Here is a 576,716-nt window from a genome sequence, read left to right on the forward strand (position 1 = left end):
TAACAAAGACACAAACATATTCATAGGTATACAGTTAAACACAAGAAGAACCAAGGAACTAACACAATCAAAACTAAAACTGTGCAGTAGAGAAAAGGGTATAAAGAAGTATACTAATTGGACATTGCTCATAGCTGGGAATCAAAAGCAAATTAAATATATAATTCAAAATCACACTTAAGAAGAAAACGACTAGTCGAAAAAAGGCAACTATAGCAAACACAGATAATATAATGCAAGTGCAGCGTACATTGTTCATTAGTTATGTGTTACCCATCCCTCTGCCCCTGCATGCCCCCCTCCCTTTCCTATCAGAACCCTGATGTTGGTCATATGTCCATCCTTTCGTCACACAATCACACGCCTTAGGTCAGTGGTTAACTGAGGGTGACTCTGCCCCCTAGTGGACATTTGGTAACGTGTGGACACACTGTTGACTCAATTTGGGGGTATGCTACTGGCATTTAGGGTAAAGGCCAGGATGAGGACACTGGTTCCAGGTCAATGTCCTGGATGTGAGCTTTCAGGCCCTACCACAGGCAATTACCAAGGCTTTGCCTGGCAGCTTCATGGGGGAACGCCCTCCCCACACACAGTCTTCCAAGGCAGTTGCGGTCAACGACTCAGGCCCCCAGGGGCCAGCATGCTGCCATGCATATCTGCATTCCTAGCCGAGGCACTTTTATTCGGAGGCCTCCTTATCAGGGGACCTTGGCTGCAACATTTTTCAGACATCTACTTATGGGCTACGGGAAGAGTGAGGGCTTGACCAAAAAGCTCTCCAGTTTTTTTCCACTCCTAGTCCTTACTCATCTCTCTGCCCCCAGTCCCCTGGGTTCATAAAACGCAGGAAACTTTTGTTCAGTGCTCCTTACCATCCTTTAGATTTTAGTTTCATAAATACTTTCGTATAATTTAATGTTCTTAAATAGAAAATGTATTCGTGAGACAATTTCCCACACCTGCACTGCATGTCATTTGATTGACCCTTGCTCAGTGCCCTTCCATGGTGGGGGAAAGGGAACAGTGAAGAGCCAGAATAACTTTCCCCTTTGGCCTCTTGCTTATGTTATTACAGTAAGTAAATAAAGACTTGTTATTTTCATTTTGGCTCATTGTCTTGATTGACACCAATCCTTGCAACTTGGCATAGGGATACTGCCAAACATCCTACAACGCGCTGACAGCCTTCCACAATGAAGAATTATCTGGTAAAAAATATCAACAGTGCTGAAGCTTTTGGGATAACCTGACCCCATCACCATCTCCAGGGCCACTGAGTTCATGAAATTCTCTTGGAGAATGTTATTCATCTAGGTGTAGACAGATGACCAAATAAGTTAGCCCAGTCACACTGAAGTGAAAGACTCACTATTCCATGGTTGAGAGAGAATTTTCCTCAATTTTTGTTGTGTTGGACATAAACAAGGAAACAGGTAGCCCTGTCACTGGCAGCCATCTTGCGAACATGAGGGAAACAACTTTGGGATAGCTTATACTATGCTAGAGGGGAGAGGGAGAGAACCTGGGTCCTTGATGTCATAATGGCTGATAGAACTGTGGAGCCCACTCCTCCTCCGGACCTTCGGAAACGTGTAATAATAAATTTCCTTATGATTTTAAGCCAGTTTCAATTGGAGCTTTTCTTATTTGCAATGAAAAGTATTGTTACAAAAAGATAAAAAAACTAAAAATAAAAACAGAAAGTATAACCTAAAAGCAAAGATACAGTATATATATAAATAGACTAATGTATTAAATAAGAGGAATCCTAAAATTGAAGCACAAACCAAAACCCACTATATACTATACTAAAATAAAATACCTAAACAAAGTGACGCAAACATAAAAAATTTAAAAATGGATACAGGTATAATATGCAGATGAAAGCCAAAATAAAACACAGGTCATAATCTTAGTATTTGACATTTTAAACTATAGGGCAAAAGCATCCAATGAGATCAAAAAAAAGATATTGTTGTAATGATAAAGATAAAACTCACAATGGAAATCTAACAGTCGTGAATTTATATGCAACAGGAAACAGCCACATACTATATAGAAAAAAGTAAAAGCTGATAAAAAAAGGAGAAACTGACAGAAATCCCTAAGTGGGAAGTTTAATTTACCTCTCTCTCAAGTCATGACTAAGCATGTGGACCAAAGGAAAAGCAGGTTACAGAAAATCTAAATACATTTAACTAATTAATTAAGATATAATTTATATATAGTATAATAGATTTTAGATAGCCCTTCATTCTCTGAAAAAGAGACTAGAACGTCCACAAAAATTGACCCATATAAAGAAAACTTTACATGGCAATAATTTGGTACCCATGATTCTCTACAAAGGGAGAGCTGTTTCTACTTGGACTCCTTATCACAAGAGATTCCAGAAGTAGTGTAAAAATTGTCCCCGTGGGCAAGAACAGCAGCTGTTTGTGAAAGCTCCATGTACAGGGGAAGAATTAGAGAAGCTAGAGAGGGAACGGCTGGGCCACCACAGAAGTGATCCTAACTTTAGAACAATAAATACAGGTAGTCTACATTATAAAGATCAAGTGATGTAAAATTAATGAACTCTATATGTAAGGCAAACTTTGATAAGCACACAAGACTGAGAACTTTATACCAAACAAGGTACAGGACAAAAATGTAAAGCCTTAGTTCAAACTGGCCTGAAGCTAGATACTAGTAGGCATGTAGATCAGAGTCAGCAGAACCTGGAGGGAATCTGGGCGGCCCTGACCAAAACAGACTTTTCTCTTGTCTATAGTTTTAATTAGATATTTCTTGAAGAACTAAACATTTAACTTTTCTCCCATAATTGCCATCTAAAGCCCGTTGGCTCCATGTATGTTAAGCACACTGCTGCATGTTCTCTGTCCTGTTACTGTCTTCCTTCTGCCTCCATTTCCTGCTTAAAGGAAACATGAGACTTTTCTCCTGAACTCGATTGGTAGAACATCCCAAAAACATTTGCTAGCAGTTGAGAACGGACTATGAGAGCTTGTCAGAACCAGAGCAGCAGAATCTGCTGGCACTAGACTTCAAGGGCAAAGTTAGCTCTGAGTTCAGATGCAGGGTGTTTAAGGGTGAAAAGATTGAACAATGCACTATGAAGACTAACATCCTGGGATGACTGGGCCATTCCTCAAGCTGGGCTTTCTCAGCTCTTTGCTGGTTGGAGGATTAGGTGGCAAGAAGGAATCTTCTAGCATTTAAAAAAACAAACAAACAAAAAAACATACTTTCCCAGGATAAAGTGAGAAACAGATGCTTCAGTCAAACTTCCACTAAACAGTGGTAACTATAATTTCTTCTCTGATATGAAAGACTTTTTTTTCGTTCTGGAAAATGATTCTAAGATTCTTGCAAATAAGACTGTCCAGTTTAGTGACTATAGTGAGATCACAGTTCTTGAATAACAATAGAAAAAGTGAGTTGTACCGACCTTTCTAGTTAATTTCCGTGGAAAGCAATATATTGCAATATGTATGGCCAATAACAATAAATTGTATTTAACAATCTAAGACAAGCATTGTTTAATACTGAAACAGTTTTCCTCATTATTTCTACTTTGAAAGCTAAAAGGAAGTAGATCAAGAAGAGAAATAAAAAATTATTTGCCATTTAAGTCACTCTCTGATTCAGGAAATAAAATATTTTAATTCAGTTCCACTTAAAAAATAAAAATAGTTTCCTTACTCCCACAATGAGCACATTAACCACATTTCCACATACAGAAAGCTTAGATACAGCCAACTGTTTACAAGACATGTCTCCATATAATACATTTACATTCATGTGAAGTATACGAACATACAGTTGTATGTATTTATGACTTTTGCATCTGGTACCTTCTAAAACTAACACGTAATATACTTATTTTCTAAAAGTCAGTACATATATGATGATTTAAGGTTAGGAGAGTCTCTTTTGAAGAATTTTAATAGTTATATTCATACAAGAATTCAATAATTTTTCTAAACATAAGCTTCAAACTAAAGCTTTAGGAATGTAAGTTATCTGACCGGCAATGCACAGAATTCTTAGGTTGCGCTGTTTGGTTTACGGTTTATTTCAAGTGGTCTGTAACTATTTGTGCATTAAGGGAAAAAAAGCACCAAGGATAATAAATATTTTTTCACATCATAGGTAAAATCATAACACAATGATCTTAATTTTCCTTCAAAATCTAATCATTTGAAAAGAGCATTTATTTCAAATGCTTCATATTTAAGCTTTCTTAGTGAGATCAACTGATACACCGGAGATAAGAATGGAAATGGTAAAAACAGGTGCTATACATAATATCTACTAACTACAGAATTCAGATATTCTTCTCACGTTGACGATTTCCATTTTTGAACTGAGTTCCTTAGATGTAAAAAGAATTCTGAAAGTAAGCATAACATTTATGAACTTGTCAACCATATCTCTTAAAAGGAAACTCTAAAGATGTCTTTCTTGCCAATATATGAAGCAAAATTTTCCTGATGAACAAAAGCACCTTATGGTAAGGAAATATATAAAGAAAATATTTTCTAAAAATTAATATACAAATTTGTGTGCATAAAAGTATAGTTATCCCAGCTGTATATGTAATAATATTAAATAATGCACAATAAAAAAATTCGAAGCACTGACTGAAAAAATAACTCATATGCTAACACTCCAGTTATTAAATATTGCAGTATACGTAACTGTAACAATTGGGAGAAAAAAAAAAAGCTTTCTAATCTAAATGGTCAATGAAATCTCTTTGGAAATATACCTATTACAAGTTCCCAATATGTAATCCTGGCCATCAAATTTCAATCCAAGCTATAGTTTTTCACAGCCAACATGCAATCCCATGAAAATGAAAGTGTGTACAGAGGCTACCTCACAGATTCTTCAGTAAATAGCATCACTGGTGTGACAGTGGTACAGGCCAGCTGAGCTTTATGTTCCTTTTCTTTACCACAGGCACATGGTAAACACCACGTTAAGAATGACAGATCTTCATCACCATAAGTTTTGCCATTTATAAAATGCTAAATAAACATTGTTTTAAACATTTCCAGATCATGACAAAAGTTCCGTACCTACATATATACAAAGTATTCTCTAGATTTAACCTATTTTTTAATGAAGACAGAGATGTATAAAGAGAAACCATAAATTACTTGCTTTGACAGTTTTCAGTCAACGTTTATTACACGTCTTTTTCTACTGAACACATGATTTTTATAAGTATAAGGAGTTCCAGCTTCTGCTAAAAAGATTTCATTTCTTCTTCCCAGTGCTTTTTTTGTGTTCATGCATTTCTGTTTTGCTAGTAATACTCTTTCTCCGAGATGAGGTATTAGGAACAACTGCACTGGAAGGTCCACTGGTGGCTGTACAAAAAGATAAAAACTATTGCTTAGATTTTCACAAGCAATCCAAGTTCAAGTAATACTGCTAAATAACAAAATAAGTCATCTTGTGTTAGAATTGTGATGTAAATGAAACATTGTAAACATGTAATATAGCATTTTTAACTTTTTTCTTTTTAGAATTTGACACCAATACAGAAAAGTAATGCCAACGGGCTGTGTTCACAAATTTCTCTTTTCACTTTACATTCTTCTTAGGAGACTAATTTTTTTCATCATTTTTAACTACCATCTATTATGCTAATGACTTCAAATTTATACTTCTGGCCCAGGCCTTTTCCCTCACCTCAAGATCTGTACATTGTGTATATCCTACTAGAAATCTCTATATAGATATCTCACAGGAAACACAAACTTAACAGGTTTAAAACTGAACTCATCATTTTCCCTATAAACACCTATTTTCTCCTATAACTCCTATCTCACCATTCTCTAAAAAGCTAAAATGTTAGGCAACTAGAAACGTTCTTGACTTAGGACTCATCCTTCAACATCCAAACCAACATCAAGCCCTAATGAGTTATCAAAAAGTCATTCTAAGCCGAGTTACATTCTGGTATGGAAGGGTAACGTACAGTCAGATCAATTGTCCTGCAGGTAACAAGTATAAACTCTGGATAAAATAGGAAAAACAACTACCCAAAGACACTGAAGAGCGAATAAAAGCAGGCATATACCGGACAAGAATCAATACTTGGAAGAAGGAAACAACATGGGATGAGTCCTCCTTGCCCTCCCTACCCCTGCCCTTTTTTAAAGCTTTTGGCCTAAGGACAGGATCCAGTCTGCATCATGTGGAATAGCTAAAACTCCAACATAAAACTCAGTCTTACTAGCATGAAGAACCAGAAGACAAGTACTAGGGCAGTTATAGTTTCTGGAAAGTCAAGAGAGAAATCCCAAAAAGGAGAGCCCTCAGTTCTTTGTATAAACCCTGATCCAAGTTATGGAGTGAGCAGAGTGAGCTCCAAGAAGTCTAGATAAGGCTAAAAGAAGTGAAGTGAAATTTGAGCTGTCAACCACTTCAAGGGACACAGTTTTGCAAACTGAGCTCAGCCAAGGTTAACTCTTTGCTTTAAAAAAACCAAAGCAACCCAATACTCTTTGGAGGAATATAACAGAATCTAGAGTTTCTACAACATATCATTGACAATGTCTAAAGCACAATAAAAAATTACTCAAAATATGAAAAAGTAGGAAAACATCTTTCTTCTTGAGAGTGGGTAAATTGACAGACTAATCCTGAAATCAGCCAGATTAACAGGGACAAGAATTTTAAAGCAACTATTTTAACTATACTCAAGAACAAAGGAAAATATGCTTATAATGAATAAAAACATAGGAAATCTCCAAAGAAAAAAAATAATCAACAATACTGTCTAAAATTAACAAATAAATATCTGAAATAAAAATTCACTGAATGGGTTTAACAGCAGAATGGAGACAGCAGGTAAAAGTGAACATCAACCAGGATTATTACCTAAAAAAAAAAATCCTAAGCATGCCATAGTCCAACAGCTGAGAACCAAAGAGAAAGGGAAAACATTGAAAGCAGGCAGAGTAAAATAACCCATTAACCACCACAGACATGGGAACAATTCAGATTAACAAAGACTTCTCATCAGAAACAATGGGAACCAGAAGACAGTGGAACAACATCTTTAAAATACTGAAAGAAAAAACTTTCTTCCCAGAACTTTTCCAGCAAAACTACCTTTCAAGAATGAAAGTGAAATAAAGATGTTTCAAACAATAACAGACCTGCAGTATAAGAAATGCTAAAATATTCAGGTTGAAAGCAAATGAAATTAGATGGAAACAAACACTTAGAAGAAGGAATGAAAAGCATCAAAAATGGCAAATATGTGGATAAATAAAAGACTTTTTTTCTCCTCTTAATTTCTTTAAAATACATATGACTGTCTAAAGCAAACACGATAACATTGCATGTCGCTCTTACAATATATGTAGAAGTGACATATATGGGTAACTTTGTGTAAAGGATGGGAGGAGGGGAAGGTAAAGAACCTATACAGTTGCAAGGCTTCTACATTTCACTCTAAGTGGTATAAAATTAATTCTAAGTAGACCACGGGAAGTTAGAGATGTATATTTACAGTTACCAAAAAAGGATAATGCAAAATGTTACAGCTAAAAAGCCAACAGAAATGAAAACGAAATTCTAAAAAACAATGAATTAACACAAAACAAGGCAGGAAAGAATAAAAGAAGAATAATAACAACAATTAGAAGGAATAAACAGAAAATAAAATAGTAGAACTAACCCAACCATATCAATAATTACATTAAATGTTAAGGGACTATAAACATTGCAACCATAAAGCAGATATTGTTAAAATGGCTTCTTAAAAAAGTCAAATACATGCTGTCTACAAAAAACCCCCTTAAATATAAAGATACAGATGGGTTACAAAATTACACCATGCATACAGTAAACATAAGAAAGCTAAAAGCAGCTAAATTCACATCTGATAAAACAAACTTTAAGACAAAGCATTACAAGAGATCAAAGAGGGAAATTTCATGATGATAAATGGGTCAATACATTAGGAAGTCATAATAATCAAACATGTATGCACTTAGCTAATAACAGGGCTTCAAAATACACAAAGTAAAAATTGACTGAATTAAACAGAAGAATAGACAATTCCACAGTTATGAGTGGAAATTCCTTTCTAAGCAATTGATAGAACAATCAGAACCTCTCCTTCCTTGCATGTGTCCCCACCACCCAAAATGGAAAAGACAGAGAAGATCTGAATAACATTGTCAACAGTCTTGACCTGATGGATACTGAGAGAACACTACATCAATGAACTATGGAATAAAAATTCTTTTTTAGCGCACTTGGTATATTTAAACTGTACCAAGTCCAAGTGTTAAGCCATAAAAGAGTCTCACATTTAAAAGACTGAAATCATACAGTGTATGTTTTGTAATTGCAATGAAATTAAATATGAAATTGGTAACAAGGTATCCAAACCTCAGCCTGCCCCAAATATTTGGAAATTAACCAATGTTTCTAAATACTCCATGACTCAAGGAATCACAAAGTAAATTAGAAAATATTTTTAGCTGAAAGAGGATGAAAATACAACATAACTTTCGCAAATTGTAGCTAAAGAAATAGTCAGACAGAAACTTACAGCTTTAAATGTTTATACAACAAGAGAAGAAATGTCTAACAATCAGTGATTTGAGAAACTAGAAATAGGGGAAAAAAGTATGCTCTTGGCTCCCTTGTCGAATATTAGCTGTCCATAAATGTGTGGGTTTATTTCTGGGCTCTCGATTCTGTTCCATTGATTTGTGTGTGTGTTTTTGTGCAAGTACCATGCTGTTTTGGTTAACATGGCTTTGGAATATATTTTGAAATCAGGGAGTGTGATACCTCCAGCTTTGTTCTTTTTTCTCAGGAATCCTTTGGCTATTTGGGGTCTTTTGCTGTTCCATATAAATTTTAGGATTCTTTGTTCTATTTCTGTGAAAAATGTTGTTGGAACTTTGATAGGGATTGCATTGAATCTGTAGATTGCTTGTGGAAGTATGGACATTTTAATGATCATAATCCTTCCAATCTAAGAGCATGGAATATCTTTCCATTTCTTTGTGCCTTCTTCGATTTCTTTCAACAATGTTTTACAGTTTTCAGCATACAATCTTTCACTTCTTTGGTTAAGTTTATTCCTGGGTATTTTATTCTTTTTGTTGCAATTGTAAATGGGATTATATTCTTAATTTCTTTCTGCTACTTCGTTGCTAGTGTATAGAAACACAACTGATTTTTGTATGTTGATTTTGTATCCTGCAACTTGACTGTATTCATTTATTATTTCTAAAAGTTTTTGAGTGGATTCTTTAGGGTTTTCTATATATAAAATCATGTCTGCAAAGAGTGACAGTTTCACTTCTTTTCCAGTATGGATCCCTTTTATTTCTTTTTCTTGCCTGACTGCTCTGGCTAGGACTTCCAATACTATGTTAAATAAGAGTGGTAACAGTGGGCATCCTTGTCTGGTTCCTGTTCTTAGAGGGATAGCTTTCAGTTTTTATCCACTGAGAACATTTGCTGTGGGTTTGTCATATATGGCCTTTATTATGTTGAGGAAAAAAGTAAACTCAAAGTAAGTAGAAGGAAGAAAATAATAAAGAACAGAAATTAACGAAATATAAAACAGAAAGAAAACCAACCAATCAAATCCAATTTTTTGAAAAGATCAACAAAATGGATAAATCCCCAGTGAGAATGATCAAGAAAAAGAAAAGAACATGAATTACCAGTATCATGAATAACAGAGGGTATTACCACATTGATTAAAAGGATAATAAAGAAACAAGAAAGTTGATGATGTAGATAAAAGGAACAAATTCCTTAAAAAATAAAGTTACCAAAACTTCCACAAAAATGACATAGAAAATTAATTCTATCAAAATTTAAGGATGAAATAACTATCTTACAAAAAACTTGTCAGAAAATAGAAGAAGAAATACTTCCTAAATGATTTTATGAGGCCAGCATTATCCTGATACCAAAACCTGAAAGACATTACTAAAAAAAGAAACCTTCAGAGCAATATCCTTCACAAATGCAGGTGCAAAAATCCTCAACAATCAAACTGAGTTCAGCAACATATATATAGAAAAAAAATCATAAATCACAACTAAGAAGGGTTCATAAGATTGGCTTATGTCATATTTAAAAAGTCAAATGTAACATCACTTCATCTTTATTATTTAAAAATGTGTATAAATAATGCATTTATTATGTATCTAATAAGTAGAGAACAACAATGTACCATGACTCAAAGATTATTCAAATCTCAGGTCTACTGACTATTAGCTACATAAACAGGGACAAGTCACAACCTCTCTTCAAGTTTCTCCGTCAGTAATGGTTATAAGAAGGGTATTGATCTCTGGAGGCCATGTCGAGAACTAAGAATAAGAAAGCGCTTTGCAGTATAAAGAACTATATAAATGCTAGCTTTGAGTTGTACATGCAACACACCATAATTTACATTTAAAATACTGTTTCACTCATCTGTAGCTGCATACACTGATTATTTAGAAATGTACAAGGTTTAAATCTCTTTAAGATACTGTGTCTGATTTATAAGGCCTGGTAATCTGACAAAGCTATAATCAGGTATAACAGATCAAATCAGTGGTATAGAGTGTCATCAGAGCTCTTGTTTTGAAAATCATATAAATACATCATCAGTGGAGGGGGTTGGGTGGGGTCTTGAGTGGGAGATAAGAGAGAGAACATTTTAGAAAAAAAAACCGACATGAGTGTTACAGGGATTTATTTGGGGAGAAGTAAAGAGAACAGTTCGGCTATAGTATAATAACAATAGCAGCAAACATTTAGTGAGTGTTTACCATGTGTGCTAAGTACTTCATATGTTACTGCATTCACTTCTGACAACTTAAAAAACGGGTACTATTTCTCTGATTTTATGACTATGAAACCAAGGATCAGAGAGGTTAAGTAACGTGCCCAAGGTCATATAGCTAATAAGTAGCAGAGCTGAGATTTTAATCTACACCCCTCTGACTCCCAAGCACAAACTCTTAACCAAAAGAATATTTGAGAGGACTAAAAGGAGGAAAAGAATGAAGACATCTGCACTGAGGAGACAGTCAAAGCCTTGCAGCGATATGGAATTGAAGTTATGTGGAAGAAAAAAGGCATAGGGTAAGAAAAAAATGAAGAGTTGATAGTCCCTGTCTGGGCTAAGAAAGTAGAAAGAAGAAGAACCATCAAACAAAAAGATAGACAAATCAGATAAATGGAATGAACACCAAGACAGAGTAATATCTTGGAGGTCAAGATAAGAGAACATTTCAGGAAGGATCAATGACACAACCAATTATGCCAAGAACTTAAAACAGAAAAAAGCTAATAAAAGATCGTTGAATTTGGTAGTCATACCTTCAGACTGAGAATGGAGATACTAAAATACTGTAAAGAAAGAAAAAAAATCTTCATATATAAAGATGCCTAAGCTCAACAGAAAAACAAAAGAAGACAGTCCATAAATTAGTTTGGAAAAAAGTGTAAATATGAAACATATTTTATTAACAGATGCAGGGGGAGACAATCAACAGAGGAAAAATACAAACATATCAAAAGGCTACAATGATAGATTTTTAACCCCTAGGATCATTACACTCTAGGAGGATCATTACACCTCCCAGAGTGCAATGATCCTACTTAAAAACAGATTTTACACTTAAAAAGCAAGCTATTAATATCTATATCTAATTGATATACAGAATATACAAATTCCCATACACTTCTAACCTGGTTTGCTGCTTGCTTTAGTACTCTTTAAGGTAGCTGGTGGTGTTGGGAGGATCTTTGCAGGTGTATATGTATTTAAAGATACTTTTCGTCTCATTACTGGACTGGAACGTGAAGTTGTAGAGGCTGAAAAAAAAATAAACAAACATAATAATTCAGCAATTTCCTGCCAATTCTATCTTTACATTTTAGAAGATTTCTTATGACATATTTAGTGGCCCTATGAATACACATAATAACAGGAGAAGACAGACTAGGTTTGTAGAGTAAACTCAGCAAAACCATCTTTGCTATAAAAAGTTCTCTAATGCTCTTGACCAAATAAATGTTCTGTTTATATTGTAAACAATTAGCATTTAACAGTATTCACCAAAGGAATACCAACAGGAATAGAGCAATACACTTAATTTTATTCTGTCCTGATAGAAACTCAGATTCTTAAAGGATGGCAGAGAACTGACGGCATAGTTTTATTGCTAGTAACAGAAGACAAAGAATCCCAAATTGTTTCTCTCAAAAATACCAAGTAGCGATTCAAGGACAGTTCATCTGTAAACACAATGGTCTACTAAACTATCATATTTAAGAATAAACTAACCAGATGACAAGTAAGCAGGTAAATCAGATTGTCTCCCTGTCTTCCTACATTACCCAGCTGAGATTCATTTTCATGCAAGGGAATTTTAAAGACATTTTTTTCTCTTTCTGATCAAAGTGGGGAGACTGAGAGGTGTGAAAAGGAAAAGTAGGGATAATCTTAAGTATGGAATCCTCTGGGGAACGATAGGCCAGAGTAGGGGAGCTATTGGCATGAGTTTCTGGATCCTTCAACAAAGAGAGGTGGGGAGATAACAAAAACAGATTTGCCTATTTTTGCAATTTTGGAAGAGGACTTGAGAGCAATAAAACAGTGTGTCTCTGAAAAACCATTATGTGGGACAATTATGGCAAATGTGCCTTAGGTGGTTGATATCTACACTATAGGAACATAAATTCCACTGGCAGAAGCTCAAAGTAGTCACTAATGAAATAATCTAAAAGTGACGAAAAAGTCCCTAAAACATCATATGAAGCACTAACTTCACCATTACTCAGCTCTTTCCTGCTTGCATTTTTTATCCTATTCTGTTAACTTCCACCTCTAACTTACCCAATTAGTATTTTCACATCTTTTCCCCGAATCTGATCTTGTCAGTGCCCCACTGTAAGCCATCTACTAGTTACCACATATTGATTAATTTTGTCCTAGGTGAGGAAAAAAACTTTCTGAATGACAGAAGATTAACAATGTCTTCTCCCTTATTATAAACACCACAAAATCAATATAGTTCTATATTATGATGCTACTTCCTTGACAATTCAAGAAATTAAGTATAAATAATGTAAATATACTGAGATTACTAAATATTAATTCTGCAGTTACACTATAAAATACAGGATTCAGATACTTCCATCATAATTGGCACCATATTTTCTTTACTATTCAAGAAGAACGAAAAAACCATACACTTTAGAAGATCTGCTAACTAACACTAACTAGTTGATTTCCTCAATAGTGTCTTTCTAATATTTTTCTTGAAACCGTAAACTTTTCTCAAGTGAAATCTTAAACAAAATGGATCAAAGCAGACACTCCAGTTGAAGCAGCCATGGAAGACACAAGATTTAACCATTCAGCATCCTTCTCTTCCTCATGGAACTTCCAAAAGCTCTTGGGAATAAAGACCAACAAACTGAATTAACTCCAAGGTTTATCCAATTCTGTGAATTGCATTAACGACATTTACTTTCTCATTTAGTTTCCTTAGTAAGTAATGACATGAAATTTTAAGACAGCTAGAGGGATTGGGGTACAACTTGCATCCACAATACAGAGAAGAGCTAATCAGAACTGGAGAAAGAATTTAACATCCTCAATTAATGTAACACAATAATACACTCTGGTGAATTGAATTCACTAACCACAGAAATGAAGCCTTCATAAAATAACAGCACCACAGAAAACCTCTTCGAAGATTATCTTTTCATAAATATCCCACCAAAATTCTCTTTCCAAAACAAATAGACATCAGTACTGCTGCTATTACCTTTAAGTCATTCACTGAAAATCTTCTAAATTCTAAATAGCACTGCTATCTACCCTAAGTTCTTCTTTACTAATTAGAATCTTTCTTTAATCTCTGTTTTAAGATTACAAATCTCTGCTCCAAGGAAGCAGTGAAACATCAAGTATAAAAAGGAGTAAAAGGGTGAATGAGAATTTATTCAGGTTCTCTACTGCATTCTGGGGAGCAGGACTGTCCATTCTATCAGCTAACAGAGAATAAAAGGAGACGAACATCCTTCATTTTGCTGACTTGGACTTGAAAGCTTGGAGAAGTTATTTCATTTGGAGTGTTATCAATTCTCAGAATCAGGCACATTCATAAGCAAATTCTGAAATTCAAACTTATTTCCCAAAACCATTCCTAAAGTGAAATATTTTAAAAGGGTCACACCAAGATACCTATCACCATTGATGATTGAAAGCAGAAGACAATGTGAATAGAACTCTCTAGAATAATACAGTGTGGTAGCCCAAGAAAGGGAAGAGAATAACAAGACATGAAAGTGGCTTTCATTCCAAGACCTCTAATTTTAATCTTAGGAGAAATAAATTTACAGCATTCTCCTTACAAAAACGAGAATGGTACAGAGAAAGTCTGTAGCTTTCCTAAGAGATGACTAGGACTAGCAAGACTCTTAACTCTAAGAAGAACACTCTCTCCCAAAACTAATGTTTCCTAAACTGGAAATTCTAACATGCCATAAGATCCTATAGAGCTGAAAATGACAACAGCCAGCTGACTGCTCACATCTAAAAGGGGAGCCTTGAACAATTCTCAAGACAATGTCCCTAGAATAGAGCTACACGATGCATAAACGTGTTACCCAAAAAAGTATTTTCTCAAAAAATAAACTCTGGAAAATCTGGGAATACAGGTTTCCTTACAGAAGAACCTTAGCTGTTTACATACTAATGTGACAATACCTCTCCAAAGGGAGGTGGGATAGGATACACACTTTCCAAAACATACTTAGCCACGAACCCCTTTTCTTCACACACACAAATTAACCTCTTCAGAATATTTTCTGAAGAATACCATCTGAAAAACAGTTGTCCTAATTTGCTCTCTTTAGCCAAGAGCTCTTTCTGAATCAATATGACTTACTTACCAAGAGTAGTGAGGGGATGGGCAGGTGTGCATGTGTAGGTTAATGTAGACTGATATTTTGTAATTTTTAAAAAGTTTACTATAAAATCACATACAGTAGGAACGTGAAAAAAGACTGTGACTCTCTATTATGTTGCTGACTTCTATTGCTGGGTCTTAGATTTTTTGTTTTTCTTTTCGTAAGAAAAAAGTTTTCTGGGAGTCAAGAAAAGTGGTGCATTGCATATTTCACCAAAGAATTACAAATAATATTCTTTTTCACCCCTTTCTCTCCTAAAACTCTATTCACTACCACTACTTGAGTTTATATTTTTGTAATTCTTTTTATATTCAGATAATGTCTACTGCCCCCAAATCAAATAATAATTTTTCCTACAAATTTCAGGAGTCTTCCGTGGAACTTCACTTGATGGAGAAGCAATGGAGGCAAGAAAGTCATCCACCTGCTTTAAAGACAGGGCATTGTGAAGAGTTTCTAGAGGACAAATAGATGGCACCATGGAATACAATTCAAAGCCTGGAAAAAAAACAAAAATGAGAAAAAAGTTGGATATTTAAAAATCATTATTTAGAAGGGAAGAAGACCATTACTTAGAACTGGACAGTTTAGGTCTTTTCAATCTATCACATGCAAACACACGAATCTCTGAAGTCATGACACCAGATGCTATGCAGTATGCGGTTGGAACAAGATGTGACAAAGATTTCATTTTAAACGTAATCACATAGTACAGCATGCACACAATTTCATTCTATATTTTGGTAAAATCTAAGAATAACACTTAAAGAAAACAACCTGGGGGAAAGACAGAAAAAATACAATTTTTCAGTTTTTACTTTTTAAAATCAGGTCTATTTGACAGGTGAATAAGGGGATACCAAGATGTGTCCCTGATGCCAGGATGCTAAAGGTAACTTCTTGTTGAAAAACAATTATGTAATTACGCGTGAAGAGTGATTTTAAATACTTTTCCAGTCATACCAAGGCCAACCATACTCTCTAGTGCAATCCCATAACATTCATTCATTTATGCTGAAATTAAAATTCCAAAATGTATTTCACCTACCTTTATTGAATTAACACAGTAATTCTATTGGAAATTGCTAAGCTGAGTAAAGTCAGGCCAAGTAAAAAGCAAAATACAAAATACAAATACGTTTGCATTCAACAATGGCACAAAAGTTTCATGAAACAAACCATGCTGATATGTAACACCATCAGTGAAACAAAAGCACTTAAACACAGTTTTAAAAACAAATACAATATAGGTTCTTTGCTTTTTATAAAAATTGCCTGTTCATTTAAACTTTATTCAACTGAATGGCTTTTAAAATTGCTTCATATACAACCAAAATAACAAGTCTTTCTGCATCTACTTCCAAAAATTCAAACTAATTTTCCTCCAAAGGAAATACTTTTAATATGTAAATTAAGGTTGTATATGAAATCTAATATTATTAATTAAAAAGTAAAAATTAATTAAACTCTCTTCTTCAATAGGCATCTGCTCATTTTAATACTGACTGATATTTATTTAATTTTGGGAGGAAATATTGACCCAAGAACTGCCTGAGTCTTAGCTGGAATAGGGAAACTTGGTTAAAAGAGAATCTAATCTTCCTATGAAAAGAACCAAAGGATTTACAAAACCGGTATGTTTGATTTTCAGGTACAAACCACAGCATGACAGAACATTACATATATTTAAAAAGAAAAACAAAAGACAACTAGAACCATAATAGCAGCTAAAGCACCTACGTTAAGCACTAAAGAAATTAGGCTTGCACAAGTATTGCATTTTTTTAAAGTACCAGATTCATGCAAATAAGCGCAAACCCTTTCTTTGCATTACACTAAACTTAACAATATGGTTTTTTATCCTTTCCTCAGAATATTTACAAGTCTTTTGAAACAACTATTTTCTTGCATTTGCCTGTTAGATTTTACAACAGGCAAATGACAATATAATTGAGTTCCTCTGGACTATGTTTTTTTCCATTTATCTTTAGTAAACTTTTTCTTTAATGCACAATGAAAGGGTTAGCGCAGCAATTTAAAAAGCCACCCTGCTGTTATGTTTAGAAGCTATAAAAACATACCACTGGAGCCTAGAAATTCCACAGAGGAAACGGACCAGCACCTATAGAGGTGTAGGTGTTCTGCACAGAGGCCCAGAAAATAAGGTAAAGCACTGTCAGAAGATACTTGTTTCACCATGTTCCTTGAACTAAAGATGAAGGGAGGGTAAGTCCATGATATGTGTTAAGATGGAAATAACATGAAAGTTAGGGGAAATAAAAAGTGAAAGAAAGAGTCAAATGACAATTCATAGGACAGATAAGACAACATAATATATAAAAAAAGAAAAAAGAAATCTTGAAAACCCAAAAGAAGTATTTCTAGAGTTGAAAGGAATGCATTTTACATGCATTAAGTCACACAATGAGTGGAAAATCCACATTTTTTTTAAAAGCCTAAACCAAAGGAATATAAAATTACTCTATTTTCTGTTAAATTTAACAAAAGCATTTTTGTTCTTTCGTTTTTTAGCTTCAGTAAACATAGATTTCTCCTACATAAAACTTGCAATACTGGCTATAAACACATAAGCATTCTGCACAAAAACTATAGTCAGTTTTAAACCTGCAATGTCTCTTCTGAGAATTGTGTGACTTCTGTTTTTCTTGTGACTTCAGTTTTTCTTCTAGAGGTTCTTATGCATATGGGTTCTTTAGAAGCTGCAGCTGTATCAAATAAGGATCTTTTTCTTCTTCAAAGAGTAGCATTTAAACAGCTACAATGAAGGGAAAGCACATTAAGCTTTACGGCTAAATTTTCTCTCGTGGAGGATGAGATCTTCTTACTCCACCTTCAAGAAGTATTATGAAGTGCACTGTCATTGAGCTGTGCTGTTAAAGGGTCCGGATGGGGGAGAATGACTATAAACTTGTGTCCAATCCTTTAGCTTCATAAATGCTTTTGAAAGACCCGACTTGAGTTTTTGAGAGACTTATTTGCAGTTAAAAAGAAAAAAAGTTCCAGGAATAAAAGTACCTTCAATCTGAATAAAAGCAAAAATTTGTATGTTTTCTTTTAAATTCTTTGATCTTATTATGTAAAAATGATCAGTAAATACTCCCTCTTGCCCCATAAGAACAAGCCATATGTAAAGAAGCTGTAATAATGCAACAATTCAGTTTATAAATAATGGCCACGAAACACTTTCCTGTTCAGCCTTGAAAATTCAATTTAATTGAATCAGCTTTCTAGATTTTTAACTTAGTCTTCTTCCCATCAGGATTTCTCCAAATTTTAATAAAAAGCAGTGATACCAAAAGGAATTGGTCGCTTAACAGCAAACCATACTGCCACATGAGGACAAAGTGAATGCTGGGTGAAGTTTTCAGAGTGCTCCAGATCGAGTCGGGTTTTGCTTTAGACACAGAGCCAGGGATAAAAGAATGTTACACAGTGAAATCTGCACTCCCTGCTTCCCAAGAATTTTTCAAAGATACATCTTATTTTGCTATTTGACAAGTGTGGCTCTATAACTTTGTTAAACAGCTCAATAAAATAAACGTGATCAGAAAAGAAATCAGGCATGAAAAAACATTAAAATTATTAAGAATTAAGAAGAAAATAAAGAATATCAGTTGTTATATTTTTAAAATTTGTGTAAACTGATCACTTGAGAAATTAGATGGAATTTTCAGGTGCTAATTTAGAATTAAAACTCATCATCATTGTGGTCATCTAAAAGTTTGATGAGTAGTATTAAATTACTGTGTAAATTACAGCTAAAAAAGGGAGCTGGACAGTATCAGTACTTTGGGTAAATAATACGGTGGAGTCGTATGCCAATTGAAATTAAGGACAGAGAAATGATGATACTGCATATCCCACATTTTGAAATTAAAAAAAATAAAAAAGGATGAAGCAGGGAGTATCTTTTAAAATAAAAGCAAAACGTACCATTGGTTGGGTGTCGAGCAAATGAGATAGAAAACCTTTTAACAGCAGAACCGCGTGTGGCGTCTGAGAAAGAGAAAAACAGGTACCTGAAATTCGTAACAGCTACCAAAAGAAGGACACTTAAAAAGAGGGAAAAACAAATATATAAGGAGGTTAGAATTAGGTGACATGCAGAAGGGACAATGAGAGAGGGTAATAAGCCAAATACTGGTTAGAAGAAGTAAAATGGCTTGATGATAGAGGCAGTGTTTAATGAAATATACAAAAAAAAGAAAAGCAGGATGAGCTGGCAATTCTAGTAAACCCATGTTTTACTGACTAAAGTAAATTTGTAGATACATGAGAAAAAGTTTTAAATAAAGCTAATTCTGAAAGGGCTAATAAATACACTTATTAACAAAAGGGACAAGCTTCCACGAGTCTCAAAAGACATTCTGAATATTAAAACTGAAGGTATATTAACAATGGTGAGAGCATCTCCTTCAACTAGTGATCCTAACATATTCTCATCCTAGAATTATTTTTATAAAAAATTGCCAATATGATATTTTCTTCTACTTATAAACATTCTATTCACATCATTTTATTTAGATCAATATCAGTAAGTAAAATAAGGGTTAACAATGAGCAAATGTTGAAAAGATCAAAGAAACATTTATTCTTTGTAATATAGCTTATCAACTATCTAAAAGAATACACATCATGTAGTTCTAAATTTCACATTTCAGAAAACTACTAACTGAACAAGTATCGTAAGTCTAACTACAATTAACTGTTTGATGAAACATGATTCCAAGCTGTGGATAGTAAAGCACTGATAGTCATTTAGGCAAACGGTGCTAGGATTCCACTTGAATCAGTCAGTGGCCTTAGGCTTGCCTTTGAGAAATACTGTATGTTCATGGGTGTGTGCATGGGTGTAGGTATGAATCTGTGTGTGCACGTGTGCACATACCATCTATGCAGCCAGAAGAGGTCAGCTTTTTACGATGAGTACGAGCATAATCCTGTAGGTTAGGTGCGCTTGAAGAACCCCCGAGCACCGAGGTGCTAAACAGGCCCGCACAGTGAGACCCTGATGGGAGTTAGAGAAAATACATACAACAACGGGTGTTCTTCCATTCACATTGGGAATTCATGCAGCATGCAATAACTTGGCTCTTACCACACATATTTGGCAGTGCCTTGAACAGGCTCACAATTTGCTTGTAACATCAATTTTAATACAACCACTACTACCATTTATCATATGCACAAATGGGGGTATTTAACACTGGACGAAACGTTGTCTTTGAAAAAATAACATGCCCACACAATAATTAGACATATACATATTAAAAGCATTAAAAACACTACCATAGAAATTAATTTAGGATGATAAAGGACTCTGTCAATCATTTTGCATGAGCAGACAGATGAGGTCATATAAAAAAACCTCTCCTAGCACAAATTAAGTCATATTAAATCAATATTTTTGAATGTATTTCTGTAAATGAAGAATCTTTTCTGATGCCCTTGAATTAAGAATTATCAATATATGTTATGAAATAAGGCAAATCAAAGCTTACTTATTTGTGAGAAGATCAGGTAAAAATAATTTCTTTTAGGTCATCCAGGCCTAAATCACTTTAAATTTCCAATACTTAAATGACTTAAGATCTTAAAGATCCCAGTGAAATACGTTATTTGAAAATACAACACAGCCAATATAAATTGATGCTTAATTTGTAGCAAAAGTCTTTACATCCAAGCAAAACTTTTACCACTGGGTAAGGATTAAATCAGCTTCCATGAAATACATTATGATACATGAAGGAAAGAGTAATATATATACACATATACATATTTCTGGCAAGATACTGTGGGAATATTAAAAGCTATCAACATAAGCTATATGTAATTAACTAAAGAAAGATCTTCAAGTATGTTGGCATCAATGGACAGTTCATATACTGAGTATAGAGATCATAATGCATACATAGCTGAAACATAATGAAATTTACTTATGCTTTTATTAAATCTATTTAGACAACTATTTACAGAAAATAATATGCCAGTACCTCATATAGTTTATCAACAATGAGCTTAAAACCAAATATGTTTAGAAAGGTCTTTTTCAATGTTGCTTTGTTTGAATGTTAGCCAAGAGCTAATTATATTCTATAGGTCAACAAAGGGTAACAGTACCACTGTGCATTAGTTTTGCTTTGGTTCTCCTTAAGAGATGACAGAAAATTAATATACCCAAACAGGATGTGAAACACTACCACTTACAATGTTTTTTTAATCGGAAAAGTAGGAAGTTCCTTTTTGTATGCAATAGCATATTTTCATCTTTATCAATTGGGAAAAATGAAAATTTAAACATGCTGGGATTTTAATTTATAAAATATAAGATTAAAAGCTAGAATTGGCCATTGGACTAAGTAGTTTACATTATAGGCATTCAAAGTGTTATAAAACAAAATTAAATGTTATTTCTTGTTCATTTTATCAAAACTTTATTGTATATTTCCAGTTGTATAACTCAAAATGAACATTAAATAATAACTAAAGCATAGCATTTGGTCATGCTTTCACCACTGAAGAGTTTTACATGTGTGCAAATAGTGAGTTTAAGAAGATTTGGAATACAATGTCCTTTAGACCACATACCTACAGTAGGGTTCTGCTTCTGTTCCACAAGAGTTCTTGGTGTTCGCAGGTAATTAGCATTTTCAGATACAACCTGCACAAGGAAAGCAAAATAAATGAGGTAAAACAGTAAAATAACTTCAAAAGTCATTCTTCATTTGCAGCCTGTTCCAGACAGACAAAGGTTAATAAGCTGTATGATAATTATTAGTAGAAATACATAAAACATGAAAGATCATGCAAGATCCCCTTCTGAAGGGAGTCCATTTCATATGAGGTCCTTGCAATGAAGTGGTGCGAAGCAGGCATTCAGAATGAAATATCATGTATGAAACAAGACAGATGAAACAATAGACTGATATAATTTCACTCCCTCTTAAAAGAAGCCAAATGCCCACTCTTATTAAACAGCTCCTGTATTTGAAGGGGGGAAAAAACAATCACAAACAAAAGAAAAGACAGACAGAGACTGTTGAGGTCACCATACAATTACTGATCCATGCATGGGCTTTATCAGAGTAACCTTTAAATATTCACAGCCTTAATGGATACCATAATCCCTTTTCCTATAATCAAATGCATTATATTTCCAAAAGGAAATTGCTGGAATTCTGGGAAAAGTCATGTGTAACAGCAGACCTTCCACTGTAAAAAACCAACCAACCAAACAAACAAAAAACATAGTATTTTAAGTTTCCAAATGTCATCACAGAAAGTCCTTCTGAAGCCATTTCATTCTGACCATATTTTTGTGGGCACACATACATTGCCCCCCCTTATCTTAGAGAGAGCATTAAAATATCATACAACTCAGAAACTATCATACTGTATGCATCCCTTAAATCAGACAGTTCCAGATAATGGAAAAGTGAGGGACAGAACGATCAGTATTCGATGTATCCTGCTAATTAACACAGAGCCACATCAATTTTGATATTTTAAAACACGTTCACATTCTCAGCAAATTCCAAATGGAATCTAATTTTTCAATTATGAGGGAAAAAATGATTAAATTTTCTTACCATCAAATTATGTAATTTTGTTTCTCAATGTTTTAAAGGACAACTAAGCCAAAGAAAGATTTCTGTCCTTTTTAAAAAATTTTATTAACAAGCTAAAGTTCCAGGAGTGTACAATTTATTAATTTTTAAATCCTGGATATTTAAAACCCTCCCAGTAAAAATGCTAAACACATGCAATGTAAGCGGTTTCCTTCCCTCAAATATTGTCAGATATCACAAGCATTTTTAAATGAACTCTAAATTTAAAAACAGAAGGATTTACTCTGATGTAAAATATAAGGGATTAGATGTCCTCAAAGACAGCTGTTTGTTGCTCTGAATGCGGGGAGGAAAAATGTTTAATGAAGTAAAGTTTAAAAACCTGTTGCCATGAGCCAAAAATACTGGATGTGAAAGCCAATGATTTGGGGGAGACAGGGGAAGAAGTGATTTGTTCCCCTGATCTGCGTCTTCGACGCCCAGTACCCACACCACTGGTATAATGCAGCCAGGTACCAGTACCCTCTGGGCTAGACACACTCAGGGGGCTCTCTTCCTGGAAGTGAGAAAAGGGGGCAAAAAAAAAAAAAAAAAAAAAAAAAAGCAGAGCATGCAAAGTTAGATACAACAGAGCCAAATGATCAGAAAGAAAAAAAAATACAGTTTGTTTGCATTTGCTTATCAATTTTTTAAAAAAACTATTAAACAGTAATTTGGGAGCTAACTATTTCAATATTTGAGAAATTGATAGGAATGACATAAATCTAATTATATGTGCTAATAATTATGAGAATTACCTTATTATCTTAAATATACAAAATATTTATACTGCTTAATAGTTGTCCCTTCTCTCTTAAAACCGGAAAGATTTTAACAATTTTCTATCTTAGCAATTTTTTAAATATGGAAAATATTTTGTTTAATTTTAGATATTCAAAAGGCTTTGTGCGATATTGAGTAAACTTTTCAATCCAAAGCACTAAAGAATCGTGCAAACAGTTGAAGAGATTTCAATGTATATAACAGAAAAGAAAATCTGTCTGCCAGACATAAAAAAAAAATTAGAGATCATAAGATGGATTCAAATTGCACTTGTTTACACTTCCAAGCTATCTACTTGTTTATCCCCTCCAAAGATTATTTATAGAGTTCAATAGGCAAAACATGCAGCAAACATTCTCATTTTCCATGTTTGCATGTTCAGGTTTCAGACAGTGAGGACAGAGTAAAATCTACTTGCACAAAATGAAGAGAATAGTCTTTTTCTCTGTGTGTCTTTTGGAAGTACAAACTTCTGATATCCATGGAGATGGTGGACGCTGGAAAAAGTCTTCAAGGTTTTACTTGAATAATTTACCTTATGGAAGTAAAAGTTTAGCATGGCATAGAAATAATCTCTTGAACGCAACTATTTAAGTATTTATGAGAAAAAAGTTTATAAATGTGTTCTGCGTTTTAAGAGTTAAGAAAGGGCAGTGATTTTGTTGAAGATTTTACAAATACAGATGAGTTGCAAAATGAAGACTCAATACATTTGGCTCTATCAGTGTTATAGGCTTTTTGGAGAACAGAAGAAGGTTTAATGGTGAAATTCTGAACAATTTGATTAATTAATCACAGATTGCTTTGTTCAACGACATCAAAATCACTGCCCTCACACAAATGGTAGTTTAGGTTATATTAATATGTCATTTCCTGATTTTCTGAAATTAAAGATACCTGAACATAACCCCATGTTTTTCATTTTTAAATTAAGCTATAACAGAAGAAATAATCCCCAATTCTACAGTTGTTAATCATCCTCTTTTATAATTTAAAATATCTATCATGTTCACAGGAACACTAATTAGTATACAATTTCCATTATAAAATTACAACAATCTATTTTATTTATGGATGTTTCCATATATATAATTATCAAATTGGGGCACATATATATTTGGAATTTGAGAATCATTAGGCACTTATGTTTGTACAATTTGGGGCTATAGAAATGAGCATAATTCTTTGTTGTTTATACTCTTACTCACCAACTGCTGGATAATGTTATAACTAACTCTTAAGACTTGGCATATTTAATTATCAACAAAAAATATTTTTCTAGCATAAAAATTGATGGTTCTTTCTATCTTAAAGTTAAATTCTTTCTTTATACTTTTAACTTGAGCATTTAGAAAACATTTATAAGCACTGAACTCAATCAGTGCTGGGAGAATCATACTATAGAGAATATAAATAACCCAAAATAAAGGTATTTAAAGTATAAAAATGTACACAGATGTTAAAGATTTACTTAACAAGCTTCATTCCAACTATTCAACTTTCCTTTTAAACATTATTTTAGTAGTTATTTAAATGTTATTCTATTAGTGAACATAAGAATTAGCATGTAATTTAACTGTAGATCACAATACAAAGGTAAATTTTTCAACTATATCATCACATTTTCGAATTCCTATACTGACTTCTGCCATCAGGCTAACAACTTAGAATTTCATAGTGTGAGCTACAGTGCGACTGGAACCAGCTGTTGCTGAAGCACCTCCGGCGATTCTTCTCTACTTTAACCAAAAACTATTCCTGATCCATTAAATCAGACTTTCAAAAAAGTTCTTTATTAGAATAACCTAAAGTGACAAGACAAAAAAATTGGATCAATTCTTAGAAAGGCCTTATTTTACAATTTCTATTCCATTTTGTTATGAAAACTATACATAAAGCTCCAAATTCTAAAAACTAATCTCTATATTTTCTAACTATCTCTATATTTTTTAAAATTTGAAAAACAAAGTTGACAATTAAAAATCTGGTACGTTCCCAAACTCCTTAATTAAAGCTGTATTTTCTTTTCTGTTTTATTAAAATATAGTTAGTTTACTTTATGAAAAACATGCGCTCACATATACACGTACTTCATTTGTAGCCATCTTCCTAGATCTTGGAAGTGGAGACTTCCTGTGTATATGAATTGGCTCTGATACCATAGGTTTGAACAATATCACAGCTCGATCAACCTCATCTTTTTTAGAAGTATGTGGTTCGTCATCATTATCAATTTTAAAAGATCTCCTGCCTTCATTCTGTGGGCAAAGAACACAACATATAAAATTCAGGTAAAATAACAATCTCTTCTGATGGACAAATTCAACCATCAATTGGTATAGTCACTTGAACTACATATCCAAGTTTGTTTATTCAAATGAATATTAAGTGAATTCTTACAATAGCCCAGTATTATTCTGAATATTTTGGGACAGATGATAGAGTTCTCAACTTCAAGAAATACATATACTCTATGGAGAAATTAAACAATAAAATGACAATAAAAAGCCATTAAAAAAAAGTGCTTAATTAAATTTCATCAAATGCCCAAATAAATAAGCAATAATAATAAATGCCAGCAAGAAACGTAGAGCTCAGTTTTGTTACACAGGAATGAACCCGAGCACAAAGTAAAACGGCATCTGAATTTATAAATTTTAGAGTGTTTAAATTCTATTCCAAATATTTCTAACAAACGTGATGACTGCATACATAAATAACAATCATTTGACGACTCACTAAACATTTAATGAGTGTGTACCACATGCCAGGACACACATGAATAAGACACAATCCTAGACTGCAAGGATCTCACACTATGGTAGAGGAGATAGAAAACTTAAAAAAACTTATACCCTTCTATAATAGAATGGATAAACTGGGGCATAGTCATACAATAAAACACATATTTTAAAGCAGTAAGAATGGACGAACGAAAACTAAATAAAATTACATCAATGAATCTCCCACACATAACATTAGCCAAAAAGAAGCCAAGCAGAAGTACATAAAAACCCTCATCAAACTAAGAGGTATAGAAAATAAAGAGGAATTTCTTTAACCGGATAAGGGATATCTAAAAACTTGAAACAATCATCACAGTTAATAATAAATCATTGAAGGACAAGTGTGCCCACTATCACTAAATCTACTCAACATTTTACTGGACAGCTGTCGTTATTCAGGGATACGATCATAAACATAGAAAATCTAAATGACTATGGATAAATTATCAGAATGAATACAGCATGTAGTAAGATTACCAGTTATAAAATCTTTATACAAAAATGAGTTAAGATTCAATATGACAAAAACTAACAGAAAATGAAATTTAAATAAACCATTTACAACAGCATAAAAATACAAAGAATTTAGGAATTAATCTGACAAAGAAGTACAAGACATAAAAAAAATCTGAAATTTTATCAAAAAGATATAAAGAATAGCTAAATAAATTCAGAGATATATCAAGTCCTTGGACTAGAAGATTCAATACTGGAAAAGTGTTATTCTCTCAAAATTGATCTGCAGAGTTTATGTAAGCTCAATCAAAATCACAGAAAGTTTTCTTCGGAACATTACCTTTTGCTTTAGTTTGGGAATGAACAAGGATGCTTAGTGTCAATGCTTCTATTCAACACCATACTATCCAAATGGCCAAGATATATGAAAAGGTGCTAATCCTTACTCGTCATGAAGAAAATGTAAATTTAAACCACAATGATATCACTACATACCCCCGAAAATAGCTACATTAAAAACAATGATCACACCAAGTGCTGACAAGGACATGGCAGTATCTTTAGAAAAACTATTTGGAAAACTATCTGACTACATCTTTTAAACTTGAACATACACATACCCTATGACCTAGCAATTTTACTCCTAGATATTATTTCCAAAAGAAATGTGTACATATGTTCACCAAAAGACCTGTATAAGAATGCTCATAAAAGCATTCATCTTCATAGCTTGAATTGGAAACAAATCAAGTGATCATCAAAGTGGAATAGATCAACACATTGCACCACATTTATTTAATGAAATCCTACATGGCAACAAAAATGAAGAACAAACTGGATGAATACCACAAACATAATGAAAAAAAAGAAGTCAAAACTACCCCCACCAAAAAAAAAAGCAAGCATTTTGTGATTCCATTTATATAAAGTTCAAAAATAGGCAAAATTAATCTATCATGCTAGAAATCATGATAGTAGGTAACTTTGTGGAGAAGACAGGGAGGTTGTGAGAGGGAGGGGCACACGCAGGTCTTCTGGAATGATGATATTGCTCTGTCTATGACCTGGCTGGTTGTTTTACAATTGTGTTCACTTTGTGACATATCATTAAGCTATATATTTATGATTTAGGTACTTTTATCAATATGTATTATAACTTGGTAAAAAAGTTTTAAGTTGTGTACATATTTAATTTTGTAAGGTTATTATAATGACTAAAATGCAATAATGCATGCCAAGTGCTTAGTAGAGTGTTCAGCATGGACTAGTCCTCAAGGAAAACTACAACCAAAACCAAAACCAAAACTATAGTTATTCATTCTAAATAATGCTCTTAAAAATCCAAAGACTGTACATAGACAGTAAAATTCTAATATGCCTAAAATGTTGTCTACTCAAACCATATGTAAGATAAATTTAAACTATCTTGCTAATTAGTAGTTGAGATAAGAATTACAGTACATAATAGAAAATTCTTACAGAAACCTCATGAAAATCTAGAACTGTAGTAACCAAGTACTGAGAGTTTCACCTTAATTACCTCTCTTGAAGCTGGTCTATATCCATAGCCAGATGGTAAATTTTTGTCTTCTTCACATCCTTTGGCTCCTGGACTAAAGTGTAATTCAACATGAAATCGTTCCTCTGAGGAAAGATCCTAAAAAATATTATAGAACATTTTTAAATCTAGAAACTTCAAGCTATTTATTTACCTCTGGTAACACATGCAAATTGAGAACTCCTTTACCTTGTTAGGATCCTCATAAAGCATGATGACAATCTGAGTCATGTAGTTGAGCTCATTGACAACATTCAAATAATCCATAGCTCGTTTCCACTGTTCATCCTTTGATTCCTGAACAAAAAGTGTAAGGTAAGCATTTCCTCATATTGCATTAAAGTCATTTTATTTTCATTATGGTATTTGTTTAATCCTGAGTGATACCACACAAATTAGATGAATACTTATATGCACAATCTGTCAAAATATCTCCACTATATTTGTGTCAATAAATTACTTAAGCTTAAGTAAATTATTTAAGAAATCTCTTACCAGTAGTATTAGAAACTGTAGTGGTAACTTTTTTTAAATAGCTTATAGAAAGCAAAAATAAAGTATCTCTTGGAATATGATACCCACTATTGAATTCTGAGGATGAGGGGCAGTTGTCAACCTTAAGTCCCAAAGTACCTATAGTATCATGCTTCATAAACAGAAGACTATCCTGTAGGAGTAGTGCTATTTTTCCCACCATCATATAGTCCATAAATGGAACACACGCCTATCTGTAAATATCCCTCATTACACTGCAGTGATATTTTCAAACACTCAGCAGGAAGAGGCATATGTAGATTCTATTAATCTTACCATCTCCTTCACCACTCCTCCAACTTCATTTAAAGAATCATTGGTCTTTAAACATGTAATTATAGTGCATCAGAACTGAAAGGGATCTTAGAGAACACGTACTACAATTCTAGGTAGAAAATTCTATCTGAAAAGGTGAAACTACTCAAGTACATGTAAAGTCTATAGTCAATAGTCAACAGGGTCTACTTAGACCTTATGTACATCACAGATAACCTTCCTTCATTTCGTATATGTCATAAGCATTACAAATATATAAGAGCATCCAAAATTTTTGTTATACAATAAGAATACACAATATTTTGGACTTGAGTATACAAAGTACCTTGTTTTAAAAAATAAAATTTGGTATGTAAAAGCCCAAACTTACAAGACCACATGCTGACTACTTACTTAAAAAAACAAAATTCAGCATATATTTCCTTTTTAAATTTAGACATGTACATCCCTGAGGAAGCATTCTCCTTTTGAAGCTTTTGGAACAGTAAAGTTAAATCAATATCATGTAATTTGTATAATTACATATATTCTTAGCCTCATTTCAACAAATGGCTATTCATACCTCTAAACACTCCAATGCCAAGCCAGCTATTCCTACTCAAAGCAACACCCTAGAGTAAAAATTGCATCTGTGTGTTTGGTGTGTCTGCCTGTGTCTGTGTTTAGAGAAAGGATGCATGCAAAGATGTATAGTTACGCATCACTTAACAGGGATACGTTCTGAGAAATGTGTCATTAGGTGATTTTGTCCCTGTGTGAACATCACAGAGTGTACTTACACAAACCTATATGGTATGGGCTATTACACAGCTAGGTTATATGGTGGTGCAGTGCGTGAATCTATAGGTTTTTTTCAAAATTGATAAGATAAAACATAAATTAGCATAGCATTGCATTTCACTAGACGTAAATTACTAAATGATGGGTTTAAATTAAATGCTAAAAATTTTCAATAGGTGAAAAGATCTATTAGACTTTGTGATACTACATTATTAATTAGAATGTCATCTAATATCTAATTCAGTGTTGTAGCTAGAGATTTTGCTAGGTCTGCTCTAATGAACAGATAAAATTAAATAATATATTGCAGTATTTTCTGGAACATAATCAATTTACAAGAATCCATAAAAATCTTTTTTTTTATTAAGGCTCACTAAATATATTCCCTGAAATCTTGCTTATAATCTTATTTCCTTAATACCTTTTGAAGAAAACCTATTATGAATATAATACATTTATATTTATTTACCTAGTCCACACAGAAAAACTAAAAATTCCAACTTGGAAGAGACTGAACAAGACTTTAAGTATGTTAGTTACAGGGTCTTAATAAGGATAATAAGAGCTGGGATAATGAATTGTAGTTCAAATAAATTAATTTTCTTAAAATTACAAAAGAAGATATCATTTTGGAATAGACTTTAATTTTCACTTTAGTAAAAACACATATTTTCTTTTGTCCTGGAAGCACAGATTTGTTTTTTTGGAAGCACAGATTTTTAAAAGAATGGAGTTACTCAGCTTTTATTTTAGAAATGCAGTCGAATGCAATATATACTCAACAAGTTCTGGTTCTACTGCCACCACTCCAGTCCTAACCATATCATCTTTCTTCATATCATTGCTCAGTTTCCTAACTGGTTTCTCCTCATATCACTCCTGCCTAGCTATTGTCCACACAGCAACTAAAGCCACTCGCTTCCCTGCTTAAAACCTTTCAATGACCTCCTAATCCTCTGAGGAGCCCCAAGGCACTGGCCCTCCAAACTTATCTGTTGCCACTTTATCCATCACTCACATTATGCTCCAACCAGAGGCCTCCTATTGGTTCGTATATCCTCCATGTTCTTTCCACCTTCTAAATAAGTGCAAGAAGGTCAAAGGGGACCATTTAAGAGATACAGCTCTCCTCCCTAAAAACAATTCCATCATTACTACTGGATATATAAACTTTTGCCTTGCTAAATAATTGTCATTTTTTTTCACTCACTAGTTCTTTTATTAAAGCTCCACTAATCCACATATGTATGCAAGGGATGTCACTTTGCTATTCCTTAATGGGACAGAGAAGAAATCAAAGCAAGAGGAAAGAACATATAAATTGGAAAATTTGATGGAAATAGACCACTGAAATAGTTTTATGGTAACTTTAATAATAGCTATTCATCAAGGCCCAATAAGAAGACTGTTTAGAATAAAAACACATAGACCAAATCCGTTATACATTTTACTGCCCTTTATTTAAAAAGTATATAACAAAGCTGAACTAATTTTCTTTTTCTTTTCTTTTTTTTTTTTAAAAGACTGGCACCGGGGCTAACAATTGTTGCCAATCTTTTTTTTTTTTTTCTGCTTTATCTCCCCAAACCCCTCCTATACATAGTTTGTATATCTTAGTTGCAGCCCCTTCTAGTTGTGGGATGTGGGACGCTGCCTCAACGTGGCCTGACGAGCAGTGCCATGTCCGTGCCCAGGATCCGAACCCTGGGCCGCTGCAGCGGAGCGTGCGAACTTAACCACTCGGCCACGGAGCCGGCCCCTAATTTTCCTATAAAGATCACTTTTTTTTGATGAAGATTAGCCCTGAGCTAACTACTGCCAATCTCCTCTTTTTTGCTGAGGAAGACTGGCCCTGAGGTAACATCCATGCCCATCTTCCTCTACTTTATATGTAGGACGCCTATCACAGAATGGCTTTTGCCAAGTGGTGCCATGTCTGCACCCGGGATCTGAACCGGCAAACCCTGGGCCGCCGAGAAGCTGAACGTGTGAACTTAACTGCTGCACCACTGGGCTGGCCCCTAAAGATCATTTTTTATAGATGTACAAGAACCCCAGCCGAGGTCCCAGCTTACAGCCCGTATTAAATACCAGACATGAGAGGAAAGCATTTATGATTCAAGCCCCAGTCACTACTGGACTGCAACCTCATGAGAGACTCAAAACAAAACTCCCTAAGTGATCAGTTAAGCCTTTAAACTGAGAAATAAAAATACAATGACTATGTTTTGCTTTACACCAATAAGCTTTAGTATGAGATTCATTACATAACACTAGATAAGAGGCACAATGTCAACCAAACACCAAGTCCTGTCAATTTTAACCCCCAAATAACTCAAATTCATCAGATTCTCTTTATCTCACTGCCATCAGCCTATAACATCACCTAAAATGTTTTATATTATCACTTGCTTAAATGAATCTTCTCCAAAGGGAAGAGAACATGTCTTTATCCCCAACATCTACCATAGAGCTTGGTATATATAGTAGACCCTTGATAAATGATGAATTATTAAAGTTGCCCAATAAAAACTGGTGTTTGTGATTTGGTTACAAATTCAAGGAAACATATTTGTTAAGTAGACTGGAATAATTTATTCTACTTACATTGCATAAGGCACCATAGCGAAGAATAGATAGTAAAGAATGTACATGACTTTCACTGGTGAAATATAATCTGGTACGGACATGACGTTCAGGAGACAGAACACCTCTGGAATACCTAAAGTTAGAAGCAGACAGTGTTAAAATATAACCATACAGTCAAAACTTAAGTTTGAAATTATTTTGTAAAATGGAATTTAATCTTACTAGAAATTAAAAAAACATAAGTAAACCTATCACTCTTCCAACCACAATTGAGGAGTTATCTTAGTAGATATTCCTCTAACATGAAGATAACTGGAACTAACTGGGACCTCTGAGATTAGTCAAAGAAGAGCTAACATTAGTCAAGTTCACTGTAAATAGGTCATTCTAACCACTCTATTAGCAATGACAGAAGCTCACAGACATTTATGCTGCTGAATGGAGTACACACTGATGCCCATGTGAATGATGACACATATCCCCTTTCCTTGTTCACCTCAGTTTTTCCCCCAATTTGGAGCAAAAAAGGAACCTTGGATGAAAGTTAACTCTTAGGAATACCTAGGTAATCCTTATTTCCACAGTGTGCCAAATGACACACTCCTGCTTTCTTCATAGAAATGTTAAAAACTAATTTAGATTTGAAGTATGTAAAAATAGATGCCTATAGTTTAAATACCAGTACAGTCTCTTACACAGGATGGAGTTTATTTACAGTGTCATCATCTTGAGTCCTCTGAAGGTCTGAGCGAATTTTTCTAACTAGAGGAGTACAGTAGCCTTTGGCAATCTCCAGTTTTTCAGCTTTAGTTATACCATATTCCTGAGCAGAAAATACATGATATTAGAAAAAGAGTATAATCACAAAGAGCTCTAACAAATGTACTGCTAAGTTAAAGAATTCTAGTGAGAGACAAATACTTTTATTAAGCCTTTTTTGAACATTACACAACATCTAGTTTACATTTCTGCAACTGCAAGTATACTACTCCCAAAACTATTAAGTATTATTGGAAAGATTTTTTGGTGGAACTTTGAGTTTCTTGGAAAAAGCAAGTAATTTCTGAAGAGGGGAGGAGGAATGGATGAAGCAATCTTTATGGACAGTAGTTCAACTCAATTGGAAGGTTTACATGTAACAATCCTAAAAGAAAGATGGATTAAGGACACAAACACTGATGCACAAAACAGTCAATAAACATACGGTAAGAAATATAAATTGAAAGCATGAGATTTTCTCTATCCAAATGTCAAAGAATAATAAGGCTAACACATTACTTAAAAGCCTTTAGCCAGTACTTTTAAAGCTTTAACTAGTGGTGAGCAAAAAACAGCATGAAATTATCAAATTTAATGGTCTATAATCATTACCAGTTAATTAAATTTATAAGGAATTACAGTCTGAAGTGTCAAGAAAACATAGTATTATAATAATAATAAAAATTACAGTTCAGAGGGGTAGATTAGAAAATGACCTGATATTTAAAGAGAAAAATCTGTGATGTATGTAGAAGGGAAGGGAGGGGGAACGAGGAAGAGAGCAGAAGGTAGGGTCGAAGGATAGAGAGGGAAAGAAGGGAGAGTCAAGAGAAAGAGGGAAGAAATAGGCCTACCCTTTCTCTCCAAGTTCATTCTGGGATATCTGAATTTAAAGGCTACTTCCTGCTATCAGTTACTTCCCAGATGGCAAAGTCAGTACAGATAAGAGATCTCAAAACTGCCTATTAAAGAAAAGCTGACAGATTACAGAACGAAGACCTATGAAAATGGAACTTCTTGGGGTCAATTACCTTAAACTAATGTTTGGATGGTTCAATAATCTCACCAGCAGAAATGAATGTGAATTGGGAGTGCAAAAGGGATATATATGTAACTGTCTATGTGTAAATAAAAGGAAAATGTTGAAATTAAAAATCATCAGGGGATTATAAATCATTATGACCTCAATAAAATTATTTTTAAAAAAATCATCTGGGGAAATTTGTTGTTGTTATTAGCAAGGTGTGAGGAAACAGGTACTCTCATACACTGTTCGTCTGGAAGAAAATTGGTAAAAGATTTCTGTAGCTACAGCAATAGTCTTGAGTGCATGTAAAGACATGTATAAAGAGAGTGAAAGAAATTAAAAGAATCCAGATTTCTAAATAGGAGAAATTAGTTAAATAAATTATTATTACATCACACCATTCGGCCATTAGGAATAATGATACTTATTAGCTTTACTGATATGGAAAGAAGTTCTTGATGCTAAGTGAAGGAAAAAAAAAATCAAGCTGTAAAACAGTATGCTTTTCCTGGTTCCATTTTTGCAAAGAATACATTTGTTATATATATGAAATTATGAGAAAAATTATATCTGCATGAATTTAAGGGAAAAGGCCTTTAAGAATTTTCCAAAACACTGAAATATTTTTCTCTAGCTGGTAACGTCAGTGATTTTTTTTTTTGCTATATACATTTTCTCATTTTACAACAAAGATATATTACTTTTGTGATAAACAAATCTTTCTCTTCAACACAGTGACATATTTTGTTCATCTGCCACCACCAACTAGGACAAACAATTAATTGTTAGATATCCAAGTTCTGATACGTAATTACAATATTTCTGCCATAAACAGAACTGATTAACATACCAGATGAAGCTATTTGAAAGCTTATTATGTGGTGATATTTAACAAGCGTCTCATTGGACTTTATATGGCAAATGCTATTATAAAGAATTCTCTGCATTTCACAGCCTACAAATTACAAAGAAAATTGTCTTCAAACTTCAATAAATGTGTGCCATCTCAATTAAGAGAATCTTAATACCAAATTTAGTCTTAGTTCTTATCTACCACAATACCATTGTCCACCATACTATTGTGACTATTATACAGTATCATTTTTAAACCAAGGCCTCTATTTTTTGAGAAATGAGACTACTTAAAAAGTGAAGAGTTGACTCTATCGCAGCGAAAATACCTCTCATAATTAAAATCAGTTTGTTAAAATAACTAAAAAGTAATAAATCATGTTTGTCATAGTTAAGCTTAGATCTGATTAGAATTACATAATTCGCAAAGTATATATATGAGAATTAATCAATTAAGAGTGGAAAAGGAGTTTTTAGAGGCACAGCAATACTGTGAAGTACACCAGAACACATATACATTTTTTCTGCATGGATAGTGGTACTCTTTTAATCTAAATTAGTATATTTCAAACAAGTCAAAACTTTACAATATTTGACTGAGTCATCAAGTCTCTAAGCTTGCAATAGTCTTTATTTAGAACTAAGTGCAAAATTTTCATTTTTTCCATTACAAACTATAGTTTCATTACCATTACTGTAAATATGTTTATAATTTTTAGTTACTTGTTCAGTGATTGAAAATGCCTACATTTTGTCCATGGTTTTGGATTTATGAAGGGTAAAGTAACAAAGCAAAATAACACTTACTGAACTGAATTAAACACCCCATTAAAAAAAGAACAAACCCCAAGTTTTTGCCAGAATAAGGAATATCAAACCAAAAAGTTATAGAGGTAAATCCCAAGTTGTCCTCTCAATTTATAACCTCAGAACTTAGGAAAGCACATAAAAAGATCTCTGCTTTTAAAGTTATAAATTTACCAAAATTTAACTATGAATTTACCAAAAATAAGACTGATTCTTGGAAGCTTGGCATAATGTTGTCTGAAGAGTCCCGAGATTTCAAAGATAAATAATTTATCCAAGAAAAATAATTTTGGAGATGTCTTCAAATAAGTTCTCAGACTTATTTGTGAAAATCTAACCTAATTGCATCAAAAGACAATTACTATAACAGAGACTGAGAAGAGTTGAGCATGACGAATTACTTTAAAAGACACAAATAATGTCTCAAATCTTCCCTAACCATTCTTACCTTTGGTGTGTCTTCTAATTATAATACTTTAAAAATTCATTATAAATATTTAGCTTACAAAGAAATGGTAAGAAATTTCCTTAGCTACATAAGCAATACACCTGAAATATACACAAAGTAAGTAGAAAACCCCATTGACAACTGAGTATTCTTTTGAGCCCAACTTTTAGAAACCAACTTTCCAATCTCATTTCTAGAACAGTTAGCATACGTAACTAAGAAGGAAGAGGTAAGAGATTAAATAAGCCATGCAACAACAGACGTGATTATACTAACAAATCATTTGTGTATTTATTTAGCCACTGAGTAGGTCATACATTTAGATAGACTGACAGCCTACCTTGAAAAATGCACATAGCCATCATAAAAATTTAAGAGGGTCTTATGTTTACAACTTACCTGCTAAAAAGTATACTTTTAAATAATCTTCACTGTAAGAATAGTACAACAGGATGCACTGAGCCTGGACTAACGTCAAAGCAATCCAAAACAATGAAAAAGATCAGGGTCTTATTTATGCTTCCAATGCAAACTAATTATATGTTTACCGGAATTAACAGTAACCATTCTCAGAATCGTTAATAAGAAAAATCTGAATGAATCTTCTATCTTGAATTTCATAACAAAGATGGATGCTGATTCAGTAACTTTACTGAATGAGTTATAATCAAATAAGTGTCAACTCAATGATCATCTATCTACACCATGTAGCTAAAATTGAGTTCTGCACAATTTAGTGTGTTCACTTTGATGGTCATCTTAAAATATCTTATCTGTTATAAAAAGAAAACCTTTTATTGTGTGAAACAAAATTTCTTTTTTGCAGAATAAAACTTCTCCTCCATTTAGAAAGCAAAAGAAGTTGTCAGAGAATAAGTCCTTGTTTTCTAAGTAAGTGTACAGTGAGGCCCAAAGACATAGTCTTGAAGTCTGAGATATTTTTATCCTGTCTTTTAAAAACAATTCCTGTTTGCAAATCACTGGTTCATATAATATACCTAAAATTGTCTATATTATATATCTGACCAAACAAATAAGTAGTTGCTCTTTTATGCTGTAAGAATAAGCTTATCTTTAACATGTATACAAATAACTATAAGAAAGTTGTGTACTGTTCAAATTCCCAGTTTTCCACAGTCTGTAGTTTTTCCTGGACTTTCTGTGAATATTAGAAAAGGGACATTGATATTATTTTAACCATTTTTACATATGAATATTTTTAAGTGAGGTTACTTTTGTTCATAATCTTTATACTTTTCAAGTATTTCATTCTTTCCTGCTTTTCAACTTTGGTTCACAGTTGGAATGTCTGATATACTCCAAGATCCCCTTTACAATATCCAAATAATCTTTTAGTAATTGAGTTGAAAAATGGCCCCAAAAGGGCATCTGGAACTATTTTCTTCTAACATATCCGTTATCTCAACTTGTCTTGTCACTTGCCTCTTTATTATCAATCTGATTCTCTGCCTAATTGCATTTCAGTTATTTGAATTCTGGTTTCACCCTTTATTTTTATTCTTCTATAATGAAAATACCCAGGACGCACCCCCCCTCCTCAAATAACCACTTACATCTTGACCTCTAAATATTATTTTCAAAATATGTTCACATAAAGGGAAAAAACTTGCAAAATTTACACAGGGCCACAACGACCTTTTCCTCCCTCTCTGCACACATTTCCATAGCATAGAGCCGGTAGGTGCACAACAGGTGCCCAATAAATACTTAATTGATTTATTCCATCCTGTTTTCAGTTGTTTTGATTGTTACTATATTGTTCTTTAGGAGTATCAATTCTTAAATTTTAAAAAGCCACTACAATCAAATGATTAAGAAATCAAATAATGATTTAATATAACAAAAAGTTTAAAATGTAAATTCAGAATTACTTACTTTCCTTTTTAAAGTTATGGGTTTTTTAGGGACATGAAAACCAACTATCTTTTATCCACCGACAGACATTTTAAAAGTACCCATACAGCACTTTAAGAAAATTGATTCCTAGAAATCACTTACCTGAGGGATAACAATATCTGCTAAAGCTTTCGAAAGTCTATATAATTCCATTGTGTTTTCTAATTTCAAGGAACCATTATGCTGGACATCATATTTTATACAGTCATATATGTCAGGGATTTTACTAATGTCATATCTTCCATTCTTTGTTTTAAAGTCTTTCTCCAACTTGGACCATCTACGTAGCATAAGCTCTAACGTCTCACTATGGTAAAGCTGAATATCTAAAACAACATAATATTTTTAGTATATTAAACTCAAAAATAAGATTAAGAATATATATTAAAAAGTTGATAACTGGAAACTTTTTTAAACATCAAAGGTAAAATTGTTAAGAAACTAGGAAATGTTATCACAGGCATATACTATTAGCAACCATGTATTTTGTAGGCTTGAATAAACGCATAAACACATGGGTTAGGAACTGGGTTTATAAAAGATTTTTCCATATGTTACATACTTCAATAATAAGAAAAAGAACTACAACAATTATAACAAAACTCTTTTAAGCTAATACATTTTCAATTCTGAATTTTAAATACCATCATTTTAATTTGATTCACATAACTAACAGAATAGACAGACTGTCTTTAGCAGAAAGGAACCTTAGAAATTAAACAGTTCAAAGGATCAATTTTTACCAGTAAGAAATCCAAGATGCCAAAGTTGCCCAAGTTATTAACCAAGCTAGTCTCAGAGCCAGAGCCCAGATCACCTTCCTTTTGCTTGCTCCGTCTTATTATGCTGCCTATTTGCTGCTTAACTGTATGGCAATGCTACATAATTAATCAAATGAGTGTTTTAGTATATCTTTCATGCTACCACAGATAAAAGCAACTCTAACTTAGCTTTTATTCTTTTGCAAGATATATATTAATTCATATTACTCCTAGATATAGTATGAGAGTCTTGATTTCTTAAGATTGGTGCATCTTATTTTAGGATATTTATAGTAATTAGACAGTAAAATTTGTTTTATGCTCTAAGAAAAACATAGTATTTACCTGATGATTTGGGATCTTCCATTCGATGTCTGATTTGAGAAGTTAAACTTTGTATCAATGAATAAACTTTGTCACAGGTCTTCACAGGATTTTTAATTAAATGCATTGATTTGATAAGAGAAATGCTTCCAGATGGAGTAAGCTACAAATGAGTAAAGTACAAATATTATGTCTGGTTATGCCCAATTGTCCAAGAGAACAACATACAAAATTTTCCAGTAGCTAGAGAATAATTCCATACCACAAACTAAGATAACCTCCCAAATAAGTAACAAGATCAAGGAGGAAGTAAAAACCTCAGAATTTCATGTTAAAAACATACTAACCCTTAGCAACATTAGATTATCCACAGGAAAGGTTTAGCAGAAGTACTCTAATTTATGATGAGATTTTATTCTAACTTACAATGACAATTTGCTGACTCACTTCATATGTGCAAATATGGTTCTAACCATTTGACACATATTTACATGTAATAACCCCAAGACTCTATTATTATCATCATCTTTTTCCACATAGAGTACTTAGAGGTTAAGCAACTTGTCCAAGATCAAACCACTAGCACATGAAGAGTGGGATAAAAAAGCAAGTAGTCTGGCTATAGAGCTGGTGCTCTTAACCACCATGCTAATGCCTTTGTGATGAGATTTTCCCAAGTCAACAAAAGCCATTAATGACAACAGTTTCAAATTTAAGTTTTGACACTTAGCTTGGTAAGTTATTTAACCCCATGAAATAAGTTTCTACAAATATAAAAAATGTAAAGTGGAATTCTAATTCTTATTATGGTAAACTAGGTAGTTTGGACCAATCTAACCATTGAAGATAAGTAAAGATCCTGGGCAAAGAACTTCTATACTTCTGCTTTAAGGAATCTGAGAGATAAGATGGTAAAGAATTACATAATCAAAACTCATAGGTCAGTGATCCAGAGAGTGATCCTGAATAGACAGCAGAGGAGTGGAGTAAAGCATTAATAGCCTTGTTAGGTTAAAGAGCGAAGTCCAAGGTTCCCAAAGGTGGAACTCTGGTAAACTCTCTGCATTTAGGGTTCAAAAAAATGAGGGTGAATAAGAAGCAAACCAATCCACTGACAAACTGCAGACCAGGTTCAAAGAAACTGTTGGCCCAGAAAGATCTGTTCTCAAACTGGATTAAGGCAACCTTAGATTGCTGTGTCCATAGGTACATAGCAGGAACAAATAAAAAGCCTTAACGGAAGATGATAATATAATCTTAAGCTCATTTTATTTCCACAAACAAATAAAATATACACCCATAATTAAAGATATTCAGGCACACAACAAAACAGGACATCATCAATGCCAATAGGCAGAACAAACAACAGAAACAGAACCAAAGAGACTCTAGGTGTTAGAATTATCAAAATCTAAAAAGTGAGGAGACTTCCTATATTCAAGAAGATAAAACATCAGAAATCATCAAAGAACTACAAACTACTAAAAAATGACAATGAATTATACAAAAAAAGGATGCAAATAGAAATTCTAGAATTGAAAAATACACTGGCTGATTTTAAAGCACATAGATATAGCCAAGACAGATTTAGTAAATTGGAAGACTGGTTAGGAGATGTTATCCAGAATAAAGAATAGAGACAAAAAGGATGAAAAAAACCAAAAGGATAAGAGAAGAGAAAGTTCTAACAAATATATATTAGGAGACCCAGAAGAAGATAACAGAAGCAATTTTTTTTTTAAAAAAACTCTCCCAAAGTGAAATCACAGATCCAAGAATCCTAATAAACTAGCAGCAAGATGAATTAAAAATCAATCTACATGTAGACATACAATAGAAAAACTGCTGAAGACCAAAGATAAAAACAAAATGTTAAAAGTGCCAGAGGGGTTATTTAAAAAGATTATCTTCAAAGGGGCAACAGTAAGATCAACAGATGACTTCTCAAGGGAAACACTGGAAACTAGAAGATAGTCAAACAACACTTTCAATGCAATGAAAGAAAATAAATGCCATCCTAGAATGCTATACTCAGTGAAAATATCCTGTAAGAGTAAAGTTGAAATAAAAAAATCTTCAGACAAACAAAACATAATTCACTACCAGTAGACTGATACTAACAGAATTACTATATTTTTCTTCAGACAGAGAAAAATGATCTTAAATGGGAACTCTAAAATTCAGAAAGAATAAAAGGTATTTAAGAGGGCAAATTAATGGGTAAAGCTAAATGAATATTGCTTGCATAAAAGAATAATAATAAGTGATATACTGTGAGGTTTAAAACATACGGAATTAAAATAAACAATATAAATAGCACATAAGTTGCAAGCTGGAAAAATGTTGCAATGATTTTAGGCCCTGCTGCTAAATGTAAGGTCCAAAGACTAGCAGCATTGGCAAGAACTGGAAGTTTATTAGAAATGCAGAATCTCAGCCCCTTCCCCCAATGTGATGAATCAAAATCTACATTTTTAACAAGATCCCAGATGCTTCTGATGCAAGCTAAAGTCTAAAAAGCACTCCAGAGTCCCCGCATTATCCAGGAGGAGAGTAAAAACATGACATAAACATTCGACTTTCAGAAGTCACTGAAGCCTACTGTTATCTCTAGGGTAACAACGAACAAATAGTAAAGTCCAAAACAATTTTCAAAGTAACAGAGAAATAAGTAAATAAATAAAAAGTAACAATTCCAATGAAGCATGAGAAAAAATTAAAGCAGGCAATACAAATATATAGCACTTAAAAAGATAAAAGATTCATATATAAATTTATCAGTAATTTATACTATAAATGGGATAATTGCCCTAAGATTTTCATAACAAATTTTTTGAAAACTATATGCAGATTTTAAGAAATATACCTAAAAATATAGTTTCAGAAAGATTGAAAGTAAAAAGATATACTATGAAAACACCAAATAAAAGGAAAAAAACTGTTGTAGCTATATTAATCTCAAACTAAACTTTGAGGTAAAAAGCACTGATTGAAATCTATCAATTCTAAATTTGTATGCATCTATTAGTCAACCCAAACGAGTGATATATATTTAAAAAAAAAAAAGTTGATTTTATTCTAGGAACCAAGGTAGCTTCATATCCCCCAAAATCACACGATGCAACAGATGAAAAGAAAATATGACAAAATTCAGTAACTTTTGATGATAAAAACTCTCAGCAAAATAGGAACAGAATGGAATTTCCTTATTCTGAAAAAAAGTAGCTATGACAAAATCTACAGAAAACATCACACTTAATGGACAAGTGTTAAAAGCTTTCTCTTTGAGAACATGGACAAGAAAAGAAACGTCATTTTAATTCTGTTTTGAAGGTGCTAGCTTTTGAAGTAAGGCAAGAAAAAGAAAAAATGTAAGGATTGGAAAGAAAAAAAGATCTGTGGATATGCTGTAAAGGATCAAAAAAATCTCCAAATTATTAAGTTAATAAATTAGTTCAATAATTTATAAAATAGAACACAGGTCAACTCTTATGGACTTCTGGTGGGAGCGTAAACTGGTTCAATGACTTTGGGAAGCAGTTTGACATGACCTACTATTACCAAAACATAAGCATACTGTGGGTCACAATAATTCCACTCTGAGAATATGCCCAGGAGAAATGCATGTTGATATGCACTAGGAGGCCTACAAGGACTTTCACAGCAGTATTAATCATAATAGCCTAAAATTATAACAGTAGTAGAAAGCATACATAAATTGTAGTACATTCATAAAATAGAACACGGGTCGACAATCTATGACCTGCAGGCCAAAGGAGGCCTGTGGCATGGCCCATTAGCTAAGAATAGTTATTACTTTTTTTTTTTTGAGGAAGATTAGCCCTGAGCTAACATGCACCACCAATCCTCTTCTTTTTGCTGAGCAAGATTGGCCCTGAGCTAACATTCGTGCCCATCTTCCTCCACTTTTTATATGTGGGACGCCTGCCACAGCATGGCTTGATAAGTGGTGAATAGGTCCGTGCCCAGGATCCAAATTGGTGAAGCCTGAGCCGCCAAAGTGGAGTGTGTGAACTTAACTGCTGCATCACTCGGCCAGCCCCAGTTTTTACATTTTTAAACGGCAGTCAAAAAAAAAAGGAATAATCAAGAAGAGAACATGTTACCTGCAAAGCCTAAAGTATTTACCATCTGGTCTTTTAAAGAAACAGTTTGCCAATCCCTGAAATAAAATACTACATAGAAACGATTAATAACTAAGGAAATTCTCAAAAATATAGATGAGTTTCACAAACATAGTATCGACCAAAAGCAGACAGACATAAAAGAAAGCGTTTTATTATATGAAGCTTAAAAACAACCAAAATTGAGACTAAAGTAGTTAGAAATGAATACTTATCCAAATAAGTATTCTGGATATTATAAGGCTACAAAAAAGAGCAACATAAAAAGTCAGGACAGTAGTTACTTCCAGGAGATAGGGAAGGGGCTGCAATTGGGAGGGGCGCACAGGGGCTAGAGTTATTTCACGCTTCTACTTCTCCAGGGGGACAGCGATTACATGAGATTTGCTTTATAATACAATAAGTTCTAAGTTTATGGTTTACACATTTTATATGTGCATAATATTTCACAGTGTAAAAGAATTTGCTAAGACTCACCTTTTCATAATCCTCAGCAGTAAAATCCCTGTCTTTCTGAAGTATTTCATGAAGTCTTGCTTTCACACGTTGCTGACAACTGCTCAGTGAGTCACTATCGCTATCCAAAAGACCATTCATATTCGCACTTTTCACCATTTGAACAAGAATGGGTGTGAGCTCTCCTTCTAGAGCTAAGAGCCCCTAGATATATTTTAAAAAGCCAACACAGATTTAAAAATTAGTATGTGAAATAACAAAAAGTATCATCATAATTATTGACACAAGCTGAATGTCATAAGGTATAAGCTATTTATAATATATAAACTGTATTAATAATAAAGTTTATCACTGGCATTCAGGGCTTTAGTTTGAAGTTTCAAATTTGGAATTTTTAAATACTGCCTTAGTAAAAATCTTTTAAAGTGCAATATTAGATGAAAATTCTAGAAAACATTTATTTATACCTTTGCAAAAGCAGCTGCAGTCATCTGGACTCGACCTTCATCAGAGGCATATATTTTGAGGTCATGTCGGTAGGTACTATGTAATCTAAGTAAACCACAACCGGGAAATCCTGCATAATCTCCTGAAAAGAAATCCTCAAATCACTTAAGCTATATTTTTACCTCACTGTATTTCTATAAATATTTACTAACATCCTCGAAATAAATGAGGATTAGAAAATACAATGTATGAATTTCACCCAATTAAAGAAACCTCAAAATTTACCTTGACCTCCAGGATACATACACCTGAAAGCTCTTCCAAGTTCCTCAGCCTGGACCCTGCCTGCAGGGGTTAGTTCTCCTCCCCATTTTAGAACCAAAAGCAAGGATGGTTCTTCTCTTCGGCTGTCTAAGACACGTGAATGGATAAAGCAAACGTCAAGTTTATTTCTTTTAAACAGACATGTTTCAAGGTTAATTTTTTCTTTGTGCTCTCTTCTGCAGTGGAATATGGCCCTTATGTAAATTACTTTGTTCCTTAAACATACCCATCTTTCTAGGCTGTTGCTTCTGTCAGAAATACCCCTTGCTCCACCTGTTAAAATCTTAGTAAGATTTCAAAATCTCTTCCACACTTTGGGAAGAAGGCTCTTTCCCAGTTTTCTGAAAGGAAGTATTGCCTCTCCCTTCCCTGCTCTCACAGTGGTATGAAAGCCACGGCATTTGTCCAGTATATTTAATTTAGTTGTGCTAGGTAGCTAGATTAAGCACTCCTTGATGACAGGGTCCAGATCTTGTCTTTATAGCAAGAGCCTCCTGCAGTGCTGTTACATAAAAGATACTGTTAGCTGAGGTACAGAAGATATACACATTTTTATGATTAGGAATCAGAAATTTGCATAATTTTTAGGTAGATGTGAGATGACAGAGCCTAATATGTATTACAATTTAAATTTATGGGTGAGATATACAATAAAATGTAGCCAAGAGCAGCTTTTTAAATTTGGAATTGTGGAATCTCTGTATGTCCTAGATTAAAGTAATTTTCTCAGACATAGGAGAAGTACCATAAGTGAATGAGTTTCTATACTTAATTTTGACTTGCCCTTTATCACAGCCTAAGATCTTTGTTGGGTTACAGAAAGAAAGACAACTTAAAAATAAACCATATAAGCGCTAAAGAATTTAATGATAATTCATTAACAGTGATAGAAAAATCACCCTTTCCCCTGGGGTTAGTTAGTAGTTGTATGTGCTCTACCATGTAGGCCAATACTAATTTATGGAAAGACATTTAATTGGCTTTTTAATGACAGTTATTTAAAGAATGTTTTTGATCACAGACATTAAGATATAGGAAATTAATCTGCACTGTTATTAATCACAGATTGTGATAAGAGAGCAACATGTCAAATTTTAAAATAAATATATAAAGGTCAACATAATCAAACTTGTGTTTGCAGTGAAGATAATCACTAAAATTTTGCTACTATAAATAATGCCATTGATCAATCTTTCCCTATCTGATTACTTCCTTGGGGTAGATTCTTCTAAGAAAAATTAAGGTCAAAGCATACGAATATTTTTTGAAGTTCTGACACATACATATATTGCCAAATTACTTTTCAAAGAGTTATTTCAATTTATACACCTACCAGTAGACTGAAATCCTGTCTCATCAGCATTCTTCATTACCAGTTTGAAAAAAGAATAAAATACTTTGCCGATGTCATAGGCAAGAGTGATTGATTACAAATACTGTTATCATTATTTTATTGTGCATCTGCAACTCTCCATGAAACGGCTCCTCCAACCCCTGCCCATTTTTCTTTTGAAAGGTAGATAAATTTATGGACTTTTGTGCTGACTGCTCTTAGGAGACTAATTTTATTTAAGTGCTTAGTCTGATTTATTGGGTGGAAGAAAATATCCATTTTAGAAACACATTGATTGTGTATTTTTTCATATAGTCTTTTCATACTTTTTGAGCTTTATTCTGTATACTCTGCCCTCTTATACCAAAAGAGGAAGAAAGGGACCCATTAAGTAACATCAAGTTATAAATAAATAAACTTTCTGAAACAACCTCAGAGTAAAAGGGAAGCCAAAAGCAGTTTCCAAATTAATAAAATCTATCCTTTACTTAAAGGATACAGAATCTATACTTTATTTAAAAGATAGAAGGCACAGTTAACAAAACTCCACTTTACTTTTCCTTTATTCAGCATGCCAGTCCGTAAACTATTAGACAGAACAAAGCCCAAAGATAATCAACGATGAGTAGCAAGTCCCTACATGTAATTAAAACACAACAGGCATTAATAATGACATACCTTCCTCTTCACTAGATGTTTTAGGACAACCATGAGGGAGATAGGTTAACTGGACCTTACGATTTATTCCAGAAAAATGGCCATACCTGACAAATGGCAAGGAGAATGGACAATATTCAGTAAGCGTTCAATGTGAACTCCTAAAGAAAAGCTCAAATCCATCTTAAATATTAATGTCCCCTTCTGTTTGTAATTACCTTGTTGAATTCTTCAAAATATACTAGCAGAAAATCTGTACCATAGCTAGTCATTCTAACCCCATTAAAAATGAAAACACAAAAAAGTTTCTCTACAAAACTTAGACAATTTTGAAGATATGACAAAGTATAGAAATATATAAAAACATAAATGTATGTGTGCTTAAAAAATAAAGGAAATAGGGGGCTGGCCCCATGGCCTAGTGGTTAAGTTCGCACACTCCACTGCAGGTGGCCCAGTGTTTTGTTGGTTCGAATCCTGGGTGTGGACATGGCACTGCTCATCAAACCACGCTGAGGCAGCATCCCACATGCCACAACCAGAAGGACCCACAACGAAGAATATACAACTATGTACCAGGGGTCTTTGGGGAGAAAAAGGAAAAAAAGAAAATCTTTAAAAAAAATAAATAAATAAAGGAAATAAGATTGTAAGTGGCCAAATTACGTAAAGCTTATAACAGGAATACTGGTGGTACCAATTTCACTTGATTAAAACATCAACATTGTTTTTTATTCAAGCAGCACTGAATCTGTGGTCATGTTAGTAATGTGGCCTTCAGTCTAAGTAGCACTTTAGAGGAGATCCAAATTTTGATCTTCTCACCAAAATTAAAAGTAAAACTAAAACAATAACCTTCAGTATAACAATCTATTTTCACACTGGTGAAAATAAAAATCTCATTAGAGTTTCACTAATTTCTCTTCAGCTACAGTGATAAGAGCAAACAGATCAAACTGTGAAGGAAATTAACATGAAAAGTCACACATACCAAAAAAGAGTACTACAAGTAGTTAGCAAAATTAAGGATTTAAAAAAGATACTCACATCTCTAACACGGTCTTAAGTTGTTCAAGTTTTGACTTGTTTTCTTCAATTTCAGAATCATTATTTTGCCCCAGCTCCATAAGAAGTTGTCGTGCAATATCCAGCACTTCCTACAAAATAAATTAATAAAGAATTGAATTTTTATATAACTTTTCCATTAGCAATTTAAAACTCAGTAAGAAATCAAATGCACTTGCCTGTAATTGTTTTGGCTTTTTGAGTTTTAATTTCCCAGATTTATATCCATCACACTTTTCAAAAAGATCAAAAAATCTTGTAAAAAAGACAGAGCACTGTTAGTTGTTTGCAATAATTAATATTACCACCATATACATAAAAAAATCAGTTATAATAAATGACAGATATGGAACTCAGGGGTCTAGGGATTTCAAATACTGTGTGTCATCTTTTACTATACCATGTTGCTCCTCTACTTTGAATGATAAAACTTAGTATTTTCCTAAACCATATCAAACTAATAATCACTAGATTATTTTTAAAAGTTTACTCATGATGGAAATTGAACATATGATTATAATACAAAATATATTCGCTGAAGTCATTATATACACATAAATATTTTAAAAATACATTTCCACACATATTTAATAGCTCAGGGTTTCAAATTTTATTATCTCCAAATCAAATACCGAATAGAAATAACATAAACTTTCATTCCACCAATTTTCTTCTGGAAGGTTGAGAGGTTAATGACTCTCAGAAAGCAACGTAAGAGAATAATAAACTAAGATTAAACAGCACACCTTTACAATAATAAATGAAAGCCAGGTCAGACTGATGATCATCTATGGATACTGCCACAATAATTTTCAGATGCTGATATATACAATTATTTTAAATGGGCTTTGTTTGCATCCAGTGGTTTAAATATTAATGGCCATGAAATGGTGGTAAACAGCTTTTCTATATGATGTATTAATCAAAATAGCTAATCACCTATCAGAAATCTTAAATTATCTCCTGAGTGTTAAATTATTCCCCTTAAAACATACTTTTGATGCCTCACTTCCATTTTCATTTTTTGTTTTGGTGTTCGATCCCCGTGACGTATGACAGCTATGACACATCTAAGTTCCATCCTAAAATAAAAAAAAAATATGTTCTCAATTTTCTAACAAAGATTTGTGTTGTATAATTCAAATTAATGCAACATCTCGTTATTTAAAGCTATCTTTTACCATTTCAAGATCTTCCCCATGAGAATAGTACTTGTAACAACCAGTCCATTTTATCAAATCAAATCCTAAAAAGAATTTAAGAAGCTGGAGGGGGAGTAATATTAAGCTATACAATATCTGCTTCTTCTCTGGAAATAACTATGCTAACTCTGAGATAAAAGGAAATGGACTGCAATCCCAAAACTTGATTAAATACTTGTCCTGTAGATCACTATAGACTGAGATTTCAATAAATCCAAACAAAATTAAGCTTTATTGATAGGTGCTATATTTACTTTGCCCATGTAAGAAGAACAAGGATTTCAAACTCAAATTACTAGAGGATAAAACTGTCCTAGGAAGAATGCTAGGGTATAATTTAGTGTTTGCCAAACTGAGCCTCGGAATACACCCTGAAGGATTTTAATAAGTTATCCCCCAAAATTTGTGTTAAGTAAGTTTGGAAATACTGGTTTAAAAACAAAATTAAATATTTTTGGTCCTCCCTCACCCTAATCAGGACTTGTTCAGAATACTTAAAATGATAATGTAAATCTCTAAGCTGTAAATATGAAGAATTTGGTAAGTTTCAAGTAGTAATTTTCACTAGTTGAATGTTATGAAACACTTTGACAATATTGGTCTAATTAACCTACCTCAAGATATAATTATATTTCTTCTTTACATGCTGAGAGCACCAAAGTTGTGTGACCACTGACTATGAACCTTTAAGTAATACACCTGTTGGCACCTCCTTTATTTTTATAGCTTAATTCAATAGTTCTACAATTATCCAAGCACTTTCCAGGATTTTATTTGTAATAACAGAAAAGATTTTTAGTCTAGACGGACTCCTATAAAAACATATAATCTATTTCTCTACCTGCAAAGTGAATCATATACAACATACACAGTAAAGTGTCTAATAATCATTCAGAAATTTAACCTTTATTGTAACAGCACAGACTGATGGGGAAGACCCAAGCAGTTTCTAAATTAAAATATTCAAACTTACATAGTTCCAGAAGTAGTTGGTACAATTGGGATATCTTCAGCTTCTAAGGGTATTGACCATGGGATATGAAATTGTGGAGCAAGCTCTCGCATTACAATATTGCTTTAAGACAAAAAGAAAAAAATTAAAAATTAGTTCATTTTAGGACAAAATTGGATATTTAATGACAAATGATAGAGAGCCATAAGAGTGAAAGTCAAAGTATCGAGTGATGATAACAGCACATAAAAAGCAACCTAAAGAATCAATCCTGATCAAGAAAAACTAGATCAGCAGTTCTAAATTGATGTATCAGAACATACTAATGGGATGTCATGAATTTGGAATTAGTTACTTATTTACTTTAGTTTTAAAAACATAAATCACACTGGATTCAAATAAATCACTATAATTGCATCATATCTACTTACATAGATTCTAAAACCCAGGACTGTCTCCTCTGCATGGCCACTGATCATTTCTTACTAGTTTATTGATCACCTATAAAGCTATTCTAAATACCATTGTTCTTTTTTTTTTAACAAATTTCTATTATATTTTACTAAAATGTTAACAGTGAAGACATGCTTAAATACATAAAACATTTTTTATTTTATTTAAATTTAGCATTTATTCATGCTGACATTTAGTAAGCTCTTCCAAATTTCAGGTTAAGGGTAAGTTCATGAATCTTTGAAATATACTATAAAAGCTGACTCCAATTATTAAAATACATTTTAAAGCGTAAGTTTCTTATGGCTTTGTCATTTTTACTTTGAAATGGTTTAAAATAGCTTGTCTTGTGAGTCTTCTAAATCAAGGTATAAGAAAACAGATCAAAGAAAATAAAGATGGCATTCTCATATGCAATAATTTCTCTTACATTCACCTGATAATCTAATGAGATTATCTTTAAGTAACACATGCTTGTAGAAAGCAGCATCATTCAAAAGAATCCTGAATTCCAAATATTTCTCTTTTACTCTGGTTACTTATTTTATGAATGTTAATTTTGTGCCATTAAGTAAAAGAATGAAATTTTCTGAACTATAATTATATAGCAAAAACTTCAGAAGGGACCTGCCCAGTGGCGTAGTGGTTGGGTTCACGCGTTCCGTTTTGGTGGCCCAGGGTTTGCAGGTTTGGATCCTGGGTGCAGATCTAGCACCACTCATCAACCCATGCTGTGGTGGCGTCCCACATACAAAATAGAGGAAAACTGGCACAGATGTTAGCTTAGGGACAATCTTCCTCAAGCAAAAAGAGGAAACAGCTGATAGCTCAGGGCAAATCTTTCTTGTAAAAAAAAAAAAATTTAGGAGCAAAGTAATCTAATAAATCAGCTGTTTTTATCAATAATCACTTTATAAATCACTGTTACAGCATTCCTAAATCTATGAAGTTAAAATTCTTTTAAGGCTTTATCTATACTGGTCATAAACTAATCTGTCTTTGATAACCCAAAGTATAAGCCAGGATTTGGCATCATCTTTGGGGATGTAATTTTATGAACACTAATTTCTACTCTAGAGTGCTTACACAAAATCTTATCATCTGACATTTACAATTATTTGGTTTCTGAATAAACAGTGTTCATTAGCTATAACAATGGTAAAGAGGAAAAAATATAGAGAAAAAAAATTCTTACCCAAGTATTTTTGCACAATCATCATAATACTTCATGGAATTTTTCACAAAACTGAAGCCATTGACATCACAGACATAGGACTGTCCATTGGCCCGTAACAAATCAAAGCCACAAACTGTTTGCTATTTAAAATAAATTATAAACTTTAAAGTACCATTTGAATTAGGATTCGCAGTTTTCCAGTCTTATTGGAACATATCAAATTATATAAATGGCTAAAAGTGTATTACCGGTTATTAGTTTACTTCATAATAAGTAAAAAATGAAAGAAATTACTTATTTATAACCTGAATACTCTGAAAATATATAACACATGCCATATGATTATTTAACTTCCTTACTATGAAGCAGATGTAGAATAAAGCTTAAGAGACAAGAGAGGCCACAAACATAACATATGGTATCAAGAAGCTCTTCAATTAACATTTCATTAAAAAATAAAAGTAAAAAATTTTAAAGACTTTGATAAACTTTGTGCTTGTAGAAATTATATCCCTTTAATCTAAAAAGACATATCCCAAAAGAAATGTCAAATTATCCCTATTAATCTTTTAAATCCTGACAACCATATCTTTTAAACCCCACAACTACACCTGTGAGCACCCCAAACAAATTTACTTTATTTGGGAGAAGAAAACAGTTGAAAGGTATGAATTTCCTGCTCAGGCTCCAGGAATTTTCTAATCTTCTACATTTTCTATTCAAATCATCACATATTACTACTATTACTACAATGTGATTTAAGTCTGGTATTACAAAATTTAAATGACTTATATAAAGTTATTAAAATACATTTTCAGGCTAATATTCCTTCTGTAAAAGAGGCTTCAAATTATAAAGACACAAAGAATTTATTATTTAATAACCATTATTATACACCAGTCTTTAAGTTACATATCCGAGGCAAGGCTTCCGAAAGGTAATTTATCCTTTATTAGATGCAAGCAGTACTACTCCTATTTAAATCTTTACTAAACGGTAGTAAAAACTTAACAATATAGATTAATTGAAGGAATTAGTCAAATGTGAGAAGTAAAAAGTTTTCTTTGAGAAATGTATTTGTATTGCTTTCACGCACATATTTTATCACAAAATAGGACAAAGGATCAATTGCCAAGGCTAGAAGACTACTGAGGACTTTTTTATTCAACAAAAATATCGTTTATCAATTCTATGAGTAAATAATACTTGTAACCAGTTTTGTTTTTAATATGCTAAACAATACCCCTAAAAACTGGTTAACTCTACTGTTCTAGTTAAGTTTTCCTCTGTAATTTTAATTTCTGAATAAAATGGACAAAGTCCCTTTTATATAATACAAAAAGAATATAGAGAAACAAAGGCCTTCATTTATTATACATTTTTATTACTGGCACAATAAGAATCCTTTGAAAAGTACATAACTCATTCAGATGTACCACTCTCACTTTCTCAGCTTACTTCTCCAATTATAAGCCCAAATCTCTTTTACTCAAAAAAGAAAATTAGAATTCCTTTTACAAAGGTCTATATGGCCTGTATAACATCTTACCTTAAACGCAAGGCAGACTTTCCAAGCAATTAATTTCTCTCGTGCATTAAGAATAACAGGGTATCTTACTTCTTTTCCTTCACTATCTCGTTCCACCTTGCCATCGAGTGCTGGAGATTTTCGAGCTTCGGCATGGGCATAATCTGGACCCACTGTATAAACCTTTCATGGAAATTAAACGTATATTTTATTTAAAAATATCTATATAAAAATACAGCAGACAACAAATTCAAAGGAAAGAATAATCAATAAAAAATACTTCAGTTTCCAGACTATTCTTTCACACATTTTTCCATTTTGCACGCCAAAATTTTCAATACACTGAAAGAGGTTATAAGTAACTAATTTCATGGCAAAACTGGTAAAGTGAGGTTTCATTCTTTACAGAAAGTTATACCAAGCATTATGAGGAAATACTAGGATATAGATGATGTGATCCCTCTCAAATTGCTTTTAGTTTAACAGAAGAAAGGTACAAATAATCACAAAAACATTTTAGATGGAAATAACTGCCCAAAAAAAGATTAAAAAAGGAGTGGGGGAGGTGAGGGACAGCATGAATTCAAAGGCAGACAGGAAACGGAAGGGCACTCTAAACAAAGGTAATAAACACAGACGGAGTCAGACGCATGAAATAGCATGACATATTCAGGTAAGAGTAAGTTATTTGGTATGGTTTACACTGTAAGAAACAAGGTCCATAGGACAGAAAGAAGGTAGATTGTGAAATATCTTGTATGCCAGCCTTATGAATCTGATTGTTATCCTGTGGTCAATGAGGATCCACAAGAGAATTTTTAAGAAGAGGTTCACGATCAGGTTTACACCCTTAGAAAGAACACTCTGTGTAGACAGAGCCTGGTTGAAGGTAAAGCAATTAAGACCTTATTTTTCACCAACAGAAATCACAAATATTTTTATATCACACTACAGTTGTTGCAGATCTCAAAAAAACATTTAAGTTAATCAATGCTTGGAAACTGAGGTGGCTATTAGACCCTTACCCACTATATTTTGTTACTTAATGTCCTTTCAAAGAAGCATACATATTATTGTATCACAAAATTGGTTTTTAAATATTTTGATAACTACATTTCTACAAAATTTGTCTCCTTTGTAATCCCGTATGTTTTATTTTAAGCATTTGGGAACATTATTCTAAAAAAAGGGTCCACAGGCTTCAGATTGCCAAAGGCATTCACAGTCCAAAAGAGATTAAGAATCTCTTGCTAAAAAGAAAGAGATACAGAGTAGAGGTTAGGGATAGCTAATTAAAGGGTAATCTCTTTTTCTGAGATCATTGGTAAACTCTAAATACAAAATTAAAATATACTTTGATCAATCTTACCTTAACATCAGTACCATCTGTGGGCATAAACTCTTCATATATATATGAGCCTGTTTTCCGTACATTGCTTTCTGGGGAATAAACACTACTTCTACTGCCAATCTGAAAATCAAAAATCAATATGACAACTACATTATTCCCCTCATTTTTATAATATAACCCTTTAACCATCTATTTCCATACCAGATATTCCAAAAATTTTTTCAACCCACAAATATTTAACAAAACTTACTATGTAGTTGATCCTATGTTATTTTCTGCTCTAATTGTAACTTACGTGTTAGTTAAACAGCATAAAAAACAATGAACACTAAGAATAATGTTTCTAAGATTCAACCATGTTGCTGCATGTAACTCTAGTTTGTTCATTTTTACTACTATAGAATTTTCCATATATAGTGTATGGTATAAATACACCATAATTCTGTCATTCTCCTATCAATGTATATTTAGGTTGCTTTCTAAGCTTTAGCTAGTAGAACAATGTTGCTTTGAATATTCTTAGAAGTGTCCCTGTGGCACATGTGTGCAAGAGCGTTTCTAAGGTCTATACTAGAAGTGGAATCGCTAGGTGATAGAATATGCTCATATCCAATTTACAAAGATAATGCCAAAATCTTTTATAAACTGTTTTAACAATTTAGTTTCTCCAGCAATGTATAAGAGTTCTCACTGCTCCATATCTTTGTCTATGTTTGGTATTGTCAGACTTCTTAATATTTGCAGCTCTCATGGATTTAAAATTGTGTTCTTACTTCACATTTCTATGGTTGTTTGTAAGTGTATATACATTTTTAAACCTGATATAATGCTAAATTACGTTGCTAAGAGGCTATACTAATTTACCTTTCTGCCAGGTTGGATTTGTGCTTGTTTTCTGACTATCTCAATCTTTTTGATCTTTGCTAATCCAAAAAAGTAATTCAATGTTATTATCTTTTAGACTTGATTTGCATTTATTTTACTATGGGTGCAATTTTGAGCATACTTTTATGTATATAAAAGTTATCGGTATTACTCCTATGAACTACCTATTTTGGGGACCATTTTTCTAAAAGACTGCTGATCTTTATCTGAAATTTCTTTTTTTTATTATTATTTATTTTATTTTATTTTTTTTCTGCTTTATTTCCCCAAATCCCCCTGGTACATAGTTGTATATCTTAGTTGCAGGTCCTTCTAGTTGTGGCATGTGGGACACCGCTTCAACGTGGCCTGACGAGCGGTGCTATGTCCACGACTAGGATCTGAACCGAAACCCTGGGGCACTGCAGCGGAACCTACAAACTTAAACACTCAGCCACAGGGCCAGCCCGCTTTTTTTATTTTTATTTTTTATTTTTTTTTCCTGAATTTCTTATATAACAGATACATAAATGCAAAGTAGAAGGAAAATCAAGTAATTTTCTTGGTATTCTGTAGGTACCAATTTTGCATAAGCAACATTGTGTAACCAAAACGATGCTTTGCTTTTCTAACAAAGTATATCAACTTTATTAATTTATCTCTAAATGATACATTCTTATTTAAATGCAGTATTATTAAATACTTGATTGCCTTTAGTAAAATTCATACAACAATGTATCAAGAACAACATTCACTAGGATAACAAAGGTTACCTTTCGAAAAAGTCTTTGACTTCCACCACCAGCAGATGTTGGATAATAAATGTAAACATTGTGATCTTCCGCACTGACTGGCTTTTCTACAAATGGCTTTTGGAAAACCTCTCCATTTACTTCTACATGATCTTCCCCTTCAATCAGATTGCATTCTATAAATCAAACATAATAGCAAGAAAAGTTACAGATTGTACATTATCTAGATATAATATTATTGAGGATGTTTTATACTAGAATATTGATTACAAAGAAAAGTAATAGTGGATAATGTACTGATTTGATTTGAATCAAAACTATTTATGCAAACAACATTTATAATATATCGCATTAGGAACTATAGTTGTTTTTCAAAATCTTATGGACCTGCCATTTCACCCTATCATCCCACAGAATTCAAGGTGAGATACGAAATGATGCCAATAGGAAAAACTGAGAAATAATTCCATAATGCTATCATCTTCTGAAAAACATATGGGATCATTCATAACATAGATGCCATAAAACATGAAACTATTTAGTTGGAAAAGTAACCTATATGCAGAGTAAATAAGCAATCCAACCAGGAAGTCAATTTTTCACCTTGAGACAAACAAGAAAAGTTTCCTGTTACAGATAATAAATGCTTTACCTGGATTTTACCAGAAGTTTCTTTAAGGTACAATCAAGTCATCAAAATTCACGAAAATATTATCAGAATCTTAGATCTTAAGATAGAAAAGGCTTTTGTAGATTAAGTTATGTATAGCTTAGGAGCTATGTTTTGGATTACCAGGAAAATGAAGCCAAAGGTATTTGAAAATACTAATAGATAGTAATATTTCAAAATTCCTAGTCATTAGAAATTTAATCACAGCATCCCAGCATGAAGTTACTAAGATGTAGTTCAACAGTCATAGATGAATCACTTGTTTACCCCCAGTCAATACAAATATTCAAATATGTAATTTAAAAATTCTTTGATCCTCAGAGATACGTCAAATGTAGACCAAACAAAAATAGGACATACAACTCCTAAATTATTAGTTAGCCTTTTAGTTCGTAGTGTCACATTTTAACTAAATATAATGCATGTTTATTTGGATCATTAAAAAAAACCTGAATAGAACACTATGACTTCTTTAAGTACATGGGAAGTGGTTCAAAAGTATGTTGTGTGACAGAAGGTACCCTGCTTACAATCTCTTACTCTTACCTTTGGGATTATTTGGGTCACGGTTCAAAATTGCATAACGAGGAAGTAAGATACCTTCCGCTTGAAGAATACTATATACTTCTCTCCTGAAGGAAAAGGAAAACATCCTTATTATTTTATTGCTCTATTTCACAATAAGTATATTATTGTACTGTTCATAAAGTATATTACTACTGTTCTACCACTAAAAAAGGCATGTATACTCTTTTTATTTTTTAAATAAACAAATTAAGTCATTTAAAATATTGAAAAAAGGTATTCTAAGGAAATACTCAGCAATTAGAACAAAATTGTATGCACAATACATTTTGTGGAATATTAAAATACTAATTTTTAAAACTGGGAATGTAAATGTATAAGAAAATGGTTAAAAAAAGTTGCTATACTGCAATGACAGAATATTACCTAACCATTAAAAACCTTATACTCTACAAATTTGGGAAAATTTTCACAGTATTATAAAAGTGATCCTAATTTTGTAAAATGCAAATATATGTATGTATTGCTTTCTATATGAAAAAATATGGTAGATGTAATGGCAGAGTTAAATACATGTCTTTATGCTTTTATTTTCCAAACTTCTTGAAATGAATATGCATTTATATATGTGTGTACATATTTATATTTATAATATATAAACACCTATTAATATGTAAACCTTGGAAAAATGTTTTAAAATTTTAGATATTAATAATGTTACTATCTGGAAGAAGAGAAAAAAATAAAAAGAGAAGTACAAAAAAACTATAAAGCCTTATCTCTATAAAGCATTTTAATTTATATAACCTTATATTGTAATGCTAACACACAAATAGAATGTTGGTGAAATCAGAAAGGTTCTCATCAGCGTGAAACATCAATTAAATCAAATACACAAATACATTCATATTTTACAATTTCTCTTAGAAATCCCTGCTTCTGGCCTGTTAAATGAATGCAAAGATATATAGCGAAATATTTTTCAAAATGGTTACACTTCACCATTAAAAAAATTTAGTTAAATGAGTAAAGCCCTAATTTCATTATCAGTCACATGATAGAACAATTGTTCATAATTTTTAATGATTTAGTAGGCTCTGGAAATTAAACCTGGTTTAAGTCCTTGTCCCACTACTTGTGGAACTACTTGTAACTTTGGACAAATTGACATTCCTGATTCTCAAGTTTCTACATCTGTAAAACTGTGTATAAATACCTATATCTAAGTATCATTTCAAGGATACCATGAATTAATGTATATGAAAACACCTGATGTCAGGTCAGCTTATAGATACTAAATAAATGTTAATTTTCCTTCCCTTAATTTAGTCAACTTCACCACTCACCTATCTTGTATGAGATACTGCATATTCAAGTCATTGATTACAAATGGATTCCTGAGTTTTGCATAGGCAACTGCTTTGTCCAGTGGAAATCCTAAGAACACATATTATTAACATATTCTGTACAATCTTAAGGTAAGTTGACATCTATAACTTTATCAACTTGAATTTACACCACTTCCCATAAAAGATTAACTTCATCATGCATATAACTGCTGTCTATATAAAGCATGGAATAAAACATACATAAAACTTGATTTAACTTTAGATATTAAAAAATCCTATTTTTCCTAGTTAATTTGATTGATAAGGCACAGCAAGCCAGTGGTTATATAACCAAATTTAGAGCACTGACACGTTAGTCACTGCCTGTTTATTCAGTCACTTGACAGAAGGTAAGATTAACTCATATACAAACAGAAATCTATACACATGAGTGTATCACAGTCACCTGGTGATTTTTAAAAAATATATACAATTCTTCTTAAGTATTTCGATGCTTATACATATAAATGAGCTGCTAATTCAAAGAATTTATGCATCTTTAAAAATAGCAGCAAAAACAAAAATCAATTCATACAACAAATATGCTTAAAATATAAAATATATGAGTAGAATCATGCTTGCTGTTACTAGGTCAATGTTAAGATATCAAAAGTTAACTCCCTAAAATTTCTAGACTTTGGTAAAGTTACTAATTACAATGAAAACAAATTGAATGGCAGATATAGCAAGAAGAAATCCAAAAAACAATCTAAAGAATTTTAATGATTATACTTCACTCTCTGTTTTGACACTAAAAATCTCCAATCTTATCCATCAATACATATTATTAAGAGAGGCAGCGTACCATGGAGGTTAAGAGCATAAACCAGGGTTCAAATCCTGGCTCCATCTTTCACTAGCTATGCGACCTTGGGCAAACTTATTTAACATCTCTTGGCACCTGATTCCTGGCTATAAACGGATATTATACCAATCTTCTGTAGTAGATCTTTTGAGGAATTAAATAAGAGTGTATATAAAACAGCACAACACCTGGCATAGTAAGTGCTCAATAAATGTTAACTATTATTATTCCTTTAATGACAATATTTTAATGAAGGAAAAGGGTAAAAATCAGCAAGCACGCATAACTTTAGCATTTAACTATAGTACACTAGAGCACACCTGTAAAGACACTGTATTTTGTAGTATTATCAGAATAATTAGTAGAGAAAATACTAAAGCATATTGAATTTAAAAAACAAACAGAAAGCTACGTCAGTTAAAAATTTACTGCTAAATTCCTGTTAGTTTTTAAGATTTAAACAGAAGTACTCCATACCAAGAATCATTGGCCACAAATTACAAACCCTTCAAGTTTCATAAAGACTCTCAGAAGAATTCAACACTTGTAAAGACGTTTCAACGTCTATGAATCGAAGCCTCCTAACAGGATTCAGGAAATTGGAAACAGCTACACAGTCAGTTCCTGCTTTTGTTGTTGTTGTTACAGAGGAACTTTTTCCTTACCAAGAGGTAGCACATGGGATGTGACCTTAGATAGCACCTAGTTCCTACAGGCAAACAGCTTTTATTGGAAGAACCATATTGTAGTAAGGGAAGAACACCTTACCCTCAAGGATAAGCAAATTTTAAGATTCTCTGAAATGAGGGATTCAGTCTGTAAGGACCAGGTCTTGGCTTCTTTATGAAATAATGAAAATCAACATAGGCTATGGGAGCACAAAAAGTCTCAGCCACGTTCCATCCCCTTCTTGCTGATGGAGATGCTTCTTGGACACCTAACTAAAGCGAGACTTTAACACAGCTCAGGACTACATATTTTGAGAACAATTTAATATGAATACATTTATAATTGAGCACACATCTTTTAAATTATAGTTCTTAGTGAGAAATCCACTTAATTCACAGATTCTTCTAACTTTTCAGGTATACACTTAACAATAAGTTTGATTAGTGGACTTTACTATGAACTAATACTTTACTATCAAGTCATACTTAAGCTTAATTGATATTTCAGTTTGATTTATAAATGATAGCAAGTAAAATCTAAAATTCAAATATTGAGTTCGTAAGAAATAAAGTATGAATATGTGTATGAGGAATGATAGAACATTTTCTACATGGCAAAAGCATAGGGGATTAAAATACTCAAGAATTTATCCTAAGAAATTTAGAGTTGAAAACAAAGATATACATTCAAAGAGTTCATCACAACCTTTTTTTTTAATATTGAAAACTGGAAACCACCTGTTGGCTATCGGTTAAATATGTTATAGTATATCCACTCAATGATACACTACAACGCCATTAAAAATCAAGTTTTTGAAGAATGATATGGAGGGGAAAAAACCTCATGATATAATTAGTGAAAAAATTAAATATATATTATAGTACTAAATTTGTTTTTATAAAACACACAGAGGGGCCGGCCCAGTGGCACAGCAGTTAAGTGTGCACATTCTGCCTTGGCGGCCCGGGGTTTGCCGGTTCAGATCCCAGGTGCAGACATGGCACCTCTTGGCAAAAGCCATCCTGTGGTAGACGTCCCACATACAAAGTAGAAGATGGGCATGGATGTTAGCTCAGGGCCAGTCTTCCTCAGTGAAAAGAGGAGGACTGGCAGCAGTTTGCTCAGGGCTAATCTTCCTCAAAAAAAAAAAAAAAAAAAAAAACCACACATAGAGGGGCCAGTCCACTGATGCAGTGGTTAAGTTTGCATGTTCTGCTTCAGTGGCCCAAGGTTTGCTGGTTCAGGGTTTGGATCCCGGGTGCAGATCTATGCAATGCTTATCAAGCCATGCTGTGGCAGGCGTCCCACATATAAAGTAGAGGACGATGGGCATGGATGTTAGCTCAGGGCCAGTCTTCCTCAGCAAAAGGGGGAGGATAGGTGGCAGATGTTAGATTGGGGCTAACCTTCCTCAAAAAAGAAAAAAAAAAACCACATAGGCAAAAAGACTGGAAAGATATATATCGAAATAACATCACCTATCTGTGACAGTGGGTGAGTTTAAATTTATTTTTCTATTTTACCTAATATTCTACAATTAATATGTATTAGTTTTATAATCAGAAATGATAAAGGAGTTTCCCTCCCCATTCTTTAATACCTTTAGAATGGAAAGAAATAAGACAATCGCATAAAGGCCAGTTTTCCACTGGTTCATTCAAAATAACATCCTCCTCAAATACTACTACTGTGATGTATTTAAATAAGGAGATCCGTTCAAGAATTTCCTTCATTGGTTTGGATTTGGATTTCTTTGCCATGGAACATATTCCAACCACAATCTGCCTTTCCGGTGGCTAAAACAGAAAAGAAACAAAAACTCAGGTTGACTTCACAAGAACTCCAAAGTACAGCAATCTTACATCTTTCTGAGAAGTAGATGAGGCATGTCATGAATCAATAAAAGTAACACATCAACCAAAAAAGGCATTTTTCAAAATTATGTCATTGTTATAGTAAACAAGCTTTCTACAAAAGTGTGGAAAAAATTTTAAAACAAAAAAACTTTCAGATGTCGTTACTATTTTCATTCAGATTTCAAACTTAAACAAGTACTCCTTCTTTAACTGTCTCTAGCATTTATTTACCTTCCTCACACTAGAAAGGGGCAAATAAGGGCAAGATTGTATCTAATCTAAGTAAAAAGGCCAATAAAAGTGAGAAAAAATTATCTTGCCTAAAATATGATGTTGTTCTGACTACAAAGCTATACAGTATTAAACTATTTTTGTAGATTGAGCTTGAATATTAGGTGGTCACCAATGACAACTTGGAAGGAAATTTTGGAGAAAGCCACATTGCTAACAGAGGTGTCAGTTCTTTGACAACCTAATCGTCATACTCGATATTCCTGTTTAATGGTGTTGGTCATCTCTTGTACCCACGTTACAGCTCAAATGCCATGATTTAGCCTAAAACTAAAAAAAGCAGGATCTAGAAATAATAACTTATGAGTAGCTCATGGGTTTATAAAATTACTTAAGATTCATTCTGAGGTCTTCGCAGTTAGGTGCTTAGAGTTTTATCGAATATCTAAAGCGTGACCAGTTTTTCATTTCAATTCTCTCTCCTCCATGATATTTTATATATTTCCTATGACATTATAATCTTGCTCAAAAGTATTTTACCAGACTTTATGTTATTATAAATCTAAGAATAAAATTGGATATAACATCAGAATTAAATCGTTATTCTTCTTCAACTGAGAACTATATTTCTTCACTGCCTCCTCTAACTCATATGAAATTTAGAGTTCAAATTGGTATTGGATTTGACTGTAAATCAAACAGACCGTAAATCCTAACCTCCCTGGTTAACCTGTAATCCTATAAAACCTCCCTTTTATGTTTCCTTACTCAATTTTTTTCTGATCAAAAGCCTCGACATAGCTCATTATGATGTTCCTAAAGTAGATTTCTCCAAATAAAAGAACTCAACCTAACATTTCATGCTGCTTTACAGTTAAAATAAAAAGACTAATATGTTAAGTTTTGTTTACTAACTATAGATCTATTCAATGAATATCTGTTCATTGGCTAAGATAAACTGGAAACATTCAAGTTTAAAATGTACAAATAAACCTATATTAAGACAAAATTAGAGAACATTCCTATTAGGTAAAACCTCAGAAGCATGAAAATAATTTTTTAAGCAGATCTAAGTTATTTTATTAGATTTAATGTCTAAAATAGAATTTACATCTTTGAAATCTTTAAAACAGGAGAATGATCTGGGACAAATCATTTTACCAAATTATAGGTCAAATGAACTATATCAAGTTCCTCAAAAGTGACACCTATGTATCCTGAATGCAAACTCAATATAATTAGTACCGATATTCCAAGAACTATGCTAAGTGCTAGCGAGTTAGATATACAGAAACAACCTGTTCTCAAAATACTTTGACTCTAAAGGGGAACACAGTATTGATACAGTACATTATGATACATGGAATACAAGTATAGATGTCAAGGTATAGAAACAGTACTGAGGAAGAAGTGTTTGAGTTTCTCACGGAGAAAAGAGCAGGAGAGGGGGAAGAGTGAACAACACGAAATCTGAGCAGGGTTTTGAAGAATGAAAAACAATTCATAAGGCACCCAAAAATAAGGGCATTTCATAGAGATGAAGAAGTACCTACAACAGCATGGCGGTGTGGTACAATGGGATGGAACATGAGGGGAAAAAATTTGATATTGCTAAAACATAAAAGGTAGAAGGGATGAGAGACAACTACAGTTGTAGATATAAACGAGAGAAAAGTTCTTATATGTAAGAAGGCTGGACTTGATTTAGCAGTAGTGTTCACAGTGTGTTCAGAAGAACCCTAGAGAAAAAGGGCAAGGGTAGTAGAGCCTGAGCCCGTAGTACTTTCTCGTCTAAGTCAGCCGGAGAAGCTCTGCTTTTATGTTTTACTTACTGGACTTCTAGATAAGACTTAAGATGAAGAAAAATTTTGGCTGGTAAGATAAGCTTGAAAATCATTATTTTTTTCCTGGGGTGAAGTGGGTGGGTAGGATAGGTTTTAAATGAGTGACAGTTTGATTTGCATTTCAGACATGTGTAACTGCATTGTGAAAAGTGTTGGTAAATAACTATGAAAAAGAATTTTTAAAGAGTTATCTAATAACTATTTTTGGTTTGTTTTTATTACTTTTGCCAAATATAAAGGTTTTCGTTTTTTGTTTTTTTTAAAGATTTTACTTTTCCTTTTTCTCCCCAAAGCCCCCAGGTACATAGTTGTGTATTTTTAGTTGTAGGTCCTTCTAGTTGTGGCAGGTGGAATGCCGCCTTCAGCATGGCTTGATGAGTGGTGCCATGTCCGCACCCAAGATACGGACCGGCGAAACCCTGGGCCACCGAAGGGGAGTGCAGGAACTTAACCACTCGGCCATGGGGCTAGCCCCAGGTTTTTGTTTTTAAAACAAAATTCTCTTTCCAATTGGAAATAAGAAAAACAAATATATTATAAGTTTATATTTTAAATCAGTTCTCAGACTAAAGCAATCTCTACTTATAAAGGGAAAACGATGATGAAAAAGCAAAAGATTGGGCTAATGTAACTATAGCAAAACGAACATAATAAATGTGTGTTATTCCTAAAGATCCTGTATGGATATACACTCTAACAGATGACATCAGAAAGAGAACAAGACTTACACACACACACCTGTAGATACCTGAGTAGCCTCTCCTTCTAACCACACAGTTTAAAGACTACTGAATAGTTAAAAAACAGGGATATCCTCAGGTCAACCACCACTTGTGCTGACAACATGACAAACCTAATGAGGCTGGTTAAGCAGTCCTTCTTTAGTATCTTTAAAATTATTTCCTTCTACTTCTTTATCTTGACCTATTTGTTACGTCCTTTTATACACAAGAAAAGCTTTTGATTTATAGCCACTTTTTCTACCCAAGTCTGTGTCATGCTAGGCACATCACTGAAAGATACCAAAATAGGCCCATTAAACAACTTAAAAGTCTAACCCTCAACTGTATTTCTTCATACACCATAGATTCAGTAATGTTACTCATGAAAGAAAATATGCTTTTTCAGTTTAAAATATTTCCAACAAATTTCTATGTGAGAAAAACATCTTCACAATTTCAGATAATAGTATTAATTCACGTTAACAGTGATCAGTAAAGTCTATCTCTTACTGGTCTTCTCTCACCAAACAAGCAAACACTTACAGACTCATCCTCTTCCTCCTCATCTTCATCTGCATGGTGGAAGAAATGTCGATAATTTCCAGGGTTTATTTCTGTATCTTCAGGCCCAACAAAGAATCTGGGGGCTTCACTCATTTTTATTTCATTTGATAGAAATATAATTTAAATGTGCTATACTAAAACGGCTTCTAAATAAACAGCCGCAGAAGAAAGCATTCTCTCTATACTAGCTGACACATAGGTCTGCTGCAGCTTGCTTCTGCTTATACAGCCACTTGAAAATTGTGATGACAGTTAGTTGGCAAACATTCTTTCCTTCTCAGATATCATTGCTTCATTGTTGATGCAGCTTAAAAGACAAAGACAGTAAGGCTATTGCTTTCATGAGTTGATACAGCAATCTTTTTACCTAAAATGAAATGAAAGAAATAATTTTGGAGACAGAACTTTAAAATATTCATGTAAAAATAATTTTAAATGACACTTGTAAAATCAGTATCAACAACTTGACGCATACCTCCAAAACACATTTTTTCCATAAAATTAAGAAATTAAGACTCTGATCTTCAGTAACATACATCTTAGCAATTTGACAAATTGATACAAAATAACAACTACACACTAAATTTCTCAAGCCCAAAAATATCTAACAAATTAGAAGAAAATTATTCAAATTATAACAAAATTATGTTAAAAGCTACATCCCTCTGTACATAGGTCAGTAATATCTGAATGGAATGGAAAAGAATAAAATGTAATGTGGGTTTAAAAACCATTGACAGCTATACATTAACCTGAAATTATATTAAATCAATTTTAGAAAGGCTTCAATTTATAAAAGTTCAGTTTGTAAACAGGTTTTTTAAGGAAAATAACCATTTGGCTTTCTGGTCTCATATATTAATCAACAAAAGAAGATCAGAACAAAAAGTAGATTTCATTATAACAGCAGCTCTCAAACTTTTAGAAGTCAAAGACTCTCTGGCAAATCTAATAAAATCTATGGGTCCTCTCCTCAGAAAAAAAATGCACATGTGCACTAAATCCTACAAGCAATTGTTTGTCATTGACTGACATCCAAACTCTTCCACATAAACCGATGTCCATGAACATCAGTTTAAGAATTAACATATAACAGTGATACAACCTCAAAATATTTTTTACTAAAGCTGTTTACATGTACGTGTTCCTTGCTCATATTAGAACTAATTACCTACCAAGACTACATATCAAATGCTTCCTTTGATTACTGGTAATATAAGAAATTACTTGATCAAATATTCTTAAGAAGAGTTGAATGATATGCAAGATACAATTGAAAAGCATAACTCCAAAAGTCCTATTCCTAAAGATCTAATTCTAGTTTAACCGGGGGCTTCCCATGAAACATGAAAACTAGTTTACCCAACCAGGCTTGATTTTATCCATCTTTATAACTAAAATTACACAGTGTTATGAAATTTAAAACAGTTTGTGAGTAAAGAATAAAAGTAGCAATAATTCATTTTACAAATCAATGCCTTCATGTGTGTGGTGACGGACTGTAATCAGTCTTTGGGCAGTGAACATGATATAATCTACACAGAAATCAAAATACAACGATGTACACTTGAAATTTATATAATGTTATAAACCAACGTTACCACAATTAAAAACTAAGTAAATAAATGCCCTTCACTCCTACTCCCTTTGCACTGTTTTATATATACAAGATGCTTGCTGAAAAAGAACAACAAAAGCTTTCAATTGCTATAAAACTTGATGGCAGCGTATAAGCTGACCTCAGTTCTGGTTTTGTTATCAAACACCCTTTGGTTTCTTTTTACTTTCTCACTCGTCCCATCTAAAAACAGCTCTAATATTTCAATAGTGGGAAGGGCACAACTTTTGGAGTCAGATATACTTATTTAAATCTGTCACTATGTAACAGGCAAATTATGCTAGTTTCTCTAGGTCTCAGTGTCTTCATCTGTAAAAAAGGGGATATCATAACACCCTGTAATTCCGTGACGACTGAGTAGCATAAGTGTTTAGCATATACTAAACACTCAATAAACCTCAGCTTCTACAGGCACTCTATAAACCAAGCTCCTAATGTAATGTGCAAAACTAACAGAATGAATATTGCTGATTATTTATTGAAGTGAATATATTTATTCAACAAATACTTTTCACTTGTTATAGAAGGCACAGTATTGAGTGCTGATGATACAAAATCACAGTAAACATGGCCCTTTTTCTCGTTTTATAAATGCTTAAAGTACATAACGTCCATCATTTCATTATAATTAAACCAAATACAGTTTATGCATATAGCATTTCCACATTATTCAACATTTTGATCAAACTACATCCTTGGTCATGAATTCCAAAATATGTAATTATTTAGCCTTAAAGATATTGCATTATTCAAACAACAGACTTGAGTCTGTCTTCTGGGATGCTTGTAAAAACTCATGTTACTAAACCTACCACAAATTTTCTGAAGCATTTCCTAACTAGAGAATCTATATTTTAACAAATGGATGTGCGGCCAGGTTTGGGAGTCTCTTTAAATCTGTGCCAAAGAAAAATACTACCTAACCCTGATTTCTAAATTTGAAATTTGTACGATGCTACTAAAGTATCCACACTCAAAGCAGTGGTTCTCAAACTTTCACAAGCATCAGAAATCACCTGGAGGGCTTGCTAAAACACTGAACTAAAAAGACTGGGAGTCGGGGTCATTAGTCTGCTTTCCTGAAAGTTCCAAGGTGATACTGATGCTGCTGGTCAGGGAATCACACTTTGAAAACCATTGCTCTACACTTTGACAAAACTTAGAAACTTTTCTCATAATTGCTCAGCTCTGTGTCCTTAACTAAGTTATTGAAACTCTCCAGTCACCATCTGTAAAATGGAATGATAAATCTCATAGATTGCTTTGAAGATTAAATGACAATCAGACACCAGAGCAATTAGCACATGGTAAGGACTCAGTAAATGTTAGCTGTTTATATATCATGTTAGCTGTTGCTCTAAGACAGATTTCTGAGCTAAACTAAACTGGCACAGAACAAATACAAACAATTCCATTTAGAATGTACCTATTCACCTCCCGTTTAATGAAGCCACAGAAACTTCTCTTTGCCACTGCTGCTGCTAAAGACCTCATTAAACTTTTTTTCCAGTCTTACCACACTGCTTGAGACTCTCATGGACACCAGTGCCTGAAATAAACAGTCATCTCCTTCACATCTTTAATGGTCATGGTCAAAGCTACCTAATTCTTAAAACGACACCTTGGATCATCCATCGGTCCAATGTAGTGTTCAGAACCACCTCCCTTAGCTAAACTTAAAATCTTTGCAAGCCATCACTGTAGCCCTTTCTATAGGTTCTCAGGAGCCCAACTATGAACTAGTAAATCTCTGCTCCCCAAATCAGAGAAAATAGGAGTCCCAGCTTCTGCTGCTCAGCCTGAACACAGACACACAACCAGTTTTCCTGAAATCCTAAAAGCATTTTCCAGTGGAAACACTTAAAAATGGTGACTCCTTTCCAGGGATCCATTACTACAGCTACATAATAGGTTATTAAATAGGCTTCTGCAGGGTGGCAAAGGCAGCCAAGCATCATTTACAAAATTATTTATACAAAAAGGACCATGCCAAGTTCCACACAATTTTCACATTAATTTCTTTCTTCTTCAAACATTCATGCAATATCTTTTTGCTGAGTCTGCTTTTCCTTCTAACTGGAATTCACTACTCTCCTTGAAAGTTCCTATTTCTCCCTCAATAACCAACTGGGAAGTCCTCAGTGAATGCTTTTCTGACAACTATCACACCTCTGCCAGTCCCAAACACACATCAGCACCCTCTCTCATCTTCTATGTTCCACAAAGCATTCTGGAGTATCCAAATTATCTGTTTCCATTAGAGTTAGGGTTTTTCCTCTCCAGCTTTTTATTATGAAAAAATTTCAAATATTCAGAAAAGTTGAAAGAACAGTTCACTATAAACACCCATCTACCCAGCAACAGACTCAACAATTACTAACATTTTGCCATATTTACTCTCTATTTATACATACACATACCACGTTTGCTGTACCATTTGAAGGTTGCAGACATCAACACATTTCCTAAATACTTTAGTATGCATCTCCTAAAAAGGACATCCCCCTACATAGCAATATCATTTCCACTTAAGAAAATTAATAGTTCCATAATACTATTTATATGTAGTTGGTTGTGTGGGAGCTTTTGGAGAACAAGGACCTACTTTATCTATCTTCCCAGCACTTACTTGGTGCACAGTACTTACTTGGGTGATCAATAAATGTTCTGCCAATTGTCCAGTTTAAACAAATAATAGTTTAAATAAATAAACTGAACAATTAAATAAAATGAGAATAATAATCTAATATACCTCACGGAATTGTTGAGGTGTATGGGAGATAACATGTAAAACACTTGGCACGGTTAATGGCAGTTATCGTTATTCTGTTTGCCTGAAACAAAAACTTTATTTTTCATTGAAGAATTTTCAAAAGCAAAACAAAACCCTATGCCAGTGTGGAGTAAGGATGCTGGGTGCTAAATCAGCCACATTTCCTATCTCCACGGCTAAGCCTCCCAGCACGCTAAAGCAAGACTAGTGTTACCCACACGACTACAAAGGTCGCAAACTCCCAGGAAGTCGCCGAGAACCCAGTAAGTGAGATGCAATGGTCGCCACCTGGCTCGAAGCGCGCGAGCAGGCAACCCTCTCCAACCGCTGAGGGGCGGCAGCGACCTGCAGCCTCCGTCCTGACACTGGAATGCTGCAACGCGTGGAGCCTTTGTTCTTTGGCAGTGGGGGTGGAGGCGCAGAGGAGCAAAGAGATAAAGACTGAGGAATGAAAATAAAAATAGCCACCTCTGTCCGCAGCAGTGCCCAAACTCGAGGTTGCCTACGCGGGTGGAGCGAGCTCGCAGCCTGGAGTACCAGAAGCAGCTCGACAGTTCCCTGCCAGCTGAGCTGAACCCTCTGGCTTCTCAACCCCAAGAAATGAAATAGGGAAGCAAGGGAGGAGCAGGAGGAGGGGAAATGAAGAGGCGACAAGACGCTCCGGACTGTGCTGTCACTCCTCCACGCCCACACTGCCCTCCGCTCCGGCGCTGGCGCTCAGAGGAGTGCGTGCCGAGGCGCCGCACAGCCGCCCGGAGACCAAATCACTGTCCAGCAAGGGCCGCCAACCTGGGGCGACCAGGTTCCGCATGTCAGGGCTCCTTCGGGCTCGGGGCTCTCACCTGCCACGCTGCGGTCGCCACGCGAGCTGCTGGAGATGGCCGAGCCCTTGCAGGTCTCGGTTTCTCCGTTAATGCCGGGGGCGGTAGGGAGGTGTGGGTCAAGAGACTCCAGCTGTGAGCGTGGACGTGGGTCTTCCCTCTTCAGCAGCTGCTGAAGGACCACACAGAGAGACCTCTGCACCGCACTACTACATCTAGCCAAGCTTGGGCACGCCTCTTTTTCGCCCGCCTTGGGTCTCCCACGCAAACCTCACCGGGCGGAACAACTTCCGGCAGAAGCCAAACGATCCACTCTAATTTTCCGTGACCCAAGCGCTCCAGTCCCCATAAGTACCCACCTCTTAACGGCACGGGTAGTTCCGCTTCCGGCAGCATCAGATAAGTCTTGAGAGGAAGCTTAAATTCTGTCGCTTGCATTTAGGACCACTTCGGTGAGTGGTCGTTCTGGTGTGCTTTGTCATACCTAATGATTTTTAAAGTGAGGCGTGACCTGACAATTTCAAAACCATTCGCGTCGCCTAGCCTAAGGAAGGGTGGAATTGACTCCGGATATTTGCGCAGGCGCCCTTGGGGCGGGAGGGCCTTGCTAGGGCGTTGCGGTGTCCCGAGGCAGCTGAGCAGAAAAGGGGCGAGTTCAGTTGTCGGGCTTGGGGCGATGCCGACTCGGTGGAACCGGGTTTTACTTATTGGTCGTTTTCCTGCTTGTGCTAAGTTTAACTGGACCTTGCCCTTAAGAATTAGTTAATGGGCCAACTAAACGCTCTGTTAATGCTCCCTCGCAATTAATGTAGCGTCCGAGACTTTGAGCAAATTCAAAAGTTGATTGCGGCACTTGGCTGATACTAAAGGATTCTCCCCCTTACTTTATCACAGTTGTCATTTAATCTGAAATATTACGCTTTCCCCCAAATTAAAATCTGTGGAGGGGAGAAACGCGAGCTCAGGGAGAATCTTGTCTCGTAGTTTTAAGGGAAAAGGACACTATCTCCGTGTGGGTTTTTATTGAATGAGAGTTTCTGAACCAAAGTAGACATAATTTTCAAAATGGAAATTCATTTATCACATGGGGCTTTGTGTGTATGCGTATGGAGATGAAGGCATTTTAAACGATTTTGTACGTTGAAGTGAAACATTGTAGAGAAATGTCTACTGTATTTAGATTTCCCAGTCTTTGGCCTTACGTAAAATTGTGTTCTTCCATATTTCAGAGATTGAAATAGAATAATTGAGAAGTAAAAATTTTGATCCCAAATTAACATGTTTATTGAAATATTAACAGATTTTAAGTTGGAAGAAATGCGTATTATAGCCTTTTAGAGGCTTAAATTGGTAGCCATGATGGGTTTTGCCCTTAGTGAAACAGTTAAATCCTAATTTTAAAGTGGTGACTGTCTTTATTGCACATACAGGATAAAATTACTAAGGGAATTAAATAATAAGTATTTACACGAGTATTTATTGATTTTATGTGATGCCGTACAGGGACATTGTGTAAAAAGCTCAACCAGATATGATCCTGACATTTCCTCTTGCATAACTGGAAGTTGCAACGTGCGACCTTCACTATCTTTCTTACTCCAGTGTGTTTTAATACACAAGCAATTATTATTTTAACAAAACTTATTGAAAATATGCGCATATCCAAAGAAGGCCTAATATAATCTTCATTTTTATAATTCAAACCATTTAACTCTCCCAATCATTTAATAATATTTGGGTATAGGAAGATAGTTTATTTATGTTTGTTCCAAATATTACAGCTTAAAACCATTTTCTCATATTAAATACTTAAATAGACGGTTTCCAGGGAACAAATGGTGAATATACTTTGAAAAGAAAAGACTACTGGTTCCTTAAGTTATTACCGTACGTAAATAACAAATATTAGCAGCAAACCTTAGCCATCTACTTAAAAGCTAATTTTTTGTGAACTGATTTTTCTTTCTTACACAGTTTTTCACTTGTCCTTGTCATCTGTCATTACTGCCAGAACTAGAAGCTTAGACTATAATCTCATTATAAAGTATACAACTTTTGAGTCTTCTGGGTTTTGTTGTTACCCATAAAACATTATAAACATTGCAATAAAACATAAGTTACAATTAATGAAAGGAATGAGATTTTTAAGGCTTTTTCTTTATACAGATTTTGAGAAAAGAAAGGGTTCTGTGTTACTTTGAGCGGCTTCATATGGATGATAATACTTAAATATTTTAACAGTGATTATCTATTGCTTTACCATTTGCAAAGCACTTTTCAAATCCATTATCTTAGTGATCCACATAATTGTGAAAAAGGAGGGATAAGTATTGTCCTTTTTCCAAACGTGGATACTGAAGCCTAGGTATGTCACCCCCTAGAAATTCTGACTCCTAAAAGCCTTACTACCTTTTTAAGCACATCCTACTTGTAGTGCCATGTATATGCTAGAGAAGTTATGTTTTCTGAAGCGAAGTAATAGTTACCTTTGGAACACGTGGTCTTTTTTAGTTCAGTGCTCCCCCTCCTGTCAGGAAATGCAAGTAATTCTTTATTCATTCACAAGTAGTTGAATGTCCACAGCATCCCAGACACTGTGTGAAACAATGTAAACATTAAAAATTAATAAGACCTTCTCATTCCTCATTTATAATCTATTTATTACAAAAAACACTTTATAACTTTTCTAGCAGAGGCCTGAACCAAGTATTATGAAACCTAAGGATGAGAAATAATTATTAGTGTAGCAGGGGGAAAAAACGTGAAATTTGAAGCAGCAGAGACCAAGGTTCAGATGTCAGCACAGGCACTCTCTTAACTGTGTTGCCTTGAGTAAACTGGATAATTTCTCTGAACCTCCATTTTTGTATCTACTCAGTGGATGTAAGACTCGTACCTACTCCATAGGATGTGAGGATCATCGCATAAAGTACTGTATAAAGTTCTCAATTAAAGAACTGCTTTTGTAGTTATTTAAAAGATTTCAAAAATTTTTTAAAAATTATTTCCTCTCCCTATAGTTTTGGCTTTTCGAGATGTCATATACATAGTAGCAAATAATATGTTAGCCTTTCGTATCTGGCTTCTTTCACTTAGCATGATGATCTTGAGATTCATCCGTATTGTTAGGTGTGTTAGTAGTTTGTTCCTTATCAATGCTGACTAGTATTCCACAGAGTGGATCTACCACAATTTGTTTATCCGTTCACTAGTTGATAAACATTTGGATTGTTTTCAGGTTTTGGCTCTTATGAATAAAGCTTCCAAAAACATTCATATATAGATTTCTGTGTGGACCTATACTTTCCTTTCTCTTGGGTTAAAACTGTTTTCCAACATATTTGCACTAGTTTGTATTTTCGCCAGCAATGCTCTGCACCTTGGTAGTACTTAGTATTCTTAGATTTTCTTTTGTTTGTTTTTTTTTTTATTTTTGATTGTTCTTTGCCATTTTGATGGATGTGTAGTGGTAGCTTATTGTGGTTGTAATTTACATTTTTCATTGTCTAATGGTATTGAGCATCTTTTCATGTGTTTATTTGCTAACCATATCTTCTTTGATGAAGTGTGTGTTCAAATCTTTTTCCCATTCTTTGAATTGGATTGTTTTCTTATTATTGAGCTTTGAGAGTTCTTTATAAATTCTGGACACAATTTATTATAATGTGTACTACAAATATTTTCTCAAACTGTGATTTCTCTTTTTATTTTCTTAACAGTATCTTTATAAGAACAAAAGTTTTAATTTTTTCTTTTATGGATGGTTCTTTTTGTTTTCTGTCTAGGAACCTAAGCTCACAAAGATTTTCTTTTTCGTTGTCTTCTAGAATTCTATAGTTTTAGATTTTATATTTAGGTCTATGCCCCATGATGAGTTAATTTTTACAGATGGTGCTCATTATCAATTGAAGTTCATCTTTTTTCATTTAGATAGATAGTTGTTCCAGCATCATTTGTTGTAAGTACTATCCTTTCTCTATTGAATTACCTTGGTACCTTTGTTGAAAATCAATTTGCCATTTCTATGTAGCTCTGTTTCTGGACATTCTATTTCTGTTCCATAGATCAATGGCTATCATTTTGCCAATACCACACAGTTGTGATTACTATAGTGTTAAAGGAAGTCTTGAAACCAGGTACTGTGAAATTCTTCAACTATGTTCTTGTTTTTCAAACTTTTTTAGCTATTCTAAGTCCTTTGGTTTTCCATGTCAACTTTAGAATCAGCTTGTCAGTTTCTACAAAAGAGCTTGCTGGGGTTCCAACTGCGTTGCATTAATTCTGTAGATCAGTTTGCAGAGAACTCACATTTTAGTGAGTTTATCCAGCTTTTTCTCTTTGTTAGGGTGGAAGTGACTGTTTTTCCAGCTTTCAGCATTCTAGACAGAAGATTATATTGGAATTCTTTTCATGCTATTTCAGAAAGGAATAATTTGCTTACATTGTTGAGTATTATAATTTACCAATTTCAAGCTAAGTTAACCTTTTTTTTTTTTAATACTTTTTGGTGAGGAAGATTGGCCCTGAGCTAACATCTGTTGCTGCTCTTCCTCTTTTTTTTTTTCCCTCCTCAAAGCCCCAGCACATAGTTGTATATCCTAGTCATAAGTCATTCTAATTCTTCTGTGTGGGTTGCTGCCACAGCATGGCTTGATGACCAGTGTGTAGGTCCGTGCCCAGGATCTGAACCAGCAAATCTAGCCCACTGAAATAGAGTTCACGAATTTAACCACTCGGCCATGGGGTGGCCCCTAAGTTAATCCTTTGAAGTCTTTTTCTTATCTGGAAAATGGGAGGTTGAATCACAATCTCCGGGCTTCCTTTCAGTTCTTTAGCCAAGATCTAATTTTTCTGTGCATGATGTGATATATTTAATTTTTCAAAAATCTGATCATATTTCTTTACTTCTTGAAAATTAAATATATTTGTATTATCCTTTGCTATGTTATATTTCTGTGAAAGATGCCAGGGAATGGAAATAATGAAATAAACTGACCCTCCTGTTAATAATAATTAGTCTTTCACATTAGAAAGCCTTACTTCATGAACTTATTGGAAGCTAGAAATACATATCACCAAGCATGATGTATATGATTTAAGAAGTGTAAAAATTAATTTTGCAAAGAGAAAAATCAAATAGGAAACCTCATTCTTTTGTGAAGTTACCTCTTGCCTTTTTTCTTTATTCAGGAAGTGCTTGGAAAACAGAAATGAGGAGTTGACCTTGTAGGTCCTTTTGCGTTAGACTCTTAGAGAACTTGGTGAATGTTAAAAAAGTGAAACACCCATGTAGGGACTACCCAGATCCCACCTCCAGATAATGAAATAGATCATTAATCATACTCCAGAAGCCCCCTTTCTTTCCTTTCCTAGTCACTACTCTTCCCTCATCCCCAAACCACAAGTATGCTTTTTAAAACTTTATATTATAATCTGGTTTAAACCACAAATTAGGAAAGGAACATAATCCCCTAATTTCTCTCTGGGTATATGTGTTTGAAAATATAAAAATTAATTAAAATAAATGTATAGGTGTTTATACTAATGTGAAAATTAGATTGATTCTATAAAATATATTCATTATTATCTTCAAGACTGCTATGTTCATAGGGATATAAGGACGTATAAGTATGGTCCATTCCTAAAGGATATTATGGTGAATATAACTCTAAACTTGACCTTTCCTTCCTCCTTTCCTCTTCTCTTAGTGGAAGAGATCAAAAGACTAATGCCTCTGTTTGTGAGTTGGATCCTGTTCCCTACTGCTGTGTCAGGAACTTTCTTCCATCAGTCATAATTTCTCTCCGTCTTGTTTCCAGTAGTCTCTAGAAGCCCTTACCTTAGCATAAAGCTTTTCAGGTCATTCTCTTCTTGAAAGCAAAACAATCTCTCTTTAAAAATTTTTTTAATTGTAGTAAAATCACATAACATAAAATTTAGCATCTTTTTTTTTTTATCATGAATGATATCAGGTAGGAATTCAACTTTTTATTCTAAATTGATAGTCAATTTTTCATAAAATGCTATTTCTCTATTAGTTATACCATAAATTTTCATATATAAATGTTTGTTTCTAAACGCTCTATTCTTTCATGAAACTCTGCTTATATTTATATTAATAATATACCATTTTATTACTATAACTTTATAGTATAACTTGATATCAAAAAGTTGCTTTTTTTAATCCCTGAAACATTTCCTTGGCTTCATTTCTCTATATATACTTACAGAGAAACTTTAGATTCAACTTGTTAAATTTTATTTTCAAAAAAGACATTGGGATATTTGTTGATTCATCTTAACTATTTCTAAGTGTACAGTTCAGTGGCATTAAGTACATTCACATTGTTGTGCAGACATCAGCAGAACTCTTTTCACCTTACATAACCGAAACTAGGTACTCTTTAAACAGTAACTCCTCCATTACTCCCAACCCTCTAGTGCCTGGCAACCACCATTCTACTGTCTGTCTCTATGAATTTATCTACTCTAGGTACCTCATATAAGTGGAATTATACAGTCTTTGTCTTCTTGTGACTTGGTGACTTGGCTTATTTCACTTAACATAATGTCCTCAAGGTTCATCCATTTTGTAGTATTGTGTCAGAATTTCCTTCCCCTTTAAGGCTGAATAATTACTCCGTTGTATGTATATACCACATTTTGCTTAGCCATTCATCCATCTATGGAGGCTTAGGTTGCTTCTACCTTTTGGCTGTTGTGAATAATGCTGCTATGAACCTGAGTGTCAAAACAATCTTTTAACCCTACTAGAATGTAACTCCATAAGGGTTAAGAGGATATGTGTTTTGTTCGTTATTGCATTTCCAGTGTTGTCTGACAAGTAGCAGGTAGCCAATAATATTTTTTAGATCAATGTATGGGCCTCATATTTGTCTCTAGCAACTGTCTTGTAGTTTCTTGCCTTCAAACTAAATTTAAGCTTACTAAATTCACTTTCTTGATGCCTCTTCATTCCTTACCTCATTGCAGACTAGTTTCCACCTGCCCTGCTCTACTATAACTATTGCCAAAACTCTAGACACATTTTACTTCTTATATCACTTAACCTCTCCTCTGCTTGGCACATAAGAACTCTTTATTCCCTAGGCTTCTGTGGTTAGAACCTCTTCTAGCTTTTTTCCTATCTCTCTAGCTATTCTCATGCCCATGAGGGATTTACAATATCTTTGGGAGAGAGACATATAAATTAGTAGGCTCAATAAGATGTAGATTTTATAAAAGTTGGTACATGTTACTGTGAGTTTACCAAGAAAGGTGTGCACAATTCTTCAGTTCTGCTTGAGAAGAAATAGATGTGGTCAGGAGAGAATCATAGGTGAGTGAACTCATTAATGTGAATGTTAAAGGATAAGGATATGTACACTGCTCTTCTTACTCAGTACACTTTCCATGAGCTCCTTCCTCCACTGCCTTTACTTCATCTACCGTCCACATGCTGAGTTCATCCGTGAGCTGAATACAACATGTTCAATGTCATCTTTCTCCCTAAGCCAGAACTTCAGAAGTGATCCCAGACTCTTCTTTTCATACACTCCACACATCCAGTCAGTCACAGTTATCAGAAATATCTATCCATTTCCACTAACACTGCTTTGACTCAGAATTTCATCATTTTTTCCTTACTTAGGCAGTAGTCCCTTAATTGACCTGTACTGGTCTTCCTATCTCTTCTCCCCAGTCTATATTTCATATTGGTGAAGAATGGACTTTGTGGAATAGAAATATGATATATAACTCCTACTTATTCTTCAAAATTCAGGTTATCCCGGGTGGGGGTGGTCAGAGAAGGCACTCTGTATGAAACAACACCTAACCAGGGTTTTGAAAGATGAGTAGGGTTGGAGAGGTGGGGATGAGTTCTATTCCAGGCAAAAGTACCAATAAAAAGGTGTGAGCACACTGCACAGAATGGTTGAAGAACTATGGAGATTTGTATAACTGGAGCTTAGAGTCTGGGTCAAGAATGCCAAGAGATAAGTATGGAAGTATTGGTAAAAATCAAATCTTAAAAAATCTTGTATACTGACTGAAGTGTTTAGATATCGTCAGGAATATCAGAAGGCCATTATTTCAAGTCAGGTTAGTATTTTGATAAGACTTGATTTTAGGATGACCTCTGTGGCTGCAGTGAGGAGAGGGACAAAACTAGACAGGAGAAGCAAGGTCAGATACGAAGTGAGTCTGAACACAGTGGCCCTGGAGTGAAGTCCAAGCTTCCACCTCATCCAAAATGCTTTGCCTCCCTCCCTAAGTGCATCTGGGTGTCTGCACATCTGTTTTAATACTAGTTTTCTTTGCATATTCTGTCATAACACCATTCTATACTGTATAAATGCTGATTTACTCCTCTGTGCCTGTCCTTACACCATAAGCTCCTTGAGGGCAGGGATTTCCTCTTTGATAGGAATACAATAACTTTGTATTTCTATCACCTAGTACATATAACAATTTAAGGACTTGGTAAATGAATGAACAAACAAATAAAAAGACATATGGATGAATGGGCAAACAACTATAGTGGAGGGTAAAACACGGAAAGTTCTACAAAGGTGCAAAGAAGGTCAGGGGAGGTCAAGATCACTTCAGATTCAGAAATCATGGAAGACTTGCTTCACTGAGGAGCTAGAGCTTGATTTTGAGAGATGGGTAAGACTTAATCAGGTAGAATTGGATTGTTATGCCACTCAAGGGAAAAGTGATGACATAAACCAAGGTACAGAGAATGGTTGGGATGTGGCCAAAGGCGTATAAAGGAGACTGTTGAGAGAAGAAGCTGTAAGGCTTGTGTTGTGCCAGGTGGTAGACACTAGGCTAAATAGTTTAGACTTAAGTCAGTAAGCAGTGGAGATGCCCAGGGGCAGTCTCATAGTGTCTACCCTGTCAGGTAAATCATTTGGAAAATAAAAATGTGCTAAGGATGATTGATAATCTAAATAAGTTTCAAGGTAACTATGGCAAGCAAATAATCACCCCTTTAAGTGTTCTCTTCTTTACTGAGCCAAGACAGCTGACCCTTATAAAAAATATAAGGTGAGAATAACACACTTGTGAAAGGACTTGTGAAATAATGAAAATATGTAGAAGTTTTCTGACTTTTATGTTTTCTGCCACTAGAAGAATCTCTCCCTTGATGATGACAAAAATAAGAAACCAAAAACCTCAAAGAGCTGTCTTCAAAATTTTGTTTAGTGATTTCTTCTACTCCTTGACCTTTCGTACTATAGGCTTACTCTGAGAGGAATGAATTACTCTATTGTGATCCATTTTCAATTATTCAAAAATTAAGGGCTGGAAAGTGGAGAGATTAATTTCAGTAAATAGACTTTCTGAAGATGAATCTGTGTGCATGTATTGTAAGTAGGAAAGCAAAGACTGTCCTAATGGCACAGATGCTTGAATGTACTGAGGGCTTCATTGTGTATTGAGTAATTAGATAAAGATTTTCTGGTATCCCCAGTGCTATAGACTGAATGTTTGTGTCCCCCTAAAATTCTTTTTTTTTTTTTTTTTTTTTTTTATTATTTTTTTTTTTTTTTTTAATTTTTTTTTTTTTTTTTTATTAATGTTATGATAGATTACAACCTTGTGAGATTTCAGTTGTACATTTTTGTTAGTCATGTTGTGGGTACACCACTTCCCCCTCCGTACCCTCCCCCCACCCCCCCTTTTCCCTGGTAACCACCAATCAGATCTCCTTCTCAATATACTAATTTCCACCTATGAGTGGAGTCATATAGAGTTCGTCTTTCTCTGACTGACTTATTTCGCTTAACATAATACCCTCGAGGTCCATCCACATTGTTGTGAATGGGCCAATTTCGTCTTTTTTTATGGCTGAGTAGTATTCCATTGTGTATATATACCACATCTTCTTTATCCAATCATTAGTTTCTGGGCATGTAGGCTGGTTCCACGTCTTGGCTATTGTAAATAATGCTGCAATGAACATAGGGGTGCAACGGACTCTTGAGATATCTGATATCAGGTTCTTAGGATAGATACCCAGTAATGGGATGGCTGGGTCATAGGGTATTTCTATTTTTAACTTTTTGAGAAATCTCCATACTGTTTTCCATAGTGGCTGTACCAGTTTGCATTCCCACCAACAGTGTATGAGGGTTCCTCTTTCTCCACAACCCCTCCAACATTTGTCGTTCTTGGTTTTGGATGTTTTTGCCAATCTAACGGGGGTAAGGTGATATCTTAGTGTAGTTTTGATTTGCATTTCCCTGATGATTAGCGATGATGAACATCTTTTCATGTGTCTATTGGCCATATTCATATCTTCTTTTGAGAAATGTCTGTTCATGTCCTCTGCCCATTTTTTGATCGGGTTGTTTGTTTTTTTGTTGTTAAGCAGTGTGAGTTCTTTGTATATTATGGAGATTAACCCTTTGTCGGATAAGTGGCTTGTAAATATTTTTTCCCAATTAGTGAGCTGTTTTTTTGTTTCAATCCTGTTTTCCCTTGCCTTGAAGAAGCTCTTTAGTCTGATGAAGTCCCATTTGTTTATTCTTTCTATTGTTTCCCTCAACTGAGGAGTTACAGTGTCTGAAAAGATTCTTTTGAAACTGATGTCAAAGAGTGTACTGCCTATATTCTCTTCCAAAAGACTTATTGTCTCAGGCCTAATCTTTAGGTCTTTGATCCATTTTGAGTTTATTTTGGTGTGTGGAGAAAAAGAATGGTCAATTTTCAATCTTTTGCATGTGGCTGTCCAGTTTTCCCAGCACCATTTGTTGAAGAGACTTTCTTTTCTCCATTGTAGGCCCTCTGCTCCTTTGTCGAAGATTAGCTGTCCATAGTCCCCCTAAAATTCTTATGTTGAGATCCTAACCCCTAATATGATGGTATTAGGAGATGGGACCTTTGATAGGTAATTAGGTCATGAGGATGGAGCCCTCATGAATGGGATTAGTGCCCTTATGAAAGAGAGGGTAGGGAGTTCCCTAGCCTCTTCTGCCATGTGAGGATGTAGCAAATGGGCCCTCTATGAACCAGAAAGCAAGCTCTCACCAGACACTGAATCTGCTGGCTTGTTCTTGGGCTTCTCAGCCTCCAGAACTGAAAAATAAATGTTTATTGTTAATAAGCCACCCAGTCCATGGTATATTGTTATAGTGGCCTAAATGGACTAAGACACCCCAGAGAAGGAAAATGGGGGGAGGGAGATTGTGGGAATTTAGAAGAGAGAGATTTTTAAGTATAAGAGCAAAATATGAACATCACTGGTTTATGCAGACATTCATGTTTTCCAGTGGCGAGTTTTTTTCTGTCAGTTGCAATTACCTACAACCCTCTGTGTTTTGGAACCTCTTCTTCCTCTGAGGTATGAGACTTTGGTCTTTTGCTCCTGGAAGCTTTTTAGAGGCCTGAAAAGACTTCCCCTCCTCTTTTCTTTTTAAGGTCCTTCGGGAGATTTTGCAACCTTTACTGGTCTCTGAAAGGAAGGCAATAAAGGATTTTATCTTTTTTTTTAATAAACCTCATCTTTCTACAGATATTATGCTCCCAGCTGGCTTGGATGGGATGTTCAAGGATTTCTTTTAGATGATTTAGAACATTGATGATACCAAAAGCCATTAAGGGAAAACAATAATTTGGAGTCATATATAGTGTGTTATCATATTAAAGAATGTAGACCACAGTGATTTAATCTAAACTGAGAAAGGGCAGGTCTTTCTGTGCCTTGCACTTGGGAGAGCTTGTGTCGCTATAGCCTAGAGATGAAAATAGGACACAGAGAAAAATGATTTTGGCTTGTTTGTTGGTTTGTTTTTTAACAGTTGAGGAGGATTAATACATAGCTAGAATGACAGGCAGGCAAATGTAGACTGACGTAATCTATATCCCCTACTTGAAACCACATGAGCCTTCCTGAATTGAAAATTGATGAATCTCTTCATCTCTTGGCAGAGGAAAGGATGACATGAAAGTAAAGGCATCAAGGGGTCCTAAGTGACAGATTGGGAAGGAGGGGGGTTAGTGTTTCACCACAGATAGTTTGAAAACACTTAAGATTTGGGGCAACATGAAACTGGAAAACAATAAAAGCAGCTACAGGACAGGACTGAAGATACACATGGTAAAATCTCTTGATGCCTTTACTATTTCCAATTAGGGGTTATTATGACTATAAAACGTCTGTGAACATTTTTATACTCACCTTTTGATAGTCATATGCTCATTTCACTGAGATGCAAACTTAAAAGTAGAATTACCACCCTTTGGGTAGTCATATGTTAGTTTTAGAGGAAACTGTTGCTTTCCCAAGATGGCTGTAGCATTTTACACTCCCACGGACGATGTGTGAGTTTCATCTGTTACCTGTCCTCACGCTGCCTCGTGTTGTTTTTCATTTTAGCCTTTCTGATAGTGTGTAGTTATAAGTCATTGTGGCTTTAATTTGCATTGCCCTGAGGAGTAATGGTGTTGAGCACATTTTCACTTGCTTATTAACCATTTAAATATTCTCTTTTTTGAAGTGCCATGTAAGATTTCCCCCATTTTTTAAATTGGGTTTTTATCCTTTCCTTTTTGATTTGTGGTAGTACTTTATATATGCTCCGTATGAGTGCTTTGTTAGACATCTATATTAAAGATAGCTTCCCTCAGTCTGTGGATTACCCCTTTCCTTTCTTAGTGGTATCTTTTGATGAACAGGTTTTAATTTTGATGAAGTCGAATTTGTTACAAATTTTTTTCTTTTATGGATAGTGTTTTTTGTGTCCAGTTTAAGAAATCTTTGCTTTTCCCAAGATTTTGAAGATCTTTTCCTATATTTTCTTCCAGAAGCTCTATAGTTTACCTTTCACATTTAGGTTTATGATTTGTCTGGAATTAATTTTGTGGAAGATGTAGGTAGATGATCAAGATTCATTTTTTCCTATACAGATATACAATTGTTCCAACATTGTTTATTGAAAAGACCATTTCTTCCCCCATCGTATTGATGCCTTTGTTGTAAATTAATTGACTATATACATGTGAATTTAATTATGGACTCCCTGTTCTGTTTCATTGACCTATTTGTCTATCCTTATGCCAATACTTTGCTGTCTTATTTACTGTAGTTTTATTGAAAGTCTTCAGTCTGATTCATTCATTTCTGAGATGTTTTAGAAACTGTGAATAGCTACATTTGTTTGATTTGGGGTTACATCCATCTATTATAAAATGAAAAAGTTCATATATTTAATATTTGATTGAAAGTGTATTAAACTTAGAACAAACTAATGGGTTTTTTTAGGTTATGTTAGGACAGAATTAGCTTTGTAGAACCTTTGCTTTTAAAATGTCGTATACTTTATGCTAACCTAAGATTAAGGGATGTTAGAAATGTACTGATATTCTCACTGGAAATTATGAAAAGATCAGAAAGATTGTTATTGACTATGCCAAATGCTCTATGATAGGGGAAAAGACTTAATTTAAGCCATAGTTCATAGGCACAGTCTATTCTGCATTATTCTAACATTCCCTCTGCAGTGATGTGCTCTTTTAGCCTCATCGCTGCATCTTCTAGTCATCAGAAAACATCCTTATTGTTTTTAGAAATTCAAAATTTTAGGCATTTATATTACTCAGTGTCCTAGCAGGAAATAGAAGATATACCTTGCTGGGATTTTAAAGAAGTTTAATAAAGCTCCTATTTACAGACATATGGACAGGGTCAAAGAAACCAACATGGCATCTGGAGACTAGCAACAGCAGGACATAGTTACCACCTCTGGGGCTAGAGCAGCAGGAAGAAATGATGTTATAGACTTCCAGTGAGAAGTAGAGACATGGAATATGGGCTACCTGACAGGAGCTATGGTTGTAGAAGGTTGCAGCTTAAACAAAGGAAGAACTCAGGAAATAAATATCCTGACCTCTTTTTTCTGCATTCTGATTGCCTGCTGGTGCCTCCTTTTGGACAAGTCCAACCAGAAAACTATAAGTGCAATCTGTAAGAGTCAGTCTCCTAGGGCATAGCAGCAGGGAGGAAAAGGCCAAAAATGGATCTGGATGGGTGGGGGTGTTGGCAAACAGAATAACTAGCACAGAATAGTTCCTTTCAACTGAAAATATGAAAGAGGGTTTTTTCTTCTTAAAGTAGTGGTGGCTTCCTATATTACTTAGGATCTAAAAATAGAGAAGTTTTGCTTTGGCTAGTGCAGCCAGATTTTTCTTTATAACATACAGAAAGTACGCACAGGACCAAAAATCGCTTCTGTTCAAGAAAAAGCAGCTTATATGTATTTCAGAAGAGTGTGTGAGATCTAGCATAGCTAAATATCTTCTCTGTCATTAATCATTTGAACATTTTTAAAGTATATCTTTCTCATAAATGATTTGAATAGTTTTTTTTTGCATTTTGCAATGACCATGAATATATTTAGAAGTAATATAAAACTACATTTCTCCCCTTATAACTTATCATTTATTTAAATGTCACATCACAGAACCATTCTATGTAAGTAACATTTCAATTGATGATAATGAGAGACTTTAAGCAAAATTTTTTTGAAGTGTTCTTTTTCATTTCCTTTTTTCCCCAGTATGTGGAAGTTTTTCAGAATTTCTTATCACATGGAAGGAGACAAGATAATTTGTCATGATGTATCTCAAAAATAGCACTTGAATATTTTAGTTCATATGCAGCACACTGTTCCTTTTCTGTACTACAATTATCTCTGTCACAGATAATATTCTGGGAATGTGCAACTCATTTGTCAGGAGAAATATGACAGAAGCCTGAACTGAAATAGCAACTGAATTAGTTTATCATTTAAATTATATCTTTAAATACCTTTTACCTAGGTTCACGATGGTCCGTAGTGGAAAAAATGGTGACCTTCATCTTAAACAGATTGCTTATTATAAACGAACTGGTGAATATCATCCAACTACTCTGCCCAGTGAGAGAAGTGGCATAAGAAGAGCAGCAAAAAAATTTGTCTTCAAAGGTAAAATTAATGCCCCAAATCATGAGTATAGAGTTAATAGAGATGCTTCTCTATGTGTGTTCCATGTTTAATTCTGAGAATTTCTGTAGTAGTTGGCTGTTGCTTAACAATTATCAGTTCAACTGATGATGCCACTCAGTCAAAAGCAAAATAAAAATCACACTGAAGCTAACTGAAGCCCAGTAAGCATGAAAGGGCATTTAAAAATCACAGACAAATGATACCATGAGAAAACCAAAACACTTCCCTAAATTAACCTCTCCTGCCGCTGTCCTCAGATGGTTTCTACTCTAATGGTGCACTTTCAAGCACTCATGTCACTATCAGTGAAGAACTTATCTGATGCTTAATAGAAAATGCTGGCAAAGTTAACTTGTTTGTTTACTATATTTATTTCTGTGGTCCCCCTCCCCCACTGCTATTAAACATTCTCAGAATTACATTTGTTTTTGAACCCCTGAATGGATTAAATCTTTGAAAGGCACAGTGAAATATTTCTCTTGAAAGATTATGATAATTTTTCCCTCTCTCTCCTCCTCCTTCAAAGAGGAAGAAAAGTTTGGGATGAGATAAGCAGGAAATACAGTCACCAGATAACTAAATGAATGTTGGTGTTGTGAGTGGGAGTTTTGCCTATAGGTACAGAATCAGGCTTCTTCAGAGCAGGTTAAGAAAATTCTAAGATAGTAAGTAAATACCTGCTCATTTCTCCCTGTGTACACCCCTTCCAATAACTCCCTTATGCTTAAGAACAGGCACACCTATTACCTCTTAAACTAAAATGAGCATTCATTCATTTATTTAATCATTTACGTACCAAATGTTTACCGAGTTCCTACTGTGTGCCAGTCATACTTTAGGCCTTGGGGATTCACTGATGAATAATATAGATGAGATTCCTGCCCTCAAGTTGCTTACCTTGTAATTCAAATAAGGAATGTTCCACTCAGCATGTGCTTAATTAAGCATATTAGTAGCTTAAAGGTGTATTCTGGCATTTGGATAGTTCCCTCATCCGCACTGGAGAGCTGCTGGTTCTCTGTCTGCCCTGGTTGCTTCCCAGCTGTCGGTTCTTCTCAGGTCTCCTCCAAAAGAAAGCAGAATTGCCGTGAGGATTAAGGTTCTCCCACTTTCTGACTTTACCAACCCCACCTCCTACTCAAATTTAGAAAAACTTAAGGGAGGTGGTGGCTTACACAAATGCATTTATGGTGAAATACTGTTTCGGAAAATTTATTCCTGAAGTTGCTTGTCTGTGCATAATCCATTTGCTAATTCATGACATTTTTAGGAGATGCCTGCAAGCATTTTTCTAGTTTGAGTACTCCCATTGAAAGATAATTTCATACTCCTATAGTTATTATTCTGTGCTTTGATGAACAAGCTAGCTCTGCTTATATTGATAGCTACAAAATTATAGCAGTTAGTGCTCCTCCTACATATCTAGTAAGTAGCAGCTGAGGACTTGTCAGATTGTATGGGAGCATGATTACAAATAAATATTCTGTCTTAGAGGGAAAAAAGTTTTTAATAAAAAAAAATCCTCTGTTTCGAAGATAAGGCTATCTTAAAACTATATAAATCTCTAAAAATTGCAACTATATCTTTTTGGTATCGTTTATTCCAGAAAAAAAGCTGTTTTATGTTGGAAAAGACAGAAAACAAAATCGTTTGGTAATTGTTTCAGAAGAAGAAAAAAAGAAAGTCCTAAGAGAATGCCATGAAAATGACTCTGGAGCCCATCATGGCATATCGAGAACCCTTACTCTAGTGGAATCCACTTACTATTGGACTTCTGTGACCAATGATGTCAAACAGTGGGTATGGCTTATGTATTTAGAATATTTTGAATAATGTCTTTGTAATAGGTAAACAAATTCATTATTGCTCCTGATTTACTCTGGGTAGCACCTCTCAGTAAGTACTTTTTGTATGGGTTTTTAGAAGGAGTTTTATTTCCCTTTAGAATTCTTCTTAAAATCACTAATGTGTAATTTGGACTAGAACAAAGCATTATTTAAAGATTTTAAAATACCATATTTAGATTGGAGATTTTTTTGATCCAGATTTTGATCACTGAACTCTTTTGTGCAGGCAGAATTTAAAGGGGAATGAAATTCACCTTTGACTAAATCATTCCTTTTTGATGGCAGTCATCTTTTCTTGACAGGAGAATGTGTTCATAATAAGTCAGGCCCAGGGCGTGCTCTCATCTTTTATGCCTATTTCATCTTGATATAGAAAATGTCAAATATGACAGAAACTCAGAACCAATTAAATGCAAAATCAAGTTGTGAAGATGATGAAATCAGTCTGAGATTTGTAACTTAATAATCCATTAGGACCTTCAGCTTCTTCTAATAGAAAATTCACCTAGGAATTCTGCGATTCTTGCTAGTAGGTCAACTGATCTCCACTCTTTCTCATGTACTCTATATGGCACATGGTAGGAATTCCTTGGTATGTATGTCAGATCCCTTCAATAATTGTAATAGTGCATCAAAAAGACTGTCATTTCAGGCATAAAGAATTAAACCAACTTTTAACAAGGTATCTTTTATGAGTGCTCAGTTTATGAGTCTATGCAGGTATTCTAAAGACCTCGATATTTATATTTGCCTTTAGAACGTGCCACACGTTCCTTTACAAGCATTCAGTGAAATCTTTGTCATTAAGAATGGGTATGATTTTTGGAAATAACCGGAGGTTATTTGTGCATAAGTTGGAAAATTAAAATTTTGATCAAAAGTAACTGTAATGCAATAAGATCATTTTTAAAATTTTCTTCAGGAGTTGGTTTGAAAGTAGTTTCCAAAGGGGAATTCCAGAAATATGTTGAGCAATGGCAGCATCCATAAGTTGATCAGTTGATCTCTTCTCACGTAAATGAAAGCTCCCTGACAGCATGGGGTTTGTTTTTGTTCATTCTCTTTTCCTGGGACCTAAAGGAATTTCTGGCATCTATAAATATTGTTTGAATAAAATTATGTTTTAATAAATATTGTTGGAATAGGTAAATGAATGAACTTACTACAGTGATAACTTTAAAAGAAAAAATCTTTTCATTATGGAAATTAGTGTATATTCATATACTGATTTAAAATTTATAGCAAACTTGTTTTAAGATCTATTCATTTAATAAATATTTATCGAATATAAACCGGAATTACATTCCACGTGAATAATACTCCTTAAGATGATCATTGAATAGTAATAGCAAGTAATATTTGCTATTATTTTCTGAATAGAAGCTTTTATTCTATTCTGAGAATAGTCCAAAAGTTTCTCCTTCAAAACGCAAAGTACTGTTAACCATTTTAAAGTTTAGATTTATAAGACTGCTTTTATTATGTTGACTATATTAACATTTGTGTATCCTTTCTTTATTGTGTGCCTGTTTTATAGGTATATGCTTGTCAGCATTGTCAAGTGGCAAAAAATACAGTTATTCTAGCACCCAAACAGCACCTTCTCAAGGTGGAAAATCCATGGAGCATAGTTACTGTTGATCTAATGGGCCCATTTCATACAAGCAACAGAAGTCATGTGTATGCTATAATCATGACAGATTTGTTCACAAAATGGGTTGTGATTTTGCCTCTATGTGATGTTTCAGCATCAGAAATTTCTAAAGCTATTATCAATATATTTTTCTTATATGGACCTCCTCAGAAAATAATAATGGACCAAAGAGATGAGTTCATTCATCAGGTAAGACAAATAAACTACCTAGGTCTAGGAGCATATTTTACTCACCTTTCGGTGCCCAGCACACCTGTGCATTTTAGGGTGCTTAATAAGTTTCGATAAATTTCTACAGATATAGAGATTTAATATTGTATAGTACAAACGTAGTTGGACTGGAAATTAAGGGACCAGAATTTTAGAACTTATTGTGCCACTAAGTATTTGTAAACCTATCTTCAGGTTTCCTCAAACTAAAATAAGGAGGTTGGACCAACCAAATAATCTTTGTTTACTTCTAGCTTAAAAATTCTATGATTGATATGTAGAGGGAGAATTGACTACATAGAGAAATGCATCATGTTCATGAATGAGAATATTCAATATTGAAAAGTATGAATTTTTTCCCAAATCAAAATTAATTTATGTAATTAATGAATTTCTAATCAGCATTAAAAAGGAGGGAGCTTTTTCTCTTGTCCTGGGCTTTTTCCACATTAAAGTTAACCTGAAAAAATAAGCAGTCTAGAATATATACGAAAATTCTAAAAAAGGAATATAATAACTACTACCCTTAAGGCATATTTAAAAATTTTTATAATTGACAGGGTACTGGTATAAGAAAAACTCAGAGGGAGCTGGACTCTCTTGGTTCACAGCACCTTTGATATCTCAGTCCGAAAGAAATTCTAAAGTTATATTTATTAAGTAGTTAGGTCTTGTGTCAGGGAGTCCCTAAGATTATCTCCAGGTTTTATGGTTTACTAAGAGTACTCAGCAAATGGTTATACTCATGGCTAAGATTTAATATAATAAAAGGATGCAAAGAAAAGGCTCCTGGGGAGAAGTCCAGGGGAAACCAGGAACAACTTTCCAAGATAGCATCTCCCAGTGGAATCACACAAGACTGGTTTAATTCTCTCAGCAAGAAGTTGTAGCAGCACATGTAAAATGTTATCTACCAGGAAAGCTCATTAGAAGCTCAGTGCCTAGGATTTTTACTGGGGGCTGGTTACATACACACACTCTGCCTGGCATGTGGCAAAATTCTAGACTCCCAAAGAAAAGAAGGTGTTCAGCATAAACTGCTGGTTCGTATAAACAGTTTAGGCACAGTGAGCCACCCTTATCAGTTAGGGAATGGTGGAAACCCTCCTGAAATCCAAGTTCCCGGACACTGGCCAAGGGCCAGCCTTGTAAGCAGGCCTTTCAAAGGATAGCAGCCCCAGGTCTGCTATGTTAACTGTTTTGTGCACAGGTCCAAACAACTAAATAAGTATTTACATCCTAACTACTTAACCGTTAAAAAAAATAATACTCATAAATTGAAAGAAAAAATATTTTTATTTCATTCTTAGGTAAACACAATTACTTACTAATGGGATGTGTGTATGTACCTGTTGACCACTACTCAATTTCTCAAACCTTGGGATGAAACTGAATGCTCATTTCCTGTTTTACATTGATTTTTACAGAGTTGCTCTTTATCACAGCATCTACTGAAAAACCAGTTCTGTAAAGATAAGACATCAAAAGGAATGTAGCCTTATCTAATGTTGAAACTGTAAACTACCTTTAGCTAGTAGTTTTCAAGGTGTCCAGTAGATGTTAAGGGGGCCCCTTGGCAGAGTTTGGTAAGCCTGGTTAAAATGATAGAGCTGGCATCACAAATGAGTGGAGTAGGGAAGGATTATTTAATAAATTTAGTTAACAATTGGCATAAGTAACAGCTTCCTAATTGACTTTTTTTAATAATCTCTAGAGATGGAGGTAACATTCTAAGCTTAGGAACAGTGATATGAATTTCAGTGGAAAAATCGCTAAATTTGGCTGCATATAAATTAGAAACTTACGTGTGGTAAAATAGCCAAAACATATAAAGGCCAAGAAATAGACAAGCAAAAATAAAGCAAATCCATGCAGGAAAGGGCTAATGTCTTTACTATAAAATATTCAAACAAATTAAAACATTTAGTCAATGGCAAAAACATAATTTGCAAGAGAGAATAAAAATAATAAACATGGAAAAATGTTCAAATTCAATAGTAATGAGTAATGCAACTTAAGACCATTTTTTGCTTATCTTATCAGCAAAAATAGTAATAATATCAAATAGACTCTAGGTAAATTATATAGCCTTCCATTACTGGTAACATTATAACTTGAAGCTAACTCTTTTGTAAAGCAGTTTGCAAAAAGTCCGCTAAGAGCTATTTATATTTTTGTCTTTTTGTTAGCAATCCTATTGCTAACAATTTTTTCTAAGGAACTTATCCAAAGAATAGAGATAATTTTTTTATGATGCTATTTACCACAATGCTATTTATATTATTCAGAGACAGGAAACAACCTGAATATCCAAAAAAAGGAAGTATTTCAGAAAAATATGTCTAGCCACATGATGAAATATTTGTTGCCATTAAAAATGATGCTTACAAGGAAACAGAAGTAACACGAACAATGTTTACCACATTAAGTTAAAAATTTAGATAAAGAATTTTATTACATAATGTTATATATACATATATTTACATAGATAACTGTGTAAAAGATATAAAAAAGTAAAATAAAAATCCTTAAGATTACCAAGGAGTTTTTTTTAAAGAATGATGAGATTATAGATTTTTACTTAATTTTTGAGTTTATATGTGTTATCATTATGTTCCTTTTATAGTTTTCAGTGATTAAAATATACATAATCATTTATTGCTTTGTGATATAAATTGCTAGTTCTTAGCAATAACTCATTCTCCTAGCCTTCCAAACGTAGAAGGCCAGCCTTCGAGCCTCCTGCAGGTAGACAAGGCCAAGGAACTAGATTTAGCCAAAGAAATTAAGTGGATAGATGTGTGCCACTTTCCGCCTGAGGTAGTGAAAACCTCATGCTCAGTTCTTCAGTCTCCGTGTCTTACTCTTTCTCTGGGGGGTTGACTGAATATTCCAGATATTACGCTGTAAGGTGGTGGAATTTCTCTCATCCAGGATTGTTCACCTAAAGGGGAACAGTTGCCTTGGAGAGACTGACCTCCAGCTGACTTGCAGGAGCAAGCAGTAAAACTGTTGCGTTAAGCCACTAGGACTTGACTGTACTTGGTACCTGCAGCATAATCTTGCCTGCCTTGACTGACACAGCAGTGGTCTGCAAAATGGGACGTGTAGGACAATCCAGTTTGTGGGAATGGCAATATTAAAACTTCTATTCATATTTCTTTTTTATCTAATAAGAAAGAAATGAAGATTTACTGATAATGTGTGCAGATTGATAATAGCATCCTGAATCAACAAGGCAGATTGTTGTGTGTCACACCGGTATGCGAAGGTATCCTGAGAGAAAAGTGAACATGTAGGCATCTGCGGTGGTTCCCTCACTCATTCTTTTGTTTTCAACAGTAATTGAATTTATGGATATCACCTGGTTTTCACCAGACTACTCCCCCACAGAATAGCCAGGTAGCTTAATTTTCTTGCAGTGAAATACGATAATAACAATAATGCGATCGCCTGTCAACCACAAGAAAATGATAGAGCTGACACTTCTAAACTTCTGATACTGGCTCTTTCATAGACACATTAATGAGATGAAAACAAATATGAACAAGTCAGATCTGATGGGAAATTGGCCACCAAAATTCAAAATTATCAAGGAAACTATTTGAAATATTGATTTGCTTCCACCTTTATTAATGAAGAGCGTCACCCTAAGTACGTAGAGTGCTTCAAGATAGTAGATAAGGACAATATGAAGCCCTTATGAATTGCCAGTAGTTTTTGCAGTCTACTTAAAGTCTTGTGATAATAAGCCCAAGACTTTGAAAATTTTACGAAAGGTAACAATAAAAAGCCTCTGTATGAGGTTTAATGATATCAAAAAACTAAAAACCACATATGATTGAGACAGTTTGTTCTATTCGCTATGATTTAAATGGCTTATATATTACACAGAAAGCATAATGGTGACGAAATAAAATGTTTTCTTTTGTCAGCAAATACTGACAGAAAATGCTACTAAAGTGTTGAAATAAGATTAGAATATTTTACACAATGTGGGAGATTTGTTACACAGTTGGATGAAAATACAGATGTTGCCAACACAGCTTAGAGTATTTGTTAAAGTGTTTCAATAAAATGCACAAAGAACTTTTTGTAAACCTCTCAAGGAAAGAGAATAAATGTTTTCAAAGGAAAAATTACTTCTTTAATTTAAAAAATATGTCTTATGGAAAACCAAAATTGTAACCACTCATGGAATATCTGTTTTGATGGGGAGGAAAAAGGCTGTTGGCGTCAAGATAGCAAGGTAGGATCTCACAAATGGACTCATTGGATCATTTCTAGGCAGTCTCTTGAAGCAAAGAAGTTGAAGGCTTTTCCAGAGGTCAGTAGTTTAAAACCCTTGATTGTGACCTTGGATTAAGGCTGACCCAAATGACACCAATTTCTGGGATTTCTTTTTAATTGCTTTTAAATTAAAAGGAGGCAGCCTAAATTGGCACATATATTAGCTAGGAATTGGATTCAGCTGCAAGTAACAGAAAACTCCTGTCTTCCTCTCGATATATAAACTCCAATAGGGGTTTATTTTATACTTAGATAAAAGAAGGCCAGGCTGTCCAAGGTTGGAAGGGTAATGGAATGTCATTGGGAACCCATGCTTCCAGCTCTCTGCTTCTCCATCTTTGAGATGTGATTCTCAGTTTTGTGCTTACAATATGGCTGCCAGAGCCCATGCCACAAAGTCTACATTTCAGAAAGAAAGAAGGGGGAGAGCAATGGGCAAAAAAAGCTTGCAACAGCTGAGTCTGCCCAACAACTTTTAAAAGCCCAACTTCCACTTTTTGGCTAGAACTTTATCATGACCACCACTACCTGCAAGGGAGCTTGGGAAATGTGATTTTGTTTTTATTCATTTTTTCCTAATTTATTAGCTTTACCTTTTTAGTTACTCTGATACTACTTGTCTTACAATTAAGCAACAAGAAATATAATAGTCTTCCTTTTTTTTGTTTTTTGAGGAAGATTAGCCCTGAGCTACCTACTGTCAATCCTCCTCTTTTTGCTGAGGAAGACTGGCCCTGAGCTAACATCCATGCCCATCTTCCTCTACTTTATACGTGGGACGCCTACCACAGCATGGCTTTTTTGCCAAGCAGTGCCATGTCCGCACCCAGGATCCGCACAGGCGAACCCCAGGCTGCCGAGAAGCGGAATGTGAGAACTTAACTTCTGTGCCACTGGGCTGGCCCCTATAATAGTCTTCTTTTAAAAATCAAGTTGATCAGCCAAAAGTTTACCCAGTTAAAACTAATAAGAAATAAGTCTGACGAATAAGGTAGGAAAAATAAGTTATTTTACATTTAACAGGCTTACTGTTGGAAGTTTTCTAAACTTGTTTTGACTTCTTTTAGGCCTTGCACATACTAAATACAAAAACAACAATAATGGTAACATTAAACGTTATAAAGTGCTTACTACTTGGCCAAGAATTGTTTTAAGTGCTTTACAAACATTTACTCAGTTAATCCTCGAAAGAGTCCTGGGTAGAATTTTCCTCATTTGGCAGTTGAGGAAACTGGTTTAGTGACGTGGCTATGGTCACATAGCTGTTAACTGGATTATGTGACTTAGTGTTTATTTGAGAAACTGTCTACTGAATTAAAATGTTATTTGAACTCAGAGTTGGTGTTAAATTCTGTTCTTCCATTTCCTTGTTGTGTGTGTGTCTCTGGCAAGGCACTTAACCTTAAAGCTTCATTTAGCTTTTTATCTTCAAAATTGGGTTAATAATGCCCCATAAGATCGTTGTAAGCTATAATGACAGTAATGTAAAACATTGTGTGTTGACTAGCACATAATAAGGACTCAATAAATGGTGATCGCTGTTTTAAACAAAATATGTATGTTTTTATATAGAATGGCTATGGTCAATGAAAAAGGCAAGATTTAAATTCTTTTGAAAACTTAGAGTCAAGGGAAAAATAAAATACAAATTTTAAAGTCAGCTTTGTTTTATATATTTTGCAGATCAATGTTGAACTTCGTGGATTGTTTGGCACAAAGCAAATTGTAATTTCTCATGCCTCCCAAACTGTGAATCCAACTGAAAGTACACCCAGCACCATCAAAACGTTTCTCTCCAAGTACTGTGCCGACCACCCAGACAACTGGGACGACCACCTGTCAGCCGTTTCATTTGCCTTCAATGTGACTCATGTGGTATGTGCCTTTATACAGTTCTCTGCTTTTGAGTTATGACTATTTCTTGGCTAGACAAATGTTTTATTAAAAATTGTTTATTTTCCTTAAAACAGGAGTCTACTAAAAACACACCATATTTTCAAATGTTTAATCGAAATCCTTGTGTGCCTGAGACTTCAGATATTCTTCGAGAAGTGGATGGTGATAATACAAGTATGTTTGCCAGAATTCTAGGTGCAATTAAAGAAGCTGATAAAATAATGGAGAATAAGACAACTTCAGCAGACCAGGTGATTCTATTTAATAGAAAACTATAATCTAAAAATCTATACAGTGATTTTTTTTTAAATTTCAGCATATATACACACACACAGATGCACATACACATACATGCACATACATATGTTGTTAAACCAAATTTTTTTCTGTCAAATTCTGCTTGTCTTGATTAAACAGTATTCTTATTAGCTGTGACATTCTGAGAGACAATAATGGGAAAGCCATGTATTTTGGAATCAAGTAGGGCTGAATTCAAATCCCTAGTCTTATTGCTTTCCAGTTGTTTGACTTGGGCAAATTACTTAACCTATCTCAATTTACCTTCTTTGTAAAGTTGGGATAATAATACTGACTTTGGAATATCATTTTAAGAATTAAATGGAATTCATGCCTACTTTTTATAGCATCTCAGTAAATAACCATTTTGTTATAATATTACTATCTGCATTTACCTTCAAGAAACTGTACCTCTTTCATCCTTTTGTTCTCTCTCTTTTTTTTGTAGATGGAGGACAACAATTTTGATGAACTAAATAAAAGCAAAATCATTGTTAAAAAGAAACCAAAGCAATTAAATCCATTTCATCTAAAAGTGGGTCATGAAGTTTTAAGACAAAGGAAGAATTGGTGGAAGGATGGTCGTTTTCAGTCCGAATGGGTTGGTCCTTGTGTCATAGATTATATTACAGAAAGTGGATGTGCAGTTCTGAGAGACAACACTGGGACTAGACTTAAAAGACCTATCAAAATGTCCCACCTTAAGCCGTATGTGAGAGAATCCAGTGAACAAGGTAAATATCTGTCACTTCTCCACATTTTTACTTTCTTTGACTGAGAAGTTAAAAATATAAGAAATTCTCCCTCCTTTAGTTAGGTTTTCTTTTCCTTTCTCATTTTTATAAAATTTGGTACAGTTTTAGATACCAGGTGGTCTGATTTATTAGAATGTCTCTTCTGAACTGTCAGGCTTGTAAGAGATTTTATTTTGATTTCTAATGCACTTTCCTTACACTTTTCCACAGTTCATGTGGGAGATAATGAACCTGTTCCACAGAAAGAAGAATTACATCTTCTCTGTTTTCACTTTTGCAATATTTTATTAGTCACTTTGTGCCTCATTTTAGCATGAAAAACAGCAATTAAGAAAATTAATGCCCAAAACAAACATACTATCCAGAATCCTGTTGTGAGATAAATATATTAGGGAACTTAAAAAATGTGATTAATTTTTAATAATCTATTATTGCATCATAGGTCATGGTGGGTACAGGGGAGGGTACCGAGTGGGATGTGCTCAGAATGCTCGAAGGTGCTAAAAGAAGTGATCGCACCCTAAATAAGGTTGTACTTGCCCCAAAATATGGTTTTGAACAGTCAAGATATTGTGATCTCTCTAACCCTTTCTTTTCATAGACTGGAGCTAAATGACATTTTCCCATAGCTGTCATATTAAATCCCACTTTACTGAGACTCTTTTATTTGGTCCTATTGTATCTGCTCCCTAAAATTTCTCTGGGGTAGATAACTGAGAGGGAGTTAATTGGTACCTTAGCCAGTTAATTTTTCCTTTTCTATAGAGAAAGATAAATCATGCATATTATTTGAATATGAGTAACAATTAATGGAAGATACAATTCAGTACATTTTTAAACAATATAAACAACTGAGTTATTCAACAGGCTTTTAAGTAAATAATAATTACAAAAGCAACAACAACAGATACCTACACATACCCTGTTTTTTAGGATATGAAGCCCTTGGTGGCTGCTCAGTAACAGCTCAACTCTGCCTCTGATCTGTGTCACTACTGTTGTCTTAAAAGCTTTTAGTGCCTTTCCTTATGCTGTGACAGACCCACTTGCTCTAGTGGTAAACTTATCTTGGACCGTTCTAATTCTGAAAGCTCACAGTACCTTCATTCTCTTTGTTAGATGATGAGTGTTTTCATTCCCCAGGTGCCTCTTCTCAGTTCTGAGCTACCCTTTATAATTTCTCCCTTCTGCAAGTTAAGTAGAAAAAAAAAAGATTATACCTGTTGTCCTTTCTTCTTTAGCCTGATTCTCCCCTTAATCTTTAGCATTCAGGATTTGCTCCCTTCTAATGTGTTAACCTTCTTTAATTAATACAGAATTTACGTATAAAATGTTGCTGTATCAGGATCTGTTTCAACATTTTGCGATTTGCTCTTGCCAAAGACTTTCTTAGAAAAGAGGCCAAACATTTTGCTACTCCTGCATATTTTGGAATCCAGTTGAGTAGAACAGTTTCTAAACAGAGACAATATAATTTTTGCATCATGCTTGAATTCTCTGCAGATATTTCTTCCAGTAATAGGAAGGAAATTGCAATATTAGTACTGGTTTACATATAAGGAACCTGAGATTGATAGGTCAAATTGTTTTTTCTTGTTAACCGAAGGAAGTACCGATCTGGCCTTCCTGCAATCTAGGTCGTGATTACTATTTGGTTCTTTTGTGTTGCTCTTATTTGCAGAAATTCAAAACAAATGTGATTTCTGCCATCTTTTCTTCAGTATCATATATTTTCCTGAAAATGTTCACCTCAGGAGCTGATTTTAAATAGTCCTTGAACTGAATTTAAGGCAAACAAAATGTGTTCCAATAAGCATCCCGTTTTTTTATTTGACGTAAATTTGGATGAACTTTAGCCAAAAGAACTATGAGTTTGTCTGTCTGTGCTTGTCAGTGCTACTCTTACCAGCCTTGAGATTTCGTAGCTGTATTAAAGACTCACTGTCCAAAGCAGATATGCTTCTGTTGCCAACTTCTTATCCATTCTTATCTAGAACATGATGTGGAGAGAGCACATTCAGTACTAGGTCTATAATTTTCTCATTGCTATGTTAGGCAGGCCTGTTTGTCATTTTGTCTAGTTTAATGCCAGGTACCTTTTCAGGACGATTTTAACAAGAAATTTTATGGCATACCATAGTGTCTCTTTGCAATCATAATGTTCCCCTTTGAAAGGAAAAATATTATTGACCCATTATTGTATCTGACATAGATTTTGAGTAGTTTTATGTGTGTGTGTGTTTGTTTTGTTTTGGGTAGGAGTTATTGTGATAGATTTGTGTCTGCCTCCTGTAAAGGTTTGAGTCTGATTTTCCTTCACAGAAAAACAAGTGAAATGTTTTTCATTATTTTGTAAGTTTTCTATCGCTGCCATAACATTACCACAAATGTAGTGACTTAAAACAACACAAGTTTATCATCTTACAGTTCTGCAGCTTGGAAGTCCAACACAGGTCTCACTGGACTAAAATCAAGGCATTGGCAGGGCCGTGTTCCTTTTGGAAGCTCTGGAAAAGAATCTGTTTCCTTGCCTTTTACACCTTCTAGAGGCTGCTCACGTTGCTCGGCTTGTGGCCCTCTTCCTCTGTCCTCAAAGCCAGCAGTGGTGGATAGAGTCCTTCTCACAGCGCGTCTCCCCAACTTCCTCTTCTTCTTCTCTCTTCCATATTTAAGGACCCTTGTCCTTGGGCCTACCCAGATAATCTCCCTATTTTAAGGTCAGCTAGTTAGCAACCTTAATTCCATCACTACCCCAATTCTCCTTTGCCATGTAAGATGACTTATTCCCAGGTTCCAGGGGTTAGTACATGGACGTCTTTAGGGGACCATTATGCTGCCTACCACAGTTATGGTCCACATGCATGAAACAAAACAAAGCTTAGTCCTATATTATCCAGCCCATGATCTTGGCTTTATTATTAATATAGTTTAGACAAAGAGCCTCCCTTTGGCCTCGTAGTTATCTAATCTCTAAACTAATAATTCAGTTCTCTGTTAGTATTGGTTACCTCTTATAATGACAATTATATAGTATCAAGTTATAGTTATTAGTTGTTATTTTATCATGAGAAAGGATGTACTAGTGTGGCAACACATTCTGATAGTTTTAGGATTATCAGGCCATACATAGGATTACTCTAGTGACCCGCCTGCAGAGTAAGAAAACTAAGAATTCTGAAACTTTGTACTTTTCTTTCTATTTGAAGAAATAAATTAATCTAAATCAGACTTTTCTGAAGCTTTGATTTTAACTTTTCTCCGTAGGGAAATTTAAAAATGTATTTCTCAATGTCATTATTTTACTCCTTAAAACTACAGAAGGAGAAGTATGTCAAAACTGCTGAAAAAATTTCCTGTAATGTCTTGAAAATATCTCCATTTTTAGGAAAGTAAAAACTTAATTCATGCCTGAGTGGTTAAGTTCACATACTCCGCTTCAGAGTCCCAGGGTTTCGCCGGTTCGGATCCTGGGTGTGCACCTAGCACCACTCCTCAAGCCATGCTGAGGCGGTGTCCCACATAGCAGAACCAGAAGGACCTACAAATAGAATATACAACCATGTACTGGTGGGCTTTGGGGAGAAGAAGAAGAAAAATAAAAAGATTAGCAACAAATGTTAGCTCAGGGTCAATCTTTAAAAAAAAAAATTATTCCATCTGGTCAAAACTGAAATAATACTTTCATCAAACAGATGTCATAGTCATAACTAAATCAATAGAATGAGAAAAGAAAAATACTTCAGTAAAGTCTATAGTGTAATGTGACTGAGTGGAGAAGTCCTTTAATATGGTGTTGGTTTACCTCTGTCATAATCTGTCTTGAGGGCAAAAATCTGTCTTGTTCTTTTCTATATGTCTAACTCAGAATTAATCTGAATCAGTACTGTCCTATAAATGTATAATACAAAACTTATGTAATATATAATTTTAAATTTTCTAGTATCCACACTAAAAAATTACAAATAGTTGAAAATAACTCTAATAATATATTTTATATAACCCAGTGTATCTAAAATATTATCTCAACATGTACATTAGGCCTCAAGAATCTTTTTTCTGGTTTTCTTTGGTTTTTTGTGCTTTTTTGACGTTAAAGAGCATTTCTCTTTCTTCCAGCATTTACTGGACCGTAGTAGGAGTTAAAACATATTTGACCTTTCTGAATGAATGAGAATTTTGTTTTTTTCTACACAATCAATGCTTGAAATCTCCAGAGTAATTTTCCATTGCATATAAAGTAATTTGTGTAGAATTTGCCCTCTATAGTTTTATTATAATAAAGTACTTTAAAGTTTATCACTCATTTAAAAGAAAAAGTATGTGTGTGTATATACTCAGATATATATGTGTATATAAATACACTTATATAGAAGCTCTCCTCTTACAAATGAGGTTGGTAAAGTCCATTTGTTTCTAAGTCCCTTGTAACTAGAAGATTCTTAAGCTCCAGGTCTGTGAATGCATTTCCAGCAAATAAAAATGGTAACTTCTAAGAGCTTTACATATATGCATATTTTCCCAGTTGATATATGTTTCCTGGACATATTTTTCTAAAATAGACCTGCTTCATCTGTTTGGAAAAAAAATTTTGAGATAGAAAACTTCCTTCATCAAAAATCTCTGTAAGAATATTTAGAAATACCTTAAGTTCTGTGGTACGTGCTGTCACGGATACTTTGCAGCATTGTTCAGGCCTTGAATCTATGGACTTCTCCATGGCTTATTAGAAAAATTTGATCAGCAACACTTTGACCATACCTAACCTTTTTAAGTTCACTTATAAACTACTACCTAGCATTCTCCGGTATTAACAGGCCAACAGCAAACTTTGGTGTTAAAAGTGTAGCAACACATTCGAAAAGTATTTCAATTTCATTGACCATTTCTCTTCCTTCTTGCTGCTATTGCACATAGCACTTCTCATGGGCTACATGATTTTTCTTTATCTTTCATAATTATGCCTCTTGTCCAGCAATTCATCCCATACTAACATAACAAAATTCATGGTCTTACCACTTTCAATTATCCATATTTTTATTTCTGTCATAAATATGTGTATTTCTTAACAGCATTTTCAATGTAGTTATTACTTTTGCATTCATAAGAATTGGTGGGATTAAACTTAGAAAACTTCTCAAAACTAAAATACCAAGAATACTTTGTCTGATGAAGAACCAAATAGGCAAAACTAAATGTCCTCACAAGCCCGAGTCCACTTATGCCATCTGTTGGTAGAGAGCATAGCTTGGATTCATCTAGTGAAGTTTGTAAATTGAAAGTTCTTAAATGTATAAAATTCTGGGAGTGGAATAGGCCCAAGTGAGCTTTTCACATAGTATGAGGATGGCTAGAGTTGGCTCATGTTCCAGAATATTTGTCTGCTCTGAGAAACTTTCATTGATCTCCAATTTAAATGGGCAATTAATCTTCCTTTTGTTAATTCTCGAACTAAAATTTGAGGACTCTTTAAGCTATTAAAATCTTCAAGAAAATCTGTTAATGTTTTGGGAGAAAATCCAGAAAGAGAAGGCAGGATCCAGGAGGTTAATCAGCTGTGGTGGAAGAGTTCCTTGTAATGAATTAAATGTCAGGTAGGGAGGAATCCTTTTATCTACATTAACCTTTATTTATAAAGATGCTACTGCTTTATCAGTTTAACATTCACTTTGAGCATTTTTTTTCCTTGTAGTGATGATAAATTTGCTCAAAATAGAATAAAATGCTGACAAGAGAAATTTCTTGTCAATATTTCAGTATGGAGTTAGCTACACCTTACAAGTTTATAAGTATTTTGTATTAAGTTAGACTTAAATAAGCTGAGCTTTTAAAACTACTTTACTGCAGCCTACCTGCTTACACATTCCTATCATATAAGACTGATTCTAGAAACTTTATCTTCATTTTAGTTTATGACTTTATATTGTAACAATTTGACATTATTGTCCTAATATGGGTTCTATAAAGATTGAAAAATTATCTAAAGTTGTAAATGTAAGGATTCAGTAATTGTTTTGTTAAAATATCTTTTAAGACCCCATTAATTCACCCAAAAATGCTTTGCAAAAGCATATTTAAGGATACCAACATTAAAAATATAGTTTTATAACTTTGTTTTTAATCTATACCATAATCCTGAGCCCCTTCCTTGCCCACACCTACCAAAGACAGGTCAAAGAAACAGGAAAACTTGACTCTTTTAAAATCCTTGGTCTTTCCTGAATTCTATATATATGTACTGTCAAGCTTATATATCATTTTACTTACTCTTTGGCATGTATATTTATTTAGTAGATAGGAGAACCCACCAGAAGTTAAACTTGATGGTTAATTTTTATTACTTGGAATTTTGTTCCACATTTAACATTGTTTAATTCTTTTTAATGATGTTTGATTATAATTCTAAAAGGCAAACTTATGATGTTTCTTCTTTCAGACAGTCTTTATCTCCTGCAAGGTTCAGTAGTGGCAGATCATGACTACATTGGATTGCCTGAAATTCCAGTTGGAGCATACCAAGCCAGTATTCTGGTAGAAGATGCAACTATTGGTGTAGTCGAGAATGAATTACTGACATCAAGCAAGGATCGTGAACTACTAGAATACAGAAATGCCAAAATCTCTCCATTGATAGAGGATCATAGTACTCTTGAAAAGCAGACTTTCAGTCTTTTGGACTCTTCAAACCTTGAGTACTTAACTTAGCAAATAACGAAATTCATTTAAAGTTCTTCTTTAGAATTACAACTCCTTGAATCTTGATATCTTTTCCATTAAAAAAGGTTGTATAGAAGACGTATCTTTACACACTCTTAGTGACAGATCCTAAAGGTTTATTTTATAACTATTTATTTATGTAAAGTTGTGCCACGTTTGAATGTCAGTGCATATATATAAAGGCAAAGGAAGTATATAATATATAGAATTTACTTTTTCTTCTAAAAAGAGAACAGGCAAAGCATGCTTGCTTCTTAAGAAGTAAACTAAATTCCAGCTCAGAACTCTCAAATCTTTGTGTGGTATTGATCCATGTTTTCAGTTTTAATTTTTTTTTAATATTCCCCCCTTTTAAAAAATAAGTTTGAACTACCTAGAATGAGATTAATAAATATTTATTAAACCATAACAATGAATTAAGTGAAACTTCTTTGTATCATTGAAACTTCTAAACACAGTATTGTAGGAAAATATTTAGAGTTGTTTAATGAGGTCTTACAGGATACTGGTACTTTTACCTTGTTGGACAGGCGTAGGATTAGAATCTGAAACTGTATGTTCGTTTGAAAACATTTGTGCATTTCCATAATATGTATTAAAGCCAAAAGCATCCATTAATAAGATTTTTCCTGCAATCATAAAAAAGTAAATAACGATAAAATAATGTCAAAGATTTTCAACTATAATTCCTATGATATGTTTATCTTCATTCAACAATATTTGTTATAAAGCACTTTGAAGCATACCGTGGGAAAATCAAAAGATGAGTCAGATGTGTGCCTCATCCTCATGAGGGACTTACAGTCTGGTGAGGAATATAGACCATATAAGCCATGTACAATGCAAACAAGAAGTTACTTGCTACATTCCATAAGAGAAGGACAAATAATGTACTTAAGGAGGCAAAAAAGAAAGGTTGTTTATGAATAGGAAACTTAGGTTTATGCTTATGGAAGAAGGATCATTTGAGTTTGACCTTGAAGAATGTATAGGATTTGGTGAAAGAGTACAAAAGAATTAGAGGAGAAGAAATGCAGAGAAACAGAAGAGTATTGTAATGATTCACAAAAGGGCAGGGATTTTTGTTGTCCACAGTGCCTTGGGTGTAAAGTGAAGTAGTGAGGAACAGATCAGGCTGAAAAGGGAAGTAGGAAACATTGAAGGGCTTTGAATAGGATTATGGGTTGAATTGTTTCCCTCCCTCAAATTCATAAGTTGAAGTCCTAACCTGTAATACATCAGAATGTGACCTTATTTGGAAATAAGATTATTGCAGATACTAACGTTAGTTAAGGTGAGATCGCAGTGGATTAGAGTGGGGCCCTAATTCAGTATGACTCATGTCCTTATGAAAGGGACAGATTTGGACACAGACTCAGGGAGAATGCCATGTGAAGAGGAAGGCAGAAATTGGGGTGATTCTTCTGTAAGCCAAGGAATGCCAAAGATTACCAACAAACCACGGAAACTGTGAGTGAGGCGTGGAACAGATCCTTTCTCACAGCCCTCAGAAGGAACCAACCCTGTCAGCACCTTCGTCTCAGATTTGGAGTCTCCAGAACTGTGAGAGAGTAAGTGTCTTTTGTTTAAACCACCACATTTGTAGCATTTTGTTACAGCAGCTCTAGCAAAGGGCTAAATTATTTTTTATTTTCTGAGAGCTATTGGAGGTCTTTGTATAGGTGTCATGATCAGAACTTGTTTTAGGAAATTTAACGTGGCAGCTAGTAAAGAATTGATTGAAGATGAGGGAAGAAAAACATGAGGATTAGTTGATAGGATTTGCAGTGATGATGAGTAATAGAAACCTGAACTATTCTGGGAGCCTTAGTAATGAATGGAGCATATCTTAAGATCTACAGAGTATCTCACATATTTTATGTGTCAACCATACTGAACAGTGAGCGTGATACTGAAAATGGAGACCTATATTACAATTACTAATTTAAGAAGAAAGATTTAAATTATGTTTGATGTAGGCTAAGTGATAGTGATTGGGGGAAAGAAATCAATCTAGGACCTTGTCTTATACCACAGACCACATAAATCCAGGTAGAATTCCAGAAAGAAACCTTAAGAAAGCATGGTTGTCTCAAACAGTGATACCTATCTTGCTTCCATCAGCAGGACAAAGTTCATGATGGAGTCATTTTGGACGCTCTCTTTGGTAAATATAAGTAGTAATTGTCCTTTTCTTAGCTCAAGTGAAGTAACTTTCAATGGTTATCTGACTCAAAATCAGCCTCTTTCCGTTATAAGAGGATAATTAGTGAGTCATTTTAGAATGACAATTTCGAAGCATTTTTTTAAAAATTCTGCCTCTCCTAAATAATTTCTCATCAAACAGACCTTTATCCTGTGTGCATCAGTAATGTTGGGCTATGCTGTGCTGGGTCTACAAACAATCCTCAAATCTTAGTGGCTTGAAACAACAGCGAATCCTCTTGGTTCATTAAGGGCTTGGTTCCATTTTCATGCTCCCTCCAAGATGCAGGCTGAGGGAGCCTCACCCTGCCACCATGGCAAGGGGAGAAGATGGTGCACTGAGCACCAGCTCTGAAGAGACTTGCTGTGAAGTTATGCACATCCTTCCCACTCACATTATAATGGTCAAACCTAGTCACACACTGCTCATGGGTATGGGTTTCTTTTTGTGGTGATGACAATATTCTCAAGTTAGTGATGATGGTTGCATAACTCTGAAAATACTAAAATCCACTGAATTGTAAACTTTAAAAGGGTGAATTTTATAGTTTGAGAATCATCTCAATAAAACTGTCATAAAGAGAGTCTAAACCAAAGCTTACCAAAAAAACTAGCCACATAGCCACGCCTAAAACCAAAGGACAGGAAGTACCATCCTACTATATTCCTCGAAGGAGGAAAAGCAAAACATTGGTGGATAGCTGTAATAGCTGCCGTTTTCACCTTTGTTTGCAAGTTCTGTTCTAAGCCATGTATGATGAAAGTTATTTTTACTTCCTGATAAATATCCAGTATAAGCTATTCAAATAAAATGCTGATTTTATTACTGAAATCTCAGGATTCTAATGTAGAGATTCCACATACAGATTTTAAGTAAACAAATACAGAAAATACCCACCAATTATGTACACACTCATAGTCCTGTCTTTAATGTTTGCAGGACCCAGTCAAGAGCAAAAATGAAAGTCCACATGCCATATACCTAAATATTTAAAAGGTGTAAATCAAGCTAACAAGCTATTCCTGCCTCAGCAAATACACCTTCTTAAGTTTACTAGAATTCTTGGACTTCTCAAGCTTTTAAGTTTGGGCAAAGTGGGGAGAGCTGGTCTCAGAGAGCCCTCTGTGTCCCAACGCCATCCTCTCCCAAGAACAACCTACCCCGGCTCGTGTAGACACACCCCTTCCCAGCTCAGGCCTTTGCAATGTGCTCTCCAGCTTTCTGTCCACCCTCCTGGGGCAGACCAGGAAGGCTTGGAAGAAGTTCTCCAGGGGAGGAAGGGCATGTCCATGGGCCTTGTGGTCTTCTCACCCTGCAGGGAGGGACGTATGCTTTAGTGAGACCTTCACCTTCAAGCAAAGGGTCCAGAGTGGGTCCCTCTTGCCTGGATTTAAGGGAGATTTTCTATAAGATAAGTGTATAGTAAAATTTGGACCAAAAAAATCCAGACATGTCTTTATGAGGTTTTGTATGCCATCTTGTGGTATTTTTATGAACAGTTAAAATATGATACAAAAGGAAATTGAGATGCTGAAATACACAATAAAGAAAAAATACATTTTGAATAGTTTCCTGGTTTGAAAAGTTATTTTTAAATATCATGATTAACATTTCAAGTGTAAAATTTTCTTACATTACCATCTAAAAAAAAGTAAGATTTATAAAAGAAAACTTATTACATGTTTGGCTATGGGATTGATTCATATACTCAACATGTATTAAAGACCTACTGTGTCCCAGGTCCTGTTCTGGCACTGAGGTTACATTAGTGAGAGACAGAAATCCCTGCCCTCCTAGAGTTTACGTTCAATAGGGTGGTGGAATAGTGACCGGTAATTCATAATGACTGCATTTCTTTACTTACATCCAATCTTAAAGTCTCATTGATAGCCTTTTGCACAGACATCTTGTTAGGATCCCTACCTCAAGCTTTGAAAAGCATGAGTATTCTGTTCCACTTTTTTGACTGTGTAGAAAGTTGTAACGTTTCATTCAGAGGTCTAAAAAGGACTGGGTCACTTCCATTTGGAGTTTCTAATCATTATAATTAATAATTAAAAACCAAAATAAGCATTTAAAAAGCAAACTCGTTTCCTACGAATGCATTTATTTGAAAGGGAAATACTGGCTCTGTGTAGTGCTGCAGCTGATATTTAGCAGGCGAAGATCAGTTCAATGCCATCAAACTAAAAAGTATCTAAATTGGCAGTTTGCCCTGAGCTTGAGGCTTAAGGCAGATGATTCTTCTGCTTCTTCTAACCCTTCGACGTCCTCCTAACCTCCTTCCTTACTTCCTCACCCCCGTCCATGCCACCTCCTTTGTGTACCCACCCACAATCTTGTTTAAAAGTTAAGGAGCACTGGATCCAGGGGACTTCCTTTTCTGACCACGTCATTGTCCAAACTTTGAAGGTCCTTGTGAGGAGCAAACCATGAAGAGAGCCATTTCCTTGGCCTGCTGGGTAGCTGGAGGAGACCAAATAGCTGATGACAAGCTCACTCCTCTCCTCTACATCCCAATGAAGCTCACTCTCTTAGTTCTGAAAGAAGAAGCCCTAGAAATTGAAGTGGAGAAAGGAGGAGAAACCAAAGGAAAAGGACTCTGACTTCTCTCCTTCCCCTCTACCATTTTCATATGGTAGTGGAGAGAAAAATACAAAAAGATGGGTCTCTTCTTCCAATAGAATGTTTTCCTATTGCATAGTAATGTATATATCACAGTCTACAGTTTCTGGGCAGTATTTTATTCTCGGTTTTTGCTCTTTCCGTTTAGAATTCCATCCTGACAAATATACACATATATTATTCATTTTTCAATTTTATTTGGTAAATAAACAGTGATAAAATAATCATAGTGGTGGTTTATATGACTCAGTCACAGCCAGAAGCAAATCAGTGGCAAATCTTCCTAGGCTTTGAGAATAGGACTTAGAGTCAGTCCCCTATTAAGTCATACTGATCACAGACTATGTTTAATAATCACTCATTTTACCTGAGCTAGATAATGTGTTATGGGTTAAAGGGCTAATGGTTTCTTTTTATGTAACATGAAAAGGAATAAAATCCAGAACACATTAAAAAAAAAAAAAAAAGCCTATAACTCAACACACAAAAAGATAACTCAATTTAAAAATAGGCAAAGGACTTGATTATATATTCCTCCAAAGAAGATCTACAAATGGCCAATAAGCACATGAAAAGATACTCAACACCATTCGTCATTAGGGAAATGCAAATTAAAACCGCAATGAGATACTACTTCACATCGACTAGAATGGCTCTAACAAAAAAAAACCCAGAAAAATAACTAGTGTTGGTGAGAATGTGGAGAAGTTGGAAACCCTCGTACATTGCTGATAGGAGTGTAAAATCCTGTGGCCACTATGGAAAACAGTTTGGCTGTTCCTCAAAAAGCTAAACACAGAATTACCATATGACCCAGCAATTCCACTCCTAGGTATATACCCAAAGGAACTGAAAGCAGGGACTGAAATAGATACTTATACATCAACGTTTATAGTAGGATTATTCACAACAGCCAAAAGGTGGAAACAACTTAAGCGTCCATCAACAGATGAATGGATAACAAAATGTGGTATATACATACGGTAGAATATTTTTCGGCCATCAAACGAAACGAAGTTCTGAATGATGCTACAACATAATCGAACCTTGAAGACATTATGCTAAGTGAAATAAATCACACACAAAAGGACAAATATTGTATGATTTCACTTATATGAAACATCTAGACTAGGCAAATCATAGAGACAGAAAGTAGATTAGTGGTTACCAGGGCCTAGAGGAAGGGAAATTGGGAGTTAATTCTTAATGGTTGCAAATTTTCTGTTTGAAGTAATGAAGAGTTTTGGAACTAGATAGTGGTGATGGTTGCACAACATTGTGAATGTAATTAGTGTCACTACTGTACACTTCAAATGGTTAAAATGGCAACTTTTATGTTTTTTATATATATATTTATTTACCACAATTTTTAAGACAATGTAATATACCAAAAACTCTTGTTATTCACTTTAAAGAGGTGAATTGTATGGTATGTGAGTTATATCTCAATAGAGCTGTTTAAAAAAATTTGTGGGATGCAGCTCAAATTGTGCTTACAGGAAAATTCATGACTTACGCACTCCCATTGGAAAAAAATAAAGGTTATAAAGTAATGAGCTAAGTATCCAATTTAATGTGATATAAAAAGAACAAGTGAATAAGCCCAAAGAAAATAGATTTGAAATCATTAAGATAATAGAAATTAATGGAATAGAAAATAAACATAAAATGACCTGATGAACTGAACCAAAAGTTGCTTATTTGAAAACACTAATAAATTGAGACTAATCTAGCAAGCCTAATAAAAAAAATAAACCTAAAGAATTTATAAATAAACAATATTGTGATATAAAAAGCATCAGAACCACATATATGCAGATATTTAAAAGACAGAATATTACTTTATTCCAATAAGTTTAAAAGCTTAATAAAATGGATACATTCTAGATAAATTTAACCTGTAAAAGTGGTTCAAGAAAAGACAATAAGCCAGATGATTTCGTCAAACATTTATAACAAAATTTAAGGAATATCTAATTTTAATCTTACACAAATTATTCCTAGTGTAGAAACGGAGGAACACTCCTTAAATCTTGTCATCAGGGTGGCGTAATCTTGATAGCAAAATCTGCAAAGGATAGAATGAGAAAGGAAAACAAAAGATCATTCTCTCATGAACACAAAGACCTAAAAGGAAAATTATCAAACTGAATCCAGCAGCCGAGAACAATATTCTTTATAACCAAATTGAGTGGATCTCAAAAATGCAAGTTTGATTTAATGTTAGAAAAGCAATCATACAATTAACAACTACAATTCTGAGATCTGATGAGAAAGAAATGAAACACACAAAACAGTTTTAACTGAAGACAATTTAAGGAAGACAATTTAAGGAAAGATTAATGGAACCCACAAGGGATGGTGGGACATTTGGTGACCAGCAACAGCCAGAAACCTCTAGGCCTGAAGGGGCAAGGAGAGGAAATGCCCAGTGAGAGATGGGATTATGGAAGAGGGTTTAACCATCAGTATTTGTAGCCATAGAGGAATGCAACCTCTGCCAGAACCATAACAGTTCAGAACTGTGACAACTGCTGCCCAAACTGTGACCAATGGGGAGTACCACCCTCCCATCTCCCGCCAATGCCTCTCATTTCAGCCCCCATGGGAAGCCTGGGGCAAGGGAGCTTGGGGATGCAAGCAGTAAAGATCAGCATCCTAGGAAACAGAGCAGAAAAGGGCAGAGAAGGGATTTGGGGGGGGGGGGGGGGGGCGGCAAGTCGAAAATAGCAAAACCATATGATCAGATGTTAAAAAATAAGTTACATAATCATCTAGTTGGCAAATGTTTTCTGCCAAGAGCTATCTAGATTGTAAATATTTTCAGCTTTGCAGGCCATACAGTTTCTGTTGGAACTTACACAATTCTGCCGTTGCTGTGTGAAAGCAGCTATATATACTAAGCAAATGGGTGTGGTTGTTTTCCAATAAAATTGTATTTACAAAAGTAAAAATTGTTGTTTGGATCTGGCCTGTGGGAGCCGTAGCTCATCAATCCTTGATCTAGTAGATACAGAAAAATATTTGCTGTATGTTAACATTCATTTGAAATTTTTAAAAAATCAACTCTTGACAAACTCAGGAGGGTATTTCCTTTTCCTGATAAAGTGTACGTGATTAAGGAAAAAAATCTATGGTAAGCATTTACACTTAATGAAGAAAACATTGAAAGTATTCTCTTTAAGATCATGAGCAAGACAAGTATCACTGCTATTATACTGGAGGCTCTAGGCAGCATATTAAGACAAGACAAGAGGGAGTCATAAGAATTAGAAAACTGATCTTATCTTCAATAGTTATAATTGTCCACATAAAGAACTAATATAAATCAGTATGAACAAAGATAATATAAAAACGGGCAAAAATCTTGAATGGGTGCTTAATAAAAGAGAAAAGCCAAATGGCTCCTGCAAATATCTTTTATTTACCCCTGTATACCAACTCTCCATTCTTCTTCACTCTGTGCTCTGCCAAGGATCCTGGCTTCTGTGGACTAACATCAGCAGGGTTCCCATTCCTTCTGACTTCTAGTGGGATTTGGCCAATGGAGATTCCTGGCAGAAGATCAGAAGGAGGAAGGAAAATGAAGTTGAGATATTTGTTCTCGTTGTTCCCTTCCCCACTGTGGTGGTTTTCTTTCAACCAAAGACCCTGCTTTACAAGACTCTATTCTTCTGGGTTTCCAGTAATTTCTCCCTCTTCTTGTCCTTTTGGATCTAGGAATGGAAACAGCTCTATTGCTGACAGTCTGGGTCCTCCTACACCCCATATACTTCGTCCCTTTGATTATCCTAACTTGTCATTTCTTCCTTCTTGGAATCCTGATACAGCCAATAAACATATTAAAATATGCCCAATCTCATTAAGAGCCAGAAAAAAATACAAACTAAAACCATTATTAGAGGTGATTTAAACCCTACCAGATAGGGAATAATTAGAGATATTATCAAGGATATAGAGAAGACAATATAGTTATACATTATTGGTAAGTGTATAAATTGATAGAACTATTTTGGAAAAACAATTTAACATTATATAGCAAAGTTGAAGATGCACCAGCCTATAATCCAGTAATTTTGCACCAGGTTCAAGAATATGTTTATAGGAGGAGTTTTTGTAATAGCAAAACATTGGAGTCAAAATAGATATCAATAGATAGTATCATATTCATACAATGGAATACTATATAGCAGTTAAAATGAATAAATTCCAGCTACAAAAAGAACCAAAAAGCATGGATGAATTCAGGAACACAATAGGGAGCAGAAAAATCAACTTATGGAGGAAGGTAACACGTGGGCAAAGTTTTGAAGAAAGTGAGAAAAGGACCCATGTGTCTACCTCAGGGAAGAGCATTCCAGAGAGAAGAAACAGCAAGTGCAAAGGTGATGAAGTGTTTCTGTGTCTGGTGTTTTGAGGAATAGTAAGGGACCCAGGATACTGAAAACACAGTTAAGAGGAATATAAGGAGATCAGAGAGGTAAGGGGTAGAATAAATTGTTTCAGGCCTTGTAGGCCATTGTATGGACCCTGTTTTTAGTCTGAATAACATTCAAGCTCACTGAAGATATTTGAGAAGAGTGACATGATCTGATTTGTTTTGTTAGATAATCACTCTGGAAGCTGGAACGAGAACGGACTGAGAAAGGGCAGTGGAGGACTCGTTAGGAGGCTGTGGCAATACTTGAGGTGAGAGTGGATGACGGCATTGGTAGCAATAGAGGTGGTGGAACTGGTTACTATCTGTTTTATACATATATATAATTTTTTTTTTGATGAAGATTAGCCGTGAGCTAACACTTGCTGCCAATTCTCCTCTTTTTGCTGAGGAAGACTGGCCCTGAGCCAACATCCATGCCCATCTTCCACTACTTTATATGTGGGATGCCTACCACAGCATGGCTTGCCAAGCGGTGCCATGTCCATACCTGGGAACCAAACCAGCGAACCCCATGCCTCCGAAGCGGAACGTGCGAGCTTAACCGCTGAGCCACTGGGCCGGCCCCACTATCTGTTATATTTTGAAGCTAGATTAGACAAAATTTGCTGACACTGGATGTAGGCATTTAGAGGAAGAGAGGAGTCCATGATGACTCTAAACATTTTAGGCTTGCAGACCTGGAAGAAGGATAGAGCCGCGGCTAAGTGAGATAAGGAAGACTAGGAGGAGCGGGTTTGGAAAAGAAAAGAGAAGTTCAGGTTTGATCACGTTGAGTTTGAGAATCTTACCATACATTCAAGTGGAGGTATTCGGTAGATATTTGAATATAAGAGTCTGGAGTTCAGGGGATGCGATTTCAGTATTCATCTATGCACAGTTCAGAACTCTCCAAAATAAAACTTTAATTAATATGTTCCCTTTGGGGGAGGCCAAGGCGTTCTCTTGGCTGCAGAGATCTGCGCTTGCCGTTGACCTGCCACACTTGTTAATCATTGCTGAGGCAGCAATCCAGAGCATCTGGTGATTGATTAGACAGCCTCCGTGGCATTATTTATATTACCTGGCAGAGCAAACAGATGCTCTAGCAAGTTTCCTAGCTTTATGAATGACAACAGCAGAGCATTTGTCCCTTTTCCCCCTTTTGATGGATGTAGCTAATGCTAACAGCACATTTAAGGGACTACAAATAGAGCAGGCAAGTTCTCAAGAATTGCATTCTCATCTGCCAGTGGAAACTGAATGAGGCAGAACACGAGTCTCTGCTGTAACGTATGATTTTGCAATCACATAGTACTTTGTCTTTGCTAAGGAATTTACAATCCAATGTAATTTATATAGATTTTCTGAGGTTGTTCCAATATCACTTTCCTTGTTTTACCTCAATTGGCAATTTGAAAACTGGAGAGAGGAGCACTTTTTTTTTTCCAGAATAAGCATCAGAAATTTTTTGGAATATCTTCTATTCCACCTCACAAACTTGAAGTCGTTAGCCCGTAATTCTAAGACTTCCTTTGAATTTCTGTCAGTGAATAATAGAACCGAAAAGTCTTAGCATTGTACGTAATTTTACTAACATACCTACATTATCAAGGTCATTGGGATAGAGGGCTTTGCTGAAGCAATATGACATTTCATTTCACTCAGAGGAAGTTGTGTTTGGTTCCAGGGGCGAAGAGTTTTATTCCAACTGTGATGTATGTCTGGAAAACTAGAGGAGACAGAGTGGGCGCTGAAGGCAGTGAAGAAGCAGAAAGCTGACTATTTTCTGTTCTTCACACACACATTCAGCCCTTTCCATACTAGCTTCACATCTCTCCCTACTGGGAGGCCTTCTATCCCTCAGGTTTTGAATCTTAGAGACTGAGGCTCCCCGAGCTGAGGCTTCCTCAGAGGTAGAGCGTAGATCTACCTTAGCATGAGGGATTTATCCACGGCAAGAGGACACCACCAGGTAGGGAGATTCTACACACAATAAAAATTTTCCCATATCTGTGAGACTCTCCCTAAGCAAAGAAGTCAATGTTGCAGGACACCGTGGGGAAGGGTATACAGCTGGCCTAAGCAGGCCATCTACAGCGTGTTTTCACAAGTGTGAAGCTGGGCGATTACTTAATGAGGCCCTTGGTAGTAGTAGGAATGATTCAGTATTTGGAGGAGCCAAGACTCAATTTTGGAAGCCATGAAGGCATTTTGGGGCACAGCAGCATTATGGTCCAGCTGTGACTGGAAGTCTTCAGGCCCTGGGGATGGACGATGGTTCACCCGTCTTGAAAATCATTTTACAGTTTTTCTAAAAAGAGGTTTCTTGAGATATAATTCACATACCATAAAATTCATTCATTTAAAATGAAAATTCAATGGCTTTTAGTAGTCACAGAATTGTGATTTTAATCATTTAGTACAGAAACTTTAATTGTAAACTGCTTGAAACCAGCTGTGCTGAGGGGTGGCAGGAGAGAGGGGAACAGAGCAACACCTGTCAGCTGCACTCTCCTATTTCATACTGTATTCTGCCCATCATCTGGCCTCTGCTTCCATGGGATCTGTGCCCACCTCTTTGTAATCTTTCTCCAGGGCTGCCAGGTCCCCCAGGACCTCAGAGAAGTCTGCTTCCTCCATGACTTCCCCCATGTATCAGGGCACGAATGTTCACCTTGCATAGGTGAGATTGAACTTATGGTCCAGGCGTGCCCAGGCCTTGGTGAGGGCAGTGCTGTTGCCCAGCATACACATGGCCCACTGAATATTGCTCATGTTTCCCCCAGGGATGACAGCTGGGGGGCTGGTAGTTGATGCCCACCTTAAATCCACTTGAGCTCCAATTCACAAACTGGATGGTGTGCTTGGTCTCGATGGTGGGGACAGCCGCGTTGACATCTTCAGGACGGGTCCCCCCATACAACATGCAGCAGGCATGTACTTCCCATGGCAAGGGTCATACTTGACCATCTGGTTTGCTAGCTAGAAGTAGGCATTGGTGGTCTTGGCCGCTGACAGCTGCTTGTAGTAGACAGTCTTGGTTGAGATGACCAGGCATAGGTAGCCAGGGGGAAGTAGATGTGGGGGTAGGGACCAGGTTGGTTGGGAATTCCATCAAGTCCACTTTCAGGGCCCCATCAAATCGATGGGAGGTGTTGATGGTGGACATGATCTGCCCAATCCCACAACTGAGGTCAGTGTACATGGGCCATTGGACAACCAGGTTGTGCCCACATATGTCGTAGCTGGCTTCCTTATCTACCATGAAGGCACAGTCATAATTTTATGTATTGTGTGAGTGGTCAGGATGGAGTTGTAGGGGGTCCACTATGGCTTTAGAAACATGGGAGACTGGGTAAATGGCAAATTTGAGCTTAGACTTTGTGCCACATTCTACCAAGTGCTGCTTCATGAGCAGAGACACAAACCCAGAGCTGGTGCTGCACTGAAGCTGTGGAAGATGAGGAAGCCTCACAGCCCCATGCAGAAATCTGCCAGTTTTTGGATCCGGTCCAGGACTAGGTCAATGATCTCCTTGCCGATGATGTAATGGCCTTTGGCCTAATTATTGGCTGTATATTTCTTCCCGGTGACCATCTACTCTGAGTAGAAGAGCTGCCTATATGTCCCGTGTGCACTCTATTGACTGCGGTGGCTCCAGGTCCACAGACCCTGCTTTGGGCATGTGCTGGCTAGCCCCAATCTCCCCGAAGAATGTCTTGAAGGAGTCATCCCCACCAGCAGTGGTTTTGTCACTCGGCATTTGACCATTGGGCTAAATTCCAAGTTCAAGGCAGTACAATTCCCAGGAGGCATTACCAATCTGGACTTCTACCTACCACACGTGGACAAACTTGCACTGGCGCATAGCGGTCACCACCTGACTGTGCACTGTGCTCCCACCTTCTCTTAGTCTAAAGCCAAGTGCCCAACTTTGTTGTTTATTTTTTGGTTGAACCTGATTTTAATTTACTCTTATTTCTTAAAATGGCAATAGATTAACAAAATATGCAAATGATTTTGAATAACACTATATATGTTTATTTTTTGCCTCCTAAAGTGCTCATGTTAAAAAATAGCTAAACAATTTCATGATTTCCTGTTCTCTGGTTAGAGAATAGTGACTCTGTCAGCGGAGAGGACATAGATACTGTCAGTATCTGACACATGACGTTCCAGAAATTTTCAAATACCTAGAAGCTTGGCATGATGCAGAAAAAAAATTGGATGACTAGCAGCATATTAAATTATTCTTCTTGAAAACAGAGCCATCATTCACTGAATAGCTCCTCTTTTATGAGTGCACAAATCCATGCAAATTTTTACTAAGTTTTACCACCAGATGTCAGCCATTCACTGTGTTGGTTGTAACTCTCTGAAGAAATCTTTATGAGGAATGTACGTATGTGGCTCCTTCATCTATCCTTCCCTCTGTCTCTCTTTCACTCCTTCCCGCTGTGACTGCCTACCAATCAATCATCTATTGATCTATCATCTATTTATTTACTTATAATGCACATATCAATTCTAATCTATCTAAATAATAATAGGGATATACTAGGTATTTTAAGGCAAATACAATAAAGAGTTTAAATATTTACATATAGAAATATGAAAATGAAACTAAAATGTTTTCTAAACTTTGGTCTGGAATTCACGCTCTTTTCAGCTTATGAACTTCCCGACCAGTGTAATATTTTGCCACCTTTGTTTTATAACATACTTACAACTGTCACCCAGAACCTTTGAATTTTAGAACTTTTATTAGATTCTTGATACTCTGGAATTATATTCTTACTGGAAGAGTATCAATACTTGATTTTAAGAAAGGCTCTAAGGTGATTAAAAAACTAATTAATCGTTGGAAAACTTTGCAAAGAGAATTTTTCCCTACCAACAACTTGTTTTATTTTTTTTCTATCAAATGCCTTCTTGAGCATTAACACATACCTTTTATGATCCCTCACTCCAAACTTTGCCTGTCTCTACTTCCATCACTGAGCTTAACACAGTAAATTTATGCTTTCTTTTCCCTCTAGACTGTGAGCTACTCGGGTTTAGGAGCTTAGCAAGTATCTATTGATGAATGAATTTTATTCCCTAAACATGGACTGTACCCAGATGATAGAGGATTTTTGGTTGCCTACTCAGCAACCATTTTCTTCTATCTTTCCTTCCCACCCAAGTTTTGCTTAGGTATCTAGCACTTCTCTTGTGGAGCAATGGGACTTCGGGCAAGTTGATTCCACTCAAGCTTCATGCACAGGCCTGAGCGGTCTAAAAATTCTCCCCTTCTGTTTGTTAAGGATTAGCTCAGAAATGATCACGTGATGCGTGTTAGGGAGAATTTTCTTAGAAATTTCAAGGAAAATGTTCCTCATTCCTGAAAGACGGGACTACAAGGAAGACTGGTGGATGAATCTTTGTAAATCCATTTTCATTTCTGAAAAACAAACAAAAAACCTAATGTTCGTATGTTGCTCAACCATATAAATATGGGGAGACTAGGGGAGTCTCTCTCAAATTTTCAGCCTCCTACTACATCATCTTTCATATCATGAAGAAAGAACATTCTAGAGAATGAACCAACACAAAGGAAAACAGCTGGGAGAGAGAGAAAGTCTTGATGTTATCCTTTGTGTCCCTACAGCCTCTTACCCTAGGATTTTTATGAGCCAAGGAGCCAATAAATTTCTCTCTTATTTTATGCGTTTATAACCTAACGAGATAAGAGTTTTGATAGGGGAAGTCTGTCTAGTCAGTTGGAAAAATGTCTAGAAGCTGAAAGGGCAGTAAGGGCATGGCCATTTGAGAAAGAAGTTGAATATGGCTTCCTTTTGGAGTGAAGACAGTGGGGAGAGTTGGTGAAGTAGGGGTGGGGTAGGAGTGAGATGAGGCTGGAGAAGTATGCAGGCCTCTGGGATAGAAGTCTTCTTGGTGTTCACCTTCTTTTCTGAGTTGAAACAGAAAATCCAGTGCCTTAGTGAAATTCTTAAAGATTTCTCTGAATTTTATGACTGTTGGGAACTATAACAAATTGGAATTCATCACAATTAAAAACTTTTCTTTGAAAAACAAAGTTGAGAGAATGATAAGATAACCCATATACTGGGATAAAATATTTGCAAATCAAATATCTGATAAATGACATTTGTCCGATGTAAATAAAGAACAACACCCCATTTCCTAAGAATTTGGACTAACTTGAGATTTTGTTACAAGTATAAGTTGTTCTTTTCTTTGTCCTGTTCAATAGAGAAAGTAATTTTTTTTTAACTTTTACTAACAGGTCTCAGTTAAACCAACATATATGATAAAATCAAGTATATTAAATGCAGTTAAGTTCAAATTCCTCCTTTGGTTTTGAAACCCTTCTTGTTGCACCAACCTGCCTTTCCAGCCCACCTACCACTGCTCCCCTAACCTGCTCTGAGCTCTAGCCCTGCTGTTAACCCCTAATATGACCAGCATCGTCCCTTAGCCTGCCTCTCCCTTTCTCAGCATCACCTGCCTTATGAAAACTCAGTGCTCTTCTATCTATCAGCGGTTTGATAGCATTTTGCATGTACTTCTCTTATACTTTATACTTCAATCATTTATAGGCTTATTTTAGCTCCCTTGCTAGATTACAATCCCTCAAGGGCAAGACTGTGCTTTTTTTATCTTCGTATTTGGCACATAATGAAGCTCAATCAGTATCTGTTGAATGAATCCTTTGCCTTTCCATACATTTATTTTTTAATTGGATTATCTGAGTACATAGTTTATTACAGATGTGAGAATTGTGGTTGCATTTTTAAGAAAGGAACACTTCCCTTCTAATGGTGGCCAACCAAGGCTCAGAACAAGGTCTTAGAGATTTGTAATGCTTAAAGATTTCTGTGAATTCTGTGACTTCTGGGAAATATAATAGTGTAAGAGAAAATAAACTGAAAAATTAAAGTGCCAGAAGCTGAGTCAACCTAAAGAGGTATTGGGATTAGTATAATTAGAGTGATCGATTCCTTTCTTTTGGCCTCTTTTTTTAAAAAAAAAATTAATATGTGTAACAGAGTACCCAGCCAGGGATTACATTTCTGTTTTTCTCTTCTTCAATAAGAGAAAAAATATACACACCACTCGAATGTAAATCCTAGGACAGCTGGGCTATTGCCCTTCAAAACTCTGTCACCAGAACTTGAGTTTTCTTGCTTGTTAGACATTCAGAAGTGCTTACTAAATAACAAACAGGTGTCAAAAATCACCTTTGAATCATGGAAGGAAGCTTCCCTGGCTAGGTCAGGTTGGGACACTTAACACTCAGCAAGGAGTCTCTCTTAGAAAGAGATTGAGGGCCAACAGCCAGCCCCAGTCTCTGGTAAAGAAGGGCTGATGGATTACTCACAGTAGCCGAGATGCGGAAACAAACTGAATGTCCATTGACTGATGAAGGGACAAGAAAAATGTGGGATAAACATACAATAGAATACTATTCAGCCTTTAAAAAGAAGGAAATCTTGCCATATGTGACAACATGGATGAACCAGAGGAAATTATGATAAGTGAAATAAGCCAGTCACAGAAGGACAAATTTTATGTCTCCACTTAAAGAGATATCTAAAATTGTCAAACTCATAGAAGCAGAGTGCAGAATGGTGGTTTCCAGAAGCCGAAGGGAGGGAGAAGTGGGGAGTTGCTACTCAACAGATATGTAGCTTTAGTTATGCAAGATGAATAAGTTCTAAAGATCTGCTGTACAACATTGTGCCTATAGATAACAAAACTGTATTCTACACTTAAAGTTTTGTTTAGAGGGTAGATCTCGTGTTAAGTATTCTTACTACCCTCAACAAAAGAAGAAGAAGAGAAGAAGATGGGCTAAAGGAACTCTGTGAGTTTTGAGGGTTTCAGAGGAAAAACTGACCTCTAGTGTAGATTATAGGGAGGGAAGGCGGGTAGGTGATGGTTCTGCATCTATGAGGCATAGAAATAAGGATCAGCCCTGACCCAGGACTCCTGGGCCTATCAGCACCTGAGAACGTGGCTGTGTGTATAACTACAAGTGTCCAGCGCTAAAAACTTTGGCCCTCAGAGGCCAAGCAACAACTCTCTTAGGACTGGAATGGAGAACAATCTTCAACAGCAACATCATGAGGCAGCAAGAAGGAATCACAGCGTGGACGAATCAGACTTGAATATGCTCCCGCTGTGTCTGCAAACCTGCTGATTCCATGCCCCATATTCCCCTTTTGGATTAGGATTTTTCTGACCACTCCAGAGAAGGAAAGGAGGGAGAAGCCTATCATCAAAAGGCTGATAGCTGGCTTTCTGTCAATAAGAAAGGTAAGACTTGAGCAATTAAGTAGCATGATAAAAGGTATTTGACCATATTTGTACTATAAGTTTGGGGAGCATGTCATATTGGTTATAAATAAAATGAGGGAATTCTTTTATGCTCTTGAGTAGATGCTGCCAATATTTCTTGGGGTAAGAGTCAGTAAGACTCCCAGTCATTTTCAGAAGAATGCCAGCTAATAAATGAAGACAAAATGATAGAATTAGAAAATCATCATTTAAGAACTCCCCCAAAATTATGGACTCAGGAAAAGATCATCAATGGACACCAAAACCATTGGGCAAAACATTGTTAGGGAACAGGCTATTCACATGGTCTTAAAGTGTTCTCTCTCAGAAATACTTCTAAAGACAAAGTGGAAATGAAACACACGTAGTGGAGAGATTTGTTGGACACCATCTTACTTAAGTGATCAACTTTAGCATCTCCAATAATGGGGCAAATTGACATCACATGCCTTCTAATATGAGCGAGTGGGAGGTAGGCAACATCACAGTCATGAATCAATCATGAGGAAACAGATGAAGCCACACTGTGAGGCCTTGTACAAGACAATTGGCTTGGACTCTTAAAAAAAATGTTTTTGAAGAAAAAAATGTCAAGGGAATTACTTTAGATTAAAGGAGACAAAAGAGATGTGATAAATACATTGTGTGAATCTTAATTGGATCGTGGATCAAAAATAGAAAACTCCAAAGGGCATGTGGTGTCATTGGAGGTTTGAATGTGGACTACATATTGGTTGATATTAAGGAACCAATGTTAAATTCTTGAGTCAAATAATGGTTTTGTGGTTATGTAGGGGAATGCCTAGTTCTTAGGTGATACGTGTTGAAGTATTTAGTGTAAAGGTTATGATGTCCTCAACTTATTTTCAAATGGTTCAGCAAAAGTAAGTAGATTAGAGAGAGTGTGGGTGTGCATATGTGTGTGCACATGTGAGAAAGAGAAAGCAAATAGAGGAAGATTCTAATCTCTGGTGAATCTAAGTGAAGGGTATGTGGTGTTCACTGTAATAGTCTTCAATATTTCTACAGCTTTGAAATTTTCAAAGGAAAAAGTGGAGACAAAAGAATAATAATTTGCTTGTGTGTTTATTTTGAAATGAACTGGATTGATGGAACCAATGGTTTATCTTTTTACAACTAAGGCAACTACCTCTTTTATTGATTGGAAGCTACCCGTTTACGTCAGCCTTGGTTGAGTGGAAATCACAGTATAAATGCAACTTTTAGGCCTCAAATCTCTGCTCTTGGTCCTTTGTATATTTTTTATTGTCACTATTATTGTGATAAATCAAAGTTGAACATTTCTTTTTGTATTCAGTATTGTTTGTGGGAATTTGAGGCTATCTTGATTTACACATTGGTATGACAATCATTCAATGTCCCTCTTTAATGTAATAAACACCACACAAATAGCTATTTCAGCAAACCCCTTTATCTGAGAAATACTATGGTTAAGTGGTTGTAACATAGCAGTAGTGAATATCTATTTTTTATTCCTAGAATCTACCCTTATTCAACTGGCAATGGTATCTGAAGTTTTCTTGGGGAAATGAATTTTTTTTGAGGAAGATTAGCCCTGAGCTAACTACTGCCAATTCTCCTCTTTTTGCTGAGGAAGCCTGGCCCTGAGCTAACATCCGTGCCCATCTTCCTCTATTTTATATATGGGATGCCTACCAAGCATGGCGTGCCAAGCGGTGCCATGTCCGCACCCGGGATCCGAACCTTCGAATCCCGGGCTGCCGAGAAGTGGAACGTGAGAACTTAACCGCTGCACCACCGGGCTGGCCCCCGGGGAATGAATTCTTTAGAAATCATTAGTGTGGTTGCTGTGGGAAGTGACTCTGCCCTGGTTCCATGCATCACACTTTCCCTGCCCAGAGTGACTGAGGTTAGTACATGTGAATATCAGGCCAGTTAGTCAACATAGTGGAACACTTTAGAAAGAGAAGCTAGCTATCTCAGAGTTAATGCTGGTAGGATTTAAACCTAGACCTGCTAGTTGCCACCTTTGTTACCACATATGTGGAAAGTCTGCATGAAAGTGAATCCTATATAGAAGAAAGCCAGACTGACGGACGGAGGGAAGCAGAATCCTGATAGCATCATTTGAATCTCTGGATGTAGCCATGCCTGGGTTTTTCAGTTATGTGAATCAATAAATAATAACTTTTTCTTGATAAATTATTAATTCTTATTATTTTCATGATTATTTATTATATCATCAATTCCTAATAAGTAAGAATTGTTCTTAAACCTTCTTGAATTGAGTCATAATTTATGACTAAAGAAGTCTGACTAATACAATGGTATATAAAATAATCAAATCGAGGGGCTGGCCCAGTGGTGTAGTGGTTAGTTTGTGCACTTTGCTTTGCCAACCTGGAGTTCACAGGTTCTGATCCTGGGCACGGACCATCACTCGTCAAGCCATGCTGTAGTGGCTTCCCACATAAAAAAAAAAAGAGGGAGATTGGCACAGATGTTAGCTCAGGGTCAATCTTCCTCACCAAAAAAAAAAAAAAAAAAAAAAATTCAAATCTAGAACTTGAAATTTCTGCTCTTTTTGATCTTAACCCAGTGTTCTTTCCAAACTCAATTTTGGTGACGACTGGGTCATACTATTGAATAACACTGTCTCCTTATTTAGCAGTGAGTTGTAAGAACTAGTATAATTGTGTCATTTCATCCACATGCATGCTTATCCCTCAGTTCCTGGACAAAGTATTTTCTTAATGACATAGAGAATGATATGGTATAGTAGAGGAAATAAATAGAGCATTCTCAAGTGCCTGGTTTATTCATTTTAGGAGAGTACATATGATGAAATGCATTTTTGCTCAAAAATGGAGAGTCCTGTCTTCTATTGTCAAATTTGTTTTTATAAACTCTTGTCTATTTCCTATTCTATCTTGGTACATCTTAACTTGAGCACTTTATTATGAAGTCTTCATTGGTAAACCCCTTCTCTACGATGGTACGGTGTGTATTCAATTTTAGAGCACAGAAAATACCTGTCCTTGTTTCGTTCCTGTAGTTTGCACATATGATTGACATCTTTGTGCTTTGGTGTTTCAAAAATTTTAAGGCTACAAGGGGGAGTACATTTATTATCATCAATATATTCTCTAGAATGAATATGCTCCCTTAATTAAATCATGATGCTAGAAAAACATACCAGATAGCTTTGGTTGATTCTTGCCTTTAGATGTGATTAAAAAAATGTCTATCACGATGATCTGCGGAAGACATCACTTGTATTTTGTCTTTGATGCTTTTTTAAAGAAGATTATAGGGAGGCCCCTAGTAGCCTTTCTATGCATCTAAGTTATTTCCCTTGGTGGGATACTCACTGTTAGAGGACTAAAGGGAGAAGCTGCTGGTAGGTAAGTTCTGGCCCTGAAGGTAACTTGCATCTGAGTTTTTTGTGGTCTGGGTTTGATGACCTGGGATTAATGACTTCTGGGCCTAACCATTACTCTACAGCGACCACATTTTTGAGAAAATGGTCTTGTGTGCCTAATAATTTGTTTTAAGGCTCAGCTATTCTCTGTAGGACTGTGTTTTTGGAGATGGCCCATGCAATACCTGGATCCAAATCACCAGGGGTGCTTCTTAGAAATGTAGATCTCTGGGCCCGACCCAGTGTAGTGAATCAGAAACTCTAGGAATGGGACAGTCAGTTTTCTTAAAACAAATACCCCTAGTTAATTCTTATACTCACTGAAGCCTGAGAAGTAATGCTATCGGCTACATCCACTTTGACTTACATCAATTTTGAGCTACTAAGTAGGTGACGGTCTGGAGAATAAGCCCTAATACTAAGACTATGGCTTCCCTTGTCATTCAGCTTCTTAAATATTCAATTATATAACATCTGAGTGAGAGTTTAAAGATGAATGGGAAGTTCTGACGAAGAATATGCTGATTTAATAAACTAAGGAAGAAAGCTTAGAAGATTTTATGCATATGATAATTCAGGGCCAACTCAGTGAATGATAAAGCTATTCTTTTAACTCTCCCAAATAATATTCTCTAGATAATTTAATGCAAAAAAAATCAGAGCACAGCTGTTTATCTTTGCCTTTTTACTAAGTTAATTATGCCTATTTTAATTATCAATTTAAAACACTGAACAATTAAGGCACTCAGATCTTAGTACCAATGGTCATATCAAAACATTTCAGACCTATTTTCCCTCTCTAAGAATCTGCAAACTATAATTTATGTGAAAATCTAGCTATACATTTGTAGTAACAGGCAAAGTAGAACAGCCATTCTCAAAGACAGGATTTTCAACTCTGCCTGCGCGTTAGAATTACTCTGAGAAATTTAAAACATGACTTATATCAATATGTTACTGTAAGCCGACTAAGTCAGGATCTCTGGAGGTAGTGCCCAATTTTTCTTACATTCTACTGTGATTCTACTGTGAAGCCAGGAATGGGATCCACTCCTTTAGGCACTTCCCAGACAGTGCAATCTCTGACTGACTCAATAAACGACGTTCAGCTAAGAACAATAATCCATAGAGAGATTGCCTGAAGTCAATGCAGTTCATTCATTTCCTGTCTACCATCTTTAATTAAGCCAGGTTGGTAGAATAAGGGGGGGGGGGGTGTACTAGGACAGGATTGTAACACCCCAGCACACTTTCTTTTTCTGAATTTCCTTTTTATAATGCTATTTGCTAATATTCGGCATATCGTGCCACATGCTATATTAAGGAACGTATGTAAGAAGAGACTTGCCAAAATGCATTTGTCTCTCTATGGATATTGTTGAAGATTTTAATTACACAACTTGGTGCTATCTTTCAGAAGATACAAGGGAGCAAATTTTTCTCGTCTTACTATTAGGAATTCTAAACTTTAATGGATTCATGAATTATGTAACGAATTAGGTTTTATTTAATGAGCCACTAGAAAGTTTGGAGCCAAATTTTCTCTCCATGAGCAGGTGTCATAGGAATTATTCCTATATTAATTTTTCCATTTTTATCCTTGTTGTACTTTTTTCTTTCTCACCTCCTTATAATTTATCATTTTGACCTATTTTTTTTGCATCCATTGAGCCATTGTAAAATTGTTTAGGAATAAGATTAGGTGTACAAAACATTAAAAAATGTAGCTAATGGAGATGATGATCAAATATTGCACCAAAAAAGATGGCTTTAGTGCAAGTTAACTAATTTACTCAATGTAAGAAAACTTGAACAGCATCAAAGCCAACCTGGAAAATAAGTGTCTTGCACTAATTCTGACGTTAAAATAAAAATATGTCAGATGCAGTGAGCAGGCACACCTACATCAGAATAATGATGTTGTGATTCTACACTTACATATTTACCACTGATACAGTGAAAGAAGCAGAAAAGAGTAGTCAGAGGGAGGAAAAATGTATCTTCATTTGAGAGGGAAGATCACAGGAATCAAAAAAAGATCAAGTTTGTACCTGGGGAGGATGCTCAAATAAGAAGGTGAGGTGAACATATGAGAAGTGATAAATCTTTCAATCAGATTCTCTTTGCTATCAATTATGAGGGGAAAAAAATCTGGGTTACGTTTTTTAAATGACATAGCTGGAAGACATTATATTTTTGCAAAGTAGCCTGCATTGTTTTCATGATTGGTCAATTACATCTCTAATATCTCAACTACTAAGATGCCTGCACTGTAAGTAGGCATTTTGAAGAAAGGGCTCTAGAGTCTGATTATTACAAAAAGGAAAGTTATCAGGTTCTTACTAAATTGCATTGATGGATTATGAAAAAGGTGTTTTAAAAGTAAATTTGTAGTCACTATAAGAGATGAATATTTCTATGAATACACAGGAATTTAGCTGAAATTATTCTTTAAAAAGAAAACTATGAGTAGTAACCTACACTGATGAATTTATTTGCGTATGTAATTTGAGACACAGGTTTCCTCTCAGCTATGATCACCTTTTATTCAAGTATTTACCTTCTGATTGATATACAGGCAAACACTCTCGTTGAATCATCAGAGAGCCTGATTTTACACATGTATGTAAGCTCTTAGGCTGGTTTTTAATTTGTATCAGCTACATAACAAAATATCTTCTTGATTTTAATACAATACAACACATTTCTTTTGGTTGAAGACATTGAGTAGGTTTCACTCAATCTGTGGTTTATGTAATTATTACAAAAGTATACAAAACCCTGGACATATGCAAAAATTGGCAAAATACACTCTGACAGCTAATGCTCTGAAAACACTTTATTACACAAATTACATTCAGATTCTGAAAATAGTGTTCTAACAGTGTAACCATCTAAAAATAAGACATCCCAAAAACACACCAACTAAAGAAGAAAATTTAAAAAAAAGAATTTAAATAGAGACTTTTTTCTTTCCCTTGTTGCAATATAATGTTAGTGATTTTAAAAAAATAGAAGAAGATTTAGCAGCTTCGTCGTCGTGTAGCACAAAGTTTCTCTTTACTGCCACAGGCTGAGAATGCTGAACAGGAAAGGCACCAAAGAAAGACACTGGCAATGGAAGTGCTATTGGGAAAAGACTGTGTCCAAGCAGAGAATGGGGCTATTTACACCTACAGAAAAGTCTCAAAATGTAAATGAGCAAAGCTTCCATCATTAAATTAGTAACGTGATGGAAGAAGAGGACTGTTTCTCTATTCTATGTTCAGATAAAGACAATGGCACTGTTATGAACTTTTAGGAAACTCCTCAACCAGAAACAGAAGCCAACTAAACCAAAACGAAGTAAATAAAATGTGTACAGTCCCACACAGACTAGTACAGTTTACAATTAAATACACAAAACTCTAATCGTGCTAAAGGGAAAGGAACCTGGCATTCTTGGTAAATCTCATCAACTAAATCAAAGCCCAGTTTTCAGGAGGAGGAAGGTGCAGGTGCGGGCAGAGGTGCTGAATATTCTTCTTCTGATTCACTTCCGTCATCCTCATCTTTCTCCTGGTCACTCCCCTCGGTGCTGAGCCGGTCAAACCCTTTCCGACTGTAGCCTTTACGGCTCGCAAAGAAATTTCCGAGGTTTAAGCCTCCACTTCCTTTTCCTGAAGAAAACAAACAATGACATAGAATTGAGGTAAAGTTTGCACAAAGGATTCTCAGTTTCCTTGTAAGTTCTTAAATGGTAAACAAAGTTGGAAGGTGGGGATGGGAAAGGGTAGATATTAGTTAAAAAATAAAAAAAGACTGACATACAGAGAGACTTATCCTACAGAGTTGGAAAGATATTACTCCATAGACTTGGGAAAAAACAAAGCTCCCCAGGATTATGTGTTTCTGCAGGATTATTTCAGATTCACTTTTCACCTCCTGCTTTGTCCAGGCTCTCTGGAATTGGCATCCCATGAGCAGCTCTTCATTTCAATGACTTTATGGAAAGGTCATCTTCACTCTGACAAGTACTGACATGCTGACAGGAGTGACAGGAAATTTACTGAAGACAAATGAAGCCAGATAAAAGGCAGGCGAAGAGAATTAGATAATATAGAATGGCAAGATGGGCAAAATGAAACTAGGAAATTTGCTGCCGTAGCCACGCCTTCGGTTTAGTTTATGGTTTGCATTCTGTACTTAAACACTGGGGGATGCTATGCTGAACACAAGGAGTTTAATTTTCAGAGAGAAAATAAGAAATCTCTCCTTGCTCTTTAAAAGACATGAGCTTGTTGACTTTGAACCAAACGTGAACGATTCTAAAAGGTCACAGGCATACCTCTAAGTCTTCCCAGTACTCTTCCTGAACTTGCCTCGACTTTGTGTTCAGACTCTGCTAGAAAAAGACGGCACATTTCAAAATGAGTCCCAATCACCCTCCTCAATCCATGGGCTCAACTTTCAATACAAAATCAGGAATTCATAAATGATAACAAGGCCTGGCTCTTGTCTGTATGCAATTCCAAGGAAAAAGAGGCAACATATTATTGTGATGTCTATAAGGGCCAGAGCTGGGTTTGACACCTGCCTGTGTCTCTTACAGGCTGTCCAATCTCCATGAATTACTTCTCTGAGCCTCAGTTTTCTCCTCTGAGACAAGAGGGATCACTGACAATCCCTATCTATCTGTAAGGTTTAGATGGGCTACTGTATGTGACGTGCTTAGAACCGTGCCTGGTACATACAGAGTAAATGCTCAATAAATATTAGTTATTTTTATTAGGACAAAATTAAGTTATCAATAATTTGTAAATTTGGAAGCTTTGCTTAGTACAAATATTAGGAATATTTGTCTTAGGCTTTAGTCTTTCTATTAAGAACAGTGCGTGTCCTGCTTGAGAAAGCTTTCGATTCATGTACGTTATCTCCCCTTTATATAAGACTTAAGTAAAGGCAAAGGACCTGACCCCGTGAGGATTTTCAATCATACAAGATGACCCAAGTGCTCCTCATGGGGCTGCCCATCCCCATGAAGGATCAACTTTCTTTCCTTATAGGGAAGCAGAACTCCTGATGGACTTCACTTCATTTCTTCCCTTGCTGTATATCTCTCTGCACTTTTGGCCCTGGCTTCCAACATTCCTTAGGGGAAGCAAGGCTTATGGTTCTCCTAAAAGTCTCTAACCAGGAGTGAAGGCAGCATCCTGGAGAAAGCTAGCAGGTGGACGACAGAGGGAAAGCAGAGGAGTGCATGGGGAGAGACAGGCAAGCAGGAAAGAAGAATCTGAAAAAACTGTTAGAAAGCCAACAAATTAGACTGTAAGTTCTACAAGGATGCAGGACAGTCTTCAGTTGGTTTTGCATCCCCTGTGCCTAGCACAGTGTCTGATGTGGAGCTGACATGTATTAAGGATGTTCTGAATAAATGGAAGGTCTTTTATGAGGGTTACTAAAAACCCTCAAAGATTGGATAAGATCTATCAAGAACAAATGTTGAAAAAATATGAGAGGCTGATCTACTTTTAGAATTAAATGCAGAGATTGAGCCATATGGAACTGCAATTTTTCTAAATAAAACATGATTGAATAATTTCATATTGTTCATAGTTTCATAATTTCATATGGTTTGACACGGGTCTCTGCCTGCCCATCACATTCCTGTAGACTCAGAATTCTGTAACAGTGCCATGTCACACGTGCTTAACAGCAAACAGGAGAGACTTCCCAGCCACTCCTCGACTCCCCAGCCACTCCTCCTTCCAGTGTGAGTTGATTACCAACATTCCTGCTACCTGCCCCCAGGCGCCACGTGTTCCTGATATTCTGTGTGTTTATTACCGTTCTTACCACCCTCAATTACTACTTTCATGTGTCATCTATTCTGTGAGCTCCTCTTAATTATTCATTCTTCTAACAACTATTTATTGAAGCCCTAGTGCCAGGAACTGTTATTTGTGCTGAGGATACCTCAGTAAACAAGTAAACATACAAGATTCTTGCTCCTTTGAAGCTTCCATCTAACTCCATGAAGATAATGACTACATTTATCTTTGCTCCTGCTTACCACAGTTCCATACACATAACAGGGGCTCAACAGAAGTCTTTTTTGGGAAGAGTTAACTGTATTTTTGCAGAGCTTTATTGACTGCAGATGAAAAACAAAAGAAAGTCCTAGAAAAATTCCCTTTCACAACGTATTAAATTGAATCGTCTGGTTTTTGTTTCTGTGTCATGGCTTTGCCGTGGGCACTGAATCCCCGCCATGGCCGCCTTGGCCTGAAAGAGGATCAGATGCTGTTTCTTGATCAAATGCTACCTCCCACCTTGGTCTATGGATTCCTTCCCAGACGCAGCTGTAGACTCTTGCCTTAGGACCTGGGGACCCAGCCAAGGGACAGCTCCTGAGATGTGAGAATCATGGGTTGGATTATTTGTTTATTTATTTGGATGCCCTGAAGGGAACTCAGCTCCTGGGTTCTAGACTATAATAATGATTTACTAAAATATCGACGCCAGTACTGGACCCTGCCTTCTTTGGTTAGGGAAGGCCAAAAGCCAAAATTACGACTATTTAAAAACTACCAAATAGTTTGTTATAGAATAGTTGGTTTCCTGAGAAAGCTAAGGTTTAAGACAAGTATCTTTTATGTCTTCTTATGACTTTCATTACTTTATTACCAATGATTATTCCTCACAATCATTGGTGGTATTAATTGAGCACTTACTAGGTGCCAGGTACAGTGATAAATACTTTATGTACATTATTTTACTTAATCCTCACGTGACCTTGTGAGTATTTTATCTCCACTGTATAGAGGAAACTGTGGCTTAGAGAGATTAAGTAACTTGCCCAAGGTCATGTAGCTAAGAGCTAGAGCCAGGACGAGGGGGGAAATTACAACTCCCAATAACTGAGGCAGGTATGTTGAGGACTGGGCTTGTTTCTAATAGCAGGGGTCTCTGCCTTCCTGACCCTTCAGCTAATTTCTACTGACTCTACTTATCTACATAGTTTCATATGGAGACATTAATTAGGCTTAAGTCAATTGCTAAAAGGCAATATTAAAGGTTATACTTTAACCTAACTATCCAAATTTCTAAGGCTTCGGATATATTTTCTACTGTGATACTAACTACAGACAGTATTTGGAACATAGACAATAACGTCAAAAAAGGTAGAGAGCACTTAAGAAGAACACTGATAAAAATCACAACCGAAGTTTGAGGATAAGGTCAAACACTCTTTCAAAGGTAGGTTCCAAGTTCAAGGGGCTCATTTTACTTGCCTCCAAAGGCCCTTGATTTTTTCCACCGAATAAATATGGCAATGGCCAGCAGGACAACCACCGGAATAACCAGAAGGGTTGTAATGAGAACAACGGGCACTCCCGAGCCTGGCTCTTTGATCAGTTTCTGTTTCTCTTGCATCTTCTGCAATTCTGAGGAGGCGGGTTTGTTCTCCATTTTGGTTTCAACAACTGCCTCGGATTCTTCAGGGAAAGAAGAGTTCACAATATTCAACTGACTCAAAGATGCCAAGACCGCCCCCTCCCACCCCTACCCAGTCAGATCAACAAATGCTCCCAAAGAACTTGTTGAGTTAATGCACGTGGGGCTCATGTTTCAATAACTGAATCTATCAAGCTGGCAGCAGGTACTGTGATTAGAAATTTCCACTGAATGGTTTTTCACCTTAAAGTGATTTTCTTTGGTTCTATGCTTTATTCCCTCTTTAGCGATAATTCTACAAAAAATATATCCTCCTTTCATATTTTTTCAAAATTAAAATCAACAGGCAGCATGGTGTACGGGACAGAATTGGTATGCACACTGGAGTCAAACGAATCTGGGCTCCAATCCCAGTTCTCCTACACAACAAGCTGCATAACTTTGGGCAAGTTACTTAAATGATCAGGGCCTTAATAACCTCATCTGTGAAACTGTGATAACAATGCCTCCTTCATAAAACTGCTGAGTGTAAATGCTGTCATCAAGAAGGTGCTTAATAAGCATTTGCTTCCTTGTATCTTTAGTTTATGAATCTCTTTCAATAAATTATTGGTACATCATATGCACAATTGCAAGATTACAAACTGGAAAATGGAACTGTGTCCTTTCGAGGTTCATTTCTACAGTTCCCAGGAAACTGTAAGTGCACACGGATGCACTGTATATCCTTTGGTTGTTGATGATAATAACTTTGACAACTATTCTGTGATATTGGCACATACTGGGTAGACATCAGGCCTAAAGTACTGTTGCAGAAACTGATGCAATGAAGTCATATAAGCTGCTGCGGGGATCTTAATAACTACTGACTTGAAAATGAGGTTGACCCCTGAGACACTCTTGTCCCAAGAAACCTGTGTGTGTTTGTACAAAAATCCTAGTGTGCAAAGGTCAGTAGTTACAACCATCTTTGCCAAAAGGCTCACAAGGTTTCTGGAACTTCAATTTCTTGGTGTGCCCTTCTGCCCTGTGGTACAGAGTACATCATACGGCCTCATGGAAATTTTGATAGAATGACAGGCAAAGGTGGTTTAACATCATCAGGAAAATCTTCGGTTAATGTTTAATGTGGGTAGACACAGCTTAGCAGCTTGCTGGAACACATCTCCAAGGAATCATTTCTCAAATTACTTAAGATACTGTAAACACAATTTATAATACACACAAATGGAAGTGTTTGTGTGCCTAGAAGTTTGGAACTCTTTGCTTCAACGTTCTGAGCCAGCCTCCTTCATGGTCTCAATTATATCTATTGAGCACTTACACTGTTTCAAGCATTGATCTCATTTAATCACACACCAAGCCTATGAGTAGGCACTATTATTATCACCATTTTACAGATGGCCCCATGGTCTTCATTTCCTTCCCTGGGCTATGGTTAAGGGGAGACCGTTATTTGTCTTCTTATGTCCACTGGAGTGGCTCTTGAAACTTCAGCGGGAGAGAAGGAAAGGGATTGGTTCTGAGACCTACATGGTTCAAATTTAACCTTTAGTCTCAGTTTCCAAGAGGAATATAAGTGCGATCTTACTCTTCCTGACTGCTGTTTTGTCTTTTTCTTCATCACTGTATAAAAGGTATATAAACTGTTCTGTATTTAAGCTCATTCTATATTTAAGCAGGAAAATAATAATAAATAAATGACAAGAATGAAAAAAATATAGGCCAAAGATGTAGATTTGTGGTCAAGAACTTGTTGCCTTCGAAGAAGGGTTTGTTTCTATTTGAAGGTGACTATAACCAGAGTAATTACATAGCAATTTCTACCCATTATTTAGTAGGTTTCCCTACACCTAAGACAACGGCTATATCAGCTCATATCTAGTTTCCTTCACAAGACAGAGCCAGGACTGGGATCCATTAAAAGGAAAGAACTATGAAGTAGGTGATAGACTACAAGAATCAGTTTAGCATTCATAGAAAGTGGGCTGAGAATGAGGTAATGAACTTGCTGAGATACACACATTGTGCTTTAGAAATTCTTGATTTCCACACCCCTTCTGGTACTCAGAGTGTCATCTGCTAAAAATACTTGAACATTCTAACTTTGGAACCAGCTGAAGTATGTTTAGATTTTAAAAGATGCTCTACGTTTTAAAGAAAGAGGATAAAAATTTTAAATTTCTCAGTCTAAAAAAAAAAGCAAAATTGCTGTTCTTCTCAGGAGCCTTTGTAAGTGGAATAAAAAGCCTGAAAAATAGTTAGCATTTAAGATTCTAAGAATTTCATTCAAAGCATAAAGAACAATCCTAATTCTGCCACTTCTACTTTTTTTTTTTTTTTTGTGCTGAGGAAGATCTGCCCTGAGCTAACATATGTGCCAATCTTCCTCTATTTTGTATGTGGGTTGCTGCCACAACATGGCTGCCAATGAGCGGTGTAGGTCTGCGCCCGGGAACCGAACCTGGGCCGCCAAAGCAGAGTGTGCCAAATTTAACCACTAGGCAACAGGGCTGGCCTCACTTTTACTTTTTATCCTAAATTCTTTAACTGAAAACCCTGGCAATCTGGAGCATCCCTGATGAAGGACTGAAGAAGCTCTAACATTAGCCAGGACCCGAGACTTCTGGAAGATAGGACATACCCATATGACATTCTTCTACCATATAAGATGCCAGATGTATTCCATCTAGAACAAAAATGCTTCAAACAAGCTCTTCTGGCACCTTTACAGATAGTTAGAGGTAAAAATAATTTTGAAAAGCTGATGTATAAGAAGTTTTCTTCCTTCTTCCTTAAAGCAATGCATTTCTAAAGGGAGGCTAGGTGCACTGCTGTGTGAGCTCACACATGCGAGCATGCTCAGATCTCTCTCCCCTTGACAGAAGGAGAGAAGCCCAGAGACCATTTGGAATTGGAATTACTAGGACAGGAGAGGAGGGATAGTTCTAATAGCAACACAGTGATTATTGCCCAGTTCATCACAGAACTGAGGGCTGAAGGTTTTAGATGGCTTCTAGCATGTAACATTTTAGAAGACATGAAACGTGCATATAGAACCAATGAGATTACTCTTTTTTTTTTTTAATGCAACGTGCTTCCTCTACAATGTGTTGTTCTCTGTCAGGCCTAAGACGCTAACTGCACCGAGAGTTTCTTTTTATTTTCTTGAGACTGATTCGCCATCATCATCTTTTATTGTAAGTGGTGAGGGAAGGGGGAACCCTATGCTTTTGATGGGATATTGGCATATCTGTTTTATGCCTGGTAACTTTGTTTGAAAATTTAAATCCCTTTCATAAGTTTCTTATCACAAATTCTCTTATCCCTGCAACTCCCTGAGAACACAACACTGGTTCTGAAACCCTATTATTACTGATCTGTTATGTGATCATTCACAGTGTGGATGAGTATCATTGGAGGTTCCTCGAAATTGGAAATTTACAATGAACTTGATCTACAGGGCTGTTAAAGCCGGGATGGTGTTTCTCCCCTTTTTTGATAAGAAGTGCTTTAAATTAAGCTTCTGGGTTTTGACAAAAGATAAACTCTTGGAGATCCAGCATGATTTATACTCCTTTTTGTAATAAGAAAGGTTTAATGGGAGTCATATGGGTTCAAAGCAGAATAGAACAACTTCATGTGAGTTTGGATATTCCTAACTAGTAAAATGGGACTGTCATGACAAAATGTTTCAATCAAATTTACTACTTGAACTTCTGGGTTCTGCCACAAAGTTGGGAGGTTTTCCAACCAAACAGACTCAGTGGTGTGCACTGATGAGAAAGGAAATGGCCTACAGGAAAGCTTGTTCATTCTTCACTGGCCAGTCAAGATGAGGTCAGTGGGGTTGGGATGTTCTCAACAGGCCAACCAGTACAGTCTAGAATTTTTTGGTGGATCTGTTTAAACAGAATGGTTCATGTTGAAATCCCAGAGGTTTCAGACTAAACTACAACCATTCCCAACCTGTAGTTCTTGGAAGAATTTGTGGTGAATGAATTGGGGGTATTCATCTCCCCTCAGCAGTTCAGTAAGAGCAGTTAGGGGCACAGGATTTGGTACCAAACAGACTTTAGTTTAAAACCCAGCTCTACCACTTACCATCTAGTAATGGCTTGGTAGTAATTCTGATCCTCCATTCCTCATATGTAAAATGGGGATAATAGTAATTATCACTTGATTGGCGTAAGGATTAAACGTGATAATTTTTGTATAGCCACAGTTTGTGCTCCATAAGTGACAGCTATTATTAATAACAATAACTTTCCCAATATCTTTATTCCAGGACAAACAGAACTTATCAATAATTCTATATATAACAATGATAGAAAAATAGGGGATCAGGAATCTTCTTCAATATAGTAGTGTGCTATGAATGCCACTCAGTAGTGTCACCTGGGTAGAATCTCTACAAATGCCAAACAATTGCTATTTATTTATTTTATAATATTGTCTTACCCCTTTCAACCTTGAGCCGGCTATATTTTCTTATCTGCCTACATAAAATCCCTAAGCTCCCCCTTGGTTCTTGCTTCTTTTCATCTTTTTTCCACCTGCTTTCATGAGAAAGGAAAACAAGTAAGCCTAGGGTTAAGTCTGAGTATCTAGGTGAATCATTTGTAAAGCAACTAATAAAGGAATCACTTTGCTACTTAAACATTAGGAGCACTTCTAGTGAGTTCTTAACCATACATGACCATGTCAGATAGTAGAAAATAGTAGAAATATTTCTGCAGATAGTAGAAAATCTGTCTGCAGATACAGAAAATATGCAAATAGAAGCTGATCCTAGGAAAGGGAAAAAATAATTTGACTGAGGTTCCAAATGAACCCAGTGGCTGCTTCTCAGTAGCTAACACATTTCCCCATTCCTATAATATATACCAATGATATACTTATTTCTATATATGTGTATGGATATGTATGTGTACACACACACCCTCCTTATAGGCTCTAAGTGTCTCGCAGTCAAGCAGTTTCATTTCCCTTGAACCTGCTAGAGTGCCTTACACAAGATGGCCCTCGGTAAATGATGAGGGTTGAATGGTGCAAAGATAGGAGCTTAGGGAGCAGCTAATCTTTTCAGTTCCTTATAGTATTTACTCATCAAAGATATTTTTCACTCCTTTAGAGTAGAGACCATTAAGAAAGGCCTTTTCCAGTATGCTAGACAGTATTTTTCTGCTTACCTGGGGTTAATGTACTTCCTAAAGTGACTGACTGACTTTTTTCCTCTCTGAAATGTCTCTGGCCCACTCATTATAGATTTCTTACATCCTCAATCACTTTCCATCACTTGAAATCAGTGAATTTGAGCTCATTATTACTACTCCATTTATCAGAAAAAGCAGTGGCAACATGCAGGTTTAAAGGCTCAGTACATAGCAGAAGTTACGGATAATTTACCAGATTATATTTTATTTTTAGCCTGATAATTTTTTAAGTGCAGTCAAGAGCCATAAAAGAACTCAACACAAATAGCCTTGGGTTTCAGTGATAAGAGTAATCTGACCAACCTTTGATTTCCTGGACCTCAATGCCAGCCTTTTTAACTGATCGATGCTCCACTCCTGTAACATAGCACAGCAAGGAGAGAGGAAATCAGAATCCCCAAAAAGAACATTTGAAAACTTAATTTTGATATTAACTTTACTCAGTAGAAAATATTTCCTTAACTTACCAAATACATTACAATAATAGAAAACAATTTAATACAAAGCCCTAATAATATTTCAAAGGTCTTCATCTTTAGAGTGAGCTTTTCCTTGTGGAGTTCATAATACTGTATTATTTCTGAAATATCAATTAGTTCTGTTTTCATGTGGACATAGACTGATTACCAGTTCTACTATGTTTCGATTAATAGTCTTCTAGTTGGCATAAATGGATCTGATTAGTTAAATACTAGAATGCAAATACATAGGACACTTATTAAGCCTTTGATGGTGGTCTTACTGTTCCAAAGGTACCATTTTCCAGATTTATTATTTGGTTGCACTCTGGACTATGCAGAGGACTTTTCTATTTTGAAGCTGAATGCTATATTACAGCACTTGTCATCAGGGGATGTATCAAACCTCTTGGGAAGCCTTTCCAAAATATACTTATTATCATTCTTCCTTTTTCTATAGATCTTGAGTGGGGCCTGGCCATATGTATTTAAAAATCCTCTCCAGGTGACTCAGATATCCATCTCTGTTGAGTACCAACCACTAGGGTGGTATAAAGAGCCTCAGACTGGAATCTTAATGAGTTCAAGTATTATATTCCTATCTGCAAAGTGAATAAATTGGCTAGATTTCTGAAATCTTTTCCATTTTGAAATGTACTTATTCATTTTTTTATTCTGAAAGCCTGGGTTTAGTCATCCAGTTGGGAATTATCCATCTCTCTCTTTGCTTTCCTGTCTGCCCACACCTTCTGGTTCCTCTTTGTGGGGGAGCCACGCTTGCAAGAGGCATGCGAAGTTACTGCTGGAGTAGAATAGCCCACGATTGCGCTGGGTCTTTATTACAAAAGAGCAAAAGATACTCAAAGGACAATTCTGAAGATAGCAATTATCAAATACTTGGCAAGACCTGTGTGGTATCTGATTAAAGTTTTTGAACTCTTGATTTCACTTTTCTTTGTTATAATTTGTATTTTTCCCTTGCGGTAATTCGCATTTTTCCTTGTTACAATTAATATTTCTTATCTTCCTCAAGTCCATATGTCCTTATTATTTCTCTATCTAAAATGGCTTACTGCAGCTCAAATTTATCATCCTGAACTCTTTTCTTTAACTGTGTCTTCTCCTATGGAGCCTGCCATATTTTCAAAGCATCTCTGGACATTGTGGTTTGTGGCCTACTAAGCACTCACTGCTCTTCAACTTAGAAAACTTACTTTTTTTTTCATTTGCTGAGGAAGATTAGCCCTGAGATAACATCTGTTGTCAATCTTCCTCTTTTTGTATGTGAGCTGCCACCACAGCATGGCCACTGACGAGTGATGTAGGTCCACACCCGGGAACCAGACCTGGGCTGCTGAAGCGGAACACACTGAACTAACCACTAGGCCACTAGGGCTGGCCCAAAACTTACGTTTTTAGTATGTTATCAGAGGCTAGGTTAGTATACTTTTTAAGAATTAGAAGTAATGTCCAAATTGCATTAGAAAATCCCCAAATTAGCTGGCTTGATCCTGACAGAGAAACTCTTCTGTTCCCAGACATACTTTCAAGTGACATGAAAATAGCAGTTGAGTATTTTGAGCAAGCTGAAGCCTAAAGCGGAAATTCAGAGTGCTTCCTGTTTGGGATAACACGTGTCTGACACAGAAGCTGGCAGGAAGATGCTCAGCAGCTACTGAGAGCCGAAGAGCCACATGTGGCATGATGCTCATGTGGAAACCAGTCAGCCCCCTGCTTTGCCAAAGCCATCTCATCCCTCTGGAACTAAGTTGGAATTAACACCAGCTTTCAATGTAGTAGACATTACTTCAGGCATCAAGAATTTCCTGTGGAATATCTGTGGAAACAAGGGGATAACTGCCAGGAAAAAAGAAGATGTTTCTCTCCACTTCTAAAATTAATTTAATCCCCCAAATTAATACCAATAAAACTAAGGAAAAATGTAGACAAAAATACTGTACAAAGCATACTTTCAGTCGAAGTGAACTTCCACACGGTGTTGGTGTGAGCATCTCCAACATACACAGTCCCGTCTTCAGATGCAGTAATGTCATGAGGCATGTCAAAGTGCTGCCCAAACGAGAAGCAGACGTTAGAGGGGAGCCTCTATTTGAATTCTTCATGAAAAGGCAGAAAAACAAAGCAAAGCACACCACAAAGCAACAAGCATATGTATTACACCAAAGAAACAATAATTTCCATCAAACCAACTCTAGGCTAAGGAGAATCATGCCGTCATTCTCTGGGCACTCACTCTGCCAGGCATAATTCTGTGCATTGGGAAATGCTAAGGGACCCTCATCACTGACTTTCAAGACTTCTAAAAGGTAAACATGTACAAGTAGATTATTTGTTTTTTACAGTCTTATTTTCTTGGGGCTGCATTATCTACCTATTTCTTTATATTTATTTTTAAATTTATTTATTTATTTATTTATTTATTTTTATTTATTATTTATTTATTTTTGCCTTCATGCTTCTTCTACGTTTTAATCACTACATTTAATAGAATTTGTGTTTTAATCTACACAAGTAAAAAAGACTGAGTATTAACTTCCGTTATTATTCCCATGAAGTTTCATGTGCAACCTTAAAAACTATTTGTACATTACTGATAAGAGGAGTCATTTCGAAGATTCCCAGCATTTAGATTATTTCCAAAATGCATCCTAGCAGATATGCAGCAATGTGAGGTTTAATATTCTGAAGCCCAGTGTTTGCAATATTTTCTGTAAGCAAAGGAAACAAATTGAGCGTTACCTCCAAGTACTTCCTCAGGTTTTGTACCTACTTAGACACTTGGTGTTTCCGACTGTCTTTCTTCATGATATGCTTCCATTTCAAATCATCACCATCTCGGTCACGAGGACACAGGAGAGGGGTGTACTTTATGTGACTTTCTCATGGTCACCAAGCTAGCTCCTGGAAGAGCAGCCTTAAAATGCTGTGCTGCTGCCATTTCAATCTGTCTACTGGAGCCTCCAAAGGTGCCTCGTGCCTGCCAGTTGGCAGGACGTGGATGATGTTTTCATCTTCGAGGCCAGCAGGCCTGCCTGAATACACAGTTCTCAAAAATATGACCACTGAGCATGAACAGGAGCATTATCCCGACTGTGGGCTTATCAGCCAGCATCTGCCCACTCCGGTTTGCTGAGTACAAAGGGCGCTAATGAGGCAAACTACTGTTCTTAGCCCCCGTTAGGAGGGGCACAATCCATGCTTGGAGATACTATCACGCTTTCAAAAGCAGCAACAATTTTTCACATCGAAAAGAAAAATGAGACAGCCTTGCCAAGGAGGCTCATTCCTTCATAGTCTCAAATGAGCTGTGACACATGTGCAGGACAAGGACAGAGGGCCAGAAATCAAAATGTTGCCTTGTTGAAATCTCACAAGCCTGTCATTAAATGTTCATATTTATTTGGGGTTCAGCTAATGGGTGGCAACAGACTCGCAAATTACAGGCAGCTCCTCTTCTATACCAAAATGTTCTTGGAAACTGCTTAGTAAAACATATGGTTGTAAAGTGCTTCATATTTTCTGATAGGAAAAATATTATAAAAGGTGGGGGAATAAAGGTGAGGGAGGAATGTGTGAACTCTTCATGAGGTAAGGACTTTGCTTTAAATAAATCACACTATATCATCAATTCAAGGCTACAATAGCGATAAACCTCTATCCGTGGTCCTCAAACTGATCCAGGGAGACAATGGTTCTGTTGGAAATACTTTGGGGCCGTCGGAAGGGTTCAGGCGGAGGCTCAGAGGATGGGACTTTGGGACCTCCTTTCCTACTGCAATCAGAGGCACCCAACTGTAGTCTTTTTAATGGACTATTCTACTGCTTTGTCATTTGAAATAGAAAATTCTGTTGCAAGCTTTGGGGTTTCAGAGTTGAACAGATTGAAAGAACTTCTAATCCAGGCTTTGCAAACTCTTCTCTTGAGGTACCCCTCCCCAGAAAAATAAAAGTGACAAGAAAGCATCTCCTGGGGCATTTGGTGACATAGCCCAGAGCAACCTGCCCTCAAAATTTTCTAATTTGTCTTCGAAATTCATAAGGAATTTGTGTTCTCCGTATCATAACTATGTTTACTTTAACACAAAATCATGTTTGAACTTACTTAATATTAAGTAAATAGTTCTTTAAGAAGTTGCACCAAGTTTATGTTGTGGCTTAAAATATCCCTTGGCGTACCAATGTGTACCTCAGGGGATTAAAAGGCTACACACATTTTATAGTTAGAAAGACCTGGGTAGCTTTGGATAAGTAATTTAACTTATGTGAACATTTCAGCTCAAATATTGTCAAATATTGCCATTTTAATCTCCATCTTTAAAGCTGGAGAAACAACACGAATCTGGGCTTACTGTTCTTTTCTTTCTTTTTTTTTTTTTTTTCGTGTGGAAGGATGGGGATCATTTCCTTCTTTTTCCACATGAGCTGCCTTGCAGAAGACAGAAGACAAAAAATGCCAGCCTGAAGGGTGTGTGTGAGAGCAGACGATAAGGACTCTGAGTTTTTCCTGTGATTATGGGGGAAGAACTTTGGAGGGCAACTGTGCATCTTTTGCCCTCACAGCTTTTTGACACCATCTGATAGAACCATCTTCTTTATTGTCCTATATCTCAGCTTCCCTGCACAGACATGAAGATGGAGCTCATACATTCTGACATAAAAACATCTAAAGAATCTAACAGAAGAGGGAGAACTGAACTATATGAGGACTTAACTAGTGGACAGGCACAAACAGAAGCATAGACACATTATGTAAAACTTGACATTTGACTTAGAAGAAGAATTGCTTCTTATATAGAAGTCAACACATCATATTATTTTCTTCACCTAAACTTAATCTTCATGACGATAATCTAATTAAATGAAAATTCTGAGAGATTCATAAACTGATTTCAGTATACTGAGTCAACACAGAACAAACCCTTATGTTTTGGTGTAATACCAAGTCTTATTTATTGACAGGAAAAGCAAAGTTCACCCTGAGTTAGACTCTCTTTTCCAGTTTGCTGCATTGACCCATATATTGTGACTCATTCATTGCTGAATGTCGGACGAATGCTGATATTTAGGCATAATGCTTTCTGAAATTTTAATTCAGGGCTGTTCATATTTTCATGAGAGAAAGGCTCATTTAGAATCTAGCCTCTTGCTTAGCACTTAGTTTTGATTTGTAGATGCATATTTGAATTAAAAGTTAATATCCTGGTTGACACAGTATGTTATTATTAAAAGAACAACCAAGGCAAATACGGCACTAATAAAAGTCAAGACCCGAACGATGGTTAAGTACCTCACTTTCTTTATCAACAGACAGGAAGAGGTTCGCTCAAAGGTGCAAAAACAACGAAGATCAGCTAATCAATAAGGATCTGAAACACTACTGAAGTAAAATATATATGATCAATGTAATAACTTCTTTCTGAAGGGCTACTATGATTTGATATTTGATTGCTTATTGCTTTTCAGGTGAAATACTTCTGTGAAAAGTCCTATTTGTTCTATATGAATAGAAACTCAAGCAAAGGAATTTGTGTTGGAATCTTTAGTTCAAATTCAGTTGGTCCAACTCAGATCCTGTAACTTTTGCTAAAACTCAACTGAGGAAGAGGCTTTGTCTTGTTCTGTTCATTACATCCTTAGTACCTAACATACTCGAGGTAAAAGAAATACCTTGAGAATGAATTTTGATAAACCCCAGACTAGCTGTCAGTATTCTAACAGACTAATTTCTAAAATAATGAGGTATTTTAAAGTTTTTTTTTAATTTAGCAAATTTGGTGTCTTAAAGAATACTATAAATGAGTTAAGAGTATGGAGATACACTTTGTTCAGTGGCTTATGATAGCTGTATTTTGATTCAAGTAAAGCCAATAAATCTTTACATGTCTTGAAAAATAATTTTATTTGCAGCATTTTAGCAGGCTGAGTTTTCCAAAATAGATGTACAACAAGCACATTCAGGCAGTGCATGTGAACATTCTGATCCTTCTGGCAATCATATTTCAGGGAAAGTAAATTGAGGAAACAGAAGGACTATGAGCATATGAACCATAGTCACTGTGTTTGTAAAAAGCACTGTTAAAATAAACAGTGGTAAACCATTTGTGAAGCCAAAACTAGCCTTTAGTTTCTCATCTAAACCAAGTCTTTAGGACTTGAATAAATTCCAGGAAGTGCTATTTTCAAGTCTTGTTGCTCAGTGTAGTCATAGCATAAAAAAAGCAAACAAGATTTCTGTTGGATTTAAGAGAAATATAAAAGTACAGTTTAACATATTGTGGTATCTTCTCTAGTTGGAAGAAACTAGAAAAAGACTTATTTTTTTGGTATTCTAACTACAGTGAATTTAAACCTGCTACGGTGTGCAAAGTCTACTAAGAACCCTAGAACTGCATACAGTGTTAATTTGCATTGGAAGAAACTGATTTAGGAACAGACAAGGACATTTACTCTAAATAAAACATAGGAGTAGGGCACTCCCATCAACCTAGCTAAGAAAGTTGTCATTTCTCCTTAAAGTTTTTCTAAATTCAAGTACAAATTGAATGCCAAGATTCGTATTTTAGTTTTATTCTCACGAAAATGTAAACCTAGGCAATGTAGGTAAATACCTTGCGCACTGGCTTGAAGACATCTATAATTTCCCCACTGGAAAAGTTCATCACAAATCCTTGTACTGGTTTTTGGTCCCCAAAGTAAGGCTTCCCATTTACGGCAAAGAGCAAACCTGTGACGACAGATCCAGTTAAACTTTCTTTAAAATACGGAGAAGACTGGCCTTCAAATATATGCATGTACATCACACAGATAGTGAATGTAGGGTGACCTGGTCCCTACAATTAACAACGAAAGTAGAAAAGAAACTATCTAGCAAATGTCTCTTCCTGAGTAATAAGATGAAGAGCAAACAAGTTATGGGACTAGTCTTGTAACAGGAAAACCAGGAGCTGCAAGGCCTTCCACTTCGGAAGCCAGTAGAAATCAGGAACGCATAGATATAGATATAGGCAATAGGAATAAGAGACATAGAAAGATAGATATCACAGGCATCCTAAATAGCTGTTAGAAAGAGTCAGGTTATTTAAGCTAATCATTTTGGGGTATCAGATCTTTAAAAAAAATATGTAATGTCTGCTATAGCTACAAGGAGAATCAGAGAAAAACATGCAAAGAAAGTAAGTGAAGTTACAGTATAAATATAAGAATGATCTTATTTTAAACAACTGAAGTTAGAACATGTGAGATGCACATTTTAGATTATCAAAGACATATTTTTTCCGAATTAAAAAATTTAGACCATCTTTTTTATATTAGTTCCATGAATTCTCTTTGTAGTAAAATTACATTTCTTAGTATAGTAGTGTTTATCCAAAATAATGGAAACTATGATGTTTTGGTTAAATAAATACTTCAGATGATTGAATACTATGTCTTAAAGAATTAAAACACAATAAAATATACACAACATTAAAGTGGTATTGAAGATCTTTGTATCTTTCTTTAAGGATTTCAGGATAGGGTTCTTTAGCATATCATACTAAGAAAAAAGTCAACACTATCAACATCAATTACTATTCTGCAATATTGTAGAGAATTCCAATTATAATACGCTTTGTCTTTTGCTTAGATTCTGTTTTTAACTAGATAACCTCTCATCTTCTCTCCTGATGTTTTTCTCTTCATATTTGATTTATTTTTATTTGTTACAAACACGATCATCTTCTTTATCAAACGAACGGTCTTGCCAAATTTATTCTTTGAACATGAGGTAAAAACCAACATGAGAATTTCTCTTTCAGTGACATTAATGAGAATCTTTTATTACCTTTTTACTGATTTTGGGGGGAACCAAACTTGCTCCCTATCCACTCACCTGAGTCCCTTTATTCCACATCCTAAATAAACTGGGCGCTACTTAGGAAGATAGTAGCCATATGCAACTTTAATAAGAAACAAACAGTATAGTGATGACTATAAATAGACAATGCTACTTTAATAAAGGTATAGATATATTTAATGAAATGTATTGCAAAAACCATATGTAAATTTTAGAAATATATTTTCAGTTGTTTGGTATTCATGATTTAAAGAAATCTTATGCCATTATTTTGTAACGTGAATTAAGTGGATCTTAAGTTTGGATTATTTTTCTGATTTTCTTCAAGTCAAGAAAATCTATTCTGAAAATGTGAAAAACAATTCCAGATTTTATTTCTGGAACTGATCATTCTTCCTGACATTTAGACAGACACTTTACTTACTTTCCATATTTACTTTTAAAAAAAAAAATAGCCACCACTTTTTAAAAAAATGTGAAGCAGAAGTATTTTGAATACTGATTTTATCAGACACACACCATCTGTTGATGATGTGTGAAGACATAATGTTAGCCATTTATTAACTGGAGAAAATGATCATAATTAATGAAAAATGGAAATCAATGTTTGGGAACAATTTTTTAATTCATTACAAACATTTGTTAAATCTTTTCAAATTCTTCGTTATTTCAAAGATATATAAAGAACAATGGCACTTCAGTTGAAAATGATTTACAATGAAGAACCAGTTTTAAAATATTTTAAGATCTGATATATAAGGCATCTTTAACCCTTTAATAAGAAAAAATTCACAGAAAGAGGATATTACGATAAGACAATTTTTAAGGATAGAGTATAGTATGACAAAACACAAAAAATAAATTAAGATGAAATACCTGGTATATACGAAATTGCAAATACATTTCTTCCAAATGATGCATGCTTAATCTCTCGCACAAATTCTTTGGTGTCAGTTTTAAAACACTGGATCCGACCATTTTCCCGGTCGGCCACACATAATTGGCCCAAATGAGGCACAAGGGCCAAGCTGTGAGGAACCCTGAACTGGCCTGGTTTAGGATTGCTCTCAGAAGACTCTACAGAACAAGGAAAAACCTCAGGTAAACCATTTGTAAAATCACCCAAATCACTCTTGACGTTTTCTAATTTTTCAAATTCATGATAGTAAATGATTAAATACCTGGAACCAGTGGAAAAATAAGGTAAAGCAGTTTATATGTTTATTCCATAATATCGCTTACCCATAAACACATTGCAGATTTTCTCCCTATGCGGACAAAGTATTTTTTGGGTAGAAGCATTCTTTTCCCTCTCATAAGACTGTGTTTGTGTGTGTGTGAAGAGCCGACTGGATTCATTCGGAGGCCCTGTTTTCCTCACTGCAGGGGACAATTACATCCTCAAGAATGTGAGGGGTGGCCATTCTCTTGTCCTAGTGATACTGGCTAAGAATTACAATTAGAGATCAAGAGTCTTACTGAGTACCTTCTCCCCACTGTGTGATGAACCTTCCAGTTGGTGAAAACTGCACGATCCGACTGTTGCAGTAACCATCTGATACAAAGATGGTCCCAGTGTTTGGATCTACAGCCACATCGGTGGGTTGACAGAAGTGATTCTGGTCACTGCCTGGTTGCATGCTTCTTCCCAGGATCAACAGAGGGCCTTCTTTACTGTTTGGATCCAGTTTGAACACCTTTTTAAAAAGGAACAAAAGCCTTACCCACTTTGCATGAATAATAGTGACACACACCTACCTGCCTAAGACCACTTTCACAGACAATTAGAGTAAGTTCCCAGAAACGTATTTAAAAGAGGATACTTTTTAGAATGGGTTGCGACTCTAGAAATCATCTGGTGTGATCCCTTCATTTGATAAGTGAGGCCTATAGAGATGAAGTGATCTGCTCAATGTGGTCCAGGTAGTTAGTGGTGAAGAGAGACTATACATGGATGTCCTGTTCTACCCACCCCGACCCTTCCTTTTTGTCTTTCCTTAGCTAATAGTGCCATGCTCTCCACATAATACATGAGCAATAAATGTTTACTGAGATGATGTTTGAAGAGTTCTGTAACTATGTCTTTTGAGTGCCAGTTTCTTTTTTTCTAGTTTTCTTAGTTCTTTGCCACCTATTCATAAAACAGTATTAAATGTGACTTGTCTTTTGAGGGAAAGACCTTATGACTATTCTGTGATTAAAATATAACTTCTTCTAAAAAGGACAAAAATTTGATGTATTATATATATACATGTATGTACTAGGGACCTTGCCTCAATTTATAGAAGATTAAGGTGGCTTAGGAAAGAAAATATAAAACACAAGGGACAAAATAGAACTAAGGCCTGTGGACAAAGGAAAGAAAAGCAAATGCGGAAAGCCAAGAAGGAGGTGGTGGGCCATACGGTCATGAGAGTAAAGCTTCACATCTGGCCCTAAGCTTTCTGCCAGCCCACAGGAGAAGGGTAACTTGATCATTTACATAGTAGCTATCCTAGCAGTGGGTTATAAAACAAAAATTTTAGATGTGACCTCTCCATTTTCTTGTTATAAACTTACTGGGTCACGGGAAAAGACCCAGACAACTCCAGATTATAACTCCATAAAATTCTGTTTCAATAACTGCCAAATGGAAAATTACCTGATGGAGAGCCACGTCTGTGACCCAATAATTTCCATCTTTGTCTATGCTCAAGCCATGTGGCAAGTAAAACCTGCAAAATAAAAATAAGTGTCTTAATTACATACTGGTTTCCAAAGCACAAATAAGAGGAATTTTTTGGCTAATTAATCCATAAAGGCAATATAAATTTATAAATTGATAAATGTATACCTGCATTACTATAGAAAAGATCAAAAGAACTGTCAAATGAAAATACTTGTTATAAGAGAGACCTCTTTGTGACAAATCTTACATGGTATTTAATCATTTTAAAATCTACAAATGAAGCCTATATACGAATTACAAATATTTATTATAAAGTATGGTATCTTAGAATAAACAACACAAATAACACCAATTTAAACACAAGCCCTAAGATCATAAATATTAACATCTTAGAATGTGCATGTGCATAAAACAAATTGCCTAGAGAAAAATAAATGGATTTATGTAGTTTGAATAGTTTAAATATACTCCAAGGTAATGTAATGCTGCATTAATATAAAATATTAAATATATGACTCAAAAGCTTTAAGAGTGCCTACTAAAGACAGTAGAACCCAAAGAAAACAACTTTCAGCAGATATGGGCTGTGCTCATCTAAGCAAAGTGAAGTGGTTTGCTGCATAGTCATTACAGAAGGTTAATCTATTTAACAAATCAATTGGAATGTTCTGGGTAAGAGAACTGTAAACTAATGTAGACAGAGGCTCACAAGCTTAAGGAACTTGGACAGGCTTAACAGACACAGGGACAACATCTTAATGTGGGTGTGGTCAAATGACACTGGACAATCCACAAGCTATGTTTGTCAGACTGTAGCCTTAACATGGTGTTGGCACCACACATTTTTCTTTTTTTCCAGGAGCCAAGACTGTAACTCCCTGACCTTGACTAATTAACTGAACTAGATCTCTGTTTGGGAGACTGACTGTGAGGGTTATGATTTGCTTTCGACATAGACACCCCACTGTTGGCCACGTTGATTTAGCAGCAGTTGCTCTGCTTTTCCCTTTAATTCCTTTCTGGAATGGGAATGCTTCTGATTAATGGGTAGAGCACCAAAGAGACAGGTTCAAACACACCGAGTGGTGGAGCTGGTATTAGAATTTGGATCCTGATTCACCATCTTAGAATCCTATAAAAAATCTAAGTATTACCATTTCCATAAGCAGCTGCATTCAAAGCCAACGGCCTCCCCCCTTCAAAGAAGCTGCTGTCCCTGTGCCTAAGCAGATGGAGTAGGGCATAGTTTCTGAAGCTGCCAGGTTAAAATGGTTGAGGACACTGTAAACAGGTGCCCCGTTCTTTCAATGACCATGAATATCAGCCAACTTTTTTTTTTGCCAAATGCCATCTAGGAATAAGACCAAATAATGAGTGGCTTTCAAAGCCAAATTACCTATGCATGCTAAGGAAAGCTAAAAATGGCATTTATTTAGTCTTCACTTTGAGATGGGAAGAGAGAAGCCTTTTTTCTTAACGATGACTATTAAATGAGTTTGCTTATATAATTTTTCTGCTGAAGAATTTTTTTTTAAATCTTCAGATCTAGCTGACCAGCAACGCACTTCAATAGCTACATGTAGCAGGGGCTCTCTGGAGCTTGACTACCTATTAGACTTGCCTGGGCAGCTTTAAAGTACCATTTTGATGCCTGGGCCCCATCTCAGACTAAATCTGAATGTAATGCTTTTGAAGCTGCCCAGGTAATTCTACTGTTCACTCAGGGTTTCGAACCACCCATTTAGAAAATGAAAGATAGGATGGCCCAATTAGTCTCCTGCTTTCTTAAGCTGCGCTTTCCCACCACTACTGTACAACACACTCTTTCTAAGACCAGACCCAATGACACACCTTACACCCAATACATGTAGTACAAGCCTTAATGACAATATAAGTGATTTAACTCACAGATTTTTTCCACTGGACTGGAGGACTGCAGCATTATTTGGATCTATGACAAGAATAGTATCTTCTTCAATTGGCCCGAGTCCTCTTTGCTGGTACACAAACTTGCTGTCAAAAGAGCTAAAAAAAAATGCATTAAAATAGAAAATAAACCAATGAGAAACTCCAATGAACTTGAGAAACGCAGACCACTCACTTGAGATTCTAAATACAGAATCAAGGGAAGAGCTCAGATGTATCTGACTTCACTCTTTGTCCTCGATGGTTCAGCGTCTTGGATCACACACACACCATTGGCCTGTAGAACTGTGCTGCTCAGAGCGGTCAGCGGAGCAGCAGCAGGAAAAGTGCTGGAGAGGCAGGGTCTCAGACCCACCGGATCTGAACCCGCACTTTCACAAGATCTCCAGGTGATTCACATTCACATGAGCGTTTGAGAAACACTATCCTGAACTCTCTAACTAATTTTTTTTAAAGCTCCTCAAAATATTTTAATTCCATAGTTACTTTCTTTTAAAATATAAAAGAAAACATAACATTGTTTAACCTCTGTAATGATAAGGAAAATGTAAATGATAGGAGGAAGGGTAGTGATCAAAAATATGTTTGCTATTGTACTTGCTATAGGTACAAAATGCAAATACATATTATAAGGATATAGAACAGAATGTTGAAAATATTTCAAAAATATAAAACATAACTGATTCTTGAAACAAAAATATGCTGAGACATAAAACCTTTTTCATGTAACAGCTTTTCTGTAAGTACAAAACGGACAACTATGTGATAATTAATATAAAACTAAAACAAATATGGCAATTTCCACTTTTTAACTCTGTACCTTGCAGGTTATTATAAAATATTATGAACATATATATTTATATATATATATTTTTTTCCATTTATATTTCTATCTAAATTATTAGTTTTATCTTTCCTAAAATTGACAACTATCACAGACATTGTACTTATTTCAATTCCTGTTTGGAAATTATTTAGGATAAAGGACAAAGATAAATTCTTCTAATCTAAGGTTATGTAACAGAGAGGTAAATATACAAAGCACCAAGAGACCAACTTATATTTTCAAAAATAAAGAACTGGATCAGCACATAGTTGAACCATATGTGTGTGTGTGCATAAAATATATATATTTTGCCAGAAGAAGTCAATGGATGATCAACGAATATTTCTGTAAAATAGAATTTCCTTTACAGAATCAGACAAGGATGTGAAAACAATCTATTAATATTTTGTAGTTCAACCGTATAAGCAAAAGAAGAATCTGAATAACATTAAATATTTATGGAGATATATTTGCAATCTAGAAAGGCGACAGATTGCTCAAATCTGTCATACACTTATTGATTAATTGGTTGATATTTTTATGGAACTTATGTAGAGTACCACTAGGAGAAAAAAGATTTCAAAATTACATTTTCTTGCCATTAAAAATATATATCACACAATTACTTGAGCTTCTTGACTTTACAGTCTTCGGGGTATATTTTTCCTGAAAGATAACAATAAGTCCCTGAAGTAGTTCTTATTAATGATGCACTCAATTGAATACAAAATATTGATTCAGCTTGTAAGCTAAAACTTAAGTAATACTTTACATATGCCATTATGTGTAGTTAAAACCACACAGCAGTACCTAGAAACAAAATACATAAGTTTATGAAATGGAAGTAACGTCACTAACAAAGCAGATTTTATGACATTCATGGGATGATTATTAAATTGAAATGTGAAATTTTATTGCATAGAAACAATGTAAGAATATACAAGGTGTTATTAAATCAGAGTAAAGGGCAAAGATGAAGTAACTCTTTCTTAATACTATGAAACGCCACAGTTTGCCCTGTATCTGAAACTCTATTTCAATATGAATTTCTATACTAAAAACATAACTATTCTTCTAGAAGACAGAGTATTGGAATCAACCATGAATGGTCTCTATTTTTTTTCTAACTTGTCTGCGATATTGGCTAACATAAGTCCAGCATGTCTAAGGCTCATAGTATGCTAAAAGTTCTACATTCATGTGAAACAGGATGAAGTTGCTTCATTTATGATCTCTTTTAAGGCTTAAGTCTTATATTCCTCATTATTCAGAAACATTTCAGTGCTTTGTAATGGCAATCTAAATAATGTGAGAATAATGCTTTCCTTGACCGTAAGGAGTTAAAATCTGTTTTCCCTTTTTTTTCAGTTGAAATTTTGAGATAATTGTAGATTCACATGCAGTTGCAAGAAATAACATGAAGAGATTCCATGTACACTTTACCCAGTTTCCTCACTGATAGCACTTTGCACAATTATAGTACAATATTATATTCAGGATGTTGATGTTAATATAATCCACTGATCAGATTTAGATTTCCCTTTCCCTTTTGTATTTCCTAAAATTTTCATTTATTCTTGCAGTTTATTTGCTTGGGCATGGAATATACTAGTACATTACTTCTCTACTCCACCCCTACCTAGGAGTTAGTAATATGGAAAGTTACTAAATCCTCATCACTTACCAAGTGCTTTCCACTTCATATGTAGATAGTGTTCTGATTCACCATTGACAGCTAATGCTAGTGGCAGTCCAATCATATATCCTGATAAAACTGGAGCCTATCAGACCTCAGCACACCTAACTCCACATCTCCTCTTATTTGCAAAATGACAAACCATACAGGAAGCCTGGCATATTTACTTGCTCATGATTTCCCCAAGAAATGGGTTGGAGTAATTCTGTAAGATAATTGCCCCTTTGGTTTGTCTTGTCATTCACTTAAATAATCTCCATCAGCCCTAAATCTCTGGTCCGACTATTTTAGGAAATACATTCTTATGACTTATTGATGGGGAGAAAGTAGAAAGGCGAACCCATCCACCGCACCAGAAGCATACATTGAACTCCTATAAACTTAAAGCATGTTTTTTATAGCTTCAGCTTATTTCTCCAGATATTGGAATATTTCAAAATGTAAACTCTAACTTAAATTACTCACTGGCAGCCATGAAAGTTCAGGGTCAAGGACCTGAAATGTTGGACTTGGCTTCCAAGAAAACAAGCTCCCTTAAGGAAGAAATATAAACAAGCCAGACCCTCAGTCCTTACGCCAGTCAGGTCGAATGAAAATGTTGCAGCTGATGAGCAGGTAAGGGAAAAACATCCTTTATCAATGGTACTGTTCTGCACTGCCCACAAATGTAGAAAAAAATGCATCAAGCAGCTGATGCTTTACTGTCACAAACACAATTTGTGTGTGGGTGTCTATACTTACAATTTAGAAATGTCAAGTTTCTAGTGGTGGTAATAAATAGTAAAAAAAACTAATTTGAGCATCATCCTCTTTTATTTTATTATCCACCTTTTGGTGGTATTACAGTAAATTGTGAAATAGAAACTGAAGGAACAAAAAGGAAAATACGTAACAAAACTAAATAAGCTACAGAGTGAATAAATCAGATTTTTACAATAAAAAATTGGATACTTAGAAAATATCAGATCTCTCAACTTATCAAGCTCTCTCTCTCTCTCAGTATCTTATTACAATGTAACAACCAATAATTTTGGTTTTTTTAAGGGTTTTTTGCTATCACAAATTACCCTCATGTCATTAGTGTGTACAGAGGGCATTTTATTTGATGCTTAAGATCAGCAACTTTTCCTATGTTTACAGCTTTATGATTATTATTCATAGTATTCCTACACTTCGTCTGTATCCATTAAGGATCTCAGTGATTAGGCAAGTTCTTGAATTTAATGATTATAGAGAATCTGTTCATTTAACCACCACCTCTCAAAACAAGAAAAAAATAACACAAAGTAAACAAAACATAAAAAAACAAAAACCAAAGATGACACTCTACTTATATTAGCATTATTTAAACATATTAATTTACTTCAATAACATAAATAACAAATAATAAAATAATAGAATTCTTTGGAAGATTATAGCTTTAAACGGAATTAACTACAACAAAATAGGCCCAACTATTTCACTGAAAATCTTTTGTGATACCCTTTAATAGACATCTATATGTTTAAACTGACAGCATCAAGGGATATTCGATCATTCAATTGATTGGTGGACCCAGTCCTAATCCTTCCACTTGGGATAGCTGGAGCTTCAGGCAATGAACAGCTGGCCACTGGTAGTTACACACAGCAAGTAATAAAAGAAATTGATGTCTTTTTCTTAAATGGGAAAATCACATACAGACACACATTAAATCTGGGAAATAAAGTAGTTTATAAACTCTCTTGTAATTCAAAGAAAGGTAACCCTTGAACAGTTCACAAATGGATGTCAGATTACAGAGCTGGATACATCGTTGCTATAGCAAACTGTCTATGCAGCGTTCTAAAGCAGCTACCCCACATTTTACGCTGTGGAGAGGTCTTTATTTCAACCACATTTAACTTTTTACAGGATATAATAATCCCCTGCACATTTCACACAGTGCCTGGAGCTCTACTGATTTTTGTTTGCTTCTCTGAAAAAGCACTCAGCCGAAAAGGCTGAACAGCAGCCTGTGGGCCGGAATTCATCAGTTCTTTATTTTAGCAGTTTGAATGCCCCATTAATGATTTTGCACATTAGCAGCTAATCAAACAGTTTAGATAAGGCTGAGAAGAAACGCTTTGCTATACTCACACAAACAAAAAGAACTAGAGTAAGGAGAAAATAAACTTCTGGGCCATCAATCAAAATTAAGGGAATGCAAAATAAATAACAGCAACTGAAGAGAGAAGTAAAATATAATTCTCTAATTATACAAATTAAGAAGCTGGAGAAGGAACCATAGGTTTTCAAGTGAGAAAATAAGTGGACATGTATCCTCAATGTTAGGAAAGCAAAGACATATCATACAAAGGCCAGAGACTTTAAATGGGATATAATTTAATACTATGTTGAAAACACTTCTGAATATATATACACATTCCAAAAAATCCCTGTGAGGAGGAAAAGAGGTGGGCAGCCAAAGAAACCAGCATGACTATTTACGGCCCTGATAGACCTAGCATCAGAGACATCACAAATAGGGATGAAAAGAACAAAGAACCAGGTATGACACAACCGGCTCTGTTCGGTCCCCGAGGCCCCTGGGGACAAGTCACTTAACAAAGTGCCTTTTGTTACTCAACAGAATGAGGCACTTATTAAAGCCCTCATTTTTTGGACTAGGGTACTGAGAGTTAGAGAGTTCAAATGTCTTGATGCAGGTCTCAAAGCTAGGAAATGGTAACCAAGATTCAAACCCAGGTCTCCTGTCTTTGAAAATGTGGTTTTCTCTTACAAAGACTGACCTCACTAGACTGGAGAATCTCTTTGCCAGTTATCAAATTTACTTGGATATGTAGACGAGATGGAAAAATAGTCAGATAACCAAGAAAAATTAGAGAAAGTAACAGAAAACTGGAAGAAAATGGCTCAAGTAAAACGGCAAATGGCAACAGGAGAGAGAAAGGTAGAATATGGCAACATTCTTTTTCTAGAACTCCTTACAATGTTGTCTCAGATATGAAGGTACTAAGGTGCCACTCAGTCACCTTGAGTTCTGTTTTCCAGGCCCAATTAACTCTTAAGGTATGAAAGAAGTTGCAGATGTAGAAGCAGAACCTCGAGCTGATATCTTAACTGAGACTCTCGAAAATTAGTGAGGCAACTCTGAAACTGATTTTTCTGGAAGTTAGGAAGCAGACAGGTTTCTGAAACAAGAGATCTTGGCAAAATTCCATACAGCATTGATGAAGAGACAGTTTGTGAGCTCTTTGGCGAGTAGGTGGGACAAGGTTCCCAGAAGACCACATCTTTAAGAACAAAACTTGCTAAACCAACTATTCAACTACTAAAATTTTATAAACATTTATGAAGATATGAAAGGCATGCTCACCAAACAGACTTAAGACGTGGCTGGGAAGGACAGCATATTCTCTGCTTAATTAAGAATAAAATAATGTCTGTAAATTGAAGAAAGGCTAAATCTAATGAAGTGAAATGTTATTGGAATAAAATCCTGAATTCAATGTTTTAAAAACACTGCATAAGTACAAATTTCCGGTAAAAACTTGAGCACAATTTTACGAAATACATTTGGAGATCTTAGTAGATTATAAATTCAACACAAGGCTGTTGAAGAAAAGTGAATACAACCTTTTTATGTTGACAGATACCTAGAATACACATCAAGTACAGTAACTGCATTGCTGGTCAGATAATACATTAGGTGCTGTGGCCACTTCTCAACCAAACACTTTAAAGAGCTGAGAAACCAGAGCACCTTCAGATGAAAGAATCATGTCAGCATGAAGATTGGTTGAGGGCCTGGGGGATATTTGGTCTGGAGAAGATAACAGTTTCTTCAAATATGCAAATAATTGACATGGATAAATGGGAATGAATTCATCCTGCATTAGGCTGTCATGAAGCTGGAGTTATAGGACTCAGATTTGAGTTTAACATAATTAAGAACTTTATAACTTCTAGATGAGTCCCATAATTAGAAAGTATGTCTCATATCTAGGGAATTTCTTGGCACGGAAAGAGTTCAAGCATTGGATGACTGTGGAAGATTTTTTTTAAAAATTTTTTTTGAGGAAGATCAGCCCTCAGCTAACATCTGCCAATCCTCCTCTTTTTGCTGAGGAAGACTGGCCCTGAGCTAACATCCTGTCCATCTTCCTCTACTTTATATGTGGGATACCTGCCACAGCATGGCTTGCCAAGTGATGCCATGTCTGTACCCGGAATCCAAACTGGCGAACCCTGGGCTGCCGAAGAGGAATGTGCGAACTTAACCACTGCCCCACCGGGCAGGCTCCTGTGGAAGATTTTGTAAAGAAAGAGAAGTTTGCATTGGGTGGGAGGTTGGAGATGAGCTCTCTGGTGGACATTTGCTATTCTGGGTGCCCAATGTCTACTGCCCTATGTTGTGCTAAGGGAACTTCAATTTTTCTTTAGTTGAACCAACATTCTAAGCCTTGCTCTCAGCCCATTTGCTTTGGATGATGTCAACTCCACTCTAACATTCCACGGACAGAACAAAAAACTTACACTAAGCCAAAGAGTGGATTTAATTCCTCTGCTCACAATGACTGGTTCAGGGATGGAGGAGACAGGACCTAAGTCAGACCAAAGAATGCTAAAAGACTCAATGTCAGGATTTTCTGTTGAGCTATCAGGGACATAGACTATCTTTTCTGTGAGACAAGTGTGACAATGTGATTCTGAAGCTGCAAGGCAGGAGGGGGATCAATCAAGCCCTAGGAATGGAGCCAACCAGGAGAAAATAGATTGAGAAGTGGATCCTGGTGATGTCATTTGGGCTACCATACACTTGAAGTTTTCACTTATACTAACTACTAAAAGACCTCTTTTCTTAAGCCAGTTCATTTTGCGTTTTCTCTCTTTTTGGTAACAGAAAGAATCCCAAGTGACAGTGACTTCCAAGATCCCTTCCAACTCCATGTGAAGAAATGATAATTGACATACAGGAAACAACTTTTAACATCTAAAAATCAGGGGTAAAACCCATGGTTTAGTTAAGTGGGTTTGTGATGTGAGTCCTGCAGAGTAGAACCTCAACCACAGCTGAGATTAAAAAAAGAATGGCCAAGAAGCAGGTCTTTGATAGTGGCCTGAGTTAATAATAATCCCTAATTAATTCTCAGTAGTCAAAGCTCTTTTGATATCATCAAATCAACTGCCTTTAATAAGTGCTATTCTCTTCCTTCCTACCTGATAGCTCTGATTTTAAGATAGAGACCCAGGAACAGCTGTTACTGAGGCAGGAGCTACTGAGCCCCTGCTGGGGGGCATTTAGACTTTAAAGAGCTCTAGCTGACAGGCTGCCCTAACACCAGGGCAGACAAAAGGCTCTTTAAGTTTCATTACACCCTGCTGGTAATAGGCATTTCCTATTTCAGAGAGAAGAAGCTTCTTAAAGTGGCCATACTGAAGTAAGGGGCAGACAGCAAGGAAAATGGAAATCAAATTGAGAAAGGGAGTGACAATCATCTTTCAGGAGGCTAAGTGGTTTATTACTATTATTATTTTGGTTTTCATGCTTACTTAGCGTGGTTAAGTAGAAGAGTAAGGGCTGATCAGGGCTATCAGGAAGGAAAGAAGAGAATAGTACTCATTAAAGGCAGTTGATTTGATGATATCAAAAGAGCTTTGGCTACTGAGAATTAATTAGGGATTATTATTAACTCCAAGAACTTTCTGATGCTTAAAGAGTGATCACCTCCTAAGAACCAGGGGCTTCAGGGTCCTTAGATTTGATTCAGAGCAAGCTCTGGCCTTAGGGAACCTACAATTATGTGAATACAAGAGATATCAGGATGGGAAAGATTCCAAGGAAAATTAATATATGATTTCTCACTACTCCATCCAAATAGTGGTAGTGTAGGGGATCAGAACTTGCCACCCCAAAAAGAGTCTCTTTGGCTTGATTATTTTTAAGGACAAAGACTCTGAAAGAAACTTCGACTGTCTCCCTAACTGCCTAAAAGAATTGAAGACAGAAGGCCTGTTCCAGGAAGGAGGTAATACCATAAAATAGCTATAGTATAATACAAATGAGGTATGATAGCAAGCCCATTTTTATCAAAGTTCTGTCTCTCAGGTCACATTGTCTATAGATGGATCAGCAAACACTTATTTATCAAACATCTGCATTTCCATCTCCATGTAAATTGCCTTCCTCCCTCTAAAGTCCCAAACCACTACCCCCAACATCCCCTGTCTTTAGCTGAAGATGGTATTTAAGGTGGTGGTTTTGGCCATTCTGGCAAGTTACTCAGTTTTCCTGGGGTTCTCCCATGTATACATGATATTAAACTTTGCAATTTTATAAAATATGCAATTTGCATGTTATTAAACTTTGTTGCAATTAAACAGTTGCAACAAGAATGCAATTTCCACTCAAACTTTAATTTCCATTGTCTTTCACCAGCACATCATAAATTCTACAGGAAGATGCTTTTTCTTTGTAGAATCTTTGGATATTTAATGAGGGAGAAGAAAAACTATCTACTTTGTCTATTTATATGTGACTTATGCATGTGGGAAGGATGGTCATGCATGACCATTCAAAGAACAGAACCCACAAATCCGAATCTATTTGCCTAAAAATTAACTAACAGAGTAATCCACTTGTAGTTCTCTTCATGAATAATAAAGCAAAGAGTGGTTGAAAGCAGAGATCTGAGTGCCAGAAGAGAATTTCCTCACAACCACGGATTGCAAAGGATGCAACATCGCCAACAGGCAACACAAGAGAGGCAGAAGGAAAGAGAGATAAAAATATTCTTATATCTGAAAGATAAAGATAAAGAAGAAACAGATTTAATGAGTTATATTAGCACTTCTGCTCTAAAGAAGTCTTACTTTTTTTAAATTGAAGTTTAGCTCACATACAATATTATGCTAGTTTCAGGTGTACAACATAGTGATTTGACATTTATATACATTACGAAATGATCACCATGAGAAGTCTAGTAACCATCTGTCACCATACAAATTTATTACAATATTATTGACTATATTCCCTATGCTGTATATCACATCTCATAATTTATTTATTTTATACCTGGAAGTTTGTGCCTCTTAACTCCCTTCACCTATTTTACCCATACCCCCACCTCCCTCCCCTCTGGCGACCACCAGTTGGTTCTCTGTATCTATGAGTCTGTTTCTGTTTTGTTTTGTTTGTTCATTTGTTTTGTTTTTTAGATTCAACATATAAGTCTTCCATTTTTAACAACACTCCTTTGTGGGTGTCATTTATCAGAGTAACACACCAGGGCTTTGGCAATGAAACTGGAAGCTATGTACACATAATACTAGCTATCTAGATGAAAGCTAGAGGCCAGGAAAAAGCGGTTCTTCAACTAGGACTGCCATAAAAGTCACAGAAAATATTCTTATGTGGCTTTTGTTTCATAGTCTTGTGTCATTTCCTATCCCAAGCTGGCCTTTACTGATCCCTTTTTCTATTAAACGATTCCAGCCTCTGCTGTTTACTTGGAATGAATATCACATTAAAATGGAAAACTGGACTTTGTCCAATTTAGTTTTAGCTAGCAGAAACAGTATCAATGGGAGAAAATGATGCTGCAATTTTCTCCTCTGGTAAAATGTGGCTAGAAATCCATCCAGAAAATACAGCAATATTCATTAAAATGAAGAAAATATACTACAATGAATAGTAATAGTTTGCTTTTAAAAGCACTTGTTAAAATGCCATTAGATGCTCAATAATGAATCAGATGATGTAACAGAGATGTATGAAGAGGAATGCTGAGTTCAATTGTTTGCTTTGAACTCTGAAGTGTTATCTTTCTCAGATTCCATTTTCAAGTGTGACAATTGGAAAAGACAATTAAATAGTAATGAAGTTGCCAATCTAGTTTGAAATGCGGATTGAATTCCATTTTCAACTGCACAAAGAAAACTACATACATGTATAAGTGACTGAGCACGTGTAGTGTAAGTTTGATCAACATCTCTGAAAATGGAGGAAAATAACAGCTGAATTATATACATAGGTCCCCAATTTTCCAAATGAGATCCTGTAACTGTACTCTTGAAAGGAGATTCGTTACACTTAATTATAAGATACTTGAAAATTTACCTTCATATGTAAATTTGTGATAAAACAAATGAAAAATGGATATTCATTACTCAGGAGAATTAAGATAATCTGCTAAATTTTGGAGCAAGCTTTTAGGAAGAGCATCATGGGAATGTGCTCACAGTCCTCTAAAAGGCAATATCCCAAAGTGCATACGTGGGCCAGCTCTGGAGTCAGATGGATAGAAACTGAAGCCTGACTTTCTCACTTACCAACTGTGAAACTTGGGGCAAAACACTGACCTTCTCTTGGTTTCTTCATCTGTAAACTGTGAGTGAGGATGACAATAATAGTGCCTAACTGCTGTGAGGCAATTTATGTAACCATTTTGAACAGTGACAGGCCCACAGTAAACTCCCAATAAATGTTAGACATTTTTACCAAAAATCTTTATAAGAAAATGGAAGATAGAATGAAAGGTTGTAAAGAGAAAACCAGAGGAAAAAGCAAGACTATGAGTCCTAGTGTTATTCTTAACTTTGGTGCTCATGAAAAGAGCAAATATGAGTAACAAAATTAATCTATATGAAAATGTGAAGGCCAAGGTACTGACTACTGCTACACATAGGGTGGCCAAACTGTTCCTACCACAATCTCCAGGACACTCATCATTATCACCGCCATGGAGCAGCCTGACGGAAAAGGAGAGTCCAATGGCCTTAGAATGGTTCTGTACCATTCTAACAAGGTGCCTTATTGTAGTGAACTAATAACTTTTCCTAGTTGATCGTTTATCATAATGCACTTTCTCTGAAGTCTTGAAATGTCTCAGCAATGTAGTGTCTTAACTGCCTTTTATATTATTCTCCTTAGGAAGGTGGAGGTAGCTTCGAGGAGGAGGGAGAAAAATGATAAGTAGGCAGACTCACAGATTGTTATTGCATTCTGTCCATAAACTAGTTCCTGAAACCATTTTAATCGTTTTAAAATGCACAAGACTTCCCCTCTGGTACTTATCACACTCATACGTTAAGAGAACAATTATGTTTTGCCCATAAAAATCAAGTTCAAAAAGAACCTTGATAGTTCTCTCACCATTTTTCTTGGTTTAATGAAAAGTGATGCATGCTATTTTTTTTTAAGGAAGATTAGCCCTGAGCTAACATCCACTGCCAAGCTGCCTCTTTTCGCTAAGGAAGATTGGCCCTGAACTAACATCTGTGCTTATCCTCCTCTATTTTATATGTGAGACGTCTGCCACAGCATGGCTTGATAAGCCATACATAGGTCCGCTCTTGCGAACCAAAACTGGCGAACCCTAGGCTGTGGAAGCAGAGCGCATGAACTTAACCACTATGCCACCCGGCCGCCCCGTGATGCATGTTGTTTTTATTTTCATTTACTGGTCGAAGGAAAAATATTACTTACTTTCCATCCCAGACATGGTCACCTCTGTGGAAAATCACCAGGTTATTCTGAAGGTCCAGAGCTACCCCAGAAACCTGGCCTGGTAACAAGTATACTCCAGGCCAATCCAGTGCCTCTTCTACATGGAAATCTAAAAGATAAAGACATACATTTAGTGTAAAAGGGAAAGCCAGTATAACCTCATGAAGATTCACAATGGTTATAAGAAACTCATGCAGTAATGTCACTAGGTGCAAAGAAAACAAAATCAAGCCGTGCTCTACATACAATATACCGCATGCACATGCCAAGTAGCTTCCGGAGCTATGAAATAAAGTGACTGTGAACTTGTTTCCTGTTTATTAGATGCCTGTAAAACCAGCTTCCCCTTCAGTCATTAAAGAGCAAATTTGAGACTGCCTTCTTCATGACAAGATTCTTATTTTAAATCAGTATCTTTGGAAAACATGGCAACATGGATGACATCTTTCTAATACAAAGCTTTCAAATGTTGTAAATAAATAGCAACCGTGGGCAATAAGCCTGTGTGTGTCTGTGTATCTGTCTGTCTCTCATCTAAATTCTGTGTAAATTCTGAATGTTGACTATACATTAGACCCTATAAGATTACTGCTTATCCCTTGTACAAGGAACTATATAACATACTCATCTCATTGCTCCTAACTTCAGTGTTGCTGTAACAATGGGAATGGAGAGACACTTTCTCTCACTGCTCGTATTTCACAGTGTCCTAACAATAGAAAGGAAAAATAGCAGAAACTTTGTGACCGAATGATTTCCAAATTCTTCTCATTTCTGATCAGAATACATTTATCCTTAGAGAATACCAAGGTTCATTTGTGCTGATCCCTTTTATAAACACGCTCACGAATAAAGAGGTTTGATGTATGGGGTAGCTATACTGAGGATATAAAGCTCTGAAGATATTGTGCAATCTATTGTATCAGCGTCAATATTTCTGTCTCTCTTGAATGTTTCATCTCAACAGAGATGCTGAGAAGTAGAAAAGCAGCAATTCTAGCCTCATTTCTCCTTTCCACCCTCTGGAGGATGTGGCAACATACAGTGAAATCCTCAAAGTTAGGCATTAAAGACTGGAGGAAGAAACGGAAGCACAGGGCTTGTCTAATCAGCCTCTGAAAACTTCAGAGGAAGTCGGTATGAGGATAAACACTTTTAAATAATTCTCTCAACTACACAAAAGGAAACAGTACCTTTTCCCTCCAAATATTTTTACCTTTGCACATTGAATTTTTTTCTTTAATAAAAATTAACAAAACATAGCACAATCAATAGGATGCCTAGATCAATTCTGCCCACAACCTTTGTCGAAGCATTTTCAGCAAATACTCCCTAAGCGTATTGTCTATGTAAGGCATTATGTTAGATTCTGGGAACACAAAGAAATAAAACATGGTTTTTGGCCTTGAGGAACTCATAGGATAAAATGAGAAAAAACAGAAACCAAATACTCATGACACAATGTAGTGCAGGAACACAGGAGAGTGTCCATGATCCTTCCTGAGGCGTGGCTGGGAGAGGGTAGGGTTAAGGTCAGACCTGGGACGTTTCCTAGAGGAAAAGATATTTGTGTTTGCACTTAAAGATAACAGGGGGTTCATCGAGTATAGATGTGGGCAGAGAATATTTTGGTCAGAAAGATTAAAAGCGAGCATGTTTATAATTGCAGAATGTGTTTCAAGATCTTTAAGAAATCTGGGAAGGATATCTGTATATGTCAGGTGTGGTTTGGGGAATTAGAGCAGGATTAACAGACCCAGAAATCTAGTGTAGCCTGGAAAATGTATTGTATATTACACGAAGAAGTATGGATTTAACAATGAATGAATGTAGATCTCAGTTGTGCTGTCTTGATCTATACTTTGATTAATTTTGAGGCATGCTGCAAGTACTTTATTAGTAGCAGCAAAGCCCAGAGTTTGGGAATGATTTACTTTTGAAATATATTAGAGCACATGAGAATGTCATTCTCACTCACGTGTGTTGTGATATGCCTTCTCGAGCTGGAGAGAAGGGGGGCAGAGTTACAGCTGGCGTGCCTTTGCAAACAATTCTAGGCACAGCAGTGGATGTGAATGGGGCTGCTCAGATGAACAGCATTCATCATCTATCACGCTTGTCTTAACAGGAAAAAAGGACGCAAATTGCTGCTACCGGCGATTGGGAGCCACTGAAGGTTTTTAAGCATAGGGTGATATAATTAAAACCGTGTTTTTGAAAGTGAACTCTGGAAATAGGGTATAAGCATAATAATTAGAGATGTCTAGATAGATCAACAGATGGATAAATCATTCCTCAAAGAAAATGTTTTAGATTATTTGAAAGTTGCTTGAATCTCAGGTTGTACGTCATTCATTCTCGTCTCAGTTATAGCTAGTCCATTTGGTAGTCATCATTCTATACCCATTTATCAGCTCCTGAAGATTCTAGATGGGATTCAAGGGAACCTCCAACCTCGTGACAATATAGATATTTAATTGCTTTCACCAGATTCTCAGAGACCAGAACCACTACAACTAGATGGAATTTCTTGAGGACTAGAGATCATGTCTTATTCCCTATTTTGTCACCAAGTCTTGCACAAGGCCTGGCCCACTGTAATAGCCTAATTAATGCACTAAACTGCACTCTATGCTCCAGTTTCTATTATGCCATCAACTAGCATTTAAACATCCTTATAATTTCATAATTCACTTGTGCTATTTCTTTTTAGCCCTAGCACTGTGCTAATTGGCTAATTATTTTCATTAAGGACAATAAACAAATATCACGTTTCTGGAACCTTTCTATTCAGTGGTCTACCACCAGGTAGAGGAAGCTAGGTGCTCATAAAAGAGCAGAGATACTAATTCTGATAGAAAATATGCAATGGCCAAAATAAATATATTGTTCTGGGGTCAAATGTGAATTTCATAAAGTACTGAAAATATTGATTAAAGAACTGAATAAAGAACTTTAATCTGGCCATGAATGATCCCAATTATCACTGACCTTAGATTGGTAAGCACTCCAAAGTCTGCACAAGGTCTTGACTAATGGGTTATTAACAACCTATTTTGTCACATATAAGAATCCTTTTAGGTTGGAAATTTTCAAGAAGGAAAAGTAGCATAAATATCTAGGACATATTTATTAAACATATACTTTCGGTGAATTTTCAAAACAGTTAAGGTGGTATGTAAGGAAATATATAAGCAGGCTAACACTATGAGCAACTTGGCTGTTCCAATACTGAGTGAACGCAAAGGAGAGCTATTTTGTGTCTGGCAAGAATGTTTGGAGAAATTATATTAAATTATTTTTAATTTCATTTAAAAATATCACTGCACACTTATTAAGATTACCTAGGCAAGATTTCAAAACTTTCGGAATTTAAGTCTCTGTGTTAACTAGGAATTCTAAAATAGTTAAAGTAAAACTGAGTTCATATTCTCTTCCTTGAATATTAGCTCAGTTAAGTGATGTTTTTGCTTCCAGTGTCACCATTTTTTCACTATTAGGTAGTTAAAGGCTATTCCCTTTAAGATTAAATGATCAAGAATCAGTGCAGTCATTTAGGACTAGTGGTGTACGTATATGGAATTAATACTGATGTTTTTCCAATCCCTGCCCACGTCTACATGAGAATCACAAAATGCTAGAATAGTGTTGGCTCATCCCAGATCATTTTCTCATTACACAGGAAAGAAACAGTAGGCTTGGGCCAGACTTCAGTCATCAATATCAAGGATGATTATTTTCTAATCCGCAATTAAGGAATATTTCAAATACTTATTAAAGAAATTGTATGATAAAATGTATGTGGCTTCTAACTTAAACTTAACATTTTCAATCAGGGACAAGTTAAAAATTCGAGTTCAGATTCCTCTAGCTTTTACTTAAGAAGTGATTCGGTATATGACTAATGTTGTAGACTTACAGTTTTAATTTGAAAATTCAATACAAATCTTGCATATGACCTTCAGCAAGCCATTCCCAACTCTAAGTATCAGCTGCTCTAAATTCAGATATCAAATGATAGGATTATTTCAGAAGAATCTTTGCATTCACTATAAATAAAAGGAAATGTGCAACCTCATATTCTGCCAAATATTTAGGAAAAAAAGTTACTACTTTCAGAAAAAATCAAACATTACTATTAAAATTGTACCAATAAATCACTTTAAGGATTTATTTAAGCTACACTTTTCCAAGAAAACGATTAATGTTAGTAATCAATGCTGCTTTCATATGAAATTATTAATAAGCATTTAAAAGGGCATTCATTTATCTGTGTTACATAAAGACTAATAAAATCAGATAAAGTTGGAAAAAAAAGAATTCCAAACCCAGAACTATGACTTAACTTCAGTGTAACAAATTTCTTCCTATTTAATCTTAAGGAAAAGATCCTGATGAAAATCACTAGAAGACTTCAACAACAAGAACAAAATGTAATGGTTGCTTTTTCTGCACTTGTAAATTCTCATCTAGCGATGAAAAGATGCCTTATTTTGGTCGGGGATTGTTATTCATCAGAAGTGCCAGCAATAACTATAATTAACTAAAACTATAGGAGAAATATTTATACCTAAGTCAGAAAGAAAACAAGAATTAATTATAATGTTTCACTTAATGGGAGCGAAGTGAGGAAGAGACGTAAGACAACTAGAAGCTCAGAAGCATTCGCAGAATTTCTTCTCTTTCTAAAATTTAATTGCAAATGAGATCTTCATCTTGGTTAAACTGTTTGGATACTGACTGAGAAAGTATGATCAAAGGTAATCTATTCCTAGAGTTCTCATGATTGTAGATGAGGTGATGGGATGATTGGACAAAACCAGTCTATCTATCCATCAATCATCTACCTCCCAATCTATAATTTTATTTACTGTGAAAAGCAGAATAATGAAGTGATTAAAAATCAAGACTTGGAGCAAGTCTGCCTGGCTTTAAATCTTGGTTCCTTGGGCTGTGGCACTTTGGGCACTTGACTTAACCTTTTTATGCCTCAGTTTCTTCCTCTCTAAATGGGTTTATAAATAGCGTTGTTATGATGATTAAATGAGTTAATGCATCTAAAACACTTAGCTTGGTTCATAGTAAGGGGTATGTATGTGTTTGTTTTTAGTATTCTCTTCCCCTCCAGAGATGAAAATTCAGCCCACTGATTGCCTTATTTTACCCTGGGAATTCTATTGACCCTAGAGGTAAGCATATGAATGAAATATGTTAAAAGTATGGACACTGAGTTAGGTAAAAGTTGTCCATAGAAATTAAGTGAAATCTAAATGTATGATAAAAATATTTACAGACCCTGTGAGTTCTCTTATCTGACGGGAAGCATCACACAAATGCATATTTTCTGATGTCCAGAGGTGTGCAATATATGCTCAGTTGGGCTTCCATATGCTAGCAAATAGTAGTCCAGTCAAACTTGCCAGTGAGAATAGCTATCTGTAGTTTTAAATTTATTTTCCAACGAGTCTAGTTTCCAGAAGGCTACTAGAATAAAGACTAAGGTTTTGTTTCTAATCTATTAATGCTGTCTTAATTTAGATATCAAACTAATGGTGGAAATCAAACTATGTTGTGTAAAAAGGAATGCAATTGCGTCTCAATTTACCAAGATGAATATTTTCATACTGTATATCATGTATCACACGATCAATGTAAGTGATCAGAATTGAAGAGCCACAAACTCTCATTATGACAGAACAGTGCTATGTCATTTTCTGAATGTATCAAATTAGAGTGTCAAATTTTGCAGCATGCCTACACATTGCAAGAAAATTCTCTCATGGATCCTGCTTAAGTTAAAGTAGATAATATTTGGTTCTACTACTTTGGTGTTTAAATTTTTGAAATATTAATCCAATGTGACATTGATGGTAAGAATTATTATAATTATTAACATATTATAATATTTATTAAATGCTTTCTATGTGCCAGAAACTGTTTAAAGCATTTTCCATGTATTATGTGGAATACATGGAAATATTATTTGACCCTCACTTTAACCCTATGAGGATGGTACTGTTATAATCCTCATTTTACAGATGAGAAAACTAAAGCCCAGAGAATTTTTTTAAAATCTTGCTTAGGGACCACATAATAAGTGGTGCAGCTTGGATTCAAAGCCAGGAAGTCAAGCTCCAGGGTCTGAAGAGTTCCACATCATACTTCCTCCATGCAGTGGTTTTCAAATTTTATTTGGGCCAAATGGAGAACGGTTCCGGGGCAAGCTGTATTGTGAGTATACTCGTGCATGCACACACGCGTGCTTGAGCATGTATGGTGGGAGGCTGTAACTACTACTTATGCTTGAGGCATGCCCTTTCCAACAACAGTTTGAAAACCTCTGGTTTAGACTGCAGCTGAGCCTGTCCAGGAAGTTTCTCTGTTTCTAACACTGTTTTTACAACTATCGGGAGGAGAGTTTTCAGAATAGATTCACCAAAAGTTATGAAGATAAGATCTAAAAAAGAGGCTATTTTCAGATGTTTGCACTCTTAGAGACACACTGAAGACACCATACTTAACCATCTTGTTCCTGGGAATGCTAAAGACTTTCTCAGCTCTGCAGAGCTGGAAGATGTTATTCTATTGCGCTTTTATGCAGCTTGTGCCCATTGATACTCAACTCATATTGAGGTGGAGAACTCAACTTTAAAGGCAGTTGCCAGGGTGTGGCACCCAGTGGAATTCAGACCAGTCTAAAGGTCCACAAAATGGTGTTGCTTTTGAAACCCTCAGGTAGTGCTGGGCCTACCACACAAAGTCACACCTGGATTTCTGAGTTGATGCAATAATTTCACCTTCAAATCCTCAAATCAGCTGGATGGGAACCATTCCCATACTGCAGTTCCAAAATAAGGGTCCGTTAATGAAATCTAAAGTGCTGCTGAAACCGCCACTGTATTGGGTTGTGCTAGTGCCATGAAGTGAGGATATCAGCACAGGGTCCTGAGTGGAAGCCTCCAGCTTCTACGCAGTGAGGGCCCAGAGCTCCACGGAGGGTATCTGAACTGGGCTAGCAAGTTAGCCCAGCTGATCGAGCACAAGTGTATTGAAACGTAAAGAACTAGAAGGTGCATATCAGTCCAAGCTTTAAATTCAGACTCTGCGACCTCAATCAAATGGGTTAACTTCTCCAGGTTTCAGTTTCTTCACCTGAAAATTAATAATAGGTCTCAAAGATACATGAAATGAGTAGGAGCTATAAAATTAAGCAACACAACAGCCTTATATTTTGTTTTAATAATAATCTCCTATGAAAAGCTACTTTCTTCTTTGCAGCTAATACTACTCCTTATAGCAAATTAGGCACTTAGAGAGACAGATAATTGCTCCAGATCATTAGGGTCCCATTCTGAGCTTCACCTGGAATAAAGAAAGGGTATGAGAGAAACAATGGAAGACAATCCATCAAATTTATTCCCCTTGCTCATAGTCTAGGAAATATACATGAATTAGACTACTAATAGATTTTATCACTGCAATACGTGCTAATAACTTTCTACTTTCTGTTTTGCAAGTGGAAGCTTCCTGTGGATAGGTCTTCGTCTGGCTTACACAAAGTAATGAGACATCTTCAATTAAAGTTAGATATTACATTGTGTTATGATCAACAGTGAAAGAAACTGAAAAGAAAAACACTTTTAGAAATAGCTTACCTAAATATGAGTTTTGCTATCTTGCATTTAATTTTAAAAAAGGTTTTGAATCAGAGTAGTGAAATAACACTAAAATAAATCATTTCAGAAAGAACATACATGCACATTTCCATTCTATAATTAGGATTTGTGCTATATGTTTCTATGACTCATTATTTTATTTACTTTGGTGGCATTCACTCATGTATTTAAAATGAAAGGAAACTTCCTGAACCAGATCCTGGAGAAATATTTTTCTTCTGGGCACTACCATTTTGACCACCCTGGAAGGTATGAGGCGATTTGGTAAGTAAATGTATTTCGGGTATTTTAAGCATTTCTTTCTTTGAAAAACTAAGTAGGTTTCAGGGATACAACGCCTTAAGTCAAATTATGATTTTTACACTGACACTTATGACGCCTATAAGTCATCATGTCATTATTCCAAATCCAAGAGCAACAAAGAGAAGTCATGGAATAAAGCATGACTCAACTCCAACACTTCACATTGGAATAGAATTGGATTCTTACCCAAGAGGCCCCTTTTGCCTTTTACATTTCCATGTTGTTTGGATTACAATTTACTGTCCTTAATACAGAGGTTCAGACAGACACTCCAGTCTATTTATGAAATGGATAGGGACATGATAAACTGCAGATTTCTAGGCACCATACTCAGGATATCCATTCATTTCTTCTTTGGTAGGATTCAGAACTCCAGATCTTTCATAAGCACCCTGGGTGATTCTAGTGCAAGGAGGTCCAGGGACCACCTCTTGAGAAACACAGTTTCGTTAGATGAATTTAGAATGAGTTAAGTGGGGCTGATTCTGTTTACATATGAAGATGTAAAAATCTGGGTTCCAGTTAACATTTTACAGAGACTATTAGGCCAGTCCCAATGGACAATACTTGAAACTTCTGTGTGAGCAAAAGAAAGTGCATGCTAATTTTTTCAATTATAAATAAAAATCTGCTGGGTGTTGAATAATTTATGGCTTCCTGCAAAGCTGTATTTGAAAACATCAAGCTGGCAGCCTGCGCCATTCCAGCCCACACATAGACAGCTGCCATGCACGCATATCCGTTACTCTTTTGGAGATCATCTCCACATGCTGTATTATCTGGCTTTCCACATTAGCAAGTAACGTGAAACACAATCAATATCACAGAGGCCACAATACAATTAAAAACAAAGGGAGGCATCTATAGCTTGCTGGCACAGAAACCTGAAGGGAATAAAGTATTGTCCTCTAATTATGGAAGCCAATCCTGGTTAGAAACAAAGATAAATCTGACAGTTACTGACTTGCAGGAGGTCCCTCCAGAAATAACTATCCAACTTTCCAATTAAGATAGTAATTGATAATGGAACTTAAGAAATCAAAGTCATAAAAACGGTTACATTTTACAAGTCAATTAGATGAGAATGTCTGAAGTATAAAGATTCTTTTGAGAGAAATTTAATTTCCTTAAAAGAAGATAGTGTATAAGCATTTTATACACTGTGACTTTATATGTCAGGTTTTGAATTTTCAGTTTCTTTCCATTGAGTAAAACGGAGAAAGTTGATTTGGTAAGAATTTGTTACCCTGAATTGCATATGCCCTCTCCAACATAATTCAAACATTTTCAGTCCTAGTAATTCTGGCTCACAAATTGAACAGAATTTATGTAGTATCGGACCAAAACAAAAACTCCTCAAAGGTGGTATCTGATAATCCAAATCTGAGTAACATTTTTTCTAATGAGAAGTCCTTTTTCATTGATGAGTTTTTTTCACTCATTAATTTTTATTCCCTTCAGATTTTGCTAATGTGGATTGTAGCATTTCATATTGTACTCTTTAAAAAAAGCCCTAAACGCACCTCCTGTGTGTTCTGGTTCCCAGGTGCCTTCACCAGGTAGGGGCTGCGGTACTGAGATAACTCTGCTCTCTGTTGGCCTCAAAGTAGATTCTAGTCTGTGGAATTTGTGAATTCTGTCTCTGACAAGAATAGCATTGCCCCTGTCCTCATGCTCTGCACTCTCTCTGGCATCAGATCGACCGAGATCCTTCTTTTGGACTACATTTGCAATCTCAGCTACCAGGTCTGACTCTGATTCTGCCTTTTCTGTAGGGTTATATTTATGCACATGAACAACATCTTCCCTTTCTCCTAGCAGCTTGGAAAGCAGTGAATAGAAATCACCTGTGGAAAAAAGAGAAGAGATAAGGGGTAGAGGGTTGATAAGAGTGCAAAATTTACAAAATTTTGTGCCTTAAAAATCAGTGAGAGAGAAGGTTGCTCTCAGACTTTCAAGGATGGGGGAGAAAAAAGAGATGATCTTCCAGAACAATGAAAAAATAATATGCTTCACATTTGATTTGATATACCACCTGTTTTGTTCTGTTATCTCAGGGGTCAACAATGCTAGATAACCTCCATTAATATGTTAGTAGAGACAAAATAATGCATATGTGATTACATGGCACATTTCAATAAATTGTCACAGGATAATTGTACTGGTTTGGAAGTTAGAGTTGATCAGATTTCTAAAATAAAATATTATCAACAGTTATATCAGAAAACAGCTATCTTTACAGGAAAACTCTTTGAAGTTGCCTTTAAAAGTCTATTAAAGAGTAATCCACAAGAAATTAAATATATATTCTTGAGCAGGTGCTGTAAAACACACAAGAAATCTACCAGATATGCATCTACTTGGCAATTTGAAAACCCAAGTTTTATTATTATTATTTTGTTAGCAGTGCTATTGTAAGTAGTTCCAGTTGTTTATTTTAAACAAGAAATGAACAAATTCCAGAAAAATAATTTTTTGAGAAAAGAATACTTTTTCTCTTTTTTAAGATTGGCACCTGAGCTAACATCTCTTGCCAATCTTCTTTTTTTCTTCTTCTTCTTCTCTCCAAAGCCCCCCAGTACATAGTTGTATAGTCTAGTTGGGGGTCCTTCTGGCTCTGCTATGTGGGATGCTGCCTCAGCATGGCCTGAGAAGCAGTGCCATGTTAGGGCCCAGGATCCGAACTGGTGAAACCCTGGGCTGGCGAAACCCTGGGCCACTGAAGTGGAGTGCGCGAAATTAACCATATGGCTACAGGGCCAGCCCCGGGAAAAGAATAGTTTTAGATCAGTTTCAAACAAAAGAGAAGATTTGCACAAACTAATATCACTGAAGTAATTCATCACTAAAATGTATTTCATGTCTTCCTGTACTAAGAAGTAAACTTGGATATAATAATATAATTCCATCAAAAATTATTTATAAAATATTATGACAGATGTAAAATATGACTATGAAAAGTTCATGAAGCATTTTAATCCTCATTATTTACATCTATGGCTTCAAATCCATTTACATCAATTGTGTGAATGGGAAACATATTATTCTCAGTGGAAACATAAATTCGCTTTCCTAAGCCAAACTCAAAGGTAACCTACAGCTCTGCCTTTTCCTCACCCTATTCTAAGTGCTACTAATGAAATTACTTATGACTATGGGGTCTGATTGCTTAAGTTTTAATTACATTTACAGCATGACCATATAATATTTATAAAATCTTTTTTATGACCATTAGGAAATGAAAATGATAACTGGTTTAGCCATGATACATTCCACTAAAGAATATATTATTAAGAAATTGGTGCAAGGGGATATGAAGTCTTTCCAAAATGATGCCAAGAGATCCTGTCATGTTTACAAATAGTCTTGGTTTAATGATTCAAAGTAGGTTTTCAATTCTTGCCCATGAAAGCAGCTTATCCCAGGTGAAATCTTCAATCAGAAAATAATTACCAAGTAATAAGGCCAATCTCAGTAAAATGAACAAAGCAAATTATAACTCAACCACATCTGTTAGGCCACAGTGGCATTCTGCCTCACAGAAGAGAAATTAATCCATTACTGCGAAATTCTCCTACCCCACACACTAAACATAGTTTAATACGCTGTTGTACAATGAAACATTTTATATACAAAATAAAACACAAGATTATTTCAGGGACAGATAAAAAAACATAACTTTAAAACCTGAATCCATGTCATTATGCTAACATTGATGGCGGAACACAGGCTCAGAACTATGCACGGTTATTCAGGTTTGTCAGCAAAAATCTAAAAGCTGTGATAAAATACTAAATGCAGAGCACTCCAGATCCTTTGAAATTCTCATTTGCAATTATCATTGGGGTTAGGAAAACAAAAATTTGGCAATGTAACAGGCTTGGCTGCACACAGATTGCACTGGCCTTGTGAGACCATAGCTTCAGAGCTGCAGCATCTCATCTACAGAGGTTACATGTGAGAGAGACAGACCACTAGATGGCTATCTCTTACACTCTTACGCACAAACTAGAAAGATTTTTTTTCCTCTTCTGGCGTATTGGATATATGGAATACCGAAATGTTAACCATTTTTCTTAGTCATATTAAGATCTTGATTTAGGAAATAAATCTAACCTTGAGTGCAATGGATGGAATAGAATATAAATGGAGGAAGTTGGATGGTCTCTACCCGAGTCTTACCTCTCAATATTCCTTTCTTTCTTTTCAGTTTGTTACAGCCAGATTGGACTTTTACTTCCTTGAATGTCAACTCTAAAATGTTGTTTCTTCTTCCTGGGACATTCTCTCCCCAGAAATCAACTAGTTCCTCAACTTTCAGATCTCACTTAGGTATCACTTACATCCAAGAAGCCTTCCTTGACAATGAAATTAGGGACCTTTGCTATGTGCACCTACAGCCCTCCACTCTTTCCCTGAATTGTTATTACCCAATGTCTGGTCTGTATTTCACACTAATGTTCAAATCCAACCCTGATACTTCATAGCTGTTTTGTGCCTTTAAGCAAGTTACTTAACCTTATAAAGTAGATTAACGATAACTACCTCTAAGAATTGTTTTGTGGATTTAAAGAAGATAGTTAATGTAATATGCCCAGTCCAGTGTATATCATAAAGTAGGTATCACTAAATTGTAGCTATTATAATTACTAACGAAAGAGATATAAACTCTAGTGGCAACATGCATCTGCTTCAATCTATTGTTTATCTAAAAATTTACACATCAGTTCCTATTTTGTATTGAAGTATTGGGATTTCCATAATGGAAAACAAGCCCCCTTTAAGTTTACAGCCCTCTATTTGCTCAAGTCACTATGGCTGCCATTGGGATTTGCTGCCTGGCTTTGCCAAAGGAGGTTGTATCTGCACTTGCTCTCATTTGTTTTAGTCTATGTTTGGAGAAAGAATTATCCCTCCTCCAGTGTTCTGGATGCCAGCCCTTCCAGTGGCCCCCAGAGCCTTTGCTACCTGCTTTCTTTTCTTTTCTGTTACTACCTCTCTGCAAAAGACTTAACTCACAGGCTATAAACACTCACTTTGGGCTTATCTTCAGTGGTCATGGAGGCAAGAAGAGATCCTCTGACACAGTATGTCTTTCAAGCTTTCCCATCTTTCCTCTTCCTTTAACAAGTTCCAACGCTGTCTAAAAGAGTTTTCTGTGATAATGGAAATATTCTGTACCTGTGCTGTCCAATATGATAGCCACTAGGCACGTGGGGCTACTGAGTACTTGCAACGTGGCCAGTGCGACTGAGGAACTTAATTTTTAATTTTACTTACTTTTAATAAATTTATATTCAAATTTAAATAGCTGCATGTGGTTAGTGTCTACCATGTTGGACAGTGTAGGGCTACAAGCTGCTCTATCCTTCCTCACATGCTTTTCTTTCCCTACATCAAAGGCATTTGCTTTCACTTCCCACTTCACCCTTGTATGGCTTCTGCCTGAGTTGCTCAAGAGCTCTTAGTTGCCAGAGCTAACAGACTCTTCATCTTGAGCCCCTGGTGGCATGTGGCACTGTTGAAAGTCCCTTCAGAAACTCTCTCCTTATAACACTGTTCTTCTCAGATCTTCTCTGCCTGTCATCGTTGCTTCCTCCTATTCTGACCCACAAATGAAACGTTGGTGTCTTCTGAGGTCTATCCCAGGCTTACTTTTTTTCTCTGGCTATGACCTCTTCCTACTAAGTGATCTCAGCCACTCACAAGGCTTAAGCTGCTATTTCCAGACAAATGACTCCCAAATCTGAAGCTCTCCTAGTACCAAACTGGTATATAAAACTGCCTTCTGGAAATTTCCACTTGGATTGGATGTCTGTTTTATAGGAATTTTGAACTCAAGAAGTCTAAAACAGAGCTCTTAATCTTCTCCCCATACTTTAACTTTTTTGTAGTGTCTTTCTCGGTGATGAAACTCTTTTGGGTCAATTAATCCAGAAAACTGGATTTGTCCCTCTCTCACTAGTGAATCACAGAATCAACTGATTCGTCGATGCTGATTTGTCAACATCGTTTTTTCCCTCCCTACCACCAGCACCCATTTGAGATTCTTATCATCCTATGACTAGCATGCTGAAAGACTCTTCTCTTTCCTCTAAACAGATCCTCATCCCTGCCTTCAGTGTCAAAACCTGTTTGGAATGGTATAAAAGCTGCTCTACATTTGTGCAACTGACTGGTGACCTCTGGTAGCCTGCTTTCCCTGGACACTCCTCGGTTATCTCACCTTTTTCTCAGCTCTGTCAATCTATGTGTTTCTGGGTGGTAGCCTCTAATTCTTTCTGGATCCCACTGCTAAGGGAACCACATCATTTAGTCCCCAAACTGGGGCACATTTGAGAAGGAAAAGGGTGTTGTTAATATTTATACTAGGCATAAACTGGTACAGTCCTGGAAAAATTCGGATGCATAGTTATCCTACCTATTGTTGACAGAGATAACATATAAAGAAATACTTTTAAAACTACAAATGACAATAATAGTAATAGCCGCTAATATTTTTTGAGAGCTTAGCATGAATGTCACTTTACTGAATGCTTCATACCATTTAACATGTTTAATCTCCATGAAATACTTAGAGTCCTTACTTTGGATGAGGAAACTCATGGCACAGCTGGTAGGAAACTGAACTGGGGTTCAAAGGATACAGCCTGATTGAGGAGCATCCCTTCTAACTGATAACTAGACTGGATTCAGGTTCCCCCCTCCTTTCTGTACTGGCCAATATACTCTTTCCTGTGAATTCGCCTCAGACCTGTCAATCTTACTATATTTAAAATTTTTTTTCTTTTTAAATTAATAGTCTTCTGAGCTCAGGTTTTGGGTTTATTCTTTAACCAAACAAGTTTATTTTTGTCCTATCCTGGCTTGTCTTCTTCTTACAACAAAGGACACTTATAGTCAAGTCCATACATACATACTACAGTGATTTGCACAAAACTGGCCTAAAGAAAAATGACTGATTTTCTTTGGTCTGAAAAAATAGAAGAGTTTTCTGTTCTTTTCAATAGTTTTCACTTACCACTGGCAATATACCTTACATGTATGATCAAATTCTATAAAGATGTTCTAAAAATGTCTTCTGTACATTAAAATTATCTGGGAAGGGACAAGTGGTAAGGTATAAATGTGATTTTATATAAAAAAATAAAAACCTCTCATTTCTCATTCATTGTTATATTTCCAGGGATTAGTATTGTTCCTATTATAGCAGATATTCAATAAATGATTCTGGAATGAATAATTTGTTACAAACGTCACTCCTTGCTTTTGCATCAGTAAAGATCAAAGTAGTTCTTTGATGATTTTAGGCTGCAGTGAGTACTGTCTCTTTCTTTTCCTCACTCAAACTTTGATTCTTATCTTATGAAATGCAGACATGCTCTAGGCTTTTAACTAATTTGGCTGAGTGGGTTTGGTATATGGAAAATACAACTGTAGTAGCAGCTAATGTGTCAGGAAAAGGAACACAGCATAGCACAAGAGAATCGAAAATACTACTGATTAAACGCTAGCTTTGTAAGTTGTGTGCTTGTATTAACTACTGCAAGGCTCAATGTGCATTTTTCTATTTAGTGGGGTCACTCACTATTCCCTGCCACCAGCATGGAAATTTCTCTGGTTTACTTTCAGGAATATGGTGAGATCACACCAAAATAGATGGAAACTTACATTGAAAAATTGGCCCCTGAGTTTATTTCTTTAATAAAATGCTTTAAGATTATTGAATGAAAAAATAAGTATTTCCACATTTAGATAGCAAAAAATCTTAATTGTGGCAGGCATTTTTATTTTAAAAAGGATCAAAACCTCTTGGTAATCTTTCAGAATATAAACTCCCATTTCCCACACAAATCACTAGTGCTTCATTACCTAAAACAAACAGCTCTTGTTACTGCTGATTGCTCTGTGATTTCTATGGTACATGCAGAGTAAATAGGATGCTCATCAGCAGTTTAACTACTGACAAAATATGCCAAGTAACCAAGCTAATGAGGTTACAACCATGCAACACAACTGATTAGCGAGAGGAATACGAGAAATGGAGAAATAAAAGCATTTCTTTTTAGATTTTAATACTTTGGCTTATGACTCCATCATAGCTGATGGTTAAAGCTGATTTGGTTTATTTACTGTTTATCTGTTACTAACCCAAAACATTTAATCTACTAGTCTTAGAGAAATAAAAGACCTGATCATGATGACCAGCTCAAGGATCACAAATAAAATGAACTTTATCATTTTTCCCTCTTAGAGGACTCATCTGATTGAAAAACAATCAGAAATGGGCTTTTCTTCTTTTTTTAAGAAGATGAGACAAATATAAAAAAGAAGTTAGGAGATGATGGCTTTTGCACCTATCAGGCACACAAATCTGTATCAGAAAGCTTAACCACGTGATAAACGATCATTCACATCTGCCTATTCTGTTATTAGAAAACTAATTCAAAACAGCATCCGCTCAGCTTCCCAGAGCCTTGAGGGGTATTTAGAATTGTGTTTGATAGATGAGCTCAATAAATAAAGACTTGTGAGCTGCTCATAAATCATAACAAACCGATAAATTTGCAGTGAATGGGAATACAAACAAGAACTGTATCTTCTTTAACCAGCAAAGTGGCATTAAGAGTACTCGGAATTAGCTAAGAAGATGTTATTACAATCATTGGTACTTTATTAGGGGATGAAGGGAATATCCTATTTTGAACAAAGCAAAGAAATAGAAATTTTAGCCACTAAGCCAAGCCTTTGTTTCACTCCTCTCATAAATGGTTTACCAACTGTTACTTTAACAAGCTTTAACAGTAGACTACTGTCTTTTTACCTTGCAACCTTGTTCCCTTGATTCTGCTTATCTGATAAAACACGCCAGTGGTAATTCACTTTTGTTAGCATAAAACCACTGTGAAATTATTCTGTTTCACAGAAGGTGTCTGAAGACCTTTAACTATCTGGGGTCATGGAGTGTTTTCCCTCTACAAATTGTATTTTTGTCATATTCTCCCTGCCTTGGGAATATAGTAGCTCATGCTGACCTTTGAGTAGAAAGATTGATTACACGAGGGCACAAAGACTACAATGAGAAGAGTTTGGAGCAAACTGAATAAAACATGTTAAAGGCTCTTTCTGCAGCAAAATAAATGCTGTCCAGAGCATAATGCACAATAACAAGGACATCTTGGTATTGTAGATTTGGACTTTCAATTCTGCCTTGAGTTTTTTTAAGACATTGAATCTTCCCAATACAACTGACATAAATTTCAATACTACATCTATTCTTTGAATTTTAAAGGAGAGAAACACTCAAATTCAGAACTCTTAAATGTAGTTGTATAGATCCTTGCTTGCAGCTGGTAAGGCTTTTAGTTTCGGCCCATATTCCTTGTGTAAACAATGTTAATAGAAAGCTCAGGTTGTACCTTTGGTGTAGTGAACATATAGAAGAAATCATAATGCATAAGAAATAAAAAGAATGTACAAAACATGCTTTGGTTTCTTCAAAGTGCCAACCACAACATATAAATGAGGGATGTGTGTGTATGTCTGCTCTGGAAAACCTCAATGCCACTGTCCTCATTCTGCATAGTCTCCTAGGATTCATTTCCTCCACCCCAAATCACTGTCTGATTGGGTTCTATTGTTTAACTTATTGTACTTAGCATGTATATAGGTAATTCTTTACTTACAATGTTTTCAAAAGATGGTGACATTTCAGTTTGTTTTGAATATCCCTTAGTATTTTTCTGCATGGAGGCAGACAATCAACTCACTCACAGATAAGCTCAGCTATAGGCAAATAGGCTGTTTTGCAAAGCAGTATGGGCAGGAATACACACATGCAGCCATTAAAAATTCCACTTGCCAATAATTTTTATAGTTGGGGAAAATATTCAAGATATAATACGGTTAAAAGAGAATACAAAACTGTGCATACGTTATGATCTAAATACTGTTAAAATAATGTGCCTATATGTATAATATATGTTTCACGCACAGATGTCTGTATACACCCATATTTCTAGGGATTATGGGTGATTTTATTTGTTTCTTCATACTTTTGTAATTTCCATATCTTCTACAATGAATATTATTTTAAAAAATCAGTCAAGCATTATTTTAAAAAAATTCCTGCAGAATTAATTAAAGCCTCATTAAAATGTTTCCCCTTGCTGCATGATCCAGGACAACCTGATAGGTCGAGCTGTCATAGAATGAGGCTCTTCTGGTGTCTCTGTGATTAAATCTTTTGAGATAGAGTCCGAGATACATTTGCTTTATACCAAATTTTGTTCTAGAGAGAGCAGATGTAGACATGGATACGGTGGAAGGTCAGCATGTTTGTGAGGAAGCACAGGCTGGGCCACATGGATTCACACGACTCACATGTCTCTTTCAAACTCTAGTTAATTTCCAATCAAGATTAACATTCTGGCAAAAATTAACAGCTAACAATTTTAGTGATTAGAATTGCAAAGAAAATAAAATACTTATATTTCTCCTGGAGAAACTGAGTATTAGATAAATCTGTACTAAATAGATGACTGGTCTGCTTTGAATTTTTTTTCTCCATGTTGGTACCTACCAGAAGTAGTAGTAGTAAGTATCTACTACTTCCTGTCCATTCGTGGCAGTTACATTTCTTTTTTTTTTCACCTTACGGAATATGAGTATGTCTCTTTCTTTTTTTTTTTACTATCTTAATAAAGGTCGTCCCTTCTTTCCAACATAGCATTTATTATATATCTTGACCTTTATGTTCCTATCTGCTTTCCAATGTATTAAGATAAGAAGTAAAAAAATACGCACGTTGTTTGCATCATCTAGGTAGAACTACCTCTATTAGTTTGTTGATGGGTAGAGAGCTTGCCTTTGCGGGCATGTCCTCTAATATTTTTGAGTCTTTTCCTTCCTGCCCCTCAACAGTTCCATTTCCAATGGGGGTTTGGCATCTTCTGTGTGACCAACATAGATGCCGTCTGTCAGCTTGTGGCTAGCACAACTGAAATAATTCAAGGCTTTTATTTATTGGGGATTTAAAATATTAAAAGAATCAATACAACCTGGAGGACTACTTGAATGTAAATAGTTTTGCCCAGAACAGCAAAATAAGGCAAAGTGTTAAGTTTAAGGGTTTACTTTAAAAATCAGCATATATGGCATAATTTATTTCAATAATTAGAGCCCTTCTGTTAGCTACTTGGTCAATTTAACTCCCTAGGGAATGAATACAAATAGACATTTGGGCAAACAAATATCTCTGAAAAAAATGGGATACTCTCTCAGTAATGAGTAGATTTGCCCTGTGTATTGCAAGGAAATAGATGGATCTCATTAGCAAATCAAATGGACTCTGTACAAATATGCATTTAATATATTTCTATATTTCTCTATAGATTCTAGGCCAGTGGTCCCCAAAGACCACTAGAATAATACACAGGCTACACTGGTCATTGAAATGGCTTTTGGTGAGGTATTTGTCTTCATATACATTCTGATAAACCCACTAATTTCAACTTACAAATACCACAGCCTATTTTCTGCAGTATAAAAATTGAGTCAAAATAATGCTTTTTTTCTTCCCAAGTTAAATCACTTTATAGCATTTTTATAAGTAGAAGGAAACAGTAACTACAGGAAAATAATTTCTTATGTGTCCATAGTAATTTTCTCTGGAACCAGTAAGACTTTGGGTATATTTAAACTTTTTAATACTACATATATGTTATCAAACAGGAAAGGGTAAATCAATGGCAAAATATGAAACTATTTTAAATGATTTGGCTTGTAGGCAGATATGACACCCCCTAAATCCAATGATCTGGAAAGAACAGGTTAAATCTAACATTTAAGATTCCTCTGCTAACAAAACCTTTGGGTTTCTCATCTTCCAGAGTTTTCAATGTCTCCCTTGATCAACTCAATTAACTTCAAAAGGAAACACAGTCCACCCTCAGTTTTCGTAGAAACTCACCATTTCACAAGATGCACCTACTAATTGGTGGTCTCATTCCATGCGATATCACATATGTTCATATTAGGAAATGTATTCTAAAATGCCTCCAATTATTTCCACGACGTACATTTCAAACAGTGTGTGCAATGTCAAAATAATTCATTTTAAGTCTGAACAAATTTCAGTAAAATTATATTAAACACTGTTAATACTACATATTTAGGCTGCAATTACTGACTTCCTTACAAATATATACACAGAGTTGATAAATTTAGCTATTTTAAATTATATTCAATAGTTTAGTATGAACCATTTAGTATAAACTAGTATAAAATCATCTCCCTTTTTCGACTTAAACACAAAAATAGAAACAATTTTGAGCTAACTTGTATTTTTTTAAAGACCACTTTGTTAGAATGAGATGTTATGAACTATAATTTATATAAATTACATTTATATTATATAAATTATATACAATTTATATAACTTAAAACCTATTATATCACAGTTTACCCTATTCCCCTTTCAGAGTGCATTTTTTTCTTTCAAAAAGACTAGATACTTTAATTTTGCAAAGACTATTAATGCAAGAGTGATACCTCCGACCTAGACCTGAGAGAATACATTTTGAAGATTTATAATAGTGGTCTACAATATCCAAAGAGTCAGAAATTTCTCTATGTTGTTAAAAGAAAAATCTTACCTATTTCCTGTACACTTTATGTTATCATTAGAAATGTGTTTGCATTAACATTAAACTAACATTTCAAGATATATCACACGTAGGCCAAAAACGACTCGATGAGATAACATACTCGAACACCTAAGACAAAATACTATCTTCCAAACAACTGGCAAGAAACCAAGATTCAGGGGAATAGTTTTTCAGTGCCAGCACATGCAGTATATGCCACAAAGCATCAAGTATCACCACTTCAAATAAAGAGAACAGAGGAAGAATGATGCTTTCTTAGCACAGCAGACAGCAACTTAACACAAAATTACAAATGCCTAAGACGATAATCCCTCCTACCTTACTGAAGGCAGAGAAGAATGACTTAAGAGAGATGCAGGTTTAACTCTTGATTTCTTTTTTCTTGAACCTCAAATATAGTTAATAAACACATCATACAAAACACACAAGAATTCAAATAGTAAAGGTCATAAGATCTCAAAAGCAGCCCACTGATTGTTTCTACTAATTATATTTGCACTTCTTTGCATTATATTTAAAAGTTACAATATTAAATAAACTAAAACAAAGACAGAAAAATCTAATGGGGCTAAATTACACTAACGACTTTTACTTTCAAAGCTCAAGTGCAACAATTGATGATTTTCTCATGAATTACGTATTATATAAAAACAGCAACACATAGGTTTGGAGACTGATAAAGAAAGTCCTAAAATATCTCAATAACTTTAAAGTTTGGTTGCCTATTTGGGTAATGAATAGTTTTACAGGCCTAGTTACAGAAGTAAGCATACATACCCTGTTCTAACACTTCTTCTTCTTGTTTTGGCTGTTGTAGTGAAGTCTTATCTTTGTTCTCTGTTTCTGTAAAGGGTTAAAAAAGTCAAGCATAAATTTGCAGTATGTATTACATACTTTAAATAGTTTACTGGAAATATGCCATCAATATATAAATATTTTCAGGGTCTTATGTTTCATAAAAACAACAGTATTAAGAATTTATACGGTAGAAACGCTCTAATTCTCACACAAACTCCAGCACAACCACCTTTACCAGTCTTCTGACTTAATAACTAGATCAACTACCCTTTCAGTAATATATACACAACACAGAATTTTAAAAATGCTTTAAAACTGCTTGCATTTGTTTTTTGATTTTTTAAAAGTGAATTTATTAATATTTTAAGAACATTTTAAGGCACATCCTATAAATATATTAGGAACTTAAATAAATGACCTGACTGCTATGTTAACATCTTTCATAAAATTTCCAATAGAAAGAAATAAGAAGTTGCTCTGGCATTTTAAGATTGAACTTGTAAAACTCAGTAGTTTCAGCATACTTCATCCAATAAAATGGGATGTGGATTTTGAAATTTTAAACTAAAGAAACGACAATCAATATGACCATTTTGCAGATGAACAGCAATTTAAAGAACTCTTCTGAGAATGAGACCAAAAAGGCCAACACTAATAATGCCTCATAAATCAAGAATCATTCTGTGCTTGAAGAGGTCCATTAAACAGATAATTTGGGGTATGGCTGGACATGATAACCATTTTCATTGGCAAACTCTCGGAATCCTTAGATCATGCTGTATAAATTCATAAATTGCATAGTCGTTACCAGTCATGGGAGGAATGAAATGGAGAAACCAGAAAACATGAATTAAATGAAGAAAGATCTACATTTATGGAACTGATACCAAAACTAATCTGTTTCATCACTAACTGGGATTTTTCACTTTAACTGTTTTGATGAGGGAACATCAGGAAGGGAGCTAGGGTACAAAAGAGGGAAAAGGGAATCAGATTATGTGTTCATGTGGATTGTTTGACAGAAGGAGGACGATTTTAAATATTAATCATATAGTCAAGTGAGACACATAAGAAAATATAAAATACAAAATCCTATGTTCCTTTAAATTCAACACCAATTTTACCTTTGTGATGTCCATGCATCATAACCATGTCGGACTTCACAGGAATTGGAATATTGGCCTCTGGGGGGATGGTTCTGAACATTTCTGGAGCTACATTCTGGGTACAGGTCATGAAAGAAACTGCGTGCTTGGCTTCCATGTAATACATAATGTATAAGTTGCACATTTCATCACTAGATGTGCCACTGCAGGCAAAAAAAAAAAAAAAAAAAGTAGACACAACAAATCAGCCATTCACATAAAACACATTCTTAACGCAAGAAAAATGCAACCAGTAAATCTGCCAGCCAATGGATTCAAAGGTGGAAATACTGTGCATTTATTTTATAGCTTTCATTAAAAGCCATCACAGTTTTCAACATCAAAAGCACATTGTTAAAGGCATATTTCCACTTAATAATGGAGTATCCATTTGCAGTCACTCCATGGTTATTACCAAATACCGCAGATGGAAATGGCATTTAAGTAGTAGCGAGATACTTTCTTTCCTCTTCTACATCCTTTTATTCTTGAATCCTCCTTTCATTTGCTAAAACTCATGGATTGGGCAAAGTTTTTTTCTCATGGGAAATCTTAATTATTTACTTAACAGTAAAATTCAGAACACTTCAACAGAAATATCATATATTATTTACAAGTCTTTAAAAATGGCTTTTTCCATTTAACCCTGAAAGCCTGAGATCTTGGTTTTGGTAGCTGCCTCCTTTCTCGTGGTCAGATAAATCAAGAATCATGGTTGATACTAAGACATTATAAATGTGTCCCTGACAGCTGACTCGGCACCTTGGCTTCTATAGTGAGGAAGTGATTAAGCAAAGAATACCTCAGGAATGATAGAAAATAAAATCAGCTCTCATATCTTCTAAGGGCTCAGACCTGACTAGGGGGGATGTGGAGGTGTGCAGTACAACTGAATGACACAATGTTCAAACTAGATTTTAAAACAATGGGATGGCCATTTCCAAGAAAAAAGTTCCAAATAATATAAATTATGCCTACTAGTCTATTAAATGACTTCCTCTTCCTCAATTCACATGGGTTACTACGTATCGCATTCTCATCACTAATACTAGGAAGGAATTATTTAGGTACACCTTCACAAACTTTTATATACTAAGGGAGTTTGGGTAAAGGAACATTTCCTTTTTGGTATTAGTTCTGACAATTTTTAGCAAGCCTTTACTAATAAAAAAACAAGCTATGAAGTGGACTATTTACTGTACAGAAATACGTCAGTGTTGATTTTTCCAGCAATGTCATGCGGCACTCACTTCCTCTCCATAGCAACACTAATGACATCAGTAAGGGAAGGAAAAAAAATAAAAAAGTTTTTCCAAACAGGAATGTGGTTTCTCTAAGCTCTGAAAATGGAGAGCCCCTGAGAGACCACAGGAATGAGCCCTTGCCATAAGCAGCTCTGTTTATGCTTTAAAAAATCATTTGGCTTCTCGCTCTCTGAATCTGATACCTGTCAGCGTAATTGCCTCTCCCATGAAATATAAGCAAATAGTGAAGTGCAATCCCAAACAAACACCTGTTCGCCACACATATCTTCACGTGTCAAAACACCATTCCTAAGAATTACATTTTAACAGCCTTGGAGTAGCTGCGAAAATTATGTGCAATAAAAGGAATGGCTGGTGCCAAAGTAATAAGCCAGAGCCTCTCACCATATTACCTCCCCTCCCCCCATTCAAAATGAGGAAAAATGTATAGATCAAGAGAGAGGAAAGGAATTTAAGTGTGGCTGTAGCTTAGAAAACTTAGAATCATTGTGCAGGGAGAGAAAGCAAAATAATTATGCAAGCTTCTCAAACTAATGAAAGGAAAAAATTTAATAAATGTATATAACAATAATTGAAGCTGGCAACTAATCCTTGGACAGATCTTTCCATATTTTACTGTTTAAAAACATCATGCCCATGTTCGTGTCTAAACACATGTGATTTTGCGAGACAGCCTAATCAGCTCATCAATATAGTTCATTTAAGGTACTGATTCTACCATGCAAAATTGAGCTGATCAAATAATTTCAGAATCTTTGCTATCACAAAGAAAATTTCATTCAAGAGCTGAAGAGAAAGAAAAGAGTCATACTTCACTCCTTTCCATCTATACTTGAACTTGTAGTCAAGGTAACTCTGAGCTCCTATCTGACAGAGAAACTTACATTGCCTAAACATGTTAGGACTCAAATCATCCTTGGTATCAGCAACACACTTTGCCTATTTCATTCCACATTCATTTTTCTTTCACTCAAAAAAAAAAAAAATCTGACTTTAAACCAAACTGCTTTCTGTATTCCTAAGAGAGAATTCTGACACATCTATCCTTATTTTCCATAGAGCACAACATATGCAATTCACCTCTGTCAATCTAACGATTATTAACATGACAAAGTATAGAAGGAGATTGTGTCCACATGTCTGCCCTGGCTCTGTCGAGCAGCCCTTTAAACATTCCCTAGTGCCAATATGATTTCCTAAATGATGACTACTGGCATCTCTTACATTCTAAAATCACAGTGGTGCATTTCCTTCATCTCCATCCATAATAAAGTGCTTATGTGATAACTATTTCTTTTATACCAGCCAGCTTTAAATCTAGACAAAGTGTGGTGAGCCTGAAAATAGCAAGCCCTCAAAAGCTATTTGTTGAATGAAAGAAGAATGCATAATCTATCTTAATAAATGTTTACAACCTATTACGGCATAACCTGTTACCCCTAATATATCATATTGCTGAGTCAGGTCAATTTTACAAACTCAACTGATTATAGCATTTCACAGCATTTCTGAAAAATACTTACATCTATCTGTTTATCTATGTATCATGTTCTATGAGGGTCTTTATAAAAATATATTATTTCATATGATAAAGATATGTAATAAAGATTTAAGAAAGTACCAAGTATTCTGAAATGTATAATTAAAAGAAACCATATATTGTCGGACACCATGACCATGTTTCAGCCAGTGATACTGCACTTTGATGATTCCCTCATGCCTGGCTCCTGCCCCTTACACTCAACAGATGCCAGGCTGAAAAATAACCAATGGTGAGTAATACTAATTTTGGAAAGAAATATGAAAACTCCAATGAAGTTATTTCACAAAACTTTGAATTGTTTCTTAAGAGGTTTTATGGTGCTTTTAAACTTATACATTAAGGAGTTATTAATCACATAACTTTATATTTGCATATAATACACTTTAAAATGTTGCTTAAAGTGCTATGCTTGGTTTCAATGAATATTCATTAGACATTCTCATATGTACATGAAATAACTGGTTCCAAATGAAAAATATGACACAGAAAATTGATCAAATAGGTAAATATGGTCTACCAATTCTCAAGAATTAATTTTAAGTTTTAGCATACAAACTTTTAGGCAAATTAGCTGACTTAATTAAATTGTTTTTTGTTGGGGACGGCCCTGTGACCGAGTGGTTAAGTTCACTCGCTCTGCTTCAGTGGCCCAGGGTTTCTGCTGGTTCGGATCCTGGGCGCGGAAATGGCACTGCTCATCAAGCTACGCTGAGGCGGTGTCCCACATGCCACACCTAGAAGGACCCATAACTAAAAACATACAACTATGTACTGGGGGGATTTGGGGAGAAAAACCAGAAAAAAAAAAAAGAATATTGGCAACAGTTGTTAGCTCAGGTGCCAATCTTTACAAAAAAAAATTGCTTTTTGTTGTAGTTTAAACTTGACTAAACATTTGAAATAAATTTAGAGAAGTGTCATGTTGAGTATAAAATATATAATGTAGTCAGGCACAAAATATTGCTTCTTCATATATTAACTGGTATTATGTTATCAGTATACACACCGGTGCAACTTTGTCTAAGATATATTACCATATTTACTATTTAAAAAGAAATATTATATATATGAATTTAAAAAGGTACCATTAAGTAAATTGATTAATATGTCTTGTCTTAAACCATCTATTTTTTAATGGTTGTATTTTGAGATGAATCGCTTGTCTGGGAAAATCGATCCTTACTTTTTAAGGTGCTTTTTATTAGAACTATGATTGTTCTATCCAAGCAAAGTTTTCTCCAGTCCTAAAATTTCTACCTTAATATAGAGTTAAGCTCGGATTGGGTGGAAAAATCACTCAACTGAAAATTTTCCCAGTAGGATACAATTTTGCTGTAAAACCTAGTTTTCAGGTGGCTGCATAATAAGAAGGTTAAAAACTTGAAGCTGATGGGGCCAGCCCAGTGGTGTAGTGGTTAAATTCATGCTCTTTGCTTCTGCGGTCGGGGGTTCACTGGTTTGTATCCCGCACGCGGATCTACGCACCGCTTATCAGGCCATGCTGTGGCAGGCATCCCTTATATAAAATAGAGGAAGATGGGCACAGATGTTAGCTCAGGGCCAATCTTCCTCAGCAAAAAGAGGAGGACTGGTGGCAGATATTAGCTCAGGGCTAATCTCCATCAAAAAACCCAAAAAACCAAAAAAACAAAACCCTTGAAGCTGATGGTTCTTCCAGTGTCTGGAGGGGGCATCTACTGGCCCCATAAGACCTTTGGATAAGTGGGATTTGTATCTAAGTCAGCTTCATGCTCAGGATTCAAACTCATGCCCAGTGGGAGTGCATGTTTGTGTATGTGAGTTGGGGATTAAGTGGGAAGAGAGGAGAGGGAGAGGAGATTTACAGAGTATCACTTAATTTAATAGACATCATAAAATACTAGCTTTCTTTTTTTACTGGTTACACTCTCAACTGTGATTCTATAGTACCCTATGGAAGTGGTATCTATCATTTTACAAAACAGATGCAGTGCTGTTACTACTTTTCTAAAACTAAAAAGCATATTAAATGCTATAGGAATGCTAAGCATTATTATGAGGATTTTATTAATATTTAAATTTATCCAAACCTGTCTTATTAGTTTATCATTCTACTGGAAAAAAATTGCTTCTTTAGTATAAATTAAGTATTCAGAATATGGACTCGCCAAATAACGTAATTGCCTATAACTTCTTTCTATTTCATTTGTACTACAAAATGGATTTTCCTTTAGCCCACATGAGATTTACAAAAAGACAGACTGGTATAATCATTTGGATGTATTATTTTAAAGCAAAATGCATACTTTAAAAAAGATTAGAATTATTCTGGACTCATGAAACTGAAAGAGGCCTCCAGAGATCACTCTGGCCTCTCATGCTGGTCCTGTAACAAGTCATTAACTTCTCCGGTTGATATTGCCTCACAGAGGATTCTCAAAGGACAGCATCTGGCCAACTTACAAGGCCCTCCTGCCCCCCATTTTAAAGGGAGCTCTAACCAAAAAATTCTACTTATTCCACACTTGAACTTGTAAACTAATACATACGATGTGTTGAAAGGGATTTTTTTACAATTTTGTTTATCTATTTCAAAGGTTAATAAAATAACCCATAGCATTTATGTAAAGTTCCTGGGGCTCTACACTAACATAAAACCAAGGTCAGCTGATCAATACCCTACGAATCCTATTACTTCATGTATAGAAAGACTGTGAAGAAGTGAATTGTAAGACTCTTTCCTTCAAATCTAATTAAGTCTACTTTGTCAATCTTTTCTTATGACCATTTTGTGCAATTCCATAATTTTATTGTTTTTCTCAAATTTCTTGTCCAAATTTGTCAAATTTATCAAAAAGCAAAACTGTTGGAAACATCTTTTTTAATATAAATTGATCATTTTTTCTATTCTAAACATATATTTTCTACCTTTAGCCTCAAAATTGATGCTTATTAATATAAAAATCCTTTTAGACTGACATACAAAATCCTATTCCACCATCTCAAAGGCCCTTTTTTTCTGTTACCTACATCAGTACCTTTTCTTTTTCCCATGACAGCCAACAGTTCTTCTTGTCATCATACGAATTACCTCCAGTGCATCTAATGCATATTTTCAGATGCCTACTTTCTATAATTTCTCTTTGATCAAAAGATAAAATGGTTTAAAACTCCAGCTTCCAGGTAGCATCAGTAAATATTTTATAACCTAGTTTAACATGGAAAGGAGGCTTCTTGGTTCTTTCTAACTAACAAGACTATAAGAAACTATCTTTCATTTTTAATTTAGGCATACCTTTTTTGAAAGAATTCACAGTGCTTTGAAAATTTTACTTATTTCAAAGAGGCTCAGTATTTTGAAAATTATTTCAAAGTCCAACATCCTGTTTTGCAAAAGTGCTGCATCTTATTATCCTCATTGGGTAGACAAAATAACTAGAAAACATTGAATACATAGAAGTTTCAACAGGCAGAAAAACCCATGGCTCTGAGTAATAATTAATGGACACCACCAAATGCAGAACCCATATATCTGCCTAAATTTAAACACAGGGCTAAAGGACATTTGAGGAAAAACAATTCACAATCATTATATTTTTCTTTATTAAAGTGAGTCTGAGGAAGTAATATGCACTCTTGAGGTAAGTATAATATAGAGGTGTGATACTGAAGGTCTTGAATAAGCAGGAAGAAAGGAAACGTGAAAAAATAAGCACATGTTCTCGAGTTTACCCAAATCGATCAGTTCTAAAATGATACAGTGCTACATACTTTCTTGCAATTGTTCATAATGGGAAAAAAATGTGGAAGTCATTCATAAAGATAACTGTCACCTATAATCATGCCTTGTTCCAATAAAATCTTTTTCAATAGTGGAATTTGCAGAATCATACCCAATGTGCGTGGCTTCTGTCCTTCCTTCACCAGTGAACACACATCTTGCTGCCAGTATGTCACCAAAACTGACATCTACTGGGTGTTCCACAGGGTAGAAAGCCTGACAAGAAGACAAACAATGATTCATTAAAAGGATCAGTAAAACCCAGAACCACATGCTTTAATAACTCAAGGCTTGGAACACCGTGGGTAGAGAGGATGAAGACACACACATACACACACTTCACCACCACATTTAGAAATACTAAGAGTATCAATAAGAAAACCATCAAAAAAGGAGGCTATACGCTGCTTGGATATACAGTAAAGCTCGATTTAGAGATGCTTAGAGGTCAGAGAAATTTACAAGGGTTTTATGAGGTTTTTTTAAATTACTATCTGCTGAGTAATATTTTTTCTCTCAAACTTAAACTAGACTCTACACACCTGTGGCAGCTGGGGGCTCTGACGTCCAATCAGTGTCCACTGTCCATTTCTTACTCTGTAGCCACTTACTACCTTACCTGTAATGAGCACAAATGATAATCATGTAATAAGGTATTAGAAAAATAAAAGGCATTATTTGCTTTCCCATTTCAAAATAAAATGTGAATATTTTCAGAACCCCCAATGCTAGCTATTTTATGAAAACAGTATGATGAAAAAACATACAGAATTTCAAAGTATTGTGCAAACTTCTTTTAGTGAAACAGATTTAAGGTCAAATATAATTTACATTTTACATTTATGGAAATGGCAAACACAGTGGTAAATATTCCTAATTTAACATGTAGTTTAAAGTTCTTACCTAAATGGTGAGTGTGAACTCTATAGGCAAAGACATGCATTGGGTACTTTTTATAATGGCATGAAAGGTCAGAATTCACCACTGTGAGAAATGAAAACACAGAAAAAAGTCACTATTCAAGTGGAAGATAACATCATTCTTGTCTAAAAGTATGTTTAGAGTATTCACAGGATGCTAGGCATGGGGGTTTGCCTATGAAGTAAACATGCGCTCATGAACTCAGCAGACATTAACCACTTATTATGTGCCAGCCACTTTACTAACACGAGTTAAGAACCCTTTGTCCTCACATTTTAGTTCATTCATAAACAAAATGACTAGGGCCAAACCAAAATACCATGTCAGTGAAAACATAGGCTTAATTTGTTACTTTTACCAGGGAATTTATGCAGTTGAAAAAGCTTGAAATTTGGTTTTTATTTTTAGAACAAAAGGATCTTTGAAAAATTGGTTGCAAACACCTAAGATAACTCAACTGACAGTGCCTGTTGAAAACGGACCATTTCATACTCTCCCTTCCTTATAGTCTAACACATAGTAGTAATTCAATAAATATGTCTGATAATAAGCAAATGAACAGTAACAATGACTATACTTGTTACTAACTTTAAAAGATTCCCAGTAAAAATAAATGGGTAATTCAGTAGTCCCCCTTTGTCAGGGGGATCCGTTCAAGACTCCCAGTGGATGCCTGAAACTGAGGGTAGTATTGAACGCTGTATATACTATGTTTTTCCTATACATACATATTCGAGGTGCGACAGCAAATCTAGCACACATTTCTTTTTTCTTCTTCACAATTTCACGGATAGAAGATTCATCCTTACCGTAGTTCTTAGCAACTTCAGCATATGATTTTTTTCTTTCCTTATTAAGTTGAGAACTTTCACCTTCTCACTTAAAGCCTTCTCTTTGGCATATTCAAACTGCCAGCATCACTACTCCTGAGCTTTGGGGACATTACTAAGTAAAATAAAGGTCACTTGAACACAAGCACTGTGATACTCCCACAGCCAATCTGATAACCTAGACAGCTACTAAGTGACTAACTGGCAGGTAGGGTATACAGCATGGATACATTAGACAAAAGAATGATTCACCTCCTGGGGTGGGATGGAGTTGGACTGCTCAAGATTTCATCATGCTACTCAGAATACGTGCAATTTAAAACTTATGAATTGTTTATTTCTGGAATTTTCCATCTAATATTTTTGGACCATGGTTCACAGCAGGTAACTGAAAGCATGGAAAGCGAAAGTGCGGATAAGGGGGCACTACTGTACTTAATATGGCACTTTCATCGGAGGGTCACATACATCAGTAAATAACAGTATACTCATTCCAATAGCTTTTTGTAAGTTTAGGAGAATCAGCTATTATTATCCTTATTAAAATGGGGAAATAAGCCCAGTATATCTACATTAAAAGACTGGGTCGGTATTGCATTTGCTAGCTTCTTGATTTTGAACCTGATATTCTCTACAGTAGTTCATGCCACCGTATGTTATGATGTTTGTCTTTGGCATCTAAGGAATGGATGATTGATTTGCACCATACTCAAGATTTATTCTTTAATTTGTATAACTCACTACCTATTCATGGGCTTAATTCTTAGCATCTCAATAAAATAATGGAAATAATAAACCATTGCCTTGAAATAGTACAAAAACCTATTTTAAATCCAAGGATAATAAAGAATTGGTTTGTTTTTCAGGGACTCAAAAATATTGGCCATTCAAAAATTTATAAGAAATATACTGTAAATCCATTCCTATAGATTAGTCGTGAGGTAATGGTAAATACTCAAAGATAATTACTCACCTTTCTCTCCTGCTGGTATAACAGTGTCAAGAGCCATCATAAGGTACATGCCAGCAATTAAAGGCTGTCTGCAGAAAACAGCAATATTTATCTCAATGATTTGAAAAGGTAAAACTATTACCTTGGAAAAATAAGATATACTTCAATACACTGGTCTGTAAAACATAATTCTTGTGAAAATTAAAACAAAATAACATGGAAAAAGACATAGAATATATATATTTTTTCCTAAAAATAACTTATTTTCTTGGGCAAATAGGTAAACAGACATTTTTATGGCACGGTGAATGTGGGAGGCAGTCTCTAAATGGCTCCTGTGTGATTAATTGTATGTGTCAACTTGACCAGGCTATAGTGCACAGTTGCTTGGTCAAACACTAGCCTGGACGTTCCTATGAAAGTATTTTTTAGATATGATTAATATTTAAATCATTGACTTTGAGTAAAGCAGATCACCATCTACAGTGTGGGTGGGTCTCTTAAAAAGAAAAGGCTGAGGTCCCTCAAAGAGGAAGGAATTCTGCCTCCAGACTGCCTTTGGACCTAAAACTGCAACACTGACTCCGCCAGAATTGCCAGCCTGCCAGCCTTCCTTACAGATTTCAGAATTGCCAGCCCCTATATTCGTGCGAGCCAATTCCTTAAAGTAAATGTCTCTCTCTTTCTGTGTCTATGTATATGCATATAAAAAACATCTATTGGTTCAGTTTCTCTGGAGATCCCTGACTGATATGGCTCCCACTGATTCCTGGCTCTGACACTGATGCCCTTGTCTAATCCTCTTTCCTTGTGTGTGGGCTGGACCTAGTAAGTAGACCTAGTAATTTCTTATTTCTAACAAACAGAATATGGCAAAAGTGATTTCATTTTTTTATCATAGGAGTCACAGTATGAAGATTTGTGGCAACTATTTTCTTCACTTATCAGACTTGTATGTTATTCAGTAACTTCTGAGACTAGGCTGCAAAAAGACTCTGGCTTCCATCTTACATGGCCTCTCATTTCTCCCTTGCTTGCTGTGATGGACGCCAGCTGCCATGTTGCGAGCTGCCCTGTTTAGAGCCCACATGGCAAGGAAACGAGGCAGTACCCCAGCCAACAGCCAGGAAGGAAATGAATTCTGTCAGTAGCCATGAGAGCCATCTTAGAAGTGGCTCCTCCTGGGCTGAGCCCCCAGATGACTGAAACCCTGGCTGAGACTTTGACTGCAGCCTTTGTGTGAGACCAGCAGCCACGGCACTCAGCTAAGCTGTGCCCAGCTTCCTGACATACAGGAAACTGAGACAATAAATATTTGTTGTCTAGGCCACTAAGTTTAGGGTAATTTGTTGTATAGCGGATTTCCCACTTTTAAGTTCTCAAAGATCTTAAAGTTGCCACTCCACTAGGATAACTGGAAGTACTTACGGCAGGCGTGTGAGGTGTAAGGACACACCAGAACAGTCCTTGTGATTATCTGAAAACACACAAAATTCACATCTTAAATAGGAAAATGTGAAAAATAGATTTCAAACTAATAAATTTTTTTTTTTTTGAGGACGATTAACCCTGAGCTAACTACTGCCAGTCCTCCTCTTTTTTGCTGAGGAAGCCTGGCCCTGAGCTAACATCCATGCCCATCTTCCTCTACTTTATACGTGGGACGCCTACCACAGCAATGCGTGCCAAGCAGTACCATGTCTGCACCCGGGATCTGAACCGACAAACCCTGGGCCACAGATGTGGAACGTGCGCACTTAGCTGCTGTGCCACCGGGCTGGCCTCTTAAACTAATAAATTTTAAATGATTATAACTCAATACTCAATAACTCAATGTTCCATTGGGCTCCAAACAACTAGCTTTTCTACTTTCCAAAACTGAAGCAGTCCATAATTTGGACTTTTTACCATTTTTAGAGTCTGTAATGTCTCAAATTTTTGTGTAGGAATCACCTTCTTTGGTTTCTAAGCCTGGCTTATTCCCACCATCTAAACAGAAACCTGCTGCTCATTCTTTTTCCACCCTAACGTTGTGAAAATCTCTGAGTATCTCTTTATCTTTGCCAAGGACACTTCAGAGACGGCTTACAAATCCTCTCTCTCCCTTCTTTCTTTGCCTTCCCCAAGTAGAAGGTAAAAATTTAAATTACCCATCGAAATTCTTATCTCTGTTGAACTTGCTGATCTCTCACCACGTAGACATGACTATACTCCTTCCTTTGATTTCTGTAGATGTTAAATGCTTTCTACTTCACATTTTATTCTAAGTCATTATAAAACTTAATATCTCAATTTTGAGAGTTGATTTTAATATAAATAATTATTGCATGTTTCTGTGTGGAAGATTGATAGATTTATACTAGAAATTAAGAAGTGAAGTGTGCTAATAAATAATAGCAGATGGAAGGGGTTTTTTTAAGAGAATTTTTTTCTTTCAGATGTAATTCTCATGAGAAAAGCAAAAGTAGTTTCATATAGAAATACATAATAACAGGTAACTTAACTAACAAGATATGTATTTTAATTTATCATAAAGTTTAGAAAGAAAGTATAACACATCATATTTAATACTTTGGTAATGAAACACAAAGGAAATTTCTCTGTATAGTATCAAGCTAGATCTTAACAAAGATAGTACAAAAATAAATTCAATGATAAACATTTTATATTTAATCAGTTGGGGGGTTTTTTTGGTCATTTATAAAGGGATCTCTAGCCAATCTCCTAAGTCAATTTCAACGAGGTGCTTCTCCACAATAATTTCAGTGAGTTCTTTTTTTTTAAATTTCAATTGAATTTTAAAGAAATAAGGAGAAAAAATAATAATAAATAACAACCACAGGTTTTTCTTCATTTTTGCCTATGCTTTTAAATATAGAAAAGATAAGAGTACTGCTTTTTAATTTATTTAAAAAAATTTTATTTTTGAGAACAAGGTTTCCTAAATGTAATGCATGAGATTTAATAAATATTTAGTAGTATTTAGTAAATACTACTTTCAAAATGATTAGCCAATAACTTTACCCAGAATTATATAAATATCTCAACTGATCAAAAGAGAATGGTGGAAAGTATACTCTTCATTCACACCAAATGGATTCTAAACTCCAGAGACTCTCCTAATTAGTTTAGTTGATTTCAGGAAACATTTCTCATGGGTATAAAAGACATCATACCTATCCTATAAGGTTATTTTGAGAAATGATAATCATCCACTCATTCAATTAATATTTATTGAGCAATCACTATATTCAGGCATGGTTCTATACAGTGGGAATACGGTGAAAAATAATATATTCAAGTTTCCTGCTTTCATGGTGCTTATGTTCTAATGGGAGTGGAGAGATAAGGAAATGGGGTAGGAGGGATAGGGAAAAACAAAACACCAAATATATCAACAAGATAATGTCACTCAGTGAACTCAAAAGGATAATGTGATTGGGTAGCTATTTTATCTACTGTGGTTCAGGAAGGATGGAGTGGCCATTAGGCTGGAGACCTAGGCTGGCCATGAGGCCAGGCAGAGTGTGGTAAGAGTGTGAGTTTCACTCTTTCTGCAAGGAAGCCACTGGAAGATTTTAAGCAGCGGAGTGACAGGATCACATAAGGAGTTCATCTGGCACTTACAGATTAGTTACTAATTAGTGAATGTCACGTTTTGTTATTTTTTGCTTTAATTAACAATACTGAGTTTCCCTCATACAATGTCCATTCAAGCAAAAGGATCAACGTGCAATGAGAATTGTCTCTTGGTTTTACATTACATCTTTGCATTGAAAGAATCAAGTGAATCACATTTTGATATCCAACTTGGCTGATATTCTTTACCATGACTTAAAAAAATTAAATGGGAGAAATTAATAAATAAGTTAACACATTTCAGGAACTATTAAAGAAGTTTATCATTAAAACTGAAATGTGTCACTAAATTCAAAGGAGCAGGACTAAGAGTAACATGCCAGCTATTGAGAGTAACGGCGCATCCTCTTGTTAGATAATGTTCTTTATTAGAATTGTCTACATTGAATAGCTTTTTACTCAAAAAAAAAAGAACAGAAATAAGTTAAAAACAAATTTTAATTTAAAGACATGTTATAACCATACTTATCAAAGATTTCTCCAAATTAAGTAATGGCCATTGCTACATGAGTGTTGTCTATTTGCTTCCCTCCAGAGTTTTAAAAGTGAGCCACGGTCTCACCACTCACTCCACTGAAATGACATAGTACCAGGTTTTCATTTGATCCCACATGTTTATCAACTACATGCCACATCCTCTAAGAAAGTCAAGGACATCACACAATAATAACAAAACAGCTAAAAATTCAAGTAGTAATATGAGACAATCAACACATTCTGGAGAGAAATATACTGAACTTCTGACTTACATATTATAATATAATGACTTAAGGGAAAATTGAATTTGAGAGACTCTAAGTTTTGCCTTATAGAATGTAAATCTTAAATGGGCAGAAGGCTGGTGAATATACAAAGATCCAAAGTGAAAATCTTGCTTGTTTTACCAAAAACTTCAGAAATCAAAATATACAGAAATTTTAAGTGAAGAGATACACTTAAAAACGACACCAGATAGAGTTTCTGAGTCATGGCTCAAGGAATTTGTTTACATCAAATTTATCTGGTCAATTTGATCCATTGAATCAGCAAGAAACAAGGCATTTCTAAAAACTATGCTGTGGGTGTGCGCGTGGGTGTATGAGTATGTAAATAGGCTTTAAATTATGGAAAACACTTTAGATTATCATCATTATTTAACCATGGGGTGACAGAACACAATTCTAACTGTGTGATTTTAAGAAAGTCTGTTATTTACTAATGGATAAATACACATTTTAACAAAGGCATTTTAGTTGAACCAAATTCTAGAAGTTATCTCAACGTAAATACTCATAAAGTATATTTATATACATTTTAGACATTATTAAGAGTCACTTGTTATTCACATATTCACTATTTCAGAATCAAATTTTGTTATTATAAATGACTGTGATCTCTTAGTATGACTTTCTACAGTTTGGCCTGAAGAGCCCATGTGCTTGCATATACACAGAGTGAGAAGTTCCAGCAGGAGCAACTTGAACTCCTTCAGAGAAGGTGGTGTGGGGTCTGGAGGGCTCCTGGATTCACAGCTATTGCTACAGCAAGTGGCAGCTTTGGAGAGAAGCATATTTCAGCCTAGTGTTTGGTGTGAAGACTATGATCTTCTAACTCCAACGTGATCCTTGCCACAGTGATGCATGGTTATTTCCACAACCTCTACACTGATCTTACAGCTGGTGAACTCAGGAACTTCAGCTACTTCTGCATATTTTACTAATGATTTCCAGTGTGCTGTGACTTTGCCTGCCCTTCTATTGTAACACAGTGCTTCAGCCACAAGATATGAAGCCTCATAAGAATTAATTCATTTCAATTCACTTGGCTATATATGAAATCTGTCTCTGACATGCATCATCACAAAAATGGATGGCACTTAAAAGGCTTATTATCATAAAGAAATAACATCAGTGCTTCCTTCTGCTAATATTTTACCACAGAAGAGGGAAAAATGAAATCAGAACTGACATAGTTAAGAAATTGTACAGAAAATGAACTCAGAATATCAAAATCTATCCTAGCTGAAGAAGGTGTCCATAAAGACTGATTCTGTGACTAGAATGAAAGAAAACAGGAGAGAGAAGAAGAAATAGATGGAAAAGTCATTGCAGGGCAGAAGCAGAGAATGGATCTCATAGCTTAAAAAAAGATGGGACCAGTAATGAGTCAAATCACTAAAATGGGTGAAATTATAGGACTGAATTTGTCTGAATGAAAGGTAGACGAGGAAGTGGACTATTCCTCTGATTTATATTTCAGTATAAATATTGTGCATTTCCAATGTACAATATGTAAGATTCACTGGGTGGAAATTTTGGAATTAATCTGTGTATTTTAATCACACACAGTAATCTGACCACAGTGACTTAAAAGATCATCATCAGTTTTCAACCAGGTGCTCACTGAGTTCCTTTGTCTAAAATGAGTAGGATACACAAGGTTATCTATTTAATGCTTAGTAGATTAGTATTTATGATCAATATTGATCCCCCTAAGATAAACTGCAGTCTATAAATGAGATAATCTATGTAAAGAACGTAGCTAATAACACAGGAATAGAAGAAATGGGGAGAGGAACATGGGACTATTAAATGAGTAAAGAGATGGTTTAAAAAAAGGAATTAGCATTAAAATGGTATGTTAAAGATATTGCACAAAATAGATATTCTCAAAATGGGAACAGAAATGGTGATTTCAGAAGGGTCTGGACTAGGTAAACACAGAACAGAGTCACCAGTGAAATTAAGAAATTTTAGCAAGACATAAACACCACGTTCTGGCTAAAATGAAAGTCTTGGCTTACGGACCATAGGACCACAAAGAAGCTCATAATGCATTGTTTCAAGGTCCTTCTATGACTTTTAGTATTAAAGTTCCCCTTAACTAGACCTAAGACAATCTGCTTCTTTCTGAGTTCTGTGCCAGAAGTCAGTTCAACAGGATCTTATGTTTGTAGAAAAGAGAGTGAGGCCATTTTTATATTGATATTGAAATTGTTGTTTTAAACTACATTTGTTCACTTATCCTGTACTACTGTCATCATGCAAAAATCCTGACAGCTCTTCTTTCCAGGTAGCTTAATTTATCTTATTTTAGTTTTCTTATTCCAAAGTAAAGCCATTCTCTTCTTCATTGGACTGGGCTGTAGCTTCACTCTCTCTCAAGGTACACTGGCGAATACTTGACTTTTAGCCATTAATGTTCTGTCTATTTACAGAGGATCAAACCGACATTCCTGTTAAAGGGATCTTTCATGATTGCTGTTCTCTTTCAGTAAGACATAATTTTAGCATAAAGGATTTCAAGATATGGAGATGAAATTTCATAGGTATTTATGACATGGAGAAGCATATTTCATTATATGTCATTATATTTTATTATAATGTCATATGTATATAATGGAAGCTTTTGTAATGGTGAAGCTATTAACAGTGGAAAAGTTAAAAGAATTATTTTTAAAAAGAAATGTAAAGTAACAAAGTCTAATAATGCCTTAGAAGCACATCACAGCATAGAACAGTACTGCAGTACTGGTGGTTGAGTGGTAAAACCTATAAAGAGTAGTCTGATAATGAAAGAAACAAGTATTTCCAGACACTGGATGAGACTTGAAAATAGCATTCATTCAGAACCTAATCTTGAACAAGATGAAAACTGGATGACCACTCCACATGGGTCTCAGCTTACCCTTTTCGAGAAATTGCTCTCCTCTGCTTAGGCAGAGATATATAACCACAGTAAGGTATTCTATCAAATATATAGACTCATAGAATTTCAGAACTGAAAGGGACCCTGCAGATGATGGAGTTCAACTCTTGCTCTTTATAGATAGGGAAAAAGAGGCTACAGAGATTGAGTGTTAGCCAGAGCAATTCAGCTAATTTTTGACACACGTGGGTATCAAATCTAATTCTCAATGTTAGTATTTAGTAAACATACTTAAAAAAAAAAAGATTTCTATTTCTCAGAGACTTCCAAGGCATTTTATCTATGAAATATCCTGAAGCTAAGATAAAGGAATTAAGCAAGAATGGATAAGTAACCAGTGGTACTAAGGACATCCATTTAAGTAGGAAGTTCACTTCTCTTAATGGGAGATGAATGCATGGGATATGAGGTTATCCATTCCAAACTATTTAGCTTGCTTTTCTAATAATAGCTTGTAGTTCCTGCTGGGGTTCATAGCTAAGTAGTAAAGTAAGTATGTGGAATGATGCATGATAATAACCTAATACATCTTGTATCCTTAGAAGTCTGTCAGTTTCTCCTAATCTTTCCCTCTAGAGATAGCTCTCTACACTTCATGAGCTCATCTTGTCCTGGTTGTTTCCTACTTCAATAAAAGGATAGGTTAACCATTGATCCTGAGGGAAACAATGTATTGTTATAAACTAAATCCCACTAATTGGAAAAGTCCTTCAGATAGACAGTGGTAGAGTGGATTTCAATTCACTACTCTCTCCTAGGAAGGTAAAGGTGGAGGATAAAGCACACCCATTATCTACTGTCCCAACCACAGTTTGGGATAATGTATCCTTTCCTTATGGAAATACTGAAAAAGCATGCCTGGAACCACTGCCAAGTCTTATGAAAAATAGAGAAGTAACATCTTCAATATCAAAAAACGAACTTTAGAAAATTTATAAGCAAATAGTTATAAACTGTATCAAATCCTTCTACCCTCTCAAAGTCTTCTCAACATAATTTAAAGGTACCTTTTGGACTTTCTCCCTCTCTTGAACAAACAAAAATGAATCAAGGATATCACATTACACACCAATAATTTTGCAATAATCTATGTACATAGATATTGTAATAACTCTTGTACTATTAAGCTGCTATATCTTTACCTTATAGTTCTTTGTTCTAAATTAACAACAATAAATTAATTGGACAGATGATGTTTTGCTGAGATTAAATCATCGCTCCCACGGTGACCAAAAACAGGAGATTACTTGGGGATTCATTTCTAACGTCAGGGAAAATTTCATATAGTCAAAATAACTGGGAAAATCCTTTAGGAGAGTGGAGAGTGAGGTCTCTTAATAAATCCAACACGGCCAGTTTCCTTAGCGTTGGAACAGATTGCTGTCAATTGTTTCGGTTGGGCCATGTTGTTAAAAAAAAAAGTTATTTCTATTCAGTTGGACTGTGCTGTTATATTAAAAAAAGGTTATTTCTGTACATTTGAAACCCTGAACAGCAGAGAGATGGACGCCAGCACAAGAGACAAATAGGAAACAGTGGCAGGCACAGCAGATATGGGTCATCTCATGTTCACTGTGGGCACAAGCACGCTGAGTGGAAGCCTGGTTTTAATGAAGTTAAGACACAGCTCCTTGATTGTTTTTTTGGTACCACCTGGATTATAAATTCAGTCACCTGACAGTACTCAGTAAAAAGATGATCCTTCAAATGAACCAGAAAATGCATACATTAAAGTTTTTTATTAGAGTTTCTTTAAAACAAAAACTGAGTCATCAAATTTCTTGTAGAGAATTCACAGATCCCTGAAAGCATATTTTCAGAATATCAGGACTCTCCAGTTACAGATACACTGATACAAAATAGTCTCTAGTCAAAAAGCACTAACACTTTAAGCTGTCACGGCAAACGTGTATCTGCTTAGCAAATATAACTGAAATCGGGGCACTGTTAATATATGATACAAACTGCACAGAAGTTTTCCTGGAGGCTGTTGAAAGCTGGCTTAGCAGATGAGCTTCGGTGCTAAACACACCAGCACTATGGAAAAAAAAAATCTTCAAAAAAGAATTCCTTTTGAAGCTGTCACTGCAGCAAGTTCGCCTCATTTGATTTTGTATTCACTGCTATGGGACTAGAAATTACTAGCTTCCATTTGTCCTGTGGCAAGGAAGAGAAAATGCATTTATCCATCCTGCAAGAAGACGACTTTCACAAGTGACGGCCTGTGCGGTTCCCAGAAGAGATCAAATGGAAGGCAGGCAGGCAGGCTCACCAATGTGCTTTTATAATCGCTGTGTGTGTGGAGGATGTTATGGCACGACTAATGTCAGAGTACTTTCCTGTTTCCATCTTTTATGAATGCAAAAAAAAAAAAAGAATCGACAGCCAGGCTTACGGTCTACACTATTTCTTCTCTCAGAATTACGAACCTGCTCCAGAATCATACTTCTAAGGAAGTAAAATGAAAAGCCAAAATCCACCAATCCTAGGTAAATACAATATTTTTTAAAACATGGCACTGGGTTTTCAAATTATTGATTGGTTTTTGAACTTTCTGTTGAACTATAAAACACAGAAAAGTGCACAAATCGGAAGGTACAGCTTCAGGAATATTAACAAACTAACATAGACGTGGAGCCAGAACCCAGATCAAGAAGCAAAAACTCTCCACTTCCGTCCCCTTCCTGAGGCCTTAAGGTTTAAATCTTTATGTTTATGTACATAACATATTTAAACATTTGTCTTTCTGAAGGAGTTGTGTTTTGGCTAAGACCAGGCACATTTAACTAGCATGTCCACTACCTTCATGGACTTTGGTAGGACACTTTTAAATAATATACCCACTTACTAAAATTATTTATTTTTTTAATTTCCCCTTTCTCCCAGTGAAAAGTCCTATCAGTCACTTTTTACTTCTGTATCTCTGTTTTTAATATATATTCACTTCTAAAATGATAATCTAAATTTCCTTTTGCATTCTCTCAATTATTGTCTGTTCTCTCCACTGAAGGCAGAATATACCTGCAAAAGTATAGGAACCACAGAGAAAGTACTGGATAAAACAAGTAATGGAATAAAAAGGGATTTCAAGAGTTTTGACCAAAGAAACTGTTTTAAACGCAATTTGAAATATAAAGCTCAAAGCATGTTTCACATATAAAATGCTCTAGTATAAATTTTTGAATTGTCTTGAGGGTATTTTTTTATATATATATAAAAGGTTTATCTTTCACTCCCTTTGGAATTCTCAACTATTTTGTGCAACAAGGTGTTTTCCCTCTTTTACTTTAACTGAAACCTCTAAATGCTCATGGATGACAAAGAGAGGATAACCGAGCAGCAACACCATCCTATTTTGTTTTGAAAACAGAAAATTTATATTCTGCAAAAGCTGTAATTTAATTGGAAAATATGTTTTTTGAAGCTCAAACAAAAATCAGTGGCTACATTTTCAACCCAATTATCCTCATCAACTTAAAATACTATTGTAGGGGCTGGCCCCGCGGCTGAGTGGTTAACTTGTGTGCTCCACTTCAGCGGCCCGGAGTTGGCCTGTTTGGATCTCGCCTGTGGACCTACACACCTCTCATCAAGCCACACTGTGGTGGCATCCCACACAGAAGAACCAGAATGACCTACAGCTAGGATATAGAACTATGTACCTGGGCTTTGGGGAGGGAAAAAAACAAAGAAAAAGGATAATTGGCAACAGATGTTAGCTCAAGGCCAATCTTCTTCACTAAAAAAAGCATACCTTTTAAAAAAAATACCATTGTGTATTGTGTTTTGGTTCTTCAAGGAAAAAATAAATCCAAAGTATCTAATTACACATAATTATGAACACTTGAGGTTCTTGCTATTAATTAGGGAATGCATTTTTTAACAATATAGTTCATATATTTGATTTAGCATTAATTTGCAGTCATTCAATATGTTTATGTTGCAACGTGGTATGAGAATTAATAAAGTAATAGTTATAAAGCACTTCTGGATTGTAGTATACAAATGCTAGTAGTAGTATACAAATGCTAAATATCATTACTACATTAATGGAGAAACACTGAAACCCCTCAGTGACCCAAATTATCTCTCAAAATTCCCTCAGACCTTAAGCAAGTCTTTACACCATAAGGTAAAGGGTCAGTGCAGAAGGGTCTGTGTTTACAGGTCCGACTTTACTCTCCTTTCAGTTACTAATAGGTGGTACATTACATGTAAGTTGGGAAAACAAGGAAAAGGAATACCTGTGAAGAAATGGGGCTAGAAAAATGTAGGTGAGGAGAAATGTCCCCACAAGAAGAAACACTTTTGAAAGTTTTCAAAGATGGAGAAAAGAAGAATTAATATGTAAAGAGAAGAAATGGAGAGCAGGATGGTTTCCAAATTGGATGAAGAGGAGGGTAATGATTCTGTTGGAAGAAACTGGGAGGTCAGAAGGATCTCTTCTGGGCCTAGAGGAGGTTGGATTTTATTTTTCTAACAGAATATTTTGTAAATATTATTAAATGCTATATTTGAATGGTTTTCATCAAATGTCTCTTGGTCATGTATTTATTTAGAGTATCTTTTCCATTTTGCAAGTAAGACAGTCAACTAACATAAAAAGGAATTAACAGTAAAAGGGAAACGGAATGTGCATTTTTCTTTCAGTTAAAAATGAAATGTTATCTGCTGTTAATTTAAGTGGATTAATTAGCTGATGGCTATGTAGCCCTGACCAGCTTCAAAAAAGCAGTTAATAATTATGAGTGATTAAAAAAGCATGAGTTGCAAAGGGGCAAGTGAAGGCAAAGTATAAGGCTTTCTCGAGAAACAACTAGAAAATAGACACAAAATGCGAAAAACTAAATGGTATAACGAAAGCTTTTTTCCTAAAAAAAGGTAACACTTTTTAAGCTAAATTTATTTTTAAATTTAAGTTAAATTACTTTTTATTGAAGCTAAATATTATATTGTTCAATGTTAAATCACTTTTAAAAACACAACCACCACATTTTAAGGGATAAAGAACATTCTGAATATATTCTTTAAAAAAGAAATGATACTGCAGTGTTTTACATATCTTCTCATAACCAAATGAATGAAAATGTAATTCCTGATACTTAATGACCATATTTAGGTATTAAAATAAACAGGTGTCCCATGGAATGAATGAGATGAATAAGGATCATTAGTCTTCCATACGGAAGATGATTAACGAAGTTGAAATGCAGGAAGCTAGAGAATGAGGGAGCTCACATTTATGTCAAGAGATTGGCGACAGCAAAAAAATACTGCAGTATAATAGGCTTCTTTGGATCATTTGAGAGGTACTGAATAGTCCTAAAATCATTCCTATGACTCACATCAAGCTGCTTGTGTATAATGAAGGTTAGAGAAGAACATGAAGAACATCCGATTACAATTATTCTGAAATCAGCGGGATTATCAAGCAACCTGATTTAGAAATAGCCCTACATGGTAAGGGAGGTGGATTACTTCATGCTTCAGAATGAAAAGGCATAAATGAGATGAGGTAAAGGACTCCAATCTTTATTCATATTTATTCTATTGTGCATGAATGAGCTCATTCCTCTCTGTTCCTACAGGTTCAAAGGACTTTTAGAAACACTGACTCCATTATTTGTTTTATATAGTTGGCATGTGAACTTTGGCACATAAGGTAACTAGAAATTCCACACAAATTCAATTCTTTTAGTTTTTAATAGCATCGGACTAGTAGCTATACCACCGTAGGCAACTCACTTAACCTTTCCGACCAAATGGAGGACTTCTGTGAAACAGAGGTCTGGGCTAGAGGATCCCTTCTAGTCACACGGTTCTCATTCTATCATCCCAAAGACTCAGTGTCTGGCGTTAAAAACAAGTGCTTTAAAAATGAATTAGTACACAACACATAAGATCTATGGTTTTTACTCCTTTCTTTTCAGTAGAAAAGAAAAAGAAAAGTCATGGTTTCCTTTTCAACAATGTCTTCTCAGCCATGTTTCAATCTCAGCCCTTAGGCTTGAAAAGGCCTTAAGAGGCTATAGAAAAAGTGAAAAAGTTAAGAATGAAAAAGAAAATTGATAGAATAACCAGATAGTAACTAAATGCATGTTCTTTCAAAGCTCCCCTTTTCTTAAGAGCATTGAGATTTAATTATACTTATTTTGGTAAATCGCAAATTATTCTGCTCGTGTCTCATGCCCCAGGAGATGGCCCTGACACACCTATAGTAAGGGGAAAAAAAATGTAGAAGTAATTCCAATGGTTACTAAAGAAATTTGAGCCTCAGTTGTCAAACTTTAGTTTGCATTAAAACCAACCCAGGAGCCGGTTAAAATTTCAGAATCCTGGGCTCATTGGTGTGCTGGTAACAAACCGGCTCTGAAAAAAACATGCACTTGTGTGTATATATAAATTTATTATAGTTTTTATTAATAGAAAAATGTGTGGCACACAATTTATAAATAATAATAAAATATATAATAGTCTTTATTGTAAATTCCATTTAACCAGTTGAATTTCACAAAATTCTTTTGTTAACTTTTGCTGAACCAACCCATGGTTGTAACTGATGAGTGAGTAGTTCAGACATGAATGTTTGTTGATATTCTTGTTTATGGAAACAACAAAGACATATGTTGGAAGTGCACTTGCTAGTCAACAATGTCAGCAAAATCTCTGCTGTATTGGATAATAGTTTTTGAATAGTGGAAGATTATTTCCTCAAATTTTTGGGCTATTCACAATAATCTGCATTACTAACATCTTTTCCACCATTTTCTTAAATCTAAACAACCAACAAAATAATTTATCACCGATATGCAGAATTTGTCAATTTCCATGGCGTCAATTTTCCTACCATGGTCGATTTCAAGCTACCAATATGACATCACCGAACACTGGGTTGGGAAGACATGAGCAGTTAACACATCATTTCAAAAATAGTATTCCTCTATTTTTAGACAATAGACGTAAACACCCTCAAGAGCACAGATAATAGTAAAATGCAGTAAAATAATTAGGAGATGATGATTTTTGAGTTTTTACTGCCTTTATTTTTAATGATGGCTATAATTAACAATCAGCTCACAAAGTATCTGAAAATTAACAGTTGGCTCTCGTGAGTAAACATGAGCCAGCTTCAGAGCACCACTGGCTAGCCTCTACTTTCAGTGTATCTGATTCCTGGTTAGAACGAGGAATTTTCATTTTAAAAAGCACCCCAAGGAGATTTTGGTGCAGGTGGTCCTCAGATCCGACCTTGAGAAATCCTGACCTAGACTATGTACTTTAGAGGTAATTCTACTAAGACCTTCCAGCTAATTATAATCTTTTAAATGAAACAATAAGAGGAGTTCCTTTGTTTAAGTAAACACTGGGCAAAATTTTTCAAGTGTGAAAGCATCTAGCATAGGTAAGGACATGGGGCTCTCGCATTCACTGTGGACTGTAAATTGGAAAAACTGTTTTGTCAGGTAATTTGGTGGAATCTGTTACGGTTTAAACACTCCATGACCCAAAAATCCCATTTCTAGGAATCTCCCCTGCAGCCACAATACATGGTTACCGAAAACATTTCTAACATTAAAGTTCACTGCGGCATTGCTTGTAAGAGCAAAAAACTCGGAACTTAAACGTCTTTATTAGGGAACAGGATATATAAATTATAGTATATCCACCCAACAGATTACTAGGCAGCCATTATGAATAATGGAAGAGCTTTAGATGTGCTGCCTTAGAAATATGCCCAGGGTAAATTGTAAAATTAAAAACAACAGCAGACGCAGATCTGTGGAGAGTGTGATCTGATTTTTGTCCAAAAAACAAAAACGTGCATATATACATATCTGTGGTTTCTGTGTGTATATGGAAATATTGGGAGAAGCACGTGAACAGTTGGCAGATAAAAATGGTAGTTACCTGGAGGTCAGGGTGGAGGGAGAATGGGAAGTGGGATTGAAAAGGGTATTATACATTTTTTTTCTTTTTTAATCTATATACCTTTTCTTTAATGGCTTTATTGAGACATAATTCACATACCATACAATTCACCCCTCTCAAGTGTACAATTCAATGGTTTTTAGTATATTCACAGATATGTGCAACCATCACCGCATACTATAGATTTTTGAAATAGTAAAGTATGATGAGTGATTTATTTTTTTACTTTTCTTTTTAACGTTTTTCTGTATTTTCCAAAAGATGAAAAATAAAGTTTGGGAGAGATTATTTTAATGGGAAGCAAATCCAAATGCAAACAACAGCCTCCATATTTGCAATTTCAAAGGAGATTCTTAAACATGTAAAGTAATCCAGGATGTTTGAAAATACATAGATTTAAATACCCCGATCCACAGTGTCCCTCGCTTTGCAGAGCAGTGAGTAAAAGCAGGCTTGGCATATCTCTCTGGAAAGCGTGCAGGAGGAAGCTCCTCACAGATTTTGAAAAGACACCAGAGGAAGCAACGGCGAGCAATCTTCTGCCCAGTTTCCCACTATCTCCGCAATCGGGTATCTGGGAGCCAAGAGCACTCCAATGCTTACACTGAAGTCAGAGTAGTCTGCTTTATACTGGAATGAAATAATTTTAAGTGTAGCTGCCTTGCCACTGATCTATGCTCCAACTTGTTCAAAAATGCATTAGCAAGGGATTTTTCCTGGGCTCACAATTTCAAAGCTTTTCCAATAGCTTCCTGGCAGTAGTCTTGTAAGAGGCAGAGATGCAGCAGGAGTCACAGTGGAATCAGAATCCCTCTGGAGTCCTCTGTTTTCTTTTCTGCCTGCCATTGTTCCATTCCCTCACGCTCGCTCTACTACTCCTTCCGTTGTGGTGAATCAGGAACCCCTGTGTCTGTACGTGTATGAGTGTGGAGAGTGTATGCATCAATGCGCGCCCTAGGTCGGTAACACTCCCTGTCTGGAACTAAGCTATTCAGAAGCCACACCTAAATGGGTCACAGCCAGAATGGAATAACACCAAGAGGGCAAGGAGAAATCAAATCTGAAGGTCACCAATTCCAGGCACTAGTGTTTCCATGATTTTATTCAAAAAGGGCTTCAATTCAGAGTCTGTTTGTTCTAAATTTACAAACAATTAAAGGAAATGTAGCTACCTAGATTCCACATTTAAAGCATCAATTTAGAACAAGGGAGAAGGATGCTTATAGGAAATCAATCTGGCAACATGAAATGTCTTTCTAAAAACTAGGTGTGGTCTTGCCTGCCTCTCAACCTCCTCTCTCACTGCACAGTCTGCGTACTGGCTCACGTGATTACAATCACTGTTTTAGTTTTACTTTATTTGCCCCCGTTGGATGGTGAGCTATTTGTTCTTACTCATCTTTGCCTCCGTGCAGTGCTCTGCTTGAATTAAAATGAACTGGAGTGGTAGCTTGACAACAGAGGAAGCCTTAGAAAAGCAGACAGAAGAAGGCAACAAGCCCAGGAACATGTGAAAACTCTACTCCTAAAATTTTGAGGGAAATCATTGTGCAGTAGTTGATATTCAGGATGATATCCCAAAATTATGAAGAAAAGGGGAAGGGGGATAAGGGGGACAACTAACATTTATTGCCAGACTGCTCTATGTTGGGCACAGCTGTAGGCATTTAACATCCACCATCTATTTTAATGTCCTAAGACATGTAACGTATTTGGGAAAGATTTCTGTCCAAAATGATTTCAAGTTATAGTAACTAAAGAGTTAAAACCTTAGCTTTCTGGAAAACTTGGCTATTGAAGATGATTAATACTCCAAGGGTTCTAACTAGAGGTTTATGATCTGATTTTACTAATAGAACCCCAGAAATGTAGAGATTAAACTTCTTAGAGCTCATGTGAGTGGAAAACAGGATCCCCAGGTTTCGTGCATCTCATTTAGAATATAAGTAAATAAACACCCACTACAAGGAAAATGAATCTTTTAGCTATAGTCCTAGAACATGCTAAAATGTAGGTGTACTTTGAGGGCTGTGACAGAGGGATGGAAGCAAGCTCTGGATGTGTGTATGGTATGCGTGTGTGCTGTGTGTGTATGTGCATGCATGTGTAATCTGCATCCTCGATAATACCTGCTAGTTTTCCTATATGTTCCAAGTGCTTAAGGCCAGTAAGTAGTTTCTAGCTTGGAAATTTTGCCAACTCAAAGACAGTCAGAGCTTATGCACTTGGGAGGGGATCCTCACCTCCATTTTTAGAATATCACTTCCAACTTCAGTTGGTGACTGCATGGGTTTTCCAGTTTGAGAAATGAGCTATTGTTGGAGACTAGTAAGCTAATGCCAGAAATTCTGGAAGGAAGAGGCTAGTTTTCTTAAGATTCTCCTGGGCCAAAACATCCAGAAGAAATGTGGTGAATTTCTGTGACAATCTCAGGAGAAATTTCTCTTTGGAATGAGACTTTATTAAAAAAAAATGTGGCCAAAAAAACGAAGGACCAGGAGGAATCCCTAGCTTCCACTATTCAAATTTCCTTAAGGGCAGGGTTTTGGTCTTGTAGTTTATCTTTCTGTAACTAAACTATGAATAACAAACTGCTGTGGAGAACAGGAAACAGAGCCTAACTAGGAAACTTCTACTGGCAACGTGACAGACGTGAACACAGTACAAAACTATGTTTAGACACAGAGTCTAAACATAACGAGGAATTACAACGCCCTTGAAAAGTAACCAACATACTCTTTATATTATGGGCAACTATGACAAAAGGTTGCATTTGGGGGAATTTACATCACCCTGAAGCCTTTTATAGGGGCTATAATGATACTAGCGAAACCAGCAAACAGTTCGCCACAGATGATTAAGTAGCTAGGAACTAAAGTTTTTTTCCCTTTTTGCAATTACTGAATACAGCTTTCAGTTGTTCCCCCACTCATTGTTTACCGTGCTGCTTAGGCAACACGCTACCTGACGCCCCCTGGGTTCCCATAGATAACATCTCCCTGGAGCCTGGATCACCGTGGTAATGGGTGTGTGAGCTATTTTTCAGGAATTAGAACCCCTTGTCCACCTCAGGCCAGTTGAGACCACCAACCCATCAACTGGGTCCTCGCAGATGTCTGATAAGTGATTTTTTGACATCAAGAGGCTAAAAACTCCACCCTCAGATCATGCTAATGCCACCATTTTGTGAACATGTGGCCTTTGAAGAGGCATGAAGTTTGACTACACTTGTGCAGATCAACTACCTCATCGCTCCTCACCTCCAATCATCTATCTCCACACTTCAGACCACCTTGCCCCCTATACCATAAATATCCGAGTCCCCATTTTCGAGGAAGCGGACTTGAGACTCATTCTCTCACTTCCTCGCGTGGCTGCCTTGTGATTAAACCCTCTCTCTGCTGCAATCTCACTGTCTCGGCGTTTGGCTTTCTAGGCAGCGGGGAAAAACGAACCTGGTGTGGTAACACTAGCTAACACTTGTTGAGTACTTACCAGGTACCTTTACATGAACCATTATGATCCCATTTCATAGATAAGGAGGACAGCGAGGTTTAGAAACTTGGTGAGGGAAACAGCAAGTGCCACTGCCATGCCATCTGGTCTTAGAGTTTGATCACCCAACCCTTGTACTATGCTATTGCTTACATAGGAGATACTCATTTCTAATTAGATTACATTCTGTTTTCTATGGAATATTAATTTATAAAAAGCGAAGAAGCCTACATTACAAAGAAACCTCATTCTGGCTTCCTGAATCCCAATTCTGGCTCACTCTGGCCACCTAAAGCCCCAATCCTTTCTTCAAAAGGCTAGTAGCTTTTCCGCACACTCAAGCCTGAGGCCGAAGTGAAAATCGGATCAGGTTACTTCTTGGCTGATAAGCACTCTGAGTGCTTTCAGAATTAAGTCCTAACAAGGATCTTTAAGGTCTGGTCCCCACCTTTCACCTCTCTTCTCATTTCTTGCCACTTCTCCCTTTGCATTTCACACTCCAGTAACGCCAAATTACCAGGAGTTCCCTGTGGACGTGAGGCTTTTCACTCCCCTGTGTCTATGCACATGCTTTACCTTTGTCTGGAATGTGTCTTCCTCCGGCCCCTGCCTACCTGGGGGCTCCAGATCATCATCTGAATCCTTGCTCTGGTTCCACCTTCTATGAAGCCTTTCCCAGACGATGTCCCTCTCCCCTTCTAGGCAGACCTATATGCTCTGCCTTTCCACAGCCTCATAGCTGGTATGCATTTCTATCACTGCCTGTAAACGCAATGTTTCTGTGCTTGTCTCTCATGCTAGAATATACCAAACTCCCGTGGGCAGGAAGATTAGTATACCCGGCACTAGCACAGGTTTCACACTATGATTGACAGGGCATTTAATAAAGTTGGCTGTTTTTAAATGATGCTTTTACAGCTTCATATTCTGCGCAATTTCCAAAACAAACAAAAACCGAAACCAAACATTTCATGTAACCCCACAGAACTCACTTTAAAATCACATCCAATCTTTTCCTACTGCTAGAGATCCCAGGCCAAGATGTACCCAGCTGGCTCCAGGCTATGTTCTCTCTAGCACTTGACCACATTCCAACAAAGTTTAGAAGATGTTTTGCCTTGGCTGTGGGTGCTTTATTAAGGAAAAGTCCTAGGCTTCTCAGCTCTCTAAAGCCTTCCCTGTGTGGAAAGATGCTCATATCCTTAAGCCAAACATTTTCCTGCTTTTCAGTAGAGTGCAGTAATTTCCTTGTAGTGTTAGTCTGCTGCTGATCTACACTTTATCTACTTAAAAGTATCATCAGTAGTTTTAACATCAAGTTCAAATCTTCACTGACACTAATATGATTATATAGGGGTTTGTGTGTGTAAAAATATATATATATCTATAATACATATATAACATACATATTTTCTAATCATTAGAGGATATGATGATATAATTATTTTCCACTTCTAGGTGCATCTGGAGATAAGTGTGTGATCACCATACAGAACCTTTTTACAGTATAAGTCACCCCTCATGGTAAATCAGGCACCTGGAGATTTACATGAACTCTTTTTTGTCAGGAGGCTCTGAGTGGGAATGTAGCACACTGACAGGTCCTGAAGGACTTAACATAGTGCTTCTATGTGTGCAATTTAAAAATTATAAAGATCATGTTATAACATTCTAAAGGAAAAAACCCACACAATCCCGTCTTTCATGCTTATTGACTGTTTCCTTTTTTTCCTCGTTCCTTATAATCCCTGGAAACATACAGCATACACATAGTTTTACGTAATCTGTATAAAATTTTATGATTTGCTATTTTTGTTGTTATATCATTTTTTAACTAGTCTCCTATTAAGGGACATTTGTTAACTTTCCAGTATTTCATATTAATAGTTAATGGTGCATAAATAACTGTGGGTAGGTAGCTCACTTAAAAAAAAACAAACAAACTCTTTCTTTAGGATAAAACCCTAGAGCAAGATTTTAATGTTCTATATAAAATGTCTATAAATACGGTAAAGTTGCTTTCCAAAACATTGCCTTAATTTATAAAGCCCCCCAAACTGTAACAGATTCATCCAAAACCTGGAAGTCCTGGGTTTTATAATTCAATCTCCACTCACCCCAAATTTATTAAATGTAAAATGCTCTCTCATTGTTTTAGTCAGATTTGATATTTTCCCATGCGTTTATTTAAGCCGTGTATAGCTTAAGGCACAAGATAATATCTAATGTTACTGAATGAATTACAGGGTAAAATTTTTTGTTTACATTTTTATTACATTACTATAAAGTTTATGAATTACAGCACTAGTAATCTTTTTACCTCATACCTCGCACATATCTTCTTTCAGAAAAATGGTGCTCAAAAAAGTGAAAATTGAAAAATTGCTATATAAAGTTTCTCATCTGTCTCTTATAGTAAACAATAACTACATATTTATATATTAAAATATCAGCACTATTTATTACCCCTAGATTAAACATAAATTAAAAATGAAATTAATTCCTCATCAGTAATAAATTAATTTAAATGAAATTATTACAGTAGTATACTAGAAACTAGTACACATCGCCCATTTTCCCTGGGTATCAACGCAGTATCTGTTAGGAGGTACTACAAAGCTAAGAGGAATTAGGGTGGAAAGTCTAGGCCAGGATTCTATAGAAGGATGGAGAGTGGGGACAGGCTGTGTGTGTGGCTATGACCAGCCACTTTAGTTGTGGTGGTTTGTCTTTTTCCAAAAATTAGACTCTTGTGAATGCTTTGGAAGTCAGCAGTCTTCGAATCTGCCTGTTCCACTGACCCCAACATGGGAAATTCTTAGAGCAGATATTTTTTTCTTTGTTCGTCAAACACAAATATTATTTATTCCTTTGTTGTCAACAGAACCTTATCTCAGCACTACAGACAGTTAACAATTTAAGATTAGTTTCTGTTCCAAAAATGGAAAAATATTTGTATATAACTCAAAACATATTTTTAATATAAAAACAAGTTTTATTTGGAAGTTAGGTTCACGGGCTGGTCCCCAGGAACTTGTTTAACTGATAATATATCTGACCGCAGTACTCATTATAACTCTTCAGTTACATAAAATTATTCTTCCCAACATCTTTTTCAGAGGGAGACTGCATTTACTGTCCCAGTACTGAATGCCAACAGTCTATGGAACCTCTCACCACATGGGCGATCTTTGCAAAGCCCCAGAGGATATTTCACTTCCAGGGATGGACATGTACTTCTAGACTTAGTTGCCAGATAGAAAGTTAATGTGTCTGGAGAGGGAAATGTATCAGGTTAGTTAGTAGAATATAATGTTAAATTAGAGAACTTGGGGGAATATGTATAAGTCAGCAAAACAGAGGGAAAAGCTGACAAACCAAGGAGAAGACTGCCTATTAATATTTACACTCCCGTGAACACGAGTGTGAACCTGGAATGCAGCTGGAGTTTGACTAAATGCAGCAGAAGGAATAATAAGCACCAGTCTCGGTTGCCTTGGGAACAGGGCCCTTTCCTCATGTTAATGCTTCTATAATAAGAAAAGGAGCATCTAAATGAACTGCGTAGCAATCATGGATAGAGCAACAGGTTCTAGGGGGGTGTTCAGCAGTGTCTAAGGAGTAGGTGGGGTCTGTGCATTAGTGCAGTGGCAAATGGACAGTTCATGAAGTGGAAAATGTAGTTTACAGATAAAGCACTGACATGAGCCTGAGTGAGAACCTCCCTGGTATTGTAAAACTTGTTGACTCTCCCAATGGCTGTCTTATAGTAATGTAAATAAATTACTAGTCCTTATTCTTTCTGACAATGCTGCTTGGAAGGAAGGGGCAGGCATATAAGACAATATATTGGAAAACAAAAGAACTCTAATGTCAGCATAAGAGAAAGTACAGTAGGATATGTAAGAGAATATAACTTTCAAGATAAAAGTCATCTCTTCAATCATCCCCAAATTAAGCGAATCAAAAGCAGTTGTTTCCTAGTGGATAGAGAGTGTGGTCAATTCTTCATTTTATTATCTGTATAATAGTTAGTACATATATTTTAAGCAATATAGTATTAAAAGTTGTGCTTAGTTCTAACATTTCAAAACTTACCTCTAAAAGCACTAATATCCCCATAGTGTACTTGTAGTACGAAGTATTTACTTCCAGTCTCTCCTCCAACTCTGAATCCAACACCTAAAGATTTACAAAAGAAAATAAATTAATAGTTTAGAAATGGAAGTCCAAAATGGAGCTAATCTCAGGTTGCTGATCTATGAAATCCAAAGGGAAATAAAATAGCATATAACATATGAAATTATATGAAAATAAAAATAAACTAGGCATTCACTGAAAATTTCTAATATAATCTATCACTCCTTCTCAAAGTCCTCATAGAATTGTCTATATAGTTCCTACTTCAGAACCAGAGTAATCACTTACGCTTTAAGACAAAGGACAATTCACTGATTTTGAAAGAAACAGAACAAAATAAAACAAAACAAAATTCTGTCCTTGTAGGTTATATACAGACATACATAAGCCCATTCTTTAATTTTATTTTGTATATATTCATACTCATTTTTATTTTCCTATTGAATATATGAAATAGACCTCTTAGGAGCTTCTCAGAGCAATTACTTTTCTTCCTGCATGATAACAGGTACCTGCAAAAATGTCATTGATGAAGCCACTTACCAACTGGATTACAAAGTCCAGTGTGTCAATAAATTTTTGGTATCTGAAGGATTCCTAATAGTCTTACTACTAATAGAATTTGCTAGCAAGCTAAAAAAAATCTATAGAGAAAATATCCATAGGTAGAAAAAAAATTTTTTTCTATCTGTTCTACTAATGGATCTTAAAAATGTCAACAAATCCATGACAGACCCTCCCCCCCCATTAGTTCCCAAATGTGTTTGGTAGTGGCTGCCTGGTAAAGTAAAGAGAGGATTCTGAGGTTCATTTGAAGCAAAGCAAAACAGACATCAATCAGAGAGCTGGCATGAGCTAGGGAGGCCAGAGAGGAAAATGTGCATCACAAGACACCATCCCTGAACCACGGCAGACCTATTCTGAAAGAGAACTGCCCATTCCCTTTGATATTAAGACACATCAGGGAACAAAAGAGAGTCTGGCAATTTACTCACACACTGGAAGCTATGAACAGTTTAGAGGTGAAGTCAGATAGCCAGCTGAGGTTTGGCATCTTATTAAATACCCAGGTTCCAGGACTATAAAAAAAAAAAATCTGTTTGCTGAAACAGCAATTTATTTAATTCCTAGCTCTCTTGGCTCAGGAAATGCTCCTGCTGTCAAGAACCAATGTGCCTTAGGCCAAAGGTGGCTTGAGGTATACTTGGCTGTTTTCTACCTAAACTGTTGTGCGGGCAAATTACTTACCAAAGAGGGACAGAGAAAGAGTAACTACCCAAATGAAAGCTTTTCACCACAAAGCTGGTGATATAGGTATTATTTAGTGTGAAACTGCAAAATGGAACTTTGTCAAAAACTGTCGGAAAGAACATCTAAGAAAAAGTACTTCAGAATCAGAAATTATGTAGTTTAATATAAGACTATCCAAGAGGCTTCAGACGTACCTTTGGGGAGTCTGGTGGGGGGAGCATTTCTTGCCCAGGCATAGAGAATATTGGCTTTGTCTGTACAGACGCCTTCATCACAAAACCTGAAGAAAAAAGAAAGCAGCTATAAATGAAGATTCAAGTAGTAAAATTCATAAATCACTCACGATGAGGGGAAGGGACGGGGAAGGTATTTGAAAGCAAAGTAAGGAAAAGTACGTCAATATATCATCATTATAGTCATATCAGCTCTAAGATCCTAATGAAGACTAAAGCAAAGAAGAATTTTACATGTGAACAAGGCACACATAAAGGCAGACTTTTTGTTTGTTGCCTGAGGTGAAACAATCCTGTGAGGGAGATGTACAATTTATAATTTGATATGTGAAATATACTCTACGTAATCAGGTAGAAAAGTAAGCATTACATAGAGAGTGCAGATAAACCAAAGCTAACACAGTGGAAATCTGGAAGCGGACTAAAAGAAATGTCATATACGTTTCCCTGTGGGGAATCAGTGTTATCAATAAAACTTTGGCCACAGCAACAAAGAGTACACAGTGCCCACGTTCAGTAGGGAAAACAATAGAAGCATAGCCCACTTACAGGGTTCTTGGCGTTATGACTACTGGTTGATGCTATTGGTTGTGCCATTTGTAAGTTGTTTTATTTTGTGCAAGTCTTAACCTTACTGAGCCTCAGTTTTCTCCTTTGTAAAGCAAGGCTAGTTATATTTACCTTATATACTTACCTTATATTTATATTCTAAAAATCAAATGAGATAGAAGTGAAAGCACTTTACAAACCTCAAAGCACTATATCAGGGTAATGCATTATTTAACAAAATATTCACTTTATCTAAAGATTCACTGTTTAGAGGCAATGTTGTAGGATGAAAGGAGCTCAGGCAGGAAGACATATCTGGAGTGGAATCCCAGAAACTGCCCTTAACAGCTGCATATCTTGGGCATGCTATGAGTCTTCAGAGGCTCTTCCTGTGTGGAAGCCTCTCTGATGGGGCTGCGGTAACATGTGTAAGACACCCAGGATGGTAACTAGCACACTGGTATCTACACTGAAAGATCCAGTTTCATGAATGGTAAACTGTCTGACTCCAAACTACACCTTTTTTCACAATGCACTATATCTCTTAGTTTGTTCTGTTATAGAATTGGATTTGTTGAAAACACTATTAGGTGACATTTTTAAAATGCATTTATATATTTGTGTTTGGGGAAACTGGCACCAAGCAAGGTCAGAGTCAGGAGTTTAGGCAGATCCGAAATGTCTGAGGACTTTCAAGGACAAGAACAAATACAGCTTCTTGGCTAGGAGGTTGGCTCACATAAGAGAAAATGTGCACTGTCCATGGCCTGGAAGGGAAGTGAGGGTAGACCGTGCTGGCTTCCCAAACAGGTTAAAAACTGAGGCTAGAAACCCGGAGAACAGCCAGGCCTCAGGTAAGAAAACTACCGGTAAGAGGTACCTTCATACTCAGAGACAGGGACTTCTAAGATGTTTCCTGCTTATAGCGAGAATGGTCTGAGAGGATAGGCAGTAAGTGCAGACAACTGTTATCCGTCTGAATACAGGGGTGAGGGACTGGGAACCAGGAGGTCCCTAAGGTTATGATACTGGCTCAACACAAGGTTGACCTAAGGGAAGCCATACTGTAGAAAAGAAACCATATTGTAACTTTGAATGACCTCTGATTAACTAACCCAGACACGCTCTGTAGATTTCATGGCTCCTCCCAGCTGCTCTAAGTTGATAACTTTGTTCTTCTGAGTTCCTTAGGAATGTGATAAACCCCGGGCAGAGAGTCTATGTTGATAGCCATCATCAAGGACAACTGAAAGATCAGGGTATAAGGGTGTTCCTCTGGTCTCTGATGCATATCCCGTAAAAAAAACCCAAAAGACTATCAGGAACTAAGAACAGAGTCTGCCCCTACCTGGAGATCAGATGGAGGCCCCACTGGTATTAGGTCTGTTTTTCAGGGACTGTTAAAATTTTGGTTGTCTCTACTTCTTATCCTTCTAGTCAGATTGATTATAAAATGTGCCTTTAGATGTTGTTCTGAAACTGTTGAGCAAGGTATAAAATTCTAATAATGCAAAATATCAACCTGAAGCCAGGAACAATAGAATATTTCCAAATGAGTGCTAGACAGTTTTATTCCTCTAACCCAGATCTACACCCCAATTCAGCAGGAGGAAGTAAGATACAGTCATCACCCCAAATTCCTCAAGTATGAGGAATGACCAAGGAACAGGAGGGAGTGAAACTGGAAAAAAGTTAGCCATTGATGATTAAGTAGCTAGGAACCAAAGTTTTTTTTCCCTTTTTGTAATTACTGATTATAGCTTTTAGTTGTTCCCCCACTCATTGTTTACTGTGCTGTTTAGGCAACAAGCTATCTGACTCCCACTAGGTTCCTATAGATAACATCTCCCTGGAGCCTGGATCACCGTGGTAATGGGTGTGTGAGCTATTTTTCAGGAATTAGAACCCCTTGTCCACTTTAGGCCAGTTGAGACCACCAATCCATCAACTGGGTCCATGTAGATGTCCAATAAGTGACCTTTTGAAGTCAAGAGGCTAAAAACTCCACCCTCAGATCATGCTCATGCAGCCATTTTGTGAACATGTGTCTTATGAAGAGGCATGGAGTGTGACTACGCTTGTGCAGATCATTAATTACCTCATCGCTCCTCACTTCTAATCATCTATCTCCACATTTCAGACCACCTTGCCCCTTACCCCATAAAAATCCCTGAGTCCCCATTTTCAAGGAAGTAGATTTGAGACTCATTCTCTCACTTCCTCACATGGCTGCCTTGTGATTAAAACCCTCTCTCTGCTGTAATCTTGTCGTCTCGGTGTTGGGTTTTCCAGGCGGCAGTCAAAAAATGAACCCGGTGCAGTAACAGTTATGGTCAGTAAATGCTCTTGCTTCTACAAATCAGGCTGCAGAAAGAGACTGGGTAATGTGCAATGTAAAACACATCAACCAGTGGTTTCTTACTGTTCACTGTCAAGAACAATATACTTAGGATGAAGGATCATTACCATGTAAGATTTGTGTCTGTGACATCCTCGTGCCAAGTGTGCTAAAAGGCTTAGGGTATTGGACAGTGCCCAAAAGCAAAATTTTCCTCTTTCGCCTCATGCTATAATAGTTTAAGAAATGAGATTGTCAGATGTGATGAACTTTGTATCTCACTGCTGTGAGCTACTAAAATTTAAAGATCTGGGTGGCAATTTTCATAGCTTTCAACAAAGATCACAAATATACAAGCGCCTAACATCAATGTGATGACAGTCTTAGGTTAAACAAGATAATTGTTTCCTCTGATAGGGAAGTCAATTCAGTCTATGACTAGAAAGAATCAGAATGAAATATAACAGAGAAAACTGGTTTAGTAAATTTTTGTAAGCTACATATTTGATTATGTCATTTGCTGGCTCAAAATCTTTCAAATGCATCCCAAAAACAACATCAAGATAAAGTCCAAACATTGTAGCATAACACATAAGGCCTTTCATGATCTTGGGCCTTGTTATAGCTCCAGAAAAAGCCCCTTTTTCATCATGCCAAGCTGCTACCAGTTTCTAATCCCTCGCTTTTCCACTGTTCCCTCTGCTGCAAAACTCCTTCCCCAGCTGTCTGGCAAACTTGTACTCACCTTCTCCTTCAAGGTTCACTTCCAGTCTGCCTCCTCAGGACGCTTTCTCTGAGCCCCACCCCATCCAACTTCCACTCTTTAACCACAGAACTCGTCCCAAGCATCAGCTGACTTATCTCCTCTCCAACCAGGCTATGTGCACTTTGAGGTTTGGGGTGTTATCTTTCACCCTGTACTCCCAGCACCGGCAGCCCTGCCTGGCATTTAGTAAATATTCAAGACATGTTCAGAGAAGTTAACTTGTAAGTAAGTTTTTAACTTTTCATATATAAACACTTATTGAATTGGCCTGAATTTTACTTTACCAAGTATAATAACATTTTTCAAAATTTTATTTAAAAAGTTTTAGGGGCCAGCCCTGATGGCCTAATGGTTAAAGTTTGGCATGCTCTGCTTTGGTGCCCTGGGTTTGGTTCCCGGGCATGTAACCACACTACTCGTCCATCAGTAGCCATGCTGTGGCAACATCTCACAAAGAAGAACCAGAATAACTTACAACTAGAATATACCACTATGTACTGGGGCATGGGGAGGGGAAACAAAAAGGGAAGAAGATTGGCAACATAAGTTAGCTCAGGGTGAATCTTTGCGAGCAAAAAAAAAAATGTTTTAATTAAAACACTAAATAAAAATAAATTTGAATTATTATTTGCCTGGTATTTTGTACAAATCAGCTTACCATCACTCTCACAAGAACACTGCAAGCAGGTTATACTTTACAGCTGAATAAGCTCAGAGAGTTTAAGTAACTTCCAAAAGTCACACAGCTAAGCCATGATTCAAAGCTCTGGCTGTCACATTCCCTTATATCTCTATTCACGACGCTGATTTATGGGCAGAGAAGGATTTTATATGAGATAAGCTTTGATGGCTACTATCACATCTGAACTAAGTTGAAAGTTGTGTATGCAATGGTGAAATCAAATTCTAGATAAAATAAGTTCTTTTGACTTATTAGCAAAGAGTCAATGATTTTAAATGTTATTCTCTCATCAGGTCTGGTAAAAAACAAAAAAAAAGAGCTTCTAAAGCAAACTTTGGTTTGATTTTTAAAATCTTGTTTTATAATTTTTTAAAAAATGTATTAAACTCAAGACTGAGTAAACAATGATTGACTGGAGGGCCCTGGGATATTTGAAACTAATCCTAAAACTTAATGAGTGAGAGGACTAACTGAAGAAGAGAAACAAGAGGCCAAGAAAAATGAGTCCTAGACTGGAGGATACAATGGAGTGGCAAAGAATTTTTGGATAAAACCCCTGCACTTTTTCATTTTCAGATTTCCATTTCCCTCTTTAAATTAAAATAGAATCATATTTTCTCCACATAAAATGACCAACAAGGTGGTATTGCATACTTTGGCTTTCCAAAAAGAATCCTACAAAAATAGAGAGGATTTTTCCTATTCTTATTAATAACAAGAGTCTTAAGGCTAGGAAGCAAAGTAACCTTTGATCAATGGCTGTTGTAATTTCAGGCTTCATCAACCAGGTTTCTTATTCTTATAATTCTAGCAGCTTCTCCTAAACACTCCTCCAGATTAAGCCAATTAATTGTGAAAAGATTCACAGAGCTCCCTCGTGGTATCTTAGTATTCACAGTAAAAATGATGAGAATTAACATTTAAAAATAAAACTCTTTTGGATTCTTGGACCTTTGCTATAGAACCTTTTCACCTCTAATCCATGGGGAAACCATTCAGATGGCATGAATATTTTCAGACTATGCCAGCCACTGAAAAGTGCTAGCCTGTCAGTTTGAATTATCCAAATAAAGCATGACTGACCGTTAAAGTACTCTCTGGTTGTATCTGTTAAAGGCTACTTAGAATCCAAGGTTACTCAGGCAAGATAAGAACTGACAAGTCATTTCTGCTTTTGGCAAAAAAAAAAAAAAAGTTTTTTTTTAATGAAATTGTCATGCCCTCAAGTTAAGTCCGTAGGGTCTTAAATTTCAATTTTAATGTGTTAACTATCTAACAGACCCACAGGAAAATTAATCCAAAGTTAGAAAGTTTCTTTAAGAAACACAACAGAAAATCAATGGTAGACATGGAATATCCTTAACTTTCAATTGTATGAGCCTGTATGAGTCAGGTATGCAAATTTCATTAACTGCTCTATAAACCCACAGAACATGTTTTCCAATTCAGACAAATCTGATGTGAATTTCAAAGCAATGGTATGCATTAACATAGTAATTAGAAGGATACTTAATGGGAAAGCTAAATAAGAGTGGTGATTAAAAGGCACCAGCCTGATAAACAGCACTACAATATCCTCTCCCTCCCAGCCCACCAACCACACCATGAGATTAGAGAGGCCATAAAGTTCCCAAGTGCAGAGGGTGTGTCTGTTTTGTCCACACCAAATTCTCAGTGCCAAACAAAATGATTGGCACATAGTGGATGGTTAATAAATATTCTATTAATAAATGAATAAGGATGATAGCTACCATTTATTAAGTACTACTATGTGCCAGGCACTGCACCAACCACATTACTTACTTCTCTTCACTTACTTTTCGTGATGACCCAATCACAAGGTATTACTAGCTCATTTTACAGATGAGGAAACAGACCAATATAGGTTAAATAATTTAACCAATGGTTATCACAACAATCACAAGTCGTAGAGCTGAGATTTGAACCCAGGATGCTCTGATATCAAAGTTCTGGCTCTAGATTAAATGTTACAGCACTGCCCAATAATACTGTTATTCTGTTTAACGTAAATACTAGACTTGTGAGGACAGAATAATGTTCAAAATTATGTAATGTTTGTTTCTGTTAAATTGTCAAACAGTTACAACCATGCCATTCTGTTTCATAAAAGTGACTCTACCAAGAATTTGTCAGTTGCTAAGGGAACGCCTATCAATATTTCTAATCCAGCCACCTAAAAATCAGCCAAGGAATATGATAATTGGAGACTAGAAGTTAGAACAAGATGCTAACTGTATTTTAACGAAGATCCTTTATACTATCCTGATATGCAGTATAAGAATCTATAACAGTATTAAAGTAGAAAAAGGAAATGGATACAATTAATTTTAGCCTAGCAGAAATTTATGTCTCAACTTTGCTATACACTCAAAGACACATTTTATTGTGCTTAAAACAAGAGACAGCACAGATTTTGGAGACTGTGTTATTTCTATTTATACGCACAAGAATGTTGAGTATGTTTAACTTTGAAAGTTTCATTATGGCAGAAGAAACAAAGAGGGGACTTCAGAAGACACACTGTGAACCTTGCTGTATAGTGTATAGATGACAGGTAGCTAGGATATGGAGAGGGTGCATAAAGACAGCATATGCAATACCATTCTCAACCAAAGAATCATTATCACCATAAGAGAGGCAACAAAGCTGTGGTGTTATCTGGAAAACAACATCACCTAAAACAACAGTCATTGAAATGAGCAACCAAGCAGGATGTCACATACAGGCTTCTATACATATATATATTTATATGTGTTAGCTACTTTTCTCTTTTCCCTCATCAGCATCTGTAACCCTGTGGAGATAGTGGCATTTAAGAAGACACAGCAGGTGGTTAATAAATAGAAGCAGTTGAAAAGGATTTAAGCTAAAGCTTCATAGGATGGGAAAGCACTACGGCTTTAGCTGGAGAATGATTCCAAGTTACAACAGCTGGAAATAGCCTCATTTAACCAGCTGGGAGCCTTCTTTTCAAAAAGGATCCAACAACCTGTAGAGGCCATCTTTGATTTGTAAAGAGTAGTTAGTTATAAGCGCCATTAGAAGTAGTTTTCAAAGCCAATATTAATTACTAAGACTAAACATAATAATTTTAGCTCTACGTAGAAGATCACGTGCAAAGCAGGATACATACGAAGCCCATTTACTTTAATCACTCGATATTGTGAACACAGTCTTGGTTTGCCTTAAGCCCTAAGTCCTGTACTCAGCAGAATAGAAAGTGGACAAGTCTATACAATCTCACGTTACAAAAAGAGAGCTCTCCAGAATTCCCTCAAATGCCCAATTCGTATGAACAAAATATCACGATTTTCAAAGCCTGAAACTCTGCATAGCTAACCGCTCATGTTTTTTTTTTTAAAAAAAAAGATTGTTAGAGTAAAAATAGAATAAAGGTAATCATAGAACAGATAAATGCAATGTTTCAATTTCCAAGATCTCCTAAAATTTACCATCTTTTAGTGGAGAGGAGTAACAGGTTTTTTATATCTAAAATACCCAGTTTTCAGCACTTCATTTCCTTACTGACCCCCAAAAGCCCCCAAAAGCATCTGCTCACTTATGGCTCATATTCAGCCAACAAAGCTGGGGGACTCAGAATTGCTACACTTTGCATTAAGTGTGCAAGCACAGAGGCCAACAAATCATGCTATTGCTATGCTTGCTCCAATCTTGGTGTTATTACTCTCTGTTGGTCCCCAGATGCGGTTGTCTCCTCCTTTAAAAGCCTGGGAAAGAAGGTATGAGGGTGACATCTGACAGGTACTAATGCCTTCTTGAGATGGCCCAGCAGAGCCCGTGCTTTTCCATCAGCTGGTCCTTATTTGCATCCTCAAGAGGTATGTTAATTTGGAATTGAGCACCAGGCCCACTCTAACTATAAAGGGACCACCCCACAGTATATTAAAAGGCTCACATCAATGTATGCAATTTAAATGCACATGCATATAATTAACTAGACACATTACCAGTGTGAGCTGCTAATCTGGAATGAGACACAAAAGACTGGAATATGTGGAGAGGAAAAAAACTTTAAAATTAAAATGGCTGCATAATGAAAACTGCTTCATGCTGTGTCTACTATTTTCATGTAAACGTAATATAACTGTAAATATATTTTAATGAACAGTAGAAAGAGGCAATTACAAAGAGCAAAGGAGGGCAGCACAACCCTGAAACATCATCAGAATAGCTCTTTGCCTTCATATGAAAAGTGCTGCCTGAAGACAGGGGATGAATTATAACTTCATAATTTCAGGGGAAAAACGTTTACTTTATTAGAGACACATCTCCATTTGCCAACCTGCTGGCAGTGAAAATAGAACATTCAAGTGAAAACAGGAGGAAATCCTCGCCACCAGAAAAGAGAGGAAATCCGAGCTTGACGTTTTGATGTTAAAATATCCTATTAGCTTTTCCTTCTTTCGCTAAAACAGCTTTGTATTCCCAAAAAGATTTCCCTAGAGTGAATGAGTTCTTGATATTCTTAAGCATCAAAAACCATTATGGATATCAAAACCAAAAATAGATGTGAAAGCTTGAGAATCTTCATTTAAGTACTGTCTATATCTTGGAGCAACTGAAGAAAAGATATTCAACCGTAAAATGAGTGTGATAAATTCCATGGCTCAAACATTTTAGAAAAATAATGCAAGGCTTTTGACACTGACAGATTTTTGTTATTAGTAGTATAACTCAGGTGGGAGGATAAGAGGCTAGCAGTTGGAAAACATCCGCTGACTGTCTCCAGGGCTGAGCCTGTGTGGCTCTGTGGGTAGGGAGCAGAGGATGTTTTTGTGAAGCAACTGAAAAGTTCAGCACATGAAATATCCTGTGAGCTCTAATTCTTTAAAGACCCATGGATTTGCCAATATTGAGAGAGAAAAAGTCTATATCATCTTTAAAAGGAGAATAAGGCTGGATTGTGAAAGTCAGAGTCACCAGAAAAGTTTTACTTAATGCCTATCTCCCAGTTTGCAAATTGAACAGAGCCTACATATATATATATATATATATATATATAAAAGATCCTACTTTTAAATGTTAAATGGACACTTTGGTCTTGGCTAAAAGAAGATGAATAATAGTATCAATTATCATCCTTGTTTATTGTTATAAAGTTAATTATAACAAACCTATAAAGTGGGAATATGGGTTGCAAGGCAGATTTTAAAAACCCATTTAACATAACATGGGTATAATGTCACTAAGAATTCTAATTATTCAGTGATGCAACTGAATGGCAAAATGCTGCTTGAGTTGATTCAACCAGTACACATCTCCAACTCCTTATAATGATGCCTTTCCAATCTGACTCAGCATTTGCACGCAATTTATATTCACAGAATTATGGAATTTCAGAGTATAGAGGAGTTCTATAAATGATCAAGTGATAGTCTCTTCGTAAAATGAAGAAACTGAGGCCAGTCCACCTGGGATAAGTAATTTACTGAGGGAATGCAACCAGTTACTTCACTGGTCTTTCACTCTACTATCTATACTGCTTTTTTGAGCAATAATTTTAGCAAAATAATATGCATAGCAATTACTTTACTCAAAATTGCTGTTTTCACTTTCACTTACATTTTTTTTTTTTTTTTTTTTTTTTTTTAGGATGATTAGCCCTGAGCTAACATCTGCCACCAATCCTCCTGTTTTTGCTGAGGAAGGCTGGCCCTGAGCTAACATTGGTGCCCATCTTCCTCCACTTTATATGTGGGACGCCTGCCACTGCATGGCTTGCCATGCAGCGCCATGTCTGCACCCGGGATCCGAACCAGCGAACCCCGGGGCCGCCAAAACATAATGTGCGCACTTAACCGCCGCACCACCGGGCCGGCCCCCACTTACATTTTTCTTTGACTTCTCTCTTTCCCCAACTTGAAAGTCTTTTGGAAAATATATTTTATAGACTTAATTTCAAAATAGTATATTTAAGAATGTTAATATTTTAAAAGGCCCCAAAAGATGTTTGCTCTGATATTCTCTTAACATGAGAACAGTGAACTAGGCTTAGTTTGTTTTATATCTTTTTTCTTCACAATTAGAACCATAATAACATTTAAGTGATGTTCTATTTTTTCACTCATTCTCTTTAACCAACGTGAAGCTAAAGCAGGTTTTAAAAGTTTACATCCCTTCTAGCTGTTTTCACTAATTCTAACCCAAAGGTAAATACTGCAAATTTCAGAAGAAATATTTTTTAAACATAAAAACCAAAGGATGTGATTTGCTGAATAATATTCAGAAAAGCTGTCACAGAATAATCTTTTAATCTCAGAATTTTATTTGCAAAAATTTACTGAAGAGCAAAAACTGGAATGTTGATATCAGAGTACTAACTGTGCTTTGCTGACTCCATTTTTATATAAACTCAGTCCTGTGAGTTGCGTTCCTATGTGATATGCCCCTTTTATCAAATAACTTAAGCCTATTAACAAATGCTTTGATGGTACTTGCTCCATGGAGATTTCCACTAATTGCCCTGTGCTTTTAACAGTTCCAAATACATATTACAATTGTTTATTATAAAAATGACTAGAGAGCAGTTGCTGCGTGCCTTGCATTAGCCTAATGGATATTAGGATGCACAGAGAAAGGTCTATCAGTCTACGTGATTATGCAGGAACAGGACCACAAAACAGATCCCTTCCTGACGCAAAGCAGGACATACTAGTCAATTTGGACTGTTCAGTATGTCTGTGTATAGGTGCAAAACGTGAGGCTTAAAATGCCCAGTTCTTTTCAAAGTTCACTGATCTTCATGAACACCAAAGAACAAAATAAAAAAGAAGATCTCAAGCCATAATTATGCTGCAAGCTTCTGGGGATAGAAAACATAGCTATTTATCTTACAACCTCCTATAGCATCTGCTGCAGTTCTGGCATATAACAGGATTTTAAATAGATATTTATTGACTGTTCATGACATGATATTAAAACTCACCACAGTGATTAAAATAAATTCTAAAACTGCAACAGATACTTGAATAAATTGGAGGCATTGTAGTGAAATGGAAATAACTTTGGATTTGGAACCAGATAACCTAGGGTTCAATCCTGGTCTGACACTAACCAGCTGTGTTACCGTGAGCAAGTAACCGAATCTCTGAGTTGCAGGCTCCTTGTCTGTAAAGTGGGGATAATAATTCCTGTTTTGCAGATACAATAGGATAAAACAAAATGTGTATACAGATCACCTGGCAGTGTCTGGACAAAGGAGTGTTCAATGAACACAGCCATGGTGCTCTTTGGGTTGAATCATGAACTTAAAAAAAAATAAACATCAGCCTATCTATTAGCTAAATTTTCAGTCTTTCTTTACAAGCCATCTACACCTTGACACACTATCTCTGACAACAGACATTATTTATTAAGTCAGTGACCAAAGACTGATGGATGTACTCCATAGCAGATGAAATAACTGTGATAATCAAACCATGATAACCGCATCATGCTCGTTTCTAAAAAAGAAATATTGTGTCTATTTATTAATCAGTTGTGAAATATTCGCACAGATGCACTTGTACTTAAAAAAACCACACACACACATTTTCTACATGCCTTTGTATTATCAATGCATTATACCTTACCAGTAACTTCCAGTGGATGAGGGCATATTGCAACCAAAAAGTAACATATGATGGACAGTATCCATGCTGGCACGAGGTTTGAAGTCAACTGTTAGGAGAAAATGATACATGCATGTGAATACAGGTTACACTTCTGTGCACAAATGTCACGAGAGAACACATCATTCAACAGTTTCAATAGCTGTATAACAAAGATGCTTTGATGCTCTTATGTAGAATGCCCTGGTTGTAAAAGTTATCTTATTCCTTAAGATGAGTATGATTTGATAATTGAATAGTAAACTACTATGTAAAAGAGAAAATAATAATTAATAGGCCGAATATTACACATACACACACATTATTTAATGGAAGATGCCTCTTAAAGTGATGAGAGCATTATTATGTGTGTATAAAATGAAAGCTCCAGGCTCTATCTGCAAGATATATTTCCTTCCAGATTTCAGTAGAGTGCTGAGTATCATAAAACACCGCACAACATTGCACTGAAACAGAAGCCACAGTGACTGGTCAAAACGCGAACAAAGGATTCATAACACAAATTATTACCACCTTAAAATAACAGGAGTCACTGACATGTGATATGGAGAAAACAATTTACCAGAAAAGTGGAAAACGTATCTTTACAAAAACACAGAAGAGGGAAAATTACAGTTCTGGATGAGCATTGTGCACTTGTTAAAGGCACAGTGAAACTTACACAATGTCATTTCTATTTTTCTCCTAATAATAGAGGTTGAAAGACGTTAAAATAAACAAAAGTCAGTTTGGAGGTAAAAAAAAATTAAAGATAAGTGATACTATTATCTATGGTCAGTATTGAGTATGGCTCCTTTTCTGGCTTGGGTTTGGCTCATCCTCTTTTCTTCAGCATTCAAAGTGTTGTCCTACCAGGGCTGTTTAGAAGTCACCTTTCCACATAAAAATGCTAAATACCCTCAAATGATCTTAAGTCTCGGGTGTGTGCAAAATTGCATCTTTTAGCTCTTTTTGTCTGCCTGATAAAATTAACAAAACATCATTTATTGCTAAAATAAGCATCTGAGATATGAGTATTTATAAAATAAAAAGATGTCCTACATCAAATGATAGCACCATGACTTGCAAAGTGTGGTTGATCAGAAAACATGGGGCACCTACTATGAGCCATCTTGACTCACGACTTTCAGGGGAAATAAAAACCTTCCATTTACTGCACTGAAAATAAGAATTTAAAGCCTAAAAATCACATCTTGAGATTTTCATATACCATTTAAAAAACTAACAAAGAAAGGATGGCTGAAAAATGGACTTGATATAACTTGAAGCATTGTTTTTTATTACCAAGGATTACAGTAATCCTAGGAGATCGAAGAAGATACTTTGGAAGGAAAGAATCAATTGGGAGTTGCAACAGTTCACAAATCACAGAAAATCATATTGTTACCAAGCCTAAGTTTGTTAGCAAGAGAAACAGAAGGAAGAAGAGGGATTCTGTCTCCATAGACTCATTTTCCTCCAGCTGAGCACAGGATTTCCTTCCTCCCTTCCAGAATCCTATCAGGGGATCATTCCTTGCAGAAGGAAAATTGAAAAAACCCTCAGGTGTGAGTACCTGGCCTTCATTTGTCTTTTATTTACTTTAAATTTATTTGGTATGTGATACAATTTGTTAGCTTATATTCATTTTTATTAAACGGCTTACATCACTCTGTGGACATCTACAACTTTGGTCTGACTGAATCCACCTCCCACTCTGTTTTTTTTTTTTTTTTAATATCACTCTGCCAGTCCATGAGGAGTTTATCACACAAGAGGCTGACTCCTCTGCTTTTTCAGAACCTACGTGGATGATCACATGGTTCCATCTCCCTTAGATTTCTTTTATTATGGGTGGATTATATAACAGATTTCCTAAGATTCAGTCATTCTGGGAACTTTGGTAATAAACCAACATGGCCAAGTGCATTTTACCAAGAATTAAACTGTTGGATGCAAAACAATCTGAGTTTGAGGTGTCACCTAAAAATCCAGATGGACTATCCAGCAGAAGATTGGAATTATGTGACTCTTGTTGAAGAAAGAATTACATGTTTGAAAATCACTCAAAAATTGAACTCTGAAGCCATGAGGGTGGACAAAAGCATGAGAAGCGAAATTAAGAACCATAGAGAAGGCTCAGGACAGAGTTTTAGGGAAAATCCTGAGCTGTCAGGATCTGTGCAGGAGACTCCAACAGTGTCTTTTGTATATTAATGCAGTCTGTGTACCGCTGTGAAAAAAGGCAAAAAAACTTTTGGAACAAGAGTGGGCTGTCATTAAATTTACAAAATAAAATATTAATGAGCAAAAGATTCAAGTAAGGACAGGGAGGAAACCTGCTCGGAGAGGAAGAGAGCACGAAGACAATAACATACAATCTCCATGGTTTTTCTTTAGGAAAGAAAGCCAAATATTTTGCCTGAGCCCCTGCTTATGCAAGAGGATCTTCTCATTGTCCTTTGTAAAGGGCAAAAAATTATTCCAAGTATAACTTCTCTAGCCATTTTTTGAATTTTTTCTCATTCTGACATACTATTTTAAGAACCCTTATTTGCTCCACATTGAACTTTCACTAGATATGCAATTTAGTTTCTATAATGACAAATCAATATCTTTAAGTGATGGTAAAAGAACATTCCTCAGAGTTCTCTCTCATAAAAACTTACTCTCACTGACTCACACATTCTTCTAGAAACTGAAGGTCTAATTTAAACGTTAAGTAAATTATTGGTACAGGGTGAAAACAAGCAACTAATCATCTTTTTCATATCGTAAAAAGAGTATATAGAAGTTTATATAATTATAGCTCAAAGTGAAATTCACTGCAGGTTGAAATGAAAAGCCCCTCCAACAAAAGGAATATCATCTCAAAATGTAACTCTAAAACAAACAGTGGACACTATAAAATAAAGCAGGATTTGGACAATTTCATTGAAGGGCTTGCCGCCAGTGATGGGGAGGGGTCAACTGGGAAAAGATTAGGTCGACAGGTTCATTTCCTGGGTTTGCTCCATTCCTGCTTATTATGCCTGGCTTTTGCAAAACAAGACCCCACCCCTAGTGAATAAGAATAAGGTCTGTTGAGCACAAGATACATACATGACTATGCTGGAGATTTCAACACTACACAAAACAGAATATGGAAAAATACTTAAAATCACTTCTTAGAAAAATTCCCCCTTCTTTCTTTTTCTCCCATCATACACCAAAGAAATAAAATCCAAGGGGAAGAGAGCCAGAGGATAATAATGAAAACAACTATATTTAAGGGCCAATTCTGACAGGCAGAATAAACAAAGTCAGCCTTAGGATGGTGACAAACAGGCAAAAACACAGCCTTGTGGGAATACTATATCTGATAAAATTAAAAGTGCCACAGACTCTTCTAACTCAATAATAAGATGACAGTTGCTTAAGTGGAACTGGTACTTCAGTCTCACTGGGTGTTAACAGTTCAGATTGCCTGATGTATAAGATCAGAGAAAATTTTACAGGCAAGTAAGTGTGAATAAGTCCTGGGAACCAAATACTTTTGAAAGACTAAGACTCCAGAAATAGTGACTCACGCACATTAATTAAAAGGAAATATGATGACACTGAAAGTACACAGGTTGAACGATTTCTCAAAGGATAATGTCACCTGAAATGAAAGACTTGAAAGTATGTGTGTGGGTGACATATTGAGTAGAGAGATAACTAGGTCTATTTTCCGGAGTTCAAAGCAAAATTTGCTGTAAGTGCATGAGGTTGTTCAGGATTTATGGCCTCTTTTAGCTAACATCAGACTACAATCAGAGCCATAAAATTCTTTAAGAATGTGACCTAGGAGAGAACTTCATTTAGCACTTGGCTTTCTCTCCAGTTTTCCTTTCCAAGAGGATATCCAGGTCTGCATGTCAATTTTGATGTATCTGCCAGACCCAGGATGTGGAAAGATTTCAAAGAACCCGTGTAGTCAAGTGGAGGAATGAGTGATTTAGGAGATATCCATGTACATATAACCAACCCTAAATTACCACTGGAAATGGGAGGAACACCCTTTTTCGGTAAAGATACACAGTAGAGGGATATTATAGACCACGAATAACTAACCTATTGAACAAAAATGAACTGACTTGCAAATACAAGTTTGGATCTCCAGAACTTAGGCATTCTAGAATTGTTGCCTGTATATATCATTAAAGACAATTATTAACTTTGTTTCTTTTTTCCTCCCAGTGGAATCATACAGCAATGATAGTTTATTTCGTATACTAGGGATATTTTTAAATGTTTTTAAACAATTTTCATGAACAATACTTTTCAGTTAGTGTTATGCATTAGAATTACCCTTTGGAGCTTGTTAAAAATACAAGTGCTCAGTCCATCTTAGATTAGTCCCGCCCCTTCCCCCATCAATATCTCTACAGGTCATTCTAGCCGAGTCTAACCATGAAAAGTTTCACAGGTGAAATCACAGGTGATTCTGATTACAGTCAACATTTTTAGTGGCTGAATATATTCTATATCAGCATAATCAGAGTTTAGTTAACTCATCTTAGTTGCACTGCTCTTTTCGATGTACAGGATAAACAGTAAAAGCAAAGTTTCTTTTAAAATAAACTTATGAAACGACTTTCTCAAGGTAAAAACTAGTTGATCCTTTAGAATTGTTTTATTAAAAGATCAATGGAAGCCTGCATCACAACATGCAATTTTGGCCGTATCACCTAAAATTGTTTTAGGGCTAAGGTCTGAAGTAGGCACACAATTAGAGCCTCTGGTGATTACGTTCATGTCTATGATAGAACTGGTGTTCTAATATCGTTAGTGCTTTCAAGCCATATTCAATACTGAGAGAATAAAGAGGCGTAAGGTTCAAGAAACAATAATGTAAAAGAGTTTTCATAATTTAAAAACATTACAGGCTCAAAATCTTAATACCACTCCCATAAACATTTCTTTGTTTCCAAAAGATAAAGATTATACTTAAAAAACCATTCATAGGAACTGAAGATAATGCTCTAAATTGTAATTTAAGTGTAGGCTATGACCAACCTTAATGGTCATACACCTGCAGTGGGGCCAGAAGGTTCAGATAAATGTAAAGCTCACAGCAGTTTCGTCCATTTGGCAGCATATTAAAACGCACAGCAATGGCATATTATATTATCTTTCACCAGCTTTCCACATGACCATAAAGCAATTCTACTCTAAAATAAGACCTTTTGCTTGAACATTTTTAATCAGAAAGTTTAACAGAGAAATTGTTGTTAACTCTTGCTAGCATGGACAATGATATATGAATTCAGAAAGAATCCATAACGAGGTTTATGAGGACTTTAAACTGCTGTTGCCAAATTAACCAAGAAATATGACACTTGAGCAAGCCTATAAATTGAAGGCAAATTCAAAATAAAATAATCCTTACCTCTGAATAAAGGAATTTCAGCATAAAAAAGAATTAAACTTCCAGATGATATACCTTTTAAAATTGAACTTTTTGGTATATGCCAGAGCCAACTAGATAATCAATAAATAGACTTTATCTGCCAGGCTATGCAAGATAAAACAGCATAAGCGTCATTAAGCTCTTTTTCGTAATGTCATCTCTATAATAATCCTCTATTAATTTCCCACAGAATCAACTCCATATCCCCGCTCTCGCCTTTTAAGGCCATGCATAATATTGCACCAGTCTCCTAGGCCACCACATTTCCAACATGACAACCCCCAATGTCCACTCTTCACTCACATGAGGCAGCCTCCTCACTTAATAACCACAACCACCAACACTGTCTTAGGGCTTACCCTGGGCCAGGCTCGTTTACTTCTCACAACGATCCTAAGAGTCTGGTCCTTTTCCTCTCAAATAGATTGAAGTCGTCCCTACTCAAAGAGCTGAAATGGCTACTTCAAAATGACTGTCAAATGCTATGAACCCCTCTCCACTGAAGGACATTTACACATCAAATCTGATTCAAACCTGGGCTTTCTGAGTTGCTCATTTTCCTGGGAGTGGGGGAGGGGGTAGCATTTTGACATTGCATTAACACAGCTATGTCAACACGTCAGTTACTTTTCAGTGATCTCTAGTTGTATTTAGCTGAAGACATTCCTCTCAGCTTTATAAAATATAATGAAATGGTTCCTACTCCTCCCCCTCCCTTTTTTATTTCCTGAGTAAACCCTGGGGGTTATTACTTTGGAAATGTGAGTATTTAGGTGACCAAAAGATGGAGGACACTCAAGAAATACTCCAGGACAGAGTATATAGCAACAGCTTCTCCTTCATGATTAGGACCAAGCAAATCAGGTTTTAGCCACTCCTCAGAGACCTGTAGGATAGTGTATCTTATTTGTGCTATCTCAGCTCTCTCCAAGTAGCTTCACAAAGAAACTACAACAGCTTCCGAGGACACCTGCTGGAAGGTACTCAACAGTCATGTGGAAGACAGAGACTGAATTATTCACGTCGGAGAAAATCCTAGGTGAAGAGAAAAGGGAAAGGACGTGCAGTCAACTAATTGGAGAGAGAGTGATTGCTTGGAGGTGGGGACTCATATACACGCACAAACACACACACACACGTACAAACACACACACATCCTTCTATTTACTGCTGTCAAAGCCATAAAATGTGGATATACGAGCACTGTACCCTGCCAGACCTTGGTCTTTATAGTCACACTCTGTAGTGACCCATAAGAATGATCAAAATTAGATTGTTCCTGCAGTTTTTGAAGTATCCCAACATCGCTGGATCATGTACTTTGTTTAAGAAAGGTCACATTTGGAAGTATTCAGGTCTAATTGTGCTATTCTCCAGGAGAAATTGTTCTACATTCAAGAGAGAAGTCCAAGAAAATGAAAAGCAATGAATCATTAGATTAATTTCATCTATTTCTAAATTCAGTGGCTTCTATGTCATTTGTATAGCGCAATGTGATAGATAGGGCCCTGCCATCATTCACTAAGGAAAAGACACATTTATTTACTGGTCATCCATGTGAAGGAAAGCAAGTGGATGAAGATGACAGTCAAATTTCTTGGCTGAGTGGGCTGCTGTCAGAGCCAATTCCTCTGAGTGTCTGTAAAACACCTTTTAGACAGCATCACAGTTCGGTGGTCAAATGCAGATTTTATCATACCTTCACCCGTTCCAATTCTGCGATTTCTTGTTAAAACAACAAACAAAAGCAATGCTCTAGGCAAAGCTATAATCTTGTTCAAAATATAAAAATTATACTTATCTTCATTATAGTATTTCCCCAAATACCTACTTTAATTCACATTTAACAATTCAATACAGACATATAACACATCAAGCACATTGTGTGTGCTCATATGTAACAAGACAGGCATATGCACATATAAATTCCATGACAATTGTGATGGTATCTTCTCAAAATTAAGAAGTGTGTTTATCTAAAATGAGTTACATAATTAGTCACACAAGCATAAAGCCAAAATTATGAATTATTCAAATGCAGCTTTGGCTTTTAACGCCATCAAGAGAGCTTGTTTTAGTCCTAATAAGCAATCTGAATTGTACTCTACCTTTTATGATTTTCTTCAGGAATTTGAAAAGCAAAAGGAGAAAGTCCTTTTCACATACCATAACATTTGTATTCTTGTCTTCTAGAATTCTACCAGCCTGTGATTTCCTTGAATTTGTATCATACCTCACATCCCTGTTGCCTAGTCAAATAACTGGCACACAGTAGAATTTTAAGTTTGCTGAATTTATGAACAAGTGGCTTTGCTTAAAAAATAACTATTCCCTTATCTTCAAACAAGAGTATAACTTAAAGCAAAAAAGTAAACTGATTATTCAACACGTTGCCTTAGAAAACGGCCAAACACTTTCTTACTGCTCACACACGTATTAAGCAAGTAACTATTGAGTCCCTACCACATCCTGTGGCACATATCCTGCTGGCATTCAAAAATTTTAAAGACATACATAATGAAAGCAGAAGGGAGAAAATGATACGTGTTTTAAGAAAAGAATGAACAAAGCACTATAGGTCTTTACAAGTCTTCATTTTCAACCATATCTAATCTTATGATCAGGCACCCTGACACCCAGAAGTGGGGACAATCCACAAAAAGGCTAAAGCTTCATTCATGGAAAAGCCTTGGTTACCCCACAAGTAAAACTTTCACTTGGGAATCTGCAAAAGCCATGTATGATCACCCTCCCAACATACAACCTATATATTCAAGCCCTTTTTCCTCTGCGAATATTCAAGTCTTCATGTGTATTTTGTAAGATGGTTTGAAGTTTGTTTTACTTTTTGGCAGAACTGACCAGAGCGTTCCCAGTAGGGAGTGAAGGTAAGGGAATGAAAGAATAATTGTGTTTGATGTGAGGAAGACAGAGAAGTACTGTTGCTGTATTTCAGTTCCATCTATCCACTTGATAACTTCTTCCCTCTCTCCCCTGTAACCACTATCCTCACACCCAAATCTGTTATGATTTAAATGGCATACAAGTAGGGTAACATATAGCTAGTAAAAAGCTTGGGCATGTCCTTACCCTCTCCAACCCTCTGTTTCCTTTTCTGTAAAATGGATTAAATATGCTTAGTGTTCAGTATCTTGGTGTCTGGCAAGTCCTTAGTAAAAGATGGCTGGTGGTGGGCTAATTATATGCACAAGGATTCTGTACAAACTATTGTCCTAACACTTGATTAAATCACAGACGTAGATGTCCCTATCTCTGTTTCTCTAGGTATAAAATGGGGCTACCTACAGGATTGTCCTTAGAATTAATGAGATAATACATAGAAAATCGCCCTTACTTATTCCCTTACAAAATGATTCATTGGTACTTCTCTTTGGTTTTCAACTTTCCAGTTCTAATTTGCCTACACCTAAACTTCTGTGATTGCAGGATCATGCAAACAACCACCACCACAAATCACCTGGGGGGTAGTATGTTAAAGGACTCACACTGAAGATGAAGCAACCCTGTTGTGAATGGATGACAAAATCTTTAGTACTGCAATCCTCTCAGCAATAAAGAAGAAATACTGAAAATAGTTACTAATCTTATAAGATCCTTTAAGGACCTTAGAACTTGGAACACTTTAATCTTAGAAGACAGTTACATAAGAAAACGCAGAAAAGTTTAGCACCCTGGTTCTAATATAGCACTTTATGTGTTTTCTGTGAATATTTTTCTTGACCGAATATATTCACTTGTACTTTTCAATTTTAAATTAAGCGAAAGCAAACACATTTGTATAAGGAGAGCAGTAACACATTCCAGGATATATATTTATAGTTCTTAGAGTGACCAGTTCTGAAATCATATACTACCACTAACTTCCAGAAACAAACCAGTTACCTATTAATGTGAGACCTGGAATATTGCTCTGAAACATGACTACCATATTTACACAGGTGTGGAGAGTGGCCTTCTCTTTGAAACAGGAGGACTCAAGTCTACCCCTGAACTAGGACAAAGAAAATATAAAATTAGTAAAGAAAAAACTTCATGTAAAATTCCTTTTTTATGAGTAAATATTATTTTCTCCCTAGGCTGCCACACACTCAAATGTGAAATTGAGGAAGTCTTTATTGTTAATACTCCATCCTTCCTAACTTTTTTCTTGGTAATGTTCAGTTATTATACAAAGTAAAAATAGTTAGGCAATGCTCAAGTTCCCAAGGTCTGGCTTTCATTTTTTAGGAATTAACTACAGAGCAAATTTTGTTTAGAGAGTGTTGTTACAGGTTGTATTTTCTGTCATGATTGCCACCAAAGTGTATGAAAGAAAATAATAAATGCACATTGCTCTGGCTTTGCAGGTCTATAACGTATATTCCTGTGGGGAGTACCTCATGAAAATTCATCCTCAGATGGCCCCAAGGCTACTGTAGACATTTTACAATTCACATAATAGCCATTTCAGACTGCCCACTTGAAGATTAGTTTCAAGGGACCCAAGTATAACTCTCATTACCCTCACTTTCTCTCCAAAATCAACATCTCAAACCAGAAAAGTGAAGGAGGTGGAGAGAGATGACAAATCAATGAATAATTTGCCAATCACACCTCTTTCCTAAACAGTTAAAAGTCTGTCACAAGGGATGTTTAAATTCAAACAAGAGAGATGAAAATAAATGGTGCTTCATCACTTTTCTTATCTGATTTAAAGGCTCAGCTGGGGAAGGCCCTGACATTTAAGAGTTCTCTTATTTTATAATATAGACAACAGGACTGATGTTCCTTCCTTTCTCCCTCCCTCCTTCCTTCTCTTGTTTCCTTCTCTCCTTCCTTTCTCTGTCCTTCCTTCCTTCCCCCGCTTCCTTCCTTCCTATCCATCTACCTGCCTGACAGGCAACAATCGTACATTCCCCGATGTTGATTCTAAGTGCAGTCGATTGATAGCATGAACCAGGAGGTAAATATACAGTCTGTTGAGTGGAGCGGAATTAAACACCTAGTCACAGACAGAAAGCCAATACTCTGCAAATGGGACCACACGGTATCGGGGGACATTGACCTCTGCATGCAACTCCTTAACTACTACTACTCATGAATCTCTCCAGATACAGTTTGTAATCTTGTTTCTCAGTAGCTCTCTCTAGTTTGTTTCTGCATTAGGCATGATAAATGCATTTTAGAAACTGACAGTAAAAGATTAATAAGCTATGACCATCAAAGAGAACTTTTCACTTATTTCAAATAGCTGCCCTCCCTTCAACTGCCCACCCCCAACAGCATCCAATTAATACTTACTCACGAAGGTTTCCTCATCCATTGGCAAACGCATCGACATGCAGAAGTATGTATCAGACTGTTAAAGAAAGAAAGATACAAAATCTGAATTAAATTGTTGCTGGTAAAGAATAATAACTAGTGAAAGCATGGCCTCTATGGTCAAAAAAGAACTACTGGTCCAGTGAGGTGAAGTTGCTGCCAAACGCTGGGTGTCAGGTGAATGGAAGGGCTAAGTCTAGAACTCAGGTACCCTAACGTTTTTCTAAGACTCTTTCCTAAACAGCTTCAAATCCTACTTGTAAAACCAATTATCAAGAGCGATCTTTCTAGTATTGTCATGGTTAAGAGGCAACGTTTTAGATGCTTCTATAAGAAGAGTGAAACAATAATGCATTTGATTTAAAAATGGTAGGAGCTCGTTTTGACCACCTTTGCTATTTCCATAATTAAATATTTAATTCCCTGAAATCACTTTGTGACTGTCCAAAATATTAATTAGAGAAGTACAATGAATAAAAGTTGGTCTTAAAATATATTATTATATTTTGGTTGTTCTCCATTATTTTAAAATTTTTATGCAGTACACTGAAGAAATCAACATTAATTCAAGTTATTCTTTCTTTTCCAGTTATTAGTTATAAGAGACTAATCTCTTATCTATCTAAATGGCCATTTTTCCACTACGAAATATATTAATATCAAGAATTTTTAGTGATAAAACTTCCAATTTAAGCAGAATGGGGTTCTGTTGATCTATGCATTCCACTTCCTTAATGGAAATCCATATGCGGTGAAGTACATGCTATGGTTGATAATATACCCAATACAAATAGAGACTGAACTCATTTAATAATTCATACTTCACGGAGTGTCACTGCATAGTGCTAGAATCAAGAGACACCACAAACATGGGTAGAGACCATTTGGGTTTCTCCAAACCTACTGGTTAGCACTGAAAACCTGTGAAATTTGCATCATTTTTTACTTCTGAGTTGGGTGGGAAGCAAAGAGGTTCAAATATACACCAAACGAGTATCTTAAAATTTGAAAATTTACAGAAATATGATTCAGTCCTCATTACTACTTTGTATATGCAAACTGGTTTCATTTCTGAAAAAACTTTATAATTACTTAGATTCACCCTTATTTTGATAAGAAGGAATGGGCTGGGAAAGGTTGAAGGTTGCACAGTAAGGAGGTTAAGCCACATAAATGCTAGAGGTGTGAACTGTGTATCCAAAACCCAAGAACTATTTTGGCAAAATAATGCTCAGAGATCTTACAATCACACACAAAACTGCTCATAAATATTTTTCCAATCTCTGAATTACCAGTGTTACAAAACATATCTACTCTGTTCTAACGTAAATAATAATAAACTCAAGATTCTTTTCTATGTGATCATCCTGAGCTATGAGTAATTCAGCACTGGAAGATATTTAGTGGCTTCAATAGCTGCTGCTGCTACTATTACTATTTCTAGTCAACAATTATTGAATGCTTATTATGGCCAGGCGTGGTTCTCAATGTTTTATTTGTCTTATACCTTTAATAACCAAAACAATCCAATGTGGTAGATAGATACTACTATGAACTCCATTTTAAAGACGATAAGAATAATAACTACATTTATCGGGAGCTTATTATATGCCAGCATTGCTCTAAGCACTTTACATGTGTGCACTTAATCTTCAAAACACATTCCCATGATGGTAGATACTAGTATTACCCCCATTTTACAGATGAGGAAACTAAGGCAAACCAAGGTTAAGTAACTTTACAGTTTGTTCCAGCCAAAACGTGCTAATAGGTAGATAGGCTCCTAAATCCCTTTCTCAGTTACTTTAGAAAACTGGCAATTATAAATCTTTTCTCTGCCTCTTTGAGATGTAAATCTTCTACCACCCGGAACTGTCTTCTCACATCCAAGGGGAGAATTCAGCTCTTGTTCTCAGTTAGCGGATACCTTGCTCTAACTCACATCACTGTCTCCTGTCATAAAGATAAGAGAGGTTTGTTTTTCCTCTGGATAAGCCTCAATTAACAAACCCAGATGGCCTAGTCACGTGGACCAACTCCCCTTAACACCTGTCAGAGCCTCTACCTTAGCACCTCCCAAACTTTGAAAGGTCTCTAGCCTCTTGTTTCGGCAAAGTTGAACTCAGTTCACACTAGACCCCCTTTCCTATTACAATAGTTATTACTGAAGAAAATCTGTCCTTATCACTTTAACTAGTATCCACCTGGTTTACCCTGGACACTAGCAAGTGCAGCAGCTGCGATCTGAACATAGGCAGTCTGACAAATGCATTATAGATCATTAAAAGCAATGTGAACAATTAAAGACTTAAAAGCAAACATAAACACAAAAGTAAATTTAAAGTAGCTAAGCATATATTTATAACAAGAAAGGATCCAAAGGTTGCAACAAAATGCAAACCAAACAGAAGTTCTTCTAAATCTGGACTTACAGTTTTTGGCTTTATTTTATCTTTGAGTTTATTATAAGCTACCTCAAGCTGCTTTTGGAAAAGACAAGTTATAGGCATAATAGATATATCAAATCCAGGAAGTTGGTTCTTTTGATAAAAAGAAAAAAAACTAAGCACAATGATTACATATACAGAATAAAGGAAACTACTATTTATACTCAGAATTGATCAGATCCATATTGTAATTCTTGCTCTTATCATCAGCTGTGCAATTTAAACTGACAGAATAACTTGGAAATGTCTTTTTTCTATCAATTTATATTTCTTGGCTTGTAACTTCTCTAATGATGAGAATGTGTTCAGATTTCAACTGTTTCTTTCCTGTTTTGTTAAGAAGAGGTTTTTTGTTGTTGTTGTTGTGAGGAAGACTGGCCCTGAGCTAACATCTGTGCCAATCTTCTTCTGTTTTGTATACGGGACACCATCACAGCAGGGCTTGATAAGTGGTGTGTGGGTCTGCGCCCAGGATCCAAACCCGCAAACCTTGGGCGGTGGAAGTGGAGCATGCAAACTTAACCATTATGCCACCGGGCCGACCCCTAAAGACATATTTTTAATTAAAAAAAAAAAAAAGGAAGAAGAGATGAGGAAGATCCTCTGCATAATAACCAGTATCCTGCAAAATTGTTTTGGGAGAGCAAAGTCTATATTAGACATTGTATCAATGGTCTACCATGCGCCATCATCCTCTGATTTAGGATTTTACTTATGCCCCATTTTCAAGATAAAGAATAATTCTGTTAGAAGAAAAGATGGTAAAACGTTTTTTTTCTAAAAAGGAACACATTAAAAAAATACAGTGTGCATCAGATCAATAATTAGCCTTTAGCTGAAAGCTCTGAAGACCGCAGTTCAATAGAACAGAGAATAGCAAAAGGTGATTTATTCTCTTCTCTCCAACTGTAAAAGGGATCAGTGATTTTGTTCTGGAGTATTCTGGTACCATAGTTTGGTTTCTAGAATTAAGTCAAGAGCTCAGGATCTAATGTAAAGAAGATATACTCCCAAGGGGTCATTTACACGATCAATTGGAGAAGCCAAATCCTAAAGATGACTCAGGGCCAAGCTCTGTCTCCCTTAGGCCGGCTGAGGATGAACAAGCACTTTTTTTGTATTACTTCATTTTCTTCTCACAGTTACATTGTGAGTGGGTCTAACGGGGCCTCTGTCTTTTTTACAGAAATGGCAACTGACTCACAGAAAGGGTTATTGAGCTACTACCTAAGGCCACCCAGCTAGTCAGCATCACAGTTAGGACAAAAACTCTTCATGTTTATGCGTTGAAGATCATTAGAGATAATTATACACCTTTCTTGCCATTTTCTTGCCATTAAATTTTAATCTAGATAAAATTGTGATTCTGAAGAGTCTTTCAACCTTCACACCTCTGTTTGTCTAACTATGAGACTAAATCCAATATTTTAAATAAAATTTAAGGCTCTTCATAAGTCAATGAATAATGTGGTGTTGTTTTTTCTCTTTTTACAAGATATGTAATTTGTTGAAGAATGAATTGGACAATAGCCTTTGGCAACTATTAAAAGCTCATTACAGGATGAGGAAAGATAGATTCTTTAGGTGATTACAAAATACTGTTTCATTAATGCATGTTAATTTCTACAGGAGGTCACGAAGAATGGAAAGTTACCTCAAATTTAAATTCCGTGCTGTAAGCAGTAGTCAGTTTAAGAATTTAAAACTATAATAATGTGTAATCACATAGTTAACTACAACCAACCCTGTGATTGAGAAACTCTTTTTTAAAAAAGGAAAGCCTCCTGAGGCAACAATATCAAGAAAACCGGAATGACGCATTTCTCAAAGTAATAAAATCACTACATCATTGATATGAGCAAGTAACCAGCTGTATTTTTCCTTTCTGCAGTATGAACACCAAGAATACTATTTAACAATACTCTGATTAGATAAATATAATCCTGCAACCTCTGTCATTTAACAATACAAAAAAAAATCAAATGATTTAAACATACTGTCAGTACTTAACATATGATATCTTGCAAAAGGGAGAATATTTTTTGATCCTTCTACTTTATTCTGGAAGTTTTCCATCATAGTTATTTTCCATGATAATGCCACCAGGTAGGAATTACAGACACTGTTTTAAAGATGGAAAAACTCAAGTTCAAGAAGGTAAGTAACTTGTTTATGATTTTAAAAAAATTCTCAAAACTGATGAAATGGAATTTGAACCCAGTTCACTAAAGCACTCCTCTTTCCACTATACAAAGACAGTGACTAAAAGGTTGTTTTTCAAATCTTTAATATTTGAATGGGAAATATCAATTCTTAGACACAATTTTAGTTGTTTACTTAATTAATGGGAGAAATAAAGGAATCAAAGACATAAAACTTAACAAGAAGTTTTAGTCCAAGTCCTCTAAACTTTCAATAGCACCTGAGAACGTTTCTTGAAACCTTGTTGACAACCTGCAACTAGATTAGAGCCACAGCTATTTAATTTTGTCATCATTTTGTTTCTGCAAAGTAAAACTATTTGAAAACACATCCATAACTCAGATCAATGTTTCTCTCTACTACATTCTGAAGACATAAAAACAGCACCTTACTGCCCATTATAATAGTTTCTTCATTTGAACACACTGTCCTAGAAAGGATGCTTCTATAATTCAACCCAAACTACCAGTACAACCTTTCACAATTTTCCATATATCATCACCATGAATCCTCTTTGCCTCTCTGTGGGAAGAACACTGTATCTGAGCTGGGTGCCAGGGGACTGTCTGTAAAATACTGTGAATTCAAAATGCTAACATAAGGCTCAGATGTATAAAAAGGGAGAAATAACGTGAAACTACGCAGTCTTGTCTCCCAGTGTTATGTGTTATGACACATCAGCCAAATCTGAATCAAGAGGGATAGGATATTGCTGATGCCTCTTTACTGCTGCTATTGGGAACTCGCCAAGAAAAGCACATTTTTCTGACAAAAGAAGATAGTGTGGTAGACATGAAAAAAAATTTGCTTATTACTAGAGAACTCCTATTATATTCTATGATTACCCATTTAAACCAAGAGTTCTCATGTAGACAATAGTGTTCAGTAACATCTTGCTTACATTATTTAAGAAAAAAGTATTCTTATTTCGATTTAGTTACTTGTGAGACCGAGATGCAGTGGTTTCTACGGAGTAAGTAGTTAATAAAATCAACTGATATTTAAATTAATATGGGACAAACAAAACCATCTGTATACTATTACACGTGAAAACTGTGCACATAAAACCAGTAATTTTTGTTCTGGGAAACCAGAGGTACCATTCAGATTCGAGTGTGGAGCGCTATGATTCGATCCTGATTGCATAATATGCTCGTTGCCCTTTTATTGTTCAGGCTTAAAGAATCCCCATAGGCGACCTTTCTTAAGAAGACTATTCAATGCATTGACACGAACAGGTGTACAAACAGACAACATGACCCAGTTTTACCTGGATATGGCCCTTTTGCTTATTTCTGTGGCTATTTGCAAACTGGTTGTTCTCTGTAAACAGGCCATAACCCATAGAAATTTTATATTGCGTATAATCTGGGCCCTGGTAACTTTTCTCAGTCATCCCTTGTTCAATAACCAGAGCAGTGGGAGCATCTCATGGTGGCAATGGTGACTTTGTGCCTTAGAGTAGTTGCTCAAAAAGTAGGTAGTACCTTCTCTGCTAACCCAGATCACGCACCCTTTAAATCCGATCCAGACTAACCATGAAGGATCCAGAAAGCCCGACATTTTCACCCAGTACTCACTCTGGGTTTAAACAACTTGAGTTCTGCAAAGAACTAACGGAAATCTCTGGGACTGACAGTAGTGCTGCCAGACCATAAGAGAAAAGTCCAGACAGTGATCAGACCTCTTTGACATGAATTTTGGTTCTGAGAGGAGGAAAGCAATAGGAAAATTATTTTTCAAAGTTTTCTTTTAATCGACCCACATAGATAGAATCAAATTGCTATTTCCCCAAGTAATTTTAATACATGCATGGTAAGCTTATCCTGACTCAGTGGTGTCTGTACTTTCAACCTCATCCTAGAATAGAAGGAAGCTAGGGCAAAGGAAAACTATACCAAAGCATAAGTGATTTTCTGGAGCGAAAAATTCAGGTTTAAAAAATCCACCTCAGGCCAGCCTGGTGGCACAGTGGTTAAGTGTGCACGTTCCGCTTCTTGGCAGCCCAGGGTTCACTGGTTCGGATCCCGGGTGCGGACACTGCACCGCTTGGCAAAAGCCATGCTGTGGTAGGCGTTCCACATATAGAGCAGAGGAAGATGGGCATGGATGTTAGCTCAGGGCCAGTCTTCCTCAGCAAAAAGAGGAGGATTGGCAGTAGTTAGCTCAGGGCTAATCTTCCTCAAAAAAAAAAAAACAAAAAAAACCGAAGCTTTAAAAAAATCCACCTCTCTGAAAACAGAACTTAAAGATAATTACAGATAAAATTCCTGGAACTGTCACTTTTGGTTGAAGTCTATCCCAATTTCCCTTTTCCTGTTCCTATCTCTTACCACATAAATAAAAGATACGTTGCCTATTTACATTTATTAAGCTCTAGAAGAAACAGTCATAGAGAAGATTTTATGTTAAAACATTCCTAAATGACAAAAGGGAGTATTCTCCAAAATGCTTCATTCTTCTCCTTACTATTATGCTAAGCTCCCTCCCGACCAACTTTTTGGATGTTTATCCCAACCTAGAATGTAATCTTGTTCTAACAATGTCTGCTAGTATCCTAAGGATTTAGAATAATATCTGGCACACTGGAAGCTCTATAAATATTTTTTGAATTTTGCTTGTACGTTCTTCTTTTGGTGGCAGTAAACTCACAGTTTAAGAAACCTGTACTGTAGATGCCGCCTAATTAGGGTTTTATACAGCATCACTTTTCCATATGAATTTTATCCTTCAGTTGATTCATCCCCGAATCCCATTTGCATTTTTAAACTATAATTACACTGTGGCTGATGATGACAAGATTCTCAATGCCAAGTAGTTCAAATGGAAGCTACTTTCCTGGCAAGGGCTCTTCTTTGGGAATTACAAATCTGTATGAGCAAATGATGAAGGAAAAAATATTTTGGTGAGGGAACACACTTTCACTTAAGAGTAAACAAAAAGGAGCACACTAATAATTATCTACAATTAATCGCTTGTGCACAACAGGTGGTGACAGTGACGGGTCCTCCTTGGCTTCCTGGCTACGAGGAGTCATGTCAGGGGAAACTACTATTCTGAACAGAGGTTGCTGATAAGCTCTGCCACTCACCTTTCCTAAGCTTAAGCCAATGGTTTTTGTTTTTCATCAAGTTTCCCTGAATATGGAAGCAGTCAATTCTCTGAATCTCATGCCAACATTAACTAGTCACACCCATGTTCCTCTCTCTTAGCACAGATGACTGGAAACTGACTATATTTATCAAACCCGCTTGAAGACACTTCAGAACAGAAAAGGCCCCACAATCACTACTCTGAACACCACATTTTTATGCTAAGTGGCTTATATTTGATTCTGGGACAAAATAGCACTGTATAAGAGAAGTTCTAGACTTGAAATGTCTGTCAACTACTTTACTACTTGAGTAGCATTCTATTCTCTTGGAGTTTAAAATGAACCATTAGAAAACAAAGTGGTCTACACAACTTCTGTTCTTTCTGGGTCTATTCTCATGTATCTGGCCATAGTCATCTATACTTTCCTTACCTTTAAATCTCTCTTAATGCCTGTGTAGAAATCCATTCTTCCACCCATTCATTCATTCATTCAATAAACATGTATGTTGAGGAACTCCCATGAACCAGACACTGTACTAAACTCATAAAACTGTAAGCAAAAGTAGACGTCTTAGTCCTCACAGAGTTTACAGTCAACTAGCATAAGACAAATAATCACACAAGTATGTGCTAAATTTTACTGTTTCAAATGATACACAGGAGAAGTATAGGTTGCTACAAGAGCCAGGAATTCAGGGGCAATGATCTTGGTGAAGGGGGGTTTGCAACGTTTTAGGCAGAGGAAACAGCATTTTCAAAGATCCTGTAATTAGAGAGAACTTGGTTTGACTGAGAAAAACAAAAGCCAATACATATAGACGGGGGTGGGGGTGGGGGGAACATGTTTTACCTTGGACTGGAAAAGATGCGGCACATAATGCAGGGACTTGTTGTCTATGTGAAGGACTTTGGTTGTTTTGTTTTATTTTGTTTTTCTTAAGAGCAACAGAAAGCCAATGAATTTTTCTGTAGGAAACTGACACGGAGGCTAGAATTAACTAGATGAGACCAGTACAAAGGCCATGTAGTTGTTCAAGAAAAGTGACGACACTAGCTTGAAACTGGGTGATGGGAGCAGAGAAGGAGAGAAGAGGACAGATTCTGGAGACATTTAGAAGGGTAAAATAGACATGACTCAGAATGGATTCAAATGGAAGGTAAGGAGGCAGTGTTGAGGATGATTCCCAGATTTTTGGCTTGTATAACTGAATGCACTGATGTCAGCATTCATTGACATAAAATACAAGAAGACAGGCTTGAAGAAGATGATGAATTTGGCACTGGATATGCTGAATTTAAGAAGCTTTTGAAAAAATCTACATATAAATGTCAAATGGGCAATTGGGTCAAAGATCTGGAGTGCAGAAGAAAGATTTGGCTTAGAGATATAAATTTATATGACTTGAAAATTGAGTGGTAACTGGGCAGTGTGAATGTGGAGGAGGCTACTTTCTGAGAGCAGAGAGTAAAACAGAAAAGAGAACTGACAGAGCTCTGAAGTGGTTGGTCAAAGAAAGAGCAGCTAGGGAGTTTAGAGAAAAGCCAGGAGAGTGTTATATCATAGAAGCTAAAAGAAAAGAATGTTTCAAGGAGGGCGTAGTTGATAATGTCACTAATCAAAATCCATATGTTAGCAGTGTTCTCATAGGGACGGCTACAATTCAATACCAACATTTGGACATCTACTTTTTTGTTTGTTAATATCCTTAACTTATTTTACGGAACTTGGTTCTTCCCTGTAGCTCCTCCCACAAGGACTATGACTGTGGCTACTCTGGTCTCACGACTCAGGGTCTTCTCAAGGCTCTGTAAAGCTCCAGCCAAACTCACTGCCCAAGTTACCTGCAGCCTCTCTAGTGCCGTCATCCACATGCCTCCCAATAAAGAACACCTGCAGCAACAGTACATAGCAGAGTCACCAAAACGTTCTCCCACCAGCTCTGGTGGTGATGGTCTGAGGGCCTAGGGCCACTTGGGAAACAGGAAAGCAGGAAAGAACATCAATGAAAAGAAAAATGAAAAAACAAACAATAACAACAGCAACAAAAACCAGACGAAGATTTAGAAGGTTGAAGAAAAAAGATGGGTCAATGTCAACTAAAAAATTTCCAAATATTCAAAATAAAATAATATAAGGAAAAATTATTTGAAGCAATACTGCTATTATATAAGCTCCAACAGAGTGTACTGCCAGAAGTAATGACTCTCTGTGGGTCCTGATTTCCAACCTGGGAAACTACCGTCCCATAGACTAGTGGTGTCAACACAAATCTAGGAGTCTGAATGCCTGATTTACCCTGTCAGCACACAGTGATTTTAATTTCTTGTAATGTATTAAGAACTAATGAGGTGGTATACTATAAAAGTGCATACTTTTCACCTAAAAAAGTTAGAAAAGAGCAAATACTACAATTTTAAAATAGGCAACTTTACTAATCCAACAGGCTTTAGCATACTTGTATAAATGTTACAGTTCTGGACAAGGCTTCAATTCTTCAGGTATTACGTATTTGTAAGGAGACTAATATTTTGAAAATATTAAGCTATTGTATTCACATTCCTCTCCCAAATAAATCACAATTGGTTCCTGAGAAACCATTCTGGTATTATGGCCCCAAGGAAGGGGGCAGGGCTAATGCTAGCTAGGAAAGGGAGAGAACACCACATGGCAGAATACCCTTCCAGACAGGAACAGGAAATAAAAGAAAGTCTCTGGCCAAGGGGAAGTCAATTTCATAGTCACAGATGAGTTGTCAGGGTTGATACCAATTAAAGGAACAGAGTCCATGGACCACATTCACCTCTTCCACTGCCCAAGGCCATTCATGTAAGATCACCCCTATTCATATACCCAGATATTATCCTGACAAATAAAAAATGGAGAGGAAGGAAAACAGCTCAATCAAAAATTGAGCTTATTGTCTTGAATCTGAAGAGAGTGAGATACTTTCAACTGATACTTTTAAGGTTTTCTTCCCTTGCCACCCAGAGAGTCAGGGGCTTAAGAAGATAAATTGAATCAGTTTTAAAAATTAAAATCTTTATTTTCTTTGCATACTTTAGAATAGTGTGTAAATTGTGACTCTTCACAGACAAGCAAAGAACAATTTGCAAATTAATGTACTATTTGCACTTTTAGTATTTGTTACGCACTGATAACTGGCATTAGCAGAGTGTACAATTGCCTGATAGGTTTCCTGTGGAAGAAATGTAAAGCATGAAAATAATCTTGTAAAGCTCAAATATATTTACGTACTTATGGCAACTATTAGCAGAATTTTTCACCTGAAAGATGATTAACTTTTTATTTCATTGCTAGTCATGCTTAAAATTGGTACAAAGATTCCAAGAAAGCAAAATGGTGACGCATAGTTAGGGTTATGAAAGTGTTTATCAGAAACAGTCCTTTTGCCTTAGAGTGAATTGAGCATACGGTCACCAGGACATATCACAAAAACCATACCACCCCACATATATGTGATCTCAGTCATATGTAAGAGATCCTAAAAAATGTTTATGATTACTGAGAATGAATTTGGTTACAAACTACAGAAGGTCAACTCAAAATGGCTTAAACTAACAGAGATAAAGTCTCTCACATAATAAGAAGCCCAGAAGTAGGACAGATGCAGGAATGGTTATTTCATCCAGGAACTCAACAATGTCATCAAGGACCTAGGTTCTTTCCATATTTCAGCTTTGTCATATTCAGTATATTGCCTTTCATCTGTAGGATTCTTTCTGCATAATGGCAAGATGGTTGCAGCAGCTTCCAGTATCATATTCTCACAAAGCAATTCCCAAAGACCAGCAGAAGGAAAGTCTCTTCTTTAAGTTCCTTTTCAAGAGTGAAACTTTCCCAGAAGCACTTCGCCTCCAGCAGAATGCCCTCCACATCTAAATGGCCAGAACTGTATCACATGCCTAGCTCTAAACCAATCATTAGCAAGGGAAAAAGAATTACCATGATTGGCTTAGTCTAATCAAGATTCACTTTCTGGGTTAGGGAAGGCCAAGGCTGGAACAAAAGAGGGGTTCAGTTAGCAAGAAAGAAGGGGAGGAGATATCTGTAGAGTAGGCAACCAATAGGTCCTGACAGTACATTTCTGAAAACAAAACCCAAACCCTCATGATTCTAAATTTAACCAGTGGTAGATAATCTTTGGGCAACTTTGGGCAATACATTTCAATGTATTAATGTGCAATGTTCAGAATTTTTGGAATCCTTGTCTTCTTGTCTAATAAAATAACTATGTCAATTAAATATATACTCAAGTAGACATTTCTGCTGCATCTCTTAGCTAGATGCCGAGACACACTAAGATACAAGGGCCAACAAGAGATAAAATGCCAACTCCCAGGTCAGCAAGCCTGATGATCTTGAGGGAAATAGAGATGGAAAGCCATTCAATTCTAAGATAAATGAAGACAACTGTGGCTTCTGAAAAATGAGACTTTTTTCATCAAAAGAAGAGGTACAACAGGCAGGGATACTTATGTTTAATGATGAAGTCATATATTTAAGTATAATGATCAACGGCAAAGTCATTCTGCTTCTCTCCACCTCTCTCACAGTGATTCCGTGACCTATTCATTTTCCTTAGATGTCTAAGTCATAAAGAAAATATTACAACAGATTTGCATCCTTTGCCTTGAACCTCTAACAGGAACTATAAAATCAAATATAAAAATATTCTTTGGAACGCTCTTTGCTTTTCCTTTGCACATCATAAACATCTTTGTTTCAACATTAGGGAGTTATAACAAAGCTCCTTGTTTGCTAGTCTGTCTCCTGTTACTGGACTGTATTTTAAGGGCTGGACCCTTGGTTTACTTTTGTTTGTATTCCCAAAGATCACCTGGCACAAAAACTGGGTATGCAGTCAACGTTGGTTGAATTAGTTTTTAAATTTTGTTAGGTTACATGACTAATAATCTTCCATAAAGGGCCTATTCTTACAGAAATAGCTCCAGAGCATTGAGTCATTTTTTCCTTTAAGGATTTTATTTGTGCTTATTTTTAAGACTACCAAAGCAAATTTATCCCACTGTAATTTTCCAACTTCCATTGAAAGACAATATTAATAATTCAAGCAAAGGAACGATTCTATAAAGGTTGTCTTCTCTTTGTATCTAAGCTCCCAGGGGTGGATATTTGTCATATAGTTAATGGAGTTATTATAATGAACGAAATAGCTGTAGAAATTGCAAATGTCCGTTTTCCAGATATGTTTTTTACTTGTCATCAATTCATTTTGCATTATAAACATAAACACTGCACTTCAGTATTTTAAGCTAGCTTGGAAAATTCCTAATATTAAATGAAAAAGTAAATTCAATGCTTTAAAATCAGCTTTATTTTCTTATGTTTTCTCAGACTTACACACACACACATAAACACAGACAGAGAATGATAAGAACAATATAACTAAACAAATCTAAATTATCATTACATGATTACGTTTCCATAGTCAGTGGCCCTTAGTAGGTGTTACAAGAAAATCTGACCTTTTATATACAACAGTTATTCAACATGACCTGTATAAACAATATAAACTGAATTTAAGACTGATCATGTAACTTGTGGGGTAAAGTTTTTTTAATAGAAGTATTTACACTGACAAATTCATAAGGAATGACACGATTAGAATACTCAGCATATGCAACTTCTAATGAATCTAGGCAATGATCATCTAAAGAATCAACCGTGGCTGCTAAAACCAATAGGTGAAAACTTGATAGGAAACTTTATAACGGATTAATCAATCTCACAATTCCAATTTAATAAGTAGGATTAAAATTACAAGAAGAGAGACAATCAGACATTACATGCCTCCTGGTGGTGGCATATAACATCACCTATGAAACTCTTGACAAAAACTTGAACCCAAATCTAATCAAGCCTTTAGATGTACCAGTACAGGAAACACAAAAGACAGAGGGACATGTTAAATGATATTCTAGTGATGCAACCAGCAAAACCTAGAATGCAGAAAACTCTTTAGAACAAATACCTTGTTTTCTTCACAAATAAATTACAAGGAAAAAGAAAGAGACAAAAAGAATTTCAAGACTCTGTGTAAAAGAGAGATATCAACCAGATTTACCCCATGCACTACATTTAGATCCTGATGCAAACAAACCAACACTTTAAAAATATAGCAATCAGAGAAATTTGACACTTGACTAGATATTCGATGATATAAGGGTAATAATGGTGATTATGATTATGTTTAAAAATGAAGTACTTATCTTTTAAAAATACATACTGAGATACTGTAAGCGAGATGAAATGAAATGATTTCCAGCAGATGCCTCAAAATAATTCAGTGTGTGTGCTGGGGGAGGATATAGGTAAGGCAAGATTGACCATGAGTTGATCATCGTTGATGTGTATGTGGGAGTTCATAACATACTATACAAGACTTTTAATTTTGTGTATATTAGAAGTACAGTTTGTCCCTAAGAATCTTTATTACCAACCTGCCAACCAATTAATGCAACCACCAACAAACTGAACAAGTATACATTGATTCTATATACATTTTTCTCCCGGGACATAAAAATAAATACAAAAAATTCTCTTCCTTCAGAAATTTTAGACTCTAATGAAGGAGATAAGCCTACCATAGGAAACAGTGAAGTGTTAAGCTTTGGGTTAAAGGCTAGAAGAACGATGGGAGTTCAGAGCAGGGAGAGATCAGAAGGGAGGGCATGGTCCTGGATAGGACCTGTCCGGGGGCAGAGAGGGAAGGCCTTTTGTCTGGGCCCAACATTCAGAGGGCATTTTCCCCTAACAATCTTACACAGAGAGTGAGAGAGACAAAGAGGATTGAAAAAAGATGACATTTACCTTACAACTTTCAACTTGTGTTCAGATCCCACCACTTGTAATGCACAGACTTAATACATTTTACAAATCTTGTAATTTTCTTGGGAATGGCACTGTATATTGCACTGTATCATTTCTATAATGAAAGTATTAATTTGTTATATGTAATATTTAAAATATATCAGTCAAGGTTCCTTTAGGAAACAGAAGGCACCAATAAAGGGGGCAATTGAGGAAAATTTAACCAAGGAACCAAGGACAAAGCTGTGAGTGAGGTTAAGGGAAGCACATAATGGATGTTGAAACACCCTAGGGATTTATAAAGTAGCAAGCTGTTACCACTCAAAGACATATTAGGCAAGAAGAGGAACAGTTATCAAAACCAGAAACTGCTTTCGCCACAGGAGAAGATGACAGGAGCTACGGCATAGGGAGAGAAACCAGTCACTGTCAACCTAGTATCCAACAGAAAAGGAGCCAAAGAAATAAATACTCTGACCTCATCTTCTTGCTTCCCAGTCTTCTGCCAGTTCCTCCCACTGACTAAAGCCAAGTGGAAACCAGCGAGCAACAGAGCTTACTGATGGCATCCATAAAAGTCAGCCTCCTGGAGCCCGGAGTGGGCTGGAGAAGAGTGGAAAGTACATCTGGAGGGGCCAATGGAGAATATCCAGGGTGTAGAATACATCCCTGCTTTTATACTCTTGCTTTGGCATTTCCTAATATTTAAAAAATGATAAAATGGAAGCCTCAAAAATAAAAGGAAGCAATCTAGGCTTCTCTTAGCATCTGAGAGGCCCTAAACAGAGAAGCTGAGTCTTCACATAGGAGGAGAAGAATTCAGATAAACAAAGGTAAGAGGAAGACCCTCTGAGCTGAAAAATTAGTTTAAACAAAAACCAGAGATGGGAGCAACCATGGCGGAAGCAGAGACAGTGTAGTAATTAGACTAAAAGGCAAAGAGTGACATTTTTAAGGAGGTTCTGAGAAAGGAAACTGGATAGACTGAGCAAAGCCAGATAATGAAAGGGTTTGGGAGATAAGAATTTAGATTTGATCTGTTTAGATGTGACGTTAGTCACGGCAAGTAAGTGACGTGTAGGGCATGAAATCCTGAGTGGTGTCCTTTAGGAACAACACTTTGATGGAACTGAGAATGAGCAATGAGGATACAGTGGGAGGCGGAAGGCAGTGGAGTCTGGAACCAAATCAGGATGTGTTGCTATCAACCTGGGTTAAGTCCGTACAGGAGAGCAGCAGTGGAAATCCATCCATTCATTCAGCTATATGTCCCATGTGTCTACCCATCCCGTAAATGTATACTGAGTCTACTACTGCCAGACCCTGGACTAGACAGGTGAGCAGAAACAGATGTGTTCCCTGCCCTCACATAGTCTGCAGTCTGGAGAGGAAACAGGGGCATGAACTGAGTAACAACAGGAACGAACGTAAAGGTGCGCTTGTGAAGGGTCCCCTGAAAAAGGCATGAGGTGCTGCGAGAGCTTTGACAGCTCTCTGAAAGGTGGGGGTCGGGGTGGGAGGGATGGACGAAAGGGAGGTGGTCAGGAAAAGCTTCTCTAAGAAAATGATGCTCAGGCTGAGATCTGAAAGCTGGGAAGGCATTACCCAGAGCAGACAGGAGGCAAGAACAGGCACAGCAAGGACAGGGCGAGGGCAAAGCCTGGAGAGGGAGTGTAGGAAGCACAGGGAATGAAGGGAACCAGCGTCGCTGGACAGAGAGGAAAAGGGACGAATGTGAAAGACATTCCAAAGGAAGAAATAAAAAGAACTGTAGACAGAATTTATACTACTAAGGAAGTAAAACAGTCTAATGGGGTTCCAACAGTTTTAACCAAGATGAGATGTTTAACTGCCTACTGAATCTGTATTTGCTAATGTGCTTTTGCCTTGACCAAAGAACACAACCAATAAATATCTATTCTCAGCAAATATTCACTAGGCACTCTGCAAGGCACTGAGAATATAGCCTTAACTAGATAAACAATCGTTATTACATCATAGGGGTCATCAGCAAACTTGCTTTCCTAAACGTACCCAAGAGCAGAAGAAACAGCTAAGCACAGATTCAAGGAAGATCTATTAATCATTGAATACTTACTGAGTGGCTTCTATGTGCAAGCCACAATACAAAATACTGTGCAAACAGCATCTTGTCTGCAGCACAGGTAATGAGCTGGCTTCTTTTAAATATAGATTGTGATGTTTGTTTGCTCAGTATGAGAATAAAGTGACAAAAATATGCACAAAGATGAATAAGATGGAGTCACTGGTTTCAGAAGCCCTTTAGTGTGAGAGATTTAAAACATGAAAATGAGTCGCTGTGAGCGACAATAAAATAGGTCTGTAAGAGTGGTACAAATTATTATGGCACTTGGATCAGATCAGTCTGAGGGAATCAGGAAGGTTCATAGGGAAGGAAACACTTATTCTGTAACTTAATAAATGATGTCTGATTTCACCCGGTGAAGATACAGGGCAAGGAAACTATAACAGGCAGAGACAATAACATCAGGAGGTTCCGCGGCTCTACCTGTAGGAACAACAAACAGACAAAGCGTGGTAGAAAACGGGAGAATTCAGGAAGGAGCAATGCAGGGAACAGAAATTAAAGTGACTCTGATGGGGACCATAGGGCAGAGAATTGAAAAACCAGAATACGGACTAGGAAGTATATTTGGTCAGAACGAGGAGTTGCTGAAGATTTTTGAGTAGGAGAATAGCATTATCAGAGATGATTGTTAAGAAAATTATAGGGACTGAGAAACATCATAACATAACAGTGAAAAAAGCACAGGGTCTGAAGCCAGTCTGCCTGAGTTAGAGTCCAGACTCTCCCACAGCTACGACTAGCAATAAAAAGGAACAGACTACTGATCAAGACGAGTTCAGGGACGAATCTCAAAAGCACCATGCTGAGTGAAAGAAGCCAGATGCTAAAGACTATATACTGTTGTGATTACGCTCATAAATAAATCTAGAAAAGGCCAAACTACCATGACAGAGAGATCAGAAGTTATCAGGGCTGGGGGATGAGGGAAGGAATGAGGGGAGCACAAAGGGGTACAAGGGAACATTTTGGGGTGATGGAAATGTTCTTCATCATGTCTTGGTGGCAGTTACAGAACTGCATATATTTGTCAGCATTCATCGAATTATACACTTAAAATTAGTGAATTTTTATTTTCTAGTAAATTATATCTCAAATAAGCCAATAAAAATGAAAAAATCATGCAAGTAAAAAGTTAGCAGGTGAAATTAAAACAATGAACTTAAGAACATTTCTTACACAGGAAGAGCATGGCAGCAGGGGACTCAACTTGCGATAAATGAGGAGGCGTAAAAATACTACAGTCACTGGTATGTGCGTGTTGTGTGTGCGTGTGTGTGTGTGTGCACATGTGCATGCATGTGTGTGTTTGGGAGTATTGGGAAGGGGCAGTGAATACTCTGGTATGAAGATACTTTCCTTCCCTTAAAAAAAATTTCTTTCAACTAGTCTTTATTGGACACCCAGCATTGTTTCTTAGGCCCAGGGAGTACAATAGTGAACAAGACAGACAACTCTTTTCTCTCAAGGAACTTACATTCTTGACAGTACATCTCAAAGAAAGATAGAGCGGGGATGATATTTCAATGAAGAGATATGAAATGGAGATTCGTTCCTGGGGTGATGAATACTCAGATGGAATTCAGACTTCTTCTGACCCACGGAAGTATTATTGTAAACTAAGGCTAGCTAACAAGGCTCTTCGTTGCAATACACAATAGATTAGGTACATTATAGCGACTGCTGTATACTGGTGTCACAATGGTGATGAAAGATTATTTCATAAAGGCCCAGGAAAGAAAATTATGTGGCAGATTAATATTTAGAAAGGTAAGAGTTGGAAAAATCATTTCAATCTTGTTTACATTTCAATATCCTGCAAAATTACTTTCAAAAATTTTATATTTGCCTGAATTAACTCTACTAATACTAAAAGTGTGCTGATATATTTGGATTTCGCTTGTAGGTTTGAATATACCTTGAAGAAAAAATTCACTCTCAGTCAATGATTTCCTGCACTGACTACCACAATGAAGAGAAAAGGTCATTCTTAATTGAATTAATGTTCTCCTTCATAACAGAGTGATTCACAGGTTTGCAAATCTCTATTCTCTATAAAGTTCTTAACCGCAATAAATAGGTTCTGGAAGATTTATTTAAAAAATGGAAGGGAACTATCTTGGATTCATATATCTGTGAACTTTTTTTGGACAACTGACATTTCTGGATCTTGGGGAATATATGTTGAGGAAAGAAGGGAAGTGGGAAAATAAATACACGGTCTTCCAGTAAACTTGGGGTCTTCCAACAGCAGCAGACGTGAAAGCATTAAACAGCGCTAGATTTGGCTTTTATTTGCTTCTGTGGTGCTTCAGATCTCTCTGGCTACAGCAGAAAGTTTTCAGGTCACCGCAAACCAAAGTGAAAAAGGAATATTGTGGGTAGTAACTGTATGAAATATCTTATTTATTTCAAGAGACTGCTGCCATAATTGATTGAAGGACAAAAAGTCCCCTTACACGGAGCAGCCGTGGGCTTCCAGACCCATGCTTACTGTGCTGATTGAATAAATGATAGGTAGAAGATGGAACAGTATATACCTCTGGCAGAGTCAAAGAATTCATGTTGAGTAAGATATATTTTTTACTCTCAACTCTGAGCTATTTAGGGCAGGAACTTAATTTCCTCACCCCTGAGCACAATTTTCTCCATTTTGTTTTATGGAGCGGTTATGACAGCAGAAAAACAATACAGAGACTATTTGTTAACTTCTAAACTTGTTTGACCCTACTACAGTCACCTCTTTAAAACTTGCATTTCCCCAGGCTACCAATCTATCTTCTTTACATTTACTGCGTCTGCCTTCAAAGTCTGAGGCACGGAGTTGAAACCACATCAGTAAAATATCAGTGAATATTGCCTGAGCATTTATGAAAAATACATTAAGGAGATAAAATTAATATTTTAACATATCCAAAATGGGGAAGCTAAATATTATAACTAATAACATCAACTGTAGAAATAGTGAGGTAAACACAGAATTTGCATTTTCACAGCAAAATGATCATTCATTTGGAAGCAAATAATTTAACCATAGTTCAGTACAGCTTAGGACATGAAATAATTTTTATTTCTATAAGAGTGAAGGCTGAAATATTTTAGTGGTATTTTTCTGCTTGTATTTAATTTGGTGTCAGTTTTTGTTAAGAGTCTGTTGTTTTGTTTTGGATTCTATTTCCAAAGTAAAACATTTAAAAAGAATCAAGAAAAGCTTTTTCAGTTATATATAAAATTATTAAATACAGTGTTGAAGTGTTAACTGTGTGCACATCTGAATCTATAAAAGGAAATACTCCAATCTCTCAGAAACATCATTTGCCCTTTGTAAATCGATGTTGCCATGGCAAATGTTTTCACTTAATACTGGATTAGCTGAGGACGGGAGTATGACACAATGTACAGCAGCAATGTACTCTCTATTTTTATATACCTTCCTCTTTAAAACTGCTCTCAGGTTTGCTGGATGGGGTGACTTTTGCATGCTAAGACAGAGCTACTCCTTTAATGTTGTCCCTTTATACATGATTAAGGAGAATACATTATCTGTGAAAAGCAATCGGTGCCTTGAAAGAGTGTGTTCTGCACTTTTGCTTAAAGAATGCAACATTCACGGGGAATTGTTCCAAATGCTCCTTGTGAATAGGGTTATTGAAATATTAATTCAGACTTCATAAATCTGAAAATAAGTGAAACAAAGAGGATTCTTCTGGTGGCTAATAAGTGCAAAGAGAATCACTTTTCTTGCTAATGTGGACAGATATGCATGGTTGCCTTCCACAAATATCTTTAGACCGACTATAACAGAAGAATGACCCCCTACAAATCTGGCTCTATTTGTTTCCAAGCATGTACCAAATTTCCCAAGTTCTTTAATTAATCAGGCTCTCTTAATAGCACTGCTGCAAAGCAGAGGAATGGGAATTAAAAATTTATCAATTAGAGGCATTGTGTGGAAAACCCCTCTGAAGATTTCTAGAACATGAGGGGTTTATATCAGAAGGGTAGAAGATCCTTTTTGTTGGTATTCTTTTTATTGGTGATATTGCTTATTTATTCCATTACTAATTTTTAGCAATTACAAAATAATAGGTGATCTTTTTAATGATAAAACAACTTTGATGTATACCAAAAAATCTGCTGTCATCCTCCTCCATTGCTACCTTTCCAAGGGAACCAGTGTTTACACCTTAATGTGCCTCCTTCCAACTTCCAACTTCTCCATGCCCATACCAAAATATACAACCAGACAGACACATATATATAGGGATTTTGTTACTATTTATTTTTCTTAAGAAGGGATCACAGTCTGCACACGACTCTGCACTTTGCTTCTCTCACTTAATACACAATGACAATACTTCTAGGGCAAGACACATAGATCTATCTGTCTTTCACCTATTGCATAATATTCTATAGAATGATCTCTCACAATTTTAAGGATACGAGTACTGTTACTTTAAAAGATAATTCCAGATAACTTTCCTAAAAAGCTTGCGGCAATGCACCCTCCCACCAACAATGTATGAGACCGTTCATATCTTTTCATCCTTAAAAGCTCTGTATAATATAGCCATTTTATTTTTTGCCAAATAAATGGAAGAAAAAATATGGTATCTTGTTTTTTCCTTTAATTTTAATTTCTATGATTGTTAACAGGGTTGAACTTTGTTCATTGTTACTTTTACATTGAATTTCTTCATTTACTTTTCTTTTGGGTTGCTTGTCTTAGCAGTAGTCTTTGGGACCTCTCTTTTTTACATGGTGTATTAGCCTTTTTTCTGTCATATGTGTTTTTACTCATACTCAGTCTGTTCTTGGTCAAATACTTCTCATTTTTAAAAGTTTGTGTGTGTGTGTGTATACGTGTGTATAAATATAATCTTTTTACCTTTCCAGTCTCTTCTACAGTTAGCAGTCTGTTCAGTATTTTAAAGATCCTTTTAGGTCAATTTGGATGGCTAAGTATTTTCTAGCGATCATCCATTTCCTCAACACTATCAGATTTACCAACACAGAGTTGTAAATAATAGTCTAACATTTTTCCTTTACTCTTTCTAATACTTAATAATGTATAATTTTTTGCACTTTTTATCCTTAGTTAGGCTTGCCATGAGCTTATCCATTTTAATGAATGTTTCAAAAAAATGGTTTCTTATTTTGTTTATACCTTTCTATTTTTAACCTATTTTAATAATTTCAGCTTTTATCTTTATTCTTCCTTTTCACCAATTTGACTGCTCTTTTCCTCATTTTTTAAGTGAATATTTATATACTTTTACTTTTATTCTACTTTTTCTCTAGAAAAGAATTTAAGGCTACCAATTTTTCTCTGATTACTGCTTTAGCTGGGTCTCATGGGGTTTTGTTATCATGTATGTTCCTTGCCATTACCCTCTAGATAACTTATAACTGCAATTTTTATTTTTCTCCTGGTCTCAGGGGTTGTGTAGAAGAAGGGTCCTTCATTTTGGGTAGGCAAGTTTCCAATGACATCTTTTCATGGTCTATTTCTAGTACTATTGGATTATTATCAGAGGATGAGAGCTATAAAACTCTAATTATTGTAATCAACTTGTTTCTTAATGTCTAGTTATATGATTTTTAAATAAATGTTCTATATAGATTCAAAAAGAATGTATATCTCTTCCTAAAATGTAAAATTTTCTATCTATATAGATATTAAATTATATTTACTATACGTTATATATTAAATTATTCTGTTGATTGAAATATTCAAATGCTTTATACACTTCTCTTTTGAAGTCTATTTGATACTACCAATAACCCCTCCATAATTGTATTTTAATCAACTTTACTTTGAATTTTTGTTTTATATGATTGGCAGTGATGGTCTTTGGTGCCTAAAGGTATATAATCACTCTCTTAGTAAATTGTACCTACTAGGGTTTTTTTTTTTTTATTATTATTGCTAGATTCTCTCAAAGACAAAATTATGAGTTGAGGTTCTGATTACTTCATCTGTTTACAGCACTATTTCTAGAATGGTGCTTTTATAGGGATCTAAATACGTTTACAAATCTCTCTTTCTACCCATTGAACTACACTCTTAAAATCCTACTGCCTCCACAAAGATGTTCCTAACCAAGCAAGAGAGAAATGCAGATTCTGATCTGCTTCTATAATGTGCTTTACAAAATTACGATTGCAGTGCTCACTAAAGTATTGTTGTTGGAGTCATCCTCTGCTTTCTCAACATGATCCTCTGTAATTCTTTATTTCCACAATTCTAAGATATTATATTGTTCTTGCCTTCACTCATGTACTTCAGGGCAGAAATAACAATAACTAAAATTTCCTGAGTGGCACTGGGCTTTACACATATTAATTCACTTAACTACAATCCTATCAGATGGGAGCTATCATTCTCCCCATTTTACAGAGGAAGACACCGAAGCTCATTAAGGTTTAAGTATCTTGCCTGAGATTTTGCAGCCAGCAAAAAAGAGGCAGAACCAGAGTTCTGAATTGTTTTATACCTACAATCACTTATAACAGGAATGAGGTATGAGAGACAGAGGAGTGGAAAGACTGCAGGAAAAATGAAGAGCTTTAGAGGTCGCTCTAACGTTTTTGGTTTTAAACGTGAGGGGGCTGGGAAGCTCTTAAAGGGCATTTGGAGAAAAGTGATGTGATCTGACTTCTGTTTTAACAGAACTCCTGTGGTTGCTGTATGGAGCACAGACGCTTGAGACACAGGGTACAAGGCAGATGAGTTAGGAGAGCTATTGCAATAGTCCAGGAAAGAGAGGATGGTGCTGGGGTCAGAGTGGGAAGATGGGTATGGTGAGAAAGGACTGGATTATGGATATATTTGGAAGGAAGAAGCAACAGAATTTGCTAGCATATTGTTTATGGGGTGTGAGAAAACGGAGCCAAGAAAGACTCTTGCGTATTTGGCCTAGAGGAGCTGTAACACAGGAATTGTCATTTACTGAGATGCAGAAGCCTGAAATACAGTATTCCAAATAAGAGAACTCTTGTTCATGACCATTTACTTATGAAAACTGAATAGGTAACTAAGGAACAAAGATCAAAGTGCTGTTAACCTTGCATTGGTATTTTTATTCTCTATGTTCTATAAGTCAGAGACACAGTTCATGAGATGCCAAAGGTTAAATCCATCTATTAGCCTACATGGTATATGCAATGGTTTCGATCAGGAATCAGGAGACTACAGCCTGTGGTGGCTGCCTGTTTCAGTAAATAAAGTTTCTTATTGGAGCACAGCCAAGCCATTCATTTACATACTGTCTATGGCTGCTTTCCAACTACAGCAGTTGCAACTGAGACAGTATGGCTCGCAAGCCAAAAAGATCTACTACCTGACGCTTTAAAGAATAATTTGCTTAGATTTAGAAAGGAAAAATTCAAAATTGTGTTAAAATCAGCTAAACCAGGTCGATTGCAAGGTGTCTTTTAACAGCCAGGAGATAAGGACTATCCTACCAGAATTCAGATTAGTAGCACATCTTTCTAGACGGACATGACAAAATATAAGAAAAAAGTAATTCAAGGATTTAGGATGGAGCCAGTAACCTATATTTTGTTTGTTTAACAAAAGGAAGCTTGTATTTTACAATATATGTGCAATAAAAAATATAGACGTGTGTGTGTACACACACCTGCACACATTAAACTATATATAGAAACATTCTCTAGGAAACACATAAGTCATTAACAGACTGGCAGCACAGAATTATGAAATGAGCATAGGTCTCAAATTCATATAGATCTGTATTTAAATCCTTGTTCTTCTATTTTCTGACTATTTGGCTATGGACAAGTTATTTAATCTCCCTGAGTTTCAATTTCTCATATAAAAAGTGGGAATAATATAACCTTGAACACAGAATTTTTATGAGAATTAATGAGTCATTGCTTGTAAACTGCCTAAGTCAGTGGCGTTATATAAGGAGCACTCAATAAAGTGTTTTATCCTTTAAAAATACGCTAGAAAAAGCAAAACCGAACAAAAAGAACTCTAAATCTTATTGAAAAAATAGGTGGTCATAAGGGAGTCACTTATACTGTACTTACTTTTTCTAACATTCTCAAGTATCATGTTAATTCACAAATATCAAAAAGTAATCGAAAATAAAAGTCTCCTTTCTGTTTCTCATTTTTAATAAAGAAAGGGAAAATGGTTGATACATATTTGCAGCTGTGAACCCAGATTCATGACATATTTAGATTATTCTAACAGAGGAAAACAGTGCTAATGGTTCAGTCATATCTTCCCTAAGTGGACATTAAAGAGGTTTTAGTGAAAATAAAGAGGAGGCATCATAACTTAAACAATTAGCAACGAACTACATGCGACTTCAACTGGCCATTTACAACATCCATTTCACGTTTTCGTATTCTACTTAACTCATATAATTGGGCCTTGCTGATGAAGCAAGAAGAGAATTATACAGATAAATACAAGTTCAGATGAAGTATCTTAAATGACACCAATCCTGAGCTTTCAAAATAAAAAAGTGGAAAAAATTTAATGTGAGGCAGCTAAGTAAATAAAACAAGGGCCTGGTGACTGTCCTTGCGAATAATCATTGAATTTTCTTTGCTAGTGGCTTCTCCATTGGTAAAATGGGTAATACCAATTCCTCAGTTTGGGAGGGGGAAGGTATAGCATTTTAATTTATTTTGCTGTTCTCTTTCCAAATCTTGGAATTTAATAAACATTGCCTAAGTCTTTCTAAATGAAAAGCAAATGCTAGTCCAGAATTAGCACATTTCTTTTTTTTTTTTCCTGCTTTTTCTCCCCCAGTACACAGTTGCATATTTTAGTTGTGTGTCCTTCTAGTTATGGCATGTGGGATGCCGCCTCAGCATGGCCTGACAAATGGTGCCATGTCCGCACCCAGGATCTGAACCAGCAAAACCCTGGGCTCCCAAAGCGGAGCACACGAACTTAACCACTCGGCCACCAGGCCAGCCCAGGACATTTCTTGATTTTCCTCCTTCAGTAGCAAGCAAGATCACCATGCTCCTTTTATTTTTTGTGAAGGGAGAGAAAACTAAGAATAGAGGAAAAAGAAACACTAAAAGTCATGACTCATGTTCATTCTGAGACGATGGTTTAACACAATCAATCTTCACCTATGGTCTTTTTCTTCTAGCAACAAAAATACACTGGTGCAAGAGTGGCTACTGGAGCCACCACTTCTGTCTTTTCACACTCATGGCCTCACAATTCTTCTTCACATCTTCCAGGCAGTTCCTCTCAATTAAATGGACTTGCCTCAAAAAGTAAACCCATGTGCCGTGTTTGTTCTAGTGCACAGACTGTATTGGAAGAGGGTGAAGCACGCAGTGGCAGACAGGTCAAAGGACTAGAGACGCAGGATGGAACGTGGCCACGGACCACAGAGAAGGAGTCAGGGAATCCACGGGGGTTCAAGATGCACAAACTCTGAAGTCAGGTGAGGCTCTTCTCTGGGCATTTCCTAGCAATCTCCTAGCTGCTTCAGGAAGAGCTTGGATGAATTTTCTCCTAGGAGTACAACAGATAATGTTCTCCTGGTGTCCAGAAGGCTGCTGGTGCCCACAGATTAATTTTCTCCTCTTGTGGAATGAGGCTTAACCTGAAAGTCACGCTAGCCTGTCAGGGGAAATGAAAGAATGAAGAATGGGAGAGTGGGGTGTCTCTTTTCCTTTCCTTTCCTTTTTTTTTTTTTTTTTTTTGGTGAGGAAGACTGACCCTGAGCTAACAGCTGTGCCAATCTTCCTCTATTTTGTATGTGGGACACTGCCACAGTATGGCTTGATGAGTGGTGTATAGGTCCACGCCTGGGATCTGAACCTGTGAAACCCAAGCCACCAAAGTTGAGCGCACAAACTTAACCACTATGCCACCAGGCTGGCCCCAGAATTTTTATTTTTTAGAAATGCAAATATTGGGGCATTCTAAACTTAAGAAAAATAAGGCACTACAGCAATTCTGCATTTAACTTGTATATTACCTCTTTGATAAATAGAAATCCTGTGCAAATGCTATTTATAAGTGATGTTATGATAATGGCTTGATATTTGAAAACTGATTTCTTAAACAGGTACAGTAAGAAAAGCCTATGGGGGCCGACCCCGTGGCGGAGTGGTTAAGTTCGCACGCTCTGCTTCAGCAGCCCAGGGCTTCACCAGTTCGACTCCTGGGCGCAGACATGGCACCACTCATCAGGCCATGCTGAGGTGGTGTCCCACATGCCACAAGTAGAAGGACCCACAACTAAAAATACACAACTATGTACCAGGGGGCTTTGGGAGAAAAAGGAAAAATAAAATCTTTAAAAAAGAAAAGCCTATGAAAGCTGAATTCTTATCACATGATTATATATGCATTGTGCAGGCAAGGGGAAGCTCTTCCTTCTTCTGTTAGAAAATGAAAAAGTTAAAATATCTTGGTAAAAATTTTCTAATGATTATTCATATTTAAAGAAAAAAGCAAAGAGAAACACTGTGGGAAGCTTTTGAAAAAATTTCATAGGAGTATTTTGTTCATTCTGGTTTTATTTCAATGACTATACCCTTTCATCATTATTTTAAAACAAGTGAAAACTTAAGACTCTAATTTCAGGTTTTTCAACTTGTTGCTCTGGGGTATCTGATGCGATCTTTCAACTCAGAATTGTTTCATTTCCTGGTGTTGCTGGTGATAGATAATTTGTGTTGAGGAACACAAGAGAAGGCTGCTTTCTAATTTCAAAGCTTGATCTCTGACACTTCAAAAGACAAACACAGAATGAGACAAGAATTTGCAAGAGGTTCAGAAAGGAAAAAGTGAATTCCTCCGTAGTTCTCAAACTGCTTCCAAAATATGGGAAGAAAATGATTACACTAATGACAGCCTAACACATCCTGATGGAAAGAAATTCAATTATTTATACTTTCAAGATACTAGGTTCAACAGAAATATTTAATTTTATAAAATTATATTTTTTACAAATTAGTTTACATTTGTAAGTCCTTAAGCCAAGACTGCAGAGGACCTAAGCTGAACAAACAGTAATAAACAAAATGCTGTGTAAACATAGGATTTGAAAGGACTTACATCAGATGAGAGTGACTTTTTCATAAAGTTAATGTACAAAGTCCTCAGCAAAGTGAAGAAATCCACACTGATTTCAAACTAATATAAAAAAAATTAAGGCTCCATACTGATGCAACTGCTTTTGATAATTTCTTTTCTATGCAGCATAAAAGATATAGAAGAACATTGAGAAAAACATATCCATACTCAGTGTTCCTTCATTCTCCGATCATAAGGGCCATTTTTAATGGAAATAACTTCTGAAGAATAAGCACACTGAAAGATTTGCTTCCTTGCTTACTTTTTCTAGGTTTCTCTTGCCCAGGTTTTTACTTCTATTTGTCTTCATTTAGCTACTTTCCTCTTCTTCAAAATTATTGCAATGTCTTACCTCCTCCTTGAAGTCATTACTGAGAGCATAACGGTTGGTAATTTCTTTCTCATCTTAAGGTTCATTCACATTTCCCTCAACACATATATAATAGCAATATGAGTTCACATTTTCTGAGACTTACCACGTGCAGGGCAATTGAACATGCCGCTAGCATAACTACTCTGCTCAGTCCTCAGAACAACCCTGGACAGGCACCATTATTCTCCTGATCACAGATGAAGGAGCAGGACTAGCTGGTTAAGAAACACACCTGAGTTGACACGGCAAGAGCTGGGACAAGAATGCCGTCAGCCTGGCCCCAAAGCCTACATTCTAACCCAGCTCGACTTAGCTTAGATTGAGACGATAAACCTTATGTAAAATCATTGTACTTATGCCTCATTTAGTTTATTTTAAAATCAAACCCCCATGGGATAGTTAACACATCCAACTGATGATAGCACCTTACTATGACCATGAACTGGCAGTTTATCTAATTGTTTTGTTTGTCGATATGAGAGTTGGCAACAGCAAAAGCCGGAAGAGTCCCTGGTGAGAAAGGGAATCAAAGGAGGAAGAAAAAGTGCTAAAAGAAGAGTCTCTAAATATCACCTCTTCACAGCTCTGCTAGATTTGAAGCCAGTGCCATCAGACACCAGATCTGCTTACTTTCCCTCGATTCCAGGCTACTCAAAAGCTACTTACTCTTCTCCCTCATCTTCCCAACACCTGAAAAAATACTAATTAATGAAAAATGTATGAAAGAGGATGGAAATAACTTCTTAAAATTTCAAGTCAGAGAAGAGAAAGAGTGCACACACTTTGGTTATAAAATTGATATTGCAATAGATAATAAACTACTTTCCCCAGACTATCCAGAGCTCGTTTAATGGGAGCAATTTTACTTATTTATTTATTTTTTTAATTTTTGGTGAGGAAGATTGGCCCTGAGCTAACATCTGTTGCCAATCTTCCTCTTTTTACTTGAGGAAGATTCGCCCTGAGCTAACATCTATTGCCAATCTTCCTCATTTTACTTGAGGAAGATTCGCCTGAGCTAACATCTGTTGCCAATCTTCCTCTTTTTACTTGAGGAAGATTCGCCCTGAGCTAACATCTGCACCAATCCTCCTCTATTTTTTATGTGGGTCACTGCCACAGCACTGCCACTGATGAGTGGTGTAGGTCAGGGCCTGGGAGCCAAAGTGGAGTGCACTAAACTTAACAACTAGGCCCCAAGGCCAACCCCATTAATGGGAGAAATTTTTAAAGGCTGTTCTGAAGTTCACAGTATGGCAGAATGGACTACAGCTCTGAGGCCTGACATGACTGGCTATTCTTTGGTTAGACACTAATGTAGACCTGTATTTCATCTGCAAAATTATGGAGTTGTAATATCTATATTATAGCTAAGGTTCTCTTCACCTCTATCCTGCGTCTGTTTGCTTCTCTATTTCAGCCTACTTAACAATCTCAAGTTTCCCAAGGAAAGGATTTACATCAGATTTATTGAGGTATCTTTCATTATTGCCAAAACTTAAAATGTATTTTATAAAAAAATTCTGTTGAGTGAATATGTCTTTAACCAGCTTGGTCTGCCTCAGTTACCAACTCAAGCTCTGAGTCCTCAGTTCCTTCTTTCTTTAAATTTGTTGTTCTTCTTGACCTTCTGCCATTTAAAAAAAATATATGTATTCTAACTCCTCAATGCATTTCCTTGTTTTTATGTTTCCTCTCTCTTTTTTCTTCTATGATTTGTTAGATGTTCTGCTCTTCATAGTATAATTATTGTTAATTTTTCCCCTTTATTTTTGTTCTTGATCATTCTAGTCTCTTGAATATTTTTTGTCACTCTTTTTATTCCCTTCCACCTTTTCTTTCTTTCCTCTAACACTTTCTCCTTTTTCTTTCCTTGCCTTTTTATCTCCTTTCCTCTTAAGGATGTGTTTTAAATTCAGTTTCATCTGCATTTTAAGAAAAGAATACTTTCTTCACCAAAAGTGCTCCTGGTATCACAGCTCTAAGCTCCCTCACCAAGAACGCCAAGTTCAGGAGGAAAGGGGTTCTGGGGCTTCCACATCCTTCTCTTCCCGGATTTACTCAATGGGCATATAACTATCATTTCTCACGAAGGGCTACAAGTATATGACCTATATGTCAGCCGGATCAAGTCAGTAAATACTCATGGCATGTGATCTATAGAGAGTGATGGAGGAAAGCGGAAGAGACATTCAACAACCAGTTCTGAGCTGATCAGGCAGAACAACTGAATCTCTTACCCAGTTAGGTAGTTTCAGCTACAAGTCAGAGAAAATCCAACTCAACCTGGTTGAAACAAGAAAGGCTAAGATAACTGAGAACTTCCTGAGTAGCAATGTCACCAAGTCCCTCTCTCCTTTCAGTCTCTCTGCAATGCCCTCTATGGCATTAGTTTTATTCCAGGCATGGTTCCTGTCACGAACTCAGAAGACCCGAGAACTAAAGACAGGTCTTTTGCTCACATGCAGCAGAAAATTGCATCCACAGCAAAGGTCCTAAGATTTGATTGCACTGGTCTAGGTCACACACATTCTTGTGGAAGGGGAGGTGCTACGCAGCCATTTGCTAGTCCTAGGCCATGTGCTCCCCCTCTGGATCCTTGGTAGACAGCTCCCGGGAACCACATGGTATCCAGGAAGGAGCAACAAGGGATTGCATGCTGGGAAGGCAACCAGCAAAAGTCCACTGCATGGGACAAAGCACAACACAGATAGTGCAAAATGACGTCATAATTTATTTAATGTATGTTCTTTTTCCATGGAGTTATTTTGATAATTATAAAATTATAAAAATGAGTTATAGCCACCAGAAGGACCTACAACTGGAATATACAGCTATGTACTGGGGGGCTTTGGGGAAAAGAAAAGGAAGAAAAAAAAAGAAGATAGGCAACAGATGTTAGCTCAGGTGCCAATCTTTCAAAAAAAAAGAGTTAAACATTTTATTTTATGAAAATGGAGCTCCTCTACGCTCTTTTATAATCAATTCCTCTAGGAAATCTTTCTGAGAATATTGACCCGAACACAGTTACCTATTAATATTATTGTTAAGTAATTTAAATGTTATTACTGTGAAATTATGAGAAGAAAACACAACAGGATAATGTATCACAACAAAAAACTATCTGAAAAAATAATATTCTTAACAGGAAAGACTGCTTAGAGATCAATTAATGGATGTGTTTTTTTTTTTTTTTAAGTAATATAAAGTCAGTTTAAGCAATAGGGGGAAAAATAACTTTTAAAAGTGAGAAGAGACAAGAAGAAACACACTTCACAAGTGAGCAACTGCCATTCTCTCCTATTCCCAATCTCATTACACTTCTTTTGACTAAATACTAACTAAAAAGCTTATGGAACTAAAGGCCAGAACACTAACAACCAAACATACAGAAAAGTCATCTTAGTCATTGATCATTTGGGGATGGGCAGGGGTGGGGGGTAGAGGGTCACTTTTACAATAGTGAAGTAGTTCTTTATAGATCGTTAGATAATACACAGGTACTCAAATAAAGGAATGTCAATCCTAGTTCCCCCACAAAGGACCATGTGTATTTTCCAGAGCTTCTAGATGTCAGTTTCAAAGGAATTCTCCTCAATAAGTAGAATACTTTTATTTTCTCAGTATTTAAAAAAAAGAAAAGAAAAATAGAATGTTCTCTGCAACAATGAGTCATCAGCCACTGCAGCTCTGTGACACCCAGGTCTGTCCATGTCTCTGCAGCCCTTCAAAAGAAGACGGCTATCTTTTCACGGCATGCATAAACCCCTGCACTGCCTGGCTGCACAGCATAATTAATTCTGGCCTTTTTATGCTTAATGAAACACCTTGCACACATGACAGCAGTGGGTTTGAGCTTCTTGTGTGTAACTAAAATAGGAAAGCCCTAGCAACAACCTAGTTCTACTCAAAAGGCTCTATAAGTCATGCTTTTATGAGGTCTGCCATTATTTCTGCAAAATATCTCTCTTATCACAAGAAAACCGTGCTAAAGAAACCTCACAATCAACCACCTGTATGAACAGTTTTCTTAACTTTTAAAAGTGTAGAATGTTTTGTTTTTCAAGTTCTTGGCAATAACCACATGCTTTTATTTCTCAACTTGTGGCTGTGATAGAAGGGTATTTAAACAAGGTAATCTCTTAGATGTAACTGCTCGATATCATTCCCCTTTATTAGAATAATTTTTCAAATATTAATACATACTTACATGCTGCATTACACAGGCTATTACTCCACTGAGAATTCCAAATCATAAATATTCAAGGTTCCATTTCAAAACACAAATAACAATTTGAGCAAACTTTTTAAAAAGAAAGTTAACTGAAAGACTTACCTTGAAAGATTTATTCCTCTTTATAACACTCAACTATTCTGGCCCTATCTGAGGAGTCTTGAAAGCAAATGCCTACTTTTAAAGAAGTTACTCCTGCTGTAAAATCACTTTCTTTCCTTTAATTATGGATTGTATACAGAAAAGTAAATAATGAAATAGAGAATTTCTCTCACCTGTTTAGGTGTGACTCCAGGCATGCGAATATCCAATGCAAAATCTGATGAATCAATAGGAATGACTGGTCTGGTGGTACCAAGACATTCATTGGAAAATGGTCTGGTAGTTTCTTTAAACCTTAAAAAAGAAGGTAATTTCAATATTTTTGAACATAATGGAATCTTAACTTGACATGAGAAAAAAAAAAGGAATTCTAGGACTTTGAGATTAAAAATTATTGACTTAGACCCAACGAAAAGATGTGATGACTATATAATGCTCTAAAACATACTCAGAGCTGCATTTGATTGTCCAAAAGCAATATATGCCCAACTTGTAAACAAAATATAATCAAAGCAACCTAGCAGGCTACATTTACAACTCGATTCAATAAAATCTTGTCAAAATATATACTTGTTTCTAGTTAATGAAAAGAGAGAATTAATAAATTAGAGATTATCACTGGCCTGCCAATTTTCTAATGGCAAAAATATTAACTAAGACCCAGTAAAATTTTTGCAACTATTTCATGAGTGTCCAGTATTTCTAGTCAGAAACAAAAAAAACAAGGATAATATTGCTAAAAGGCAGAGCTGAATGGGGGGGGGGGGAGGAACGACTGTGATGTGAATTACAAATATACAAGTGCATAAATATTTAATATGGTAATTATGAGGAGTGTGTATACAGCTCAATGTTTTCTCCTGATCTATTACAGTCCATGATCTGCTTCTCCCCATCACTTGTCTTGATATTTTATTCTTTGAGCTGTTATAAACAAGAAGGCATTCAAGTCTAAATGACTATATTGCAGTTTCTGAAACATTTCCCCAAGAGGGAGCGATTAGTATTGGAAATCACAACTTCTAATTGGAGTTTCGAAAGCCAGTGCAGCTTGGCTACAAAACAGTGGGCTTCTTCTGTCAAGGGGACTTTACAAGAACTTACTGTGCTAAAATTCCAAGTCGTTTCAGCAAAGTAAATCAACCTTGTATATTTCTCCAACACTCTGGTTCGTAAAAGTGATTACCTTTTTCAACAGCATGCACAGAAACCATCCAAACAACATTTCGCCTGTTCAAAAAAAAAAAAAAACACAAAACACCCACCTCTTAAAGACAGAAAGTGGGCTTCTGAAACCCAAACAGCTGCTCTGAAAAACAAGGAGGAGAACTAGCAGGCTACGAAGGCCAGCCATGTCCACGCCGCTCCGGCCCCGCCGGGAGGGGACCGGGCAGCGCAGCGCTGGGCTGGGGCCGGCGGTCGGGCAGCGGCCGCTACTTCATGGCCGGGGCGCGGCGGGCGTCCTGCGGCGGCCACACACCATCTGCCTGCGAGAGCAGCGAGCTGGACGAGGCGAGGTGCCTGGATCACGAGCGGCAGGCAGAAACCCGTGGGAAGGCGGTACTTTTGTCCGGTCGGCAAGCGGAAGCTTTCCTCCCTCCAGAGCAGCTATTTCGCCCTGCTGCTGGGGCTAGACGTGCGGGTTCCTTACGGCTCGGGAATGACAGGGGCTGTGAGGCATATCACACAAACCCGCGTCAGTCATCATTCAGAACCTGCAAAAATAGAAGCAGATAATGGATGACTAACACATTACAGCATTTGTCCTCAGCAAATCCCAGTTGAGGTTCTTTAATACAATAGTAGTTTCACAAGCTTGAGCCCAAGCCTGGAAAATGCTGGTCTGTTGATCTCCCTCCCCTACGACCAGCCCCCAAGATTTCACAAACCCTCACTGCCCCTGTTCTACCTTTTGCTCCGTCTTCCTCCCTCACACCCACTCTCTTCTTTTCTTTTCCTACTTCTTCCCCCCTTTCCCTCACATCCGCCCCCCTCTCTGGATTTCTTCTCCTTACTTCCTATATCACTCCTTTCTATCATCAAAAACGCGCTTAATACCTCTGCGGAATGTAAACAAAGTTACTCACACAAATGACAGGCTAAGGCACAGGAAAGAAAACAACTAAGAGGCAGAGACAAAGCACTTGGATACAACAGTAATCAGATAGAAAAAGACTTTGAGAACAAAGGCATCATATATATGCATCACAGAGCTACAGATCTAAAAAGGAAGATACCCCCCCACCCCCGCCAGGAATGATCACCACAGAAGAAATTGCCAAGTTCTCAATTATTTTAAAACAAACCCAAATGTACAGCTAATGTGATAGATGAAACGTAAATGCCTATCTAAAAATCCTGCATCCAACATACAAAATAATAATTTCTTACTAATAAGGCATGCCTCCCAAAAGACATTCTTTCCTAAAGTTTGGAGATTTACAATGCAATGCAATGAGAAACAGTAGGGAGAATCTCAGCTAGTCCCCAAAGGACTTTTATCACAAACCGTATGATGGAGAACTTCACATTCATATAAATGAGAGGCCATGCAGAAGGAGTGCAACATCTCAACATTTTATGAAGAGGACTCAACTAGGCTAAATGTTAAAATATGCATGTTTGACTTGTGGTGCTGAACATATTTCAGACTGTGTATCAAGTTTGTAAATTTTAGTCAGAAGGCATTATTTTAAAATGTATCATTTGCAATGTAAAGATACCTCCAAAGAAAAAGATTCTTTAAAGGTTTATTTTAATCACTAATTACAAACATTGTCGGGAAATCTCAAATAAATCCATTGGCCAGATGAATAATGGTAAAAAGCAAAAATTAGTAAGATGATATAGAAGTGCTCCATAATAATACATTAGCCTCTAAATTATCCTCTGGAAGTCACAAGATAGTGAAGCTAATCTAAAAAAAACAAAAGCAAACCAAAAAAAACCCCGAAACTAAAACAAAGAAAAAAGCATGAACTAAAATTAAATGTGAAGACTTCATGGTCAATGCTTTCTAGAAGAAACAGACCTTGAACCAAATATAAACATAACATGATTGAAAATCCAGCCAACCCAAGGATGCTTGAGGTTCACCAGCACCCAAGGACCGCAGTTAATTTACATAAGCAATGACATTTTTAAAAGACTGATGATATTTGTTTGAACTTTCCCTTTGGCTTGCTCTTTGAACTTTCAGCAACAAAACGCTTCAGCTTTGTCTGATTCCAGGGGGTAAGGGAAAGAACTCCTTATGAGGGAAGAGAAACAGTTGGCCTGAAGGCTATGCTATTGCCTTTGCTAGCACCAACGTATAATCTCGTCTAATGACAACACTTAACACTCCCCAAAGTTCTTTTTTTAAAAAAGAATATATGTGAAGAAAGGATTATATTTTATTGTTTCATGCAGGACAGGATTCAAGGACAGTCCTTCCAGCTGGCAGGGAGATTTGGTATTATACAAACACTTGAAAACAAATTTAGTATTAAAATTCTCTAACAGGAACGCATCCTTAAGTACTAGCCTTTGAAAAAAAATTCCGCTTATCTCTTTGATTGATTTTATTACCTTTGATGTCCCTAAACCGCCCACTAAAAGAAAAGGGAACTGAAGTTGTGGGTAGAAGCAAAGTTGATATTTGCAGCCATGAACAGAACAGAACAAAAGGGCTTAAAGGAATGAAAGCTAATTATGCCTCTTGGTTCTTGATGCCTCGTAAACAAAATCCAAGTCATTATATGAAGAAAATCATGTCTAACCATTTCATTTGTTATTTTACAATTCCTGATAACTGTGGAATATATAATATTAAAATCTCGGTAGTCTTCTTATTTAGGATTTTTAAAATTCAAAATATATTTCCCTGAGAGAATTGATTCACTCATCCAGAAGACACACCTCATTTCATATTCTGTACAAAATATTGTAATATATGTTGGGGTTTTATAAAATGAATAAAATTAAAAGAGAATATAGTCCACTAAGGGAGATGAGGACTTGATATAATTAATATTAGGTATGTTTAGAATGTACTAGAAAGGACTCAGGGAATTTTGAGGAAGGAAAGATCATTTCAACCTTCAAGAAGAGGGTAATAAAAGCGAGAAAGGTTGGAAGGGGTTGGGTTTCCACTGTGGGAGATGGACATGCGCATTCCATGTGCAGGGAAGGGCAGGCGAACAGAAGCCCAGGTGGGGAGCAGAGGATGTGTTTGAAAAACAAGCAATAAATGTTCTGCCTCCCAGACTCAAGCTGCACACTCAGATTTACTACTTTATTTGTAATACAAAGCAAATATTCTGTTTACATATCTATAAATTCTTCAGTAAGAATGATATATAGTTTATACCTGTAAGAATATTAATTCCAAAAGCAGTACTATTAGGCAGTAAGTACAGCGTAATTCAGAGGACCATAAAACCAACTTGGCTTTTACAAAGTGGGCAGTCCATTTCTTCTAATTTTCATTTGAAAAAAGAAAACAAAAACAAAGTTGAAATTTGTAATTGGTCAAAGAATCAAATAAAGATATTGGTCATTCATTCATTGATCATTTATTCAACAAGAGAGAAACAGTATGGTATAGTGGCTAAAAGCTTGTATACTGAAGAAAAACCGCCTAGACTCCTGGCTCCACCAGTTGTTAGTCTTGTGAAACTGGGCAAGTACCAAGCCTCTCCTTGCTTCAGTTTCCTCATCTACAAAACGGAAATAACCCTATTACCTATCTCATAGGGTTGTTACAAGGAATCAATGAATTAATAGCCTTGAACCAGTGCCACACACATAATAAACGTTTGTTATTACTGTTGTCGTAACAAATATTTACTGAGTACCTAAGACTATCTTAATGCTGGGGATGGTGATAATCAGGACAAGCTCCCACTCTTATAGCAATTACTTTCTAGTGGGAGAAAAAACAAATAAAAATAACTGCTAAATTATAAATTCTATTATCTTTTAAGGAGATTTTACGTGCTTTCCTAGAATGACTTGCGATTAAACTGATTAAAGGATGCACATCCGTTCACATAGCAATTAGACTCTAGGGATTTCTTTTTGGGCAAAAATTGAACAAGGCCACAAATATGTTTCTAAGGATATTTACTAGCATTGTTCATATTAACAAAGAACTGGATGTTTATATAGCAAAGAACTGGAATCAATTTAAATGCCATCAATAGGAGATGGTAAAAACATCATTTTTGTTGGACACAAAAACTTGAATACTATGCATACCTTTTAAAATGGACAAGATGCATCTATTTTTGTGGGCAAGGTCACATTCTATGACATATTTTTTTCTTTTTGCATAATCTTGAAAAATGTTTAAACAATCTCAAACTTACAGACATGTTGCAAGTACAGTATAAAGAACTCTTTTTCTTTAATCATTTGAAAGTAAATTGGTGACCTGATGCCTTATTGCCCCTGAATATTTTAGTGTATATTTCCTAAAGTACATTCCACTACATAACCACCATACAGCCATCAAAATAAAAATATCCACACTGACACATTACTATCATCTAATCCTCAGTCTCCAAACTTTGCCAACTGTCCCAGTAATGTGCTTGAGAGAAGAAGAATCCTGTTCAGAATCAAGCGTTGAATGTAAAGTTGTCATGACTCTAGTCTTCTTCACTTTGGAGCAGTTTCTCAGTCTGTCTTTAATTTTTATGACCTTGATCGTATTGAAGATTACAGGCCAGTTATTTTGCAGCATTTCTCTCAATTAGAGTCTGTTTCCTCTCGACTAGATTCAGCCTATTTAGCTCTGGCCAGAATATTGCAGAAACGATGCTGTGTTCTCACTGCATCTGTGTTAGCTGTCCATTCCTGCATATCAAATCACCCCAAAACTTAGTGGTCGAAAACACTGAACATTATCTTGCATAGTTTCTGAGCATCAGGAAAAAGAGTGGTTTAGCTAGGTGGTTATTTCATGAGGTTGCAGTCTCTCATGAGGCTGCAATCAAGATATTGGCAAGGGCTGCAGTCATCTGACGGCTTAACTGGGGCTGGAGGATTTACTTGCAAAGTGGCTCACTCACATAGCTGGCAAATTAGTGCTGGCTGTTGGCAGAAATGTTTCCTCACTATGTGACCCTCTATGTAGGGCTTCTTGAGTGTCCTCACAACATGGCAGCTGGCTTCTGCCACAGTGAGCAGTATCTTTTAGGACCTAGCATCAGAAGTCACACACCATCATTTCTGTAATATCCTATCAGTTACACAAGTCAGCTTCATTCAGTGTGGACAAAGACTACCCACCGGCATGAATACTAGGGGTGAGGATCATCTTCTTGGAAGCTGGCTGCCTATCACAACATCTTATTAGATGGCATGCAATTTTGATTTGTCTCATTACTGTTGGTGTTAACTTTGATCTTTTGATTAAGGTGGTGTCTTCCAGGCTTTTCCACTGTAAAGTTACTATTTTTCCCTTAGTAACTAATGCTATTTCTTTTGGTGGAGAGGTTATTTTTGACTTTATAAATACTCCATTTTTTAGCAAAATTTCATTTTATTAATTTATTACATCATAATAGACTCTTGGTGTCCTATTTTATTCAATGGATTTTAATGTCATTAATTGTATTTATTTATATTACTTACTTTGACTCTCAAATTGCCTCAGTTGTGGCCCCTTCAGGCTAGGTTTTGTGTCCTTTTGACACGCCCAGCATCCTTTAAGCACTTCCTTGCTTTTTGCCTCCTCTCCCAGCTGGGCTCAAAACCCTGCACCAGGCCTTTCTCTTTGTGCTATCTTCCTCCCACATGGTCGTTGTTGACACTTTACTCTGGGCTGCCCACACACGTGGATGCCATCTTCACCTGTTTGGGCTGTGACACCCCATGCCAGGCCATCAACCCTACCACGCTGATGCCCTCCTTACTCCACATGTGCTCCAAAGCCCATGCCAGGCCACTCTTCCTGAATGCCTACCTTGCTCTGCCCCATATAACACCTTTAGGACTGAATAGTTTAGGAAGAGAAAAGAAAGACATTAATTTTTAAAAAATCAAATTATAGAACAGTATACACATGTATTTAAAAATCTGAAGTAATATAACTCAACTGTATTTGTATTGGTTTTCTATGGAGATAGGTAGAAAAGAAAGGGGAACTTTCACTTTCCATTTATACACTTACAGTCTTTCAGTTTTCACAAGCTTATATTACTTCTGTAACCAGAAGAAAATAGGGATATATATATTTTTCAATATTTTATTGAATGTGGCTCTACAGATTTCAATTTATATGTTAATTTCTATCTGTTAGGTGATGTTCTGAAAAATGGATAACTCTCCTTCTTTTGCTTGGCAAGAACTTTAAAAACTAAATTTTATGGTGGTTATATAGCTGTAAGGCAGGGTTTCTCAAGCTTAGCACTAGCAACATTTTGGGCTGGATAATTTTTCGTTGTAGGGGACTGTTCTGTGCATTACGGGATATTTAACAGCATCGCTGGACTCTACCCACTAGACACCAGTAACACTTCCTTCAGTTGTGACAACTAAAAATGTCTCCAGACAATCGCCCTAGTTGAGAATCACTGTTGAAATATGTTTCATTAAAGATGAAATTTAATTTGTAAATCAAATGTGATGTAATTCCCTTGAAATATATACAACGAGACATATATCGCTAGGTAAGTGTTTGCCAATACGGAGCTTCTAAAGAATGGGAAAGTAGTAATCATAACAGCAAGTAACATTTATTGACTTATACACCGGGCATTAACTTTATGCATATTGTCTCATGGAATTTTTAAGACTTTGAGGCACCGGTTATTATTCCCATTTTATAGATGAAGGATCTAAGGCTTAGGAAAATTAATTAACTTGCTCTGATTATACAATGGTAGAGCAAGGATTCAAATCCTGGCTTATGGAATGCAGAATCTGTTCTCTTAATTTATATTCTTCAACACAAAACAGACTTTCCACATTCACACAGGATGTTTTCTTCAAGTATAACAAATAGGCAAATCGTCCAACTATCATTTTATTGTAAAATAGTAATAGCCAATGTTTATTGAGCAATTACTATGTGCTAGGCACTGTGGTAATAAGCATTGTACATAGATTAGCTCATCTGAATCCTCAAGGCAACTCTGTGGAATTCGTACCACTATCGTTCCCATTTTACTGAAGTGGAAACTGGCCACAGAGAGAATTGGTAACTTGCCCTGGGTACACAGCCAGGATATAAACACAGGCAATCTGACGCCACAGTTGAAGCCCTTAGCTACTCAGCTATAAATGCCATCTAGTCATTTTTTCATTCACATATTAGGAAGCACTGACATTTCTTCTACAACCTTACTAACATTACTTATTTCACTAACTCAGAAGTAACAAGCTAAAGATCTACGATTAGGGTCCAAATCTGGTCTAAAAGTAGGTTTTGTTTGGCTTGCAAGAATTTTTCCCAACTCCTCTCCTGAATTTCAATCCTGAGTAAACATTTCAAAATGAAAAGATTTCACATAAAGTGTCTCTTGAAGTGTTGTAAAATCTTGCATCACTGGACCTACATTTCCACATGGCAATAGTTATCTGAGCCAAGTAGCATCTTCCTTTTTAGACAGGGTCAGCAATCTAAAGACTGCCACAGTCCCCACTGCTCCCTATTTACTCTCCAATCCTCAGGCCAGGAGTAACTGTTGAAACTGCCATTCATCACTGAGGTGCAACTGTCATCATCTGTCTGTCCATTTGTTTTTTATACATTTGGCCAGCTTATGTCATTAGTGTTGTGATCCCAGAGATACCCTTTTTTTTATGTAAAAGACAAACTTCATCCTATATGTAGCATAGAGTTTGACACATTTAGATATAATAAGTTGCTGCTGCTTCTCTTTTTTCCTAAGGCTCTCTTCATTAGCAAGACACCCAAACTGAATGGCATTTCCTGCATGTCAATTGGTTTGCGACTCATCTCTTGTAACATGGAGCCAATTTGAGGTATCCTTCCCTTGCAAGTCAAAGTTGGCTGGGTACCTATTAGAATATATATGTTAAAAAATCTCAGGGGTGCCATTCAGCATATGATTCTACAGCAATAAGAACTTGCCAAGAGTAACAAATTTTATTATATTTTTTTGCTTTCCATGATCAGTACCAGATGCCCTTTAAATACGTCCATTAGTCATCAAATTGTCCAGTCCTGTAAATACTTCCATGGGGAAAAAAACAAGAGACATTATTCTTAATTAGATTTCTCAGCTTTGACGAATACAAATGTTACTTCATAACACATGTATCTAAATTCAGGGCTAGCATATTTTAATGCAAGATAAAACAGATCCCTGAGTTCCAATCAGCATACGTCTTTTCATTCTAAGGACTGCACTGGTAAGTTCTCAGGAGACTAGTGCACTGCACAGAAAAGCATGAACTATTACGGATGAAGTCAGAGCGGTAGAACGGCTCCTTTGTATGCTAGTCATTTGCCCACCAGGTATCTTATTTATTTATAAGCTCAGAACGTCACATAGAATTTTGTTTCAGAAGTAGAGCACAAAGCACTCTGTAGCCATCACCTCCTTTCTCCTTGAAACAGACTTGTTGAGCAGGGAGGAGCCGGCCATCAGCCCCGTCCTGCAGAGACATTTAGCAAGGCGGAGAACCCTCTGTGATTTCTCTCCCAACTCGTGAGGCAAGTCAGAGATGAGGGCCTAAATTTACTGGCTATCTCCTCAATGCGCCACTTCACAAATCAATACACTCTCTTTTTCCTCTTCAGTGAAGTTTTCGAGGAACTAGTTTGAAACTAAGACCCAAGACCTGACTAAATTTCAAATGTCTGGTTTGGTTTTTTTCAATAAAGTGCGAATCATTGAATGAGCCACTGATTTAGATATGGAAAGACCTTTCGTATTAACTTTGTAATGCTTCCTTTGTGGGTCTCTGCATTATTTTCTTCTACTTTTAAGAACAAGTTGGTATAGAATGGAGGGTGGGAGGGTATTGCATTTAAGTGCAAATATTTAGTGCCAGGCACCGGGTTTAGATGAATGTGGTCCGAAAGTGGGGATCTGCCTTTCCTACTGTCTTTCCTGCAATTAATCAACACATTTTTTTATGAGATGTCCTCTTTTGCAGGGATTTTTTTCCCTGTTTATGATTTCACATCGTTAGGTATAGTTATTCCGGAAGCATTTTAAGACATGTTTTGTTAAATGCCTCCCAGTGACTTCAGAGGCAGGAGCTATTAACTTCACATGAAACCTGGCTCAGATCCATAACACTGCAGTTACAAAATAAGTATTCTTTTTCCTGATAAGAAAAAATCTACAGGAAATGTCTAGATTTTCACTCCAAAATAACTCTTGTGCTACTCACACAGAAGCATTTTCTCCACAGCAGAATCAATTTCAAATGATTCTTATGTTTTCCATTTCAAATGTTCAAATCCTTACAATAAAATGCCCATAAACGTACCCTTTTGTATTATAAAAGTTTTGCTATCCTTTTCTTTAAGCCTCTCAGCTGTATAATTACAGTACTTAAAGTGGAATCTATAATCATATAATGCTATTATATAATTGAAAAACTTATGGGAATTTTTCTTAAAGATCACGAAAGAATGTCAAAATATTCTCTCATTTATATAATTCTGCTCAATTGAGTTTATAGTAACCTAGAGGGAGTCTATAAAATATACTCCACAAACTGCCCCTCAATCCATCTTAACTATATAATTTGAAAGTCATTAACAAAAGGAACACAGTTGCTTAAAAACATTTTAATGTCTTTTAGTTCAGGCTAGAGAGGCTACAATAAAATTTAGCTTAATCATAAGAAGACAATTTGAATTTTTAAATATGCAATTCAACACTGAAAGAAGTACAATGTACTGAAGTAGCTTATATTCAGATATTTTAATTTCTAGTCTATAGTAATAATAGTTTTCTTTGATCTGCGTCCCCAAACTCCCCACGAATGATCAATGAAGAGCTTCATAATTTTCTTCTGGCTGAAAAGGATCAAAGCATTCTCATGTTTGCTAGAACTCTTTGATACTGCTACACAAACAGGTGGTGAATTTATTTCATAGCTATGAAACTGGTTCTTGCTGTCTCGAGCTTTGGAAGAAGTGGGTTATTTTAACAAGATGCTTATGGACTGGCTTGCTCTTCCCCAATTTTTAATCTTCTTAACAAGGTTTCCCACAGCGATTTGCACTACACCCTGGAACTGAAACGAAAGCTGAAAAAAGATGAGGCCCATGATCCTCCCGGCTTGAGAGAATATACCGAGTGTGGTCCCAGTGGTATCATTCCAAGGAACCGAGCATGCCCAGTTGATTTTATTTGCCTTCTCTCTCCAATTATTGAAGGTATATGCCCGAAACTTGACTTATATCATAACTAAAAGTTGAGTTTTTAGGTCACAGAAAAATGTGGAAAAGCCAAAATGTGTTTGCCAATTTTAACAAAAAGAAAGCAACCCACAGGCAGTATAATATGGAGAATTGGTTCCCATCTTTGAAGTACAAAAATCTCTTCTTAAAATCACAAGATTTCATGGACCTATACACTATAATAATGTTATTATTAATAATTAAAGTAATATTCAATAATTACTGAGTATGTGCTATATGCCAGGCAGCATTTTAAGTACTTTTTCATGTATTATTTCATTAAGTTCTCACAACAACCTACGAGCTATGTATAGTATCATCTCTATTTTACAGATGAAGAAATAGAGGCACGGGGAGATTAAGGAACTTGCTTGACATTGACATTGGCTGATTTCAGAGGCAAGAGCTATTAACAGCCAGGCTACACTTGATGGAGGCTGTACTTCTGGGATTTGTTTATTAAGAAAACATGTAGAGCCCACATAAACTATTGCCGACGCAGTAGTGCTTTTAAATGAATATGTGGTATTTTATACCACTTACAACTAAAGTCCATAGTACACGTAAGTGGAAGACATGTTTCACATTGCACAACTCTTGCCTCTTGCCAGTGATTCGAGGTTCCACCGCAAATCTCCCTCCCCCAGTGGGTTCTGACCCAATAGGTGGAGACCACGGTATAAAATGGAGGGTGCAGACTTGAACTTAAAATCAGAAATCATGGTTCTAAGTCCCATTTTAGGGATTCATTTCACATTTCTGGTCTTTGCTTCCCTCCTGTATAAATAGCGGGTATTGATAACTGCACTAAGGGGTACAGGGAGAAACAAAATACTCTGACAAACAAATTCTGAAAAGAGTGAAATGCCATAGAAATATAAGTTCTTATTAGTGGTGCAGGTTCAGCTTGATCAATCGATAAAATTTTAAGTATTCCTTTTACTTTTTAAAATTTCACACTATTCATTCTGAATCTACTAACGTTCAGAGTACTATGATTTCTTCAGATGGCAGAGAGTGTACAATTATCACTGAAGAGTAAGGAAAAAAACTAAAAAATCCAAATTCAAACACTCTTCCTAACACTAAAAATAAAAGCAAAAACAGTAACTGTCATTCAGCAAAAAATCATTTGAAGCACGCACCACTGATCAGGAATAACAATTTATATTTCAAGGGAATTACCAATGTTCTGCCAAGATTATTAGGAAACATTTATTGGGTACAGGTACTGGCACTGACAGGTATTGTATGTCACTGCCTTAAGTTTGTGGTACAAGACTTAAGGAAACTAGATAGAAGGCAGGCTCTCAGAACCAACGGCCCAAAGAAACCAGATGGAGAGGTGAATAACATGCATTTGTATTCCAAAAGCACTTAGATACTTTCTGGAAAAAAAGAAATATAAAATGGTAGACCCAATTAGGTGCTTGGGATTTAAACGTGACAAATAGATCCTTCTAGTAACACTTGCCTATGTCTTTATAAGAGTATTGATAAGAAATGTAAGTTATTGTTACCAAAGCATTTTAAAGATGAAATGTGCTATATGACTAAGGACTACACAAGTACTAAATGCTATATGAGTAATCAGTTTTACTACTATTTACTTGATTCTATTGAATTTAATATATATTCCGAAAAGAGAGATTATGTGAATTGCTTTGCTGAAAGATGGTTCTTTTGGAATGGATTTTCTTTTTCAGCTTTTGAAACAGAATTTTAAAAGTTGGTAGATATGCACAAATTTTACTTTTTAAAAATTTGCTTCCCATTATAATGAATATCGATTATCATAAAGTTAAATCTCTCTTTCAAATAGTAAAGAAATCATGCAGATAAAAAAACTTTGGTCATGATACAGCTAACTCATGACAATATATAAAACTTGATAAAGCAAATTACTGGATTACTTCCAGTCCAGTAATTCCACCGAAAGACTGTTATCTCTTTTGAAATGGCATATTCCTAAAGATTTGGTAAATATAGAAACCAAATAGAAAAAATAGGACCTTAAGCCTTTAAATGTAGTATTCGTAAAGGTGCAACGCTATAGATTTCGTAGCAATCATATTTATTGTTACTTTAAAACACATTAAGGTCATCATCAAACATTTTAAAATTCTATTGGACTAAATAAAACTATAAAATAATCAGTGGCTCCCATAATCAGCCCTGAGGTACATCAGAATGTACTTAAAAGAAGCTGATCATTTTATCTTTCAATATGATTTTCAGGGAAATTTATGTCTCTATTAATGCATTAAAAATTAATGACCCATGCTTGACTGACCGGTCGTTTCCACCAACGTAATCGTTGGCAGCTGATCGCTTGTTGATTCAGGGATGGATACCAACTGGGAAGGCAGCTTCTAGATTGGTCGTGCTGGTATACATCTAGAAAATACCGTACTTATTACTGCTCTTGTGGCATGGTGGAATTTGTATTTTATTTTATGATATCTTCATCCATGATTAAAGAAAAGATAAACTGAATGACAGAAATGAAAGAATAATATTGTTAAATATGAGTGAAGTTAATTCAAACATAATGGGCAAATATACTTTAAATTATTTGATCAGTTAAGTCAAGGTTAAGAAAAAAGGTGAAATTTCTTCCTCTATAAATAGTAATATAGCATTAACATGTGCTGTCCTTGTCTTGAACTCAAAGCCACAGAGCTGTTTTAAGATATTAAAAAATACTATTAATTGTTTCACTCTGATTTAGCCAAATTAACATTTTAAGATGGCCTACTTTATTTCTTGTCCCCGAAACTTTGTAATTGTCTTGTTATCTTTTCATAAAATATCAAAAATTTGCTGGCTATCAAAGAGGTCAACATCTTTTATCAGTAAGTTTTATCTTAACCAAAGGCTAATTTTAAAGAAGAAAAATAAATGGATTAAGCAGTATTAATTTGCCTAAAAGAGAATAAAACTGTCATAAATTTTCCTTTTCATTTTGATATTTAAATCACTATTGGTATTACATTATAATGAGATAAAGGTTCATTAAGGCAGCCTTTGTTATGTAAAAACACAACACACTAGAGGAGAAATTCTTTATTGAGTTACAATTACCCTCCAAGGATATAGCAAATGAGATATCATTAAAATAGTTAAGTTTAATTATGCAACATGTTCCAATACATCCTCAAAATACATACGCACACAACCTAAGCATTTCACTCACTCCTGAAAACTTCTGAATCTTTCTCCTAAGGAGAAGGTCAACATTAATAAAATTATAGAAAAAAATCTCAGGAGAAGCAATCACGCTTTTATGCACATAAAACAGTATTTTCTAAACTAATTGGAGAGAGCACCTGACTAATGAGCAGAGTTCTCCCCATACATTCAGCTAAGGTTCTCTCAATTCCACATTCCTACTGCTCCATGCCAACCCAATCAGCACATTACTCTTCTTTTTCCCTTCCTTTAATGGAACTTGCTAATTTGAGTTTCCTGTTTCTTCATATTTGCCTCACAAATTAAATTTATTTGAACCCAAGACTTAACGGTAGTCAATGGCTGCTGCTGCTCTTCTTTCTACCTCTACATTTCTTTTTTCTCTATTCTTCATATCAAAATTTCCCAAGAGTCTGATTTCTGGAGGGCACTATATCTGCTGTAAAGGAGACACACCTCAGTTTCCCACAACTAGGTAACTAGTGTCCCAGATGGGTAGGGAAGTTGCAAGTACTGTCCACATATTGGAAATGTGAGTTCCTTTAACCAATGAAAGGGGAACAGAAGTGAACTGTGTCAATCCAAGCCGAAGATTTCAAAGCCTTTGCCGTAATTCACTGCACTTTTTCCCTCTTTTCCTTCTCTGTTCCCTACAGAAATACCCCGACCCCTTCTACTCAGTGACCGGAGATGCTCAGAGGGGGGCTGCTTCATCAGCCTGAGCTCAGACACTCCCTGAGGAAGGTAGAGGGCAAGAAAAGGAGCAGTCCCCCGATAGGGACTTGAATTTAGAAATTACCCAAAAGTTACTTGAAAAGAGAATGTTAAAGCAGAAGAATCTCTAACTCTAATGGGCAAATTTAAGTACTTTGCAACTACCCAGCAGGATGGGGGTTATGATAAAATTTATATGAATTACAAAGAAGAAAGGGTGTGAATTTCAAGACACACTTCTGTGCTTCATCCGACCCAGTGCACTATGATTGCTAAGGCCTCAGACTCATCTCCAGTTAGAAAAAAGCTCTTCTTTTTTTTTTAATCCAGTGAGACTGGAGCTTCCTCCTACCCGTTCTAACACTGACATACTCAATAAATGTTAAGCAAACGAATGGGAACAAGAGATACAAAGAAATACATCACATGGTTCTCCAGGGTATCAGAGCAAAATTTGAGAAAAATTATATGTATCAAATTTGGATATATATCAAGGTTTAGAAAGAGGAAATAAACTTTTTAAAATGATTTTCAAAATCAAAGTAGTATATACACATAGTTAAAAGTGAAACAGTACTAAAATCCTACGATGAAAACAGCAGTCCTCTGACCAACTACCCCAAGACCTGCTCCTCAGATGCAACTCCTGGCCACTCTTAGCATATTCTGGTATTTTCCTTCATTTTTCCAAATGTGTTGATGTTCTGATTTACCGATCCACAGTTCTATTCATTATCTATTGACTTCTTACTTTGGCAGATGAAGATTTAAGTCTCAAACCTCCCTTCCCATTCCACCAGCTTTTCAATAGACATATCATAATTTTTAATAAAATCAATATTTAAATTGTTCATGCTATATAAATATTGTTCTCTACTGAGCCAAGTAACTGTCCTATGATTGTTACCTTTCTTGTATCCTTTTTTATTTTCACTAGAGTTCAGGAACTACAACATGGTTCCTGAACCATGTTTGGAAAATCTTTATTTTAGCTTCATCCTTCATTGTGTTTGGCTGAACATAGATTTACAAGATGACAATCCTTTCTTCTAAGAATTTTAAGGGTATTACTCTATCTTCTTTCCCATAACCCTGTTTTTGAGAAGTCAGGTACAATTCTGATTTTTCATAATTTATCTGTGATCTCTCTCAATCTTTCTCTTCCCCCACCCCCACTCTGGAAGGTTTTAAAATTTTCTCTTTAGCTTCCTGTTCTGAACTTTTAGCAATGTGCCTTAATATGACTCTTTCCTCATTCGTTCTCCTGAGCGTGTCTCATTCATCTTGCTAGGTCATTTTAACTGAAGACTTATGAACTACTCTATTGACTAATAATCTTGTGTATTTCTTTGATCATTTTTTTTCTCCAACTCTCTGTATCTTTTTTAGAACTCGTCATATTTGGATGTTGGAGCTGCTGGAATGAGCCTCAAACTTTCCTACCATTCCTTTCTGTTGCCTCTCTGTTTTGTTTTCATGCTTTCTTAGAGATTTCCTCAACTTTACCTTTCAATTTTTTCTATTTCCTAGTTTCAGCTTTTTCTATTCTCTATTGCGTTCTACACTGTTTGTTCCAGCTGAGTTCCTTTTTCTTTTTTTCTTTTCGAATTCTCCCTTTCCAATCAGACATCTCCTAATTTCCCCTTACACCCGAAGCAGATTTTCAATTCTCAAGAAGAATCTGCTCATCTCCTGAAAGGGTGAAATATGCTGCCAGTGTTCTGGAAGCAGGGCAGGGAGAGGAGGTGGTTGCAGACTCACATTAATACGTTTTAGTCCCCTAGAGCATCCTTACTTTCCATGGTACTAGTACCACCAAGGCTTGAATCTCTCATGTGATCTTTGAGGCCGATCAGAGTGCTACTCATAGGCTGCTTCTCGAAGGCACTTAGTTGAAACAGCTCCTTCTATCCCAAGTCTGTTATCAGTCCTCTTCTTTCCACTTTCCAAATATGTATTAATCTCTTACTTACAGTGGAATCTCTCCTATTCTCTTTATCTTTGCAGGTTTGTAACTTTTTAAATTCCTTTTCAATCCTTTTTAGAGGGATTTGGGGAGGTAAAGGAGATAAAAGTCACGTACTCAGTCTGCTGCATGGAACCTGAAGTCCCAGAAATACAACTTTAAAGTAGATTATCTGAAGATTATCTAGTTCAATTCCCTGATCTAATAGCTGAGGAAAGAAACAAAGGTAGGTTAAGTGCTCTGCTCAGCGTTCCTCCTCGAAGTTCAGAGCAGCACCAGGGATCAAATATCTCCTGTCTATTAGTCCAGTGCTTCTTTGATTCCAACTGAAAGTCTTTCTAAGAAAAGCATTTTGTTGGCCTTCTGGATAAGAGACAAGAAATATACCACTGAACTATCCATTAATTACATAACTAAAAAGAAAAGTAATAACCAGGGGAGCATACACTGCATGCTGTATATCAAAACTAATAAGCACCAAAGCATTGAGAGAATGGGAGATCCCTGAGGGCTAGGACGATTTCATAAGTCTCCATGCGGCAGCTGAGATTTGCATTAGACCTTCCAGCAGGAGCTCCAGGTAAGGGGTGAACAAGGGCGGTATGTTGGCAGAGGATCTATGTCAGAGGCAGTGAGGGATCAGCGCTTCACAGACTTTCACCAAGGCCACTCTCATGAAAGGGAAAATCCACTCCTTCAGTGTGTCCCTTTCTTGTCCCACATTCTGACAAGTGCCCAGGACACACAAACCACCAGAATCACTGCTTGCTCTTGTGGACTCTGTGCATCTGTATAAACCAACAGGATTATGCTGACTCTTACTCTCTGTAGTTTGTACTGTGGAATCAATTGGTAGTTTTTCCTTTTTTATTATAGTTAGATTACCTGATAGCCATTTTCAAACTATACACCCTGAAATTTATGACACAGTTTCAGTATTTCTAGGTAAGACACTGTGTTTAAGGGCTCAAACAATAATTACAGGACAAAAATATGACTCGGTGAGGTAGAATTTTAAAAATTCAATTGAATGGCACTTACTTTTTCATGTCATAAGTCAAAAGAAATCAGAAAGTATGAGGAAACACTTCTTGATAACCAATAAAAGCTTAAAACAAAATATTCAATATTTGTCTTTCTCAGGAAGACAGCTAAGTGTTTAACTTTAAATAGTAAGACAGTTGTAGAATGAAGCAGCAATTATATTTGTTGTTGTTGGTATTTCAAGGCAGTTTTTGTGGCTAAAATATCACCAAACCTCCACTACTCGATGACCTTGGCATACACACTGCCTCTTTTAATGGAAAAAGGCTAGTTTCTGTTTAATTTTGTCAACCTAGGTATAAAGGAGTACCTGGATATTTCAAAATAAAACAAACGTTTTCAATAAATGAGGCATAAACAAAAAGCACTTAATCCATGGCAAAAAATTTCCGTACACTTCCTCCTAATTTTTTTGTTGCTTATCTAATTCCACTGAAACTGTGGGAATATTGAGAGATTTAAAATACGTGTGCTTTAGCTATTTGTTCAGGATTGGGATGGGAGTCCCCGCTACCTAGAATTAGACTATATTTTGATGAAATTACAGCTTAATGGAAGAGAAGTAAAGAGGTAGATTATTCAAACCTCTTCAGATTTAGCAACAGAAATAGACCCAAGTATCTCATAACTGTGGATTCACTAATGGTCAAGAAATATTTCTGAATTTGCCCTTGAAGCCAGCTAATTCAAGTCTATGCAAGCTTGCTCTGCCAAAGAACTTTCCAGCACTCACTCTAATTATAAGTATTGAAAGGAGAACAACAAAAGTTATTCTTGTCTTCCTTACTTCATAAGGATTCTGGAGGACGATATTCATGAAAAGCTTCTACATCTACTACTTTACATCTATTACTGCTCCAAAAAGTCCAATCTTGCACCAACTTGCAGTATCAAAGTCTGCTCTGTGTCCACCTGCTGAGCTACTCCAAAGCATTTCTGAAAGGTCAAAAAGAGAAGTAGAAGATGGGACTATCTTGGAGCTTGTTTCTGAAGAAAATTAGACTAGATAAGTAAAGTCATAAGCTTGTCTGGCCCAAGAATCCTCTGACTGACTGTAGGATCTGTGGAGTTTAAAAAAATATATATCAATGCTTAAGTCCCGACCTACTCAGTCAGCACCTCTGGGGATGGGCAAGGGTATGCGTAATTTTAAAAAGTTCTCCGAGTTAAGAACTTCTACTCTCCGGGTCAACGCTGTTCTCACTGAAGCTTATCTGCTCAGGTCTAGATGGATCAGGTCAGAGGCATGGCCAGGAAGCTGTTTCCAGCAGAAAGTCTTTGGGATTCAGGTCACCTCTGGGTCTTCCTCAATCTGAGCTTGATTCCTGCAACCCCAGAAAACAACGCTTTTCAAATTCTAGAATCACCCAGGAGCTTAAAAATGCAGAGTCCAGGGTCTACATTTACTGATTCAGATTTAGTAGCTTTGAGTAAGGCCTTGGAATATGTATTGTCTGATGTAGGTGAAGTGAAGAACAATTTTGAAAATCTAGGAGTTTTGATCGCTCTGCAACAGGTAGGGCATTCCTGGTTCTTGCAGAAGTCTGAACATCATCTTAAATTTGATGCATAATAATCTGTCCTACTGGTAAGATCCCCAAACCAACAGGACCTCCTCAGGGCCATGTGAAACCAAAGTCTCTTATTCCCATGAACTTCTCCCTCCTTGGCCTTCCTTCCTTGGGTCTTCACTGTCTTTGGCCAACCACATCTAGGCTGGTCTGCAACAGAGGGTGCACCGAAGAACCATTCCACTAACCTAAGATTCTGTGTTCTGTTTCTAAATGTGCTATGTGGATGAAGAGAAAAAGCTCAGAGGCTACCATGAGGGCATAGGCGGGATTTTGATGTGTGAGGAAAACCGGACAACATAACTAGATAGTCTTCTAGTTCCAGTTCCCCGCCCCCACCCTCTTCAATAATGATACACTGAAATCTCATGAAATCAATGGGTGAGACTGAAACACAGGAAGAAGACAAGAGAAGGCCTCGTGAGTACATAGTGTATGCACTTCAGTTCTTCCTGGCCCCTACTTAGTCCAGACCATGGTATATTCAAGGATGAGTAAAGCCTTTAGGGTCATCTCCTGGCACATGGCAAGAGTAGAGGCTTTATATGGACCAAAAGGAACACGAGATGTGAGAAAGTGCACCACCTTGCAGAATTACAGAGAACTCACCATTTATTTTGCACACCTTTATTCATTTTCCATACAATATTTTTGTTCCCTGAAGGCAGGAAACCATTCTATTAGCTGAATGACAATAAGGTAAATTTCAGTATTTGTCTAATCAGCTAAAATGTTAAAAACAAATCAATACAAATCCAAATATATGTTATGATAGCTGATAAATACCAAAGGGACAGACAACTGACAAATGACTTGCTAATTAGAAGCTAATTTACATATGTCTACTCTGAAGGCAATAATATTTTTTCTGGAAAATGGTGTGTACATTAATGACTTTTATATGATAAAAATGTGTTCAAATTTCTATCCAAAACTGAAACTATTTTAAGGTAAAGAAAACTATTTCTTAAACTAAATGACTAAAAATAGAACCAAAAAGAGAATTCTCATTCATAAAAGTGCTAAATTTCTTTAGGGTAGCATCTATACCATCAATAAATTGCACAAACAGCACTAATTTCCACAAAAGTTTACAGTGCTAATTCTCAGCTTTGGGAATCTGTGAAGACATCACACATTTGTGCTTATGAACAATGCCTCCCAAATGTAATCGAGGCCTCTCTCTTCCTACCATCTTTTTTTTTTAAAGATTGGCAGCTGAGCTAACATCTGTTGGCAATCTTCTTTTTTTCCTTCTTCTTCTTCTTCTCCCCAAAGCCCCCCAGTACATAGTTGTGTATTCTAGTTGCGAGTGCCTCTGGTTGTGCTATGTGGGACACCACCTCAGCATGGCTTGATGATCAGTGCCATGGCCCTTCCCAGGATCCAAACTGGTGAAATGCCAGGCTGCCGAAAGGGAGCGGGTGAACTTGACCATTCAGCCACAGGGCTGGCCCCTCTTCCTACCATCTTAAAGTTCCTGCTGTTAGCTATTTCTAGGCCTAGTTTTCTTGACTATTTCTGTTATCACAACACTTCAACAAGGAGTAACTGGCTTTTTGGTACTTTGCCAAAATCCTTACACATAGTTTTGATGCACTACCAATGCCATGTATACAAAGAAGGTCCTTGGCAAAATAAATAAGCAATAGACTAGAAACAAAACGGTCAGTACAATAATCTACTAAAATGTTAATCTTGATAGTAATGAACTGGTTGTTGGCCAACTGTGACTGACTAATTCAATTACCTGCCTGATGATAATGAAGTTAAATCCTTACTCCTCCCCTTTCTTTCCCCTTCCTTGTCAATGCCCCGCCTTCAAAATACATATTGCACATAGTGTAGACCTGTTAAGTTTATTGTGTCCATGGTCAATGACTTCACCACCACCAAGTGCTTCGGAACATGAGCCCTGGCTCACAAAAGGGATTTAATAGGAGCATGTGCCTAGATCAGACACTGATCAGTCAATCACCATTTCTAGAAAATTAAACAGTGGCACACCATGCATCAACAGCTACCAGATGTGTATATAATGGGCAACATCAACAATATGCCATTGGATCTCTGGGGCCCCTTCCAGCTAAGGCCTAAGATTTTGATTCTGTGGTTCCAGTCAAACAATTAACACTCTAGTAATTTATATCTCTATCATGGTAATAACATATAAGTCATACAACACGGCTGGCAGACTTTTTATTGCAGCACGATAATGCTCTCGTTCCTTGAGCAATGACTATACGGTGATGTTCTGCCACTTCTTCGTTCACTGCCACATCACTAGCATCCAGAATAATGCCTGACAAATAACAGGAGCTCAAAAATATTTCTTGAATAAATGAATGAATAAATCAGGGCTTTATTGCCTCGTGACAATCCTATGAGCTAGGTTTTATTATTAGCTTATGAGATAAGTGGGAAAACTGATGCATACGAGGCTAAGCACATGTTCTAGTTTTTTCAGCTATTAATGGAAAAGCCAGGACTTGAAACCAAGTCTTGTAGGACCCAGATCTGTAAGATGCCAGAGCCTGCCCATGAAACCACCGCACACATCACCTCTCACAATGAGAGGCCCGCACCACAAGGAACTCTCCTCTCCTCTCCTTCCCAAATGGAAGGAAGCTCTTCCTCCTACTGTTCGGAATTACCAGGACACTTTATTTGTTCTTCCCTTAGGGTTCTGATCAATTCTTTCTTCATTTTATTGAAAGGAAGGGGAACTACCATTTATTAAACAGCTATCATGTTCCAAGCACCTCAGGGGTGCTTTTAGGAATGTGACTTTATTTGTACTTTCTCATGATCTATTGGGTGAGCACTTTATTTTATCCCCCATTTAGGGAACGAAGAAAATGAGAGTGAAATCATTTGTCACTATTTCCCAAACTGGCCCAATAATAAGAATAATCGGGGAATGGGGGGGTTAAAAAAGTAGCAGGCCCTACTCTAAATCTTTTGACTCAGAATGTTCAGGCGAGAAGCCTAAATTTGCCTGACTCCCAAGTTAACTGCTAACCCTTCAGGGCAGGAGCCACAGGTTAGACATCTCTGTTCCCCTCACATCCCAGGCCCCGATAGTGTCTAATCCTTCTAAAACGCAAAAGTTTATAAGGTACATTCACATGATTCCCCAAAATAATCAAGAAGCAAGCATAATAAGTATCAGTGTCCTCTTCCCTTTTTTTTCTTTTTTTGGAGGAAGATTAGCCCTGAGCTAACATCCGTGCCCATCCTCCTCCACTTTATATGTGGGACGCCTACTGCAGCATGGCGTGCCAAGTGGTGCCATGTCTGCACCCAGGATCCGAACCCGCAAACCCCAGGCCACCAAAGAGGACCGTGTGCACTTAACCGCTGCTCCACCAGACCGGCGCCATTGTGTCCTCTTCTTATAGATGGGAAAAGTAAAGCACAGATTCTATGGCTCCTGGTTAAAGGAAAAAAAAGGGGGGAGAAAAGGAAGGCAACAGAGAGAGAGAAAGAGAACATATTTGATAATTTAAAAGAATCTACCCAGTCCTTCTTCTATTCAGGCATATCCTCCTTCTGACACTCACAGTGGGAAATCATTCTATATATTCAGCAAATCCCAGCAGGAAGCAAGAGGTTAAAAGGATCACATAGGCTATTTGGAACCAGCCCCTAAAAAAACAGTATTTTTCATTGGCGATAATCAATCAAATCTTCACCATTTCTTATTCTCCCTATTACAGAACTGGTGTTCTGTAAGATAAATTCTCAAAATAGGGCATTGTGGAAGGATTTGTAGGATGTGGTATATATTTAAAGAGAAAACTCCATAATTCTCTGACCGATTTCAGCTTTAATTGAGTTTCTTTAAGGTATTTCCAGTTAAATAAGTTTTCCTAGAAAAATTTTGCCCCTTATCATCTAAAGCACTCTCACTGGAATAGTCTTTGGAAGTAGTTTAGAGAGCGGAATGATATTAACCTAAATGTAATTTTACTATCTTTAGCTCACTCAAGTAGATAAATTTTCACAGCACGAGGGATAAAAAAATCTAATTTTCTTTTGAATTTTATTGTAATTTTTTCTTCCTCAATAAACAAACGGTTGAGTCCTAAGCACCAAACAAACAAACAAAAAGATCTTATAATAATCCCAGTGACAGCATGCCCAGTCAAAAAACAGTGAACTTGCTCCTCTTAGTTGGCAAGGAAACTTGGAGAGGGGAAAACAACCCCAGAATTTGGAGAAGAGTTTCTTAATATGAAGTGAGATGCTGGGCTCTAAAATCTGAGTACCTTATACCCTTTGAGCGAAGGGTGATTAAAACTGTGTGTTTAGAAGCTCAGTATAGCAGGACTTGGGAGAAAGAGGAAGAATCATCTACCTCTGAGAGGTGGAATTAGAGCAGGAGCACCAAATACATCCTTTCAGTCTTGAAAGCTGTGCCCCATGTACGCTGTGGCCCCACTCCCCAAGCTGTAGCTAACTGGCCACATGCCTTCACTGAGCCAGTCCAAATATCTCTCCCTGGGAATTTGAAATTGGGAAAATGAGATGTTAGTTGAGTTGAAAATTCATGTGGAATCAGGGCCAAATTGACATCAGGGTAAGCCAAAGTGAAGCCATGGTCAAGCTGAAGTGAGAAAAGAGCAGAGAAGCCAGAACACCACTTTGCAAATCAAAAGAGAAGAATGGGGCAGACACAGAGAAGTGATAGAAACCAGGCAACACCGTGTGTGTAACCTTGGTTCCTGACTGTCCTCTTCTATCTCCAAAGTCCTAGCACATTTCCTGCCCTATTCAGGTATGTCCATGAAGCGGCTTGCTCTTTCATTTATATAAACACTTTTATTTGTGATAATTTGAGTGGGTTCTATTCCTTGAAACTGAACAGCCTTGACTAAGACAGGTAGCCTCACGGAGGAAGTGATTTCTGAGCTAAACACCAGGTGTTCACCAGGTGGCCAGTGGAGAAAAAGTATCCCAAATAGAGGGAACAGCCTATAGGTCATCTCTGAGGCAGAAGAGAGCAAGTTGAGTTCTAACTAAGAGTAGTTAAGTACAACCAGAGTGAGGACACTGGAAGGAGGGAGGAGCAGGAAATAAGGCTGGAGACAAGCACAGGCGCCAATGCACAAAGGACCATGTGATCCATGCCTAGGTATTTCGTCTTTATCTTGTAGGTGATGGGATCAGAAGCATGTCGTAGAAGATCACTCTGGTTGTGATGTGGAGGCTGAAGCGGAGAAGGCTGAGGGCAAGACCGGAGGCAGGACCCCAGAGAGAAAGTGAGTGTCTGAAGGGTAGCTTTATGTGTCATTATGATTTCCACCAACAGAGGCTATTCTAAGGGAGGAGGAAAAGGAAAAAAAGCATCAACCTGGTGCTAAGAAGCAAGTCAGCACAACACCCCGTGAAATGAAAGAGTCTTGTAGCTTGGCCAGTGGTACAGTCGTACAGCATTCCACCCTTGAGGCCCGATGTTTTAAAGAAACCACTACCGCCTAAGGGCTTGCTGATCCATACGCAAATGCACTACCAAATGTGACCTAGTTCATGATAAAATATAGATCACAAAAGAAGCTCACACTTTGAAATATCGCACAATTTCACACTTCATTTCCCCACTTCTCATACTCATTTATTAATTTCCCATCATAACATGAAGACATATCAAGCTTTAGTTCCTTTAGGAAACATGGCACCTTTCATAAAGCCTGATAAAAGCATTAATAATTAAAGACCGACTTTGAAAGAAGGGCATCTAAAACTCTGGCACGATGTTTTTGTGTTATTCGGTAATACAAAAGGAAAACAAGCGTACCCCTGAACAAATGCAAGCTATGGATGTTCTGATCTTAATTAGTTTCGATAAGAGGACAAACCAAATCCCCAAATACTTAAATGGATGGAAATGGAGCTGTCAGGTTGGATGACAATCTAGGCTGTGGATACAATAAACTTCCTACCTTATCAGTAATTTCTCTTACACAAGAATGTAGAAAGTAGACATTACATTTACAACACACAGCTGTTACTACTGCAACTGACCACAAAACACCACTTTAACATTAAGCTTTGACTCTTGAATTTTTCTCTTTCCACACTTAAAATGCCTGTCAGCTGTCTTCATTTATGGATGGATCCCCATGCTTAAACTGCAGCTGATAACAGTTTGCTTCCTCCGTCATTCCTGGTACCACTGGAGTGCAGCATCCTAACCACATCTGGAAGGCTGTGTGTTGGAAGCCATTCTTTACATCCCCTTAGTTACAAACAGCTATGATAGTACTTCTTTTTATCCTTGCTGCTCAGTGAGTGGTCCACCCATTGAAGCTTGAGCATCACCTGTGAGCTTATTAGAAAAAGACAGTCTCAGGCCCCATGCAAGAATAACTGAATTAGAATCTGCATTTTATCAAGATCCCCAGGTGATCTTGTGATGTTTGAGAAGCACTGCCAAATATTTCTGGAAAACATAGCTGAGGAGAGTCTGACTACACCTGAGATCTGATCTCATTTTCTTTGCTAGTCCAGAGAAATGGCTTCCAAGGCCTGTATGTAAAAACTACTGCCATTTGCCTTGAGTGGGACACTCTAAGAAGGTGACATATGCTATGAAAACATAAACTTTAAAGTCAGAGAGATCTGAGTTCAAATCTAAGCTCTGCTACTCATATGCTGTGGGGCCCCGGGCAAGTTACTTAACCGTACTATTGAGTCTTTTCTCTCTTTTCCCTTGAGTTGAAGGGACCATTAGGGTTTTGTTTGTTTGTTTTGGTTTTGGGGGTTTTTTTTAGATCTTTGTAGACTCACATGCAGTTGGAAGAAATAATACAGAGAGATCCCACATACCCTTCACCAATTTCCCCCAATGGTATATTTAGTGCAATAGCACGACGAGGAAATCTGTTCTCCATCTCTTACAAGTTTGTCATTTCAAGAATGTTATATAAACAGAATCATATAGTGATTCTGAGATTGGCTTTTTCACTTTGTATAATTCCCTTGAGATCCATCCAAGTTCTTCCGCGTATCAATAATTCATTCGTTTTTACTGCTGAATCTTATTTCATGGTATAGATACACCGCAGTTTGTTTATTCACCTTTTGAAGGACATTTGGGTTGTTTCCAGTTTTTGTCTTCTACAAGAAATGCTGCTGTGAACAGGCATGTACAGGCTTTTGTGTAAACATGAATTTCCATTTGTCTGGGATAAATGCTCAAGAATGCACTTGCTGGGTCATATGGTCATCTTGTGAGAAACCATCATACTCTTTTCCAGAGTGGCTGTGCCATCTTAGATTCCCAGTAGCAATGTATGAGGGATCTAGTTCTCTACATTCTTGCCAAATTTCAGCCCGTATAATAGGTATGTAATGATATCTCATTGTGCTTTTAATTTGCATTTCCCTAATGGGTAATGATGTTGAGCATCTTTTCATGTGCTTATTTGTCATCTTTTTCAGTAAAATATCTCTTCATGCCTTTTGTCCATTTTCTAATTGGACTGCTTGTTTTTTTACCATTGAATTTTGAGAGCTTGTTATATATTCTGGATACAAGGGCTTTGTCAGAAATGTGGTTTGCAAATATTTTCTTCCATTCTGTAGCTTGTCTTTATATTCTCTTCACAGCATCGTCCGCAGAGCAAAAGTTTTTCGTTTTAATGAGGTCCAATTCATCCATTTTTCCTTTTATGGATTGTGCTTCTAGTGTCAAGTCTAAGAACTTTTCACCTAGACTTAGGTCCTGAAGATTTTCTCCAACATTTTTTTCTAAAAGTTTTATAGTTTTATGTTTGACATTTAACTCTGTGATCCATTTTGAGATCGTTTTTGCATAAGCTGTGAGATCTAGGTTGAAGGGTTTTTTTGGATTTTTTTTTGCCTTTGAATGTCTATTTCTTTCAACCATCAGTTTTGAGATGCACCCCCTACTTAGTAGTAACTTTGCAAGGAGGAAAAAAATCGAGTTATTACACTAAATGTACATATCAAATGTAAGAAACCACCATTCTAGAAACATTAAATTGTTTTATCATGTGTTAGGTCACATTTGGTGGTACACCTGCTTATGGGTCAGCAAGCCCTCAGGTGGTAGTGGTTTCTTTAAAACATCAGGCCTGAAGGTAGGACACTGTATAACCTTGCCACTGACCAAGCTGCAAGACTCCTTCTCTTCATCTGGCCTTGTACGGACTTGTTCCTTAGGATCACGTTGATGCATTTTTCTTCTTTCTCCTCCCTTAGAATAGTCCCTGACGGTAGAATAAGAATGCTTCCAAGTTCTGGCAAATTACCTAAATCCTAATATCACTGTGCATACCCATGGAGAAGTTATGTCTGGCTCAAAGTCTGACTCATTAAAGACATTCAGTAAAGCCTGTGATTTAATTGTTTGCTTTTTCTTACATTCCTAATTGTTTTGATTCAGTAAGTAATACATTAATCCATTACACTGTTGTTGTTTAAGACTTAAAACAACATAGCAATACTTGAAATAAATTATGAAAGATCACCTCACACAACACCCCATATCAATCCCATTTTCTTAAAGTAACTTCTACTAATTTTACATGCATTCTTCAGTCTCTTTTCTATGCATTTATATATATATGGATAAACATATTCATAAATTTAGGTTGTATCTTGTGAAATCAAATGATCAATATTTTCTTGTGTGTGTTTTTACTCATTTTTAATTCCCTCCCCCATCCTGAGATGAGTTGCATCATGGTCTCATTTTTGTCAGTAACCTTTGAATCCATCGAAAATATATTTTTGTGTATGGCATGCAATAAGAATCAACTTTTATTTTTCACAAATAATTACCCAATTTTGTGTATGGCCATATTAAATTCTATCTAGACAGTCTTGACACAGGCTATGTACCCAGATATATGTAAGCATATTTTCCAGATGTTTATTCTGTTTCATTGATTTAACTATCCATATTTTTGTTTTGGTCAGGTTTTAACTTTATAATGAGTACCTTTTGACATCTAACAATTTAAGTTCCTCATGACTTATCTGTAATATTTTGTTGGCTACTATTATCTCCAGCTTATTTTTCAAGACAAATTAATGAATCTATATTTTCAAGTTCAAAAAAACAATCCCAGTGAGATTTTGATTATGATCAAATTTATAAATACTTTTAGGGGGTGCTCTATATTTTTGCAACTGTTCATTGATGTCCTTCAGGAAAATTACGAAATGCAGACTGAGAGAAATGGTTGACAATGCTCTCTAAACACACAACAAAAGTGCCACAATCTTCAAAGGACAGAAAAACCAGACTGCACATGTTTTCATAACTACTTAGTCTTGATTTTTTTTAATAATGAAGAAATAATGATCCTTATGCTACAAAGTGGAGAAACAACAGTGTGTGTGTGTGTGTGTGTTTGTGTGTGTAGGAGTTTGAGGGTGAGCAGGTGGAGATGGTAGAGAAAACAAGGCTTGATTCTGAGTCCTAGAATATATAAACAACCAGTGCGCCATCATTGCAAGTGCAGAGGACAACTGCCATAATAAATGCAAAGCAAAAATATTTAATCTGGAAAAAGAGATAGTATTAAGCCAGCAATTATGCTAAATACAATTTGTTAACATGAGTTGCCTGAAAGAATTAAGCAATTTTCACTCCAAATAACTGAATTTTAATGAAGCTTATTATGTGTGTTATTCCTTGTTTCTATGCCTGTTTGTTTACTATTCACAATGACAAATTTTTTTTTTTTTAAAAAAGGCTCAATGACACACTATTCCTGTACTGAAAGGGACAAGGTAAATAAGTAAAGAGTATGTTTATTCTCATCTTTCAACAATTAAACTGGCTTAGTTAAGTGAAGATATCCACCTGTAACAGAGGCCACTAGCCTTATAATGTTGCCTTTCCCACCACCTTCACCACCAGAACTCTAATTTTTAGCTTGTCATATTGCTCCTCAATTAAAGGATGACACACTCCCGCCTCAACTGCAGATAGGTAAGATCATGTGGCAAAGTTTTGTTTGTGTGTCCTTCTTTGCTCCTTTTTCTATCCTGCTGGTTAAAGGGGGCATGCGATGACTGGAGATTGAACAGCTGTCCTGGACCATGAGGACAGGGGTTATAATCATAAAGATGGAAGAGCGGTGAGCGGAGGGAGCCTGTGTCCCTGATGAACATATGGAGAAGCCATACCACCTTAGCCCCAAAACTCCTTCATTTGTGATATAAAGTAACTTCTATCTTATTTTCATTTGTTTTATGTAGCTGAATCCAATCCCAAATTATATACCACTACTGCCCAGTAAAATGAAAGTTTGCGAGACTCAGTATATTAAACTACTTTTTTATAAAAATTTCTCTTTACATTATTATCATTATAAAAATTCACTGTGTACAAGTCAATATATTTTAATCAAAGAATTTTGATGTCAAAAAGTTTCTAAGACAAAATAGATAATCATTATTTTCTCCAGAATTTGCTTTGTCCATGTTGTTTCCATCAATATCAAGATTTTTGAATAGAAACAAAAAATGTATTTATAAAAGTCATGAACAACAAATAAAGGTAATCTAATTTTCTTTCCTTTGAAGCACCATCATTGAAAAATAGTCTAGATCAGTGTTGTTTCAAAGAAAAGACAGTATACTAATTTTAAAGTATATTAATTTTACATATAAAATTATATATATTAATTTTAATTTACATATGTGTATAATATTTGAATTTCTATTTTTCCTATTTTACTGCTCTAGTTAGAACCTCTAGGACAATGGTGAACAGAAGCAGTGAGAGTAGACACGTTTCATTTCTGACTGTAAAGGGAACACATCTAACGTTTCAGCATCAGGGACGACATTTGTTGTGGGTCTTGGGTAGACATTCTCTATCCGGTTAGGAAAGCTACCATCTATTTCTAGTTTGCTAAGAGTTTTTATTACGACAGGACACTGGATTATATCAAACACTTTCTGTGAAATCATTCAGAAAATAATGTTTTTTACTCCCTTAATCTATTAATGTGGAGAACTACCTTAACAGATTTTCTGATGTCAAGCCACTCTTGACATTGAGTCTAACGCACTGAATAAAACTCATTTCGTCATGATGCATGTTTTAAATACATGGCTGGATTCAGTTTTCATTATTGTACTCAGGATTTTTGCATCTAATTTTATAAATGAGATTTGCTTTTAATTTTCTCTTATTATACTCCCTTCTCTGGTTTTGACATCAAGGTTATTCAAGCCTTACAAAATGACTTGGGAAGCAAACATTTTTCTAGTCTATAGATCAGTTTGTACAAGATTGGAATTGTTCACAGAACTTTCCTATAAAAATGTTTAGGCCTTTTGGGATTTTTGGTAAATAAGTTTTTAACAACTGATTGAATCCCTTTAACGGGTATAGACCTTTTCAATTTTCTATTTCTTCTCCAGTTAGTTCTGTTGAAATAGTTTCCCAAGACTGTGTCCATTTTGACAGTTTTATTGATAATTTCCAGTAGTAAAAAGAGCAGGGAATTTAAAGAACCTAGGTTAAACTCCCAATTCCATCATTTACTAGGCATTTTACTCCAGGCAAGCCACAAATACTCTGAATCTCCTCCCTCATTTACAGACCATACATAATAATATCTAGCTCAAAGAGGTCTCAGAAGTATATTTAATTGTTTCATAGTGTATTGAAAGCCCTGTAGACTACATGACATTATACTCTTAGAAGGTATTACTCTAAAACACAAATAAATAAAATACTTATGATAATGCTACCACTGTGGCTTTTGGTAATGGTGTTAGGTGGTAGGAATTCTAATTGTAGACTCTCAGAGATGGAAGGGCAAATAGTAAGAATCCATCATCATCTAGGCTGTAGGCACACCTAAAAGACCAGAAAGCCACTCCATCACAAGGCAGCCCTCTGTCTTCAGAGAGCTGCATCGTTTAAAAATTCTTTACGCTGAGCTAAAGATCCTACTCCCAACAGCCTACACAAATTTGGTCTACTTTTTGTTTTTCTTAGAGAAAATTTAAGTCTTTGATATGACAATCTTAAAATATTTGAAGCCAACTATAAAAGTCCTCCTAAATCTTCTTGCAGATAATGAGATGGAATACAGATTTAGAATCAAGACAGAGCAGTTTGAATGGTGGTTTTGCTAAGTGACAGCTGTGTGACTTTGAAGAAGTTAATTATCGTTATCGCACTTCATCCAAACAATACTAAATTGTCTGTATAGTGGAGATATTAATGAACTTGCAGAGTTGAGGGCATTAAATGAGATACAATGTCAGGGCCGTGGCAGTGTGTTTCCTAGATAATTCATTCCTCTTCTTTCATTTCCCACTCTGGCCAACATTCTTGGAAAGAGTTTCCATTTATCCAAAGCCCTCTTAAACTGTGGTTTCTGAAAATAAAAAAAAAATCTGAGGAAGTGTCCCTGTACCCTGAGTCGTCATTAAAATAGTTCATGTTCACATCAGACTTTTTATCTGGTACCTATTAGAATTCTAATGATCCTTCTATGCTATACAGCTTTACCATCCTTTAATTATGCAGTTGCTTCTTTGACCAAATACAGAAGTCTACACTATTGCATTAAATTTCACTCATTTTGCTCCAACTCATCTCAAATGCTTGAGACCTTAATTCCCTAATCAAATGTATCTGCTGTTCCTCCCAGCTTTTTAGCATATGACGCTGTGATTAACTTGATGGACAAAACTGAATTAAAGGATTCCCTCCTTCATTGATTAGCATTTGATAAAATTTTTCAGACAAATTTTGACAAAACTTTTTTTCTTTTGAGGAAGATTAGCCCTGAGCTAACATCTGCCACAAATCTTTCTCTTTTTGCTGAGGAAGACTGGCCCTGAGCTAACAACCGTGCCTGTCCCGTCTCCCTCTACTGTATATGTGGGATGCCTGCCACAGCATGGCTTGACAAGTGGTGCACAGGGCCACACTCAGGATCCAAACTGGGAAACCATGGGCCGCCAAAGCAGAATGTGTGAACTTAACTGCTGTGCCACCAGGCTGACAAAACTTTTTGGTAAAACCTTTAATCCACCTTCCTGTTCTAGCATCAAACCCATACTTCACTACATTTTCTGCTGATCTATGTTTTTTCCATTCATTTACAAAAGATCTTTATTCTTTTATTGACAATCCTGTCTTCAAATGTTATCATTTAAGTTCACTTAAAATCTTCTAATATATTGACTTAAATAATAACACTTTTCAACTAGGCCATGATATGTAGAGTGGCTGTTTTTTAAGAAAAATATTGCCATAAACCAATTTTTTTTCATATATTTGTTTGCTTAATGCCAAACTTTCTCCTAAAGACTTTCCTCCTTTAATCCTGATATTTTATTTTTAAATCTAGGAATAGAGAGGTGCTATAGCCTGAAAGTTTGTGTCCCCTGCCCAATTCATATGTTGAAATCCTAACCCCCAATGTGATGGTATTAGGAGGTGAGACCTTGGGTAGATGATTAGGTCATAAGGGCAGAGCCCTCACAAATGAGATTAGTGTTCTTATAAAAGAGACACTGGGGAGCTCCCTAGTCCCTTCCTCTATGCGAGGATGTAACGTGAAGACGGCCATCTACGAATCAGATGGGTTCTCACCAGACACCGCTGGTGCTGTGATCTTAGACTTTCCGGCCTCCAGAACTGGGAGAAACAAACTTCTATTGTTTATAAGCCACCCAGTCTACAGTATTCTGTCATAGCAGCCCAAATGGACTAAGACAAGAGGCTTATGATCTATTTTCTTATCTGATACTATTCTGCATTCGTTCTGAGACTCTCATTCCCCACTCCCATCTATAAATTGACGAAGAACTGTATTACACTTAGAGTCACATGGACATCAAGAAGGATATTAAATCTAGACCAAACGTGGCTCCCTTTCTTTAGTAACTCCTTTTTGAAACCAAAAGAGATAATGAAGGTTTGTGGATGTTTTTGAGAGACAGAAATAGGGTGTTACGATCACTTAAAAATAGTTAAGTTTCAGTTTTTTTAGTTTCGGTTTTAGTATTTGGTTTAGGAAGCTACATCTAAGGGAGCTGATGCTGCCCTGGTTCATCTCTCCAGTTACAGACAAGGGTGGCTGTGAGACTCGGCAAGGGAGAAGAGTTAAGAAGCAGCAGGAGGGTGCACCAATCATTTATTTTATAAATATTCATGCATTTATTCAATAAATAATTTCTAAGTGCTTAAAATATGTCATTGACAAAACAAAGATCCCAGTCCTCATGCAGCTTACATTCTAGCAGAAAAATGGACAATAAACACACAAAATAAGTTAATAATATTATATGTTAGAAGGTGATAATCACCATGGAAAAAAGAAAAAGGGAAGCACAGTAATAGAGAGCAGGTCTGCTGAGGTGAGGTGTGGGGTAAGATGCGAGACCATAAAGGTGACATTTGACCAAGACTCATAGGCCATCAGGGAGTGAGCCTAGTGGCTATCTGTGGATATCTCCAGGAAGATGAAAGAGCTGGAGCTAAGCAACCACAAGGAGGCAAATGTGGTTGAATCAAGTGAGGGAGTGGATCAGACAGGTAATGGAAAAGGGATCTGCAGGGCTCTGTAGGTCTCTGCAAGGACTTTGCTTTGCACCCTTCAGCTAGCAGTCAAATGGAGAGTCACTGTAAAATCTGAGAATGATATGACTGGATTTCCATTTTAAAAGGATCACTTTGGCTGCTTTATGAAGAATAGACTAGGGGGGAAGGGAGTGGCAAGGATATAAGCAAGGAAAGTATATTATATAATTGTTTTGTGCTCTAATCCGGGTGGTTCAGTCCAGGGTGGCAGCAGCTGAAATAACAAGTGGCTGGATTCTGGATATATTTTGAAGGTAGGGAAAATAGGATATCCTAATGGATTGTGTATCAGATGTGAGGGACTTTAATTAGAAAAGATCTCAACTAGGAGAAGTAAAGGAGAGACAAGAAACAAATAGATAGGGTTGCAGAACACCCAGGGACAGATCTAGAAATGAATATTGACTAGTTCTTGCTCTTCACCCCAGCTAGTGACTAAAACCCATGACCCTTCAACATGTTAAAGAATATACTCTAACGAAAAAGAGAACACTCCCTTTAGAGATGCCTCTGAAGCCAGACAAGTTGTTTCAAAATTGATATGTAGTATAGTGAATCCCCTTGGTTTTCTTTTCAAAATGTAAAGAAGAGGAAGAGGGAAAAATATGATGATAAAATACAGTACAAACCTTGAAGATTGATATCATCCACAGCTACAGGCGGAAGATATTTTGCAGTGCTATTTTTTACAATGGCATCTATGTTTCATAGGTCAAACTAAAGAAGACTTGCTCTGTCTTACACCATATTTAATGCCCTCTGTATCCCAGAATGCCAAAACATCTCTCTCTGCGAACTGTCACATCTCTGGCTGATGGCAGCTTTGCCCTGGAAGCAGTGATCATTCAGCGGATCTGCTATGAACCTAGAAGTGAACAAGGAGGGCAAGGGAAAGTGATAATAAAGAATGAAGTGGGAGAGATAATATTAAATCTGATAGGGAAGTATTTATTACACTCTTTAATTATAATAAACACGTACATTTAAAGGTGATGGGTTTTTTGCCCTTTTTAGAAAAAAAAATATGTAGATTTGTGTATGGCTAATTTACTTTTTCCTTCCTTTTTTCTTTCTGTTCCAGTAGCCTGATCATAGAGTGTTATACTTTGCCAACAGCTCTCCTGGGGAAGAAGATTTTTTAGAAACCAAAAAGCTATAGAGACCAGCACCCATCTGCTCCTGCACTACCAGCATCAAGTCAATGATGTTTATACCTCCTTTCACAGTAATAAAGTATCTGCTCAGTGATTAAGAATTCAAAATACAGTAAAACAAAACCAAACAAATGGTCCCCATGTAAGAAGCATCATAAGTAATAAGTTTGGACAAAATGCAGTATCTGCCAAAACGAAGAAAAGCCACATGTTTTATGGGCAGAGCACTGAGGTGTATATTTAAAGATCTAGTGTCTAGTCAAGACTAGCAGTAGACATTTTTTCTTCTGAAAAACTCTGATCATATTACTGTTAAATCATTCGTTTGATGTCTTACTAATTCAACATTGCCTTCTAGCTGCTGCCTTCTATCCTGCAATTTCAACAACTGATTGAAGTTCTACTGGAACTGTTATATCATCATGAAAGAGGGATGTAATCAGTGTCAATCCAAGAATCTCTTCTCAACCCCACCAACCCAAACTTCTATATAACTTTTCATCTTAAGCCTCTGTATTTCAAAGACGAGAAGAGGGATGCTCTCCACAGCTTATTCGCCAAATGCACCAACTGGCACAATTACCTAAACAACAGACTTTTACTTTCAGCCACTCAATGTGTTTCAAAAGTACTAGGAATGGAAATGCCTCCCACACAGACAGGCTTTCTATGGAGTTTAACTCCTTCCAATAATAAATCCCTGAAATTTCAGGGGACGAGAAACAATGATTCTACACAGAATCCTTGAATATAAACTTTGAAAACAACTGGAATCAGTTTTGATAGAAAGTAAATGAAATTTCACATGGAGAGGACTTCTGGGATGCTAGTAATGTTCTATTTCTTGACCTGCGTGGTGTTTCTATAGGAATTTATAGCTATTCTTGAAACCATCTAGGCTTAATGCATGCATCTGTATGCGTGATATATATCACAATAAAAAAAAAAGTAATGAAATTTTCTTTAACAGTCTTCAGGAATTCAAATACTTGCATGTGCTTCTGAGATTCAGGGAGTTGGAGGTGATATTTCAAGGATTATTCCAGACCTCTGATTCTATACTTATTACATAAAGTCAATCCATCACTGTCAACTCTCCATATTAAAGAATAGTTAAAGGTGAAAAACCAGAAACTCTTCCATCTTAATCAAGACTTTTAAGCAAGAATTAAGGACATTCATGCTATATATATGTGTAATCACTAATGGATTAAACTATGAAGCAGAAGCTGCAACTCTGCCTTCTCCTCAACCTTTTCTTTCTTATTTTTATTTACTCATCATGGACAGAAACTCATTATGGAACAACTATTCCCTATGAACTCACAATAAACTAAAACAAAACAAAAGCAGACATCTACGTTGAGAGGACAATTACAATGATGCTAGTTTCTCTTTTAAATAATAAGAATTATCATTCAACCAAGATCTTAGGAATTTAAATAAGTTTCTCTGCCACACATGAAGAAGGCAAAAGTTAAGAAATAAATCATACTTACATATTTCTTCCCTTCTTTCCATTATATTCAGCTGAATTTATCTTTTTACTGTCTAGTAATTAATACTTTAGAAGGAACAATATAAAAATGGTCTTTAAAAGTAGCTTTTTTTACAAAAAAATATACTTAAGCATTTATGTTGTTTATATTCTTTCTCTTTTAGGGAGTAATTCATGTCCAAAGAATATAATGGCCAATCTTTAAGACTGGTATGATTAAAAATGGAGAAATCACATGTAGACTTAGAAAGAGTTTGCCAGAAATAATGGGAAAATGCCATGATGTTTTACAATGACTGCTAATCTGTAAATCGAAGAGAATTTTCTAACAAATGGAAGAGATGGTGAACAGTTTTAAAACTGTAAGAATGGGGGACCGCCCAGTGGCGCAGAGGCTAAGTGCGCACGTTCCACTTCTCAGTGGCCTGGGGTTTGCCGGTTCAGATCCCGGGTGAGGACAAGGCACCACTTGGCAAGCCATGCTGTGGTAGGCCTCCCACGTATAAAGTAGAGGAAGATGGGCACGGATGTGCGTTCAGGGCCAGTCTTCCTCAGCAAAAAGAGGAGCATTGGCAGATGTTAGCTCAGGGCTAGTCTTCCTCAAAAAAAAAAAAAAAAACTGTAAGAATGAACTTACTATGACCAATTTCTATCCATCACAGGAGTGGGCAAACAAATAAAAGCATGTATAACTAAATATTTAAAGTGTAATTTTCTTTTTAAATGTTGCTTTAAAATGTTTAAAGCTTTTTCCATGAAAAATTACAAACATCACCACTGATTCCCATAAATGCATGATGACATCATCCACATAAAATATTTCTTTAGGGCCATGGCAATTTTCTCAGTGTTAAATTATAATTTAAGGTGAGCCACAAAATTGATTGCATTATAATGAATCATACAGATCTTCAAATGACTTATCCAATTTCACTTTGCGGTCTAAAAGAGCATTTATAATTATATTGTTTTTTCTACATGTCTCTTTGTTTCTTCCGATTAATTCTAAATGTGGTTCAGAATCTTGCTTTCTTTGGTTAAGAAAAATATAAATAGTGAAAGAGAGGAACCTGGTTATTAACATACCTTTTACATTTTATTTAATTTACCAGAATGCATTGTTGCTTAAATTAATCCCTTATATTACATTTTTTGCTTTCATTTAATTGCTTAGGTATTAGAAAGGAGAGGAGTATATTTGTGGATTGAAATTATCATAAGAGCACTGTAAGATTAAAGAATCTATTAATATGGTTAAAAAATACAACACAGTTATTTGACACTTATTTGCTTCAGACAGCGTGTCAACCCCCAGGAAAACAAACATGAATAAAATGATGCTTACCTGGCTTTTACTGGGGCAGGCAGAGGTGGCATATTGGATGGAGATGAAAGACAAATATTGCAAGGCAGTGTGAGAAGACCTATAATAGAATCAGATACATGTTGTGTGGTACTAAGAGGATGAAGCAAGGGGATGGTGGAAGCACTAGAAAAGCCTTTTAAAATACATGATAATTACTGAATTCTTAATAGGCAGTAAGAAAGTGGAGGTGTATTAGGGAATGACAGTCCATCTGTATCTCTGCCATATCCCTGGGGAGGGAGAAGAGGTATAGTGTGAAACTGGCTTCAGCTCTGGGTACAAGGAAAGCTGTGAGTGCAGCCAGGCTATTATGAATCTGCAGGCTAGAGTGAGGGGGGAAAAGGCACGAGAAGGAAGAAACAGCTCCTTCTTTCTTAGCATTCAGGTTTCAGTTTCCCTGAAGGTGAGTGGCCTTCCCTCACCCCCAATACAATATTGCACTGCTCTGTCTCACTGCTCTCCATCTTGGCCTATTCCTAGTGAACATTTTCACTTGGTCGAGATGTTTATTGTTCACCTTTCTCACAGGATGTTAAGTTTCATGAGAGTGAGCTGTACTTCTACCCCCAGCATCAGGTCTGGCATATAGCAGGCACTCGATACTATTGTTGAAGGGGGGAATTAAAAGAGAGAGGAAAAGGAGAGAAGAATGTAAAGAGTGGTCCACATTAAAAAAAACAGAATTTGAGAACAATAAACCACTGTCTCAGATATCACCCACGGCACCAATCCCTCAGCTGCCCCAGAAACCATTTCCTACGAAAAAGTTCAAAGAGAACATTTCGAAAGGACTATGCCTACTACATATTCTACATATTGCAAAAGCTTGCCAGATTGAAAGCCAGAACATCAATTGCGTTTTACACATATTGCTATTTCAATTGAAAAGTGAAAAAAATACATCTTTAATGGGGAACATTATAATTGAGAGTTTATTCAAATAGGTAGCTTTTTTCAACATAAAATATTAATCTTTCCAATAATCATACTTGTAAGTAAGAAATGGAGTACTATTGTGTGAACCATGAGTTTAAATTCCTATCCTCAGCACTTAAATTTTTTCACAAATATCCTTATATTAATCTGCCTTTTTTGCATTTTACTGCTGTTATGTTCAAAAATTCAATCTCCTAGACAAATGGCAATTCAAAAACACAATTCAAGTGATATATTATCCCCTTTGACTACAAATGTATATTTGCCCATTCAGATTTTTTTAATTCAAATTTTGCAACAGCTGTTATATAATACAAAACACATACTCTGCTTTCTCAACAACTAAAACATATAGCATTTATACAATCTCTCATCCTTTCTCTGAAACACTTAAAGTATATTTTTAATTTAAATTAAATCACACAGAAGAGTTACTTATGCTATTTTCTTTGACATTAACTTGAATATTTTAATCGTATTCAATGTATCTTGTAGGTTAAAAGTAAAACGTCATGAGCCTCATTACTTAAATTCCATATATAAAAACCATCTTTGCCCGAAATATTTTGAAATATTCAAGGCAACACTGTACCGAGTATTACCGCTCAGCAAAAATTAAATTTCTTTTGGTTTTATAATTCCCCCAACATTTGGGAGTTTCTTCCAGTTTTAGTATACTTTTATCTATTTCATCTTTAGAGATGTGAATCTTGCAAAAAGAAAAGATGAAAATTATGAATGTTCTTGTTTATAAAGAATCTCCTCTGAATGATTTACAGACACAATTGCCATAACAATGAAGTTTTTTCAGTGTGACAACCCAGCCACCACCAATGACAGATATACTCTTTAATGAGTCCGCAGCTGAGTAAATTTCTTTAAGTGAACCCAAATCCCATCCTCCATGAATAGATGGTTATTGGTTATTGCTTAGTTTGTACATATTCATTGAAGCCAAGATGCACACTCATGAAAAGAGAAGGGATCAGCTGCATGACTCTGGGCGCGTCCTATAAACCCCGGCAATACCATCCATTAAACAGGTTATTGTGAGGGCTAGATGTGGCAGTATATATAAGAATGCCTTAAAAATTATAAAGTTCATATTATTATCAGTAATGATTAAAACAATGTGAAGCATGTCGTTGATCTCTCTTTCCCTTCCGTGTAAGATCTGAACCACAAGGGGGAAAAATACAGAGAATGAAAAACAAACAGAAACGGCTCCTTTGCCCTGGTCCCTGGATACAATGTACGCAGCACTGAACGCACGGTAAGTAGCTAGATAGCATCTTCTCATGCCCCAGTTAATGTAATTGCCTCCTAACTCGTCTCCCTGCTTTTGCCCTTGCCACCTTATAATCTGTTCTTGGGACACAGCAATCACAGCGAGCCTTTCTTAAAAGGTAAAGCAGTTCATATTACTCCTCTGCTTAACACCCCTCCACAGCTTCTCATCTCTGCCAGGGTAAAAGCGAGAGACCTTAGGCTGCCATGCAAGGCGCTACAAAACCAGTCTCCCCACCCCCTACCCCACCTGGTGGGTCTCTCCTCCCTCCACCCTCTCCCCTGTTCCTTGTCCTCTAGGCACACCGGCCTCCTTGCTGGTCTTTACACAGGCATGCTCCCACTTCAGGGTCTCTTGCTGTTTCCTCTACCTAGAATATTCTCACTCCACGTATCCATATGGTTTCCTCTCTCGCTCACCTTTGGATCTTTGCTCAATTGTCATCTTCTCAATGAGATCTTCCCTGACATCCATATTTAAAATTGCAAGCTTCGCCACACTCATGGCAACCCCTATACTACCACTCCAAAGGGTTTAGTCTCAGTACAATATGACCTCTTTACTTACTACTTTGTTTAATTTCTGACTGTAAGCTCCATGAGAGCAGGGATTTTTGTATGCTTTGTTCACTGTTGTACCCCCAATACCTAGCACAGTGCCTGCACACAGCAAAACAAGAGTAAATATTTGTTAAATTAACGGATATGCAAATTTCATATCATATATGTGTGTGAGCCGCCTGTAAACTACAATAGTATAACAAACTCTCTTGAACTCAGGTTCAAGCTAAATGCTCCAAAAAGAAGGTGAAAAGATCACACAACTAATGAGGAACAAGAGTGAGATTTTTCTCTTGTTAAAACTCATCACAAAACAAAATAAACCAAAACATGCCTAGTGTATCAATTAATTGGCATTAAACTCAGGAAAGTTCAAACATATTTGTAAAACCTTTTGTTTAACCAAATATCAATGTAGCATTAAAGAACACATTTCAAATCTATCTTTGATTAAAATTTAAAAAAACAAAAAAAGGGAATCATTTAATGTCAAACATAGTCAGTAATTAAATTAATTACATATGCCTTTGATTCTCCTCTACATGAAATCAAGATTGCTACTAAAACACGTAGGAGTCTTCAGTACTTCTGCGTTTTGCTCCCACAAACACATAATGATAACGTTTGTATTTTGACCATTATACTAGAACAGCTTATTGGACAATCACAAATAGCTCCTTGTAGGATCTGTTCGCAGAAAGTGTGGGCCCCTGAAGACAGCAGTGGGGAACCCGGCATCCTTCACCTCGGTAATTCTGGGCTCCACTCATCAGAATGTGAAGAAACCAAGTCTCTAGCTGCCTTTCAAGTACTGATGACAAACAAATCAAATACTTAAAAAAAGAAACTAATTTCTTCTAGGAAATCAAAATCTTGCAAACAAGATCTGGCAAAATTATGATTTTTACAATAGCTATTTCAGGATTAAGCTCATTGAGTCTTGATGCCAAACATACTTTTATGACATTTTATCTCAATGGCCACATCAAAGCAGAGAGGTGGAGTTGTCATTCATACCATGTTCAACCCCCACAAAGTGTTCACTCCCTTCCCTGATCTCCTGTAGTTCTGACGACATGTAGGTCACAAGTTCTGTACTCTAACTATTTCTTGTATATCCATATTGTTTCTACACAAGAGCCCCTTGAGGACAGAAATCTTCAAATAATAAATACTCAGTTTGATGAGAATGAATCTCTGTTTATAACATCATCAAAGAAAAGCAAAAAGATTTATAAATAATGGGAAGCACAGCTGTAGGCACTGACGTGATACAATCAGTCCTCGCATCTACCTTTCCCCAACCAACAGAAGGTGAACAGAAGGACTCCTGGCAAAGAAATGATCCCCACAAAATCTGCCTTTAGAATGCTCAGCTTCTCACTTATCCACTTTATCTCCCTCTTTAGGTGTCCAATGCATTGCTATTTTTGTTGTTATATTAATTGATGTTTCCAGGTATTGACTAAATGCCAAGTAAATCACTCAATTTTTTCAAACATTTTTCTTTTAATTTAATAATATAGTTGACAAAGTTATTATCGTCATGTTACAGGTGAGGGAACAGTGGCCTAAGTGAAGTTATGTAACTTTAACTTATTCAAAGGGACAGAAAGTCTCAAAGAAAAGACAACGCCAGGAGTGTCTGACTCAAAGCCTGTTGGTGATGTGCCTAGTTGTGTGGTTTATACATTTTCATGTGAATGAGTTTCCCATGACTTGTTCCTTCAACCAGTTCTTGCAAGGAAGTTGTATATCTAATTACAGAATAAAGGGCAGTATATAAGAATAAAGGAAAATGGGGATAACGTTTGGGAGAAAGAGGACACGCAAGCCCCTGAAACTGCACAGGACCAGCTTGGCCTTGTCCTAGCTGTGGGAATGGGTCAATGTCCGGCCTGTCTTAGGAGGATGCTTGCTCCAGCAATATTTTAGTATTCTTGTCAAGAGGAATTACTGTATATCCCCAAATAATCAATACAGCGCTAGACACAAAGTAGGACTCAAATTGTAGGACAGAGAAAAGTTGGGAAAGTTATAATCATGGTTAAATTTGGACATTTATGAATTTTTCAGGTTATAAAGAACCACCAGATAAAAGAAGTAAAGAGAAAAGCCCTGAGAATATCTTTAAAGCTGGAGACATCACGCTCCCTGATTTCAAACTATATAACAAAGCTATACTAATGGAAATATTATGGTACTGGCATAAAAACAGATACATAGATCAATGGAACACAATAGAGAGCCCAGAAATAAACCCATACATACATCGTCAATTAATTTATGACAAAGACGCCAAGAATATACAGTGGAGAAAGGACATTCTCTCCAATAAATGGTGCTGGGAAAAGTGGACAGCCACACACAAAAGAATAATCTTACTCCATACACACAACTTAACTCAAAATAGATTAAAGACTTGACCATAAGACCTGAAACCATAAAACTCCTAGAAGAAAACATGGCCAGTAAGCTCCTTGACATTGGTCTTGGAGACGATTTTTTGAATTTGACACCAAGAGCAAAAGCAGCAAAGGCAAAATAAACAAGTGGGACTACCAGCAAAGTAAAAAGCTTCTGCACAGCAAAGAAATAATCAACAAAATGAAAAGGCAACCTACCGAATGGGAGAAAATAATTGCAATAAAGGGCTGATAAGGAGCTAATATCCAAAATATATAAAGAAGTCATGCAACTCAATAGCAAAAAACAAACAAAAAAAAACAATTAAAAAATGGGCAGAAGATCTGAATAGATATTTTCCAAAGAAGACATACAGATGGCCAAAGGGAAAAGACACTCAACATCACTAATAATCAGAAAAATGCAAATGAAAACCACATGAGAGATCACCTCACACATGTGAGAATGGCTATCGTCCCAAAGACAAAGAATAACAAGTGTTGGTGCAGGGGTAGAGAAAAGGGAATCTTCGTGCACCGTTGGTGGGAACGTAAACTAGTGCAGCCACTATGGAAAACAGTATGGATGTTCCTCAAGAAATTGAAAAGAGAACTACCATATGATACAGAAACTCAACTTCTGGGTATTTATCCAAAGAAAACAAAAATATTTATTTGAAAAGACATATGCACCCCCATGTTCACTGCAGCATTATTTACAATAGCTAAGATAAGGAAACAACCTAAGAGTCCATCTATGGATGAATGGATAAAGAAATTGTGGTACGCACACACACACACACGCACGCGCACACACACACACACAGGAATATTATTCAGCCAATAAAAAAAGAACAAAATCTTGCCATTTGCAACCACATGGATGGACCTCGATGGCATTATATTAAGTGAAATAAGTCAGAGAAAGATAAATACCGTGTGATCTCTCTTATATGTGAAATCTAATAAAAACAAAAAACAACCTCATAAGATACAGATAACAGATTGGTGGTTGCCAGAGGCAGGGAGTAGGGGAGGCAAGAGAAATGGGTGAACATTTTTTATTTTTTATTTTAAGTAAATTATTTAAAAAATAAAAAGCCTGGGTTTCAAAGGAATGCAGAATTTTGATACCACTGGTTACTAAGGTGGCAGGATGAAAACACAGAACATGCCATAGGAAAGGCAAATGACTGGAGGAGGGTGTACAGTAGTGTGTGTATAAAAGGGAGAGAGAGGAAGAGAATACTTCCTATAAAAAATGATAATACTATAACAGAATGCCATGAAATTCATTTAGCATCTTGACACACTTTAAAAATTGTATCACATTAGCACAGCAGTAAATTTTTTCCAGTTAAAGCGAATACTGTATGGGAAAGAATCATCATTACTGTTAGATATTTACTATGTGCCAACAGTGTTACCCAGGGAAATACACAAACTACACCCACTGGGCTTAAAAACCGTATGAAATACAGTCGCATTATTCATAACATCATGATACAAACAATTACTCTTAGCTATTGATAAATATATTTCTATTCCACACACATAGATATATACACATTTTGGCAATTACCTATAAAAAACTCAAGCTAATTCCTCAAAGATTTAATCCATGCTGAAATGTGTCCTTAAAAAAGCTGATGGCATACTTTGTAAAGAAGAGCTCAGTAATGAAGGGTCATACTTAAAAGATATGCATATGAAGCTACATTTCACACATCTTTCCTACGTTTTCAAAATTGAATAATAAGTATGATATTTTTAACAGGTAATTTTCACTTTCTTTGCATATAATAGAAATATCAGAATCTTAACTTTTCATGCTTACATAAAGGATTACAAGATTACATAAATGTATTCGATATAAAGGTTTCCAGGAGGTTTATTTAAAAAATGACTAGAAGAAATGGAATCGAGATTAGAAACCAAAAGAACAGGGTTTAGTCCAGGCTCTGCCACCAACTAGCTATGTGACCTTGATCTAACGACCTTGAAGAATGTCCAATCTATGGCCTCCAAAGCAGCCAAAATTTCAACTGACCAGAGCTGACACAGAAGTTGAAACTTATCCTTCCCTGGGCTACTAACTTAACTTCTCTGAACTTCATATTCTGAACCATAAATTGAGAGTTGGCATCTGAGTTACCTCGAACCCTAAGACTCTCAGATGACCAAAAAACCAGAGTGAGAGGTTGAACACGTGATAAAAGCATTGTTCCTATAAAATCTGTGAGACTCCTTTATAGCCTCCATTTTTTTGAAAGGCAAAAATGCTTAATTTGCCATGCATAGTATTCTTAATTAATAGAAGACAAGTATTATTCAGCAATATAGACAGGGGAAATAGGCAAGGGCCACATTCGTGGCAACTTGCACATTTGATGGTGTCAAATTACCAGTAAGGATGTGAATTGACTAAGACCATTTAAATGTTCCTTATGAAGGTAAATCTGATTTCTAATATTATCAAATCCCCTAAAAAGACCCCATCACTTGAACTTAATGATCAGGACTTTCTAGGATATCTTCTCACTAGAGGAATTTCAGGTAATAGGGAGAGTCATGAAGAAAACAAGCAGTTATGAGTTCTATATCTAAAAAAACCATGAAAAAGCTAACAAAGAATGATGAAAGTGATCCAACAATATGTCTTGGTGGTGAGGTGCCATGCCCTATGTAAAATATTGAGGTACAGCACAGTGACAAACTGAGCAACAACCCAGCAGACACTGTAGTTCTACAGAAAGATCTAGCCAAATGGTAGAAACAATCTCACTCTAAAGATTTCCATCTTCTTGTAGTGGAAGATGAAGACAAGAAACATAAAAAGATTATGTTACTCTTACATGAGAAAAGAGGGACGCAGATATAGATATAAATAGTGCTAGGCAAGGGTGATAGTCAAAATATTAAACAACTGGTACTATAGGCATTGATCAATCAGAATGAATGCCAACCATACAACCAGTACAGTCACATCACTGCATGGCAGCTGGACACACGCCTGGGTTACAGACAGAAATATTTACCAAGTAGATTGAAAGAAATTTATGCATGTTATGTTGTAAGATCAGTAAAATATTGACCCATCTCCCTGGTACAATATCAGGGCCCAGAAAGAAGGACTATGTAAATTTTTTCTAGATTCTAAAGATTTCTAAAGGTAAGACACACACAGTCTGTATAAATTTGGATAAAAGATAAGGTATAATTCTCAATTATTTCTCACAAGTACAATTTTCTAAAAACAAAAAGCTCCCATCTGCTGATCTTTGGCTCTTTTATTTAAAGACTACATATTAAAGATCCAAAGAGGGCAATTGTTTACATGAATATATTCTCAAAATTTAGCAACTTTGTTCATTATAACCATTTAAAGCTTAGCCTGAAAAAACTAATTGAAATGAAATAAAAAGGATTAGCCTAAATTGGATTACCCAAAAAATTTTTTGTACATATGACTTTTAGCCAAAATTTGGAGAATCCAACCTCTATCACAGGGTCGTATCTTTATATTAGTAATCGCTTACTTTTACTGAGCGCTTAGCATATGCTAAGCTATCTGAATTGTTATATACCTTTGTCTTTCAAATAACCCCATGAAATAGGAATTTCTTATCTGCAAATGCAGTTGATTAAGTTATACGTCTTTTCAGACTTGGCTCAGAGCCATGTCATAATACTTTGGAGATTACAAAGCTTCCTTCATTTTTGTTTTATATTTTTAATAAGGGGCAAACCAAGAAATGACCAACGATCAAACAAACAATCAAGGCCACAGGTGAAGTCAGCATGGATTCAGCTCCAAACCCAAATCCAACCCAAACCCAAACATTTGCCTCTCCATTTCCATCTACCATGAACCAGGGAGCTACATTTATTGAGCACCTTCTACGTGCTAGACATTGTTAGATGCAGTTCAATCACGTAACCGTCACCACTGCCCTAGATGTGTATTACTAGCCCCATTTTACAGACAAGAAAACTGAAGCACAGAGAAGCTAAGTAACTTGCACTAGGCAGTCAGAGAACAGACAGTAGATCACGGCTCTGATGCTGGACCGGGTCCCCAGTGGTTTCTACAGTACAGACACAACTGATATTCAAAGTTACTACGAGAGGCAAATGTGTAGTCAATATAGTGCATCCAAAGAGAAAGGGAAGTGACTAGAACATTTTAGAAAAAATTGACAACAGTTCCAAAAGAAAAATATTACAATAAATATCAATTTACCATATGCTAATATTTGTTTTTTAATCTAATTTACTCAGTGTTGTCCAACAGTGGTTTTTATGTCAAACTGTTAGTGATCTCCAAAAGATACTGTATCTTATAGTTTACATTCCATTGGAATCATAGCTATAAAAAAATACATTTCATGAAAACAGATTTGGGATATTCCAAATTTGTAAACATTTTCTAAAAGTAATAACATTTAGTTATAATGTTCAGTCATTATTTGTATTAGCATATAATTAAAAATAAGAGAATAAAACTATTAGAATATAATCAGGACTGTGTCATAAAAACAAGTTCACTAAGATTTTATCTTGTTTTATTTTCCAAGGATCATAATGTCTCAAATACCTATGTCGTCCTTCTAGGGAAGTAAAAAATGGCTTTTTGAAAGAGGATAGAAAAGAGAAGAACTGAACAGTTCTTGACTTTCATTCCTTTTATAATATATTCCAACCAAACAAACTGGCTCAGAACATTTTTTACTTATCAAGCAATAGGCTTAAACTTAAATATTTTTTCAGCATACTTTTCTTTAAAAAGTAGTAAAAATTAAGGACATTCAAAGGAAAATTTTTCATGTACGGTTGACTGGCATATAAAAGCATCTATATACCACTGTGTTCTAAATTCAGGTTACTCATCACATTCCTTGAACGATGCCATCATTGAAGAAGAAGATGAGGAGCAACTAATTTTAACTTTCTCAAGACAGAATACTTTCTGTTATAGTCTTTGAATTTCCTAATCCAACAGACAGAAAGAGGTCGGAGGTCTGCATTTTCCATTCCAAGAGTGTCAGTTACTTTGTAAAAGCTGTCAAGGAGCATAGAATTACCAGCTAGAACATTCAGAAACAAATTTGTATCCTTAAGGATTGCAGTCCCAACAGAGTGCTAATCCCATTACCCCAGGAAAGGTTCGAGGGTGACTGTCTAAATGGATTGTAGGAGGGAGGCAATGGCTGGTGCATCTCACATACGTTCTCTAGAGAGGGCACCAGCAGCTCGCAGTGCCTTCAAATGTTTTTCTTCTCAAATTTAAAAAAAATTTACATCTATAGCCATCCAAACTCTTGTTTTATACCAAACCCACCAACAAAGCAATTTAAATTGTTACTAATTATGACAAACGATTAACAATGACAAGATCCTGGACATCCATTCCTCCTCAAGTCCCATGTATCAGAAGGCTTAAACATTACATATAAAGGGGACATTACCTATTTAGGAAAACTTCTCATTCTACATAAATACTTAGCTTAAAAGTTACTCCAGTTTACAAGGAAGTATGTGGAGTATCAAGTTTTCATGTAAAAGTACCTATTGAAAGAAGCATTAAATAATTTTTAACAAAATAAAATTTTATTACATTATTTTAAATCGCCAGATGACATTTGTAGAGATTTAGTAAAAATAACAAGTGATAACAGCAACTAAGATTTTTTGAGCTCTTAATCTGTAACAATCAGTTTGCAAACATTGTATTCTTATTTTCATCTTAAATTGTGAAAAAGAAGGATTTATTGGGTTAAGTAATTAATCCAAAATTACAACACTAGAAAATGGTAGAGGCAGAATTCAAACCCAGGCTTTTACACAGCATGAATCACTTTCACAAACAATCTCATGTATTTCTCCTAATACTCTAACTCTAGAAAGTAGTATTTTTCTCATATAAATTCTTATTCCTGTGGTGAAACTGAGACTCAGAGATGTTCCATGACTTGGCTATGTTCACACAGCTTGTCCTCCTGGAGCTCAAACACCAGGCCAGTGTCTCATGACTCCACATTATATGGTCTTTCCAGCATAGCACGCTGCCATTAAAACCCGGCATTCGATATTCGATCTCATACACAGACGTAAATGGCCAGGTTCCTATTAAGATCGTCCATGATTCTCTTCTGAGTCTATTCTCCTGAGCTATTAAGAGCATATTTGATTTGGGTAATATTTAACTTCTCACCCAAAGCTTAGGTCTAAAATTTGCAATGTTGAAGGAGAGATAACAGTATTATAGAATCTAAAACTAACTGTGTCTAGGGAGAGCCATTATCCAAGTTTTCTCCTGGGAAGTTCTATAAGGAAATGTTTAATTTTTAAAATAAAATTATCAGTATTTAGTTCATATCTTTAAAAATGACTTAAATTAGATTTTCTTTTTCTGTTAACTTACAGAAGAGGCTGATACATTACAGGTCTGGAGCCTGCAGGGCTCCCTTAGAGCAAAATGCTCAGGTAGAAGAGACCCTTCCTCTCCAGCTGTTGAGTCTCTTGGATCTGAGGAAGCCCACAGGCCTCTCAGCAAATCAGCACCTGGATCAGTAGTGGGTAGTTTCCTATGTCCTGACCATTTCAGCATCCCGCAGGATCTAACTTGGCATCTAGACACAGGTTTTTAGGTCTAGCAACAATATGCTAACTACATGGATTATAACACAAAAATGTTTATTCAGAGTGAGTCGTTATTCCAGAAAGCTTACATTTCTTAATATAAAAAGGTCAAAAGAGCTCATGAATTTTTAAGTGATTTATTTCTACTCTCGTAAAATGAATTAGGAAATGCTGTCATCCATATTTAATACTGCTTTGAAGCCTCCTTTTCCTCACTAAAAAAAACCCCAGCGTATATTAAGCAGGAAGCATAAAAACTTTCACAAATAGAGTAGTTCCAGCAAAACAGTAAACTGAATAACAGGATAAGTAACCAGATGCCAGCTATCACAGTTACACACAGTACCAATGAGTTATGCTCAGCTTTTTAATATTGCAAGTGTTGGGAAAACATTTAAAGACAAAAACTTGGAGATTCTATATTTGGTATGAGTTTAAATACACAATGAATATTTATCCTAGTGACTATTATAAATGACAACTTCCATTTGTTCAGAGAAGGAATAAGATAAAGCAATGTTATCTTATTAGCTATAAAGTTTTAGCTGGATTCACTATAAAATTCTATGCTCCGTAGGTTTATTAAAACGTTATAGAAATAAATACTACAGATTTAGAAATGTTTGCAGAACCCTCCTCCCATGGAATATCTATTTGACTTCATATACTATGCTCATGAACACTCGTCTCTTATTTTCCTAAATATTTATGGATAACATAGTCCTTAACTCAACAGCATTTTTTCTTGGCATAGCTCTTCCTCCAGATGCAGCATCAAGTATGGTCCTGAATTAAGGATCAAGTAGCATCCTTAATGCTGCTTCCCTAAACCATCTGCCAGGTTTGTGGGTTTTTAATAAACCAAATGTCATCTTAAATGTTTCCATCTCCAATGCTCCTTCCCACAATAAAATAAAAGTTTTGTTAAATTAATTTAATGCTTAATAAACTAGAGACACACAAAGAAAAGATTAAATAATCAAAGTATTCTTCTCAGTAGAGACAGGGTAGAACGGCTATTTCATGGTCAGAGTCTATTTGACTGAGTTAATTCCCTTTCTGTAACTGGATTATCACAAGTTCAGACTCTGCTTTACAAAGTATACATAAGAATAGGTCTATTAAAATTAAACTATGAGCATGAATGTAAGGGTTTATAGTAAACTTAAAGTCAGGACCACTGAAGTTTAGAGCTTGATTCTGGGTCATTTTCAGTTTCTTTCTTCATGCCCACCCTTGGAAAAAAAAAAAAAAATGCCCAGGAGAAAAAGAGAGGATCCGTAACTCTAATTCCTAGTCAAGTGTGCCCTAAGATTACTTGGTTTTAATTGCTCACTCTGATTGTAGTTTGACATCTGCTCTACTGTTCCCTCCAGGAATCAAATCACAGATGCAAGAAAGCCTGAATTGCCCAGTTGTTCAGTCTTTCATGTCTAATTAATTTCCACACCAAAGTTCTATGTGATGGTTACACACTTAAAATGAAATATTTTAAAGTAAAAAAAGCTATTTTAAGCTTTGATTTTTAAAATTAAGGGAATAATATACCATTAATTCCTAGTTACATTTAAAAAAATATTTTTTTAACTCTCTTGTAACTCTCTTCCCTAAAGTTTAGTAAGATTTTATAGCAACTTATGACTCTATTTCAACTCAATGTTGCTAAATAAACATTGTGATTCTATTCTGATGAGTAACAACTTCTCACATTCTTAAAACTCTTCAGTGATAAAATTCATAAATGTCAGGGATCTAATTCTGAAAAGGCTAACACTTATTCCCTAGTATTTTCTCTTATCTATTGTCCCCGTGATTCTATACTCTTCATTCATCTTCCCCTTCCCCCACCAAAATTTTCCATTTCACAGAGATAACTTTCGAGAATTTTTTCTTCTCAACATTGTATATTTCTCTAAAAATTAACTCTATCACACCCATTTGAAAAAGTTTAAATACCCATTACCCATTATTCAGAAATTATGGAAAGTTGGCAGTGGGAAAACAGAGAGCAATTTGGCTAGCTGAAGAACCTTAAATTTGGACGTCCAATGTTACCCTGTATTTACATTACACATCCAGCCATTGTATTTTCTGACTGTGTTCAGAGGAGATAAACATATTAAACGTAAACATGAAATATGCTGCAGTTTTTGTAACCTGATTTTGGCATTCAGTGTTTAATAATCCAGGAGCCTTAAGAAATGGAAGTGATGCTGGGCTTCTCTTCACTTCAGAGAAGTCTTGGTGTTAGTGTCTATTGGGGATTCATTAATCTTGGGGCTTAGAATCTAATCTGGCCTCTCAGTGAACCACACTATAAAGAAATGAGCATTTGATTTGTACAAAGTACCTTAAAAACACGTTTATTTTCTTCATAAAGTTTTCTAACCCCACCTCTTTTATTCCCGTGACTTCAGGCACTGACCCTGCCCACAGCCTATTTCTGCTCTATCAAAACTCTTAGATTGGATACCTTTAGATATCAAAACTTGCTCAAATTAAACCCCTTTGGCAGTTTGGAGTTAGACTCTCCTAGAAGCCAGGACCATAATCATGTAAGTTACTGAGCCCTGTAGAAATTAAAAGAAATCAACTAATTTGGGGTGGGGAAGGCCTGTTGGGGAGCTCTCACACCCTATCACACATCAGCCATTACACCAAACAGGAAGAGAGGAACACTTGCATCTTGACAGGAAGCAAAACTACTTGGCAACTGAAGGAAGATTTCTCTCCCCACCTGGCAACAGCCCAGCCAATGAGAAATGCCAAAGCCCAGCCAATGAGAAGCGGTTGCCATACTGAACTGTTACTTTCTCCCAATGGACTTTCCTTTAGAACAGCTTCTCTCTACTCCTCCCTTTTCTCTACAAAATGAAGTTCCCCTCCTTCGTTTTCTGGAATTTCCTATGATTCGCCGTGGCATGCACATCCTGAATTGGAATTCTTTTGGTTATTCCCAAATAAACTCATTTTGAGGATAAAATAACAGGAAAGTTTGTTTTTTAATTGACAGCCCCAATCCTCCCCGCTCCCAACCTGCCTGAGCAGGTGGGTCCAGCATGTCTTCACCTGCTGGGGAATGGGAAGTCAGGCACAGCCTTCCTGGACCAGATCGTGGTCACACTCTTGGTCTGTGTCTCTTGTCCACCTGTTTTTTCTGCAGCACCCAATTACTGATGCTCATGCCACTGTCTCAATTTCTGTTCCTACTCTCACTTTCTATGATCCATTTTGCCTTTTGGATTTTAAAACAAGTAACATTGAGTATAGACTTTAAGAACTTAGGAGACTAAGAGAAAAAGAAAGACCAAAAATGACCAACACTAAATATGTATGACACAGAATGAATTCAAATCAGCAAAAATCTAGATGGGCTAACGCTGCTAATGGCATTGGGACACGGGAGAATGTAAGGAACATCACGAGCGGGGCAGGCACTCCTGCCCTCCCTTATCTTATGCTTTCTCCCATACTTAATACTTCATCTCTTAAGCTGAACGTTATTCCAACTTCTTTCATCTACTCCCCCTCCTTCAATCTTTCCATCTTGTTTAATGCAATATGTTTTAGTATAAAACATTTTTAATTATATTTTCTAATACTGGTGTCATCTAACACAGCAGATCATGCATTGTCAACCACTTTTTTTACTTTTAGACTGGACATAACAAAAGAACAAGTTTCAATCAATGTCACTCAATTTGCTGTTTGCGTAATAGGTTACTTGACCACTAGAGTGAAAGGAAGCAGTGAAATAATAGTTTAAGATTTTAAGCAAAGATAAGAATTTTAAATAAGAAAGGACAAAGGAAATTTTAAAGGAACAGGCAAAAGTATACTAACACATCATCTCTCTATAGAAAAAGTAGGTGAGGTGCCGGCCCCGTGGCGCAGCGGTTAAGTTCGCACATTCCGCTTCTCGGTGGCCCGGGGTTCACCGGTTGGGATCCTGAGTAGGGACATGGCGCAGCTTGGCACACCATGCTGTGGCAGGCGTCCCACATATAAAGTAGAGGAAGATGGGCACGGATGTTAGCTCAGGGCCAGTCTTCCTCAGCAAAAAAGTGGAGGACTGGCAGTAGTTAGCTCAGGGCTAATCTTCCTCAAAAAGAAAAAGAAAAAGAAAAAGTAGGAGAATGGTTAATAGCTTAAACAGAAAACCACGTAGCATGCTGAAGCGCAAATATAGTGATAAAATCTCAATGGCTCTACGTAACTAATGTTTATGGAGTGTTAACTATGTGCCAGGAACTGTCTACACATGTAAGCCTCACTTAGTGACTGCCAGATTTAAAAAAGAAAAAAACTAAGGAGGACAATTTGAAGAAATAGTACAGCTAATTTTTTAAAAAAGAATAAAGGAAAGTGTGATGCAATTTTAAAAAGACAAGGAAAAAAAGAAAAATTAAAAAGTCTCAAAACTATTTCAAGAAACAAAAATAGCTAAGGAAAGCAAAATAATAGTTTATCATATATAAAAAAGCAGGGTCTGTTATTGGGCCATCTCAGACCTATTTTCATCCTCCAACTTCCTAACGCAACACTCTCTAGAACCTTACTCGTTGCTTGGAGCTTATTTGGAGCCTCTACACGGATTTGAGATACACTTTTAAAAATGCATCATTACATTAGTTAACTTTCTTTGCTGTGTGTTTGAATGGATTGCACATCTTAAATGTACAATGTAATGTGTTTTAACAAACTACACACCTGTGTAACCATCAGGACAGTAGGCATCTTCCACTCCAATCAATCTCCACACCCCCCCTTGGCAACCTCTAATCCTCTTTTTCACCTTATGTATGTTTTCCCTGTATTTAACTTTCTATAGACATTTTTCACATCTGCTCAGATAGACTGTAAGTTGCTTATCAACACGAACTTTTTTCAGAGTTGGTAGGGACTCCAGCCCTTCCAGCCCACAAAGAAACAAAGAACCAGAGACAGACGGAGTAAAGCCTGAGACTAAGACAAGGGAACTCACACTCCCTCAGGCCTGTGACCTTCTGTCGTGTTTGAAGGTAGGAGTGTCACTTTTCCATCCCATTCAATATCTAGCTCAGGGACTTAGAAATCCCTTTTAACTGGAAAAAAACAAAAGTTAATGAGATGAAACTTCTTTTCCACTAAGGACTATCTGTACTCACCTTATCTCTCAGTTGCCCATCAGCCTCTAGACTGGACATGGGTGGAGGGACCCATCTGGGCAAATGTGGCAGGGAGTCTGTGTTCCGGCAAAGGTGGCTGTGTGTGCATAAGTGTCTGCTCCCTGCCCAATCCCTCCGGAGTGTAACCGCCCTTCTCAGCAACTCTTCCCTCTTTTTAGTTTACTCTCTCATTGTGAGACCATCTTCTCAGTCTCCTCTGCTGCCCCTTCCTTGGGTTTCATTAGAGGGGCTGGGGGTGGGGGAGATATTTACTCTTCACACTCAGGGCAGTTCTAGGAGCTGGGTGAGTTTAAGTGGCACGAGAGTGGCTGTACTCTGGAGTAAGTCTGGCCCAAGTAATCTCATCCCCCACAGGATTAGCCGGGTCATTTTAGGCAGTTTCCTCATTTGCAAAATAAGGTAATAATAATAACAATAGTGCTTTCTTCACAGAGTTGCTGTGAGAATGAAATGAGAAAGTGCTCGGAAAAGTGTCTGGCACACAGTAAGTACTCAATAAATGTTGGATGTTATTAACCAAACGACATCTGATGAAGTTCTCTGAAGGTCCATATTATACATATAATTATAATAAGATGGGAGTTTGCAATGTAAACTATATTACATAGAAAAATGTCAAGAGGGAATAAGGAGGTTAGAAGGAAGAAACAGGTTGGGAAAGAAGACAGTGCAACTAGAGCAGAAACGTAAGCGATGAGCGTACATTCAGGGGGTCTGGGACTCCCCTTAATTTGGGAACTCCCTCCTCTGAACATCTGCAGCACTTTGCTTACAGTACTTATGCTAGTCTGTTGTATCGAAATTATTCACTTCCTTCCCCTTATGAGAATGTAGGCTCCTCTGGATAAATGTTTATTACATAAACTAAAATGCATTTTAAATAACTAAAGTTAAAACTCTTTTTCTTCCTTCCTTCTCCCGCTCCTTACCTTGAAAAATTCCAAGCTCGAATAGAGGTGATCATATATTCAAAATGAGAAGCTAACTCAAAGGTTATCATTAAAGGTTTCTGGTAACAGAAGATGATAAACTTCTATACATTCACAATTATTTTCCTTCTTTTCTGTTGGTTCAACTCCTAAAGTCATCGTATTTTTCACTCCAACTATGAAGTGATTAGCTTTATGAATTTAATCTTCAAATTCTTGCCAAAGTCTCAAAAGTCACTCTTGCCCTTTACCATAAGTGGATTTCCATGGGAACCATAGCAATGAGCGTATGCCAGGGGCCTTCAGAATGTTTTTCAACCTAATTCCTTTATTCTTTGTTCTAACATTCTGTGAGCAATAGTCTAATTCACTTGGTTTCCCCCATAAGTTCTACGTAGCATATTTTTCATTCTGGCAATCATAATTATTTATCGATTTGGACAGCAAAGGAGGAACTCAAATCAGTTTTCCGTTATTTAATTATATATAGAATTCATGTTATTATGCATGATACATGCGTATTCTTTCACAAATCTAGACTATGTGTTTGCACAAGTATGATACATTTCAAAATATATTTCTAGGACAATGAAATAATTTTCTTTTTCTTTTTCTTTTTAAATATGTCATTGTTTCTGTGCTGCCAGTGTCTTAAATCTATGTTTTTTCTACATAAGAATCAACCTACATTCACTTATCTGTATCAAAATTGGATGAGCATAAATTTCTATCCATTTCTTATCCTGATATCTAAATAATGACGTACATTTATCAAAATCTATTTCTAACAGTTATAAATATACAAAATTTTTAAAATTAGAATATTCTCCCAAACTATTTTAGTGTTGGGTTTAGGAGGCAGCATCCTAAAGTGTTTTTATTTGTAACTAGTGCTCGCATTAATTGTTCAAAACATATAACTCTTGATTTGAAATCATCTCTAACAACCTCGCTAAAAACCAAAATGCTCCATTAGCTCAATTTGTTTAGAAACTTGAACTTTTTAAGATGGAGTGATTTTATTTTACGCTCTAAATATCTTATCCAGAAAAAGTAAGTGGTAGATTTAAAAATACATATTTATTAATGAATATTTCACTAAGTTGGACACTGCCACGAAGACCCTTATATATTATATGTCATTTTTCATAAATCATTCAGCAGCTTCAGCAAGAGGAATATACTCAATGTAAACTGTAAACTGGCTCATGTGATGACCAGGAAATTCCGTGTGACCACCCTCTCCAAGCCGACCGAAGGCAGATGGTGCCAATGTGTTCACCTGAGAGAAGTGTTGATCACAGAGTATCTGCCAATCAAACACTTGGGGAAGAAATGAGCTCCATCTGTGTTTTAATTACTACAGCAAAACCATCCAGTGTAACTGCCAGAGCTGCACATTTTCAGAGTACAAGAGACAGAGCATGTACTTTCTTTCATAAATGAAAGTAGAAGTTGCCTTATATGGTACTGGCCAAAAAAACCAGAAATAAATGCGCACTGTCAATTAAGAACAAAATCTAGTAACAGAATGAATATCCTCTCAAAAATACTTCTATTTTACTGCAGCTCTCAGTGTTCTACTCGTTCTCTAATGTATATAAAATAATTGTATATGTAACAGTGAAGAGGTGAGACATGAAAGTAAAACAATATCCAAGTATTTTGGATACCTAAAAGTAATCCTACTAAAATTCAAATTCATTTTTTCAAAATGAGAAAATTTACAAAGTTATACACATACAAATTTATATTATTATATTTTTATAATTACATATTATATATTTATTACATTTGTTAACATATTCTTATATTCATATTATTTTAAAAATTTATTTTATTCAAAGAAACACCTGAACTTTCGAAACTTTTCCAGCAAATGTCACCCTTTTCATTTTCTCCCAAACAATATTAGGTTGTTTTGTTGGTGCTGCTGTTCTATTTTGCTTTGCTGTTTGCTATGATTCTCATGTGTGAGTTTATTCCAGGACTCACCTTACTTCATCACTGCATGAACAGAAAATATGAGAGAACAGATATAACTTACTTTGCACTTCCACCCTGGCGGGTTTCAGAGGCTCTCAAAACTGGGACACGCGAGCAAGCAGGAACGAATACAGGAAGGGATTAAAGGAAAGAGCTCACCTTTGTCTTTCCATTTTGTATTCTCCCAACTCAGTCTTCTCTCCCACCGTCTCAGTAGTACCAAGTATTCAGCATCAATGATTAGAGAGAAAGTTCAGAGATTCATACCAATGTCAAAAGATTCAGTTATGTTTTGAAGTTTGAGAAGAGGTATGAGTATGCACAAATATTGACAAGGAAAAGATTTCTAAACTCTAAATGTGCATCATAACAAAATAAATTCACTCATCCAATAAGCATGTATCAAGTCCTTATGATATGTTGAGAGTTGGCGTATAAAGATGAATAAAGATGGCACTGCCCTAAAGTATCTCAGAGTCTAGCTAAGTGGCCAACCCCATAAACAATTGAACACCAAAGAGGGCCACACATATGAGAGGACGTATGAACAAGATGCATGATGGGTGGCAGAGAGGAGGGAAGAATTAATCTTGTTGGGATTTGGAGAGACTTTCAGAGGGATAAGTGGGCTTTTCACTGGCACAAATGAGGCAGAGGGGAAGACAATACCAGACAGGGAGCAGCACGAGGAAAGGAAGGGACACTTGACGATTCATAATGCTTCCTCCTGCCTACTTATCTCTTGGGAATGGTGATCTATAGCGTCAAAGGCTACCAAGAGGTTATTTGGGATAAGGTCTGACAAGGGTATTTTACATTTAGCCATTTGATAGCTATTAGTGACTTTTTACAGAATAAAGTTTGAAGTACGCTGAAATGAGTGAATGAGAAGTGAAGTGGATAGCAGTTTGAATGAATGAGAAACGAAGAAATAGGTAGCAGTTTGGCAGTGAAAGGAGAGAGGAAGAAGGAGAAGGGGAGTGGGAGGGGAAGAGGGAGGAGGAAGAGGCAGAGGCGCAGGGAGAGGTGGAAGGGGAGGAGGAGGGCGTGCGGGGGGAGGAGGAGGGAGGGAGGGAGATGGGTGAGTGTCTTGAAGACAAGACAGGTGGGAAGAAGGTTTAAGATTTCAGCATGCTGAAACATGACAGAAATAGCTGTTCTTGGTGACATTTTCTAGAAGTTTGGCTTATTTTTATAATTAACTGAAGAATTATGCTTCTTTTTACATTTAATAACCAGAAAAGTTTATACAATCATATAGAAAAAACTTATCCGTTGCTAAAATAATCCAGTTTATTTTTTCCTTATTCAAATTATCCCTAAGACTTCATACTATCTACCTTCTCATAATTTTATTTCTCATTTGTATCCCAGAACAAGTAGTGACAAGACAGTTACTTTATGTCACCTTTTCATAGCATTGGTAAAGACTTGGTCTTGCCTTGAGTCAATTTTCAGATTTATTATGGAATTCAGATATCAATTCATTATCAGACTCCCATAAGCATGGTAACTCAGAATTGAGTGTATTAAGAGAAACACTTCCAAAATGTTCTAAAAACACAAAATTTTAGAAATAGGTCAAAGATCACCATTATAACTCTAAAATCACCATGATTTTATAAATATCAGAACCTTTATGATTGAACCTCAGTTAAACACTGCCTCATCCCCCTACCAAGGGTAACTAGGTAACCAATCCAATACTGACAATGAAAGTTTCCAATACTTGGTTTGCTATCTTTTCCTTTTTTTTTAACTGTAAATTTTACAATACTAGAAGCCACGTCAATTCTTTGCCTTGCTCCAACAAATTGTGATTATTTTTTAAAGAAAATGTGTTTTCCATATAACGTTATTTATTAGACCAAATTACTAAATTTGGAGTAGGACAAAATGCATTGTATTCTTTGTTATATTGCTACACGAAAGGTTTTTTTCCCCACACAAGTAAATGCATATGACTTGATAGATTTATCATTGCAGCCAACAGTCCAATTAAAAAAATGGTGAGGAGGCAGCTATAATCCACTACAGCAATGGATAAAAGTTTCAGAAAATAATAGATCCTTTATATGGAGGGGGGAAAGGGGAAATTTTAAAATAAGAATAAAAGAAGAATCTTGGGGAGTGACAGATGAGCGAAAGTATATTCTTTGACATTCATAACCCTTGGAAACTAAAAAGTGACTCAAGGATACCAAAAACCAACCAAGGGAAACTATTTTACACTTCACTGAAAACAATCAGGAAATATCGCACAAGGTTTTATAATCTGCTGTATAGATACTCTATCCTGTCAGCTGTTTGGGAAAAAAAAACTTTGGAGTTATCCATAGTCCTCTCTTTCTTTCATATGTCAATCCTTCAGCAAACCCTCTCCACTCTACCTTCAGAATATATTCAGAATCTGATCTCTTGTCTCCATTGCTCCCCTGGTCCTTATCACCTCTCACCAAGGTTATTACAGTGACTCCCAACTGATCTCTCCACTTCCACTCTTGGCCCCTTAGAGTCTAGTTTCAAACGAGCAGACAAGGTGAGCCTTGTGAAAGGCAAGTCAGACCGAGTTACTTCCATGTTTCAACCTCCCAGTGGTTTCAGGACCTAGAAGGCCCTGCACAATCTGGTTCCTGTCACCTGTCTGACCTCATCCCTGGCTACTCTCACCCTCATTCACCCCACTCCAGACACAGTGACCTCTTTGCTGTTACTCAAACGCGTCTGGCACACACCTGCCCCAAGGCCTGCACCCCTGCTCCTCCCTATGGCTGAAGCACTCTCCCTGCAGCCCTCTGCATGGTTTGTCACCTCCTTTAGGTCTCTGTTCAAATGTAAGCCTCAGTGAGTCATTCTCTGACCACCCAAACTAAAATTGCAAATACCCCATCACTTCCTACCTCTACTTCCTGCTTTATTATTCTACTTAGTGCTAACCATCCTCTAACAGCCCATAGATTCTAATTATTTGTTTAATTTCAGTCTTCCCTCACTAGAATGTAAACTCCACAAAGGTAGAAATTTTTGTTTGTAGATAAATAGCACATAGTTGATTTACAAAAAATATTTCTTGAATGAATCAAATCAGATATTTTAGGGAGTAGACAGCTGGTAACTACACATAAATCTCTTCATTGCCTGTACGGTGGTTAAAGTTTAGCCTGGTCTAAGTTTTATGAGTTTTCTTTACAACTCATGTTTTAGGTGAAAAATCCCATAACAAGCTACCTCTGAGGAACAGTCGTAACTTTAAATGAAGACTTGAAACCAAAAAATCAAAAATAAGAGATAAAAGCAAATGGCAGTGTCAATCATTTGAGTCTATCCCTAAATAAGCAGAAGAAATTAACGAGATTATCTCTGATGCCCACAAACACTGGCAAAACATCTAAAGCCCCTTTATTTAAGGCTCCCTGATGCCAGTAAAGAAAGCTTTTGAAGGGACAAGGGCATGCAGACTTCAGTTTTTAAAGACTATATAAAGTAGAAAATATAATTTCATAACCAAAATAATTCATAATGCGTTCTTGGACTTTCTTTGCAAACATGACTAAAATAATTCAGTTTGAGGCCCACTGACTGCTCCAAACATGCTAATCCCAATATTCCTAATTAGCAGCAAGCAAACACGATACACTACACATTATCTCTTTCACCAATGCTCCATGTTATTATTAGGCCCGGAGTTATCTGAGGGTAATTAATGTTTCTGCAGTACACAAATCTCAAGTTGAGTTTACTAGATTTCCACTGGCAAATACGAGTAAAAGCAGTGTCCTCTTTCTATTGTCTTTCCCAGAACACCTACATAGCATGACGTCAGAGAAAGCATGCTCCCAAGTTTGGTCAAATGTGCACTTACTATTGAAGAGACTTGAAAGGCACATGAAAACATTTCAGGAATTCAGGGGACATCTCTCTTCGAACTAAAGTCTGCCCAAGACTGAAATCATCAACTCCCCTCAAAACTTGCCTCCTTCAGTTTTCCTCATTTCTTCTTATCTCCTCAACTCTGTCATTGAGGATTAGAGCAAAGTCCTCTTTAACTACTTGTCCCTCCTTTCCCACAAGCAATCAGTTGCCAAATCCTATAGATTCTATCAGTGGATAGTTTCCTACATCTTTTTCTTTGACTTTCACAGCTAGCAAGTCCTTAGTTCTCAACTGCATGACTGCAGTATCCATTCAACTGGCATTCTTGTCTCTGTTCTCTCCACGACCTGATCGATTATTCTTTCATGCACTGTTGTCAACTGTCGTCTGTCCATCTGTCTGTTCTCTCCGCTACAAGATTAAAGGCAACCCCAATCTGCTGTTCTTCTGCTTAAAGAATTTCAATGGCTCCTTATTTCCCACTGAATTAGATATAGATCCCTTGGCCTAGAAGTCAAGGCCCTCTCTAACAATGCCCCACCCTACCACCCAGTCTTATCTCCTAGTTAATTTCACTTTAGGAAGCGCAGTCATCTTATCTCCCAAAACACCTGCAGTCATTCTCTTCAAGTCCCTAGAGCACTTGTGGTATCAAGAAATTCACTTATTCATCCATTCAACAAATACTTATTTATCACCTAACATGTGCTAAACATTCTCAGAGCTGGAGATGTAGCAGCAAATCAAACAAAGGTTCCTGCCCTCATGGAACTTCTGGTTCTGGTGGGGAAAGACAGAAAATAAATTTAATCAATATGAAAAATATATATTCTGTTAGACATTGATAAGTGCTAAGAAGAAGAAAAAAAAACAAGAAGTTGGGGAGTTAGGAATTGTTGGGGTGCAGTGAGGTGCGGTCAGCTCATAATTTTAAATAGAGTGTTCAGTACAGGTTTCAAAAGAAGCAAAGACCTGAAGGAGGTGGCAGCATGGGCCCTGCTGATATCTGCAGGAAGACCACTCCAGGGGGCAAGGGCAAATAGAAAGACCCAAAGTGGGAAACGTGTTTGGCTTATGATATAGAGAGTGTAGAAATAAAGTCCAAAGGAGAGACAAAGGAGGCAGTAGTTTTTTCAGGACTTCACTTTTACTCTGAATAAGATAAAAAGCCATTGGAGGGTTTTGAGGAGTGAAGAGACATGATCTGACACAATTTAAAAGAATCACTTTGGCCACTATATTGAGATTAGACTGCAGAAGCTGAAGACAAGTCAAGGGTTGTTGCCAGAATCTAAACAAGAGCTAATGACGACTTGGACTTGAGTGGGAGTAGTGGAGGTGATGAAAAGTGGTCATATTCTGGATAGATTTTGAGAGTAGACCCAACAGGATACGAAATATAACAGCAAGAGAGGAGGAAAGGATAACTCCAAGAGTTTTGACCTGAGCAACTAAAACAGTGCTGTACAAAAGAAATATAATGGGAGCCACACATAGAATTTTTAATTTTCTGATAGTCATGTTTAAAAAAGTAAAAGGACATGGATAAAATCACTTTTTAAAATATATCTTTAGCCCAACAAAATAAAATATTATTTCAACAAGTAATCAACATAAAAATTAGTAAGATATTTTATACTTTTTTTCAAACTAAGTCTTTGAAATCTAATGTGTATTTTACATTTACAGCACATCTTAATTTGGACTAGTCACATCTGAGTGCTCAAAAGCCACATATGGTTAGTGGCTATTATATTGAGATAGTGCAGAACTAGAATGATGAAGTGTTTTTTTCTTTCTTATTTGCAATGGGGATACTAAATGTAATAGGGATACTAGCTATAGTTTAAATTATAATAACAAGTCATGGGAGGCAATCCAATGTTCACTAATAAGGGTAGTAATAAATTATGGTACAACCAAGTAGCTACCAAAAACTAGGTTTCTAAAGAATATTTAAGAGTATAAAAAACACTTTCATTGAAAATGATGGGATGGGGTAAGGTGGGAGGTTAAAGAAAGAAAACAGTATACACAAAATGATCTCATGAGTGGTGGGGAGAAATAAGCATACATACTCACATGAGCCTGGAAAGACATATACCAAAATGTTACCATTGATTATTTCTGGGATAACTGATATAGGAAAGACTGTAGGAAGAGGAGGTTTGGCACACGGGGATGATTAGGAGTTTTGGACATACTATGTTTAGGATGCCTATTAGCTACCTCAAGCAGAAATATGTTGTCTAGAGTTCAAGAGAGACGTTCAGATCAATAATATGAATTTGGAAACTGTCAGCGTATGATGGAATTTGAAGCCAAGAGATTGTATGAGATCACTAAGAAGCTAAGTTTCTCAGAGAACAAACTAGGACCAAGGACTGCATCCTTGGATACTCCAACTTTTAGAGGAAGAGTCAGGAAGATGATGAAGAATCAGCAAACAAGACTGGGAAGAACAGCAAGTTATGTTGTGGAAACCAGAAGAAGGCGGTACTTGCAGGAGTAGAGAATGAACACCTGTTTCAAATGTTACAGAAAGTCAAGTGTGAAAAGGACTGAAAACTGCCCACAGTGTTGACCTGAAAGCCACTCATGACCCTGACATAAGCAGTTCTGGTGGAGAGATGGGTTCTGAAAGACTGGGTTCAAGAGACACCCGGAGGAAATGAACTGCAGACAAGTGCATGGACCACATTTGAAAAGATCTGATGTGAAGGAGGCAAAGAAATAGGGGTATTTGTATCAGTGTGCTATTATATCCCTTGTTTTCTCATCTCACCTCTCCTACTATAGTGTTAAGTTCCTTGAAGCAGGGAATACCTTAATTCTCTGAGCCCAATATTGCTTTCGCAGCAAAGAACTAAAAATGTGTGTCGAGCAGCAATATAGTGATTTTACACAGGTTGGCAGACTGACTGCTGAGGTAAACTACTAGATTAACATGAGAGTTAATTCATGATTCCAATAATGAATACAAGAAAACCTCAACTCAGGGTAAACACTTCTCAAAAGTAACTGCAATCTGATAATTACTGGCTGTCAGGAAGCTTAAGTATAAATTTCTGGATAACTCAGTGAAAGCTTTCATCAGGAATGATCTTTTTCTTTCTGCCAAATCCCACGTTTAAAAACTACTAACTCTTGCATTTCTTTGACATTACTGCAAAGAAAAAAATCCCAAATATTGAAACTTCAGGCAGATAACCAGTAAGATATCTGCTATGACACAAAAAGACCATAGACTGGAAACCAAATCAATACCGGAGACTGTTACAATGAAAAATATACTGACTAGAAAAATCAATTCTTCTTCAAATTTCCAACATTTTACTAAGTCTGGACAAATTTCAAGCTATTGTTTCTCACAATCAGTCTTTCAACAATGGTTCAACCTAACTGGAAAATCCTCATAGAGCTTACCTGTTAGGAGGTAATTCTGGGTAACTATCAAGTCTAATATACGCCAATTCTTGGCATAAGAGTGTCTTCCTCTTTAAGTCTCACTGTGAAAACACAAATTGTTTCTGAATAGGATGTACGCACTTCATTTTAAAAAAAAGTTTGGCACCCGAGATTGAGAAATGATGGCCAGAGAATGGGCAGGATAGTGGAACAGTTGCACTGATGTCAAAGAAATGTAAGGTTCTGAGGTTTTTAAACTTAGGTTTTAACTAGTTGAAAAGGATAAACTAGTAATTTAGTGCAGAAATGTCAATGTGTAAATATGGCCATCTATTTTTATCACCATAAAATGCTTAATAAAACACTCAGAATAATTCTGCTGGTGCAGTTTCTCTACCTTATCCTATTGACTTAACAAACCTCCAGTTTCCCAGCACAATCTCAGTGTTCTGTTTCACTTCCCCTTTTCCTGGTTTGCAAAGTCTATCTTCAATTTCTTCTCTCTATAGCCAACCAGGTCCCTTCCCTCTGCCCACTCTCTCCTTTAATTTTACCCACCTTCTACCCATCAGAAGGAAACACTGATGAACATACAATCAAGAGTCTGCAGCCAGAGAAAATGAGGGGCAGAGGCCTCAGCGTGTAGCACAATCCTTTACACTCAGTAGAGGTTCCATAAACAGGAGTTGGTTGCTTAGAATAAATGTTACAGGGAGCCTGCAGGAAGATGGAAACAAGAGTAAAGAGAAGGACTAAGAGAGGAATCGTAAAGTAACTCTGTGTACGTGAGTGTGTGCGTGCTGCATGTCTGGGTGTGTATGAGAAAGAGGAAAAGACATTCTACAATGGAAAGAACACAAGAGAAAGATATATGAGTTTTAAAGTCAGGCAAGTGGAACTAAGAGAGGTGGGGGGATAAAAAGCTTAACAAGCTAAAAATAGGTCTGCCATCAAGTAAATACCTCAGTTCATTTAGAATTTTAGGAAAAATTTACTTTTCAGTTGAAAGCAAATAAAATGAATTTATCAAATCCCAACTGGAATTTACCACTTGGCAAAAATTACCATGCAAATAAAACCATAATAGTTATTAAGTGATAAGAAAGCTATCCTCATATAGAGTCCTACTCTTAGTGGAAACTCCTTGAAATTCAAGATCACATTGTCCTTTGATTAATTCTGCATGGTGCATAGTGCACCGGCATGCATGTGAGAACATTCAATAGTAATTACTGAGATTGCATTTTGATTGAAGAGGACACGACTGACCTTTGTCAATAAGGGAAACAATGCCGCCTGACTCCTGTCATACTCTAATATTCCAATTGGTAAGTCATATTTCTCTATCATTCTCTCCTGAGACTCTTGGGAAAATTTTGAGCTTACATTGTGGTATGTATTTGCCATTCAAGGGTTTGAATTTATGAAAATTTTTGGGTTGGTGAGCTCATTCCCTTCCTTGAGAATATTGAAGGCTGACCTGATGGTCTCCAGTTGCCTCCCCTCTCCTGCCTCCTTGGCTTGGAGAAAAAGCATCTATTTCCCAGCATGGCTGTGGCTAAAACCCAGGAACCAACCTCCTGCCCCCAACACAGGCTTACCTTTTGTAAAGTCATCTAGGACAGACAGTAAGCACCACGCAAGGGACGCAGTTCTCTCTGAGCTTTCCCACCTCCTGGCTATTCCTACAAAGCAGTGGTCACAGCAAACCCCCTGCAAAAGATGGCAGGCATCCGTCCCCTGCCTTCATACCCTTTAAGGTGTTGCTGCTCAAACTTTCTTCTCCTTATTTGCCTCAGGTCACAGATTTTGCTTGCAGAATGGGTACACTTTATTTCCACTAATCAGCACGCCAAAGCAGGCTATCTTAAAGGAGTTAATGAAAAAACTGGTCCAGTTATAGAATCTCAATTCCATAGCAGAAATCCGGAGAAAAAGGGGCATTCCACAAATTAAAATAACAACTTTATTCATAAATCATTTCAATAATTACCTTTCTTTTTCTAAGTTTCACCCATTTTAAAGATGGAGTCAAATTAAAGTGACAATAAATTAAAGGAAAACAACTGAACGCAACGTCAGTAAGGAAAATGAACTGAGCCTGTGGTGGTTCTCTGATCTGCAAAGCCTTTGGAGCAGGAAAGACTTATGATAACTTCCTAGTTCCATCACTTACTTGCTGATTGTCTTTACTCCCAGTCCTGGGAAAATCCCCCTAGATATAAAACTCTGGGCTGGCTTTCAAAATAGTCAATGAGAAATCATAACAATCTTTGAAGCTTTTGATTTTGAAGTCTCCATCTTATCCACCACCCACTGACCAAATACGATTCAGAACCTCAAAACTCTCATCTCCATTAGTTCCTTTATCTCTGATTTCTCTCAATGATAAACTTTTAAGATAATTTTTAACAAAGTTAAAGGATCAGTAAAGCAACTGAGCCAGTTCAAAATGATTTAAAGATTAAAACAGTCTCTTCTATCACAGAGAAGGCAGCTGCTCTGTGAAGTTTTTTTTTTTTAAGGAAACAGATTTAATCTCTAATTGATCAGAGCTGGGGAAATTCAGTATTAAACTGAATATTCTACATACATGTTAAAAAATGTTTAAAGGTATTTGGGTTTTATTTATTTATATTAGCACTTGAAATGGTCTATACTACTGATAGATAAAAGAAACTAAATATTGAAGTGAGTTTAATATATGCATAAAGAAATTCCTTCAACTAAATATATATTTTTATTTATAGAGATATTTTCTATAGAGGCACGGCTATTTTGTTGTTTATCAAACAGTGTAACCAACTGATTTTAATTTTTCACTTCATTGTCAAGTAACATCTCTCCTTTAATGATATTTTGATTGACAAATAAATCCCATGATGGCATAAAACCAGATCTCATTTTTAGATAGAATTCCAAGATTGTTTTACCCCTCTGGTACCTAAAAGAATCAATGTCAAAATAATTACTTCTTGTAAAGAAACGAGTCTTCCACAAACCCTTGTTGTGTTCTAAGCAAGGGTCTCAAGCTACTGTTCAGTTTTCCTCCAGAAAGTGATTCCAACAACAAAAAGAAATACAAGCAGGAAACAGCTGGTTTTCTTCCCATCTCCTTTCCTTGAGAATCACAGCAAAACGTAATTTTAGGCTTTCTGTCCAAACGTAATATGCTAGAGTAGTTTCTCCCCTGCATCTTTTACCACTAGTGTTTAGTTTAGCAAAGAAGGTTTAAAAACTGTATGGATGGACCCATGTGCCACGAATCGTCTCAGATTTATGATAAACACGGGATGTGAACGATAAAAGAAACTATTTTTGCAGCTGTTGGCCTCAAGTCCTGCACCACTGATTATGGTAATATATGGTGCCTTTTCTGGGAAAGCAGGTAGAGCATACCTGCCAGATTCATCTGCTGGATCTTGTGACTCATACAGCTTAACACCAGATCAATGAACGACAGTGTTAGTCAAAACTCAGGGTTACTAGATCTCACGTTTGGGTCTCTAGTGGCCCAGCTGTTACCTTTCAGTTTCTAAAGAAACCTAGGCTCATTCACCTAGGCGTTAACTAATGGAATTTTTGTAATCCCAAATCAGCTTTGTTTAATTAACTTCATCTGATGTGAGCCCCTCACTAAAATATTAAACCGACAATAGTGTCACTTTCTAAGGTTCACATCTGTATCTCAGAGTTTTGAACATTTGAGATGGTGAAACGTTTCTTTCTAATCTGATTTTCCCTCATTAATTATCTTGAGGCATTTTAATATCCTTGGGGATGACTGCATGCACCGAATTAGGTCAAAATTTCATGGTTTCTATTGGCAATCATCAGTTTGACTTATAGGTGTCAGTAAAAATATCTGGTTTGTGAACTTAATGTTGATAGAATTAGCCACGTTTTGTAATCTTTCTCTGGTGGGCAAAATAATGGTTCCCAAAGATGTCCGTATCCTAAACCCCAAAACTTGTGAATATGTTACCTTACATGACAGAAAGACTTTGCAGATGTGATTAAAGTTATGGACCTTAAAATGGGCAGATTATCCTGCGTTATCCAGGTGGGCCCAATCTAATCACATGAATCTTTAAAGTGGAGGAACTTTCCCGGCTGTGGAGAACCAGAGAGGTGGCCACACGAGGATTCAGTCTGCATTTGGTAGCTGTGAGGACAAAGGAGAGTGGCCATGAGCCAAGAAATGCAGGTGACCCCTAGAAGCTGGAAAAGACAAGGAAATGGAAGCTCCTCCAGAGTCTCCAGAAAGGAATGTAGCCCTGCTGACATCTTGAATTTTCAGTCCACTGAGACCTGTGTCAGGCTTCTAACCAACAGAGCCAGAAGATAATAAATCTGTATTCTTTAAACAACCAATTTGCAGTAATATGCTGCAGGAACAAAAGAAAACTATTACACTTTCCTAATTATTATACTGTTTAAATCACCCCTTTTGTGGGAGAAAAATAGGTTTAAAAGCCGACTAAGAAAAAGTGCTCAATGGGCATATGTGCACCGTGACAGATGGCAACTAGACTTTTGGTGGGGAACATGATGTAGTCTATACAGAAGGTGAAATATAATGATGTACGCTTGAAATTTATAGTGTTATAAATCAATATTACCACAATAAGAAAGGAAAAAAAAAGTGTTCAACATCTACTAGTGAGTGTGCTGGCATGAAAATGAAAATGATCTGTGAAAGTGTGGGTGTCCAGGTTCCCGCCCTGGCTCTGCCATTAAAGGGACAGAGAAAATGAGGCAAAGAATGTAACCAAGCCCTCAGGGAAGCTTGAGCTTCTCTCCTATCACTGGACAAAATGTTTATTTCTAGGTCCATTCCCCATACAGCTTCCTCTAATTCTTTTGGCTGCTGGTTTGATTTAACTTGTTGTTCTAGTGAGAACAAAGTGATCCTTTTTCCGCCATATTTCATCGTCTCATGCTGGTAAAGTCTACAGACCTGGCATTTCCATATTTCAGCAAGAACAAGTTTAAGTATCTGTAAAACTTAAAACATTCTTAATATGGCGTAAAAATAAAATGAAAACTCTCCTAAACCAATTTTTAAAACCACCCCATCTAAAACTGCTTCCAACCACTTCCTGACTCAAGCATGAAAGAAACTGTAATCTTTATAGCACACTCGCTACAAACTGCTATTTGTACTGGTGAAGTCAGCAGGAGAATATGTTCATGGATATCTCAAGGGTTCAAAACTACAGAAGTATTTTTTTATTATTATTATAAAGAGCTAGGAACTCAATAGATTAAATTATATCAGCCAAAACATTAATACAACAAAGAGCAAAACCCTGATAGAATACATCCTAGGATATAATAGTCTTCTTTTCAACACAAGCATTATGAAAGTGTTTCATTAAAAGGGCTTTAAAAAGCATGAAAATAGTTTATATTGACTCAATTTCTTTAACTTTTAACTTACCATAACCTAAATTATTATCATAATTTCTATTTTTCAGGAATTTTTTATAGCAATTAACTAGCAAGTTTTCAAACACACAAACAGGACTAAGTATGCAAAATAGTAAAGAAATTAAAAGTGGAAGCACTTTAGCATGTTTTTAGCATAGAAAGGAATTCGCAAAATAAGCATTCATGATATTTAAAATAAGACAGATATCCTCATGTACAAGTAACTAAATTTAAGATCTTTAACCTTTTTAAAGATTATACTCTCTCACAACTGTATTTCTCACTGCCTCTTTATAGAAAGGTAAATGAAAAGTATCATCAGTCCACTAACACAATCTTACACAAAAACAAAGCAAAGTTAGACAGGAGGATATATTCTAGAAGACTCCAAAAATGCAAGAAACAAAATGGCAATTTTAACCAACATTTCTCTAGAAATGGACAGTCTAAACCATTTACTGACATCTCAAAAAAGCCATCTGCGTACCTCCTACACAGAATAAAGTTTCAGCTACTTAAAGAAATGGGAGAGTTCCCCATCCCACCCACTCCACTCATTCTTTTTTCTCTTGCAAAGTTATCTATTAATTAATTAGAAACTGCCTTTACCCACTACCTCCAGTGAAACACAGCATTACATTCTTCACAGAATATGCTGAGATAGTCCCCTGGAACTCAAGAAGAGGAAATAAATGCACGACTAACATTGTCATATGGACAGAACTCTCAGAATGGAGAGATTCAGAAGTAGGGTGGCAGAGAGAAACCCGTCTTGTGTGCCTCATCATTTATAGTTTACAGTAGGAAAATTGAAACAGAAAACTAACTTTTCAAGGGAAATATTCATTCCTGGCTCTTCTATTCGAATGTTGTAAGTAGTTCCACAGTATTCTTTTCACAAAGCTGAACACAGCTGGCTTATCCTAAGAAGTATAGACATGTATTAAAAGAAAACTTTTATGAAGCACTAATTTCATTTATCACAATAAGAGGAGCATTATTTTTACTATCAAATTGTGAGATATTTTGAAAAACATCAAAAGTATAAAACAATGGTCACCAATATACTTTAAACTTCATACGTCTCCCCATAACTAAATCTTTGTCCTACAGTCTAAGTTTTAATTTCTCTAACATGCAAATTCTCAACCTAACTTGGCCCTTCTTTCTAATAACATCTTCCCATATCATCTTAGACCTTTCAAATGTTAATATTGCTTAAGTTGGATAAAATATATACAGTATCAAAAAATACATAATTCACACACTTAAAAAACAGCCCCATTTTCCCTGTGACACCTGTCAAAATATTTTCAGGAATTTATATATTTCAAATAGTTTGAAATAAGACGCTCTACTGTATTTGCTATTGCTTACCAGGGAGAGTAGCAGGCATTACATTGTGCATTCACAGTTATTTTTATAAGCTTACCCCACGTGTATGTGTGTGTGTGCACGCACACACACACACTTTAAGTACAAACTGTAAGTCTGTTCTAGCTAATTGGCTGAAATGCTGCCATACACTATGATTTCAGTCAGTAATGTATCTTGGAGAGCAAGAAGCCAGTCATACATCTGAAACAATAATAGAGGCATTTAGCAATTCTCTGATATGCAAAACAAGGCACTTACCTTCCATTTCTAGGGACATCTGAAATCGCACTGGAAACCGAGCAACGAGAGAGGGGCTTTATTACGGGGTGAATCATCCCCACGTAGATGCTCTGAACAACCCCTGTATGCATACTGACATCATCAGGAGAGACTTGGAGGCAGAGGATACTATGGTAACCAAGCAATGTGCTGGGAGACAGAAGCCTTTAATTGCTTTAACAACTTCCTGGGGCTCCAGCTACCAGGCTTGGATTTGCTAAGTAGGAAATGAAGGTTGTCACAGAAGCGGTGAGTGTGACACAGAGCAAGGGGACTCAATGAATTCTGAATCTGTTCATTGCGATGTGACTTTTTAATGACAAATGTCATTACATGATTCCATTAGCAATATTCCTCTCACAGCTGAAGCTCTGACGAAGTCACAGGTCAATAAATAATGCTCCCAGGTAGCAATAGTGTAAGTATTCATAGATGGTTTTCTCATTTAACAAGCATTAATATTATTGCATTGCAAACATCCTTTTCCTTGAGGGGGAATACTTGAATCTTTTTGAAAACAAAGCTCACATCTGTGCCTTCGGAGGTCAGCATAGTGATAACAATGAAAACTGATTCCCTCTATTTACTTCTCCAGAAGGCGGCAGCTGCCCATTCCATTTATCTCCAAGCTCCAGGAAAGCCTTGCCAATACATCACTTATCCAGAAAACACCTCCAGCAAAATGCCTAATGATGACACCCAGATAAACTCAGAAGAAATCTGCCAGTCTTCCTCCTCCGGTCTCCTTGATTGTCTCTTCTATCACACGCAGAATTACTCCTACTTCTCACAACCCCCAAACCTACACCAATTTCAATCTTCCCTTTGAACTAGGTGTCCTCCCCTGCATCTGTCACCCACGTTCATAGGAATACAACCCCTCTTACAAATACCAGGTTTTAAAGTAACTGCTTAAAACAATGTTTCAACATCAAACTGAGTCTCTAACAATATATCATGCTTATTTGATCAGATGTGACGCTTTAATAAGTATATAGTTTATCATCTGTACTGTGAAAACTATTGTTTTCTTCTCCATGAATATTGGATTGACATGTTTTTAAACAATACCGTGGTCTAATTTTTCTACTGCAAATACCGTAATTGTAAAGATAAGCAAGTAACTTGGCAGATCCTCTTTAAGATATTCATAACACAATAAAAAATGAAGGTTGTCCTTGTGTACTGTATACTTAGATCCAAGCTATTTCAAAGAAACTATTATTATCTCTATTTCAATTTAGATGAAGCTAAGCCCGCCTTTTAATGTTTCCCTTGTGAGTAAACAGCGTACAAATGTATAGCAATAATACTGCTTACAAAAATAGTAAAATGGAATACAGCAGCACCAGACTGACAATCTGGAGAAATGGAGAGAATTTTAACCTAATTGACGAGTTGGACTTTTCACTACCATAGAGGTTAGGGAGAATTCTGAAAGAAGAGTAAAGTCAGCCCTCACAAAAACCATGATAATTCAGTTTTCCTTAACCTAGGTAAAGTGAAAAAGCTTTGCAACAGAAGGAAATTACTCCTATCCTTTCACTTGTTCTTCCTGAGGTCCTGAGTTTGAGAAGCAAAACATGAAAAGTTTACCACTATATAAGTGAAAATAGCATATATATGCAAAGGTTACTGTGATGCAAGTGAAAATAGTGAATATATATACAAACACGCACACACATACATATATACAGTATATATGTGATTCAAATTTTAAAATAAATGTATTTATTTATATGAATATGCACTTAAAAATGTCTAGAAAATAAACACCCAATGACTAGGAGTGATTATTTCTGGCAGTTTCCATTATATAGACTGAGAGAGTCCTCCAATGTTTATATTATATATTTTTAAGCTTTTAGAAGTTTTTTTTTTAACCAAGGATATGAATTACTATTGTAATTTGAAAAATGGAAATTCATCTAAATGTGTTCTGAACTTGCAATCCTGGTTTACCTGCTCTCAGAGAAGACCAATGACAGCTTCAGTGGACTAGCTCCTAACATACTAGCCAGACTATTTCCAGGTTGTTTCAAACTTTCTTACTAGGGAGACAATCCACTGTCTAAAGAGAATTAGGATGAGAAAAGCAAATAAAGATTATCTAGACAACACACACACTAAAAGGAGCAGGTGTATCGACTTTTCCAGAGAGGTGACGATCATAAGGAATAATCCAACAGTAAAGCTAGTTTGTTGTGTGTTTTTAAAAAAGGTGCAGTTTAAAAAAGAGCCTATCCAAAAATAAGACCAAACCTAGAGGTCTCTGACCACTACAAAAGGCTGAAGGGAATCAAAAAGACCACCAGCAAGAAATGGAAATCAAGTGTCAGTAAGACAAATGGCCCCAGATGGCCAAATTATGTGTCCTGCTAAAGATGCTAGCTTTAGAGAAAAGGGGTCTAATTTCCCCAACCTCCATGCCTTAATTCCAGGCTTCATTTGGTTTTTATTCTCCTCTTGATCTACAAAAACAGCTCAATGTGTCATGTTCTCATCAGTGTTCTATTTTTTCTTGCCGCTCCACTAGATTTTTGATTGGTACAATCTCACCACCTTCTTAGAGAAGATCATAAGCTCTTTCCTGAATTGATAGCTTCATGCAAAAATCAGCACCTCCTTTCCTCAGATTCCAAGGATAGCACAGAGAGTCCCTGTGAAGCACACACCAACATTATTAGGTCCCTCACAGCACAGAGCAAGGAGCAGGGACAAAATCTGGCCAACACCACCACTAGCTCCACCAGCTCTGACAGACTCTTGCTGAATAACTGCATACCTCCTTTATCTCTCCTAAATTTCAGAAAATCCATTTCTTATCTCCCAGCAGATCCCACGGCTTCCCAGACATCCATAAAATATTGTAATTTCTCAAACCAAAAGGAAACAAAAGTTAGAAGGTCAAAATACACTTTCACAAGAAAAAAAAAAGATGTAGCATGTTTCCCAAAGAAATTACTCCTTGACTGTCAAATCTTATAAATCTCATCTAACTCCCACGCAACCACCTTAATCCTTAAACTGAAGTGTGGGGTTCAATAAGGCCCTGAGCCTAACTTGTTTCTTAAACTAAAGTAAATTCATGTTGGCAAGTTTCAATTCAGGAGCAAATGAGGATTAAAGTGCCACTTCTAAGGGGATGTTTGGCCAGGATTTCTAAAGCATTGACCAGTCAGCTACAGTGGCCAGCTTGTCTCCTCCTCCATTATTTTTCTGATGATAAGGCAAAACACTCTTAATCCTAAACTAGCCTTGCCTCATAATTTATTTTGAACCTCCTCCTAGCCCAGATGAGCAACATTCTTGGCTCCTCTAGCCTTGATACAACACTTCTCCTAATTCCAGTTAAGCATATCATAAGTACTGAAAAAGAACAGTGGTATGTGGGATTTTACTATCGGCATTTGGGTTTAAATTTGTTAATTAAAACAAATTCATACTGATTTAATGAAAAGGTATCACAAGAACTCCCAATGGCAAAAGGGTTCTAACTCCCCATCACCCTTACACCCAGTCTTGCTGATCTAGCTCCTCATTGTTCCAGGCCCACAGTTGTCCCTGTAGTCTCTCTAACTTCAGTTCTGGCTTCTTTAATCATTCTGTGCATCACTCTGTCCTCGATGCGTCTTCACTGAACATTGCCTTGACCAGGTTACCACAAAACTCCGAAGTCCTAAAAGGCTCCCCCTGCAGCCACTGAATCAGCAGATTTCACAGCTTCGAGGTAAGGCTTACATCCGGACACCTTGAGCTACAGCTGACTAAACAATCTGGTACACTGATATGTTTCCCTCCTACAGGCCTTTGCTCTTATTGTCTCCGCCTCCTGGAATCACACACCTACCTCCCCGTTCCCCCCAGTATCTTCTTGTCTCTCCTCCATACCAATCCAAACCCTACCACCATTCCAGACCCACCTATTCCATCAGGGATCAGTTACTCTTCCGAGATTCCAGTGTCTTCCACCTTGCTAACTACATTTAAAACATTCTATTGCCTAGTTATTATCATGTACTTGATTTCCACACTCCCTTTAATCTTCTGAAAGGTAGAGACACGATCTATATTTACCTCTTATTCCCTACATAGCACAATGCTTTACATTTGGCATTCACTCAATAAATACATGAATACATGAAGATAAAATTTGTGTCCTAATTTTTGTCACTTTTCCAAAGTGTTTAAGATTAAATTATTTCACTTAATCTTTGAAACAACCTAGTGTGGTAGGGTAAGGTACAACTGGATTTCACTTTCAGAAATGAAAATAAATAACAGAGGCTCAAAATGGTGCTGTTATTTCTCTTATGTCACAGTTTCTAGGTCTCCTGTTCCCCAGCTTGCTCCCCACATGGACCTCTACTGTTTCTAATGGCAGCCAGAAAGGAGGTGCTCTCATATTGCCTCATAGTGAATCCACTGTTTCTGAAGAATTAAGGGCAGAATGGCCTTAATTTTTCTTCCTTACCAGTGACCCATGGCATAGACAATCATATCACCATAATATTCTCAAGGCAAATTCTGCGGCTTGGGAGAAATATCTCATTACCTATTTCTCTTCCCTATATCTAGCTACCATCCTACCTTCTTGGGGAAAAGAAAGTATCTTGTCTCACTGATTCAGTTACTCTGGACAAGTCCTTGACTTTTGTAAACATCAGTTCCTCATTTTCAAAAAGAGAAGAACAGTACTACCCCAAATATTGTAGCTATGAAGATAAAGATGATGCATAAAGTACTGGCACATCAAAAGCTCTTGATAAACAACAGCTATTACAATTAATAATAATGAACAAAACCACAGAGAATTGGATTTACCACTTATTTTGAAAGGCTTCATTTGTATTCTGGAAGAGAGTTGTAACTGGCTGATGAAGCAGAAATTGGCCAAGTAAAGGCCTTTAGGAGCTTGAATAATTAAGTGAGGGCCTTAATATTTTTGGTGTTTAAAAGGAAGGTGTTGGTTCTTTCCAGTCCGACATTCTATGTGCTACGAAAGCATTCTATAGCAATCCTTTCATTTCTCCCACACAAATACCTGCCCTCTTCCGCAACCAAGCCCAGCTGAGTGCCCAATGGGTGGGTACTTCTCTTAGTCCATGTAATAGACTGAAATTACTCAACGTTTTATCCTTAAAGAATTTTAATTTTGCTTTCATTTAAAGATCCAAGACTAGATCCTTATACTACCTCTGAATTCACCCAAGTCAATTAACTTTAATGTTTTCCCAAAACCAAATACCGATTATAAATCTTTCAATATTTTGAACCAAAAAGTCAAAGGAATTACAGATGATAGCTTACTCTAATACCAAAAACTTACTTCGACATTTCATGATTCTAATTTTGATTATAATTCCCGGAGGAAGCACTGGATTAAGTTCTAATATATTTTTTCTAAAGGAGTCAGTTTAAGATAAGTTCCCATTTTAGTCTCTCAATTAGTGGAACTTTAAAATACCTTTTCCCTAGGACACAAATACAGAACTTAAAGGGAAATTTGGAGCATTTGTATGACTCTAAGCATAGACATTATTTTCGTGAAATAAAAGGAAGCATAAGAGGGGTTAAAGATGATGCCTGCAGCCTAAGAAGACCAACAGAGCTGAAAGGGTCTGACAGCAGGATGTGGGTTATAACCCTTCTGAATGAAATCCTTTTGTGCAAGGGTCTTGAAAAGGGCATCCAGGCAGGACTTGTGTGTGTCTGGATTTAAATTACTCAACTGGTCACTTCCACAATGCTAAGATTCCATCTGTTTGACTAAGGCAGGTTTACCAACAGTTCCCAAATGATGTCAATAGCTTCTAAAACATCAAATGCAGCAACACACACCAAAGGTCCTACATAAAAAGCATCGATAACTTCTCCCTCTATAATCTGCTGGGTGTGACCTATTATGCACTGGATTATCCCATTTTAATCAACTGCCCTAGTTCTCTTTTTCTTTTTTTCTCTTTTCCCAAAAAGCTGAAACACACTCATACAATTTAACGATACATATTACAAGACTACTTGTTTTAGCCTATAGTATATCTGGTTAAAACAATATAAATGGTCCAGCTTCAGCACCACATTTTGCATGGAGGGTGGGGGATGGGGCAGAATGGCACAGAGGTGGAACTATTCTAGTCAGTAGGGCCAAGTACAACCAAAGCATTACTCATATTATTAACACAAACTGGCAAAAAGAAAGCTGTCACTGTAACTTTTGTCAAGTAATAAATGCTCAGAAAACAGCATGTATATAAAAAGGAAGGACCCAAGCCAGGTGGAAAATTCCATCTGGGTTCAAAACCATGGATTCTAGCCCTTTGGTTTCATTGTTTTTCCCAAGCAGTAAGGGATTGAATGCATTCTTGTAAAATATTAATCATGCGTGTCTTGGGCACTGAGTCGAAAAGGAAAAGGGACGAGAAGAGAAGCCAAGGATATTAAAGTATAAAGTGATCAGGACCAGCTCCTGTCTAACAATGCTGTGGAAACAATAACTGCCGGCCAGGGACTCAAAGGAAGTTCTAAGAACTCAGCACAGCCCCCTCCCTCCCGTTAATGTCCCCGACCTTCAACTGTGGAAAGGGAAGCACTGTTGCACAGTCTTTTAGAGCACGCACTGGGGCTAAATCCGAGCTCTGCCACCTCCAATCTCTGTGATCTATGCAAGATACTTAACTTCCCTGGGCCTCACTTTTGTCACTTACAACATTAACGAAAGAATACTCACACCCCTGAAGGGTGTCGAGAGCACTTCTAGGAGCCACACGCAGCTCCAGGTAGTGTTGAACAAGCCGTACAAGGCCACCGCTGTCACGGAGCTTACATTATGGGTTGGAAGATAAAACAATAAACAAATAAAGGGGCCGGCCCGGTGGCGTAGTGGTTAAGTTCACCTGCTGCGCCTCGGTGGCTCCGAGTTCACAGGTTCAGATCCCTGGTGTAGACCTAGCACCACTTGTCAAGCCACACTGTGGCACCATCCTACATAAAACAGAGAAAGATTGGCACAGATGTTAGCTCAGTGACCATCTTCCTCAAGCAAAAAGAGGAAGATTGGCAACAGATGTTAGCTCAGGGCCAATCTTCCTCACAAACAAAACGAAACAAAACAAAAACAATAAACAAATAAATAATATAATTTTATATATATACAGAAAAGGGCTGTGAAGAAACATATCACAGGACAGTGAGAGAAGACACCGGATGGAGGAGGATGGCTTAGATACAGTTGTCAGAGAAAAACCTCAGTCGCAGAAGAAATGACATTTGAATAAGGAGAAGGAGCAAGATGCATAAAATAAAAGAACAGAGCCCTCCAGGCATAGAGATCAGCAAGAACAAAGGTCCCAAGATGGAAATGAGCTTAGAATGTTCAAGGAAAATAAAGAGGCCCATTGTGGCTGGAGGATAGTGAGCGATAAGCTTAGACACCTATTAGACAATTAAGTGAAGGAGCCAAGTAATAAATAAATGGAGCTTGGGGTAGAGGACAGAGCTGGAAATATAAATTTGGGAGTCACCTACTTCACACAAATCTCTGCACAGCACCCAGCACAGTGCCTGAGCATTATGATCATGGATAAACAATGTCTCCACTCGCGCTTTTCAAGTAACTGAATTGACATTCGCATTTGGGAGACCGTCAGTAAAACAGAAAGAGGACAGACGTCTGGCGGGGCTGGATCAGCTCAGGCAGAACGAATATGTTGCAGATTGAGTGCCTACTTCTACAATATTGTAGGAATTCCTGGCATTGTGTGTTGAGCAGGATTCTGAGGTCAAGTATGAGCCTGTGTAACAACGCATTCTATTATGTACCAAATACATAAACGGTAGCAAATTTTCAAGGCTCTGAAATTGGTAGTTTTTGTTCACTGTAAGTTTCATTTAAATTTGGGGGGGTACTTACTTCTCATAATAATAATATAAATTAGATACCATTACTATCCCTATTTTATAGTTAAGAAATCTGAGGCTTAGAGAGAATAATTTATTTGCCCAAGGTGACCAGCTTTCAAATAGTTAAAACTGAGAACCACATCTGGGTGTTTCTAACTCTCAAGACCATGCTCCTCCCCACTGTGATATATACACATGTAAATCTGCTAAATAAGCTCCTTATTTGTATTCCCCTAACTGCACTTTAAGGGTCTTTCCAGCTGAGCCTAGTACATCTGGCTCCAGGAGGAAATGTCTTGTACAATCATCACCCTCATTCTGGCATGTTCTCTGGTTTCTAAATTCTCATGTTGCATTCTGAAGAAAGCATGCAGGCACAATTCTCTTCCGTGTTGATGTTAGTGGAAAACATCCTATTTGTTAAAATGCCAAATCCTATTTGATTTAGTGATTAGGTCATCTTGTAAACGAAGCTGACTTAACGTTAGCAACCGTCAAAGTTTCAAGTTATTTTAACCGTCACCTCCCTATTCTTCATCACCTATAGTACTCTTCAGCTCACAACTTCTCATCTAGCTGCATCTAAAAATACACACAAGTACACTTTATCAAATTAAGTTATTGCTATTGCTGTTATTGTTACCTCACCACACAACAGCAGATATCATATACTTCGACTAAAGAATAGGAATTTTTAGGAATTTAGTCCTAAAGAATAGGAGTTTTAATTTTAAGGATTCTAGGGCAGTAAGAAGTAAAAACTCTTGTACAGGTTACAGACTAACCACAACATAGGCAGAAAAGCTAAAACATACTTAGCCCTGAATTATCTTGTCCTTTCTCTCCACCCTCACACTTTCCTTCCCACCAGTTTTCTGTGAGTGCTTCACCACAGGAAAAAAGTAAGCCATGAGCTACATTGATTTGATTCCAGTAAACTAACCGGAATTTGAATTTTTATTAGCAAGAGCCATAGGCAAGAGCAACAGTACACTATACCTACCAGAGTGGTTAGTTTTATTCATGAACCCATGCTGGGCTAAGGAAAAAGAAAAGAAGAAAAAAGCTAACTTCAAAGCATTTTTGAAAGATGATTAACTCTCTAACCACAAATGAGAATCCCAAGCTACTTTGATATGTGAGCATTTTTAGTACTAAATTTAAAGAAAGGACATCTCTGATACAAGTTTAACCATTAAAAAAAAATCCAATAATATACTTCTTTTGCATCTTGAAAACCAGTAATTACCTAAGGGAATAAACAAAATTAGAACTCAGCCTCAGAAATTAAGCCTTAAATGCAAAGCACACAAACAATATTCCTCCCTTATCCTCCAGCTTGGTGGCAAAATGCCAGCTCTTATATGTTCTGTCCAGGAAATACAGCTCTTCACAGTCACCCACTCCACAAGGTACTGTGGGCATTCATCAAGCTGCGTACACATCTTCATCTCAAAAATTTAACTGAGTTTAAACCGGAGTGTTATCCAATGTACAAACGTGGCACATCATTGCAAAGACTACAGTTGTACAAAAACTTGTGCCAATACTTAATTTGAAACTAACATTGACAATAATCTAAAATTGCTAATCTTGGAGCCCTGAGCAATCTTTGCTATTTACACAGAGTACGTCATGGTCTATCTTCACACAAAAATTGAGAATTATTTTCACACAAGAATTGAGTGTGTATGATTCTTAAAGGTTGCGTGAAAATAGGCCAAGGAATATACTGTATAAATTTCAAGAGAAAATAGAAATTAGAGGCATACCTGGGAGATATCATGGGTTTGGTTCCAGACCACTGAAATAAAGCAAGTCACATGAATTTTTTGGCTTTCCAGTGCATATAAAAGTTATGTTGGGGCCGGCCCTGTGGCTGAGTGGTTAAGTTCACCTGCTCTGCTTGGGCAGCCTAGGGTTTTGCCGGTTCGGGTCCTGGGCACGGACATGGCAGCCATCAGGCCATGCTGAGGTGGCGTCTTACATACCACAACTAGAAGGACCCACAACTAAAAAAATATATACAACTAGGTACTTGGGGGACTTGGGGAGAAAAAGCAGAAAGAAAAACAGAAGATTGGCAACAGTTGTTAGCTCAGGTGCCAATCTTTAAAAAAAAAAGTTATGTTTATACTATACTGTAGGCTATTAAGTGTGCAGTAGCATTAAGTCTAAAAAACAATGTACATACCTTAATTAAAAAATACTTTATTGTAGGGGCCAGCCCTGTGGCCAAGCAGTTAAAGTTCCACATGCCCTGCTTCAGCAGCCCAGGTTCATGTTTTCAGATCCCAGGCGCAGACCTACTCCACTCATCAGCCATGCTGTGGAGGCATCCCACATACAAAATAGAGGAAGATTGTACAGATGTTAGCTCTGGGCTAATATTCCTCAAACAAAAAAAAAAGAGAGAGAGAGAGAGGAAGACTGGCAACAGATGTTAGCTCAGGGCTAATCTTCCTCAGCAAAATAAAAATACTTTATTGCTAAAAAATGCTAACCATCACTTGAGCCTTCAGCAAGTCGTAATCTTTTTGCTGGTGGAGGATCTTGCTTCAATGTTGATGGCTGCTGACTAGTCAGGGTGGTGGCTGCTGAAGGCTGAGGTGGGTGTGGCAATTTCTTAAAATAAGACAACAATAAAGTTTGCCGCATCGATCGACTCTTCCTTTCATAAACGATTTCTGTGTAGCATGTGACGCTGTTTGACAGCATTTTTACCCACAGCAGAACTTCTTTCAAAATTGGAGTCAATCATCTCAAACCCTGCTGCTGTTATATCAACCAAATTTATGTAATGGTCTAAATCCTTTGTTGTCATTTAGACAATGTTCACAGCACCCAATCAGCAGGAGTAGATTCCATCTCAAGAAACTACTTTCTTTGCTCATTGATAAGAAGCAACTCCTCATCTGTTAAAGTTTTATCGTGAGATTGCAGCAATTCAGCCACATCTTCAGCATTCACCTCTAAGTCTAGTTCTCTTTCTATTTCCACACATCTGCAGCTACTTTCTCCACCAAAGTCTTGAACCTCTCAAAGTGATTCATGACGGCTGGAATCAACTTCTTCCAAACTCCTGTAAATGTTGATATTTTGACGTCTTCCTATGAATCATGAATATTCTTAATGCTTTTAGAATAGTGAATCCTTTCCAGAAGGTTTTCAATTTACTTTGCCCAGATCTATCAGAGGAACCACTGTCTACGGCAGCTGTAGCCTGATGAAATATATTTCTTTAATAGTAAGACTTGAGAGTTGAAATTACTCCTTGATCCATGGGCTACAGAATGGATGCTGTGTTAGCAGGCATGAAAACAACATTAATCTCCTTGCATATCTCCATCAGAGCTCTTGGGTGGCCAGGAGCATTGTCAATGAGCAGTAATATTTTGAAAGGAATCTTTATTTCTGAGCGGTAGGTCTCAACAGTGGGCTTAAAGTATTCAGTAAACCATGTTGTAAACAGGTGTGCTGTCATCCAGGCTTTGTTGTTCCATTTATAGAGCACAGAGTAGATTTAGCATAATTTTTAAGGGCCCTAGGATTTTCAGAACAGTAAATGAGCATTGGTTTCAGCTTAAAGTCACCAGCTGCATTAGCTCCTAACAGGAGAGTCAGCCCATCCTTTGAAGCTTTGAAGACAGGCATTGACTTTTCCTCTCTAGCTATGAAAGTCCTAGATGGCGTCTTCTTCCAAAATAAGGCTGTTTCATCTACACTGAAAATCTGTTGTTTAGTGTAACCACCATCATTAATGATCTTAGCTAGATCTTCTGGATAACTTGCTCCAGCTTCTACATCAGCACTTGCTGCTTTACCTTGCACTTCCATGTTATAGAGATGGCTTCTTTCCTTAAACCTCATGAACCAACCTGTGGTAGCTTCAAACTTTTCTTCTGTGGCTTCCTTACCTCTCAGCCTTCAGAGAATTAAAGAGAGTTAGGGCCTTGCTGCAGATGAGGCTTTGGTTTAAGTGAATGTTGTGGCTGGATCTTCTATCCAGACCACTAAAATTTTCTCCACATCAGCAATAAGGCTGTTGTGCTTGCTTATCATTCATGTGTTCACTGGAGTAGCACTTTACATTTCCTTAAAAAACTTTTCCTTTGCATTCACAACTTGGCTAGCTGTTTGGCACAAGAGGCCCAGCTTTCAGCCTATCTGCTTTTGACAAGCCTTCCTCACTAAGCTTATCCATTTCTAGCTTTTGATTTAAACTGAAAGACATCTGACTCTTGCTTTCACTTGAACACTTAGAGGCCATTGTAGGGTTACTAATTTCAATATTGTTGCATCTCAGGGAAAAGAGAGACCCAAGGAGTGGGAGAGAGAGGGGAGAATGGCTAGTCAGTGGATCAGTCAGAATACACACAACATTTATTGTTTTCCATCTTATATGGGTATGGTTCATTGGACCCCAAAACAATTACTATATTAACATCAAAGATCACTGATCTCAGATCATCATAACAAATATAATAATAATGAAATATTGCAAGAATTACCAGAACGTGTCACAGAGAGACAAAATGAGAAAGTGCTGTTGGAAAAATGGTGCCAGTAGACTTGCTCAATGCAGAGTTGCCACAGACCTTCAATTTATTAAAAAATGCACTATCTACAATAAAGCAAAGCTCGATAAAGTGAGGTATGTCTGTACTAAGAAGAAAAGTGAGTGGATTAAAATGTGTGGTTCTTCGTAACAGTGGCCCAAAGAGATGAGAAAGGTGAAAATACACGACACAATGTACTTTCAATGGCTTTTCACATGTAAATATATTAGATCTGATATTATTTATTGAAATAGTACTTGTATTTACCAATCTGAATACATTTAAATATTCTTAAAACCTAAATGCTGTAATATTACAATTTTCTCTTTTCTCTCCTACCAAATTAACACATCTCTATCAATAACTACTTGGAAAAATATGCAAGGCAATCTCAAAAAGAATTACTGTGCTTCATTATGCAAGATGAAAATGCAGCTTTTAAAAAATATTCTGTCTGACATTCAGTTCTGTATGCTGCTACAGCAGGTCAAAAGCCATTAGCCACCTGCTGAAAATACACACTAGGAAATAAAATGTCCTTCAAAATTATTTTGCATACAGTATTCTCGAAGTAAAATGGGTAAGGTTATATTCCAAATGTTTAAAAATTTGATGCCTCAAAAAGAAATACACTCACCATGCCAGAAATTAATTTCAAAATAAGATTTAATAAGGATCATATAATTTAGAAAATTCACATTGGATAGAGACAGCACCATATCTACTATGAGAGACATGAATACATAAAATAACCAACCAGTTCAACAATATATGGTATTCTTGTCTCCTTTCCAATAAAAGTGACAGACTCAATATGATTCCTGGGATTCTTAGGATATTCTCTCTTACCATTCAACAGTCTTCTGGGGACTGACCCAACAGTCTTTTTATATCTTTAAGACATTCTACAAGTCTATTCACACAGAAGAAGCAAAACACCAGCCCCTGTGCTACTGCACATAAAGAAGTCACAACTCTGCCTTGTATAACATTTTGAAACTTGGCAATGAAGTGTATAGCTCTCTAACATTAACCTATTAATAGGTTCTATCAGCAATTATTAGATAACTGGTCACTTGGCACTTCGTACAACCAGATACTAAGCTAAGTGCCTGACATATCTTAACGCATTTAATCCTCATAACAACTTCATGATGTAGGTAATATCCCATTGCCATTTTACAAATAGGGAAACCAAGGCACAAAGAGGTTAAGCAACTTGCTCAGAGTTACAGAGATAGCAGGTGGCTATGTTTCAATGAGACAAACTTACAGTGTAGAGAATATGAGGTTTCGAATGTGATGAACAACTGAGAGAAGGAAATTGAAGGAAGTGAAAGTACAAGGAGAATCAAATAAAAAGATGGAAGAGAGACGAATGCTTTCTCTCATTATTTTCTCTAATCTTCTCTGCACTTAACAAACTATTGCGCCTAATACACAAAATAACGAGGTAACAGAATTGTAACTAGGTTTGCAAGAGCAAAGATGCCTCCCAGTTAAACCCAGGAAGCTCAAATTTTCTTGCCTTACTTAAAAGATGGATTTTTGCTGTCTGGAACTGCAAATACGGAATCTCACTGCCCAACTCTGAGATGACACCTGATGAATAAATACACATTTTGGTAGCACGTCAGATTCACAGGCTGTAGAGGCACAGATGGGTCTGTAAGAGTCCTAGTTTACTGACCTATAAACGTGGTTCCTAACATGGATCAAGGGCAAGCCCTGGAAACTGACTTCATGAAGGGTCAGTGGGATTCACTGTTAGTTCTAGAGGTTTCACTCCGCTGCTGTCGCCCTTGCTGACTTCACCCAATCTAAACTTGTTTGTAGGAAATCTTAAACTGGCTCCCCAATGTAAACGCCCAGTGTCCCTTCCAAGGGCCATGATCCAAAATCTCTCATCAGATCATGGGAGTTTTTGCTGATGCCACTGGGTAATTGGATGTTGACTGATTAATCAAAAGACATTTCTCCCTTAAACAAAACATTGTAGGCCTCTAAATCTTCAGGTGTAAATTAAACAAAGTCTTGGTTAACAAGGTATGAATTCAAACTGGATGCTTCCATCAAAATAGAGATTCGAAAATATTTCAGGAAAAAATTCACTAAACTCTCTGATAATAAGATTGGAAAAGATTCCCTTTTCCACATCCAGAACAAAGGAAATGGAATCCCTGCTTTAACTGGAGACTGTTGCTATTTATTTTATGGATAAAGGCCAAATTATGCATATTTTTGTGACTTCAGTTAAGAATCAAGGTCAATCACCAGATTCTCTCCCACATCAACACAGCAGCAGCATAAATACAGATCTTCCTTATCCCTTTCACGGTGATTTTTTAAATTCAGTTTTTCCTCTCAGAGCAGCTAAGATTTCTTCGTTTGTCAAAAGGGTAGCCATTAAGAAAATCACTTAGCTAATAAACAAGGAAATTAGCTAGCAAGCCTGATACAAAGCAGATAGTAACAACACTAACGGCAATCTGTACACACAAATTAAGGCACTAAAGAGTTGCTCTGATAAGCACTTTTAAACTGTTCGTGGCACTCAAAACGCTGAGCATGACCAGTATTAGAGGGTCAGAACGCAGTTTACAACTTTTCTTCTTGTCTCACTTGGTTCCCACAAAAATTGCAATCATAAGTTTTGAGTTTTATCTGCAGAGAAAGCAGCTGAAAGACGAAACAGAAACAGTATCAGTGTAGGATAACTCTTCTCCCTTTTCAACCACTTTTCTGTATCTTCTTTTATTTGTCACTGTTTGAAAGAACCAGCTAAGGCTTGTTTAGGTTTGAGAAAAGCCACAAAACCTAAGTAAACAGCACAATGGAAACAGGACTTGTGAATCTTATGAAAGTCAGTGCCAGATTTAGAAGCACATGGTTATCAAACAAAAAAATAACATCAGAATTTTCAGTTACATTTTACATATTCAGTAGATATATATTTTTTAAAGTTGATAATCTTCATTTATTATATACACACAGTAATTTTTTGGTGGGGAATAACATAACTAAAGAACTGTAAATTTCATATTTAATCAAAATGTTTTCTGCAAAAATTAAATTTTCCTTAAAAATCTATGTTGAAAATAATACAGATGAGGAAGAATCTGCTACTTTAATAATACTAATATTTTCTCTCTGATTTTAAAGTAGGAAAGAAAAATCTCCATGATTTAATCACTTCTGACAAAACACTTGAAATGCTTTAAAGTAAACCCCAGATTTAATAATTCCTCCCTTCAGTTTGTTGAAGATGCATCTAAATCAGCAAGAACCTACTTTTGCCAATTCATTCCAGGAAAACATTCATTTCCACCTGCCCAAATCACACTTCTGCTCCTGGCTGGGGCCATTCCTGGCCTTCATTATCGTGTATAATTTTTAAAGGAAGAAAGTCTTGCCTCCTCCCTCATCTGCCTGGGACCTCGTCAGCACAGTCAGCACTGCACGACCCTCAATATTCCAGAAATAGAAGATAACCAGTAACAGTAATTCATGTTTGAATGATCATTTAAATTAGCTTTATACAACAGAAAGTTAGAGTCTCAAGGGGAAACTGGCCAAGGATAAATAAACCACTTCAAGTACATTATAAATTCAAAAGTATTACATAAGTAATGAATTTTATTTAAAATTCCCCAATAAAGAAATCAGTGGATATATGAATACGTTTAATGAATTTTTAAAAAGGAAGAAAATACACACTTAGTTTGTTAAACCAGAATTCTCAGGTAAATATAACACAGTATATTCAGTATGTTTTACATATTGCTGAATTTAAAAGTTTTAAATTCTAAATGTAAAAAAATCTGCTCCAATTCTAATCATTTTACAAAATTGATAAGTTAATTTTGTATATAAATCTAGGACAAAAGTGTTGCTATAATTACTTAACACATTTAATATTTTAAAAACTTTTTAAAAATCTTTTACTAAGTTCAGTTTTTAAAATGAGAAAGAATATTACTATATCACTGCTACTGAGCTTCAAAATAAAACCAGTACTTACTGTACTTAATATACTAAACTATATAATATACATGTATATAATATACTTAAAACACTGCACTTAACCAACAACTGTTTTAGTTAAAGATTTTCCAATAGTTTCAAAATTTTTAAAATTTCCATTTATAAGAAGCTTTTGATTTAAACATCAAAAACAGGAAAGCCTAGACTCTTCAGACTTAGTTCAATTCATATAGATATTTAAATATGTATCTTTGTGTTTCTTCCAGGTATTTTATTTATTTACTTATTTATTTATTTATTTATTTTGAGGAAGATTGACCTGAGCTAACATCCGTGCCCATCTTCCTCTACTTTATATGTGGGACACCTGCCACAGCATGGCTTGCCAAGCGGTACCATGTCGGCACACGGGATCCGAACTGGCAAACCGCAGGCCACCGAAGGGGAAGTTGTGCACTTAACTGCTGTGCCACCAGGCCGGCCCCACTTCCAGGTAATTTAAAAGCAAAGAATCAGGTGTTCTAAAAAAGGTCACAATTCAGAAAAGTTATCTTGCATAATTTTTAAAGGAAGAAAGAAAAAAGTAGGCCTAAGACATTATTTTAGTGTAGCAAGAAAAGAAGATATTCTCTTAGGAATCCAAGATTCCTAACTGACTATGATACCAAAGGGGAGATTTTTTAGAGAAAAAAAAAATTATTTCCATGTTACTTGATTAATACTAAACTCCCCTTGGCAGCACTCAACTTAGTAGCTATTTGAGACTTTGTGTTACTTTTTTTTCCTAAGAGGGCTACAGAAAGCACACGTCCTGCTCATAATCAAATTGTCAGTCAGTGTGAGACCTTCAAAAGTCTCAAAAACCGAGAAGCGGTATTCTGGTTTTCAAGAATAAACCAATGGTAATTATGTGTTACAAAGTTTTCACTTGATGAAACTATGGTTTGCAGGGGTCCTTTAAATAGGGAGCACCTATAATGTATTTAGAAGAAATTTCAAATTACAAAAACCACATTTGCCATCAAATTATGTTAGTACCCTGCCCCCATTCCAACTCTTCATAATGGCACTCAGTGGCAAATGACTCATCATGTATCATACGGTTTTGAAAGTGCAGGAGAGTGTACACCAACTGCCCGTGATGCAATCAAAAAGAACTTAACAGTCAACTGCTTGGTAAACAGATAAAGAAAAAGGCTTGTACAATTGCCAAGTGTTTTTTCACAAATACATTCACTTCCTGGAACTTGGTAAATGTTTGTTTTGAAAGTAACCTTAGTCTTTTCATATGCCCTTTATCACTATTGGATTGGAGAGCAATATATGACAATAAAGATTTCATTTACCTGTAATATTTTTCTCAACATTCTGATTTTGGCATTACTGTTGTAACCTCCCACCCCCTCTGATATATACAGAAACCCACATATGTACATATATAAATGTTAACTTTCACATATCTGAAGTGAATTTCCTAAGTTTCCTACATATTGTGTTTAAATATAAATTATAACCCCAAAACAATAAATGGTTCTAATCTCCATTCATGGGAAAAAAGGTCAGATAGTTGCTCAAATACTCTGCTGTAGAAACACAATTCTATTAATAATCAATTTATTATTCTCTTCCTTATTAGCATGGGTACAACTTCTCTCCATGTTTGCATATTGCCCAGTAAAAATGTCAATTGCTGTTGTGTTTCAGCAATACTCAGTGTAATGGAGCATACCCAAAAGCAAATGTTCACTCCAACTACACTTTCCTTCAAGAAACTCCTAGCATGTCCTAGATAAAACCCAGGAGACAAGCCAGCTGAAGTTACCTGGTTATATATCATAGACTGGATGCTTTACAACTAATTGACAGGGTATCTGGGGTTGAAGGAAGGGCATTTACCCTCTCACTTGCAATTAGAAACAAATCCCAAATAAAGTTTAGGTAATCTATCTAAAAGGGTTTTTGTTTGTTTGCATTTTAATTTATTTTATTTTTTGCCTTGGTAACACTTGGCAAATGTTGAAAACAGAAAAATCCACTGGAGAAAAGATAGTTGCAAAAGAAACAACATACAACGGGGTTAATAGCTTTAACACGTAAACAAGTCTTACAAATAGAAAAGAGGAACCACATCAGACTAACCCTGACAGGTAGAAATACACATGCTCAACAGTCATAAAAAAAAATGCTCAAGTCACCAATACAAATTAAAATAAATGATTACAATTCTCCACTACCCAAATTGGCAGTAAAAACAACAACAACAACAACAACAAACTCATTCCAGGACAGGCAATAGGTGTTCTCATAGACCAGTACGGAAATAGAAAACCCACATAGTCTTTCTAAAGGACAATTTGGCACATAAGGATCAAACACCTTTTAAAATGTTCATACCCTTTTACTTAACTTTACTTCTACGGATTTATTTTAGGAAAATAAATAGAGATAGGCAAAGGATTAATCTAAAAGTGTTTTCATCAGTGCCATTATTAATCGCAAAAAAAGAATATTCTAAGACCCCAGTAATAGAGGATTGGCACGGGCATAAAATAAAAAGGCAATGCAGCTACTTAGAAAGCAGCTGTAAAAGAATATTTAGTGATATGAGGAAATGTTCACTATTTAATGCTCAGTGAGAAAAACTGCAGATCATAAAACAGAATGATCATTATGATCCTAATTTTACGCCTCCCAGTTTTGTATCTGTTTGTTCGTGTGTGTGCATATATGCTCAGACAGAACAGAACTGCTGACACACAAACAAATTATATCAGTGCTTAACTCAGAGTGGTAAAATAATGGGTAATTTTTAAAATACTGTCACCTTTGTGCTTTTTTTTTGCATTTGCCAATATTCCATAAAGAACAAATATACTTCAAGAAATAATGGGGGAAAACCGTAATTACGCAGAAATATAAAACTGCGTAACTTCTTAGAGAGGTGATACTCAGTTTTTGATAACTAGAATGACGCTGTTCAGAATAATGAAAATAATGTTCCTGTAAGAGGCTAAGAGAGACTCTTTGCTCATAGAAATGAAGAGAGTGGCATCATTTCTCCTCCTGGCAAAAGCAGCCATATGAAGCAGCCTTACATAATCTAATACCACATTATTTAGATAGGCCTTCCACCCTATCACTTAGAGCTATACCCAGGATAACAGTCAAATCACCCTCATGAACCAGAGGCTTAGATGAAGCTACTGTCAAGTAAAATAAGCATCAAGATGGCCAGGAGACCCACCGTGATCTTTGTACATCTATAAAACGGAGGTAACAGCACTATCAATCCTAGAGGCAGTCTTTCAGGCAAATAACTGCCCATTTCTCGAGGTAATATTAATATTGTTTTTATATCAACAACAAAAATTCATGGCATAGTCTATAATAACTACGATGTATTAGTTCCTATAATCTAGTATATTGTACACTACATTTTGGATCATCTGTATTTGAAAGGTTCTATTTTCTACCTGTGCACTGAGCTTATAAGTAGGCTTAACAAGTTGCAGTTAAGCTGATTATTTTGCACATGAAGCTATGACTACAATTTCCTGAATAAAGAAATATCAATCAACAAATATCTACTGAGCATCTTCCATGTTCCAAGAATTATGTCAAGTACTGATAGAAAATATTCTTAAGTACGGGCAAATCATTCCCCAGATCATATAGAAGATAAGGAAACTGTATTTTCCCAAAATTTAGTCTAATGATGATTACTATTTATGAATATGAATAATTAGCTAACCCTTATAGTTGTCTTGTTTGTTCTCTAACTGAAAACATTTTATTATAACACCATTTTAGTAAATTTTGCTTTTTTATTGTAGTAAAATATACATAACCTAAAATTGACCTTTTAAACCATTTTTAGGTGTAAAGTTCAGTTGCATTAAGTACATTCACATTGTCTTGCAACCATCACCACCATCCATCTCCAGAACTATTTCTTCATCCCAAACTGAAACTCTGTACCTATTACTTTCCCACTTGAGAAGAGAAATCATTCCCCATTCTCTGGCCCCACCCACCTAGCACTTGGCAACTACCATTGTATTTTCTCTCTCTATGAATTTGACCACTTTAAGTACCTCGTGTAAGTGGAATCATACAACACTTGTCCTTTTGTGTCTAGCTTATTTCACTTAGCATAATGTCTTTAAGGTTCACCAATGCTGTTGCACGTTCAAAACTTTATTCCTTCCTAATACTGAATAATATTCCATATTATTATTCCACACTTTGTTTATCCATTCATCCATTAATGGACGTTTGAGGTATTTCCAGCTTTTGGCTATTGTGAATTACACTGCTATGAACACTGGTGTACAAGTATTCAAGTCCTACTTACAAATCTTTTGTGAATGTACTCAGAAGTGGAATTGCTAGATGAGTTTTGCTTTTTAAAGTTCCAACTTTCAATAAACATGCCTTTTGAGTTTGTAAAAGTCAATATCATCAAATTCTGTCTCCAGACTGAATTTTTAACAGCAAAACAACTATTTTATTCCCTTTCATTGTATGCTTTAAAAACAGCAGTTAAGGGGCCGGCCTGGTGGCATAGTAGCTAAGTTTTCACACTCCACTTTGGCAGCTCAGGGATCACGAGTTTGGATTCTGGGCACAAACCTACACACTGCTCATCCAGCCATGCTGTGGCAGTGTCCTACACACAAAATGGAGGAAGATTGGCACAGATGTTAGCCCAGCAACAATCTTCCTCAAGCCAAAAAAGCAAGATTGGCAACCAACGTTAGCTCAGCGCCAATTTTCCTTGCCAAAAAAGAAACCTAGTTAAAAATAAAAGTATTTTTGGGGTCAGCCCCAGTGGCCTAGTGGTGAAGTTCAGCATGTTCGGCATCAGCGGCCTGGGTTCAGTTCCTGAGTGTGGACCTACACTGCTCTGTTAGCAGCCATGATGTGCTAGCAGCCCACATGCTAAAAAATAGAGGAAGATTGGCATAGATGTTAGCTCAGTGCAAATCTTCCTTAGCAAGAAAATAAAAAAATAAAAAATAAAATAAAAGTACTTTTCATACCTATGACTTAAAGGTAAATCTCCCAATAATGCCTGTGTTAGACAATTTTTCTGTAGTGAAATGCATCACTCTTTGATAATGTCATCCACAAATATTCTTCCTGTTTCCCCACACCTTCTAGCCTCTGTCCTTGAGTGTCAAGCATCAGGGCACTTAACCACCAAACCATTCTGTCCTTGTAGGCGCTATGTTCCCCTTCAACTATTAACACATCTTTATCTCCCACTTCCAGATAGCACACACATATTTTAATAATACCACCACAATGCTCATAATATTGTTGTTAAACTACTAGTTAATTAATGGAAAGAATTCCAGCCAAATGGAATAAGAACAAAGCAACATGTTTTAGATAAAATTATGACCCTCCCTCAACACAATATTTCATTTCATACCATCATAAAAACCAGATGTGACACAGTTGGCCCATAATACGGATAGTACCATCTGTTACTCAGTGGTGTTACAAAAGGATCCCACTATATTTTTCAAAAATTAACGTGAGGATTCTACTCACATTAATATGTGATTAGCTTTTTAAATTATGTAAATAAGGTATTTCATCACTGTTGTGAGTGGAAATATAATCTAGAGATACAAAGTCACCATTTTAGAATTCCTAACTGTGAATTACTGACCACTTGGGAAGAGAAATGTAGTTTCTACCAAAAAGAAAGAGAGTTATTATGCCTTGCATACAATCCATAACTTTAAGACACCAGAGGCATGATGAAGTTATTAAAGTCTGACAAAGTAAAGACCATAATAACTCACTGCCACCTTCATCAAAGCCGGAGAGTTATGGAGTAGATGAAGGGTAATTACCCTTCAAGTACAGTATGTGGGCAGTTTCTTATTATAAATTTTTATCTTTAATACATAAATTGTCACACTTTGTTAACAAACAATTTAAAGCAGGCTGAATGATGTGATTAAATTATAAAAGAAAATTATTTCATATCTGTTCATTTCTTATCCAAGACATCAAATGTATGATTTCTGTTACTGGGGTCCAGTGATTGGTACTGAAGTCAATCAGAGCTGTGGAAGTGCAAATTAACTGAAATAGGACTCTCCTCAAGTATTTTTCCAGCGAGGAAGAGCAAAAGATTTTTCACAGATGTGATAAAATGTTAGTACTTAAATCAAAAACTAATGAATCTATTTTGCCAAATCTGTCAACACTGACAGTAGCAACCTTGAAATATCTGTAATATATGTATCATTTAATAAATTTTGACTCATGCACTCACTATACATGCTAAATCATGACTTAGAGAACTCCAGTTCCTTAGATGGGGGGGCTCTAAATAAATACTGAAAATATTCAACATTTCCTGAGAATATCTAACATTTTTATCTTTGTAAGGCCCTATAATTAACTGAATTTTCCATTCATTCACCAAGAAATTCACACCTTTAAAGGAGCTACTGGCCCCCCAGGAGTATCATAAAAAACGGATTTCTTGGGGTCAGCCCCTTGGTGTAGCAGTTAAGTTCGCACATTCCACTTTGGCAGCCTGGGGTTCGCCGGCTTAGATACCAGTGTGGACATGGCACCACTTGGCAAGCCATGCTGTGGTAAGCGTCCCACATATAAAGTAAGAGGAAGATGGGCACGGATGTTAGCTCAGGGCCAGTCTTCCTCAGCAAAAAGAAGAGGATTGGCAGCATATGTTAGCTCAGGGCTAATCTTCCTCCAAAAAAAAAAAAAATGGCATTTCTTTCCTAAGAGCTGCAAAATACTTCTCTTCCAGGAGTAAAGCTGACTGAGGTTTTCTCCGGGCTGAGTTTAGGCACTGAGATCAGAAAGAGGCATATTTTCAGTACCTTTTACAGAGCCCAGGAAGTTTGTCCCAACCATGAGCCATTCCCAGAACGTGACCTCCAAGTAGCACAGGATAGTGTTGGCTATCTTTAGAACCAGACTGGACATATGCCCAGGTTAGAAGAGCTCTGTGGGTCTGACAGGGCCTAGAAATACAAATACCCAGAACTTCATCTATTCCTCTTCTGCCAGCTCCCCATCCCAACTAAAATAGGTTCAAAATGTGGATTGTAAATTATTTCCAGGAGGATAAATAAAATACTAAAGATGAAGCATTTCTCCCTGGCCTTTACACCAGCATAATGATTTCTAAACTAAGGGAAGATTTTAAGCGAAATTCAAATCATTATAATTCAATAGCACTGATGAACATCCTTAATTTACACACCTCAGAAGGAAGAGTAAGATCATTTTCTGCTTCCAGAGGTGCTACCTCATTGGGCCATAAGGGTCAAATGTGTCGGCTAGGAATTATCAATATTATTACTAATTATAATCATACTTTGCTTGGTAGCTTTCTTTTGCAGTCATATGCTGCATGAAAACACATCATATATGCAATGGACCACATATACAAGTCCCATAAGATTAGTATCATATAGCTTAGGTGTGTAGTAGGCTATGCCATCTAGGTTTTTATAAGCACCGTAGGGAAGAAAGAAACTTTCCTCTACCCTTCTGGGTTCTTCTGGCTGGTCTAAGAATTAAACTGATATGAAATACATTAACAGGAGAAAAACAAACAGAAATTTAACAACATGGATACATGGGAGAAACCCAAGAAAACTGAGTAACTCACCAAAATGGCTGAAGCTCTCACCTTAAACACCACCCTCAGTTAATGACAGAAGAAAATGTTGGGAGTGGGGAGAGTCAGGGCCTTCAAAGGGAAGGAAGGCAATTCATAGGTAGGTAAAAAGGAGCAAATATTGGAAAACAAGTGTTTGGCCACACAGAAACAGAAGAACACAGAGGGGAGCCCAACAAACAGACTTTTCTAGGTCCCTCCCTGTCTACTACGTAGTTCATGTTATGCTAAGGTGATAGCTCAATTCTTGAGACAAGGTTTTTATCTGAATTCTTTTAGACATTTAAGTGGGAGGTAACAAGAAAAACTTTCTGAGCCTTTTGTTTCTTCAAAATAATCAGCCTAAAATAATCCGCATGTTAAAGAGACACATTTTGGGGTGGCAAATTTTGTTCCCCTTTGGTGCACTCTATGATGTTCACACAATGACAAAATAGCCTAACACATTTCTCAGAACGCATCCCCATCCTTAAGCAATGCATAACTGTATATAACTTTTGATGTAGAAATCATTACAATATATTCTTGACCTTTATACTATGTATCGAAAGAGTAGTAATTTACTTGTTCTTGTTCAGAGTAAATTATTGATTTGCTACTGACTATGCTCAGAGTGAGGATTAATGAAGTAAGATGTACAGTTGTAAAGAATTTGGAGCCTAGTTCCTCCTAACCCCCAATTTTAAACTAAAAAACTGCCATGCACCTAAATTGAAAGGTAAGTTTTAATTTCTACATATATAGAAATTATAATACATTTCTACATTTTCTCCATGAATGACTCAGAATTTAATTCCTAAAATCCGCTGGTTTGTAATCATTCCCTTCAATATTCAGAAGTTCATAGAGCTGACAGAAGTAACATAAGAAGGACTCAGAAACTGTTAATAGCAACAATTTAGAAAATAAGACTAAATAGAGAGTGAGAAAAATTGTTTTCAATATTAATAAGAGCTTACATTTAATCATTGCTAACCAAATGCTGGGAACCCTTCAAAGTCCTTTTACAAGTATTAACTCATTCAATGCTTACAAAAACCCTATAAAATGAGTAATATCAATTTAGCCATTTTGCAGATAGAAAACTGAAGCACAGACAGTTTAAGTAAGTGTAAGTGAGTGGAACTCAGTCTGGCTACAGAACCTATAGGCTTAACTGATATAGGCTCCGCGAGCTGAGGAGTCAAAAGAAGGATTTCTTGGACTCTCAAGGTCTGGCAGTAGTGCTCTTTTATTCAGAGAATAGTATGGAATAGCAGGGGCAAAGGACCCATGGGCAGTACAGAGCTGCAGGAATGGGGACAGGACCCATGGGCAGTAAGAGCTGCAATGTGTTGAGGGTGAGAGCTAAATTTATAAGGCATAGATGTGTGAGTTATTTCTTTACAAGACAAAGGAAAGGTCATGAAAAAAATTGTTAAAATGGTATCAGTGCAGGTTGGGTCTGGTTATTGGGTGGCCCTATAACTTTAGGTAAGAATCAGATCGGATTCAGTCAGGACATCCTATGCTTCCCGGGGGATGATACAGATCAGTATGTAGGGCAGGACGCCTTGGGCTTCTCTCCCTGGGGCAGCCTTGATCCTCATCATTAACCATGACACCAAACTGCCTCCTTTAAAGCTTCTTGTTTTTCCCATCTTAGTTCCTTCTCTGCAAATGAATGTGTTTGCTGTATACTTGACTCAAGAATGGAGTAGCAAGTTTACAAAAAGTAACTTTTGTTTTACTATACTTTTGCTAACGAGTTCTACAAATTCTATTAATTACTAAAAATAGCTTCATATAAATGATCCAAATATTAAAGATTATAAATTTGTTTAAAGTTCATCATCTTTGGCTCAATCTGAAATAAAAGGGACATATTTAAAAATAAATTATTTAGTGCATATATAACCACTTGAAAGAATGACTTTAAAAATGTAAACAGCACAGTGAGAACTCTAAATGCCACATCCCAAACCCCATTTGCTTTCAAAGTTCCAGAACCAAATTTTCAGCTAGGGAAGACAGCTTTTGGATGCTTAAGGGCACCACATATTCAATACTCTTATCATTTTCCTCAAGCTAACACTTTCTAAAGACACTTTTGCCTTGTTTAATGACATCACTTAACCCATAAAGAAGCTCAACACTTTCTTTGACCCCGCTTTTCCACCCCCTCAATCCAATCGTTCAGTCACAAAATTCCAATAATTGTCTCTCGAATGTCCTGAAACTATCACCTCCCTCCATTCCTGTATTCACGGATCTGGTTCTTAGTCCCACCTTCCTACCCTCCTGATTCTGTAAGGCAACAGCTTCTACCAGGTTGCTTTTCCTCTGCCTTGTTCCTTATTTAATCAGTCCCCCACATATCTACCAGAATTCTCTTCTAAAACACAAAGTTTTAAATGTCTTTAACAGTTTCCAATTGTTTATAGCAGAGGTTCCAAACTCTGAGTGTATTAGATTCACTTGGAGGGCTTGTTAAAACAAACACGAGCCCTTCCTTTCCAATTCAAAGGACTGGGGTGGGCCCCAAGGATCTGTATTTCCTACAGTTTCTTAGGTGTTGCTAATGCTGCTGGACCAACACCGCACTTCGGTTTCTCAGTCAGGGCTGTGCATTAAAACCACTTGGGGAAGTTTTACAAAATGCCCTGCCACACCCTAAACCAATTACATGCAGGCATTGATTGTTTTGTTTTAATCCTCCAAGTGACTCTGATTTGCAGAACATTGTATACAGTATTGTATACTTCAAATTTGCTAGGACGGTTGAACTTAAGTGTTCTCACTAAACACACAAAAAATGGTAACTATATGAAGCGATGGATGTGTTAATTAGTTTGACTGTGGTGATCATTTCACAATGTATACATACAATAAAATATCAAGTTGTATGCCTTAGATATATGCGATGAGGATTTTAGGCTGGTTAATTTTAAAAACTGCAGACGAGAAGGAGGCTCCGAGGAGTGCAATTTGCTTGCCTTTTGATGAGAGACATTTGCATTTGTGAAGGAAGTCTCCATCTGTGGGGGGTGCCTCCCTCTCTACACCAGGAGGAAGGTGGGATGGCCTTATCTCTGGAAACTCTTAATGGGGAAGGCAAGGACTTAAGTTGTTTACTGTCTGGCAACCTCATGTAACTGACCGCCGGCCCAACATCCTCCTTTGTCTTTAGCTGAAGATAATATTCAAGCAGTGGCTTCTGCCATTTACTTAATCCCGTTTGATTCTTATCTAAAAGTTATAGGACCACCCAATAACCAGAACCTACCGGCACTGATATCATTTTAACAACTTTTTTACATATTCTTTCCTTTGTCTTGTAAAGAGATAGCTCACATACCTATGCCTTAAATTTAGCCTTACTCTCCATCCATGTTTGCAGCAGCACCGGAGGCAGCAGAAGCTCTGACTGCCCGTGGGTCCTGTCCCCATACTATTCTCTAAATAAAAGAGCACTACTGCCAGACCTTGAGAATCCAAGAAATCTTTCTTTCGACTCCTCAGCTCACCGACCCCGCATCATATACATTCTTTATTTGTCAATTATACCTTAATAAAGCTGGGGGAAAAAAGAAATTTAACCAGATGTCTTCTATTTTTATTGGCTAAATCTGGCAACCCTACCCACATTTTCAATTCAAACTGGGCCCTACAAATTATGTAACCGGTCCTGATCATGGCAACAAATTTAAACATTCATTTCATAAGGCAAATGGAGGAACTGAGTAATATATGACCCCAGCTGAGATCAGACTGAGTGAAAAGCTTTCTGACTTTTTCTTTGAGCATCTTCCTTTCCTGCCCTCGCACTCCCCACATAAACACACCCTGATGTACAACTTTCCTGCCAAGTTTCCATCTGTGCGAAGGTGTAAAAGTGGTGCTGCCAACGAGGAAATAAAAACTTGGAAATGAAGGCTCATTAGAGATTCAGATACAATCAACAATATGGAGAGTATAACAGAAAGAAAGAAAACTTAAATAAGGAAGATTTTTCACAAAAGCACAATTTCTTTAAAAAAAAAAAAAGCCGACATGTTGCCTGTACCAATATCACTGGTAATAAATAAAATTAAAGACAGACAGACAGACAGAGAGAAAGAGAGCAAGTGCTGGGAATATAGAACTCAATTGATTCTGCTTTCTCCTACCTGGAACTTAAAAACCTAATATTGACTTTGGAAATGTTTCTAAACCCTGTGATGCTATTTTCGTTTTAAAATATTATGTTTGAAAGGTTTGTATCCACTTCTCAATAAATATAGATGTTTTTCCTTCAAGTGTGTTTCTGAAATAAGGTTTGGATTTTTTTCTTTCTTTTTTATAGCTGTCTATCATATATATTATTTGTGTCTACTTCAAACTCATTTTGCAATAAAGGATTTCAAAATCTTCTCTCCTTCCTCTGGGGGAATAACAAAGGGTGAAACAAACAAAGAAGATGACTTTATATAATCCTTTCATTTCAGATCCTGGCTCCTTCCTGCTATGAACTTCATGGCAGGGCTTCACTTTACTGCGCTTCAGATACAGACAAGATGAAAGAAGCTCTTACATTCTTATAAAGAGCAAGTTCACCTTTGGTGTAAATGTTGGAGAAGTGTGAAGAATGATTTAATCTTTGAAGAAAATATAATGTGTTCTGAAGTGTTCAAGTTTGAAATTCTGCAAATGTTTAGCTCCCAAGAATATCAATTTCACAAGTAGGAGTTACAGCAATCTATCCTTCATCAGTTCAATGCTTAAGGCTTGAAGCAAGAAGACTGGGGTAGGTAACAGACAAGAGCATGGATGAGGGCAGCAGACCACTGGCTTCAGATCCCAGCTCAGCCACTTATGAACCCTATGACCTTGGGCAAGTTTCTTAGGCTCTTGGTACCTCACCCACATACAGGGGATGATAATAACAATATCTATTTCATAGTGTCGCTGTAAGCATTAAAAGGCACCGTTCTTAGAACAGCACCTAGTCCACAAAAGCACCATGGAAGTGCTGTTATTACTTTAGGACTAAAAATATTTCTGGGTTTAATCTACGAATGAAACGCCCTGTATATAACAGCTAACCTTCTCACTTATTTTTCCTGGCATGCATAATGGAGATTGTTTTAAAGAAGAGTGTTATTTTGTCTTTTATTCCCTATCAAGAATCAGAGCTTGTAGAAAGCCAAACCTATTTTACAAATATAGCCTGGTTGAGAGACATTACAACATACAAAGAGCAGTGCAGGAGACACCTAAGACATGGACTAAAGTCCTGGTTCACAGTTAAGCTGTGACTGCATTTTAGCATTTAGTTCTTTTCTCATCTGTAAAATGAGACCACTCCCATCGAATTTCTAATACTTCTTGCAGAACTAAAACTTCTGATTTTGTAACCTTTGAACATTATTATTGAACATGTCAGAAAGGAATCTGGTGAACTCCTACTTATCAAAGGGCCTTCGTGGGGCAGTTTTTCTTGAAATTCTCCTTCGCTATGCTCTTGTACTACAAAATTTATCATCCTGTACTGTTATATACTCCCCACCCATCCAAAGTCAGGCAATAAAATAATCCCAATGTTAAATGACCAGAAAACCAAGAATGAAGAATTAGGTAAAGCTCCCATTACTAGTTGAGCTGGGCAGAAAAATAAATAATACCTATAAGTGCAGTATGCAATGTTTTTATCCATATTAACAAATATTATGCTATTCTAATGACAAATTTTTGGAGCTGGTAGAGATCTCAGAGTAGTGCTTCTCAACCTGGGGCAATTTTACCCCCAGGAGACATACGACAATGTATGAAGTCATTTTTGGTCATCACAGCTAGGGGAGGGCACTGGCATTGAGTGGGGAGAAGCCAGGGAGGCTGCTAAACATCCTCCAATGCACAGGATAGCCCCCCACAACAAAGAACTCCCTGCCCGAGATTGTTAAAAGCACTGAGGCTTGGAAATTCTGCCCTGGAGTAATGGTTTTCCATGGGGGCAGTACTGCCCCCAGAGGGCGATTTGGAAATCCAGTCATCAGAGTTGGTGTGAGGTTGGCATGGCATTAGTCGGCAGGGGCCCAGAGATACATCATGCAATGTGCAAGACAGTCCTTCTGAATGAAGTACTGTACCATATCCTACTCAATTTTCAAATGTCCCACAAATGACATAGGTGATAAACCTGTTTATGATTATCTAAGCCTAGAACCTAATTCCATTTTACATACAAACACAAAGAATTTTTTGCACAGTTTAATAACTCCTGTGTTTAGAAAGGAAACTGTGCAAAGCAAGAGAAGACAGTATTTTGTTTGATTTGGAACTTTGCCGAGAGTTGCTCAACATTCTGGAAAAATAACATCACCAACAACAATGCCATTCATAGTATTTGAGTGGCCAATACTACCAAGACATCAATCTGAAATTGTGGGCTCACTGACACCGTTATTCTACGTAGAGGCATAAGCCTCTGAATACTTCATTACGTCTTCCCGTTGTAATGGCAACTTAGCATTTACATATTAAAATATATATTATTTTATTATAAACTACTTGATTTGTATTGCTCTTTTGTATTACAGTTAGGGGATATATATACACATATATTTTATTTATGCATGAAGGCAGGTTATATTAGACGTGAAACTCATTTCATGGTAGTAAAGAGGACACTACAAAACATGCTATAAAAAGGAGGCCATGGATCCAATAGGGTTTGAGAATCTTTGCTTTACTGATTACCTCATTCAACTCCTTCATTTTATAAAAGTCAAGCTGGAGGCCCACAGAGGAGCCCAGGGTCTTCTGATGGCAAGTCCAGGAGGTCTCCACTACAGATCATTCTCTTCTGTTGATCTTAGATCCGTGTTATCCATAGATCACCAAGTACTGGGGACTGTCTAATTCAAATTCACACCAAGTATTCCCTCCAACCATACACTGACCTGTACAGTATCAACATACAGCATCTTACCATGGGAACCACAACAAGGACAAACTGAGAAAATTGTCGTTGCCAACCCATTGGAAAACTAAACTTCATTCGTTCAGCTGTTTGTCTATACAATCTTGCATGTAAAAACAAAGTGAATGAAAATGAGAATGAGTCATTTCAGAGGTTTCTAATTTGGCAAAATTAAATCACCACAGGTCTAGAATTTCTTGTGGAACAAAATGCCACAGACCAGGCTTTGGAAGGGAACAACAACAATAATCTAGTTGAGCAGTCCTACAACTCATTTCGTCCATTCATATGGGGTCTAGTTTTCATCTCACTCTAAATGCCAGGGAGACCAAATGTCTGTTCTGATTACTCTGACTCCTTAATGTAATTTTTGGTAATATTACAATCTCCTTCCTGAAACCTCAATTTTCCCTCTTGTTTACTTGTGAGGCAAAAATTAATTGAGTGCTTCTTGTTTAAAACACTGAACAGAATGAAAGCTCTAGAGAATTATAAAGTAGAAGACAAACTGTCTGCTTTTGACAATGTTACTACCTCAAAGAGGAGACAGAACAAATACAAACATATAAACACAAGTACAGGGCAAAATCAAGGAGACTGCAGAAGAGCAATATGCAAGTACTAGAGGGGAAAATGGAACAAATACAAAGAAAAGAATATGTGGGGAGCCGAGAAGCTGAAAGGCAATCCTCCCAGGTCTCCTTTGAATTTTCTGTGATGCAGGCTTTCTCCTTTGAACTTTTTCCATCTAGTGGGGGGTCCAAGAGGTGCTTCTGAATACTTCATTATGTCTTCTCGTGTAATTGTAACTAAGCATTTACATATTGAAATACATATTATTTTATTATAAACTACTTGATTTGTATCGCCCTTTTATATTACAGTTACGGATTTTATATATATATATACACATATATACATATATATATATATATATATTTTTTTAACCAGCTATCCAATCTGCTTACGCCAAGATGGCACAATGCCATTCAAGTGTTAAGTCACAATTAACCCAGTGACTGCCTCCAGAAGAAATGACTGCAGGTCTCCCAAGGCCAGAGAGACATTTGGGAGATGACCTTTCATTGACAGCACCACAGAAGAAATAAACAGAACTATCCCATATTAATCTCTGACATAGCGAAACAACTTTCTCTCTTTTTTATTTTCATCTATAAAAATGGAAAAAGATAACTTCAATGACCTCTATTTTGTAGGGGAAATAAAAGAGGGGCTAAACCAATTTGCTCTCTATTTCTGAGAGAAAATAAAAGACCTCACATAAGAAACAGAGACATTTCCTGTTCCTCACATATTCAAATATAAATCACTTACCTCTTAGCTGAAAGGCTGTTTTCTGAATGTGCACTTTTCCCACAGATCCTTTCTGGGAACAAAAAGCCTCATTTGGGCTCATTTTTTAAATTCTCTAGTAGAAACAGGTTTCTCACCCTTACTCAGACAATTACGTCACTCTATTCAGAAACCCTCACTTAAACACTTGATTTTTCTCCACCTAAAGTTTTATTCATTCAACTAAAATTTAGAGAATACTCACTATGTTTCAGACAGCGTTCTAAAAACCCCAGCCCAATAAAGCTTCAATTTCAGTGGGGACAGACAATAAGGGGAAAAATGTTTAAGTAAATTATATAATATGTTAGACAATAACAAGTTCTATGAGGAAAAAAAGAGAGCAAGGCAAAGGGATCAAGAATTAGAGGTGAAGGTTTGCAAACTTCGAGTAGTCCAGGTAGGTGTCAATGAGAAAGTGACTCGAACAGTCTTCAGTTCACAGAAAAACCCTTTTCCCTCTCATGTCATCTGTGTTGCTTCACTTTTTCCATTTTCACATTACTATTTTTATTGCTACATAGTAATTTTGAAAAAGCTCTATTTCAACTAAGATGAAGTTCCATGCAAAGAAAACTGCCCTACAATATAAACATTTCTCCTCTCTCTCCCACACAAACTTTTCTGCACACCCACAAAAACAAGTTAGAAAACAGGAGAAAGAGGGAAGAAGCACCCATTCACAAAATTATTTAAAACAACAAAAAACCCTTAATATGTAAGAATAACCCTAATAAGAAAAATAACCTTAATAAGAAATGTGAGATACAAACAAAGAAAATCAACAAAATTTTGCTGATAGCAACAATTGCAGTTAAGCAACAATGGAAAATACATATTGTTACCCAGTATGAGAAAACTAAATACTGTAAAGAGTTATTTCTCCCAAAATTAATTGCTAATTTTAATGTAATTCCATTAAAAATCTCAAGGTGGAAGAGAACAATGCTAACATCATTGAACAGTGGTTCTTAAACCTGGACACATATCAGAATCCGTCAGGGAGTTTTCTCAGAACACACACGCCTGTGTCCCACCTTAGACTTAACTAAATTATAAGTTGCAAAGATGACGTATATTTTGCCAAAGCTTCCAGATAATTCTGACACACAACACTGGTTAAGAATCAATGATCAGGAATAATAAATGAGAAGAAAGCTAATCAAAAGAAAAAGAATGATTAGAAAGTACAACTTACCAGTCATTACAACCTATTTTCAAGCTACAAAAATGAGATCAATGTGGTACTTGAAGAAAAATAGACATACATATCATTGGAGAAGCATAAACTTATAAACTTCTCAGGAAATCTTGTTCAGTATTTACACAGGATAAAAGAAAAATCACAAATCAATGGGGAAGAACTAGGCTGTGCTCTAAATTATTCTAAGAAAAGTGGAGAAGTGATCAAATTTCAATTATACCTCATACTACACAGATCTATACACACACACACACACACACACACACACACACACACACACACACAACTCACACAACCAGGTGGATTAAAAAATTAAAGGGAAGGGGGGCCGGCCCGGTGGCGCAGCAGTTAAGTGCACACACACTGCTTTGGCGGCCTGGGGTTCACCGGTTCGGATCCCAGGTGCAGACATGGCACCGCTTGGCATGCCATGCTGTGGTAGGCATCCCACATATAAAGTGGAGGAGGATGGGCATGGATGTTAGCTCAGGGCCAGTCTTCCTCAGCAAAAAGAGGAAGATTGGCAGCAGTTAGCTCAGGGCTAATCTTCCTCAAAAAAAAAAATTAAAGGGAAGGGAGGGGGGACAGAGAAACAGACATTTAAAAAATGATATAAAAAGAAAATTTAGGTCATTTCTACCAGATCACTTGAAAGGAAGAAAAAGGGGCAACAGACATGGAGCCACAAATTAGATTAAAATGCAAATGGTGAGTCAACAGATGAGAGATTACAAAACAATAAGCACAGTATGATTCTATTCTCCAGTCAAAGGACTGACCCAGAAAGCAGGAACACCAAGAAAGTGCACCTCACTTGGGGTTGCCAAGGTGATCAGGCCTAGAACCAAAGGAGAGCTCCCAGAGTTGGAACATGGACTCTCTGAAACCAGAAAAACCAGACTGTCGAGCTAATGACTGACCCAAAGGCTCATGGTGCCCTGAGACAAGAGGTGAGAAAATTGTCCTAAAGAGGACAAGATAGAGAGAGAGAGAGAAAGAAAGAAAAGAGGGAGACTTTAAGAAACAAAGGTTTGGCTGAGGCCACTTATGTCCACATTCAGGCGGCCAGGCCAGTCCAGTTCCAGCCCGTCTAATTTTCCACAGAGACTCAAGAAAGTCCCATCCTGTCCCATCCCTTCGTGGTTGCCAAAATGTTACCAGCACATTGGGTTCTTGTTGTTCCCCAGGATGGAAATCAAGAGAGACAACAAACCGGAGTAGAAAAGTAAAAGTTTATTAGCTGGTGCACAGGAAAGGCATGCGAGAATCAGTGAAGAAAGGAAAGGGGCAGGTGACCAGCTCATTAGGGAACAAGACTGTGGGTCTTTTATTAGGCAAAGGTTGCTGGGGGGGGGGGGGGGGGACCTTGTCATGCATGTAGAGCTGGGGTTGTGCTTGCGCCTGCGCTATCACATAGCATGCTACTGATACATGCAATGCACGCATCAGTAGCATGCTAGCTCTCCACCCTGGGGGTGATTTTTAGTATGGTAAGGTGGCTAGGGTCACCTTCAGTGGACTCCCGGGTGCTAAGGCGCATGCATAAACCCGGGAACGTCGCGAGGCTGCGGCATGTGGATCATGATGGCCTCTATCTGATTCTCCTAGCTTGTCGATTGGTTAGGGGCCTCATCTCGTTAGGAACAACCTAAATGTCCAACAGCAGAATTCTTGCAACACTTTTTTTCCTACTAAACATATCCATGCTCTTTGAGATAAATCCAAAGCTACAAAACATAAAGGACATCCACCATCCCATCAGATCAGAGACACCAGATTTTAAAACATTTCTATTTCACCCAGAATTAGCAAGATATTAAAAAAAGGAAAAAAAGTTTTTAAAAAGTTCTAAGTGGACATTATGCTAAATGAAATAAACCAGTTACAAAAAGTCAAATACTATATGATTCCCTTTATGAGGTTTCCACAGTACTCAAATTCACAGCAACATAAAGTAGAATGCTGGATACCAGGGCTGGGGGGAGGAAGATGTGGAAAGTTGGTGACTAAGGGGTATAGAGTTTCAGTTTTCCAAGATAAAAGAGTTCTGGAGATCGGTTGCACAACAATGTGAATATTCTTAACACTAGTGAACTGTATACTTAAAAATGGTTAAGACGATAAACTTTGTGACTTTTTACATTTAAAAGATAGGTAAAAATTCTTAAAAGTAACAAAAACTGCTTCATATTACATCAAATTACCAATACTAAAGATCAGAGCATAGTGTCATATTGACAGCCGAGTTTTAAAAAATTTTTTCAGGCCAAATTCCATTCAACTAAATTATCTAGAGTCTGATAAAAGTGGCATTTTAAATCAGTGGGGAAGAAATAACTATTGAATTAATGGTGCTGAACTAATTTGTATAATCTATGTAAAAAATACACATTTAGATATTTACAGCATGACATACATAAAATTCAATTCCAGAACTAAATAGGTAAGATGTTAAATTACTAAATGTGAAGTTATAAAGCAACTAGAATAAAAATATAGGTAAATATTACCTGATCTTAGATTGAGAATATTTTTATAAAAGTAAAAATAATAGGAGCCAGCCCAGTGCCATAGTGGTTGGGGTTGTGTGCTGTGCTTCGGTGACCTGGGGTTCACAGGTTTAGATCCTGGGCACAAACCTACACACCACTCATCATCAAGCCATGCAGTGGCAGCATCCCACACACTAACTAGAGGAAGATCAGCACAGATGTTAGCTCAGGGCCAATCTTCCTCAAGCAAAAAGAGGAAGATTGGCAACAGATGTTAGCTTAGGGCCAATCTTCCTCAGCAAAACAATAAAGAAAGAAAGAAAAAAAAATTATGGAGAAGATAAATGTTGAATTTTCTTCAATAATTGTAATAACTGAAATATACAAAAATGAAAGATAATATCTCCCATTAAAAAAAAAAAAAACCCACCACTACAAAACCAGAAGGCAAACAGAAAAAAAAAGATTTGCAAAATATCTGATAATAGGATGATAACCTTAATATATAAATAGATATTGTGTCAACATATAAAGAACAAGTATCAGATATAAATGTAGAAGTCACAAAAGAACAAATAAAAAATTTTAAATGGCCCATATCCATGTGAAAAACTATACAACCTCAATAGTAATTAAGGAAACAGCAAGAACTAAAGCTACAGACTACTTCTCCAAGTTATATGTTATATGTCCAGTGTCTTATTTCATCTCCCACAACTGTTTGAGGTACAAAGAAAAATTTTCCACATGAGAAATCTGAGTCACAAAAGGTCACATCCCTTCAGAGCTGCGGTCTTAATCACCACACTACACTGCCTCCATGAACAAAAGGAAAAAGGAGATACCTTTGTACTCTATCAAATGTCATCCAGGGCAGCCCTCAACAATCTAGGCCCTCAAAAATGCCCCGCAGTCTGTTTTAGTACGGCCTGCAAGCTACGACTGACCAGTTTTTATATTTTTAAACTGTGGAAAAAAATTAAAACAAGCATTAATATTTTGTGACATGTGAAAATTATATGACTTTTACATTCCAATGTCCATAAATAAAGTTGCATGTACTGTCTATGGCTGCTTTCATGCTGTAAAGGCAGAGTTAAGTAGTTGCAACAGAGATTGTATGTGGTCTGCAAAGCCTAAACTATTTACCCCATTGGCCCTTTATAGAAAATGTTTTCTGACTCCCGATATGGGATGTGGTAAACTGGGCTCTCTTCTACACTGTCACTGTAAACGGCAATTAAATAAGATGCAAAGCAAGAACTTTTTATTTTCATAATTGTTGAGCCAGTACTTTTGGTTTATCACAAAGAAGTGTAAAATTCACCTAAGTTTTAATGTAAAACATATTGTTGCAGCAGTGTGACCCCAGGAAGTCTGACACCAGACCCTAAGCTCAGGGCCAGGAGCAGCGTGAGGGCCACACTTCAAGAGGGACTCCAAAGAGAATAAGACAGCTTTTCAGGTTTATCAAGTAACATCCATTAAAACCAGTATTCCTGAAGTCCTATTATTCGGAACTGTCAAACAAAATCTTCAAGTTATTACTACCAAGTTATAATACATTTATTTAAAAAGACTTTTTTCTTAGGTTGAACCATACGAAACTACAGATATTCTAGGTTTACAATACATTAATATCATGAAATCAAAAGGTGGACACAGATTAAACAAAATCCATCCTGAGTATGGATGAACCCAAAATGGACAGTTTACTTTCAGCAAAATAACACATCTGTCACATGAATTAATGTCATTACTTGAATTTTATTGGTTTCAAAGTTTTGTTGGTATTTAATTTATAAATCTGTTTTATTTTATAACTGTGTAAGTGCTATAAACTAAGACATTTACTCCACACTGGAATATATTTATGTAACATTACGACAAACATAATTAAGTCAAACTGGAAGTAAGTGAGGATGTTTTCCTTTGAAAGGAGCCTATGTATTTCACAAGTCTGAGAAAAATGCATGTGTCTCGGGAATTGCATAAGCCTCCTAGCACATAATTTTGAGACATAAACAAATCGCAATCCCCTTTTGCTCTACCTCACAAGCTGGGAGTTGATGGACAGAGCACAATCACCAGGATGAAGAGGAGGGCAAAGGAAAGACCACTGCCACACGCCTTCACATGCAAAGCCCTTCACCTTTGTGAGCCTCAATTTTCTCTTCCGTGAAACAGGGATAATGAATTGCCTTGCAAGGTTATAGAAAGCATTAGAGGGACTCTAGGTTAGGTATACAACATATAATAAGAATAGCATCTAATATTTACTAAGCAGTTGACCATGTGCCAGGCATTTTGTATGCATCTTATATGCATATAACATTTTATATGCCTCACCTCAAAGAATAATTACAACCACCACACTATATGAAATAGGTACTAGCATATCCCTGTTTTAAAAGAAGATAAAGCGGACGCACTGAGAGGGTCGGTAATTTGTCCAAGGTCACACAGCTAGTAAGAGGCAGATCCAAGACTTGACCCAAATGTCTAATGCCAGAAAGCTGGTTTTCTTCTCCTCTATACAAATTATCTCAGTAAATGAGAGCAATTAATTTGGTACCAATGTCCATAGTTTACTAGAATGAAAACACATAAATATTTCTTCTTTTAAACCCAGCCCCAGAGCTTCTAATGCACCACAGCCTCTGAGTGGGCTACAGAGCCACTCGGTCATAAACCCTTCCAGGACGCTATTTTCCAGTTGGCATTAGGTTTCTCTTTATACAGTCTAATTTTATTTTTGAAAGGCTTCAAAATTCTAGCTGACAGCAGTGTAAACATCAATTTCCTCTTCTTCTCAGGATGCTAAAAGGTCCCTCCCCCAGACTTTCCTCCCTTTGTGTTTCTGTAGTTGAAAACTCTAGACTAAGCCACCAGGCATGAGTACACGGTGCTTACGGGAAGGAGCCAAAAACATCGTCACCACTAAGTTTGTCGTACAAGTGAAAAACTGCTTGGTTAACATTACAAAGTTGGTGACCTGAAACCCCAGAAGGGTTACGCTTTAAACAATAAAACTGGGAGCCAGCCCAGTGGCGCAGTGGTTAAGTTCACACATTCCACTTTGGCAGCCTGGGGTTTGCCAGTTCGGATCCCAGGTGTGGACCTACACACTGCTTGTCAAGCCATGCTGTGGCAGGCGTCCCACATATAAAGCAGAGGAAGACGGGTAGGGATGTTAGCTCAGGGCCAGTCTTCCTCGGCAAAAAGAGGAGGATTGGTGGCAGATGTTAGCTCAGAGCTAATCTTCCTCAAATAAATAAATAAATAAATAAAACAAAACTACAGTCATCCCTCACATCCACAGGGTATTGGTTCTAGGACACCCACGGATAGCAATATCCACAATGCTCACGACCCTTACATAAAATGGCACCATATTTGCATATAACCTACGCACATCCTCCTGTATACTTCAAATCACATCGAGGTTACGTATAATACCCCCACAACGTAAATGCCATGGAAATAGTTGTTATACTGTATTGTTTAGGGGATAACGACAAGAAAAAAGTCTGGAGATGTTCAGTGCAGAAGCAGCCATTGTAAGCTTCTGCATTCGCCATTGGTTAAATCCGCAAATGCAGAGGGGACTGCTCTTCCTCCCATCCTCTATGCTTCCCCTGCTTCAAATGTAGCACTGACGACAAAGATTTTCAATTTCATTCCCGCCTGGCAACCGAGTTTATTTTCATTTCTAAAAGGCATCCTAAATGATTATTATAAGAGAATTCTAATCTTTAGACATGGAAAAAAAAGCTATTAGGTGATATAGTTCCCAACCACCCTTAAGCCTTACCCCTCTGGAATGGACTATGCACTGTACTGAAAAATAAAGGTTTTAAATTGCTACAGGGCCTAACTTTTTTGGAGAGAATCTAAAATGGCCACCAGGAGTTTATAACTCCCAAAAAGCTTAACCAAAACTCCATGGCTTTTTATTTTACTACACAGCTGCAACCTTCAAATGGTTCCACTGTACAAAATACTTTATTATATGAACAAGCTAAAAAATCAAGTTTAAAAACAAATGTAAAGGCCTCTGAGAACCAATGCAAGTGTTACTGCCTTGGGAAAAACAAACAGGAGAGACACTATTAAAGCCACTTTTCAGAGTCTATAGAGAGTGTTTGGGGAAATGATGAACTATTATTAAAATATGATTAGGTATGAATTTGAGTGGACAACGTTGACAGTAATAATAGTAGTTGTCGCCATCAGGGTAGTTGTAGCAGTAACAGTGATTGATGGGGAGGAGTGCTTGCCATGGGCCAGCCTCCATTCTAAGTGCACTTCATGATCAGCTTATTTATTCCCCTGGGATGCAGGCCCCCACACCACAAACTGTGGATTCAAATCCTGGCCCCACCACTAATACCTATGTGACCTTGAGCAAATTATTTTAACCTCTGTGCACCTCATTTTCCTTATTTATAAATAAAGATAACAGTAGCTACCTCACAGGGGTGTTGTGAGAATTAAATGTGTTAAAAATATGGGACGTGCTTAGAACTATGTCTGGCGTATAATAAATACCATAAAGGCCAGTTATTAATCTTTATGATTATTTGATGTCAGAGATGAGGAAACAGGCAGAGAGAGGGTAAGTCTCTTCTCTAAAGTCATACAGATGGTAAATGTCAGTCCTGGGGTTTGAACCCAAGGCTGTCTGACTTTCAAGTCCATACCTTTAACCACCTTGAAAAAACCCCTGTAGTTTTCAAGTATATGTATTTCTTATATTTATACCTCAGGAAAAGTGTACGGAATTCACCAAATAAGACAACTGGTATAATGAGCTTATGACTGCACTGGAACCTAGTGGCCAAGCACTCGGGGGTCAAATAACCTCTCCTGGACGCTGACATTACACAAAACACCAGATGGTCCCAGGTGTGGCGTGCAGCTCGTGTTTTAGGGAGAAAGAATATACATGTAAATATTTTAACTTGGACCAACAATGGAAGATTGCAAAAATAAAAACATCCAAAAGAACATTGAAAACAGCCAGAAACAAGGTCTTTCCCAACTCTGAGAATAAATACACTTCTTTAAAATGTCCTGCCCTAACCCCCACCCCCTCACCTGCCCTCCACCCCACTCCTCACCCCATGAAATTTTCTATCCAGCACGTTCTCTCTTCAACACATTTTTTGGCTGATGTCATCATTTCAGTAACTGATTTGACCTTCTGGTATTTATGTTTAGAAGGGAAAATATTTGTCAAAAACTTTACTTAAGAACAAGGAAGAATCAAAATTTGCAGACGGTGAAGCTTAAGGTAGCAATAAATTTAATCTCCTGTCCATTATTTTATCCTTTTCATATAACTTTTTCACTCTTTTATAATTTCATATAACTTTTTCACTCTTTTATAGTTTCTATTAGATTTGGAAGATTAAGATCAAAACGTTTTTTTCTCCGGGTAATATCTACTTGATAGGCTACCAAGGGGAAATTTGTTTCTACAATAACAATGAAACCTTGTCTTTTTCTGTAAAAAATTTTTTACAAAAAATATAAGCAGAAAAAACAACCTATGGCCATTTTTCCTTTAGTGAAAATCTTGATGCAACAATAATAATGAAGCAAATTAATGAAAGCTCAACAATTAAAAACCTTCTCTACCACACAGTTATTTGGAATGTGGGAGCTGTGCTAAGAAAACTCTTCTGGTTGACAAAAAAAAATAGCCACTTTTTCAGGTAAAGGTCAAGTGTTCAATTTCTATTCACTAAATCTGAATGACTTTCTACAATAGGTTTCTCAAATGTGATCTATGTGCCAGATTGTTAGAAAATAAAAGATGGTTACACTTTTAAACTGATCAGCCAAGTACACAGGAGAATACCACCACACCAGCTACAGGTACCTCCCTCAATGTCCCTAAAGCAAAGGCTGCCCTAAATGCTAGGATAAGAGGCCATGTGAAAACTAATGCATGCTCACCAGACAAAACAGACCATATTTTTTTTCTTTTCTCTTTTTTCTTTTTTTGCTGAGGAAGATTGGCCCTGACCTAACATCTGTTGCGAATTTTCCTCTTTCTGCATTCGAGCCACTGCCTGCCACCACAGTATGGCCAATGACAGACTAACAGTGCAGGTCTGCACCTAGGAACCCAGTCTGGGCCACAGAAGTGGAGTACACCAACCTTAACCACCATGCCACTAGGCCTGGCCCCAAAATGGACCATCTTAATGCCAAATCTGATAAAACTCTACAAGAGATGCACTTAGGTATTCTCCAACATCACCACGTAAAAATGTATCAAATTCTTCCCTGTGCTATCAAAAAAGAACAAAACAAAAACAAACAAAAAAGAAACTCATGAGAAAAAAACAATATAACATCAATGAGTTTTTTTAGTCTCATTTAGTCTAAGAGAAGAGTGAGTTTTATCAATCAAGGCTGGGGCATCTAATAAGATAAAAACCACAGACCTTTGTGGGTATTTACCAGAGAGGGGTCAGTCTGTGTCATAGGACACATGTGGCCTTCTAGAAAGTCAAAAGGAAGTTTGCTGGGCCAAAAAACCAACTGAAGAAATTAGACTTTTCACACAAAAAAAGTCCACATAAAGATTATATGAATAGGGCCAGCCCAGTGGCGCATCGGTTAAGTGCACACTTTCTGCTTCCGCAGCCTGGGGTTTGCTGGTTCAGATTCCAGGTGCGGACATGGCACCGCTTGACAAGCCATGCTGTGGTAGGCGTCCACATATAAAGTAGAGAAAGATGGGCACAGATGTTAGCTCAGGGCCAGTCTTCCTCAGCAAAAAGAGGAGGATTGGCAGCAGATGTTAGCTCAAAACTAATCTTCCTCAAAAAAAAAAAAAAAATTATATGAATAAGCACAAGGATTACATATTTTTTTCCACTCTCATCAGTACAATAACTGAATGTACTATTAAAATTTGGAAGAAAAGTTATTGGGTTCTTTTGTTCTTTCTCTTGGCTGGCCCTCTCTGCTCTAATTTATACCAGTTTGAAGTTAACAGGACTTGCAGAACTCTAAAATAAGCATATATGAACAACCAGAATTTCACATGTAACTTTTACCAAGTATTTCATTTATTTTTCCCTGTATCACACAGGAAAGTAGCTCTTACATACAGAATTCATCCCTCTATGAATCATTCTAGTAATACAGACCACGGTCATGCGCCGCATAACGACATTTTGGTCAACGGAGGACCGCATATACAACAGTGGTCCCACAAGATTAGCACCAAAAGGCTAGGTGTGTAGTAGGCTATACCATTTAGGTTTGTGTAAGTGTATTCTATGATGTCCATACAATGACAAAATCTCCTAAGGACGGATTTCTCAGAATGTATCCTCGTCGTTCAGTGAAACATGATTGTAATTTACCATGTTTGTGACTACGCTTTCTTGTAAGTGTATTGAATCATGCTGATACGGGTTGAATTGCGTCCCCTAAAAAGACGTTAAAATCTTAATTGACATCTAGTACTTGTGAATGTGACCTTATTTGGAAATAAGGTCTTTGCAGATGATCAAATTAAGATTAGCTCATTAGGGTGGGCTGTAATCCAATGACTGTGTCCTTATAAAAAGGGGAAACATGGATGGGAGTCATAGAGGAAAGGCAATGTGAAGACACAGGGAGAATTCCATCTACAAGCCCAGGAACTCCTGGGGCTATCAGAAGCTAAGGGAGAGAATTAGAACAGATTCTCCTTCACAGCTCTCAGAGGGTACCAACCCTGCTAAATGCATGGATCCCACAGCCTCCAGAACTATGAGACAACAAATTTCTGTGGTTTAAGTCACTCAGTTTGTGGTCTTTTGTTACAGCAGCCCTAGGAAACTAAACATATCATGGATTGAGCTGTTCCAAGCTTGCATAATAGGGCTGGAAGCTCAAGAAGCCTCACAGAATTCCTGCAGCACACATGGGATTCTGCACTACGGGAACCGGGGTGAGAAACTTGCAATTTAGATGAGGATATGAAACATACCCATCAAAAATATTAAAAATAATGTCTTGCATTTGTTTAAAACACATTTTCTCAGGGCCGGCCCCGTGGCTAAGTTCACGCGCTCCGCTTCTGTGGCCCAGGGTTTCGCCGGTTCGAGTCCTGGGCGTGGACATGGCACCGCTCATCAGGCCTTGCTGAGGCAGCATCCCACATGCCACAACTAGAAGGACCCACAACTAAAAGTACACAGCTATGTGCCAGGGGGCTTTGGAGAGAGAAAAAGGAAAAAGAAAATCTTAAATAAAAAACATTTTCTGTGTTTTACTTTATTTACTCCTCACAACCACACTGTGAACGAAATAGGGGAGGCTCATTACCTCATCTTACCGATAAGAAACTGGAACCTCAGAGAGTGGCATGTTGGCCAGTGTCACATATACACATGGCAGAGCTAGTATTAGTGCCAAATCTTTTCTGGGAGGAAAGAATAGAATCATAAATATTCTAACTCGAAACAACAATAGCACTTCAAAGTAGTGCCCTTCAGCGACTGAAGGAAGAAAGACAAAAACAATATCACACATATCAAGTAGGCTGAGGGGCTCAGTGACCCAGGTGAGGTGGAATAAATGAGAAGAAACTGGTAGAAAGGGTAACCCATAACTTGTGAACTCAACCTTGAAGGAAGAGATGGAAATAGACTAATAGAAAAGGAAGAGGCACCGTGGTGAATACACGTAACAGTAAGGAGAAAACAATACGCTATGTGGAAGCCTAAACAAATACTGGAGGAAGGCCTTCAAATGACTAATTGGAGAAATCCAGAGAGTTGTAATGGGAAATGCAGTTAAGATAAAGGAGGGGCGCTTTCACCGGGCTGATCAAAGGGTCATCATTGACATGATGGACGTGCAGTTAGCTACCTCTGTCAACTTTCTAGCAAGATGTGATGTGAAGGAAGCTGTTCCAGTAGCCGTGTTAAAAACAGTTTAATGGCCAAGCAACCAGGGATTACAGCTGGTGCAGTGTGCGGCTTTGAAAAACCAGTCGTGATTATAGAGAACATAATGACTCTATCTACATCCTTCAAGTTTCAGCTACTAGCAAGACATCTTCGACACCTTTCTTTCTTCCCTGCCTTCCATACTTCTAGACAAGCGGACAATGGCCTTCCTGGTATTCTTTGAGGGTGGGGGGTCCTTGTTCCAGCCTCACGACTTTCTACTCGTTCCTGCTGCTTGGTAGAGGATTTTTACATGGTTAGCTCACCCACTTCATTTGGGTCTTTGTTCAAATGCCACCTCTTCAGAAAGGTCTTTCTGGACTACTCTGTATGAGAAGACCCTCCCCTGTCATTCTCCATTCCCTTATACTGCTCCATTTTTCTTTACAGGACTTACTATTACCTGAAATTATATTTACTCTTTTACTTATTGGTTAGCTGTCACTCCCATTAATGCATAAACTCCATGAGTACAGGGATCTAGCACATCTTGTTCACAGCTGTATTCCCAGAGCCTGACACAAAGCTTGGCATAAAGTAGGGACTCATTTTGTATTTGTTGAATGAATAAAAGAAAATCTCATCTTATTCCCAAATACAATTGAAGTTATCCCCTAAAACACTTTTTAGTCCATCTTCACTGCCGCTTCCCAGTACAGACAACAGCCTAGGATCTCCTGTCATTTCTGCTTGGATTAATGCAGCAGCCACCCAACTTCTTCCCACTGCCCCCCTGAGGCCCCCTCCAATTCATTCCACTACAGATGATCTTATCAAAACACAAATCTCATGGAGTCACCAGCCCCTACTTAAAATACTCTCCATGGTGTTTAAGATAAAGACTAAATTCTCGTTGTGGCCAGGAAGACCCTATATGGACTGGCCCCAGCCTAGGTGTCCAGCCTCAGCTCCACTCGCCCCTTGATTCTCCTCAGTCACCTGATTTCACTCTGCTCCTTTCTGTCGCAGGGCGTCTGCACCAACTTCCCTCTGCCGTCTGCACCGCTCTTCTTCGCACCCGCTCTCAAATTCTCCTACTCACGCTTCAGATATCAATCAAGTGTCACCTCCTCTGTTATACCAGCCCACAAAACTGTATTGCTCTATTCAGAGCATTTACCTCTGTTTGTAATCATGTGATTACTAATGGCCGTGTTTTTTTCTTAATTAATGATTGTCTACATCTTGGACTCTTCGCTCCATGATGGCAGAGACCTTGAATTTTTGCTCACTAGCAAATCTCTAGGGTCAAGAATAGTGCTTGGCACATGGCTGGCAGCGAATAAATATTTGTTGAATAAGTGAAAGAAGGCACCCTATTAGAAACCAAAGAGCTAGCAGTCAATATCAAATACACAGATATAAAAACTTTCCACAAATACGTAAGTAAAGCTGAGGACAAAAATATTAATGAAAATCTATAATATGACGAGCTGCTATTAAAACAGAAGGGGAAGGGAAGCCTAGGACAATGCAGACTTTGAAACAGCACTGACTAGAGACTGGAAAAGCATGGAACCAAGAAAGTCTGTTTCATTAAGGAAGTAGACAAGAACCAGCTCAAACAATCTGCTAGAACCACCTAGTTATGACTTAAGTAATGACAGAACTAGGTGAAAGGTTACATTTACATATCCTATTAACAACTCCTTGACTCATCAGTCTCTCTGGAAACATTCATACCTGCAAAGAAACCATTCAAACTTTCCTTCTCCTTGGCATTTTCCTTTATGAAAATTCTCCAAAAAGTCCTTACTCCCCTGGAAAATGTTTTAAGGACATTTCGCTGTGGTCAATTAGGCATACAGTAATAGCTAAGTGAGGCAAGGGCCATGCAGGAAATGGCATATAATAGAAAGAACCCACTTTGCTCCTGATTAAAGTCACTCATGTGCGACTTGAGGAAATGTACACACTAAAAAGTTCTGGGCACCACAGGAAATCTCAGGTTAAAGGACAAGGCCTAATTTGTAACCCTCATTGTTACTGTTTTAATCACCTAACACTAGAATCCACATAACTCTAAATTCTCTGGGAGAAAGAAAGAGCTTATTAGTCTATGTTTATTTGTATTTCCTTATTTCAGGCTTCTTTTAAAAGAAACTGTGACACTGATGTGCGTGAAAAGCAATCTAGTGTAATTTCCTTTGATTTGAACCCATCAGTGACTCATGCAATAAACAGCACGTCCCCTCGGTTTGTTTCTGAGGCAGGCACACCAACAGTTCCAACGCAGAGTCCAGTTTTACTGGAGCCAGCCTTCCCAGATGATTTACCACACGCTGCCTGAGCAAGGACAGCATGAAACTGGTGAAAATTCTGATCTTCAGAAACACAACAGACAAGGATTATTTCCAATTTCATGCTGTTTATATGAAGAGAATGGAGGCACAAGGAAATGCAAGCCTGTAGCATACACTGATAAAAACTGTGGCAGACAAAACAGAAAGGGGAAAATGAAAGCACACTCGCTGAACAACTGACATTACCAGATTTAGGGGGGCAGGGAGGGGAGAATGTAGAGGGATAACCCACCTCTTCCACCCCCCTCAGAAACAAGATTTTTAAATTCGCAATTTAAAAAAAGACATTTAGCAAAGTAGTGTTGAAACACTACATGGTGTAAAACCTCACTAATTGAGGAATTTATGCATAGGACTCAACATTGGTACAAACCCTAATAGCACATGACCTTGGCTGTCTCAGAATTTACTGAGACTTGAGGAGCATCTGTGAAAATATGGGTTTGTTGATGTGATTAGTAGTGTAAACAAGAGGTCTATGTATAACCTACACAAGTTTTCTTTAAACACTATAGAAGCTTCTAGATATGCACAATTATCATTCTACTTCAAAATTAACATCTCTTTATAAATGTTTTCCTCAAAAGAGTTCTAAAAGTAACACCTTCAGCAGGTTCTGGGTTATATATATAAGCACTTAAAAATAATTCAAGTTTTGAAATATTCTAAAACTCAGATTTTTAAAAGTTTGAATTAGTCTTTATATGAGTAAAATCTTATTGCACTACAAATAGGTACTATTTTAAAGCAAATTTCTTCTGGCATACGTAAATGAAATTCTTAATATCTGAAATGTTTTATAGTGCAATTTTTAGCCATGGAAATAGCAGGTGGTAGTGTGATTCTTCCACGGCCTCCGCCTTCACTTTTTAAAATTTCTACCACTGTTCTTTGTTTTGCTCATGTTGTAACAACATGACTAGCAGTCAACACAATGCAGGTAGAAAACTGTCCTTTGTGGCTGCAGCTGCTGTTGGCTGGACCTACAGAATGACAGAAAGAATGACAGAAAGACTGTTGTGCTTTCACTTCCCAGAACTGTGGTCCATGCCCTCCTCAAAACCAGCTTCTCCCATCTGATAGGGAAGCAGATCTGCTGCTTTTATTGTTTCTTGAATTTTCCCCCACCTCTGCTGGATCTCTTAAAGTTGCACTTTGAAGTACTACTTGTTTTTCTCTTTGAGTCCAGTTCCCCCTTTTCTCGAGGCTGTCCTCTTAAACTCCCCAAACAAGAGCAATGTGGAAAGCTTGTTCCTGTCCTCCATCCTTTTTGTGAGTTCGGGCAGCACAGCTGGGCTGCAGCAGGCGCTCCCTGGGTGCTGGTGGACTGGCTGTGTTCCAGAACTTCCCCGCGAATGTGCCGCTCTGGTTCTTTCACGCTAAGCATGGCTAGCAGATGAAGCTGAAGACAGTGTTCAGAAGTTCAAGCTCCTTTGGGCACCGATCCTAATCTGACAATCACACGTGATTTGGAGGAATGCCATATATACATGGAACTTCTGCTGCCACATGGCTCCAGTCTGCCCAGTCTCCAAACCGACACTGTAGATAATTTTCTACTTCTTTTTTTCTCAACAGGCCTGAACAGTACTGATAAACTGTACTGATTATCCAAACTGAAATATTTCCTTTGTATACAAGAACTCCTACGAACCCAACACAAAAACAAGCATCATTTTTATGCTGTCAAAATCAACAACTTCTACCACCTGTACTCACCCAACAACACACACAAAAAACTGAAGCTTTAAACCGGCAACGTCCCATACAACTTTCTGCAACAATAGAAATGTTCTATATCTGCTCTGCCCACTACAGTAGCCACTAGTCACATATGGCTATTAAGCGCTAGACATGTGGCTAGTGAGACTAAAGAATTAACATTTTTTATTTTTTAATAAATAATTAATTTAAACAAATTTAAACAAACAATGTGGCTAGTAGCTTTAAACAAAGTAAAGGATCCAAGATTTTGCCCCACTTGCAATCGAACAAATAAGCATTATTTGTTTCATGGATACTGAAAGAAGACATGAGATTCCCAGGTCAGAGACATAAACGACATTACTCACAGAAACAGCAGGAGCAGGAGTATCAGCATGGTTGTCCCAGTTCCCTGAAGCCCAACTGTCATAGTACAATGGGAAGAGGGCAGGAGATACCTGTGAACTCAATAATTTGCGTTACAGAAGGGGAACTCTGAGCTTAGAGTACCCAAATCTTTTGTACTTGACAGTAAGCCTACCTGCCCTTCACTCCAGAGGGAAAGACTACCTAGGTCTATCTTCCAAATGTCCCTGAAAACATAGTCTGGAATGAAAGCAATCACTGTCTCTGCTAACAAGACGCGCAGAAACCTGAGTGACTAATGGAAAAATATCTCCCAACAGTAGACGTATCATCTCTCTCTGAAATCCACCCATCTCTCTCCATCCAGCTTGAATACCTGCTTCTAGCCATACTTATTTCTTGCTAGGACCATTGCAACAGCTTTCTAAATGGTTTTCCTGCTTCTGCTACAGCTTCTTCCCAGGCATTCTCCATGCAGTGGGCAGAATGCATTTTGTAAGCAAAAATCTAAGTATATAATTCTTTGTTTCAATCTTTCACGTCACCTGCTGCTTTTAGGATTAAGCCAATCCTCCTTAGCAAGTTCCAAAAGGCCCTGAATGATGTGGCCCTGCCCCTCCCTGTAGGCACTTACCTTACCTCTCCTTCTAAGATGCATTCCTTTAGCCACACTAAACTTCTTGCATTTCCTTAAATGCAGAGGTCATAAAGTGGTGGCCCTGGGTTGAATTCCAACTATAAATGTGTCTGGTTTGGCCCGCACAATAGTTTAAAAAGCATTTGGGCCATTTCACATTTTGGGAGATTTCATATTTATAAAATATGAATTCTAAGCTCCTCTTAAAAAACCAGGGCATCTGGCAACACTTGGCCTGCTTCCCAAGCTCAGAACACTTGGCTGGAGCTGAGTATCTACTGTTCCCTTTAGACAAAGCCTGGCTTCTCCAGGTTGCCACACCTCTCCCTCCTGCTCTCATTTATTTATTCTCTTACATTATCTACCTGACTTCCATTCTAATGCATCATGCGCTGTTCCCCTTGGTCTGGAACACTCTTCAGTCCTCCAGCCTCTTCAGCTGCTATCACTCATTCTTCAGGTCTTAGTGTATTCGTGGGAAGTCTTCTCTGACCACCACCAACCCCAACAAGTATGAGATGATGCACTGTATGACACCCACCCACCCAGGCCCCCACCATCCCATCTGTCTGTCTTCTGTGGTTCTCAGCATTACTCCCATCATGACATGAATCGCATGAGATTGTAATTTTCTGTTTACAAGTATGCATCCCTCCTCAGACTTTTAGGTCATACGAGAGTGACTATGATTGTCTTGTACACCATCGTGTGCCAGTACTAGGAAAAGGCCCAACACATAGCAGAAGTTCAATAAACACTTCTTGAATAAATAAATGAAATAAAAGTTAGCTGAGGAATGGCTAATGCAAAATATTTGGGGGGGGGGTGTATATTTATGTTTTTATGTATTTATTTATTTTCTAAATTTGGACCTTTGAAATGTCATCTCCCCATCCCCAAGAAAGTCAAACAACCACTTGAATAGTAGGTATGTACTAAATAAGAGGCAATATGCTAAGCTCTTCACGTCCATTAGCTCATTTAATCCTTACGATAGTACTTGAGCTAAGTACTTTCATGATTCCCATTTTAAAGATGAGAAAATTGAGGACTTGGGAGTTTAAGTAACTTGCCCAGGGTTATAGGACTAGTAAATACCTGGGGAGGATTCAAATCCAGGCCCATGAGAAACCAAAGCCAAAATTTTTAATCATACATAATTTACAAATGTGAGATTTTTAATGTGCCCTAGGTGATAAGAGACCTCAGAGGGTAAGGAGAAACCACAGAACTATTTATCAGGCAATCAGAATTATAATTCTACCACTGCTACCAACTAGCTGTTCAACCTTGGATATTCTCTACATCAGTCAGCATATTGTAGGAGATAGAGATGACCAAAACTTGTTCCAGAAAACTTGAGAGCACGCGACACTACCAACTTTATTCAGAACCCTTTTTAAAGCTACTTGTATGTAGTTTTAACAAGTAGCTTTTATTGGCTCAAGGAGTTAAAGGGGTGAGGCAAGTTTCTACACAAGAAACTTTTTGGCTTGATATTCACGACTATTACACCAAACCACACAGTCCGAGGGCAATGACAGGATCTTTACTCTCGTTTCACAAACAAAGGTACTGAGCAAAAAGGCCAAGAGTAGAGTTAACTTCACATCCCTCACGCTGCCCCTCAGCTGGCCTGCCTCACGGCATGAGCTGAATCCAAGCTCTCAAAGCCCGCCGGTATGTAAAACCTAAGAAATTCTCCGGGGATCCAGCAAATGGATGAATTCTTCCCAGGAGCAGGAAAAGCATCGAAGATGTCACTGAGTCACACCAAATGCAACCTAGGCTGGTCAATCTTTTCCAGGTGGAATTCTTGCCCCTTCTTTGCGCCATGACAACTCTTAGAAGATGGTTAAAAGAAAACTCTCATTAAGAATCTTGGAACTTTTTAAGTCAAATTTCCAGAGTCACTCCAAGGCCCACTAAGACTTTAAATGTTCAAATTTCGACTTATTAAAAATATTCCATTCAATCTCTGGGGTTTTTTTCTAGGCATTATAATATAATTTCCTTTATCAAGGAGTTGGGAAAAAGTTGTATATGGGCATCACAAATTGACTTATTGACCTTAGTTAGAATTGAAATTTCTACAGCTTTTAACATTTGATTCCACATCACACATGTATGGTCGCCTTCCTGAGCTTTCATCCTAATAATACAGAATTCACTTTATTTCCAAGTATGCCTCCCATTTGATGAAGTAGAAGCATTTGAAATGTTATTTCAGAAAACAATGGCTTAGCTAAATCTGCTATTTGTTCCAATCTATTAAACAGATTCACCAAATAACGATCTTATAGGACCTGTGATAATGTATTCTTGACATCATTCTACTTGCCATACATAGTCACTAGAAAATATTTGATGTTCACATAAATAGGGGCCAGCCCGGTGGCGCAGCAGTTAAGTTCGCACGTTCCGCTTCTCAGCGGCCAGGGTTTGCAGACCTGGATCCTGGGTGTGGACATGGCACCGCATGGCAAAAGCTATGCTGTGGTAGGCGTCCCACATATAAAGTAGAGGAAGATGGGCACAGATGTTAGCTCAGGGCCAGTCTTCCTCAGCAAAAAGAGGAGGATTGACAGTAGTTAGCTCGGGGCTGATCTTCCTCAAAAAAAAAAAAAGGTGAAATAAAAATATTAGTTTCTAAGTTAGATTGGAAGTCCCTTTAGGACAAGGAATATATTCTATATTTTTCTATCTTTAGAAGCACATAGCACAATGCATTGCACAATACAGGAACTCAGAAAAGTCTGGACTTAGCTATTCAACATCAAGTCTAAAGCTGAGGGGCCGACCCATGGCCGAGTGGTTAAGTTCCCACGCTCTGCTTCTGCCGCCCAGGGTTTCACCAGTTTGGATCCTGGGCGTGGACATGGCACCACTCATCAGGCCACAGTGAGGCGGCATCCCACATGCCACAACTAGAAGGACCCACAACTAAAATATACAACTATATACTGGGGGGATCTGGAGAGTAAAAAAGCAGGAAAAAAAAAAAAGATCGGCAACAGTTGTTAGCTCAGGTGCCAATCTTCAAGGAAAAAAAAAAGTCTAAAGCTGACTTTCTTGGGCCATTTACTTGCTGTCTTCATAAAGTAATTTAAATGGTGCTAACAACGCTTCTTGTGCCTGAGATTTTAAACTGAACATTTAGAAAGGATAGGGTACATGTCATTTGTTTGGGCTAAATGTCTGAACTTACCTTACTAGAATAAAGGTCTACTTCCTGAATTATTAAAATTAGAAGCAAATTTAAATTTGCACTTAAGACGAAAAAGTGATTGTAAAGATTGGCAAACATCTGAAGCAAACGCAGTTCTTATTTCCAAAGACTGGGGCCAATAACGTTCTTCTGCTATTTGAATTCTCACGGCCACAGAAAGATGTAAGGCCCAGCTTTGCACATAGGGTTCGATAAGAAAGAGACAATTTCAACTCTGAACACTAATGACCAAATCCAGACATACGAATCTTTTATCCCAATAAAGCTATTGGCCAAAACACCTAAAGAGACATAATCACATCTCAGCCGAAGGACGTGAACTCAGACGATCAGAACACAGGACCTGCCATAAGGCAGCTTCGCAAGACCAGAGACCACGGCTCAAAATCAAGCAATACACCCAGGTCATCCCGCTGGATCGTCACAACGACCCTCAGCGGTGGGCAGAGCAGACGCACATTTTGCAGAGGAGAACACAGAGCGTCCCAGAGGCCACAAGGATGGGAAAGTGACTGAAACCAGACATAAATCCCAATTTAACTCCAAGTGGTGGCTACTTTCCATCCTGCCTCTGCGATCACCCTTCGCCGGCGTGTTACACTCTGTCTGGCAAGAGCGGCAGGAAGGAGAGCAGCGCCGGACAGGGCGGGAGAGAAGAGGAGGGAATTTCCACCGCTTCCCGGCACTGGCCGGGCTCAGGCACCCCAGGGCGCTCCTTCGCTCCGGCCCATCTCTCCGCGCGGCGGCCCCGACTTCCCCCCAAAACTAGTCCCGGGGGCGGGCCGGGGTACGGAGGAGGCTTTCCCACCGTTACAGAGAGTTCTCCAAGTTGAGGGTAGAAAGGGCGAATGAGCAATGTCCCCATAGGGTGAGGGCGCATGGAGAGGTGCGAAGGTGAGAAGGACAGGAGGGGAGGGTGACATCTCGCGAATTGGCCAAGGTCGGGGGCTTGTGGGGTCAGAGGTCTGGGGAGCGCGAGGAAGCCTCAGTCCCCGAGACCCTCCCTGGCCGCGGCGCTGGATTCCCCGCGACCCGAGCAGCCCGGGAGGAAATCAAAAACCGCCTCGCGCGCCGGGAAGCGGAGGGAGGCGCGGCAGCAGGATCCCCGTCCCGGCCCAGCATCCGCCCAACTTCCCGAGCCCCCTGCCCGCTCCCGCCCTCACCCTGGCCCTGCCCGCCCCGCGGCGCCGGCGGCACCAACCTGCGCGGCAGCGGGCACGGTCCGGGACGGAAGCCGGCGGCGGCGGGCGGCGGGCGGCGGGCGGCGGGCGGAGTTAGTTAGGAGGCTCCGCTCCCGGGGCGGGGACAGGCTGAGCACGCGGCGGCCGCCGCGGCGGCGGGGGCTCCCTCCTCCTGCGCGCGGGCCCAGCCCGGCCGCCGCTCGCCCTCGACTCCCGGGGACAGCTCGCAGGCTCCCCCCCCCGAACGGCTCCCGGCCGCCCCCGAGCCCGCCCCGCGCCCGCCGCCTCCGCTCCGCCCCGCCCCTGCTCCTGCTCCCTCGGGTGCGGGGGCCGCGGGCGTTGGGAACGAGGTCCCTGCAGAGTCACCTCCTGGCCGCGCGCTGCGTCCTGGGGTTTCCCTGCGGGAATCGCTTGTCGTGGGTGTTTGGACTCACGTGCGGGTAGGGGGTGGCCAAGAGCTGGAACTCTCGCCCGTGAGCTCCGGGGAAGGGGGTGAAGGCCGGACCTGAAAGTCGCCCTCTGCTCCGCCCGAGTCCCCAAAAGCAACCCTACGAGGTGGCCACGCCGGCTGCCCGGAGAGAGGCCCAGGAAAATGTCTGACTCTTCCTCCGCCCAGCGCGGGGCTGGGAGGACATTTCCCGGGAGAACCAAAGACCCCTCCCCCCTGCTGCCGCCTCGGGTTGGGGACTCTGGCGAAGAGAATATGCAGAACTGGCAGGCGGGGCACCAGGGTGGAACCTGTGGAAAAGGTGTAATCTCCGTTCACATACACACCCCTGCTCTGTCCCTGGATTCAGGCCACCTCGCTCAGGTCTTCGCAGTGCTTCTCTGCCCGCATCCCAGGCCCGGGGGCACCCCCTTTCCTAGCTTTGCTTCCCACCTCTGTCTGCACATCTCTTTTTTCGAAACCTTTTAAAGCCCGCAGCGCGCCCGGGGCGCACATCTGACCACTTCGCCGCTAAACTGCAGGCAGGGAACCCAGGAGCCAACCCCCTCCCCGCCTCACCCCAAAGCAGGAGCAAAAAGGGAGCTGGGGATCTGGGAAGTTCCCGCCGGAGGTTTTAGACCCAAGTGGCTTATACTGTGCATTACTGACCCCACACACAGATTGATACATGTTAAATTCGAGGGCAGGTGTTCGCCAGTGCCTTTACCTCCCTGCAAGTAACCTCGGGTGTGTCCGCCGCGCCTTTTCCCTCCACAGAGCCAGCCACTTTCCATCTCCTGAAGTCTCATCCTCCCTTCCCCCAACTTCTCCTCTCCCAGCTCAGCACGGATCCCCGGTGCAGTGCACAGGTGTTTCCAGGCACCTCCTCCTACTGGGGTCTTCGGGTTGGGGGATGGGGACAGGAGCAGGCTGGGAAGAGGGACGCTGAAGAAGATGAGGACGGAGAAGCCAGCGGACTGAGGGCAAGGAAGAAAAGTGCGAACCGAATGAGTACTCAGAAAAGGAGCTGTAATGAAAGAGGCGAAGCCCTCCAGCCATAGGGAAACTCCCAGAAAGAAAATCCATTTCTCCGTAGGGAAACCACGGATGCTTGCCGTGGCTAGATTGGAAAATTGGGACCGCCTCCCAACAGAATTCCCAGTGAGCAGTGGCGAGTCAAGGATAAACGTCAGGACTTAGAGCACGCCTGGCCCGCGCCACCTCCCAACCTAAATTCCAAGGAAGGCTGATGACCCCAAGCTCTTGGCCGGTAATGAGCAATTCGTGTTGGGAAGTGATGGTCACTGACAAGATGCAAGAAAACAGAGCTGGGTCAGTTTACATTGTCGATCCCGCTGTGCTTTAGGTATCCCTCCCTCCTGGTCTGCGTTATTAACTAAAGCAAGCACTTGGGACCCTCCCTTAAATAAGAAGTCATTTTTGGTGAGAGGAGAAGGACATGGGGAAGGACAGGAGTCCTAAGGCTTATTTTTAAGTTCAATTCAGTGCATTTTTATGTCAAGATAATTTTCCTGTTCAGTGGGTGACCACATTTTTACCTTAAAATGTGAGAGAATGGCTGGGACACCACTTCCAGTGTTACCTAATGGCAACCTTCGCACATCCTCGAGGTCCTAGTGGGCACAGCCACAGCTTCAGCTGAGCTGACAGAGAGCCAGTGTGCGTGAGGAAACCAGCGCTAAGCCAAGAGCTCAGACGTTCCAGCCTCCGGGCATACCAGTCCAGCCACTGAGCGCAAGCTCCACATCTACTTGTGGAGAGGAGCCAAACGCCCCCACTTCGTGGGTGAGAAGACTCCTTTCTCCTGGCCTCAGGGCTCCAGCTCACCTGAGGATGACTCTGCACTCTAGAAGTGTCGTTACAAAGCCAGTCCTTAGTGTCCCAGTTTTACTTTTGTAAAGATTACCTCCAATTTAATTATAAAACCTCGTTTTCTTCCCTTACTTCCTCTAGGGCACAAAAGGCTAAGCCATGGAAAGTTCAAGAGTCTGGAAGAGACCTGCCTGAGTAAAAAGTTTCTCCTTCTCTTCTCATTAAGAGGAAAGTCATCTCTCAAACGGAACCTTATTAAACTTACATCCTTTCTGAATACGGTAATCCCTCTGCATCTATTAGTTATTTTAATTTTTATATTTAATATTTAATTATTTAGTTATATTAAATTTAATACAATCTGATTCCAAAAAGTGTCCAGTCAGCTGATGGGGATAAAGGGTCTACTTTTTTCCTGGGAAAAATTCTAGTGGCCAAAAAGAATGGGAGAGTTTATTTAGAGCCAGTAGAATTGGTCTCAGGCAGTGTTAAGATGGAGATGGACTTTCCTCAGTAAACCTCGCCTTTTTTTCAATTTACCTTCACAGCAGCCTTGTCCACCTAATACTGCCAGTTCTCCAAGCCAGTCCACCTCAAACAGAAGTGTTAGGGACTTTGGGTGCTGTTGCCTACTAGTGTTTGTCTTGGAAAAGTGACATTTTGAGTAGAAATGACAGAGTAAAGGAAGATCCATGGAGAATCTTTCCTATACTCCTCATTTGCAGACTTTTCTGGTAGTCATTTCATTGTAAAAATGGGTCCGGTGGCGAGCAGGCTTCTTTAAAAAGAAAGAAAATTGTGCTCTTCCTCATTCCACAGCACTTCAAATAGGGTCTAAGGGCACCCAACCTGGAATGAGAACAGGTTACATTCAAATCGTAGAGTAAGCTTCAAATTGGTTATATCAAACAGTCAAATTTGCTTATGCATATTCATAACGATAAGAGAAAATATTAATTTCAATTTACAAGTCGTCAAAAAGCACCTGTGGGCCGCATAATGAATAGCCCCATGTTAAAGTAATACATGTTTGTTCTTTCACAAATAAATTTTCCTCTGAAATATAGACATCTGTCATGGAGTCAGTTATCTTGCACAGCATGTGCTATAAAAGCACATAAAAGAAATAATATAGTACATTGCTTATTTGAAAGTGATCAGGAATATGCAGCTCCATGCTGGCATGTCTTTAATTTCATGGTGTTAAGAAAAAACTATAGGAGTATGAAATAGCAAACCCTTTCCTACTGGAGTACTAATTCAATTACCTATCATGATATATATGGGAGGAAAAATTTTCCCCATTAACTGGCAGAAACACTATGGGACTATTTGCTTGTCTTCCTCTACTAAACCCTGTAGAGAAAACCATAAACATGAAGTTTCCTTTGAAAACAAAAGGATCATCACACTCTGATCAGCTCCAGGGGTGTGCAGAAGAACAAGGCCAGAAATGGCATTCTAAGGACATAAATTATCATTTAAATGAGACTAGACTTTTATGAAATTTATGCATCAAATAGACCTCAAGATTTGAAAAGTGCAATAAAAGGTAGTTAGGCCCAAACTTCCTTGATGTAATGCAAATGCGAAAATTCTTTCTTTCTTTTCCCAGGCAGACTCCTATTCTCCCCTCTTTCACTGCGCGATGCACACATAAATAAAATATCAAAATATTTTGCAGAAAGCTCTGCCAGGTTAAGTACACAGAGCCTTCTGGAATACCTCATATTACTTTCTCTTGTGACACTTTAGAATAGACTTGAAAAAAATTCTTAAGAGGAATATTTTAATAGCTTCCCAGAGAGTAGAATGTATTATCATTACAGTACAAAGGGCATCACTCATTTTTAATTCTTAGCTCCACAGGTCTTCCTTGCCCAGACTTTGCTTGACACTTGCAGGGCCTGATTATGATTCATATATCCCCCCCTTCCCCAGGAATTGGTCTCTCTAATTTCACACAATCCCCTTATTCAGAGGAGAAAAGTACATTTCAGTCCTAGTGGCTTGACATAGTGATTCTCAATCCTGACTTCACATTAAAATCATCAGGGGAGCTTTAAAAATCTTTAAAAATCCTGGTGCCTCAACCTGGCCTCAGACCAAATGATCAAGACTCTCTGGGGGTGGAGCCTGAGGATAGGTGTTCATTTAATTCCCTCAGAGGTTTTTATTTGCAGTCAGGGTAGCCATTGGTAGAGTATAAACATCTAGCAAATAAAAATAAACAGATTCTTTTTTAATGAATGACTTAATCTGAACGAATCTACCTATTAGGTGCAGTTTTTTACTATTTTTAATCTAGAAAATTAGTTTGATTTTCCATATGATGTTCTCTCTACCTAGCTTTCTGGCTAAGATAGCAAGGCTGGCTCACAAGGAAATTCCATGACCTCCCCTCATTTTGGTGGATTTGTTACTGAAATCAAAGCCATAGATCACCGCAGGAAAACAGACTTGGGGGAAATCGAACCTTCTAACTCTTATATTCCCACAAGTCACCCCCTTGAGCTGTTAAACCGTTAACCAATTTAGCAGTTAAAAAACAGATACATGCTTTTATTAATTCTTTCTATAAAGCCCAAGGTTTAGAAACAAAATAATTACTAGGACAACCCCAGTTGTCCCATCATCAATTTTATGTAGATTCAGCACCAATGAAGAAGCAAATGTTTGATTCTGAACAAAGTGTTAAAGTGCTGCTGGCAATTTCACATAAGTAGTTAATACTTTGAATATGCTTGTGGAATGAAAATAATCTAACCGCAAAGAGAATACATGATGGGTTTTATACGTGTCGCTTAATGACAGGGATATGTTCTGAGAAATGCATTGTTGGGCGGTTTCCTCCTTGTGCAAACATTATAGAGTGCCCTTACACAAACCTATATGGTATAGCCTACTACGCGTCTGGGCTATATGGTACCAGCCTTATGGGACCACTGTTGTATATGTGGTCTGTTGTTGACTGAAACGTCGTCATGCAGCACATGACTATATTGGAGAAGTTAAATAAGCTAATAGTGTTTGAATGGACAATAGAGATTATAAGGTCAAGTAAAGTCTAAGGAATACTGCTTTTCTTCACTGCCTTATTTGGAGAGGTTACTAGCAGTGTAAAAAGTTGGTATAGTAGAGATGAAGGCTAGAATACCACTGAATCACTAGAAATTTCTGGAAATTAGTGTCTCCAAGGCTACTCCACAAGTTTTGATTTTTTTCCAATAAAAAATTCAGTTAATTTCTCACCACATGGACTAATTTAATTTCCTAATAAAAAGTGGGAATGCCATGTATTTTTCAAGCTACAAGTATACAAAAAGTTGGTAGTACATGTAAATGAAATTAGAAGGACTGATAGATTCTTTGAAAATATTTGAGTGTATGATCTCAATTTTGTTGAATTAAAAAAAAAGAATCATTATACTTTTCTGGATTTTCCAAAATAAGCATGTAATACATTTATTGTTGGAATAATCATCAGTGTTATTTTCAAAAGGCATAATCTGCATCCTTTCTCATAGCATTCTGTTTCTTTTCAGAGCCTTGAAAACTGAAAATGAAGTATATTTGCTACCCAAATAGTTTTCTTTCTCATCATATTTGTATTTTCTTTTCATTTTGCAGCTGGAGATTTGCATCTCTATTTTAGGTTGTTAGTGGCATGGCATTAGAGATTTGGTTTCAACAAGAAAAGTCCCCAATTGTATAAAGAATGACATAGATTTTCCGATCATATTTAGCAGTAAAAAAAAAACCACATAAAGGTGTTGAAAATTTTTGTTCTTATAGTGAATAGAAGAAAAGCTTTTCAAAGTAGCATACAGGAAGTCAGAATACCCGATTCTCATTATTGTGCACCTATTGCTAATGACTTGTGTGACATGCGCATCACTTCTCCTCTCTGGGTCTCAGCGTTTCCAATACACAGTGAGGGGTTGGCCTGGAGAACTGCAAGTTTCCTTCAAAAATAACATGAGATTATCCTATGAAAAAAGTAATGCAAAAATTAATGCAAGGAACTGCTTTGAGCTTAGACCCATATGTTTCTGAAATATTGGTGGCTACAAGAAACAACTCTTTTAAAACACCAGCATTTTCTTGATGCTCGGGCAGCCAGGCACTATGCTGTTGCTCTTGGAGGAGGGTGTGGTGCTGGGAGGAGGCACCGGTGGGCATTTTTCCCCTCCTGAGATGAAGGCCTGAACCTCCTTAGGAAAGGACACCTGAGACACTGAATGCCTGAATACCTGAAGCAGGTATGGGGGGACTGGTCAAAGTGTACTCTAGTCAGTGGCAGCCACATTGGTGCCAGCAGCAGAACAATCAGAGAGAGATGGTCAGTAGGAGGATTGTGATGTTGTGGGTACTGGTAATGGACTCTGTGCACAGCAATAACGAATATCCAAGTTTAAGTCTCCCTGTCTGCATTGTATCCATTTTCCCATCTGCATATCCTATCTTTGCTGAGTTTTGGAGAATGAAGGGAAGGGTGTGGGTCAATTCTTAGGGCAAAGCAGTGAGAGGCATCTGCAACAGCTGCAGCAGCAGGGAAGTGATGGTGGTGTGATCTGCAGAGCAGCCAGGGGGAGCAGCGCAGAAGGAGAGGAAAGGAGGAATCCCAGGACTGATTTGTGGAACATGTAATGATCCTTACATTGTCTGGGAAGGGGGATGTGGTAAAAGGCAGCCCTTCCTATCAATCTAACTAGATGGAGGATTGTATTACAGTCATGCACCACGTTTTGGTCAGCAACCAAACCACATACACGACAAGCGGTCACATTAGATTAGTACCATATAGCCTAGGTGTGTAGTAGGCTATACCATCTAGGTCTGTGTCAGTACTGTAAAGGAGGAATAAATTTTCCTCTGCCCTTCTGGGTTCATCTGGGCTAGTCTAAGAATTAACTTGACATGAGACAGATTAACAGGAGAAAAACAAAAGTCTAATAACATGTATACATGGGAGAAACCCAGGAAAACTAAGTAGCTTGCCAAAATGGCCAAAGCCCTCACCTTAAATACCATCCTCAGCCAAAGACAGAAGAAGATGCTGGGAGTAGGGAGAGTCAGGGACTTCAAAGGGAAGAAAGGCAATTCACAAGTAGCTGAAAAGTAGCAAATATTTGGAAAACAAGTGTTTGGCCACAGAGAAACAGAAGAACACAGACGGGAGCCCAACAAACAAGCTTTTCTAGCTTCCTCCCAGTCTGTCACCTAGCTCATGTTGTGCTAAGGTGAGACCTCCCTTCCTGAGACATGTATTTTTATCGGAATTCTTTTACACAGTTAAGGGAGAGGTAACAAGAAAAACTTTCTGAGTCTTTGTTTCTTCAAAATAATCAACCTTATGTTAAAAAGACACATTTTGAGGTGGCAAATTTTGTTCCTCTGTAGTCTGCTCTATGATGTTCGCACAATGGTGAAGTCACCTAATGAAACGTTTCTCAGAACGCAACCATCATGAAGCAATGCATGACTGTACTGTTTGAATATTAAAGAGAAGGCATCTGAGGGTGAGATTATCAAGGGCATTTGGGTTACAAGAGATCTCCTATTTGTTGAATGTTTACTATATGTCAGGCACTGTGCTATGCCCCTCACTTATTGCGTGCTGCTGTCTTCTTAGAAAAACAAATTAGAGAAATATACTGAATTAAATGATAGTTCTCACCCTTTCTTACCATGGCTGCTCCCTTAATCATCGCTTCATGGCTATACATTAATAAGTATGTGGCTTTTGTTTTTCATTTCACAAGTTCTAAATAATCCATTTTGGTAGGCAGAATAATGGCTTCCAAAGACGTCCACACCCTAATTCTCAGAACCTGTAAGGTTGAGGACTTTGAGATGGGGAGATTTTCTTGCATTATCTGAGTGGGCCCTGTCTAATCATGTGAGTCCTTCAAAGTGGATGAGGATGGCAGGAAAGTTGGTCAGAAAGATTCAATGATGGAAGAAGAAACAGAAGAGATGAGACATAAGAAAGACTAAACTGCCGTTTCTGAGTTTGAAAACAAAACAAAGGAGACCACAAGCCAAGGAATGAAAGTGGGTCTAGAAGCTGAAAATGACCCCTGGTCAACAGCCAGCAAGGAAACAGGGTCCTCAGTCCTACGACCCCATGAAACTAAAGTCTACCAGCAACCTAAATGAGCAGGAATATAGAAACCCCCCCACAGCCTCCAGAAAAAAATGCAGTCCTGCCAACACTTTGATTTTGGCCTGGTAAAACCCACTTTGGACTCTCATCTATAGAATTATAAAATAAAAAACTTGTGTATTCTAAGATGCTAAGTTAATGGTAACGTGTTACAATAGCAGTAGAAAAGCAATACATCCAATAAATCTTGAATAAATGCTAAGACCCATGCCTTGTCACCTTTGGTTCTCAGTATCTTGTGTGGGATTGACATTTAGCTTGAATAAATATTGGATGAAGAAAGAAAGATAAAAAGGAGGGGGAGAGAGAGTATTTTAGGTACCTGGACTCCAACTTCAATGTACATGTGTGGGGTCTTCCCCACACCAAAAGGCAATTCTAGGACACAGCAAGGTGTCTGAGAATTTAACTCAGTTGAACTCAATTCTGACGCCATCTACCTGGAGATAGCATCAGATTCTACAGGTAAAGGGGTTAGTCTCGCAAGATTGCCTTCCACTTCAGAGGCCAATCACAACCCCAGGTTGTTACTGGGCTTCCGACCCACTGATTACAAATTGGAGGTTCCACCGACCCTCTCCAACTCAGGATGCCAATTGTAAGTCCAGGCTGTTACCTATATGTCTGATCAACTGGCTATAAATCAGAAGTTCCCACAATCCCCTCCTTAGGTTTGATTAATTTGCTAGAATGCTTCATAGAACTAAGGAAACCAATTTATTACAAAGGATGTTAAATGATACAAATCAACAGCCAGATGAAGCCATACATAGGGTGGCCAAGGCCACAAACAAAGGAGCTTCTGTCCTTGTGGAGCTTGGGGACAGGCACAGTGGTGTGTGGAAGCATTCCGGCTTCCCAGCCTGGAAGCTCTTCAAACACCCTCCTTTTGGGTTTTTATGGAGGCTTCATTACATACTATTGATTGATTAACTTATTGGCCATTGATAATTGGCATTGATTCAACCACAAGCCCCCGTCCCTTCCCCAGAAATCAAGGGGTAGGACTGAAAGTTCCAACCCTCTAATCACAGTTGGTTCCCCTGGCAGCCAGCTCTCATCCTTAGGTGCTTTCCAAAAGTCACCTCATTAACATAAACCTAGTTGTGGTGGAAAGGGCCTTGTTATGAATATCAAGACACCCATTCCAACTTTACTACAGCTCTGAGGTATTTTCAGGAACTGAGAACAAGAGAGCAAACATTATAACAAAAGATGATAAGTAAGAGCCATTGCTCTTACTGCTCAGGAGATTCCATAGGTTTTGGGAGCTGTGAGCCAGGAACTGTGAATGAAAACTAAATATACATGAGAAATATATTTTGGTCATCTGAATGACCAAATATAAATATTTCTCATTATAAATCATGATACCATAGGGAGACATATCATGAGTTTTCATTTTCCGTAAATATTTTGGGGAAAGTGAAAGAGAAATTCTATAACTCATAAGAGAATCAGCGATAGGTATGAAATTGGTGAGACAGAAGAGGAGTGGAATGAAAGGTCAACATGTTGCAGTTCACGTTTGGAGAGCCTTATTGCATTGTAGGGAAGGAAAATTTTCCTATCCTTCTATGTTCTTTTGGCTGGTCTATTAATTAAATTGACATAAGACAGATTAACAGGAGCAAAACTAATTTAATTACATACGTACAGGAACCCTACAAAGACAATAGAGCCTCCCTGACAGTCAGGCCATTGAGGCTTGTATGCCATTCGAGCTAAGAAGAAGGGGGTTGGGGTCTGGGACTACAAAGGGAAGGAAGACAATTCACAGGATGAAGGGAAGAATAAGTGTTTGGTAAACAAATGTTTGTCATGCCATGCAGAAATAAGCAGGCCTTGCTAAGGTCCCCCCCTAGTCTACCACACCTAGCTCATATTTTTCGTAGTTATCTTTTGTGATTATTCTCTTTCTGGAACATGCCCTTTATCTAAATTCTTTTAGGCAGGTAAGGGGGAGATAAAAGAACTCTTCCTCAGTCTTTTGGGCTTTAATTGACTTCAGCTTAAAGTAATCCACATGCCAAAGCAGCACATTTTGGGGAGGCTAGTGCTGAACCCCTTCATCATCGTACTTCTGAGTAGATGAAAGTTTGTGGCTGAGCATGCCTCTACAGTTTGCACCCTCTTTTGCGTCTACCAAGTCACCTTTGTCAAAAAACCTAGGCAGAAGACTTTCAGAATTGTTATTCTTTCATTCCAAATCCACGTAACAGTTTTAGTGCATTGTTGATTTGCAGAGTTTATCCTCTGGGGTTGCTAGTACAAAATTTACTCTTCTTGTAATCTTACCCAAATGAGTCATGAATCTCACCACACATGTATTTCCTTATATACCCACTATGATCACCCTAGATCAAGTCCTTATTATTTGTCTTCAACTTGTGAAATATATCACAACTACCGAAGATTTATAAAATGTACCTATAAAATTAAATAATAGCAAAATAAGCTCAGATATACATGCCAAGTTTAAGAAATAGAATATTGCCAGAACCTCAGAAAGGTCCTATGCATCCCTCCTCAGTCATGCATTCCCCCTTTCCCCAAAAGCAAATAACATCCTGAACTTTATTATCATCCCCTTACCATTCCTCACAAGTTTTCCATGTTTGTATGTATTCCCAAACAAAAATATAGTTGTTTTATATGTTTTTGAAATTTATAAAAATGAAATATGCTGTCAAAACAATTCACAAGAGACTTCATATATGTATACACACATGGATAAATATTTAATGTGTATATATATAATTAACAAGGTAATATATAAAATTCTCTTGTGAATTGTTTTTTTCCAGTCAACATTATGTTTCGCAGGTTCTTACATGTTGATGGAGCTGTAGTTCACTCATTTTTGTTGCTCCGTATGAATATACTACAGTGTATTTCTTCTACTGTCAATGAATATTTGAGAGGATTTTACTGATACAAATAATACTGCAGGAAACATTCACATCCATATCTTCTCATCCATATGTGAAGAGTTTCTTTAGGGACTATGCCAAGGAGCAGAATTGCTGGGCCGTGGAATATGTGCCTGTGCAGCTCTACCAGGTAATGCCAAATTGTTTTCCAAAGTGGTTGCACTAATTTCATCCTCATTACTTTTCTAATTAAAAAGACTCTTAACTGATGTTTCTGCCTTCAGTTTTTTCTAAATCAGTCTATCCTATCCACTACGGTTAGCCTGGTCTTCCTAAAGTGCTACTTTCAACGTATATTTTCCTCACCTCCTAAACACTAATTTTAATCAAGAACTTACTATAGCAAGTTCTATATGCTTGCTGTATAGATGTTGTCTACATCAACAAATCCAAACTCTTTAGACACCTTTTCAAGGGCCTTCATATTCGCCACTTCTCAACGAAAACTCTTTGTGCTAAATAGGCTGATCTTTGTAGTTTTTTCCCACTTATTACATGTTCTTTTTTCGCCTTTGAGCTTTTGCTCCTAAAACCTCCCTGCCCAGAATTCATCCCTTTCCTCTCTTCTTCCTAAATACTACCCATTCTTCAAAGCCTGTTGATATCTTTCTTTTCTATAATGCTTTCCATGGCTAATTCCATCTGCATTCCTTGAAGTCTCCTGGCACTGAGTATGTAATTCAGTCATTCATTAAAGTACAATTTGGGGGTTTGTATTATAGTCACGCATCACTTAACGATGGGCATACATTCTGAGAAATGCGTCATTAGGCGGTTTCATGTTGTGCAAACATCATAGAATATACTCACATAAACTAGATGGTATAGCCTACCGTGCACCTAGGCTATATGGTACTAATCTTATGAGACCACCATCATATATGCAGTCCATCGTCAACTAAAACATCGTTGTGCTGGGCATGACTATATACGAATTCATGATATATGTAAGGGGAAAAGGCCAGGGCCCTAAGAAAGATAAGGAGCTTGCTTTCAGAACAATATGCCCATCAATTATGCATCATTCTTCAATCAAAAGCTGGATGCCAATTTGTCATTGGTGCTTGAAGATGGAATCAAGGGTTATCTGGTAAGTTGGACCTGATCGTCACCACTGTCCCCTTCAATGAATGATTCTGTGGGTCTATGACTTGCCGTGAGAGATCTTTCACGGGGAGACCTCTCCATTCTGACGACAGCCTTCTTTTCCTCCTTAATCTCTCACCAGGCACTAACAGGACCCTTTACTCTGGTCCAGTTGATCTTCTTCCTATCTTCCAAACTCACTCTCCTAGCCTATTTCCAAGCCACTGCTTGGGCACCTCCCTCTATGTAGAGGACCTCAACACTCTACCTGCTGAGCTAAGTGCTCTCCATCCTTCTAGAACTATCTAGGAAGCCTTTCCAGGCCGTCTTAGCTGACTCTGATCCTCTTCTCTCAAAGAATTTTTCGTGCTCGACATGTATTGCCTTATACAGTTAGCTATTTTTTTATGTATAAACATCAAAATCAAGAACCATAACAAACTCAGCTGAGCAGTGTCTTTAACAGCGATATTATTCAAAAACTAGCTCTTGATTGACATATGATGGATACTGCTGAAATAACTCCGATTCTGGTTTCTATTTTGGTTTTATAGATAGCAGATACACTTTGCATTCAAAGAAGATTATATTTCTTATGCTGGATTTACTCACACCAGCAAGATTTATGCTTGAATTCTTAACTGGAATATTGTTTTGTGATGTTTTTTCCTTTGCCAGTCCACTAGTATTAAATACAGAATGAAAATCAAGTTTTGGGACACAGGCAATACATGGATGTTGCCAGACTTGTGTGTGTACCCACAATAGGAATACTTGACATCTGTGATATTTCAATATGATATAGGTCCATTATTTCTCAACTCATCTTTAAGCTTTTTGAACTTTTTCTATTGTTGTTTTCTTTGTGTAAGACTTGAGAAAGATCTGCTTCTAATGCAAGGTGGTTTGACCCAGGAGTACTGAAAAATCATATCTTAGTTTTCAAATCTTAGTATTTTTTGATGCATAAATTTTCTTTTAAGCTTAGCCTCATTTAAATGCTAATGTCTGTTTTCGTGCAGCCAGTTTCTTGTTCTCCTCATATATCCTCAGAACTGATCTGAGTGTGGAGATTCCATTCACTTCAAAGGAAACTTCACGCTTGGATCCTCTCCACAGGGGTGCTCAGACTAAGACAAGAAATGATCGCTATAGCTTCTTTCCCCTTGTGTTTGTGAGGAAAATAAAATAAAAAGAAAGATTTCCCAATGTACTTAACATTCTAAGTAATTGAATCAGTGCTGTATGCTGGAGCATTCATACTCTATTGCTTGTTCACAATCTTAAAGAGCCTTTTTAACACTGGGACATTAAAGGTAAGTCAGCATGGTAAAATATTCTAGTGTACCTATTACTTTCAAACAAACAGTATACTATGTTATTACTCTCATGTGCATATATTGGGAATGGTCTCATGCTGTGGGAGATAATTGACTACATGACAAATAGACATACTTTCCATGCAAAAAATACTTTAAAGAGAGGACAAAATATATTACCTTAATGTGGTCATATATAGTAGCTACCTATTAAATGTCCAATAGGTATTTTTTCAGTGATTAGTAAATTGCAATTAATCTTTTCTTCATTTGCTATCTTGGATCTTAAAATTCCTTTTTTCTGCTTTTGTTGGGAGTCTTAGAACATGGATGATCTAGAGCTCATCAGTTTGGCAACGGGAAATGACTATTGAAATTGCCGGTACTCTTTATCCTCAAAAATGAGGCATTTTCCTTTAGTTTAATATTCATAATTAAAAACTTTTTTCTTTTCCAATATTGATATGACTTAAGAAGACTGTTTAGGTGTAACCAAACTCAGCCTGAAGTGGAAAAGTAGTAATAAATATTGCTATCCTTTGATTTTTCCTTATAATTTGTAAGCCACTTTCACATCATTACTGTATTTGAAACTCACAAAAATTCTCTGAAATGAAATTAATTTATCTTCTCCTTTTTACACATGGGGGAACTCAGGATTAGATAAATCAAAATCTCACTGAGGGACTTAACGGGTCTAGAAAGGAGTGGAGCTTGGATTCTAACCCTTATTTTGTTCCTTCTAACCCCGAACTCTTGACTGTACGTTGCTTCCTGTGAATGGTAGATTGCTGCCTGTGACTAGACATTGTGTACTGTACTATACATTGCAGCCTCTTTTGATAGGGCTATTCAAAGGAGAAGATTTGAATCTTGTTTTTTATTCTAATAACTACTTTGTGTAAACAACTGGCTCTTCCTGTGTTTTAGGTGAAGAAGTGGCATGTTTTATAATAAAAATATAAGTACAGTTTATTAAAGAATACAATCTAATGCACAGAGTGTTGTCTACTGGCACTTAATCTATAGCAAAAATAAAGATAATCATAATAACTATGTTAGATGTTTGGGTAATAATGCCAAAGGGATACTGTTAACGGGCATTTTTTCTCTCCCTCCCCTGGGATAATCTGGTTTAACAGATTCTTATAAAGTAATAATAAAGCCTATATATTTATAATGAATTTATCACCTAATTCATCTTAATAATAAAAGGGCTACTACCATCTCCCTTTGGACTTGCATGGAATTTTGAGATAAGAAAGAACACATGGTTTCTAAGATGCCTTATTAATATCTCTGTTTTGTATCCATATTATGGGTCCTCATTTATTTGCATCTAACTTTATATACTAGACCTCAGACTAGAACAATTTCTTATTTCTTTTCTCAGGGGTTAGGCAGTATTCAAAAAGATGAATTAACTAATTCATGCATGAATTCTTTGCCTTTGTACGTTTCTAGTGTCTAAAGGAATTTCAACCAAGTGTCCACAGGGCTAATTCATTCATCCATTCATTCTTTATCCAGCAAATATGTGTTGAACACCTACTATGTGCTAGTTACTTTGTTCTAGTAGCCAGGAAACACTAGCTGAACTAACGAAGCAAACAATTTGTTCTAACAGAGCAGTGGCTGGCAAAAATGTGGTCCCTAGAACTCTGGGGGTCTCTTACACTTTCTGGGCCGGTCCATGAAGTCAAACTACTTTAATAAAAACACTAAGACATTATTTGTCCTTTTCACTGTGTTGTTGTTGCAATGATCGTGCTAAAGAAATGATGGGTAAAACTGCTGGTTCCTCAATATGAATCTAGTCAGTGGCCCCAAATTGTATTAATAATCATTCTCTTTTTCATAGCCACGCACTCACATTAAAAACAAATTAATTCCATTTTCACTTAAGAATGTCAACGATGTACCAGTAACAAATAACTTTATTACATTTAATACTTGAATGCCCATTTTTTTCATGTTCAGTGCGACCAAATGCAAAGCACTCATGAAGTACTTCTGCATACTCAGGGACTATTGTCACGAGGAAAAACACTTGTGCAGTTGTTGGAGTTGTGAGCTGAAATAGCTGCTTTTTCCATGCGATACTATTTTTACTTGAAAAAAATTGGCAGAGAAAATGTAGTTATGTAGACTTACATGTTTGGCAGATATTTTCTAGAAAATGAACTCTGTGGGCCTGTGATTTCAAGGAAAATAAATAACAGTATTTGTTGCCAATGATAAATACCAAAATCTGAAACAAAAATTAGAATTTTGGAAAACTTGTATTTGCCAATGCTTAAAGACTTTTTTAAAGTTCAGTGATACTAACAAATGTAATTTTTTTAATATCGTATGATGAAATGTGTCAACATTTGGAAGATTTGCATAACCCAGTGAACAATAGTTTTCAAATGACTCTATGATGTTACTGAACCGTTCTTGGGTAAAAGATTCTTTTAAAATGCAAGATGGACTAGTTGATTTTAATGTGAAAAGTTGTGGAGTGTTTTACGTGTTGATTAGATCCTGTTGATTGATTGTGATGTTGAATTCTTCTATATTCATGCTGATTTTCTGTCTAGTTGTTCTAGTCATTGCTGAAAGAGGGATGTTGAAGTCTCCAACTATTGTTGGGGATTTGTCTATTTCTCCTGCAACATTTCTTTTTTGTTTTCTGACTATTCACCTGCAAACCTTTCCTCAAAAAAAAAAAAAAAAGCAAAAAGGATGATAAATACAGAATTTAGGATGATAGGCTGTATCGTTAGAGGAAATTATTATTATTATTTTTTTAAAGATTGGTCCCTGAGCTAACATCTCTTGCCAATCTTGTTTGTCTTCTTCTTCTGCTCCTCAAAGCCCCCCCGTACATAGTTGTATATTCTAGTTGTAGGTCGTTCTGGTTGTGCTGTGTGGGATGTCGTCTCAGCATGGTCTGATGAGCTGTGCTAGGTCTGCGCCCAGGATCCAAACCAGCGACACCTTTGGCCACCAAAGCGGAGAGTGGGAACTTGGCCATGGGGCCGACTCCCCTCGTTAGAGGAAATTATTGTCAAGATTCTAAGTTCTATTTTGAGTGGTGGATTTGCTTTGTTTATAACAACGTCAAAATTAACTAGCTAACTAAAAGAGGATCATGAATGAAACAGTGATGAGAATATGTACTGAACTAAAGATTACAATTTATCCAGTTTTGTGCACCTGAGTTCCAGTGAGAAAGAAAGAACAAAAGCCGGAGAGAGGGGCCGGCCAGTGGCATAGCAGTTAAGTTCATGCACTCTGCTTTGGCGGCCCGGGGTTCACTGGTTTGGATCCTGGGTCTAGACCTACGCAACACTCATCAAGCCATGCTGTGGCAGGTGTCCCACATGTAAAACAGAGGAAGATGGGCACAGATGTTAGCTCAGGGCCAATCTTCCTCAGCAAAAAGAGGAGGATTAGCAGTGGATATTAGCTCAGGGATAATCTTCCTCAAAAAAAAAGGAGAGAGAAATGTGTTGCACATAGCACATGATAGTACATGCATGCTGAAGAACCTTGCTATTCGAGCAGTGAATATTATATTCATGTTAGAATGGGCAATTTTGTTTCAGCAAAAATCATCTGTCACATTAAGTCAATGTCAAGAATTTAAATTTTATTTTTTGTTTATATTTACTTTATAACTTTCAATTTCAATTTAATAGTTGTCCACGTGCTTATGCAATGGAATTTCCACTTAGTTTTTAGTTTATGTTATATTGGAGATAATTTAAGTAAGCATTGGAGAGTCCGTGAAATTATTTTCACTTCAAGAGGATTCTGTTCTTCACCTGTAGGAGGCACTGCGCTGTCTCCCAAGCGCTCCTTTCCCAGGTTCCTTTATTCCAGAGATTCTCAAAGTGAAATTCAGAGACGGCTGAGCGATGCTGAGATGCTTTCAGGTTTATGCCACACAACGTATGAAAGATCCCACAATTAGTGAGGTTAAACTATAATAAAACAGTTATTTGTCTTTATCACTGTCACTCACAAATGTACAGCAGAGTTTTCCAGAATCTATATGGCATGTGATAGATTAACTGTAGAAGCAGATAGAGAAGCCAGAATTTACATTTAATTCTGCCTATTGTCAGACATCAAAGAGATTTGCGAAAATGTAAATAATTACATTCTTCTCCCCAAATTTCTTTCATTGTAGAAAAAAATAGGGTATTTTTTCATAAATACCTTATTAGTGTTACCATGTAATGGGTTTATGATGGTTAGTTTTTAAATGAACTAATAAATAAATATTTACAATTTTCTCAGTTTTGCTTTCTAATGCGATAAATATCAACAGATATTATTCACCTAAACAAAAGTTCTTTGGGGTTCTCAATAATTTTTAAGAGTATGAAGCGATGCGGAGACCAAGACCTTTGAGAAGTGCTGCTTTAAACCATCTCCTCTTATTTTTATAGTCTAACTAGGACTACACTGAAATTCGGAAGACATGAAATACTGTCATGTCTCACACTGTATTGAGCAGCTGGGAATTTATACGTAACTGAGAGGAAACGGGAAGCACAGAAGATTGTCAAGGTGACAGGCTCATGAGAGCACTCGGAGGCAGACTCTCAGCTGAGAGAAAGTAGGTGAGCAGGTGTATATTATTGGATAGGTAGCTGGTTAAAACCTGTGGAATTTCTGGAAGAATAAGCTCAGAATTTTCACATGAATGGCATAAAAGAACACCAAATAGAGCAGGAGAGGAGGAAACAAGAGAATGTGGCCATGGGTGTCTGTCCTTCGTTTGCAAGTTGCTGTGCTTTACATGACCTGCCACGACCTGAGGAGTGATGTCTGGTGGAGGGGCTCTGGTCGATTTGGCTGGAGGCCCAGGACGTTGAAAGCGGGATGGCATTTTTGTTTAAAATATGTGCAAGTGTACATACAAAGTGGAGGATGCACAGATCTCTGTCAGGTACATACAAATCACTCTCCATAAGCTCCTGGAAAAAACTGCATCTACTAGATAATCTCTATTTCAATATTTGATAAAAAATGCAATGTCTGGTTCTTTCTCTTTTTATTGGCATTCATGTCACTGCAATGAGATGAGCCATATTTTAGGCATTAATAAAAGTTTCTCATCCTTTGCTTAAATCCCTTGGGGATAGAAACCTGAATAATAAACTCAACAAGAAACACATTTTTAAAGGAAATTGTACCATCTGTGGAGGATTGGACGATGAAACCTGTGAGATACATATATAAATATATATATTTTAAAATCTAATATTAGCTTAAAGCTTTTTATTTCATGAAACTAGTTAGCAGCATCATTATTCCACGCCCTGCTTTTTGGCCCCTCAGCTTCATTGTTTCCTCAGAAAAAATAGACACAGTTCATTTTATAAAGACCTGGAATATTTTTACACCCATACATCGTTCTTCATGTAATCAACAAACTGCTTGTAACTCAGAAATGTTTAAAAAGAAATTCTGCCGCCTTAGGTACTTTGTCAGTAAACTCCGGTCACCTTATCATGTTTTATGTATCTGCCTCACACAGATATTTGCTTTAGGCATATAAAGAGCACCCACCTAACAGAATGTATGGCAGGCTATCTGAGGCCACAGCATATGCAAAGCTTGCCACTTTTCTCTGTCCTCAACTCAGGCTGTCATTCTCTTTTGTTTGGTATCTTGGAAAGAATATGCCAATGTCTCTATTTTTTTCTTGCTCTTCTGAGGTATGAAATTACAGAAATTATCTTATTTCAGCAGAAGACACTGCTGGCAACAAGAAAGTATGAAAACATTCAAAGATGTCTTTTAAGGATGGAAATTATCCCATAAGTTCCTGCAGGTTTAAGAACAGTTCATGATGTTTTCTCTGGCAATTTCTCACCCTTGCCCTCCATCCTCCCCTCAGCCTACCCCTCAATCCTAGTAGCTCATCCTACATTTCATTGCTTCTAGTAGAAGAAGAATCCTGCCGAGATCCAGATTCTCTATCCATCAGGGCACAGTTCTCATAAATTGATGTGCTGAGCCACTAATGTTAAGGAGAGGAACAAATTGATTTTTTTTTTTTTTGATGGGGAGAGGAAGATTACCCCTGAGCTAACATCTACGGCAATTTTCCTCTATTTTTTATGTGGGACACTGCCACAGCATGGCTTGATGAGTGGTGTGTAGGTCTGACCCTGGGATCCGAACCTGTGAAGTCTGAGCCACGGAAGTGGAGCACACAAACTTAACCACTAGGCCACCAGGCCAGCCCCCAGATTGATTTTAAAAGTTAATAATCTACAAACCATACGAATTCCAAACTAGTGTTTAGGATCTCTATATTCTATTGCATTTTTGTGTCTGCACAAGTAAAGCATAGCAGAAAAAGTTGAGCAGTGTTGGAATGAGCTAAAGAAGAGGATGCAATACTTCTCATCTCTAATATCTACCCTTAACAATTGGAACAAAAATTTTTTCTGTGCAGCAGCTAATATGGTAGTATTCACAATTCCCCTTTCCTTTAAAATGCACTCAAAGGAAAACAAAAACAATTATATGGAAACAATTTGGGAAATGAGGAGATATTTAAAAAACATTTGATATTGAATTATAATTGCCCATCCAATAAAATGCTTTACTTTCTGCCTCTTGTTTATATATATTTTTATATTCTAGTCTCATAAGCTCGATTTAGGTGGATGGACTTGACAGTTATTGTCTTGATATTATACTCTTCCCTAATTATTTGAGAAAAGAAAGATGCTTTCACTTAGACAAAAAGTTTAATTGGTCCTGAAATCTTTTTGTTAAAAGATCATCGAAAGCTTCATCAGCAACTTGTTCCTGCCTGGGTCCAGTTTTTTTCACATATTGTCCATCAAAACTATGGATCATCTTTTATTTTTGTTAAGAAAATTCAAGTTTATCTTGTTTTAGTCAACATGGTGAGGCATTCATCAAGAATGCCCACAAGAGGTGATTCATTTCAAAAACATAGCTCTAAATTAACTTTGGGGCTTGAAAACTAAAGTACTATGGAGATCACTACTGTTTACTGGCAAAGTTAAATAAAATGGTGACATGTTATGGTAACACACTCTGCTCAATCAGAGGCTTGTTAATGTAACTTAGTTGTGTATGAATATGTGTGTGTGTGTGAATAATGAAAATGTAAGTGGCTTTGCATAGTCTGTAAATTTTCACTCATTCATTATTTTTTCATACATTTTTTTTTTTAACTAAAAGCCAATAACCCTTATGTTGATATTCCAAATGAACCAAAACTGTGCTTTTTCTTGTTGGCTGAGGTCTTGGATTTACAGTGGGCTTTTTGATGCACTTTGTTTTTAAAGTTCAATTCTTTCTTTCTTTTGGAAAATAGTTGAGAGATAAAACTTATCTTGCTTTAAGCGGAAGGGCCAATTCAACTCCAATGTCAACCAACATTTATGGAGTGCTTGTGAGTGAAAGAAATCGCTGTGGAGTTGTGTAGGGGACAATAGCAAGAGCATTGTAGTTAGATGCCTACACATAAAGCCTGGCTCCATCTTTACTACGTGTGTGAATCTGGGCAAGTTATTGAACTCTTTGTTCCCCTATTTTGTCATTTGTAAAATGGAGCTAATAATAGAACCTACTTCTTAAGGTTGTGGTAAAGATTAAATGAGATAATGCATTTAAAGTGCTTAGCAGACCATCTGATACATAACTGTCCAGTATGCCATGTCCAGACTGAATGTTTGTGTCCTCCCAAAATTCATGTGTTGAAACCAAATCCCCAACATGATGGTATTTGGAGGTGGGGCCTTTGGAAGGTGATTAGATCATGTGGGCACTAATCCTATTATAAAAGAAACCCCAGAGAGCTCCCTTGCTTCTTCCTCCAGGTGAAGACACAGTGAGAGGAGAGCCATCTATAAATCAGAAAGAAAATCCTCACTAGACACTAAATCTGCTGATCACTTAATCTTGGACTTTCCAGCTCCCAGATCCATAGAAGTAAATTTCTGTTGTTTACAGGCAACCCAGTCTGTGGTATTTTTGTTAAAGCAGGCTGAAGGAACTAGGACAAGTAAGTATAAATTATAATAATGTTATATAGAATTGTGGATATTATTATTATTATGAAAAAGACTGAGTTCCTACTATCCAAGAGTTTAGTACAGTGAGAGTAGTGAAGTGACAGGGGCAGCCAGATATACAGCAGACTAATATCCTATAGACCAAGAGTCACCTACATTAGATGAGGAACAAATAAGTGCAATTAGAGCACAAAGAGATCCTGAGAAGGTGGTGTGGAGGAAACAAAAGTTGCAAATGTGCCTAAGGAATGGGTAGATCATTGACAGAAGGAGAAGCAGAAGAAATACATTCCAGAAAAAAAGAGAGACTATAAATTAGAATAAGGAAGGTATTTATAGAATTGGGGCAAACACAATTTATGTGGCTAGAACACATGGTGTTGTCACGATAGAGTGGACATTCCTGGTGTCAGTCTTGAGAAGAAAAGAAAATAATACTCTGAAGTTGGTCCCCAGGGAAGGCAAGAGAGAAAACACTTATCTCTCTTTGGGTCCCACTGTCTTGGCCTCTTCCTGAGGAGGCCTTTATCCAGATGCGTGCTCCCAAATGCTGTTGGTTTCTATGTTGATGGTCTAGTAAGCCAAGAAGAGGGGACCCCGTCGTGGGCCATAAACTGAAGATGAGTCAATTATATTGCAAATCAGGCCCTCCAATTACACATACCTCTGGAATGTTTTTCTCTTTCATTAGCCTCTAGCCTTCAGTAAAGTCAGATTTAAATATTTCAGCCCTGTTTCTGGTGTGCTACATGTGCAAAGGAGGCATCTACTTGTTTGTACAGGGTAAATGGTACAGGTAAAGCAGAGTTTCTTCCCATGTAGTGGAAGAATTAGTCTTAGAAGGCAATGACATTCCTGCCTTGAGCTCACAGAGGCACGAAAAAAAGAAGAAGATTCTTAGAAAATTTGAAATGGTGGGTAGATACTGGAATAGAAATTTGCTTCAGAGGGCTTTGGTTGTCTTTGTCATTCAGGTGGATGGCAAAGTTACTAAGAGTAAGGATGACAGGTGTGGGTTAGGGGCCTTGAGATGCATTTTCAAACAGTTGCTGTGGCAAGTGCAATAGGGAATCAGTTAGAGTTAAATAAAAGAATAGCTGAGTAGCACTTGGGACCCAGCTGAGGACTCTAATCCACTGCAATTAAAAAAAAAGAAAGACAGCCAAAGAGAGAACCCTATTCTTTATATTACTAACAAAGAAGGTGAAGTTATAAAGCAGCCTTTTCTGGAGGAGCTCAGTTTAAAGCCTAAAAGGAGGAAAATATTATCAATAGTAATCAAGGATGATGATTAAGAGGTAGAATAACAGAGTATAGTTTTCAGTTGAGACCAAGGAGTGCACATGTTTGCCGTACATTTAAGTGAATTTTTAAAATAAGATAATTTAAAATGAACTGGCAAAGTCCATTGAACAAACAATTAAGTTACTTAATGGTCTGTGCCTTTGTTTAATTGGCTAATTTCTGAAGATACTCTACTGTAGGTTATAGGCAATTTTGGGAGGATAATAGGTATAATGAAACAAGTAGTGGGAATATGAAAAAAATTAAATACAATTAACCAATTGAGATATAAGTGTGATAATTAAAATCAGTCATTGAATTTAAAGGTGGGATAAAAGTTTTATAGCTTATTGTTTCTATTAATTGTGCTTTACTTTTCCTGAAATTTTAGAAGCAGTGCTGTGGACTGCGAGCATAACTGCGAATAAAAAGTCATGGAAATAATCAGGAAATAATAGTCTACTTTACAGTTCCTCCATGATTTCACTTATTAGCCAGGGAGCAGGAGCTGTTATCCGCTGCCGTGCTAACCTCGTGAACTGATTTTGGAAGTAAGCCTGGCTTCATGATTCGGAGATTCAGAGATATTTTGTGGCACATCATAGGACCTGGAAGCCTGACATTATTCATTCATTCACTGTAGGGACTGAAGGCACTAAAATTTTTAAGAGAAGCCTATTAAAATGAATCTTGGTGAAAAAAAAAAACCCACCCTGAATATGAGGAAGAGCTACGTGTTCATTTTCCAGCTGTGATGCAGAGCAAAGCTCTTTGTGGAGAGAGAGTGAGAGGCAGAAATCAAGAAAGTGGGTACTGATAGAGAGAGTGGAAGAGAATCAAAGGCAAATTCTACTTCACGCTTTTTCCTAGAATGGGAAATATTAAGGGTGTTTTAGAATTCTTTTGCTAACATAAGAATGTCAGCAAGCATATCCTTCAGTATATATTGTTAAATTCTCCATGTGATTTCTTTTAGTGTCTTAAAAGTCATTCTTTAGGAAAAAATTATTCTTAATGAAGAAAAAGAACCAGTTTTTCACTCAAGTTTTCTACTTTAAATATTAAAAAAATCCATCATAACTGAAAATTAGGACTAAAACAAAAGTTGTAATTTAACCCAATTGCACTGTATAAGTCATGCAGAAGCTTATGCTTTTGGAGAATCACTTCGCTAAAATCTGATTTTTTTCAAAGAATAGTATCACTTCTATTTTAAGGTTGTTGAATATGCATCATTTTACCCTTCTGACATTTTATTATAAAATGTTTAAAAAATAGAAAAGTCAAGGGCCAGCCCTGGTGGCTTAGTGGTTAAGTTCAGAGCACTCTGCTTTGGTGGCCCAGGTTCCTTTCCCGGGCGCAGACCTACGTCACTTATCTGTGAGTGGTCATCCTACAGCGGCAGGTCACATACAAAGAGAAGAAGACTGGCAATGGATGTTAGCTTTGGGAGAATCTTCCTCAGGAAAACAAACATATATATATATATATGTTGAAAGAAAAAATGTACAGTAAAACCCACATCTAGATTCTACAATTAGCGTGTTGCTATTTTTGCTTTATTATATACCTACTTATCTACCCATACTTCTACCCATCCATTGTTCTATGTTTTTTTTTTGAGCTCTGCATCCTTTTATAAAATAGGAAAGGAATTACTAGTATGTATATATATTTTGAGACAATCAGGAGGATCGTAAAAATATTTTGTATTTTTCAGAGGATGTCTCTTAGGATTCTATCAGCTTCCTACTGCTGCTGTAAAAAATTACACAAATTTACAGACTTAAAACAACACAAATTTATTTATCTTAGAGTTCTGGAGTTCAGAAATCTGAAATGTCTTAAATCAAGATGTCAGCAAAGCTGCATTCCTCGAGACTTTAGAGGAAATTCTAGCTTTTAAAGGATCCCTTCGTTCCTTGGTTCATGGCCCCTTCCTCTAACTTCAAAGTACATCGCTCCAACCTTTTCTTCCATCCTTAAATTTTCTCTCTCAACTCTGGTCTTCCTGCCTCCCTGTAATAAGGACCCTTGCGATTACACTCAGCCTGCCCAGATAATCCAGAACAATCTCCCTATCTTAAAGTAATTAATGTAATCACATCTGCAGAATCCCTTTTGCTTTGTTGGGTAACATTGTCACAGATTCTAGGGATCTGAATGTGGACATCCTTGGGAAGCCATGATTCAGTTTACTGCAGGACATTGCTGTCTTTACTGTGTGTTTGGCTATTAGCATCCCTTAGTACCTGGGGGAAACATATGCTGAGTTTAATTCTTTATCTGTTTAGCCCATTCTACGAAATAAGTAATCCTCTCTTATGAATGGCTCTTACCATATGAGACAGCAAAAGCATCAGTAATCTACCATTCTTCATGATCAAAAAGTTGCACTGTCATTTTATGTACCAATAAAAAAGAAAACATTGCCGATTAAACTGATTCACTACCTAATGTAAGGTGCATCCTGACCCTGATTTACAATGTGATAAGATGTCTTAAAACACATGAAATATTTGATATGCTGGTTCCAGTGGACTACATGGCACAGAGATGGCCCAAGAAGTTCCTTCCTTTTCCATTAACAGTAGGACTATTACCAAGTTGCTATTTCAAGTAGGAAAATCTGGTTCTGTTAAAAGGCAGTGTTGAAAGAAATCCCCTAAGTGACTTAGTGCTTGCAATGAGTAAATATATGCACATTTCCACTTTAAGTCATATTTAGCAATTTCCTTTATTCCAGTACTCTGGATACTAAAAGTAAAAATACTAGTCCTGCTAAGACCACGTCTTTTGAAGGTGGACCTATTATTTTGTACCTGCCAGTGATAAAATGATAGTGCAATCATCTACAGCATGCATTAGATACCTAAAGGGCATCAAAGTAATTAAGTCTACATTATTTAACTAGAGCTTCCAGATCTCTGGGTTGACAGTTACTTCATAGCCAGGATGGATAGGAATGGAACAGAAACACAATTTTCTTTAAATAAAAAAAGCAAATAGGCTGCATCTTGATGGTCCTTATCTGCATTTCACATTTATCGTCTCAGGAGAAATTCTTCCAGCACACAGCAAAAGACCTTGTGTTTTCATTATTTTCTGCCAACAACCTCTCTCTCTTTTCTGGGAGAAACATCTAAAGTTAATAAAGAGATAAAACCTATTTTCTTCCAGCTGTATTTTTTCAGATTTTTCAATATTCAATTAAGAAAGGGCAAAAGTTGAAGACCACCTCGGAGGAACACTGTTAGACTACTTTGAATTTTTTCCCTCATAATGATATTTCTCAACTTGAATTGTGAAAAGAAACCTTATATTGCTCACTCAGGCTATGACACAATGATAATGCTTCTGAATTCTAGAAAAACTTAAAACAAAAAAGAAGATTCTCCTTTTTCAGGGTTCTGTACTGTGGAGGGCTCCCCTACTACGTTCAAGAATGTTTCTGAAAATTCTTCAAGGCAAGAAGTAGAGTTTAAGCCTTATAATTTCTTGTCTGTTGCAATGAGTAGCGTGACTTGAGATATTGGTCTCCTGAGTAAAGACCACCTGAGAATGTAGCTTTCTTTCCTAGCCCAATCAAGAGGAAGGAGAATCCTAGCGTGTTTAAACTAGTGAGAACTATAGACTTAATCTAGTCCCTAATCCTTAATTTTACAGATTAAGGAACCATAGCCCTGTTGTAGATCAACTTCTCCATCTGGGGGCAAATTCTCATTTATTTAATGCTCAATTTCTTTTAGGTTTTGGGTCTACAGAGCTAAGCTAACTTGTGACTCTAAATCAAGGCTACTACCTAGAATTCAAGCCACCAGACATACTGAGACAGATTTTGTTTATTTATTTTACACTTTCTAGAAGAAAATATCTGCTGCAGAAATTTCACTAGCTGAGAGCTATAGGCAGCAGAGTTGAAAGCACTTATTCTTTGGGAATGATATACAAGTAACTTCTGTGAAAAATGATTTTTTTTCCTCTCCCTCAGAATTCATTTGAACACGAGACTAAAAAAAAATTATTTAGCTGTACAGCTTCATGGCTTCCAATGTAAATATCCTTCTTCTTACTGAAAAGCAAAATATATTTCCAAAGACCTGAACTTTTGTGTCTAAGAAGTTCAGAGCCTGAGCAAAAGGGAACTGGGCAGCTGAGGTCCTTCTTGGGTTTAGGGTAACGTGTTCGTGAGCCCTTGACTTCCTGTTCTGAGGGTAGAAATTGCTAAGAATTGTCTCTCACATTGTAACAGTGTGACACAAACAAATTTGAGATTTGTAGCTTAAACATCTTTTTTGGGAACCCTAGAGCAGCATTTGCTAAACTTGTTTCCCCTCTGCAACAAAATGTGACCATAGTATTCACATACGAGTCACAGTCCCCAGGTACATCCAGCTTGTGGGCTGCCCTGTGGCCAACAGAGGCCAAAAGGACCGCACCTCCATATTCCTGGCACGGAGTTGTAACTCTTCTTTCTCTCCTACTCAAGAAAGCACATGGAATATTAAGTACATGAGAATATTGGGGAAAACATTGGCTCTCCTATAATTTATTTTTAGAAATTATTCCTAAACCTTGATATTTTATTATACAGAATACTTCACATCTGATAGAGACAAAACGTTTCAGAGCATTATGGCTGAGAATAACTTCTCTGCAGCATCCACTGATTTGATCACGAAAAAGGTTAGGAATGCAAACGATAGATTTTATTTCATTTTTCTATCAGCGCTCTAATTTTTTAAAAGGTAACAGTTAAATTATTCAAAGATCAGAGTGATATAAATAGATACACACTGGGAAGTCTCATTCTCTCATCTGTTCTTGTTAACTCTCTTCCCTTTCTTGCCCTTTTTGGTAAGGATGTGTCTTCGGGTTCTTATTTGTGTTTCTTCATGTAAATACAAGCATACACAAATGCATATTCTTACTTTACCCCTTTCCTTTCACAAATAAAGGCTACTATATTCATTGTTCTGCATCATGGTTCTTTTTTAAATTAATAATCTATCCTGGGTACTCTATATCATATACTGTGATAATATATCACTACACAGAATATATGTATGTGTATACATGCATATATATTTCTTTTTCACAGCTACATAGTCTATGTCATAAGCTATTTGATCAGTTCAATATTGATGGACACGAGATATTTCCAGTCTTTTGCTTTTATAAATAATGCTGCTGCAAATCACCTTGTATATATGTTATTTTGTACGTAAGTGATATAAATATCTTCTTATTAAAAACAGGAATCGTTTCAAATGACAGGGGTTTTGGGGTCCAAGAAGTTCAGAATCTGAAAAATGAAAAGGAATCCTGGCAGTCCAAGCCCATCTTGGGTTCAGGATAGCACAGACTCTCAGAGGTGGGTTTTCTGGTTCAAAGGATAAATAAATTTGTAATTTTTATGTGTTGCAAAATTTCCTTCCTTAAAGTTATAACAGTAACATAGGAGTTCAAAGTTGTCAAACTTTTTTATTTTTTGCCAATCTGGTAGATGAAAAATAATATCTCAGTATACTTTTCATTTGCATTTATCTTGTTATGGGTGAAATTAAGTATCCTTTTATATGTTGGTTTAAGAGCCAATCATATTTGCTTTCCTGTGAACTGTCCAGTCAAATCACGTGCCTGTTTTTATTGATTGTTGGTCATCTTTATATGGAGTTCAAGGAGCCCTGCATATATTAGGAGAGTAGCTGTCTGTAATATGAAGTGCAAATATTCTTTTCCAGTATGTTTGTTTGTTTAGTGACCTAGCTTATGGCTTAACTCATCCACATTTACTTCTGAAGCTCTTCTTTGCAGGGGCTCCAGCTTTTCCTAATTTTTCCACCTTTGCTTTGGACCCCATGATCTCCAACCTCCTGCATCAATTGTCTTTCTCCATCTCAAATGTCTCCCTTGTTACTAGAAGTTACGGAGCTACCCTCAGTGCATAAACATATTTACATATCTCCCAAATTAAAAACATAAAATATCTTTCCTTTATCTTACATTGCTCTTACTTCTATACTCTTTCTTTTATAGCCAAGTTTCTCCATAGAAGAGTTTTCACTCCATGTCTCCATTGTGTCTTTCCACAGTTCTAAGCTTTGGCTTTTGCCTTGTAACACACCCAATTCTATGACCTTACAAATGGTCCCCTGGTTCTCAAATGATTGTGTTCTTGCCCCTCTCCACCTATTTCATCTCTCCTGCAGAATTTGACACTTCAATCCCTCTTTATTGACAGAATTTTCTCCTTTGTTTGTTTTCACGATATTTTCCCCTTTGTATTCTGTACATTTTCTACTCAGCCCTCTTATTCTTCTTTGGTGTCCTCGTTATACATGTTCAAGCATTTAATTATTACACTGATGTCAAAGCCTCCTAAATCTATGTCTACAAACCAGACCCCTGGCTTCCAAGGTCCAGATATACCTATCTAAATGCTTCATTGTGGATGGACCACAGACACCTCTCCCTCCTTCCTCTGCTTCTTTTTTTTTTTTTTTTAAGATTTTTAAAAAAATTTTTCCTTTTTCTCTCCAAAGCCCCCTGGTACATAGTTGTATATTTTTAGCTGTGGGTCCTTCTAGCTGTGGTGTGTGGGATGCTGCCTCAACATGGCTTGATGAGCGGTGCCATGTCTTCACCCAGGATTCGAACCTGCGAATCCCTGGGCCGCCAAAACAGAGCACATGAACTTAACCACTTGGCCACGGGGCTGGCCCCCTCCTCTGCTTCTTTCTACCCACTCCCTTCTATATCTTGGATGACTTTGATCAAGTTAAGACCTTGATGCTAACACCTTTGCATCTTGATTTACTAATATTTAAAGTGGGATCTGTAATGTTACCTACCTCATAGAGTTATGATAAGGATTAAACAGGAAAATAGACACAGAACATTGACAACTAACAATCCTTCATATTTCCTCCTCTCCTTATTAATATTATAATTATTATTAATACTATAATTACCATTAGTGGTTTTCAAAATTTTGTTCAAGACTCTCCTTGTCTGGGAAGTTGTTAGTGGCAAGGACTCTGCTGACAATGATTTTGCTTTCAAGGAGTATAAGTCTAGTTGAGAAAACAGGTAAGAGAACAAATCATTCTTGTAATATGTGAAAAGTGCTAAGTTAGAGGTAAGCCATGCATTGCAAAGACTAGCAATGTGTCTGGCACATAGTAGGTGTTCAGTAAATGTTTGTAGAAGAAATGTTTATAATCTGGTAATTACTACCATCACAATACATGTGAAAAGAATATAATATCCTTAAAACTACAGGCCATGATTTAGAAATCTATTTAATTTCCATGATAGTAAGATGTGCTAATATTGAACTTGATTACTTGGTTTCATACTAGTGTTTGTGGGGAATATTTGAGAAGAAATTTAAGTTGTAATTTCTCTCTTTTTGTAGAAATAAAAAAATTTCTATCCCAAGATAGTCAGAACCTTTGGATTTGTAATAAATGATGACAAGTTAAACAACCAGACATTTTTTTCTATCAGCCCTTAAAGGATTTCTTTAGCCCTGAAATTAGTGTCAAAAATCATTAATGTTGTAATTTGTTAGAGAAGAAATTTTACATTATCTTGAATGAATGGCATTTCTTCCCCCTTTGCCATATCCTTTATATTCACTTACTTTTCACGTCTCTAGATCAAGAAAACAAAAGACACTCTACAGCAAAGTTTCTCAGGATATCTCATAAATAAGATCTTATGAAAACCAAATAAACTGAAACAGAAAAAGAGGCATATGTCTATGCCTAAATGCTCTAAAGCCATCTGAATTTCTCTTTAAGTCCTAGGGTTTATTTTCATGTCTGTAATGTAATATAAACAGAGAAATATGGTTTTATGACCATTGCCTTATTGTTATTTCACATTTACCAACACTGGAAAGCATAATCTATGTGTTGATAGTTTATCTTTGAAGTATAAATCATTCAATATTTTCAGGGTAGAAGTCGTATGGTTTAGAGTCCCAAGAAAATCACATTAGCATTCCATCTTTATAATAAATGACTGGGGTTTATTATTCCATTGACCTATGGAGACACTTTAGAGAATTAATGTACTGCACTGCATCTGTTATATACTAGGCTTGACATGTATAAATATTCTGAAAAATTACTCAGTTAGCTGGATCGTTGAATAGATTTAGCAATAATGATAATCCTTTTGGCAAATACTTGTTAATATTGGCTAAATATTTGTTCGAGTCTTTGTTAAATATGTATGCAATTTGTGTACCGTGGTATCTGAAAGAAAGATTAAAACAATCATATTTCTGTAACAAGTTATTACATCTCCAGTGTCTGGTGTACGTGAAGGGATTCCTATTTTCCTTAATCTCTAAGATTCCATTGACTGTCTTGACCCTGAACTAAAACCAGATATGAGGCCTGGCACTATATCGTCTTTAATGCTAGACTCCAGTTCAGAAACAAATTAGACCCTTGGCTTGAAGTTCAAATGGTAATTTCCTGTCTGAGGCTTAACATGAAGAATCATATGATCTGTTCAAGTTGAGGATACTGATATCCCATGGAAAGTAGAGTTCTCCTTGTTTGTTTTCAAGTAGACAACAAATTATTTTCATATTGTTAAAGAATATTTAAAATTAGAAATAAAATGGAATTATGGAATTATGCTTTTTCCTCTACTTCCAGATAAGAAGGAAATCAAATCTCCCTATTACTTCTCAATTCTAAAACGCTGACATTGGACAACAGCAATACATGTAACTCCAAAGATTGGATGTCAGAGTTACAGTAGTAATTTGAGGTTTAAGCAATATGCTGAAATGGCAATCATTCTAGTTTGGTGTGTGTATGTGCACCTGCATGTGTGTGGGGGGGGTTCAAATCCACTGGGTCCAATCTAAAATGTGTCACCTCTCTTTAACATTTCCTAGGGGAAAAAAACGGACCTAAATTTTAAATAAAGAAATAGACGTAATTAGATATGAAATCTTGAGTCAGGTCTCTAGTAATTTCAAAGTTTATGATATAGTCATGTAACTTTGGAGGTTACAATAATTATTATCTTACTAACTGATAGCCCAGACACCATCTTTAAGTGAATATTGCTTGGCATAATTTTAGCTTTTTTCTCACAACAATATGTCAAAGGACGGAACTCTAGGCAGAACAGGGGAGGCCAATGAACTCCTTGACAGCAGGAGCATATCTTTCCTTCTTTTGAAAGTTAAAAAGTCCCATGGTTTCAACCAAATTTCTCTAACGCTCTGTACATCATGGGCTTTAAATAAATAATTTCAATGTACCTAATATGAAAACAGAAGGTAAAAATTCTAGAATTTGTCTCCTACAATCAATTCTTATTATGAAGATGGGAGGCTATGGAATATCCTTATAAAAACCTATTTTTCCTGCTCATTTTCTAAGGAAGTTTTGCAGGTTTTCTATTTGTGATCACTAAAGTCATGCTTACCTGTTCAGGAGCAGAAACACTGAATAATTGATCTGAGTGTAACTTTTCCTTATACTCGTACAAACCTGGGTTGACATAATCGGTGGATACTTCGTATTCATCACACTTACGGTACTATTAGTCTAACTCAGGGTTTCTCAATCCTGGAACTTGTGACAATTAGGACCATAAAATTCTTTGCCATAGAAGCATGTCCTGTTCATTGTGATATATTCAGTAGCATCCCAGGCCTTTACCCACTGGGTGCCAGCAACACTATCCCAGTTGTGACAAATCACCCTCAGTTGAGAACTACTGCCCTAATTGATTGGTTTGATGATAATTTACATTTTGAATGTTTCTGTTGCCAAATATGTATGTGACCTCTTCATGGGCCTGTGTTTCTTGAGTCATATGTGTAAGATAATTCTGGACCTATACATCTTCACAGGGCAATGCATCCCAGTAAAGATATAGATAAAGAAATGTAGTCTCCTAGTGAAAATGTGCTGTGTTCATGTTGTGTAGAGTCACAAGATATCTTTCTTTGTTTATAGAGAGTCAGGATTATAAGTAAAGCCTTCTGCACAGTCACTCACACATAAAAAACAACTAATAAATTACAGCTACTTTTGTTGTTGCACTTTTATTATTAATAAATTGTAGAACCGTACATTCTCTTCACCCCTGAAGTCTGGAGTATCACCACATTTGTCACGTGCCCTTTGGCCTACCTAAGATCATTTAAGTGTTCTAACCAGCCAACTTACTAATAAAGTTAAGTTGCCTTTCCTCTGCCCAATGACAAATTGAAAATGGAGGAATTTCCATTAAGAACATAATAAATGGAGTTTTTCTGCTAGAGCCACAGTAGTTTTCTTATAAAGTCATTGAATTTAAGAGTGGAGAGTTCAGCTTTCTAGGGATATTTTCTAATTTCTTAGGCTACTTAAGATGGCCTTAGAAGCATTGTCAATCACCCAAACTCAGCAGCATGCCCTAGATTTTCTAATTGGCTGAGCCTGGTGTATAGTATAGGCTGAATAAATATTTGCTGGGGAGGGAATGAACGATTGAATATTTGCACTTTTCTGTCTAAGATTGATTTAAAACTAAAGAAATTTCATAATAACTTAATGGCAGATATGGTTTTGCCATTCATCTCCATGTCAGAGCATTTAATTGAGGCTAGGGTGCCAGGGGTAGGGTAAAAAAATTCAGATTCACAGGTTTTCTTTGGCCTCATTGCCTTTTTGCTTCCATTTATGTCATAATAACATATATCGGTCACTGCTGGGAGTGGGGCAGGGGTTGGAGTGGTATATTCAGAAGCAATAGTAACTTCTGGATTGAGAGTTATTGTTAGTTTGTTTCTTAGCACAGGTGAAATAAACCTTGCTACAAACCTTTACTGAGTGATGGCGACAACTTAATTTTTCTAAAGGAACAATGAAAGTGAAAAACAATGAAAGTACAAAAGTATACTCTTTGTCATCTTATATATGAAAGCATATGAGACTATACTTCAGAAGAAAGAATACCGTTTTGTATGGAAAAGAAGTATACTTATAGTTCTTAAATTAGGAAAGCACGTTTCATGGAAGCAACCTAAGTATCTCTAATTGAAATGTTATTCTAGATGGTTTCTTAAACGCATTAACATTTTCACTTACATCTCATTCCCTGAGATAAGTCAAATGTCAAAATTTATGTTTAAGGGCCGGCACAGCGGCATAGTTGTTAAGTTTGCACACTCTGATTTGGTGGCCCAGGGTCCACGGATTCAGATCCTGGGTGGGGACCTACACATCACCCATCAAGCCATGCTGTGGCAGCATCCCACATGCAAAATGGGAGAAGACTGGCACAGATATTAGCTCAGGGCCAATCTTCCCCACCAATAGAATAAAATAAAATAAAATAAAATATTTGAAAAAACATTTATTTTTATACACATGAATGTGTGTGTGTGTGTGTATTCTAAGGTTTCACTCTCTAACTTTATAGTTTTCTTCTTTAAGCCTTTGCCACCAGCTAAACTAAATAGATGTGAAAGAAAGTGGTGAGGGGCTCCATTAACAACTCTCGAAAGATAGTCATAAGGATTAAATGAAATTTTTGTTTGTTTATTTTTTTTCAGTGATGCACATAATACAAGGTCCGGCACATAATATGAATTTTAGTAAATATTACTCTATGTCAGTTGTAGCTCTGCCCTTTAACTGGGATAGTGCCTCCTGTTTATGTGGGCAAGGAGGAAGCACAGTTTTAGAAACTTGTTTTTTGCCTTGGTGTAAAGTCTTTTCCTTTCATTTTCTCAACCTTCATTACGTCAATTGGAATATAGGAACAAGAAAGCAAAATGAACCCTACTTTTAATAAAATGTACTTCTATTTCATTACATTGAACATTAAAATAGAAAAACCAATAATGATAAAGTTAAGAATAGGGAGAATGCTCAGTATTCTTCCATGCAGGCATCATAGTCTCCAGTCCCAGTTATTGCAGGCACACCATCACTCAGGCATGACTGTCCACATCAGCCAACTTGGGAGAACATGCTACAGTGTTCATCTGGTCAGGGATGGCTCACATTTCCAGGTGTGTAGACACAGTGGGAGTTAAAAACAAAGGCCATTTCCTTTACTAAGTTTTCCCTAACTGTTGATAAGAAGTTTACTGTAGAGTGAATTTTCATGGATAGCTTTCCATGCTCCTTTTTCTTGATTTTGCTTTTTCTTCTTTCAAGCCAGAAGACAAGGCAAGGCCAGGGCCAAAACCTAACTCATTTGACAACAAACCACTCTTAGATTTAGAGAGTTTATTACTTACATAGACTGAAAAAGGAAGAGTAACTAAAGATTCCAGCTGCCAGGTCTTATTCAGACACACCAAAAAGAATGCCACCAAAACCAAAGGAGTTGAAGGACTGGATTGCACATCGTGGGATACTCCACTGCTGAGCAACCACTGTTAGACTGTCGCTAAGCGGTTTCATAGTCCGCCATTATACCCTGAAGGAAGCGGGGCAGAAATCCTCTACTTCATCAGAATCCCAGAGGCCATGAGAAACTGTCTCATGCCAGCCTCCTGGGGAAGATAGAAAGGCAGGTGGGAGATGGCCCCTAGGTATTGCCTCACCAGCCTCCCATTCGCACCTGTTCTGGGAGGATCACAAGGCATTCTGCCCCTGCTCAGAGAGGCTCCAGTTCAAGCCTTTGCCTGTGTGGCTCATGTGGATCTGTGCAAAGTCGCCAGGGCACCAGGGAGGAGCCATTCTCCTACATTGCCTAATTCTTTTTTTTTTTTTTTTACAAACTACCTGCTAGGATGTATTATTTGTATCCTTTTTTCCTTATACAAACACAAAGGCGGATGACACTCTTAGTTTGTAACCTGGGCAGGGATATAAATTTTATCATCCTCAAAACTTGGATGGAAAAAATTTTACAATCTACCATTAAAACAAATTATATTTGCCTATAAAGCCCCTATTCTTCGGGGATGGCTAGAAATTCAATTTCAGTCAGTAATGTGACTCCCTTTCCTTCAGGGTCATGCTAAAGTGCAAGAGTTTGAAGCAGTCTCAAAGAGGAGAGAAGGAGAGACAGTATTCTCAACTTTGCTACTCTCTGGTCAGTGCAGATACCCTTCGACTCTTTCTCCTAAGGAGTCTAAGCTCCTTCGACTCTTTACCTGCCCTGCTTGTGCATGGGATCTGTGATGAGGTCGTCAGTTTCAGCCTAGTTTGCAGCTTTTCTGAGGGGTTAGGGGAGACACCCAACCATTCTTCAGGGCCCTGCCAGCTACCCTGGGTGCAATCTCTGCTATTTCCCTAAGTCCACCAAAACCTCTTTCCCATACCTTTCTCTTTTGAAATTTCCTCCCCACCCTGCCCCTCCTCATGAGTTGATCAACACAGTCTATTGTGAAACGGATTTTAGGAACACCATATTCTCCTTTTTAGGAGTGGGTGTGAATGAACTGCAAGCTAAAACCAGTAAGTATTTTTTTTTTTTTATTAACTTCCCTGTTAAACATGTTAAATCATCAACAGATCACGTGGAGCAGGAGTGACACACTTAGAGAGAGTTGACCTCAGCCCAAAAGTTTCTGATGTTTTCCTAGCATTTGCCAAATACATGAACATCTCTAGGACTCAAAACTTAGCATTATGTGTCATTTTTAGAGGTATGCCAATGACTCATGGAAACGTTATTCAATCCACTGTTTTTATCTCCAGATTTTTCTATTCTTCTTTAATTACTTGAGAAGAAAATGTTGATTGTGACATCTTAAAGCAAGGCCTCACCCTAATTTATTTCTATTTACTGCTAATTGTGTCAGCTCAGTGGTTACACTGGATATTTAATTGTCTTCATGCTGAGAGTGGGGTCAATATAATTATGGGCTAAGAGGTGGGATTGAGATGATAGATAACTTTATAAGGACAGTCTACTCAGGTGTGTGTATAGATGCAGTCAAGACTTTCAAATTAAAACAGGTAACAGATTTCAACTTGTAGGCTGGTGGCCAAGTACCAATAATGAGGAGATAAAGAGAGACCTAGGCCAAGGGTGAAATGCTTACGGGTGTGGAGAGGTTCAGGAACAAAGTCCTGCCAGATGCTAGTCCTGTCTTTCCAGATCTTGTTCAGCAACTTTCACTGAGGGCTGCAAACAGGGTCAATCCATCTAGGAAATACTGGTTGAGTTGGCCACTACATAAAACGGGATGCCTCTGCCTCCTACAAGTGGAGGTTTGGAATTTGTCCTGCTTCTAGAAGCTGAGGGTCCCTGAGTTGACACCCTAAGGATCTGCCTGATCACCATATTGCAGCTTTCTTTTCAACCTGCGCTGTGATATACTCACATCAGCAGATGCTCTATTTGCGTTACAAGTACCCATCTGGAATACAGCCCTAACACCAGCTCACTTATTTGGAGCCTGAATACCTTGGTTATCTCATAATATTCTTGCTTCCTGCACCTGTGGTTACTGGTTCATATCTTTTTCTCAACCAGAATTGTCACCCACAGCCTAGAAACTCCTGTCTCCTATGTCCCTTGCCTGTTAGGTGTTAGTTCTGGTCTGGTTGGAGTCAGAGTTCACCCTGACGCTTTGGAAACATGGTTCAGAGTGTTGGTCACTCTTTGAGCCATGAACCCTGGTCCTTCCTGAACCTCTCTTCCTGACTCCATTTCCCCAGCAGACATCATTAATAGAAGTCTTGGCGTATTTCATGACTAAGCCCACATGGACTGTGTCCCCGTGATTTATTGGCTGGCAACCACTCTAGCTGGAATGAAACTCAGGAATCACACTGAGAGGATCAATCTGCTTCAATTTGTGCAAAAGTAGAGGGTTTTGATTAAAAAAAATTACTTGTAGTTCACAAAACCTCCTATCATAAACACTTTTTCTTTAGAGATTATTTCAGGAGAAAATTTCAAAATAGTGTCCATGCCGAGATAATTCATTGTTTTCTCACCAGGGAGAAAGGTGAAGAAAGATCAGGACAAGGACAAGACTGGTTCTCAGCTTCCTCCCACACTCCCCCTAAGCCACTAACAATCTAAAAACCTAAGACTCATCTCCAACGTGTAGCCACAGATTTAAACTACTCTCCGGTGATCCCGGTACTTGCAGTGGATGCTAAGATATGGAGATGTCAATTAGGAGTTTTAGAGGCACAGGTTTTGTTTTAAGGACATTGAGACTCTCACTTGCTTATGTGTTCAGACTCAGTTAACTGTTTAATTTTCACCAGATTTGGCTGGTCCAGATGTTTCCCTTGTACTGGCAGGCTCACCGCCAGTTAACGAAGCATCTCAGCTCCTGAATCTCTCCTGCCACTCACTCTGACAAGTTGGAGAGGGAAAGGCTGCCTGCAGATGGTGTTTCAAGTGTGTACAACACAGTGGGTTCCAAACACATGGGTGTTTTTTTTGCATTGCCAAAACTTACTGTGCTCTCACACGTAGTAGACTGCATCTGATAAAAAGAGGCCAATTTATAAGCAGGGTTTTATGATTAAAGGGGAAAATATTGGCTTTCTTTGCTAAGGAGTAAATTTAAATTGAGCCCTATGGAGAAGAGAGAAAGAAAGAGTTACTAATTTTATGGGTGAGCCCCCCTGGCCTTGTGGTGAAGTTTAGCACACTACTTCAATAGCCCAGGTTCCGTTCCTGGATGCAGACCTACATCATTCGTCAATGGCCATCCTGTGGTGGTGGCTCACACACAAAAAGAGGAAGATTGGCAACGGATGTTAGCTCAGGGTGAATTTTCCTCAGCAACAAGAGGAAGATTGGCATTAGATGTTAGCTCAGGGTTAATCATCCTCAGCCAAAAAAAAAAAAAAGAGTTAATAATTTTAAAGAGGCTGCTTGTCCTAGACCCTCTTTTTGCCACTTTATTTCACTTGTGTAGGAGGTCTCGCTGGTGTGGCTGTGTCAGATCACCAGTAATTGTGATTGTGGACAATGGCACCAAAAGCCTTTGTAATTGCATTGGTTCCCTGTTCCCTTTAGTTCTCTTCAGGCTTTTCATTGGTTGCAGCTATTGTTCCCTCACCAACTGCAAAGAGATGAATGTTAACTTCCATGTTGAATGAGGGGCTCAAAGTTGGAACGCAGATTTGTATAACAGGCAACACAAATTTGTATCAAAGACCTGTTTTGAGAAAGAATTGTTATGAAAGTTGGGGATGCCTGGGCCAACAGAAATTTAAGTTTTGGGGAAAAATAGGTATTCCTGGTTCTCTGTGAACTGAGAGCTCCTCAGAGATCTCCCCTATGTTTAGCCCAGTGCCTTGTTTACAGTAGGCACTCAAAAAATGTTTGGGTGTATAAATAAGGGAGTGAGTGACATTGTCTAACACAAGGATTATGCTGAATTTAGAATAGATGAATTTTACCTTTCTTGTCTAATGGTCTCTTTGGAGAGTAAAACAATAAAAGTAAAATGGAAAAATTCTAGAAAGAGGATGAAGAAGGTGACCATTTAGACTGATACTCATTTTAGAGATAATAATGATGATATTTATTTAGTATTTACCATGCCAAGCATTGTGCTGAGGGTTGAACATAGCATGTCCCATTTAATCCTCCTAACAATGCTATAAATAGGTACTAGCACATTTTATAGATAAGGAAATTGAGGCACAGAGAGATCACACAACTAGTTAAGTGATGAAGCCAGGATTAAACCCAGGCCACCTGACTCGCTGTTCCTCATTTGCTACTTTGGCTGTTCCTCAAGCTCAAAGAGGTTGAATGACATATCCAAGGCTATCTCAGGATGGGGTCTCAAACTTCATCTCTTGATTTCCCATCCCATTGCATTTTCTCCTACAACATATTTTTGGTGGGGGGTGGGGAGGAGGAAGATTGTCCCTGAGCTAACATCTGTGCCAAACTTCCTCTATTTTTTCTGTATGTAGGATGCTGCCACAGTGTGACTTGATGAGCAGTGTGTAGGTCCGTGCTCGGGATCTGAATCCACGAACCCTGGGCTGCTGAATGGAGCACACTAACTTAACCACTACTCCACCAGGCCAGCCCCTACAACACATTTTTTAAGATTAAAAAAACCTTTCCTGTAACATATATGCCTCAAACTACAAGGTAAATTGCAGAAATAACTGGTGAAATGGTGGTGGTGTTGTGGTACATCAGTTAGGATGCTGTCAGCAACAAGTAATAGGAAATCCTGATTCAGCTGGTTTAAACAATAAATAAAATGTATTATTCTCAAAATAAGCAGCCCCAAAGTTGGGTGGTGTTGCAAAATAATCGAAGTACACTGACACTCTTACAAATATTTATTGTACTAAACATTTATTAGTGAACAAGTGAATGAAAAGAGTTCACGTAATCTGTTGTCTAGGCTTGAGGAAGTCCCAACTTCCTACCCTTTTAGCATCTCGATCACCATTGTGTACGAAAGAGTCATTGAAGGCAATTGCCAATATTCCTGAGACAAGATTCTGCCATGCTTACAGCTGGCTGCAGACAACCAGAATTCTAGATTCCATAGGGACTATGAGACTAGGGTCTATCTTGTTTAGGAATTTAGCTTGGAATAAAATCCCAAGTAGTATAGGCTTCTGACCTTGCTAGATTCTTATTCTCTATTCATGCAAGAGTAGGTGTCTATAAAATAATTTTAGCTAATCCACATAGCTTGAATACCTTTAATTTCACCAGTAACAGCCCAATTTTAACATTCATCATGCTAGTCACCTGGCTGCTATTTTTATCACTAAAAGCCCTTTGCTGACATTTAGTATGCTAATCAGCCAAGTATGGGTTATTGAGTAAGATACAGGTAACAGAAGTGCTTGTAATAGTCCTTCTGGAGCATAGACTTCCTGATGAGAATGCCAGCAGCCCACTCCTGTGTTCTTAGTTGCCATGTTCTTTGACCATTCCTGGACAGAGGATCTTTGGTGAGAATGCTTAGAGCTCAACTCAAGCTACATTCACATAACACCACAATGTATGTGCTGAAGTGTTTTAAAGTAAATTCTAGTAATTATAACAGGTGGCTTCCAGATTGGTTAATTCAGCAATTAAATGAAATCCTCAAGAACCCAAGCTCTTCTGGTTTCTGCCCTACTGTCTGACTCTGTCCTTGACAAGCACCCCTAAGGGGGAGATGATGGCTGCCCAAGTTCTAGATGTCATTACATGCAGACTTGACACCATGTAAGAGAATATGGGGAGGGGGATGACTAATGGACATCCCTCTGTGTGCTCCTGTTCTCAACAGCAAGGAAACTTCACCTAGAAGCCACTCAGCAGATTTCCCCTCATCTGATGGGCCAGAATGGTGTTGCATATTCATTTTTAAGCCAATCGCCGGGAAGGAAAATGGGATTTTTTTTGACATTGGTAAACTTTATAAGGACTTAACTCCAAGTCAACTGAGAAGGAGTAGGAAAACATCAGAGCTTCACAAACAATGATGAATAGGAAAGAGGTAGTTGGGAAGGCAAGATCCACTATGTGTGGAATAATTATTTCTTCTTTTTAAATGTGACTGCTTCATCTTTAAGGGCAGTGTTCACCTTTATTTTACCCTTTATCCCACCTTCTCCCTTAGTCCCAGCTCTCTTTGTTCCTTTCTGGGTTGGTTTCTCTGTGCTGCTGCTGTATTCCCATTCACTGAGTCTTCAGTTAATGCCCCAACATCTTGGATTAGGGGAAGGAAGTTGCAGCTTTAATGAGCATTTCTAGCTTTGATAGTTAACCTAGAGTCATTTCAGGCTCCCTGATGTATTCTCATCTCAGTGCATACTGTTTATCCTGTTAAACCTGGAATGAATTCTTCAGGGAATGTTCCTGATGTGAGAACATAGAGGCTGGAGGAAGACTTGCCAGGGCATTCTAATCCCTGAAGGCATCCCTTACGCATGCTACTGTCAGGTCACTTGCTTCCTTTCCCTCTCCAGTCAGAATCTCACTCAAAACAAGTGCTTGACATTTTTCAAAAAATGATGTTTGATTTCAAGTGATCGCCTCCGATGTATTCCTCTCCCCCTGGCTAGTTTTAAGATGAAAGACATCACAGGGTGTTTTAAAAGCAAACTAGAGAGCTTGTGTCAGAGGATAAGGGCATATTCACTAAATATTTACTTCTCCAAAGTCTTTAGAGAAAAGAAAGTAGAGAGTTGCATAAGTCAAGAATTGGTTTTTAAGAAACAACAGAAAATCAAGTAAACTTTGCATGGATTATAGAATTAGTTCTTAAAAGCTTAGGCTTATTTAATGCAAAAAAAGCAGCAGGTATAGACGGCAAGGGTTCAAGATTATTAAGAAGGTGCAGTCGGGGAAATAAAAGTAGATTTAGTTAGCATTTTTTCAACTTCATTTTGTACGAGTCTGATTCAGAGTTAGTGACCAGAAAACATAAATAACATTTAAGAAAGTCTAAATATACTATGAATTGTGTCTTAACATTCACACATGGCAGAAGGTTGTCTGTTTCTACTACCTCATACAATACCTTCCCATCATGCATTTATTTCCTCTCTGCTGTGAGGTCATTCTTCTCCCTTTGCCCAATCCCATGCGCCCACACCCCACTTACACACACAAAGCAGACACACACATACAAACTTGCTTCCCTTCTGTAATATCTAGTTTCCTCAATGGCATCACCATTCTCCAAGTTCCTGGTCTTGAAAATGTTTTTCTCTCTTCCTCTTTCAAGTGTCACAACCAATTATTGACAAGTCCTGCAGATTCTACTCCAAAATACCTCTTGCTTCAATTTCTCATCTCTTTCCTTTATTACTTTCTTCATTTCCATTACTATTACACTCAGAATTTTGCCATAAACTCCCAGTGGGATTCCTTGCCTCTGGCTTGTTTCTTCCAATCTATCTTTCACACTGCTGCTGCCAGAACATTCTTCCTATAGGACAACTCTATAGACATGCTGCACAGCTCATGAGACTCTGCAGATACTTGAAGATTTCCTCAATTGTCCCTCTTTGCCTGAAGAATTTTAATCCCCCAGTATGGCATCCGTATTCTATTCACCAACTACATTCACCACCCTCATCTCCTTATGTAATCCCTTCAATCATTCTACTCTCAGGCCGCTAGTCACTATTTTCACCTCTTTGCCTTTGTTCTCTTACTATAAACACTGTCCCTGCAATCTCTTATGTCAAGATGCTTCCCATCTTTCAAGGCCTGGTTCAGATGTCACTTCTTCCATGGTGCCTTTCCTTGTCACCTTCTGTCCCTCTTTAACAACTTCTCCAGATCCCCTCCCCACAAAGAACTTTATCAGCATTCCTGTTATAGTACTTATCATAGTCTATTCTGAGTTGTAGTTGGTTATATCTGTCTTCTTCATCAATCTGTTATTGTTTAACACGGTGCTTCACAAATAGCTTGGTTGTTGCATTGGGTTGAATTTGGGAGCTGATGCTACATCCTATTAGTTTATTTAATGCAGAATCCAATAGAGTGTAGTATTTTAATTTCCATAGAGCCCAAAGATTAGGGCAAAGCCCCATGCAGAATGAAAGTCATAATATTTCTCTTAAATCCCACTATGATTTTTTTTGAGGAAGATTAGCCCTGAGCTAACATTTGCAGCCAACCCTCCTCTTTTTGCTTAGGAAGACTGGCCCTGAGCTAACATCTGTGCCCATCTTCCTCTACTTTATAAGTAGGATGCCTGCTACAGCATGGCTTGAGGAGTGGTGTGTAGGTCCATGCCCGGGATCTGAACTGGCGGACCCCAGGCTGCCGAAGCAGAGTGTGCGAATTTAACTGCTGCAACTGAACCAGCTCCATCCACTCTGATTTTTTATGTGCATAATGACAGAACACCCTTTATACTCTACTCTAACTTTTCCTTTTCCTTCCTATGTGCTTTCTGCATCTCCTAAACTAACTTTCTTACCTGAGCTCCTTATACCAATATTTAACAATTTCCCTCTTTCTCTGCATAGTTGTGTACCTATTTCTGTGCTGTGGTGGACGACTTTGACTTTTGCTTCCCCAGTATCATTCTCCCTTCATCCAGTAAGAGAAACTGATTTTTTTTGGAGGATGGTTAGCATTAGGAATACGCCCATGACCCAGTTCTGGTGAATCATATTGTAGCTCCATGGGCACAGTGATGAGGTTGGGCCCAATTTGATGGGCATGGGTCCCGTGAAACTCCAACATGGTACTAAAATTTTGATGATTGGAATAGAAAAGTTCTCTTTTTGATGAGATTGCTAAAGTGATGAGATCTAAGCCTAGAGCCGTGGTTGACTCTCTCCAGTCCTCCAGGAAGAGCTGACCTGAATGAAATCATCACAGAGGAAAGCAGACCCAAAAGATGGAGAGACACCAAATGCTGAGGACGCCATATGAGCCTTTGGAACCAGCTTTTGGTTTATACCAGCCAATACATTTTCATTTTAACTAAGCTGGTTTGAGCTAGATTTTCTTCCCATGTAGCCAAGAGTCCCTACTCTTACATATACCAAAGGTAGGCTTCCTCTCCAGGGCATTCCTCTTAGCCTTTCTCTTTTTCATTGGTCTTATAAAATTTCACCCCCTACGCACCCAAATCTTTTATGAAAGATGTTTAAAAAAAAGAATAATAATAATTATACCTGTATTATATAGCTTTTCTGAGGGTCAAATAATTGTAAAATGCTTGAAATAGTACTTGGCATATTGTACCAAGTTAATGTAAACTATTGTCATCTCCATCATCATCATAATCATTTTCATGTTATTCATGACAATGATCAGATCACACAATTAGGGACTTAAATCCACTGAAACTTCAATTTCAAGAAACATTTATTTGTGAATTGACTTTTATTTGGCCAGGATATCACATCTTGGCACGTTCTACATTGTTATTTGCCTGAACAAGTTTCTACATGTTTGGTAGTGCATTCCTCTTTTAAAAATATAGTATGAAGATCATGCCTATCAACTCTGCTCTTGGAAGACACATACCAAAGAATATCACAGAATTCCATTTGTGACTGTCCTTGGCCCATAACATTTGTACTGTGAATTTGTATATCCCTTGAAAATGGTTGAGAAGACTATTTCTTTCATTTTGCATATAAAAGAAATGATGACAAAAGAGCGTATGATTTCTCAGTGGCAATCGTTTAACAGGGGTGGGACATTTGTCTCTAGATTTCTAATCCAGGAAGTGAGTAATTATCTCTTAAAACATTTCAGTATGATCCTTTTCTTAGTACAAAATTGTTTTGATTTGGAATTAAGTTCCCTGAGTTCTAGTTTTCGCTCTGACATTAATTAACTGAGCAATTCTGAGCAGACCATGGAATCTCTGTTGGCCACAGTTTCCTCATCTGCAAAACGAAGAATTTACGTTCTACATTTAATGTGCATTCCAACCTGAAAATTCTCTAAATTCCTTTCAAAGGAAGATTTATCATCAACACATTTTAGAATCCCTGTTGTCCACAAGACAGAAGAGCTGCAGAGAGAGGCACTGAACTTCTTTCTTCAAGTATGCAGAAATATTCAATTTGTAAGATTCAGTTGGAAGAAATAAAGAAGAATAGATGTATCATGCAAAAGAGTTTAGATCAATTTAAAGTGAGAGCTTAAAGGTGGCAAGTTCAGTTCATTCTAGTAAAATATAAGCTAATTAAAGGGAGAGCTAAGACCCAAATTGGGAAAAAGGTGATGAACTGTCCCATCACCCAGCACAGCAATTGGGAAAAGAGATCGGTGAGTAGGACAGAAGTCAGTGAAATTATCGTCTTGTGCTAGAGGAAGGTGAGGAGAGGCACATTTACTTCTACCGAGAATTACTACTGGTGCATTTATTAGGCACTACACACGTGTCCAGAACTGATGAGGGCTCTGAGAGAGACGAGGATTTTTGCCCATGTCTCACTCCTGAGGTGCACCCAGGCTGTATAACTTGGCAGCCATTCTGAGTCAGAGCTCTTTTCTCCAAATTAGCTCTTGGACAAACACACACAAAAGATTTATTTCTTTTGGGCCTGTGTTAATTAAATGCAGTCAAAGTGAAATCAATTCCTTCTCAAAGTGACAGGCTTGCTGCCCATGAGAAGAGCTGCAGCAACTAGCTTGGACGTAGCGATTCAAAGCACTTATTTCCCTACTGAGTTACTTGTAGCCAGCAGTTTAGTAGATAAATAGATGGATGGATGGGTTTAGATTTAGATTTAGGTATACAGATAGATATAGTTATATAGACATTTATAGATATATATGTTATGGACAGAATTGTGTCCCCTCAAAATTCATATGTTGAAGCCCTAACCCCCAATGTGACAGGATTTGGAGATAGGGACTTTAGGGGGCAAATTAAGGTTAAATGAAGTCATAAGGGTGGGGCTCTAATCTGAAAGGCTGAGGTCCTAACAAGAAGATGAAAAGACATCAGAGATCTCTCTCTCTCTGCTTGTACAGAGAAGGTGCCATGTGAGGACACAGTGAGAAAGTGGCTGTAAGCAAGCCAGGAAGAGCGCTGTCAGCAGAAAGCAGCCCTGAAGGCTCCTTGGTCTTGGACTTCTGGCCTCCAGAACTGTGAGAAAATAAATGTTTAAATCACTCAGTTTGTGGTATCTTGTTATGGCAGCCTGAGCAGACTAGTACATGTATATACCTATTTCTATCTATCTATCTATCTATCTATCTATCTATCTATCTATCTATCTATCTCGTTACATTGTCTTATACGATTGAAAACTTGGCTCAACCCATTTTCTTTGCCTATTCTGTTCTCAATTTTTCTATATTTAGCACCTCGTGGTGGGGTGTATCTGTACTCTGATTTTTAATTCTGAAATGAGGAACACAGTTCCCCAAAGAATATCCTATAATTCAATGTGCTGTCACTCTGGTGAGTGGTTCTCAACCTAAGGGCTAATATTAGCATCACCCAGGAAGCTTTTCCAAGCTTTAAAACTAGACACACTCTCTTTGGGGTTTATCAGAGCTTCAGAAGAGAAATGGGATGTGAGTTGTTTGAAATAGCTCATCTGCTAGTGTCTGCCCAGGATGTCTTTTCTCCTTCCTCCTCTAACTTCAGGAGGAGAATAACACACCGAGCTGTTAGTATTCCCAAATCATAATCTTTGAGGGTTTATTATGTCATTTAAATATGTGTTCTATCTCCCCAATCAAATCTCTTGAGTTTAGGTCTATGGTTTCAATTTTTATATTTCTAGTACTTACCCCAGCGCTTTAGAAGGTAAGAGATAATCTCTTGGGTGTGGAACAAACTCTTTCGGCTTATCATGATCATGGCAACTCCTATTCAAGGGACTTTTTAGAATTATTCTGGATCAAGAGGATTAACAGTGCCACATGCTAGAACAGGGCTTTCCAGAATCATATGCTCGTATCACCTGAATTATCATCTACTGTCTGTTTTTACACCTACTCCACTCTTCTCAGTCTATTCTCAACATAGCATCAAGGATGATCCTTTAAAAACATTTGCAGTGGGGGCCGGCCCTGTGGCCGAGTGGTTAAGTCCGCGCGCTCTGCTGCAGGTGGCCCAGTGTTTCGTCGGTTCGAATCCTGGGTGGGAACATGGCACCGCTCATCGAGCCATGCTGAGGCGGCGTCCCACATGCCACAACTAGAAGGACTCACAACTAAGAATATACAACTATGTACTGGGTGGCTTAGGGGAGAAAAAGGAAAAAAATAAAATCTTAAAAAAAAAAAATCTGCAGTGGCTCTCATTTTACTCAAAGTAAAAGCCAACGTCCTTACATTGTCCTATAAGTAGAGTGACCCACTGTTTGTTTGCCTGGGATAGCCCCAGTTTATGCACGCCTCTTTGGTGTAATTATTAAAGAAACGTGTCCTCTTTTACCCTAATAAGTGTCCCAGATTGTATGATAAATTATACAGTCGCCCACCTAGAAGGCCCTACATGATCTGACTCCCCGTATCTCTCTGATCTCCTCTCTTGCTCTTCTCTAGCCACACTGGCCGCCCTACTGATTCTCCCACATGCCAGCCCCTCCTGCGTTAGGGCTTCTGTTCTATCTCTGCCCTCGACCTGGAACGCTCTTCCCCAGATAGCTCCTTGGCCCACTCCCTCACCTTCTCCAAGTCTGCTCAGATCTCACCTTCTCAAAGAGGTCACCGCTGGCCACCTGCTTAATATCTGTAGAATGAACAACTGAATACTGAATATTTTTCCTTAAGTTGATCCCTTTTTTCTCTTGAAGATCTACTTCAATCTTAGTATTAACAAATTATCCATTAAAACGGGCATGATATATATGTTTTCCAATATACAATCCTCGTGTTTGTATTAAAGTAAATACATTAAAAGTCGAGTAAAAGTAAAAGAAAAATGTTCTGTGTAAAATTATCACACGACCGCTAGCAGCGTGTGCAGTGGATTTTATGGAACAGTGTATGAAACCTTTGTGAAACTCTGCTATCCACAGTTCTGAGAACCAGGGGCTCTGTGTTTATGCGGAAACGTCCTAGGATCCCCCACTCGATATGGAGTGAGTTTCAGTTTACTGTTTGTGGTTGAACATGTCTCCCCAGATCTTCCTAGCAGGCATATTGTATCTCCTCGGGCCCCAAAAGAGCACACTCTAGTACATCTTAATAGATATTGACACCCCACTTGCAAGTTCATTATATCACCAGTCTTTCAAAATTCAGGGGTTTTATGCCAGCTACTAGGTAATTTGATTCTTTCTTACTTGCTTGGCACAACCACTAACCCCTTATCTGGCTTGTTGTTTTTATTGTTGAATTGGCCAATCAATCTTAATTACATTCAGCTGTCTGACCCTTTCTAGGCTTTTATGCTATAAGTTTCAAAATTAGGAATCTAATCTAGACTTGAAGAAATTAAAAATCTCAGATCTAGGAAATTAGAAGCTATGCGTAGGAATCCATTTGGAATAAAAGTGAAGAAAATAGAGAATAAATAGCTAGCTCACGACATTAAAAAAATGAGAGTGGAGGGCATTATAGAAATGGAAAATAATGAAACTGATTTTCACTTATTTGAGTCAATTCCAGTTTGAACTAGAAAGGAATTGTCATTTAGAAAGCTAAAATTATCTGAAAGTATGTCTCTTTTCCCTAAATCATGGTAGTAAGTGCAGTTTGAGCAAGGCATTTTGATTGTAACAATATAGAAAGAAATTGAAATATAAGAAAAGATCTGTCTAAATTTATTAGAAGCACTTTTAAAAAGAATCTAGGTTCATTGTAAATGTTTAAAGAAATACGCTGTACTAGAAATGGCCCAAATCTCTAATGTGTTGCTTTTAATTACTGGCATTGTAAGCACATATTTTTTAGCTATTCCACAACTATCACTACAATAGCGAAGTATTTTAACACTGTTATTGAGGTTAAATAAGTATAAATAAAATGTTACAAAATATAAAGAATCGAGTAATATCCCCAGATAGAATTCCATTATTTCCAAAATTAGAACTCTCTTATCAGTAACAAATGAACATACTCTGCAGAGAAACTACAAAGCTCTGATAAAAACACTCACAATAGGGGCTGGCCCAGTGGCACAGCAGTTAAGTTTACGTGCTCCGCTTTGGTGGCCCAGGGTTCGTGGGTTCAGATCCCAGGTACAGACCTACGTACTGCTCCTCAAACCATGCTGTGGTGGGCGTCCCACATGTCAAGTAGAGGAAGACGGGCACAGATGTTAGCTCAGGGCTGATCCTCCTCAGTAAAAAGAGGAGGATTGACAGTGAATGTTAGCTCAGGGCTAATCTTCCTCAAAAAAAAAAAAAAAAAAATAAAAGAAAAAAACCCACTCACAATAGCATAAAATATTTTGTGATATCTAAGCCACATTTAGTGTCATTACTTGTCTGTTTAGCATATCCCTCTTTGGAGGACCAGCTCTTCCTACCTTTGCAGAACTTCTCTCTGTTTCCCTCCCACCCGCATCCCAACTATCACCACATGGTCTGAATTAGAGCTTCCTTTCTTCCAAACTGATCTGGCCTCACTGACTTTACTGATGAGTCAGAGGCCGACACTTCAATAGTACGTTTTAGAGAAGTTTCAGACTAAGGCTAGGTTGAGAAAGAATCAAGAATGGCAGAGAAGAAAGTCTTCTTTTTGATGGAGAATCTGAAATGATTTGAACCCAGAGCTTGCTGCCAATATTCAAGTCCCATACAGCATGGAAAGACCTACCTGCCATAGGAGAAATTAAGCGGTGGCTAGATACAGAAAGAAGCAGAGATCAGAGAGTAAAAGAATCTCCAAGATGTGTCAGTCCCTGCTCTAGCCATGCTTCCCCTTTCATTTGTTACCAGTTAATGATGTCTCTATTTATACCCTAAGTTAGTTCAAGTCAAGTTTCTCCATTTGAAATGAAAAGTCCTAACACACATCCTGACCTCCTATTTAGAAATTGTACAGGCGTGTGTGTGTACAAGTTCCCCCAAATGGGAGGATGATTAATTAATGCAAGTCTAATCTTTTTACTTACTTGAAATTTTTAATAAGATTTTAGACAATCAAGAAAAAGTGGCTTAAAAAAAATCTGTTGTGAGGTTGGCCCCATGGCCGAGTGGTTAAAGTCCTCGGCGCTCTGCTTTTGGCAGGGTTAGATCCTGGGTGCAGACCTACTCCATTCATCAGCCATGCTGTGGAGGCATCCCACATATAAAGCAGAGGAAGATTGACACAGATGTTAGCTCAGGGCGAATCTTCCTCAAAAAAAAAAAAAAAAATCTGTTGTGCAAAGGAGTCCAGTATAACAAGTGTGATAATAAAACAGTTTTTTCTTTTACAAAAACAAACTTCTGATCTTTAATCAATGATCCACTTAGCCAGAGTCCAAAAATAACAAAATAATTTGGATAATAACTATGTCCTTTGTAATGGAATTTGATCTCTCTCTCTTTCCATGGAATAATTGGTAGAATGTTTTCTCTTATTTCCTCTGCTGCTACCTGAAAATATTCCTCCCAGTTCACATAAATGAAAGTCTTTCAAATAAGATCACAGCAGGTCTTGAGCCCCTACTTATAGATTTTGACAATAGCTCACTGAGTGCATACCCTGTCTTGCATGAGAGCAAGGACTGTGTATGTTTATTTTGTGTAGCCATAGGCCCTAATGCACTGTGCTATGTACTGTGTACTCGTAGTTAGTAAAAAAATGCCTGTTAAATGAATGAGTGAATGGAAGATTGGCGAATACTAGACAACTCATTTTTGCTCAGAAAGAATTTTAATTCTCTCATCCTACTGCCTCTAACTGCATTTGTAATTCCTTCTTTAGGAGGCACATGTACTAATAGTTTATAAGTGGTACAAACAGACTTTTGTTGTTTTCTGCGTTGCTTCCTTCTTGCTATAAAAAACAAAACAAAACAAAAAAAAGAAAAGCAAGATGATAGATAAGAAAGAAAAAGAAAAAGGAAAAGCCACACCCTGCACTCTGGGTTTATTTACAGTCTCTCTGTGAGCTGGAAGGAGAGACGTTGTGGAGTTGATGGATTGGCAAGAGCTGGTGCCAGATGTTGACAACGACAGGTACATAATAAAATCACCCTTTGTGGTTTTCCCTCAGAATTCTAAATATATTTGGAAATAAGGGAAACATCTGCTTGATATTTCTTTCATTGATGGGCTGCTATAGCTTTTTGAACTATGATTAAAAAAAAATTGGGGGCATTATTTTAGTGACATTGTAAGTGCTTCATCTAAATGTTCTTCACAAGCACAATTCTAGCACATGTTTTGATGCCATTTCACTCACTAAATGGCTACATTGTTTCTTACATTCCTGCCTATCTGTCTTTTGGTTCAGAGCAAAGACATGAACACTTAATAAAAATGGAACAACCCTATATATTATGATTTTAATATTGCAAAATTGTGCTGAATCAGAGTCACCAGGTGGTTAGCATTCTTTTTCCTATAGTCTGGCCTGTGGTTACCACGGTGGTGACAGCCGGTGACACAGTTCTTGCTAGCTGAGTTACGGATACACATGAAAGCCATATGAAAAGTAACATCTGATATTTGGAGTCAATGGCTTCCCCATAACCCTCAGTGGTGCTCCTTCGAGGAGCATTGTGATCTGACCTTCAAGGTTGAATAGTTTCTCTCTCGTCTGTTCCGTTTTGAAGTCTCTAAGGAAGCCCATATGGAAAAAAGTTAGCAGCAACTCCAATGGCATATGAGCTCAGTTTGTCCAAGGGAATGAATGGATAAATGGAAATCTTCCTCAGAATTCATAGTGCACGGACAAGTGTGAAAGACTGGGTCACTGGTCTCTCCTGGATGGCATACTGTAGCAGGTGCAGACTGAGTCTGGGCTGGAGTGGGAGAGAAAGAGAGACGAGCTCTACTGTACCTAACAGAGGAAAACCTGATGCTTCTCTCATATTTCCAAGACAATTAATATTCATATAACTCCCAGAGTCCAGTGCTCTACTCCCTTTCTTTAGCTTCATCAGAATGTGTTACATGTGGTCAAGAAAGCCTTGTTTAACACAAATTTTATCCCACATTTTGAAGCATAATGAAATGAGTGTCAGGGGTTGTGGGTGGTGCGTATTATTTAATGTTTCAGGTCATTAGTTCTTTTTTAAAATTTGTTTGTAAGATTGGCCCTGAGCTAACATCTGTTGCCAATCTTTTTTTTTCCCTCCCCAAAACCCCAGTACCTAGTTGTTTATCCTAGTTGTAAGTCATTCTAGCTCTTCTATGTGGGATGTCGATTCAGCATGGCTTGATGAGCGGTGTGTAGGTCCGCATCCAGGGTTCAAACCGGCTAACCCTGGGCCGCTGAAGCGGAGCACGCAAACTTAACCACTTGGCCACAGGGCCGGCCCCAAGGTCATCAGTTCTTAACCTGAACACAGTGTGGAAAAATTTGGGGGCATTTCCAAGTTAGTAGAAAAGAATCTGTAACACTGGTGGTAAGTCTATGAGAAATAAAAACAGCTTGAATTGGCCTCCTTAAGACTTTTCAAGCCTTCCTTTTCCCATATTAGTCTCTGCTGCAAAATCTTTGTGTTGGCCTCATTGGCCCCCAGCCAGGGATCCTTGAGCTGAAATCTAGGTTTGAGCTTTATGAGTTGTGAATCCCCTGACAAGACATTCAAAAGTTGGAATGAATGAGTATGTGTGCTTTTGAGCATATTTCTGGCAAGATTTTCATAGCTTTCAGCAAATCATCAAAAATAATAAGAAAAAAAAAAAGGAGGTTAAAAAACAACTACCTTGGTATTAAAGAATTGCCTTTCATTTTTTTCTGCCTTCAGCGGTAAAGTAACTTCATACATTTCCTTTGATGCTTTCTACTGAGATTGCTTTTAGGAAAGGACTTCATATTTATCATTAACACTTTAGTACGAATATTAACTTATTATTTCTCAGGAATAGTTACTCTTTTTTTTTTGTTTCATTTCTGAATGTAGGGCCAGAAATGCTATTTCCTGTTTAAGGACCATCAAGCTTTAGGAGGTGAGAGAGGCAATGCTTTTGGGTAGGAAAATTTTCTAGGTTGGTTGAAATCATAAAACCACATTCTAGAAGACTATAGAACTTATAAAACCCATACAATTCTATTTTATTCTGCTTTCTCAACTCCCACATTCTATTTTTCCTGGGGAGTTGAGAAAGCATCTTTGTGTTGTGAAATAGCGCTGACTTGGAGGTGGCTAGCTTTGGCTTTATTTCCTGGATCCACCACTTACTAGTGGTGTTACTGTGGGTAATATACTTAATCTCTCTGAGCTTCAATGTCATTGTCCAAAATGGCAGCTAACAATGCTTCCATTACGGGGCTGTGAGGATTAGTAGTAATTTATGCAGTATGCTGTACCACTCAATAGATGATGGCCACAGTGGATGGAGATAATACAACACATGGAGAAACGAAACCGTAAGGGAGAAAAAAGACTGCAATAGTAATAGTAATAAGCTTTAGTAAGTGTTTTACATGTATTTAATTTAATAAGTGTTTTACATGTGAGGCTTGTTTAAGCCTCACAATAACTCAATTATTGCCCCTATTTTGCACATGAAGGACTGAGGCGAAAGTGGCTCAGCAACTTGCTCAAGGCTCCTCAGCTGGCAGCTGGTGGAGTAGGTGAAATCAGGGAGCGGTCTCCAGAGCCCGCTCCTAACCTCCAGGCCAGCCTGCCTCCCCTGGCATGATAACAGACACGGGTGTGGGGTGTACTCCACTTCGCTTTTATGAAAGACCTACCTTAGTATCTGTTTTCACTAACCCAAAGAAATCCGAAGAGAATTTTTGCTTTTACAAAAAATGGCAAAAAGCAAAAACAGCTTTTGTGTTGCAGTGAGCCGTAATAGAGGCTAAGCAGTCAAGCATACTGTCATATTTCAAGCCTTCGCATCAGCCACATCAGCCACAGCAGATGACAAACCTTGACCTTGGACATGGAGGCAGCAGACATAAAAGGTGTAGACATCAGTGACTTGCCTGCCCTGATGGATTCAGACGACAATGAGATGTTAATAGATGACCCTCTTCCTCTCTCTCTTACACCCCCATCTCCTGTACCTCCCACCACCCCAACCTCTGACAACTGAGCCCAACACCTCATCACCACCACCGCCACCTCTCAGCCTTCCAGTGTGCTTGCTGGCTTCCCAATTCTGGTAAGTGAGACTACACTGTACAGACGTTATTTCTTCTGTTGATGAAAATAATCCATAAAGAATCTATAAATGAAAATTGAGATGAGTTTATTATGAGCCCAATCTGAGGACTAGCTTAGCTTAGGGCCTTCCTTCCCCAAGGAAAGAAGGGCACCAAAGAAGTGGGGGTGTACGGAGTGGTTAGAGACCATCAAAGAGCACGTATCACATATGATTGAAATGTCCCTTTTACAATAGTCATGAGATTGCCCTGTCGGTACAGCGATTGATGGACGCAGCAGGAAGCAGGTCTGTGGCCTCAAGCTGGGTGGGGTCACAGGGTGGGTGCAGCAATCAGTTCCTAGCCGAGGGAGAGATGCTTATCCTTAAGGAAATGCCAATGTGGGGGAAGCTGCCTCTTTATCTTAAGGGCATTTGTTCTTGTCTCTGGGACATAGCAAATGCTTAAGGCAGATGTACAATGCATGCTCAACAGCCATATTAGGCTCTTTTGGGAAAACAAGATCAGGCTGAATTAGGTTTACACCAAAAGGCTTCCTCATATGCTCCAGTATATCCTATTGCTTGCCATTTGTTTGTCACTACTTTATATAGGCTGTGTATTTATCATATCATTCCTGCTTTTACTACATGTTAGTGTTATTTAGGTGCTATGTGTTATTTGGTATGATTTGGTAGATTATTTTTTGGGTCTGAGAAAGCTCAAAATTTTTTCCTATGTAGAGAAATGGTAACTGCTTCTTCACTTTACACCATTGCAGTTTACGAGAGGTTCTCTAGGAATGTTCTGCTTTCAGACAGCAGGGAAACCTGTATACGTTTGAGGATCTTCAGCTTTGATGACATTTGACTTTGTATTTTTGTGACATCCAGAAATGTAAATTCATAGAATTTCATTGATATACTCAACATTATCTTGTCGACAAGTTTTTCCCTGATATTAAAACAAGATTTTTCCCTTAATGTTTGTTTCTCAGCTTAGTAAACAGATAAAAACCCAACTTATGTGAAGTCCATTATGTTCCAGGCATTGTACGTAGCTCATTAGCCTTGAAGAATTCACAGTTCTAGATGAAGAAACATATACAGAAACACATAATTTAAATATAAATATAGTAAGGAGTAAAACATTAGGATTATTTGGGGTGCTGTAGGAATAGAAGAAAGGAAGCCTTTGACCAACCTGGGAAAATAGGGATGCTTCCTAGAGGAGATGACCATAGTAAGTCTTGTTGAATAGGTAAGAACCAGCCAAACCAAGGAAGGGGGGGGGGGCGGTCCCTAGCAGATGGAATAGGAGGAGCAAAAGCGTGGAGGCAGAAAACAGCTTGGGGCATAGGAGGCAAGGGGGTGGAGACACAATTGCAAGCAGTTAAGTTTTGCCCGACTTAGCAAAACTGTGACAGGACCAGGCATGTGGGGCTCAGGGCATGGACTGCCACCCACCTCCCTCCCCGCCCCACACTGGATAGGCTGGTTGGTTGGCTGTCATTCTGTAGATGATAGAACCACAGAAGGGTTAAGAAGGTGTAAAATGGTCAGATCTCCCTCTAGCTTTACTCTGGGGAATGGAGAGGAGAAGGTGGCAGGGTTTATCTCTTGCATACCTTTTTATCAACCAATATCCTTTGCAGAAATCTTTTTATTTTTTTTCCTATCTTCTCCCTCCCTGACTTTTGTTTCTACAATCCAATGGAGAGATCAGAATTTAGTAACCAAACACAGTAACTTATGATAGCTTCTGCCCCTTCTATTCTTTTTTCAATCCTTCTTTTGTATGTTGAATCTGATTTATTCAAACTTCCATTTTATAGTTGTGTCTGAGTGAGTCTCATTCTCTGACTAGCCCTGGAGACCTGGCCTTTAGGGTCCTGGGCTTTACCAGATATTCTGTTGGAATTCTCCCAGAAGTGGAATCAGAATCCCCAAATCCCGAATCTGAAAATTGTCTGTATTGTTTGAAGGAAAGCCTAGAAAAATGTTGGAGCCAAAGAATTTGGGAGAGTCATGTGAGGAGATACGAGAGAGGGTCTGCTCTTCATAAGTAGAAAGCCTGCGTTCCCTGGAATGGAGAGAGTGAGGTGGGCTCATTGATACATAAGGCTCATTGTTAGTAAAGCTCCTAGCTAGCTCCTCAACTGTCTTTCTTAATTACATAGGGGACAGATATGGAAACTCGTCCCCCTCGTACAGTTCAATTCTGCATGTAGAGCAGTGATTCTCCAGGAGGATGAAGGGCACAATCAAAACCAACTCTGGGCCTTTTTCAAACACAGAGTTTTGTGGACACTCTGAAGCTCTCTCCTTCCCCATTCCGCAACCCCCCGCCCCCCCCCCCCCCCAGCCGCATTGAAAGTTACTGCAAAGTGAGTTACCAGTGCTGTTAGGGGAGTGTCACATCCTGCAGGTGCAGCTAGGTAAGTGAAAGGTTGAGAACTACTGCAGGCATCCTCTGGTGTGCAGGGAAACTACGGGCGAGATTATACAAAGCTGGCAGCCACGTTTTTTCCAGTTCCCACTGTCAGCTGTGTTTTCTTTTGTGACAAAGAATTGGTAAATTACAGTCTGTCATAAATCAAAGGCTGTTCTCTTACTTCCTCCAGTGTCTAGGAGGCAAGGACTACGTCTTATTTTTCTTTCTGTTCCCATTGCCTCGCTCAGTGCCTGGTACAGAACAACTGCCCAACAAATATACTGTAAAATGAGTGAGAAATGACCTTGGGAGGGAGCTGAGCAGAAAGACAAGGACTTTATAAACTTCTAATTATTTAAAACACTGCATTTTCCTACCCAAATATTTGAATTGGGCCTTTTATATATTAAAGATTTGGCTTATTTGGTAATTATTATTCTGTTACCTCACACTTAGAAAACCTAGAATTATGAATAAAAGTAATTTGAGGTCTCTCAGCCACTGTTGATTTTTCAAATACTTTCCTTCCCTACAACAAATAATATACTTTAGGGCATGTTTTTTTCCCCAACGGGTTTTTTTTTTAAATTTATCTTGATGAACAAAACAACAATAATTTGACAGTGAAGACATTTAAATCATGCACTTTAGTGCAATTCCCAGAGCTAGAGAAGACAGGCCACTGTGATTGAAGCAATGGATTGAATCTCCGCTGCCAGATGGCAGTTGAAATATAATGGGCTTACAGCCGTCAGCCACAGCTAGAGGTTTGCACGCAAAGGGTAAGCCTTTCAGTGATGGAAAATGGAAAGCTGGGTGGTTACTTGAAATTCCTGCATTGTTTCTAGTGGCTTGTAAAGGCTGAGGGAAAACTCCATCCGTGCAAATTCTGTTTAGGATAGTATTTGTAAGGGAGTGGCATGCATGTACTGCGTGCATCCTGATCCTATTGTTATTTTCTATAGGTGCTGTTTGATTTTTAAACACATGCATCGGAAATCAGAACTAGCATTGTATTTCTCAATCTATGATATTTGCATGATTTTGTTCTAATCGTTCTTGAAAAACATACCATCAGTGAGAAATGGCTTCCCACAGCCCCAAAGCTTTTAAGCATGGGATTTCAAAATTTTCTCTAGTGCCTGATTTGATTTTCCTTGTGCTGTAAGCTACACTTGGTTCGGGGCAAAAGTCCTTTACATTTCCTGCTCTGTGTCAGAATCGCCCTGAAATAATATAATACTTGATAGGATGAAGCTGTTCTCCATGTTTCTATAACTTCTGTTAGAGAATGCATCTGGATCCATTCAACCCTGTTCAATGTTTTTAAATGCCAAATGAGAGCTTCCGAAGAGCCCCTTGAGGAAGGAGGGATGACATTTGCCTTGCTCTGCTAATATCAACTCAGGGAGAAGAATCTCTCTGGAAACACATTCATCCTGATAAACATGATGATAGGGAAAATTTTTGTTTAAGCATTGGCGGCATGTATTTACTGCTATATCTGTATACGCACTGTCAGGTCGCATAAAACAGACCATAACAGAAGACAGTTGCAGGGGATAGGTTATGTAATGAGATCAAGCCAATGAAAGTCTGGCATCCAGCTGTAATTCTACTAACAGCGTGGAGAGTCTGCTTATCCACCCAAGTCAAGGATATTTTTTTTCTTTTTGGTCACTGTTCGTGAAATTACATTGTTATCCCCTTCAGCTGTTCAATGAGCCACTAGTAAGAAGAATAAAATGTATAAAAATGGGAGGAAAAGGAGAAAGGCCTCAGGCTGTAGAATTTATGGCTGGAGAACTCAAGATTTTTATGCAGGTAAATTTCCTAAATAGAAAAGGACCACAGAGTCTTGAGCCATTCAGAAATAAATATGCTGTTCTAAGTTTATGATGTTTACAAAACCCTATAGTATTGTAGCTCTCGTTCTCACAAATATAGGACACTCAGCTTTAGAACAGCCTGAAAAATCATTCAAATGAGGGAGATAGCAAAAACTACTGAAGCAGGGATTCCTTAAGTGTAAGTTAGTAGGTTTTCAATCACTTTAGTTTCACAATTTGACACTATTAAGGCTAATATATAGGTGCCTGCCAGCATGGTGACCATTAAGAATCTATCAGTATTTCCATTATAAATCCCATTTTTCAGGGGTTAATAACTTGGTCATAAAAATTCACTGCAGGCTGAAATCAAGTCTTGAAGGGAAATCTCTTCCCTTAATCCCAACAGAGGAGTTTGCTCACGTTTCTGAGATGAAGATGGTCAGAGCAGAAAAGGCAGAATATGTATCAGCTTTCATTTCTGAAAATTTAGCATCAATCTTGGTGCTGTCAGATGCGGTGATATGTACTGGTATTTTGTTTGTTTGTTGGCTTGCTTTTTCTCCCCCTTCTCCTCCTCCTCCTTTTTTTGTATCGTGGTCCTGGGTGGAAGTTGGTCCTTCTAACCTGATCGACATATGGACTTTGATCAGGGGAGAAAGAGCAAGGAAGTCAGAGTTGTACATACATCCTGCAGAAAATAAGCTCTGAGCTTTTCCTTCTGGCTCCCTATAATCTTTTCAGCATTGAAACATTCTGCACAGAAACATTATAAGTATGTTCAATAAGTTGGGAAAGCTGTAAGCCCTTACTTTGTGGCTAAGTGAGAAAATTGATCTATCGTCTCACAAACTTTTTTGACTAACCAGCAAAGTATTTATTGACTTTCTCTACATTTATGAAATGCATAGTAGCTACAAAGGGGTGCCATATTGCTATAGTGAAACAGGTGAGGAATTAAATAATTCTAAATTTTCTCATTGCCTGGTATCTTTTAGCTCTAGCTTAGTTTCTTTCAGGGCCTAACTCTCTGGGCATATTCTGATAGGCAAGGGCTAGTCTACCTTTGGAACAAACTACTTTGTTTACAGTTATGTGCTGCTGAAAGTTCCTCTTCTCTTTTCCCGTGGTGAAAACAGTCAACTTACCCTTCACTGTAGACCACTGAACGATTCAAACTGTTATGGAGCTTCTTTCCATGCAGGCTTACAGGCAATTAGCAGAAGAGAAAGGAAAAGCACTCAGATTTAACTGTGAGAAATCAGGGCAGGATAATCCCAAATATTCTGTACTGAATTTGGTAGGAGAATTAAGGAATTGCTGACACATACTGATTTCTAGAAGCATAAACATTCTTAGTTCCAACCCAGAGCTTTCCATTGGTGAGCATGAAATTTTGATGTGTGTGTTCCCGCCATCTCCTCCTTTTGGTGCCAGGTCCCGGCTTACAGGTTTCTTTTTTTCTGCATATTTGATGCTGCCGTGCCTCACGTTGCTCCCCTGGACACTTCCTAACTACCCTGGCAAGCTTGCCTCAAGTTTCAAACACTGAGGCATCTGGTGTGCCTTGCTGCCCCCTACTGGTGACCAAAGACGGTTGGGCTCGGGTCTTCAAGATGATCTTAGATTTCTTTTTTAAAGATTGGCACCTGAGCAAACATCTGTTGCTAATCTCCCTTATTTTTCTTTTCTTCTTCTTCTACCCAAAGCCCCCCAGTACATAGTTGTATATTCTAACGGTAGGTCCTTCTGGTTGTGGCATGTGGGACACCACCTCAGCATGGCCAGATGAGCAGTGCCATGTCCGTGCCAAGGAGCGAACCTGTGAAACCCTGGGCTGCCGAAGTGAAGCGCGTGAACCTAACCACTTGACCACAGGGTGGGCTCTGATCTTAGATCTTTTAAATTGATGCCAACATTTGAAAGGTATTTCTTATGCAAGCTTTTAATAAAATTTTTTAAAAAGTTATGTAAACATTATGTAGTGATTATTACTTTATTATTAGTGGTTTTGTTTTGTAAATGTTTAGTTTGACTTTGTTTTCCTTCATGAATTTATAAGGAATTTCTTCAGTTTTTTTCATGATCTTTTTCTAACATTGGCACTACACAACTGGAAGTACAAGGCAAAGTTTTCTACCAGAATTGTGCAAAGATTTTTTATCTTTGTACGCTTAAACCAAAGATTGATTTCTTATGGCTTTGAATGTAGTTCTTTCTCTAAATTGAAAACATACATATTGGATTTGCATATCGCTTCCTCAAAACAGATTTATTTATTTATTTTTGTTTTAATGGAGTATGAGTCTGCCTGGGCTGCCATAACAAAATACCATGGACTGGGCGGCTTGAACACAGAAAGTTATTCTCACAGTTCTGGAGGCTGGAAGTTCCAGATCAAAGTCTGGCAGGGCTGGTTTCTGGTGCGGACTCTTCTCCTGGCTTGAGATGGCCGCCTTCTTGATCCTTGCATGGTGCAGAGACCGAGCTCTGGTGTCTCTTCCTCTTCTAATAAGGGCACCAGCCCTATCGAGTTAGGACTCTACCCTATGACCTCATTGAACCTCTGTCACCTCCTCAGAGGCCCTGTCGCCAAATGCAGTCACGTGGGGGGTTAGGACTTCAATGTATGAATTTGGGAGGAAAAAAACAGAAAAAATGTTTATATGTAGAATTTAATAATCCAACTGGTTTTAAATTAATCGAATTATTTATTTTTAAAAAGTCACATACCGGGGCTGGCCCCGTGGCCGAGTGGTTAAGTTCGCGCGCTCCGCTGCAGGCGGCCCAGTGTTTCGTTGGTTCGAATCCTGGGCGCGGACATGGCACTGCTCATCAGACCACGCTGAGGCAGCGTCCCACATGCCACAACTAGAAGAACCCACAACGAAGAATACACAACTATGTACCGGGGGGCTTTGGGGAGAAAAAGGAAAAAATAAAATCTTTAAAAAAAAAAAAAAAAAAAAAAGTCACATACCATGGGCTAAGAATAAATGGGAATAGGATTGGTATTAGAATGATAAGGCATGATCCTCACCCCAGTGAACTGATAGCACAACTGAAAAAATGGACTAAAATCAAGACTAACACAAGGAAAAACAATGAGTGCAAAGCATGAAATCATCCTACTGTCTTTAATTACAAAAGAAGTGCTGGGTGGGGCTGGAGTAACCAGAGAAAGCTTCTAGAAAGAAATTGTGTTTAGCCTCCTACTGAAGGATGACTAAGCTTTTATGAACTTTGGGGGATGGGTAAGAGGAAGACTCTTTTACCACAAGGAAGGCTCTGGGTTCAGAATAAATACGAAATATGCAGTGCCATTTAAGGAGCCTGGCCTGACTGTCAGAGAGGACATTTAAAGGCCTTCTACAACAAAATGTTATTGTTTAATACTCGCTGAGTATCCACAGAGTGCTGGTTCAGAATACACATGACATGGTCTTTGTTTTTTGGATGCTTGCAATCGAAGACCATAAATACTCCAGTCTGACAGCTTGGTGCTTTCAGAATTTGCTTAAATCACCTGATATCTTTCCACCAGGCCACTGCTCCTAACTAGAGCAGTGGGTTATGTGTCTTGGGCTGAAGCGAGCCACAAAGAGTCATTAACGGTGGGCTTTTAAAAAACCAAAACTGTTCCTTCCTTTGGTTCTTTCTTTGGTCGAGTGCCTGGTGGGCCCAAAATAATTTCAGAGCATCCAGTGCAGCCCTTAGCCATTCCAGAGGGCAGGGTTGGAAACGCAGATTGGTTTGAAAACCTTGATATTTAATACTTTCTGAGGTGTCTCTGCTAGCTCCTCTCAGTAGTTCATTTACTCGTTCCTCCAACCATGGGGAAAACAGGCCTGAAAACACCAATTCACAACACTGAACTATGAATGTTAAAGACACATGAGCTCAATGTACCAGCAACACCTTTGGGCAAAATCTGTCAACCGTGGACACTGACATATTCCTAATTATATCATCTCTGATCATCTAAATGCCCTGGGTTGATCAATAACAACAGAAAATATCACCACAATCAAAATAAGTCTATAATTTAAACCGGATTCTCTGCTACCATCAGGCAAAAGTTCGTGTGTGTGTGTTTTTAAGTCATTGTGAGGTAAATCCTATTGCCAGGATCTGGTCTGAAGGGAAAGTGCCGCTGAAATTTGGCTTTGACTTTGTCTCTTATTTCAAAACCATTTTCCTCCCTCTGGGGACCCTCTTCCCAACCCAGGTTGCTGCATTTCCCTTGTGCTGTCACTCCTACTCTCCTTCATCCATCAAAGGAAAGTGTCTGTTATCAGTCCTGTAAAACCAGTATAAATTTAAGTCATGGTGCTGTCTCTCTCCAGGGGATTTATATTTTTGGATTTACCTATAATTTTGAAATAAATGCCTTTGTCACCTGTAAGAGAAGCTTTAGGCATGAGCATAGCCAAGAAAAGTGTTTTTGAAGTCAAGGGGACTTTCTGTTGCTTTGAAATCACACAGAAGAGCTAGCAGTCAACTTTATTGAGAAGATTGGTATCTAAATTGTAAAAGTATCTCAAAGTTAGGGATTTTATGTAAAATACAAGGTTCAAATGACAATTAAGGGACTTATTACAAAAGTATTTTGGAGATGGGAAAATAAAACTAACATTTATTGGCTATCTATAATAGGCCAGGCAATGTGTCAGGTGTCCTCACACTTCTTCAGGTCATTTAAAGCTGCTGGCAATTCTGTAAACTCTTCACCCCATTTTCCATTGAGGAAACAAAGTTCTGGAGGTTAACTAAGTTTCGCAAATATCCCGATGCTGGCAAATGATGGAGCCGTGTCTCTCTGGCTTTGAAGTCCATTATTTTAGGGCAGGGGAGAGAGAAGTTGTCAGAGTACGTGACATTTGATCACGTGATTTAGTTTGCTCTATTAAAAATTTGATTTGAACATTTTGAATTGAACTCCTTTGATCACAGGATGGCATGTACTTCGCACCACACCACCTTGCTGGGTTTTAGTATACAGAGTCAAGATGAATTACCTCCCGAAAGATGTTGCAATTAATCTCTGCAATCAGAAATTGTCAATATAAGAGGACAGTAAGGCCATAATGCAAAGATTACAACATTTTCTCAGAATTGCCTCATATATAGTTGGCATATATTACTCTCCAGCTAACCTCTGGATATGAATATTTCTGTGCTAATTGAAAGTAAGCCAGCCGAATTCAATCCACACAATCATATGGGTGGAGTAATCACATATCTTGAACCAAAAACTGGGATGCATCAGTGGACCGAACATTTGAAATTATGACTGTCCCATTATATGCTGAATATTACAGTTAGCCTATTAGGGGTTAAAGAGGCTAATTTTGTATTTCTTCTCAATTAAATTTAACTGTAGATTCACTTGAGAATGTGTTTTAATGCTTTGCTGAGTGAATCTGCCCACTTTTTAATTTTATTGAGAAATAAAGAGAAAATTAGGTAGTAAATAGACAGAAACTATCACTTTACTATCAATTTATAGAGCAAAACCTGACTTAGTGACCTATTTGCCAAGCTCATTTTCTTAGGAAATACATAGACCACCTTGGAATTATTCACTTCTTCAAACAGCATCTTGGAATTCTTAACAGTAAGAATGCCTAAGCACTATAGTGAAGGGAATTAAAAACAAATCTTATTGATGTCAACAAATACACTGACTTGTTTTTGAATAAAAGCCATCTATTGAACCAAGGCCAGTATGAAACCCCATTTTTGTGCTGGAAGCCCATTTTGTATATGACTTTCAAAAGAGTTTACAATATAAATTGTGATTGATTTTCCCAAACTCTTTAAGAAGTTAAGTTAAATCAAGGTGAATAATAACAGTAAAGCTTGTAAACTTAAAAATAGATTTTCTTTAGGTGTATGCTTTAGAGTGCATTACTGATCAACTGTTTTATCAGAAATATTAATCTACAAAAATAATAGAAAATATATTGTTAACTCAATTATTCAATCTAATATGAAGATAATACAGCTCTTTGCTTTGCCTATTTTCTGTCTGGTTACCTGCCCTTGAGTGATCCTTTCTGTTTATAATGATCATGACCAGAGATTGTATAGGAAAATGCAAGAATATAGGAATTTACTCCAGGCTTAATCTATCTATCCTTGCATGTGATGGTGGTAGGGAAACAAATAGGAACCTAGGTATATACTGTGGTACTTGAGTTTTCTGAGGATTCATTTGTACATGTTATTTATACTCTCAATTTGGCATAAATAAAATTGAAGCTCTGACAATGTAATTTATAAAACTGATCCATGCCACCAAGAAACTGGGTTCCGTTAAAATGTATTTTAAAACGTTAAGACAAAATATTCCTGCCATCTTTAAAAAATAGACTTTGACTGATTTGGAAGTGCCCAGGTTACTTCAAAGGGAATCTTTAGTAGTCTATGGAAAGAAACATTTATAACAGCTAGAAACTCAAAGGAAAGGGAACTAGGGAGAAGCACATTCAATAATTTCCAAGGTAACATGGATGCGTACTGTGTCTGCTTCTTTCATCTCATTTCTTAGTGCCATGGCCTTTCAAGGAAGAAAATAATGTATTCTTCACAGAAAAAAATGCGGAGAAGGCAGTGTAAGAAAGACATACTTTGAGAACTAATTGAAGTGCTCTTGAGGCAAGTTAATGCTTTTCTGCCAATAACTTGTGTGCAGGTACAGAATAGATTTTCAATTCCTCTTCCAAGGCCCCCCAAACTGGGATACAATGACTGAAAAAACAAGAATTGTTCTGGCATTTTTAAAACATTAAAAATACTTTATGTGAGTTATTTTTTTCTTAGCAGAGAAGAGGAAAATCAAGATCAGTTAGTTTATAGTCACGTTTAAAGCTGGGTGTGAGGTGGGCACTGCAGTGGCCACAATGGCCAGTAGAGGACAATGAACTGGAATGGGTTGGGAGCAGGGTGTGTACCAAGACTGGCTCAAAACTCTCCTGCGTGATGTGAACTAGACAGCTGAGAGATCCAACAGAGAGGAAGAAATCATCACCAGGATCAAAAGAGACCGGAACAGGGGAAACTTGGAAAGCTGCTGTGACAAAGTCAAGGATAAGAAGCCATTTCCCCCTGGTTGGGTATCTGGTCATGAAGCAGAGAACAGCATGTCATTAAGAATTTGATTAGGATTAAACACCCTCTGGCAATTTACTTACAAAGTGGCTCTTGCAGCCCTGGGCCACGATATTCTTGCATGAACCACTGAGAAGTCTCATTACAAAATACCAAATAAATTCTTTAAAAAAGGAAGAAAAAAGAAATTAAAATGATCTTTTGCCAAAAATATAGGTGAAAGTAGCGTACAGCTTTTTTGTTTGTTTACTAGTGAGATTGAATATTTTCCATACTTTTTTCCAATTTTATTTTTTCCCCTTCAGTTGACTACAATGACTTATCTTTAGTAAATATTTTTTTCCTCCTGTTTACTGATCGTATATTATATGTAAAGTAGGGTGCCAATGTTATGGAAAGCAGGCAGTAGAGAAATAAAAAATATGACAAATTTCTGCTCTTAAGTCATGGGGAGAACAGCATGTGTAGAATAATGTGGAAGAGAGAAGGAAGAGAATGGGGCATGTTAAATGCAGACACGCTTCGAAGCAGCTAAGCGTCAAGGTCCTAACCAGAACCATCAGTGAGGGGCACTCATAATTTTCCTTTGAATTCTGTCCCAATGGTCAATGTTGGAGAATTATCACTGGATCTGGGGGCAGAAGAGCAGGCCAGATGGAAGATTCAAGAAGCCCTATGAGACTCAGTGAATGCTTTTTAACAAGTTTTCCTGTTGGCTCATGAGTTTAAAATGGCAAGAAAATTTCAGGCTTGACTTCAGATGAGATAAAACAGTGTTCTGGCAAGGGGGCCTGAAAAGGGCTCAGCTGGTGCTCCTGCCTTCATTTGGGATATGTGTTCACAGTGGATACTCCTAAAGCCACTGGCTGAGGGTTTTTCCATTTTGGGGAAAGCAAACTTTGTGCTGAGTAGAGGAGACATTTTATCCTAAGTTGTACCCTCCCTCCGGGCTTTGACAGTGTGCCCAGCCTTCAGCAGGGAGAGTCAAGTTTGGTTACCTCCCCGCGGTCTTTGATTAATGAGCAGAACCATTCATCCTTTTCATGACCATGTTAGTGACTTTCTCAAGGGCTCTCAACTGGAGAAGTCAGCAGATGGCTGGGAAATACCCACCTGCTGTTTCCAGTCGATATGAGACTTGTTAAGCTGGTTCTTCCAGGAATCTCATGTGGACAAGAGAAGCCACCATGCTACTTTGTGCACATTTTCAAAATCCCTTTTTTGCTCTTGGTTCAACTATCAAATTGTTGAATGGCTTAAGTGAAATATTTTGCAGTTCCCCTCTCTGAGATAAAACTAGTTGGACACTCATATGAAGAGAAAGAGAATAATATAGGTTTAGTAGTAATCCATCTATCAATAATTCTCTGAGTTAAGAATTGGATGGTGGATAGAGTGCTTAGATTATTTTCCTGGATGTTTCATTTATTTATCGCCACGGTGAAGCTGGGTTTTCCAATGAACTACTCTGAATTATAGTTTCCTTTAATCTGCAAAATGGGGATTAAAACAGCAAGCCAGCATACTTCACTGGGATTTTAAAGATCTAAGAAGCCTGAATAAATGAAAGAGTTTACAAACTATAAGCATGATACAGCCGTGAAGACTGATCACCGTGCAGACCACCTGCTATGTCCCTGACACAGCTGTAGGTGCCTTGGAAGACACACAATAGATAAAAGGTGTGGCTCCTTCCCTCAACGTTTGCATGGTCCAGAAAATGAGAGCAGCACAAGACAATATCTGGTGAAGACCTAAGGGGGATGCCGCTGAAGAAGTGTCATCGGAGTTTAGAGAAGAATGAGATGAACAAGGGTTAATGTACAGATTGGCATATGGAAGAGGTGAGCACTGAGTTGCACTTTGAAAAAGGGAAATGGGAGAGTTGAGAGGACTGATAATAAAAGAAGCTGAAAAGGACTTAAATGTCTAAGTTCAACCCTTTCCCAAAAATGTCTGCTACATACACTGTCAAACTCCTTATATATAAGTGAACACTTTCCGAACCTGGGAACTCTTCTCTGACCCTCCCTAATGGAGCTGATCACTCTCTCCCCTAGTGGTTCCTATCCTTGAAAAATACACATTTACATTTTTGAAAGTATCTCATTGTGTCGAAACAGTGGCATGAGTAAGTATCGTCTTTGAAATGACACAGACATGGGTTCTGGTCTCAGCTTTACTGCTAATTGGCTCCCTGACTTTGGGCAAATCATTTACCCTTTACCCCTGAGCAAGGCCTCAGGTCTTCCATTTGTTAGCTGGAAATGATAATAACAACACAGAGTTTTTCTGAGTATTAAATAAGGAATAGTGTCTCAATGAGTCCTGCATGTAGTGAACAATTCAAAAATGACATCCATTGTTAATTTTTATGGATCTGTTGCCCTCTTTAGATGGTGTGGAGCTCTCATTATGCTTTTCTTCAGAGGCTAGCACTACCATGAGCCCAGGCACATAGTAGGCACTGGATAAATATTTGAGCCAAAATGAGCATTCAAGATAGAGAAGGCATTTTAGGAAATGGCAGCAGCAAAGACAAAGAAATAGACGGAGAGATAATCTGTATAATAGTAGTGGAGGTGGGGGTGAAAAAGAGAGATAATGAGATAATTCCTCTCATCTGATCAGAGGAAAGAGTTATACAGGAGAATAAATTATGCTGGATGGATCGAGCGGCACAGGGAGAGGAGGACCTGGCCTAGGAGGTTGAATTTGCTGTGATGCGTAATAGGGAATCAGTTTTTTGAGGAGTGACATGAGGAAAATGCTGAGTAAATCGATTAAGACTTTCATGGCCCGATAAGCAAATTATTTTTAGAATAATAGATATACCACTATGTTCCTTTATGACTGTAATTTGTTGCCTTCTTACTTGATTGTAAGAGGAACAAGTCAATATTTTTCTCTTGGATCCCAGTTTTTAAAGAAAAAAGAAACATTTTTCTTTCTAGATATGGCTGTGTAGTGAGAACGCCTTCACATCAGTGAAAGTGCTCCCTTCTGAAGACATTGAAGGATGTCTTAACGATAATGATTAATGACTTTAAAAAACCTATAAATCTTTGAGGAATGAACAAACCACTATTAGAACCATATGTTGCCTTCATTCTTTGCATGGAAGTTCCATGAAAGTCACTGGGAGTTCAGTGGAATGATGAAGGGAAGCATATGGCACTAGATCTGAATTAAATTAATAACAGTATGAAAACACAGTTAAATAGTGATAATCCCCCTTGTTATCCAGCTTTTTTCTTTTTCAAACAACCTCGTGGTGTATAGTTAAGCACCAAAAAAGACTCTTGTTAAATGGAGAGAGCCGACGTGTGAGGAGAAACCATGTGGCACATCTTTTGAAACAAGCTGAAGAGGCAGTGATTTGGGGCTTCCTTGCTCAGGACTGCCATGGAGTCACTTAGAGATCAAAAAAGAGCTGAAACCTGACTATGCTATAGGCACTCCATCTGGCTCTGTCCCACACTGTTGCCATAGCCACCCATCTCCTAGCAACAATGAATAGCATTTTCATGTCTCTAAAGTGACAAAGCACATGAGTGAAAAATATAAATGTAATCACAATAGGCTAATAATCTGAGGGGAGACCTCCTGGTTAAAGTTCACTGTGAAGACCTCCACGAATCTTTTCACAATCCTATCTCTCCTGTGATGGATTTTGATAAGAAAATGCCTTGGCTCAAATTGGGGCAGCCTGATGGCTTGCTATTGAATGTAAAGATTACAAATATCATTACATAGAACATGATAAGGGGGAACTTTATTTTAAAAAGTGGAAAAACACAATTATCAGTTTGAATAACCCAATCATCATTATCTAGAACTCTGGCTAGGATGGACTGGGAGTGGAAAAACCCCGGCCTTGGGTCTGAGAAGAAGGAATATTCCATCCTAATACATTCAGGTTCAAACAATCCATTAGCAGCCTTTGCGATGAGCAATGAGTCTTGACTGAGGTCACTAATCAGAAGCAGTAAAGAAGCAGAAATAAAGACAAAAGGAAAAGGCTATATACGTCACGCTTGTCCTTGAGGCAAAGTGAAAAACAAACTGACACTTCTTAGAGGAGATTTAGTTGTTTATTTCTAAACGTTTGTATCATATTTCAAATAATCTTTATTTAAATATTCTGCCAAAAGAAACCCACTGAGATGCCAGCCTCTTTTTTTAAAAAAAATGTTATAGCCTTGGATCCTAATAAACCTTGCTTTTATACTGACCCGTGTGCATAAAATGAGAACTCAGAAGAGTTTAGACACCTACAGAGATGTTAGTAAAGAAAAAATCAATGCCAATCTTCATTTTAAAATGCCATTTTGTCTATTATTTACTAGTTCCATCAGCTATATCCCGTGACCCACTTCCCCTTTAGAAATGAAAATATATATTTCACGGTTTGAATATTGCTTTCCTGATTTTGCATCAGAATCTCTGCATTTGGTAAATGTCAATGAAAGATGCACACTGTGGGAAGCGGATTCAGGAATGTCACTGAGAGATTTCACCAGAGAGGAAGTGGAGCATCGAAACCACGTTGTCTCCAAGATGAAATAAATAATCCCCACACCTAGGCAGGCCATTATAATGTGTTTACACATTACATGCAGAGCTGAGCTTCGCAGTGCTAACTGCTTTGTGAAAGGAAAATCCTCCTGAAATTAAATAATCAAAGAAGATAGGTGAGTGCTGATTTTGTGAAATAAACAGTGATTGAGGAAAGAAGAAAAACCAGCAGGACTCAGCGTGAAGCAAATTAATTCATGTTGGAGATTTACTCTCCTGAAGAAATTAAATTGCCCACTTCCTAATCAGTACAGTTCTTGGCATGCCGTTTCTTTCTCTTTCTTCCTAAATTTGTTTCATGTTAGAGCCCCTTAAATTTTCACTTCACTATTTTTAAAATTACAGTTTGAAGCTCCCGTTATTTGCATGGTTCTGTGAAGTTCGGCACTCAGTCAGTTTCTTTACCATTTATTTGTTTTGGAAAAGAAAATTCTTTTCCAATCATCTCACTTGTTTATTTTATTTGCCTCTGCTCCAGAGGAGAATATAAGGAGAGGCTGTGGCTACTGCATCTTTTCTGCTTGTACTGATTTAATGGCTCCAGGGATAAGCATGTTTTCATTACACTAATTTGGAACCACTGAAGGCAAACCATATCTTAGTGTCCATTCACAGTATATGGCTGCTCAGTGTAAATACAGATTGCTGGGCTCTTTCCTTATTCTTCTCGTCCTGTTGCAAAAGGAAAAAAAAGCACAAAATGTTGTTCTTCCAGTTAATTCTGCACACAGTGAAAGATGTCAACACACATTAAACTGAAAGCACATTTGAGAAGACACGCAGAACTTTGCAAATGCCATTGCTGTTTGTAGAGCTTTGAGCTGGAGGGGATATCATATGTTTTTCAATCTGTTTTTTACTCTTCTGCTGTCTTAAAATAAACCATGTAATTCTTGTTCTTGGCCTTAGAATGAGAGTTATGCCATCAGTCTGTTGTGATTCATTTGCTAAAATATTCTGGTGATGAATATCTCTTCCTTCCTGTAATAGCTATTGTGGTGTCACTTTTGCCTAAGGGAAGCCATTGTGTCTCTTGGAGGGCAGACAAGTAGGAAAGGGCAGGTATGTGGCACAAGCACTGGGTGATGATCAAAGCTCGTAAGGTTTCATTTGAAGCCTATCTCCCTTATAGGCACAGTTGGCTGACGGGAAAATTCCATGGGCACCACCTGCATACCAACTTTGATGTCAAATGGTGAGAGCACATTTCTAAAAGTAAGGTACTGGAACATGGCCATGCCTTAGAGTTGAAGCCAATATTACACTTTGCTCTCTAAGTTATGTATGTGAAAGTAGTTTTTGTGTGACTAACACACCCAGGCAGTCTTCTACCTGACATGTCTGGATTTGACTGGTTTTCAGAAAGGGATGAGTATGGTATCAATGTCTTTGGGGTATTAATTACAGCTTCTTGTAACCATCAGAAGACAAAAGGTCTACCCTGAATATCTAAACAGCTGGGTTATTGCCAGATATTCCGATTCCTAAAGGTAAGAGAGAGACTCTTTTTGGCTCTTGGTGGAAATTGAGTCTGTTGTTGCCACTGTGGTTTGAAGGTGTTTTGATATTGTAAAAGATCATCCTCCTGGCCTGAAATGGTTGGTGGGAGGCAGCCCTTGAGGAATGAATGAGAAGTGGTGAAATAAAAAATCGAAATCAGAAAGGGCTTGGTCAGCCATTGGTCTTTGAATGCCAGTTCCTTCTATTTTGAAAATAATCTCACATTGGAAATAGAGCTTGAAATAAGGGCAATAGAGTACAGGTTTCAAAAGAAGAAGAGATAAAAATTTCCAGGCCTGATGTAAGGCTATTGAGATAATTATGTCTGGCATCTGTGACATATGGACCCTAATGAACCCACACCAGATAGTGGTTAGAACAAAAGGTGAAGGGTAGAATGAGCCTCAGTCCCTAATTTAGTTAAAGTTAGTATCTATAACAAATAAACTCCCAAATTTCAGTGCTTAACATAATAGAAATTTATTTCTCCTTCTCATTATAGTCCAATGTAGATGTTTCAGTTAGGCCAGAGTCTTCCCTCAATATAATGATTCAGAGACCCAGGCTCCTTCCATCTCGTGGCTCTACCATCAGTAAGGGCCTCAGACTTTTCTGATTCAGCTAGTGAAAGGAGATTTAAAAAATATCATGGAGAAGGTGCACCTACTTCTTATGCTCATTGGCCCAGAAGTCATACTCACCACTTCTATTCATGTTCCTTTGGCGAGAAGTAGTCATACAGCTTCAGCAAGATGCAAAAAGAGATGGGAAATATTGCCAGTAATAATCTCATACAATGCAAAGTGAAGGCTAAATTTTGGTGAACAGCCAGCTGGCAAATGTGTTTCAGCATAGTTGGAAGGGGAAGAACTCTTTGGGTCTCATATGGGAAAGTGCTTTATTACAAATGTGTGAAGGGCAAGGGCAAGCCTAATATATGCTAGTACATCACATAGGCAGATATAATAAATTAAAGTTTTATCCTAGAAGAAAATATAATGAGTCAGATTCTAGAAAAGACTAGAGGTTCCGTTAGCATTTTCAGCAGTACCAATATAAAATATGATGAAGCAAAGGCTGAATAGCTGGATCAAGCCTTACCAGAAAGGTTTTGGGGATTGAGGGTTGGGGGGAATATGTACATTTATAAGACAGGAGTTTGTGATCTTTTGCAGGGTATTCTAAAAAAGGAAAACATTTCTGTTTCAAATGGTGTCTAGCTTGGAGTACTTGCCGTAGCTTCCCCCATATTTCCACTAAATGTCGTTAGAAACCCAGAAGAAGATAGAACTTACTACTGAAAGCTAAGATTATCAGAAAAGCTAATGTCAAAATCTGGATATGTTTTATGAAATATGAGGAAGCTAGAGCTGGATTGGGGAAAAAATAGCTAGGTTACATGTTTATCCTGACCTCTACCCACCAGAAAATTGTTCAGGTAGCCCTTTAATGTGTGGATTCTGCTTTTTTTTCTTTTTGAAAGATTGGCACCTGAGCTAACAACTGTTGCCAATATTTTTTTTTCTGCTTTTTTCTCCCCAAATTCCCCCAGTACATAGTTGTATATTCTAGTTGTGGTCCTTCTAGTTGTGGCACGTGGGATGCCGCCTCAACGTGGCCTGACGAGTGGTGCCATGTCCGCACCCAGGATCCGAACCAGCGAAACCCTGGGCCTCCACAGTGGAGCGTGCAAACTTAACCACTCGGCCACAGGGCCGGCCCCTGGATGCTGCTTTTTAAGGTGGCTCAAATGCTTGTCCTTGCTTCATCTTTTCATCCAGAAAGAGAGAGAGGAATTAAGAGTGCTCATTGGATCCTGGTTGATAAAGAAAAGTGGAACATAGAAAGAAAAAGCTTTCCAATCCAATCCACACTGGATGCTGATATTTTTATAAACTTTATTAAATCAGAAAACCAGGCAGGGGAGGTGGTAGAAAATTCTACTTTGGTACAAAAGAGCTGCATTATAAGGCCTGTGAGGCACCGGGATTGGGCTAAAGCTGTGCACATCAAAATGCTTGCCTACCGCAGATCTGAGGAGGGAATATAGCCAGCATCTGTGGTCTCCTTGTAGGTAGATGATGAGCCTGGGTAAATGTTTCTCTTTCGAAAGATGAAGAAGAGAAGTGTGGGGAGAGCAAGGGGTTACTGCCTGGAGTAGAATTACTGGGTCCTGGGCTATACCTATATATACATGTTCAGCTTTAGTAAATATCACCAACCAGTTTCCCAAAGTAGTTGTACTCCCACCAGCAGTGTATGGGAATTGCAGTTGCTCTATATCCTTGTCAACTCTTAGCATTTTCTGTCTTTTTAGTTTTAGTCATTCTGTAGGATGTGTAGTGGTATCTCATTGTAGTTTTCTTTTTTGGGGGGTCAGGTGGAGATTAGCCCTGAGCTAACATCTGCTACCAATCCTCCTCTCTCTCTCTCTCTTTTTCTTTTTTTGCTGAGGAAGATTGACCCTGAGCTAACATCTGTGCCCATCTTCCTCTACTTTATATGTGGGATGCCTGCCACAGCATGACTTGATAAGCGATGTGTAGGTCTGCACCTGGGATCCAAACCAGTGAACCCAGGGCCACTGAAGTGGAGCATGGGAACTTAGCCGCTATACCACCTCATTGTAGTTTTAATTTGTTTTTCCCTCATGACTAATGAAGTAGAGCATGTCTGATGAATTAATAGGGCAATCTCTAAGAGACTAAGGAACCAGCTGGGAGAATATCTCATCCATGGGTAAATTCAAAATATTTCACAACCAGTAAGACGTAGCATTGGCCACTCAGAACACTGGCTTGGAGTGTGAGGTGAGGTCCTGCCAGCCCTGCCCGGGACATGTGCTGACTCCTCGTTGCTGGAATATTGCCAGGTTTGAGGGGTCCTGGAGGAGGGTGTGGGCGAGTTGGAAAGAGAGCAGCAGACCTACAAGAGTAATCAAATGGGGGGTGAGGGGAGAAGCAGTTTTGGGTACAGTACAGTAATGAGTTCAGTGTGTCTGAGTACAGGATGGAGAGGTTTGGGGCAAAGATTGAAGGATTATAATCAAAAACAGAAAGAAATGTTTTACTAAAAACTCTCCAAGATTTTATGGAAGGAGAGTCATGATTCGATATACCCTTTATAGAAGGATAAACCAAAAGGAGATGATTTACTCTCAATTTTGCTTTGACATCTTGAATCCATTACTTTAGGTTCCAGTAGGAGATGTTCGTGTTCAGTGCATAACGGATGGGGCAGAACAGAAAAAAGTCATGTGCACTCTGCTACAGCTCCACAGACTTGTTACCGAGCTCACGTGAGAAACTCCTCCTGACTGTCAGAAGCAATTAGAGGCAGACTTATCAGCGGGCCAGAGGACCTTCACAAACAGGTTGAGCAGAGAGCCAAGGCTACATTTGTTTGTTTTCTTTCTTTTCATCATTGTGAAAAAAATACGAAATATAAAATTAACAATTTTAACTGTTTATAAGTGTACAGTTTGGTGGTATTAAGTACATTCACATTGTTGTGCAATCATTGTCACCATCCTTCTCAAGAACGTTTTCATCTTCCCAAACCGAAGCTCTTTGCCCATGAAACAGTAACTCCCTATTCTCCTCCCCTCCAGCCCTCAGCAGCCAGCATTCTACTTTCTGTCTCTATGAATTTAACTACTCTAGGTACCTCATGTAAGTGGAATCATACAATGTTTGTCCTTTTGTGTCTGGTTTATTTCACTTAGCATAATGTCTCCAAGATTCACCCATGTTGCAGCCTATGTCAGAACTTCATTCCTTTTTAAGTCTAAATAAAATTCCCTTGTCTGCATATACCGCAATTTCTTTATCCATTCATTTGTTGATGAACATTTGGGTTGTTTCTACCTTTTGCCTATTGTGAATGATACTGCTGTGAACGCTGATGTACAAACATCTGGTTGAGTCAGGGCTACATTTTTATGACTGAGCTAATACAGCTCTGAGGCAGTGGGGTTGGAAGTGGATGTGGGCCTTTCCCAGGGTGTTATTGTTACTCTCTGTCCACATCTATAATATAATAATAATTGCTAACCTTTACTAGGTGCTTACTATATGTTTTAAGTGTTTAAGACACGGTTTTAAGTATGTTACCGGTATCATACCATCTAAATCTCAAAACAAACCTATAATATAGGTATATATTTATGTTTTAAATATAAAAAATAAATTTACATATTACATTTATAGTTATTTAATATATTTATATTTATAGCTTTATTATATGTAAATATAAAGTATGCCTATGTTATATATAAACATAAAGTAGGTAAATATAACATAATATTTTATAGGGAAGGACATTTTTTCATGGAGGATTTTGCCCAAGGTCGCACAGCTAGTGTGTGCCTAAGTGTGCTGGTCCTTTCTTTGGCTTAGAGGTGTTGTAGGTCTGATGTAGATCTCAAGCCCAAGTTACATGCTACATCTCCAGGTTTGCATTAGCGTTAATTCAGCAACCCCCAATAATAAGATGGAATTTTGCCTCCATGCCGTCAGTTTTCTTTTATGAACAGCATCTTCTGGAACCCAGGGCGGGGACTGGATATCCATGAATTTACTAGTCAAATATTATCAAATATTCTCAAAACTATCACAATCCTCAACAGACTGCTTGACTCCATAGGTCCCTACCCAAGGGAGGCAACTGTGGGAAAATAGGCACAGATCCCAAATTCCTCGTCTGTAACCCTTGGGACCCGCCGTGTTTCAGAATTTAAAAAAAAATTTTTTTGTTTAGTTTTTAAAAATAAATTCTGAAAATCCCCAGTGGAAATTGGACATCATCTTAAATTCAAATTTTTAGTATTTCCACAACAAAATGTAGAACTATTCATACGACATGAGATTAATTCAGCTTATAAATAAGCTTATGCCAGTTCCAGCTAGTTATTGTTGCCAAATGAGTTTCGATGCCAAATAATAAGCATACGTTTAAGTTTTCAGAACTTTAGAATTTTGCCATTGGGATAAGGGCTTGTGGAACTATACACTGAAGTGAGGATGGCCCGAGCCTGCCTTCCCCAGAGTCAGCTGTGCTCTGCCCAGAAGGCCAGATAAACCATGGCCTTTGGAGCTGGTTTCATTCAGTGGCAGATACAGGTTTCGTGCAGCCTGAAACTTAATTTGATGGGACCCCATATAAGAAAAAGAATATAAAATTACAAATAGCAAAGTATGCATGAAAATGAATATTTGTTTAGAATAATAAATCACAACAAATTAAAATTTTTTGGGTTTTGCTAAGGAAGATTTGCCCTGAGCTGACATCCATGGCCAATTTTCCTCTTTTTTTGCTGGAGGAAGATTAGCCCTGAACGAACATCTGTGCTAATATTCATCTATTTTGTATGTGGATTGCTGCTGCAGCATGGCTGATGAGTGATGTAAGTCCATGCTAGGGATCCGAACCCACGAACCCAGGATGTCAAAGCAGAGTGCGCCAAACTTAACCACTCCATCACAGGGCAGCCCCAATTTTTTTAAAAAAACAGCTAACAAGTATCACAAATATTTTCTTTTGATTTATGATTTTGGCTTCAACTTGGATACTTTCTTCTTGATACATTTAAATTTTAGTATGCTCAATAATTCTGAAAAAATGAAAAAGGAATCTAAAATTGAGGAATATACAAGAGCAAGTCAAATGTACTCCAGAATTAGTGCTATGCTGTAATGGGCTACTTAATCATGTAATCAAATTACTCACATAATAGACATTGAATAAACAAGTATAGGAACTTGGTCATAGAAATACATGTCTCTTCAGGGCATTTTGGTACCTTGGTAGCATTTTTTTCTTTTTCAAGGAAAACTTTATTTGTATAAATCCCATAATTATGCCTGTTGCATTTTTGCAGGTAATATGGCAAAGTGATTTATTTCAGCTCTTTTTTTTAATTGCACTAACACTGACTTATAACTTTATCTAAATTTCTAGTGTACCTCGTATTTCAATTTCTGTATAGACTACATCATGTTCACCACCCAAAGATTAATTATCATCCATCGCCACACATGTGCCCTATCACCACTTTTGCCCTCTTCCCTCCCCCCTTTCCTGCTGGTAACCACCAATCTAATCTCTGTATCTATGTGTTTGTTTGTTGTTGTTGTTGTTAATCTTCTGCTTATGAGTGAAATCATAGATTGACTTTTTCTCTGTGACTTATTTCGCTTAGCATAGTACCCTGAAGGTCCATCCATGTTGTCCCAAATGGCAAGATTTCACCTCTTTTTAGAGCTGACATTTCATCTGAAACCTCTGATCTTCATCAGGACAGTACATTACATATACTAGGATGTGATCTAATACATTGGAATTAATAAAACATGTGACTTTACATTTGTTTACACATTGGTTTTTTTGTAGCACTGCTTCAGGTTTATGACCTACAAATTCAGGAATTCTGATAAATTCTTTTTTGGACCATTCCATAAAAGTGTGCGTTTATAATTGCATATGCTGTATTATTGGTTATATTTCCAACATGAGAAAACTTCAGTCTTGATCAGTCATTGATGAGAATTTGTTCCTCTTATTACAATTCTATATGTCTGATGGTTAGGAGAACTTTCCATAAACTAGATTCTGGCTCTGGATTTTCAATCCTCATTTTTCCACTACTCATATAGTTAAGCCACAATAAAACCTTAGACCTTGTACTTTTCCCGCGGAGGAATCCTCATTTAGCCATTTCTGGAAGCCATCTGCATTAGGATGACGGGCAATGCACAAACCTATGTAGATACACATGTCGCTGGGAACCACACTACACCCCTATTGAATGAATTTGCATCTCAGATTTCCTTTTGCTGGTTCTCAATATGCTCATGGCTACTTCAGTGCCACCAAACACAGAGGGCAGTGTGATGGCAGCAAAGTCCGAGTGGAAAGGGACAATGGCATTAATTGGTTGTGGTTAAAATATTTATCTTGCAAATTTTAGAATACAAAGAATCATATGAACGCCTCACTAAAACCTCTCAGGGCCATGAAAGTGCGCAGGAAAGTGGAGGACTCTGAAGGTGAAGCTTCATTAGCTTCACAAAAATCTTCCTATCTTCCTGCTGTATGAAAAATGTAGACTGTTGGGCCCTTGCTGGAGTAGTCTGCAATTTGTATTTGAACATCCCAATTTTCTCAGGTCATGAGAAATGTGAACAGTTGGAGTGAACGAATCCTTTTACAGCTATTCAGAGCTGAAATGGGCCACACAGGCCCATCCAAAGCTCAGTGGCAGACAGTGCACCAGCTCTTCTTTGGGAAACACAGGGACTGCTGGGAAGCATATTATGACGTTAAGAGAATGGTGATGGAGGCAGAATCCTGGCACCACTACTTTATTGCTGCATAGCCTTGGGCCCCAGTTTCCTCATCTGTAAAATAAGACAAGACTACTGACCTCAAAGGGTTTTGTGAGGATTAAAAAAAATATTGCGTGTTAGATGTTTAGCATTGTCACTGGCACATGTTAGGCATTCAATAAACACCAGTTAAATATAAATGGAAGGAAAGAGTTCAGGACAAAGGCCTGTTCACATTGCCACATTTTTGGTTTTTTCCAGCCAATGTTATGACTGAATTTCTCAACTTTTTGATGAAAGTAGTCTTCTAATAAAAGCATGATTGTGATTCATAAAGATAAAAGCTTGCATTATGTTCACTAATAATATCTGATCACTAAAATCTTGCACAACTTGAAGAGCCCATGCCTGGTTATCAGAGGCTGTCAGTGGTGACAGGGTGAGTGTGCTCCTATGAAATTATGCTGCTGCTGTGGATGAGGTGGGAAGAATTTTCCTGCTTTGGATTTTGATTAACTTTGAATCACAAATGGATACAGCATTTAGTTGCATTATTGCACCCTGCTTGCTTTTAACACTCACTGGTCCCTGTGTGTGGGAAAGCACTATTCAAGGCTTAGCACCAACTCAGACACTGCATTTGAGCAAAGACTGGAGAAAAAGGACTGAAAATAAAAGCAAAATTGACCAAACTGATAGCATTTTACAAATGATATAAAAGCAGAGCAGAAAATGTAAGAAAACCCCTTTTCTCTAATAACACGTACATATGACAAAAATTCTAAAACACGCCTTAGTCTTCTTTTAATACATGGAACATGTACTATGTTGAGGGTACAATTTTAAACAGGTTTTCTATCTGTCTGTCTATCTATCTATCTACCTATGAAATGGGATCACATCACAGCAAGGTCATTAGCATATCTAGGTGGGAGCAGGCCGCTAGAATCTGCAGTGTTGGGGGGGGGAACAGTATTTGAGCTAAGCTTGCACTTTGGGAGTTTTTACCTAGTTAATCTGTAACTTTGCTCTACGATTCTAGTGTTTCTGTTATAGCTACCGCCTCAGGAGAGGGGCGGTACATACATAGCTGCCATCTTTGTCCCTCTCCACACATTACTTACTTTACAAAATAGCAATCCTTGTAAAAGCAAACCTAAAATGGGAGGGTAGGAACACTGGGTCCTTTTGCTTCCTGGTTCTTTCAAATAGCCTTCCAGAGAACAGTGGTGAAACAATTCTGTTAAAATTTCTTGTTCTACTGTTGCTGGAGGAGCTGTCTCTGTAGTAGGATCACAGAGTAGAGGTAGCTTGAGAAAGATTTTACCTACCGTTTACATAGAGCCGTTCAGAGAACAGAAAGGTGATAGAAGCGTCTTCCTCTTGATACCTTGTACCTATTTCTCATGCTTTCAAACTGTAAAACAATGGTCCAAATACTCATTGGAAAATAAATGTATCATGATTAAAAAAAGTCTTGCATAGGGGCCGGCCTGGTGGTGTAATGGTTACGTTTGCACCCTCCACTTCAGTGGCTTGGGTTTGCCAGTTCGGATCCTGGGCGTGAACCTACTCACCACTTATCAAGCCATGCTGTGGAAGGTGTCCCACATATCAGGTAGAGGAAGATGGACATGGATGTTAGCTCAGGCCCACTCTTCCTCAGAAAAACAAAAAAAGTCTTGCATTTATTGGCGCTCTTTTTTTTAATAAGATCCAATCACAGAAGAGACATGAATCAAATTATCGTTGAGACATAGGTAAAGCAGGATCCACCTGTACGGATTTATGTGTAAATTAAGTAATAGAAAACTGAAGTTTGGTTGCATAACATGGCAGAATTATATATTTAAGAAATTTATGAAGTGTTCTTAAAAATATTTTGTAGATAATTATAAATTTAAAATTGTTAAATAAGCAATTTATCAATTGTGGAATTTGTGAATTAAGAAATTAAGAAAAAATGCTTTTAGAAACGTCTCTTTATTTACAGATCAAGAAGTTGTGCTTCAAGTTCTTTGGGTACTGCTTCATTAATTAACTAATGGATTAATTCAAGAAACATTCAAGTCAGTCAGTTTCAAACCAGTTCTGCTCCGTCCACTACAATTACTGAGGAAAATACACTAGCTTTGTTCAGAGGCGAGGCCAAGTGTGGAATGTGCGCTCTTGAGTCCGTGTAAGTGGAACAGCAGCTGAAGAGTAAACCGGAGCTCCGGCTTCTGTTTTCCACGCGTTTATCTATAGTCAAGTGAAAATTCAAAGCGTTCTTGACATACTCTAGTCTTTAGAGGGAGATCTACGCTTCAGCCTCCATTCTTTCCTCTTTCACTGCCTCCCTACCCAAAATCCCCGCCTCCACTTTCCCCACCAACCCCAGGCGTTTGAATTCTGCTGTGAGTGAAGCACGTTCATTTAGTGAGAGAGAGGAGGAAAGATAAGCGCTCTCACCTGCAGGTCTCCCATTCCTTTGGGTCTCTTGAACGATCTCTCTTTTGGATCTTTTCTCTCTCTCCTTTCCCAAGAGGTGCAGTCAGATGCTGCAGCGCTGCTCTGCCACGGGACCTCCCCCCACAACCCCACCCCCCCACCCCCGCAGCTGGAGACCACCCTCTGGGAGACGTGGTAGAACCTAGGTAAGGGTGGCTTATAGCACACTGTGTACCTGGAGGGCCAAAGAGGCCTCAAAATTCACCTAGGCTGGCCGAGAGGTAAGATAACCCAGAGGTTTGGGGCTGTGGTCTTAACTGGTAATTAAGAATTCATTTGCCTCGACTGCCGTGCACCCGACTTCTTGGGCATCCATGCAGGTGGCAGGGTTTGGGGATTGAGGATTCTGGGCCTGTGTCTCTCCTCATTAGGGACACAGCTAATGCAAGGCAGGCACGTTGTGCTTGGCATGTCAGCTTTCCCCTCATCCTCTTTTTGTGACTAATATCTACTTTGGTGCCCAATATTCTCATGGTCTCTTTTTCTCAGATCATTAAGACCAACTTTTAGATAAGAATCTGGTAACTTAAGATTTCTGAGTTATAACTTATAACTAGACCATAGCTTAAACCTTTGATTATTTTGAAATTTACATGCAATACACAAAATAACAAATTTTCAGATTTTAGGCATCTGCATCCTGTGGTGTAAGGAAGAGTTTTGGAAGCCTTGTCTCACTTCATAGAAGGTTCCTTAGCCATGGGTAGAGGTGAAGGGTAGAGCACTTGGCTACTGCTGCCCCAGAGCATGTGAATCACTTTGTTGCTTAGTGCACAGGGCAGCATCCTTTATAGGTGAGAATTTCATAAGTGCTGTATGAAGGATGATGGTAAAGCTACCTCCTACCTTTATCAGGCATTCCATGCTGGTTGCAAACAATGTTATTGAGTAAAAATCTCACCACTTACCAGTGACTTTGCAATAAAAACATCTTGTAGCAAGCTGGAAACAAATACTTTACCTTCCTCCTTGTGCTTATTTGGTACCAACCTGCAGAGGCATATTCATATTGTGGAAATTACTTGTATCTCTGAATACGTGTGGTTCTGGTCTTTGAGTTCACCAGAAAACTCCTGGTCTTTCAGGATACCTAGACAGTATTCTTTGTCCTCTCTGTAAAACAATTTTCCCCCCAGCAACTTTGTAGTGTTGGTTGTTAAGATAAGAGTGACTCCATTTGGAATATTGCAATCTGTTTAAAATCATGACTTAATTTTCTGGCACAGTGTGAGGGCGGCCTGGCTACAACATCTGTTGCTCCTCCGATGGCCAGGATTGAGTCAACCAATTTTTAGTTGGGTAACTCTTCCTGAATTTACAGTCTAGAATTACTTTAAGGTGTGGGTTTCACAATGATCAATGAAAATGAAATTAATTTTCCCTATATAATGGCTCTTTGAAGGCAGACCTTTGTGTGGAAAAGAACATAACGTGAACCAAGATATGGAAAATTTCTTTATTTGTTTTTGTTTTTTAATTGGCCATATCCCTTCTCTACATTGCCTTGGCAATGTTGGGAATGTTGGCTCATTAGCTCCATGTCTACTTGCAGAAGCTTGTCAGTCAATTCTATGTAGTTGTCAGCTCCCAGACAGGGCTGCCTGCCAGGCGCAACAGAGTACCATTTACCCTCAGTGCAGAAGGTCTATGGTACTTGACTGTGGGCACTCCAGTAACTGATGGTAGACTGACAGCACATGTCTGGCATTGTAGAGGTGAGGCAGGCACCTTACAGAGTCTGAGCTTGAGGGAGGAGGGATGGTTTGTGAAAAGAACCACCTCATGGGAAATCTTTCAAGAGAGCCTTACAGCAAGTTTGTTGATTGATTAATTGATTGATTCATCCATTTATGCACTAAATAAATATTTCTTATGTGCCTCTTTTGTGTTAGCATATTGAGAGGTATTATGTGTGAACACTCAGCCTTTTGTGACTTCATTCGTGAATTGAGAACCCAACTTTTCTACAAAACTGTCCAGGATTCAAATTTGTAACCTGTCCCTAAAACACTCATGGATTTGAATCTGGAATTAATCTTGAAGATTAGCCTTCCAGCTATGCTTCCACTTTCTCTTAGTCTTGATTTTCTTCTTCCAACTAACATATGGATGGTTGTGAATCTCAACTCCACATTCTTATTACTTGTAATAAGCTTGAGATGAATCACTGTGTGAGGGGACAGGTCTTTAAAATTATGTTGATGACAGGTAAAAGAAAGAAGTCAAGTGATTAAGTTTGTATTTAACACAGTTGAAAAGGCTTGGTAATCATTAGGAAAGCTTTCTGCTCTTAGCTTTATTCTGGGTAAGAACTGGATGTGTTTTGGGTGTAGGTGAGGTAATTGCTCTGGAATATCAGAGTATTGCTCTGTGCGTTGTAGCATTCAGAGATGTGGTATACTTCAGTAAGCTGAAATTGCTAAGAAAATTATTACAGGGAACCAAATTCTTGGCACCTGGAATCAGATGATCACATTGTTTTGAAAGATGGATAAATCAAGAAAAGAAGACTTAGAATGGTTTTGAAGTTATACTTGCTGTCTGCAACATGCACCAACCGTTTGAGCTTGCTTCTAGCCCCCACCAGGTCTCTTCAATCCTCCATGAATTCTGGTCTCACTGTCTGCTGGAAAGAAGGTAGCACATGATTTGTATCTGAGCTAACATGATTTGTATCTGAGCTAACTAATAACAGATTTGAATTAGACATCTGTTTTACTGTCAGTCTTTTGAGGGGCTTAGAAATTATAAGTCAACAGTCAAGTATTACTGAATTTATCCAATATGTGGAGATAGGTGAGATTCTTCAAGACTTTGGCAAGACACTTACCGTAACTGTTGTAGGTCTCAGCCTCATATGTGAAGGCATTTAACTGAATGGGAGAAGAGACCTCAACTAAAATGCCACCAAGGACCTGGTATTTGAATGAAACTGGCCTAAAGTAAGAATAGGGCATGGTGGGGATTGTGGTAAACCAGACCAGTGCATTTCAAACTATCTGTGTGGATTCAACAGACATAGGATTAGTTTGCCAACTTGCTAAAACAATTTCTTAAAGCTGAATCTCAATTTCTGTAGTTCACTTGTTGCAGACCATTATCAGTTCATGGACTGACACTGGTCAGTGGATGAGACAGAAAGAGGGCTAAGGATAATAAAATTCAGACGTTTTAAAAATTTGTACAGACCAGATAAAATCTATCTTCAGGCAAATCTGACCTGCAGTGTGACCTCTGGATTAGGTAATGACTGGGCAACCTTTAATTTATTACATTCCGTAATTTTGTCAGTTTTTCCTGTACTGTGTAAAGCTAGTCTAAGTCTTTTAATGTTTAATTTCCCCTATGACCTGTATTCAACACCTCATGCCACTCCCGACTAATCCTGTATTTTTTAAGAATTCATTTAACTTCTCATGTAAGTTTTCCCATCTTGTAAAATCGAAAGTACAGTGACATAATTTTCTAATTTACTGGCATTTATTTATTTAGGCACTCACATGTAAACATTTCTCCAGGAAATCTCTTTAAATGGAATTTTCTTAACTTCTTCAATATGGTGGATAGAACTGTACCCTCACTGTATGATTTTAGGTCATCATTTTGAACATAATTTAGTAATGTCCTAATGGGCTATGTCAGTTGTCTTTCCAGAAAATGGCCTCAGGCTGCTTTTTTTGCATCAACTAAAGATTTTGGATTTTTGTCTTGGAAGTAATGAGGAGCCAATGAAAGATTTATGCAGGACCATGAGAGAATCAGAGTTGTATTTTAGAAAAGGTCATTATGGCAGCCATTTGGAGCATGGGCTTTTAGAGGGTAAGATAAGAGACTAGGTATTGTGAGAAATAAAACATTAAGATACTTTGACCAAAGTATACAATGTATATAATGTATACAGTCCAAAATTAACAGGTAAAAGAAAAGAATTGAAAAATTCCTCTCATAACAAACCTGAAACCATTTAGTAATAATAGTTAATTCACTATAATCAGCTTAAGAAATCAAGTTAGAAAATTTACTTGTCTCATTCTGCTTTCATGTTTTAAGGGATGGAGACATTTACATGAGAAGTTAAACAATTTTTTAAAAAGCGCAGGCTGAGTGTGGAATGGCATTAGCATCTTGGACTCTGTTGCAGTAAACTAGGCAAAATAGTAGAAAGAGGTTACTAAGACACTGGCTGTGGAGGTAGAGAAGAGAGAGTGGATTTGGAGGTTCAAGAACCATGAAAGAGGTAGGATCAATAGGATTCAGTATTCAATTGGATGTGAAGGTTGAAGGAGAGGGAAATGTCCAGGATACCTCCTGGCTTGGGTAACTAGGTGTATGATATTGCTCTTTTGGAACAGAAGGACTAGAAGAGGAGGAACAAGTATGCAGAGGGAATAGAGAAGATGAGGTATTAATTCTGGAGACGTTGAGTAGGAGGTAACTGTTGGACATTGCAGTAAGGATGTCCTGGGAGCAGTAAGAGACACAGATCAAGAAATCAGGAAAGAAAGCTGAACTGGAAGGTAATTCTAGGAGTCATTAGCTCCCAGGTAATGGTTGCAGCCATAAATTTGGACGAGTTCACTTATCTTATGAGTAAATATTGCATGAGAAAAGCAGAAGGCCAAGGATGCAACACAGAGGAACATAAATAATAACTGGGTAGTATAGTAGATAGCTCTGTTGGAACCAGATTTTCCTCTACTAGCTTGAGTGAATTAACCCCTCAATCTCGGTTTCTCATCTATAAAATGAGGGTAAGTGATGTCTACTCTTAGGATATTTTAAGCGGTTATCAGGATAATTAGAAATAACATTACATTCCTATGCCAGTGTCCAGGATATGTAGCTATTGTCAGCATCTTCTTCATCATTATCATCACTACTAATCAAGATTGTTGTAACTAGGTGACAAGGTATAACAAATAGCCCTGAGTGAAGACAAAGATGATGTCTCGAAGAAACTCCTGGGTTTTAGTGTTTTGATATTGGCATACTCAAAGAGCATTTTTGCTATTTACTCTTTCCCAACTACTTTAGGATAGTTAAAATGACTGGAAATATATTATTACAACACTTTTGTCTACATACGTTACATGGGTATCATAAAAATAGAGCATCAAATAAGCAAAAAAGACAAAAAATTTACTATAGATTGTTACAGCACAAATATTATCTGTATCAAAGATAGGAAAATATTCTCTCTCTATAGAATAAAAAAGCAAGTACCAGATGGAAAGTGTTTAATTTCTTTTTATTGGTAAGTGTGGGAGATGCCCTCCTTTGTCACCAGTATTCCTTTCCTTCTATATTTACCATATCCATGAATAAATATCGATCTATCATTCTCCTAGGCATACAAGCATGAAACCTTAGAGTCATCCTAGTATGGTTAGTGATGGAGATCAGGGCAGGCTGCCTCTAAATATGCCAAAGTGGCATATTGATTATTTTGAATTAGTTACTTGAGAAATAGCCAATGCAAGAAGAACACTCTGACACTCCTTTGTCCCCCAGAAAGCAGGAAAACAATCTCCCATGTGAAAGGTACCCTCCCTGTGCCAGGAGGTAGAAAGACATCCTTATCACCAGAAACAGAAAATTCAGGGCTGAGAAGGTTGTATAAACAAAACTTGTTACTTCTTTATTAATTTACTACCCCAAGCCCAAACTTCTTTATTTTGTCAGTTCTTCACAAATTTATTATTTCTTTGTCTAAAAGGCATAAAAGCTGCCTCTATTGGTCACTGCTCTGAGCCTCATATCTTTGGAAATTAAATTTGTGTTTTTTCTCTCTTGTTTAGATATCTTGTGTCGATTTAATTATCAGACCAGATGAAATAACCAAGACAGGCAGGGGGAAGTTTTCCCCTCTCTAACAGTAGTAAAGAGAAAGAAGCTGGGGCCAGTCCTGTGGTCAAGTGGTTAAGTTTGCACACTCTGCTTCAGTGGCCCAGGGTTCACCAGTTCCGATCCTGGGCACAGACTTACTCACTGCTCATCAAGCCACACTGTGGTGGCATCCCACATAGAAGAACTAGAATGACTTACCACTAGGATATACAACTATGTACTGGGGCTTGGGGAGAAAAAAAAAAGAGGAAGATTGGCAACAGATGTTAGCTCAGGGCCAAGCTTCCTAACAACAACAACTGAAAGGCTTATCAATCAAAGGAAATATATCCAGCTTGATGCACAGAGTTTAGGATGCTTCCCTATAGAAGAGTTTGTACTGAAGCCTGTCACTTTTCACAAACCAACAGCTGTGGTAACTTGACAGCTAGAAGGCAAGCAATGCTTGTGCAAGGTCAGCACATTCCGGGGATACATGGGCACTTCTTCAGCGAGGAAGCTAGTCAACTTCATTTGCAAGAGGGAGGAAGGCTTGTAAATGTTTTAGCACTTTAGTAATCTGACTTGAGTGGATTAAGTCATGCAAACTTGTTTATTACTGAAGAATATCTGAAGAACTCATTGAAGGTTCAGGGATAAACCACAAAGTTGGTTAGAAAATAAGACCCTCAGGAAGATTTATTGAACTGGGGTTATTCTGCCTAAAGCTTGAAAAGCTAGTGAGAAATTTAATAACTGTCTATTTCTATCTACATTGCTTTTACAGGTTAAAAGAGTAATGTATGCTTGTATTAAAAAATTCAAGTGATAAAGAAATGTATATGCACAGAGGGAAGGATGACCCTCTCATCCCCCAGCAACAACCACCAATGATATATGTCTATTCTTCCACACATGCACGTATCAATATTAATAATGCTCTTAATTAATAATGACATTCAAGTTCATAGCTTCTCAGATTGATGGGGGAGGAGGGGAAGGGAGATAAGAAAGGTGTTACACTCATTCTAGAGCTGGAAACAACAGTAAAAGATTTGATGAGCATTGTTCTCTATGACCAAAGACATATTGGGTTGGAGCGAGGAAGAAAAGTTGTGTCTCTAAGAATGTGGAGACAGCAGATGCCTTCCCTATTTCCTATATTCTGTTCTGTGTGGAGGGAAAGGGTAGAGTTCACACCAACTGGTAGATCTCAAGCCATGTCTTGGTTCCTGGGGCAGACATTTGGTTGGCTAACCACACACACATTCCCAACCTCCATCTCTGTCGTCCACCTCCCAGAGGCTAGAAATCCACATACTCCTTTTGGCTAGAGGTAACCAAAAGATGTATTCTAAAGTCTGCTGAGGGAAGGGTTAAATGCAGTTTGTACAAACTGCTTTCCCTCTTCTTCCTACCTTGAACACAGCATGATATGAAACTGTAGTGGCCATCTTGAGATCATGAAGTAAGAAGATTAATGGAGACCAACACGCTCGAGATAGAAAGCCGAAAGACAGGAAGAGCCTGGACTCCTGACAGCATTTTTGAACAGCAGTAAAAATGTCAAAACCACATAACTCTAGATGTTTTGGTTGTGGAAAAATAACCCCAATTTGTTTAAGCCACTGTCAGTTGGGATTTCTGTTACTCGTAGCTGGAAGCATTCCTAACTGACACAATGTCAAAGCCATTTTTCATATCTGCCTGGACAATACTGATGGATAGAATCTCAGTGTCAATATCTTTAGGGATTGGAATCAAGTATCTTGTAGGCCCAAGAAATATATCAAATAAAATCTTTAGTTCCAGATTAGAAACCTGTTAGAGAGTGTTGACAGTTCTTTTCTTGGATATCCTGCTGTCTCAGGGACACACATCAGAGATAAAATTGTCTTGGAGCTATCTAAAAATACCTATGAGAGACCCATGGGCCAGTGTTTGCACAGGGAACAGAATAGCACCTACTCTGGAGTCAGAAAGTGCCAGGTTGGACCTGGTACCAAAAATTACTATTTCTAACAAAAGTATCCATCTAATGAACATGAAATTGAGGCGCTGTGGCTTTTGTTCAGATTGTGAGTTATTCTAGCTTTGTGGTTAAAAAAGCAGACTATGAGGTTGAACCGCCTGGGTTTTTACTCTATCACTTCCCCACTGTGAGTCCTTGGGTGAACTAACCTCTTTGTGCCCCTGTTGCCTCACATGCAAATTGGACAGAATTATAGTACCTACTGCACAGGATTTCGACAAGGATTCAATGAAGTGATACTATAAATTCCCTAGAAAGGTGCCTGATCGTCTGTAAGTGGTAGGTCTACTTGTAATGCTGTTGTTTCTTAGCCTGGTGCCTCTCCCATGAAGAATGCCCATTAGTGTGAGCTGTTACTCTAATTCATTCTCTCCAAAATTTGCTGTAGTATTTTTGGAGGCTGTAAGTAAGAAATTTAAAAATCATGCCAAGTATATTTTATCAGAGTGCTCTTGTTGCATTTTTGCATTAAGCTCACTTAATACTTTTATAGATTACTGCTCCTGCCCTGCCTTCATATAATCTATTTGTTCTTTTAAAAACTCTCTACAAAGCAGTTTAGAGGGTGCTCTGGATGACTTCCTGCTTACGACAATTCAGCCCGAACTGGCTTTAGTATTGCCTCCTTGCCCAAGGCCCCAGCCATAGGTGCTCTGTGGGCAGCCAATAAGTTGGATCACCATACAATTTATTGTCCAAACTGGGCCATTTTTGATAGGGAGCGTGAGTGCTAGCAATAAAGAACCAGAGCTGTAGGAGTAAACCTGGTTTTACGGTCCCTAAGTGACTCCCCGCTTTCAGGTACAATTGTTTCGGGAATCTCTCCGAGCTCTGCCCACCACACCCTTACAGACCCTTTTGTTAGCTTCCAGTTTTTGAGTGACAGATTTATTTTGCCTGGGTTCAGGAAGTCTCCGAAGGGGACAATTTGGGAGGAGGCAGGAGCAGAAATTCCTCATACTGCATCACAGGGAATGTCCTTCCTGGAAAAGGGCATAATAAAATAGCTAAAAATAATATATAGTAACATTTTCATTTGCTTTGTAAACTTTTCAAAGTGTTTTCTTTCAGCTCCACATTTGTGAGGTCCTCTTGGACCCGTCAGTCAGTTTGGGCTGCTATAACAAATACCATAGACTGAGCGGCTTAAACAACAAACATTGTTTCTCACAGTTCTGGAGGCCGGGAAGTACAAGATCAAGGTGCTGGTAGATGCTTTGTCTGGTGAGACCCCTCTTCCTGGTGTGCAAATGGCCATCTTCTTGCTGTATCCTTACACGGTGGGGGAGAGAGAAAGAGAGAGAGAGAGAAGGATGGGGGCAAGTGCCAGGGAGAGGGTGAGCGTGAGGGAGAGAGCGAGCTCTCTAGCATATCTTCTTCTAAGGGCGTTAATCCCAGTCATGAGGGCTCTGCCCTCATGACCCAATCACTTCCCAAAGGCCCCACCTCTCAATACTATCACATTGAGGGGTAGGATTTCAACATATGAATTTCGAGGGGACACAAACATTCAGTCCATAACACTGACCTTATCAACTTCTTCATTATTCCATACACAAACACCTTGCTCCAGCCAAAATGTTTTATTTATTGTTCTGCAAACATACTGCTTGCATTTCTATCTGTAACATTGTATACAGCTGGTCTCTGCATTTATTACCCTCTCCCATATGAGAAAGTATTCTCATAAACTTACTATATATACAGTGTTTACAGAAATAATTCATTGCCACTGCTTGTCATCATAATCATATAACTTGGCAACATAGACTCCCCCAAATGACAAATTAGAATAAGAGTTCTTCTCCCATATTAAATCAATCTTATCATATAGTTTCCTAATTTTTCTTAGCAATTAGGGTTATGATCCAGTAACAAACAGGTGGATTGTTTTTTAATAAACAGCTGGATTTTTTTCCTCCTTTCTCCTTATAGAGGATTACATTTCTGAAATTTTTGATGTGGTCTTTATGTTGGAATTTATTACTTGGAAGGCAAAAGTAAAGATTATATGATTTGTTCCTGCTATTGGAATAATGAGTGGCAGTGATAAAAAGTAGTTTGTGTCACTCTGCCCCATTAAGAGTATTCAGTATGGTCATATATATATATATATATATATATATATATATATATATGAATATGGCCCAGGCTCTCCTCAGCCCTTTTCCTCTTCTTTTTGGCCTGACTTCCATCCATACCAAACTGAAGCCCTGGAAGTTGAAAACTGACTTACAGTGGCCAGTATAGCTCTCTTGACTGTGCAACCTCCCAGAATGATAAAACTATACTACATGAGAGTATTGAATAATTTGTTTAACATGGAAGGTGATTTGAAAATACGAAAAAGTTTTACCTCCTTCTTAATCTCTAGTTACCAGGATAAGTTAAAAATCCCTACTTAAAGGTGCTTTTTACAGACTACTTACAGCATTACACAGTGTATAATTTCTTTCAGGCTTCTGCCTAGTGATTTAGTCACTACTAATTTATTTAGTCACGTGTCTAGAATTAAACCTCTGTCATTAACTCAATTCCATTTCAAGTTTGCTCAAAATTTTATTATGATCAGGTGGTAAATTTTAGAAAACCTTTCTTTCTCCGTCTATGGAGATGACCATACGGTTTTTCTTCTTTAATCTGTTAATGTGTTTAGTTGCCATACTAGGTTTTCTAATTCAAACCATCCTTGAATTCGTGGAATAAATATAACTTAGTCACAAGTATTTTTTTTGACGTCAGTGGAATAAATATAATTTAGTCACAAGTATTTTTTTTGACGTCAGTTTGCTAATGTTTCTATATCTATGTTTATAAATGAGATTATCTCATAACCTTATACTGTCCTTGTCTGGGTTTTTAATTAATCACTGTTTCTTCTCCAGGCACCTGCAATGGCTTAACATCATATACAGCCAGATTAGACCTACAACTTTATCTTCGACCTATATAACATTTCAGAAACTGTCCTTAGAGTTCAAGGTGTCGTAAGGGGTGATTGCAATTATGATTATATTGCTAAGTATTATTATATTGCTATTAATTAATAAGGAAGAGTAAAAAGAGCCTCATATCTAAAAGAACTAAAAGTTAGAAAATCCAGGGTGTCTGGTTCTCACTCTAATATTTACTAACTGTGTGGACTTAAATAACAGGAGAATTTTATGGTGAGTTATGCATTTTAAAAATATGATTCTGTTGTGAGTGTAGAAGAGGGACTGACAAGGAAGCAATGAAAACAGGCTGGTTGGGAAGCTGTTGCAATAGTTTAAGCAACAATAAGACCCTGAACTAAGACCATACTACTGGAGATGATGAGAGGGTGCAGACCTAGATCTCTTGGCCACAGTTAATCTTCACAATCTGCCCCTTACTTCTAGTGGAATTTAGACAGACATAGATCCAAATGGTGGTTTTGTCAGTTACTTGTGGTTTGTTTTTATGCTGCACATAATTCCATATCTTTGAGCATTGCTTTATTCGTGCAATATAGATATAACAGTATCTGTCTCAATTAAGCCATTATGAAATTAACTGGAAAATTCTAGATAAAGTTCCTATCATAATGCCTGAAAGATAGCATCTACTCAATAAATTAAAAAGGAAACTGTTTTGAATTATAATAAAACTATTCAGATCCTTGATGTACTTTAGCCAAGGTGGAGTGAAAAGAGAGACGAAAGGAGGCAGAAAATTTGGATTCTAATCCAGCTCTGCCACTAAATAGTGATTTATCTTGGGAAAGTTGGGCTTCAGGGTTCTAACTTGTAAAATGAAGAGTTTGTACTCAGAGTTTGTAAATAGTGCAGGTTCCACCGGTGAGTCACAGTAGTTGTTTAGCTGGGAGCCATACTTTTCAAAGAAATCAGAAAACAAGCTACTCTTCCTCAAACCCTGTGACCTGCCATTTCTTTCCAGTCCCTCCTCTCACAGGTTGTCTGTGTATAATTGAGATGCTAGTCATAACCTTGAATTGTTTCAGTTAAACATGTTTCTTTCCGGCCTAAACTTTTCCAATGTTCTTCATTTTGTCTGTACCGGTGAACTGGGATGATCCGTGGTGGATCTGAACCTCTTCTGCCACATCGATGACTCCGTGGAGGACATCCTGCAGGTGCAGACCAAGATGATAGCAACTGGGGCCAGCCTCATGGCCGAGTGGTTAAGTTCGCATGCTCTGCTTTGGCAGCCCAGGGTTTTGCCAGTTGGAATCCTGGGCACACACATGGCACCGCTCATCAGGCCATGCTGAGGCGGCATCCCACATGCCACAACTAGAAGGACCTACAACTAAAAATACACAACTGTGTACCAGGGGGCTTTGGGAGAAAAAGGAAAAATAAAATCTTTAAAAAAAAAAAAAAGATAGCAACCTGTAGGACCATGCCAACACACTGGCACCTCCTCACCCTTAGTTGCTCAAGGCTCTGTTTTCTTGACTCCTTTATGTTTTTAAAAAAACAGTGGTGTTGGTTCTTTGGCTTCTTGCCACCTCCTCCTTGTTCTTTTGGTATTTCTCCACCCCAATAAACAGTTGCTTGAATTTATAAATATGAAAGAGTCAGTTATACTGGAAAAGATATTTCCCAAGTTCTCTTCAAATGTAAGGACTTTATTCTAAAATCATTCGGGAAAAGCTCCTTCTAGAATTAAAATAGATGGTCAGCTTGATGTTTAATTGGAGGATTGATCCTTTTCTTCTTCATAAAAGAAAATGTAATGCTTATTTCAAGAGCAGAAATAAAGTCATGTTTGTCATAAAAGATATCTCTGAGATTTAAAAGCTAAAATTAAGGAGGTTACAATTGTTCTCAAAGTGGGAATAAATAGTTATTAAAAATGTATGTCTTATAGACAAATTGTTCTTTAAAAAATTAAATGTTCACTCCTGCAAAAATGAGAAGGCAAGATTAAAATGAAGGCTTGATCGACCTTCCAAGTACTAAAAGACATCCTTTTATCATTCTTTTAAGAAGAGATATTCTTACAGGGCACCAGGCACAGTTTAAAAATTAGGTCTGAGAGCCAGGTGTTAGAAGATGAATGTGTCATGGTTGAGTTAAGTGTCAGCTACATCTCTTCTCGTCTCAATTAAACACCTCACTAAACCTGCTGGCAGAGCCCGAGCCACTTCATCACACACTCTTCCTCTCGTGAGTAATCCCAGCAAATGGCACTCTGCTCATCCTCAAGGGGTGTGAGAGAGGTCTGGGAGGGCGCGTGTGCTGTGTGCGCCCCATGTGAGGAATGGCATGTGAGGGTCAGCTACGGAAATTAGCAGGTTTGGGGGAAGCTGGGTCAAGAGCATGCAAATATATACACAAAACTCTCTCTTAGATAAGAACAGAACACGCTGGAAAAGTGTAGAACAGGAAGCATGGTGAGCTTTTGGTACAGTGATCAACATATTACAAGGTATTTTTGGCAGGAGAATATTAAACTTCACAGACTCCTAACCACTTAGTCAATTGTTATCAGTTTATGACACTGATGGTAATTTTAGTCGAGTTGATAAGTTAGGCAGACCAGCAATCCATTTCTCTTGGACCACTACAAAGCCCTACATGGTTATAATTTTCTCTTCACGTTTACCATGACCCAGGGTTGAATGACATTGTCATTCTCATTTCCTTCAGTATCACCCATCCAAACATTAGTACTCTGGTAATGGAAAGAGAATAGCTTTTAAGAATTACAAGGTTATGAAATTTCATCTGCTCAACATAGGATAAGTAGATATAAATATCTGAATACTACTTTGGTCTATAAAGCATGGAAATTATGGTTAGCATTTTCACTGTTGCTGTATTCAAGAAAAAAATAGTTTCCATTATAGTTATCTAATTTAATACTAATATGAAATGGTTTATTGAATATGATATAATGTTTCATATGCTTTTTTTTTTGCTGAGGAAGATTCACCCTGAGCTAACATCTGCTGCCAATCCTCTTTTTCTGCTGGAGGAAGGTTAGCCTTGAGCTAATATCTGTGCCAATCTTCCTCTATTTTTTTGTATGTGGGACACCTCCACAGTTTGGCTGGTGAGTGGAGTAAGTCCACACCTGGATCTGAACCCAGGAACCTGGGCCACCAAAGTGGAGCACGCAGAACCTTAACCACTTGGCCACAGGGCTGGGCCCTTGTATGTTTTAATTAATTATTCATTTAAAAAAGTGTCTATCTTCCAAATAGACCATAAGCTCTTGGAAAGTAGGAGAAAGACTGTATTTTATTCATCACAGGGTCTAGCAATAAACAGATACTCAATAAACGTTAATTGAATGAGTGAATGAAGTTTACCAGATTCCTTTTTAATAAATTAACATGAATACTTACTATGTGTTAGGCTGTACAAATCTTATTTCATTTGTTCCTAAAGGCCACTGTAACACCTAGGTTCTTTTATTGTTTGTAATTTAGGGAAAAAAGAAAAGAAGGCCTAGCGGGACAAGAATATGCCTAGTGTCATAGCTAGTGAGGGCTGCAGTCAGGATGTGAACCCAGGTCTTCCTAACTTCATAGTTAGAGCTGAGATTTCCAGTTAGAATAACACTTAAAACACACACACACGTATTTTGAGAAAGTGTTTCTTTTATTAATCAAAAAGAAAGGCTTGATACTACTTTTCGTACAAATGTGAAGGCAACATGAAATTTGGACCAATGGTGCTTGGGAAGTTGGTACTTTTAAAATCCTACGGCCTTTAGATAGTGAAGATCTTTGTAGTTACACAGCTGAAGTTATTGTTCTGTATAAAACAGGTTTGGGCAGAAGAACCTGCTGATTCTAAGTATGCGCCCAGGAGGATGGGCTGAGTCAGAGCTTGCTGACCTTCTCAAAATGGTCTGTCGGCTAGACTTCATGATGAGTCACCTAAGGGAAAATCACCCACTGTATTTTGTTAACGGAAAATTTGTCATTGTGGTTTTAATTGAAAGATAAAAAGGGATAAACGAGAGCACTTCAGTCTTGAACGTCTGTGTGATTTAGGCTTCCAGGCCTCAGAGACTTCTCCCAGGCAGACAAAGAAGGCAAGGCCTGGTCAAGAGATCCTGCCTTTGTATGATTTCCCCATGCAGCAAGCTGTGAGACAAGGATTCAAGTGCAAGAGGTTTATTCAAGGTCATCCCAGGCAACAGCAGCAGGCGAGTGGGTGAGTTAGGGAAGGAAAGGAAACCAATAAGGAGTTTATCATCAAGGAAGTGGGGGTCATTCTCTTGGGGGAATTCCAGGAGGCCCTGCAGAAGGAGCACCTCAAGTTATTCCACCTGAGGGGCAAGCAAGCTGAGCTGTTCTGTCCACCACTCTCTCTTTCGTCAATGGCCGATGGCTACTTCTGAGATCAGTAACCGGCACTTCCTGCTTGCTAGGAGGGGGCCAAGCTTTTGCTTATCGCCAGAGTCACAGGTGTTTTTAGTGAGTGGCCTTTGGTGTGCAGAGGTGAGTGCTGAGGGAATATGGCTACATACCTTAGCACCAGCTACAGCGACGGAGGTAAAAATAATAATGCCCAACCGTGTCTACAGCTGTTTAAAATTTACTGAGAATTGTCAGAAGCAATGTGATCTTGGTTTTCTTTCTCACAGCCATCCTGTGAAGTCAGGACAGATACTGTCATTCTTATTTTACAGAAGAGGAAATGGAGGGATGAAGTGTGTTGCCCATGGTTACATAGATTGTAAATATCAGGGCTGGAGCAACAGGTGAACTCTTTTGACTTAACGTTCATTGGGCTTTCTGTTCCACTGTGTTGCAATGGAGTGGCATATACAATTATATCGTATGTGTCATCATACTATAAAATTGCCTTCCTTCGAAGGGGGTTTAGCAACATGTGGAAACTCTCATCCAAAGGAAGATGACTTAAAAAAAAACAAAATAGATACTCTGATTGGGTACTTCCTATGCTTTGCTGGGACATTGTGGAGACTCATACAATTGAAGTTTGCCATTTGGGTGGTATCTTCTACCTTATTGTAGGAGAGAAGCATAGATAAATGAGAAATTAAGGAAGAGAGTTTAATGAATACCAAGCATAAGTGAAAAAGAAATAGAGACCTAAAGGAAGAAACAACAAAGAGAAAGAAAAGGGCACTGAGGCAAGTGTTATCAACCTGAATTAAATGTTTCCATTCCAAACCTTTTCCTTCTCCCTCTTTAATAACTTCAGTATGTATATCAGATAGTCAATCAAATCTTTGACAATTGAAATTCACTAAATCATTTGACCTGCTGACTAAAGCACCAACTCTATTTCTGATTTCATACCTAGTGTTAGACACAGCACAACTGTGTTTATTCAATATTTATATAGAACGAACATAGATGTTATTTAAAGACTTCAATGAGTATCAATTTCAAGTAGCATATGCGATATTTATTGTGAACATTTTTTAAGTCCCCATAATTATTCATTTTGGAAATGCTATGTAATTTTAATTGCACAGATTACTAAAAAGTCCATTTGCGACATGAGTAATATTTTGAAAGATATTAATGTGCTTTTTCTGTTATTTTTCTTGGTAGAGACCTTCCAACTAGTCCACTTGAGGCATCCATCTCTCTGGGAGATTAAGTTATCCAGTTAATATTCAGCTTTTGACATGCAAAATAGGATTGCACAGAAAGTTAATATCACTGAGAATAGATTTTCTAAATTCCTTTGATTTCCTCTGTTGCCATATTAACAACAGAGTTTCTTGTACCATGGTGTTAATCTGCTACCATAACAACAGAGCTGGAGGCCTCAGCCTTTGTCCATCATGGGGCTTAGATGGAGCCTGGGAGAAGGCAGCTAGGATATAAGAGATGTAAATGAAAAGTTGTCTTTCTGGCCCTGCAATATTATAAGAAGAATAAGAGAGAGAGGGGCCAGGAGCAGAGATATTTAGATGTCTGCCCAGATTTTCACTTATTTGGACTTGGCCTGGAGGGTGACACATACATTAGTAAGTGAGGATATTATAGGGATAGAAGAGGACTCTTGTTTCCCACATCAACTGTCCACACTGACACAGGTTGCAGTCATATTCAAGTAAGTTTGATGGTCTCTAGCATGACCAGTCACTCAGGTCCTGATGTTTAGCTTTCCCCACCTATACTTGTTTACCCTGAGGTGTAGATATGAGTCTAATTTAGCAGCTTTCCAGAGGGGTTTGGTGCAGCAGTGGCAAGATGGCTCCATAGCTGAGTGGACAGCCTGAGCTGGGGCTGAATGGGAGTCCAAAGCAGACCTCCGGTGGGTTCAAAGTAGAAGCTTAAGTGGGTTCTGGGTAGCCAGGAACAATCAGCAGGAGCATCACTTGAGCCAAGAGAACTAAACTCAAATTTAAAAGTTTCCAGGCTTCTGCACTGGAGGCCCACAGGCACGAGATCAGACAGATCAGGCATATCACCCAAGGACCAGAGGATGAAAAGATAGCATAAAGATCCCATAGGTCCCCAACACCACAATGTCATGTAACAAAGTTTCCACACCTCTCCACTCGTACATCCATTCACCTCCTATGGATCAAAGAAGAGGGAAAGCGAGATTATCTAAGAGAAAGAACATTTTTTATCCCATGAAGACTATGCACCACCTAAAGGGACTGTTAAAATTTTGTATTTTATTAAGCTTTAAACAATTGGCTGTTTAGTTCACTTGTTTCCTGCTTAGATAGCAGAGGACGGGCGCCAGGGAATCAAAAGGAAGAGCGCATCATCTACAGACAAAATGAAGACATTATTTGCTCGGCACTTCCAAAACGTGGTGTGATTTAATGTCTTCTATTCTGATATATTCATGTTCTTTGACATATAAATCTCTTAACCCTTAGAGGTGGGGATATCAAATTGGCCTTTCCTCTTCATTTCACCTCTGCAATATTTCTAAATGCCATTTGTCCTGTCTCTCCTGCTATCACCCTAGTCCGGATCTCTTCTTACCTCACTTAGACCACGTCTTCTCACTTGCTTCCTCAGTTCATGTCTTCCCACTCCTGTCCATCTACAGGCTGTTGCCATGTGAATTTTACTGAAGAACGCCTTATATTTTGTCATTTGTCTGCTCCAAAATCTTCTTGCCTAAAAAACAAATTTCACGTCCCTCAGACTGGGATTTGGGATTTTCTTGGACAGGACCTCACTCCACCAATGGATTCCTGTAGGATTTCTGGAACAGTATACATGTCCCTCTGTTTCGTCTTTGTTTGGACTGGCTCTACTTCCTGAAATGTCCTTCCTTTCCCTCTGTATAGGTCCCTACACTCTGCAAATTCAAGCTTTAGAACAAATGCTACCTCTTCCAGAAACTCCTTCCTGAGGTGTTCAGGCAAAAATAATTTTTACTACCTGGTCTCAGCATTGTTTGCACAGTCAATATCAGTATATTACTCTTATCACCCTTAGTAGACTATATCCTTTACATGCCTTGCTCATGACAAATGTTCAAAATACATTGATTTTTTTTAGAATGATTAAAGGGAGGCAATATATCTCTTCAACTGTAACACCAAATTAGTAAAATTAAATATCTTTGTATTATTTAGTATACATGGACACTGAATGATTTCTAAGAGGTACAAATTAAATAAAAATAGTTTCTTATGCCATGTAGCACATCTATAAATGTTGTTGCTGATAAGTTAAATGGCAATGTGCGAAAAGTCATTGCAAACTCTAATAGTTGGAGCCTATCCCAAGGCCTATAAATACCTAAAGAGGACTCTTGAAGACTGAAGGATGGTTTTAATGGAACACACTGTTACATGTAGATTATATAAACACATGATTTTAAAAATACAAAATTAGACTCTTGTTTATAGTTCTCTACCCACTGGATCTTAGCACATTCTTTATTTCCAAACCACTTGAAAAGAAACAAATGAAAACTTATATAACATGAATGAATTTTGATATTTTTGATCCCATGTACTTTTTTCATAGAAAAGTTTTCTTACTTTGAGTCACCATGGGTAATATTTATTCTGATGGTGAACATGTTTTCAACATAATTAATATCCCATAATTTCAGAGTGGGAGACGCACTATTGGATTTCACATATTAAAATTGTTTGATTTTCCATCTCTTTAAAATTTATTTGAAATGTAGACATTCTCATTGATTTTTGTCTCCACAGTCTATATTCCAAGGACACTGTGTATTTTGGATCTAAATAGTGTTTTCTTTCTCTTTAATTCTGTCTTTGTGGAATAGGAAAGTTTGGATGGCAAATAAAATGGAATTTTTAGGCATCCCTATAAACTGTAAAAAGTAGGGTCAATGAACTGAATAAATATTCCTTAGACATTTGAGATCCTTTGTACACTTAGAATTCTTGTGTGCTAAGGAAATCTTTAGAATAGAGGACCTGCTTAAGGAGAGGGAAATAATTCTTTTCTTTCTATAATCTTCCCCATCTTCTGTTCCTTCTTCAAACAAGATTTGAAAACAAGAAACTTAATTAAATAATCTAATTTGAAAATTACAAAAAGAATACAAAAAAGGAAATCTCTGTATTTCAAATATAATTAATTCTTGGCATCAGGGACACCCCAAAGGGAACCAATTTTAATCAGTGTCTCAAGATGATCCAGCTCAAGAGTAGTATTACATTTTCACAGACTAAACAACAAGAAAATGGCCTGTCTGACAAAAACGTGTGTGTGTGAGTATTTTTAAAGACAGATTGGGAAACTGGCTTCTCATGATGTGCATTTCACCGCAACCCAGAAGTCATTCCTTGCCCTTCATGCTCCAATGGAAGGAGACAGGAAGGAATGCCACTTCTAAGACCTCTACGTTCCTCTCTTCTTCAGCACACATTCATTGACAGCCCCTCACATCTCATTTCCCTCCATTTGGTTTATATACACACTGTGACTGTTTTTTGGGCTACTTGAGTGGGTATGTTTGTTTGGTAGAACTGATGAGCCTTGACCCCATAAAAACTGTATTGGGATGACACAAAACACAATCGTTTTCAAATCCAGTAATTTTACAGCCAATTAAGAGACTCTTTAGAGAAAACATAATGCATTTTGTCAAGCTAAAAAATTCAGTGATTCGTATGAATGCCTGTCCCTGTTTTGTTGTTGTTCTTTTACGTTTCCATCTTTTGAGAATGGCCCACCAGCCAAGGATACATCTGCAAAGCAAATATTATAGACCGATACTGTGTAATGTTTTTATTACATGGTTAGTTTAGATATCTTTTCTTTCCCTAGTGTAACGTTTGGATAATTAGTTGCTTGCCTTCTGAAATTTAGATTCTAATTCACTCTTTAAATCTAGCTAAGAGGAAATTTAAGTTAAAATGATAAACATGGTATCTCACATATACTAATTAAGTTGTCTTAACAAAAAAAGATGGCTTGCATGTGTATCTGTTTTAACATGTTTCCTCAACACTGTTGCAGTGGTATGTAATTTTAATGTAAAATAGTCCCCTTTGCAGGGAATTGAGCCTGCTGCTGGATCTTTAAATTTTCAGTGTCTGTTGTCATAGCAACCAGAATTGACTCTGGTTCCCACTGTGTTCAACATAAATTAATTTAAAGACATAGCATTTGAAATAGTTTAGTCAATTTTAAGTCGGTATCTGGCTAGGCCTCAGTTTTCAGTGCTACTTTATATTTAAAATATCTTTAAAATGTGTTCATTTTATGCTAATTAGACTTATTTGTAGGATTCAGTGACTTAAATGTGATTTAAGAAAAATACTGGAAAACTAGTTCCTGAATTGTTTGTGAGATGGAAGCTTCTAATAATGTAAAGGGTATTTCCTTTTTTAAAACACTGGAATTATACTGATTGCCCTGCCCAAATACCTGATATTATTTGAATAGATAGGCTTGATGTTACCTAAATAAATCCTCATTTTGCATGCTTTAGTCAAAGATCCCTCAGGCTCTGTACTCAGATAATCTCCTAGCAGAAGAAAGCTGGATATCTTCTGCCACTTTTTATGCCTAATCAGTCCCTATTACCTGGAGGAGACATGGATTTTCTCATTAAATAATTCTAACCAGCTTTAAAATATTTTTGCATGTGTAACCCTTAGGGCATTTGGTTTTCCAGGTAGACACAGTTAGGAGACCAAAGAAGTAATGTATATATAACTATTTTGGGGAGGTTCAAACTTGTCCTGCTTTCTTTTTTGACCTAGGGAATTTTTACAGCTAAAGCTACAGCATTTGTTAAGTGAATTTTAATTTTTTTCATACTCTTTTTATAAAAGCAAATATATGGAGGTAGACTAAACATTGCAATAGATATGAAAACTTAAGGAAGAGAGAAGCTGTGATGTTTTTCATAATAATATATATTAATATTTTTATTATAGGAAAAGATTTTCAATATTTTCTAATAGTTCTTATTTATCCAATAAAAGATATTACACCTCATTTCTGAGGAATGACTTTGTTTTTCACGGTGCTGTTGAGCTTTATGTCATACTCCTCTGATCACAGGAAATATTATGGCTACTATGTATAAAAAAATACACATTTAAAAATTTCTTCTTTTCTTTTCAGAAAAAGTATGTTTTTTTCTGAAATGGTCGTATTTCTTCGAACCATTTAATTCCAACTTGAAGTCACTTGAACCATAATCCTTCACTTTTGGATTTAAAAGGATAGACGAGCTTGTGGGATTTCGGAAGCCCTGACTTCATATTTCTTCTGAAATTAGAAAGAACTCTGTACATTAAATATTTAGAACTTTAGTTATACACAGAAAACTCAGCTGCTACATCAGCCTAAGGTCGTTTTCTACCTTGCTATGTTGATATAAACCAGAATAAGAAATTTAAGGAAAGACAGGAATCTGTCGCAGCCCTGTGTGACTCATCGATGCCCACCAGACAGTGTCATTAATAAACCAGCAGAGACAACACATCTGAAATTCACTGCTCCCAAGGGGATTTGTTCTGTGAGATATATATATATATATATATATATATTTATATATAAAATCAAAATGTGGAAGTCTGAAATTATTCTGTTTGACATAAATCCCATGAACGCCTGTCTCTAGATGAGCATGCCATCAATCATTAGGCCAAATCTTCTTTTACTGATTATTATACGTAAATTTGAAAATTTCTCTCTAGATACAATTGAGAACACATTTTTGAAAGAAGAGTGGGAATTCCTTAAATAATAATCAATACTTGGGAATTAAAAACAGTCATAATTTAGTGTGACAATGTGACCCATAATTCAAGGTTTGATATGAATGGAATGTGATACAGTTTTAATGACCAGCAGAGGTAAAAGTTAATGATGGAGAGAAGAATCTACAGGAAGTTTCTGGGCTGAGATACTATTTTCTCCAAATTATTCTTTCTTCCATCCTGAGAAGCTTAAATTCGATATAGTGACACAGATTCAGAGAGTTGGGGAAAACAGGAGTCACTTTCATAAGGCGCTATCATGAGGCTTGTGACCAGAGCTATACTCTTCCCTAATCTGAGCATTCTATGCTAATGAACTCTGTCTGAAATGCAAGGGGCTTCAAGACTCATATGACTATTACAGTTATCCTGAAATGGATTTATTCCTTGCAGCTCTGTTCATATTGCATGGTCATAAACAAAATAAATTATAGAGTAGGAGTAATGTTTTGAAAAGTATTACTGTACCTCTCTCTCTCTTCCCCACCCTCGTTTCTCTTTTTGTCCTCGTCAGCTTCAGCAGTCCAAATGTCTAGGGAGAGATCAGAGTTTGTTGGAAAAGGAATGCAAAGACAGAATAAATAGCTTCTGTTTTGCCACGTAAGATTATAAAGGAACACAATAGCCAGGCAATTGTCTTAAGACAGGATTTCTCAATTTTCTTGATCCTCCCCCTGCTCTTAATAGTTCAGGTATTAAGTTTGTAGAACTCTACTTATGGCATTCTTCTGTAGCATAGAGAAGTTTCCCCTTCTGCCTTTGATAATGAAGCCACAAGATGGTTCTTAATGACAGAGGGAGAAGGATATAAACTACAGGCAGTACGATACCCTTTCCTGGCCTGAGAATTTTTTTAGAGATTGCCAAGAAAGTAAGAAGAAGGGTTTCTTCTGTCCAAGCTAAAGTCTAGAGGGTGTGAGATAAGTCAGAGAGTACCAGTAGGTTTGGGAGTGGAGAATGTAGGGAGGGATACGGGGCAGTGGAAGGTGTCATCTTGCTCCTTATTTGGGACTCTGAGATGTGGTCAGCTTTCTGTTTGTATCTGTACCATCTTGGACGCTGGGCCACATCTGTGAGATTGCTCAGCGATCAGGAAGGAGTCTGTGAAGCTCAGGGTCCCAGAGTGGCAATAATGCAGAGTTGAGCCAGCAAGTCGATCATAGCAGCAGAACCTGATGTTGAACCAATGGACCTAGAGGCTGGAAGAAGAATGTGGCAATACTTGAGAGTCAGTAGGAAAGGGAGTTGAGGTGAGGCCCAGTCAGCCTCTGTCCTGCCAATGGCAGACAAGAGTTCCATTAAACACAAGCTTTAGTTGTGAGTGCCAGAATGGGCAGCTGCATTCATGTAGACATCCTAGGATGATATCTGGGATGTCATCCCAAAGATCAGAGGACCCTGTGCCTGAGGACCTTGATCCTTCTCTGCCACAAGGTCAGCCAATTGATGCCACCATACATCTAGGCATCACCTTGGGAAAAGAACCCAAGAAAAGGGAGAATGTTTGTGAAATAGCATTTTTTATCCAAGAAAGATTGAACACTGCTACCTTTAGAAACTACTTAGATTTTCAGATTGGACTGAGTTTAACACTGAATTCAAATGTCTCTTCTCTCTTTCTGTTTGCCCCATTCCCCCTCACCTTTCTTTCTCTAGGATTCCAATTACTATGTGTCCCAAGTTCGTGGAGGCTTTGCTCATTATCTTTTCAATCATGCTTCCCTCTGTGCTTCAGTATGGATAATTTCTTTTGACTGTCTTCAAGTTCACTGATTTTTTCTTCTATTATATCTTCTATTATATCTGATCTATTATGAATTTCATCCATTGAATTTTTTCCATTTAAAGATATTTATTTATTTTAAAATTTCCAAATCTGTTCTGAAATTCCATATCTCTTTGCCTACTATATGCAATTTTTCTTATAGATTATGTAATATTTATTGCAGTTATTTTGAAGTTGTCTATTAATTTTAACATCTGGTTTGTCTTTGTCTAGCAACTATTTTTTTTCTCTTGACTATGGGTCATATTTTTCAATTTGTTCATATGTCTGTCCACATTGATTGCATATTGGATGTTGTATTGATACATCATAGAGGCTCTGGATTATATTATCTTATTGTCTTCCTCTGAAGAGTATAATTTTTTTTTCTATCAGGAGGTTTAATTGTTGGCAAGTCACACTTAGTCCTGGTTTGTAGTTTTGTTGTTTTTTTTTAAGGAAGATTAGCCCTGAGCTAACATCTGCTACCAGTCCTCCTCTTTTTGCTGAGGAAGACTGGCCCTGAGCTAGCATCCATGCCCATCTTCCTCTACTTTATATGTGGGATGCCTGCCACAGCATGGCTTGAAAAAAGGTGTGTAAGTCCATGCCCGGGATCTGAACTGGTGAACCCCAGGCTGCTGAAGCAGAATGTGTAAACTTAACCACTGTACCACCTGGCCGGCTCCCTGGTTTGTAGTTTTTAATCTTAAAATGTGGTGCTTCTGGGACTTTAATGGAAATCCTGACGTGTTTATCAATCCACTCTTACTTGGCAGAGCTCTAATTTCAAAATCTGACTGTGCATTCACTGAAGTTTCTTCTAACTGTTGCCTTTCCCCAATACTGTATATATCTGCAGTTTAGGAGTCAGTCAAGGATCTGAGTGGTGTTATACATAGATTTGGGGCTTTTCTCATTTGTTACTCTCCTTTACAGAATTTCCCCCTCTCAACTTCTAGCCACTCTGGCAGCCCCTGAGTGTCTCCCCTGACTCCTCAAGCTAATGTTTTGCTCAAGTTCTATCTACCCTGGGCTGTAGACTGGGAAGTGCCATTAGGGGAAAAGCATATAAATGTGGATCTCCAACAATGTGGTTCTCCTCTTTCAAAGATGGAATCTCCTTTAGTTTGTGATGATTTTGTCACTCTTCCGTGGCTTCAAACAGTAGTTCTTTTCCACAGAGTTTCTAGTTGTTACCAACAGGAGGGCTAGTCTGATATAAGCTACTTCACCTTTATTGAAAGCCAGAATTCCTAAAGTGAGAATGACCTGCAGTGGAGAAGACAAGGAGGAATGGTTGGAGATAAGGTTCTAAATAGAAACAAAAGCTTAATCCTGGAGGGCTTTGTAGGCCTTGGCAAGGAGGTTGACATTATCCTGAGCATTATATAGGATTACAGAATTTTAAGGAGTTACTCAATTTCATTTAAAGATACAGTAGTAGTTCTACATGAAAATATGGTAAATAATAGTATTGATAGTTCTATATGGAAATAGATAGTAAATAATAATTAGTAGTGTTTATTAATCATAAAATATATGTTGAAGGCAGTAATAGGTGACATACATGAAACTGCATAATAGGGAGTAATACTGATGACTTACTTGCCAAGCAAGGATGCTCACCAATTGACTTAGAAAACAAAAGAGGGATAGTTATGTCTTTAAAAAATGAGATTCTTTTGATAACTGAGGTACAATCCCTCATTCATTCACTTACTGAGTACTTCTTAGTTACTGTTCTCAGTGCTAGGGATACAAAAGTGAATAAATACATTCTTTGGAGAAACATAAGTCTACGTGATTTTGACATAGACTTTGTGGTCTTTGACATATCCCAAATAAAGTCAGAGCCTTACTTTCTCAGTGAGATCTGATAATTGAACATTTCTTTAGCTTCCTTCACTAATGATCAAATTCTAACCCTTAGTTACAGAAGAAAAACACAGTGGAAAGAACCCTTCAATCATGGATACAAAACGGCAATAAAAATTCCTTTTAATTTGAGTTCCAGTTTAACTAAGTTAATTACCATTTTTGTGTTTCCAAAGATTACTTCTGACAGCATAGGCTACTTCACATTTCTTCTGGCAAAATGATAAGCTAGGGTTGTAGTTTATCCGTTAATGTTTTAGTCTCGCTAAGGAGACTGAAAACGATTTAAATTAAGCAGAAATCCTGCTGTCAGTTCCAGAATGAAAACCATGTGCCTTCTAAGGAAAATCTCTGAGGTTGCTTTTGTGTGTGTGAGTGTTTTGTGTGTGTGAGCTCAAAAGCCAGCAGCCAAATAATAAAACTAAAAGGAATATTTACAGACCCATTTCAAGCAAATGTATTCTCTATGTTTGTCAGGGAGTCCTACTTAACTTTTTTATTTCAGGGCTTTGGCTGAATTCTGAATAAACAGTGCACATCCACGTGGGAGCAATGAGGAGGAACTGTAGCATCTGGTATGACTTTAAAAATAACTTCCCACTTATATAACTGAGATTTCACCAAAGATCAATGAGATTTTTCAAGTCTGAGACCCAAGGTTGGATAGCTTGAAATAATTCCTTTGGAAGCTGTTGATTCATGGAGCACTGCTATTTTGAAAGAAAAACATTCCTACCCAAGAAACAGATGTTAACAGACCAGGGCCCTAGAGTCATAGCTCTAGTTTACTAAGATCAGAGTTGGTGTTCTCAGCTTCATTTACAATCATTCAAAGCCTTTTATTTTAATTACTTCTCTATTGATCTCATACCAGACATTTCTTCCAGTCTGTACAAAATGCCAACTTAAGTTGGGTGGGCCGGACTGCATTCACGATTCGCCGTCCAGCCAGTGTGCTTAGTTACAACACAGAATGGTGCCCACCAGCTCATTCTTTCTGGATGACAATGTTATTCATGATATTGTATGCTTCTGAAATAAAAACCCCTTTTTTTCCTTTAGCAGCCGAGCCCTGTGCTACTTTTGAAATACGATATTGTAGCACTGTCTTTAGCTTTTCAGCTCTGGGGAGCTGTGGAACATGTTGAAATCAGGACTTATTGTGGACCATCTAAAAAAATATTCATCTGGGTTCTCTTTTGAACTTTCTTTGGAGGGTGCTTTTCTTCAACAAGAAAAGTATCTGTAAGTGGAAAGTACTTTCCAAAGAATTCTGAGAATTGACGTGTCACAGTCAATGTCCCACCATCTCTGATAAATAAGAGCTTTCTAAATATTAAATTATAAAGCCAAGTGTATAACAGTGGATGTTAGTCATAGGCCCTTAGGCTATACTTTTTTAGGGGGCATGCATAGGATTAAAAGTGGGTGCCCATACTTATTTCTTGACAAATCATAAGGTAATTCTATGACATGTCCCCTTTTCTGGTGTTCCTCTTTCCAATTCTCTATCCTCAGTGGCATATGAACTTGCTGCTCCCGTGAAATGAATCTGAGGTTCAGGGGAAACTGAATTCCTGGAACTGATGTATACTTTAAAAGAAAGGTTTGTAAAGGTCTGCCTGCACATACCATCAAAAAGTAAGAAATATTGGCCGGCCCAGTGGCGCAGTGGTTAAGTGCGCACGTTCCGCTTTGGCAGCCTGGGGTTTGCCAGTTTGGATCCCCGGTGCGGACATGGCACCGCTTGGCAAAAGCCATGCTTGATAGGCATCTCATGTATAAAGTAGAGGAAGATAGGCATGGATGTTAGTTCAGAGCCTGTCTTCCTCAGTGAAAATAAGGAGGATTGGCAGCAGTTAGCTCAGGGCTAATCTTCCTAAAAAAAAAAAAAAGAAAGAAAGAAAAAGGGGGAGAGCACATATTTTGAAGGCTGTAGTGGTATGCAGCACATATTTATGGTCTGTCATTCCATCATCTGGTCATTAGCAGCTGATTTAGCTGTTACAGTAGTTTTTGATAATTCCTGTCTCTTTGGAGTTCTAGGAAAATAATTTGTGTATCCTAATTGGCCATCTTTGCCATATTTCTTTGAATTATGCAAATTTTAGTCATTCCTATACCCAGAATAATCAAATTACTATGCTAATAAAAACAGACTGCATATGCTTAGGCCACGGACTCCACTTTCATGTGCTACAAGAAATGCTGTTGCTTTCCTAAATCAGATGAAATGTAATAAAGAATTCTGTTCATGCAGAAGGAAATAGGCCATGACAAATTTTAGAGAAGCATTATGCAATGTGGAAAAGAATGGGGCAAGAAATCAAGGAAATAGGTTTGATAAAATACTCACTGGAGTAAACTTAGAAAACATCTTCCACCTCTTTTAGTTGAATATATATATATATTTAAACATTTCAATAAACATCAGTTAATACTAGTTTACTTTTTGGTTTTATATTATACCCCTAATATGTGCACAGAACTCTGTTGAAAGAACACAGACATAGTTAAACCTGGGATCCACAATGCAACATTCAAGCCAGTGCCCAAATTTACATGTTCTCTGGGTGACTGGCTGTGCAAAATATTGTTTGATTTGGCAGATTCCCTCCAAGATCTCTTAGAACTTTGATAATAGCTAAATGATGGCATATAGCTGTTAGCCATCTATGAAACTATGAGGTTATTGTAATGGAAATTAACTAAGAAATGACTTACATTAACTTTGTCATTAAATTGCATGAGAGAACTGAAATTTTCCATGCTGACCCAATCCCCATTTCTGTATGGCTTTCTCTTTACTTGGTGGATTGTCTTCTTGCTTCATCTTTTCCATGATTATCTGATACCTGCTCTTAAGGCAGCCCTTCCAGGCTTCCAAATCAATATTTTATATTCCCCATGTGTTCCAGGCCTCTGGGTTATTTTGAGTCCATTGCTTCCACTTTGTGCCATTATGAAGAGAAAAACTGGAGACACAGTGAATTCTTTTTTTCCATCTTAATATTTTTATATTTTCTGTTTCTATTGAAAATTTACCATCTCATCAAATAAAATGCAATACAGTTTACAAAGTCGAACCAAACCCAGCATATTCACATATGGTAATTCCTTTCTGAATATTTCTTCTATCCTTCAATTTGTAACAGGGTGTTCTGATTGAGTCAGTGCTAAGATTCATCAATGCTATTTGTGTGAGTTTGACAAACTCTCTCTCTTTAGCCCCTATCCCAGAGGTAATTTTTTTTCTTTCTCTGTGCTCTGTGCAGGCAAAGACTTCTCAGCTGTCAAAGAATCGTTGGGGATGCTATCAGCCTCTTGAAAGAAATATTTCTTTATGCAAAGAAATGATCTGTCAGGGTAGGCTAGACTCAGCAGCAAACCCTAGTAGTGGTTGACCCATCACATCAAAAATGCTAGCATTACCTGTGTGTGTAGGGAAGGGGATAAATGTGAAAGAACTGTATTTCTAGGTCTCTAGCCCCTCTGCTCCTGTGCTAAAAAAGACTAGGTGAGGAGCGCCAGGAGTGAGTAACAGTGAAGGGAAATGCTTCTCAAACTTTAGCAGGCATGAGAATCACCTGGAGGGCTTGTTAAAACAGAATTCTGAGATTCTGATTTGGTAAGTTTAGAATATGGCCAGAGATTTTGGGTTTTAATAAGCTCCCAGTTCGTCTGATGCTGCAGGTCTATGGACCACACCTTGAGCTGTTCTGCTCTAAAGCAGGGACTCCCAAATTTCAGTGAGCATGAGAATCAACTAGGGTTGTTGAAACGCAGATTGCTGGGCCTGCCCCTACCAGGCATTCTGATTCCGTAAGTCTGGGTACTGGCCCAAGAATTTGCATTTCTAACAACTTCCCAGGTCATGCTGATGCTGCTGGTCCTGGGACCACAATTTGAGAACCACTGCTCTAAAGCATGGAGGTGAGGGGAGAGTCACCCGCACTGGGTGGGGAGCCCAAGGTGTCTGTGAGTAGGGCTTTGGGGCATGGCCAATCTGGAGAGAGACTGAGCTGCTCTAAGCGGCAGCAGGGACATTCGGTTCTAGCAGGCCACAGGATTACTGGAGACATTTGGAGACGTGTTACATTGTGTTCAAACCAAATTTTGTTTGCCTCTTGCAGAACAAGATAACTTCACCTGACACTTGGTTTGTAAAATTTAGAAGAGAGAACATGCAGTGTTCCAAGTATGACGGATTATGCGCAAGATAGTCTTCCTTTTGGGGACTCCCAAAAAGGCCTAAGAAGATAAAAGGCCAAGTAAGGTGCTTTGTTCGCCACCGCGGGTGACTGAGAGGGTGGCTGGAGGACCAACTCGGACCATACTTAGGCCCTACGAGTAAAGGAAAAGAAGGAAGGCATTGGGCTGTGATATTTTTAATGAGGATCGTTACACTTAAAAGACCCCCAAAGAACCCTATTTTCAGTATTTTTGAAGTGGAATACTTACCTCTTTTTACCGAAATGTCGAGGTTGAAGTGTTTTCAGCATCTCAGGAGAGTTACTCTCAAAATATTTCAAGGTAAATCTCTTAGTAGTAATCTATTCACATGCATTTCAGCTAAATCTCTGAATGTCCAAATCCTCCACTGGAATAAACCTCTGTGACAGGGACACTCTCAGCAGGAGGCTGGGAGTCAACCCGTGGCGGGGATGCTTGATCAGAATCACATGATGGGAAACTGCCACACGTGCTATTGATATTCTGATATGGCTTCTCAGGTGCGAGTCTCTCTTCCTCCCCATCTCCCTTCCTTCCCACGCGGAGAATTCTAGCTGATTTTATGGAGGAGAATGTGTGGGATGTAGGGGCTGAGAGAAGGTAGTTAAATACAGGTTTCCCCTGCTGTCTGAAAGTTCACTTTACGCCACTTTGCTTTTACTAGAGACCTACATTAGTGCCTGTTTTTGCTAAATGAAAGAAATTCGAAGAGGATTTTTGCTTTTACAGAAAAAGGAGAAAAGCGAAAATAGCGTTCAGCGTTTGTTTTGTATCAAAGCGTTATAAGGTTAAGCAGTCAAGCATACCGTCATATTTCAAGCTTTTGCATCAGCCACATCAACCACAGCAGATGATGAACCTTGACCTTGGACATGGAGGCAGGCAGACATAAAAGGTGTAGATGTCAGTGACCTGCCTGCCCTGATGGATTCAGACGACAATGAGGTGTTGATAGATGACTCTCTTCCTCTCTCTCCTACACCCCATCTCCTGTACCTTCCACCACCCCAACCTCTGATGGCTGAGCCCAACACCCCATCACCACCACTGCCACCACTCAGCCTTCCAGTGTGCTCGCTGGCTTCCCGATTCTGGTAAGTGACACTACACTGTACAGACATTATTTCTACTTTATATAGGCTGTGTATTTATAATATCATTCCTGCTTTTACTGTATACTGGTGTTATTTTAGGTTTTATGTGTTATTTGATATGATTTGGTAGGTTGTTTTTCAGGTCTGGGAATGCTCAGAAATTTTTCCCATATAAATGAATAGTAATTGCTTCTTCACTTTACGCCATTTTGGCTTTTGAATGGTTTCATAGGAAATCTCTACTTTTGGATAGAGGGGGAAATCTGTACTGGATTTGAGCCTGATGCATTAAGATTATATTTATAGGTTACGTCCACGAAGAGTTTTCATCAAGTCAGACTCTGTCTTTCCCTTAGGCCATGTTGTTTTCCTCTGTGGAAACTTGGGGAGACAGCTAAATGGTTGAGCACAAATTGTTCCTCCTCGCTGGAAATAACTCAAAGTGCATATATGCTTTATCAATTGTGAGTAAGTTGGGTCACCTTCCCGTACATGAAGAGTATGCATATCATCATCAATAGCTTATAGGAGAAGATACAATTACAATGTGACCCCATCTGTAAAAATCCTGAGCATACAGAGAAGATGTGCCAACTGTAGCTTAAGTATGTTTGCTTGAAGTCAATGATAAAAATTCTTTCCCCGAATTGGGCCTCTTCCTGCTAAGTCAAGATTTGGAATTTGGCAACTGGAGAGCTAATATTTTGCTTCCTAAAGCATGTCTAGAAATGATTGCTTGAATCAAGTACATCACTATTAAAGTGATGACAATCCTGCTCTTTGGTTCATTACCCTTTTGGGAGGTAATGAATTTGAAAAACATCCCATTGAACCTCTTTTTAATGATCCAAAATGAAGAAGATAAATTTAGATAAATACCAAGAATTAATCAATGAAAAGAAGATAGAGCAATATTGAATACAACTAATAGGATTTGCATTTAAAAAAGAGTTCAGCTGAGTTCCACAAACATTTATTGAATGCATATTATATTCCAGGTACTGGTGATGCAAAGATGAATAAAACATTGTTCCTGTTTTCAGTTAATCTCAGTCAAGAGGTGTATATGGGGGAAACTGATATAAACAAATAATATACGATATAAACAAATAATACATGCAGAAATAGGAGGTAGAATGTGGCAGTGGATAATGTATAGACTTTGGAGCTAGACAAGCCTTGATGAAAATCCTGCATCTTGCTTTAATTTTGTGGATTTAAGTAAGCTACTCGACTCTTCCTAAATAACTTTTGTTTTATCATCTCTGGAATAAAACAGACACACTCAACAAATGGAAGCTAATAATAATAAAAGTTGTGTATGAGGTATAGAGGTAATATAGCAGAGAGAATGATTATGAGGGGCTGATCAGGGAAGGCTTCAAAGAGGAGATTGTGCCTCCAAGGTGTTTTGATCCATGGATAGGCGTTTGCCAGGTAGACAATGTTTGTGAAAGGACTCCAGGCAGAGGAAGTAGAACTCTCAAAGGCCTAGGAGGTGGGAACCATAAAGACTAGTGGTTTCATATTGCTGTTGCATTCATTATTTGTGGAAGGTAATTGGAGATGGGGTGGAGAAGAGGCAGGGCCAGTTCTTCGTCAGAGCCTATGCTTTGACAAGAAGTTTGGACTTGATCCTTTAGGCCAGAGATTGAAGATGTGCCTCAGGCAGAGGTTGAGATATGTAGTAGGGCTGTCCTTGTCTCTCCCCACTGCAGTTGAGGGAGAGGAGGCCAGGAATTGAGAAGCAGTGACTGGACATGACACCTTCTGAGTCTAGGTTCATGGATTTGTAATGTTATTCAGGTTGCTAAGGAGGGAGATACTTTAAAAAATATGCAAAGCAAAATAAGAACGAACATTAGGAGAGGGAATTTGTAGCCGCCCCTGACACAGGAAGGGTTAATAATCACTGGAAAAAGCTTGCCAACAAACTGTGACCCAGAGGTGAGAAGGCCGGTTAGCCAATGACGGGTAAGACCCCCTGGGGGGGCAATCTAAGACAGGCGGCGGCCGCCCGGGGGGCACAGATGGAGAAACAATATTGATATCGGGAGCAGGAGGGACCATTGCCTAAGAGACCTTGCCTGCTCCGAGATAAAAATATAGGAGCACAGCAATAACATGATAATATCAAAACAGAGGCCAAGGGAGGGCTCCTTGAGAAATCACTAAGAATTCTTGGCATTCGCTAATTACTTCATCCAGAACACCTGTGTATGTTTAAGAGCTGTAAGCTATGTATATATTGAAACGCTGGTTATGATAAACTCAGAGTGGCCATCAGCCCTCTCCGCATCTATCCTGATGTGTACATTGGATTGCGACACCGACAAATATGAATCTCATATAAAGACTCAGTGACTGTTATTGGCTGGAGAATGACCCTTGCAGGATAAGATCTCTGATTTTTTTTAAAGATACCTCTCAAGAAAACCAGAAAAATAAAATTAAGCTGCAATACAAAGTGGACAGCCACTCCCAATGCCCTTTCTCTTCTCCTCACCACCGAAAATTCCCTTTCTCCCCTTAGCCTGGAATAGAAGTGGATAGGGGAAAGAATGACTATGACTGACTTATGACTCAAAATCAGCAACCTTCAACATACAACTTGGAGACTGAGAAGATTTCCAAGACCCAAGAAGAGGCCAGAGGCCTGATAATTGCTGGGAGAAGGTCCACGATCCAAAAAGGGAAGAGGAAAAACAAGGAAACACCCCAAGCACAGGGGATGCAAGAAGAGGGTAGCATGAGGAAAGGAGAAGAAGGATTCCATGGGGAGACACTCTGCCATTGGGGGGAACATCCATGTGAATACCTTCTAGAATGGGGATTAGATTAAAATAAGGGAGGTGAAGCCATTTAAAGTCCACCCTTACCCCACACTACCACTCTCGATGATATGTATTTTATTGTCTGAAACCTTAAGTAAAGACTTGTTTGGATCTTCTTTGGGGTCCTATGCTTTTGGGTTCACTGGACAGAAAGAAGGGAAAATACTACCCCCCACCTCATAATGGCGGGCACCTATACCTTTCCTATGGAAGACTGGGCAGCAAAAGGAGTCACTTGTGGACTTCACAGCCAGAGAAGGAGGCAGAGTGCTTCCCTGATCATCTTTTCTCCTTCCCAGAGGAGCACTACACTCTGCTCCCTCCAGGGGATGAAGCTAAAGTGCCTGGGTTACAGATAAGGACATCATTGGCAGCCTTTACATGACTGGGGACAGGTGGGTCAATTACAAGATTTTTGAATAGTTTGAAGAAAGAAGAGAGCCTGAACTAAAGCTTGGGAGTATTGATAGAAAGGAGATGGCTTTGTGATCTCTCACATCTCTGGGGCTTTTTATAGTCCTCTTGCTCCACCTGGACGGTATTGTCCTCACTCCCTTATCCATTCAAACTCCATGCTACCTCACTATGAAGACTTCCATAGGAAGATTCAGATATTTCTTCTTATCTGTGCCCTTTCTACCTTATAATAAATAACAGTGTTAACAAAGAGGTGTTTTGTTGAAACCCTGTCTGCCAGCTCACCAGAATGGAAGTTTCTTAAATCTAGGGCATAGTGTCCTTTGAGAACTGTGATCACTTATATCAACGTGACATAGTTATTAGGACTGAAAACAAAGACCACCTGTGTCAACATGAGTTAGTATTTTGTTCCAGGAAACATTTGCCCAAAATAGATAAAGCTGTAAACTATAAAATAGTTTCACTATTTGTGTCAGGTAATTCCCGCAAATAAATTTTTTCTGAAACAATTGTCTGCTCATCTAGGCAAACAGCTCAGTTATCAAACAGCAGTTTGCTTATCAGAACCCTCATCTTACTATGACCACCAATCGTACACTATTATGTCATCAATCCCAATCACTTTTCTGCTTTGAAAGACCTTTCTTAAACCACTTGAGCCTACACCCCCAACCTCTGTGAATACTTTCTCTTCTGTGACATCGCTGACTCTGTGAAAGTGATGTTCTCCCTTACTACAGAAAGGGATGCTATCTGATGGTCATATTTTGGGATATTCAATATCTTTCAGTCTTATCCAGTCTAGACTAGCACAGAGTAGTACTTAATAAATATCTGTTGAAAGAGGCACTTAAAGGAGAGAATCAATATGACACAGTGCTTTGGTTAGGTGGGGGTAGATGGAGAAAGAGTCAGGGATGCTTCCAAAGTACTAAGTGTTAACTTGTGCCATCACTTAAGATGGCAAAAACACAAGAGCAGATTTTCAATGAGAAGATAGTGATTTCAATTCTAGACACTTGAGTTTGAGATTCCTGGGATGTGGAACTAGAGATATCCAATTTACCCTCAGTGATGGAAGGCCCCAGATATACGGTTTATCGGGGAGGTTGGGAACTTGTTTTCTTAATCAGTGGTTCCCAAAGCATGGTCTTCAGACCAGCAGCATCAGCACTACCTGGGAACTTGTTTGGAAGAGCAAATTTTTGGGCCCCATGCCAGACCCACTGAGGTGAAAACTCTAAGGGTGGGGTTCAGCTATCTATGGTTTAACAAGCCTTCCAGGTGATCTGATGCTCCTTAAAGTTTGAGAACAATTGTCTTAGAGATTAATCACAACTACCAAGGTCTAAGACAAGAAACTTGATGTTACCCAAACTTCTGATGAATACTTGCTAAGGCATGCTAGTACTGTGTTCTTTGCATGGGCAGGTCCTGCAATTTGCTGTGCGGCCTTGAGTAAACCACCCAACATGTCTGAGTATTTGCTCATCTATAAGTAGGGACGTAAATATTCACCTTATGGTGTCATGTGAAGAGATGAAATAAAACAAACTATTTATTGTACCCAGCACATGGAAGGTATTCAATAACGTGGCCTGAGAGCCTGGGTAGAAAAGCAATTAAAACTTACTTGCTGCATTTGCATCTGGCTATACCACTTTCTACTTGTGTGCCTTAGGGAGTTAATTGCTTAAACTTTCTGAGCCTAGCTTCGTCATGTTTAATGGAAATACTAATAGTACCTACCTGAGTTTTTGTGATGATTAAATGAATTAATACATGTAAAGTGTTTAAATCTGTAGTAAGTTTGCTGCTTTAAAAATCTTTATTCTTTAGAAAGTCACTCTCCTTTTATCTGCCTATTTCCTGTCTTTACCAGTTCACCTCAAACTTCTCACCTCTCGAAAGCTTCTACTGGTTAGCCATGGCATTAATTATCTTACCTTGCTTGGCCCACAGGAGGTAATCAATAAATACATTAGTTGAGTGAATGCACATTCCAGTCCTCATTTCTTTCTTTATTCTCTGAGTTTGATAGCTTTTATTAACAGTACTTCTTATTTTGGCACTAAATTAGGCATTGTTGTATTTACATCTTGCTTCCTGATTATAACTCTTGAAGGAGAAGTATTGTAATGTACTTATCTTGCCCACCTAAACAGCACCTGGCAATGACATAAAGGGAATTCAGTAATAATCTGTGCAAAAGAAAGAACTTAAATTTGGGGTCTCAAATCCATTTACCTTACTAAATTTTTGCAATTTATTATCCCCTCCCCACATCACACCAATTTCAAACTCTTAAACTTCACTACTACTTTCTGCCAAGGGTCATAAGATGAAAAGAATAGGGATTCTTTTCTTATTTCCAATGTAATCTAGTGAAATTGCTCTTATTATTTTGAGCCTCCATGTCAACCTCATAAATTTGCCTAATATTTCTAAAATTATTTCTTGAGTCAAAGCTAGGGTATTACGAATGGCCTGTTACTCTTAAACCAGAATATTGGTATGCTATCAATATCTCTCTAGAAACACACCTCGAAGGCTTAGATATGTTGTTACTTATCCTTTATGTAGACTTGTTTTTACCAGCAGCTTCCTTCAGCTTTCCTCTAACCTTCTGATAAGCTCATTGCTTTGTGTGGCACTGAATTGAAATTCTGCTGGCATGGAGGATTGAAAATATTCTTTCTTAGATAGTTATGATGCTCCTTTCAACATATAGAAAATTAGTGTAACATGTATAATGATAGATAGCAAACTTTGGAGGCAACTAGATATGAGATCAAAATTTTAGCTCTGTCACTAATTTTCTGTGTGGCCTTGAGTAAACCACCCAACATGTCTGAGTATTTGCTCATCTATAAGCAGGGACATAAATATTCACCTTATGGTGTCATGTGAAGAGACGAAATAGGGCAAATTGTGTATTGTACCCAGCACATGGAAGGTATTCAATAAATGGTGGCTATTATTACAAAACAAAGGAGGAGAGCAACATACTGTAAATCACAAAAACAGACTACTCTAGGGTCTACAGATTGTCATTATTTACAAAATATGATCTCTGGTATTGTGAGCATTAGCTCTCTTCCAAAGTTCTATTGAAATTCTGTTCAAGGAATCAAATCTTCCCATCAAATCTCAAATTACTTTACTTTTTATAACTGATCTTCAAATAAGATCTCCTAATTAATTATGTCACTGAGGGGTCTCTCCTACGTGGTGGAAACATGCCACACTTCTACTCTGAAAACTCTGGTTGCTGCTCACCTGTGATTCAGTAGATGAGGAATTTTCCCAACCCTTGGGCAAAGGCTGGCTACGGCTAACTGGTTATCCACTGAGCCCATCTCAGTACCTCCTCAGGGAAACCTTAAGTGTCCTTCCTCTCGGGTCTGTTAGGAAGAGTTGTTCTCCCCAAGGGCTCTTCCAATTTTTTCATAAAACTCTAGCTGGGGCAATGAGGAACTGGAAGTCTAATATGTTTTTGCTTCTCCAGAAGGACACATGCATTCAAGAGGAAAACAGAAAAGCCTTTGTAGGTAGGCAGGATCCAGGTGGTCCTGGGCGGCTGCGAGACTTCTGAAGACTTGTTCGGGGATAAGAATATAGTGAAATACAAACATGTCACATGGCTTGTAAGGATATTAGTATTTTTTTCCTGCAAAGTACCTGGAATAAAATTCCTGAAAAATATTCTGAATCTAGTTGTAAGTAGCACTGACTCACACAGGAGAATAGCTACTATCATTCCTGCCCTCCTCCATCATCTCTGGTGGGACCCTGGGCTACCTTTGGACCCACCAGGGGAAAATGGCCTTCTTAGACAATTTGGAGTTCGGAAGTGGAGGCAGAGACGAGTTATAGCCAGTTTACAGAATTGACTTCAAAGAAAGACTCATGTCGCCAAAGGGCACACTTGGTGGCAGGCCTTCTTCACATTTCTTCTTCACCTTGCCAAATAGAACTTCATTTATATTAATAGGCTTTCTATATTTTAAAAGGGAAATCTCTCTAAGGGGTTTAGAAACTCAGGTCATTCACACATGGGCATGAATTGCTTACTTGAATTCAATAAATTATCATTGTCTGGTAGTCTACATTATAAAACCTATCACAAATGTGTGATAGATTGAATACAAGAGCAAACCATTGACACCTATAAATAATGGTTATGTTGATTAAATTATGGCTAAATATACTTTGTGCTGTAATTAATTTTCATCTCTATCACTCTATGCTATGGAGAAAAGTGGAGGAGTGTTTTTCGTTTTTGTCCAAACATGATTCCCAATCCTTTCACTTATGACTATAAAAAAATATGTGTGGAGTCAGGAATAGTCAGAATGTCCTCACTATTCAAATTTGGTTTTGGTTTATTAAAGCTCCTTCCTGGATTTGTGCTTCCTAGTTATTTTGGCATTCTTTTCTTGTGGTGACCTCCATCTTTTGTTTCATCATCCCTTTTAATATCTTGAAAAATGAGTCTCCATTTACTTCTACTTCCTCTCCCCCGTTCACTTTTCCAATCTCTGTAGTCCAAGTTTTGTCCCCACCATTCTAATACACTTCTCAAAGCAAAAAGATGCCCTCCTGTTAGTCAAATTTGAAAGCCTCCTCTATGTTCCCGTTCAGTCACTTTCACCACAGAATTGAATCATCTTCTCATACCCTCAATTCAGTGTTTTGTCTCCCATCTCCAAGAGTACTGATTCACTCACTTCTCTTCAAGTGCCCATAGTTCAAAAGAAAGAATTCCTTCAAGATTCTTTCACAGCTTAAAGCAGTGGTTCTCAGCCATGGCTGTACATTAGAATCACCTGGGAAAGATTTAAATACTTACGGTGCCTGGGTCCTACTCCCAGAGGATCTGATTTAGTTGTTCTGGGGTGTAGCCTAAGTACTGGGAGTTTTTATTAACAGCTCCCCAGGTAACACTAACACTCTGCCAGATTGAGAACTGTCTTAAACTATAACTCAGATTTCAGAGGAGGCTGTTATTTTCTTTGAAGCTAAAACAAAATTGGCTCAAGCTCCCACCCCATGGGAAGGCTCAGGTCCTCTTTCAGATAACTGTGAATCCTGAGGCTGATGTTCTCATGGTCCCTTCTGGGTCCAAGTCCTAACTTCCTGCACGTTTGGTATCAATTGCGTCTCACCTACAAAACCAGCTGGTCTTCTTGCCTCTGTTCTACACAAGTCAAGAAGTAGAACTTAGCCTCCATTCCTTGCTCTCTCTGTGAACCACACACTGAAGACAGTTTTATGATGGCAGACTTTACTGAAGGTTCGGGTCAATGTAAGAATTTGAGGCCAATGTAAGGGTTTTTAAGGCCAATAGACATGGGCAATTTCTACATAGACTCCAAGTTCTGACCATATACCTGAGGCTTCTCTTGACCTTGAAACCTTTCTCACACCTTAATTATCCTCATTATTATACTAAGTAATTTAGATTTTTATCCTTTTTGGCACCTCTTAGCAGTCTCCACTTAGCACTGTATTAAAATGGAATGAAGTAGTGTCCAGATTAATTCTTCCTTTGATATAAATTATATCTCCTCATGCCTCTTCTTTACCCCTTAGAAGACAAATGTTCCTACATTCAATTCTGGTTTTAAATAACTTTTTTTAAATCCTACCACACATGGCTTCAGGCATCAATTACTGTGGTAGGTAGAACCCTAAAGATGCTCCCTCATTCCTGTCCTCTGGTTAGTTAATCAAACACTTATCTAGGTGCTGCTTTGAAGGAACTTTGCAGATGTAATTAAGGTTATGGACCTTAAAACAGGGAGATGATCCTGTATCATCCATGTAGGCCCAATCTAATCACTCTGAAAAACAGAGGTCAGTAGAATAGAAAGTCCTTCCTAAGAATATGAAAGATCTTCATGTGTGATGAAAACATTTCAATCTATGACGTACTGGACTTCTAGCCCAGGTGGCATAGTAAGTGTGTGATTTGATCACTCTCTGTGGCCCAAACATATAGCAACAATAGAATATAAAAAGAAGGGGCAGGGGGAATGAGCCAATTTCAAAAACAAAATAAACATCACCATGAATTGAGAAAGTAGTAGAAACACAATGCTGTGAACAGCCTGAATCTCTAGCTTATTGGTCTCTTAGTCATTCTTGCATGGTATTTGGGATCTTGCTTGGTAAAGGGGGGGTGGGGCAAGGGGAGTCAGAAGCCAGAGGTTGGGGTGAGACTGCCTCCCTTGTGAAAGAAAGCTTAAAAATAAAAACAGACGCTATATGTACTTCTGCTTGGGCTTTGAAAAGCTCTGAGTTTAGGGAGGCAGAAGGAAACAGACACAGCCATGGGACCAGTAACTGAGGCAAGATATCCCTGGTTCTGTGACCAAATTTCCAAAATCTATAACATCTCCATAAACAGGACCCCAAATCACTGGCAGGGATATGGGGGGGGGGGTATTGAAAAGTAAAAAATAAAAAAAGCCTCTTACTCACAATGTATTTGTAATCTGACCCTCACCCCTCCACTCACAAATAGTTATGAAGAAATCTAATGCATGGACGGACAACACAATCAATGGTCAAAGTAGTAATTTGCTTCAGATGAAAAAGATTTAAAATCAGTATGCTCAGGATGTTCAAAGAGATGAATGAAACAAGTTTTCCATTTTAAAAAGGCAACAAGTTATTAACACCAGACAAAAATGAAATTAAAACAGGTAGACATGAAATAGAATTGATTATAAATCTTAGAAATGAAAAATATAGTCACTGAAATAAAAATGTAATTACTTCAGTTATCTATTACAGTGTCAGAAACTATCCCAAAAGTTGGTGGCTTAAAACAACAGTCTGCTCAACATTCTGGGTCAAGACCTTGGGCAATGCTCAATTAGGAGCCTTGGCTGAGGTGTCTTACTTGGTTGCCTTTGGCTGGCCTAGAAGCTTCCAGAAGTCTTCATTCACAAGCCTCAGGGTTTCACTGTGTGACTTTTTTCTCTCTATGTGGTGTCTCATCATTCCTTAGTCTAGCTCATGCATCTTTAAAGCATGATGGCTGGTTTCCTTGAGAGAGTATGAAAGCAGAAGTGCCAGATCTCTTGAAGGACTGGAGCTGGTACAGTGTCACTTCTGCCACAGTCCATTGGTCAAACTAGTCATAGGGCTGACCCAGATTCATGAGGAAGGGATGTAGACTCAATCTATTCTTGACAGGAATGGCAAAGTCTCTACCACGTAGTAGATTGAATAAACTTTATAGAGAAAAAATGAGTGAACTGGAAGATGGTATTGAGGAGTTAACCCAGAGAACAGCATGAAAAAAGATCCAAACAAAATGAAAGGACCGTTAAGAGAATGGATTGATAGGTAGATTTGAAAGAATGACAAAGAAGCAATATCCGGTAAGATAGCAGCTAAAAATTCTCCAAAACTGAAGAAATAATGAGCGCTAAGATCAAATTAACTCTTGGCAACAAGCAAAATAAACAATGATAAATCTATACTTAGATACTAAACTAAAACTGCAAAATGTTAGAGTAAAAAAAAGTTATATAAAGCTATTGGAGAGTTACTCTACAATGGAATGAGAAATGAAACTTAGGCTGATAAATTCTAGAATGCAATGGAATATTTTCAATGTATTGAGAGAAAATAATCTTCAATCTAAAATTTATATCTAACTTAGCTATAAATCAAGAATGTGGGGGGCCAGCCCAGTGGCACAGCAGTTAAGTTCTCACGTTCTGCTTTGGTGACCCAGGGTTTGCCAGTTTGGATCCCGGGTATAGACCTATGCACTACTTGTCAAGCCATGCTGTGGCAGCTGGCCCACATATGAAGTAGAGGAAGATGGGCACCAATGTTAGCTCAGGGCCAGTCTTCTTCAGCAAAAAACGAGGAGGATTGGTGGCAGATGTTAGCTCAGGGCTAATCTTCCTTAAAAAAAAAAAAAAGAATGTAGGGAAATATAAGACATTTTCAGTCACTGTAAGCCTTAAAGAGTTTATGATCCACAGACTCCAGTTAACTTTGCAAGACAAAAAGTGAACTGAAAGTGAGGGATACAAGAAACGATAGCAAACACAGAAATTGATAACATGTGCTGGTAGGTTTAATTATGTACAGTTAAAAAAAACTCTACAGTTTTGTTTTGAAAATTGTTGATACTAAAATTTCTAAATAATAAGATGGGAGTGGTGATGCAAAAGACTGCCAGAGTCCTTGTCATTGTCAGGAAGAGAATCAAAATGTGGAATAACTGTAAGCTTTCTTAGAACAATTTATACTTAATTATATATGTTAAAATTTAAGATTAAGACCTAAGATTTAAAACCAGCAAAGTTTTGGGTAGAAAATATAGAATATTTTATCAAACTAACCAAAGGCAAAGGATTAAAAAGAAAAGAAACAGGAAGGTGACAGAAAACATAAAGATGTCATAAGTCCAAATATATCTGAAATCACAATAATGTAAATGGATTACACTCACTACTACAAAAAGATGATCAGATTAGATTTTTAATAATCCGTCTATAAGCTACTTCCAAATAAAAAGCTGTACAGCAATATGGAAAATACAATTTAAAACAAAAAGCATGACTAGAGATAATGGCTCAATGTAGTAATACAATGAACAGCACATCAAGAAGATATAATAATCATAATAGTTTTTTCATTCACATCATAGACTCAAAATATGTAAAACCCAAATTGGCAGAATTAGAAAGACAATTGGATACGTCCACAATCATAGTAAGAGATTTAAAGATATTCTATCAGAAGTGGTCTGTATGTAACAGACCAACAATTAATAATGGTATATCACAGAACGTTTGTGTGCTCACGGTTTACAAGTGTGCTAAGATACTGTCCTCTTCACCTTTGTAATTGCTAGTTGGGCCTGGGGCACCTGGAACATCCCCCTACGCCTTGCAGTTGTGAGCTGCCTAAAACATTTGTAAAACTGATCACATACCAGCTCAAACTCCCCAAACCTGATTTACAAACAGCTTGTCAGGGGGCAGGGAGTAGTGGAAAGCCTAGACTCCTTGGGTACCAGCAGTAAGAGCAACCCTGCTGCAGCAGAAGGGCTCAAATAGGCCTCACAGGGGTCACTCCTGGAACATTTGGACTGGTGATGAGAGAGAAGCACACTGCTGGGCCTCAAAAGTTGTCTCTTAGATAAGGTCTCTTCTCGAAGAACAGAAGACATAGCTGACTCACCTAATACATAGATACAAGCACAGAGAAAGAGGCATAATGAGAAGGCAAAGGAACACATTCTAAGCAAGGTAACAAGATAAAACCCAAGAAAAAGAACAAAATGAAACAGAAATAAGTAATTTACCTGACAAATAGTTCAAACAAAAACTCATAAGAATGATCACGATATTGGGAGAAGACTGGATGAACACAGTGAGAACATCAACAAAGAAGTGCAAATTATAAAAAAGAAGCAATCAGAAGTGAAGAATACAATACTGGAAATGAAAAATTCACTAGAGGGACTCAATAGCAGAGTAGATGATACAGAAGAATAGATCAGCAAGCTGGACAAAAGACTAGAAGAAAACACCCAAGCTGAAAAGATAAAAGAAAAAAGAATTAAAAAGAATGAGAATAGTCTAAGGGAACTCTGGAACAATATCAAGTGCACTAACATTTGTATTATAGGTGTCCCAGAAGGAGAAGAGAGAGAAAAAGGGGCAGAGGATCTATTTGAAGACACAGTAGCTGAAAACTTTCTTAACCTAAGGAAACAGACCTCCAGGTAGAGGAAGCACAGAGTACCAAACAAGATAAACCCAAAGAGGCCCACACTGACACATTAGAATTAAAATATCCAAAATTAAAGATAAAGAGAGAATCCTAAAAGCTGCAAAAGAAAGGCAACTAGTGACATACAAAGGAAAGCCAATAAGGCTATCAGCGGACTTTTCAGCTGAAACCCTACAGACTAGAAAACAGTGGCACAATCTATTTAAAGGGCTAAAAGGAAAAAAACCTACAGCTGAGAATGCTCTATCCAGCAAGTTTAGCATTCAGAACGGAAGGAGAGATAAAGAGTTTCCTGGACAAGCAAAAATTAAAGGAGTTTATCACCAAGAAACCAATTGTACAAGAAATGCTAAAGGAACTTAAGGGAAAGAGAAGACCACAAATAGGGATAAGAAAATTATCGGAAAAAAAAAAGGCAATGAAAGCACTGATAAAGGCAAAAATACAGTAAAGGTAGCAGATCAACCACCTATGAAGACAATATGAAGGTTAAAAGATGAAAGTACTAAAATTACCTATTTTAATGATAATGGATAGACACAAAATAAGAGATTAGATATGATTTCAAAAACATAAAATGTGGGAGGAGGGGAGTGAAACAGTAGAGCTTTAAGAAAGAGGTCAAATTAAAGAGACTAGCAACTCAATATAGGTTTCTATATATGTAGAAAATAATTTTATATATGAACCTCATGGTAATCACAAACCAGAAACCTATAGTAAGTAAACAAATAAGTAGGAGGAAAGAAATCAAACACATTACTAAAGAAAGCCATCAAACCACTTGAAAAGAGAGCAAGAGAAGAAGAAAGGAACAGAGAAGAACTACTAAAAACACCCAGAAAAAAAGTAACAACATGGCAATAAATATATATTTATCAATAGCTAATTTAAATGTCAATAGACTAAATGCACCTATCAAAAGGAATAGGGTGGCCCATTGGATAAAAAAACAAGACCCATATATATGCTGCATACAAGAGACAGACTTCAGACTGAAAGACAATCACAAACTGAAAGTGAAAGGATGGAAAAAGACGCAAATGGCAAATAAAAGAAAGCTGAGGCAGCAATACTTATACCAGGCAAAATAGACTTTAAAACAAAAACTTTAACAACAAACAAAGAAGGGCACTACATAATGATACAGGGAACAATCCAAGAAGAGGATATAACTCTTGTAAATATCTATGCCCCCAACATAGGAGCACCTAAATATATAAAGCAATTATTAACAGACATAAAAGGAGAAATAGGCAGTAACACAACAATAGTAGGGGATTTTAACACTTCACTTAAACCAATGGGTAGGTCATCTAAACAAAAGATCAATAAGGAAACATTGGCCTTAAGTGACACATAAAGCCAAATGACCTTAGTAGATATATACAGAACCTTCCATCCAACATCTGCAGAATACACATTCTTTTCAAATGTGCATGGAACATTCTCCAGGATTGATCACATATTAGACCACAAAACAAGTCTCAATAAATTTAAGAAGACTGAAATAATACCACACATCTTTTCTGACCACAAAGGTATGAAACTAGAAGTCAACTACAGGAAGAAAATCAGAAAAGCCACAAAAATGTGGAAATTAAACAAAATGCTACTGAACAACAATTGGGTCAATGGAGAAATTAAAGGAGAAATAAAAAAATACCTGGAGACAAATGAAAATGAGAATATGACATACCAAAATCTATAGGATACAGCAAAAGCAGTTCTAAGAGTGAAGTTTATAGCAATTCAGGGCTACCTTAACAATTAAGAAAAATCCCACATAAACAATCTAACAGTGCACCTAAAGGAACTGGAAAAAGAAGACCAAACAAAGCCCCAAATCAGCATGAGGAAGGAAATAATAAAAATCAGAGCAGAAATAAACAAAATAGAGACTAAAAAGCAACAGAAAAAGTCAATGAAACCAAGAGCTGGTTCTTTGAAAAGATAAACAAAATTGACAAACCTTTAGCTAGAGTCACCAAGAAAAAAAGAGAGAAGCCTCAAATAAATAAAATCAGACACGAAAGAGGAGAAATTACAACAGACACCTCAGAAATACAAAAGATTATGAGAATGCTATGAAAAGCTATATGACAACAAATTGGATAATCTAGAAGATATGAATAAATTCTTAGAATCACACAACCTTCCAAAACTGAATCAAGAAGAAGTAGAGAATTTGAATAGATCAATCACTAGTAAAGAGATTGAAACAGTAATCAAAAACCTCCCAAAAAATAAAAGTCCAGGACCAGATGGCTTCCATGGTGAGTTCTACTAAATATTCAAAGAAGACTCAATACCTATCCTTCTCAAATTCTTCTAAAAAATTAAAGAGGAGGGGAAGATTCTTAACTCATTCTATGAAGCCAACATTACCTGATACCAAAACCAGACAAGGACACACAAAAAAAGAAAATACAGACCAATATCACTGATGAACATCAATGCAAAAATCCTCAACAAAATACTAGCAAATCGAATACAAGAATGCATGAAAAACTCATACATAATGATCAAGTGGGATTCATTCCAGGGATGCAGGGATGGTTCAACATTTGCAAATCAATGTGATACACCACATTAACAAAATGAAGAATAAAAATCACATGATCATCTCAATAGATGCAGAGAAAACATTTGACAAGATACAGCAAACATTTGTGATGAAAACTCTAAATAAAATGAGTATAGAAGGAAAATACCCCAACATAATAAAGGCCATATATTACAAACCCACAGCTAATATCATTCTCAATGGAGGAAAACTGAAAGCTATCCCTCTAAGAACAGGAACCAGAGAAAGATGCCCACTTTCACTACTCTTATTTAACATAATATTGGAAATCCTAGCCAGAGCAATCAGGCAAGAAAAAGAAATAAAAGGGATCCAAATTGGAAAAGAAGTGAAACTGTCACTATTAGCACATGACATGATTTAAATATAGAAAACCCTAAAGAATCCACTAAAAAACTTTTAGAAATAATAAATGAATACAGTCAAGTTGCAGGATACAAAGTCAACAGACAAAAATCAGTTGCGTTTCTATACACTAACAACAAAGTAGCAGAAAGAGAAATTAAGAATACAGTCTCATTTACAATTGTAAGAAAAAATAAAATACCTAGGAATAAACTTAACCAGAGGTGAAAGATCTGTACACCGAAAACCATAAAACATTGTTGAAAACTGGACAGCCACATGTAAAAAATGAAAGTGGACCATTACCTTACACCATGCGCAAAAATCAACTCAAAATAGATTAAAGACTGGAATGTAAGACCTGAAACCATAAAACTTCTGGAAGAAAACATAGGCAGTATGTTCTTTGACATCAGTCTTAGCAGCATTTTTTCAAATACTGTCTGACTGGGCAAAGGAAACAATAGAAAAAATAAACAAATGGAACTACATCAAACTAAAAAGCTTCTGCACAGCAAGGGAAACCGTCAATGAAATGAAAACACAACCTAACAACTGGGAGAAGATATTTGCAAACCATATATCAGATAAAGGGTTAATATGCAAAATATATAAAGAACTCATATGTCTCAACAACAACAAAATCAACAACCCAATTAAAAAATGGGCAAAAGATCTGAAAAGAGATTTCTCCAAAGAAAACATACAGATAGCCAACAGGAAGATGTTCAACATCATTAACAGGGAAATGCAAATCAAAACTACAATGAGATATCACCTCACTCTGGTCAGAATGGCTATAATTAACAAGACAGGAAACAATAAGTATTGGAGAGGATGTGGAGAGAAGGGAACACTTCTACACTGCTGGTGGGAGGGCAAACTGGTGCATCCACTATGGAAAGTAGTATGGAGTGTTCTCAGAAAATCAAGAGTAGATCTATCATATGATCCTGCTATTCCACTGCTGGGTATTTATCCAAACAAGTTGAAAACACAAATGCATAAAGATACATAAACCCCTATGTTCATTGCAGCATTATTCACAATAGCCAAGACTTGGAAGCAACCTAGGTGCCCATCAAGGGATGAATGGATAAAGAAGATGCGGTATATGTACACAATTGAATACTACTCAACCATAAGAAATGAAGAAATCCAGCCATTTGTGACAATATGGATGGACCTTGAGGGTATTATGCTAAATGAAGTAAGTCAGAGGGAGAAAGTCAAATACCGTATGATCTCACTCATAAGTAGAAGATAAAAACAACGATGAACACATAGCAACAGAGATTGGATTGGTGGTTGACAGAGGGGAAGAAGGGAGGGAGGAGGGTGAAAGGGGTGATTAGGTACATGTGTGTGGTGATGGATTGTAATTAGTCTTTGGGTGGTGAACATGATGAAATCTGCACAGACTTTGAAATATATTATGATGTACACTTGAAAGTTATATAATGTTATAATCCAATGTTACTGCAATAAGAAAATTAAAAATTAAAAAATTAAAAATTAAAAAATAAAAGATATAGAAATGAATCAGCAAATATTTGGTGTTTGTAGCACAGCTCCACTCAGCTGGACTTGCAGACAATGCTAAATGGATAGAAGCATTCCTTCTCACTTAGAACGTGGTCTCAGAATCCTCTTAACACCAAGCTGTAAGCAGCCATAATCAGGATCAGAAATAATAGGAAACACGAAACTTATGAGCCATACCTATTGTAGAGGAATAGCTAATGACATGGAAAAACATTCATTATGAACTGTTTAAGGGAAAAAAGCAGATTACCAAGGAGTATACACTGATGATTATTACATTTTCTTTAAAGAGTATTCATGCTTATATACATATAGAGAAAAATGTTGACCATTAAAAGTAATTATTTTCAGGTGATGGGATCATGTGTGATTTTTATCTTTTTTTATTTTCCACAGTGAAGGTGTATTACTTTTGATGTAGAAAAACAAAAAAGATTTTTACTCATTCTTAAAGCCCCAGTGTCTAAGAATCCTTACTTACGTTGAATCAATTTCTCCTTCCACTCGCTTAGGTGTCTGAGCCTCTTTCACCACTCTTCTCAGAGTCTGTGTATGTGCATCTTTCTCCTCACCTAGATTGGAGCCTCTGGAGTGTAGTGACTCATATTACTCAACACAAGTGGATTGCTCTTAATAGGTGCTAGGACACATTTTGTTGAATTGAAGGAACTTTTGGAACACATTTTCATCTAATCAGACAGCAATAACTCGATATACCCTATGCTCAAGCACGGTCAGTAATTGGAAACTCTGATTCCACGTGGCTTTGGAACCGTGAAAGAAAAAAACTGGCTGGTCAGGCTCAGAGGACTTCTTGAATCCCTTCGCAGAGTCTTCCCTGTACAACATTTTCATTTTGCGCAAACAAAGGCAGACCTTTTATTTCTACTGTGTAGAGCTTGGTAGGATGGATATTTAGGCAATAATTTTCCAGTTTTCTGTCTGTAGCTGAAAAAGAGTTCTTTTCAGAGGTTCTTGAAGACAGCAGAGGTAGACTGTTTTCACTTCTGAACCCTCCAGGCTATGATGTGTTATTGTTAAGAAAGGCTGGGCTGGAATAATTTTTCCACAGGGTGGAATACTTGGTGATCCAGAAAAGCAGTTCCCTACTCTAATGACTTTGTCTGTATCTTCAGGACTAATTTCTGGTATAACGCACATAAAAGAGGAAGTAATCTAGAGTCAGCACCAGAAGTGGAGTGAGAGAGGGAAACTTTGGGGACATACTTAATGGAAGAAATGGAGAGCTTGAGAAGCTAACCTGGGCATAAGAAAAGAAAAAGGCACTGGAGCTGAAGAATAGAAATATCATTATTTCCAGAATTAAACTAAATATTATCATCAGCAAATTTTTTCTTAGGTTAAAGCTTCAACAACAACAAATCACAATGCTGGAGTCTGTCTTGTTCATTGTTCTGCTTTTATATTGATCATCACCAAACCATTTCAGGAAAGAAAAAGTGCTTTCTTTTTAACGATCTTCAAAGAAGGAAAGTTCGTGACCTTTCTTGATAAACTGTTCCAAAGTTGAGCAACACATACTTTAAACAGAGAAGGGCATTACATATACAAATAACTGACAGTAAAATTGAAGTTTATGCCCTTTTGTTCTCTGCTTAAGAAATATGGGACGTCATCCTGATTCTCAGTTTTATAAAACTTCATATATAAGACAACTGGTACCAGTGCCAGAGTTACAATTATTTGGGAGATAGCAATCGAAGATTTAGATGTGCTAACGCTTACTGCAGTCTTTCCGATTATTTGTAGACAGTTAAAGTTGTCATTTGGGTGGCAGAATCATTGTGTCTACATCTATATGTAATTTTGTGTGGGTCATGGGGAATAGGGTAAACGTCATCCATGCAAGTATAATAACAACGTAAGTCTTCCTACTTTCTCTTCTCCAAGGTAAATAAGCTAGCCCATGTTTTTCTTCAGAAGTCTTCATTTCTAAATCTTTAGTCATAGAAATGTAACATTTTAGAGCTGGACAGAAATGCTAAAATCATCTAATCTCATAATTTTTCAGGTGAGAAAACTGGAACACTAGAGAGTTTTAGTTAGTAAAAGAGTTCAGATAGAACATGAGGCTCCTGACCGCCAGTTTTGGTTTTACCACTACATCCTTACACAGCCCTGCCCCTTCTGCTGTACCAGGGGTTGCAGATAGCGACGTATGTACACCAGGGCCTAAGTGAGTCCTACTCCAAGTGTGGTTTGTAGATCTGTGTTGATCCATGGCTGTTTGTTGCTGGTCCATGACAAGACATGTAAAGAAATTGAAAGTAAGCATTTAAAAGCTTTTATAAGCAGGGGCTGGCCCCGTGGCCGAGTGGTTAAGTTCGCACGCTCCGCTGCAGGCGGCCCAGTGTTTCGTTAGTTCGAATCCTGGGCGCGGACATGGCACTGCTCATCAGACCACGCTGAGGCAGCGTCCCACATGCCACAACTAGAAGAACCCACAACGAAGAATACACAACTATGTACCGGGGGGCTTTGGGGAGAAAAAGGAAAAAATAAAATCTTAAAAAAAAAGCTTTTATAAGCAATTTGACAGAGTAATTTATGTCTGTTGAATGTAATAATAAACAATTTGGACTTGTGTTTTTTATGCCTGGTTTTATAATTTCCTTTACCTAGTAATTAAATTTTTTAGTAGCTTATAAAAGCATTGGTCTTTAATGGATTACAAATAAAAATCAGTTTAGGGGCCGGCCCTATCGCCAAGTGGTTAAGTTTGCACGCTCCACTTTGGCAGCCCAGGGTTTCTCCAGTTCAGACCCTGGGTGCAGACATGGCACTGCTTAGCAGGTCATGTTGAGGCGGCATCTCACATAGCATAACCAGAAGGACCTACAACTGGAATATACAACTATGTACTGGGAGCTTTGGGGAGAAGAAGAAGAAGAAAAACAATTGGCAACAGATGTTAGCTCAGGTGCCAATCTTTATAAAAAAACAAAAGAAACAGTTCATCACCACAGGTGGATTGAGAAGCTGTGGCCTAAGTGGGGCACTGGGTTTCCATAACAATTGACAGGACATTAACAGAACAGAATGCTTATAAACTTATCACAGTAATTAAAAGAAGTGAGCCTAGTATTTCTATTATAGTGGGACCTGGATACTTTAAGAGAGTAGTTTATGGGAAATGAGATGGGAAAAGCTGAAGAACGCTGAACACATTTTCATGGCACTGTACTAATTACTCTCCAGTTTCTGAAGTTCTTTTAGAAATGTGATTTTTTTTGGCCAAGGTCAAGAAATCTTCTAAAAATTTACAGCATATAGGAAAATTATTATATACTATCACTCTAACACATTTTTCCCCCATATTTTTTTATGCGTGGTCAAGTCCACCTTCTTTTTCTTTAATTTGACCTCTCTCCCTAAGTATGCCAGTATCTGTCCCTGCTTACCTAGCTGAATCTATTCTAATCCCTAGTAAATTTCATCATGATTGTAAAAGGTCTGGTTCAGTCCTCTGGGCTTTCTTTCACCTCTCTAAATTCAGTTAGCATAATTGTCTCCATTATCCAAGTCAAGGAAAAATGCAAGGATGCTGGAATGCAGTATCAATCACAATGAAATATTCCTGGATAGTTCCTCCAGGGTTGATAATGGCCTACTGATAACTGCTCCCTCACTCACTTCAACCATTTATTAACCCATATAACCCAATAAAGGTGGACTCCCAGCAACCTCAACTGACACAGCTTAAACCTAAAAGTGCAAGAAACCTCTGGGAGCGGTGAATAAGAGTTATTGTAAAAGCTGCGCATGGGTCTACGTACCAGATTGGAGCATGGAGCTGCCCCAGGTTGAGGGTACAATCTTAGTGTTGTGTGTAGGCTCGTACTGGGTAACTGATGCTATTCTTTTCACCCTGAATAGCTTACCCACCCAGTACACGGACCCGTCAAACACCACTTCCTCTATCAAGTCCACTCTAAGACCTTCATTCTCAGTGCACTGACAAAGACTTGTACATATTTCTACAGCTCCTATCCAACTTTGTTGTACTTTATTTACACATCTGTCTGTCAGCCCTTCCCAATGAATAGACAGAAGGCAAGGACTGTGTTTTATGTATTTTTGTATCCTTAGGATCCTGTACATAATCAGCATTCCACAGTGTTGTAGGAATGAATAAATGGCTTTCTGATTTTCATCTTCAGTTCTTCTGAGGTATAGAATCATCCATGCAGCCTCAGCTATCATATTTCTCCTTAGTGGTAAAACGCACATACAACCATAGTGCTTCTATCCACCAGCAGGTTACAGTTTCTTGTTGCAAACGTCTATGATTTCAACAGGAAGTATAAAACAGGCTGGAGTAGAAGGTGCTTGTGTCAAGAATAAAGCTCATCCCCGCATTCCTGCCTCTGGTGCCATTTTATTAATCTGCTTACCCCAGTGTCTGACTGCTGCTTGTCTTGGCCAATGGAGAGTTGATTGGCCCTTCCCAGCAGTTAGATGAGACATATCCTTTCTTTTCATGCTTCCCCAGACTGGCTTATGTCCCACAAACACTGTCCTGTTTCCTCCTCTTTACCTTTATTTGGAATATCTGCCCCATGTAAATTATTAGCTGTGAAATATGAATACTAAATATGAAATATAGAATTTATAGCAAGCTCATACTTTGCATTAGGCTTCGTATTTTATGTGGTGTGATAAGATCAGTGTGTAATCCTTGTTCTGAGGAACTCACAATTTAGTGGAAAAAATAAATGTTAGTAAATTATTAAATTACCTAGAGCTGTCATTAATTGAACACACTCTCTGCCGAGTCTTTTACTTTTGTAATCTCATTTACTTTTCATTAGATGATACCATTATTATTCCCATGTCACAGATAAGGAGCATGAATCTTGGGAAGATTGTGTAAATTGCCTATGATCTTATTACTTGTAAGAAACAGAATGAGGGTTTAAACTTGAGGTGTTTGAATACCAAGTCTGCACCTGTAACTGTGTAACTGCACCACTCTGTCTCTCTATGGACATCTGGGTCCCTTCCCCAGCTCCTTTCCTGTCTTATCTAGAAAATTTACTGGGGGAAGAAGAGAAGACCTCATTTTCCAATTATGTTTGGTAAATTAGCAAGTATCATAGCTGTTATATGTGGACTTATTTTTCTGTAATATGAAGGGAGACCGTCATGCAGAATCTTAAATACATTTGTAAGAGATTAAATGGTAACTCTGCCCTAACATGCTGGGGCTGTTACCTTAGTATAGATTAAATTATTATTTAAAAATTTATTATTTAAGAAAGCAAGCAGGGTAATACCCATTGCCCTGTCCTCTATAAGGATCTTGCAAATCATTTTGGCCTTGATTTTCTCTCGGTTTTCTTTCCAGCTAAGCTAATAAGTTTTTACTCTAATTATCCAATATTTCCTTTCTAAAATAGAATCACTTTTCTTGTCTTTTGAAATATGTCCAGTCTTGTTCAAATTCTTGAAAACAACAGCTAGTTGACCCATAAGGACCCTGACAATATCATAAACACCTTGTTATGAGAATAATCAGACTCTTCAGACTTGAACTTATTTAACTGACTCCCAGATATCCTCCTACTGCGGCTTGATTTCTTGCCCTCCTATCTTCTGTGAGATCTGTTCTGTTTCCAATTACAGTCATTGTCTAACACGATTTTTTAGTGTAACCCATGATCAAATCTCCATTGCACCATAACAAAGAAGAAACAATGCGCCCCTTTGTCTTTCCTACAGTGAGAAATGAATCATATTAAGCCAGAGTCATGTTTCCTATAGTTTAGCAAATCCTTGTTTTTCTTATTCTGCAGGTGACTGGCACTGCCTAAGAAGAGGAAAACGTCTTCTCCACTTTATATGTTAATGCTGTTCTGATACCTTTTTCCCCATAAAAACAAACAGAAACCCCGTAATCTGTTGAAAATATAGATATTGGTAACTCGCTAGTGAACGAATGTATGGGTGAGTGCTTGATGTGAATTTTTGAGTTTTATTTTTATTTAAATTACTTTTTGCAATATTTGACAGTTATCTGCTTGTCTTGATAAACCCACTATCCAAGGAGAACCAACAGTCAATTTAGTTTATTTAAATAGAACCAACACGTTGAATTTTGCCAAATGTTTGATTATTAACGCTGCAATTAACTCTTTCTGTTTCTAGTGAGATTTAAATAATGAGAATTATATTGTTGATATATTAAGCAAACCAAGAAGCAAATTATTTCTTGAGGATGTCATAATAAGAGAGACTTCTGCTCTGAAGACCTTTAAGTTATCATGTTGGTTTATTCATACAATATAGTGTGGTTCCTTAGCCAGAGTTCTCCAGAAAAACAGAAGCAATAGAATGCGTACATATATATAAAGAGATTTATTTTAAGGAATTGGCTCACATGATTGTGGGGGCTGGCGATTCTGAAATCTGCAGGGCAAGCTGGCACTGGCGATTCAGGGAAAACTTGATGTAGCTCCAGTCCGAAGGCACTCTGCTGGGAGGAATTCTTCCTCCTTGGGAGACCCCAGTTTTTTCTCTTAAGACCATCAGTTGATTAGATGAGGCCCATCCACACTATGGAGAGCAATCTGTTTTACTCAAAATCTACTGATTTAAACGGTAATCACATCTAAAAAATATTTTCATAGCAAAATCTAGACTGGTAAACAAAGGGAGCAAGAATAGCTTTCCAGAATGGATGCAAGAAAATTTTATATGGATCCCATATAAGAGGAGAAACTAAACAGAGGTCATTTTTCTCCAGTTCTCCTATACTTCCGGCACAAATGTTTTCCACTGTGGGGATGAAGTTTGAAGTTAAGAAGCTAGATGACTGGAAAGAAGACTGTGTTAGCTCTGAGCTAAATCAACACAAAAGTTATTGTCATTTCTCTGAAGAAGAATTAAGAGAAACATCCACACATGAATTTCTTGCCTCCCACATTAAGCTGTAGACTGTTTATGCACAGGGATTACGTATCACTTTTCTTCTGCACCTCATAGATCTTAGCATATTGTTGGATAGTTTAAATAGAAGAGAGAATCTCTGAAAACGTTAACCTACAGATTCAGTCAAGAAAGGGATCAAGTAAAGCCAAAAGGGCATCAAGGGCAGGGTGGAGTGTGGGGAATTGAGTGATTGTAGGGCTAGTGAGGAAGGAGATTGGTACCGTGAGTGGAGAGAGAATAAGAGATGTTTGGAAAAGAGGTTGTTGCTAAAAAAGAAAGCAGTGAACTAGTACCTTGGTGGTAAAGTAGTGATAATGTGATCCCCCTAAAATGTACATGTCTGGAGGTAGAGGTAGATGTATGCCATTGATGTCAGGAAGGGCAAGAATACCATGTGTTGGGCCAGCCTTGTGGTGTAGCGGTTAAATTTGCATGCTCCACTCTGGCAGCCCAGGGTTCACAGGTTTGGACCTTGGGCGTGGACCTACACACTGCTCATCAAGCCATGTTGTGGTGGCATCCCACATACAAAACAGAGGAAGATTGGCACAGATGTTAGCTTAGTAACAATCTTCCTCACCAAAAAAGGAAAAAATAAGAATACCATGAGGTTGAGGTGGCTCATAATTCATTTGTACATTATTTGTTACTCACGATGATGGCAAAGAGTACCTGTTGGGAGGAAAAATGTGAGCCGAATACCACGCTATCTAGAAAAGTAAAAGAAGTTCATCAAAGTTTTGTATAAAGGCAGTATTGTCATTATTAAGGTAATTAACAGATGTTTCTGAAGGTGATAGACAGAAGCAGCACTTTGGGAAGGCATTAAGGTTTTCAAAAATGAGAAACCCAGAGAAGATGTTCTTCCATGACTCAAACGGCACTGGGAATGGAAAATTGGGTCAGTTCAAGGGCTGGTTTGGAAAAAGTGGGATTAAGGTAAAATGTGTGTGGACTGACTTGGATGAGTGCTCAGGCGAGGCAAGTGAAGTAAAAAGCCTGGATAAGAATAGTTGGTTTGGAGAACGTCATTGAAGAAGCTATGGACTGGGAATAAGCAAAGATCATATATTAAAGACACAATCTTCTTTCCTAGAAATACTAGGAGACCCAATGCTTTATGAACCTTATTATACACATGCACACGCACACATATACCAGCAGTGCCTCAGACTCTACCAAAAGAATTAGGAAAAAAGTTAAAGTTCTGAAGAACAGTAGAAGGTCTCATTGTTTAATTGCTAATGTTTGACGACATTGATTTCAAACAATCTATGCATACCGAAATATTTTAAAAATTTAAATCTTTGCTAAAAGAATTCCAAAATGTTAAAATATGTACAAAGTACTACACAGACTTTAGAATCAAATGTCCTGTCCAGTGGATTAAAGATGTTGTCAATGATAGGTAAGACATGGGAAATAGGATGCAGAGTAAAAGTGAAAGCAAAGTGGAGCAATTAGTAATCTCCAACCTATTACAGTGGACGGACCAAAAATGCTACCAGGTTGCTCTTTGCACATAAATGATGGATGGCGATTTACAGCACTGAAGTAAATCCAAATGATAATTTACCTACCAGATAGTCTGCTTCCAATACTGTTTTGAATCACAAAATTTACTAATACAAGTGCCAGACTCTGAGATCATTAACGTTAAACTGACACATCTGCCTTTCATCACGTGGCGATGCCAAAGGCGGATGCAGGTAGAACCCTGGCCTCAGTTCAGAGAACAGCATATAAAGGCAAGCTAAGCACTGATCTGCAAGGCTTCCGAGGGCTTTGATAGGCTTCTGGCATTTATGCTGGCTCTCTTGCCTTTCATGTTGAAGCTTTTGTCTCCTTTGAGGCTTTGTTCTAAGGAGCAGACACAGAGACACATTTCCATATGTCTGGCTATGTCAGTTGCTCCATCACATTTGGGGTTCCATTAACTTTGGGAATCTACCCATCTCATTACTGCACAAAGAACAGTCAGCTCAGTTCTTGCCTTCTCATTCGGCAGACTGCAACATGTCCTCTGTGGGGAAAAGCAGAAAAGCTCTGTCTCATCCTGAGGGAGGAGGCTTTCTTCTTTCTTCCCTCCAGGAACCTGACAAGGGCATGCTTCCACAGTACAACTTTGACCCATGGGTTGCAGAACTGGACTAAATAACTCCGAGCGCCTCGTGAAAGTCCTCTGGGACATGTCTCTTCCAAGATAATGTGTGTTCCCTGAAAATGTATAAAGGAAAAACTTTGGGCTTGAAATGAAAAGATATGATTGTGAATCTAATCTCACAACTTGCTAGTTCTGTAAAATTAGGCAAGCCTCCTCTCTGAGTTGCCTTATGAAATGAGAATAATGAGGTTTACCCTCAGGCTGCTGTGGAGCAATAATGAGATGGTATATGATCAGTAACCTGGCAAAGATCCTGGTCCCAAAAAAGCTGTTCAATAAATGCTAATCCTGTCATGTTCTCAGTGGGCCCCTGATAGAGGCCAGCCATTGTGCTAAGCGCTTTTCAGGTACCATCTCATTTAATCTCCCAGCCTTCCGGTGAGGTAGCCCCTGTTTATCCCCAGGAATCTGATGAGGAAACGAAAGCTGACAGAATCAGATCACTTGCCCAAGTCACCCAGCAGCAAATATAAATCCTGGGATTTGAACTCATCTGATGGCACACTCTTTCCTGTAGCCTGCATTGCCTCTGACTTTGAGGTAGAAAGTTAAAGAGCCATAAAGAGGAATACATTGGAGCTCCGCTGGACTTATATACAGGTTACTTGACACTTGTTATCTGATGGTTCCCCAGAGTCATTGGAATATAAGCTTCTTGAGGATCTGTTTTATTCTTTATTCTTATTAGCATTTTTAATGTATCAAGCACAGTGTCTAGAACATAGTAAAACTTCAGTAAAAGGTTTTTGAATGATTAATGATTTCATGTGCAGGCTGGGGGTAAAGATTTGGGAATTGCATGCAGGGAGTAGGGCCCACAACTGCCCAAGAGGTGAAGAATGAGGAATGATGGTGGATTCAAACATAGCTCTCCTAGAATCAGTAAGAACTTACAAGAAAGTTCTGGACTGCAAGGTCATTCCAAAGATTCCTTAAACCAGGAATTAGTCAAGAAACTAGCTCAGATCTGAAGTGGACCTTGTGGTGATGTGGGTTTCTTTGACATTCCCTATCAAACTGGCATGGATTTCATGATGCTAATGACTCTTCAGGTTTCTGTGGTGCACGTCAGGCCCAGGCCAATAATGCCATGTACAAGCTATGAGGATGCACTCAGAACTGAAGCTATTTCAGAGTTAAAGTGGAATAATAGATAAAGTGATTTATGGGGAATGTTGCTTCTCTTGAAATTCCGCTGCAGGAGGCAATCTGTAGAACTAGAAAAAGAAATCATAACAACATTTCAAAATACTGAGAGAAATCCTCATGGAAACTGGTAGTAACTTTACCGAGGGCTTTGCCTAAGAGAATAGGGCTTGTCTCTTGGACACAGATTCTGAAAATTTTTATCGTCTTTCCCCTTGAAGCATCTTATGATCTCTGTCCAGTAAAGGAGAAAAAACATGTGGGGAGTTATTGACAGCTGTTCCCATCAACTGGAGACATTCTTGATGGGCAGGTTTGGGAGAAGGAGGAGGAAGTGGGACCAGAGTGAAAAGTTGGAAGGAGTCCACTAGATAGTGGAAGAGAAGGAGATTACGGACAAAGAGACCCATCTAGAATTTAAAAAAAACAGTTTTCAGATATGTTAGATTATTTTCTGGTAGGCCCCTAACACTCATAGTTTCTGCTTTTTTGATTTATTATTCTAATGTAGATATGGAACACAAATTTTAAGCTAAGTTCTTCTAAAGTACTCACATTTTGTGTGTGTGTGTGTGTGTGTGTGTGTGTGAGGCAGATTCACCCTGAGCTAACATCTGTGCCAGTCTTCCTCTGCCTTGTATGTGGGATGCCTCCACTGCGTGGCTGATGAGTAGAGTAGGTCTGCACCCGGGATCTGAACCCATGAACCCCGGGCCGCTCAAGTGGAGTGTGCAGAACTTTAACCACTCAGCCACAGGGCCTGCTCCCTCGTATTTTTGACTTAAAAAAGAAATTTGCTGCTTCCCAAGCTGTCATACTCTTATCAAATTGCAGTTTCTTAGTAAATTGGTTTTTAAAAAATTAGACTTCTCCTTAGATTAACATGTTAGCAAATTAAGCTTTTGAGTTCTAGGGTTTCTTAGAAAACAAGGGTATTTTAGGTCTCTTTGATATTCACAAGATTCAGGATTCTAGAAAGAGGATGGCATAAAGCTAGTGGGAAAAAAAAATCCAAAAATATTCTCTAATTTAGTAATCAGATACCTTGTATTCTGGTTCAGATCCTATATGAATAACTCATCTCAATCCACATTTAAAAAATTGTCTGATACATGAAGAAATATTCTTTGGTTTTAATTTCTGTAACAAATATTTCCAAGTTTCTCTACCTTCCTTCCCCACCAACTCAAGCAATTTTACATATTTGTGGTATTAAAGTTTTTGTTCCATTATTTAACACAACCTGCAATGTATTTATATATGTTGCAGTTGTAACCATGAATCTAGACCTATTGTATCAGGAGAGATTATTACTGTCTGGTGTCCTGAAAAACAAAAAACAAACCAAAAAGTTGTGTCCATTCCATTCTTGATGTCGTGATTAGATGCAGGGAGGATAAATGAGATAAGGAAGGAGGCTCTTTGAGCTCTGAGGAGGACAGCTGCTCCATGCAGTCAAGACATCATTATTATTAATTACCTTTATTCATTTTCAAACCATCTGTTTCCAAACATGAGCACTTGTGGCCCAATTCTCCTCTCTCAGTGCCCCCCAGCATGTCCCTTATACATATTTAATCTTCAGCTGATTTCAAAAGAAGCAACGTCTTGTAGAGATGGATGGTGCCGGAACAAAGGAAACACATTAATCCATTTCTTTGATGATTCTTTTGCTTGAGTCAAGATTATTCACTCTTACATTAAACTATTTTGAATACTTTGCTGCTGGTATTATGTTAGTATAGTTTTTTTTTTTAACTTTTAAAAAACTAAATAATGCCATCTGGTGGTGAAAATAAATACTTACTATCCGATGATATTTCTAGAATTTTTTAATTTTCTTTTTGTATTGTAATAGCTTCATTACTGTAATAATTTTTAATGGGTTGACTGAGATCATTGGCGAGTAAAATGAAGATTTTATACATCAAATAGCAATAAATAGTTTAGAATATATCTAGCCAGATCCAATTACTATACAATGACAAAATTCCCACCTCAAAAGTTCCTTTCACCCACAAAGAGTGGTGAGAAATTGAGATAACTGTGTAAAGCCATGGAGCTGGTTCTCATCTTAAGTGACTAGGAGTGGTAATTTCCTGGTATCTGACGTTATTTCCTCTGTGGTCACATAAGTAAAATGAGATCGACCTCTGAAATTCAAGGCTGCTCTTGTGGGTGATGGACCAACTGCCTGAAGAGATATGATGGTTTTACTGATTCCATCTAAACTTTGCTCACCCCTGGAATCCAGTTATGTCTGAAACCCAGCAACGTAGACTTGCTGGAAGTTTTCTTTTTTTTGCCTCAGAGTCTGAGGAGGCTACTCCGTGAACCCAATGGGGATGAAACTGGGGACCATGTAAATGAAAGACTATACTTTATTCAACTTTTCTCTCCTTTAAAGACTAAGGTATGTCCTAAGAGAGAATTTATCAAAGTGGGAAATGTCTCCAGGAAACAAACTTGATTTCTCCGTCTTTTGATTTCACTGAAAATTGGCTTTTTCTAGGAGGACAGGGAATAGGTCCAGCACAAAAGACAGTGTTCAATAAATGTTTGTTGGATTAAATCAAAATGAAGAATTGTTCTTCCCCTGTAACCCTCACAAGAGGAGTCTTCAACCAAAATAAAACTTCTGATACGCCAATCTACCACATCACTCCCCTGCTTGAAAATCCTTCAGTGGCATCATAATCAAATCCAAACTCCTTACAAGGTCATTCACAATCTGGGCCCTGTGTAGCTTTCTTGACTCATCTCCTCTCACTGTTCACTGCCCTGCTTCACTTCTCTGCCCTAACACAAACATATATCCCTGTGCATGTACACACACACACACACACACACACACACACTTTGAATAGATCTACTCATATAAGAGTACTTACCATTCCCCGAGGCCACTACATTCTGCTGAGTCTTTGCTGACCAAAGCACTCTTTCTTACTTTACTTGGTGAACCTTAATCATTTAAAAAGATTCAGCTCAAACACTAGCTCCCCTATGAATCTTCTCTTGAGTTTCTCATGTGGACAATAGTGCTTTTTTCTCTATGCTCAGAGAACCTCATAACCATACTCCAGTATAACACAGCTACTCCCCTAAAATTGTTTCCATGGACATCTTCTTCCCACACTATGTTTCTCAAGAGCAGTAAGTGTGTTCTATTTTTTAAAATCTTTTTTGCTGTTTTGAGTTGTAATTGACCCCATTAAGCACTTACTAAATGCCGGTTAAAGTCATGAGTAATAGGTGGTGGACATCAAGCTCCAATATCCACTCTCCTCTCTTGTTTAATAGAACTCCAACCCACTGCAACCTCTGCACAGCTACCCAGGGAGGTCTAGCCCTATGACTAAGTTCTTACCAATAAGTGACTGGACAAGGTATTTGACATTTCCCTGCTGCTTCCTTGTTAGAAAACTCCTTGCTCTTCATTTAATTAGTTTTTCCTGTTTTCTACTGACTGGCAAATGGTGACAATGGGAGGAGCATTCTTCTTGAACCCAGAGATGAAAACTAATGTTGGAGTTGGCTAAGCTACCTTGATAGTCTGGGAACCTATATAATGTGGTGACCAGAACTACCGGGCCACCCTATTCCGAGTTGTCATATTAGAGAAAAATAAATTTTCTCATATTTAAGCCACAATATTTTGGGGTCTCTTTGTTATAGCAACTCAGCTTTTACCCTAAGTAACACATGGCTCACTCCACTTTCGTGGCCTGGGTTCGGTTCCCAGGCACAGACCTATACCTCTTCTTGGTGGCCGTGCTTTGGTGGCAACAGACATTCAAAATAGAGGAAGATTGGCACAGATATTAGCTCAGGATGAATCTTCCTTAAGCAAAAAGAGAAAGATTGACAACAGGTGTTAGCTCAGGGTGAATCTTCCTCAACAACAATAAAAAGGGAAACTATATTCTATGATACTGAAGTTTTGTTTTCCCAGCTTTGTACAATAGAAAATAGTTTCTATTTTTATTATGTATTAGGATACAACCTGAAAATATGTCATGGGAAACATTTAAATATTATTTTTAATGATGAGTTATAAGATTGTGTCAAATTTCTCAAATCATACTCCAACATTATTACTTACTGCCTGTTGAACTCAGATCATCATAAAAAAACACCAAAAACAAAAAACCCTATTGTATCAGAGAACAGAAACTTTCCTTATAATCTTTAAAAATATTCTCTACTCTCCAGACTCTACCTTATTCTCAGGTTCTGCATCTTCCCATGCTCAAGAATTGATCATCAGCTTCAGGCTCATCTTGTCTCATGTTCTGGGAACATCTTGACTTTGGGTAGGAGAGTTGAAGGAACTCTAGACCAAAAGTCAGGTATTAATTGCTAACATGGTACTGGTCTTTAGCACCAATTCAGATCATTTTGCTTTCTTTTCTGAGACCCGATATCCATCCTTCTTTCTGTCTCTGATATCTGCAATCATGTTTTAGAAACTTGAATGGTACCCAAATGCTACAAGACTGGACCTCCTTCCTTGCAATTGCCAGTGACCCCTGTGAGGATGTGAGGATATATTTCCTTGATCCAGATCGGATGACTTATTGCTTGACTTGTCTATTAGAAATCTCGAGGCTTTGGTGACTTTCCCCCAGTGTGGACCACCGGATGTGTTGTTGTTATAGTCTGTATGCATCATCTTCTGCTTATCAGGAGGCTATCATTATACACAGTCTAGTTTTTCCCCCATCCCAGCCCAGTACCTGATGATCTCAGATGAAAAGTCCTTGTTCTTTTTAGTGTTCCTTTGTTCACTGGAGTTAGTGGGTTAGTAATTATAATGTCCTGAGACATGAGGCTATTGGTGAGTGGCTTCAATTTGTCTCTGTCCTGCATTTCTTTCCTTCTTTCTCATAAATTAGTTCTTATTTTTTTTGGCCTTTTATTACCTCTCTCCCATCTGGCAAGGCTGGCAATCAGATATCTCTCCTCTCACTCCTTCTGCCTTTATAGAGGTGAGCCTGTGAGCTGTGCTGATCAATAAAAGGCCTCCTTCCACTGGGGACATTGATTGATCCAAGGATGGGAAAATGGCTTAAGAAAGGCCCAATATCTTTTCAGAGATTGATATAGTTGCTAGAAGAGAGAGGGTTTTTCTCTCTGCTTCTGAGATCATGAGCAATAAAGGTGTTGCTAGTTGACAAGAAGTGGAGAGAAAATGGGTACCTCATAACATCTTTTGAACACCTTGACTGAGATTTTTTTGCTGCTGCTGCCAATAAATAACCAACAAATTTGAGTTGGTTTTATTTTACTTGCAAGGAAAGTAGTCTAGACTAAGGTTTGCAAACTATGGCCCCACCATCTGTTTTTGTAAATAAAGTTTTATTTGAACACAGGTACATCCATTTGTTTACATATTATCTATGGTTTCTTTCTCATTACAGTGGCAGAGTTGAGTAGTTTTGACAGAGAGCATATGGCTCACAAAGCCTGAAACATTTACTATGTGGCCCTATACAGAAAAAGTTTGAAATAGATTTTCTTAAAGAAACTTTTTCTTTGTTAATAATTCAAACAGTTTTTCAGACAAAATTGTTCTTTTTTCTCTTTTTTTTCCATAAACACTGTCTTTTTTGAAGTGGATAACGTAAAAAGAATTGTGGCCAGGGGCCAGCCCCGTGGCTGAGTGGTTAAGTTCCCGCACTGCACTGCGTGGCCCAGGGTTTCGCTGGTTCGGATCCTGGGCGTTGACATGGCTCCGCTCATCAGGCCACGTTGAGGCAGCGTCCCATATGCCACAACTAGAAGAACCTGTAACTAAGATATACGACTATGTACCAGGGGGCATTTGGGGAGATAAACCAGGGGGAAAAAAAAAAAAGATTGGCCACAGTTGTTAGCTCAGGTTCCAATCTTTAAAAAAAGAAACTATGGCTGAAGCTGTGATTCTAAGGGTGGCACCAAATAGTAGGCAATTTTTGTATTATTGTTGGTTTATACTTGCATATGCTTTGTTGATTTCTAAGCTGACTTATATCGATTTGCCCTAGGTATAATCCAGTTAGATATTCCCTAATTCTATACCTTATAACGAGGCATGTCCTGGAGGAGCAGTGTATTTTTGAGGTGATAGTGGCACCTTCTGCACTTGCGATTTGTAGACTCAATTCGTAATGTGTATAATGCATAATGGCCTGACTCGTCTAAAGTTATGCAGAATGGTCGCCACTAGCCATATGCAGCTGTTGACACTTGAAATGAGACTAGTCTGAACTGACATATGAAAAAGGTCAAAATAAACAACTGATTTTAGAGTTACGATAAAAAAAGAATGTATAATATCTCAGTCATAAGTTTTTCAATATTTATTAAATGTTGAAATGATAATATTTTGGATATGTTGAATTCAGAAAAATATATTATTAAAATTGTTCTTTACTTATTTCTTTCAACTTTAAAAAAATTGATACTAAAATTAAATTTCCATTTGTGGTTCATGTTATATTTGTGTTAAACATAGCTGACCCAGAAATTACAGAAAAAACTTAGGATGACTGAAGATTAAAATGAACTCTCATAATTTTTAAAGTATTTTAGATTTTTTTTGTAGCATAGGCAAAACCACCTTTATGTTATTATTTTTTATTCTCTAGAGAATAGAAATACTGAATATGAATTATGAATACGCACACACTGTTGAGCAAGTATACAATTTGTATTTTCGTTGATCAAATCTGAGTCCATGAAAAAATCATCACATATGTGGGATTAATTATTAGATACTAATAGCTTTATTCTTCATACTTAATTTTCAAAAAATCTATGCAAGGAACATAGAGGAACATATAGAGAGTTAGATTCTATTTTTTTTTTTTTAAAAACTTTCTTATGTTCTTTACTCAAGTAAGTCTAAATATATACAAAAGTCTGATATTGTGGGTACAATTTTAAAAATTTTCATTTCACTTATTTGTAAAAGCTTTGTCCTGTGAAGTTTCTTATGAAGAAAATATAAATAGAACTTTTCTTCCTATTCATTTGGTATGTTACCATACCAAAAATGATATCTGCAAAAGGGGGATGATGGTGGAAATGGAAGCTGCTCAGAAGTTCCAACCAAATGGTACTTGTCTAGATTTGATTACTTAATTTATGCTACTTTCTATTTTTAATTTAAATGTCCCAATAAGTGCCTGACATGAATAGTAATGTACTTGCACTTTTCCTTCTAAGTGAAAGCAAAAGTCTGGAGAGCATAATGAATGAAGTGCATATTTTATATATTGCATTCACATCTCAATGAATTTAGCATGTGTGTTGTCAGTGTGTCATTTCTGAGAAAGAAATGTACCTGTTAGGATATGAAAGCATGGCCTCAAACTCCACATTCCTCAGCTTACCAAGCCAATATGAAAGCAATATTTTTAGCTTCCTATTGAAGCTTTGAGGTTGAAAAGGTATTCACTTATTAAAAATGAACAGAAACCTGATATCCATTAGATAGTTTTCCAATCATTTCTGTGCACTACAACCTTTTGGTGAATAGATAATATATGGATCATGCAGTATATTTTACTTAAGAATTTAAAAATACACTCATAATACAGTCTACATACTTCAGACATTAACAGATCCCTGGTTAATCTGTCAAATGCTTTGTTTGGCATTTGTTATTTCAAAAGAACAGCATGTGTATTATGCAAGAGTTTTGACTATGTTTTAGTTTATATAATTTAAAATTTGAAATCCTTAGTCAATGATCACAATGTGTTGAGAACATTTAATAAATTATTTAGATTTGTTTTAGATCATACAATATAATCTAGACACTGATAAAGATATACAACTAGAGAAGATTTTGCAAAGATGGAGTTCAACTGCAAACTAGTTTTAGAGTTTTAGATGTCTTCATTGTGGGAAATTGATTAAAGAGTTAACACAGGAATCTCTGTATTATTTCTTACTATTTCATGTGAACTTAAAATTATCTCAAAATAAAAAATTTAATTAAAGTTAGCACTAATAAGAGAGTTCAGTAAGATAACATGCAGAATCAATAAGGAAAAATCAATAGCTTACCTATTCCAGAAATAACCAATTAGAAAATAAAATAGAGAAATATCTCATTCGTAACAGCATCAGCAACAATAAAACGCTGTGGAAGAAACCTAATAAGTAATGTTTAATAGTAGGAACTTAATGGAAAATATAAAACTTTGCTGAAAGAATTAAAAGAAAACACGAATACATAGATATATGATCATAAAGACTAGAAGGCTTGTACTATAAATAAATCAATCCTCTCCAAATTAAGCTGTGAATTCAATGTGGTTCCAATATAAAATTTGCAAAGTAACAAACTGTTAGAACAAAATTACAAACTTCCTAAATACCAAAATGTATACTGATAGAGAAAGAGACAGTGGAATAAAATTGATTACATAGTGAAAAATATTTACATAAAAGACAAATGTACATATATATGAACATCTATATCTATAAATAATATGACAGAAGGCCAAAATATTGATCATATTAATAAATATAAATGGATTTATGAAATTATCTTAAGGATGTATTAAGTGAAAGAAGCAAAGTGCAGTAAAATATGCGTAGTACGCTATCACTTATGTGCATAAACATATTTGCTTATGCTAAAATGAAACAATGGAAGGATAAATCATCAAATTACAAATACTAATATGGATAAGCTTAGCATTAAGGTGGAGAGAACTGGGTAGAAGGTAGAATTCTTAAGCTGTACCTCATTTTGTAGATTTGGAGTCATTTTTTCAAAGAAGATATGTAAGTATTTTATATAATTATAAAACAGGTAAATAAAAAATAATAAAAGAAATGAACTTAAATTTTTGTCTAGTTGGTGGCATTAACTACACAAGTAGGAGCTGGTCCAAAAAACTATAAGACAGAGTGATCTTATTATACATCATTAGAGGATATACTGAGAACAAAAAAAAAAAAATGGAAGAAAGCTCCAGGATCTTCAATGTTACTGTGGTGGTTATTCTGAGATTATTGAGTGTGTAGTGTTGCATAAAGCAAATGCGTAATTTGAGAACCAGGATTTTTGACATGAGGGAAAGTATATCCAGATATAAGGTCAATAAAGCTAGAGTTTTAAACTGACCTGCTGAGAGATCATTTTGTTAAAATAATATTTCAAGCTCTGTCCACTGCAAACGTGTAGAAACAGTGACCAGCCCAGTAACAATAAGTGTTGCTAGTGCCCAGATTGGGGTTTCTGAATACAGTTTTTCACCAAAAAGAAACAGAGCACTTGGGAGAAATGGCACATTCCAGGTCCAGGTCAGGAAATGTATAAATTGATTTATAACTTCCTGTTACACTAAAAGCAAAAATGATACAAAAGACTAATTTGATCAGGTCTAAAAAACTAAAGAGATCATCTTAGCTTTCCACTGGTCAAAGACGGCACAACAATGAATTGAAACACGTTAAATATGTATTTATATATTATCATTGATTAATATAGTATCAGTTAATATACCACTCACCCACCCACCTACAGTGACAATTTTCTAGCCAGTTAGGAAATACTATCCAGTTTATTCCTCAATGTTCCTGCATCTTTCACAACAATTAAATTGTCCTCATTTTAATTGAGGGTTACCATATACTTTTTAGTGAAAAGAGAAATATTTAATAATTTCTTTCAGTGATCTGTAACCTGCAATTATCCTTCAGCCAGAATCAACCTACTTCTCAAATAGGGTCTTGTTATCTTTATTTTTCTGCAGACTACTTGAATTTCTTTTTCAGTGTAATTCTACAGAACTGTGCAAACACAGGTATACAGAACTCTCGCTGCCTCACTTGTGCATAAATATCATAGATTATCTAATCTGCCTCTCTTAGGTCCCCAAACAAACACCATCCAGGTGGTGCTAGAGCCTTTTGCACGCTGCTGTGGAGCAGCCGCCTGCTTGGGGACTACCGCTGTAAAATGCCAGACAGAGCTTTTACCTAAGCTCTGTGACAATGGAGAGGGAATTGACTCCAGGATATACCATAATTTAAGAAGCTAATTTCAGCCTTTAATAACTATAAGAAGATTGCTATAAGCCTAGCTAAATTCCCTAAAAGTTAGAACTCATAGACTTTGACTACTTTGGTAAAGGAATCTAGAAGAATATAAAGTGAAATCTGATCGGGATTTCTCTAATTTGTTAAATAAACATGTTGAGTGCCTCTTAGAATTCCTAAAAGATTTGGGATATGTCCATTCTTTGAAATTCCTAGGATCTCAAAAATGAAGAGCTACCAAGACAGGGTAACTAACAACACTGTGATATGCTTTGCAGGCTTATATTGATCAAATGCAGACTTTTTTTTTTTTAATAAAATATTTTCTTTCTTTAGATCCTTATTTTTAAAGATTTTATTTTCTTGCCTTTTTCTCCCTAAAGCCCCCCGGCTAGTTTTGGCATGTGGGATGCTGCCTCAGTGTGGTTTGATGAGCAGTGCCATGTCCGCACCCAGGATTCAAACCAATGAAACACCGGGCCGCCTGCATCGGAGCCGGCGAACTTAACCACTCGGCTACAGGGCCAGCCCCTCAAATGCAGACTTTTAACACAAATGCAATTCTCTGACTACGCATATAAAAACTTCTTTTGTGATAAGCGACAAAAAACTACATCTGAGTCCTTTGTGAACTTTGAAGGCGCCCTGGGTGGGCCTTAGGATGTGCTTCCCCTGGAAGACTAGGCCCCAGGTTTACTATCCATTCTGCTGCTTACTTTAAAATGTGTTGGTGGGCAAGGGGCCCAGTCTCTCTTGCACTCAGCTGCCGTAGCAGGGAACTTGGAATAAAATACTTGACCTGCTTGAAAGGAGCTGAATCATATCACTTCTTCCACTAAAAAAAATGTATGAGTCCAGTCATTCTTCTACAAAGGCCCTTGGTTCTGCTCCTCTGGAGAACTCTCACCCTGAGTGTGGACTCTCACTCATCATCTGGTTCGTCCCTCTCTGTTCACGCTCACTGAGTCCCGCAGGCTCTCCTAGGCCTCCCCAAGCTGTGTGAAGAGAGGACTAGGGCCTTCATGCTCAGCGCCTCCTGAACATCTTCAGGAAAATCTGACTCTTCGGCATACTTGAATCTGCAGGAAGGGCTCTGGACCCCTACCATTGCCCCTCTGCTTTCCATCTAAATGACTATGTTTGAGAAAAAGATATAAGGCCATTCCAATTAGCAAATAATATATTTTAAAACTTGTTTTCTCATAATAGTGTTATGATTTAAAATAATAATACTTGGATAACAATATTTTGACAACATTATTTGAGATTTCAAGAAAAAAGATTAAAATTACTTCAGCGCAAGGCGTTGATGCTCCCAGGTTTTTGTTTTGTTTGCCTATAATTCCATTTATGAGCAATATAGTTAGGGAAGCAAATTAATCATCGTATTTAAAGAGTTGACATTAAAATATAGCATTTAGAATAAACGTAGTTATGATTCTGGAAATTAGTTAGAATCACTGGTATTTTATAAGGGATTTTTATAAATCCTTGCAGCTATGACCGCCACTACTATGAAAAATTTCCACCGTGTTTATAAAGGACTTAGAAATACACAACCAATGAACCACAAAAGTTAACCTCATTAGCTCCAAGTCCCTTTGGCCAGTCATTTCCTGAGGGGATAATAGAGTTTCTAAGGACACCATCGAAGCCTATGTTATAAACAGTGTTAAGTACTGATTTAGAGGTGTTCTACAGATAAGTAGTTAAACTAGATTAGAGTACTTGATGTGTGATTCAGGTAAATTTGCTTAATCAGTTGCATACAATCTGTGATCAATGACACATTCTTCCAATCTAGAATAAATTTTAGGGTATGTACTATGTACTATCAAAACTTTGAAAAATATTTGTTTCTTCTACTGTTAATTTGCCAGGATTTTAAGACACAGAGGTAGAGATAGTGGTCCTTGTTTTGTTTAAGTAAACCTAGAATGTTTATGCCATGACAAAATTCAACTTCTATCCCCAATGAAGGAGGTAGAGCATATATATAGTGCTCTGCCTCCTACAAATAAAGAGTTTAGATATCTTTAGCTATTATTTTGTTCTTAACTAGTTCTTTTTTAATGACAAGGAGAATTGTATCAAGAAAACAAAATTGCAGCAGTGAATAAAGTTAAGGCTAAATCTTTGGGCATATTGGTAATTTCCTTAGAATAAATTTTAGATGCAAAATTATGCATAATTTAATCAATGAATACAAATAGATGGAGCACGCTTCTGAAAGTTTTAGTGATTTTATGTTCCCTCTAGATTGTATGAGGTAACCATTTTCCTGGACAAAGGCTGGGCATTTTTTGGATGTGTTTATTTGGATATGGACAATATATAAAAAGATACATAATAGAGCTTTAAAAGAGATAAAAGATGTTTTCCCATTATTAATAATATATTGCACATTGGGGAAAAGAGATGTGTAGAAGAGTATGCAATGAATTCAGAGGCTGTGCTAATGACTACATATAAAGAATTTATATGAAGCTAAAGGAAAGAAAAAAATCACACATTTTAATAGATTTGCGTTATATTGCATCCACATGCTAAGAGTACACTTTACTTTGTTTTATGTTGATTCATGAATACCTTCTAAGGGATGAAATAAGCACTGATAAATATTGTAAGCATAAATATTGAAAAAAGAGATATTTGATGTTTGCTTCAGAGCTATGAAAATGAAGAAATTTCATCAGTGGTTGTTATCTGGTTCTAAATGAGGGAAATAAACCACATATGAGCCTATAAATACTGGATTGTGTTAATGTGAAGAGAATAGCAAAATTAGTGTATTTAATTCTCAGATGTGCAGCCCTGTTACACACTGTATTTTAGTTTTAGTTTGGTTTACTCTCCTAGAATGCACTTGCCTTTAATTATTCAGAGCTCAATGTTGATAAACTGGAGAATCTTTCTTATCATCTTAATTTACATAAATCACTACTTGCCCCACTTTCCAGTTCTTATTGCATTGAAATAAGTAAGGGAGTTGTGTGATATGAGGCAGTAAAAAGAACACAGGGGTTTGGGATTAGAAGGACTTCATTTAAATTTTGAACCTCATGTTTATTAACTGTATAAACTTGATCAATCTCATGTGTAAAATAACTCCTTGATACATATTATCTTACCAAGATTTGGTTATAAATGAGAGCAGGTAAAGATAGACTTTATTATTCAAGGTAGGCTCACTGATACAGATAGAAAATCCTAAAATTTCCATAATTTAACACAATAGAAGCTTCTTGTTTATGTCACAGACATGAGTTACTGGGTTGGGGGGATATCCATTGGCTCTGCCATACTCTAGGACATCAGAGTTCTCTGCTGGCTCAGAGACGGAAACAGAAAGAGCTTGAAGAATCAAGTGGGAGGTTTTAGGGGGCCAGGCCTGGATGTTGCACAAATCACATTCATCTATATTCCATCAGCCAAAATTCAGTCATATGGCCACATAGACAAACAAGCTAGCTGTGTACCGAATAACAAGAGGGAATAATTTTGGTGGCCATCTAGCCAGTCTCCACTCACTGACCTAAGTGACCTAAGTCAATTTAATTGACCTAGGTAATCAATACCATTTGACTTAAGCCACTTTAACTTTACATAAACATTAGGGTTTTTTAAATTAAAAAAATAGATATTAGTAGCCTATAATTATACTAACAGTGATGACTATAGATGTCCATCCCTTATTCTTATCTTTATTTCCCTGTATGTAATATGTCTTCTATCTGTCTATTTTAAAGATTTTCTTTACATAATGAGTTTTCACGAGTTTGATTATGATGTGCCCTGGTGTTATTTTCCTTGTTTTATCCTATTTGGACTTTCTTGAAATTCTTGGGCCTGTAGATTTATAGTTTCATTAAATTTGGATATTTGGGTCATTATTGCTTCAAATGATTTTTCTTTACCCCTGTCTCCAATTCTAGGACTACAATTATATGCACATGACACTGTTTGGTATTACCCCATAGGTCATTGATACTCTGCTTTTTTCCAATATTTTTCCTGTTCTTCATTCTGGATATATTCTATTGCTACATCTTCTAGTTCACTTATCTTACTTCTGCAGTGTCTGAAACTGCTATTAATCCATTCCACTTAAATTTTCATTTTAGATATTAAACTTTTTTTTTTTTTTTTGGTGAGGTAGATTGGCCAATCTTCCTCTTTTTACTTGAGGAAGATTGTCCCTGAGCTAACATCTGTGCCAATCTTCCTCTATTTTGTGTGTGGTATGCCACCACAGCATGGCTTCATGAGCAGTGTGTAGGTCTGTGCCCATGATCCGAACCCATGTACTCTGGGCTGCCAAAGTGGAGCATGTGAACATAAACACCACACCACTGGACTGGCCCCTAGATATTAAACTTTTTAATTTTTTAAACTCCATTTGGTTCTTTTAAAATATTTTCTATTTATTTTCTCATTATATTGATGTTTTTCTTTAAACACTTGGAGATGGATATAGTAGTTATGTTAACATCTTTGCCTTCAGATTTCAAAATCTCTGTTATTTGTGTAACTGTTTCTATTGAGTGATTTTTATCCTGGATAAGGATCACATTTTCCTGCTTCTTGGAATATCTCGTAATTTTTTATTGGATGCTGGACATTTTGAGTTTTACATTGTTTAATCTAGATTTGTTGTCTTCCTTAAGAGAAAGTTGGATTTTGTTTTGATAAATAGTTAGTTTTAGTTACAGTTTAGTTTGATCCATTCATGGTTTGTTTTTAAGCTTTGTTTGGATAAATATAGAGTTGCCTTTATCCTAAAATAATTTAATCCTGCCAATAAGGAATCGACCTTCTGGATCTCTACTGAATGTCCTAAGGACCCTACACTCTAGGTAGTTGGAATTCAAACATCTCCTAGTCCTGAGTGAGCTTTGGAATAATTCAGCTCATAGATCTGCAATTGCTTTTTTCCAGGCTTTGCAGATTTTGTGGTTTTCTGTGTAGCACTTTCTTCTCTGGAACTCTGTCCTGCATTGTCCAGCTGCTTCAGTCACTGAACTCTGATTTTGGCTTCTTGAATAAACAAACTGCATACTTTGCTTGGGATCCGCTTTCTGCTCCAATGTTCAGAATATCCCTCTGAAAAGACATCTGGTCAATTGTAGAACTGAACTCATTTGTTTTCCTTTTCTCAGAGCTACACTATATTAACACTACATTTCTGTGTTATTTGTAGTCCAATGTCTGAAAATCCTTTAATATATATTTGTCTAGTTTTCTAGTTGTTTCTGGTGGGAAAGTAATTAAGTTTCTGTTACTCTATCATGGTCAGAAATGGACATCTCAATTCAATCATTTTTGTGCAAGTTATCAGAAATAGATTTTAAATGGTTACATGTTTCTAAAAAGATAAGATTTCCTTGTCTCTAAGGACCATCAACATATTATCTGCAGCCCATGGTCTTGTATATACTAAATAAAAATAGTATATATGAGAGATTTACCTGTTTAAATCATTCTTTCTTATAAACTCCCTTTCCAACATATTCTTAATGTGCTCACTCTTTCCAATTTAGTCTCTAATCTTTTTCCTCCTGCTCATTTTCTGGATAAGAGATGAAATCATGGATAATCAAGACTCTTCCTTAAAAATACAATAATTACCATTTTGAGACAGCCGTCTTACAGATGCTCTGGTTACAAGTAGTGATAAATGCACACAATTTCAGCTTTTAGAATAGGGGGTTTGCTTGATTCACACACTATCCCCAACAGCAAACAGTGTGGCCAGTTGGCATTGATAGAATTCTAATCAATCATTAAGGGGATTGATAAAACCAAATCAGATGTGCAGATGATATTTTGCCTACCTAGTGCTTTTATATACTCCTCCAGTCCCTAGTTCAAAATATATCCTCCTTTAGAATATTGTACTAAATGAACCAGGTTATTGGTATTTTTTAGTTTATGTGTTAAAATGTTTAGCTCTATTTTTCTTTTTTTATTGCTACTATGTATGTGTGCATATGCAATGGGGCAGTTAATTGTTTCCCCCAAAAATAGATAAGTGGATTATTAAATGTTTTCCTCTAATAGAGTTAATTCTTTAAAAGTATAGTTTTCCATATGTTGTAGTTATGATATTCTGGTGGGCCTGATGCAGATAAAGATTTTCTATATTATATTTATCTCTTTATATTCCATCTATTCCCCAAAGGATTTGAGATGAGCTTGTCATCAGTTTTCTTTCCTTTTTAAATTTCTCATGAAAGAATTCTTGAACAAGAAGCATTAATTCTACAAGTATTATTGAATGCCTACTGTGTGGTAGGAACTGCTTCATATGCTGGGAAGTTAGCAATGAATAAGAGACAAGATCTTTGCTCTCATGGAGCTCACGTTCTATTGGCAGGAGATGGAAAAGAAAAAGCAAGCAAGCAAGCAAGCACGTGAACAAACAATAAATTAAATTCTCAGTAATGACTATCATATAAAATAAAATAGGATGATATGTCAAAGTAACTTCTTTAGAAGGTAAATACTGGTTGAGGAAGTAAAAATTAAGCTGAACTGTGAATGACAAGAAGTCAGGTACGTGAAGGTTGATGGAGGAAACAGCTAGTGCAGAGGCTCCAAGGCAGGTGTGTTCCAGAAATGACCACTATCCCTCTCCCCAAGCGAAAAGAGAGAGAGAAAGTAAAAAACTTAGTGTGCTGGGACATGCGGTGAAAGCAGGGGCCAGATCAGATGAGACTCTGAAATTTGTCCTCCAAAACACTCTTCTAGACAATTGTACAAGTTAGAAAACACTGCATTTTTAGGTTATGTTAGTATGAAGCTTTGACTTTTCCATATGCAACTTCTGGATACCATTTTCTTCTTATGGCTGCATTTCCTTGGGTTGTTAATCTGCATCCAATTTTGAATGTCTGGAAGCTCTGTGACCCAATGAACACATTTATATATCTTTCCTAGTCACTTCTTGGCTCATTTGCGCCTATCAAAAGATGGTGAGCATCGGACAGCTGTGTGCCTTACTGATACTTATTATCCTAATCACCTTTCACACTGGGTTGAAAGGTTTGTGGTGAGTGACACGAGTTCTTTAGCCTATAATCAAAGTTTGGCTCTTGTACTTTAATGAGCGCATAGCTGGCTAGTTTCTATGCACGTTACATGTGGCCATTTGTAGTTCCAAGCTTCTAAAGGATTGGGACAGTTTGTCTCTAACTACCCTTAATATTGCTGCCATAATGACAAGTGTGAAGATGCTTATTACATTGCAGCTGCTGCTGAAAAGCAGAGATAGTCAAAATCCAAACAAGTGTAACACCAGCTGTAAGTGACTCTATATTAAGAAAGGGTTTTTTTTCCAGAACAACCATGAATGGAGAAAATGGAACATATTTTTGTGTCCATCTGTTTGTGGCACAGCTTAGAAAAATATTTTTAAGTGATTTGAGGACTACTTTCTGGGTCTCTTCCACACTGTTTCATGTATTTCATAATTTGGCAGCCATTTAGAATACTTTGAGCGCAATTGGCTTAAATAGCTCATTTATATTGGTTCTAGAATATTCAAATATCATTGCAAAGGGCAACATTCTATTCCTGCATGCATACTTTATAACCCCTGTCGTTCATGCAAAGAAACACACTCCCACGCACAGTCAGACCCATCTGAGCCGTTTGCATCATCATGCTTTGAAGTCTGCGATAATTTTTCTTCCTCTCGGCTGACAAAACAGATAAATTTGTATTGATGATGTGAACAATTAAAGAGATAAGTGCAATTAGAATATTTGAAAGGAATGCCACCTTCTAGATAAAACCATTAGTGAAGCTTTGATAAAATCCTCAGTCTATCAACATTTTTAGAAATCCTAAAAATCAAATCTCTCATTCTCAGCTGCCAAAGATAAATATTGCCTCAAGAAAATGTATTTAAAGTTTTACAAGGGCAATGATGGCTCCAAGAGGAAAGAAGTCAGTCCCCGCTTAAGTATTTCAGCACAACTGTAAAAGCTCAGTCTGCCTCTGTCGAGATTCCTAATTTGTAAAACTTAATTTACTCCTCTGCACAGAAGGAACAAAAGTGCTTTTGAAAGAATTATCTGCGAAGGATTCAAAAACGTCTTTGTGAGGATTTTTATTTAACTTCTGAGATTACCACTCGTAGCTATGATTTGGCAAGTGTTTCTCTTTCCCAAATATTTCATCGCTTTTCTCAGTTTATGACAAGTGAGTTTGAAACAGATCTTATCTGTGAACTTTGTTGAATTTCTTTTTTTCTTTTGGTGAGGAAGATTTGCCCTCAGCTAACATCTGTGCCAATCTTTGCCTGTTTTGTATGTGGGATGCTGCCACATCATGACTGGCAAGTGGAGTAGGTCAGCGCTGGGGATCCAAACCTGTGAACCCCGGCTGCCAAAGTGGAGCAGGCGGAACTTTAACCACTTGACCACAGGCCGGCTCCTGTTAACATTTCTTTAGTGTTAAGGGCAAGTTTATGTGAGAACAGTGGCTGAGGCTCTAGGTATAGATTTATCCAAGAAAGCTAAAAGCAGTAAAAAATATTACTCATGGCCCGTTATGAGCTAGGCATGATGAATAAGATAATATTTCCTGCCCTCAAGTAGTTTGTTATAGATTGAGAGATTGGAGCATATAAAAGGAAAATCCAATACAATCAATCTTGTATGTGTGTGCGTGTGTGTGTGTGTGGGTGGGTCAGGGGGTGCAGTCAGAAAGAAGGCTGCCTGAAGGAAGGAATATGTAAGCTGAGATCTGAACATGTAGGGGTTGGCCAGAAGACGACTGGGGAAGTTGAAGGGGGGGTGCCTCAGGTAACGTGAACAGTGTGTGCAAAGGCCTGAAGTTGAGAGAACATGGTCTATTCTGACACCTGAGAGTCCTTCAAAATGACTAGATCAGCAACTGCATTTTTTAAGAACGGTGTCTTAGTCTGCTCAGGCTGCTATGACAAAACACAATAGACCAGGTGGCTTAAACAACAGGCTTTTATTTCTCCCAGTTCTGGGAGAATGGGAGGCTGGGAAATCTAAGGTCAATGTGCCAGCAAATTCAGTTCTTGGTTCAGTTCTTAGGGCCCTGTTCCTGATTGGCAAACAGCTGCCTTCTCATTTTATCCTCACATCACAGAGAGAGGAAGCCCTGATGTCTCTTCCTCTTCTTATAAGGACACTAACTCCATCATGGGGCCTCTATCCTCATGACCTCAGTTAAACCTAATTACTTCACAAAGGCTCCATCTCCTAACACCACGCATTGGGGGTTAAAACTTCAACATATGAATTTTGGGGGACACAAATATTCAGTCTATAACAAACGGGATTTTTCTTAGGGATATCAAAACATATTACATTATTATTGTTAAATTATTAACTAATCATTCTTAACAATAGTGTATAGGACCTTATTACTAAGTGATCAATAAAAAACTTTAAGAAGAGTAAGAAATTTGTAAAATAATTTCTATACCCCGTTCTCCTCCCCAGAAAACCTGGAACTAGAATTTTAGACTTTTTTTTTTGGTTCTTCCTAGAGTGATTTCCTAGTATTTTCTATGGTTTATGGTTTTTATGGTAACAAATAACCTTCCATTTTGGGCTGGGAAAGAATGTGCAAACTCTGAAGAGGAATGTTTTGTTGAGCAAGCACTCTGGAAAATGGGTGTAAGCCAGGATCAGGACCAAATCACCTTCAACTGCTTAACATTTTGGGGTATTTTTTGGTGAGGAAGATTAGCTCTGAGCTAACATCTGTGCCAATCTTCCTCCACTTCTATATGTGTGTTGCTGCCACAGCATGGCTGACAAGTGGTGTAGGTCTGCACCCAGGATCCAAACCCATGAACCCCAGGCTGCTGAAGCAGAGCATGCCAAACTTAACCACTGTGCCATGGGGCTGGCCCCACAACTCCTTAACTTTTTAATTGGTCAAATAAAGATAATTATCCTCAGCTGTCTCCTTCCCTTCTTCCTTTCAAACTCAATTTTCCTTAGAAGCGAGGAAAGTTGCACTGAAATTCTGTATTAGGGAGGCAAGAAAACAGTCTAGACATGCTTATTTGAAAATAACAAAGTTAGAGATTATATTAGTTAGAGTCTAAACAGGAGACAGAAACCGCTTGATAATTTGAACAAGGAAAGTTTAATATAGTAATTATTAATTATAACAGAGCACTGATTATTAAGATGTTTAGAGAACTCTAAACACTATCCTAGGGCTAATTGAGCATACCAAGGAAGGGACAAATTTGGAGGGGTGGCCCCTCCCCAAGGCTAGGATTCAAAACCTGCCAGAGAAGGTGTGGTTGTAGCCCACCAGATGATGAAGTTCATGGGGTTGCCTGGGCCAGAGCTGGCCTACAGCCTCCAGGCAAGTGAGAGGTCTAGATGGCCTGAGGCTGGGAGAGTAGATACCTAGAGGTAGGTGTGTTAGAGTCAGCAGGATGGCACAAAGCCTGGGGTGTCTGATGTCTGCGTCAGGTGGGTCTCAGCAAGGTGGTCACTGTACTGGGGTTGGAGCTGTGAGTTCACCAAGTGGCTCCATGCTCTGGGCATGTGCCAGGGTGAGAGTGTTCAGTGAATGTCCCCAACCATGTGCCTCTGGCTGCCACATGGTAGGGACAAGAAGAAATAAACAGAACCAGACAGGAACCAGGAAGAAAATGTTCTTTCTCCTGTAATGTCCTTCCAGGCTTCTCTACTGAAAAAGCTTAACATAGTGTTCACTGCAAAGGAGAATTGCTTATGGGGTCTAGTTCCATTGTTATAGATCAGAAAATGAAGGGCGTTATTTGGATCTGAGAGACAATACATTGATAACTGGTACAGAGATCAAATGGAAGATAAATCGGCAAAGGCAAATTATAATCTTCTTTTGTCTTTGACTAAGGGAAATATGTAGGTGTCTGTATATGACTGTCTTCTTCTCACTGTTGCACCCTCTAGCACAACATACCCAGAATCTGATCCTGAGGCACTATTGCTGTGGTGAAAATTTCCGTCGATGTTGGCCCTTATTTTTCTTCATTCTGCCCCCCACTTGCATATCCGCTTGTGTACATACACACATTTCACCTGAATTCTAATCCCAGCTCTGACAGCTATTAGATTCATACTTCTTTAAGACTTAATCTGCCTATTTGTAAAGTAAGAATTAAAGTACATCCTCACAGTGTTGTAAGGATTAAAAAACAATATTTGTGAAAACTTAGCCCGTCTTAGACACGAAGTAAATGTTTGTCTAATTCACATTCTCTGTAATTTCTAACTAAAGACAGACTATTATTCAACAGGAATATTTAAGAAGGATTAGAGCTGGTTTTTAGTTTTCTCCCCCTGGAGGAAGCCACAAAAAATCCTAACTGAGGTAACTTCAAGAAAAAATTAGGATAATATCTATGGTTTGCAATTAAATCAATTTAGATTTTGTAAGCTGATCAAAATCACAAACTCATTTTCTAAAGGCCTCAAACTTTTATGAGAAGACAATAATTAATAATTGCTCTTCTATTTATACAGATTTTTGAAACTTAGAATTGTAGGGTTGATCAATCAATCAATGTGGTTATTTTTGATAAGGTCTCCCTCTTCTGAGTAATTACCTCTCTCATTCAATACGTATTCCTGGATAAATGTGTGCTCTCTCACACACACATGCACACACATGCACACTTATTTATTCCAGTTAGCAGAAAATATTCTTGGTTGAAATGTGAATGAAGCTGTTTGCCTTCTAAATTCCAGCATCAGTTATCTCCTCTGTTATTTTACACCTTACATTTCTTTTGCTTTCCAGTCATGTACCATCTTATTGTCATCAAATTGTGCCTTTTCTTCAACCTGGAATGCCTTTGAAAGCTTATGTATCCATCAAGGCTTCACTGATGGTCGTTTGACCTCTCCTTCACCCCGCCAGAGGGTGGTCTGCATACTCCTTTCATGGTATTTTTTCGCATACTGTAAATTTGTATGTATTTGCTGTGTCCAATTAAATGCTCTTTAATGAGAGGATCAATATCTCCTTTGCGTAATACACAATGTATTATAGTATACAATAGTTGGTGCCCAATAATATTGATTATGATAATAGTAATAACTATAGGGTGAATGATACCAAACTGATAATAATAATATTAGCTATATTTTAAAATTTAATTTCTCCATAGCTAATACATTCAGAAGGTTCAAAATTCAAAAAGCATAAAGGCCTATACAATGACAACTCTTCCTCCTTCTCCTTCCACTCAATTCCTGTCCAGATAGGTAATAAATGCTATTAATTTCTTAGCTATTCTTGCAGAGAAATTTTTTGCATATATAACTTAAAACATGTATATAATTCTCCTGTTTTTTAAAAAAACTTTCTTTTTCACCTTAACAACATATTTAGGATACCTTTCCACATAACATGTAAATAATTATAACTAACATTTATTTAGTGTTGATTATGTACCAGGTTTTGTTCTCGGTGTTTTGTATGTATTAACTTACTTAATCATTACAATAACCCTAAAGGGTAAATACTATTATTGTCCCTCTTTCACTAAAGAAGAAACTAAGACACCAAGAAGTTAGCTGCCCGAGGTCACATGGCTGGTAAGGAGCACAACTCAATATTAGAAACCTGACAGTCTGGCTCTGTGGTTCATGTTTTCATCCATTATGCTACACTGCCATTTTTAGAACTTCTTCATTCTTGTTTACAACACAGGACTGAATACTGGATACTTAACAGCTGCCTTTTTTAATGCTCACTATTTGCTAGGCACAGGGCAAGTCGCATTGTACGGCTGCAGGAGACCCAATTCATATGGAATTCCCTGCAAGGAAACTGCCCCTGGAGTCGTGTGATGTGGTTACCCTGGGAGGCACCTCTCAGTAACTCCTGAGGAAAATGAGGTTTACGTTGGTAACTTGCCCAAGATTACGTTCCATACGAGTAAGTGGCAGAATTGGGAACTGAACACTCATCTGCCTGACATCAAAACTCATGCTCTTAACCACCACACTAAACTGCTTCACTTGCCTCCAGGCTTCAGATCTTCGCAAAGAGAAAACGTGTGTTTTAGGTTGTGGGTGATATTGTAGAAAGAACAGTGGTGCCATCTCTGCTGAGTCTCCTTGTGGGTGATCCTATAGATCCTCTGCAGATACCTCTTTTCTGCCCGCCGCCCCCCCTCCAAACTCGCTTTATCTACTCCCTTCCTATGTTTCAGTCATAAAAAGGGGTATAAGAGGAGTTCACTTAGGTAAGATAAACGTTCAGCTTAAGATATGGATTATGGTTGATTCAGTTTGCTTTTCAGACCACACTCCACATTCAGAAAGAAGGTGCAGGAGATATAATGACAAACATCACTTAGAATTTTTTTATTTTAAATTTTTTTGGTCTGGTTCAGCTCTGATGGCCCTTGCCCTGTTTGAGGTTAACTCTTCTTTGAGTTACACTTGAGTGACTCACAATTCTGGAAATCGAAAGAAATTTGCCAAGTGCCTGAGCAGCCTTTTTGACTTCCCCTTCAACCTTTGAAAGGGATTACTCTTCTGGGGGAAAATGAGCAGATGGTGCCTAAAGCAGTTGGCCAAATTTCTATAACAATGCTGTTACTTGCCTCTGTGTCATGGGCTGGAGCATCTGTCAGGAAGAAGAGTTATGCTTCTGTGCTTCTCTCTCTGACAATAAATCACACCTCTCCTCCATTTCTCACTGTTCAGCATGTTGTCCTTTTCACAAGCTGGTGCCAGAAGACTTCAGTGACTCCGACATAATTCAAAAGAGATACTACAGCCACAGCATTATTGCGGGTCCTATGAGACAAAGAGAGACTTCACTAGAAGAGAGGCTGACATTTGTTCAGTTATTTCTGACAAGACTACTTACAGTCAGTCACTTAATCTCAAGGGAATTATGATCTATGATGACATCTCAGTAAAGAAAAAAAACTAATATGCTGTGGAAACTCTACAACATCATTCTCCGCCACCGCTCTCACTTATTTCCAGTCAGCCTATATTTAAATATGTCCATGGTGAAGAAAATCCCTCATGTATTCTTGCCATGTGTCATTATTACCACATGAGATGCCTGTGTCAGAGATTAAGTATCTGAATGCACCAATATTTGTAATATTGTCTGGATCAGTTAAGACAATGATTTTTAGATGCCCATGGCTATGCTTTGGCTGAAATTACAGAAGAAAGGACAGCAGACATGAACTAAGTTGGGGCAGTCATGGGCCTAACAATAAAACCATTGGTCACAAATGTAGACATAGTCTATTCAAGTAGAATATTGTAAGACTTTTCAACGATAGAATGAATAATTCCATTCCATGGGTAAAAACCAGGTCATGTTTTATATCCTAGGCATCCGACAACCCCTATGGCTTTCCAGATGCAATCACAATGGCCCCAAGCTCTTTAGCCAAAGTCATAAAATTTTAAATGTTTCTGCTCAGCACTGGTCCAGTCCGACTGAGGCTCTATATGGATTAGGCTAAACCAGTGAGTTCTCACTTCTACATCAGAATTGGAAACTCAACTGCCGGCCCAGGGGGTGGAGCAAGGCACAGGATTCAGTTTTGGTTTTCTTCTTCTTCTTCCCTCTGGCAAATCCAATTTTTATTGTTCTGTTTGTTTGTATTTTTGAGAGGGATTTGATTTTCCTGCACTGATTTTGGAACAGGGAGGATATTTATGGGAAAAAGGAAGCAAGAACAGAGACTGTCCAGGCAAAACTAGTCTAGCATTCTTGGATTTAATGAAGATACAGACATACCTGTTACATACGTGTTAGAAAGCAAATGGACCTGTCTCCGATTCCTTTGTTCCTCAGAGACTTTACCATAATGATATGGAACTGCGTCTTCTCCTCCAAGAACAGTGGAGGTTCTAGATTTCTGTATAAAAGGGTTTAGGGGCACACACTGGTTGGAATTTATTGGAAGTAGGAGGGTAGAGAACTTGAAGCTGCATTTGCTCACTATAATTTACCTAGCTTATGTATTACAGACAAATATAGCAAAAATTCTTAGGTGCTTTTCTTCAGTTTAAGATTGAGAAAATGTCAGTTGTTTATATCAAATCATATTATTGTTTATATTATAATCATAACCGTTGTTATTATTTAAAATGGCTTTCAAAAATAACACATCTAGCAGAGCTAAAGTTTCCCCAAGTTACCATTTTGTTCTAACTCTGTTCCTGAGATGTTCTATGCTGTTCCCACCTCCACCCCAAAGCTTTCCCTGCTCCTCTCTGCTTCCACTGTACTTTACATAGTTTTCTGTTGTAGCTCGGGCCACTTAGACTTGTCGTGAGTTGCTTAGACCTTCACTAGATCATTTGCTCTACAAGAGCAGCAATATTGTCCTATTCGTTTTTATATCCATGGCACATAGATGCATAACATCAGTGCTGGTTGAATCAGTTATAGAAAATGAATAAACAGTTTAAATCAACCTCTGGGATGACAGTGTCCAAAGCTCAGCTTACCCATTCCTCAGTGAAATGGATGAAAATTTAAAAAAATGAAAAGAAAAGCCAACCATTGAAAGCTTCTCAAAATGGTCCTAAGGACAAACAGCAAATGAGGAAACACCTATTCAGGAAAATCTAGAAATTTCAGTAAGAAAGATAAAAGTCTGTGATATTTGACTCAAGACCACTCCCTCCTTCCCTCTCTCCCACCTCAACAAGGTGGAGATTCTGCTCCAGACTGCCACAGCCGAGAACAGAGGACCCCTTCTTGCCCCAGCCCCCAGTCAGAGGGCTTTTTTCTCTGGAGGAGCAGGACTTCAGGGCTTCTCCTCCTGCCCCTAGCTACCTGTTGCTGAGGCTAAGCTCCTGGTGATTACCGATGAAGACTCCCTTCTTCCACCCAGCCCCACTTACAGAACGGAGGCTCTACTCTGGGTGTGGAGCATGAAAATACTGCGATCCTGACTGTACTTGCCCTAGCTCTGGAGGCAGCAGTTCCATGCTAGTTGACAAGCCAGCCAAGAGGACCTTGGCCACTGCCTCCCTCCCTCTACTGAGTGCTTAGCTTCTAAAGTGGGGTGGTCATGCAGAGAGAAGCTTGCCGTCGTCGCCACCCCCCCAGCTCAACAGCCCCTGCTTAAAGAGTTTGCCTGGGGGGATACCAGGTCATAAAACAGCTCCTGGGGAAAAATTGAACACCATCCCCCTGAGAACAGGAACAAGACAAGGAGCCCACTATCACCACTCTTATTCAACATAGTACTGGAGATTTTGGCCAGAGCAATTATGCAAGAGAAAGGAATAAAAGGAATCCAAATAGGGAGAGAAGAAGTGAAACTCTCGCTATTTGCAGATGACATGATCTTATATATAGAAAACCCCAAAGAATCCATCAGAAAACTAATAGAAATAATTAACAACTACAGTAAAGTTGCAGGGTACAAAATCAACTTACAAAAATCAGTTTCTTTTCTATACTCTAATAACAAACACAGAAAGAGAACTCAAGAGTACAATTCCACTTACAATCATGACTAAAAGAATAAAGTATCTAGAAATAAATTTAACCAAGGAGGTGAAGGACTTATACAATGAAAACTATAAGAATTACTGAAAGAAATAGATAATGACATAAAGAGATGGAAAGAGATTCCATGCACATGGGTTGGAAGAATAAACACAGTTAAAATGTCCGTACTATCCAAAACAATCTACAGATTCAACGCAATCCCAATCAGAATCCCAATGACATTCTTCATGAAAATAGAACAAAGAATCCTAAAATTCATATGGGGCAACCAAAGACCCAGAATTGCTAAGGCAATCCTGAGAAAAAAGAACAAAGCTGGAGGCATCATAATCCCTGACTTCAAAATGTACTACAAAGCCATAGTGATCAAAACGGCATGGTGCTTGTATAAAAACAGGCACACAGATCAATGGAACAGAACTGAAAGCCCAGAAATAAAACTGCACATCTACGGACTGCTAATCTTTGACAAAGATGCCAAGAACATACAATGGGCAAAGATAGTCTCTTCAATAAACGGTGTTGGGGAAATTGGACAGCCACATGCAAAAGAATGAAGGTAGACCATTATCTCATCCCATACACAAAAATAAAATCAAAATGGATCAAAGACTTGAAGATAAGTCCTGAAACCATAAAACTCCTGGAAGATAATATAGTTAGTACACTCTTTGACATCAAACTTAAAAGGATCTTTTCGAATACATGTCTTCTCAGACAAGGGGAACAAAAAAAATAAACAAGTGGGAGTTCATCAGACTAAAGAGCTTCTGCAAGGCAAAAGAAGATCAAAACAAAGAGATAACCCACCAATTGTGAGAAAATATTTGCAAATCATATATCTGACAAGGGGTTAATCTCCATAATAGATAAGGAACTCACACAACTGAACAATAAAAAACAGCCCAATCAAAAGATGGGCAGAGGATATGAACAGACATTTTTTCCAAAGAAGATAGACAGATGGCCAATAAACACATGAAAAGATATTCAACATCACTAATCATCAGGGAAATGCAAATCAAAACTACACTAAGACACCACCTTATGCTGCTTAAAATGGCTATAATCACTAAGACTAAAAATAACAAATGCTAGAGAGGGTGTGGAGAAAAAGGAACACTCATACACTGCTGGTGGGAATGCAAACTGGTGCAGCCACTATGGAAAACAGTATGGAGATTCATCAAAAAACTAAAAGAACTACCATAGACCCAGGTATCCCACTACTGGGCATCTACCCAAACAACTTGAAGTCAACAATCCAAAGTAACATACGCACCCCTAGGATCATTGCAGCACTATTCACAATAGCCAAGACATGGAATCAGTCCAAGTGCCCATCGACTGATGATTGGATAAAGAAGATGTGGTATATAAATATGATGGAACACTACTCAACCATGAAAAGAAACAAATTCATCCCATTTGCAAAGACCTGGAAAGACCTGGAGGGAATTATGCTAAGTGAAATAAGCTAGACTGAGAAAGACAAACACCAGATGATTTCACTCTTATATGGAATATGAACAAACACATGCACAAAGACAACAGTTCAGTGGTTACCAAGGGAAGGGGGGTGAGGGGTGGGCACAGGGAGTGAAGGGGAGCACTTATGTGGTAACAGTCAAGAAATAAGGTACAACTGAAATCTCACTTTGATGTAAACTATTATGAACTCAATGAAAAAAATAAATAAATAAAACAGCTCCTAATCTCTTCCCAAAGGAACTGACTTCATTTGCAATGACATGGAAAAGTTCAAGCCTAAAAGCCCTGGAAAGACAGCGGAGATTGTGGTGAAAGGCTATGGGGACAAGATTCTTGGATTCATGAAGATACAGGCATACCTCATTTTATTGCACTTAGCTTTATTGTGCTTTGCAGATAATTGAGTTTTTTACAAGACTCTCCCACGAGCAAAAAGATTATGACTTGCTGAAGGCTCAGATGACGGTTAGTACTTTTAGCATTGAAGTATTTTTAAATTAAGACATGCACATTTTTTTTTAGACATGATGCTATTCCACACTTAGCAGACTGCAGGATAGTGTAAACTCAACTTTTGTATGCACTGGGAAACCAAAACTTCCATGTGACTCACTTTATTGCAATATGGGCTTTATTGCAGTGGTCTGGAATGGAACCCACAATGTCTCCAAGATATGCCTGTATAGCTTAGACTGTTGGCTGATAAGTTTGCATGAGAGAACCATAGGAAAAGATAGCTGAGAGAAGCAAGACTTCCTGGGGTTAGAACAAATATCAAACACTGACCACAGCGTCTAGTTCTTCGAAGGAGACACCATTTGATTGGATTAGTTTGTAGAACAATTTATGCCTCAGGGCATTGTTGAAAACAATGGAGCAATCAGCTGGCAATTAATTGAGTTTAATGACTGGGCGTGGTCAGTGAAAGAGAAGCAGAAAGCCTTGCTGTCATCCCAGGGTGACTGCGGGCATGCTCAAAGCTGTGCCTCCCTGAAGAGCAACAGCAGAGGTTTAACATTGTGTGTGGGGAGGTGTGCATGGGGATAGACTACACTAAAACAATCCATCCAGTCACTAAACAAATAAAAAACAAATCTCAATAACAAGCCCTGAAGAGGGGTAACCAGTACCCAGAATTTTTCTATACTGTATCATCTAAAATTTCAAGTTTCCAAAAAAAAAAAAAAATTACAAAGCATCAAAGAAACCAGAAAAAACAAAAACAAACAAACAAGCAAGCAATAGAAACTGTCCGTGAAAGTGGCCAGATGTCAGATTTCACATGCACTTTTCAGTCCCAGAATTTCCATTTGGTTCTTTTTTATTTTTAATCTTCTGATTGCTATTCTCTATTTGATGGAACATTGTCATCTTACCTTCCTTTACTTCTCTAAGCCATGCTTTCCTTTAATTCTGTGAACATATTTGTAATGATTGCTTTGAAGTCTTTTACGTGAAATCTGATATCTTTGATGCTCCAGGCAACCTTCTCAAAACATAGAGCCAAGAGGAAGACAGAGTACCCTAATTAGAAGATGACCAGAAGAACTCATAAACAAGCTATTCTGTTACTTTACAGCTATGATGAGCCTTCTTTAGAATCCAGCTTTATTCGTCTATACAGCTGAAGACTACAGTTCTATTACAATTCCCAAGCCCAAATTCACTCAAAAATATTTTCATATTCTGTCACACTGTTGAAGCTTCTCTGCCAAACTCTCTTCTTGGCCAACTCATAGGCTACAAAATTCTGAATTTTCTCACTACATGAATTAAATATGAGATTTCACTGAATATATTTTAAAAAGTGCCAAAAAAGCAGGATGTTTTTCAGATATGCTGGATGTCATCCCTTTGGGAAACCCAAGTCCAATTACTCCAAATGAAATACAGATGGAGATTTCTATAGACTATATTTAAGGATGAAATTGATTTTATTTATAAATATTAGGCTATAATAGTAAAGTTAGAACTAAATATATTTATCACATAACTTCCAAATAGATGATGATATTTTTATCTGAGTTGAGATAAATATATAATTTACGTATGCATATATGCATATATGTTATATATACATGTATATTATATAAGTATATTATGTGTGTATATATTATGTAATACATACATACATAATTTATGTATGTACATATATATCTCAGAATTCTCTTCTGTCTAATAAAATAATACTTATTTGGTTTCTTGTATTTAGTAGTAGAATAATTTTCACATATGTATGAGAGAGAATATCCAGTTTTGAAAGAACAATATGTGATGATACTGATTTGTATACTTGTGCTATGCAAGATGTTCTATTATGTTATTGCCCAGCTTATAGTTGGACTATTCATTATAAAACGAATATCATTCATATCAAGTTAGTGTCTTTGAGCCTCTTAAGTAAATATATTGTTACTAGAAAGCATTAATGCACATCCTTAAAATATGGTAGGACAGAGAAACAAAGTTAAGATTTGCATGTTAATAGAGACTTTTACAAAACCTGCCACAATACTTCAGAGTATTCATAATCATAATTGCCTTCTCATCCTCAATTTTTTGTATGTCAGGTTAATTGAATATTAAAATATTCAATATTAAGAAACCAAAAACCCAATAATACTTGGAGAAAAGATTTGAAAAGTAGGTCAGCATATTTAGGTGTATAATCAATGACTTCTGACAAATGTCCTTAATGATATAACCACTGCTACAGACAAGATATAGAACTCTTTAATGTCTCCACAAGATTTGCCAGGGCCCCATTGCATTCCATCTCTTCTCCGTACTCTCACTCCCTGGCAACTACTGATCCAATTTCTGTTTCTGTAGTTTTCTCTTTACAAGAATATCATGTGAATGGAATCATATAGTATGTAGCCTCTTGTGTCTGGTTCTCTCACTCAGTTTCTTTCACTTTTAAGGTTCATCTATGTTGTTGGATACATCAGCAATTCATTCCTTTTCACTGCTAAGCACTATTCCATTGTATGGGTTTACCACAGTTTATCGATCTATTCACCAGTTCATAGGTTGTTTTTGGTTTGGTGAATATAAGTAAAACTTTATAAATATTTACAGAGATTACAAATGAAAATTTATATACTGACCTTTTTGTGGACATATGTTTCATTTATCTTGGATAAACAGAAAGCTGTGAGATTGCTGAGTGGTAATATAAAGAACTCTCACAACTCAACATTAAGAAAACAAACAGGGGCCAGCCCTGTGGCCTAGTGGTTAAGTTTGTGTGCTCCACTTTGGCAGCCCCGGGTGGATCCTGGGCACAGAACTAGCACTGCTCATCAAGCCATGCTGAGACGGCATCCCACATAGCAGAACCAGAAGGACCTATAACTAGAATATACAATCATGTCCTGGGGGGCTTTGGGGAGGAGAAGAAAAAAAAAGAGGAAGATTGGCAACAGATGTTAGCTCAGGGCCAATCTATTTTTTTAAAAGAAATTAAATTTAAAAAAAGGGAACAGTGAACATTAGGCAAAAGATTTGAATAGACGTTTCAGCAAAGAAGATATAAAGCAGTCAAATAAGCACATGAAAAGATGCTCAATATCATTAGTCACTAAGGAAATGCCAATGGAAACTACGAGATACCACGATAGAGCTACTGGAGTGGCTAAAATAAGAGAGGCCAAGTGCTAATAAGAGTACAGATCAACTGGAACTGGAGGGAACGTAACATGGTATAGCTACATTAGAAAACAGTTTGGCAGTTTCTTATCAAATTAAACATAACGCTCTTCCAATTTTCCTAGAACTAGTTTAAGCAAATGGCTCCACCTAGTGGAAAGAAATGCTTATAAAATCTAAATTTGCATTTGATTTGCAGCACATCAATTTTTGTCCTATGTTTTAATTTAGACATTTTATTTTGAATCTTATTTCTGAGTGATAATTTACGAGCTCAAGATAAGAAAATGCCAAAGAATAATTAAATATATAAAATGAAATCTTTCCATGTATGCTTCTCTTTTTAAAAAAATATTAGGAAAATATTTTTTATTGTGGTAAAATATACATAATGTAAAATTTACAATTTTAGCCATTTTTAAGTGTACACTTCAGTGTCATTAAGTGCAATTCACATTGTTGTGCAACTGTCATCACTATCCATCTCCAGAACTTTTCATCATCCCAAGCTGTGCCCATTAGACATTAACTTTCCCCTCTCTCCTTGCCCCAGTCCCTGGTTACTTCTAGTGTACTTTCTGCTTCTATGAATATGAAGAATGATCTTTTACTTATTTTTTTCCAGCTTTATTGAGATATAATTGACATATAACATTGTGTAGGTTTATGGTGTACAATGTGTTGATTTGATGCACTTATATGTTGCAAAATGATTACCACCATAGCATGGCTAACACCTCCATCATGTCACATAATTACCATTTCATTTTTGTGCCACATACTATTTTCTTAATAGCGGAAGGAGTAGGGAGAGAAAGTGCTATATTATCTTGGGTAAATCCCAGACACTGAATAATAAAAAACCTTGTTTTCTTAAAGGTAAAATCATAAGTTGGAATGGATTACTGAGAAAGCAAGAAACTGTTATGCTTCTAAATAAAATTTTTTTTTTCATTTTGTATGTTAGTTGTAGTATCAGTATATAAAATGAACATATGTGGAGATGGTTATGTAGTTCTCTGATTTGTCCCAGACACAATGCTAGGCCCAGCAGATGCAGAGATGAATATAAGGCATAGTTCTTATCTTCTAGGAGTTCACAGGTATTGTGGGACTGAAAGGAACAGTACGTAAAAATAAAAACAACTAGTTAAGTAAAAAGCAAAAAGGCTGAAATCACACTCTACAAACAGTGGTATAATTGTAACGCATTCATTCTCAAAAATTAACTTCCTGATAAATTTCATCTATTTACATGAAATTTGTGTTTCATCTCAAGCATGTAATTACAGGAAAGCCTACATAAAGTTTTCCTTTGCACTGTTACAAGAAAGATTCTCAAATTACTTTGAGAACCCATTATTTTCAATTAATTTGGTAGAACCAGTTTTAATACAAACATTTACTATAGCATCCAAGGCACTAAGTACTTTTAGTACTTACTGTAAGAAGCTAAATGCAATTTGAGGGTAAAAAATCTGTATGTTTTAAAAAAATTCTAAAAAATGTCTTTAAGTTATTCTAAACTAGCAATGTTAGGAACTAGAAATATAATTTACTTCAATGTACTTCTTTGATTCATTTAACAAAAACCTCTTCCGTCTAATGAACAGAGAATTTTTTCTTAAGTGGCCAGATACAGTCAATTACACATAAAGACAGAAACACTGGGGTCATAGAAAATATCAGGGAGCTTGTTCATTTGGGACTGTGCCATTGTTTTTCTTCTACTTTTGTGCTGTGAAAAGTACATTTTAAAGAGTACCTATCTCTGAAAAATCAATACATTTGTTATTCTATATTCTACATCAGAAAAACTTTTAAAGTATTCAATAGGTTTTATAAACTGGATTAAATACTTTCCAAGAGGAACAGCACACAAAATTCTCTCATATAAATACTGGACTTCAGAGAGAAAATCATGAATGTAAGTCTTTGGAATGTCATTCTTGGGTTTGGGCATGCTCGTATCAGTGGCCAGCTGTTCTCTTGTTTTTCTAAGAATTCCTACAACCAGGAACTGTTTTTATTCTCAATTTAGAATGGTCATCCCAAACGGATGGAACGTTTGGTGTTTCTCATGTCTCCTAGCAGCACAGGTCCCTGAAGAGCAGTACCGGCCAAGATCATGATGTCATTCCCACTGTGGCCATGAGTATTCAAGAGCTAAGTTGTTTCTCATCTTGTTTAAAAATATATTGTTTAAACTATTGCATATATTGCCTATGTTTAATTTTACAGAACTATGTCAAGTATCTAGAGCATATTAAAATTTAACTTTATTAATTTATAGAATATTTCTTTTCTATAGTATGTCAATTTATATAGTAAACGACTCAGTGCAGTTTTGATTCAAGTCTTCAAATAAGTAAATAAAATGATGCAATTCTAGTCTTTTTAGAGAATAATTTCTATAACCTATAAATAGAAGAAAGATTCCATGTGCATTAGGAACAATTAGCCATAAATTGCAGGAGATTTTAACCACAAAACCTTTACCTTATTGTATATGAAAATTTGTGTCCATTTTCTGGTAAGAATTCTGTATAAAAACAATAAGTGACTTCTGATAGGCTATAGACCCATGCTTCCTGTGTGGCTACATTGGTGATCTCTGCTCTTAGGAACTGTGGCTTAGTCAGGACTATATCCTGTTTCAACTCTTCTAATGGAAAAGAGTTTGAAATCTAATGAATTTATGTTTTACACATTTCTTCCCTCAGAGGAAGTCAGTGTACATTTCGTTACAACACCCTTACAACATTCTGGTGATGTAAGAGGCAAAACTTGCTTTCCACAACTTAAAAATGAGGAAACTGATATATGTTGACGCTAAGTGGTTTAACAGAAGTGAATCAGAGATGCAGGTGTAGCTCTCTTACCTCCGTTTCCTTTCCACTTACTCAAACCCCGTTCTTCACATAATATAGATCCATAGCGTTCTCTTATTTTGCCTCCTTAGCCCCAGAGTTTCTGACTATTCAAATTCTACAAGTCAGTGTGCAATAGAAATGATGCTGTTGAAGAGACTGAGTTTTCTGCACCTGTTTTCTAGTGCAGTGTTTTAGAGATAATCAGCATTTCCCTAAAGCTTTATGTTTAAATTTCTCTTGCTAAATATGACTTTTTCTTTTATTCGTGTCTGCTTGGTCATCAAAATCATCATCTGCTTTTTCCTGCCAGTGACAGAGGAAAGGCGTCATCCTAAATGGGTTGAGTAGGATAATTTTTATCTAAAAAAAGTTCTTAATTGCGCAGATTTGTGGAGTAGCAACAGGAACAGATAAAGGAGCTCATGGACAGTTGGTAAACTCTCTGTGGTTGAAGTGAGTAGCCTAAACTCTGATTGGTAGCTGACAGAGAGACTGGAAGTTCTCTGTATTGATAGGAAGAAAATGATTTAGCTGGCATGATCCAGTTATGGTTCTCCAGAAGAGGAAACCTTGTTTCAAAGACAGAAAGGGAAGATAGAAGAGAGCCTAAATCTATACCAAGACCAGGACAAATCAAATCTCTAGCTTTCCATGACTGAGCCTGTTTAAATATTATAAATGTGACATTGTGATTAAATTTGATCTATTATATTCCAGAAGTTAAAATAACTTTTGACTTTTTCCTCACTATGATTTAGGATCTTGGTCTTGATCAGGTACTGTTTGATGAAACATGAAGTCTTTGTGCCAATATTCAACAAGCGTTTATGGGGCGTTAACACATTTAAACCATTGTCCTAAGAATGTGGGTGAAGCGCTAAGATTATTAAGCAATTTGAATAACTTAATCCAGATGTATGTAGTTCTGATTTGATTATTTTGAACAAAAATTGTCACTCAGTTCAGTTAAACAACCAATTAGTTCAACCTTACAATCAGGAAATCTCTTTCTTTTAAAAATGAATTAATTATTTGGCTGACTGAG

The 576,716-nt window shown here is 37.1% G+C and overlaps 3 protein-coding genes, 2 long non-coding RNA genes and 1 pseudogene across 106 annotated transcripts; 3 read left to right on the forward strand and 3 right to left on the reverse strand.

Annotated features, from left to right (window-relative positions):
- Positions 1-3,649: 3,649 nt before the first annotated feature.
- PPIP5K2 (diphosphoinositol pentakisphosphate kinase 2) lies at positions 3,650-71,105 on the reverse strand. Of its 50 annotated transcripts, none has more exons than XR_011425657.1 (32): positions 70,484-70,715; positions 65,230-65,617; positions 61,634-61,829; positions 58,518-58,608; positions 57,193-57,278; positions 55,998-56,152; positions 54,379-54,480; positions 53,031-53,192; positions 51,500-51,621; positions 49,873-49,974; positions 48,693-48,779; positions 47,877-47,952; positions 47,680-47,789; positions 46,654-46,739; positions 44,604-44,729; positions 44,339-44,457; positions 43,893-44,075; positions 39,292-39,433; positions 38,288-38,511; positions 33,071-33,198; positions 32,394-32,508; positions 28,386-28,493; positions 28,179-28,295; positions 25,487-25,654; positions 22,957-23,130; positions 21,595-21,667; positions 19,895-20,014; positions 18,940-19,002; positions 17,067-17,194; positions 15,343-15,483; positions 11,752-11,877; positions 3,650-5,384 (listed from the first exon to the last, which is right to left on the reverse strand). XR_011425657.1 is itself a non-coding variant. In XM_070234489.1 (32 exons), the coding sequence occupies exons 2-32, from the start codon at positions 65,341-65,343 to the stop codon at positions 5,272-5,274; spliced, it is 3,789 nt and encodes a 1,262-aa protein (XP_070090590.1). In that variant the 5' UTR covers positions 65,344-65,617; positions 70,822-71,105; the 3' UTR covers positions 3,650-5,271. The 50 variants fall into 50 exon arrangements, 45 of the variants coding, with proteins under 45 accessions (XP_070090590.1, XP_023473682.1, XP_023473683.1 ...); XR_011425656.1 differs by having other exon boundaries at positions 44,339-44,460; XM_070234489.1 differs by lacking the exon at positions 70,484-70,715 and adding an exon at positions 70,822-71,105 and having other exon boundaries at positions 17,067-17,126.
- GIN1 (gypsy retrotransposon integrase 1) lies at positions 70,766-103,530 on the forward strand. Of its 3 annotated transcripts, none has more exons than XM_005599524.4 (8): positions 70,766-70,914; positions 85,292-85,437; positions 87,065-87,258; positions 88,843-89,148; positions 95,143-95,334; positions 95,430-95,606; positions 96,101-96,386; positions 102,841-103,530. In XM_005599524.4, exons 2-8 carry the CDS (start codon positions 85,299-85,301, stop codon positions 103,107-103,109), a joined length of 1,563 nt encoding a protein of 520 aa, XP_005599581.1. In that variant the 5' UTR covers positions 70,766-70,914; positions 85,292-85,298; the 3' UTR covers positions 103,110-103,530. The 3 variants fall into 3 exon arrangements, with proteins under 3 accessions (XP_005599581.1, XP_023473691.1, XP_070090619.1); XM_023617923.2 differs by having other exon boundaries at positions 87,065-87,254; XM_070234518.1 differs by lacking the exon at positions 88,843-89,148.
- Positions 103,531-114,910: 11,380 nt separating this feature from the next.
- Positions 114,911-121,154, reverse strand: LOC111767868 (tubulin alpha-3 chain pseudogene; annotated as a pseudogene).
- Positions 121,155-126,638: 5,484 nt separating this feature from the next.
- PAM (peptidylglycine alpha-amidating monooxygenase) lies at positions 126,639-401,005 on the reverse strand. 51 transcript variants are annotated; one of them, XM_070232813.1, is made up of 28 exons: positions 400,428-400,633; positions 311,608-311,686; positions 308,240-308,475; positions 274,416-274,865; positions 273,324-273,444; positions 240,627-240,684; positions 229,874-229,961; positions 217,887-217,972; positions 216,400-216,483; positions 194,980-195,028; positions 193,573-193,640; positions 191,752-191,832; positions 191,391-191,467; positions 190,961-191,064; positions 184,260-184,444; positions 183,115-183,180; positions 171,193-171,516; positions 161,670-161,799; positions 149,661-149,777; positions 147,726-147,798; positions 146,571-146,781; positions 145,961-146,161; positions 143,859-143,974; positions 139,200-139,299; positions 137,075-137,128; positions 131,393-131,596; positions 128,446-128,499; positions 126,940-127,777 (listed from the first exon to the last, which is right to left on the reverse strand). In XM_070232813.1, the coding sequence occupies exons 4-28, from the start codon at positions 274,502-274,504 to the stop codon at positions 127,596-127,598; spliced, it is 2,922 nt and encodes a 973-aa protein (XP_070088914.1). In that variant the 5' UTR covers positions 274,505-274,865; positions 308,240-308,475; positions 311,608-311,686; positions 400,428-400,633; the 3' UTR covers positions 126,940-127,595.
- On the forward strand, positions 255,941-259,387 carry LOC138917501 (uncharacterized). The gene is made up of 3 exons (XR_011425662.1): positions 255,941-256,078; positions 258,536-258,602; positions 259,259-259,387. It is a non-coding gene; the product is annotated as an uncharacterized lncRNA (long non-coding RNA).
- An 883-nt stretch (positions 401,006-401,888) lies between the features above and the next one.
- LOC138917502 (uncharacterized) lies at positions 401,889-402,944 on the forward strand. Its single transcript, XR_011425663.1, has 2 exons — positions 401,889-402,166; positions 402,809-402,944. It is a non-coding gene; the product is annotated as an uncharacterized lncRNA (long non-coding RNA).
- The last annotated feature ends 173,772 nt before the right edge of the window (positions 402,945-576,716 follow it).

The sequence above is a fragment of the Equus caballus genome, chromosome 14 (genome assembly GCF_041296265.1).
Source record: "Equus caballus isolate H_3958 breed thoroughbred chromosome 14, TB-T2T, whole genome shotgun sequence".
NCBI classification, from domain to species: domain Eukaryota; kingdom Metazoa; phylum Chordata; class Mammalia; order Perissodactyla; family Equidae; genus Equus; species Equus caballus.

Bases quoted from the DNA above. Each gene is read 5' to 3' on its own strand.
- GIN1 (XM_005599524.4), top strand. From the start codon at position 85,299: ATGGTCCGTAGTGGAAAAAATGGTGACCTTCATCTTAAACAGATTGCT. The intron at 87,259-88,842 runs GTATGGCTTATG...CCTGTTTTATAG, and splicing joins CCAATGATGTCAAACAGTGG to GTATATGCTTGTCAGCATTG. The intron at 96,387-102,840 runs GTAAATATCTGT...TTCTTCTTTCAG, and splicing joins GAGAGAATCCAGTGAACAAG to ACAGTCTTTATCTCCTGCAA.
- PPIP5K2 (XM_023617914.2), bottom strand. From the start codon at position 65,343: ATGAGTGAAGCCCCCAGATTCTTTGTTGGGCCTGAAGATACAGAAATA. The intron at 49,975-51,499 runs GTAAGAATTTTT...TTTGTCTTAAAG, and splicing joins GATTGTGCAAAAATACTTGG to CAATATTGTAATGCGAGAGC. The intron at 25,655-28,178 runs GTAATTAAGGTG...CTTTGCCCACAG, and splicing joins ATAGACCAGCTTCAAGAGAG to AATGAAGGCAGGAGATCTTT.
- PAM (XM_070232811.1), bottom strand. From the start codon at position 274,504: ATGGCTGGCCTTCGTAGCCTGCTAGTTCTCCTCCTTGTTTTTCAGAGC. The intron at 171,517-183,114 runs GTATGTATGCTT...TTTTTTCCACAG, and splicing joins AGAAGAAGTGTTAGAACAGG to GTGATTTCTATTCACTGCTT. The intron at 139,300-143,858 runs GTATTTACCTAC...TCGTTTGGGCAG, and splicing joins TCTTCAAGCCAGTGCGCAAG to CACTTTGACATGCCTCATGA.